Below are 576,716 nucleotides of genomic sequence, written 5' to 3'. Positions count from 1 at the left end.
ACAGACTTCTTCATTATCCTAGTCAGGCTCTTTCTACATTTCTCAGTGGTCATCTGAACAATGTGTTACCTAGAATGAAATGCAATATTCAAGTCTGGTAAGTCTGAGTCATAGATTGATTTATTGGACAGAGTTTAGATTATGTGTTCCATAAGACTTCCCCCAGATGATACTGATGCTCTATTTAATTTATGATCAGTGAAGAGAACAGTGGAACCCATGGAGAATGCCAAGATGACTCTCCTAAGACTCAGTCAGCCAAAGCAGAGCCCATTTTTCTCAGCCACCAGTATTGCTGTTCTTTTATGACAGCAATGAGCCTCCACCACTGGAGTCATGTCACCACTTCTGAGCTAAGCATCCCTGCTAGGTGTAGGCACCCATGTCAGCTCCAGCCTCTAAATCCAATCACATCTTCTGCCCAGTGCTACTTTCTTCTTCTCTCCAGATACAGATACCTAGAGCACTCCCCCAATAAAATTCCTGAGCAAAAAATGTCAGTTTGTTTCCTGGGGAATCTGGCCTAAGACAGGAATCCACTGGGGTCCATGTTTAAATTAGCCCAATTCAATCAAGTTCTAAAGCTGAAATGGCTCTTCAGAGTTGTGACTTCCTTGCCATGCCAAAAGGCATGGCAAATGGACCAGATCTGTATTGCCCATATTGCCCAATTGCTGCCTGTGGGTGAATGTGCCTTTGGGCATGGCACCTTTCTTCAGCTGTTAATAAGTCCCAACATATGAAAGGATTGAGTATCTAAGCCCTATGCGGCAGGGGGGGGGGGTGTTCCACAGCGTCCATTATACTCCCTGAGTGACTGTGTAGAACAGAGTTCTGTCTACCTGTACTACACAAATAAAAGAAAAACTCTGTGTGTGTGTGTGTGTGTGTGTGCATGTTTAATCCTGAGATTTCATGGCTAATTTGGCATGGCAGCAATACTTAGACACTACCCTGCCTAATAAACCTACCTCATAAACTTGCTGGAAGAATATATGAAAATAAATGTGAATCACTTTATATGAGAGGGGCCTTATCTACCTCTTTCAATGTTTGCACTTCCTTGTTCCCTACAAGCTCTTGATGACAAGAGCTTTAAGAACTGACTCTATTTAGAGTGTTACCTCCCCCATTCCATCACGGTTCTCAAAGTGCGTTCCCTAGACCAGTATCATAGCATTATCTGAGAACTTACTAGAAATGAAAATTCTGAGGCTCATGAAACTCTGGGCACAGGGTCTGTGTTTTAACAACCTGTCTAGGTGATTCGTATTCATGCTAAACTTGACAAGCACTGCTCTAACTCATTTTTTAAATTTCCTAGACAACATTCCTGCCATCCAGGACAAAGCTGTTGGGTCATGAGTGTACTTCTTGCTTCTAGTTCCCCATACTACTTTTTATATTCCTCTATTCTACTTATTTTCGTATTAATTCTATGATCCATAGAAAAATGTCTTTTCTCATAGACTATGCCCTCCTCCAGGGCAGGTATTAGCTATGTTATTTTTGCATATCCAGAGCTTTGCATGGTTCTTACACATAATGAATACTCAACAAGTTCATTCCATTAATAAATATGTAGCACATACTGTTAAACATGGATTTTTCTAGGTATATCAAAAAACTCATATTTAATAAGACAGATAACCTCAAAAATAAATGCAGTAAAGTGATGCAGATGCTATAACAAAATATTATTAGTAATGATATTCTTTGTGTCTGGCACTCCCCTAAGTGGTTTGCATGTGTTAATTCACTTAGTCCTCACAGCAATCCCATAAAGTATGATTCTAGGAAAAGAACACAATTGATCCTAAGGAAAAATTGTTCTTTTGTTGAGCTATAATTTTTAACGAGGCCTTTGGTTATACAGCGCAAGACCGGAGCCCAACCTGCGGTGAAGAGGATAAAACAAAGGTAGCTAAAGTGAAAGGGGATGTAAAAGGTTGTCTTCTTTGGAGGTTGATGTTTTGATAACTGATTTTTTTTTTTTTTTTGGTCTCCTGTGCATGAACTGGGGAGACAGAATACATAGATATATGGTAAAAATCTTAAAAATCAAAAAAATCTTAGCCCAAAGAGTAACTCTCTAAGGGTGACACTTTAGACACTGGGAGCAGGGATGGAGACACTGGGGTAAGGGGTACAGGATCTCCAAATCATAGTGCCTACGACAATCAGCCTGCTTTACCTTTAAGGTAGTCTTCTTGTCATTTTCCAAAACTATGGAAAATATTTTCTCCATGTGGGACTTCAAGCAGAAAATTAAGAAAGTTTGTTTTATAATATGAAAGAGTTGTTGGAAAGTTGTATTTTAATACTATTAATACATAGAAAAATTTCTTGGATTCCCTATCTTGAACTTATTTCTCGACAGATTCATGACTAGAGTTTGAATTATTCACCACTATTTACATTGAGCAATTAATTCTCCCCAGTGTAATCTGACCATCTCTGAAAGGCTATATTATCAGGCAAGGGAAAAAAATCCATAATATCCGGCAGCTAAAATGATTTTGTAATTAGCATGACATGGTTTTCTATAATGTCACATTAACTCTGAGCATGAAAAAAGCCTGGAATAAATCGAGGTCGAGGTGCTAAGTAGACCCCTTTCTAGCACATGGAAAGGAAACCACGCAATATCCATCACAATGCCTACTGTCATCAGAAATATGAAGCTGGGAATCTTTGAGTAATAGAAATCCCAGGAAATAAAACAGGCAGTGTGGTAGCTGTATAGATTGTAGTAATTGGTCCCGGTTCTTCACCTCTCCCTCTATCCACATGTGATTGGTAGTTAGCCCATAAAGTAAGTAGAATACATTTCCTTGCCCTCTGACTGTGGCTTTGGCTTCATGGCTTGCTTTGGTCAACAGAAGGAAGCAGTGGTGACAGTCATGTTCAACTTCAAGACTAGGCAATCAGAGGCCTTGCTTGGTTATGCTTTCTTTCTCGACCTCTGCTGTCTCCGTGAGAAAAGCATGCTCTACCTGCAGGTCCCAGGAGGAAGATGAAAGACTTGTGGATCAGAGCCACAGCAGGCGGCGGTCCTAACCAGGCTCCTTCTAGGTGCCACCTCTGCAAACACAGCATGAGAAATAAATGCTTATTGTTGAAAGCCAGGGACATCTTGTGCTATTATGCAGCAGTACTGTGGCCATGGTTAGCTGATACCAGGGGGCATCTGTTTTTTGTTTCAAGATGACTTCAAATGCAAACCTGAAAGTTAGCAGATAATGATAACTAAGTTTCATCTTGAAATGTACCAAAAATAGGATGACCAGAAACAAGGAAACCAGAAACAAAGACTAAGAAAAATAAATGGCTCCTGGAATTGGCTTTCATTTCGAAGATGATGACAGAGAAGAATCCAGTTCTCTCAGTGAAACTCAGGGACTACCGCTTGACACTTTTAATTAAAAAGACATTAAAAAATTAACACAGAACTCTTCCCACTTTGCTCCAGGGCAGCTCATGAAAGATTGCCTCTTCGCTATCAGAATGCATAATATCTATGTCCAGGCCCATCTGCTTCCCCTTCTACAGAAAAGATTGTGAATGTCAGTGCCTCCAGTGAGAAACTGTCCTGTCGAGGCTTAATTTCCTCGGCACTGATAACATAAAAGCAATCTGGCAGAATAAATTAGTGGATGATTCCAAAGCACACATTTTTGATCTCCTGCCATATTCCTGACAGAAATCATAACAGTCAAACTATTTTTCATTACCAAGAATGGAAAGACCTATTTGAAAAAGTGCAATCCTGTTTTATCTTCTTAAAAAAAAAACAAACACCCTGTGAGATGCTGGGGGGGCGGGGGGCGGTGTAACTTCTAGGACAGTGCTTCCAAAAATACTAATCTACATACAAATCACAGACAGTGAATGTTTCAGGTAGATTCAGATGCAGGAGGGACGGAGGAAGTTCCAAGATGCTGAATTCTAAAAGGTCCTGTATGTGGCTGATGCTGCTGGTCCAGTTACCTCAAGGGGATCATTCTTCATCTATGCGCAACTCTATAAGATGAAGTTACCCTGAACTTCAGGACTGATTTTCACTACTAGGAGAGAGTATGGTGTAGTGGAAGGAACCGAGTTCAGGGTCACTATAGTGGGTTAAGTAGCAAGATTTAAATCTTGCCTATCTACACTCACCTTGTTGCATATTTTTAGGTGCTCTGCTACATGTCTCTCAGCCTCCATTTCTTTGCCGATAAAATGGAAATAACCACTGTGGGAAAGGAGTTAACCTAGAGAAAATCTTGCTAAATGGCCATTGGTCAATAATGTGAATTCCCATCTTTTAATACAGTAAACTCTCAACCATAATCTCACTTTCCCTAATTAATTGACCTATGTTTTATGTTTGGAAGGGAGTTGATCCATGTTATGTCTCATATCTGTTTGTTTACCTTGGGACAAAATGCTTCAATCATAAGGAGACATGAAGACATTCTGAGATGTTGAGATGGTTAAATGCTATTTATTTGATAAAACTGCATTAAAGGCACACTCTCCACTAAAACTGATGGGCGCTTTGAAGTACATAAACACAAGATTTCACACCCTAAAGGAAGCTAAATTCTAGAAAGGATAGGATTACATTTTCTTTGGATGGTTTTATCTTTTTCTTGAATCTGTTTAAGACTTCCTTGGATTCGGGACTGAATATATTTCATTAGTATTGTCTCTGTGCTTTGAAGAGGCATTGGGTTTTGTAGAATCAAAAAAATGTTTTTTTCCTAGAAAGGGATTTTAGAAGCTGTCTTGACCAGCTACTTGGTTATATAGAAACAGTTAAGTAATTTTCACACCTTTCAAACTGGATTCTTCTACAGTTAAGCAGTCCTAAATATAAGTCACTGGTAAAATGTCTTCTGAAATTATTTGGACAAAATAAAGGCAAGTGATATCACTGAATAATTCTTACTGTATATTTTTAGATGGGAGGAAATTGTTGAATTGATGGATTCTTGGGAATAACTTCTTAGTTGCTGATTAATCATGTAATATCACTAAACCTCATAATGCTCATCTGTAGAATGGAAATTAAGAATATCTACTTTATACAATTTAGGAGGAACATAATAACTGTTCAATAAATAATGGCAGTTACTTATTATTCCTTGATCACTTTTTCTTATGCTTTTCATATAACATACCAGGTATCTCAAGTCAATACAAGCTAGAAAAGTTGGTTCAAAGGCTTTTACCTTGGAATCTCTCACGTAAAACACAAAGATGAATGTGGATCTTCACTTTACATGGAAGTTTTTATTAAATTTTATTAAATTCAATCACACTTTCTTTGTGGACCCCTACTTACTTCCTCACAGAGCTCTTATACAAAGCATCTTATAATCTTCTCCCCTGGAACTGGAAAGCCCTCCCCCACACATTCTGTCCCCACCCCTAACCACGTACAGTCACCTGAGCCAGCAGCTCCTAGAACTGGTGATAAGCCCAAAAGGGCCCGTAACTAATAACAAAGCCCGAAGCTATGGAAAATCACATAGTTGGAAAGCTTCTCAGGAAATGAATTGCAAAGATATGAAACTGAGACCTGGGGGTGGGATTTTTTTTTCCAACTATGAATGCCAATCCTAGGCTTCTCTAAGTTGGCAGAGTTTGTGATTCAATTATAAACACTCCTATTATATATCTATGGAATTGTAACTGGATTAAACCAGAGGATAGTCAACCCATGCGCCACATTCTAATCTTAGAAGGTCAAAGAGAATGTGGGAATTGGAGAATTTTTATGTCTTTGCAAGAGTTGTTTTCCTTAATGGACATGCTTGAGATTCCTAGTGTAATCAACTGCCTCCATTCATTAAGCACCTACCGTAGTCTAGATACACAATAACTTTATGAAGTATGTACAGTTTTATCATGCCAATTTACAGATGAGAAAACTGAAATTCAGAGGGGTTAAGTATAATTTTGCCTAGGTTAGAAAACTGTGAACTGGTAGAGCTGAGATTTATACAGCCTTTGTGACTTCAGGGTCAGTACTGGCTTCAGCATACAAAATTATTTTTAGAATATCACGCCAATATATTAGGAGTGTCCCCTTTTCCTTTGGAAAGTGAACTTTACTTTACAATTGATGAAATAGGAAAATCAAATAAATGACAACCTCCAGGCCACCTCTAATTGTCATTGTAGTTTCTCCCTCCAAATATTTTATGAAAGTTGCACATGAAACATCTGGTTGATTTGAGTTTCCCATACCATCCATACACCCCTATCTTATCTGTAGGGAAAATGATGAGCTAATGAGCAGTCGAATATCAAGATAGCTGAGGTCAAGGAAGAGGGTTAGAGAATAGAGATCTTGGGGAAGCCTCAGAAAACAGGGGACCATTGAGAAATGGAAGGCTCTAGCAGGTCTATATATTCATGGAAGAAATTTCTATATGAGGAAGAATTTGTTTTGCTTGCAACAAAATAAGAAATCCATCCCTTAAAGAGATCTGCTTCACTGAGAAAAGATTGCCTTAAAATCTCTTCAGGGCAGGATTGGGAAGGGAATGTGCAGAAGTGGCAGCCAAAGGAAGGAGAGATAAGGAGGAAGAATGTGGTAGATGAGAGGAAAAACAGGAATCTGGGGAGGGAGCTTAGGAAAAAAAATGTCATTTGGAGAATGTGCAGGATGAAATGCATTGTGCTTCCTGAGGCGACCACAGCCCATAATCTCTAGGATTTTCAGTAGAGGCTGCCAAAAGTATTGAAACTGATGAAGAGGTGGATTCCTTGTCATGATTGATGGCACTGGATGAGAGAACATCTGACTTTGGGTTACATCCAGAATATGTTAGCTAATCTCCAACACCACTAGAGAAAAGGACTCACAGTATATACCAGGAGGTGGGGAGAATGAGATCTTTTGATTCCTCTGAAATTGAAAGCATTTAAACCTCTCACATGCCTCATGCCTTATATTGTCTTGATAACATGGCACAGTCCTCAGCCTCTAGCTCCTGTTAGATGACAAAATAAATGTGCCAAGGCAAGATTTACTTTAGAAGAATCTTTGTGCACCCTCTGATGTCTAGCAGATGTAATACTTGATACATTTTTATATTAATGAATAATTAATACATTAATGTTCCAATATATTTGGAATCCACATTAAGTTTATACCTATATGTCCTTGGACAATTTATGTAATCCCTCTGAGTCTTAATTTCTTTAAGTGTGAAGTTGAGATAATAATACCCACTTCATACGCCCAGTGTAAAGATTAAAAGGAACATTCTTTGCTTGTAGGTATGTATATATGAAATACATGTAAAACACTTGGAACAGTACCTGGAATCTGGAAAGTACACGAATCATAGGTGTTAGCTGCTGTGTTTATGTTATAAATACTTTTTGAAATCTTGACTTTGATCTGAAGTACGATTCCATAGATTGGAAATCGAGAGCTCTCATTATATTCCTGCCAGTCCCCAAGATTGGTTTTCTCTTTTCTTTCTCTACCTCCTCATTCCTGTACACAAATTTGACACCACTCGGAATTAATATGAGAGCAACACAGGGTCCCTTCATAATTTCTCTAACTACTTCTTCCCATCTTTGTACACACACATACACCAACATTTATGTGTTTTTGAGAAAAGTCAATATTTGAGGGTCATGGGGCAGTGTCACCTTGCAGACCACGTAGCACTCCTATCATCACGCTAGTCCCATCCCCCCCTCTCTCTTTTCCTATTTTCCTCCACCCTGGAAAGTGGCAAGAAAATTTGTTCCCTTAAGCAGTACAGGGCAGTAAGCCCATATTTATGCCCACTGGGTATAGCCTTTCATTCTACGTGCTTTTCCCAACAAACATAGTTGTTTTCCCCAGTGGAATTCTGGTGAAACATTCTCCATTCTGATATGCTATTATTAATATATTAAGGAACTTCCTGGTGGTGTGTTTTGCTAAGCCTATAATAAGTTTACCAGGGCAGCTACTGAGTCTTTTCCTTCTTTGGGATTCTTCACAAGTAGATATAGATTAATGTGTTTGTGCAGCAGGGAGCCTGTTTTCATAAATGATCTCAGATAGAAGGAGCTGGATTCACCAAAGATCAGAAAGCTTTAGAAAACTAATTAGCAGCAGAGCAAAGACCAGAAATCGGGTCTCCAGACCCCTAGTTATATGGTCTTCCCGCTACATACTACATTATACCCAATGCCCTAGTTCAACTAAATAAACTTCTGTAGACCTCTGATTAGAGACCAGGAAGTGCCCTCCTTCCTGATCAAGGCTGACCTCAAAGTTCTAACTCTTTTATTTCTATTTTAGTTCTTCAAAAAAAAAAAAAAAAAGACATGCTTTTCTTTTAAAATGATGCAGTGTTTGGAAACGTTCCCAAGAAGTTTCTTTCCTTTTTTCAAAAATAAATCTCAAGATCTGGTTTTGTTTGTTTGTTTCCTTGTTTTTGGTGAGGTTGCTCTTCAAAAGGACCCGATGCACTTGGGTTGTGCAGCCATCTGCCACTACATGCTCAAGTTTTGTGGTTAAAAAACTCTGGCCACTCTGCCTTTGATATAGAAGAACCACATGGGGTTGAGTCATACGCTGTGGAGAGAACACAGCTAATTATGGGATATGCTGGACCCAGAGAATATGTTAAGTGCTACATAATTACAACTGCAATCCAAGGGGACAGAGTCATGGAAATCCAGTTAATATAAAGAAGTGAACATAAAAATACTCAATTTCTAAGCCACAAACTACTGAAATATAGTTCCATTCTTGAACTTCTATTCACATGAACTTCCAAACTTCAGATCTGGTTTGTCATCAGGGATGTCCATGATCCTACAGAACTTTTTGCAATTAAATAAAACATGGCTTTAACAATTCTGGGCTGTGATGGTTTGAAAGAAGATAAAAGTTCTAGAGACATAAGACCTTGATTCTAGCTTCAGCTCTCCAACTAAAAAGGCAAGAGACCTTGTGCAAGTCACTTAATTTGGGGAGGAGGCAGGTTATGGGGAAGATTACTTGAAAGACCGTCTGAAGTATTCCCTCATGACAAATAGAAATAGTCCATTTCAAGGGAGTTATTGAGCATCAAGTTCATGTCATGCAAGCATTTAGAATTCAAAGATGAATAAAACATAGTCTAATAGCCAATTTCACAAGGTTATTACACTTTCTCTGAACGTTCTATAATTTAGAAAGCTCACAACAGCAATAGAAAGCTTACCCTTTGGGGATTTTCTTTATTTTTTGACAAAATTTCAACGCAAATTCTGATCAAGTAAAGTAACTTCTTATGATCAGTGGATTAAGAAGTTGAATGGTGGGAAAGTAGAAATGAAACTTTCACTGGCAATATTTCACGGTCACATTCGATGATGCTTAGGCTGTGTTCTACAACATTCTATCTGCAGGACATAAGTCTACAGGCTGAAACCAGAAAAGAAAACAGAGGAACCTAAAAGAACCCCAGCACAATAGTTGGTGTATTGTACAGGTGTATGTGTGTGCCTGTGTGTGTACGTGTAAATATATAGCCCTGTCTCTCAAGGGTAGCATGATGTGACACAGTGGTGGCTCTTAACTTGGCATCTGAATTACAATCATCTAAGAGGCCCACGTCATACCATAAAGTTTTCATTCAGTGGATCCGCACTTTACTCATTCTGATACTTTGGCACCCCTACCAAGTTCATCTATAAAAGAAATATGGGAAGGTTGTGACCTTGAATTTTGAAAAGTCTCTCTGGTTTGTGTTTATTAATTTCCCTATGGAAATCGTTTTGTAGGATATTGGGAGAAGCCATGGTTGGAATCAGAGTTTGACTCCCTACTATGCTGATTAATTGGCTGAAGGACTTTGGCAAGTAACTTAATCTCTCTAAAATTCAGTTTTGTTTATCTGTAAAATGGGGATAATATCCAGGCCAGTTCTGAGGATTAACTGAGGCAATTTATATACCTAGTTCTGTAAGAGGCACTTGGTGATAGCTCAAGGAATTATGATACAGATAATACTCCTGAAATGAATCTACAGACGGGGTTGTAATGGAAGAAAACATACGATTTCTGCGGCACAGTCAACTCTCGATAACCTATAATAGTGAGAAAAGGTTATTGTAGTAAGTAAGAGGATTAATAAATAATCTAAAATCTCATTTTCCAGAATTAAAATCTTTATTGTTTTTCACTATAAAACTTATATATGTTCACTATAAAATTTTTAAATGATATAAATATGCATAAGGTAGAATTATAATTTTATCCTTCCCAACTCTAAATTCAGTGATTATTTTTTATATGTTTTTAGGTATGTCTGTGTGTGTTTAATAAAAAAATTAAACAAAAATGGATCATGTTATATAGGCTGTCCTACAGACTGATTCAACTCTGTTCAATAATATATCCCACACCTTTCATGACATTACATATTACAAACAATCTCTCATTGTTTTAACATGCTGCATAATATAATGCTATATGGATATACAAAAAGTATTTACCAAGCTGCTTGAACATTTAGGTTGCTTGCAATTTGTAAGAATCATAATGCTACAATAAGTAAAAACTGTACTTTGGAGAATGGTACCTATTTTCTTCAATCTTTTAAAAATAAATTAAGGCATTGTTGGAAGGAAGGAAAGAAAAAGTGAAAAGTTTATGAATTTATCTAATAATTTGATGTGTGTAATGTTAACAAATTTGTGAGTTTTTTTTGTTGAATTTTACTCATAATTTTGCAGAATGAGAACTAACTGGATTGGGTGGCACTCTTGGGAGTCATGTTTGTATAGCTTAGATAAAAGCTACAGAATCGAATAAAATTGGTCTTCATTGAAAATGTGATGAATCTAATCTAATGAATCTAGTCCTTGGTTTCTCGAATTATTCTCATACTCTGACATCGTGTAGATATCCCATTGTGAACCACCTCTAGAGCCAGACAGCAAAGCTTCTCAAAGGAAATGCCCAGAACTTAACCAGGTAAACATCCCAGGATCTTAGTTTCATTTCATAGATAAAATGAGACAGGCTTTGGACTTAACATTCATTAAGAGAGGGAACAGAAATATTTTTCTTCAGTGTTGACTTTGGGAGTGTGTAGCGCAACTCAAACATTTTAGAGGTACCAGCTCTTGATAACATTCTGGCAGACATTCAGTGTGAGTAGACACCCTTGCTTGGCAAGATTACTCTCTTTTCTCCAGGGGATCTACATACACTATGTGATTTCAATCAAAACTACATTGAGATTCTTCAAATGGACATTTACTAAGCTGTTCCTAAAGTTAACCAAAAGAGTACCTAAGAACAGCCAGGAAATTTTGAAACAAAAACAAAACAAAACAATGGATCAAATCAAAATATAAAGTTATAGTTATTAAAACACTGTGGTGACTGTGTCAGGAATAGACAAATAAATTGGAACAGAATATAAAAGTCTGGAAATGAACATCTATAAGAATTTATTATGTGATAAAGTGACACTTCAATTTGTAGGTAAAATTATGTGTTACTCAAAATGTAGTTGGAAAAATTAGATTCTATGTGAAAAAAATAAGCTATTTCATTATATATACAACAGAAGGACTGAAATGTATAAAAGAAAGCTTTGAAAAGTGTTAGAAGGAAACAGGCTAATAAGACAATAAATTGTGACTTGAATTATGAATATATAACACTAGAAAAAACTATAAGATATATAAATATCTAATATATATATATATTTTCTATAAATACATAGGAAGGTCTTTCTAAGCAACACACAAAACTCAGAGGACATAAATACAAATATTGGTAGACTTTACTACCTAAATCTTTCAACTTAGATACTTTGAAAGACATCATAAAGATCTTTAGAAAACAAGGAACAGTGGGAGAAAATATTATCAAAAAAAATCAATACTCATAATACTAAAAGCTCTTTCAAAGCTCTAAGAATAATGTAACAAGACCACTAGGGAAATGCACAAAACATTTGAACATATAGTTCAAAAAAAGAAGCTGGCAAATCACCAATAAACATTAAAAGATACTTAGTCTGTGGTAATTGAGGAACTAGAAATAATTTTTTTTTTTTTTAGATTTATTTTTTTTTTTTGGAGAGAGAGAGCATAAGCAGGAGGGGTGGAAGGAGAGGGAGAGAGTATATCAAGCAGAGTCCACGCTGAGTGCAAAGCCCAACACGGGGCTCGATCTCATGACTTCAGAGATCATGACGTGAGCTGAAACCAGGAGTGGGACGCTTAACCAACTGCACCACCCAGGAGCCCCTGGAAATAATGAGAACAACACCAAGATGCCATTTTTCACCAATCAGATTTACAAAAATTAAAAAGGTGATATCTGGTGCTGGTAAAAGTGCAAGGGCAAGAAATGGACACCTTCATGCACCCTATGCAGGAGGAGAACAGCCTTTTTGCAGTATAATTTTGTAATGTTCTTCAAATTCAAATGCATTTATACTTTTTCAGTTTCTCCCCCACAGGACTACTCATTGATGCTTAGATATTTGTGCAAGGGTGTTACTGCGGCATTATTTTCGGTTACCTGTGTAGCACATACTGACTCATTAAAAACATAAAATGATTGGCAGGATGATTGGAAGGCTCATGAGGGAGAAACCTGGCTTGAGTAGACTCTCTGCAACTCAATTCAATAAAAAGGCCGGAGAAGACGCAACATGAAAAGGAATGGTATTTTTTCAGATAATCCCTCCTTTTCAAGACAGAACCGAACCCTGGGTGCCCGGGTTACTCAGTTGGTTAAGCATCTGTCTTCGGCTCAGGTCATGATCCCAGGGTCCTGGGATCGAGCCCCGCATCGGGCTCCCTGCTCAGTGGAGAGCCTGCTTCTCCCTCTACCTCTGCCTGCCACTCTGCCTACTTGTGCTTTCTCTCTCTGTCAAATAAATAAATAAAATCTTTAAAAAGAAAAAAAAAAAAGGAAAGACCCAAACCCTGTGTACAAAACATTCAGTCAGGCTTTCGTTTTATACCCCAATTTGTGTTTCTTTTGTGTTTAAAATGAAGGCAATGCTTTATTTTTTTTTTATCTTGACCATCATAATTTTATTTTTTTTATTTTTTCAAGATTTCATTTAAATTCAAGTGTAGTATTAGTTTCAGAGGTAGAATTTAGTGAGTCATCAGTTGCATATAATACCCAGTGCTCAATACTTTAGAAAAATTAAATGAATAAGAGGTTTTATGTCAGTGCCTTCTAGTACTGATGTCAGAAGTCAAATGCATGCTGGCCATCTTCAACTGAAAACACTCTTTCATGGCATTATACAAAGTCACATATTTGCTAAAGCTTAGGGATAAAGCTATCATCAAGGAAACATTGTTCCTTTGGCCATGGTCTTACAGCCTCACCAAAAGATGACTGGAAAATTCTTTTCCCTGCTGTTTGTTAAAGGCTCATGCAGTTCCAACTTCTACAACCATGTTTATCTACCTAATTATATAGTGCAACCGGTGTTTGAAAGGCTAGTTCTGTTTTATTATAGTTTCCCACAGACAAAATAAAAATATTTGTTTAAACTTACCTATTGAACACAAAAATCACTATTGCTTTCCTATTCAATTAATACTAATATTGGATTTGAATATTAAAATGATGACAGTGGTGCCTAGGTCTGGCTGAGCAGAGATTTTAGGCCTAGAGAACATCACATCACCTCTTCAAAAAAAGGAGGATATGACACTCAGTTTCTTGGACCACTGGGAAGACAACCTTCCAGTTGTTCTAACCACACACCTGCTCCCAACCACTACTAATGGTCCTCTCCCCTAAAACCAAAAGGCCACTACTTCCCAGGATGGTACATGCTTCCCTTTCTAATGATTAGCACTCCTACCGACCCTTCTAGATCCCTAGCATGGTATGCTCTTAGAGTTACTTGCAAAGGGGGACTCCACCTACTTGTGCTATGAAGTACTGGAGAGTCAGGAATATGATGGTTCAGGCTTAGCATGTAGAGTTGGACTACTGAAGGCAATCCCAGCTCTGCCATTTACCTTGTGTGTCCTTGAACATATTAGTGAACCTCCCTTAGCATCAGTTTCCTTATCTGTAAAATGGGAATAATAAGAGTACTTGCAGGATTGCCGAGATCATTAAATAGACTAGTACAGTGCCTGGCACATAAAGAGTGCAAAAAAAAAAAAGTGAGCTGTCATTGCTAGCATTCTTATTATCTACCTGCACACTACTGCCTTGGCCAGACTTACTGAGCAATACAGTTCACACCAATTCCCACAGGGCCAAGGCACTGCTTGCAGGTTTCCCAGGCTGAGGGCAAGCACAACACATCGGAGGCCACTCTACCAATAAGAAGGTGAACAGGAGTTCCACCCTGAGTCCCAGCCATGCCTCCCCTCCATCTTCTATTTCACTTTCTCAGGATCCAGAGAAAAAGAAAATTAGCGCCAAGGTTCTATGCCACTGTGTGTATACCTTCCTTCTAAAACCAGGCCCTCTGCAGATTGAATTGTGCACATGTGTCATTTGCTAGATTGTGAACCTGAAGGAGGAAGAACCAAGTTTCCTTTCTCTTTGTATTTTGGTGATTTGCCTTGTACTGTGTCTAGAGAAGAAAGGGTGGGAGGGAGGGAGGAAGGGAGGGAAGGAGGGAGGGAGGGAGGGAGGGAAGGAGGTTTGTAAGCAAGACAACTGGACCAGCCTAAGGTAAAGGGGGATTTGCTTTGTTTCCCAATCCCTTCATTCCCAGCTGTGAAAGATGTTATTCCTCTTGGTTCATCAATGCCTTTCAGCATGCCTTAGCTCGTCTCCACCATGCTTTGGATTCCTTCCCGCATGTCTCTATCAGAACTCTCTCCCTCCCCCTGCCAAATGGCAATCAAGTGTGAATGCATTAGTACTCTAAAACAAGGTACTAATAAATTGATATAATAGGAAACTAAAATCCTTAATTCAGGGAAAGCTCTTCTCTACAAAGAATCTAATATGGGTCACTATAATGGCACAATGTCAAGTTCTGTATCAGGTGAGTGAGAGAAAGATACCTATGTGATTTTCCTTTCTCCTTTCTTTCTCTAATGGCTTCTTGAATTGACTCTAAGAAATGTACCTGGAGAATCTGAATAAGGCTGGCCACCCATCTGCTGCTATACTAATTCCATCTTCTCTCCAGAGCTGGCCTTGAAAGAATCCAAGTTCGTATAGAAGGTATTGTGAGAGTAGCCGCTCATGGTTTGCAGAACTCTATCAGAGAACCGGGAGAGAGCGGAAGAGCCATGTAGTTGGAAGCCAGCAGCAGCATTGTTCCGAATACAATCAAGTATTTGACTTCTTGGCTTGACCACATGCAACCCCTACGGACAGCCATTGAGTAAACACAACCAAAGGGTGGTACTTTCCCTCCCAGTTGAAACCTCCAGCTAAATGAATCATAGTAGTTCTATGAGAAAGTGAGGGGAAAACCCACCAATCACGAGTCAAGAAACTTTAAAGTATAACTGAGGAAGTAGCTGGAGGGAAAAAAAGAAAGCCTTAGCAAATCATTGCTTTTCAGATGGCACCCCCCTCTGTGCTTCAAATCGCCTGAGTTCCTTGGATTGGAGCATGTATTTCTCCGCATCCACAGACGGTTCAGTTAGAGTGTAAACTGCCGGAGGACAGAATCTCACAGGGTGTGGTGGTCACAGTGGATTTGGTGAGCCAGAGTGCCTGGGTTTGCGTACAGTGTCTGCCATTTAGACCTTAATAAATTTGGACTAGTTATTCTATTTCTGTGGGCTTCATTTTCATTTTTGTGAAATGAGGACAACATGACTATCTACCTCAAAAAGTTATTGTTGGTATTGCCTGTATTCAACCACCATGCCCACACCCAGGCAGAATCTTTGATGATCAATAATTATCAGTTCATATTCTTTCACCTCTGCTTACCTTATCAAACAATTCTTTTCCTGATTTATTTAGTAGCAGTTTATGAAATTCTGTAGCAGCTCTATACGTATAATGGGAACTTTATATATCAAGGGAGTTATTTCTTTATTCAACAAACAATTTTGAAACAGATAGTTTTCCAGACACTGTGAAAACACTAAGGAAATGACACAAAGATACAATGCCTAAATCATTGTAACTGATAATAACAGCTGAGATCTATTATCTACCTCATAAGAAGCATTGTATTAGGCTCTTTACATATATTAGCTCATTGTATGCTGACAAAAATTGGCAGGACGATTATTATGTCTATTTTAGAGAGAAGAAAACTTAAGATTCAAACATACACAATAAACTTGCTTAACATTTTACAGCTGAAATGTTCCAGGTTTCACAGCTAAAACCTCCTCTATGATTCCAAAGCCCATTCGTTTTCTACTCTCTCCCTACCCCTCTTTTAACATCTCACTACAATGTCAAGCAGAATGAAATAAGCACTCTGTTGGAGGCAGGAGTATATCACCATGGGACTCTGGAACTCTGGGAGGGAGAACAATGAACTTGGATGGGGGAGGATAAGGGCACTTAAAAGGAACCGTATAAGGTAAGCAGGATAACAGAGGAGAAAGAAGAGGAAGAAGAGGCTCCAGGGATGAAAACATATCAGCCAAAGCCCAGCAGTACCCATTTGCAGGGGGGAGTAGCCTGTGTGCCAGGATATAGAAAATCAGCTGCAAGTCAGGGTGGATTACATGTAGGTGGGGATAGCATTTCCAGAATGTTGGAAAAGACTGCTCTTTAAAGTACAGATACCATCTCCCTGCATAGTCACACACCTAGCTGCATAGCTGAAGTAAAGATAAACTTGAGCCCTACCTTAGGTTTGGAGAACCATTACAATTTCTGTTTGAGCAAGTCTGACTTAATGATGTTTGTACATAATGCACACCCCCACCCCCCCAACACACACAAAGAGCAGCCAATGCCTAAATATTTAATCCTGCCTTGATCATTCATTCTCTCTATTCATTTTCTGCCATAAGGCAAAATACCCAGAGATTCTTCTCGGTTCCACAAATAATCAATGAGCAAATACATATGATGAAATCAATCTGTTGCAAGACCTAAAATAGAGAGAGCGCTTGCTTTCTAAGTGGTTCAAAAGCAGGTGTTTTAAGAGAAATACAAGGTTTGGAGAATGACAGGCCTGGGCATCCATATACAGAATGGGCGGGGGAGGTTTGAACTGCAGACCTTTAAGTTGGTCGATTTCCCCCAACTTTCTGTACAAAAGGTTTAGGGAAACCGGGACCTGCACCAGAACCCAACCCCCCTGTTACCCTGGACTCTCCTACCACTTCATCATTTAGTTGTTCTGAAAGCGGCAGCGGCTTCCTCTAGAATACATCCCATTCGCCTCTACAGGGAAGGCTTTTTTTGGCTACAGTGAAAGGAAAGTGGGAAGATAAAACAAGCTTTAATTCATCTGTTCTTACTCATAGGGCTTCCCATCAAGGATGGGTTTTATCCTTATTTAGAATCAATACTAAGTAAAGAAAGTATAAATATACCAATTGAAAAACTCTTTCTGTGGATGCCTTAGCAGCCACAGTTAAATTGCCTGAGGTTTAGAGACACCATGCATTTTCCCTAGCCCTTATTCTGTAACCGTCAAGCGCTAAACTCAATCATTTCCTGGGATCCTTGATATAACAGCAACTAGGATCTGTTAATAGGACTTTTTAAAATTTTGTTTTTTGGCTTTGTTTTTTTTTTAATAGCTCTGGGACAGAGTTAGATACATCCTAATAGGCCGATGGAGTTTTTGAACCCAAATTACTTGTGTTGAAGAAATTTCCCCAAGAGAGAAAACCAACTATATTTCAGTTGAGTGTTACCATATCTGACAAGAGTAAGAATATCTGGGTGAAAGTGAGGCATTTCCCCTGGGCATTTCCCATGGATCAGCCCTGTGTCAAGGGAATCAAACCTCAAGGTGATCCTAGGGTCCCCGTATGCCCCACAGGAAGCAGCATAGACTGAATCAGATGACCTTAATCCATCCCCCACTGTCCCTCACATTAACCAGCACTATAATCCAAGGAAAAGTCAAACTCCAAAGAAAGTTTAGATTCTTCATCTGTCTACTAGGAGACGGGGACACACGTGTACTCTTCAGGACCTTTGTAGCACTAATCTACATTTTCTTGTGTTGCCCTGGGCAAACACAAAATAAGCCCCAAGTTAAGGGCTCAGAGCTGAGTACTGTGAGAAAATAAAAGGAAAACGCTTGTTGAGAATGCATCTAAAGGGTTTATGGCAGGATCTGTTCCCTGGTTAAGGAAACCTGAAATCTCTGCGTCACTGAGTCTCAAGTAGACTCACTTTGTTGAGGACATTTTCATAGATTTATTTTCATAGAAGGTGAAATCAAAATAGCCCTGAGTGATGAGCCTAGGTCTTGGGCTACTCTCTGGTCAACTTTCCACTACATTATGCTGCCTAGATTTTCTCCTCCAGACCTAAAAGAAAGGAGAACATGAAATGACAGGCAGATGATTTGGAAAAGGTTAAACCACTGTTTCCAGCCTTTCTAAAGACTAGTTCCAGAAGACATTGCATATAAAAATATTCTCAAGGTGCAAAACGTGGGGTACCAGAAAATTTACCTCTCTCTTGGAGCTTTGAAATTAGCATAAAAAAACTTGGGAAGATCCTACTGTAGAGAAACCTGTATATATTTTCTTTAACTAGCATTTCCTAACTTATTGGCCACTTGAGGCACACTTTACACAAAACACCAATTATCACTGTATCTGATTTGTAAATATATAGAAATGATCACTTACACAGATATAAGGCAAGATCATTTTACCCACACTGTCAAGTGACCATCTCTCTCATCTTACCATGTGCCCATTTGCACTCCTGTTGCTAATTACCTTCATTCAGCACAGGCTTGGTTTTTAGTATAGTTATCTGACAACCTGATCTCAGTTGCTTCTTCATTCCAGTCTCTGACATCACACCTCTGAATCCACACGATTACCTGGCTTAATATTTGCAGCTCATGGATACTCAAATACTTGTGATGATTCTGTAACTAATCTCTACAACATTTTTGACTCATTTTAGTCATTCAAATGTGAATTTCCACGTTGATCACATGTACATGGCACAACTGACTTCTATAGTCCATTGGTTTTGTGGGATGCTATTCAATGATGCACACCCAAAACCTTCATGTGTCAGTGAGAAGTGTGTAGCAAATCTAATCTTTGCAAATATAAACTCAGAGTGAAAAGAAGCCACAAGAATCCTCCCTCAAAGCCAGTACACGCAAATCAGGGTCAGTAGTTAAAGGCACATGGTCATCTGCCCAGTGACCTATCTTTCCCTTTGGGAACTGGTTAAGTTCCAGATAAGCCCTGGTGGGAAGGATGGATGGCAAGGAGGAATGAGTCCAGACCAGAGTGACCAGAGGGGCCATGTGGCCTGGAGTGGCTCCAGGCAGTCCCACCCAGCTCCAGCTGGAACCCCAAAGGATAAGGTCACAGCCAGTAACAAGTAGCCAATACAAATGGGCACAGACAGCTGGAATTAGCCATATGGACATGTTGATCAGCATGAACAAAAACAAATTATTTTAAATGAAATATGTTGAGTGAGAACAAATATATAGGTGGACAAACTGGCACTCTTGTGCAGAGTTGTAGGAATGTAAAATGGTGCAGCCACTACGGAAAACAGTATGGTGGTTCCTCAAAAAATTAAAAATAGAGCTACCACGTGATCCATCAATATCACTTCTGGGTATTTATCCCAAAGACCTGAAATCAGAATCTCAAAGGGATATTAGCACAACTATGTTCGCTGCAGCATTATTCACAAAAACCAAGATGGGGAAACAATCTAAATGTCCCTTGACAGATGAATGGATAAGGAAAATGTGGTTTTACACACAATGGAATATCATTCATCCTTTAAAAATGAAATTCTGCAGTATGTGACAACATGGATGAACCTTGAAGACATTATGCTAAGTGAAATAAGCTAGTCACAAAAAGATAAATACTGAATGATTCCACTGATGTGAAATACTAAAATAGTCAAATTCATAGAATGAAAGTATTGTCTTGTGGTTTCCAAGGGCTGGAAGGGGGAGAGAAATAGGGAGTTACTCATCAGAGGGCACAAAGTTTTACTTAAGCAAAATGGGTAAATTCTAGATACGTGCAGTACAACATTATACCTACAGTCAATAATAATATGCTCTATACTTACAATTTTGTTAGGAGGGCATGTCTCCTGTTGAGTGTTCTTGCCATGATAAAGTTAAAAGAAAATAAAAGGTGTAAGAGAGGTACTTGGGATGTCGTAGGCACTCAGCACATTACATTATTATTCTCCTAATCAGTGGACTCCAGCTAAGAGGGTTTAGCTTACTGAATAAGGAGGGGGTTAGACTGGAGTCAGACATACTGTGTTCAGCCTCCCGATTCCTCAATTTTTATCCTCTGTAAGATTAAAATTAAATAGAATGATACAGGCATACAAAGGCAGTTCCTAGCATATAGTAAGTATATTTAAACATTTTTTAAAAAATAGGATGGGGCAAAGACCTCATTATTAGCTGGTCTTTGCTTGAAGTTTACAACCTCCAGATACCGCAACATATTTCTCTTGACCCACTCACCTTTTCCTTCCCTTTCCTGCCTTGTCTTCCTTCTCATTCTTGTCCTATTTCTTCTCTCTGATCTCTCCCAAAGCAGGTAAACCATAGTCGTTCAAATGCCTTCTCCCATGTGTGTGTGACAGAGAGAGAGAATGTTCCTTCTAGAGAAGGAAGTAGGCAGGTTCTCCTCCTAGATATTGCTGGTGAGAAGCGAGCCACGGAATGAAGGAGTGTAACAGGCTCTGGTGACAGTAGCTGCCACACATTTCAGGATCTGAGGAGCAATGGAGTAAATATCATATTTCTTTGTCTACCATGGAATTGCCATAACCTAGCCCGCCCTCCCTCCTCCTGAGCCCATAGACAGTGCATTAAGAGGACTCAGTTCTTGGCTCAACTGCCTTTGATTGCGATGAGGGCCCACGTCGACCCATAATACCTAGGTATCCATCAGGCTACTGTCCAAGACACACTGGCTCCTTTTTTGTAACCAGAAATTATTGACAACAAAAATCTTCCAGAAATCAAATGTCAGTCAGCTACTAATTTGAATAAACAACCAAATACAGTTCTTTAGAAGTTTTTAATAGCTCCATAATGATATATGTGCAAGCAAACATCTCTCTAATAGACATTAGCAATTTTAAATAATCTTTTAAAATTAAATATAAAATATATACAGAATAATACACAAATTATAAGTATCCAGCTTGATATATTTTCACAAAGGAGACACACGTCCATAAAGCCATCACCCTGACCAAGAAACAAAGCATTTCAAACAGCCCAGAGCACCCCGTCACCCCTCCTTTTGGTCTCCACCCCTGCCGAGGGTCACACTTTGCAGAGTTCTAACATCATAAACTAATTTGTCTGTTAACGTTATTGAAATGAAGTGACTCAAGCCCTAGTCTCTTGTGCCTGGCTTCTTCTGCTCAACATATGGTCACAAGGTTCATCCATGCTATTGCATGTGGTAATAATCCATCACATTTTCATTGATATTGATAGACCTCACCAGCAGACTTCAATTAGCTTTCTGTCTCAAACCTAGCACCCTTCTGAGTGTTCAGAAGGAGGAGCTATGTATGGATTAGAGGCAAGATCAACAGCTTGTAAACAGCTCTACTTTTCCTTTCTCATACGACTTCCATTTGGCAATAGCCTGACACCAGCCATAAAAATGGGCTTTCAAATTATGTATTTCTTGCCTCCGTTTACAGGGTTCTGTCCCACTGGTCATCATCGACCTCTCTTGACCAGCTCCCCTACTTTACCCGCTCTTCCCAAAGGTATGAACATCAAAGAGTCTGAAGTGTATTATTTTCCTTCCCTACTTATATGGAAAAAAACTACATGGGCAGAGGAGGTTGGCTAATTTTCAATCGCTGGGTCGCTGGGTCTTCACTCTCAGGATTCACAATTTTATTTGAAGTGCCCCAGCATCCACACAATTATATATAAGAAAAAAAAATTTGTTCCCACACATACAAAAAATTATTTGGGGTTGATCTGAGCCAATACTTTTTTCTACCACCATAGTGGGTGGAGATAAATGAGATTCGACTATAATGAACTAAAATGAGGGCAAATATTACATCAAAACAAGTGGATGCTGAGACACCGTGTATGTGGTTAATTCAGGCATGGAAAAAGCCCTGGAGTATGGAAGACTGACGGACATGCTAAAAATGGAAGAAACGAAGCTTACCAAGCAATACGTTTACTCCACAATGTCATCCCTGCCCATCCCAAAGGGGGATAAATAGAAATATTCTGGAATTTAGCACCGCTGATATTTAAGCCCAATTTCCAGCAAGGTCAAACTAATAGCGAGGTATTTGTTTTACTAACTTAGGTTGCAGCGCCTTGGGCGGATCCTGCACCTTCTTCCATATCTCACTCAGCGCCAAGAACACTGTTAGCCATCAACAAAACCATAATAGACCAAGAGTCTTCTCCAAAGGCCAATGAAAACATACACACTGAGCTAACAGAGACATTTACAGGCTGAGTAGTCCAGCTTCCTTTCTGAAAATGCCACCAAGGCAGCCTAGCTAATTAGGTCTTAGTAAGTGACACCAACTGACCAGAATGGCCCACCTGCCTGGAGCTTTGTGTGTGCACCAAGCTTGTTTTCTATTTGTTTGGTTTTTGTTTTTGTTCTTCTAGCTATAAATGAAAAGGGCTATTTCTGAAATCTCAAAGGCTCTCTTTGAGATCTGGCCTGTGAGTTCACAGTAATTTCAAGAAAACAGGAATGCAATACTTAGCACTGCAAAGAATAAATTTATTCATCCCAGGCTGTTTGTTCATTCCTCTCCCACTTCTTTTATCTTCCCTCAGGAGAAACAGAGGAAAATAATTATGTCCAAGGCTACCCTGAAATGCAGTGACAATTCCAGGAATGAAACTCAGATGTTTCTTGCAACCTTGTCTCTCATCCAGCCCGGGAGTAGGCATAATTTCCCCAGTATTTCTCAATACAAATGTCCTTGGGAAGGTCTCACTCAACCCTTGTTTGTGTTTCTGAAAGTAATGTAAATTGACGGAGATAGGGATTACGGACGGACATGAGACACTGGAGTAACACAGACTAAAAGATTATCAGGTCTCTCTATGAATAAGAATGGTGTTGACTTCAACCAAAGTGCTTTAAACGGAGAAAGACCACATGTGCTGAGTATCAATCCCGGGAAAATTCAATGAGTATTAATGGAGCTTCTGTTATAAGTACTCAGAACGCAAGTGTTTCTGTGTCCCTCATATTTTCTTCCTCCAAAATATTAGTAGAAAATGATATCACTGCAAAGTAAGGTTTTTATCCACCCCCCAAAATAATTAATTAATTAATTTTTGAAGGAGCCGAAACATATCAGGCAAAGCATACTAGAAAACTATCATGCACTACAATAGAGCAGAGGGGATGGACCATGGAGGCAGATACACCTGACTGCCAATTCCAGTTTCATTTGTTATTAGCTCTGCAGTGTCCTAAACCTCTCTCAGCTTAATTTCCTCATCTATAGAGCTGGGACTAATAGAGTTATTCAGAGCTCCTTCAATTGCAAAAATCATTTTAAAAACTCAGCTCAAGCGTTCTTAAGCAAAACTAAATAAATAAATAAAAATATATGTAAAAATAAAATAAATGTATAGACTATGTAATTGAAAAACCTAGGAGTCTTTAGCTTCTGGCACACCTGGATTCAGGTGCCCCATACTATCAGGAAGTGATCTCTCCCATATGCCTTCTTTCTTCTGAAATGGCATAATTCTCGACTATGCTTTCCCATCACTATGGCCCTCAGAACTTAAGATAATATCCTCACAACCCAAGGCCAAGGCAATGAAGACTTCTCAGGTACTGAATATCATTTACTCTCATCAGTTATAGGCCCACACTGTAGGTAACACTGGCAGAATCCCAAGATATATTACAGTGTTATTACCTGGATAAAGGTAACTGGCTTTCTGGAAAGGCCAAAAAAAAAAATGTCCCCTACAATGCATCTCAGAGTTGTTGTAAAAGCAAGCAAACAAACAAAACTTATCCCAGTACCTCTAATTTCTGTTAAGATAATAGTACATTAATTTTTATAAGTGGGCAAATCTTTGACATGCAGGAAATATTGGCTGGTATTGACTCCACTTAGAACACACAATACAGTTAGTAGTGACATCTCCATGATCTACAGAATATTCTGCCAAAATTAGGTTAAGCTATAAGGTGAGATTTCACCTAGACTAAAAGGGACAGAGGATTTAGCTAAGCAGAGAAAAACAGGTCATTCTAAGGGAAGTAATAAAACAAGTTAATGACTATATATTTTCATATAAGAAAGTGTTATGGGTAAGATGCACATTCTAACCAATACAAAATGGCATATCATGAAGTAGATTTGTAAATATTAGTAGGAAGAGTTTGCATACTTCCAGCAAAAATAACATCTATAAAACTAAGTTTTTTAAATGTCATTAGCAAAGAAAGATTTTTTTAAAGTACTCATTCAGTGTACTTTCTGACAAGATACTCCCTAAGCTGGTCTGCTTTCAATGAGGTGGCCAGCGTATAAACATAACACAATTAGCTCACTCCAGTAAAGATGAAGATTTATTGGTTTAAGCGTGTTAATAAAGCCTGGCTGCAACTGAGAAACAAAACGTAGTTTAGAATGAGAAAATTGCATTAATATACATGATGTGGGTTCTAACTGGGGCCAAAATGAAAACTATTTCCTGGATTTCAGATAGAGGTCTGTCCAACAATAATCTTATTTTGAGCATTTTGAAGGTAGACTTCAAATAAATAGTGAAAAGCAAGACAACACTTTTAGCCAAATGTGAAAAGAGGTTTTTTTAAAAACACATTGGGAGTGCCAACCATAAATAATTTTTGCAAGTGATACTAAGCCAGACTACCATCCTTCCGGTAATGCACCTACATCAGGCACCAAGAATATTTATTTCTGGCTATGATGAATTCATATGAGTTATCCCATTCTCCAAAAGATGTCTACAGAAAACTCTTCTGGCTGCCAAAAGCAGTATTCTCTCAAAATAGAAATCCCTCCTCAGGTCGACTTAGCAAATCTATTATGATAATCTCAGGGAATTTACCAGTCTGGGGAGATTTATTTCATGGAATTGAAGTGTTTCCAAGGTTTGAAGATACTCCATATTTCGGGAAATGAGCATGTGATATATTTTCCATGTTGTCTTAATAGAAGAAGCATTACTCTTTCTATAGGGTGCTGTGAGTCAGTGATTAAAGGCTGTTGTATGTTCACAACCAAGAAGTAAAAACAACGCATTAAAATAAGTGAACATAACAAATTAAAATCTTGAGAAAATGAGGGCATTTTGAGGCCACAACAGCAAAACATTAGGTCCCAAAACAAAAACTTCAGTGACTCATCCAATTCTTCATTAGTATAAAATTGTTTCTAAATATGAACACATTGAGGAATGTCTACATCAAGCATTCACTGGATGGTGTGATGACCACCAAGCATCTCTACTGCTTTGTGTTTGTGGTCTAAAGGGACCCTGCCTCAACTCTTCCCCCAACCAAGAACTCTGAAGCTAAAACAGAATTAATGATGTGACTAAACAAACTGAAAATTGTGATTACAAGAAGAGAGTGCACAGCTGTCTGGGTGTCTGATGAGCTGTAGAAGACCAAATCGGCCTCGCGGTGAGGCTTATAGGAGAGACACATAACCTCATCTTCAGAAGACAGGTAAGGCTTCTGTGAATAGGGAAAATGTAAGCCATGGCCCGAAGGAGGAGGAGAAAAAGCTCTACAGGTAAATAAGGCCTGGAGGGGGACTGGCTTATGCAAATGACCAGCGGGCAGTGGAAGCACAGCTCTTTGGGAAATTGGTAAGTGTTCAGTAGAGTGAAGGAACAGTGTATAACGGGGAGGAAGGAGCAAGAGAGGAGCTTAGAAACGTAGGGCAGAAACAAGATTATGCAAAATCTTGTAGGCCTTGACCAGGATCTGTACTTTATTCTGAGAACAATGAGGAGCCAGATAAATCATCAGAAAATCCTATCATCCCTACATATGAAGCATATCTAGAATCTGACCACATTTTTAAAAACATCTTCATCCCCATCATGGTCCAAGCCACCATCAACTCCTGCCCAGAGTATTGCAATAGCCTCTTAACTGGCCTTCCTACTTTGCCTTGCCCTCCTCATACTCTCCTCCAGGTACTCCCTGCACTGTGACCCTGCTACTTTTCTCCAGAACACTTATCATCTGACCTATTCTATACTGACTTAGTAGCTCCTTGTCTATCTTCACCACTGTAATGGCAGTAATAAATTGGTTTTGCTCACTGCTATAATACTGGCTTTTAGAGCAGTGCCTGGCACAAAGTACATGCTCAATAAAGTTTTGATCATGGAGGACTTGCTGGTGCTTCCTATACTCAAAACTCCTTCAGGGGCTTACTCTTTCATTTTGATGAAAAGTTAAATAAAATCTTTTTTTAAAAGGGGTGGGGGAACCTGAGTGGCTCACTTGGTTAAGCGTCTGACTTCGGCTCAGGTCATGATCTCAGGGTCCTGGCATCAAGCCCCATGTCGGGATCCACGCTCAGTGGAGAGTCTGCTTGATCCTCCCCTCCCCCCACATGTACACACACACACACACACACACACACACACACACACTCTCTCTCTCTCATAAATAAATAAAATCTTTAGAAAAGTTATTTTCCTTACAATGGCTCCCAGAGCCCTACAGGATCTCTTCTTGAGCTTCCTCTCTGCTTTCATCTCTTACCACCTTCCCACTTGCTCCCTTTGCTAGAGACATACTAGCCTTTCCATTCCCTGGCCACAGCAAGCCTGCTTTACCCCCAGGGCATTTGCATTTGCTATTCTCTCTGCCTCAAACATTCTCGCTCCACATAGCTACATAATTTGATCAGACACTTCCTCCAAAAATGTTGAAATATCCAGGCCTGCCCAGAGAGCAGTCTCTTCCTGCTACCTTGGGCACTCTCTTCTCCCTTACCTGGCTTTATTTTTTTTTCATAGTAATGGAAAAGTATCATTTGTCATAATTCATATTTATGTGTGTTCCCTGTCCAGCCCTACAAGAAGATCAATTCTATGAAAGCAGTGGATTTATCTGGGTCAGGACCATTCCCTGGCCCTTTGAACTATGCCTAATTTATGTTAAGCACCTGCATTAATGAGGAGCCAACTGGACATCAGAAATTATACCAGTTTGGGGCACCTGGGTGGCTCAGTCATTAAGCGTCTGCCTTCGGCTCAGGTCATGATCTCAGCGTCCTGGGATTGAGCCCCACATCGGGCTCCCTGCTCGGCGGGAAGCCTGCTTCTCCCTCTCCCACTCCCCTTGCTTGTGTTCCCTCTTCTGCTGTGTCTCTCTCTCTGTCAAATAAAAAAAAAATAAAATCTTTTTTAAAAAAAAAGAAATTATACCAGTTTGATGAGAAGGAATTTAATATAAAGAAGTATTAACTACTATAAAGTTAACTAGGTACCTGAAAGAATACAAAGAAAACTCTCAAGTATCTCAGAAGTAGCAACAGCAGGGAGCAGCTACCACCTCTCAGGCTGGGGGAGCAGAGGGAGTGTTGGAATTAATAAATCCTAGAGACCTAGAAAGGGTCCTTACAGAGCTGAAACTCTGGTGTCTGTGGAGGGAGCTCTCCATGGCTGGTGTCTCTGAGAGTTGAGGAGCAACAGGGTGGTGTTGCAGGATTCCTCAGCCTTTAGTGCCCATGGTTCTTGGTCAAGCCACTTTGAAGAATGAAGAGGTAGAGCAGAAGAAGAATGGTGGGCAGCAAAGCAAATTTTATTGAGCAATAGTACAAAGTTCCCAGAGAGGGAGAGGACCCGAGAGGTTTGCCCTTGGAGTTTCTAGGCTTAGGGGTTTTTATGAGCTCTTTTGTGGAACTATCTTAAGCAATCAGGGCATGCTGAGTCGTGCCAGTCAGGGCTTTGGTCACATATCTGTCTACCTATTAGGTTAATATCTATGTGCTGATGGTCTTTTTTGTTGACATCTAGGGGCTTATGTCTTAACTGTCCCTTGCCCCTGATAGTGACAAATGCTCTGTGGTTAATTGTCTTATTTCAGGATGTTTTGCAGAAGTCATTTCTGCAAAGTCTGCAAAATAGAATGCTAGTGTGGTCTTGTCTAAGCTGCAAAACAGGATGTTAGTGCTGTTTATCTTAGCTGTCCTGACTCCAGATTTTCTGTCCCTGACTACCTAACTGTCCAACTAACTCCTAACAGTGGGCTTCACACCCAGATCTTCAAAGAGAGACTGTGACAGGTTGGGGCTGGCAAGATGGTAAGTGAGATGAAATGGGCTTTGCTCACACTGGAAGAACTACCTGCCCATCGGATCCAGCAGTTACTATGGGAAAAAACAACGGCTAAGAGATGAAGAAGTATTGCTTGGGTGATATGCTGGGAACAGAAAGCTGAAAGATGGTCCATGGGAAGCTGGCGGAAGGAGAGTATCCCTTCTTCCTCTTCAAGCCTGGAGGTCTCCCTCTGTTACCCCCTATTGGCAAAGCCCAACACAGAGCCAGCCTAACATGGAGCCACAATGAGGCCTGCACAGCCCCAGCCAACATCACAAAGCTGAGTATAGAGGGTAGGTTTGGAGCTGAGAGACAATAACTTAATGGCATAGTACTCAATAAATATCTGCTGAAAGAAATTATTGAAATATACTGGAATTTCTTTAAAAATCATTTAAATTGCTTAAAAATGAAACATACTTCTGAATACAATAAATAATAAAAATTATCCAAAAAACGCAGAAGCAATTGAGTCTTGTCAAGAGGCTAGGGTCAAGTAAAATGGTCAATTCCTATATTGAGAGTGAATGATACTCTGTTTCCTGGAAGCTGAGGCAAAAATGGAAATATGCAGTGCATTAAAATTTAACTATAATAGTAGAGAGCAGCAGGGAGGTCTAAAGGTAAAGTTAATTTTTTTTTTCAGAGCAGAGGTTTGATGCTTTCAAGCATGTGTATTTGTCTGAAAATCCACAGTTCAGAACCAGGCAATATGAAATAAAAAGATTTAGTTCTGCTTAACTTCTTTTATCTCATAGCAATGTGTGTGTGTGTGTGTGTGTGTGTGTGTGTGTGTGTGTGTGTGTGTGTATGACCAGCTGTTGGCCTCGTCTATAAAAGAACATCAATACATAAATGCATAAACTAGCAAATACCTCATTTTAAGAACTAGATATCCTCAGGAGCCATCAGAATGAATTAGAAGCAAAATGCATGCCTGAATAAGAGAACAGATCCATTTGTGGCCCCAGAGTGACTGAATCCCTACAAAAGATATAATAAATTGACTTGTTGCCAGAGGGCATTTAAAATCGAATACCTATGAAATACAATGATTTTGTTGTTGTTGTTTTGCAGAATTTTATGCTGAGCTGTTCCTTATGGAAGTTAGATGACAATGAACTCATATTGCTTCTTAAATTCACTCTTAGAGAATCCAACAAGATTATCAGCATAAAGGACACTGCACTTCTCTTTGTTGCAGCAGGAGGAGATAGTCAATTCATTTCATACTTGTGCTATGTTGATAAAGATTTAAAAAATAAGTGCTGAACTTAGTCCTGTTTGACATCGCTTAAGGCTGCATTGCATTTCATCTATCTCTGCTTATTCTAATTTTGGCCAATATGTTGAATGAAAGAGGCAGTAATAGTTGAGGTGACTGTCTGGAATGCATGAGTTGGCGCATAGACAACTGCTGTCCATAGAATCAGAGGTGGATGATGGACAAGTGATGAAGTTTATACATGGCCTTGAGACGTTCTTAAACCTGAGGCATATCAGTACAAGCCCATCCAAAGAAATAGTTTTCTTTTCAATTTCAAAAACAGATTACAAAGACAATCTCAAGAAAATAAGAAGACAAGCCACAGACTAGAAGAAAATATTTGTATAGGATATATCTGATAAAGGACTGTTATCCAAAATACACAAAGAACTCTTAAAACCCAACAATAAGAAAACCAACACTGATTAACAGATGGCCAACTCTGGAAAACAGTATGGCGGTTCCTCAAAAAGTTAAAAATAGAGCTACCCTATGACCCAGCAATTGTACTACTAGGTATTTATTCAAAGGATACAAATATAGTTATTCAAAGGGGCACATCACCCCAATGTTTATAGCAGTCATGTCCACAATAGTCAAAATATGGAAAGAGCCCAGATGACCATTGACAGATGAATGGATAAAGAAGATGTGGTGTATATATACAATGGAATATTACCTGGCCGTCAAAAAGAATGAAATCTTGCCATTTGCAATGACATAGATGGAACTAGAAGGTATTATGCTAAGTGATATAAGTCAGTCAGAGAAAGACAAATACCATGTGATACCACACCACATGATTTCACTCATATGTGGAATTTAAGAAACAAAACAGATGAACATAGGGGAAGGGAAGGAAAAATAAAATAAGATGAAAATAGAGAGGGAGGCAAACCATAAGAGACACTGAACTCTAGGAAACAAACTAAGGGTTGCTAGAGGGGAGGTGGGGGGATAGGGTAATTAGGTGATGGGAATTAAGGAGGGCACTTGATGTAATGAGCGCTGGGTGTTATATGCAACTGATGAATCACTAAATTGTACTTCTAAAACTAATAATACATAAATTTTTTTAAATGGGCCAAAGATCTGAACAGAAACTTAACCAAAGAAGATGACAAATAGGCATATGAAAAGATGTTCCACATTATATGTCATCAGAGAAAGGCAAATTAAAACTATGATGAGATACCACTAAAACCCTATTAGAATAGCCAAAATCCAAAACACTGAAAATACCAAATGCTGGTAGGGATGAGGAACAACAGGAACTCTCATTCATTGCCTGGTAGGAGTGGAAAATGGTACAATCACCTTGGGGCATACTTTGGCAACTTCCTACAAAACTAAATATCCTCGAGGGTCGGGGTGGCTCAGTCAGTTGAGTGTCTGACTCTTGGTTTCAGCTTGGATCATGATCTCAAGGTCCTGGGATCAAGTCGTGCATCAGACTCTCCACTCAGTGGGAGTCTGCTTGTCTCCCTCCCCTTCTGCTTGCTCTGTCTCTCTCTCTTTCAAATACATAAATAAATCTTAAAAAAAAAACAAAACTAAACATCCTCTTACCATATAATCCAATAATCATGCTTCTTGGTAGTTACCCAAATGAATCAAAAACTTATGTCTGCACAAACCTACACATTGATGATTACACTAGTTTTATTCATAATTGCCAAAATGTGGGAAACTTTGAACACAAACAAGATTCCCTTCAATAGGAGATAAACTGTGGTATATACAGACAGTGGAATATGATTCACTGCTAAAATGAAATGAGCTATCAAGTCAAGCAAAGAAATTGAGGAAACTGAAAAGCATAATACTAAGTGAAGGAGTACTGTAACAGATATAACATTCTGGATGTTGATAATGGGAGGAGATATGGCAACTCTGTACTTTCTGCTCAATTTTGCTGTGAACTTAAAACCACTGTAAAAAAATAAAGTCTATTAATTTAAAAAAGCATAAAGTAATTGTCTATGTTACACTGAAACTAATTATTTTACCCTAGCTTGCTTTCTTCCTCTCTTATTTAAGGGGGAAAAGGAATGGCTCTATGTTTATATTCTTCATTTCTAGAACGTCTGCTTTATAACTTTTACTCTATTTTCTATCATTTCCTTCATGTTCTGTCTCCTACCACTTCTGCTAATAGCATATGTTAAGTACGGAAAAAGGAGGTAGCAATCAAAAGTTTTATTTGAAATGTGACCAAGATTATTTAAATTGGTACCCTGGAGATTGACTAGTTAGAACTCTTAAAGAGATTCTGATCATGTCAGCCTTGCTAATCTCTCTTCTCATTACCCATCAATTCCAAATTCGTTAATCCCTTAGCCTGACTCTGATGAGAGCTTTCCAGGAGTCTCTGTCAGAAATACTTCCCTGCTTCATGGCACTTCTGGCACACCATTCAGTCTGCTTTTCCTCAGAAGGTCTGTTCACAAGGCACAATGGGACAGAGGGTGAGTGGGTCAAAGAGAGTCTATCATTAACAGGACTACATTGTTAATGCTACCTACTAGGAATCACCAAGCATGTATCAGACGCCATCTAGGTAAAAAGAGTCTACCGAATCTTTTTCTTTCCATATCACTTCTCCCTGGCCTTCTCTGCACATACCTTTGATTTCCTCTCATTGCAAATGAGTTTTCTCCCTTTGGCAGGAAACTCTGATACCAACAGCTCCAAAGATTTATGTCTTAAAATGTCTGGCCCTGCAGAGATACTAACTCTCTTTGCACTTATCAATTCGAAAACTCCTGGCAAAAAATGTTCTGTTGATCCTGCCTCCCCTGCTGGGCTAATGAACTCTCTCCATTCCTGAAGACACCATATGGATGACAAGAAATGGGAGCAGAATTGGGAAGAAGATCCAGAAGAACTGGAGACAACCCCCAAAAGACAAACTCAGAGATATTCACCATAAAAACCATGATGTAGGGCCTGCAAGTATTATTTTCACTATGCAGTTGAGGAAAATAAAAGCTGAGTGATGAGAATAAATTAAAATTTAACTGTCTTGCCCAACGCAACCCAATAAACAAGTTGATGGGGCTATACTCAGTCCTCTCTAAATTCACTGTGTTTTCATCTGTATCTGCTTCCGAACCTAAGAAGAAAAAGTACCTCAGAGAAAGGTATTGTTAAAGGGGTCATACACATACACAAAGGTATTGTTAAAGGGGTCATACACAACAGGACTGGTTGATGCCAGTAGAACTTGAAGTCCACAGATTGGATCAAAGCCCAATTCCTCTGGCATCTACCTTCTTAAGAAAATTAGAGATATAACAAATTAATAAAGAATAATAACAATGATATTGCTTGACCACTACCTTCATGGAATGAAATCTGCTTCTTTATCACAGCAAATAAAACTCGAAAAAAGTAAGTAAAATCATCACCATTTTATATAAAGGAAATTGAGACTAAAAGGACTGGAGATTTTACCTAACACCATGGTTGATATTCAAGCCTATATCCAAAGAGCTTCAAAGTTTTGTGCTTTCCAAACATCTGCTTCCAAAGAGAAGAAGGTAGAACAGGATGTGTAAAGATTCTCCCAAATAAAAATGGTAAAGTACATTAGCACCTGTATTTGCTATGATTTCAACTAGATGAGTGATCCCTGCAGTCAAAGGGTAAAATGGACACTTATGGCGTCAGCAGAGCTAGAACTCTGGCAACTGAGAGTGAGGTCTTTAATCTGATAGAGAGATTCCAAATACAAATTGACACCAGGGATGCAGTTAAACAAGACAGGGTCCTCCACCTGAAGAGCTTACATTGTCATTGGGAAAATAGACCATAATTTTATATAAAACAAATAAACAGATAACTTATGTTATTAATATTCACTATGAAGAAGTTAAAATAGGAATGTGACAGTGAGTAAATATTGATGCTGGGCTATCTAGTGTTGTCAGAGAAGATCTCTCTTAGGAGATGTATGTATTTAGTCTTGAATTATAAGACAAAGGCAGCTGTGAAGAAATCTGGGTGGAGTGTGAGGTAAGGGGTGGGAAAAAGAAATGGGGAAGATTGTTCCAAAGAAAAGGAAAATCAAGTGCAAAGATCCTGAGAAGGGAACAAGCTTAACTTGCTCACAGAGCTGAAAGGAAAAAAAAAGGAGAGGTGAGCAAGACCTGGATCCTGTAGGGCTTCCTACGATAAAGCCAGAAGCCTGACATTTTTAATGGGAAGTCATTGGATAGTGTTAAGAGAGAAGTGACTTAATCTGCCTTGTATTTTAGAATGATGACTCTGAAGATGGAACTGTGTGAGGGAAGAGCACATCACTGTGAAGGAAAGAGATCAGAGAGACTGGAGGCCATTGTAGAGCAGGCAATGATGGAGACTTGAGCTCAAGTTTTAGCAGTAAGATTTGTGAGTAGTAGTTGGACTCAGGATGCATTCTGGGGAAAAAGCCTGTATGGCTGTGTGCAGAGTATAGAGAAAATAAAGTAATAAAAATCCCCAAATCCTAGATTTTAGACCTGTACAACAGGTTATGTGGTAAGGACATTTACTGAGACAGTAAAACCTTACAGGAGAGCTGATGTAGTACGGGGTGGGGTGTGGTGGATATTTCCATTTTGGCCATGTTATAACTAGTATGGCTAGTAGACATGCAAGTGGAGATGTCATGTAGGTAGTTAAGTACATGAGTTTGCCATTCAGAAAGGAGATTGGGGTTGTAGATTTAAAAGTGTGAGTCTTTAGCTTATAGATTCCACTGGAATGGGTGAATTCCCTAAGGAGACACTATAGATGAAGAAACCAAGAGAGATAAGGATGTGCCCTGTGTCATATCAACATTTAGAGTCCCAGTGGAATTGTCGACAGCAGGTTACTCAAGGTGTAGTGTGTCAGGCGGAAGAAAAAGAAAGGGACTGTGAGTCACAGAAACCTAAAGAAGCATGTGTTTCAGGAAGGATAGAGAGGTCAACAATGACAAATGCTACCAAATGCAAGGGATCAAGTAAATGAGGATAGAGAAATCTGGATCAGAATTATTTCTGCTGAAAGCTACAAGGCCCCAACTGAGATTATCTTAAACAATATGGGGCTAGTTATTTCACATATCAATATGCCTGGACCTTGGGCTCTTCTAGGGTTTCTTAATTCAAAGGATCAACAACACTACCAAGAACCAGATATTCTCCATCTTGTTTTTCTACCATGCTCAGAGTGTGGACGATGTTTTCCTATGTGCTAGTAAGATGACTATACATCTTCAAAACTTTACAGACATAACCACATCTAAGAAAGGTTTCTTCTTCTATCCTTCTCTCTTTAGTAAGAACTACCCAGATATGCCTCCACCAGACTTTACTCAAAATCCACTGGCCTAGATTAGTGTTAAGTCAAAGTCTATACCAGTCATTGGCTAGCAAAATAGAATTACTTATTCTTTTTTACTTAGATCAATTATAATTCTCATCCCAAGGACTGGGAAGGGGTCTGTTATCTTTCTTCATTACATGAGAAAAATCCCCAAATGTAATAAAAGACTTAACTAAAATAAGAAGATGAAGACAAAAAAGATAAAAAAGAAAAAAAGAGGGAGTTGAGAATAAGAAGAAGCGGGATGCCTGGGTGGCTCAGTTGGTTAAGTGACTGCCTTTGGCTCAGGTCATAATCTCAGGGTCCTGGGATCGAGTCCCGCATCGGGCTCCTTGCTCAGCAGGAAGCCTGTTTCTCCCTTTGCCTGCCGCTCCCCCTGCTTGTGCTTTCTCTCTCTCTCTGACAAATAAATAAAATCTTAAAGAAAGAAAGAAAGAAAGAAAGAGAATAAGAAGAAGGAAGAAAAAGAAGGGAAGGAAGTAAAGTATAAGAAAAAAGGGGGAATGGAAATATCTTTGGGATATATAATCAACAGTATCCAGTACTATAGTTTTATGAAGACAATTTCAGTGGAGGGTTCTATTAAAGCAATTGCAGAGGGGCACCGGGGTGGCAGGGTTGGTTAACTGTTTGACTCTAGATTTCAGCTCAGGTCATGATCTCAGAGTCATGAGATCAAACCCCACATTGGGCTCCATACTTTTTGTGGAGCCTGCTTAAGATCTCTTTTCCTCTCCCTCTGCCTCTCCACCACTTGTACAAGCTCTCTTGCTTTTTCTCCCTCTTTTCCTAAATATAAAATAAAATAAAAAATAAATAAAGCAATTGCAGAGAGAAAGGGAGGTGAAGAAGTCAAAACAGTAAGCACAGAAAATATTTTAAAAAGGTTTTTATACACAATGGAGAAGACAAATGTGATAGTTTCCAAAGAAGGATATAGGGTCAAAGAAGTTTGGGGTTGGTTTCAGATTTATTTCAGGATGGGTGATTTTGTGGCATTTTGTATGTCAGTATGAATGATCCTACAATGGGAAAAATTTTTATGTAGGAAATGTGCAGGGGCCAACTCCTCGAGAAAATGAGATGGAAAGGAATCTAAGACATTAACAGAAGGTTTAGTCTTAGTAACAAAAATAAGCCTAACCTTTTAATAGGATGGGTAATTCAGTAGTCGAGTACAATTGCTGAAAGGATGATTGAACTGGTAAAAGATAAGGTAGTTCACAACCAATTGTATCTAGTTTTTTGATAGAGGAAGCTTCACTGGTATGAAGACAGTAGGCAGATGCAGAAGGAATATTTGAAATATGGGGAGAGAGGATAAGAATCAAGGGTCTCTAAGAGTGAGGAAGTGTATAATGGAGCAGGTAGGCAGAGTTCAGATTGTTGACACTGTTTTTACTGTTACAGTGTTGGCACAGAGTTAGTGGATAATTTGGTCTAGTTGGGGTTGGGATTTTACCAGATAAATAGGACAGTGGAGGGGAGAATGGAGCAAAGGGATTAAGAGTGTTTTCAAGGGAGCGTCCCAGTACTAGATCTTGAATTTTTTAGGCTGAGAAAGAAGTAGGGTCAATGCATTAAAGTTTGAATGAGGTCAGAGAATGTTTGCTGTGGGAAAACTACAGGAAGTAAAGCAAAAATGTAGGAGGTGAGCAGAAGATGATCAGAAAAGGGGAGGTTTGGAATTGAAATCTGGGAAGTGGTATTACTATCAATGATGACAAGATGGCTGAACTGGAATGGAAAACAGGACAGCTGGAGTTAAAGAGGTCAAGGAGTTGGGAGACGAGGGTGTAGAATGGACCATCCTCATTCTGGCTCCTGCAATTATTGGCGGGTGACCTTGGGCAGTCTACCTTACATTCATATGCCTCTGTTGCTTCATTTAAAAAGAGAAGACAAGAGAATACACCACTTCACAGAGCTGTTGTGAACCCTAAGTGAGTTCACATACACAAAGTACTTTCTGTAGTGCCTAGTTCATAGTAAGCATCCAGTACGTTTTAGCAGTTAGTACTATCTGTATTTATATTACATATTTATTGCTTTATTTTTCAAAGATGGTGAAGGCTCTGAAGATATTAAGTGTTTACTATATGATAGGCACAGTTCTCAGCACTTCTTTAAAAAAACAAAAACTCATTTAATCCTCACAATGCCCTTATAAGGGAGGTACTATTTTTAAGCCAATTTTATAGTTTAAGAGATGGAGAACAGCAAGTAAGTGAGACAGCCAGGCTTTGAACCAAACCAATCTGCTTCCAGATTCCCTGCCCTTCACCACCATTCTATGTGGTGATTTACAAAGGAATAGATGAGGCCAGGAAGTGAGGACACAGTCCGGTGGTGGATATGACAGCCACAGGAAGGGTCATGGATAATGAAGTCAATGACATGCACTCAAAGAATCTGGGGTTTTGAAAGAGGAAAGAGGAGAGACAGGCTACAAGTGACAGTGGGGGGCAAGGCTTACGAGACACAGAAGCATTTCAAGCATTTCCGACCAAAAGTACAACATGAAAAAACAACTTCAAATTTGGGCATCCAGTGGGCTTGGCAGTTCCTTAGGGTTCTGCCCTTGTCATTGTATTTTTATCCCAGGGAGAGAAAATTCTTTTGAATTCTTGTCCTCTATTCCAGCCTTGCTAAGAATCATACTCAGTTTAGGAGTAAGGTTATCTTAACCTGATAAGAGTATACTGAAGTAAATTTTATTGAGGGGAGGGGGCGTGAGCAGAGGGAGTGTGATGACTCTTAGACCAATACCCACGTGAAAGCAGTTTTTAAAAAATAGAGGAAAACTCTTGAATTTAGAGACTTTTCTGCTTTGTGAGATATTGCAAATAATGTAATTAGATACACATTTTCAAATTCAATTTACCATGACAGGTAATAAATAAATAAATTGAACGCTTTTCAAAACCAGTCAGTATAGATCAGGGGTCAGCAAAGTGCAGCTCATGGGCCAAATCCAGTCCACCACCTGTGTTTGTATGGCCTGAGAGCTAAAAACACCTATTACATGTGTGAATGGTAAGAAAAAAAAATCAAAAGACAATATTTAGTAATATGCAAAAATTATATAAAACTCAAACTCTAAATGAAATAATTAAAATCTCATTGCATGTCATCATTAACAGATGAACATTTGCAAAATATTTTGATGATGGGGACATCAAACCCAATTAAATGAAATGTTATCCCCTCCAAAAGAATTCCATTTTTCTCATTCCATTACAAAAAAAGTGTACTCAATGATCATTATATTTTTAACTTCATCAGTGAAATACAGTGGAATTTGTTTTCCCTCATGTTATATAAGCACCTACATAATATTCTCAATTTTATCTTTTAGCCTAAAAAGTTTAAAAGTTTTGTTATAGAAAAACTTTGCTCACTTTTGATAATGGATAAGGGGTAGACAAAGTTTACATCATAATGTAAATATTATAAGATATATGAACATCTGTATATAAATGTAGCCATTTGATTACATATTCCTTCAGCCAACACACATTTATCGAGCACCAGAAGCTATCTTGCTTGCTGAGGATATAAAGTTGAAAATATATGGTCTTTGCTTTCAAGAAAAATCACAATCTTATTATTTTATTGCTGTGGTAATTCTGGTAGAATTTAAGAACAGAGAATTTCTATAAAATTCTCCTTCAAATGAATATGCCCTCCTTTTTCTCCCACTCAATTTCCAGCTTTTATTGGTTACTGAATTTTATATTTCTATATAACTGTTAAGTGATTCACTGTTTTTCAATCTAGGATGGAAAATGGGAGTTAACAAATGTGACCTCTCTCCTGTACCTGTAATGTCTTGCGACCTCTCGCTCCTATGCTCAATCCCTATTATGTCATTTGATTTGTTGGGATCCTAGCATACCACTTGAATAAATTCATCCAAGGTATGTGTCTCTGCCAAGTGGAACTGAGCATTGTCTATAATCATTGCAATTGCATTGCTCATACACAGAATCAAGACCCAAAGCCATTTCCATATTTTTCAGTAGCTAACTCTTATTCTTTTCTTTCTAAATTGCCTCTGACATCAATAGCCCTACAGGATTTCAATGTGGGTTTAAGAGACTGAACAACCAATGAATATGGGGCATTCTTGTAGCATGCAATCATAACTTGTGCTTAGCTTTCATAACAAAATCTTGTCCAAAACCATCTCAAAGAAGCCAAAACCAATCCCAAACCACTTCCTACGTCCACATTGCATAACAAGTGGATATGTTCTTTCCCACCACATGATGAAGGGCACTAGGTAGCTAGATGCCTGATCATGTGAATGGTGAAAGTATTTGTCCATTAGGTTTAGGCTATAAAAACTGTAAGAGTTCTGGTTCCATGCTATTTATTAAACACTTTTTCTATTCCCAACCACTGCTTCTCCTTCTATGACTCCTGAGAAGAGTCTATTGCTCTTTCTCTTCCCTCACATCCTAACAAAACTCTGTGGGATGGGGGAAATGGGGAATTTAAGGCTTTCACTTAATACCCATAGATCAAGAAACAGAGGAAAAAGAGAATGAATATTTAAGAGCTACACTGACAGAAAAAAGGAACCAGAGACATGGAGCTTTTTAACATCAAAATATTTTTCTCATATCCCAAGTATCTGGCTTCTCTAAGCTCTATCAATACGGTTGAACTTATATGTCTGGGAAATAGCAAGGATTGGGGAATGCTTACTTGGTTCAGTAATCACATCTCTTCCAAATGTCTTCTGTGGTAGCAGTAGAGATTCTCTGAATTCTGAGTCCATGGGAAAGAAGCCTCCATTCCTTTCCTTTTAGATTACAAATACACAGAACTGGGAGGTCTCTGTGCTGACACCAGTGCACTTTGTACCAAAAGGGAGGGTTGGGGCAATGCGGAAAGGCGAAGAATAAAAGAATGAATTAAAAGCTAAAGGGGACAGAAATCAATAACTTTTTTAAAAGTGCAAGAAAAACTAAGTGTGCAGTGAGGGCAGGATCACATGTAAACACAATGACCAGTGGTCCAGATCATGAAAAGTGATTCTAAGTAGCTCCATAACCTGTTTCACGCCCCCATCCAACCAGAAGAAAGACATTTCTTCAGTTGATTTATTATGGTCTCTAAAACTGCCAGCATTATAAAAATTCTTTAAGGGCATAATAAAAGAGACATGTATTTTAGCTTAATGAAACCAATCTGATGCCATTTTGGTAAGAAAGTAACAAACTGATTACTAGGTTTCTGAGGTTGGGTTAAGCCTCATCTATACCCACCACCATCAAAACAAGAGTCTTCAAACAATTCTACTTTGTGCAAACCACGTCCCACGTCTCTGGGAAGACACCATCATGCCCTAGACTTCATCAGAATCCTAAAAAATTCTTTATCTCCCCCAAACAATGGCATAAGCAATCACCAAATGTACAATTTCTATTTCCGACATATCTGTCAAATCTGCCCCTTCCTTTGTATCTACACTGCTACTACCTCAGTCAAGGTCACCCCATCTCATTTGAATTTCTGCTGTAAACTAGGATCCTATTCACTGACTCTCTTCGGAGACCTTTCTAATTTGCAGATCTGATCTTGTCACCTTCTTGCATAACTTGCCTGTGGGTCTCCCACAGCCTTCAGGATAAAGCTCACTCTCATCTCCATCTTTACGGTACACTTGCTTCGTGGCCTTTGCAGAACAAATCCCAGCACGGTTTTAGTGACATGCTCTGCCATCGTGACATTTCTTCCAGTGTTTTATGCTGTCTCATGCCTTTACATCTTTGTTGTAAGGCTGGGTATTCTTTCCTATATGTCTCATGTAACTGTGTCCTCCATAAGCATAGGGACCATGTCTTCTTCACTGTGACAGCCATGACACTTGACATTGTGTCTGGTGCATGGTAGAACGAGACAAAAGACTGGTCACTTTCAAATCGAGTTGACAATTCCAAAAGGAACGAGTGTTTCCTGGCTGTGTGCAGATATCACAGTGATGAGGGTGTAGTTATCTCTGACAATCATAAGAAAATGTAAGAGTCCTGAAAATTTGGGCCAAGGAGAGTGGGACAGGGTGATGATAGGCACCAGAGGGGGGGAAAATGCTTAAAAACAAACTGTCTACTGCATAATTGTGCAGAGGGCTGGCTCTGATGTGAAGGGTGGCTCAAAGGGAAATTGCCACCCAAAAAGGCATAAAGAATACCAATTATTTTTCTCTTAAGTGGGGCCAGACCAACTCAACAGAACACCGGAGAGGATGGGCACAGCATTCCTGGAAGGAGCTGATGGTGCCGGTGCCATCAGCTGAGCTGCCTAGGGAGACACAGTCCCGGAGCCACCCAGCTGACAGCTGGTACACCACAGATGGGCATGCTTCTTGGAAAAGACCTGTGGCGATTAGGAATTCAAGCTTAGCCCCAACTTTTCAGATGAAGCCTTCTAATTTTCCTTTTCCCTCCCCTGAGCTTCTTCCAGGAAACCTGCCTTGTCCTCTGCTGCGGTTGGGAAAGATCAAATATGCCTTTTACCCAAAGGCAGGGCTTTCCTCTCCTCCCTACTCCTTCATGTGAACCCACATGCTTACACAGGGACACTCCTGGGGGCTGACACGGAGCCACCTCCACTCTCTGCCTATGATTTATGTAGAATGAGAGGACCCAAGATCAAGGTAGAAGGCCAGACCGGCTAGTCCAAGACAGTTAATGATGATAGACTAATGTGACCATGAAAACCACTTTGAATAGAATTTTTCCGAGATACATTTTGAGCCCAGACAACTTTTGGATACTTTTGTTCCATGCCTTTATAGTTTTACTCATGTTAACTAATTTTAACCAAAAATGCTACCAGGAGAATTAGGCAAAATAAGAAAAAAAAAAAAAAAGCATGGCCTATCTTCTAATTAAAATAAAAATTGGTTGGTGGAATAGTAGAAAGAAATCTGACTCTGTCTTGATATCAAATCTTTTCTCCCCATATTCCAATAAAATTTGCAAACTTGCCCAGGCATTCTCCACCTGCTTCCCATGGACACATAGCAAACCTTCTAGTAGGTTTCTTCTATATATCTCCTTCCTCCATTCTGCCCAATACTTATAACTCTCCCACCATAGAATCATTCCCCTTCCACTTCTGTCCCTCTTGTCAGGTGGTGAACTTCTGGAAGATAGGAATTTATACCAGTTATCTTAACCTGTCACCATTAGGTCACTCTCCTTCTAAACACTCCTTCCTGTGTGTCACTGCAGGACTGTAAGCTCATCATGGGCAGGGTTCATGGCTTATTTCAGCACACAGAAGTCAACGAATGTGTAAGTACTGGTTGCTTGTCTAATTTGGCCAAAACATTGGTTGGTCACATACTGCCATGTCCAGAGTTTGCATGCAAAAACACTTGCTCTTTTCTGAAACCTTCACTTTCTCCCATTAAGTTAAATACTGCAGATAGAGGGACTGAACTGTCTCTTGATATCAGCTCCTGAGAGGGCTATGAAGGTGCAGGTGTTAGCATTTAGGATTTTGAACTTGAGGCATCCTGTGGTGGTGATGATGATCTAGATTATTTCTCACTCAAGATACTCACAGAAAAATGTCCACAGGGCTCAGTCAGTGGCCTCTATGAGGCTAGAAAAGCTGGGTAGTCCTGGAAGTGGAGGAACCATGAGGTCATGACAGAATAGTCATGAAGGGAAATGTGCTGTGTTTTATAAATCACAGGCTTCCTGACCCAAGGAACAACTCAATTTCTTTGCCGATCCCAGAGTATTTTTAGCCATTGAGCTGGTTAGTTCCTTGTCTGAATAATATTCCTCTTCTGTTTACTCAACTCTTGATTCTTCCTTCCCTCCTTCCTGCTGTGAAATGGTATATTTACTGTGTATTGCTAAATCACTACCATATTTACTTGTGTTTTACTGCCAAGACATTCACAACCTTTTTTCCCCCCAATCTGGAAGGAAAAACCATAACTTGAAAGAAGAAAAGAAAAGAAAAGAAAAGAAAAGAAAAGAAAAGAAAAGAAAAGAAAAGAAAAGAAAAGAAAAGAAGAAAAGAAAAGAAAAAAGAAAGAAAGAAACGAAAGAAAGAAAGAAAGAAAGAAAGAAAAAAGGAAATAAAAGAAAAGAAAAAAGAAAAGAAAAGAAAAAAGAAATCTGGCTTTTAAATTAACAGAAATGTTTCATTTTATTTTCTACCACATTCTGAGCACTTTCATCATATCAGGTATCATTAAGCATTTAACACATATTATCTGTTTACATTCACCACACCGATAGCTACATACTTATTATCCTCAGTTTTATTTATGGGGAAAGAAGCATAAAGAAACTTTCCCAACATCATCTGCTAATATATGTAAAGACGGAATTTAAACCCAATTCAGTGGGACTCCAGACTTTAACTCACGCTACTAATCTTCTATGATCTTAAAGTGTGTCTTCATTACATGTAACTCCCACCAATTCTGACCATGTTCATCAGTTTCAAAAACATCCCTTGCCTAAGAGAACTGGTATCACGCAAGACCACAGAAATCAAAGATTTCCTCATCTTACTGATGATATAACGAAGACCTAAAGAATTTAAATGACTCACGTAAGATGTCAAAGCTACTTCATGCCATCTCAAATCAAAATTAGGTTTTCTCGTCTTCCTATTGGTCTCTTATTCTTGCTACAACACCAACTTCTTGTGCCCTTTATATCTTTACCATGATTTTTCTGATGATCAATATTTCTTTTTCCTCACTTAAGAAGCTTTGTTTTTGGCAAAGGAGAATGAAACATCTCAGAGGGCTCTGTCCAAATATATCATTTGAAGCTATTATGCACAGACTGGATCCATTAAACCTTTTGGATGCTTAAGACATCTTGGTTGTGAAAGATGATTATGGAAATGAAGATGTTAATTCACACTTTCTCACTTTATAAATTACCCGTAGGAATTCACTTGGCCAGTGGGTGAGACTAAATACAAGTCAGGCCAATGCTAGGCCAACTTCAAATTAGGCATATTTGTTTTGGATGACTTCCCATAGCCCTTCCCTCACCTCCTAGCATTCATCTTCTTCCCTACTCATCCATCACGTGCCCTTTGGTTGCCCAAGCACATCCTGTGCCAACTTCTTTCTTTCTCACCTCCATCACCCTCTCTCTTCCTCTCTCCAACAGCTCTCCTCCCCTAAGCTGGATGATTTCCTTCAAGGTTTTGAGGGACTCTATCCTTTATTCCCATGCTTTCTCCTGTCCTTTTTCCTACATTCTGAGAGCACTTGTGACCTTCCAATACATCCTTCAACCCGCTCCCTATGGAAGAATTCCACCAGAATGGGGCATTGCTGTATTCCTGTGATCTTTCCACTCCCTCTTTTCCATGACTACTACCTGATCAACACTCAGCTGTCTGAATACCACTCCTCCATATCCTACTCTTTCAGATGGTTAATGAAATTAACTCCTAATGTCACTGTTAATATTAGTTAATAATTAATAACATTAATGTGTTAAGAGCAATGCTCTTGTTAATATTAACATTTCTTATTTTCATTAAATAAGTGTTGGTTAAATAAAATCAATAACCAGTCTCTGCCAATGTGTGAACTTCCTGATATGTTACCTCACATAGTAACCAATTCAAAAGCATAGGTGAGAATCCAGAAGACCTTCTAGGAGTTAACTACATTTAAAGACAGGTAGCAATACTGATTTCTTTTAATTATTTTTTAATTTTTTATTATTTTTTAAATTTTTATTTTAAGTAGGCTCCACACTCAACGTGGCCCTTGAACTCACGACCCTGATATTAAAAACCATGTGCTCTTCTGACTAAACCAGCCAGGTGCCCCTTTTAATTTATTTTCTTTTATTTTTAAGTAAGCTCTACACCCAACATGGGGCTTAAACTCACATCCCCAAGATCAAAAGTCGCATGTTCTATGGACTGAGCCTGCCAGGTGCTCCTATACTTTCTCAAATCACATTATAAAGACAAATCACTGCCAGCATCCTTTAACTCCAAAGTTAAGATTATTCATCCAAGTCTTGCTAATTTTCATTTCATTCCTCATTGTGTCTATGATGCTTGTTTCCAAATACATGGTTTATACTTTCATGAGACAGTAGTAAAAGCTTTATTTTCCTTTCATTTACAGGGCTTATTTTTTAACTGAAAAAGTAATGCAAGTTTTTCAGATAATCAAGTCCAAAAATATGGAGGGATAGAAGGAAACCATTAATAATTTTACTCTACCTCGATTCTACTCAACTCTGAAGTAACCAATGTTAAGAGCTTGGTGTAAATCCTTCCATCCCTTTCTCTGATTTGAAAAATTATATTCAAAATAAATACATATGTTCACACAAAGATATAAACATATATAAATAAAATGTTTTATTTATGTTCCAAATATGGGATCATCTTATGCATATGGATTCCTTGCTTGCTTTTATTCTTAATAATATGTCATGGACATCCCTCTGGTCTTTATATTATGGAGTACTATAATTTAGTCAACTTCCCCCTATTGATAAGATACCCAGGCTGTTTCCAGTTCTATTGTCACTACAAATAATAATACAGGGAATATCATTGACTACAGTTTTACATTTTAGTGGCATTTTTTATCTGTAGGATGTATTTCCCAAAATGGGATTGCCTAGGTCAAAGAATACATACATTATTTTTCTGGAAAGGATTGGTTAGAGCAATTCATACTTCCATGAACAATGCCTGAGAGTGTCTGTTCCTTAGCAGATTTATAACATGATAAAGTTTTTTTGATAAAAATATTATATGAGTTACAAGCAAACACTAGGTCTATGTGGGCTTGTCTAAAATAGTAAGATGTACGGTGCCTGGGTGGCTCAGTTGGTTAAGCGTCTGACTTCAGCTCAGGTCATGATCTTACGGTCCTGGGATGGAGCCCCATGTCCTCACTCAGTGGGGAGTCTGCTTGTCCCTCTCCCTCTGCCCTCCCCCTGCTCATGCTCTCTTTGTCTCTCTCTCAAATAGATAAATAAAATTAAAAATAAAAATAAACAAAATAGTGAGACCTCTAAAAATAGCGGACTGAGGTGGAAGGAAAACGGCCATCTTTCAATATGTATCCTAACATTTTACACAGGTTAAAGCTTATTTAAAAATAACATCAGGAGTTCTTGACTAGCTCAGTAGGTAGAACATGAGACTCTTGATTTCAAGATTCTAAGGTCAAGCCCCACATTGGGTGTGGAGCCCACTTAAAAAAAAAATAGCACCAACAATTCTTTTAGGAGTATAAAGGTAGAGGTGGCCACTTTAGAAAGGATGAATGTAGCTTTCAGGAGGAGGTAGAAAGAGGGAGGATAGTGTTATTGCCAGGCAACCCTCAAACAAATTACTCTGATTTGATGTATGTAGATGAATTCATTTTTCCCATTCGTTGTCAAGCTGTGCAGCTAATTGTTCCCTGCAGGGGCTCAGAGTAGACATATGAGGTAGCAGAGTGTGTGTCTAATGGCAGTGTCATTTCCATTGGTAGGTAACAGTAGCTAACACTGATTGAGTGCTTGCAATGCACCAGGTGCTCTTCCAAGTGCTAAGTTCAATTGCTTTGATATCACTACCCACTGTATCACAAGCACTTACAAAATTCCTAGAATGTCCAGTCCATCCAAGTCACATAAATGCCTTAATGGTATGGACTGTCGGGAATCATGTTTGAGCCTGGCGCATACTGCCTACATCCCGACTTCCTTGCCCCATTCTCTTCTCAATCCCCTGCAATCTGCCTCCTGTCCACATTGCTCTACAGAAGTTGCTAAGGTGACAATTCCTGGGTGCCTTCCATGTGGCCAAATCCAGCAAGCACCATTTTCTGTTTTCTCCTTTTTGACATGTGGTTTCTGTACACTTTCGTGAACACAATTCTCACCTCTTGCTATGCATGATAACCCTCTTTCCTGGCCTCCTCCTAACATCATTGTTTTAGCTCATGGACTCATGAGCTCATGGACTCAATCATGGACTTCTTTTTCTCCATCATTCCCCTCAAATGTTCTAAACTTGCATCTTTTTCCCCTCCCTAGAAAATCCAATCCATATCCATTATCCATGGAATCAGATACAATTTATTTGCTGCCAATACACAAAGCTAAATAAATACCCAGGCCTGGATTGCTTCTGGGAACCATATCCTTATATCCAACTACCTCACGAAGGCACCATATATATTCATTGTGATTAAAATAAAACTCACATTTTTTTCTTTAAACAAGCCGTTCTTCCTCCATATTCTCTGCATATCATGACTATCCAGCTAGTTCTCACTTTAAATTTAAGGATGTCATTCTAACATCTCCTTCTCTCTCAGCCCCCCAAGAATGGTAGCAAGCATTTATTGAGTTTTGATGTGGGGCCATGTTCTTTTCATGCTTTGACCCATTTCACTGAAAAGGGCCCCACAAAATAGCTAGTATAATCCCAGCTCCACAGGGGATGGAACTGAGGCTCAGAGATATCAAGCAACTTGACCAACATCTTGCAAATAATACAGGGCAGTGATGGGATTTAAATAAAAGGATTTAGGGCGCCTGGGTGGCTCAGTTGGTTAAGCGACTGCCTTCGGCTCAGGTCATGATCCTGGAGTCCCTGGATTGAGTCCCACATCGGGCTCCCTGCTCAGCAGGGAGTCTGCTTCTCCCTCTGACCCTCCCCCCTCTCACGTGCTCTCTCTCTCTCATTCTCTCTCTCAAATAAATAAATAAAATCTTTAAAAAATAAATAAATAAATAAAAGGATTTAAAAAAGTTCAACTACGTTATGTGACTTCTCACCCAAGTTCTAGCCCTGATTATAATTATAAAGCTGTGATGGTTAATTTTATATACCAACTTGACTGGGTCATGGGATACCCAGATATTTGGTTTAACATTATGCTAGATTTGTCTGTGGACATGTTTCTGGATGAGACTGACATTTGAATAGGTAGAATGAATAAAGCAAATTGTCCTCCCCAATGTGGTTGGAGCACCTCCAATCTATTGGAGAAGAGAATAGAACAAAAGATGGGGTAAGGGAGAATTTGCTCTCTCTGACTAGGATATAGGTCTTCTCCTGCACTCAAATTAGAATTTACACAATGAGTTCTCCTGGTTCTCTGGTCTCCAGACCCAGACTGGAATGATACCAGCAGCTCTCCTGGGTCTCCAGCTTACAGACATTAGACCATGGGACTTCTTAGCCTCTATAATTGTGTGAGCCAATTCTTTGTAATAAATAGGATAATACATACCTATATACCACTGCTTCTGCTTCTCTGAAGAACTCTTACAAGTACTACAGCCAATATCTAGAGAATTACTGTATTTGAAGCACTGGATACTAAGAACTTTTTAGAAATTATCTCATTTAATCCACATAACAACCATTCGAGGTAGGTACTATTATCCCATTTTACCAATTAAGAAATAAAGATTTGGCCCCACTAGTATGCTACAAAAAAGTGCTCCCAGGATACCAGGACTCAAAACCAAACACTTAACTTCTATGATTTTCCTCTCCATCACTGCTACTCCCTGATCCAGACCCTCTTCACTTCACCTTGAGCTATGTATCTCCTTCCTTTCTATTCCCTTGAACCCACTACATTCCATACATGGCTCCATTATTAGCACATAGGACATTATTTCCTGACTGTTACTTGTCAGGGGCTTTATAAAGGCAGATAGTTCATCTTATTCATTTCTATCTCCATCTGAACATCAGTACATTTTAGATGAATGAACAAACAGTTGCATATCCTTCCCCATCACCAGGATAGCTTATTCATGAACAAATCTCTAAGGTTTCATCCCAGCTACCCATGGACAGAGAGATGGATCAATGAAAAATGAAAAAGCAAATATATATAGCGAAACCATCATAGGCAGCTCAGTAATTCTACCATTCCTCATTTGATTTCCTCTGCAAGTCCTCAGCTAGATACTTCACAATTAACACAAAAGAGTAGTCAAATGGAACATAAGTTTGTTTGTGTTGATTTTAAACACAATAAGGAATTGCAACTAATTATGGACAAGGAAAGTATCTATTTCTTTATCCTATAATCACACCCAAACCCACATCTTAGCATTAAATCTAAAAGAGGTATTACCTGTCATTAGAACTTGAACCATGATGTCATAGTGTGTGTGTACATAGGATAGTGTTATGTGGTTTTATAAGCAATTTTTTCCCCACAGCTTTTTAAAGATGTCAACTTCCTATGAATTAACATGATGGTGGGAACTTGAAGAAGTTTTCAACTTTCAGAAAGAATTGGCCAATGTCTACCCAAACACCCAAATGTGTAACCACAAAAACTGATTCCTTTGAAAAGGACATTTTTTTTTCCCTCTTCCCACAGACATGTCAGCTGAGCAGCTCTGCACATGGTGAGTCTAGAGAACCAGTGGGAAAAGGAAACATGTTGGGCTTCTTCCCAACATGCCAGGAAAGAGACAGTGGCAAAAGTTTTAGAACATTGGAATCTGGTAAAACAATGGCCCATTTATAAATCTCAACTCATTCTTGGAGAATTACTAGGTTCTACTCCTCTTGATATTGATGAAGGTTGGTTGGAAGAAAGGTAGGCAGGTACAAGGAGCCCTGAGTTCTCCCTCCACACCTGCCCCCAGCCCTAAGAGGAAACCACCCTTAAAAGGATTTTACAAGGAGCCCTCCACCCTTTCCCACATGATCGAAAGATGACAAAAACCTGATTGGATGACAGGTGCATGGAGGGTTAATCAGATTAAATCAGCCCACCAACAAGCCCATAAAACCTGTAGACTTAGAAATGCCAGTGGTAACCCTCTTGGGTCCCCTCCTTCTTTAGGAGCTTAGTATTCTCAATAAACTTTGCTTTGCTGCCCATCACTGTCTGGTCTACCCCTTCGTTCTTTGAAGCGGCGTGACCAAGAACCGCAGGCACTAAAGGAGAAGAAATCCATTATCTCCAACTTTGCTGGTTTCTAAAGATGGCCATTCAAAAAAGATACATTTAGTCATTATTCACTTCGTGTGAAAATTTTTTTTTTGGTCTATCCCAAATAAAGATGGAATGACTTATCCATGAACAAACCACTAAAGTTTGTTATTAAATGTGTTGTTTTGGAAGTTTGCTATATGTCCTAAATATATAGAGAAAGAGAGTTAAAAGAAAACCACAGGCCCAAGATGGAGTCAGTTTCCCCCGGGACAGTAACCAAGACTTAACTGCAATTTTAATCTCTTCAAGAGTGGGATTTTAAAACAATCAGTCTTGAATTTTCAGCACCAATAAGGTACTCTGTCAAGGGGGCCCTCTGCATCCCCAAAGGAAGATGAAGTAATCTGCATAAGACCTCCTGCCCTACCCCCTCAGGGGAAGTGACCTTTCCTGAACAATCCTTTCTTTTCTTTTGCTAATAATTCCCCACCCTCCTTCCTACAAAAACTCCTCAGCAACTCCCCTCTACTTGCTAGATGGGATACTATCTGATTCATGAATTGCCTGGTAAAGCCAATTAGATCTTCCAGATTTACTCAGTTAAATTTTGTTTCTTAACTATATATACTTAATATGTATTTTAAACTATACATATTTTAACTCTCTATATTTTAATATAATATTACATATTCCAATATGCAAAATCTAGTGGATAATCTTAAGCAGAAACACAACTCTAAAATATACAATTTAAAGAAGTTTTTTTTTACCTAGTCTCTGTGGCCTCAACTTTATGATCCCAGTATGAACCAGAGGATTTTTCTTCTCTGACTCTCCCTTCTCTCCAATAATGGTGACTATCCTTTGCCCCTTTCCTTAAGGCTGCCCTTCAATATTCAGCCTTGTGCTCTGCCACTTCTAGTCTTTTGCTTTTCTAAACTGCCTCTTTCACAACATAGCAAATGGCATGCATCAAAAGAGCAAATATAAAGTGGTTGTTCCTGTGCATAAAACTAATGGGCTCCTGATCACCTACAAAGTAAAATCCAAGCCCCTGAGAATGACTCTGAACTGGTTAAAATCATGTACAGAGGGTAATTTATATTCCTAGAATGAAAAGGGGGAAAAAAACCCCAAAGTCAAAGATTAAATTATTCATCCCAAGAAGTTAGAGGTGCAAATAAAGACTAAACAAGAAAAGGGGAGGGGAAGGCAGTAAAAATTAATGGGAATGAAAACATACAGTCAAGACAGTAAATAACCCAAAGGTTAGTTCTTTGAAAAGACTAATTAAATCGATAAACCTCTAGTGAAACTAATTAAGGAAAAAAAAGAAAGAAAAGGCACAAATAACTACTCACAGGGATGAAAGGGGACAATCATTAGCCGTTCAGACATTCAAAATATAATGATGACATTAGAGGGTTGCCAGAAAAATACAGGATGTGGTTAAATCTGAATTTCAGATAAACAACAGGTAATTTTTCAGTATAAGTATGTTTCAAATATTGTTTATCTGAAATAGATCAGAATAATTTTATATCTTTAAAGAAATTGAAACCATAATTAAAAATCTTTCCACACCAACTCAGAAAGACTCCAGGTCTAGCTGGAATCATTGAGAATTACATCAAACATTTAAGCAAGAAATTACACCAATCTTACATAAAAATCTAACAAAGAACAGAAAAGCAAGCAAACAACACTTCCCAATTCATTTTATGCAACCAGCATAAACTTGATAACAAACCAGAGAGAACATTACAGTAAAAATAAATAAATCTGGTCATTTTACTTATTAAAGTAGCACAAAAGAAATATGAACCATAAGGATTATATAACACAACAAAGTTGGGTTTATTCTAGGAACAAAAGGTTAGTTTAACATTTTGAAAATCAGATGATGTTACTTACACATTAATAGAATACGATTTTATCACATGTAGAAAAAAAGCATGTGGTAAAATCCCTGTTTGCACAAGGATGTTTTGCCTGTACCTTATACAGACAACAGTATGAATGGTTGCTTTCTAGTGTGTATATAGTGATCAGAAGTATATATAGTAAATAAATTAGCAATTTCAGACTTGTTCCAGGAGAAAATAATTTCAAGCAAATAAAAATGCAAAATTGGAAATAGTTTCACTGTGATGTGTGTAAATTCTTTGGGGAGCTAGGCTTACATTCCTGGAATCCTAAGAATAAGATAGGACAGGAATGTTTTGGTTCAGGCCACATGAGGCAAAGGTCTCTAAAAAGGTGACACTAAGTAGGCTCTGCAATTAGCAGGGTGGATATAAACCTCTGCCCACTGTCAATGACAATAGGGAAAGAAAAGCCCCATGCAAATAAAGTGAATAGTAAATTAGGTGGAACAGACCAGGCTTCAGCTGGTTCTACCTAATGGTGGCTGTGGAGAGGTTTGGGAGAAATGTTGAGGAACTCACAAATGTAAGATCATAGAGGTTTAATTTTGTGTTCTTAGTTTAAGACTGCACAGTATAGAGGTCTGCCTTAATCAGCACAAAGAAACAAAATATTCTAACATCCATGTTGTCATGGCTGCTATCCTTTCTTGCATGGGAACGGGGAGAAAGCTCCCTCTCCGGGTATGGTGGCTTTTGCAGATTGGCTTGGGTTCCTGGAAAGGAAGGCAGCTTTTTGGCTTACATGCTCTTGGTGGACCTTGATCCCACTGAGGGGGTCAGATAAATAAACAAGAAACTCAACATACATCTTTATGTATAAAGAAAGGGATTCTTCTACATTATTAATACCACATTGTATATTCAACCTTGTATTGAAATTTTTTCATTTGATTTTATATTATGAGAATTCTTTCCTTTGAGGCCAGAGTCTCTATTATGGTTTTCCTGATGCCTGGCACTTGAATAAAAGCAAGTTCAACATTAAAAACAATGTTAAGAGGTTGAATACATGGACACAAAGGTTGAAATGAGTGGAAAACTTTTAAGGAACACTAAGTCCAGTTGAATAAGATAAAGTTGAAAAGCATTGGGTAGGGCGTGGCAGCTTACATGCCAGAGTTTAAACTTTAATCTCTCTAAACAACACTCCCAGTTCAAAAGCTTCAGTGGTCCCATGTTGCCTCTTGCAATCCTTTCCAATTTCTGTTAATCAGAACCCAGGAATTACACAAGGTGACTGAGGGTTTCAGTAATGGTTGGGGTGGGTAGAGAGGGGACGTGTGTGTAAGTTAATGAAAAGACCGTTGAAACAGTATTTCTGACTGTTCATTTCTACTCCAGCCAGAACAGCTATATATTTATCTCTCTTTTTTAAAGATTTTATTTATGTATTTGTCAGACAGACAGAGAGAGAGAGCACAAGCAGGGGGAGCGGCAGGTGGAGGAAGAAGCAGGCTCCCTGCTGAGCAGGGAGCCCAATGCGGGACTCTGATCCCAGGACCCTGGGATCATGACCTGAGTCGAAGGCAGATGCTTAACTGACTGAGCCACCCAGGCGCCCCTATATTTATCTCTTTTTAATATATTGGTTTGCATAGCATGTTCCATTGGACAAAAAGCAATTCACTTACTTGGTTTGAAACCATTGACCATTCAGTGGTACTCCATTGCATGTTAGGAACAGGGAGAGAGAGATGCACAGACACCATTTAGGAAACTACTGCAATGGTAGAAAGGTGCAGGAATAGCAGCTTGATCACAGATGGAGTGACTGACCTGCTTTGATGCTCACCAATCCTGTTCCCTCTTCCTTGTCACATAGGAAGAGTCTATTACCCAGCCTTTTCTGCTGTTAGAGGGACTTGACCAATTGGATGCAGATGGAAGTGATATGTGCTATTTCCAGGCCTGTTCATAAAACACCTTGTCTAATTTTCAGCATTCTCTCATCTTCTGTATCTCCTTCTCCATCTGTTAGCTGGATGGTAACCAGAGTAACTCTGAACCTGGTAGAGGTAGCAACTGGGTAGCAACCTGGTAGAGGCTCAAGATAGTGGTTCCCAGAGTCTCCACCACCAAGGGTTGCCATCAGTCAGTAACTTCCATATTTGACTTTGTGCTAGCAAGCCTCAAATGTTAACTGGGTTAAGCCACTGAGATTTCAGAGTTTCTGTGTTACTATAACATACCCCACTGTGACCTATAAATATTGTGAAAGACCAGCCTGTTCAGCCTAGCATATTTGGCATCCAAAGAATCATTTTTAACACATTTTTAACATTTTGATGGGGCACCAGGGTGGTTAAATCAGTTAAGTGCCAGATTCTTGATTTCAGCTCAGGTCATGATGTCACGGTCATGAAATCGAGGCCAAAGTCGGGGCTCAGTGCTGGGCATGGAGCCTGCTTAAGATTCTCTTTCTGCCTCTCCCCCTCACCATTCCCCCTCCTCACTCACGCTCTCTCTTTCTCTAAAAAAAAAAAAAATTTTTGTAAATTTTTGAGTAATAGTTATAAAATGAAAAAAAGTCAGAAGATAGAAGCAGAATGAATTTTTTATTTTATAAAAATTTTGCATCTTAAGTTTTTTTTTATTTATTTTATTTTATTTTATTTATTTGACAGAGAGAGACATAGCGAGAGAGGGAACACAAGCAGGGGGAGCGGGAGAGGGAGAAGCAGGCTTCCCGCCGAGCAGGGAGCCTGATGTGGGGCTCGATCCCAGGACCCTGGCATCATGACCTGAGCCGAAGGCAGACGCTTAACGACTGAGCCACCCAGGCGCCCCTTAAGTTTTTTTTTAAAAAAAGATTTATTTATTTATTCTAGGGAGAGAGAGAGCACAAGCAGGAGGGGCAGAGGGAGAGGGAGAGAGAATCTCAAGCAGACTCCATGCTGAGTTTGGAGCCTGATATAGGGCTCAATCTCAGGACCCCAAGATCACAACCTGAACTGAAACCAAGAGTCAGACGCTTAACTGACTATACCACTCAGATGCCCCTTAAGTTTTTCAATACAAAATAAATATGACAACATAAGGAAAAAAGGTAGTAGATTATTTAATTGCATTGCTGTATTTTTTAAAGGGGAAAAATTTATACCTATATATTGAGCTATTATAGTAATGAACAATAAAATTACAGTTTTTCTAACTTTAACATTCTACAAACTTGTCAATGATTTTGCAAAATTAATTTTCTTTACATATTTCTGTTCAGTAGACAATTTGGACTTTTTTTTAATCAATCTGTGTTTGATAGTTGATGAAGAACACCTTTTAAATTAATTTTAAAGTCATAAAGTTTCTTTCGTTACAGGATTTCTTTTCCTTCTGTGCCCACACTTCTTGGTCATGGCACTTGGAAAAATGAAGAGGTACATGAGAGGAAGAGTGGTTGGCAGCCAAGCAAAGTTTATTGAACGACAGTAAAGTTTATTGAGTGATAGTACAAAGCTCCCGAAGAGGGAGGGGACCCTTGAGGGTTGGCGATTTGGCATTTAGATCTAGAGGTTTATATGGGCTTGTTGGCAAGCTGTTTTAATCTGATTAACCCTCCATGCACCTGTCATCCAATCCGATTTTTGTCATCTACTTATCATGTGGGAAAGGATGGAAGGCTCCTTCCAGGGTGGTGTAAATCCTTTTAAGGGTGGTCTCCTCTTAGGGTGGGGGCCCTTTGTCCCTTCCTGCCTTTCTTCCAACTATCCTTCATTACTTTCACATGAAAGAACAGATATAAAAACACCTAAGAAAACTCTCAAACCTATGTGTAAGCCTGGCAAAGTTCCATAAAAGTCTCGTTTCATAATAAATTCCAGAAACTGCACACTGTCCATGTCTTTGTTTCTTTCATATCAATTCTGGTTTCTTCCACAGGTTTTCATAGTCAAAAAAGTTCCACAAAACACTTTCATGAGAAATTCATCTTTCTATTACATTTAGTAAAAACTAAGTTTTTCTTCTTATTTAGGACTAGTACAAAGATCTTGATGAAAATGATCGGGATATTCAAACATTGCCTTGTTATTTCTCCAACAATATAAGACCAGTATCTTATGTTATTTCTCTGGGTATTTTTCTTCTAATTTGAGTCCTTTTTCTATGTAAATGTTCAATTCCTTACATTTTGCATATTTAATAGCCTTTCCCCTATTTTTGTGCACCAGTCTTCAAGGAACAAGTTTGAAGCTTGCTGTTTTCACTACATCATTAAACTAATACTGGCTGTTTGCAAATATTTTGAGGTCTTTGCCACATCAGAAAAAAATATAATTCAGAAAAGAAAAATAACATACAGATATCTTTATTTCCAATGTACTGGTCAAAAGTAAGAATATATAGTACCACAGGAGTTGGAAATATAAACTACACCAGAGGTAAGCTTGAAAGATTCTGAACAATTACGAACTTCCTCTTGAAATGAACTTGGTAGCCAAGTCCACAGTGTGTTTGAGGCCAACAACATAGCTGGGAGTTCTCTGAATTCACTACCATATAGAATGTTTATTTTTTCTTTAAGATTTTATTTATTTATTTATTTGAGAGAGAGAGAGAGATGGCGAGAGAGCATGAGTAGGGAAGAGGAGAAGGGTAAGCAGGCCCCCAGCTGAGCAGGCAGCCACAAGCCGAGATCGATGCCACGACCCTGAAATCATGACCAAGTGGAAGGCAGACACTTAACTGACTGAGCCACCCAGGAGCCCCTAGAATGTTTATTTAAGAGATGAATTAAATGTGTTAATTTAAAGCATACATATACGTTATTGAAACTCAGCTGCCATCATGGCAAATATTTGTAAATGAGACCAGAAAAAGATTCCCCCCCTCCCCAGCACTGAAAGTGCTTAAGAATTGCTGGGCATGGTGATAATTTAAAAGCAGACCAACTGTTTGTCAGTTTTATTATGTTTTTAAGTTCTCTACAGGTAATGCACCCCCTGATTGTCTGTACCCCAACCCCTGCTCGAATACAGATGGATGATCATGTAACTATCCACTTACTGGAATGGAAAATAAGCAAACCCTCGTCAGACATAGCAAGGGCGACAGAACCAGGGAGCTGCAAATGCCTCTCTTGATGCCTTTATGCTTAAATCTGTCAAGTTTTTCATCATGGTGATGTGGATAGCGTTTTATCACCCTGTATTCCAGGATCTCCTTATAAGTTGAGTCAGACACAGTAGTCCTAGTTTCAATAGTTTCTGGGGGAAAAGAAACATTTGCAGAAATTCCTGACCTGTGTAGTCCATTTCCATGGGATTCAAGGCTTCTCCCTAACAATGGATTGCGGCACTTTCCTTAAACAGAGCCCTGTTCCCACACACCTCTGGTGAGACTGGCTCAAAAAACCAAACCAAACATCACCAGATACAATGTGCCTTTTGCTCAGACACAGAAACCATGTTGTGGGTGGAGAAATAGGAATGTCCTTTTAATGCCTTATAACCCCTGCATCTGTCCGAAAGCCAGCACACCTTCACCAAAAAGCAAGGCCACCACTTAACTGGTGGGAAAGAAGAGAGGCCAAACCCAGCTGAGTTGCAGTGGCAGAAATTCAGGAAAACAAAACGAAGCAGAAGTTGGAATGATAGCAATATATGCAATGTCTTCCTTTTAGTTGGAGAAAAATCTTTATTCTTCCTATAAAGAATTCCTTTGGAAATATCATCTCTATGGAAGAAAGCAAAGTTCTAAGATTTCTAATTTCACTTCTGAGTTTCTTCTATGTTCCCCTGCCCTGTCTAGCCACCCAGAGCTCAGTTAATCCTCCTGAAAATAAAATACTTTTGTAGTTATTCCCAGCCTTATTCTCTTGGCCATTATGTTTTCATGCCAGCTCCTCAACCATGATTAAATTGATCCATGTATCAGTGAAACAAAGCCCAGAATAAGCCCAAGACCTTGGGATGTTCACCTCATAGCTCATTTTGACAGATTTATTTAAGGACTTTTGTTGTTGTTGTTGCTGTTGCTGGGTTTATTGCTTTTTTGCTTTTTGTTTTGTTTTGTTTTTTACTGTTTTGTTTCCTTTTCCAGTTAAAAATACCTCTAGATTCAAGGCTAAATTCATATATTTATGTAGTGGATTCCCAGGAATTAGTCTCCATACAAGTTACCCCTCCCGCCAAGCCACATAGTGCATCAGATCCTCCCTCGGTGAACAGGACAATTTCCTGGTTTCAACAACTTTGCTTAATGCCAACGTGCAGTGTAGTGTGACTGCCATCTGCTGGTGTGAAGTTGACATTACAATAGGGACCACGGTGCACTCCAAGGCAAAATAATCCGGTAACGCTCGAAAAACAAAAGCTTTCTCTGAAGAAATGAAAAACAAGTTTCTTCATAAACCTTGCCCATCTTCAACACCAAAAAAATAAATCTTTACACTGTAAAAGCTGAAAAACAGTAGAAAATTCGTTTATGGCAGGTTTCCAAGTGCTAAATACAGTGAGGAAATGGGGTTATCGGCTTCTAACCTCTTCTTCATGGTAGAATCCATTCCCCAAAAACCTGCAGGGCAAACCTCAACGACTCTGGCAATGAGGTCCTCCCTTGTGAAGCCTGTTATGGGCTAACACAAAACCAGGAACAGGGTACGTATCTTCCTCAAGATACTGACAATTTCTATAACCTCTTTCCCTTTAAAGGAAAAGATTTTGTTTCTTAGAACCCAAATGACTGAAACATAAACACTGACATCTGGGGGAGGGAGAGAATTTTTTTTTCTCATTCTAAAAGCCCTTCTCCAAAGTTTAAGAATAAGAATCATGCTTCAGAAATGTTTACACAAGCTCACCCTTGAAATCAGAGTCAGCCACTTTTGCTCAGTCCTGACTCTTTCTTTCCAATCCTTTGGGATTTGTGAAAGTGCACAATTCATGGCAATGAAAGCCAAATTCCTATCGCTGACTCCAGTGGGCGTTGCCACTTATTTCCATGTCAAAGAATGGGAACTTGTACAATTGTGAATAGACAACCACAGGGAAGACTTTCCCAGAGAGAACACCCTTGGTGGTGGAATAAAACTTAACTTCTTGAAAGGACCTTATTCTTCACAGAAACAACACATTCAACACTGAAGGCACTGTCTGCTGTCAATCAGCATATATTTCTTTCGGAAAGGCCATGGGAACAGAAACAAATTTCAAATTTTATAAAACTAGAATCATGTAATAAATGGTATATTTTTATACTTATATAAATATGATTTACCCCATCCCCAAAGCCTGTTTCTCTGCCCAGCCTTCTCCATCTTGGAAAATGCCAAACATTGGCTTAGTGGCTTGACCCTCAAATGCAGGGAGCCATCTTTGCAAGCTCTGAGCCCTCATTCCACACATCCTATCCATCTCCAGGTCTCGGCAGCCCTGCCTCAAAACCCAAGCCTGTTTACATTTCTCCACATCCACAGTGCCCATCTGAGTCCACCCTGCTACACCAAGCACACACTAACTGGACCCTATCCCCACTCTTCAATTCTCAGCAGTGTGGCTAGAATGTTCTTTTAAAATCTAAACCCCCAGGGGTGACCCAGGAATAAACCCATACGGCATGCCATGGTTTACAAGCCCGTCCATGGTCTCATTTCTACCTCCTCTTTATTCTCTCGGTGGCCTTCTCTTTCCTTCACTCACTATACTCCAGCCATTTTGGTTTTCCTTCTGTTCTTGGAACTTTCCATGCTTGCTCTCACTTAGGAGTTTGGATTTGCTTCTCTTCTGCAGGGTGCCAGATTTCCACATGGTCAGCTCCGTCTTTTCGCTCAGGACTCCCATTTCAGTGCTCCTTCCCTGACCATGCTGTCGAAATCAGACCCTCCCTTTGTTGTATCTGCTTCATATCACTAATCATTATCAACGATTATCTTGTTCTCTTTTTTCCCTTTTGAAAAATGTATCGCTTCGATTCTGTTATTAGAAAGTAAATCCAGGCAAACAGGGACCTTCTTATCTTGTTTGACATTGTATCCCCAGGACCTAGATCAGACCCGGCATATGCTGAATACTTGATAGAGGAATGAATGAATGTGTGTACATACAATACATCTCATTACACTTGCTTGTAACAGAGTTTTCTCTTAGAAGGGAGAATAACTGGCTAATGTTAAAACTGACATTAAAACCGAAAATAGGTTTCGATACGTGTTTAGAAATGGTGCTGAGCTCTGCATGAGGAAGCGGGGTAGTGGATACACCAAGAATAATGTCCTCATTCTCTGCTGCCTCGAAGCATTTAGTCCTACCCTTCTGACTGCATCCCCATTCAGAAGAAACACAAAAGCCTGGAACAGAACCAGACACCCCCTTTCTTAAAGGCAACTTAGTAAATACAGATTGTTACCCTGGTTCTCCCACTAAACAGCCCCCCAAATGGCTTAAGAAAAAATCCTTCCAATCACATACATTATTTCCCTGACAAGAATTCTGCGAGGTTCTATTTTTTCCATGTAATTATCTTCCCTGAGCTGTTTTAGCAGCTGTATTAGTCACTGTTAGATCAGAGAAGTGCAGCCACTAGGAGATTTATATAATAAGGGATTTATTAGAGGGATTTGATCTTAGATGCTTGTAGGCTAAAGCATCTACTGAGCTGTGACTTCTCGGCAAGGGAAGTCATCTGGTCTGATGTCTGAAATGGGAGAGGGATATGAAGAGGGGAAAGCAAGCTCACAAGAAACCCTGTAGGAATGGGCTGGAACCAAGGAGGATGGACAAGCATCCATATAAGACTCTCACCGCCTCAGGGCCTCCAACTTTGAGGATGGGAATAATGTGAAGGAGGAGCTGGTGCCCTTTGTCATGGGACTAAATCTATAACTGACCCAGCGGTGAGAACAACTGAAAAAGGGAGTCTGGCTGGAGCTGCTCCATGCCAGCAAGGTGTGCCAACAGGTAAATGACTGATATTGACGAGCTGGTATCATGCACTTCATGCCATGCACTGACCTCCTGAGCGTGAAAGGAATATTGCTGTTGCTTCATGTCCACTTCCCAAATCTGGTGCAGAAGTCTTCTGTGCCTCACCTCAACCTGGCGCTATGTGCAGAAGGGAAGGCCGGGAATTCTAGCTCCAGATTAGCTAAACTGACACAATTTCAATCTACCACATGCCTCTTACAACTTGGTACCCCAGGAAAATTCTTGGCTGGCCTATTTATGAATCCAGTTCTTGGTTAAAAGAAGTTTTGTGGTGTCAGGATATCAAGGAGAGACACAAGAGAATATTAGTACTGGAATGAGCAGACAGTCATCCCCACAGACCCTCCCATTTTACAGATGAGTAAAATGAAAGATCCAGGAAGGGATAGAAACTTGTCCCATCTCATAACTGGCCAGAAGCAGTGCGAGAAAAGTGGTTTACCTGTCTGCTAATCCATCATATGTGAACCGAGAAAGGCATACGAAGCAGGAGAAATTCCCAGGCAGGCCTGCCCCTAATCTAACACACACAGGCCCCTTGAAGGCTGCATATGTGAACATGTAATAAGCTGTGACATTGGCATTCTTTCTCATTTAAAAAAACAATCATTGCATAACCTCTGTTCATAATTTTTATTTTGGCATTCACTATTTCCTTAAGCATTATACCTTTTATAGTAATGGGCCATCAGTGAACTCATCTGACAATCAAGTACAGACATTTAAATTTTTCTTTAAAATTACCTTTTCCAATTAATACCTCTTCAATTCTTCCTTTCAATTATTTTTTAATTTGTGATGCCCGTGTGTAAAGGATTTGGCTAAATACAATCAAAGTACAAGTCATATTAAAGTTGATATTCTAAACATCAGCCCTAAAAAAAGTGGAAGAGTACCTAACATTAAGAACACAGTCTTTGGAATCATTTAGTCTCAATTTCAAGTAGAAGCTACCACTTGCCAGCTATTGGGCCTACACCAAGTTTCCCAAACTCTCACAGAGATGGTTTCCTTTTCCTTAAAATATAAATCAGAGTGTTGTTAGGATTAAATGAGATAATTCATATATATATATATATATATATATATATACATATAAAACACTTACCCCCCTCCAACAGAGATGAAAATGAAGACAACCCAGAGTAACAGACTTATCCAAGAGTCCTGCAAAGAACTAGACCTATAGATTTGAACTCCTTGATACTGTGTCTTCATTTGCAAAAACTAGATTTGACCATTACACTTAATTTAGGGATAAGAATTTCGATTATTAGTCTTAGAGCATATATGCTCATGGAAATGATAAGAATCTAAATCTGCACTAACCAGTAGCCAGTAGCCACAAACGTAACTCTACACTTATACTTAAATAAGTTAAAATAAAAATTAAATTACATTAAGTTAAAAATTCAGTTCCTCAGTTATACTAGCCATATTTCGAGTACTCAGTGGGCATGTGTATTTAGTGGCCACTGTATTGGAACAGCACAGATATCAAACATTCCCATTATTGCAAAAAGTTTCATTGGACAGGTCTTTTGTTTCTGGAAATAGCTGAATGTTCCCCATTTCCTAAAGCCATACTTTCAAAAGAGTAAGCCGACCTCTAAGATCTCAAAGAACTAAATAGAAAGTCCTGGCTAGAATGCCCTAACAGTCTATCTCTAGGGTTGGAACACAAATAGCTGGTTTTGCTTTGATTTCTCTCCTTGGTTTGATATGCCTTGCACCTCAGTCACAGAGGGTACCTACAGCAATACGAAAAACAGTTCAAATTCAAGATTATCTAAGCTAGAAAAGGAAAGCAGGATATCAGAAACCCTATCAACTTGTCTCATTTCTACTATCCCTGTACTTCATAGCTCCAGGATAAAATTTAGCCTAAAAAAGAAATTGGTATAAAATTTGCTTTTTTTTTCCTGTGAAAATATTATAGAAAGTCTAGGTCAAGAGTCATAACTAATACATGATAATTTATTTTGATTTTCTGTTAACTCACTCAAATGCCTCCTTCCATGAAATTAAGAACATTTTACACCACTCCATAAAAATAAAGAGGTAGATCAGCTTGGGTTGTGAGGACCAAGAGTTGATGATGAAGAACCCATTCTGCTCTTCCTCACATATGATATTCATATAATCTGTGCATTGCTCCTCAAGATTGGTATATTTGATGAGCAAAATGATGACCATGGCCATCATGAAAACATGATTTGGCTACTGGTCAGGCTTCCTATTGCTTTGTTTTGGGAATGGAATATACAAATACTGCCAAATAAACAAGATGCATTTGCTGTACCCCCAACTCCTCATTGTTGAATCCCTCTATGATGCTCTCAGCTTCTGTTTAATCAGGCTCCTCTTCCCCATTTACACGGAGACTGTTACATCACAAAGGAAAGCTTATTTTTCACTGCCTCATCTAAGTTTGCCAAGATCCAGTAACAGGTCTGAAGATCCAATTATAAATGGCTTAAGTGTCCTATCTGATTTGAACAGACAGAGTATGAGCAACAGTAAAAATTAAAACATTTCTCAGGATGAGTTTTACTGAACCATGATGTATTTTAGGCCAAGTTATATTCATTTTCCGCAACTTACATATACTCAGCAAGACTTCACCTTTTTTTGCAATTGGGAGAAAAAAGAGGAAAATTTTAATTTAGAAATTGACATATGCTCTGCCTTTTTGCAGTCCAACTCCTCAAATTATAATGACAAGAAGAACTTTAGGAAATACTCATGAAGGGGTGCCTGGGCAGCTCAGTCAGTTGAGCGACCGACTCTTGGTTTCAGCTCAGACCATGATCTCATGGGTCGTGATCTCATGGGTCCTGAGATGGAGCCCCGAGTTGGACTCCACACTCAGTGGGGAGTCTGCTTTGAACATTCTCTCCCTCTGTCCCTCCCCTAACTCGTGTGCACATGTGCTCTCTCTCTAAAATAAATAAATAAATCTTAAAAAAAAAAGAAATACTCATGAAACATGAAGCATACATGTCCAGTATGTACTATGAAAAATTTTACCATTGAATATAAAGTTGTAGTTTATCAGCAGTTATTGGTATGAAAATTTGTATTGTACCAGCATCTGCAGTGACCAGCACTGAGTCCATTTCTAAAGGACTGAAACTTTAACATGATGGTCGGAAGTCCAGCCTTAGAGTCAGACGGGGATTAAAATATTAGCAATATTGCTTTGTTACTGTGACTTGGGAAAAATTATCTTATCTCTCCACCTCTTTCTTTCTCACTTATAAGATGTAGAAAGTAATATGTCAGGGTGGTTGTAAGGATTAGAAGTAATGGATGTAAAGTGCCTGACATGGCAGGTGGTCAATGGATGTTAGCTGTTGTCACCATTCATATTGTTGCTGCTCTAGTCCATGAGCAAGACAGTGCCACAGTGCTTTAGGATGTAAATATGCTCATGGAAGATGCAGTGACATCATCAACCCTGGAAAGTGAAAGCACTTCTGGCTGATCATTAGAGATATATTTTAAGCACTGAAGAAATAAATGACTGATGCCCTGTATGGTTGGACTTAGTGATAACCAGACCGCTATCACATGAAATATCACCCCTAACCCTCATATGCATGCACAATGTAGGAACTTCTCCCCTTTGAGAGAGAGAGATCGTCACAATAGAGGCTTTTTGTTGTTTGCTATCATGGTGGTTGTTGTTTTTAACGCCCTAGATTTGAAATCTGGAAACCAAGGTTTGAATTTCAGCTCTAAGCTACTAAGTGCCCTTAGCTACTAAGCCTCTTGGCCTTACTGAATCTCAATTTCTTCAGCTATAAAAATGGAGGTTGTTTTGAGCAATATGACGCTTGGACTTTTGAAAATGCTTTGCAAACTGTAAATGCTAGTTATGATGTGCGTTAAGAACAAGTCACCAGGAGATGCAATGCAACTACAGGACCAAGTGTGCAACTATGCAACCAGTATCCTGGGATTTAATTGTTTAATCACATTAGCCTGCTCTCACTTCATTCATTCATTCATTCACAAATATTTCCTGAATGCCTACTATGTGCCAGATGCAGCTCCAGGGGCTGGGAATGCAGCAGATGAAGTCCCTCTCTTCCTGAAACCCATATTCTAGGTCAGGATACAGATAAGAGCCAGGTCAATAAATATATGCTCTAATCCCAGGAAACAGTAAGTGCAATGAGGATAGATAAAGTAGCATAGTGGGTGAGATGGTCAGATTTCTCTCTCACAAAGCAATGTTATGCAGAGACTTGCATGAAGTGAGAGAATGAGCCATGAGCCATGGGTGTGTCTCAGAAACAATGTTCCTGACAGAGAAAATGTAAGTATGCATTGAGGCAGGAGCATAATTGGAATCTTGGAGGAACATCAAGGACATGGGTGCATCTGAAGCCTAGTAGGAGAATGGTAGGAATCCAGATCATTTACTACTCGTAAGCCATAGTGAGAAGTGTGGATTTTATTTGGGTAAGGTGGAAGATCCAAAGAGCACAGGAGCTGGGAGAATAGACGTTTTGATGACCATGGAGAAGAGAGATGGAAGGAATTCTAAGATGGGGCAGAGTGGGAGAAGGTAAAACCTGACATGGGGCCACAGTGGGCAGTCCTGAACCACCAGAGCCCCGTGAGTTGAGAAAGTGCCAGGGGTAGGTGCAGACCAAGCCACCCATTCCCAAGACTAGCCAATGCCTTCAGTGGGGAGTGATATCAGTGTGGAGAACCGGCATGACTTTTTCAGAACACTTGCCACAAGTAAAGTCCAAGAAGTTAGCATTCCCATTTAAAAGGACATTTGGCAGAACATGTTCAGATGCTGATGCGAGCGCAGAAGAGGCCGCAGGACTCACAATAAGAGAAAAATGAGAAAAGACCTTATACATCCCCCAAATGGTATAATAAACAAAATATTTTTAAATGAGGTTGTGTCTCTTTATTATTGTTGTATCCTCAATTCCTCTAGACCACTGCCTACCACATAGCAGGCACTCAAAGGTTTGCCGTGCAAATGAATAAGATAAGGAAAAAAGGAAGGAAGAAAAGAAGGGAGGAAGAAAGGAAGGAATGGGGATATTGGTTTCCTAGGACTGTAACAAATTACCACAAACTTGGTGACTTAAAACTTATTCTCTGGCAGTTCTGGAGGTCAGATATCCAAAATCAAGGGTTTAACAGGGTCAGTTTTCTCTGGGGGCTCTGGGGGAGAAACCATGCCTTTCTCCTATTTTTCTCTTGGCTGTTGGCAACCCTTGATGTTCCTTGGCTTGTGTCTGGGTTACTTCAAACTCTGTGTCTGTCTTCAAATGGAAGACCCTTCTCTCTGTCTCTCTGTGTCTTCCCTTCTTTTAAGAATGCCCATGCTAAATCTAGTGTGATCTCATCACAAGATCCTTAGATTAATTACACCTGCAAAGATTTTTTTTTTTTTTTTTTTTTAAGTTCTGCTAGTTCACAGCAGGAGGTGTGAGCAGACTCTGTTCAGGCCCTCCTAACACTGCAGTCCAAGACAGGGAGTCTCTCAGAACCTAAGTCAGTCCTCAGCCTCAACAACGCAACATGGCCGACACTCGAGAGAGCACTGGGTCTGCCACACCCCTTAAGATACTTTTTCTTTCTTCTTTTATTTTGTGGGGGCGCCTGGGTGGCTCATTCGGTTAAGCCTCCAACTCTTGGTTTTGGCTCATACCATGATCTCCCCGTTGTGAGATTGAGCCCCACCTCCAGCTTTCTGCTCAGCATGGAGTCTGCTTCAGATTCTCTCTTTCCCTTCGCCTCTGCCCCTCCCCCTGCTCATGCAGGTGTGTGCGCTCTCTCTCTCTCAAAATAAATAAATAGCATTTTTAATTTTTAATATTTTTTTTAAAGAGAGAGAGTGTGCATGCTTGTGAGAAGGGAGGAGGGGCAGAGGGAGAGGGAGATAATCTTAAGCAGACTTCACAGCTGAGTGGGGAGCAGGAGGTGGGCTCAATCTCATGACTGGGAGATCATGACCTCAGCCAAAAATCAAGAGTTGGATGCTTAACCGACTGAGCCACCTAATTAAGATACTTTTTCAAATGACTTCAATTCGCAGATGCCAGGTTTATATAGAGGGGGGCACAATTTAACCCACTACAGATGATATACTTTTTTAATATGAGGAAAACTTCTCATAGGTCAGATTCTGGTATCAGGAGTAGCACCAAGTCTATTCCTATATTTCACTTTTACTGACACAGAGCATGAAAAGTTTATTCTGTGCAGGTGAATTTTAAAGGGAAGAATAGTATGTTCTAAAACATTTTAGTATTCTTAAAGAAGAATGCTCCAAAAATGGCTAACTAGACTCAGAAAGTCCAGTTCCTTTTTTTTTAAAGTAATTAAAGATACTAATTTCATTTCTTTCTTCTCTGAATCTAATATAATGAAATAAATGATTCCTCCAAGTCCAAAAAGAGCAGTGACAAATAAAAGTATTACATTGACGAGGAGAGCTTTTAAGAAAGTTTGCTAATTAAAAGAAGAGGCCGAACAACCAAAGATAATAACACATAATTCACAAAGGAAGAAATAATGGCCAATAAAATATAACATTTTCAACCCAAGAAATGTGATTGTAAACCACCATTAAATTTCTTTGTTTTGCCTATGACTTTGCCAACGTTGAAAAATACTGACAGCTGCTAGTGCGTGAGTGTGGAGACATGCCACTCTGGTGTACTGCTGATGCTGGAAGTTTCTTTGGTACACACTTCCTGAAAAGCAATTTGGCAATAGGTGCCGCATTCCTCTGGGTGCAAACGGAAGAAGAGAAGCCACCTGTACTGAGGCTTACACCACACCTAGGAGTCTGCGGGAGTGTAGATCAGAAAGGCTCTTCTCAGGAAACCGGAAGTATAGGACCATAAGGAGTCACCACTGATATTCCAGTTCCCTGCAACACAGAAATAGGTAGTTCTCAGGAAGATACCTCGAGAATGATGACTTCCCTTGGGGTGTCCGAAGTCATAGGCAAAATTCCACTGCTGGTTTAGAGAATGGCTTCTCCTTCATGTGAATGCCTCTCATTGGTAAATTCTAGACAAAACCCTAAGCCAAGAGAATCTGGGAAATATACTTTCTGGGCTCTAAGCCCCTATGTTATGTGGTTGAACTTAGAAAGGTAGGGATGGGTGGTATCTAGCATCTATTATTAAATATTTTAGATGTTTCTATCATTGACTAAGGGATTCCTTCTCTAGGAATTTAAACTGAATTAATCAATCTGACTACACGATGCATATGCAAATCCATTCATCATGGCATTATTTATAATAGAGAAACAATGATAACTATCTAAATATCCGTCAAAAGAGGATTAGTTAAATTAATGATAGTACATTCTACTCACAGCAGAATCCCCATGGGGGAGACATTACTAGAGCTCACAAATTTCTGATTCTCATCATCTTCCTGAGGCACACAGAGGCTACATGTCCTAGGCTTCCTGAAATCAGGTGGTACCATATGGCTAGATCTGGTCAGAAGACCAAGAACAAAGTGTTTTGTTTTACGTCTAGACTGAAGCCATGAAAAGTATTCTCTTCCCTTGCTGCAGTGACCCAGAGGTCTCACAAGGAGATGAGAGCCACAAGATGGAAAAGACATGGATTGCTGAGTCACGTTTAGAGGCACTGGACCCTCAGTCAACTCTGTGAGTGAGAAGTAATCCCTGTGTCCTTAAACCACAGAGCTGTAGGGGTTAATTTGTTATTGCAGAATAACCTTGCCTATCCTGACTAATATAACTTACTATTTGCAAAAAGATCAATCTTTCTGTTCATCAAAAGAGGAAAATGGAGTCAACATATTATTCTGGGCATATTATTTTATAAATGTCAAGCTTTCAATAAATATCTTGACTGAAGGAATGAAAAGATAAAAGCAGGTTGCAAAGAGTATCTATAGTATTACCCCATTTACCTAAAACTGTATGATTGTACATATGGTACATGCACGAAATGTGTAGAGAAAGATGGCTGTAAAGATTCTCATGAGAGTGTTAACTGTGGCTATTTAGAACTATGGGATTTCTGACAATTTTGCTTTCTTCTATAGCTTCTTCTATATATCGTTTGATTTTCATAACATGTCTGTGTATTATCTCAAGAGATTAGATAATATTTGTATATTAATACTAATGCTAGGAACATAGTAAGTGCTAGCTATAATTAATGTTATCATCATTACTTACAAACGGAAAATATTTTAAATAGGTTTTCTAAAAATTTTTTTAAAGGTTTTATTTATTTATTTGAGAGAGAGAGAGAGGGAGCACAAGCATGGGGAAGGGCAGAGGGAGAGGGAGAAGCAGGCTCCCCGCTGAGCAGGGAGCCTGATGCGGGACTCAATCCCAGGACCCTGGATCATGACCTGAGCCGAAGGCAGATGCTTAACCAACTGAGCCACCCAGGTGCCCTGAAAATTTTGATAAACTCAAACTTTATTATATATTCATTGAATTATTAAAACACAGACTTGGGTGACATATCCAGGCAACCTAGAGACTCTGCCCTTACCAGCAGCATGACCTTGGCAAATTTACATCTTGAAGATTTGATTACTGCTATTCAGATGGGCTCTGGACTGAATACCTGGGTTTGAGTTAATATTTCTCCCTTTAGCGCTAGTATGATTTCAACAAATTACCTAAGTGCAGGGGGCCTCAGTTTCATCATCTGTAAAATGTAGCTATATTATCTCCCTCCTAGGGAGGACTAAAAGGAGCTATTTGTGTCGTGAGATAAAAAAATGCAGAAGAGGAAAAACTTAACTCTGGAGCCAGAATGTCACTGCTCTAACCCCAGCTCAGTCCCTGGCTAGACATGAGACTCTGGGCAATTTTTTTCATCTCTCTGTACCTTAATTTCCCTATCTGGAAAATGGGAGTGAATAATAGTATCTATTTAGAAAGTTCTTTTGAAGACTGAATGAGTTAATGTTCATTGAGTTCTTATACCAACACCTGACACATTTAAGTATATATAAGTAAAAATAAGTAAATACTATATGTGATGTGTTCAAAAAAGTGCCCGGCACATAGTAAGCACTCTATAAATTTCAGTTGTGCATAAACTCAGCTGGATGCATAGTGAGTACACTATAGAAAGTATACGCTTCTGTTAAGAAAAACTAAAATGTTACAGAGGACATCCTTATTCTTCGAGAATGTTATATAGAAAGTGGATGCTGCAGATAAGTCTTTCCATTCTCTAGAATGTCCCAGGGTACTACATTACAAGGGGCTCCCAAGGTGGCTAGCCTGAGGTTGGATCTGCCCCTCTTTAGCCATTCTTACTTTCTGAGGTAAAAATGTCATAATAGGTGTGTGTGGATTTAAAGAGAGGTTATCCTCAAATCTCAGTAATGGTTTTTAAACTGAGATCATGGACCCTCCAGGGCTCCTCAAGGCAGCTCAGGAACACTTGAGACATTGGAGGAATGCTGAGTGGGAAGGGCTTCAAGCCAAATCCCACTTACACCACGGCATCCACAATTATGTCTGTTCTGCACAATGAGAGTCCACATGTCATAATAGTTCAGCATGGTAATTTGCTGAAAATTTAATATAATAGTATTACCTATTTTTAGGGCGTGTTTTTTTTTCAGCTAATCTATTATAAAGGAACCAAAAATTTTGTAGTCACACATCTTAGGAGAGTGGCCTCCTCCAGATTATGGAGGGGCACAAGGGGGTAGGGCCTTTTACTAGCCCTTTCTCCACACCTCCCAACCAAGATCCAAGAACAGGAGATTATCCTAGTGATACCTCCTGCAGAGACATTGGCCGTTCAAAATTCTAGGCAATGTTGAAACTATGTGGAATCACCAAGGAAATGGAGGCTTTATGTCTTGAAGATTGGTAAGGGAAGCTCTCAGGCTCTTGTGAGATATTGAATCCACTGGGCTTGAATAAAATAAAGATGGTAGAAGCCCTTCTCAAAGCATAGTCCCTTTGAGGCAACCCAGTCCTCATCAGGGGCTTGCAATGTGGGTGCTTATCAGGACTTGGTGTTAAGCACATGGCCTCAGAAACTTCAGCCAAGATGTTTTGTGGTTGAGATGGAAAAAAGGAAGTGAAGTGGGTAGAAACCATCCTCCCCTGATGGATCATGGCGCCATGATGGGATCATGGTGGGGATCCAGGACAGCATTAACCACAGTGGAGGGATGACTGGGGCCATATTAGCCCCAGAGCCTTATCAAATACAAGAGAGCCAGAGAAAGCAGGAAACAGGGTAGATTTCTATCAATGTTGGCAAGAAGAGCCTGGGACACAGATTTGATTTGGTTTAAAGAAATATGTAAATAAGGCATTATCTGTATCCCAAGCATCATGTAATTAAGAGTGTTATTTTCATAAGACTTTGGAAAAATGGTTTTAATGCTTAAAAAAAAGTGAAAAACACTATTGTTGGGCCTTACCACTCCTTCTGACCACACTACTCTTTACCTACTTCAGGGAAGGTTTTCACTGAAAGTATCCTTAGTTCTTATGGGTTCACACCCCTGGGCAACATACACATGACTCTGCTAAAGTCTGATAGCAGATACCACAATGCACATGCCAAGCCCCTACAATGGAAGAGAGAGGAAAACCCAGAGCAGAGGAAAGATCAGAGTAGCAGCATCCACAAGGATACTGAATATCATGCCATAAGGATAGCTGAGTTCCAGTAAATTGAAGAATACCTTCTTTCTATCTTTCATCTCACTCCCATTAAGCTTGCCTTGGACCCTTAGTCCTTTCAAAATGCTGAAAATACATTGGATCACAGCTGGAAAATATGGCAAACCTTAGATTTTTACCCTCTGATTATTTCCACCCCAGGGGAAGAACTACCTGAAAGTCCTGTTTCTAGTGGCTGAAATTGAGGCCCTGTTGGAATTCAAATAGTCTAAGGAAAATAAACAGCTGATGGCACAAGTCTGGAGATTAAACTCTCATTATCACTTTTGTCTGAGAGTTCAGAAAGAAATGTGGAACAAAGTCACTGAAGCAGAGCCAGAAGCCACTCTCATTTTGGTACGAGCAACTCCTGCTGCCTTTTTCTTTTTCTTTTTTTCCTGTGCAATTTGTCATGAAAGCATGGCTTCTATTCCAGGGCATAGGGGAAGGCAGAAGTCAATTTTATCCAACTCTTTTGAAAAGAGTATCATGGGTGACTATGGGATTTAAAACAAAAGGGAAAAAAAATCACATCTTACACTAGGAAAATTAATATTCAATAGCGTAAAGGAGGTAAGTACCACTACTTATGGTCTAGAATTAATGAGGACTCAGGGCAACCTGAAAAGCTTTCTTCTTAGAAAACTGAATGGTATATTAAGTGACTCTGAATGACGACAAAACCAAGGTGGGCACCCCTTCTCTTGCAGGGTGGGCACTAGGAAAGGTGGTCTTTTTTGATTATATCTTTCTTTTGAATGACTTATCTACACTTGTGATCCAGCTCCCTGGGCAATGGGGTAGAGGGTTGGAAGTTAGAAGATGGATTATTTGTGAGAAAACATGTCAGGTTAGATACATTAAAATGAAATCCAAGTGGAATCAAAGAGTGAAATGTAAAAAATAAGCAAGACCCAGAGAAAATAGATTATGTAGGGAATATTGGTAGAGAAAGATCTTATAAGCATAAAAGCAGAAAGCACAGAGAAACATTTTAATAGAATTTGTCACATAAAAATCTATGAAACGTCATAAGTAAAATCATGGATAACTAACAGAAAATATTTGCAATGCTTACGATAGACAAAAGATTAGTATTTATGACATATAATTAGTTCTTATACCTCAACAATAGAAACCTCCAGTGAAAAAATAGACAGAGGACTTAAAGAGTCAACTCTGAGAAATACAAATTATTAATAAGCATATGAACAAAACTTCCACTGAGTATATACTTCAAAAAGTACTGAAATAGTAAATACTATTCTCGCCAGGTGGCAAAGTTGTTTTTTTAAATGACAACCTCCGTGCTGATGAAGATTTTGGAAAAAGAGGTAGTGAAAAGTAAATGGTGAGGAAAGTTAACCTGAAGAATTTGTAGTCTAACAGAAGACTAGTTAGGAGATTGCGGAAAATGGGTCCCGCCGGGTCGTGGGCAGACCAAGGGAGAAACTTTCTGTCTTTGTACCTCCAGCGTCATGACCACACTGCTATTAAGGACAGATTTCTGGGGTTCTCGATGTGAACTCAAGGCTCTCATTTACATTTAAAATTTTAATAAAATTTATATGCTTGGGGCGCCTGGGTGGCTCAGTTGGTTAAGCGACTGCCTTCGCCTCAGGTCATGATCCTGGAGTCCCGGGATCGAGTCCCGCATCGGGCTCCCTGCTCAGCGGGGGGTCTGCTTCTCCCTCTGGCCCTCTTCCCTCTCATGCCCTCTGTCTCTCATTCTCTCTCTAATAAATAAATAAAATTAAAAAAAAATTATATGCTTTTCTCCTGTTGATCTGTCTTTGTCAGTTTAATTTTCAGATCCAGCCAGGGACCCTAGGAGATTTGAGGAAAACTTTGTCTTCCCCTATACTACTAGGACACAGTATCTGGGGCCATTAAGCTTGGTATGCCCAGTCACGAAGGTCTACAGCAATACCTATAGAAGGTTCTCATTTTTGTTGGCCTAGTAAGTCCACTTTCAGAAATCTAACCTGATGAAACAGAGATGCAAACAAAAAAGTCTGTCCCAGGGATACTGATGGAGGCACTTTTTATTATTGAGAAAACCTGGGAACAGTCTCAATGTTCTGTACCTGAAGAACAGTTAAATTATGAAAAACTCAAGGAACGAAACACTAAATAATTTAAAATAGTTTTTAAGGAATATTTAATGGAATGTGAAAGAACTCAAGATACTGTAAGTGAAAAAAGCTGAAACAATAATCTTACAATTTTTTTAAAAAGGACCAGAAGAAAAGATAACAAAATGTTAACACAGGTTATCTCTGATACAAGAGATTTACATTGCTTTGCTTAATTATAAAATTACAATTAAAAAAAGTTTGTGGGGTGCCTGGGTGGCTCAGTCAGTTAACCATCCCACTCTTGGTTTTGGCTCAGGTCATGATCTCAGGGCCATGAGATCGAGCCCTGTGTCGGGCTCCATGCTCTGCATGGAGTCTGCTTAAAAGACTCTCCTTCTCCCTCTGCCCCTCTGTCCCAGCATGCTCTCTTTTTTTTTCTCTCTCTCAAATACATAAATAAATATTTAAAAAAAATTATCTCTCCCTCTGCCCTTTCCCTGCCCCCCCAAAAAATTGTAACTATAAAAGTAGAATGTGATAGTTAAAATTAAAACAACCTAGAGCATATAAAGCAACAAGGAAAGTCCTCTGATATACTTCACTCTTCATCACAGACTAACTCAACCCAAGAATGTATTGATGTGTGCCTTTTCAGAAGCTTTCCTAGCCAAATTCATATTTACTGTATTTCAGGAAAATGGAGTCACATTAGAGTCACATTCAGAACATACTTAGTTCTAAAACTTGCTTTTTACCATTCAAAAATATATCATGGATATCTTCCATGAATGTGCCTATAGGAATGCTTGGTTATTTTTTAACAGCAAGCTAAATTTCATAGTTTCTTTTTTTTTTATTTGATTCTTTTATGATTTCAGTTTTCCTTAAGGTTCAATAATTCCACAATGAGCATGCATTGCTTTTAGGATCAGAAAAATGTATAAACATTTTTTTCAGGAGGAGAGTCTACTGCATTGGAAAGAGAGAGAGGGTGACTCCCGGCAAACATCCCCTCATCATGTAAAGAGAAGCATCACTTCACTAAAGCCACAGAACAGATGTTGACTGAGGACCTGCTGTGTGTCAGGCACCTCGGTGGACACTGGGGAGACAGGGTCTGATCTCAGTGCCTGACTCAGAGTCAGCTGAGATAAATGACAAAACTGCACTGTGCCACCACAGCAGGAATGGAACTGGGAGTTCCCCATGCCCAGCAAGGAGGTTAAAGGCGGGAACAGGGAGGGGGGCTTTGGAGCTCTCTGTAGTTCAGTGATTTTTGGTTAATGCCTATGAGGAATGAGATCAATCCTTTTCCCTGCCCCCAGACTCCAGTCATTTAGCTTGGCTTAGCAACCAGTGTGTAATCTCTAAAGTAAAGAATGATAATAGGGAGGGCTTGAGGGAGAATCTGGGTGAGATGCCCAGCAAGAGCATGACACATGGTGTATTCAATAAATGACCCCACCCAGAGTTTCTGCCATTCGCTGACTGCATCACCCTCCATCAGAAAAGACAAGCAGCTTTATGTGGAGCTGGTTGATCCCTCTGATCATTGCTGAAGTGCCGTGTTCAGGAGCTCTGAGGCTGAATGGGGGTTCAGTGTGACTCCATCTACCAGGCATAAGAGAAGGGAGTGGAGTTGTTATTTGCCCTCCCTAAACTCAGACATTTTCAGAAGTGTGAGCTTATTTTAAAATTGCCCCAATGCAAATAGAAGCAGGAAAAACAGTCCTGTTACCATAAAATGATTTTAAAACACAGTGATAGGAAGTAGGATTGTCTGCAATTCTGGCTATGGACAACACCTTTCTCCCTATATCACGCGTCTCTCAAACCCACACGTGATTATGAAAAAAGAGAAGGGCAAAAGAAAATACCGAGTTAAGAGATGAGCCTAAGGGGGACTAGAGAAAGTGACCTCAGCATGGCTTTGAATCAAACCTACTGTGGTTGCATGGCTTTTCCCTAGTTGTCACTGACAGAGCAAAAACAATTGAAATATTCGACAACCGCTAACATTGGTAAAGGACATGACTTCACATTTGATCAAGGAAGGATGCTAGCTAGCTCTCCCACTCAGAGTGAGAGTCTCTTACTGGCTTGAAAAGGATGTGAAACAAACTCTATAAAGCAGTTCATTAAAAGGATGTAGAAGAGTAATGGCCACTCAGCAAATCTAGTGATATTACTATTGTGTGTGCAGATGTGTATGCCAAAGTCAGGGTTAACTGAAGCACTTTACAACTAAATTTCTAACCTACTCAATTAAGAATGGTCTTTCCCAGGTATCATAGTATCATTGGAGTTTGCCCAGGATCAGTTGTTCCTATATTAACCATCACCTGTATGAAGTTCTTAAATCCTTAAATCAGCAGTTCTGAAACCACTAATTTAGAAAAAGATCTCCTACTTATTGAAGCCTTCCTTGATGTTTGCTTGGGTTGAAGTAGTCTTGACCTGCTCTGGGGTCCCATGATCTTTTATCGATACATGTCTTAGCTTACATCACACTACAGCTTGCACACAAGTGAACCGTGCGTGTGTGTTGAAGTTCTACAAGAGCTTAAGTCCTGTGAAAGCAAAGTCTAGGTCTGCTGGCTTTGGGTCTCTCGTTACATTTAGCTCAGTACATAACAGATGCTTGGTAAATGTTTATGATGTATAAAAATGAATACACACATACACACACTAATCACTCTACCCCAGTGACAGAGAGCCTTTGTCATACTCACCCTAAGTCAAGGTTTCCTTCACCAACTCCAATGTCTAAAGAGGCCAAGCAGCTAAGGTAAATGCGTGAATAAAGCAGGTGTGGGGCGCGGCGTTTGATGAATTGGTGAAGTCATACTTTTATCTAGAGGGCGGATGCTACCTGGCTTCACATTCTTGCTGCTCTGCAGAAATGTGTGTACTGATTGGCCAGATCTTCTCATTTTTTATAGGCTAAAAATGTGGACCTATGTGAAATCTTTCGGTTTGAAAATGTTATCAACTAATGAATTTCTAAACACAGAGAAGGGTGAATAGAAGCTATCTTTGGGCCAGACGCAGACCACAGGCTGACAGCTTGCAACCTCTGTTAGGTATCGAATGACCATGTCCTTCACCCACACAATTTTCTTCTTTAGTTTCTCCCTGCAAGGGATGAGTAATGCCCTTTGGCCTGGAAACCTCTAACCTCATCTTCACTGTTTCTGTCCTCTTCTCTCACTGAAGGATTGTCTTTAAGACAGAGTTTGTTGTTATTTGCCTGAAACTTCCCCCGGTTTTCTTGACTACCATTAGGATAAACACAATTTCCAACCCCAAACCTGGGCCCATTACTCTTACCTTTCAAATGCTGATCTTCTTGTATTTTTGCCAAGTGAAGGCTACCTTTTGTCTTTGTAGTACAAGCCACTGCAAACCTTCTTTTTATCCAATTTGCTTTGAAATACATTAGGAAATACATTTTTTTAACAAATACTATTTTATTACTTAAAAATACATAGTGATTAAAAAAAAAAAAACAACACACATAGTGATCCTAAGGGTACATATCACAAATTACAAAAGAAAAATGTACAGGGAAAAGTAGAGACAAATGTGTTAAATGACAATAAGGTTCCCATTCATACGGAGTCCATTAAGAATAAAACACTTCTTTGTTAGTTAGAAAAGGCCAAGAATAGGTACAGTGCTATGCAGAAAATGCCAGTTAACCTAGAAATATACCTTTACTAAAAAGTAGCAATGTGTTGGTAGTGTATCTAAACATGTCCTAAACTGAATTACAGCATACACAGGTCCAGTGTTCCACAATGCAACCATTGGTTTTAGGCAGGAATCTGTGAGAGATTTGGTTGCCTATCCTGCTGAAAGAGCAAAGCCCCGAGACTGATTAACTTCCCTACCTTCCACAAAGCTTTGTTCGGGTGATTTTGGAAAGTGGTGTCAAACACCCCACTCATTGCTGTTCCAAGTTCCCTCAGAACAGACACTGTGGACTCATCTCTGGCTCAGCTAGGCTGTTTTTTCACTCTACCTTAACCTGAGTATCCTTCCTTTGTGTCAATCAATCCCCTTCTATATTTTAAGTTAGGGTTTTTTCTTTGGCTATTTTTTCCTTGGGAACAGGTTTTAGGTTTCATATTTTCCCACAGAACTATGCCCTTGACTACATACCCAGCAAGCCAGACTCTCACTGGCTCCTTCTTCTCGGTGGGCTTGCTCACCCATTGTGGGGTCTTTAACGAGTGGCCAGGCTGACTTACATAAGTTATCGTTGAATATACTATAACCCTGATCACTATTTTATCAACATGTTGGGACTCTTAGGACTTAGAGATGGTGTTGGTCTATCTTATTCTTAAGATGTCCCTGACATTCCAGTCTCTTTTGTGAATGCAGTAGGAGTGGCATACATAATACACACATACTTCTACAGAATAAAAAGTCCTCTGCGTTATCTCATCCAGTTCATCTTTTCAAAGTTTTCTCCTGCACCAGAGCCAAATAACCCATACAATCTGCCATATTTCAAGTAGAAATATGGATGTTCATATTCATATTTCTGCTACTCAGCTGAAAAAGCTTTTCATGCTAAAATCCTTTAACTAGTTCCTGTCCCAGAACTGATGGGCTTACAGATCCAACTTAAAAATCTCACTTTTCCTAATCTGTAAAAGGTGGATCACAAAGCATTCACATGATTGGGCTTGAAAAGGAAGAGTATGTTAAAATAGTTTTTTAAAAAAGGAAAGATTTCAGCACATTTTTTAAGTGTGCAATAATCAAAATACTAATAATCAAAATAATAATATTAATCAAATAATAATAAAATAAGCAAAAGTAGCCTATAGAAAAATTAGCCTACAGAAAGCACAAATAATCCAGAATAATCTTCTGAGGCTACCTAAAGGATGGGCAAGATGAACTCAAATGTACTAAGTACTCATTCCATGATTAGTCTGGACTCGGTTAAATAATGCTCTTCAGAAGTGTCATCAGAAGAAAACAAATAATTCCAAAGTAAAATTAAAAGCAGTGGTAGGGAGTGGAAAGATGGGGGTGGGGTAAAAATTCACCAGGGAGAGAATGCAGACGTCAGAACTCTGACCTTCCGAAAATGATCTACCAATATTAGAGCTTCTACTGAAGCCTGCGTTTAGTTAACAGAATTGTTGTGAGCAAATTTGAAATCAAATGTCTACTCAGCGACTGGCTAAGGTATATTTTTTAAGAGCTCCCATGATCACTTAAAAAGAAAACTGAACTTCACATCTTACTAACCTTGTCTTCAAATACTGAAGTCTCCAGGAGTCTCAAAATTTTAAGCCACTTTACTTGCCCAATTTCATTCCCAGTCATATAGTCTGAACTAAGGTGGAAACTGCCATTGTTTGTTATGGCTTAAATCTGGTTTAGTGGTTCAGAGAATCCCCTCCCTGGAGAAGCAAGACATTCTACCTGAGAACACAACTAGGCCCAAATGAAAATTCTGTCTTATCTTGTGATCAAGAGTGGCAACTCTATTACTGCAGGCACCATAGACATGATCTCAAGTACTGGCCACCAGGGTGCTTGCTTGGAACTTTTCCATCATTCCATCTACTCTTCACTATGACAAAGTGACTAGGTTTTAAAATAACAAACATTTTCCTTCTATGAAAATGAACCAAAATATTCAAACATCAAAGCTATGTTTATTTTCAAGCAACGTGAACTTGCCTCTTATTTAAGATTGACTCTCTTCCCAAAAATCATGTGAGTTTTAGCTTTCAGTTTATGATTTTGTGTTTGGTATTTAAGGTTAACTCTCTAGTTGATTAGACGTAAGCCAATATTAACAGCAGCAACCGCCACTGTGAAAATGAGATGCTACACGTTTGGTCTTAAAAGTCAAGAACCTATGAGTTAACTAGATGATCTACTCTAGCTTCAAATTAACCACATTAAAATAATTAAATGCTCTTTCCTCTTCATGTTGCAAAACATAAAAATGTCATACTCTGAAATCTGAGAATGACTGTTCTCATTTGATTCAGGAGATGGTGTGGTATCTTTAATTCCTTTATCAATATTATCCCAGACCAACAGATGGAAGATCAAGCAATTACAGAGAAATGAGCATGTGCTGTACTTATCATGCTTTTTTTCTCCCTGAAGTTTGCTTACTGAAAGCTTTTTTGCTATATTCACCAGTCAGGGGTGTTTCAGCCAAGAAATGACAAAGAAAAAATTAAAGGGCTCAGGGAAATCCATGATATATTGTAGAGGCAGGGACAGAGGACAAACTCACCTCTCTTTTTTCAGTCTATTCCCCTGTTGCAAGATTTTTATTCTAACAGACAGGTATCCAATAATCCTTGATTTATGTTCCTATATGGGGAAATTGTGACCTAGATTTTGTCAAGATAGTAAATCAGTCGGCAAGTATTTATTGAGTATCTATTATATGCTGAACCCACAGCTGGACTCTGCAGACATACTGGTGACAACTCAGAATGTAGCCCCATCTACTAAGGGAGCCAGAAAATTCGTGGGGAAGACAAATACCAAGGAAATCATTTCATTTAGTAAACGTGAAAGAGTTGAACTTTTTATCATAGCTCTTGGGATCAAGACAAGTTACATGCTATATCAGTTTGGGTCCCAGCAAAAAACAGAGGCACATTTACATAGGTAAATGGGAGGCTTTACTAAAGGCTCTATTTTTAAAGGTGTGAGCAGAATTCGGTCCCCTAAAAGGAATGTATAGTATTCCAGGGTAATAACAAGGAATAGTAGAGTCCTCCAGAGTAATAACAAGGAATGGTATAGTGCCCAAGTCTAGCAATGATAAGGAGTCAGCTATTACCCCCAGCTATTACCTCCTTCTCTTTGCCCTCCACCCCCAACCCTACATACACACTTATGGGAGTAGAGCCATGCTCTGGAGCACCTAGAGGAGGGCCTGATAGGAACCGTTGTCCCAGTGGAGGAATGCAACCAATGCTCAGCAACCTAGCAGCAAGAGCTGGGGAATAAATACCCCAGCCTCACTCTCTTCTCTCGACTCCCATTTGTGAATACAGGGCTGGAACTAGGTCCACTAGGACCTTAGAGCACCATCGCAACGCCCTAAGGACCTTGCTTCTTTTGCCCTAAATCTGGCCTAGGGTGAATCTAATTAAAGCCAGACAGCAAGGCTGTCTGGATTGCAATCATGGGATACTGCTACCGCCAAGGAAGGGGCACTGACTCACACAGGCACCAGACACAAAATTCCCCAACCTTTTTCTCCTTTCACAGACTCACTTCCTTCTTCCTGCTCCCATTGGCTGAAGCCAATGAGAAGCCACCAGAAAGGGAGGTAGGGAAACGTAGTCCCCACGATCAGCCTTGCAGGATGCAGAGCAGAGCAGAAAACAAGATCAGGTGATGGGCAAATGGGGAGGTTATTTTAGTTATTTTTATTACCTCCCCTGTTCCGGCTCTAGAGATCCACTTAGTTCATCTGAACCTGAGTGAGATCAGAAAGAAGTATGGCTAAGAGAGAGTAGCAAATGGTCACTACCACTGGGCAGAGCATACAAAAGCAATGTTTTTTCAATACTTTTCAAGGTAACATACTGACATGGCTATAAGACTATGATATAAAAACATGATAGGAAAAATGTGAAAGTGACCATGAGACACATATAAAAATATTAAAGGCACGTTTTATTATGGTTTTATTCCCTTAACCACCACTGGTGTAGGTATTAGATATTGGGTGAGCAAGGAACACTTCATAATAGGATGGCAAAACAGCATCTCTAGAAAATTATCCCTCCATAAGCCTCCCTTAGAGTATGTAGGACACAGTGATGCACCATCCAGATTCCTCATCAGGAATGAAGGTCTTAGCCCCCCAGGTGCTGGAAATACTGTTCTCAGGTATCAGTCCCCTCCAGGGATTGTCTTAGCTCTAAGACAGTCACTCCCCCAAGGTCATGTTCCTCTTCCCAGTCACAGAACAGCTCACATCCCAGGACCGATTAACATAGGCTTATAAAGGACCAGCCCCCTGACTCCATCTAGGGACAGTTTGGAAGGGTCATGCATTTTTAGGACTCCTAGGGATGGCTGAGGCTTCCACTGACACTCCATCTCAGCCTGACTTCTCCCTCTGTACAATCCTGATTACCTCTCTTCCCTTCCAAAGGTTGATCCCAAGAACACCCCTAATAAAAGCCCCAAAATGCTGGTCTCCATTTCAGAGTCTGCTTTCCTGGGATCCAGAGAACCCCTAACAAATAAACACTTGTATTTCTCTATGTTGTTCAACATGCCTTTATTGTAAAACAATTAAATGAAGAAATTATTTTCCTGCTAATATTTCATTAAACTCTCTGCACATTAGCTTCCCTTTCCAAGTTTCTAGTTTTGCTCTTGAAATGTACTTGAGAAAATTAATAGGCCTAGATATTTCAAAATAAAACCCAAAGCACACTAAGTCTTCTACCAGAAAATCAGAGTAGAGAGCAAAAAGGAGAACCAAGGTCCAAGCTACAAAGGAATGAGGACTTAAGAAAAATAGGTAGAAGACCTATACATATAATAAAATTTGTTTTTAACTTGGGGGGGGGAAGGGAGAGGGGAATGAGGGAGAGTGTAACAAACTCCCAGATTTACACACCCAATGGAAAAACACACTTAAAATGGAAAGTGGATGTCTGGTCTCATGGACTACCTGCACTAGAAATCCACTTCTGTTAGGAATCAGAATACTTTTCCTCTGTGGCAACATCACAGGAACACACCAGATTTGTCATGGGTGCAAGCTCCCTCCACACTATCTGAGATCTACCCTCGGAGGATGTCAAAGCCAGAGTAGTCAAGAGCCCTCTTCAGGGATTGATAGGAAAGACTGATAAGGCACTGTGCTAAATGCTTTAATAATATCTCATTTAAGGGAAAGAAAGAAGAGGTGCTGAGAATTCTAAATCATGTATTGGGTTATCACAGCTATTAAATGATTATGTGTATCAAAAAAAAAGAGGAAGAAATCAAAGAGGAGCTATAGGGGTTTTGCAACATGTTAAGTTGGCTTGGCTGAACATTTCCCAAAATTCCCTTTCCTGTATGTTTTAGGTTAGGTTAGACAACCAAAGAGTTCTTGTGAGAGATTTGGAGGGCAGTCCTTTCATAACTCAGATACACTGTTGCTGGTCATCTTGTTAGCATGAGCCAGTGGCTGAGCCTTCAATGAGTCCACCCTTCCCTGACTCCTCCAGCTTTTTTTGTGGTCGCCCCACAGAGGTGGGATGGATCCTCCCACACGAATTTGGTTCAGACACTGTGACGACCTATGCAGCAGGAGAGAAAGAAGAAGTCTAATTCTCAAATAATGAGGTTTTCTGGGGAGAGCAAGGCAGGCTGTCAAGCAGCTTGGAAAATGGCTTCGGAGGGCAGAGAGAAAAGGTTCACTTGGGGTTTTACGGTGGTCAGAGGGGGTGGGGCTGGGGTGATAGCTCCCACGCATGTGTTGGTGTTCATGTGGTTTGAACTTCCCAGATGTACCCAAGGTGGGAGTATTCAGTCTTTCTTACCAGCCTGCCAGGTATGAGACAGAAGGGGAAGGGAGAGTGGTAAAGCTCAAGCACTGTTAGCTGTTAAACAACAAAAAAATGGAGTCAATCTCTTTAATAGAAGCTTCCTGGATTCCTGGACCACGTGTGTGTGTTTCACCCTCTTAGTAAGGGCCTTGGCTTTTGCAGAGCATTCTCACCACCAAGATCAGAGGCAATAAGAAGGGACAGAGGTTTCAGTATATCCTCGTGGGCTCAACTTCATGCTTGTGGGTTCCAGCTTGTTCTTAGTTTCCCCCACTTTACAACCATTGCCTTCAGAATCGCCTGAACTGTGTGGACTTTGAGCTCTACCAGTAGGTACAATGACAGCCTTAGAGAGAATACTTAACCAGCTCCCATCATTGCATCTGGCCAAATCCCCGAAACAAATACGTGTATGTGTGTGTGTGTGTGTGTGTGTGTGTGTGTGTGTGCGCGCGCGTGCGTGTGTGTGTGTACGTATACATATTAGTGATTCTGCTTCTCTGATTGAACTGTGACTGATACAGGAACCCAAATCCTAATTGTTTGGGATATGGGAACATGGTTCAAGAAAGGTTTGACATCTCTGACCACATAATGCTCCCATTCAGTATATTCAGTAGCTCTCACTGGGCTCCCAATTAAGTATCAAGGTGTTTAAAGCCCCTAGGTCTACACTTATACTCTGTACTGTAGTCAAACTGGACTGCTGGCAAGCTCTCTAACCAGACAGGCATACTCACATACCCAAATGGTGTGGGAAGAAGGCCACACCCAACCACCACCAGATGAGAGGCCCTAGCCAATCATCCCTCTTAGCCATGATTAACTTATTTGTATGGTGGCACGTGTGTTCTCTTTGGATAATCCTCCACCTTATCAGTCTCATTTTGAAAAGCATGACTGCATGTGTGTAACTGGAGAGATTTTTTTTTCAAAGAAAGACTCTATATATTGAGACTGCCTTAATTACTATTTTTGTTAGAAACCAATTCTCAGGGTCCTTTTCATGCAGCACACTTTCTAACTTTTAGATTGTAGGGTCTAACTGTGTCAGTCATGATATCTACATATGTATTTCCTCCCTTTCATTTTTCTCTCACTTCCCTTAACATATTAAATGCCATAGCAATTTCCTACAATGCCCAATTTATGCCAAGTGAAGATTTTTCATACTTGCAGACAGGACTTAAAAGTGCCAGCATTTAAAAGCTTAAGTTCTTATCAAGGCAAATGATTATAGTCATTTGTGTAATTCTTGTTGACAGTTTTCTTTAACTTTGGTCTCCATGTCATAAAAATTAATGTCTATAATTTGCTTTATGTCCCCACAGAGAGGGACAGCAAAAGAAAGAGGGAAAATACCTGCTCTGTTAGAGAGTGTGGCCAGAATTGATCATGTCAGTGAACATCCAGAATAAAATTAATGTTGCTAAGAGGCAAAGAAAAGGATGGAATAAAAAAAGCATTAAACAAATATACCGGGGGAGAAATATAAACTCTACAGAAGACAGACCTGCTAATAAAAAGATAGAGTACTAAATTATTATGACTCTAAACTTAGCTGAATGATTGTAATCATTTTTCAATTCCTGTTTACCAAGTCAAATTAGAAAAATAAACTTGCACAATAAGAATAATGGAGACACCAGAGAATAAGTACTAGCAAAATGCAGGTGGGGAGTATTTAGAGTAACTGTGCACATAAACATTTGGTCTGGATGATATGAATTCTAGGATAATAAGAAAATTAGCAAACTTCTATTGAATTGCTTCTACTTGTCTTTAAACAAAGCACTCAAGACACACCATAAGATTAGGGGAAAACAGATGTGATATCATTCCACAGAGCAGGTAAGAATGGCTGAGCTGGCTATTGTAATTCAGAAACTCTACTTTAGCAATATAATGAACAAATATAATAATATGAAAAATCTTTAACCAGTTAGAACACAATGGAACTGTAAGCAAAAGATAAGATGGGCTTACAAAGAAAATACCATGTTGGACTGAAGTCATAGATTTTTGCCAACAAATTAGAAAATCAATGACCAAAGGAAATGAAGTAGATGTTTCATAATTGGCCTTTGGTGAAGCTTGTGACAAAATCTCATAAAATTCTATTTGTTAAATTGGTTTGAATTGGCTTAAAGATGAATATAGTCATCTGGACTGAAAATTGGTTGCTTCGTTGAAGGAATATGCCTACAAGGCTCTGACGAGGATGAGTATTTATATTTTTCAATGCTCCTACATTTTCCTTCTTCCTTTCAAGGCCTTGATGAAAATGAGGGTAAAGTTACACATTCAGGCACTACCCATATGCAGACATTAACTTTTATATTTTTAGCTTGCTAAATGGTAGTGCATCCACTTGAAGAACACAGATGTAGAAGGAAATGAAGGAATGGAATAAAATGAAATATTTCTGATAAAGGCATAAAGTACAAAATGCTGGCTGTTTCTGATCATGTGTATGTAAACAAACAGAGGTAGGGTTTTGTTTGGGGCTTTTGTTTTTTGTTTTGGGGTTTTTTTGGGGGGGTCTTTTTTTTAGTTTTTGTTTTTTCTTTACTTTGGTTCAGTTATCATCTGCACACATTCTGGATTAAAAATAGCTGGAGTATAACTAAGAACTTAACTGTTGAATGATCCCCTTTCTTGATCCTTGGATGATCCTTAAACCTTGAATGATCTCCCCAGCTACTCTTCCTACCCTCCCATCCAAAAATCCTCCTTGTCAATGGAAAAAGAGCTGTCAGGAAGCTTCTTAAAGACATACTTTGTGTGACAACTAAGGTAAGCCTTGTACACACAAGCCAGGTAACAAGTAGAACCTAGAACTTGCTGATTCTCTCTCACCTGACAGGTGGAAACCCGTAAGGGACAAATTTTATCTGGCAGGATCTCAGGGTATGAATGGGGGCCTTTTAGTCACTGGGACAAAAGTAATGAACAAATGGTAGGATTTTGTAAGATACCTAAAACTAGGTCACCTAATCTGATACAGAAGGTAGGAAAAACCATGGAAATGGATAAGCAAAGTGGCAGAAAGGAAGGCTTGAACTAGGTGTTAAAGGCCAAGAAAGAGATCATCTGGGATTTAGGAAAGAAAAGCAGGGGAATGTTCCAGGCAGAGGGCAACTTACATGCAAAGGTACAGAAGCAGGTGCACCCTGAAATTCAGAGCAGCTGTGAGTAATTTGTTGTTAGAATGACTCTACACCCTGCCACCATGCCACCACCACTTAAAACTTTTAGTAATGCTTTATTGTGAATAGGATAATGGGGTGGGTAGGGAATCCCTATTATGGCCTATAAGACCAACATGATCTGGCCCCTAACTCTGCTGCTTCATCTTGCTGCATCCTGTTGAGAGACAATTCTCCATGGGTCATTTGTGTTTCTGTACTTCTTGCAAGGAGAAATATTAACTGCCCTTTTGTTCCAGACAATTTTTTCAAGAATGATTGTATAGGGAATTGCCCTGGAATTTAGAGACAGTGTCTCCCTGAAGCAGAAGGTGATTTGCTTACTGTCCAATATAATAAAGACAATATCTCCCTCAGACCAAAGCTCAAGCTGACCTACTTCCCATTTTAAAAGATTCAGGTTCCCAAGCTCAGGATTCCTCAATGGTAACACAAATTCACTGTGTTCAGCTCCACCTTTGGTCACTCCATGTTGCCTCTGTGAGACTATGGTGGTGGCGGCAGCAGTGGTGGTGCAGGATGGATGGTGGAGGTGTATGATGCAAATGTGAAGCCCTTGCTACTTGCTGTGCCATGAGTAATGGAGTCTTTTGTCTCTGATCCCGGAGTCTTGTATCTTCTATCAATATCCATAAAATGGTGACATACTAACTTGTTTGTGTACATGTAGAGTAAAATCTCGAACCCATCACAGCTCTTGACACACCCTCACTTTCTGAACTCCAATTGCATTCAACATTATTAGACATCAGAAAAATGCAAATGCAAATTAAGACCACAGAAAGCTATCATTACATACGTATCAGAATGACGAAAATACAAAATACAAAATACACTCACTAAATGCTGGCAAGAATGACAAGAAACTAGATCACTCATACTTTGTTAATGGGAATATATAATGGTACAGCTAATCTAATGTGGCAGTTTCTTAAAAAACTAAATGTGCAATTACCATACAACCCAGCCATTGCACTCTCGGGCATTTATCTCAGAGAAATGAAACTATGTCTATACAAAAACCAGTACATAAATGTTTATTCCAGTTTTATTCATAATAGACAAAAACTGGAAACAGGCTACCCGTCTTCAATAGGTAAACGGTTCAACAAATCCACATCCATACCGTAAAATACTACTTGGTAACAAGAAGGAACATATATATATATGTTCCTTCTTATATATATATATATATTTTTTTTTTTCTTAAGAGAGAGAAAACACAAATGGGGCAGGACACAGAGGGAGAGGGAGAGAGAGAATCCTAAGCAGGCTTCTAGCTCAGCATGCAGCCCATTATGGGGCTCCATCTTATGATCCCAAGATCATGACCCAAGCCAAAATCAAGAGTCAGACACTTAACCAACTAAGCCAACCAGGTGCCCCCAAAGGAACAAACAATTGATACATACAACAATTTGGACGAATCTCAAGAAAATTATGACTAAAAAAAAGCCAGTCCAAAAAAGTTACACATTGTATGACTCCATTTATATAACACTTTGTAATGGTGAAATTTTAGAAATAGAGAACGGATTAATGGTTTCTAGAAATTAGAGACAAAGGGAGAAAGGTGGATGTTGTTGCAAAATGGTGGCATCAGGGATCTCTATAATGATGACACTGTTCAGTATCTTGACTGCAGTAGTACGTACATAAACCTATACATGCGATAAAATTCTAAAAAACTAAAAAAAACCCAAAAAACTAAATATACAAACACATTCAACATACAAGTGAACACAGGTAAAATTGGGGAACTATGAATAAAGTCAGTGGATTGTATTAATGTCAGTATTTTGGTCTTGGTACTGTGCTATAGTTTTGTATAATGTCCTCATTGGGGGAAACTGAGGAAAGAGTATATGGGCTCTCTGTATTATTTTCCCTATCAAAATTTCCAAATAAAAATTTCTGCAACATGCCACGGATACTTTTTTTGGATAAGAAAGGAAATCTACCAAAGAATGTTTAAAGGCAAAAAGAGAAAAGGGATGAATCATTTCTAGGGTTCACCTTCTGCCTCTGCTACTTGTCTGATGGGTAACCAGGCAAGTGACATGGTTCTCTAAGTCTTGAATTCCCCATCTCTGAGGCATCTCTGTTAATGGCAACCATCCTAGGGGGGCTGTTAAGAGAACTGAGATTATATAGGTAAAGCACAGTACTTGGAATACAGATAGTCAATAAATGTTGCTTCTTCCACTAAAATTATTAATTCCACTTTTAAAACTCATGTTACCAAACCAGTTGTTCCAACTGAAGAAGGGAGACACTGGTCAGAAGGTTTCAGACTGATAAAGAGATTTTTTTTTTTTCCTAACAAATGTTTCTATAGTAAAAGTGTTCTATAAGTATAGTATTCTAATGGGAGATAAAAAACAACAAACTAGTTAAATAAAAGCATTAAAAAATTTCATATTCACCAAGATATACCAGATTCTGGGCCATAATATATATTAAAATATTTAAAAAAAATAGAGACTATTTAAACTATGTTCTTAACCCACAATGGAATTAAATGAGAAGTCAATAACAGAAAAATTGCTGGAAAATCCCTCAAATATCTGGAGATTAAACAACATACTTCCAAATAACATGGGTCAAAGAAAAAGGCATAAGACAAATGAAAAAGTTTTTGAACTAAATAAAAATGAAAACACAACTTAATCAAAAATTGTGGGATTCTGCAAAAACACTGCCTAGAAGGAAATGTATAGCATTGAACACATATATTAAAATTGAAGAAAAGTAAAAAATTAGTAACCTAATCTTCCACCTTAGGAAACCAGAGAAAGAAGAATTTAAGCTGAAAGCAAGCAGAAGAGAAGATACAATAAAAAACAAGAATCGATAAAATGGAAAACAATAGAGAAAATCAATGAAACCAAAAGCTGGTTCTTTGAAAAGATCAATAAAGTTGATAAGCCTCTAGCAAGGTTAACTAGGAAAAAAAGAAGAAAGACACAAATTTATCAATAACAGAAATGAAAAAAGGGTCATCAGTACTGCTACCAGGGATATTAAAAGGATAATAAAGGAATATTATGACCAACTTTATGTCCATTAATATGAATACTTAGGTGAAATGGACCGATTCCTTGAAAGACACAAAATACTAAAACTGACAAAGGAGAAATAGATAATCTGAATAGGCCTATATTATTAAATAAAACTTTATAAAAATAGAAAGCACCAAATCCTGATAATTTCACTGGTGAATATCAAAAATTTAATGAAGATATGACACGAGTTCTCTACAATTTCTTTCAGAAAATAAAAGTAGATGGAATACTTTCCAACTTATTCTATGAAATCAGCATTAATTTAATACCAAAACCAGATAAAGGCATTACAAAAAAGAAAAGCTACAAAACATTATCTCTCATGAATATAGATGTAAAATCCTTCACAACATATTAGCAAATATATATATGATGTATAAAAATAATTACACCATGATTTATTCCAAATATGCAAAGCTGGTTTGATTATTAAAAAATCAATATAATCCACACAACAGGCAAAAGTAAAAAAAATAGTATGATCATATTGGTACATGTAGACACAGAATTTGGTGAAGTCCAACACTCATTCACAAATAAAACCCTCAGCAAACTAGGAATAGAGAAGAACTTTCCCATCTTAATGAAGAAAATATACAAAAAAATCTATAGGTAATGTAGGAGCCAATGGCAGGCCGCTCCAAGATGGGCCATTTTGGCATGAAGATTATTTTGAATTAAAAAGCAATCAAAATCCAGCAGATTCAGGAAAAGCTCTTTACTTCCCCCTAAACTGCCTAAAAAGAATTTAGGTAGAGGACCTGCTCCAGGAAGAGTGCTAATGACCATAAGAGAACTACACTGTGATATGAATTAGGTATGGAGGATAGGGAGGAACCCAGCAGGGCCTGTTTAATCAGTCTTCTCTTTGCCCCAGTTGTTTCTGAGTGGCTCAGCCAACATCCGTTTACCAAACATTTACTTTTTCTCTCCTTCTAAGGATTGCATTCCTTCCCTTGAAAGTCCCAGACCCGTATCCCTTTCTCCTTAGTTCAGGATGACAAATGTATCCCATTTTGCTTGACTGTCTTTGGAATTTCCATGTTTGTATGGGTTCCCATATGTACACCATTAAATTTTATCTTCTCCTGTTAATCTGTCTCATTAATTTGATTCTTAGTCTGGCTAGAAGGATCTAGAAGGGAACAGGTCATTCTTTCTCCTTGATAGTATTATCATACTCAATGCTGATCTACTGAACTCTTTCTCCCTAAGATGGGGAAGAAGGTAATGATATTCTTTATTTACCAATCCTATTTAACATCATCCTGGAAGTCCTAGCTAGTGCAGTAAGACAAGAAAAGGAGACAAACAGTAGATTAGAAATTGTTTGAAAGGAAGAAATAAAACTGTTATTCTCAAGTGACATGATTGTCTAGTAGAAAATCCCAAAGTATCGGTAAAAAGACTCTTGGAATTAATAAGCAAGTTATCAAGGTCATGGGATACAAGGTCAATATATAAAAGTCAATTGCTTTCCTATGTATCAGTAGTGAACAACTGGAATTTGAATTTTAAAAAACAATGGCATTTAACATAGCATAAAAAATGAAATACTTAGGTATAAATTTAATATAACAGGTACAGGGTCTCTATGAAAATAATTATAAAATTCTGATGAAACAAATCAAAGGAAGATCTTGGAAAATGGAAACAAATTCCAGGTTCACGGATTGGAAAACTCAGTGTTATTAAGATGGCAATATTTCAGGGCACCTGGGTGGCTTAGTCAGTTAAGTGTCTGCCTTCAGCTTAGGTCATGATTCCCGGGTCCTGGAATCCAGACGAATCAGGCTCCCTGCTTGCGGGGAAGCCTGCTTCTCCCTCTCTCTCTCTCTCTGTGTATGTGTGTGTGTGTCAAATAAATAAATAAAATCTTTAAAAAAAGATGGCAATATTTCACAAATTGACTTATAGATTCAATGTAATTCCAGTCAAAATCCCAGCAAGCTTTTTGTAGATATTAACAAGATCCTAAAGTTTGTATGGAAATGCAGAAGACCTAGAGTAGCCAACACACTACTGAAAAAGAACAAAGTTGAAGGACTCACACTACTGATTTCAAATAAAGCTACAGTAATCAAGACAGTTGTGATTTGAACAAAGAACAGATTCATAGATCAATGGGATAAAATAGCTCAGAAGTAGACTCACACATTCATAAAGAAGAGGTGGTGTATATATACAATGGAATATTATGCAGCCATCAAAAGGAATGAAATCTTGCCATTTGCAACGACGTGGATGGCACTGGAGGGTATTATGCTGAGTGAAATAAGTCAATCAGAGAAAGACATGTATCATATGATCTCACTGATATGAGGAATCCTTAATCTCAGGAAACAAACTGAGGGTTGCTGGAGTGGTGGGGGTGGGAGGGATGGGGTGGCTGGGTGATAGACACTGGGGAGGGTATGTGCAATGGTGAGTGCTGTGAATTGTATAAGACTGTTCAATCACAGACCTGTACCTCTGAAACAAATAATACATTATATGTTAAAAAAAAAAAAAAGAAGATCGTAGGAAGGGAAAAATGAAGGCAAGGAAATCGGAGGGAGAGACAAACTATGAGACACTATGGACTCTGAGAAACAAACTGAGGGCTCTAGAGGGGAAGGGGGTGGGGGGATGAGTTAGCCTGGTGATGGGTATTAAAGAGGACACGTACTGCATGGAGCACTGGGTGCTATACACAAACAATGAATCATGGAACACTACATCAAAAACTAATGATGTTATGTATGGTGATTAACATAACATAATAAAATAAAATAAATGTATATAAAAACTAATGATGTACTATACAGTTGCTAACTGAACATAATAAAAAAATTAGTAGACTCACAAATATAGTCAATTGATCTTTGAAAAAGAAGCAAAGTTAATGTAATGGAGAAAAGACAGTCTTTTCAAAAAAGGTGCTAGAACAATTAGATGTCCATATGCAAAAAAAAAAACCTCTACACCCTTACACCTTTCACAATAACTCAAAATGGATTATAGACTTAAATATAAAACTATAAAACTCCTAGAAAAGAGCAAAGCAGAAAATCTATGTGAACTAGTTTGGTGGTGAGTTTTTTAGATACAGCACTGAAAGCATGATCTGTGAAAGAAAAAATTGGTAAGTTGGACTTTATTGAAATTAAAAACTTCTGCTGGGTATAAGACATTTTTAAGAGACTAAAAAGGCAAGTTAAATACTGAGAGAAAACATTTGGATAACACATATCTGATAAAGGACTTGTATTCAAAATATACAAAGAATTCTTAAAACTCATCAATAAGAAAACAAACAAACCCAATGTTAAAAAAAATCTGAATAGGGGTGCCTGGGTGGCTCGGTTGGTTAAGCGTCTGCCTTCTGCTCAGGTCATGATTCTGGATCCTGGCATGGATCCCCTTGTCAGACTCCCTGCTCAGTAGGGAATCTGCTTCTCCCTCTTCCTCTGTCCTTTCCCTCACTCATGCTCGCTCTCTCTCAAATAAATAAATAAAATCTTAAAAAAAAAAAGATCTGAAGAAATTTCACCAAAAAAGATAATCAGAAAATAAATAAGCATGTGAAAAGATTCTCTGGGTGCTTGGGTGGCTCAGTTGGTAAAGCGGCTGACTCTTGACTTCACCTCAAGTCATGATCTCAGGGACGTGAGATTGAGCCAGGCTTGGGGCTCCGTGCTCAGAGCCAAGTCTTCTTGCCCCTCTCCCTGCCCCTCTCCCTGCTTGCATGCTCCAGCTCTCTCTCTCTCAAAAAAAGAAAAAAAAAATCTTTAAGAAAAGATTCTCAACATCATTTGTCATTGGAGGTTGCAAATTAAAACATTTGTAACTTTACAGTGGAAAATCCTAGCAAACACTACCTTAGCCAGGTGAGCTATGTTAACGTTAGCAAGAATGTCATTGATAGTATGTATCCTCACCTGAGTCTAGTCATTAGCAAAACATCAGCCAAATCCCAAATAAAGTACATTCTACCAAATACTTCAGGAGTATTCAAAACTATCAAGGTCATCCAAAACAAGAAAGTCTGAGAAACTGCCATAGCCAAGAAGAAGCTAAGGAGACATGACAACTGAATATTGAAACTTGGAGGGGTCTGGGGACAGAAAAAGGAACATTAGGTTAAAACTAAAAAAAAAAAAATCTGCATAAAGTATGGACTTCAGTTAATAATAATGTTTCAATATCATTAATTGAATTAATTGAAATGTACCATATTGTTTAATGTTAATAGGAATTGAAATTGGATACAGGGTATATGGGAGTGCCCTGTCCCATCTTTGCAATTTTTCTGTAAATCTACAATTGTTCTTAAAACAAGGAGTTTCACTTTTGCAAAATGAAAAATTTCTGGAATTCCCTTGTACAACAATGTGATTATCCTTAACACTAATGAACTTTACACTTAAAAATGTTTAGGATGGGGCTGCCTGGGTGGCTCAGTCAGTTAAGCATCTGCCTTTGGGCTCAGGTCATGAAGCCAGGGTCCTGGGATGGAGCCCAATGTAGGGCTCCTGGCTGCTCAGTGGAGAGTCTGCTTCTTTCTCTCCCTCTGCCCTCCCCAACCTTGTGCTTGCTCTCTCTTTCTTGCCTCTTCCTCTCACCCTCTCTCTCTCTCAAATAAATCTTTTAAAAAATGTTTAGGATGGTTAATTCTATATTATGCATTTCTCACAACAATTAAAAATTAAAAAAAATTCTTAAAGCCTCATTTTCACTTTTAGCCACACAGTTAGGAGTTTCTCATTCTCTTTAATTGCTTTTAACATTACATATTAATTATTACAACATTATAATTATTAGTGTAGCTTCTAGCATGAATACAATGTTTAGTGTATGTAGGCACTGTGCTAAGCATTTCACAAAAATCCTTCAACTGAATCCTTATAGCAACTCCATCAGGTGGGCATTAGTATGTTTCCCATGTTACCGGTGGTAAATATGAAGCCCAGAGGATTTAAGCAAATTGCCATGATCGCATTGCTAGTAAGGGGTTCTAATTTCCAGAGCAATTGGACTCCAAAAATCCACATTCACACCTACTTTGCTATATTTGCAAATTTCACTTACAGCAGTTCACAACCTCCAGACATTAAAATAAAATAAAACTAACAAAAAAAGCACAAGAGTAAACAAATGAGTAAATACCAAGACAGCAGAGCAGCCAGCCAATTAAGTAAAGTGGCTTTGAATTCCTTATGCATTTGCCACAACAGCTTTTTACCATTTTATAGATTGTGAGTCCCCGATTGAGATACCATTACAAACAATATTGGCTTCTATCACTTACTTATATTCATATAAGCTCATGAAAACTGGGAGGGGGAAAATGGTATACCTTAGGGACCAGAAAAAATCCTAAAGGTAGTACTTTTTCACAATGCTGTATTCCTAGGAAAACCAAGGCCACAAAAGGTCCATTCTAAATATTTTTTCCCTTGGGGGGTGGTGGGGAAGGAGAGTCTTAGGACAAAGAAGAGAAGTAGTACCCTGAAGAAACAGGTTAATCCTTCATTTTGTTTAAACAGATCTGCATTTACCTGTCTGTTTAACCGAGAAGCCCGGCACTTGTCAGGCAGGGGCTGTGACTATTGGAAGAGCCATCTCACACTGAGATTTTTTTTTTTTTTAAGATTTTATTTATTTATATGACAGAAAGAGACAGCGAGAGAGGGAATACAAGCAGGGGGAATGGGAGAGGGAGAAGCAGGCTTCCCGCTGAGCAGGGAGCCCAAAGCAGGGCTTGATCCCAGGACCCTGGGATCATGACCTGAGCCAAAGGCAGAGGCTTAACGACTGAGCACCCCAGGCGCCCCTCACACTGAGTTTTGTAAAATTTCACACCGCCCTTCTGGCATTTTTGAAAAGGCAGAAAGCTCACAGGAGGCTAAATTGGATAGTTCCTTGCAGGTTGAAGTTGGAAACCTTTGAGGAAAATATTTCAAGCTCTGTCTGATGTAAAAATCAGCACCAGCGCTTACTTTTAATACGGAAAATCATAAATCGCTGGAATAAATCCCTGTTTCGGAGAAGCAGGCCATGTGAATGGAACATGGAAAACGCATAAATAATTTTGAATAGAAAAGTGAACACGTTTTCTAACTTTGAAAGTGCTACAGAATGTTAAGCCAGGGTTCAAACTCTATGACTCCCCGCCCTCCATCAGCTTTCATTAATTCTATTTTCAAAGACTCACATGAAAGGCAGGCATAACCTCTATTATCAGGGTTCAGATTTCAATACAGATTTAATTAGCTCCACCTTATTGATTATGTTAGCTGAGGTTTCTCTATCCTTACTGGTGTTTTGCCCTCTGATTTTCCCAGACAGAAATTAAAGTATGTTAAAAATCTCCTTTTATTAGGGTGTCTATTTCTCATCTCCATAGTTTCTGCTTTCTGAAAACTGTTACTGTGGTATTGGAGGCACAGATAATAATAATGACTCCTGCATCTTCTTGTGACTTTCAGCCTTCCATGTTACAAAATATCCTTATTTACCTATTTTAGTATTGGGGATTTAATTCTATCTTGCCTATTTCAAGAACTTTTTTTATTGCAATTGCCTATTCTTTTATTTTTAACCTTCAAAATCATTCAATTTTAGGCACAACCCTTTTTAAACTGTGGTGAGCATGATTTCGCTTTTGCAGGCAGTCCAAAAATCATTTTTTTTCCCCTTTGTAATAAGCGAGGGAAGCCCGTTATGTTTGTTGCTACATCTGCATGTCTGGTCTCTGTTCTGTCATATTGTTTTATGATATTTTTTGTTGAATATAGGAAGTTGTTCACTGTGTGATCCTTTCTCTTGCCCCCCTCCCCTTTTTAAGATGCACACTAAGTACTGGATAGTAAAATTATATAATGTCTGAGATTTTCTTTAAAACGCTTCAACCATAAAAAGTGGTGGCAGCAGGGGGATGAATAAGTACCGATAACACTGACGGCTATTGAAGCTGGATATTGGGGTTCATTTGTAGTTTCTCCTTTCATGTGTGTTGGGGAATTTTTGTTTTCAAACATGGTTTGCTTTTTAAACAGTTGTAAAAAAATAATTTCATCTTTCTCATGTTCTACAAAGTTTGCATTATTTACTTTTATAATAAGCCAAGTTCTATCTTCATGAACATAGACCTGAAATAATGAAAACTTAAGAGCTTCATAAAAAGGAGTTAGTCTCTAAATCAAATAAAGACCTTCTCTATTGCCTCAAGCGCTGCAATAAATTATACATACTGTAAATGAGCACAGCTTCTTTTAAAGTTACAAGAAACAATTTTGTCTTTGTGAGAGTTTTATAACTACATCCAATAGCCTATAAAATGCCTCTCTTGATGCAGTTCCCATGGTGACAGGACTTAATATAGTGTCCCATTAAATTTGGGAAATGTAATGAAGTGTATAAAAAAATCTACTTCAGAAAAATACACTTCTCAGCATATTTTTATTAATTAAAATATTGCATTGAGCATTTTTCATGTCTGCATGCCTGACAGCAAATAAAAGCTTTGCCACATATTAACTGTGACTCTGAGTTCCATCCAATATTAATTGGTACAAAATAGGAAAGCATTTTTTGCAGAGAAAATATTTTGACTGGTGGCCCAGAGTGATTAATGGGTAAATAGTTATGCTTCTTGAATTGTGCATATACCATTTCAAATGCTACTAGCAATACGATTCTGACATTTGTGTCCACAGGGGCAGGAACAGACTAGAAAGTAAGTATCATTAAATCTTGAGGAGGAAGAGTAGTTCCTTATTGCTGACTGCCTACCAGAGCCTTGCTGAGAGTATGTAGCCATTTTGTTTGGGTTGGGGGAGGCAGAGTATCATAAAAACAGTTTAAGAAAACCCTGCATAAATTCAACTAACAACAACAAAAGCAAAGACCACAAAAACCATCTCACTACACAACTAGAGGGTCAGAAGTTACCAAAAAAAAAAAAAAAGTGTGGGGGGAGACAAAGAGTAATAAGCAAATCACTCTCATACTCAACTCTGAATAGCTAGAATTTTAAGCAGAATAATTGGAAAGGAAAGAGTCTTATTCTCAGGATGATTACTCAGTCATCTTCAAATAAGGAGCAGAAAATTCTCAACTACTTCCCATTTGCCACCCTCTGTGTATGTCCTCCCAAATTAACAATATCTGAATGACTTTGACACACTTGAAAGCACAAAGCACATGGAAAACATAACTGGGGAAAGTGTACATAAGCTTCTGCCCACCCCCCAAATCAAAAGAGCATGAACTGCCTCTCATAGATGACGTGAATCTGAGAGGCATTTGCCTTTTGCGTTCTTCTGTCATAATGCAAATGTAATACCTACAAGAATCTTCACTGGCCTGGTTGCTATTCCTTGAAGAACCCTATTGATCAAACCACACTGAGCAAATACACAGCTGAGGAACCAATAGTAAGTGGGACTTTACTATGTCATAAACTGTCCCCCCAAAATATTTTTTAAAAACACTCTTACAGGATTCCCGTTATGTACCCACACCTCAAGACCCTAGACACATTTTCTGGAATTTATGGAAAACACCTGAAAACACCACTGCTCCCACCTAAATAGTACCACACTCAAGAATGAGAGGAAACATGTGCGCACAATATTTATACTGGACCTATCATTGGGGGCAGAGTACCAGTAGTATATCACTATTAGGTGGTACAGATTTGCCTAGCTGTTGCAGGGAAAAGGCAATCCACAAATGTTTGGAAGTTCCCCAAAGCAAATTTCTTTTCTTTCTGGTTCAGAAGTTTTTTGGAGGTTGGAAACTCTGGGAGTTGCACATATATCAAGGCAAAATGGAAAGCAAAAGAGGTGAAGAAACCAAAAGCCTTCCAAATCTGGAGGCTCCTGGGGCCACAGAGCATAGCCAATTCCCAACAGCTACTCCTGACTTCACGAGGCACCCTCCTTTCACTAACCATGGGGAGGGATTCTTGACCAAAATACATCAGAGTACTCTTTGAGAATTAGAATTCTGGTCGGGCTTCCCTGATTTCCAACACATACATTCCAGCTCCTGTCTACTCCAGAGTTTCTCTGAAGTGTTCCCCTAGCCCCTGATGCTTCATTTCACATTGAAGCACTCATCAGATTATCTCGAATGGTCTCCTTCTCTGTGCCTGCCCACCCATCAGACTGAGCCCCTTGAGGGTTTTCAGCATTCCACACTTGAATACTTAACATATCAATGTTGCTTTACATAGATGGAAAAGTCTTCAGGAAGAATTTGTATTGTTTACATATGCACACTGATTCCATCAAATTCATAATGGCACGCTTCCTGCTTTGCATCTCAAGATCACATTGTCTGGATAGTAGATACATGAGGATGCTTACATTATTCTTTGTACTAATTTGATATTGGAAATATTACTAAATTGTCAAATCTGAATATAGAAAAAAGAGAAAGTATATATACTGAGTCACTACCCCTGACTTTTTGTACCCATTTATTTAATTTTTTCACAGGATTTTTTTGAGCACCTATAAAGTATTAGGCTTGTCCTAAGCATTGGGAAAGGAGTAGTGAACAAATAGAAATGCCTTTGCACCCACAGAGTTTATCTTCTGTGCTTGGGAAGAAATAATAAGATAGTAAAACAGAGATACCAAGCAAACTCAGGTTGTAATAAGCACTTATAGAGAAAATAAACCAGATGATGTAACAGTATAACAGGAAGGAGGGAGGGGCTATGTTCATAGATGGGCAGAAAAGGCCTCTTTGAGGTGGTTACTTTGACCAGGATAACCGCAGAGACTGAGGGAAGGAAGTGGGGTAACCTATGAGGTCAGAGAGTGGGCTGGGGCAGGGTTATGGAAGGTCTTTAAAAATGCTGCAAGGAGTTGAGATTTTATTGCCGTGCCAAAAGAAGCCATTAGAATGTTATAAGTTGGAAGGAGACAAGATTTTATTTTAGGAAAGACCACTATGGTTGTTGTATAGGAAATGGAATGTGCTCTGCCAAGAGGTGAAGCAGAAGATCCCTTAGGAAAATTGGACTACATTTACTCTACTCCACCCTAATGGTTCCCAACCAGGGGCAATTTTGCCTCCCAAAGGACATCTGGCAATATCTGGAAATGTTCTTGTTTGTCACAACTAGGAAAGAGGGGTGCTCGTGGGCAGAAGCCCTGAATCTTGCTAAATCTCTTACAATGCACAGGACAGCCATTCTCAACAGACAACTACCCATCCAATGGTACCAAGGTTGAGAAACCCCAATTTACTCTATGCATATCTATCTGCTCTTTGACTTCTGGATTGCATGACAGAAGCAACAACAACAACAAAAAACAACTTATATAAATTATAAGGCATGCGTGTTGGGATGCCTGGGTGGCTCAGTCGGTTAAGTATCTGCCTTCTGCTCAGGTCATGATCCCAGGGTTCTGGGATTGAGATCGAGTCCCGCATTGGGCTCCTTGCTCAGTGGGGAGCCTGCTTCTCCCTCTGCCTGCCACTACCCCCTACTTGTGCTCTCTCTCTCTCTCTCTGGCAAATAAGTAAATAAAATCTTTAAAAAAAATAAGGCATGTGTGTTCATGGGAAGCAAAGAAGCAAACTATGGGGTAAAAAAGAGCCAATAACAAGAAACTGTACAGCTAGACTCAGAGTCACTCCAAACATGGAGTCATCCACTAGCCCAACCTTTTGTACCAAAAGTAACGATGCTTTGCTTTTGAGACCAGCTGACCTCCCTTTAATTTCTTATTATGTTGTCTACATGGTGACCTTCCTAGATGACGAATAAACAAATTTTTTTTTTTTTAGTTTCCTTTAATTAAACTAAATACCATTCCATTTAGACCACATTAACACTTAGAAATTCTTGATGAATGACATTTCTTGTCCTTGGATGTGTCTTCCTTTCAATAAGTTGGTAATTTGCCTTCAAAATATGAGCATTTTATTAGTGATTGGGATTAAAATTGTTTTTTACGACAACAACTGGACCTTTTCCATGCATATGTCTAAAAACAGAGATAGTATTCCACCATGGACAGTACTGTCATATGCTGATCTACGTTAAGCCGGATTTTTTTTTTTTTTTCCATGAAGATTCTCCCAACAAATTATTATGCTGAGTCTCAGAGAAGGTTTCACACTCAAAGGGAGCCCCTGGGATGCTGTTATTACTCTTTGAAGGACACTTGACTTTCACCGAACATCTACCTTGTTTAATGTACCTCCACTAAATGTGAGCACCTGAACTGAATATGTTAACCAAGGAAAGCAACTAGCAAGAAACCATTTTGAAAGCCCCAGGACTTTGCCAGTAGGCTACAATATAACTTTCTCCTCAAAAGAAAATCCTTAAAAATAGGTTTCAGGGGTTTCCTTTAAAATCTGTATTTTCTGAATGGTCACAATGAGTGAAAATCAACAAAAATTAATGGAAAAACAAAGATTACATATTTATATACAAGTGTGACATTAGACCTACTAGAATAAACAGATTCTAATATGAGGCAATATACAAAGATATTTAACAATGAAATACAAGTTAACACCACTGAGGTGGCAGGATGGGTACTCTCATGCACTACTGGGGACCTGGGTTCGTGAATTATTATGAATATTATTGTATATTATTCTTATAAAATATTTGTATATTACTATTTGTATAATCTGCTTTTGTAGAAGCATCTCTAAACAACTTTGTGAACAGTTTATGCTTTATAATCTGATATAACTTCCCTTCTATCCTAAGTGAATGATCAGAGAAGAACACAAAGATTCATGAATGAGGGTACTCACTGCAGAAATTACTAATAATAGTGTGAAATGATAACTACAACAGCCAGGAATTTGTCAAATGAATTATAGTTAACCTAAAATATGAAATATTAATAAGTCATTAAATATCAAGTTTTCAGGAAAACATTCAAGATACTAATGTATCCCTAGAACTTAAAACAGTGCCTGGTACATGATATTAAGCCCTCTAAACATGTGGTGAATGAAAGAATATATCCTTAAATGGAGGAGGGTACAAAATCACTTTTTCACTATAATCCACATTCCCTCGTAAGCATAATTTGGATGCATAGACAGACAGACAGACTGGTGCCTATGTATAGAAAAAGATCTGAAATGCTCAGAATTGTTTAAAATGGTTATTTTGGGGTGGTGGGTTTATACATTGTTTTTATATTCTTTATTTCTTCCTTTATTTTAAAAATCTTCTACGATAAATATTCACCAGTTCTATAATCAGAGTGATCTTTTTAAGTGTACATTAGAAATATAAATCACCATTCCTTTCGGTGCTGTTTCTTGCTGGCCTTGACTCCGTCTCTCTATTGGATCTCTTGAGTGTTTATGGGATCAGTCAATCAGTTGAGTTTAAAAAAACATTTGCTGATGTTCTGTTAGGTGTCTTCCATGATCTGGGGAGACATGAATCAACAGTACAATTCCTACTCTTAAAAATATTACGGTAAATATAAAGTTATGCTTTTAATATAAAGATAATACAGTTAGGGTAAAACTAAAGAAATCTTCCTCATGGGAGTAAGTGGGCACAGGCCACCACGGGAGCAAAGAGCTCCCTCCTGGGGGAGGACAGGTGGAGGAGGTGAAGTCCTAAGGAAAAAGCAGCGAGGGGACAGTTAGAGAAGCCAAGGAAAGAAAATGAACATAGGAGGAGGCCCGTTGGCGTGAGGAACCAGGTAAGACAACACCTGAGAGGTGAAGTGAACAGACAGCATGGGCAGCTTTGCTTCCTGGTCTGTGTTCTAGTCACACCTTCATTTCTACCCAAGGAGAAATGATAAATAGCATGTCTACTGCCTTCTCCAGCCTTGAGGCCAATTTATCACCCCCTCCACCTGACTTTGTCAGTAAACATCCCCCACCCCTTGGTTATAGTTCCACAACCCTGATCATTCCATTCTCCACTCTTTCCACATCCCCAAATCTTCCGGCTTTCTTCCCTGCCCAAGAAACACATTCCCTAACGTTTTTGACATTTTAAGACAAGGGAAGGCGTTTTAGGACAGGGGATTCGTGATTGAAGCTACACAGAGGGTTAATTCAAACCATTAAGTAACTGGTAAGATGGTAACTTTCAAACAGGACCCCTGGAGCCCTTCTCTGCTTGCTGTCACACAGAGCATGAAAGATGGATTACCTTAATAAGGCCCTTTGCATTAATAAATACTGGGTCCAACGGGAATAGCCCCAGGTAAGAGGTATCTCCAGTGAGGTTCACATCAACGTGCACTTCATTCAACAGCCACACAGAAATAATAGTTACCGATAGAAGACCATGTGACTAATAGGAGCTTACTGCATTTTGTAGTAAAATGTATAAATAAGCAACTAATGTGGGAATTTCCATTTTTGAACACAGAGTTCAGAAATGACTCAAAACATAAAGCAGCATAACCCATGTGTGGACCACAGAGCGCTAGTTTCGTGGGATCATAATAGCTATTATAAAAAAAATGAAGACCCTAGTTAATAATTCTGGGAAACACTAGATAAGACAAGTTTGTTTATCATTGTCTTTAACATGTCAAGGTGAATTGAGCTTCTCTTAGAAGAGGATAAGATAAGTAACATTCCCCAAGTTTATGTGACCACAAGATCTCTTTGTGCAGATTATTTTGCAGGTCTAGGGTTTTCTTAGGGAGCATACTTTAAAATTTAATCACAGTACCAGATTATATTTTAAAATGATAGAATCAGATTAGATCTCTAATCTCAGTTATGGAGTGATTTTATAACAGCTGTTCTCAATTGTGTCTGCACATTAAAATCACCTGAGAAACTTTTAAAATTCCCAATGCCCAACCCTTATCTGAATCAGTCAAATCAGAATTCTTGGGGCTAGGACCAAGACATCAGTATTCTGTAAAGCTCTGAGGGGGTTACAACGGGCAGCCAAGTTGAAAGCCATCACCTTAGAGTCTCCTACCAAGGAAAGATGCTCTTCTTCAGCATCCTTGATATCTTGGTGTGCTAACTCTTCGATATGGGGGACCCCTGTGGCCACATGACACAGCGAAACATTCCTCTGCTATGTCAAACACAAGATGAAACCCACTGTGTCTAAGATAACATTTATCTCAGTAATACCTTATATTGCTAAAACTGTAGGGCACATGCTACATTCCTGTCTTCCATCAATAAATGAATGGCTTTTATTTTCCCCTTAGTAGTTTGAACATAGTGTTCCACATAAAATTCCCACAAAGGGAAAAACAAGCCTCAAATTTATTAATAAAGTTCTAAGAGCAAAATTACTGATACCCAGACAGAGAGCACAGAATATTAACTGTGACATGTAATATTTAAGGGCAGAAATTTTTTATTAATGTTTATATACCTAATATGTACAATCGAGAAATCTAAATAGCAGAGATGCTTTCTGCATTATGCAGACATAGGCCCAGGGAATCTCTCCAGCCTCCAGGGCACAGAGTTAGACTGTCCTGGAGGTAGGAACCACACAGGCTTTGCCAAACTTGGCCTTGGTAGGAACCTTAATTAATTTTATTTATAGTTCTACCAAGTACTGCTCTGCTGCTTCTCATTGAATTATTTGGAACGCATGTTTAGTTGTAAGACGCTACTCTCAGTTGAATAGTTAAAATAAAAATACTTGACCTCCAGGGACTCCAGCCACACAAACAACCATTCAAAACTTCGAACCTAAAATGATATGCCTTTGAGACAAATGAGCAAAAGCCATTTTCATAAATCACGCCCCAAAAAAGCATTGTCCCCAATTTGGGATGAATTGTTAGGTGATAGGTTATTCTGTTAAAATGTATAATATTTTATTCCCTTCCTTCCCACAGATTTCATGCAAAATTTGCATCAAAGAAAAAAAATACCTAGTACTTTATCCTTAAAACCAAAAAGGTTTATGACAAGGTAGTTCTATTATTTATTTGAATAATAAAATAAAGCCCAATATCAACCTGACTTGCTAAAACCAGCTATCAGATCTTAGAGTCACTAATCTTTATTTCCTTCATAATCCAATTTCCTTTCCTATTTGCATTGCTAATGACTGTTTTGATTAAAGAATTAGGGATAAAAATGATAATGCTGTATAATTAAGTATGCAGATTCAGAGCTTTTTGCCTTTAAATGCAGCGTATTTGAAGAGCCAGATCTTGGTACTAGATAATTTGTGAAATTATATATTGCATTAGTAACGTGCTGGAATAGTAAAGGAGCTAAAAATTTCGGGATTATCCCATGTCCAATAGCTGGTGGCATAAATATACCAAATGAATCTAAGCAGGCCTTTAGAAAATCCAATTTATTGAATTAAGTATGAGTTTTAATAGCCCAATAAAGCATCACTGAAAGATAAATATTGAAAATTACATTGCCCAATTTCAATATAGCAATTCATTGAATTTTATATCTCTACAAAAAAGTAAATATTATATTTTTCATGACAAATTTGTACCAAATGTAAATGATACTCCTTTGTGAACCCGAGAGTTTCTGTAATAGTGGGGTAAAGTTGTCTGCTGTTTTCAGCACAGCTTATTAGGTGTTTTAAAGATTTTATTTATTTATTTATTTATTTGAGAAAGGGAGGTAGAGGCAGAAAGAGGGAAAAGCAGACTCCTTGCTGAGGGCTCCATCTCACGACCCTGAGATCGTGACCTGAGCCAAAATCAAGAATCGGCTGCTTAACCAACTGAGCCACCCAGGCGCCCCTGCTTATTAGGTGTTTTAAAACTGAAATATAGGGCACCTGGGTGGCTCAGTTGGTTAAGCAACTGCCTTCGGCTCAGGTCATGATCCTGGAGTCCCGGGATCGAGTCCCACATCGGGCTCCCTGCTCAGCAGGGAGTCTGCTTCTCCCTCTGACTCTCCTCCCTCTCATGCTGTCTCTCATTCTCTCTCTCTCAAATAAATAAATAAAATCTTTAAAAAAAAAAAACTGAAATATAAAGAGGGCCTCAGGGAGTGTATAGCACTTATGCTAAAGAAGAGGGAACTCTGGGAAAGCAGCTGAGAGGAGGTGGGAATTTATGACCATGTTTCATTTTGCGGTCAGCTGCTGTCACACAGAAATGGGACTGGACTTTTCTCTGAAGCATCTGAGGGCTGAGAACAAATGGAGATAAGCTGTAAAACAACATAAGGAAATCTTTTCAAGCAGTCGAAATTAGTTCAAGAGTGGAAAATCCCCCAGAGGAAGTGAGTCTCTCATTAATAAAAGCAATCTAGTCCAGGCTTGAAAAACCCAGGTAGAAATAATGAAGAAGAGGTCTGGCAGCTGAATCATGAGTCAACCGGATTCCCTTCAAAGTTTGTTTCTACCCTGAGGTCCTAGAATTTTCTGAGATTAATTACAGTTAATTGGGAAATATTAAAAATCAAGGAATTTAGGGGCACCTGGGTGGCTCAGTCAGTTAAGCGTCAGCCTTTGGCTCAGGTCATGATGCCAGGGTCCTGGGATAGAGCTCAGCATCGGGCTCCCTGCTCAGCGAGGAGTCTGCTTCTCCCTCTCCCTCTGCTTGCCGCTCCCCCTGCTTGTGCTCTCTCTCTCTCTCAGATAAATAAAAAAATAAAAACAATCCTAAAAAAAAAAAAATCAAGGAATTTAAATGAATCATTTGAAATACCAGAAATCAAAATCAATTGAAAATGAAACTTTTAACCCAAGGTGCAACCAGTGAGAGACACACAAATTTTTGTAATTAAATAATTCTCTATTAAAAATCTGTACAAGTATTATCACATTTTTCTACATATAGTCATTTGGGGGGGGAATCTGTATAAGAATGGTCTTTTTTGACATTTCAAACTAAAAACTATCAACTATTAGATACCTACATGCTTATAGTTGCTATCCCTAGATTTTAATGACCTTTCTCTTCTTCTTGCTTACATTAATATATTTGTTTTCTTAAAAAGGGCATGTTTAATTGAGAAATAATAAATTTCAGTAAGATATTAGAAGGATGTTTTGACTACATGTGTACATTCACAGAATAAAGTTAAAAACTGAGACACTTAGATAATTCTTCTTCAAAGCCTCCCTTTGACCTTAATTGTCTGGAAACTGTATAAAAAAAGTTTAAGAACTTAAATTATAATTATCTAAATTTGTCCTTTAATTTCTCAGTGCAGAAAAAGCCTATGTATTCCATCATCTGAAAGCTCATACAAATTAATAAAATCAGCATTCTGGACATACTTTACTGAAAGTGAGAGAGCACTGTCTTAGTATCTTTCACAATTGTGTGCTAAGGGATAGTTTAAATTTTATGGTATTTTAGTTTAAAATTAAATCGTTGTTGATAATTATTTAGGGTTATAATTGCAACAGCTACACTAATTATGGGGGTGAAAAAGTAGCAAGATTTAATTCTGGTAAAATTAAGCATTTTACAAAGCTATAATTTTGATTATTGTAGTCAAAATTAAGGCAATAACTACATGGTACAAATTCAGAAGAAAAAAATATGATTTATTCTGGTGCTCCCTGCTAATATCATGCAAGAGGACTTATGAAAAAATCCATAATATTTGCTGTGTACCTACCATCTAAGAACTCTATTTTAAAATCACAGCTGTCATCATTTAAATGTTGTGATGGACAGTTAAAGATATCACAGAAGGCCTTACAATGGGATTCAAGCACCATTGAATGTCAAGATTTTTTTTATTATCTTTCAAGATTATTTGAACCTTCTGAAAATCACTGTATTGGATAATTCAGCTTTCAAATAAAATTTCTAGTTTCCACCAGCCTTCCTCAGTGTGCAATTCAATTTGTTGTTTTAGGAGATTGCAATTTTGGGGTCAGGCCAAGTAAACAAGTATGCCATCAAGAAAAATATGATTTTCTTCCTATAGGGATAGCACCATATACATAGGTGAGCAAATAGCTAAAAAATGCTACCCTTGGGAAAAAAAGGGTAGTGACACCAATTGCTTCTGCAAGCACCTGCTTCATCCTTCAGTTCTTACCCTTTCTTGTATCTGTACTCAGAGCCAATTGGTCCCCTCCCGCAGATTCAGCTCTATTCTCCAAGCCGATGACCAATTTGATCCTCCATCAGAGAGAGCATTACAAGGGTCCCATTTCAGGACTCAATAATTAACTTTGGGTCAACTTAACTATGGCCTGACTTTGGTTCTTTGCCCAGTTCTGACATACGACCATTTGACTAAGACCCTCATCTTTCATTTCTGTCCTGACCAATGATTCCTGCCTTGTTCTTCTGCACCTGATCATCTGCTTGAAAACCAAGTCAGGAAGCCAGTCTTTCTGGGGCTGGGATCCAACGCTATCCTTGTGCTTAAGAAACAGAGAAGCTCCCACATATTGAAAAAGTAATACAGACATGCACAGGTACATGCACGCACGTGCAAACACACAAAACTCTTTTTTGGGGTTTTCTGTGTATCTCCCAATCCCACTGAATCAAACATTCTGAGTCTCATCCATGCCATAAGATATTCCATTTATGGGGCTTGGCATAAAAAGAGTTCATGTATTCCCTTTCACAATCACTGCAACATCTTTTCTTCAGGTAAAAGAGGTACAGTGAAATGGGCATGTAGCCACCATTCACTTTCAAAAGTGTGGTTTATTCTGCATTCCCTTACTGGTCTTTCCCAGTATGGGATACTAGTGGATACCCTAGCTGGAGTATCCATAGTTCTCCTTTCAAGCCTCTGCTTTATTAAATATATTTAGGATGAAGCCATATACTAAAAGGCAAAATGGCTCTGGGACCTTGACCAGTAGCTACCATTACCACTGAGAAGAATCCAGAAACACACTTGTGACACTGGTAGATATTTGGGAGAAATTGTTATTCCGCATGCACTACCATGTGGTTGGGCCACACTGATTTATTTCATTAACAGGTAGAGCAGGAAAACTGCTCAGAGTTGCTCTGTTGATGTACAAAGGACACCACCTCCTTTGCTGCTGTCTGCTAAGTCTCTAAGAACTTTAGAAACAAAATTTGGAGAGAGCTTGAACTAACTCATTTTGAACCAAGTCGTTTTAGAAAAAGCAGGGAAGCATCCCTCTGAAGGGCTGAAAGCAACACATGTGGGGAATTTTTATATCAAGTTGATAACATAACTGAACCCCTTGAAGAGACCAACTGAGAATTTACTGTCCTGCCAACTCTTGCCCAGATGATTTTATCTTGTCTCATGGATTAATTACAAGCTCATGACTCCTACATTTAAACCTTGAGCAAACCTGTTCCCTGACCTCCAAACTCACCACCTAACTGCCTCCTCTGTAACTCCACATGGACGTTGACCAAGCATCTCACAATGAACACGTCCAAAATGGGGATGATGTTACCCCTTCCTCAGTCTGTTGGTCCTGAAGTCTTTCCTTTCTCACTAAATAACACCTCCATTCTTCCAGATATGCAGGTACAAATCTGATTTCTCTCTTTCTCCCACATGATTTCTCTTTCTCCCACATCCAATTTATTAGCAAAACCTCTCAGCTCTTCCTTTTAAATATCCAGAATGTGATCCCCACTTACCATCTCTACCATGTCTTGTCTGGACTAACACGGGCTCCTACCTATGGCTTTCCTCCTCTCACTTTTGCTCCTACATGTATCCTACACAGAACAGGCAGAGGAAGCCTTTAAAAGGGTAAGTCAGATCATGCCTCTCCTCTGCTCAAACGCTTGCAGTGGTTTCTCAATCCACATAGCATAAAATCTAAACTCTTCACCAAGGCTTATATAAGGCTAGCTGGTCTACGTCTCAACCTTCCTCTGTCCCTCACCTACATCTTCCTGCTGATGCCTCCTATCACTCTCCCCCTTACCCACTCCTTTCCAGCCACAAGGGCATCCATGCTACTACACCCCAAACACACTACTATTCCCGGGACTTTGCCATGATTGACTGGAACACTCTTCCCTGACATCTGCGAGTCTTGAGCCATCACTTCCAGTAGGTCTCTGTGAAGTGTAACCTTAAGGAAGCCTTTTCTATATAAAATAGCAGGTCACAACCATATCATTCCTTATTGCCTTATCCTACTTTATTTTTCCTGATAGCATGTAATTTATTTATTTATTGCCTGTCCTCTCTCAGAGGATGTAAATGCTCTCAGGGTAAGGACTAAGTATTCTCAGATCGAACAGTGCCTGATGCAGAGCAGGCACTCACTATGTATTTGTTGGGTGATTAAATGAATGAATAATGTACCTTTTGTTCCTAGTCTCCCTTGTAATGGAAGCCTGCATGTTTGTACATCCTTGCACATCATCTGGAACACATCAGACCTTGATCCAGGCATTCACAATGTCCCAAGGATGGGAAATCTGGAGTTAATCATCCTTTTCAAATTGGCACTGTCCTATGGGCATTTTATCATCCTTACCCCAAAAACTGCTGGAAAATCCAGATTGAGCGATGACAATGTTCTCCTAAGGAGCCATTTGCTGTTCATAAAACTCTAAAAAATAGCATCTATGGAACAAAGAGGCTGACGCAGTCTTAGAGATACATTATCCTCAACAGCTTAAGATGGCTTCCAGGAAGAGGATGTACTACATAATGGTATAATCACCTATCCATTTCTCATTAAAAGGAGACTGAGAGTGCACGGGTACCACACATTTATTTCTAAAGCTCTTGTGTGAAGTTGTTCTTAAAGACTCGCTGTGGATGTGAGGGAGAAATACAAGATTCTAAATGAGAATTTCTAATAACTTAGAAAATCCTTAAAATATCCCATCCCTTCTTAATGTGGAATTAGAAAAGAAGGGAGTGGAAAACAGAGAGGGAAGAGATTACTGCAGAGAATACAGCAAGTGAATTTTAGACAAATCTTACTCTTTCAGAATGAATGGGCTAAATGATTAGACAGAGCAAATATCTTATCCTCTTTTTTATGCATTATCTACATAAAGTGCTTGGCTCAGAGGAGGCACTGAGTACTTAGTAGCTTTATTTTATTCTCTGTGTTATTGATTAGGATCACAGACTTTGATGTCAGATCCACAAGGGTTAATTCTTAGCTGCTACTTTCTCCCTGTGTAATTGGACCAGCCACTTAGCATCTCTGATCTTTCATGCTCTTATCTCGAAAGTGGACATAACAACACCCTACATAATGGAAGGACTAAATAAAATACGCAAATAAAGGGATGCATATAGTGCAGCATCTAACATATAAATAATAATGACATTTATAATATGAACAATAGATAAAATAGCAAGCATTGCAGGAAGAGATCAAGAAGAAAAAGGACTATCTAAAGGATGTTGTGGTTACTCTTCCATTCGTTCAAGTCTCTACTCAACTCCCCGCCTGGCAGGGGATTTGAAGAGCTGCTAACAAAAGAGAAGGCTTGGACTCCCTAGTATGGAGAGGGAATCATTTCCCTCCATTTGCCAACTGATTTCCCACCTGACTTCACACTTACTTAACATCACTCCCAGGATTTGATAAGGCCACTCTTTCCCTAGGAAGCTCAACCTCTTGGAAGTAAGGTGGGTACATCCTTTGTCACGGCTCCAATCCTTCCAGTTCCTCCCCTGTACTAGGCTGGCTCTATTCATTATACTCCAAGCCAAGTACCCTTGACTGCTTCTGCCCTGCATTGTGTGCTCTGGTTACCGAACACTTCTTACTCCTCCCTGAAGGAAGAGACTGGGCTCTCACCTGCTGATCCTTCTGTCTGTTCTTGCCCAAACCAACTCAGACTTGCCCATCAAGATTCAGCCTATGTTTCACTTCCCTGTGAAAAGCCAGCTATCCTCCCCACCAACCATAAGTAGAGATGATTTCCAACTCCTTTGCCTCATCTGCGTGCCTTATTAGAACTACATCATGCCTTCTAGAACCTGCATTGCCACTGCTGGTTCATCTGCAGGACAGGTTAGGATCAGACAGACCTGATTTCTACTTCCAACTCCCCATTTACTAACTATGTGAACTTAAGGATGCTGTGTTCTTGAGCCTCAGTACCCTTATCTGTAAAATGAAAATAATAATGTCTGAGAGGCTTATTATAAGAATGCAATGAGATCATGGAAACAAATGTTCACTCAGTGCTGTCACATAAGTGTTTTATGGGCACAGTATTTGGCACACAGAACTCAGTAAGTCATCAAAAAATATTTATAAAACATTTATTATGTGTCAGACATTGTATTGGGAGCTTGCAGTTCAATGGAGGAAGTAAGACCCAGTTTCAGCATTCAAGAAGCTCCAAGACTATTACTGGGGTGGGTCAGGGAGTGTTGGTTGGGGAGAAGTGCGGGGGAGCAGGCATGGCATGGATGGATAGACAAGAAAAGCTGTAATCATGCCACAGTGCAGTAGTTCTATAATGGGGTGGGATTACAAGTGACTAGACCCACTCAAGTCTTGGAGGCGCAGAAAGGCTTCCCAGAGGTTTTGGGATTCAAGCAGAGACAGAAGGGTGAATAGTAATTAATTAGTCACACAATGGTGGTAGGGGAGATAGTAGAGGTGATAAGATTTGGTGGTTGGGTTGGTGCTAGGGGAGGCAGGGCATGAAAGATATTCTTGGCAGAAAATGTGCAGAAATCTAGACACAAAAGAGAGCATACTGAGTTCAGAGAGCCTAAATCATTTTAGTATGGCTCGAGACAATGAAGATAACCAATACTACTGAATAAATTAATTAGCTAAGTAATTGGTTAACTGGACTCTCCACCCTTCCTACCCTCACTAAGCTCTTATAGCACTTTTCTGCTATATGCCACATACATTTGAAAATGTGTTCACATCCAGTAGAAAACAATGGCTAAGAGCTGGGGCTCTGGATTCAGACTCCCAACGCTCAAATCTCAGCTCTGCTACTCACTGGCTGTGTGACTTCAGTTACTTACCTCTGGCTTCCTCTCTCATAAAACTGAGATAAAAATAGTCCCTTCTGTGGTTACACAGATTTAGTCATTAGCATGGCAGCTGACACAGAGTAATCATCCAATAAATGTTATTATCATGACATGTACTCCACCATAATTGGCCCTGTGTGTACTTCTTCTCTCCTCGCCCTATTGCAAGCTTCTTGGGGTCAAGGACATAGTCCTAAACATTTTCTCTTCCCTGATAGGATAGAGTAGTGCTGGTTTAAAAAGTTCAATGAATGTGTGCTGACGGAGCTACATTAGTTCAGGCTGCATAGCAGAATGCTTCAGATTGTGAATTTCAGAGCCAGATGCACCTGGGCTCATACTTATAGCTCTTCCATTTACTGACTTTTTAATCTTGAGCAAGTTGCTTAACCTCTCATTGCCTCAGTTTTCTCATCTGTAAAGTGGGGATAATTATAGTAATGACCTCACTGGTTAGTTATGGGCATTCAGTGGGGAAGTCCTTAAACCAGAGCTGATATTTAACTAAGAGCTGGTAGAGTTACTATTATGCTGTGTTTTTGGAGCATCAGAATGGGAAATCAGAACTGGGGTGGGAATGCAAGATGTCTAAATATGTAGCCAACCTAAAGACACAGTGGCAATTAAAGACATATAGTTTCTACATATTGTGTAAAATCACCTGTACCTATGCACAAATATTCACAACCTCATTATATTAAAAGTAACAGCATCTAATGTAATAGGTCATACACAGATTTCTCTCTGCTTCATACCTGATTTTGTCCTATTAATCCTGAGTCATAGATTCTTGGCTTTAGTACAACCCAAGTAAGACACTGGAGGACTGCCCAGAAATAAGAAACCGAACAACAACAGACCACATCTTAATATCCTGATACCAACAAATACCAAAAATTACAGCTTTAAAAAGTTAGATATTAATGATTGATCCAATCCTAGAGACTCAGTGCAATTTGAGCCATCAATCAGTTCTAAAGCTGGATCAAAACCATTTACCCATCCCTGATTTAGAGCTTATGGATTTTATTCTTCTAAGGATCTGTAATCCAAGTATCTCATTTAAGGCTCACGGGGAAGATGCAATAAAGTGTACAGAATGCTAGGAATTCAAATGGGGAAATTCCTAACTCCTTAATTAAAGTTGCAGGGATAATGCTTTCTGCATGAATCAGATTCATAAAAGTATAATAACAACCACAGATTTATAGCTGGACAACAGATATATGTCATGCTCTGAGTTACAGCCGAGAACAGAGTTTGTTAAAGCTGAATTATGGCAAATGCCTTTGACTGAAAAAATGTATACATAAAATATTAGCCATGATACACACTTAGAATACTCTGCAGCATAATAAAGACAGTTTCTTTTAGAGGTTATAAATTAAAAATGCTTCCTTAAGAATGAATTACAATTATCAGTTTCTTTTTAAGAGTGGCTGAGCATGTATCTTGTGTCTAACTGCTATTTAAAGGATATATCCTTAACCTTAACATTTGCCTATGTAACTTTCTCTCGGGGTCCTGGATTGCAAACACATGGCTACTGTAAAAATGAAAGAAATATACCTCAGTGATCACAATTGGTAATTACTGTGCTTGCTACCAAGCTGCTTTTACATGTTCTTTGATTCAGTGAGCAGGTTTACGGATGTTCAGAGCATTTTTTTCCCCTTTTCTTATTATTTTAAGAAAATCCAGGTAGGAATTGCCTATTTGCTGGACAACCACCATGAAGGTATACTTCTTCTTCCAATCCAGGAAACAAGAAGAGAAAAATTTTTTAAACATTTGAAGATACATTTTCATTAAGAAACTTGGGGATTTGAGCTCATAACTCACCCCTTCAGGAAAGGGAATTTGTTGGATGGAATAAGTGACCTCCCCACCCCTTTCAGGTCTGAAAGGGGCCTCTCTCACTTAGCTGGTAGATGGGATGGAGTGAGTTCTGGTACCTCCAGTTGTCAGATATGCAATAATATTTAGCCTTTGCAAATTACTTTACCAACTCCCAAGATCATTAGTCTGTAGGTTTTTTTCCACTTGAAGCTTGGCTTTGGTTTCTACTAGTCTACTGACTTGACTTATTGTTGAGTTTATCCAAAACTCATCAGCTTTTGCTTCATTACCTCTTGGCCAGGGCATGATTCACCACTTTAAGCTTCTTTTTTTAAAGAGAGGATACATGTGCATATATATATACATATATAAAATGCTGTTTATTAAAAGGATACTCTCTAGTTAATTATATCTCAAAACTATATCTTGCTTTAAAAATTGCTATTCTTTGAAGATATTCAAGATTCATTATGTATGTTTGTTCAGCAGCATGGAAAAAAAAAAGCTAGTGAATATATCACCATTTCTCCTTTCCCTGTGTTACCTACCCTTTTTTTTTAACTTTTTTCCATGTTTGTAGAAAATTTTGAAATTATAGAAAAGATAAAGAAGAAAATATTTTTAAAATCCTAATTTCAATACCCTGAGATAATTACCATTAATATCTTGATATTTCTTTCTAGGACTTTTCCTACGTGCCTTATAACAGCATTAGGATCATAATATGTATAGGGAACTTTACATACTGCTTTCAAAATGTAACATGATGTCTGAGAATGTCTCCATCTCCATATTCTTTGAAAACCTAATTTTTTAATGGTTGTATAACACACTCTAATGTGGATATGCCTTAATGAACTGAACCATTTCCATCAAGTACGACATTGAAGATGTATTTAAATTTTCATACTTATACTCATATCCCTACTATCATCTCTAATTAATTCCTCAGTTTCTCCAAGTGGCAAATGTTGTGTCCAAAGATATTTTAGAAGGCTTTTTGGCACATACTGTCTGCTAGACACTAGTCCTTAATTTTAGTAATATTGGCTTATTTTATACTTAAAATGGGCAGGTACTATTGCTATCCTTATTTACAGATGAGGAAGCTGAGGAAGTGAAATTAGAGTAATTTCCCAAAGTCACACCACAGAGGAACTGAGCTTTGAATGCAGGTAAATGCTCCTAAACACTGTTTCCAGATGCCTTTTGGGAAAAGTTGCAAGACTTTTGATAAATATTGTCAATTTTTATAAAGATGCTATAATCCACAGTTATCTGTAAGAGCACACACCTCATCTTACATCACCTTAAATCCACCAACACAGAATATCATTGTTTTTGGTGTCTGTCCCCAAATTTTAGATTTTAATTCCCATTGATTCAGCTCAGTCCCTTTTTTCTGAATTATATATGTATTTTTGCTCTTCGATAAAATAGTACTTTGAACGTAATTGGAGCTCAAGCCACATTCATTGATTGATAGATTGAGTAAAAAGGATAATCACTTCAATGTATTGTTATCAGTACGTACTGATTTGGACTACTTGAATACATGCTAGCAGGCTTGAAAAACCAGTGTGGCCATCTGAGCTAGTAAAGATAAGGCAAATATCTGTTAGTGTGTACAGAAAAACTCACAGAATCTATGTTTCCATTCAGCGGAGTCCCTTTCCTAACTCAGGCACAAGCTGATAGGTGACCCTTCAAAAAGCTTAGCGCTCCTGAGGGGTCAGACAGAAAGCAGTTGGAAAATAGTACAAGATGGTATCCAGTCATGAGCTAAATGAAACAGAAATGTTAGAGCAGATCTGAGAGGGGAGAAAACTTGCAAAGGAGATAGATAGCTCCTGAGCAGAACCCCAACAAATGTTATGACATCTCTCTTATGTAATTGTGCTGAATTGGTTGAACACGTCTTTCTGAGCCCACTCTTTCAGACGAAACCTAATTCAGGAAAAGTAGAAATGTTTGTAAATGGTAACATTTTCTTTTTAATTTTTTTAAAATTCAAATTCAATTAATTAACATATAATGTATTATTTGTTTCAGCGGTACAGGTCTGTGATTCATCCATCTTATATAATACCCAGTGCTCATTACAACACAAGCAAATGGCAATATTTTTAATTGCCTTTTATTTTATTTATGATTTTATTTATGTATTTATGTATTTATTTGAGAGAGGAGAGAGAGAATGCGGAGAAGAGCAGAGGGAAAGGGAGAGAGAGAATCCTAAGCAGATTCCATGCTGAGTGTGGGAATCTGACAGGAGCCTCGATCTCATGATCCTGAGATCATGACCTAAGCCGGAACCAAGCGTCAGACACTTAACCAACTGAGCCACCCAGGCGCCCCTAACTGCCTTTTATTCTTAAGCAGGAAATGTAATATTTATAACTATACCTAGTCATTTTCTTTTTATTTCATTTTCCTGGAAGTGGTTCACTTTGCTTCATTTTATGTCAAAAATGTGGAAACCACATAACTAGGCTGATTGTATGCTGTGCTTCTAAACACATTTTGAGTTTGAATCAGATAAACTGATGCACATGTAAGTCACCTTATTATGAAAGGTGGCTTGTCTCGTTTACTTTTTAATAGTGTTCTTTAAAATGAGGACTTATTTTTTGTTGCAGAGGCTATTAATAGTAGCTTCTTAAATACAGAACTATTTCTCATGCTTCTGGAAACCTGGGCTTACTTCCAGAACACTTCTTGAAAGCAAATACAGCAGCAGTTTAAATACTATAGTCTATTATGTTTTTTAGTTGTTAACAAAAATATAATTATAAATTGATTAAAAATTTTTATTTTTATTATTTTTTTTTTTTAAAGATTTTATTTATTTATTTGAGAGAGAGAGAATGAGAGATAGAGAGCACGAGAGGGAAGAGGGTCAGAGGGAGAAGCAGACTCCCCGCCGAGCGGGGAGCCCAATGTGGGACTCGATCCTGGGACTCCAGGATCATGACCTGAGCTGAAGGCAGTCGCTTAACCAACTGAGCCACCCAGGCACCCTGATTAAAAATTTTTAAAACAGGGGTGCCTGAGTGGCTCAGTTGGTTAAGCCTCTGCCTTCAGCTCAAGTCATGATCCCAGAGTCCTGGGATCGAGTCCTGCATCGGGCTAACTGCTCACTGGGGAGTCTGCTTCTCCCTCTCCCTCTGTCCCTCTCCCCCTCTTGTGCATGTGCTTCTTCTCATTCAAATAAGTTAAATCTTTAAAAAAATTTTTTTAAACCATTAATATGCAAACACATCCAACTTCTTCCACTGGGCACCAAAAGCACAATGCATAAGGCCTATAAAATTTTCAAAAACCCCACACAAAATGCAACAACATGAATTGGCTCTAAAATAAGAAAACTGCAAAATAGGAATTAATACATGCTATTGTTGTACTTACAGAATGCAATGTATTGTTAACTATCCAAGGGCAATTAAATCTTAAGATAGTTATATATAAGTTAAAATGTACCATTTTCCTTATTAATATATATTCGATATGATTTGGACCTCTAAACACAAGAGAATCTAAGACCTACAAAGATTTTAAATCAATCCTGCGTTTGAAGAGGTGCTTCTGTCTGACCAAGCTGTTTTCAAGCACTCCTCTATTAAGCATGGTTTTCCTTTCCCCATTAAGTAACAAAGTAACATACCAAAGGTATATTTAAGATATCAACAGGTATTTTAAAATTTTTACATCTGTCTACAGCCTCTGTAATAAAGGTCAGTTGCTTCAGGTATTCGCTTCTGCTGACTCTATTATTTGGGATGTTTGCAGTATGGTTTCCTTTATGTTAGTCATTGTTTAGTTTTCATTGAATATACAGTTTCCACTTGCTTTTTACTCAGATGGTAGAACAAACTATTCATTGCTCCTCCCCACTGGCCACCCAGTTGGTGGTACTTTGTTTAAAAACAGCCCTAGCAAACTATACATTGTCTCTAGGCTGAAATTCCAAATTCCAGCAAGAAGAAAACTGATCCATCTTGGGCCAGGTGCCCTTCTCTGCTCTAATCGACTCTGCGCATGGGGGCAGGACCGTAACTTCTGTAGACCAAGTTTGCATAAGAGACAAAGAGGGGAAAGTCTTAGCCTGCATCCCTAGGTAAGAGAGCAGGAGTCAGGAATTAAGTGCCAGTGCTTTATGTGGAAAGTGCAAAACCGGGGCAGCAAGAGTGAGGAAAAGGTAGGCTAGCATACATCCCAGTGGGCTTTAGTTCCGGTTTGCACCCATCGTCCTGGTGGGTTGTGAGAGAGGGATTAGCGGTGCAGAAGTGGAGAAGGAGGGCCTTATGGTCTCCCATGAAGAGAGGCCAAGTGATAATCTCAGCTTCACAAATGAAACACCATATTTTTCTTCAAGGAAGACTACATGGTGCCAAGTGACCAAAAGGTTCTCAGAAATAGAAATCAGGGCCCCAGAGTTGTAGTTTTGTTTTTGTTTTTGTCTTTCATTTGGCTTAAGAATTACCATGGACTATCAGGTTTGGAAGGCATCTAGTTTCGGGTTTACTAACAGATGTATGTTTTTTATAGTTACCTTTGCATTTTAATGTACATTACAAAAAAAAATAACCGAAACAGAAAATGTGCAAAATATAGTTTTAAAATAAGTTTATCTAAAAAAAATGAATGAATTATTTAAAGATTCAATAAATAATAGCACAGAGAATGCAGCAAAAATTGCAAGGGTGGTTCACAAAAGAAGCTCATTCATAAATCTGGTGTTTAATTCCTTGTGCAATATGCAAGAAGCTGTGGTTCAGCCTGAACTTGAACAGCTCTAAAGACCAGTTTCTCTCACTCTTCCTTTCCCTCTGCCTCAGCCAGGTCTTTTTCCCGTTAGTCTTGATTTTATCTTGTGAAGTCAAACAGAATTGTTCTCTTGTTTTTTCTTCAGGCTGTCCTTTGCATACTTGAAGTCAGTAATCAAACCATTCTCATAATCTTCTTTTACTCAGGGCTAACTATTTCTATGGCCCTTTCTCATTGACAATCTCTATATTCTCTTGTCTGTCATTTTATGAACAAAGAGAGAGAATGCCCACATCTCAAGAGCATGCATTTCTCATGTAATCCACTTGTGATTGTTCCAGGAGAATAATAAGGTTCAACAATTCTCTATAGCTCAAATTTCTGAAATTCTTAGATAAAAATGACCTCATTGGATCCCTTCTGTAACTTCATGAGGTGGACAGAGAATACTAGCCCCATTTATCAGATTAGAAAACTAAGGGACAAAAATATTAAGTGATTTCTTTTAATTAGAAGACAAATAATAAAATTCCTGAGCATAAAAATGGAGTCTCCATACACTAATATTTTGTTGTTTTCTGCTAAATCTGCTATTTATAGAGTCTTTGGTATCATGAAATTCATAGCCCAAGTTGTAAGATAAGACAGATGGAACCACTGGAAATGACCAGGAAGGAAATAATAAAGTAAAAAATTAAAAAAGAATAAAAACATGGGGTGTGTGTAGATGAGCAAACCAGAAGGAAAAAATAGGTACAAAAAAGTATAACATTATATTTCAGTATTTTAGAGTGGACTGTCTTTCTTTATATTGATTGTTTTTATTTGTTTTTCAAAAATATTTTATTTATTTATTTATTTATTTGGTGGGGAGGGGCAGAGGAAGAAGAAGAGAGAGAATCTCAAGCAGACTTTACGCTGAGTGCAGAGCCTGATGCAGGGCTCAATCCCAGGACCCCGAGATCATGACCTGAGCTAAAATTAAGAGTCAGAAGCTCAGCCGACTGAGCCACCCAGGCACCCCTTCATATTGGCTCTTGAACTTGAGCTCCCTGAAGTTAAAGCCTGTTGCTTTTGTGGTTCAAGGGAAGCTTCTCAGAAAATACAATCAAATAAAATAAATATATTCTCCCTAAGGAAGCAAAGAAGTCTGAAGACCAGTCCCAGGCTTGATGACTTGCTACAAGGAATTACATGACTTAGTATATAGTACATAGAGTATATAGACTCACAGCTCAGATTTATTGCAGTGAAAAGGATATAAAGCAAAATCAACAAAGGTAAAGGCGCATTGAAAAAAATCCAAAGGAAACCAAATGCAAGCTTCGAAGGGGCCTGTCAGACAGGACACACTCAATTCCTTCAGCAAAGGGTTGTTGAAACACATGGGAAATATCTCCTCCAGAAGCTCACTGGAGCCTGTGACCTAAGTTTTTACTGGGAACTGGGCACATAAGCACCCACTGCCTGGTATGTACCAATATTCCAGAATCCTAGAAGGACAGCAGGTATTCAGCATGAATGATACTGTTTGTACAGTTTAGGCACAGTGAGCCACTCTTATCAGTGAGGGGCCATTTCAGATCACCGTAAGGAACTCTTCACCATTCAAGTTCCCAGATGCCAGCCAAGGCCAATGTTGCAAGCAAGACTTCCTAAGGATAGTGCTCTCAGGCCTACATGTTAATATTCCTGCACTCAGTAAATGCTCCATCAGTCTTTACTATGATCCCAGGTTGATGAGGCTCTAGAACAGAATTTCTTTCTTCTTCTTAGAAAAAGAGAGCCCGGTCTGTTCCAGTAAATAAATACCAGGCATAAGAAATATACTAGGATAGCAGACAGAGGATAAAGGGTAAGGCCAAGTAGCTAATGACTAAATCCATCCGATGGATATATAAATCTCTAGTCTCACTGATGATCCCTAAAGAACATTATTTCTCAGAACCCCTTGAGAGTTAATACTGGCAACTGAGCTATTTCTCTCCTTAAATCCAACCTAAATCTTTCCTTCTTATTGAATGGGGTCTTTCTATCTGGCTTAAGAAAGCCTTCTACTCCCTGTGGGGGTGCAGTTGGTGGCAGCCTTACAGATCATTGGCATCCACGATGAAGAAGAAGTGAGCATGTGGTCCTTAGATCACCACAGCAGGCTTTCAACTTTGATACATACAAAAGTATTTGATTCAGATTACTTGAGGAAAGCGTGTTAGGAGATCTGGTTTTCTTCAGAGAAAATTGAGTCACTAATTAGCTACGTCTCTGTGGGCTCAGTTTTCTTATCTGTAAAATAGGCCTGCAAAGACCATTCTAACTCAAATACCCTCTGATGTAATGGCTCACACACAACACTGTCGTACACAACACCACTGGCATAATTAAAAAGTCATAATGCTCTTGACTGGAATGCCTTTTATCCCACTCAGATTTAGAGGCTAAGATGACAGAAGGCAAGGAGCTGGGGTAGAGGGGGAGTGACGTCAAAAGAAAAACTTATAGGCATTAAAAGGGCATCTAAATAAAAAAGTGGTCTTCCAAATATTCTCCCTACTCAGACACTTTTATTTGGATCATCTAGAACTATTTCTCTGTGTACCAGCTGAACTTCCCCCCTCCTTGGATTTTTTTTTTTTTTTTAAGATTTTATTTGTTTATTTGAGAGAGAGAGAGAGCACGAGAGGGAAGAGGGTCAGAGGGAGAAGCAGACTCCCCGCTGAGCAGGGAGCCCGACGCGGGACTGGATCCTGGGACTCCAGGATCATGACCTGAGCCGAAGGCAGTCGCTTAACCAACTGAGCCACCCAGGCGCCCAAAGAAAAAGTTATAGGCATTAAAAGGGCATCTAAATAAAAAAGCAGTCTTCCAAATATTCTCCCTACTCAGACACTTTTATTTGGATCATCTAGAACTATTTCTCTGTGTACCAGCTGAACTTTCCCCCTCCTTGGTTTTTAATAATAAACCAGCATATTAATTTTTTAAAACAGGAAATGATAGGGCAAAGACTCCATAAACAGCTGAAATGTTAATCACACAAAGGATCCCAAAGCAATTTCATTCTGGACTCCTCGTGGTTATGCATTACAATAGGAATTTTCATTAGAACATTAGCCCTAGGATGCGCTGCTAGGCAAATGACACCTACCGCAGCCTGAATCCCTGGACGGGCTCTTTGAAGAGGCAACCCAGGGCAGAATGTTCCAAAAAAAGGCATATGCATAGATGGTAGTGCCCATGGCAGGGAGGCAACAGAGCGGGTACTTAATCCATGTTGAGGATACTAGGTACTCTGCATATATTCTCTGAATTGGTTTCAACAACTGACTCCTCATGAGGGGATAAGATTATCATGCCACTTCACAGATGATGAAAATGAGGTTCAGAGAAGGAAGGTAACTTTCCCAAAGTCATACAGTCACCTAGTGTATTAGCCTTTCGTTGATGTGTCCTTGCTGCATAAAAAATTACCACAATCTTGGCAGTTTAAAACAACACAATTGCATTATCCCGTGGTTCTCATGGGTCAGGAGTCCAGATATCAGGTTAGCTGGGTCCCCTGCTCAGGTTTCTCCAAGCTGAAATCAAGGTGTGGGCTAGGGCTGTGACGCTTACTTGAAATTTGCAGCCCTCATCCAAGCTCACTGGTTACTGGCAGAATTCATGTCAGGCAGCAGAAGTCACATGCTCCCCTGCCCACGTGACCCATTGGCAGTTTACAACTTGGTTATTTGCTCCCAGGCCAGTCAGCCTCCCCCGTACCCGCTCCAGGATAATCTCTCGTTTGGTTCACTCAAAGTCAACTGGTTAGTAACCTAACCACAGGAATGCTATCCAATCATATTCACAGATTCCACCCATACTCAAGTGGAGGGGCAGGGAGATTGTACAGGGTGTGAGACACTAACGGGGTCACCTCAGAATTCCACCTGCCATGCAAAGCCAGTCAATGGCAGAGCTAAGTAAGGCATGACTTCAGGTCTGTTTACCTCCAAAGCCGTGGAGCTACCTACACGCCTGAGCCAGTCTGGGTTGAAGCAGGAGGCCTAGACAGATATTCCCAATGGTGGAAACTGGCTCAGAAAATTAGAAAAGACAGGGGAAGCCCCAGCTGGCCTGAGTTACTCAGAGGGAAGAGGGATGGCAAGATCTAGTGCCTAAGTTTCCTGGCTAAGTGTCATATTTGAACAAGATCGTTCTGACATTCCTCAAAAACAAACGTCCTCTGTGGTAAAGGCCTGAGGGCATCGGGAGGCATCTGATTGCCCTGCCTCAGTGGCCATATTTCCTTACAGACTGGACCCTCCCAAGGTTCTCCTCTTTCTGCTTATTCTTTTGGCCACATTTACAGAGTGCCTGCTACGAGCCAAGAACTGAGAGTCACTGAGGATAGACAGATGAAAAGACAAGGCCCTGCCCCCAGGAGTTTCAGATCTTAAGTTATGGGAAAGGGATGAAAGTGAATAAATGTAAATGTGTTCAGGGAAATATATATATAAATGATAAGTTAGAGAGGAAGGAGCTTTATCTCCCCGGGAAGGTTCCAGAGAGTTTGATCTGACTCTAAAGAGGGAGAGGTTGTTGAGTGGGTTAGATGAGGAGTGTCGGGCAGTGGGAAGGGGAGCTGGGTGGGGAGGGCATTAGAGGCAGAGGAAACATGTTCCTTAAAACCCTTCAAGGGCTCCCCACTGACTATTAAGATAAAATCCAGGGCCTGAATATGACTTAGAAGCTCCTGTATGATCAGGTTTCTCCTTCCTTTCCAGACAATGCCCCTCCCCCCTTAATATCTGTGGTCTGGATTCATCACTGGTCTTTCACTGGTATGGTTCCCTCTCCTGGAACATTCTTCACCAGTATACTGTTACCACACTTAATTCCCCAACCTATCTTTACACACGCACACGCATGTGTGTGCGTACACACACACACGCTTCTCCTGTCTGATCACTACTTATTCTTCAGTTCTTGGATTAGACATCACTTCCTCTAGAAAGCCTCCCATGGTGCCAAAGCTCTGATTTAAAATGCTTACTGTAGGTGCTCCTATAACACCGTATGCATTACCGGCATAGCATTTATCACTGTGTCTGGCACCTGTCTCCTTGAGGCTACTGGAAGATATAATAGAACTGACTTAAGGGACCAGGTTTATCTTTTCACTCTTGCATCTCCAGGGATTACCAGTTACTTAGAAGGTGATCAAAACTATTTGTTGGATAAATAGATAAAAGGCACAGAGGCAACCTTGTTCATTGAAGAAAATTAAAGGCATCATAGACCAAATGGAAACAAAATTACTCAAATCTTCCATAGCCTAGTGCCTGCACTGGGGTACCTGACATAGACATTAGCAGAAAATTTTTATGTATCTAAATTATACATACAATATGTGTATATACATGTATCTATGTATCATATGTACATATGTATGTATCTGTATACATACACATATATATGCATATATATGATAGTACTTAAATGAAGATTAAAGAGAGACAGTTCTTAAAAAAATGTTTAGAATTCTCATGTTCTGTTGGAGTCACAGTCAAGAAATCAGACCTGCTTTTCATAGTTGCCCATTCCTAGAATGTTGTCTTGCTGCGATAACAAATGATCCCCAAAACTGCAGTGGCTTAAAACAAAGGTTTACTTCTTGCTCACAATGCATGATCATTAACTACTCCAAATATTGGTCACTCACAGACTCGAGCTGAGAGAACAATCTTTATCTCTGGTATATCTCTGGCCATCACACCAGAAAGAAGAAAGAATCCAAGAAAGAAGAGACATCACAAACCTAATAAGCTCATCTTGGAAGTGACATATGTGACTTCCACCTGTATTCCATTAAATAAAGCATGTTCACATGGCTACTCCTGACTTCAACAGGGCAGAAACATATAAACCTCACACAAGAAGGGGTTCTTCAAGGGAGAAGTGGGAAAGTGAAATATTTGACAAACAATACTATAATCCTTCACACCAGGGATCAGCAAGCTGCAAGTCTCTTTTCTGACATTTGGATTTTCCCTTTTCACTTGTTGGCAATTAAGCTTTACCATATTGCCCTGCCACTGGAATAAAGAAAACAAGCTAAGGTTCTAAAGAGAAAGAATCAGAATGCTCAAGTTGGAAGAGTCCATACAGTTCACATAGTCAGAGCACTATATTTTATGAATGGGAAGACTGGCTCAGAGAAGCAGCTGCCTTTCCCAAGGCAACCCTGCAGGATATGAGGGTTAAGACCCAAGTCCCAAACCCCTGGTCTCAGGACTTCGGCTCATTCTTCCATTGTCTACCTAAGATAACCCAACTTAATGTCTACGAATCAGAGCCATGGCTTTGCATAGCACAGATAAAGTTCCTGCCCTTGAACCTGATTTATGGTCCTGCTGAGAGGACCCACCACCCACCCACCCCCAGTGCAATGAGCTTCAGTGGGGCTTTTCTCAAACCAGTTCTCCTCACTTCATTGAGAGAGGCTGTAATTATGCTCAGTTCTTTGCCTGTTTTATAGCTTGGTACTGATATAGTAAGAACATCTACAATAAAAACATCAATGGGGCTTTGTTTCCTTCTGTATAAATTCATTGTCTGGAATCTGACAGCCCCATGTCTTGGTGATTTATCAGAATTAGTCCATTTAGGAAGGAGTGCCTTGCTCAACTGAAACCTGCTCTCTTTATTTTATCCAAACCCTCATATTGTCAGATAGCTTCAACTAAGCTTCCGTATCTCTTTTAAAGTAAAAACAAAACAAAACAAAACAAAATAATTCTTCTCCTAAAGCCTCTCTGTTCTAATCTTTTTCACACTTCTTGATTGTATAATGAACACTGTTTCTTCCTCATCATTTTCTTCCCCACTGACATTCCACGTAACTTGACTATATAATCTGAAGCCTACCTTCACTTATGAATTGGTCAAATCTTAGAGGTGGCAGTAAATGTAATGAAACAGAGAGCTATTTTTAAAGAATAAAGTGTGGTATATTTAGACTTCTGTCCTCAGTTCTTAGCATAAGCTTTTCAATACATCATGGATTTTATGTCCTTCAAACTGTCTATGTAAAAACAAGGAGCACATACTCCACTGTTCTCAAATCCTTAAGAAAAAAGATATGTGCATACTAATGCAAAACATTAGCATTTTGTTCCTTCTCTGATTTTTCAGTCCATTATTTTACTATCTCTTGTTTTCTATTTTTGAAACATTTAAGGCTGCACTTTTGTTCTTCTAATATATTCATGGTATTGATGTGCAAGGCTTAGTGCTAAGAACTGAGCAAACAGTAGACATGCTGAGGAGTCCGAGGATACGGAGACTGGGTGATTCTAAGAAATGAAATAAATGTTCTGTGCCTGTGGAGAGGTTAAAGAATGTTTTCTGACAATTTCCGGATTTGGAGCCTAAAAGGTTGTTTTGGGGTCCCCTATCCCTAAATTGGATTTTAACCCCCTCTTCTCATTTGCTGGCTCTGCAAAGGATACACAGAAGTAAGTAGTTTATGTGGCTTACTTTTGTGCTCCGAGGAATTTGATAAGTGAATTCACCTTCTAATGATTTGTTGTTCTGTAATTTATAACCACACATTCACATATATAACACAGGTGTAGTATTTCCCTGAGCATTCTCCAATATAAATAAACTAAATGATGTCATGTCAGACAAAGGAAATTCTTCAGAGAAAGCCAACGTGGCATACAGAATCCAGAGATGGGGGGCACATCTGATTAGGCAGACTGTGCGCTGAAAAGCTGTTCTGTATCTACAATGCTAGAGTGTGGAAAAGCTGAAAAGTTTGGTTGTTTGAATAGGACTGTTTCCAGAAGACATCATCAACGAGTGGACAGATGACAGGGCTAGTATGAAGAAGCCATCGCTATGCCTTAAAGATCTAGGAACTACACCTGGTCCGAGATTTCATTTCCACAGCTCAGCTTCCTATCTGGCCGTGGTAACTACACCACGACCCTTTCTCTCTGTGACTAAAAATAGCCGACATGATATAAAATACGTTAATAAACACCACAATTCTAAACTACAGTATCTTTTAAATATTTTAATTATTCTTCTGTACACAAAAATAGCACATGTCCACTGTAGAAATACTGGAAAATAAGAAAAGTATAAAGAAGAAAAATTCCATGAAATGTTATTGCTCAGACATAAAACTTCTAAAATATTTGGTATATTTCCTTCTACCTTTTTTATGGGGTGTCCCCATCTGTATCTCCCTATCTATATACCCACACCCTAGAGAAGCCCCTCATCCAACACACACCCACACCCACATAGAGAAGCCCCTCATCCAACACACACACACACACACACACACACACACACACACACACACACACACATAGAGAAGCCCCTCATCCAACACACACCCACACCCACATAGAGAAGCCCCTCATCCAACACACACCCACACCCACATAGAGAAGCCCCTCATCCAACACACACCCACACCCACATAGAGAAGCCCCTCATCCAACACACACCCACACCCACATAGAGAAGCCCCTCATCCAACACACACACACACCCACATAGAGAAGCCCCTCATCCAACACACACCCACACCCACATAGAGAAGCCCCTCATCCAACACACACCCACACCCACATAGAGAAGCCCCTCATCCAACACACACACACACCCACATAGAGAAGCCCCTCATCCAACACACACCCACACCCACATAGAGAAGCCCCTCATCCAACACACACACACACACACACACACACACACACACACACACACACACACACATGGAGTAAGGCCTCCTTCATCACTTTCTAGAAAATTATTTGATCCTTTTGCTTCTTAGTTTTCTTATCTGTAAAATGTATATAAGAATAATGCCGGCTTCACACACCTAGTATAATGATAAAATGAGTGAGTTAGTATATGTAAATGCTTAAATCCTTGTCTAGCCATAAAGGATACTCAAAAATGTTGGCTACTATTATCTCACTGTATATAGAGTAAGTATATCTTACCATTTCCCTTTTTTTAACTTAATACAATACAAACTGTCTCCCCACCTTCCCTGCTATAACCCTAGTCTAAGCTAGCATCCTCCCTCTCTTAAATTACCGCAATGATCATTTACTTGATGTCCCCTGTAGGACCTACTATCTAGTTCCAAATAGTAGATACGATCATTTGTTACAAATATATAAATCAGACCAGATTGCTCTCCTGCTTAAAACCTTCCAATGGTAATTTCCAGTTACACATAGAACAAAATATAAGTTTCTTACTCTATTTACCATTGAGGGATTGGATTCCAACTCATGTCCTAGAATCCTGGTTGGTGTAGCCCACCAAACAGGAATCTGGAGGCAGGTATTCTGGAAGGTGAGTAATAGTCACGTGGCCCCGTCAAGTTCCCAGGCACCTTTTATGGTCCAAAATTGCTAGCCCAAAGCTCTCAGGCTCATGGTTGCAAGGCTCTGCTCCATTTCTAGGACGCTGTCCATGTTCCAGAGAGAAGGGAGTTAAAGGGCAAAAGTGAAAGTCCTCCTTCCACACACTGATTCCATTGGACATCTTTGTGGATGTGCCAAAAACCCCCTAATCCCTACTTCAGGAGCAAGAGACATCAGGAGAGCCAGTATCTTAATTATACACATCGATGCTTGACACGAAACTGGTTGCCTCTGTGGGAAAGATGAGAGATGGGAAGTTAGGGTAAGCAATCAGCAGTATCTGCCAGTTGGTGGCCTGCAACATCCTTCTTCATGCCTACTTGCCCTACCTCTCTCCCCTGACACCACACCTAGCTACACCTGCCTTAGTCCTTGGTATGCACCAAACACCTGCCTGCCTCAAGAAAGGTCATTAGCCTGCTTTCCCTTCTGCCTAGAAGGTTCTGCCCAGTGGCCAGTACGTAGCTGGTTCTTTCAGATCTTAGTGGAAACATAACCTCTTGAGGGAGTCTTACTTGATTCCCTGTGCAAAGTCACCCCCCCACCACCCCCGCAATTGGCTTCATAGCACTTATTGCTAGTTGAAATTACTCTGTTTATTAATTTATTTGTTTATTGTCTGTCTCCTTGACCAGAACATAAGATGCAAGAGAGCTGGGCCTTCACTCCTGACTGTATCCTCAGTGCTCAGAACAGAGCCTGGAACATAGGAAGTGTTAGATTCAGTGAACAAATGCCGAATACATTACAATACTTTCTGTTTTCATTAAATGCTATTCAAGAGATTTAACAGGTGTAAAATATTCCACTGAATAAATGTAACACTATTAACTACTTCCTATGGTTTGCTCCTAGAGTAAACTGAATAATGGTCCCCCAAACGTCCACATCATAATCCCTGGAACTGGAAAATGTATCTAATATGGTGAAATGACTTTGCAGATGTGAATAAATTAAGGATCTTAATTTTAAAGAGATTAAGTTTAAAAAACAGGGATATTGCCTTGGATTATCTTCACGGACCTGATGTAATCACCACAGTCCTCCTAAAAGGGATGCAGGAGGAGTCAAAGTTGGAGGAGAAGGCAACGTGATGACAGAATCAGAGATTGAAATGATGAGCTTTGAACATGGAGGGAGGGAGCCACAAGCCAAGGAATATAGGGGGGCAAGAGAGCTGAAAAAGACAAGGAAACAAGATGCCCTTGGAGACCCCACAAAGAACCAGCCCTCACATTGCAGAAGCCCCTTTTAAGCAACCGACTTGAACAATGAAAACCCGAGTAAGGCAGAAGGGCCCAGTGACCCCCCCCCATCCCTTGGCTGAATACAAGCAGGCCCATAGGCGACCCGCCTGAAAATATCCATAAGCCCTAGCTGACCAATGGGCTACTTACACCTGGACAAAGGTGCCAAAAAAGGACAACTGCATACATCCCCACACCTCCTCACCTTCCCCCTTTCACTACGGCCCCCGTACCACCACCTTGCACAGACAGTCTCTCCTTTGCTGTCTTGCCCACTGCTTCCTTGTGGTGTATTCAATAAACTTCTATCTCCTTTGTTCCGCCTTGGGTGAATTCTTTCACTGCCCATGCTGCTGGCCTCCACCCAATCGGGTCACCCCACACACACCTTGACTTTAGCCCAGCAAAAGTGATTACAGACTTGTGACCTCCAGAAGTTTCAGAGTGGACATGTATTTTAAAGTCATTAAATCTAAAGCTGTTTGTCATAGCAGCAATAGGAAACAAATACAAACATTTAGGGTTTTTCCCCCACTAAGTATTTATTACTGTCATGATGTTATAAAGAACTTCATTTTACAGATATTTTTGCCTGCCTTCCCAGTGATTTCATTAGAATAGTTTCCTAGAGGCAGAATTCCAGGAAGCTTGCACTACCACACAAGCTCCCCAGCTGTGGCTGGGTAAATGTCTCAGCAACCTGGCTATTTAGAAGTCTGCTATTTTGAACCATAGCCACAGGGCCAGTGAAGAATCAACCCACTTTGTGGAACAATCACACAAACACAAAGAGATTGCTTTCCAGGGGAAACAGGACATATACAAAATAAGCAAAAACAAGGGTGCTTTTTTCCTATTTTTCCTTCTTATCATTAACATTATAACATAGAGGTGGGGAGCAGGAATGAGTTAAAATATAAGACCAGAAAAAGCTCGAGTTCAGTTCCAAAGATCTACAGACCTTTGATACCTGCCAGATGGGCCTTTGAAGTGTAAAACAGGATCAGTTCCCTAAGAGAAGGCTGATGCACAAGTCCTGACCTGTGAATTAATCAGAGAAGCCTCTGGATGTGAACAGACAAGGCCGGATAGGGTGCGGGATAGGGTGTGGTCTGTGTATAGGCTGCTTCGCCAGGGTGGTGTCAATGACAAAAGAGAGAAATAATTTACTTGGGGGCCAAGTGACAGGGGTGGAGTGCCTCAGGGCAGAACATGTCAATGACACTCCCTCGGCACACAGTAGGAGCCTGTTGCAAATAATTCAGTATGGAAGCTCGTGAAGGATTAACTTTTGTGCTCTCCAAAATTTCCCTGCGTCCCACCCCAGAACCTTGCAGTTCGGAGTGTGTTTTGTATACCAGCAGCATTACCACTGCACGGGAGTTTGTTAAAAATGCAGATCTCGAACAGCATCCGGACGTAGGGAATCAGGAACTGCATCTTAACAGTATTGCCGCGCGATTCTTAGGCACATTCAAGTTTGAAAACATCAGCCCTAGAGTCTAAGCTGCATAGAAGCAGAGCCTTTGTTGGCTCTGTTCAGAACTGCACTTGCAGTGCCGCAAACACAGCTTGGCATGACTTGGAGGGGCTCAATAAATACTTGTTTTTTCAATGATTAAGTAAGTTAATGCACCGAGCCTTACACGCTGAAGATGAATTTGAAAAGAGGAGGGACTGGTGCATTATATTCTTCGTATTTTACACACATACACACATGTGTGTGCATGCACACACATATTAAAGTCAAAGAATATTTTTTTTGAACCCATACTTAAGGCGCATGAGCACAACCTAAATAGAGACGAACTTTTCTTCTGGCCATTGTGAAAGCCAAAATCCAGGAAAGAGGTTAAAATAATGAGGAAGGGACAGGCAGGACTGGGTAGAGACAGAGAGAGAGGGGGCTCCATGATCAGACTCACAGAAATCCCAAAAAGGTGGAGGTGTAAGGAAACCAGAGATAAGGGAACACTCCAGACCACCCTGCCCTAGATGTCCAAGGAGGGAAGTCTTATTTATGACAGTCTCCTGTGGTCAACAGAAAATAAACAGACCCTAAAAAGAAGTAAGCCATTAAAGATGTTATCACTAGTCCTGCTTACACAAAGGTGCTGTCAGTAGAGAAGTCAAAAAGATTTAAGTTCCCTGGTTAACTTTCTACAAAAGACCAAGCCTAAAAGCCCTCAGTGTCAACTCTGTCAGGACTCCTGAGAGCTTTTTCTGTATCCTTGCTTAATAAAACTCTATCATTTTACTCACTCTCCTTTGTCCACAAGATTCATTCTTCGACTCCGTGAGACAAGAGCCTAGCTCTCCCACATCAATAAGAGGACTGAAACGAGCCTGGGGAAGTTACTCTCACAGCTGAAAAGAGGATGTAGGTCTCTGGTTCACCCCACTATCAAAAAGTCACGCCCCAGCTTGGGCAAAAATGGATCAAGACTCAGAAGGGAATGACAGCCCAGGATCCTGAAACAGAAGGGATCTGGGGAGGCTGGCTCTAAACATGAGTACCACAGACTGCAGATTCCTCCTCCATCCTTGGCATAAATGCAATGTCATTGACTTCTAAGAATCGTTCATATAAGGTAGCAGTCATATCACCATGACCCTGATAGCCTGAAGATTTGGGGCATCATATGAGCCTCCCAGATTGTTGAGTGATTCTAGCAAGGGACTTCTGTGATGACTGAGAGTTAATTTTCTTTCAGCCTTGTGATATAAAGACTGAGCCAGACTTCATTTCACATAAAGAAATAAAGGAGTGTGACATTTCCCTTGTTTATCATTTCCTTTTAAATTTTTATTATGAAAATTTTAAATGGACACAGTGCAAAAAGGAAAAATATATAATGGACCTTCATTACCTATCGTCTAGTCTCAAGAAATATCAATTCATTGCTAAACTTGTTTTATGTGTATCTCCTACCCTCCATCCTGGTTATTTTTATTTAATTTTTATTAACAGCTATAAAGAGATATAAATTCATAGTATTCACCCATTATAAAGGTACAAGTCAATAATTTTTAGTAAAAGTATACAGATGTGCAAATACCACCACAATCTAGTTTTAAAACATTTTCATCACCCTAAAGACCCCCAGGCTCCCTTCTCCCCCCCCTCCCCCCCCCGCCCGAGACCCCCAGGCCTGTTTACAGTCAATTCCCAGACCAGCCCCAGCAACCGCTGATCTGCTTTAGTCTCTAGAGATTGCCTCTTCCGGATACTTCATACATATATGGAGAATTGCATGATACGTAATCTTTTGTTTCTGGATTCCTTCAGTTCTTGAAATTCCTCCATGTTGTAGAGCATATAAGTAGTTCCATTCTTTTTATTACTGGAGAGTATTCCAATGTATGATGATATCACATTTGGTTTATGCATTTACATGTTGATGGGCATTTGGATCTAGTCCGAGGTTTTTGTGTTATAGTAATACTATGGACGTTCATTTAAAAGTCTTGTGTATTATATTTTCATTTTTCTTGGGTAGATACATACGTGTGGAATTGCTGAGTCATATGGTAGCTTTCTGAGAACCTGAGAACCTGTCATCCAAAGTGGTTGCACCATTTTCTCTCCACCAGCAAGCAACATGTGAAAGTTCCAGTTTCTCCACATCCTCCCCAACACTTACTTTTGTCTCTTCTTTATTATAGCCATTCCAGTACATTGGAAGTGGTATCTCATTGGGCTTCTAATTTTCATATCCCTAATGTCTAATGATGTTGAGCATCTTTTCATGTACTTGTGAGCCCTACACATATCTTCTTTAGTGAAAAGTCTACTCAAATACCATGCCCATGTATTAAGTGGGTTGTCTGCCTTATTATTGAGGTGCAATATATATTTTGGACATAAGTCCTTTATGAAATACATGATTTGCAAAATTTTTCTCAAGTTAGTCTGTGGCTTGTCCTGTCATTTAATTAATGATGTTTTTTGAGCCCCTCTGACCATGGATGGTAACAGGGGCCTCACTTACCTTTGGCTACCACATATGACTGGGAAACCAATTTCATCTGACAACTTCTCAGTCTTTACAAAGCACCAAGATCAGCAACTGGAGAAACCAACTCTGGCCCAGCTTCTGGCTAACAGGATGGCCCAGGACAGGGGCAGCACAGGTGCAGCAAAATTCCTCAGGATCCTGATAGCAATTAAGGAGAATTAACATCTTCCAACTCATGAACATGGAATGTTTCTCCATTAATTTAGATACTCTTTAATTTTTGCCACCAGTTTTATAATTTTCAGTGTACAAGTCTCACTCTCCTTTTGTTAAATTTATTCCTAAGTATTTTATTCTTCTGGTGCTATTGTGAATGGAATTATTTTCTAAATCTCATTTTCAGATTACTCATTGCCAGTATATAAAATTACAATTGATTTTTAAAAATCGATCTTGTATCCTGTGACCTTGATGAACTCACTTATTTCCAGTAGTTTTTTCCTGGAGGTCTCCATAGGAGTTTATACATACAAGTGTGACATTTTTTTTTTTTTTTTTGCATCATGTGTTTATGCAATAAAATTCAAAGCAACCTGATTTTAAAGTGAACAAATTAGAATGCACTCAAAATTATTCCAGTTATATTATCGTGCACTGCATATGCCTAAAGGGCAGAGTGAGGGATTGGTCAGTGGGCCATGCTAGGAATCATAGGTCATCTGCAGCCTCTCTTACTTCTTCCACAGCCTTATGAGACAATCTTTCAGTTGGGGGTTTTGTCAAAATGTGCCTATACCTATAAGATTGTGTCAGAGGGGAGAAATCATTGAGAACCGCTGCCTTTGGAAGATTGCTTGGCCTGAAACATGTCTTTAAGGGAGATTCTAGGGAGTCAGATGTGGTCCTCAAGAGCAGGGGCAGCATGGGAAAAAAAAGAAAGAAGGCAATGTATTTTGATGTGCCCATGTGAAAAGTATAAAAAGGTGAGAAGCATCTTCCCTACTTCACAGAGGGTCTAGATAAAATTGGCAAAATTGGCATTTGAGTCCTGCACAAAGTATACAATTCAAAGAACTGGATAAAGTTAGTGGAAAAAAAGAGGTGTGGCAATGACTAACATTGCCATAAAAGTCCCAAAACCCTAATATTGTACTATAACTGAGTTAGGATCATATCATATCACTGAGTTAGTATGTGTTAAAGCACTTAGCTCAGAGTTTGGTTAATAGTGAATGTTCCATAGATGGTAGTTGTTTATATTATTACTATTACTTTTGCAACTAAGACGAGAGGCATTCTGTGACTGTCTATAACCAGTATTTGTAATGCTAAGAGCAGTCTCTGCTCAATCTTATGGCCATTTCAAAAACAATCCTTATGAGGCTCTGGAAGTAGAAAAGGCAGTTCAGGATAGAGGTGGACTTCAGAGGTAAAGGCTAAGAAAGATGAAAAACACCAAAACCTTGTACTAACCACCATGGCAATCAAAACTACACACTGTTTTTCACATGTCCACTGCAGCATTATTCACTACAGCCAAGATAGGGAAACAACTCAGTGTCCATCATACATATGGAGATATGTACACACACACACACACACACACACACACACACACACACACACACACACACACTGGAACATTATTCAGCCATGAGAAAGAAGGAAATCCTTCCATTTGTGACAATAGTGATGGATGTTGAGGGCATTATGCTAAGTGAAAAAAGTCAGAGGAAGACAAACACTGAATGATATCACTTATATATGGAATCTTAAAAAGCTAAACTCATAGAAACAGAGTGTAGTGGTAGCTACCAGGGGCTGGGAGATAGGGGGAAATTGAGGGGATGTTCGTCAAAGGGTATAAACTTTCAGTTATAAGACAAGTAAGTTCAGAGGATGTAATGTGTAGCATGGTGGCTATAGTTAATAATGCTGTATTATATTCGTGAAAGTTACCAAGATAGTAGATCTTAAATGTTCTTACCGCACACACACAAAAATTCTGTAATGTGATGGAAGTGTTAGCTAACACTCTGGTAGCAATCATTTTGCAATTTATAAGTGTATCAAATCAACACACTGTATATCAGATTTATCAATGTTACACATCAATTATAGCTCAATAAAGTTGGAAAAAAAGACTACAGAGTGCTTGTGGAGAGACTAGTGAATAAATGGCATGCATCTGTACATGTGAGTGTTTATATTCAGAAAATCTATTTCAAGCTTATCTGTAATCATATTTAATTGCATCTTTAATTTCTAAATTGCCAGATTAAGACACAAGCTCCTTTCTCATTGATACTGCAATCGCCTGACAAAAAGGAGGCTGTTGTGTGGCCAGCAACTACAGCCTGAAGGGACAGTTTCAGAACAGAGTCCTCTCTGCCCCAACTCTCTCTTCCCTCTCCTTTGCCTCTTCTCCTCACCCCTGCTCTAGCTAAGGGCAGAGACAGGGAGGTTACAGACTCACTGATTTGGGAAGAGAGGCTCTTTTGGCTACATCTAGTTCATTTGGCTACAACATACAACCCAAAGACCAAGTTCAACTTGGTTGGAAGGTTTTCAGACCCTACAAAGCAAGGGATCCACATCTGGAGAAACCACCTCTGTCTTGTCCCGCCCCTTCGACTGAAAGTCGAAGCCTGCCTGACAGGATGGCCCAGGACAGGGGCCCCCAGAAGTGGCCTAAATTCAGTAAGGCAGCAAGAATGTTCAGGTGGTCAGCCTCCCCCCCCCCCCCACCCAGGAGAAACAGGCATTGTTTGGGCTTCCTGGTAATAGGGCAGTCCCTGCCATCTCAGCTTCTCTGTCCCTAAGCAGACAGACAATCCTACAGCCAGCAGAATGAGAGGCCCAGGTTGCTGAAGGAAGCAGGGAGCCAGCACATCGATTTCATCTGTGTGATGCCTGGCACATAGTGGCTGCAACCTCAGGAGACAATGGAATAAACATTCTAGACTCAACTTTGCCACATGGCAAGTGAAGCCATTTCACTTCCTTCTCTGTTTCCGCTTCTGCATATTGGAAACCTAATAATTCCTACCTGCAAGGTTGCATCAAGGATAAAAAAGGAGCATATTCTAGAATGCTCTCTGTGAAGTTCAAAGTGCCACACGAATAGGAACCAAAAAGTGACAAGCTGCCTCCATGGTGCTATGTCTAAACTTGGCCCAGATATTAATATTTAAGTGGCTAGAAGCAGGGCCAGTTTTCATACTGACATTCTTCTAAGAAAAGTAATTTTAATTATAAGATTGTATATATTATTTTAATAGAATTCTATGTTATTTTCATTTGATTGAAATGAGTACGGTCATAAACAGTTTTGTTTTTTTTTTTTTTGGTCCTTGAATTGGTCCCTGTACAAAACAACAGTGTTTATCATGGCTCTAACTGGTTCCCTTGTTTCAGGCTGACAGTCTCTGAGATTCATCCTTCACACCACTGCCAGCCTGCTGTGGCTCAAAGACAAATCTGAGGTTGACTCCTCTTTTTCCCTAAAGACCCATATCCAATCAGTCAAGTCTTATGGATTCTGCTTCCTTAATATCTCTCAAATCCATCCATTTCTCTCCATCCCACCTGACATGCCTCCATTTTAAGTCACTATCATTTCTCATTGGAAACTAATGAAATCGCAGCCCACACGGTCACTCCTAGGAGCCCCTCATGTTGCTCTTTTATCTCTATTCCTTTCTCCATACTGCAGCCAGAATGATCTTCCTGAAGTGTGAATTCTCTCATGGACCTGCCGGCTGGAACCTGTGAATGTCAGCATGATCAGGATAAAAGTCCTAGCTGCCGGACCAGGTGTCCCGGCTCTTTCAGGTCCAGTGTTTAGGTTCAAGTCCTCGCTCCGCCTCTGTGCCTGACCAGCTTGCCCCACTCCTGCACTTTCCACTCTGGCCACCCTAGTGGTATAAGGCCCCCCAAGCAACGTTCTCACCCCAGGAGAACGCTCTAACAGCTCCCACACCCACTGCCTTCACATGCCTAATTCCTTACCTCATCATCACCATCACCTCCTTTGGGAATCCTTCTGCGGCCCCCTAAGACCAGGCTAGGTACTCTTGCTCTGCATCTTCATAGTGCTTACCATCTCCTTGTACTTACCTATTTGCACTGTTACTTATCTAATTGCTCTTATGGTTCATCAGCTAGACCATCAACTCCCCAAGAGCACAAACGGATCCTTGGTCCTGCTACATCCCAATAGTGGATGTTGTATTCTCACGCAGATTTCTTCCCATCTACTAGCTCCTGGGGATACTGATAACTGATGGTTCAAAGCCATATCCTTTGCTGGGCATTGCCCCAGGCTCCAAAATACTGCCTTCTCTGCGGTTACAGCCTGTTCTCAGGGACACTGGGCCACCAATGACCAGATGACATTGACATACAAAGGTCTGGCCTCCTTTCCTCTTTGGGACAACTCTATAGGGTTGGCTCCAGCACTGCCAGTAAGACTGGGCAGGGCCTTAGCTGCAACCACATGGAGCACCTTCTTCTCTCCCTACCCCATCCTGTCATCCTCACTTTTGTTCAGGTGTATCTCCCCAGATATTCCCCAGGAAGCCATCTGCACACAGTTCACAATATTCAGTATATTCCCAGGGAACCCAGTCAAAAATAGTCCTCATACCCAATGTAGTACCTGGCCCAAAATGTATTTGACATATGGACTAATAAATGGATAGATGCCTTTTTAAAGCCAAGTCACAGAGAAGAAAATTTGTATGATTTATGTTTCCATTTCTAATGCCCAGCACAGGGCCTGACTACTTACTTGCTTGAATGGTCCTTCAAATGTTCTCTCTTATGATCAAGGGAACAGTCTTCTGGAGGCATATGGCTCCTTTCTTTATCCATCAGGTCCAAAGTGATACAAGCTAAAAGCATCAAAAGAATGTAAGATTACATTACTCTGCATAATAAGGAAATTTATTGCCTTCAAAGGAAGAAAATTTATATGGCAAATTACAAAGCAGTTAGAAAACACTGTTTTTCATTAGGGTTTAGAGGGACTGTGTTCTCCCCAAGAATTAAAATAATTTTAGGGTGAGCTATGTGCTGTTCTAACAGATCTAAAAGGACTTTTTAAAAAGTGGTATCTTTAGGAAAATCCCCTGCCTTGGAGAGCACATGCCCAAACTGAACGATGCTATGAGTCTTGAAGCACCAAGACCCACTCGTGCTGAACCACTCTGCAGCTCCTTGGGTTATCAGAAGAAATCACTGACTGTCCAAATAAAAACTCCAGGGTTCTACCCTGAACTCACAGACTTGTACTTGGGGAAATGACTTAATGAGGGAAATCACAATGAGACTCAGAAGGACCCAATGGATAAGGGTTGGATTTTTCCAGAATAGAGTTGCAATGAGGAAATCCAGAAGATAAGGCTCTCAAGGATGGGCAAAACCAGGGATAAGGAAGTCAGAATAGAAACTGTGGATGTATTTAAAGAGGACCCATCCAGGAAAGGGTTGCCTTCTTAGTCAATACACATATGTTTGGACCCTGGGAAAGTTATATTTAGTACTTGGCTCTATTTTTTCTTTTTTCTTTTTCAATAGATTTTATTTTTTTAGAGCAGTGTTAGGTTCATGGCAAAATTGAGCAGAGGATATACAGATATACAGAATCCCCATATACCCCCCGTCTCCACACATGCACAGCCTCCCCATTATCAACAGAGTGTACATTTGTTATAATTGATGAACCTACCTTGAAACCTTATTATCACCCAAAGTCCACAGTTTGCAATGGGTTCATTTTTGGTGTTGTATAATGAGTTTGAACAAATGTACAATAACATTTATCTACCAGTAGAGTATCATACAGAGTAGTTTCTAGACCCTAAAAACTTTGGTGGGTCAATTCCTTTTTAAAATTACCCATCCCTCAGTAAAAAAAATTACATATATGTACACATGTATACACATAGCTTGGTATTCTGAAGTAGTGATTCTGGAGAGGCTGGGGGTTGAGAGACGGAGCAGCTGCCTATTGAGGAGTGGTTTTCTGGACTTCCATGGGCTAAGGTGCAACGTAATGAGGAGGGGCTCATCACCAAGTGAGAAGTGTCAGAGAAGAGTCAGCTATCAAATGGATGATTCAAGACAGTTTCATGAAGAGAAACCTGTGCTTCCTCACAACAAACCCAAGAGAGCAAGTTTCTTGGGTTACATTATCTCTCCCTCAAAAAGATTCACATTGCACATCAGCATATCAAAGTCTTAGGAAATTCCATTAGTAAAGAAAACTACCTAACTTCTTTTAAGACTGCATTCTCCAAAAACTATCTATTGATATCTGCTAAATCCATGGCACCCCACATGAGGACTGCTACACAGCCAATTGATGGATTTTATTTTAACAATGGTGTGGTATAAGCAAAGAGGATATTATTGGAGAGTTATGTTGTCAGGGGACATAAGAATGACTGGAGATGTCAGTCCTGTTAAGACTGTGCTACAGTGTTTGCATCCTATTCTTACCTGGTGTAGAATGAGGACAATGGCTAAGGGACAGGAAAAGGAGAGTCAAGAGCGTCATTGTTGACAACGAATTGACCAGACCTGCTCACTAATTTCTATGAGAATGGGGAGGCAGGAAGAAGGAGGACTTCTGTAATCACAAAACATTAGCTCAAGAAATGACCTTTATGATCATCTACTTTGGTTTTCACACTTGGATTCAGCCTTGGGACCTCCAAACATTCAAGTTTCAAGGAGAAACCTAAAGTGCAGAACGAAAGAGGAAAGTAGAGGCTGTGGGTGTGTTTTATCAAATAGTGGAGGAAGGAAGAGTGTGGAGGAAAATTCCCATGCTTCCTGTTGTGAAAGTTTGGCTGGAAATTTTTAGAACATTCTTGATCTGAGAGAAGTGCCTTAAGATACAGACCTCATAATTCAAGTATTATTTTTCTCCCACTCTCAAAATATTTCAGGATAATAGGTTTCAGAGGCAGGAATATTTCACATAAATAATTTTAGAGGTCTTGATTTATAACAAGACCCACACTTTGGTGGTTAAAAGCTACACCCTGGAGTTGACTGAGACCAGTTCCAGACTCTATCACACTCCTCTATATGTTAACATCCAACAAGTTACTTAACTTCTTTATGCATACCTCAGTTTTTCCATCTATAAATTGAGATAATAATAGAATAGTGTCCATTTCCAGGGATATTGTGAAGATGGAATGAGCTTTTCCATCAAAAATGCTTAGTACAACACCTGACACAAAGCAAATAACAAATTTAGCTCATTTTTAATTAACATTAGCTCATTATTTAAGATGGTTGCTGCACGCTAAGCACTAAGCTAGGTACTAGAGAGATGGAGTAGAACAAGGTTCTTTTAAAGCCTTCAAATACTGTGTTCATTTATTCAATACTTATTTCTTTCTAAGAAATTTACTCACATTATCTCTTGCAGTGATTTAAAGTATGACCACAAGGGAACAAAAGCCACATAGAGCAATCCGGAGCAGATTACTTAGACTGGCCTCTTGGCAAGGGTGGTGCAATTCCACTCAGGGCAAAGACAGTTGACAATCAATGCAATGGGCCCCTCCCCCAGAAGATCAGCAAGAATATCCAGCCAAGACCAAGTTTGCCAATCACACAGAATTGCAAAACTACAGTGCTAGGGGAATATAGTATAGAATTCATGTTTTTTCTCCCCATAATTCTTTAGTCTTTCAATTTTTTTTCTGTCCTTTTTCAAACAATTTCTTATTTTATCAACTCTTTTTTAAAATTTTTTAATTTTCACTTTTACAATTATATTCTATCTTTTCATTGTATTTTACTTTTCTGTGTGTGTGTGTATACATATATATTCTTTCTTTACAATTTTGGGATGCAGATTCTTCTAACAGATCAAAATACACCAGAATCTAGTGTAGGGCTCTGTTCCCTTCACCTGTTTGTGTAGTCTCATTTTTTTTTCTTTTCTTTTTTCTTCTTCTTTTTGTTTTTGTTTTGTTTTGTTAAAGTCTTTTTAAATTTTCATCTTTACACTTACATTATATCCTTTCAATGTAGTTAATTATATATATATATAAAACTTGTTCTTTCTTTACAATTTTAAGATATAGTTTCTTCTAACAAACTGACCAAAATACACTCAGGATATAGTGTATTGCTCTGCTCTGTTCACCTGTCTGTTTATATTCCTTCTTTTTTTTCCCCCTCTCTCTTTTTTTGTCTTTTAATTTTAATTTTTACAGTTATATTCTATCCTTTCATTGTATTTAATTTTATCTTTATACATATATAAGTTTTTCTTTCTTTAGAATTTTGGGATCTAGTTTTCTAACAAACAGACCAAAGTACACACAGGGTTCAATGTAATGCTCTATTCTGTTCACCTGTCTGATTATATTCTTTTTTTTATTATTTTATTTTTTTTTGGTTTTGGGTCTCTTCTGACTTGTTTCGCATATATTTCTCTGGGGTCGTTGTCGCCATTTTAGTATTTTGTTCTCTCGTTTATCTGTTCTTCTCTGGACAGAGTGATAAGATGGAAAAACTCATCTCAAAAAAGAGAACAAGAGTCAGTACTGACTACCAGGCACCTAATCAGTATGGACATAAGTAAATATTGGAACTAGAGTTCAGAATAACAATTTATAAAGATACTAGCTAGATCTGAAAAAAAAAAAGCATGGAAGGCACTAGAGAATCACTTTCTGGATAAATAAAAGAACAAAAATCTAATCAAATCGAAATCAAAAAGGCTATTAATGAGATGCAATAAAAAATGGAGGCTCTAACTGCTAGGATAAATGAGGCAGAAGATAGAATTAGTGATATAGAAGACAAAATGATGGAGAATAAAGAAGCTGAGGGAGAAAAAGATATAAACAACTACTGGATCATGAGGGGAGAATTCGAGCATAAATGATACCATAAAGTGAAACAATATTAGAATAATTGGAATCCCAGAAGAAGAGGAAGGTGGGGGACAGAAGGTATAATGGAGTAAATAATACTGGAGAACTTCCCTATCTGGGGAAGGAAACAGGCATCAAATCCAGGAGACACAGAGAATACCTCTCAAATCAATAAAAATAGGTCAACACCCCAACATATAATATAGTATAATATAATATAATATAATATAATATAATATAATATAATATAATATTAGTGAAACTTGCAAATCTCAGAAAAAAAGAGAAAATCCTGAAAGCAGTTCTGGACGAGAGGTCCATAACGTACAAGGGTAGAAACATTAGACTGGCAGCGGACCTATCCATAGAGACCTGGCAAGCCAGAAAGGACTGGCATGATATATTCAGGGTGTTAAATGAGAAAAATATGCAGCCAAGAATACTTTATCTAGCTATGATGTCATTCAAAATAGAAGGAGAGAAAAAGCTTCCAGGACAAACAAAACCAAAAGAATTTGTGATCACCAAACCAATCCTACAAGAAATATTAAAAGGGATCCTTTATGTGAAGAGAGAGCCCAAAAGTAACATAGAACAGAAAGGAACAAAGACAATATACAGAAACAGTGACTTTACAGGTAACGCAATGGCACTAAATTTATATCTTTCAATAATTACTCTGAATGTAAATGGGCTAAATGACCCAATCAAAAGACACAGGCTATCAGATTGGATTAAAAAACAAGACCCATCAATATGCTGTCTGCAAGAGACTGATTTTAGACCAAAAGGCACCTCCAGATTGAAAGTGGGGGGGCGGAAAGCCATTTATCATGTTAATGGACATCAAAAAAAGTTGGGGTGGCAATCATTATATCAGACAAATTCGATTTTAAACCAAACACTGTAATATGAGATGAGGAAGGATGCTGTAGTGTGATTAAAGGGTCTATCCAACAAGATCTAACAACTGTAAATATTTATGCATCTAACATGGGAGCAGCCAATTATATAAGCCAATTAATAACAAAATCAAAGAAACACATCAATAATAATATAATAGTAGGGAACTTTTAACACCCCCCTCACTGCAATGGACAGATCATTTAAGCACGAGATCAACAAGGAAATAAGGGCTTTGAATGACACACAGACCAGATGGACTTCACAGATATATTCAGAACATGCCATCCTAAAGCAACAGAATACACATTCTTCTCGAGTGTACATGGAATATTCTCCAGAATAGATCACATACTGGGTCACAATCAGGCCTCAACCAGTACCAAAAGACAGGGATCATTCCCTGCATATTTTCAGACCACAATGCTTTCAAACTAGAACTTAATCACAACAGGAAATTTGGAAAGAACTCAAATACATGGAGGGCTAAAGGGCACCTTATTAAAGAATGAATGGGTCAAACCATGCATCAAAAGAAAGCTGGGGTGGCAACCATTATTTGGACAAATTCGATTTTAAACATTGGAAAGAACTCAAATACAGGGAGGCTAAAGAAAATCCTACTAAAGAATGGTCAACCAGGAAATTAAAGAAGAATTGAAAAAATTCATGGAAACAAATGAAAATAAAAACACAACTGTTCAAAATCTTTGGGATGCAGAAAAGGTGGTCCTAAGAGGAAAATATATAGCAATACAAGCCTTTCTCAAGAAACAAGAAAGGTCTCAAATACACAGTTTAACCTTACACCAAAAGGAGCTAAAGAAAGAACAGCAAATAAAGCCTAAACCCAGCAGGAAAAGAGAAATAATAAAGATTAGTGCAGAAATCAATGAAATAGAAACCAAAAGAATACTAGAACAGATCAACGAAACTAGGAGCTGGTTCTTTGAAAGAATTAATAAGATTGATAAACCCCTAGCCAGATATATCAAAAAGAAAAGAGAAAGGACCCAAATAAATAAAATCATGAATGAAAGAGGAGAGATCACAAATAACAATGAAGAAATACAAACAATCTTAAGAACATATTATAAGCAACTATGTGCCAACAAATTAGGCAATATGGAAGTAATGGATGCATTCCTAGAGATGTATAAACTACCAAAACTGAAACAGGAAGAAATAGAAAACCTGAACATACCCATAATCAGCAAGGAAATTGAAACAGTAATCAAACATCCCCCCAAAAACAAGAGTCCAGGGTCAGATGGTTTCTCAGGGGAATTCTACCAAACATTTAAAGAAGAATTAATACCTATTCTTCTGAAGCTGTTTCAAAAAATAGAAATGGAACGAAAACTTCCAAACTCTTTCTATGAGGCCAGCGTTACCTTGATCCTAAAACCAGAAAAAGACCCCACCAAAAAGGAGAATTACAGAACAATACCCTTGAAGAACATGGATGTAAAAATTCTCACCAAAATACCAGCCAATAGGATCCAACAGTACAATGAAAGGATTATTCACCATGACCAAGTGGGATTTATTCCTGGGCTGCAAGGGTGATTCAACATCCACAAATCAATCAATGTGATACACTACATAAATAAAAGAAAGGACAAAAACCATATGATCCTCTCAATAGATGCAGAAAAACATGTGAAAAAGTACAGCATCCTTTATTAAAACTCTTCACAGTGTAGGGATAGAGGGAACATACCTCAATATCATAAAAGTCATATATGATAAGCCCACAGCAAATATCATTCTCAATGGGGAAACACTGAGAGCTTTTCCCCTAAGGTCAGGAACATGGCAGGGATGTCCACTGTCACCACTGCTGTTCAACATAGTATTGGAAGTCCTAGTCTCAGTAATCAGACAACAAAAAGAAATAAAAGGCATCCAAATTGGCAAAGAAGTCAAACTCTCACTCTTAGTAGATGACATGATACTCTATGTGGAAAGCCCTAAAGACTCCACACCAAAATTGCTAGAACTCATAGAGGAATTCAGCACAATGGCAGGATACAAAATCAATGCACAGAAATCAGTTGCATTTCTACACACTAACAATGAAACAGAAGAAAGAGAAATTAAGGAGTCAATCCCATTTACAATTGCACCCAAAATCATAAGATACCTAAGAATAAATATAATCAAAGAGGCAAAGGATCTGTACTCAGAAAACTATAGAACACTCATGAAAGAAATTGAGGAAGACACAAAGAAATGGAAAAATGTTCCATGCTCACAGATTGGAAGAACAAATATTGTTAAAAGGTCTGTGCTACCTAGAGCAATCTATATATTCAATGCAATCCCTATCAAAATACCATCAACATTTTTCACAGAGCTGGAAAAAATGATCCTAAAATTTGTATGGAACCAGAAAAGACCCCAAATAGCCAAAGGAACGTTAAAGAAGAAAACCAAAACTGGTAGCATCACAATCCCTGACTTCAAGCTCTATTACAAAGCTGTAATCATCTAGACAGTATGGTACTGGCACAAAAATAGACACACAGATCAATGGAACAGAATAGAGAGCCCAGAAATGGACCCACAACTCTATGGTCAACTAACCTTCGACAAAGCAGGAAAGAATATCCAATGGAAACAAGACAGTCTCTTCAATAAATGGTGCTGGGAAGATTGGATAGCCACCTGCAGAAGAATGAAACTGGACCATTTCCTTACACCATACACAAAAATAGACTCAAAATGGATGGAAGACCTAAATGTGAGACAGGAATCCATCAAAATCCTAGAGGAGAACACAGGCAGCAACTTCTGTGACCTCAGCTACAGTAATTTCTTGCTAGACACATCTCCAAGGGCAAGGGAAGAAAGGGCAAAAATGAACTATTGGGACTTCATCAAGATAAAAAGCTTTTTCACAGTAAAAGAAACAGTCAACAAAAACCAAAAGACAACCAACAGAATGGGAGAAGATATTTCCAAATGATATATCAGATGAAGGGCTAGTATCCAAAGTCTATAAAGAACTTATTAAACTCAACACCCAAAGAACAAATGATCCAATCAAGAAATGAGCGGGAGACAAAAACAGACATTTCTGCAAAGAAGACATCCAAATGGCCAAGAGACACATGAAAAAATGTTCAACATCCCTCAGCATCAGGGAAATACAAATCAAAACCACAATGAGATACCACCTTATGTCAGTCAGAATGGCTAAAATTAACAAGTCAGGAAATGAGAGATTTTGGTGAGGAGGAGGAGAAAGGGGAACCCTCCTACACTGTTGGTGGGAATGCAAGCTGGTTCAGCCACTCTGGAAAACAGTATGGAAGTTCCTCAAAACGTTGAAAATAGAGCTACCCTATGATCCAGCAATTGCACTACTGGGTATTTACCCCAAAGATACAAATGTAGTGATCCAGAGGGGCACCTGCACCCCAACGTTCATAGCAGCAATGTCTGCAATAGCCAAACTATGGAAAGAGCCCAGATGTCCATCGACAGAGGAATGGATAAAGAAGATGTGGTGTATATATACAATGGCATACTACTCAGCCATCAAAAAGAAAGAAAAGAAAAGAAAAGAAAAGAAAAGAAAAGAAAGAAAGAAAGAAAGAAAGAAAGAGAAAGAAAGAAAGAAAGAAAGAGAAAGAAAGAAAGAAAGAAAGAAAGAAAGAAAGAAAGAAAGAAAGAAAAAGAAAGAAAGAAAGAAAGAAAGAAAGAACGAAAGAAAGAAAGAAAGAAAGAAAGAAAGAAAGAAAGAAAGAAAGAAAGAAAGAAATCTTGCCATTTGCAATGACGTGAATGGAACTACCGGGTATCATGCTAAGCAAATTAAGTCAACCAGAGAAAAACAATTATTATATGATCTCACTCACATGTAGAATTTAAGAAACAAAACAGAAGGTCATAGGGGAAGAGAGGAAAAAAATAAAACAAGACAAAACCAAAGGGGGAGACAAACCATAAGAGACTCTTAATCATAGGAAACAAACTGAGGGTTGCTGGAGGAGAGGGGTAGGGAGATGGGGTAACTAAGTGATGGACATTAAGGAGGGCACTTGATATTATAAAAGATTGATGAATCACTGACCTCTACCTCTGAAACCAATACATTATATGTTAATTAATTGAATTTAAATAAAATAAAAAATCATGGTTAAAAAAATAAAGTATGATCACAAATTCTTAGACATTCTCTTCAAAAAAAAAAAAAAAAAGCCTGATTCTCCTTCTCTTAAGTGAAGGGTGGACCAAGGAGCTCACTTCCAACAAGCAGAATACGCAGAAGTGATGATCTGTGATTTTCGAGACCAGGACACAAAAGGCATGTGGACTCTCCTGACTTTCCTGGATCACTCACTCCCTGGGGAAGCCAGCTGTCATTTTGTGAGGAACAACCCAGCAGTCTCATGGAGACGTCCATGTTGCAAGGCACTGAGGCCTCCCGCCCATAGCCAGCTCTAACTTGCCAGTTGTGTGAGGAAGCCACAGTGGAAGCAAGTCCTCTACCCTCAGTCAAGCTTTTGGATGATGGCAGCCCTGGCCAACATCTTGATGGCAACCTCATGAGAGTCTCTGAGCTGGAACCACCCAGATTAAGTTGCTCTCAGATTCCCTGAACCACAGAAATTCTGTGAGATGATAAATTATTTTAAGCCACTAGTTTTTGGGGGTTAATTTGCTAGATAGACAACTGATCCTCAAAAAGCCCCTGAGACAGATATACTGTTACCCATTTTATAAATGAGCAAATCAAGAGCAGAGAGGTTACTTCATTTCAATTCACCCAACTGGTTTGTGGTGAGAGGCAGATTTTAAACTCACATCTATAGTTTTCAGGGTCCAGGTTATTCCTGCTCCATCACTGTGCCTCCAAAGGCAAAGTCAACAATACATACAGCACATGGAAGGCAGCACCATAACGACCCAGTGCCTCTGGGAGGCTTTGTGGTCGGGTCTGTTTGCTTCCTGAGATCAGCCCAGGGAATGAGAAAGAAGGATCCCCCCCCCCACACACACACACACACATCAACCCAAGAATCCATACAACCCAAGAAGGGTTGTATGAGGAAGGCAGAGATCACTCAAACATACACTGCATCACTTAAGACACCCAACAATACTACACCATTAGCATTTAAAACTATGGGGCAAAAATGAGCTGATAATATCCCTTGCTCTCATAAGATCCATTTACAGCTTTTAGGATTCCTGAACAAAATCAGACCTCCCAGAACTAACTTGTAAATGCCAAATTTTTCTCTAACAGTTCCCACAGGCTGGAGAAAGCAAGTAGCAGGCAAATCTGGGGCTGTACTCTGCGGATGCTTGCCTGATCTCACAAGGCACATCTTGGGTGTGCTACATTCCTTCTCTCCCAGGTGCAATCTAAATCTTCTCCTCTGTCCCATTTTTCTTTAACTTCTTTGAGTTTGGCAGACATTAGGATTGAGCCCTAGATCATGCCTTCGGGTTTATGAGGACAGTAATCTGTCATCAGCCCCTGCCGTGCCTTTTATCGGGCTCTGGCTGCACAAATTCCCCTGACTCTTACTTTCTGACAAGACTTTTCTCATCTCTAACCACGAAGGCTCAACTCCATTCTTTTCTTTTGCAACAACACAATATGCTATTTTTTTCTGCCCCTGGGAAAAGAAAAAAAGCATAGAGCTGGCTTCCTAAAAAGAAAAGGTTGTAGAAGTTTTATCATATTACTTGCCACCCTTCAAGGAGAGAGGCACAGGGAGTGGGCAGGATGGGGGGGGGCGGTATGCTTCTTTGGGTCCACACCTGATACCAAGGTATCCAGCTCCATGTTTTGATTTTGGTCTGCCGCCCTCCAAACTGCATAGAGCAGAAACACAATTGTGCAAAATTAGAATGGCAGCATAGTACAGTAGGGAAACACATGGCCTCCAGAGCCAGAATGCACAGTTTTAAAGTACTTAGAAGAATTTCTGGCAAATCGTAACCACTCCATAATGTTATATTCATATAGATAGGTTACATCTATTGAACAGACTCCCATTTCTTTTGAGACCTACCTCTACGCTCAGATGGGAGTTTTAATTTCCTCATTTAATCCTCAAAAAAAAAAAAAAAAACCCAGCATATTAAGGTATTAGAGTCCAAAAGAAAATGTTTGGAACAGTCTCACCATCTCCCACATTCAGAATTAGGAATTTATTTTAAAGGCAGAATGTTTTGAATATGCAGACACCTGCATAAAGTCTTTCCTCGTAGTCTTTCCTTTATGTTCTCTAAGTTTGACATGTTAGGGATTACTGGACAGGACTGTATACATACAATTACATGCCCTGTTTTTCAAGGGACAACGTAAAGTATTTTCAAGCAAAAAGCTGCCCATTCCTGATTTTTATTCTATAGTGTTACCTGAGAATCTAACCCTAAGTGCTGACTCCCTTTGTTAAATTTGTTGTGCATTAGATGTGACTTCACTAGTAAACTAACTTCCTACATCCCATGCCTGAAGTTCTGTAACAAACTGTGACACATTTTCTTTCTTAGCTCTGCATATACAGACATGGGGGGTGGGGAGGGTGTTGCAAATGTCATTTTTTTCCAGAACTGGTTGAAAACAGAAGTGTAGAGTCAGCAATAGGTCTTTGGTAATAATCATTTCCACTAAAGCACTCAACACTGTGCAAAGCACCTTGGCTACATGTTTTTAAAAGGTTTATTTTTGAGAGGGAAAGGGAGAGAGAATCCCAGACAGACTCCCTGCCAAGCATAGAGCCTAACCCCATGACCCTGAAATCATGACCTGAGCCAAAATCCAGACTCTAATGCTTACCCGACTGAGTCATCCAGATGCCCCAGACCTTGGCTACCTTTTTTCATTGATTCTACCCAGTGTAGCTCACGCTGTAGACTCAGGAACCAGTTCTGATGACTCCTCCCATCTTTTTCACACCCACAGAAAATGAAAATTCAGTGATGACTTTTGAGTATAAGAACAGTGCTTTGTCAAGTCCACTGATCCATGAGGCAAGTGGGACCTGAATTCCTTAGAATTATATTTTTATTACTCAAGTGGATTAAATCCACTCTACTTCTAACACCTGCCTTCTTATGACACACACACACACAGACACCTGAATGGGTGTCTCACTCCTTCTTAACAACAATGGCCAAATTTACCTTTCTGCAACGCCTAGATTCTACTGTTTTCTAGTCTAGCATGAATTAAAATCACCTGGAGAACTTGTTGCACCACAGATTGCTGGGTCCTACCTCTCTGGCTTCTGATTCAGTAAGTCTGGTTAGGACCCATGAACATTAACTTTTAACCAGCTCCCAGGTGATACTCATACTGTGGGTCCAGGACCCAGACTTTAGGAACAACTGCTCTAGTTTACAAAAGATGGTACAGGATTCTCGTCTTTGTGGGTTGAGTTGTGTCTCCAAAATAAATGTGTAGAATTCCTAACCCTATGTATTTATGAATGTGACCTTATCTGGAAATTTCAAATTAAGGTGAAGTAACACTAGGTTAGGGTGATCCCTGAATCTAGTGACTGGTGTCCTTATAGGGAAGAGAGATTTAAAATCAGAGACATCTCATGAGGAACAAGACCATGTGGATGATGAAGGCAAAGATCGGAGTAATTTAGCAACACACTCTGAAGATAGCCAGCGACCACTAGAAACCAGGAAGAAGCAAGAGGGGATTCTTCCCTAGAGACTTCAGAGGATGTATGGCCTTGCCAACATTTCAATTTCAGACTTCTAGCCTCCAGGATGTGAAAGGATAAATTTCTGTTGTTTTAAACCACCCAGCTGGTGGCACCTTGCTATGGCAACCACAGGAGACTAATACACAGCCATTGTGGAGATTGAGTAACTAATCCAATTTTTCATCCTTCCCTGCACACATCCTTGCCATGGTATAGTATATTTTCTCATTCTTTGACTATTAGATTGGCCATGTGACTTACATTGACAAATGACAAAGGGGAAGAAGTGAACACGCCCCAGCTCTGAGCCAGCCCTTAGAAGTCTTGCATACTGGGGTGCCTGGGTGACTCAGTGGGTTAAACAGCTGATTCTTGATTTTGGCTCAGGTCATGGTCTCAGGGTGGTGAGAATGAGTCCCGCATCAGGCTCCCTGCTCAGCGGGGAGTCTGTGATTCTCTCTCCCTCTCTCTCTGACTTTCCCCCACCCCTCCTGTGCAAGTGTGTTCTCTAAAATAAAAATAAATCTTAAAAAAAAGTCTCACATGCTTCCTTTTGCCCTCTTATTCCTCTGCCATCACTATGAGAATGGCTGTCCCTCCCATAGCCCCTTCAGCCTAAGGTAGATCTACCCCAACCTATCCACGAACCTGAAGCAAGGACACCTGCCCCAGCCTCTTCCATTTAATGTTAAGCCCCTACACCAAGCCAAGCCTGAAGCAACAGAAACCTTCCCATTCTACCACCCCAGGGCCCCTAAAAAAAGCCTTGGTCTAGACATTGTTCTGCCATGCTGTGACCTGGGCATGCTTTTTCTCTGCCCTAACTGTGAAATGAGAGGGCTCAGATGAACTTGTCTCTAAGTCATTTTTGAATTGATTCCAGGTGTAGAAATATCTACCTCTACCAGCATGGAACATTAAAACAAACAAAAACAAAATAATAACTTGAAGTTTCATTGGGGAGAATGTAGACCTAATCACGACTGGGTAGTTTATTCATGTGCTCCTTCAATCAGCCATCATTTATAAACATGTGATATATGTATTATGTACTTATTACGTGGCAAACAGTACTAGTGACCTGAACATCAAAGGCGAGAAAAACCGGGGTCCACCCCTGTCCTCATGGAGCCAGTGGTAACACTCACATTATTTATTTATTTTTTTTTAAAAAATATTTTATTTATTTATTCATGAGAGACAGAAGGAGAGAGAGAGAGAGAAGCAGAGGGAGAAGCAGGCTCCCAAGGAGCTGGGAGCCCGATGCGGGACTCGATCCCAGGACCCCGGGATCATGACCCGAGCCGAAGGCAGACGCTTAACCATCTGAGCCACCCAGGCACCCAACACTCACATTATTTAAATGAAACCCAGGTCTGAGTCCTGCAGCAGGGTAGCAGAGGGAGTGGAGAGGAAGCCCACATTCAAGGGGTATGTTGCAAGAAGCCATGACAAAACTCAGTGATAGGTTAATGGAACATGTAACAGAGGGGAATGCCAAATATCTCTTCTCACCCAGGCATTTTGGTCTCTATCCCCTTAATAAGATTGCTCAATAGAAGCTTCAGATTAGAATCTCTTGAAGTACTTGAAAAACTTGAAAAAAGAAAAAAAAATGCTAGGGGTGGGAGTCCTACCTCCAGAGATTGATTTACTTTGTCAGCATTAAAATCATTATTTTTTAAGTGTCCCCACCCACAAAAATAGGTCTAGAATAGCTGTCTGCTGTGAACAGGATACATCCTGTATGAATTTCTATTGCTGCATAAAAACTAAATAGAAAATAAGCAAATTTAGCAGCTTAAAACAATATTGATTTACTGGCTTACAGTTCTGTAACTCAGAGGAATGTGTGGGCTCACTTGTGTTCTCTGTTCAGGTTTTACAAGACCTAAATCAAGGTGTCAGGTGGGTTGAACGCTTATCTGAAGTCTCCGGGGAAGAATCCATTTCCAGGCTCAAATTGTTAGCAGAATCCAGTTCCTTATAGCCACAGGACCTGAGGTCCCCTTTCCCTTGCTGGCTGGCTGCCAGGGGCCGCCTGTATCCCTACTCACATGCCTTTCTCTTCAAAGCAGTAACCTGTGTGTTGTCTTCTTCATGCCTAGAATCTCTTCGAATTCCTCTTCTGCCCTCCCCTTTTGCTACCAACAGAAAATTCTTTCTTGATTGATTATATTGGGCCCACCTGGATAGTCTTCCATTTTTACGGTCAACTGTGCCTTTTAACATAATACAATCACAGGAAGAATGACTCATTACATTCACAGGTTTAGGGGATTCTGGTATTCCTGAGGGCGATTTCTAGAAATTCAGCCTACTATGTATTACAATCATCTAGGTAAGTGCCTGGCACTTAGTAGGTCCTCAAAACATACTTGTTAAATGGAATGGAATCAACTGTGACTTTACTGTGGCAAAGAAAGAGAAGGCATAGATAATCAAAGAGTAGCTGATAAATGGGTCATTTATCATGCTTACTTGAATCTAAGCATATATTACTTTTTAAAAATTTTTATTGAAGTATGTTTTTCACACACACACACACCCTTCCACAAATCAGATACATATGGCTCAATACCTTTTCACAAACAATATACATATGTGTAAACAGCATGCAGCTCAAGAATCACAACATCCCAGCATCCCAGATGCCCTCATGGGGTTTCCTTCCACTTACTAACCATTCCCTGCACTTATATTCCCCCCTTCACACACTTAAGGGAACCCCTATCCTGACTTATCACGCCATAGATTCATCTCGTCTGGTTTTTGAATTTTATATAAATGGAATCACACATTATGTAGTTCTTTTTGTCTGGCTTTTTTTGTTCAACATTCTGCCTGTGTGTTGTGGTAGGCAGGCTCTAAGATAACCCCCAGTGATCCAGCCTTCCAATATTCATGGCCTCCCTTTGAGTAACTTGCATCTAACTAATAGAATAGGACAACACTGAGGGGATGGCACTTCTATGATTAGGTAACAAAAGGTTGACTTCCATCTTGCTAGTAAACTCCATTTAGCCTTAGCTTGTGTGCTTTGATGAAGCAGGCTGCCATGTTGAAGAGGCTCTTGTGGCAAAGTACTAAGGATGATCTCTGGCCAATAGCCAACAAAGAACTGAGGCCCTCCGTCCAACAGCCTGTGAGGCAGTGAATTCTGCCAACTACCACTCAAACTTGGAAGCTTATCTTTCCCAAGTTGAAACTTCAGATGACTTTGGCCCACCAACACCTTATTTGCAGCCTGTAAAGGACCATGAAGGAGAAATCCCAGCTAAGCTGTGCCCAAATCTCTGTCCCACAAAAGTTGAGATAATAAATGAGTGTTAATTTAAGCCTCAATTTTGGGGTGATTTGTCGCCATTAAACTTGTTGTATGCAGTTGTAATTCATTTTCATTACTTTATAGAAGGATTTGGTAAAACTTTTTTCTGTAAGGGACAGACAGGAAATATTTTAGGTGTTCCAGACCAAAAAGCAAAATGGAAGCTATTATGTAGGTGCTTCTATATAATTTTCACATGTCACCAGATATTCTTTCCCTCCCCAACCATTTAAACATGTAAAAACCATATTTAGCTCATGAACAAGACAGAGAGAGGTAGTAGGCCATATTTGGCCCGTAGGCCATAGTTTGCTAACCCCTGCGAATATGGGATGGTTTGTTTAAACCACAGTTCATTAACTGTTTCCAGTTTGTAGGTATTACAAATAATGTAGCCATGAACATTCCTGTATATGTCTTTTGGAGATGTGTATGCATATCTGCCTGCTATACACTTACAAGTGGAACAGCTGGGTCACAGGATAAGCATATATTTAGCTTAATAAGCCAAATGGTTTTCCAAAGTGTTTGTATCAATTTGCACAACACCAGCAGTATTTATGAGTCTTTACTGCTCCACAGTCTTGCCAAGAGTTGCTATTTTCTGTCTTTTCCTTTTGGCCATTCTAGTGAGAACTCTTTCGTCCTATCCCCCAGTTGATCAGCCAGAATTGAAAGCCCCAGCTTCTGCTTATCCTTTATTAGGTTAAGCCATGTGATACTGCTCTATTTCTAGGTTTAAAAAAAAATCAATATTGACTATTTCTTATGGTTAAACTAGTACTTCCTTCACATATTATTTACATTTATACTAAAAGTGAAACTCAAACTAGAATGCACATCAATTGGGAAAAATCTTAAAGATTTGAGCTGAAATAATGTTTTTAAATTAAAAACATTATTTCAGTGACTTTTACATTTTAGTATCATCCGGATCCTTAAAAGCTTGAAAACAGACTAATGGTTTTCACTTTCCTTGAACATGAGAATCACCTGTGGGTTTTTAAAACTTAAATGTCCCTATCCAAAAACTCAGAAATCCAGATTCTGTGAGATTAAGGTGAGGCTTAAGAATGTGTGTTTGTCAAGGGCTAGTGCACAGACAAGGTCGAGAATCATCGATATTTCCAGTCGCATGGCTTTCTTTTACAAATGTTCTATCTAAGGAAAGACTTACATGAGAGGGGAGAGAAAGCACCCGGATTTCAGTTCCTTCCAGAAATACTTCGTTATGAATTAGGTTGGAAAAATTATTTTATCCATGGCAAATACTGTTTCACTGAACAGGTCTCTGGCTACTATACCAAGGATGGAAGCCTTGGGTTTGATTTGCACACAGCTCTATGGACACACAGTTAAAGTATCACCAATAGCATTTAAGTTACAAACAGTTATTTTTAAAAGTACCCAGACACAGCCATATTACTCAATAGGATTAGACACATACTTAGTGACCAGAAAAACAGTGGTTCATGTACACACTCGAATTATTTTTTTTTTAATTATGACCGAGACAAAGAAAATCTAGTCATCTTTATGGGAAGAATCGAATCTTTGTGCCTCCTAATTTTCCAGAGTAGTTTTCAGAAATATATTTTTTGGGGGGAGCTATATATATAGGCAAGGGGATAGAAGAGCTGGGTGCTGACTGGAAGTGACACCATTCGAATTTCCAAGCTCAAGGCCTTTAAAAGACTTACTAGAGTCCTGAGTCAGATTTTTTCCCCAAGACCATCCCCTTACCTCTACCAGCCATAACTGCATCTGCATTTCCACGTGCAAGAAAAAAAGAGGTCTGGGAACTTCATTTTTATCGGCATTTACCAGCTCTGGAATTCTATTGCCCTCCACGTGATTCTTTCTCCTGTCTGCTTACAGCACCTCCAACGCCTGGAGTTAGGACACAGGGTCAGAAGTTGAAAGAACCCGAATTCTTAGGCGCTGTTAATTATTAGGCCCCATCACAGACCGCCAGTGGGCTTCCAGGCCAAACAAGCCGAAAGCCCCCTAGAAGGGAAGCAAGACAGCCTTCCATCATCAGACATCCTCAGGTGGGATCCCGATTCCTAAATTTGGTTCCTAATAACCCCTTGAGGACGATGCCTGTTGGGGATTTTTAAGCCATCCCCCACCCCAGGTTAAGTGTTTATCCACCTGCATCACCTGGAGGATCAGACGACCAGCTATATCACTTGGCGGGATTCTGCAGAACCCCGAGTATCCCAGGGCGCAAAGGAACAACTTTCAACCGCACCTTGTGCAGCGGCTCTCTAGCCCAGGCGGGGAACCACAGCCAGCTGGTGGCTTGCTCTCCTCACTAAATGGTTAGCCAAGCAGGCCGGCGAACAAGCCCAGAAGATCCCACCACAGACACCGCCGCCTCCAGCCCTCCGCACGACCCCTGCCAGGTGCTTACCCACTTCCAATTGCCAGCGAAGAGCTCAATCTCGGGTCTCTATTCAGCGCCGAACGAAGCCCAGCGTATAGCATCTTGGGAAATGTAGTCCCGGCCACGTCTGGGGGCCGCCGGCTCCGCCCACGAGACCCCCACCCCACCCCACCCAGGAGGGATTATTCTGCCTCGGCCGGCTGCAGCCAGAGCTGCGGTCCAAGTGTGGAGACGGGGCAGTCCCCTGGGGAGGATTCGGGGTACCCTCCCGGGTCGGAGGGAAGTGAGGGAACTACACTTCCCAGGCTGCCCTGCGCGGAGCCGGAGCCGGCAGCCTCGCTTTGCGTGACCGCGGCAGGTTGGTCCTAGAGCAGATGAGCACAGAATATTTAGGCGAAAGCGCGAGGAGGGGGGAGCGCGGGGCAGGAGGAGTATCTCGGCCGAGAAAATTATGCATGCGTTAGGGAAGCTCTGAGAGAATGGCTGTGGAAGGTAAGGGACGCTTGGGCATTTTAAGCTCCCTCTTAACCCGCGCACCCCAATACACACATCCCTGATGAATCTTGGGGAACGTGGGAAGGAGAGGAAAGAGGGTGGTGGCGAGCGGGCCCTTTCTTCCTACACCTTTTGGCACACACCTGAGCCACGGAAGGCCAGTAGGCGCTTTCTTCAGTTGCTTTGGAAAGACATGTAGGTGCGCAGGACTTTGTGGTTGGAGGCGAAGAGTACCCCTAATGCGACACGGTTTACTGGAAATGGGGGGAAAGCCGGAGAGACCGGCATGAGGTCTCAGCCCCGAGGTGCTCCTTTCGCTATTCCCTTTCACCGGGGCCGGCTGGGTGGCCAGGGGGCTGGGGATGCTCGTTTTGCCCCCCACACGTGGGAGAGGACCCTGGCCAGGTGCGTCATCGGGAAGCATGGTCTTCGATTGGGTCCAGGGCCCCTATCGTGTGCACCCGGCAGCGGTGGCAGCAGATGTACTCAGAGGGTGGAGGTGTCCCTACACCTGTCTCTGTTTATACGACCATCCCGGGGTTAGCAAAGTTTACAGAAAAGAAATGGAATCCGCCAGGAATAAAAAAGAACAACCAGTCTCTTCCATGTGGGTGAATCCTTTTCTTCGAAGACCACCTTCCTCTTTTCTAGTATAATTATGGCCTCTGGCTTTGCAGTTTTGGCTCTACAATACTGTCTCCTCTGAACCTCTGGGATGAAAGCAGGGGCAGGAGATTTGTGAGGGATCCCGAGTTTTCCTTTCAGATTCTCTTCCCTTGGAACAGACTTTTTGTGGAGGGTAGTTTATGGGGAGAAATATGTGGACCAGATGTGTTTGTGGTGTCAAATTAGAGGTCAAACTGTGCCTGAACGATAAAACGCGGTAATCATGGGACTGAAGGAGAGCCTACAGTTCCCTGCAGAGTTATCCTGAGTGTGGCTCAGGTAAGAGGGGAACTGGGGTAGGAAAAAGAAGGCATGCCTGCCAGTGCATCTGGCTCCTTGCCAAGGGGAAACGAGTCTGTTCCTTGTAGGCTAGAGGCAAGAGGGAACCACAAGACTTGCTTCCCTCTCCCCTCCCTGCCCCAGGAGAGAGCAAGTGAACTACTCTGACTCCTGCTCTCATTATAATTACTTAATCATCTGAAGTAGCAACAACCCAGTTCTGCTCAGTACCTTAACTCAAAAAACTATTGCCTTTGGGCTGAGGTTCAGAGCGCCCCAGCCTGCTACTTTTAGTTATCTATATTCTATTCACATCTATGGTTTTTAAATTACATCTCTAACATACATGGCTTTGAAAAAAATAGCCAAAGATGTTTCTAAGTTTTCTGTACTGAGCAAACGTAATAATAAGGTGAGAATCTGGCTTTCTGCATCATTACAGTTGATTGTAAGTGAAACAAGACTTCAGATGAGCAAAAAAAGATAAAAAAGATGAAAGTTCCTCCTGAGCTTCAGGCCAAGGTTAGGTTGACCTGCTGGCACTCCTTCTTGCCTCACCCTTCAGATGACCTTGATTATTCTCTTTTTCTCTGCACTTTTCTGTGTTCCCAAGTGAGGGACACTCCCACTGGTTGCCAGTCCGCAGTGTATTTGAAAACAATTTCCTGTTCACTGTAAGAAGTATAAAATTAGTAATTTCTCATCTGATGAGTTATTATACCAGCAAAGTCAGACCTTGCGAGAAAAAAGAGCTTTGGAATAAAGTACACGTAGACCGCAGAGGCTTATTTTCTAGAGATTTTTTGGTTCAAGTGCTTGTCTAGTAAACAGGAGATCCCGAGTCTGAATCACAATGAGGTCTCAACTTGAGGACTGAAGGAAGTCATTTAAACTTCAGCTGCAAAGAGGATTCCGTAGCTCTGTTTTTGCAAAGGCAGTTTGCTTAGCCTAGTGGGCACTTCTTGGCTACTCTCACTTGATCTTTCAAAAGGCTCAGGGAAAACTTCACTTCCTCTGGGAGCCTGTCTCAACCCTTTGTTCTCTCTGCCTTCCCAGCTCTCTGCCCTGGTCTGTGGGAGGTGCCTTCTGCACTAAGCTTCCCTAGTACCTGTGCTTACACATATTTTAACATGTCCATACTTAATCTCTCACTAGACTATAAGACAGTGACCCCTTCGGGGTTGGGACCTTGTACTTTTTGACTTTATATTCTCAGCCCATAGCACAGTACCTGACCCATAGTAGGTTCTCAGTAAATGTTTATGGAATGTATGGGAAATAAATTCATGGCCACTTTTGTAACTGACTCCATAAGTGTGCATGGGGCTTTCTTAGCAGCCCAAGCGCCATAAAATAAGGGACTTCTGAGAGATTTGAAGGTAAGGGAAATTTTTAAAGGAAGTGCCCCTCTCTTCAGTCTTTTGTCCCGATGCTCAAAGAATCTTCTAGAGCAGTGGTTCTCATCCAAGGGGTAACAGTCCTCCAAGTGTGTGATTGGGATATGTTGGGGCTGCTGTTGGTATTTTTTTTTTTTTTTGTCCATGGGCCAGGGATGCCATATATCCCTCAGTGCATGGCCATCCCATACAAAGTTCACAACCCAAAACCAAGTAACAGCCAGTGTCCCTAGGTTCATTGAGAAACACTCGATTCAGAGAAGGAATTTGGCCAGAGGAACTGGAATAGGAAATCGTGTACGTGTTACTTAACATTTGAACTTTAGTTTCTGCATCTGGGGAAAAGGGCACACTACTGTTTACTTCCTAGGGAAGTTGGGAGGATTTAATAAAGGAGAGGGCTTATGGAGGGTGCTTCGAACATAGATCCTCAGTAAATGTTTTTTGTACTCCCATCCTTCTTAACAAAACAAAACAAAGCTTTACTATTTGGCATGTTTTGTATCCTGAATTTTCACTTACTCGTACAAACCTAATTAGTAGCAAATTAGAAGGTTTTTTTAATCACGTGTAACCTGTTTAAGCTTGACCTTGTGTTAAGTGTAAAGTGCTAAAAGTAGTAAAAGTGTTAAGAATGGGGAGCTCATTCATTTTGTTGAACCCTTAGCCTTGAGTTTAAGATGACAAAGAGGTGCCCTTTGTTTTATGGCTACCCTGGGTTATGTTTTCTTCTCACTTTAATTACAGTATCTTGTTTCTATTCCTTAGTGTGGTGGCAACCCATGCCTCACATTTATAGGCAGCTGGGCAGCTTAGGGTTATGCTTTCCAGCCATAGAGTACATAGTCTGCATTCAGGTTGGGATTATGTTTACATCCATTGTCTTTTTAAAAAAAAAAAAACATTGTATTTTAGTAAATTACCCAAAATAGCTGGAAAAATTAGGGCCACTAGAGAGAGGTAGCATGCAGAAGCCATAAAGTAATCCATTCTCCATGGACAGACTGTGTAGATGATTGTGTCCATGAGGTGATGTTTAACAGAAATGGATTGCATTATTAGAGAGGAAAAAAGTGGACTCATCAGGGACAGTGTTGTATTCATCTCTGTATTCCAGGATTGGTGCTTGGCACTTAAAGGACTGCAGTAATTGTTTCATGAATGGAGTATAAAAGCGCTGAAGCAAGAGAAGGGTATTCCTGCTCCTTTCACATTTCCTTCCCTTCTTGCTTCATCCTCAGAGCTGCATAAGCAAAGTGGGGTGGACAAACTTTTGTGCGTAGTGCTTCTATTTCAGATCTAATACACTCTTATGTGGCATAAAAATGATTTCCAATATTCAGCACTCCCCATCCCCAAAGATTTCAAATGGAAGGCAGTGTGCTCTGGATGACATCTGTGTTAAGGAATCTGAACTTTCCATCCTAAATGAACACATTGGCTATCAAATGGCCTCAAAGTCATTCAAGGCTCAGGTTTTAGAATTTTTCTCCTGTAAAAGAAAAAAAACTGCCCATCACCAAGTTATTGTAAGGACACATAAGAGCAGCTGGGAGAAAGGGCAAATGAGCTAGTCAGACAAGCATACCAAAGAGAAGGAGTCGTCAATGAAGGCTTTCTACCCCCATTTGAATTCAGAACTGAGTCACAGAGACTCATGATGGGAGATGCAAGTGTCCTCTTTATTACAAACCTCCATACCTCCATGGGTTCTTGTTTTTGTTTGGTGGGTTTTTTTGTTTTGGTTGGTTGTTTGGCTTTGGGTTAGATGATAAAGTAGACTTGCAGAGCACTTGCCCCTCGTAGGAGTTGCTGCCCCTGTAACAGCCTGGGGAGCCCAGAGAACATAGGCTTCTGCAGCAGGCAGGTGGGACTCCAAGGGAAGGAGAGAGGCCGGAGACACGTGTGCTTTGTTCCGTCTCCTAGACTTGCATGTCTGTAGTTGTCTCCTCTTCTGAATCTAATTACCCATGAGAGAGTGGAGAGAGACCGAAGTGTCCTCACCGATTTCCCCTCCTATGAAGCCTGAAGCAAGGAGGGCTGTCAGAGCTAGCCCACCGACATTTTTCTAACCGCGATTCCTTCTTGAAAACATCGAGTGCAATCACCTCTTGTACTTGGTGGTGCTGGTGCTCGGTGTGGGTAGGCACTGTGTCTTAGGCTAGGCCCGTGGTAGACCCTTTATGAAGCTTGTTGAATGAATGAGGAGAAGACAATTAATGGGTAGGGATGGTTGCTTCTGATTCCTCAGGTAGCCCCTTAGACCCCTGAGAGAACTCCCACCTGTGTTCACCTACAGACTAGGAGCCGTAGAAGCAGTGGGCGCATAGACCAGTTTCCCTAACAGGATTTTACCTGTGCATTAGGATGTTCTTGTTCAACTAGCTGCTGCCCCATTTTCTTCCACTTCAACTTATCACCAAGGGGTCTTTTTTCCTTCTTTCCCCCACCCTAAACTTAATTTTGTTCTCTAGCGCATAAGATTTGACTTTTCTGTACCAGCAGCTTCTATGAATCACTTTAAGACCTGAGAGTAGTGATTAGAAGCCCAACACGGAAAATTCCTATCCGGTGTGAGAAGCGGGGCCTCAAACCCGGCCTCCATGCTTGCTGGGGGTGGTTCCTGTCACTCCCATCACTTCTTGGGGACCTCTCAGCCAGGTCAGACAGGGAGGGCTTCAGTTTAATCCTACGCTTGCATTGCCTGGCCCAGCTCGCTCGCTCCTCTGTCTTGCTGTATGCACTTTTAAGCCAGAAGAAACAAGTGCTGGCGCTCATAAGGGGAGATTGCCCAGGACTTTGCTGCAGTCACTGTGTTCTGTTAGGCTGAGTCACGGTAGATGCTGTGGTGACCTGCGCAGGAGGGGCAGCCCGGGATCTGAAGCCGGTGCTTGAACTCCAGGGAGGGTCCCATATCCTGCATTTAGTTAGGAGAAGGGCAGGGAATCGCAAACCCTTTCACTGGCACTCGTATAGGTTTTGTATTTTCTGTTCATAGGCAATAGAACGCAGCCTGTGTGCAGGGAACTCTACTAGATTTTCCGGGGGGGGGGGGGAGGAGGCTAATAAAGAAGAGAGTTTAGCCCGTTCTGTACCTCCCCGTCATCACTTCGCTGAAGGAGACCATGGAGCAGATTAGGTGGAATGATCTAAGTGCTAAGTAAAAGTACAAGCAACATTACGTGGGAGGTCTGAGAACAAATGGAGCATTTAGTTCTGAGCTGGATGGGATAGCCTAACAAGGGAGGAGCATTCGCGTGAGCTTTGGACCAGGATATTGATGGGTGGAGCATGGCGGAAAGGGCATGAAACAGTGGTGTATGTAGAGTATGTTCTACCTAATGGATTTTTTCCCCAAAGTCTTGGTGTTGTGGTTGTTTAGCCCTTTATGGGCAGGAAAGTGAATGGGGATGCTACCCTAAGTCACGTCTGGTACCTTCCTTTTCCTGCGGCTCTATTATCTGCTTGGCCAAACCTTCAGCACTCCCTGCGGTCCAGTTGGATCTTGCATACGGTCCTTTTGAAACCACAGGAACAAGCAAGAAAAGCGGCTCTCTTGTAAACCAAGCTGATTTCTCCCCAATTTTCTGAAGTGGAATGTAGCAGCACTACCAGCTCTGAGCTGGCTCATGAGAGCAAACTTGGCTATATTTAGTCTGGTTTTTCTAAAGTGTGGGTGCAAGAAGCTGCAGGCACAGCTTGCCTCCCCGAGTGAAGAGCACGAAGGGGTGGCAGCTGTTGGGTGACAGGGGCGGCTGCCTTCCTGCCTTCAGACTTTTTCCAAGGGCACTGAGGCTGGGAGGAGCCAGATGCCAAGTTCAGCTCTTTGCTCCTCAACTGCCCTTGCTGCTGTTTGGTGGTATTTCATCCAGGAAACTCCCAAGTCTTCAGGGATTTGACAGATGTTTGTGGACTGATCATGGGGTGTGAAGCCTCAGCTATAGTTCACCTGGAGAGCTGGGGCCAGAACGGGCTCAGGCCTGCTTGTGTCTCACGGTGAGGGCTGTAGTTGTCTTTAAATGTACAAGCTCTGCAGCTAGACTGGGTGTGAACCCCAGCTCTGCCGACGACCTGCTGTGTGGGCCTGGGTAATTCACCGAACAGCTCTGAGACTTCTTATTTAGCAAACGAGAATATCAATAGTAATGACCTCATAGGCATGTAGAGGGCTGATTCTGGTAGTTGCTCAATAAACACTCAGTAAATGTTAGACAACATGATGGCAGTGATGTCTCCTTCCTGCCATACTTAAGAAAGCATCTAAGCAGACGAAACCAGAGAGGGAGACGAACCATAAGAGACTCTTAATCTCAGGAAACAAACCAAGGGTTGCTGGAGTGGAGGGGGTGGAAGAGATGGGGTGGCTGGGTGATGGACACTGGGGAGGGAGGTATTTGCTATGGTGAGCGCTGTGAATTGTCTAAGGCTGATGAATCACAGACATGTATCCCTGAAACAAATAATACATTGTTATTTTTTTTTTTTTTTAAAAAGCATCTAAGCCATTTTTATGGCCACATAATGTAGTGTCTGTTATAGTAGTAGGTGCTCCGTGAAGGAATGTAGGTTCTCAGAGTTGGGTAAGACCAACAAAATGTAATTGGTAAATATGAAGCATCTTCACTTTTAATGTATTATCTGATTCCCTGCAGTTATGAGTCAGAAGAGGAAAGTAAAAATTATAACAGTATATTCACTAAAGGTTCATCACTTAAATGATTCCCCCTCCCCACCCAAAATTTACTTGCCACTTAACACCTGCTCTTTTATCGGTGGGGCTGTCTAGTGGTCTGATAATCCCCCAGCCGTACAGTATGTAAATTGATTGCAAAGCAAAATTTCAGATCTTGCAAAAGAAAAATTTTAAGCGCTCTAAAATTGACATTGGGTCAGAGCTGTATGATTCCATTAGTTTTCCAGAGAAGATATGGCTGAGTTAGGCCAGAGAACCATTAAAGAAGACCATAATCAACCTAAGATGGTGACTTGATAGGCACCAAAGAACAATATTAGGATCATCTAAGGATTAAGAAGTCTTTGGTGAAAATTGATGCCCTAATATATTTTTTTGGGAAAAAAGGTGTCTATATAAATAGGCTATAAAGAGTCAAATGTAAAATGAAAAATGTTTTGTCCAGCTGATATAAATCTTGTAGAAGCTACATAACAAAAAATGGATTCTTTTTGTCTAAGAATTAACACACATTTACAATCATCTAAATTTGGTTAAATAAAAAACCTCAGGTTCTCCTGAGATAAAATATTTAAACTATTTCATGGTTTTGAAACTTGAGTCCCTATTTCAAATGTTCTCTTTGTTCTATATTAGTGGGTTAAGAAACTTAAAATTTAAGTTATTTAGGTCATTTACATACCATAAAATGCACCTTTTGTAGTTCTTTGCGTTTTGACAAATATAATGTATTCAGTCTTATAATCATCACTACCATCAAATTTACTTCCTACACCCCAAAATGTTTCCTTGTGCCTCTTTGTAGTTACCCTTCACCCACATCGGAGTTCCATCCTTTTTTTTTTTTTTTAAGATTTTATTTATTTATTTGACAGATAGTGAGAGCAGGAACAAAAGCAGGGGGAGTGGGAGAGGGAGAAGCAGGCCCCCCGCTGAGCAGGGAGCCCGACGCGGGACTCGATCCCAGGACTCTGGGATCTTGCACTCCTGTGTTTTTCAGAATGTCATGTAAATAATATACTATGTTGCCATTCGAGTCTGGCTGCTTTCATTTAGTGTAATGTACTTGAAGTTCACCCATATTGCATGTATCCACTCAGTCCTTTTCATTACTGAGTGATATTCCACTGAATGGACATACCACCGTTTATCCATTCACCAGTTGAAGTACATTTGGGTTGTTTCCGGTTTTTGGTAAATGTGAATAACCACTGTAAATAGTTTTTGTGTGAATGTAAGTTTCTCTTGTATAAAGAGGTAGGAGGGAGGTTTTTGAGTCCTATAGTAAGTGTGTTTTAACTTTATAAGGAACTGCCAAGCTGTATTTTAGAGTTCCTATGCCTCATACATAATATTGCGCAAAATTTTCCTCAATTTGGATTTTCTCTGTATTGACATATCATTGATAATGAGGCTCTCACAAAAATAAGGGAATTGCATTAAGGGGTAGAGTTTAGGCATTTGGATAGGATTAGGAGGAAGCAGCTTTCCTGAGGTGGGCTCTGTGTGCTGCATTATACAAGAGTGTAGTATGGCTATGGCAAATATACACCCCTGGTTTTGATGGTACTCCAGATCTCAAGCATGGATATAGCCTAGAAATGCCACTGGTTTTGCATCCAAGAGAAAGCTGTTAACAAATTCTTATGTTACTTACTATAAAAGGGACTTTTATCAAGCTCTGGATATTGAGTCATTGTTGTCAAATAAGGAAAGAAACCTGGATGAGGAAAGGCTTACCTTGGAGAAAGACAAGAGTATGAGGACAGGAAAGGGAAGACCGTGTTTGAGTCCACCGAAGAGGAGCTTAACTGGAGTGGGGAACAAACTTACTTGTCCCTGAAAGGAGGTGGTCTTATTTGCCAAGGGAAGTCATGAACTCCGATTTGTGAAACCTTAGTTGGTTGACTGTTTCTAGTGTGATTTAAATTTTGAGAATGGCAGGGGCCAGGGGCTGGTTTTGCAGCTGTGTGCCATTCTGACTGAGAATTGGGTCTTTCATCAGCCGTTCCTTTATGTAGTGGGAGCAGTGCTTGTTTCACGTGCAAAGACCACATTTTACCTGGCCTCAAACCGAGTATAAGTCCTGATGGCAGAATTGTTTCCAAGCACAAACCGTAGCCTTGGAGGTATAATTTGGATCCTAACACACTAGGATTTCCACTAGGATTTTTCCACTGGTCCATGTAACTTTGGCATAGAATTCTTGAATCTGGGATTGCTACAGAATTCCTATATGCATGTGCATTACATGGAGGTGAATATATTATTAACCAGACTTCAGTAGATGTACTTTGCACTTGATTTTTGTCTCCAGTTTGTATTGCCCCCTTGATGACCAGCTATTTATAGGTGTAGGAGAGAGCAACCAGTCACCAAGAAGTGGAGGTGGGGCATCCCAGCTCTTGGTCTTGGCTGAGTCAGTAGATGTGTGTCAGAGCCTTGTGATGCCTGAGCTCTTGCTTTCTCTTTTTTCTGTTTTCTGAGAAAAATTAGCTTTTTTTATGTTGGGGTCCTTAATTAATACTTCTGTGTGGATAAACTGGGATTGACAGTTTGTGTTGGAGTCATCAAGGAAGTTTGTGGGGGTGGAACATTTACTTCAGTAGCTTAGAATATTTTTTACATTCACAAATATTTTTCAAGCACTTCCTAATGGTTGAGTTTAACAGCCCAAATATATGGCTGGGTAAGCCTATAAAAAGCAGGTGTGCTGGACCTTGACCTCTTTTTAGGTCTTTCTTTAATGATGAAATATTCCTGAGACACTTCATGACACCCACATTCCTAATCCCCTCCCTTGGGTGTGTTGTTTTGGTAAATCAGAAGTGGGGCCCTGAATCTAACATGTACCCTGAGTCATTCTTACTAAACACATTTGGAGACCTTGATATAGGGGCAGGGTTCCTGATTTCTTCTTAGGATCTTATATTATTAATCCCTTTACAACTGTATGTACAATTTGTGTATGGACATCATGTGTATTTTTCACCGGGGCTTTCATTGTGTTCTCATAAGCCCTCTGAGAACATGCATTTGACTTTTTTCTGATACATCTTCAGTGCCTACAGCTCTGACACAACAAAGGCACACAATTGCTGAGAAAACAAGATAACTGAGGTTATTTTGTGCCTACTCTGAGCCAGGTTCTTGGTGTCCATTCTAAACATTAGTTTTCGTAATGCAGTGGGTTGGGTGGTTTTCCCATCCAATAGTTGAGGGACTTCAGGTCTAGAGAAGATACATAATTTCTACCAGGCCACACAGCTAATTTGTGGTAGAACCAGGCTTTGTTGCCAAATTTGCCATATTCCAGAGTTCTTTTTCACTGTACTATGTTGCTTTCTGGTTTTGTTCTAGTTCCGTAGGTTGGTTCCAGTTTACTAGCTCTCTCATGGAAAGGTTGGTAATTTAAGAAAAACAACATTATGGTAAAATAAATATTGCTTATTTGGGCTTTACAATAGGAAAAACTCAGGTTTTGGGATCAAATCAGTAATAAGGTGTTTTATCTTGATATTGCTTTGCACACTTTTGCTTCTTTCCTTGTAAGGAGCCCCAGGTCTTCAGGTTTTTATTGTTGCTGTTTCCCTAGGCTGCCTTCCAAGTTCACTTGCATGCCTAGCACAAATTAGTGTAAATTTCTACTTGATTTGGACAATAACTATTCACTGTGCACCTGTGATAGGCTCAGCAGTATGAATGGCACTGGGCAATGTAAAAGAATCTAAGGCTGTGAACCTTCCCATCGTGAGACTTGAGTCAGAGATTGTGAAGGTATCCCAGTAGAAAAGGTGCAGGCGTGGCCAGGACCTATGGGCAGCGTAGGCTGAGTGGGGGCTCTGCGCTTTTAATCAGGGAGCTGCCACACCCACAGCAATGGTCCACCCACTGCCCTGGACTCCCCAGGAGAAGTCCTCATAGTTTTAAAGAGAAAAGTGAACGAACTGGTATAGACAGCTTGGTCATAACCTGGAGAAATTGAAAAAAACAAGCTGAAGTAATAAGAGCAAAGGAAGAGATGTGAGAAGTATTCACAGGGGGAAAGGAAACTAGGATTTGGGATTGTTTCCTCCTTTGGGACACACTTCCCTGATATATTCCAGAAACATCAATTTTGACCTTTCTTGTGTATGGTAAATGGGGTAGGATACTCAACGGTTTACTGAGTACGATGATGTGGTTATAAATTTAAAAAGATGAGCTCTATTCATTTTATTTGGTAGCTTTCCCCAAAGTCTGAAACAATAACTTAAATTACCTTAGAAAACAGGAAAATGCATGGGAAGATTGCCTTGTAGGGTGTGGTAGACATGTAATTGCTCCCGACTCTTCACCACTGCAATAAAATAAAGTCCAAACTCCTTAGCAGCCAGAGCCCTTCCTGGACTGCTAGGGCCTGCCTGCTCCAGGCCAATTTCCCTTCCTTTTATCTGAGGAATCTGCCCTGATAGTCCCTGGAGCTCAGCAATCAGCTGTTTGCTGGCTTGTGGTGCATCTTGAATCCTTCCCTGCCCCTTTATATTCTTCTCCCACCTCAAATGCCTTTCTCCCACAGATTCATGTGGTGTCCTTCTCCCATCCTTCTGTGCCCATGTCTACAGCAAGAGGATAGGTGGGTGAGAGATGGAGATCTTCCTGTATGAGAGGAGAGTGTCTGCCAGGCAATTACAGTGTGGAAGAGGTAGGACGAGGAAGCTGAAAGAGACAGGGAGAAGCAGCCAGCGGTAGTGGGACTCCATGTCAGAATGGAGCGTGCCGGCATCATGCCAGCAAGGTGCGCGCTGGGAGTGTCCATGGGTTTGGCAAGTAGTAAGAGCTATTCTAATGAAATGGGGAAGCAAATCCACATTATAATAATTCAAGGATTAAATGGGTAATGAGGACACGACTCTTGATGCAAATGTATGAAGTGGAATGAAGGGAGAAATAGTTATATCAAGAGAGCGATCTAGATTAAAGGAGTTATCAACATGGTGAGAAGACATAAGGAGGAAGATGGAGGCCCTGACCTAGATGGGAAACAAATTCAAAGGAAGATTTTTCTTTTCTTTTTTTTTTTTTTTTAAAGCTAGAAATATTTGAGAGTTTGTAGGTATGTGTGTGAACTGACCCAGTGGAAAGAGAGAATTTGAAGATACCAAGAAGGGAAAACTGGTAGAGCAAGGACCATCAAGAGTTTAGATGTATTACCTCTTGGGGAAGGTATTTTTTTTTCCTAGAAGGGATGGGTGGTGCCGGGTGCAAATGAGTGATATAACTAAAAAACTATTGAGAAATACTAATACTTATACCATGTGCCAGGCACTGTCCTATCTGCTTATCCTATATTAACTCATGCACCTTCACATCAGTCCTATATAGTAGGTATCAGTATCATCTCCATTTATAAATAATGAAAGGGACACAGAGAGGTTAAGTAACTTGCCCATGGTCACTCAGCTAGTAAGTAGTAGAGCTGGAATTTGATAAAAACGGAAGATATCTGTCCATTTTCCTAGTTAGGAAACTTTGGGTAATACTGGATTGAGACATTATCATCCTTAGAATTCTCTTTAAAAATGAGTCTATTAAAGGATGACTTTTAAGAACCTATGGGTCATTGCCATTTTCTTGTGAATTCATTTTGTAATAACTCCAGGTCGGACAGGTATGGAATAGGACTTGGAATTCACAAATGTTGGAGGAGGGTATAATTTTCAGAACAGGAGTCATTTTCTGGAGAGGTTAGGCCTTGGTGGGTGTTTGCCTGTGGAGCAGGGGTTGGGTGCACAGGCCAACCGGCAGGTACCCCCGAGGGCTCTCTGATCCTACAACCTAGGTTTGGGGTTTCAGGAAAACAGTAGGGGTAATGTCAGGAAAAGTGAAAAAGGTACTGAAAATAAACTTAGCCAGTTACACAGTTTTGCCAAGATAAGAACATGCTCCCTATTTCCTTCTATCTCCAGCCCCCTTCCTGCTTTTAAAGCTTTAAGATTTAGGTTTCCAGGGTGCTGATGCCATTGTCCCCGATTCTAATGGTAATGGAGAGTGATTTTCTGGCTGATGCTTAGTTCTATTGCTTGCTAAGTGCCTCTGTACAACCCCATGAAACTCCTGCCTCCCTCTGACCTGCTTTGCCTGGCCACAGTTTCTTAATTGAAACTCAATAGCTGGTAGCTTTTGGCATCCACATGTTTGCTGGGGCTCACCCCAAGGCCATCATCATTGAAATCATACCGCCTTGGCTTTACACAGCACTCTGTGCTTTCCAAAGTACAGTTTCTCATCTGAACCACAGCTGATCCATTGGCAGCTGGAACAGACGCTCTTATTCCCATTTCATAAATAAGGATGTGAAAGTTCCCTCACCCAAGCTCACATAATGTATTCGCGGCAAAGCTTAGATTTAGAACTTGGTGTCTTGAGTCTTTTATGGCTTCTATTACTGTTGCCATGATTGAAGGGATGGCACAGTGCCTACTTTGAAGGGGTTTGCAAGTGGGATGTTCTACAAGGGATCATGAGTTTTCCCGAAATTACAGATGACATCAGCCAGAGTGGGGCCAGAGGTCCTATAGTTCTCTGGAGTCACCCAATCCTTAGCTCAAATAGTGAGAAGTTAAATTTTTTTTCCCTCTCCCATTATTTTGTTGATTTGCCATAGCTATATCTTCTAAATAGCTATATTAAAGTAATATTTAAGCATATTTTTTTCTGGGTATGAAAATCCTTCATAGTCACCATAGGCAAAAGAAGAAACTAGGGATAACAATAGCTAACATTTATTAGGCACTCAATGATATTAGCAGCTGGGGTTGGTCTTCAATGAGAATACCCTGGTACAGCTACACTGGTTGTTGATAACCAATGACTTCTGATGGGTTGTGGTCCAGACCATCCCAGTTGTTTGTTCTGAATATCCTACCTGTTCACAATCCCATGAGATGGTTCTTAATATTATCTCCATTTCCTCCATGAAATAATTGAGGCCCAGAGAACTTAAATAATTTCCTCAAGGTCACCAGCTGGTAAATGATAAAGAATACAAACCCAAGTTCAGGTGACTTCAGTGCCCCACTCTGCCACTAAAAATGTCAGCCCGTACACCACCCCAGGGAAAGTTCATATTTCCTTCTGGGCTTTATATTAAGTAACTCATTATACCTGGTGTAACTTGTCATTCCAGCAAATCTCAATGGGTATTTAGTTGATAAAATATTAATGTGTTTGTATTTTGGTTTTGGTCACTGTGTAAGCATAATGAACAATCTCATTCACCATAGATACAGCATTTAATGAGGCCCATGATGGGAGCTCTTGTGAGGGCAACAAATAACTGTCTGAGTTTCAGAAGGGTATCGTCTCTTTCTGTCCGTTCTGTCCCTATGACTTTTCAAGATCAGAACCATAGAAAATGCCTACCTTTTTTTTTATTATGTTAATCACCATACATTACATCATTAGTTTTTGATGTAGTGTTCATGATTCATTGTTTGCGTATAACACCCAGTGCTCCATGCGGAACGTGCCCTCTTTAATACCCATCACCAGGCTAACCCATCCCCCCACGCCCCTCCCCTCTAGAACCCGCAGTTTGTTTCTCAGAGTCCATCGTCTCTCATGGTTCGTCTCCCCCTCCTATTTCCCCCCGCTTCATTCTTCCCCTCCTGCTATCTTCTTCTTCTTTTTAACATGTATTATTTGTTTCAGAGGTACAGGTCTGTGATTCAACAGTCTTACATAATTCACAGCACTCACCATAGCACATACCCTCCCCAATGTCTATCACCCAGCCACCCCATCCCTCCCACCCCCCACCACTCCAGCAACCCTGTTTGTTTCCTGAAACGCCTACCTTTTGTAAGAAAAGGTGTGTCTGTTGGATGGAATGAGAGGTCTGTGCTGGATGAGGATAGGATCCAAATTAGTTGTAGAACTCACACCTGTCACACTTAAGCTATGTTTCTCTAACTTTATTACAGATTATTGATTATTCACATGAACTACTTTGATTATTGCCATGACCTTCTCTTCTGATTTTTCAATATATTCTAACAAGGTTTTCTACCTACATTTTTTTTTTTTAGTTTCATTTTGACTTCCTGTCTTGTCTATCTAGTCTTTCTGTACTGTGTCCTTGATCTTTTTCTTGTTAGTATGTGGAGTCTTCAGCCACCTTTATTCGTGTTTAAAAATCTTTAAGTTAACATTCAGAAACATTGCAATTCTTATATTCAGCCAATATTTATTTTTGACCTTAGTGTTAATCTTTTTAAATCAGGGTTTCATTTTTCAGGTGACAAAACATACTTTATATAAGAGTATTTTATAAATATTTTATATAAGAGCATAGACAGATAAATATCCTTTACCATTTAGTAAATGTTTGCTGTATACCAAGGATTGTTACTTCTAAACATTCTGTGTGATGCTTGCTATACTGTATTTATTCCCATTTTGCATATGAGGTAATAGGCTGTGGGTAATAAATTTCCTGAGGCTACTTAGAGAAGTTGAGAGTGGAGCTTGTGTATCTATGTAGAGTTGAAATTATCATAATAGTGGCTAAATTTATTGAGTTCGTACTATATGCCAGGGAATATGACAAGTACTTTATAAACTTAAAATTTAGATTTTATTATGTGAGCATAATATAAAAATCATTCTTTAAAAAATTGCTTTATAATAATATTACTGTTGGCTTAGTGTTCTCTAAACTTACCAGTAATTTGAACCAGAAGTTTCTCTGTTAAAACTCCTTCCAGTACATTCATGCACTAGGTATTCTGTCAGTTTCCACTCACTGAAGAAAATTTTCCCCCCAAATGCTGACTTGTTTCAAACAGGTGTCTAGACTTAATTCAGAGCTGTTGTGTTTGGACTGCCTTTCACCTCAGTTCTTCAGATGCATTTTTTTGATGTCTGTTAGATTCCGTCTTGTAGGACTCTGGGTCTTCATCCTCCATTGTTCTCACCTGGTTTTGATGGACACATCCTCCAGTTACCTCTTGAGAAAAGGTACATAGGAAGCATACTTTTGAGAATTTGCATATGTGAAAATATTCTATCCTTGTACTTAATTGATAACTTGATTAAATTTTTAAAAGTTAAACTATTTTCCTTTACAGTTTTGAGGCTTCTCATATCTTCTGGTTTCCAGTCTTGATTTTTGAGAAATCTGAAGCCATTTTGATTCTTGATCATTTGTATGAAATAATTTTTCTTCTTGAAATTATTTATTCTTTTTCCCTAATGTTGAGAAATTCTACGAGACTATGCCTTGTGAGCCTATTGTTATCTGTTATATTGTGTATTTAGTGGTCTTTCAAAGTGGAAACTCATGTCATTCACTTCAGGGAATTTCTTTTAAATTATTTCCTTTTATCCAGCTCTGTTCTTTATTTTTCTAGCTGCTATCTTTAAGATGATAAACTTACTGGACTAGTTTTTAGTTTGTCAGTTTCCTATTTCTCATCTGTTCTTTTTGTACTTTTTGATTTTTATCTTCCAAGCATCTATCATTTTTAATATTTCCAAGAGATTTTTTTCTTGAAATTTTTATAGCCTTCTAATCTTTGTGGATGTAATGTCTTTCCATACTTCATTGAGGATATTAATGCTAACCTTTTTGTTCAGTTGTTTACTTTGCTCTCCATGTTTCTTCCACGTTGCTTTTTTTTTTCCCCCCTCCCCATTCATTCTGGTCTCTGTTCTTGTTAGATATTCAAGTGTTTGTAGATATTAGGCTCTCTCTGCTCATACTTGAGTGACCCACTTAGTTTTCTTTGAAAGTTCTCAATGGATGGGACCTGTCAATCCTGGTCTTCCTTATAAGCAATGTATTGCTGAATTTTTAGGATCAGGGAGGGGATTGTCTTAGAATGTGTAGGTCCTTTTTATTGGACTTCTTAATCACCCAGAAGACCCAATATTCAAACTCCAAAATCTGATTCCAAAGACTATGCCCAAATTCATTTTCGTAATTTCCAAATAAGGTTCAATGTCTAGGTATAGTTAATTGTATTATTTCTAAGAAAGTTAGCAATCTAAATGTAGATTTTATAGGCATTATTTCTTTTTTTTAAGATTTTACTTATTTGAGAGAGTGAGCGAACATGCACACAAGCTGGGGGGAGGGGCAGAGGGAGAAGCAGACTCCCTGCTGAGCAGGGAGCCTGACATGGGGCTCCATCCCAGGACCCTGCAATCATAACCTTAGCCAGAGGCACTTAACCAAATGAGCCACGCAGGCACCCCTAGGCATTATCATTTCTGAAGATGATTGAACCAGAAGTTTCCCTTTACTACAAAAAACGTGTGTGGTATGTGCTCAGAAAATTTTTGTGAAATGAACTGATATTTTGCTCAGCACATCAAGCCTTCAGAACAACATGTAATAGGATGTAGAAAAGCCCAGGTTCCACAACTCCCACCCTAGTGCTGTAGTGCATGTGCATACACTCAGATGTGACAAAGGTGCTCATGCAAACCCAAATAGATTCAACCTCAAGAGAGGCGTCCTGTTCATGGGACTTCTTGGGGCAAGAGTGTTTCTTTACATTTAGGACCAGGAGTTAGTATTGAGGTGGCACCAGCCTTGTGTTGGCCTGAAAAGGGCAAGAGGGGAAGACAGGGCTGACTGGGCCTTAGTAACTGTTGCGTTCAGGTTACAGCATTTCGGATGTTGAATTAAGCAGCATTCTGCTGACGGCTTCTAGAGGCTTTCCCATCTGCTTTCTGCTGAGTGGGTCTTTTTGAACTTAGAATGGAGAGCTGTCTCCAAGGGCCACCCACGGCTGCCTCTTTCCATCCCAACTAGCTTTTTCTCCTCTCTGTCCTCTGTGTCTACCCACTGGTCCTTCATCATTGGAGTGGGAATGGGGTTGAGGGCTTGATAATGCTGAGCCAGGCTTTTTAGAAGAGCCAACTGTCAAACCAAAGGGATGACTACCGGCATGGCTACTTGTCCTCCATTTTGGCCTCTGGGCTCCCATTCTCAGGGAGGGACAGTGGAGTCCAGATTCCATGAAGGAAGCGAGCAGAGTGAGATCACAGCACTAAGAATTCTCTTCTGATGAGAATGTGAGGCAGCCTGTTTAAAGATAATTGTCCAGAAAAAACTTGAACTTATGATACTCGGTTGGCCAACCATGTTGGGATTATTAGAAGATGAGGGAAAAAAAGGAGCTATACTGGAAAATCGGATAATACTTGAGGAAGAGTCATGCACTGGGCATGAAAAAAAAACTTCTGCAGTTATAAAACTACATCAGCTATTTAGACCTGAAAGGATAGTTTGTTGTAAACTTAAAGGTTTTTTAATTTTTACATAATTTAATATATTCTATTCATGTCCTAGAGCAAGACACTATTAGAAATTCAAAAATTAAAAATGCAACATAGCAACATTTCCCTAACTTTTAAATTAACCTTTTAAAATAATTGTGATTACATGCTTATTATATATACTCTTTAGAAAGTAAATAGAAAAAAAATGATCCATAGACCTACCTTCAAAAAGGCAGGTATTGCTAGTAATTTGGCATATTTTTTTTCTAGCCCCCTTTCTCTTTGTATGGTTTTTAGTTTTGCATAGCAGTCATAAGGCATTTTGCTTGCCCTTTTAGTAGGATTTTTTTGTCTTCAATTGGAGTTGACTGTGGTTATGTATGGGATTTATTCTTGGTCAGGAGGCTGAATAAGCAATTCTTCAGTTCTTGGCTTGAATAAATTCTCTGCTTTTAACATAAAACATTGTTCAGATTAGAAAGTGAATAATCCTTAGAGCAAAGAAGTATGAGGTAGGTTTTACAACCACTTAAAAAAATGTCAAATCTAAAAAAATCAAAAGCACAAAAATGGCTTGGGGGAAATATGTGTAACAGAGATAAGACTAAGGCTCCTGAGGGACAGACTGTCCTAGGACCACAGAGAGGTCATCATAGATGTCTAGTAATGTTTATTAAATATACAGTAATTACATGCGACACTGTGGTATCGAGAAAAAGAGAAATCTTTATCTAGAGGCCTAGAAGAGAGGAATGTTGTGTATGATTGAAACCAGAGTTAGAAATTCTGGTCCTGCTTGCACTGCTGACTGGTTGCTACCTCAAAGGCACCTGCCCTCAATATTATCACCAGTAAAATGAGGCTATTGGCTATATAATTTTAATGAATTTCTGTCCTCCTCCTGACATTCAGTGACTCAATGAATTTCTGATTCTGAGACCAACCACAGAGAACATAAAGATCCAAAAAAACTAGCAGCTACCTTAACTCACTTCCCTCCTCCCTCACATCCAGTGAATTACCAAGTTTGACCCATTTTACTAAGTCCGGGATGGCAAATAATCACCTGTTTACTTAGTTTTATTGGAACACAGTTATCATTAGTTGACTTTTTACTTTTTGCTGCTTTTGTACTATAGTGGCAGAATGGGGTCATTGGCACTGTATGGTTCACAAAGTAAATATTTACTATCTGGCCCTTTATAGAAAATGTTGGTCAACCCCTGATCGAAATCATTGGCAGACCTCTCATCTTCACTACCTTTGCCCTAACTTAGGTCTTTATCTCTTCTCACCTGGTGAATCCAAGAGCCTCTATAGTGAGTTTTTCTGACTCCAGTTTTGAGCCTCTCAAAGGTACTGTGTATGGCAGCGGCGTAAAACCTTAACACAAACTTGCTGGAAACCCTTCATGGGCAACCTGCTGAACTCAGGATAAAATTCAAATTCTTATGTAACACACAAGGTTAGAAAGCCACAGGACCTTACTGACATCTGAAGGCCTGTCTAGTCACAAGAGACTAGGTGTAGTTTGACATGACCCACGCTGTAGGAACTGGGAAACCTAACCAGCATTAAATAGAAGAGGCTGTGTCAGCTCACCTCATTGAGAGCCTGGCTGTAGATCTGGCCTGGGGTAAATGTTTAATCCAGATTTCTAGTTGTTTCACCTGGACTGCATTTCCTTCTCAACAAAGGAATAGGGCCTCTTTTGTGTGGCCCTATTAACCCAGAGGGTTTCCTCTAGAGAGGTCAGGACTGCTATGACAGTTTCTGTCTCTGATCCTTCTGTGTGCACATCTGGCAGGACAAAATAAGTCTCTTCCAACGGCACTGCAGAAGTCTCTCTGATTGGACAGCATAGGTCATGTGGTAAGGGATATGGCATGTGCTGATTGGCTTAGCACCAGTTCACACCAGTTCACGTATTTAAACCCTGGGGGTTGGAGTAAGATCCCACCTGAACCATAAAAATTGGGAAGGGGGGGCGTTATCCCCAAGCAAACATCGGGCTGTGGTGGAAACAGGGTGAATGAAGGTGGACTGGGACAAAATAACCAAGATTCACTGAGCATGCCATGAGCAGGATTACATTGACGGTCAGAAGCAGTAGCAGTACATGGGAAGGCCAGTAATCAGTATTCGAAGGTTTGGGGATTATGGTTGCCTCACTCAGTGGGTCTTAATTCCAGCCAGTCGTTAGAAGTACTTGATGCCTGGGCTCCTTGAGGACAAATTAACTTGGGTTCTCTCTTGGTTTTCTGGGTATGAGTGACTTTCCAAGTTCTCCAGGTGATTCTAATGTGCAGACAAACTGAACTATTACTGGGTTTCGGTCTGTGGAATGGGAACAATCTTATTCCAGCAGGATTGTTGTATATTGATGTGTATAAGGAATACAGCCTACGTAGGTGCTCAAATAAATGGTAGTTTCTTAGCCGTGGTTCTTAACCTTTACAGGGATACTGTATTAGTTCCCTAAGACTGCTATCCAAAAATATCACATACTGGGTGACTTAACAGAGTTTCCCCCATTTCTGGAGGCTAGAAGCCCAAGATCAAGGTGTCGACAGGTTTGGTTTCTCTTGAGACCTTTCACCTAGGCTTGCAAATTGCCTGCCCCCCCCCTTTTTTTTCCTTTCCTTGTGTGCACACACATCCCTGCTATCTTTTCCCCTTTTTATAAGGATACAACTCCTATTGGATTAGGGTCCACTGTTATGGCCTATTTAACCTTAATTACCTCCTTAAATGTCCTGTCTCCAAATGTAGTAGTCACATTGGGGTTAAGACTTCATATGAATTGGGGGGGGGGACATAATTCAGTCTATAAGAGGTATGAATCCTTTGATTTTCTGATACCTGGGGTTCCTTTACCCAGAAAAATGCAGACACACATGTACATCACACTTTGCATGTGTTTATAGGATTTCAAAGATCCCAGTTAAACAGGAACATCTGAAGCAGCCTCTCAGAGGAAAACACATACCAGAGAGAAGGATGTGTATAAAAGAAGGCATGTCATTCTCCTTAGTCCATTAATTTAACAACCATTCACTGAGTGCTGTGCATGTGTCTGGCACCATGCTAGGGTTATAACAATAAATGATACAGGCAGGACTTCTTCTATTACCACTTAAAACTTTTGTTGGACACAGACAGTAGACACAGAACACCATTCAGTATCAGTACCAAGTCTATGTAGAGAATCAAAACAGAAAATGATGGGATGGTGTTTGCCTGGGAAGCTACTTAGATTACGTGGTTAGGACTGTCTTCACTGAGATGATCAAGTGGAGACTTGCACAACAAGGAGTCAGCCATGCATATGGGTGTAAAGGGCTTATGGCTGATGGGATGCCTGTTGTTCTCTGGTTTATTTTAGCATCAGCTGGCAGAACCACCTCCTCTCTCAGCAGCTGCTCCCCTGATTCGGTTCTGCTGCCTGCAGAGCAAGAATTTGGGATCTGCTCTGAGATAGGCATAGCTATTGTGGGTTGCTCCTCTGCCTTTGGATGTCTTTCTCTTTTCCTATCTCTGAGGTGTTTAGGCCCTGTACTTGAAGGGATAAGACCCATCAATTCCAACATCTGGTCCGCCGAATTCTCACTGACATGACCAGAGTTCAGTCACTGTTGTGACTTTAGCATGAAGTAGAGTAACCATTGTGGGAGTCAGCACTAGTGATGTGGTCAATGCATGAACAGTAATTGTGTTGTAGTACATGTTTCTATAATAGTATGCTGCAGCTCTGAAGGATCTGGAGGAACCCCAAATAGCATCTGGATGGATGGAGAAGACTTGTAGAAGCTGTGTCCTAAAGGTCCCCCACTGGCCTTAGGATAAAGAGCAAAATCCTATTGTGAATTATAGGCTCCTGTGGGTCTGGTACCGGCCATCGTCTCCAGTTCTCTCCACCTCTCTCCCAAGAGAGGCAGGACCTGGTTTCTTACTTTAGGCTGGGGTCCATTCTCTGTGTCTCTCATTATGGGGTCCAGGTTGAAGGGGCAATAGCTCCTTGGGCATGCTCTTTTTCTGGTTATCACAAGTGCTTAAGAGGCCAAAACTTGGTAAGCATGATTTTTTTAAGATTTATTCTAGAGAGCACACGAGCGAGCACGTGTGGTTGCGGGGGGTGGGGAGAGAGAGAGTCTTAAGCAGACTCCATGCTCAGGACCCTGACTAGGGGCTCGATCTCACAACCATGAGATCAGGACCTGAGCTGAAACCAAGAGTTGGACTCTTAACCAACTGTGCCATCCAGGTGCCCCTGTAAGCATGTTTAACTCTACTGCTCACATCTTGTCCACTTCTAGCCATTGGCCAAGTTAACTCCTATGGCCAAGGTCAAAGTCATTAGATAGGGATACACACTCTGCTCTGAAGGAAGGGGGGTAAATATTTATCAAACAGTAAGTTGATCTACCCTAGCATGTAATGTGCTTAGAATAGTGCCCATCTAGGTATGCCTAGAGTAAAAACAATAATGTACTTTTAATAGTCTTATTTGGGGAAGGGACAAAGAAGGGAGTAGTTTGTTAATAAGTAAACAACAGTTGGGGATGATTACTATGTAGGGCAAGACTTGAGCATATTAATGGCCTTATGGGAGGAGTGAGTGGGTTGAAGATGGAAATTAGGGCAGAGCTTGAAGATTCAGCTGAAATCTGAAAACCTGAAGTGGAGTGCCATCTTCCTCATAGCTTTTGTTAGCAGCAGGCCAAGGAGGCAAGTGGTTGGTTTGGGTTTTCTCTGCTCTGAGCTCTGTATACTTGATTTTCCCCTTCTCTTTAATCTTAAAGGAGAGGTTTAGATTGTAACAGTTGGTGTTTACAATATTTTAATGTCTATCATATTGAGAACTGACTAGAAGCATCTTTAGAAATAATTTACACCACCGTAAAATGAATTGCTAATCTTTCAGAGTGTATTCTTTAGAATTGTTTTTGTTGTTTTGTAAACCAGCCAAGAAGATCTAGACCAATGAGGAACCTGGTAAAATATTTTAGAAGCATCATCTGATTTGCAAAGCTAAGTAGGAATATAAATCCTTTCTCAAATACACAGTCATGCGTTCTGCCATTTACTTGTGTTGTTGTTTCTTCAGTTGTCTCTTAGGGCAGTGTTTATATATGTGATTAAAATGTCCACAGGATGCATGCTCGCCCACCAGTGTTCAACTGTAGGACTCATGGGTGGGAACATAAGGGCTGTGGGATGTTGGCTTGTACCAGCAGTCATCACTTAGCCCCTATTATGGGCCTGGTATTTTAAAGGACACAGGTAATGAAGTTGATCGTTAACAACCACATGATTTATTGGATGCCTAATTTTAGTCATGACTTGAAGTGGCCATGTACTGCCTTGTGTAGTGTGGATAAATGCTTTGGGAGTTAGGATTAAGGGATATTAAGTATGTGTTGGAATGGGGAGAAGGTTTTAATGAGACTTGTGAGCATCCTTTAAGATGCAGTTCATCTCACAGATGAATATTGTCACATGTTTATTCATCCTTATTAACTGAAATACAACATTGGCTATTTCCCTCTGCTCAAAGCATTTCTTCACTTTCCAGTTGTTCGGTGAAAAATCCCAGACTTCTGATCCTAATACCAAAAACCCATACACTTATAATCTACTCCCTGATTATCTTCCTGTCTTATCTCCATAATTTCTTTTCAAACGATTCACTCTTCCTTATAAATGCTCCAAACTTGCCTAATCTGTACCTTCATTTTAATTGGTCCCTCTGCTTGGCTACCTTCCCTGATCTATGGATGCAAACCTGGCCTCTTCAAAACTTATCTGAACTATTAATTCTATGAAGTCTTGCCTATTCTGTTTTTTTGGGTCCCCCCCCACCTTGGAAGTATTCTTTTCTCAATTTTTGAAACCTCTCATTACTTTCTCTGCAGCTCTTATTCCTAACCTCCCTTGCTCTCATGCCATCTGCAAGTGACTATTGGCCTGCTTTTTTTGGGTCATTAGCCTTTAGCTTTTATAGACAAGTAAATCAAGTAAATTTTTTTTTTAAATGGGGACACTTAGTTTACATAACTTTTGTTAACTTTAAAACTCATGTGCACAGAAACACACCTCTTACCTAATTTCATAAAAGATAAGCATTTAACACAAAAAAATGCAGAGAAGACTATCAAAGGACAAGGCTTTATACTGAAAACTTTGGCCAGTGGAGAACTCCTGAGGCTATCTGGTTTTTTGTTTTGTTTTCCATTTCACTGAGGACCAATAAAGTGTTCATCCTCTATCTGTCCTCTCTGGGTAGACATTTGGGAGCCACTCTTTCAGACTCTTTGAGACTGAGCTTTGCCAGAACTGATTTCTCTGATTCCCAGTTTCTCTCTATGTCCCTCCATGATTATCTTGGGTCTCTAAAATCTTATAACAACAAAAATAGCACTGATCTGCAACATACAAGCAACCAGTTTGGGTAATAAAGATCTGATTATTATCTAAAATAACTAAACAAGAAGTTACTTCTATACACCCTTCAGATCTACTTCTGTAAAAGAGCAATAGGTTGAAAGTGCTGTTCATTCTAAAAGAGCAAAAATTTTATAAAACCCCTAATATGGCATTTTATCTTTTTTTCTCTTATCTCTAAAATGTACATGTGGTTATTTAAATGACTAAGAACATTTTTAAAAAATTGAGAAAAGTCAAATGATTTTCATCAATCTCAGTTTGTTTTTTATTTTTTTTTTCTTCCAAGTAACATTTACAGAACAGAACAAATTGATTTTAACATTGGGAAGAAAGACACTGCACTACCCAGTAGAACTTGGTGATGGAAATGTTCAGTAATCTGCACTGTCCAATATGGTGGTCACAGCCATGAGTGGCTTTTGAAATGTGGCTGATGTAACTGAGGAACTAAATTAAAAATTCTAAGTATAATTAAACTAAAATAGCCACAGACCACTATTGGGGTCCCTTATTGGACAGTGTGGCTTCACAGATTGACTAAGGAGTATTGAGCTGCAATTTGTGATGCCAACTTGGATGGCATTTCATCAGTTTTCTTAGTAAACTTGAGAAATTTCAAAGGAGCATCTTTTATTAATCTTAGGCAAGTTATGTATGTAGGAATGGCTCTAGTGACCTTTGAGCTACTTTTCATCCTCAGGATGCTGTTTCGTAATCCACAAATTAAGATCTGTCCATTGACTCTGTTATGGCCCTCCTTTTAGCTACCATGATCTTTGACTTATGCGTATCTGTGCATACACACGCATACGCACACACATACATTTATGAAGATTAAGTGAAACAGTAACGGGCCTGGTTAAATTTGAGCATTTGGCAAGTTACTCTGAACAGAAAGTGTGAGCAAACAAGATGGCCTGTGCTCTCATTCCAGCCCCTTGGGGGAGGGAAGTACACCCATTCATCAAGGCAAACTGGAACCTATCAAGCCTTTTGCATGTTTCTGTGATTTGATACAGACTTATTTTTGCCTGAAATATTCATTTTTCTTTAGTTACCAGGATTACTCTTTCAAGAGACTTTTACGCTTTTTCTTCTCTGAAATCTTTTTCTGACCTTTTGTCCTCCTACACTGACCTGATCAGTCACCTTTTTTTTTTTTTTAGTGGAGCTATTGTGTCCACACACATGCAGATGTGTATACAAAGGGTAAAAATACTTGTTTCTGATGAAATCAAGATGATTAAGATATTAATAAGAGCAAAGGAAGTAATAAAGCAATAGTTAACATTTGAGCATGCACTCAATGTGCCAAGCATTGAGCACTTTGAATACATTTCATTTAATTCTAAAATATTATAAAGAAGTTAGGAGTATTTCAATTTTATAGGTAAGATAACCTTAACCTAAAGGTTAAGTAATTTGCTCAAGGCCATACAGCTAGACAGAGGTAGAGCCAGATTTATTCAACTCCAAAGCCCATGGTTTTACCAACTAAGCAATAATTAAGATGTAGAGGGAGTTGAAAATAGCTCTTACTCCCCAGAGTATCATGGTGTGGTGGGGACAATGTTGTGTGGGCCATAAGAGGCCTTGTTTTCATTTCCCCTTTTTCCATTTTCATGGTGGCCTTAACCCCTCCTCCCCCACCCTCCCTTCAGGGTCTGTCTTTGGTTCCTGAGCATGCTAGGCCAGAGCCTGACAGGGGAGGCACAAGGGAGGAGAGACACAGGGGATGCCTCTGTGCATACTTGGGCCCACAGTTCTCCTGGCTGGGTCTGGGGAGGGTCTGCTGAGGATGGTGGGCAGAAGTGGTAGGCCAGTGGGCCCAGAGTACAGCACATATGGAGGCAATAAATACTGACAAGCCAGGCGTGTGACTCCAGCCCCACATGTGACTAAGGCTTGGCCTCTGGCATTGTCAGGCAAGGGCTCTCTGCTGGGGCTGTGGGCTCCAGCACTGCCCACTGGGACAAAGAAGGCAGAGGTGTGAGGACACCTGGCCTCCCAGATGGGAATGGAGGCGACTTCAGTTTTGGCAGTTTGGCTTTCCCCAGCCCCTGGAGCCATCCGCACAGCCCGGCTGGGAGAGGGGGCTGGCTAGGCCCTGGCAGGCAGCAGTGCATCAACAGCACATCCCACACGATCCCTGGGCCACAGGGACTGCAGATGGGGGCAGGTATGTGCACATGCTCATGCAGACATGGGGGGCTAGAGGTCATGACAGCCTCCACAGCACATGATCCACATGTTAAGGTATCATGCTTAGACAGTTACTGACAGTGATGGATGTACTAACCAGAGACCAGTGAAAGCCTCCCTTCTGACTTCTAATACCTTAGTGATGGAGGATGAAAAGTCCTCCGGTGATGTTAACTTTGTACCATCCCTTCTTCCTCCTTTCCTGAAATACCACATTGTAATATGTAGACTTCCTAAACAATTAGTCACTTCTTTCCATTAGTATTGTTTGACAGGATTGCTGTCAGCTCAGCAGCAGAAAGTGTGTTACAAGCTGCAGGTATTGGCTTTTATCTTTATTCATAACCTCATTTCTCAACTCTCTCACCAAGGTTGTTTGTATATTTGAAAAGTTGTTGTTCTTTGCCTTCTGATCCACCCTCCCCGCCCTCCTTCCCCCTCCCCCCCCCACCCCACCAAATTTCACTTCAGTTTGCCCTTTTCATTCAGGATTGTCACTTTTAAAGTCTGTACTATGTTTGTCCTTTAAAGTTACATTACTACCATTTTGTTGACTCACAATTGTTAAAAATGTTAATGCCAAATAGTCCTGCATTGTGATGGAGGAGGGCAGTAAGATAAAAATGGAGATGGATGTTCATTGAAAACTTGGTCGATGTCAGGTATTCTATAGGTTATCTCATTTTATCAACATACGGCAAGAAAATAGAACTTGGACTTGACTCGGGGTAGATGTGTTGGGTGGGAGAGTGATATGAATGAAAACAGGATTCAAAAATCATTTCTCAGCTCTATCTAAAAGTATATCTACACAATACATAGCGCTGTGAATTGGGTAAAACTGATGAATCACAGACCTGTACCCCTGAAACAAATAATACATTATATGTTAATTTAAAAATATGTAAAAAAAATACAAAAAACTAATTCAAAGGGGTAAATGCACCCCAATGTTTATAGCAGCATTATCTGTAACTAAATTATGGAAACAGCCCAAGTGTCCGTAGACTAATGAATGGATAAAGATGTGGTGTGTGTGTGTGTGTATATATATATATACACACACACACACACACACAATGGGATATTATTAGCCATCAAAAAGAATGAAATCTTGCCATTTGCAATGATGTGAATGGAGCTAGAGAGTATAAGGCTAAGCAAAATATATCAGAGAAAGACAAATACCATATGATTTCACTCATATGTGGAATTTAAGAAATAAAACGAGCAAAGGGAAGAAAAGAGAGGCAAACCAAGTAACAGACTCTTAACTATAGAGAATAAGCTGATGGTTACCAGAGGGGAGGGGGATGGGAATTTAGGAATGCACTTGTTGTGATGAGCATCTGGTGATGTATGGAAATATTGAATCAGTAAATTGTACACCTGAAACTAATATTACCCTGTATGTTAACTGGAATTTAAATAAAAAACTTAAAAAAATAAAAGTAAACTATATCTAATGTCTGTATTCTGTTTTGTTTCATTCTTAAGATATATGCTTGCTATTGTGTATTAAATCTTAAATGTTGAGTTCTGAGTTTTGATACTTGTATTATGTGACCAAAGCAAGATATAGAACATTTCCACTTACGAGAAAGTTCCTTCTACTTTTTGCAATGAAATCTTTTCCAGTTGGCTATTGAACCCATCCATTGACCTTTTAATTTTGGTTATCACATTTTTAGTTATAACATTTCCATTTGGTGGTTCTTTATGTCTTCTATTTCCTTGCAACTTTGTTTCTTGGCTGAAGCCTTCTATTGAGTTTCATTTGTGGCAGGTGTAATTGCTCACCGAAGATTTTTATCATAACTGCTTTCAAATTTTTGTTGATAGTTCTGAGATGTCTGTCATCTTGGTGTTGGCATCTGCTGATTGTCTTTCTCATTAAGTAGATCTTCCTTGTTCTTGGTTCTGAGTTGCTTTTTTTTTTAATCAAAATTTGAACATTTTATGAGACTTAATCATGTTTAAACTTTGTTTTAGCTGGCTTTGAGACCACTTTGGCCAGATGTTACCTGGGAGTTAGGGCCGCCTCATTATCACTGGGTGGTGGTGAAAAGTCCTAACTTTTTCCACCAGGCTTCTTCTGACACCATCCTAGAAAGCGGGGGGAGGGGGGGGGCACCTTATTGCTTGGTGGAGATGGAATCCAGCCTCCTCACATCAGCTTGACTGACATTGCACGGGTGAGGAGGTGGCCTTGATAATCATTTAGAGATATGAAAGTCTGGGCTCCCTATGTGACTTTCTATGACACCACCCACTTGGGGGTTTTGGAGTACCTTATTATAGGCTGGTGAGGGTGGAAGTCTAGGTTCTCACTCAACCTTTGCTGGTATGGGTGGTTGGGTTACATTTTTTTTTCTGTGATGTTTGAGTAGAGCAGTTACTGTCTAAAAGTTTGTCTTACTAGGCTGTCCCTATTGTGGTCTTTTGGCAAGAGAAAGCAGGATTTTGTCTTATTTTTTTGTTTGTGCCTTTTGAGGTTTCTAGGTCGTAGACTTCTTCAGTTCCAAGTCTGGAATGTAGATGAAAAGAAAACCCAAGGAACACACATCATGTCTTTCCTTGAATTCTAGACTGTCCTATGTTTGTGTCATATAATGTCCGGGGTTTTTATTTTTCCTTAGACAAATCAAGAGAAGTATGTTTATTCCATCTTTTAGACACATCTAAGAGGCACTACTTTATTTAAAAATATAAAGACCTAAGGAAAAATTAGAGTAGATCACATATAGTAAAGAAAAATAAAGTTTTATGAAACTTGGCCCAGTTTATTTACATAGATGTTTTTGGTCATGGAGTCACAGTGTGAAATCCGTTTCTTATAGTATCCTTGTTAAAAATGTTTGAGTCACCAGTGTGGATGACCTACTTCTCTCGGATACCTGAATCCTCTGTCTAAAGCTTCATAGAACCTCCGCCTCTATCTGTGGTTGTATTCTCCTCATGAAAGAGAGGAGTTAACATTTGTGCCTTAGAGCTTGTGCAGAGCCTTTCCCCATTATGATGGTGGCCTAGGTTAAGCATTATTTTAATTTCTGCTGTATTTAGATTGTCTAGTCCATATATCATGAGTAGGAAGGGTGAATGTTTGCTGTGGTTATCATTCTTAAGTGTGTTTGGGGAGCGAGGATCCATTGTAGCAAACTCTTTTTACAAAGGTGAAATCATCTCTGGATGAGTGAGCCAGGGTGAGGGTGCTTCATGGGGCTCAGAGGAGGCAGAGTCCTGACACAGCTGCACGTGGTCTGAATATCTGGCTGGGACAGGCAGTCATCCAGCCCCAGCTCTGGTGGCCATACAGTAGCTACCAGGGCTACCACTGGGCAGACTCCTGAGGACAATAAGAGTATTTGGGGGGTTCTACCCATCATGTCTCATGATACCTGCTGCCTTCTCCCCTCATCAGCAGAATGCCTTGCTCTCCAGCCCCCTTAGTAACACATGGGGAACCATCTATTACTGGTCAGTTAGACTTGTTGAGAATGGACCTGTCCTCTTTTAATGCCTCTGAGTTACTGGAAATTTGTATTTTACTCCTATTTTAATTTAATTTAATTTTATTTTATTATGTTAGTACCCTGATTCTTTTTGATAGTAGGAAAGGACTCCAACCTGTCTTTGGAAGTGTTAAGCTTCAGTGTGTGGGGGTGTGTGTGTGTGTGTGTCTTTTTATATATATAAAATGGGATATATATTATATATATAATGGAACACCACATTTAGCTGGTGTGGTGTGTGTGTATACGTACATATATATGGAATACCACATTTAGCTGGTGTATAATTTATATATAGAATATGTAATTATATTGTATATATTTTTATTATATATGGAATACCACATCTAGCTGACCAAGGAGAGGTCTGGAAATCCTATTCGGTCTCCTCATAGCCTGACCCAAATGATAAAATCAAATATAATTGAGCTTAAATTGCCTGAGAGTGGGAGAGTGTAGAATAAATAGAAGGTGAGTCCCTCAAAGACGCATGAATTCTGCCTTGTTGTTATGGTGGAGGGGGCTACAGTTCTTAGATTCCAGTATCCTCTGGGATATGGATATACCCTACCCTAGAACAGGGTTCAGCAAACTTTTTTGGTAAAGGGACAACTAGTAAATATTTAGTTTTTGCAGTCCATATGGTATGTCACAACTACGCACTTCTGCCATTGTAGCACAATGGTGGCCATAGAAAACATATACATAATCATGACTGTGTTCCAATAAAACTTAGGAACGCTGATGTGTGAATTTCATAAAATTTTCATAGATCACAAAATATCCTTTTTAGTTCCCCCCCCCCAACCACTTAGAAATGTAAAACTGTTTATGACCTACATAAACGGGCAATGGGCTGGGTTTGGCCCCTGGGCCATCGTTTGCTGACCCTGCCTTAGCAGATGTCTGCTGGACAGGTTTCTTTGCCCAAAGAGACAATGTGCCCTGCCCATTAGTTTAATCCAAGCTTGTGTTTCTGAGACCTACATTTCCTGTACCCTTGGTATACTTTCATGTTAAGACACCCGTGGACACATTCTCATTCATGCATAAATTTTAATGAGTGATCTAGGCACTTTGTGCACCAGCATCTCCTCAATGAGTACATTTTGCCATCAGGTCTTTACCGTATCTGGAATAATTCTACCTGTGATAACATTTTTCTTGATAACATGTATTTGTAACGTACAGCTTCCTTGCTAAGGTATTACCATACTTACACAGCTTTCCAAGTCATAATGGGAATGATGAAACCCAGAGCAGAATATTTTGCTAGGATTTCAGTTTTCTTTTTTATCCTTAAGGAAGAGCTAAGTAATTATGTTGTTAAAGTGGAATCATGTGTCAGTTAGGAATGGGTCATCTTAAGTCACAGAAGACCTGACTCGGTGGCGTCATAGGTAAAAGATAACTTTTCTCCTGTAGCATCAGGTCCAGAGGTAGGTAGTTAGGCACCCAGTTTGAGTAGCTCAGTGATGCTAGAGCCAATGTGGCTATTAGCCTCTTGGCTTTCATGTTTATAGCCTTATGATCGATAGCCACTTTGAATATCACCTCTGCATTCGAGGCAGCGAGGTGGTGAGAAAACTCATATCAAAATCCGTTCTCTTGTCAGTTCCAGAACTGCATCTTTACACATGATCCTTCTGCTTAGGTCCAATAGGCAGGAATCTGTTCACAGCCACATGTAGCTGCAAGGGAGGCTGGGAAAGTGAGTGACCTTGTGGGCAAGGAGGACAACATTGGGAAGTGTCTGCTATAGAGAGAGGTCTCTTGTGATGCCCAGATTACTTCTAGAGGGTAATGCTCTGCTGAATTTGAATCCAGAGTATAATAAGGCACTTCCGTGAATTAAGCAGATATTTAGAGAGTGTCTGCTATGTGTATGTTCTATAAGAGGTATGAAACAAGGGCTGTGTTTTCCAGGAACTTTAGCTAGAAGCAAGACATATACATAAATTATAAACTATCTCAACTTCAATGGATAATGACGGGAATCGAAGTACATTTGTTTCTAAGGTCGTGTGTTTGTTTAGCAGCATTTATTGGGTGCCAGATATGTACAGCTGTTTAGTCTCTGCAGGCACCCAGATGAGTAAGATGGTTTCTGCCGAAGGCAGTCCAGTAAATCCCTTTGAGAACAACTGTGTTTCTGTGACTTAACATATCTTTGAGTTCTACAATTAGATGAGAAGCCACTTTGATCTGCTTTTTTGTACAGTAAAAGCTGTAAGTTCCCTTAAGAAGGGAATGGCAGGGAGTGGGAGTGCATTGGTATCTTTCCACCATACCTCTGCTTATTCTATAAACAATGATTGAGCACTTAGTTTAGTCACTCAGCTAGGCGCTAGGTTTGTAAAACTTTAATGAGAAGTCACTTGCTTCAAGGGGTTCCTAGTCATAGACTAGGCAGACATGTTAATTTTTGCAACACATGGTATATACGTACATGGGGTGGGTGGAGGAAGAGAAAAAGGGGGGAGAATGAGAGAACAAATAGAAAAATGGGTGAATTGTCCACATTGCTTAGAGAGGATATAGTGGATGCAAAATCAGTTAAAACTTCCTAGTGGAAAGAATAGATAATTTAATATTTCATAAAGGGTCATGCCTGAAAATAAGTAAAGAGTATATTATATAAAAAGACTAATTCTGTCAAATTAGGGAAGCACAAAAAACCTCTCCGCTGCAAGCAGCTTCTGTGTGATGGTAGAAACTCTTGGTGCAGGATCTGGAGCAACCTGATGGCCCTGGGAAGTGTTTGCAGAGCATCTCTGTTACCAGCAAAGCCCCAAATAAAGGAACTTCCAGGCTGAATGAGGCTCAGTCCCTTGTTTCACTGCAAGGAGAGTGTGGTGTGGGTGGGGATTGGAAGAACTGGAAGCTGGATGGCTTCTTGGCAAGTGGGATACACTCGCTCTTGCAAGTGGAATGCACGACCAGCACACCCCCTGGTTCTCCTCTCGCCTTCAGACAGAACGCCTGGCACTTCCTCATAGTCTGTTACTGTGAGCTCTGTCACGTGGGAATGGGATCCCTCTAGGGGCAGGTCCAGGAGGATCCAGGCTCACTTACAACAATGAAGCACCTTTTTCGACAGACTGGGGCCCCTTTTTGGAAAATATGCCCTTTCCAGGAAAATTCTAAAATAATATATAGTTGAGCTTTTTTTTTTTTTTTTTAAAGAAAATATGTTCTAGTTTGAAAATCACAATGAGCTTGTTAAAAAAAAAAACCTCAAATTTTTGAATAAAGTATCTTTGGAACTTCTCTTTCTGCCTATGGAGGCAGTATGGGGGGATGAAATGAGAGGGAGTGGGTTGTTTTTGTTTTTAAATTCTGTTTACTATAGATTACACATAACATAAAATTTATCAATTTAACCCTCTTTAAACATATGATTTAGTAGCATTAGGTGTATTCACACTGTTGTACAACTATCTCCACTATCCATCTTCAGGACTTTTTCATCCCAAACAAACTGTACTAAGCAGTAATTCCCCATCCCCCACTCCTCCAGTCCTTGGTAACTGCTGTTGTACTTGGTCTCTGTGAATTTGACTACTCTAAGTACCTCGTATAAGTGGAATCATACAATATTTGTCCTTTTGTGGCCAGCTTATTTCACTTAGCATAATGTCTTCAAGGTTCATCCCTGCTATAGCATCTGTCAGAATTTCATTTCTTCTCAGGACTGAATATTCTGTCAGGACCCTGGGATCATGACCTGAGCCAAAGGCAGACACTTAACCAACTGAGCCACCCCGGGGTCCCTCTGGTTGTGCGTGGTTTTTTGTTTTGTTTTGTTTTGTTTTGTTTTTTAAGGAATCACCGTATAGTGTTACAGCAGCTGCGCTATCTTACATTCGCAGTAGCAGAACGCAAGGGGATGGGTTTGTACACATGAAAAAGAGATGGTAGCTTTGCTGTGGCATCATGAAAACAATGCAAAAGCCTATGCATTTGCAGTAAAAAAAAAAAATTAAAAGTCCCTATTAACTTTTTTAAAGAAATATTTATGAAATCTTTGGTTTTTTAATTCTTGATTTTAAAGAGCTTAGTATGAGCAACTCTAATATGAAAATGACGAGGGCAGCCCTTGAGGGAAAGACCACTCACTGGCAGCTTGCGTTGTCCGTTCAGTAACTAGGAATCAGGAAGGTACAGAGGGGTCAGGAAGACCAGGGAAGCACAAAGAAGATCTCAAAGCTGACCTGTGAGCTGCTGAGCCCATTAAATTGAGTAAGTATCCTCAGTGAAAACAAGAAAGGGCAGTGATGAGGACAGAAAGAACTCAGACGGGGCTCCTTTTACATGACGAACAAAGAAATGAAGGTCACAGCTTGTAAAGAGGCCATTTGAAAGTTGCTTGATTTGTAAATATTAGGGACATGAAGTTTCAGGGAAAACAAAGCAAAGCCTGTCAGAAATGGTTTTAAATAAATAAACCCAAGCACAAAACCTAAAGCAACTACTGGGCTTGCAGGCGAGGGGGGAATAGCTATGGAGGATTAAAATATCTGTGTGAGGAAGGCGGCTACGTGTGTAGAAAGTCAAAACATCATATTCTGCTTCATGTTTATGGTTACCTTACATTTTAAACGCTAGGTATTTACCAGCAGAGAGAAGTTTCCTTTTGGTTTAAGGCACAGTTGTATAAAGAGAAGAGATTGCTGGTTCATTCAGCAGCTGAACCAGTGTTTCTTAAAGGCCTATTACGTGCCGGGTTCTAGACTGGAGAGTGGAGGCCATGGAGGTGACCAAGGGGTAGGGCCTGCCTTGAGGAGCATGTAGTTGTGGTAGGAGAGGCGTACAGATCAGTGAGGTAGATCTCCTCGATAGACTGAGGGAGATGAAGAACCAGGGTACCATGTACATGGAAGAAGCATATCCCAGTGGCTCTTGCTGTAGTAGCCAAAAACTCCCTAGAAGGCTTTCAGAGGGTCTGAGCTGACACACTGGGTGTGTGGACTTAGCCTCCCAAAGGAGCAAGTAAGACTGGGGTGGAGTAGAACCTCTTTCTAAGAGGAGGGACCAGCCTGAGCAAAGATGAAGGAAGTATGAGAGCCTGATTTGGTGAGGAAGGAGAACAGGAGGTTACCAGAAGCTACCAGCAAGTCAGTGGTATTTGGAGGCTGTGAATTTCAAGGCAGGAAGTAGCCAGGTATCATGCTGGAGAGAAAGATCAAAGCTCTATGTTACTCTTCCTCCAATGTCCAAATCTATCCCATGCTAATCTTTCATCTCCCTTTACAAGCAAACTTCTTTTTTTTATTATACAATCATGATTTTAACATTTTGAATATCCATTACAAATAGGTCATTCTTTGGAGATGGAGAAGCTGATTTGATATTAATAGTAATCAGTGTCCTGCTCTTACAGACAGACTTTGGCTACTGAATTCTCTACCACTGCCTCAAATGGGCATTGTGATTGGTTCTCCAAAATCCATTCTGCCCCTGCCTTCTGGAAAAACAGCGATGTGGTCTGAGGATTGGAACTTCAGCTGAAGGGCCAGCGGGTTTAAGGGTAACCCTATCTCCACTGCCAGGGTTTTAGTTCATTAATGGGTGTGTGATTCGTTTTGGGCTGTGAGATAAAATGAAAGTTTGGAGGAGGATTAGGGGAAAGAGAACAATGTCAACCATTGACTGTCACTATTGCTAGATGAGAACCAGAAGTTTGTAACTCTAGGTGCCATGAGGGGACCCAGACTTAGGACATACATAGGTGATGTTCTGGATAGCAGAATGGAAAGATGAAGAAAAAAAATCAAAATCCTCGATGACCCTATTGGGCTGGCAAATCCACAAACTCTGGACTTTCACCATTACTGAACTTCCTGTTCTGAAAGCTAATAATTTTCCTTACTATTTAATCTATTTTGGTTTTGCTCATCCAAAGCTTGAAATCATCCATAATCCTAAATGATGCTTGACCTTTGTAATCCCCAGTAGATACCTGCATCACTTTGTGACTATGTGCCTTGAGTCTCATTCCCCCGTCTGTGAAATGAATGTAATTCATCTCACCGAGCTTTTATGAAGATCATTTGAGATCCAGCACAAAGCGTAAGGGAGGAGGCGTGAACTAATACATATTGAATGTCTACTGTGCACCATGAAATAGGCTGGTTCTTGACTCTAAGAATCTTAGAAGCTAGAAGAGAAATTCGCAGATAATTTTCATATTGAGGGATATAAATAGGACCACATGCAGATAGACCTTTGTACAAGTAGTTTAAGATCATTCAATATTTGAGTACTCACTGTTCCAGGCACAATGATCCAACATGGGGTGGGGGCAGGGGATGAGGAAGGGGATTAAGGGAAGACCTATCTGAAGAAGTATTCTTTAAGCCAAAACCTGACAGATGAGTAGGAGTTAGGTGAGGAATGGGGAGAACATTTTAGGCAAAGAAATGACATACAAAATCTGGGAAGTGTGAAAGAACTTGATGTGTTCAAGAAGTAGGAAGTGTGAAAAGGAAGTATGTGGTCAGAGTGGAGTAAATGAGGGATATGTGGGTGATGAAGTTGGAAAAGCGGGAAGGGGACAGGTAATGCAGGGGCCTTGTTAGCCGTGTTACGGTTTTTGAATGATGTAGGTATAAAATGAGCCATTAGAAAGTTCTAAGCCAAAGCGTCTCCCAATCCGACCTATACATTTTTTAAAGATGGGGTTTCAGGGCTCAAGCGAGGAAGAGCAGTTGGGCTAGTCAGTGTGGATGAGAGACGTGGGTGGCTCGGACCAGGGTGATGGCAGTGCCGAGGGAACCGCATGGATGGATTGGAGCAACACTGTGGGCGTAGAGCTTGCTGGGCCTGGCGAGAGATGGAAGGGCTGTGGCAAATCGTGGAGGGAACCCTGCCAAGGATGACTCTTCGGTTTCTGTGTAACTGGAGAGCACTGGAAAAGGCATTTTTGGGGGGGGGTGTGGTAGGAAAACCAAGAATCAGCTTTGAACATGTTAAATTTGAGGTATCAGTGATACCCTGAAATTGGGATCTTGAGTTCCAAGTTTCACTGTCATCTGAAGCTCCTAACGGGTCTTTCTGAGCTGCAGTTAACATTTGGGCGTCACGGCAGGTTGACTGCATTGGAGTGTGGGAATGGATGATTGCTGTTAAGGAGAGCACGGAGAGTGGGGAGGGCACCCCTGCCTCACTTCTGGGAAGCCACTTCTCGTCTCTCGGGTGTCACCTACTCTCTCGGAAGCCAGGTAGGAGGAAACCCTGACCTGAACGGGGTGCAAGTAAGGGAAGAATTGTAGAATTGCAGCAGTTGGCTAAAAGAGAAGAATGCTGAGAAAGGAGAGATACTGAAGATATTGAGTAAAAGGTTATGAGTGAGGTAGAGTCCTGAGGGGGATGGAGGCAGGGGAGGCTCTGGCCCTGAGTCCTCTGAGGCCAAAGGGCTCAAATGCACAAAATTTGAAGGGGTGGGATCCCAGGGAAGTGAGATAATTTACTACACACACACACACACACACACACACACACACACACACACACACACACACACCACACACCCACACACCCACACACCCACACACACACACTCTCCCCCTCTCTCCCTCTCTCTCTCTCTCTCTCCCCCTCCCCCGCCCCGGTGAGAGAGAGAGAGACACCCATCCACACCCCTAGTGGTTCATGGAGGTCATCTGGGAGAAATGTACAGTTCCCATAACATTCATTGCTATTTCTTTTAGGATACTGGGTAGAGTGGAGGGACTCAGTAAGTATTTGTTGAACGAATAAACACGCTCAGGAAATGGGCTGTAGATTTTGCTGGGGTATCCATGTTAGAGGATGTGGAGAGGGTAAAACAGGAAAAGTCAGAAGCCAGTAGGCTTGACTCCTTGGAACCCTCCACTTTGGTCTTTCCTTCTTTCATGTAGCAATAATAACTCATTCAAAATCACTTGTCCTTTTGTCTTTTTTTTTTTCTGCCTCTCCTATTGAACCATAGCATCTTTGAAGGGAACATCTGTCGTATAAAAACCTGTGTTTTCAGGATCTAACCCAGGGATGGCACATAGTAAGTGCTCAGCAAATAGTTGTGCACTGAATTTAAGAGGGTGCACTCCAGCGGGTGCTTGAATAGGTTCAGAGGGGGAGGGAAGGAGTGCTCTCCAGATGGAGGCAGAGACTAGAAGCTAAACCGTAGGAATTGAACTAGTTGTGTGTGTGTGGGAGGCAGTAACGAAGTTGCCTGATTTGGTATTCTCATCTGTGATGGGGGAATTAGTAACTTGCTCAAGGTCAGACAAATTGGAAGTGATGGTTTCTGGGTTTGTACTGAAGTTTTTGACTTGAGAGCTCAGGGTGCCCTCCACGTCATGCTCCCTTCTCCCCAGAGGATTTCCCATAGTTATCACACCACCTCTAAACTTACTGCTGCCTTGTTTCTTCCTGCTTAGGTCAGATGAAATACCATCTGTCGTGGACACCTTCTTTGTCGGACTTGTTTGGAGTTAAATTTTTCCCCTCTCTCCTAGCTCTCCACTGTGGCTTGAATCCACGGGGTATTGATCACTCTGCCCGGGCCGAAGGCATTAAACTGCAGATTGAAGGGGAAGGTGTTGAATCTCAATCCATTAAAAACAAAAATTTTCAGAAGGTGCTTGACCAAAAAGGAACCCCCAAGCGACTGCCAGCAGAAGCTGAGACGGCTAAGGTAGGTCATAATCCGCCAAATTATGGAGATTCGAAAGTTACAACTTCGATATTTTGTGGTCCAGCCACAGAGAACTTGAGGGTGCTTTTTCACTACTCACTGTTGTATGTTCAGTTAAACGAACAACTGACTGCTGCTTGGTTCTAGGCAATAATAAACCAAAATGTTGACTGCATCCCCTTTGGGGTGCAACTAAAACACATTTGGGGGCCTTGTCATGTCATGAGGCTGAGCGTGGTATAGAATGGGCTATCAAGAAGAATGCGTTGGACTTAAAGGTGAAAGATTTGTTTGCCAGTCTCTCAGATTTATCATTTTATGACATCAGGCATATCATGTGACTATCCAGGCCTCAGATTCTTCTTATGTAGAGATCATAAAAACTCCCTCCACCGTCGAGTTGAGCAGATGAAATAATACCATACATTGGAAGGATTTTGTAAAAAGGCCCAGTGCCACATGTGTATGAGGGATTTTGCTGACATACACTGTTAATCACTGGTGTTTTTATTAAATAAATGCATATATTCCAGGTCCTGTTTCCAAGACTCTTGATGTATGGCCTAGTGTGTGTCTGTAACAATTCTGTGAGGTAGACAATCATAAACAGGACTCTAATCAATGAAAGAGATAACCATTTCTCTTTTGTTTTTGGATACTTAGTTCTTCTTAGTCTTAGATGTAGGCACATAACACACCAGTAAGATGGGACAGGACAGGTAGATGATCCTTTAGTAAGGACCACCTGTTGTAAAGGTTTCCCACAATGGAACTGGCAGTAGATGGATTTTTATCTGAAATCAGTGAAGATGCTCATGTTTGGGGCACAGTTGAAGATGTTCATATTAGTTTGCCCCTTAGAAATTAAAGAAACTTGTCTTCATGTGGTATTTGGTTTCTCCCTTGTGCATTCTCTACAGAGGAATTTCCTTTCAGATGTTTGTGTGAATGAATCTGTGCATGCCTTGGAAAGCAAAGGTTACAATCACCCAAGAAAAACTTGAAGTAGAAGGGTCATTTTGCTGTCCTACAATAACCATCTCCCTCCCCACTCCAAAGGTCTTCCAAAATCAATCCCCACTCCAGACGTCTTCCAAAATCAAATGTGAATTTCTCTGCTTTATCCACAGTTTTGAATAATTACTATTGTTGCTTCCCTTCTTGAGTGTGAATAATTTAAAATTGATGACCTGAAGTGCTTGCTTGTGTGTGTTGTAGAGCATGGGAAATGATTTAGCCAAGATATTGCACCATATTTTGCACTAAGCGTTTTAGTGGAGAGAAATTGCATCTCATAGGAAATTGGTTGATGTTGAAGTTTGGTTTGTGAGCAGAGTTGGAAATAGGTGAGCCCTGTTATATCCTGTTACATTGGAAACCTCCTCAATCTCTGATGCTACACAGGCATCTTGAAAGAGCAAGGGGGAGAAAAAAGTATTAAGGATCTTTAGGAAGATAAATAGCTTGAGTAGGATCTTTTCAAAAGGTGCTTAAAATATTAAAAATTAGAGCGAAGAAAAGCTGTTAGTTGTCTGATTTAATTCAACTTAAAACATTTCCAGATTATCTCATTTGAGAGCAGTTCAGGAATTATAAAGTTTTCTTTAAATCTGACATGGATGTGATTACTTGTGAATTATTCGGAATATGTGATACTGTAGTAATTCCTGAATTTCACATTGGTAGCATTTGCCTTTGCCTCTAGATCACTTTATGGCTGCTTTGCTGAAAACATACTTCTCAGAGAATGTAGTAGTCTATAATGAGCCTTTCCTCGGGAGTAGACCAGACCACATATTGGAACCACATTCGTTTGAATTATCCTGCTCATCTACAGTGAAAGGGGGTTAAGGAGATTGTTTTCACATTGACATCATATTTAGGAGTGAACAGACCAGAAGTTTTAGTAAAGCCTAGACAAAGTATTTGCTTTTCTTCATGGAGGACCTGATGACAGCAGTGGTGGGGGGGGGTGGGGGGTGCACAATTCAAAATAAGGACCAGAGTATGATTATTGCAGACCTGCAGTGTTACCTACACCAAACCTGTGCCACGGTGTGAACTTGTTTTGTGCATGTACAAACATAGTTAAATGTTCTTGTTGCCTTGAGAGGGTTATTGGAGTGGTGAGTTTTCTTTTTTCTTAGATAAGTAAGTGCATCTTGGGTAACTTGACCTACTCTAAACTTAAAAAAAAAATATCTCTGGCTAGAAATGTTTGCATTTAAAGCCACTCAGTAGTATAAATTGGTACAGTTTTTCTGGAGGACAGTCTGATAGTAGTTATTAAAATTTTAAGTGTGTGTAATTTTCGAGTCAATAATTCCCTTTCTAGGAACTTGTCCTAAGAAATAATGATCCAGATGTGCAAAAATGACTGCAGGACAATTGTCACTCTGGCATGGTTTGTAATATGAAAATGTTGGAAACAGCCCAAATGTCCATTTCTAGGGTGCTGGCTAAAGGAACTATGTCGTTTCATGCAATGGGACAGAATCCTCCCTTTAAAAGGATAAAGGAAACCTATGTATTTATCTTTGTTCGGGTTCCTGTAACAAAATACCACAGACTAGGTGGCTTATAAACAATAAAAATTATTTCTTTAAGATTTTATTTGAGAGAAAGAGCGAGAGAGCACAAGCAGAGGGGGAGGGAGAAGCAGGCTCCTCGCTGAGCAGGGAGTCAAGACTCATGCTTTGGATCCCAGGACCCTGGGATCATGACCTGAGCTGAAGGCAGATGCTTAACCAACTGAGCCACCCAGGTCCCCTAAACAATAGAAATTTATTTCTCACGGTTCTGGAGGCTAAGTTCATGATCAAAGTGCCACCAGATTTGGTGTCTGATGAGGGCCCACCTCCTATTCATAGATGGCCATCATGTCACTGTGGTTACATGGTGGAAGGAACAAGGGTGCTCTTTGGAGCCTCCTTCAGAGCACTAATTCCATTCATGAGAGCTCCACCCTCATGACCTAAGCCACCCACGAAAGGCTCCACTCCTTATACCATCGCATTGAGGGCAACTATGAATTTTACAGAACATAGACATTCAATCTCTATCAGTATTTATGTGGGAACATTAGTGTGATATTTTGAAGCGAGGGATGAGGGGAGACGGCACAGCGTATATAGTGTGTTCCCATTTATGTGAAAAGGTCTTTTTCTGTAAAACATCACTGAGTCTGGAAAAGTTTATTCCACAATTTGAACAGCGGTTTATATCCGGAGTTGAGATTATGGGGAAAATATTCTCTTCTTTCTGTTTGAGGTTTTTTTTTTGTTTGTTTTTAAAGATATGCATGTTTTTAAGCATATTGACTTCAAATCCTTTTTCAGAGTGCTCTATTAAGCTGAGTAGCTCAACTGTGACTTTTTCTGTTTGAGTCGATATTCTGCCTTTTAAGGTGCTGTATTTCCTTCCAGGCCTCCCCATTGTTGCTAGTAAGTTCTTTGCTAAGGCAGTGAGTTCTCTTGGAGACTTCTTGCCTTCACGTGCCTTCAGTTGTGGAGACCATTTTGTGAGGTGCTTTTGTGTTTGCCTCTTCTTGAACTTTCTGGGATGTCACAGCTCTAGCCAAGTGTTATGTTAGAGTTCAGTTTGACTTTCTATCCCTTTGCTACTGATGATGCACACCAAGTGCTCCCCACCCCCATCCCATATGCACTTTCCTGCTTGCAGGCTTCACACAAGGAACCTGGTTCCAGTTCCCCATCCTGCCTGTGGCCGTGCCACTTGGAGTCCAGCCATGTTGGGTTTTGAACCAATCCCTCCCCACATCACCTGTCCCAGATCCCCAGCAGGTGTAGTGAGCTTCATGCCCCTCACTGCTATGTTTTCTGACACCTAAAGATTTGTCCTCCGTGATTTCAAGCTTTGCTTTAAATCAACTTAAAAATGTACTTTCTAGGGCACCTGGGTGGCTCAGTCATTAAGCGTCTGCCTTCGGCTCAGGTCATGATCCCAGGGTCCTGGGATCGAGTCCCACATCGGGCTCCCTCCTCGGCGGGAAGCCTGCTCTCCCTCTCACACTCCCGCTGCTTGTGTTTCCTGCTCTCGCTGGCTCTCTCTCTGTCAAATAAATAAATAAAATCTTTAAAAAAAAATGTACTTTCTAGTACTTTCAAGTTTCTAGAGCCTGAGGAAGGGGGGATTGTAGCATGAGCTTTTAATATACCATGTTGGCTCTGAAATTTTGTATTGCTTTCATAATCTAAAAATATATATCTCTTTCCTCTCTTTCTCTCATATTTATTCTTGGAAAAAATTATCTTTTTTACTTCTCTTAGAATGTGATTTTAGAGCCTTTGGCTCTAATCCTCAAAAGACTAGAACTGGTAGTTCCAGAAAGAGGGGGGTCTGTGCCAGGAGATGCCCGTAGCTCTTACAGACCAAAGGGAAACCAGTGGAGAACCAAGCTCACTTTTAATTAAGCCTCATGACTGGGCAGCATTGAGTCTAGTTGGAAAAAAAAAAAAAAAACGGAGCCAACTGAAATGTGGATCTGCAAGAGATATTTACCAATGCAAATTCTAAATGCTTCTGAGCACTTGGGACTCAGGAGAGACTATATATGCAGAACACACAAGTCGAAGATGCAAAAAAAAACCAACCAAACAAACAAACAAAAAACCCCTGTGTTAACTTAGTTTTATAGTTGGATATGGGGCAAGAGCTAAGAAGTATAGCGTTTTCATCTCCTAGGGAGGTGCAGAAATTATAAAGGTACACAGCTTCTTTTGTCCCCTCCCCCCATAGAGGGGCGTGTATAGCTGGCAGAGATGAGAGCCAAGGTGGTCTTCTTAACACAGAGAAGGCACAGCCTCTGTTTCCATTGATTTATTTTTGTTCTTTTTACCATTCTAGTCCTGTAGGCCCAAGGCCAACTCCTAGTCCTCAGACTCTGTATAGTTCCACATAGCAGTTTACAAGGAAATAGTCCTACGAGAGGCTGAGGTCGTCCTTCCTGGACAGGCCCAGGTCCAAGGTTTATTAAGCCTTTTCTCACAAGCCATAGAGACAGGGCAGCCAGAGAGTATGCACCAGCAGAGTAGAACTGGACCTCTGTTGGGAAATACAGGTAAAACACAAATATGCAGCCGTAAGAATGGAAGCAATGAAGTGGAACCTGGAGCCAAGGTTTGGCAGCAGACGTCCTTAGGTGTGCTCAGCATCAGTCTCCTTGGAGTCAAGACTCATGCTTTGGAAACAGAAACAGTATGTTAGAGCCAAGTTTATGGATTTGAATGCTGCAATGAAGAGCAAGGATCTGTTTTCTCCCTGCACTGTCCAATATTGGTAACCACTAGGCATTATGTAGCTATTTAAATTTATTAAAATTAAATACAGTAGATTCATTTCCTGGTCCTACCAGCCAAATTCAAGTGGTCGGTTGCCACATGTGTCTAGGGGCTACTGTTTTGGATAGCACAGACCTAGAACATCACAAAGTTCTGTCAGCAGTGCTCTGATCTATAGAAAGCTACTGAAGTTCTCTGGGTTATAGGAGGAAGATGAAAAAAGTAGTACTACATTCTCTCTGACTCTTGTCCTTGTTGGGCCTTGCCTCCAAGGTGCATCAGTCATAAAAATGTTGGAATAGGGGTCTGTTTTGAGAATGATCCCAAATGCTCTGATGGTTGGGATTTCAGTTTCCATGGCAACTCTGGCCGTGGACTGCATCAGCCTATCAGCGGGTAGTATCCTGGCCATTTCCCATTGGAATTCTAGTATGTATGCTCGCCGGTGGCCTAAACACAGTGTTGGAAAATGAAAAACTTTTGCCTTCTAGACTTGATTTTCTAGGTGCTCATGAGGAAACGCTCCCTTTGTGTTCTTATGCCTGTAAAATAAGGGTTTCCTACAGTAAATTCTTAGTTATTTTTGGCCAACAATGGTAATTCACTAGAGCCTGTAAAGTGGTAAGTCAGAGTGATGATCAGGAGTCTTGGTGGCTTTTTGGAGATGGCTTTTTGAGTGTCCCTCATATATGTGTGACTGCTCAGTTGTGTGTGTGTGTGTATAGCTTGGTATATGGGGCTGGATCTCAAAACCGTTTGATTATGACCTGAGCTGAAATCAAGAATTGAGCACTTAACTGAGGGAGCCACCCAGGCGCCCCTGTTTTTTTTTTTTTTTTAATGTGTATCCCCATTTTGTAGCTAAGAAAACAAAGTGTTCAAATGACTTGCCAAAACTTAGTTTCTGGCTAACAACTAGAGGAAGTTAGCATTCAAATATAAGTCGAATGCCTCCAAACCCAGGGTTTTTTTATTCCCTTGACGCTAAATGTACAAATGATTTATTTATTTGAAAAGAAAATAGAATCTGTTATACTGAGAATCTGGCCAACCAGGCAGAAGAAGAGGTAAAAAAAACACTGCATGTCATCTGTATTCCTCAGAGAAGTACTGAAAATCTTGATCTCTGTTTATATAAGGGAGAAACAATGCCAGCATCTAAAACTGAATAATTGCCTGCCTTTGGCTTTGGGATGCATTATGTGAATCTTTGGCAGCAGATAGCCTTTTCTCATTAGGCTAATATTAGATTTAGTTTGTATTTCTTTGGCACAGAGTTAAAGGAGCTGGCCTGGAACTTGATGCTGGAGGCAGGAGGAGGAGAAAGCCTGGTGCTTTGGATAAGCCACAGGCGGATAAATGAGAGTTGACTGGAGGTGGCTGGTGGACGTTTGTAACTATGAGCAGGAAGCATTCATCTGGGATTACAACAGAAAACTAAAAGAATTTTGACTTGGGTTAAAAGGCGAAGGGTGGATTGTACTTAAACCTTGATCAGATTACATTGCTCAGCTGCCTCTGAGAAGGTCTGTGGCAATTTGGGGATAGAATGATCTAATTCTTGGCTATCTGTATTTCTTGGCTCGGGGAGCCAGCGTGTCTCCAAAAGAAGCTGCCAATCCAATATAATGTCACCAGTGATATGAAGGGACATAATGCATGGGAAACATAATGAGCACACACTTCAAGAATTGTCAGAAGGGTCAGAATGAGAGAGACAAGCCAGAATGACTTCATGTTGTGTGAGTTCCAGGGCCCCAACACATACATACTGGGCACTTGGAAAGATCTCAGGAAAAGCTACAGCAAACCCATATTTGAAGAAGTAAGCATTCATTACCGAAGTGTTGAGCTCTGAAAAGTGGAATACGTAGGATGTATTTGAGCCACAGATTCGTGGTATGCTCAACAAAGAAGGAACCTTAGGGAGCATCTGCCCACCTAATTTATAGGTAAGGGAACTGAGACGATGGGTTCTCCAATATTTTGATGCCCAGTCTAGCCTGAAACATAGTTCTAATCCATGGCCAGTGCTTTTCACTCTGTTATGCTGACAGATTTATATGACACAAGTTCTTAGAGCCATTTGGCTCATGGTACTTTTCTGGGGTATTAAGACTATAGTGTGTACCATTCGAAGCTGCAGAATGAAAGTTGATGTTCGGGGGAGATGGAGCTCCTAAGAGCAGGTGGATCAGAACCGAGTTACAGTTTCATTGACAGTTTTGACACAGCAAAGACAGGCCTCTGAAGGAGAGGGCTTTTGAGTTCTAGGGAGGGCTTGTCTGGAAGCACTCTGCCCAAATGCTTTTCCTTTCCATCTGAAACTCTGAAGATCAATATCCAACCATGGAAGCAGTTAGAGTCCTTAACATTCAGAATTGAGACAGTTCAGAATACTATGCATCTACATAAAGGCAAATATACATCTTGTACCTGAGGAAGAGATAAACATACGTGGGATTTAAGACCGCAGTGAGCCTATTCTGTAGTTGTGATGAAGATGCCTAGTCCTTGATGAGTGAGTTTGGAAAAGCCTAGAAGTATCTGAGAACCCTAGTTACCCAGCTGAGTAAAGAACTCAAACAGGTAAAGCAGAGCCACACATGAAAATGTGAGAAAGAGTAAGATGAACATCAGAAGGTAGTAGAAGAAAGCAGGGTTTGGCCTTTGCCTACACCCATAGCTAGAGAGCTGATTGCTAGTTCCTAGGGAAGGGCATTTTAGATTAACAAACACACATCTTCTCTGAGCACATACAGTTTTTACCCTCTCTCTCCGTGCACATACACATGCTAAAATACCTTCTTTATAAAATGCGTGTTTAGCGGGGCACCTGGGTGGCTCAGTCGCTTAAGCATCTGCTTTTGGCTCAGGTGGGATCGAGCCTTTGTGTTGGGCTCCCTTCTCCGTGGTGATACTCCCTCTCCTCCCCACTTGTGCGCATGTTGTGCGCATGCTCTCTTTCTCTCTCTCCCTCATAAAATCTTAAAAAAAAAAAATGCATGTTTAGGAAGATTTTCAAATATCTGCTTTCCTTGATAGGTCAACAGCAACTACAGTATAGGCTATGAACACTTGAACTTAGGTGACCATATAGAACAGGGGTTTGCAAACTTTATAATAAAGAGCCAGATGGTAAATGGCTCTGCATGGGGCTCTCCATGTGACTTTGAGGAAGTGGGTGCATTTCACTGAGATATGTGATGGACCTATGGCTTAGATGCACATCTGCTTGTCCTCACTGCTGCATATCACCTTGCCTATGCTTCAGCAGATGGGAGGCGCTAGACAGCTCAGCTTCTGATGCTGCACACCCAATATTTTAGAGAACTGTGGGGGGAGGGGTGGGAGGTAAGAGGGAACTTCAAATCATTTTAAAGAAACTTTCTCTTTGCTAAACATATGAATGAGCACAGCTTATGATCTGTTTGGATATAAGCTATCAAAAGTTTATAGTTGAAAGAAAAAAAATTGTAATAAGTAATCATTTAAACTGCCATGATATTACTCATACATTGAGAAGATTTTGTAATAATTGGAAAAATGGAGTATTCCATTATGTAAAAGAAAACAAATTGCAAATGGCATAGGCACTTCCCTTGTATAGAGACGAATGAACATGATATGCCAATGAGTATTCCACCTGCCCCAACTACCTACTCTTAAATCCATGTGTGTCACGTCTCCACTGCCATCACATGGATCCATCTCGCCATCTCTTCTCCCGTGGACTACATCAGTAGCCTCTTAACTGGCTTCCGTTTCACTCTTGTCCTCCAGTGATCATTCTCCACACAGCAGTATTGAATCAGAGGAAGCCATTCACCTGCTCAGCATGCTTAATAGTTTTCATAACACTTAACAAATGTAGATTTTTTACTTTGTCATGAGTGATAAGACTCTAAGACATTTGGGCCATGCTTGCCTTCTCAACTTCACTACATAGCAGGGTCCCTTCTGGTTGTCTGAGCTCCAGACATACTTGTCTTTGTTTCTTGAATATACCAAGGTCATTCTGTCTGGAGAGCATTGGTACTTTCCATCCCTTCTGCCTGTTTTCCCCCTTGATCATTGCACAGCTGATGCCTTTCATTTAGGTCCTAGCTCAAAATGGTCTCTCTAGAGAAGCCTGACCACCCTAATTGAATTAGTCCCCCAGGCACATTCTGACATCATGGTTTGTCCTTCATAGAACTTCTTCCTGTTTGAAATCTATATTCTGTGTCTCCAGTAAAATTAAAACTCCTTGAAAGCAGTGATCTTGTCTCTCTTGTTCACTGCTATAACATCATCACCTGCTACAGTGTCCAGCACATAATAAAGAATATCTTTGATGAATGAATCAGTTGATGTGCGACAGCTTAGTCTTCCTATAGTTTTTTGCCCTGTAGTTTTGTTATCTTTAGCTTCTCTGCAAGTGAGCGGAAAGATAAATCTTTCTTCCTGTGATGGTGGACCATGTCAGGAGAATACTTTTCTGAATGGTGAGTGCAAGTGAGATATCCTACACAGGGCGAGCAAAGAATACTTCCATAGCCCATCTGCTATCCTTCATCCTCACAAAGTCTAGATTGTTCCTGTGCCAGGGCAAATAGCTGTTTTGCAGTCTAAGGCAAGCATTCCAAACTTAAAGACTCTCCGACCTCTGTGTCGGGACCCAGTGATCTCTGCTACCTCCAGCGTTGGCCAAGATTTCAGATGACAAATTTCCTTCATCCCCACCCATAGCTCTCTGCAGGGTCCTCAGTGTAAGCATCGTCTGACTCCCCTGATTGCTACCCTATTTTCTTGAGGTAAAACTTGAAGGAAATGGAAAACAACAGCTTCTCCTTAAATGATTAAGAACTAATGACTTAAACTGAAAATCAGACCACCAGGTACCAATCCATACCTAAAACATTACTTCCAGTTCTTTATGAATTAGAAATAGCTTTCAGATGTTGCTTTCATGGGTAACCTTAGATATACACTATCCTAGTCGGCTTGGGTTGCTGTAGTGAAATACTATCGACTAGGTAGCTTAAACAATACACTTACGCCTCTCACAGTTCTGGAGCCTGAGAAGTCCCAAAATCAAGGTGCCAGCTAATTGATTCCTGGTGAGAGCCTTCTACCTGGCTTGCAGATGGATAACCTTCTGGCTGTGGTTTCACATGGTAGGGAGAGTGAGCTCTTGTCATTCTTCCTCTTCCTGAAAGGATGTTAATCCTATGGAGCCCCACCCTCATGATCTCATCTAAAACTATCTCCCAAAGGCCTCCATTACCAAATGCCATCACACTAGAGGTTAGGGCTTCAAGTTAGGAAATTGGGAGGGGACCCAAACATTTGGTCCATAAAATACCAAATATGCGTTTTGGCCAGAAGCCAAATAGCTGAGTGTTAAATAATGTTTTGGCTAAAGTTGAATATCACCATCGTAGAATGAATGTCTGGCATACAAGAATAACCTGGAATATTAATAAGAATGTCTATTTATTACAACTTAATTAAAATTATCCCAAGCAGATTTTGTTTAAAGTTGGCATTGTAATGCAGTGGTAATAATTTCTCCGAGCTGTCAGCTCTTGTGGTTTTACATTGCACATCTGTGATACTGAAAATATGCTCTCTTTCAGCTGAGGTCAGTAAAGGAGCAACCTACATTTTTGTCCATCTCTGTCACTACAGGGTCGTGCTCATGGTCATATACCCACCCCCACCTCCCTCCTGCCCCCAAGTCATTAAGTTTTTCTCCTCCAACAATAACTACTAAAGACTTCTACTCTTGGGCTTGCCATCTTGGTTGAAAGTCATGAGGCAACTTCACTGAAACAGTCCCATAAACTAAAGCTTTTAGTTTTTTAGTACTTGAAAAAGATGCTTTCAAAAAAATTGTCAAAATGAAGCTTAATTTTGTTATCGTGGTTTTGTTTTTTAAAGCAGTGTTTTCACACTATTCGTTGTAAAACATTCTCAACTCAGCAGTCAGATCCTGTTGTTCATCTAATGGCCCCCTGTTTTCCTCAAAAGCCAACGTCCTTTAGATGCCCTCCGGGGCCCTACGTGATCTGTCTTGTGGCAAGTCACTCAGGTCATCTGCTACTACACTCTTCCTTGCTTAGGCTACCTCAGGATGAAGCCAGGCATCTTCCCACCTCAGAGCCTTGTACTGGCTGTCCGCTCTGCCTGCAATTTCTTTTCCTCAGGATGCACAGGCAATGCTTCATCCCCTTTCAGTCTTGGCTGCTTAACCTTCTCAGTGAAGTTGACATGGGCTCTTCTATTTAAATAATGACCTTTTTTCCAATGCTCCTGATCTCCTCCCCAGCTCCAGTGTACTCATCACTTGCTAAAACGGTATATCGCTTCCGTATTATGAGCATGATTATCTTATACCTTCATCCACCAGAGTGTAAACTCTGTGAGAGCAGGGACTGGTTTTGTTCAGTGTTAGATCCCTATTACTCATAACCATGCCTGGTAGCCATGCCTGGTATATGCCCGAGGGGTACAGCTACTTTTTTGTTTGCATGGATTTTTGTAATCAGTATACATTTATCACTAGGCTGATAAACTTTTTATCTTGTATGAAGCATACCAGGAGAATCTACCTCTAAGTTACATGCCTTGTTTTACTGGAGAGGGAATTTTCATATAGCAACAGTAAACCTGAAGGACACCCATCTGTCATTTTAAGATTTTAAAACAGCACACAAGCAGGGGCAACGGCAGGCAGAGGGAGAAGCAGGCTCCCTGCTCGATCCCAGGACCCTGGGATCATGACCTGAGCCAAAGGCGGATGCTTAACAGACTGAGCCACCCAGGGGTCCCCACCCCTATTTGTTATCGATGATGCTATGGTGATCAGATATGTAAATAACTTGTATGATCAAATGATCATTAATTGCATACAAGTTTGGGGCTGCCAGAAACATGGTTGAAATGGCATTTGGCTACTTGGTCTGCTAAAAACCAAGGTCAAAACCAAATCCTAATAGCAGATTTTTGGCCAAATGCCACAACCAAAGCCAGACTCTGGCACCTCCTCATTCTTAATATAATTAAGCAGTTTAGCCCCTAATTGTTCATGTGTCTATGTTACATACTGTGTAACCTCTTTTTTTGGTGGGGGGGAGAATCTGATACTAGCTTTCTCTCATGTTGTATTAAATAGACAAGGGTTAACCCTACAAAGGCCCAGATAATAGTAACCACTGAGAGGTGGCCAGTACAGGCCAGAACTATAACAAACAGAAGAGAGGAAGACATCAAAACTTGGATTTGTTACCACACAGGCATTTTTTTTTAAAGATTTTATTCATTTATTTGATAGAGAGAGACACAGCGAGAGAGGGAACACCAGCAGAAAGAGTGGGAGAGGGAGAAGCAGGCCCCCCGCGGAGCAGGGAGCCCGACGTGGGACTCGATCCCAGGACACCGGGATCACGACCCGAGCCGAAGGCAGACGCCCAACAACTGAGCCACCCAGGCGCCCAACAGGCATTTTTATAGAGAATATGACTTCACTATTTTGATTTATCTTCAAATTACATAGTAAAACTCACAGGCTCTAGGGCCTAGGTCCGATCCCTGCCCTGCTACTTAATAGCTGTACCACCTGGGGCTAACTTCTTGACCTCTTTCTGGCTTCAATGTCTTCATCTGTCCAGCCAGGATAATCCTCGTATTTACCTCAGTATGTGGTAGCTAGAATCACTGCAGTTTATATATGCAGTGCTTAAAACAGCTCCTGGCATATTGTAAGATGATGTAAGTTTGCTACTATTGTTATTAATATCATTATCCTCAAAATATCTTGGACAGATGGATTAGAGAATATAATTATTTTTCTTTCCTTTTTTTTTTCTTTTAGCAGTGGATTTCAAATTGGGTGCCTATAGCCATATTGGGTTTATCAACAAGTTTTGTTTGCCCACACAGACTTAAAGTTCACTGATTCAACAGTGGAAAAACCCAGAAATTCTTTATTTAAAAGCTCCAGATTTCCCACTTCTCAAACTTAAACCTGGAAATGATAAGCCTAAATTTATACCAGTTGCAGCTGTCAACGGTTACCCCTTTTAGTTTGGTTCTGTCCGTGCCTGGCCCTCTTTACTCTTTGTGTTTCCAGCTGGGCTTCTATAGGCCATTTAGTTTGTAAACCCTTGGTAAACAGGACGCTGACATAGTATAAAAGGTATAGTTAACCTCTTATTCTGTGAGAATGGCTCCCGTATCCTTAAAAAATGTGCATGTCATTCTATATTCAAAGTATCTATTAGACCCCTTTTTTGGTGATACTATATTGAGCAAGACAGAAGTGGAAACTGGATTTCAAACATGTACTGTGATGCAAATTCTAATATATATTTGGAAGGAAACCAACTGAGGTCTGAGAAACTGTTAAAAATGTTAAAAATACCACCACGCCAAAAGAAGCAGGAACACTTTTTGGGAGCAAGAACACTTCATGGAACTGGGTCAGCTTGTGCAAAGACCCTCAAGTACAGACTATATCCTGCTTAGAAAAGAAGACCAATGTGTCATGTTTACAAATGGCTCAAGAGGATACTGGAGGAGAGATTGTGTGGTTTTGTCTGAATTTTATACTTAGTGCAATGGAAATCATTGAAGGGTTTTAGGTAGGGGAGGGACTTACAAAGAGAAGACTCAAGCTGCTCTTCAGAGAGTTGATTAGAAGCAAGCAAGAAGAGAAATGGGGAGGCTGGGAAGTGACTATTGGAGTTCATGGTGTTGCGAGATGGTGGTGTGTTGGTCCAGGGTGGAGTCAGGAGAAACACGGAGAAGTGGGCAAATTTAAGTTCATTTTGAAGATAGAATTGGTAAGATGTGATTAGGTATAACCCATGAGGCAAAGGGAGGAATCAAGGATGACTCAGATGTTTCTGGTTGGAGCAGCTAACTGGGAATTGGTGTTATTTAATTAAGATAGGTAAATTGGCAAGGGAGGAGGGTGTTAAAAGGCGAAGCTTTGTGGGGGAAAATCAGAAGTTTCATTTTGACCATGTTAATTTTAAAATTTGAGTTACATCCAAGAGAAGATATCAAGTAGGTTATTAAGCTTGTGAATCTAGGTTTACAAGGGAGGTCTTAGCTAGAGATAGACCAAAGGCCATATGTGTTGCATTGTGTATGAGTAAGTATGTGTGTTGGAACCAAGGGGTTTTCCATTGGTCCTTACCTCTAGGAGGTGGTATCCCTTTGGTTTCTCTGCTTGTCTTGTTGCTGCTTTGATTCTTGTTATTCTTGGCTTGTCATCATTGGACTTTGAGCCTAAGAGCTAGACTGTTTAGTTTGGAGGATAATGGTAACAGCATGAAAGCACTTGGGTGGAAATAGCTAATCCTGCCTTGTTTTGTCCAGCCTGATTTTGACTTCTCTCACCCACAGCCATACTTGCCTACTGTTAATGGGTTTACACTTGTAGTGAAGAGGCTAGTGCCTATTATCAGCATTCAGAAAAGGGGAGGAATAGGGTTGTTGGGAATTAGCAGCTGAAACAGGTTTGGGGGAAGAATAGAGTTGTTGGGGATGAGCAGCTCATACAGTTTTTAGGCTTTAAGTCTTATTAACCTTGCATAGGGATGTGAGGGTGTATCTGCTTTTACCAGTGCTTTTCATGGAATGACGCTTGTGTTCGTTCACCAGTATCTGCTTCTCTCCTCCTGTGCTCATGGAAGTCTGCACTTCCCAGGCTCTTAAACTGACTAGTTCTAGACGGCCTCTTGAGAAAAAGCAACAAGTACTAACAGCAAAACCCTGGCAAAACTTCCAACTCCCTCTTTCTTTTTGGAGATTATGGTGGCTACATGTTTAGATTGCAGAACACCAAGTTAAAAGAACTTTGATCACCAAGTCATCCCATGGAGGACAGCTACCTGGGAGCTGACTTAGAGCTGACTTTTCACAGAAGCAAGAAATAAACTTGTGTCCTGAGATTCTGAGGGATGTTTGTTATTGCCACATAAGCCTAGCCTAACCAGATCAATCCATGTGACATCTGGAAACAATACAGTGATGCTTGCTCAAAATGTAAGCTACTCACAGGCAGGCATCTTGCTGAACCTCAGGCCAAATACAACCCCCAACAAAGATGGGTGTGCTTAACAATTACTTAGAAGTCATTATCGATCATAACTTTCTTTTTAACAGATGGAAGACGATCAGTCCTCTTTTTTACTCTCAATTACTGAACTAAAATCACTATTTGAAGATTTTTAAAGTTCTTCTCCTGGGTCCCAGTGGTAGTTACCAGTGTTGAGACCTTCTGTTGCATGTATACCAGTATCCCTACTGCCCCATTTTGTGTTTGTGTGTAATTAACAGCAGTTAGTGGCCATGTCCTTCTAATTTTGATTTCCTTTCATATGGTGTGCTTTCTTCTAGCATGTGCCACTAAGTGCTCAGCATTTGTAACTGGTCTAAATTGTTGGGCTTAAAATTTAGAGGTCGTTTTTTTTCCGTTTGTCATGAGGGGAGGGGTGGCGTGGGAGGGGGAGTTAATCTGCTTAAGCAATCACTGTCTTGGAAAAATTGACCTATTTTTCCCTCCTGAATGCAAATCTGCTCTGCACCTTGTACTGTTTACACAGGAACTTTCTGAGACACAAGTGCTTCTCCTTGAATGACCCCTTTCTCTCTTGGGCTTCCATGGCTAATATTTATTGGCAACATCTGGGGTTTAGCGCAATGAAGTTATTTACAGCCGTGCTTATTAGTGCACTTCTGTGAGTCATGGGAGTTTCTAGCCAGCTCTGCCATTTTGTCGAGGCTGGCCCCCCCATGGAGCCCCGAGATTAGCAGCTATTTTTCAAGAAGCAGAAGGCTTGTGGCCTTGATGAAAAGTCAGAGGATCCAGGGGAAAGGAATGGTTTTAATTAGAATGGACATTAGGAATCTTGTAATACCACCCTCTCACTTTACTGATAAGAAACTTGATGGGCAAAGAAGTGAAATGACTTGCAGACACATGCAAGAAATAAGCTAGAGACACGAGAAGGAGTCACTTTTTTTTTCTCATCCTGGCTTTTCTTACTTGGGACTTTATTCAATATTCAGGATGTTTGCAGAGAAGCTTTCTTGGATCATAGGTCATGGCTTTATCATAGATCATCACTCAGAAGATAAATAAGGAAATTCAGGTTGTATTTGGGTGTCCGTCCCCCCACCCTCCCAGCATTTTAAGGATTTCTCCCCCTTCCTCCTAGATATATTCCCAGAGCCATCACCCAGTTAGGCAGAGCAGGCAGTTGCCTTGAGCTTTGTGCTCTGGGCATGGGTGGCGAGGACCCGCATCTTCAGCTGCTGTTGTGTGACAACGAAGTTCATGCATCTTTCCCACTGTCTTAAAAAAAAAAAATAATAATAATTGATACATACAATAGCATGTGAAGTATGTACATCTGACTCATGGTAAAAATAACACTGGTGAGCCTACCACCACACTTAGGAAAGTCTGCTTACCTTTTTTTCTTTTAAAAGATTTATTTGAGAGTGAGTGTGCATTGGGGGAGGGGGAAAGAGAAAAGGAACGGAAGAGGGAAGGTGCATCCCTCCTTTAGGAACATGTAGTCCTTTGACACAAAAATCCAGGAGGAAAAACCTAATGTATATTATATTTGATGGCAGTCAAGCCCATTACTTATCAGTTTTGTAATTTTCAACGAAGGTATTTCTTTTTAGAAATGCTGTACACTGATATTTGATTAACATTAAACATTACTTCTCTAAGCTGTTTTTTTTCATACTGAATGATGGGTATCAATTTCTATATTTGTAGACTGAGGAGGAATAAGTATTTTATAGCTTTCTGAACAATTTATCAGATAATCTCATGAGCCACAACCTTTAGTACACTAACTTCTTTGACTTCAAGTCAGGTTGCGACATGCTGTTCAACATTTGGCTGCCTACATTGAAGAAGACAGTTTGAAAACCATGATTATAACCCCTGAGTTAAAGTTTGGGATACTTAAAAATGGTTTTAATTCCCATTTTAAAGTAACCCTATGGAAGAACAATGCAAATACAACTTAAAATACAGAAATGTGCTTTTTTTTTTTTGAAAATTTTTTCTTACCAAATGGGTAAATAAAAGGATTTATTTGTTAGGCATTATCCAAAGTTTAAATTTTTTAAAATATTGGGCTCAAAAACTCATTATTTCATTAAATGTGCTCTTGTAGTTTTACTTTTACTCTAGTTACTGCTTTTGTTTTTGTTTTTGTTCCTGGAGTAGGTACAGGTTTTGTGGGTCTGAAGCTTAGATAGTTTTGGTAATTTTGCTACAGAATTTCAAATACAAAACTTAGTATGAGTATTAGGGGGGAAAACACAAAAAATTAAAAATCTGAAAGAGATGGCAAATACCACAAACATCCCAAAGTCCTCCAGACTCCATTTTTATTTACTGATCTACTTCTGTAATATGTTCTTACCTTTATATTTTGACTGCTTGTTAAAGGATTGCCTTTCCCTGAGTCATTGATTTTATAGTATTTTCTGTAGCAAGACTAAAAAGATAACTCCATCTTTCCTGGAGTGTGTTTGACCAAGATTTCTTGGTGGTGGTGATATTGGAGTTCATTCCATGTGACCTCTCATACAAACGTACTTTCTGGTTGTAGTATGCTATAGGCTTGAGCCCTAAAACAAGAATTATGATAAATTCTATTTCCTGTGTTTCCTATAAACACAGCTTATTTTCTTTTCAGAATTGTATTTGTCATATTGTCTATTCCTTAGTACCTTTTGACTTGGTGTCCATGAGAACTAGATTCTGAGCTTGCAAGTTTCCATATCTCAGTATTAGAAGACATTTCCAAAGAGTAACTCCCTGCTTCGTTATATCTCAAAGCTTGCTTCCTTCACTGCATGGGCACTTCCAATGCCAAATGCTGCGGTTTCCATGACTGAGTCCACGCAGGTGGGGTGGGCTGGAAATATTCTTGGAAGCCAGTATGTGAGACAGCTGATAACTATACATGGAAGTAAATTGACCATACAATACTAGAGAGACTATATAAATACATCACGCTAAACCCAAACAAAATGTGATTCTACTTAAACTTCTCCATAGCTGGAGCCCCCAAATGTATGTGGATACCCCACCACTACCCAACATGAAGAAGGTGTGGCAGAGAGAGTAGAAAGAGACAGTTACCTTAACTAACTGTGGATGAGATACCTTATCTTAGCAAATCTCACAGTCTTTAACAAAATATATGATTATGTGATTCAGTCAGTAAGCCCTTTCCTGGCCCTGAGAAAATGAGAGTCTAGAAGTTTCCCCAGCTTGAGTCCTATTATATTTACCCCTATTTATCCTTAAATGTAGATGATGATCCCTAAAAAGCGTTAGCTTTCTGAATCCTAGCTGCTTTAACTCTGTGTATGATATGGCACTTAGATTTTATTTTTAAATTTGTGTTTTAAAATAAAAATGTATGGTGAGTAGAGAGAGCCATTTCCCTCAATTTAAAATTGAATTAAAAAAAACAGATTTACCTTATAGAAATTTACTTAAAGGGCATAGCTTTGTGTAATCATTCAGCAAGTATAACACACTGGACTTGCTATGTGCATTACTTCTATGCAAAGAAGGTTGGACAGAATGTTCTTAATTACAGCAAATACTTGTATAGCAGTTGTCACATGGCACGTGCTGCTCCAAGTGCATTTTGTATGTCACCATTTCTAGTTCTGGCAGAATTGCACAGTAGAGAAACTAAAAGCCCTCCCATTCTAAATCTCAAGAAATGCTAAATAAGATAGAACAGAAATCTTAATAAATGCATGGCAGAACTTGTAAGGCAGTAAAGGAAGTCTTGCTAAAAACGAGGGGACTGAAACCCAGGAGGTGAGAATATGGGAGGGCACTATAATACCTTTGTAGACAGATGACATTGGGGTTTTAATATTCATGTGGGGTTAGAAGTGAGAGAATTGGAATGGCCACCCCTGCCTAAATTAAGAACTTTAAAAGGGAGTATTCTGTATTCTTTGGGAATGAGCGGTCTAAGGAGTCTTCCCATTAGTATAGGAAGGCAAATGGAAAATTTTATCTGTCCTAGTTTGGGTTCTAGGTAGGGGAAAAAAGGTCTTCCTAGAAAAACTTGAGTTCTTGTGCCTGATTTTCTATGAGTTTAGGACTTAAAATTCCCATGTTCCATGAGCCAAAGGATGAGAGATTAATTCCCAAATTAGTTTTTGTGCTAGTAATAGCCCTGGGACAAGTCCCAGCACAAAAATCTACTCTGAAGGGAGTCTTTTTGAGATATTAGGAAATCAGTAAATAGCTCTTTCTTCCCCTCCTAAACTGGGACCTAACTAAATTATTGAGTCAGGCAGCTCTTAGAATTTCGCCTCTAGTCCTGATGAGTCTGGTTGGACAAGGTGCGGTACATACTTTACCATCTGACCTGGTCAGCATCTTCATTGAGCTCAACTTCACAGTTGCAGGTCACCCATGTGGGACCCACTTATCAATCCCCCCAAAATTGTGTATGGCCTGGTAGTTATTCGTGTCACTCTGTAATGGTAGAAGGAACAATTCACTAGTAAGTGAACAATTCTAAAGTTTCATCCATTTGATAAAATGTCTCAAAACGTATTTAAAAATTACATGGGAAATTGACAAATTAACAATCATACAAGAAAGCTTTAACTTCCACTTCTTAGTGATACCCTAAGTTGGACCAGTGTTACAAAGGACATAGAAGATACAAACAACACAATAATCTTGCTCTAGTAGACAAAGTTAGAATCTTATACCAATATTTAAAAAATACAGGTTCTATTGGTACATACAAGCCAGTAAGCTACAGGTGGCAAATTAAAGGTACATGTGCTATAACCTGAAGATTGCATCTTACATCCTTGCATAGAGGTCTCAGACTTGCAAAAGACATTTACAGAAACGTTAGTTACAGGATTGTTTATAATACAAAAATAAGAACCTAAATATCCACGAGAAGAAGACTTACGTAAGTTAATTGTATTGTGTTCATACAAGGAATACTAAACGTTATTTAAAATGACTGGACTTGAGTTACCTGACTCAAAATGGGGAGGTCTCATAAAGGTGAGTGACAACCAAATTGTAGAATAATCTATATGGCAAAGTGAGATTTTTGTGAAGTTTAAAAACGTGAAGGAAAAAAATCCTGTTTGTGGATGTATAATAAAAATAGAGCATTCTAAATTTTATAAAGTATTAGGATATTTTTTCCTGTTCATTTTTATTAAGTTTTTATTTAATTTCCAGCTAACACAGTGTAATATTAGTTTCAGGTGTACAATATAGTGATTTAACATTTCACAACAGTATTAGGATGTTAGGATATTATTTTTAGTGATGCAGTGACCTTGGAGCAAGGGAGAGGAACAGGTTTTACCACAGTGCTTTAACTGTGTTTGAAGTTTTGTTTGTTTCTAAAAGCTCTGGAGTACAATTAGACATAATTTCAAGATTTTACAAATCTAAGTGAAACCACAAAGACACACACATACAAATCAGCTCTGTGAAAAAGTCTGTACCATTGGAACTGCGCTTATGTGTTGAGATACTCTGTAGGTTTGATCATCATGTGTCCTTGGACTATGGTGCCCTTTCCTACCAACTGTAGTGTGCTCCTACATAAAGACTAATTTCAGATACTATCATTCTCCATAAGGGCTGCTTTACTGATCTACCCCAATATTAACCTTCCTAAGTGTTCCCTCAGCATTTTGCTATTCCTCTATTATGTCCCTTATGTCATAGTTAACATGGTTGCCTGGTCTGTTTCTGTCACTAGACTGAGTTTCTTGAGGACAAACTTTGAGTCTATATCATCCCTTGCTGTTAGCATTTTTATACTTACTAGGTTCTGAAAATAATCAGTTTCATTGACCATTTCAATTCAAAGATTTTTGTAATCCAAAAATTTTTTCTTGGGTGATAGCCAGAGAGACTCACACATACATGTCACTCACCAGTTGGCAAAGGTGGGTTCTTGGGATGCCCAAATACTGTGACACATGGGTGGTATTGATTAGGGAGTCTCAGTCATTTCTGCCACATGAGTCCTGAAGAATGTCTTGTAACATCTGAAACTCCCTTACCCTCATCATGACCTTATTAGCAATTCTAGAAGACCATGCTTGGCATGGGAGTGACATTTTTGGCTATGAATGTAAAGGGACAAATGTTGGATCTTTGAGAATATACAAAAAATACTCTAATTGGAGTTCTTTTCTATTTCAAATCTTTAATCCTTTCTTATAAGGTGATTGGTTGGTAGATTTTGCCCTGCTCCCCATTTTAAAAGATGAGAATACAGATGAGTACACCAGCAAGGACTCCAAATCTAAATTCCATACCTTTTGCTCAATGCTCTGTCCATAATTATTTTACCCTGACGTTTTCTAGTTCCCCATTCTCAGGGTGTGATTTCTTCCTTTTCTTTTTTCTAAGCCAGTGCAGTAGAAATAACTAATGACTAGGGTACTCACTGGAAATCACCAAATACCAGGGATTGGTAATTGTGCCCCAAAATAATTTAAAAATCTCTTTGCTACATAGTGAGTTGACACAGTGCTCAAGGATCTAGTCATACCTGTTACTCAATTTCATGTTGCAGTGAGAAAGTGGTTTCATTGGTTGTGATTAGGTTGCTTACAGTGGAATTGACATTTTTCTTAGGTTTGTTTCTGTTCCAGAGAAGTAATGATAAACACATGGCAGATCCAGGAGCTAGTCTGCACTTCTTTGGCACTCTGTTATTTAGTGGAAATGGGGAGATATACAATGTGCTGATTTACAGAGTAGAAGAGACCTCTTATTTAAACTTTATGGTATTAATATTTTTGAAAATTGATTTGGTTGTCAACGCAGGCTGAAGAATTCATTCAGCTGTTTGATTCATTAACAAAAGGCTTTATATCCAGTATCTCTGATCATGTGGAGGAAGACAAGTTTGTCGTATGTGTATCAATAATACAAAGTGAGGCACTAGAAGAAATCTGGGTGGCTTCATTGTGGGTGAGGGAATGAAGAGGAGGAGTACTGTTTTGGGGAAATGAATTTAGTGTGTTCCTTCTGGCACCCACTCAAACTGTGAAACTTGAGTAAGAATATCTTAGTAGTTTTATCAGTGATTTAAACAAAACAAAGAATGGAAACCAAGTGTAAAGATAAACAACATTAGGAATGGAATTCTTTAGTATGTACCCGGAGAAAGTTGTAATGGAAAGTAATTTATAATTATTTGATTTGTGGAGATACTTTATTGCTTATTTTGCTTTATTTTCACATTTGCTGTGTTAACAAACAACAGATGAATATTAGCTCTTTTGTAGTTGAACTACTGATTATTTTTCTCCCAAATTCCTGATTGGTCATCTTAAGGTAGGCACCCCCCTCCTGCACATGCACAGACATGGAAAAACAGGATGTGTTAGTAAGAGCTCCTGGGGCAATAGAGCCAAAAGGCTATATAGACAGAGATCTATCTCTGTCTTGGCTATGTGTCCAGAGACTGACTAGTTAAGGAAGTAGCTCTGTGATTGTAGGGGCTGGCAAGTTTGAAATCCACAGGGCAGGGGGCAGGCTGGAAACTCAGTCAGGGTTTAGAGATTGCAGTTTTGAGGCAAAATTCCTTCTTTGAGAAAGTCTGTCTTTGCTCCTAGGGCCTTTAACTGATTGTACAAGGCCCACCTGCATTGTGGAGGGTATTTTATTAGGGTTCTCCAAAAAAACAGAACCAATAAAGTGCACATGCACGTGTGTGTATGTGTGGTTTATTATAAGGAATTGGCTAATAAGATTATGGAGGCTGAGAAGTCTGAAATATCTGTAGTCAGTAGCATGCTGGAGACCAAAGAGAGCTGATGGTACAGTTCCAGTCCAAAAGCCAGCAGGCTCAGCACCCAAGAAGAGCCAGTATTTTACTTTGAGTCCAAAGACAGGAAAAACAAAACAAAAATTTGATGCCCCAGCTCAAAGCAGTCAAGTGGAAAATACTCTTGCTGATAAGGAGGTCAGCTTTTTTGTTCTATTCAGGTCTTCAACTGATTACCCACATTAGGGAAGGCAGTCTGCTCTACTCAGTCTGTGGATCCAAAAGTTATTCTCATCAGGAAAAAAAAAAAAAAAAACCACCCTCACAGAAACACCTGGAATGATAATTGACCAAATATCTGGGCACCCGTGGCCCAGTCAGGTTGACCCATAAAATTAACCATCATGGAGGACGATCTACTTAAAGTCAACTGACTGAATGTTTAAAAAAAAAAAAAAAAAATACTGACATGAGAACGTGTAGACTAGTATTTGACTGAATGGGCACTGTAGCCTAGTCAACACATAAAATTAATCACATAGGGCATATTTTTAATTTTTTTATTAAAAAATTGTATTAGGAAGCTAGGAAGGAGAAAAAGTAATTTATCCATTACCTCACCAGAACTTGTTTTATTTTCATTGTCTGTTTAATAAAAGGGTGTATTTTAAACCATCTTGAAAATACTTGCAATAATATTTTAGATGTTTGAAAGCTTTTATCTCTTTCTCATTTGTTTCAGTCGTCAGAGCAAAAACACCAGAATGGGAGCTGGGGCTCGGGATGCCGGTCTGATCTCTGCCACTCACTCATTTCATCAGTTGAGAAAGAATGAGAATCCTCCTAAGCCTTGGTTTCCTTATCTGTTTATTAATATTTTGGGCTTGGCAATCTCTAATGACCTTTTCAGCTTGAATATTTTATTAATCCAGGGTTTCTTAGAGTGAGGTGCATCTTACACTCTCCTGCTCTATGCTGGAGGGTTGGAGGTAGTATACAGACAAACAGTGCTTACTGAGCAATGTTTTATTATGCAGTCAAACAAAAACTAGCACACAAAGTCATGGTTTCCTCGTTGCTTAGGGCAGGGTGGGAACTAACAACGGGAGGAATCGTTTTAAAAAAAATATTAAGAAAACGCATGTTTTAAACCAACATGGGAAAACATCAGAAATGAATGAAGTTTGGGCTCTGTACTGTATTAAATTCTGTAAACTTAATTTGCCCTTAATGTGTTTTCATGCTGCTTTTCAAGAAATCCGTGAAGACCACCATTCTCTTAGCAGAAAGCAACATAGTTGTTCATTTAACATTTTGCTCAACCTGCATTGAGTACAACCGTGTGCCAGGTACTGGCAGGTGCAGCGATCCCTTGGGTAAACTGAATGTGGCTGTCTTCGGCCCTTAGTACCTTACAGTTCCTCATGGGGCCTCAGGAGTGTTGATGATGAGTTATAACTCAGGATCATATCCGCAGTAACAGATATACATACTAGGGGCCAGTTTTGGGGTAACAGAGGAAGGACACTAGGGGGCACTTGGGGACACCAGGTAAAGCCTCAGTGTAGGTATCCTTGACATGGCTGAAAAATTGGGGATGAGCACTCTAAATACAAAGACTAGACTGTCCCGAGGCCTTCTGGAGACTGTTCGGTGTTTTCAGATACATATTTTCATATAGGAAGTACCTGCAGAAGATCTTTTCGAACGTTCTCCCTAGTTCCAGGTGGCAAGCTTGAGCGAATCTTTCTGTATTCATGGATTAGATTCTGGAATATTTGCCATCTCTTGGTTACCTGTTACCTGACTTGGGGCTTCTATTTCTTTACTCCCGAACAAGTCTCAAGCAAATGTATGCATATCCTATAAACATGCCTTTTCAATATTGTTCGTCATTAAAAATAAGGGGGATGCAAGAGAAGAAACGCGATAGTGATCTTGGATGAGGGAACACTTTGTATCCCTGATGAAATGCCTGAGTTTGGTTTTGTGTTTGCTGGGAGCCTACTGTAAAGCAAACCGATGTGGCCGTCTGTTCTGTTCCAGGCGCCAAGAGCTTGCTGGGCTGGGTTCCCACTGAGTCTGTAATGCATTCCTTCTGTCCTACCCCATACTGCAGATCTGCCGAGGCTGACAACATCACCTCGGATAATAAAGCCGTTCCCAAATGTGTTAAAAGTCGCACTGCCTCAAGGAGGCATGGAGGTGGGGGGTGCAGAAGGGCTTGCCAATTAGCTCAACATTGTAATTTTATTTGCCTTCTTTAAAAAAAAAAAAAAAAAGTCCTCTGTAGAAATAAGAGCGATTACACATTTAAATTTGAAGTATTTTACAGGGCTAATTTATTGCTCCATTGCTGTCTGCCTGCGAGCAGATCTGTTCATCTGTTCTCCTGGCAGCCTGCCGCCTTGAAGTTTGCTTTCCCTCCTAATGGGCCTCCTCTGGACACCTTGGGAGCTGATGGGAATCGTATGGACGAAGTGGGTGTGGGCTGCTGGGGAGAATTGTGTGAGGCAGGGTTACTGTGGTTGAAAGCAGAGGAGTGCAGGCCTCTTCTTTCCCTGTCGGGGCTGGGGTTTACAGGAACCTTGCCCCATTCCACCCCTTTGCTTTGATAGCTAAATGCTACTGGTTACTGGTAAAGGCCCATCTTAAACATCGCTCAGTCCAGGAATTTTCCCTGTTGCATTCTCCGACAGCACCCTGTTCTTCTCCCTCAACACACTCCGTGGCAGTTCCTTTGCTGTCCCCTGCCCGCACCATAAGCTGTGGGAAAGCAGGAATGATGGCATTTCTCAAGATCATGCACGGATGCCAGGCCCCTTTCTCAACATTTCCTGTGTCTACAGTGTAGATTGAGCTCTAGTCCCGGAACTGCACTGCTTATGGAAGCTCCAGGGGGTGAAGGAAGGCAGAACTTGAGCTGAGTTTGGAGACCAGGTAATCAAGTGCCCTGGCTTTCAGGTTAGGAATGATCTTAACTTAGTCTCTTATGACCTGTGTAACTGGGGTATTTCACTTGCTGGGCATCTAACCATAGATTGACCCCGACCATAGTGGGCACTGGACACATGTTAGCTCTATTTCTCCAGTTCTAATGTACACGTTTTGTAAACCTTTCAACGTTGCTGAAATTGAGAGACCTCTTGAAATTGCTTGCATATCCTGGTTTAATTGGCAGTGTTTTCTTTGTCAGTGACATAAAAATAATGCGTCTTGGGTGCATCAGGTTTTATAAAAGATGGTAGCTTGCCCTCTTCTACAAAGAACAGAGTGTCCAATCCTCTGCCTCAGTGTACAATACCTGTGTGGCATTTAGAATTGCCTGGGCTGCTTATTTTTTAATGTGTGTTTATATATTATGCACCCATGCATGTACACAGTTTGGGGCCTCATCCTAGGTCCAATGCTTTGTATAACTGAGGCCTGGGCATCTGCATTCCCCCAGTTGCCCTGGGGGCTCTGTCACAGCCAACAGGAGACAATTCGAGAACCAGTGCCCTCATTTATCTTCTGTTGGCTTGATTCCACTTCTGAGCACTACTCTCTGCCTTTTCCTATTGGCTTTCTTCCTTCTCTCTTTATATATGGAAGCATCTAACATAACACCTGGCACAAAGCATGTTCTCAATATATCGAACTTTTCTCCTCATCCTTTCTCCTCCATATTTGCAAAATCAGTGAAGGAATAGGACATGCAGGGGACAGAGTTGGCAGGATGTGTGGAGGAAGCAGTGGAGCAGGGGCAGGGGGAGAGCTACTGACTGGCCTCTCTCCATGTTGTTCCCAGGAAATGGGGATTGGAGATGGAGAGAAGGCCAGACACCTTGCTTGTGTGCTTCTGGGCTATCTCCATATCACGCTGTTCTTGTTACTTTGGTGCATCAAGCCCTTTAGTTCCTATTTGGCTTATCATGGCGTGTGGCCTGGGGGAAATCCCTAGAGCAGCTCTCTATTCTCTTTGGCGGACTTACAGTCTTGACCAACCTAAATAACATGTACCTAAGAAAACCCAGACTACAGGAAGGCCTTGTGACTTGCCCATTCTTGCTAATATTTGTGACTCTTACCTAAAAAAACCCTGGACACAGATTCTTGTGTGCTCTCCCCCCACTTCCAAGCTGCGGCTTCTTTTGGCTCTGTAGTGCACCCTTTCATCTTCCAGCCCCCTTCCCTGAAGGTTTTTATGGAACACTGTGCCACTTAACCAAGGCCTCAAAGATAGGAATGGATTCTTCCTAGTCTCTGTGCTCCTTTTAGGTCTTCCCACCCTTAGAACTAATTTGTCTCTGGTAAAAAATACCTGTAAACTTTGTATAGCTAATAACTTCCCCTTGAAGTATTGTATAATTATAAAAGTGGAGTATGACCTACTTTTGTGCCCCCCATATGTCCAGCACATAACTAATAATTGTGCATGTGCAAGTGGGAAAAGGGGGGACTGAGCGTTACCATGTGAGAAGAACTGATGGGCCAGCTGAGGTCATGGAGAGTTTCAGTCTTGGGGAGATGGGAAAGGTAGGTTGGGAACAGATGGTGAAGGACCCAAGAGCTTAGGCTATTCTGTACAGAGAGGCCCCCCCCCGTTTTTCTGAACAGGAGACTAATGGAAAAATATGTTGGTAAGATTCATTTAGCTCCAGTGGTTTGGAACTGGGAGATGTTGGAGGTGAAGTGATGGAACATGAAGACAAAGACTATTCTAGAAATTCCTGAGTGCCAACGATTCTGAATGTTATCAGAAGGGATGTTGGAATAGAAGGAATGGTTCCAAAAATAACTTATAAAGGAAGAGTCTTTATTGTTGAGGGTTGTGGGGTCAGGATCTCTGGAGTTTCCACTGCAGACTGAAATAGGGTGTGGGAAAGGGGAGCTAACTAGCGGAAAAGAAAAAGGTGATTACTTTGATTTCATTAGGGTTTGAAATGAAGGTAGCTCTTCTAAAGGAAGCTTCCAGCTAACAAAGACAGGTGCGGAGGTGAATCAGTGATGGAGAAAAGAGATGACCGCACTAAGGTTAGTTAACATATCCATTACCTCAGACGGTTACCACTTTTTTGTGTGTTTGGTGAGAACATTTAGGATCTGTTCTCTTAGCAACTTTCAAGTATGCGATACAGTATTTTTCTCCAACTTTGAGGTGTAATTGACATACTTCATTGTAGAAGTTTAAGGTGTACAATGTGTTGATTGGATACATTTATATATTGCAAATTGATTATCACCTTAGGGTTAGCTAACACTCCCATCACGTCACATAATTACCATTTCTTTTTCTGTGGTGACAACATTTAGGATCTACTCTCTTGGCAACTTTCAGGTATTATACAGTATTGGTTCACGGTGACCACCATGTTATGCATTAGATCCCCAGAAATTATAGTCACTGGGCTCTCCATTATATTGCCTTCCCTCTTGTCTTTCTTTTCTCTCCTTTTGCCCCTCCCTCACTCCTTCACTTCTTTCATTTTCTTTTTTCTGTCTTTGGTTCCCATTTCCCTAATCTAGTGCAAGGATGCCTGAGTATTTTGGTAGGCTAGGGACAATGTTGGATGCAAGAGGAGTACAAACAGAAAGGAAAAGGTAGACAACCTTGGGAAGTTCACAGTTCTGTTTTACATATTACTCACAGGAGTACTTTGTCCCTCAAGGGCAAATTATTCCTCATTATAGAAATAAAAGGCATTGTGTTATGTGGTTTTTACAGGTAGCCTGTTATTGCCTAAGTGTGTATAGACTCAGAAATTGACTTTCACTTGGATCTAGTTAGAAGCAATCTCATAAAGATGACTGTCATAAAATTGCCCTTTTTTGTTCTCTGGTTTCCTAATTTTGGGAGACCTGGGACAGCTCCCTTGTATTACTGTGTAGTGGCATTGGAAGTTGAAATCAGAATGCTGCCTCCTCCTCCAAATATGCATAGAACCATACTCCCATAGAAATCACTTTAAGATATATATCAAAGATTATATTGTACCTTCATTGGTATAGTACTTTAAGTACTAATTTATAATCATAGCAAATATTATCTCAGGGATATTGTAATTTATATCTAAATTTTATACATATAATAATTTTATATGTAGATGTTGAATTTATAACTAAATATATCTAAATATTTATTCACAAAGTGACTTGATTTTAAAAACAAATGCTGTTCGGAAAGTAATGGAAATAGAGGTACTGAGAATGAGATGATCTAATCATAGTTACCCATCTCAGAGAGAATAGCCTTTTCATATCGCTCTTTGTTATCTTGCTCTTGCCTCCAAGTCCCAAGCACATACTCCATGCGGCCACGGTAGCCCACTTCTCATTAGCTTAATAGTTCCTTTATCTTTGCATGCAGTAAAATGGACTGCCCTCTTCAAAGACCTATGTGCACCCCCTAGCATTGCCTGCTCACCTTGACTTTTCTATGGTTTATCACCAGTAAGATATTTGGCACTCATATTTAAGAATCAAAATACGGGGTGGGGGGGTGCCTGGCTGGCTCAGCTGGTAGAGCACATGACTCTTGATCTCGGGGTTGTGAGTTCAAGCCCCACGTTGGGCATAGAGCTTACTTAAAAAATAGATAAAGAATCAAAATATTTAAAATCATGATATAACATTTATCAATTTGATTAATTGGTGTATTTGTGTACATTGTATGTGTCTGACAGTTTTCAGTTCCTGAAGCGTGTGTATGTGTGTTTAGTCATGAGTAAATTATAAAGCAACATAAAAATATTTGATACATGGAATTTGTCTATAAGGAATTTACAATCTAGTTGCATGGTAAGTAATAGCTTAGAATAGCAAACTATTACCCACTGGCCAAATCCTACCCCCTCTTCCTGCCTATTTTGTGAATAAAGTTTTGTTGGAACATAGCCACACACATTTGTTTACATATTATCTAGGATTACTTTCAAATTACAATGGCAGATTTGAATGGTTTTGACATTATATGGCCCACAAAGCCTAAAATATTTATTATCGGGTTCTTTAGAGATGGTTTTCTTGACTCCAAGCTTGAAAGCACTGAAGTGTAAGTCAACTGATGCCCAAAGACTTGCCCAAGGTCTCATGGATAGGCATTTTCAGATTGGCTACAAATTCATATAAAACATTATATACCTCCTTGGAAGAGGGCAAGCCCAAAAGACATAGACTGAAACCTCTGCTCTTGGCTGATTGTATGACGTTGGACAGGGGCACATAAACCCAGAGTCCTAGTTTCCTTGTCAGGAAAGTGGGCTTAGGGGGTGCCTGGGTGACTCCATTAAGCATTGGATTCGATTTCGCACTCCAGTCATGATCTCAGGGTCTTGGGATCAAGCCCCTGCATCGGGCTCCATACCGAGCCTGGAGCCTGCTTAAGATTCTCTCTCCCTCTCCTCTGCCCTACCCGCAACTCCCTCAAGCGCACATCCTCTCTCTCAACAAAAAAAAAAAAAGGGGGGGGGTGCCTGGGTGGCTCAGTTGTTAAGTGTCTGCCTTCGGCTCAGGTCATGATCCCAGGGTCCTGGGATTGAGCCCTGCATCAGGCTCCCCGCTCCGTGGGAAGCCTGCTTCTCCCTCTCCCACTCCCCCTGCTTGTGTTTCCTCTCTCGCTGTGTCTCTGTCAAATAAATAAATCTTTAAAAAAAAAAAAATGGGCTCAGTAGCTATCTACTTCCCTGGGTCATAAGAATTTAATGAACTAACACATGTATAGTACCTAACACGGTTACATGGTAGTCTCTCTGGGAAAGACTGTCCCTCCTGGCACCTGGCTTATAGGATTCTGCTACTTGACAGTTAAGAGGACTCCCTTGTTCTCTAATTTCAACTTATGAGAAAGGTTCCTGATTGACCCACTCCAGTCACATGCCCACCTCTGGGTCAATCACTGTGCTACCAGGATCCTATGGCCTAAAGGAAAAGCATTTCTCATCAGAAAGGGATACAATCTAAAAGTAATATGTTAACTACTTGCCTTTACCTGTGTTGACCTCCTTATTTAACTTTACCCAACTTTTGCATATATTCCAGCTTAAGAGAATCTTTTTAAGGATGAAGGCCTAGAGTGCACATGGGCATTTATTATGTGGCTAATTGCAATGGTGTAGGCTTGAAGATTCTTTCCTGCAGCATCAGCAGAATTAACAGCAGTTTATGAAGCTCCTAGGACACACCCAGGGTTATGTGCAATTCCCTGCATGCTGGCTATATCAAATTTCTCTTCCACTAAGAAAGCATATGGCAGTGCAAGTGAGGCTGACATTATTACAGATGACCTTGGATCTGCTGGGAGGGTCATAAAGCACTAGCCAGCTCTAGCACTGCGTTATACTTTAAAAATTACTAATGACAAACCTCATCACTGATCACAACACACTGGGGACCTCTGTCATGCTAGTTGAGAACCACTACCCTGGAAGAACTTGGAGTCACTTCAGGGTGATGGCTTATAAAGTGAGTCATGATACAAGGTAGATAGATTGAGTTCCTAACAAATGGAACTGGCATCTGGAATAGTTGAGAGTGTAAAACATCCTACAGATAAAGGATTTTTGCATTTGTGGACCTGTGTTAGTTATAGGTCTCTGGTTGTAAGAAATAGAAACCCCTGTCATTAGCTTAAGCAAAAAAGAATTTATTGTAACAATGAAATATGTCTTCTAGTCTTTGGTCATCTAAAATAATGTCTGACAGGGCGCCTGGGTGGCTCAGTTGATTAAGTGGCCGACTCTTGACTTCGGCTCAGGTCATGATCTCAAGGTCATGAGATTGAGCCCCGTGTGGGGCTCCATGCTCAGTGGGGAGTATGCTTGAGATTCTCTCTGCCTCTCCCTCTGCCCCTCCCCGAACTCATGCATTCTCTTCCTAAAATTTAAAAAAAAAAACTTAAAATGATGTCTCACATACAGTAATTGCTCGTAAATATTTGCTTGAATGATCCCAACCAGTAAGTCATTCTAAGGAACTCAGACAGTATTCAGTCTCCAGGTCTTCTCTCTGCTTCCTGGTGCATAACACCTGATTCTCCTCTTCCCTGCAGCTCGTGTCCCTACTTCCCAGTCCATGTGGCAGCACATGGCCACATATGGCTTCTGGGTTGATGCTATCCAGCTTCAGCCATGTGGTAAAGGTGACATGATTCCCTTATTCCCAATTCTCTATTTTGGTAGCAAGGAATCTGATCGGCCCAGTGTGAGTTAGCAATCTACCCTTGGTAAATCACCTGTGACATAAACATGGTGGCCAGTAGCATTGTCCCCAGGATCCTATGGCTCTGGTTTGGGCGATATGGAAAATATTCCAACGCACAAATTCATGATAGACCGGTAACAGTCCCAGGGGTATCTACTATGTGCCCCATTAAATAAATCAGTTTAAAAGTGTGAAAGCCAACTTTCCATGCAGCTCACAGCAGAACAGGATTTGCAAGGGATTGGTGATTACAGCTGGAGTCAGAATAGTTCAGCTTCCTGGTCGTGGGTAGAATGTCAACCCTGTTTTGTTTTTTTAAGATTTATCCACTTATTAGAGTGTGTGTGCACAAGCAGAGGGAGGGGGAGAGGGAGAGAGAGAATCTCAAGCAGACTCCCCACTGAACATGGAGCCTGAGACACAGCACTCTTATCTTAGGACCCTGACATCACAACCTGAGCTGAAATCAAGAGTCAGATGTCCAAATGACTGAGCCACCCAGGTGCCCCACCCCTATATTTCTTCTATGATTATTTCCTCTTAGGTTCCATGCCAGCCAAGAGAACACAGAATTGTCTTTTGAGAAAGTGTCAATTGGAGGCATCCTCATTTTCATGATAGCAGCTAGTTGGTGTTGAATAATAATGCAATTCTATTCCTGGACTTTGTGATTCCATCTCTGAGCAAATGCAAAGCAGATCTTGGCAGGTATATCTATATATGATCAGGAATGCCAAGGCACCTCTTGCTGCTAACGCAGTGCAGCAGACGTGAGTGACATTTTTAGGTTGTTTGTACTGAGTGTAATAATGTTTTAATGTGGAATGTATCCTGTGTTACTCTTGGGAAACAGCTTGGTTTGGTAGAAAGGGTCAAATAGGTTTATATACCAGGTAGGCCACTTGCTCCCTCAGAATTATCAGGCAAGTTCTTTAACCTTTCTGAGTTTTAGTTTTGTTATTTGCAAAACGGAGATGCTGACATTTCAAGAGAAAGAAATAGACACCTTATACCATGTGCAAAAAAAATAAATTCTAAATAGGTTTAAGAGTTAATATGATAAAGCGTTCCACATTTCAGAGGACAATATAGGAGAAAGGCTTAGCATCATAAGCCTATTTCTAAATACAAAATTACTGTGAACACAGTTAAACACAACATGGGAGAAGATTTGCGACATGTGCACATTGCAGACATTGAATTAATATCCATACATGTTAAGTAAAACAAATATCCACAATGAATCAGTAAAACAAGCTTATTGAATAAATAGGCTAAAGGAATAAACAGGCAATTCAGAGAAATTTTTAAATGACCATAAACGTAAAGACTCAATTCATCATAAGTGAAAAAAATCACTTTTTAAAAAATGAGATTACTTTGCATAGGATTAGCACAAATGAAAATGTATTAAACTGGTACTAGGAAGTAATGGGAAACAATGAGCACTTGCATACACTGTCAGTGGAAATATTCTTAGCAAAGCTTCTAAGTGAGATATGAAATGTGTATACCCTTTGACCCAGCAACTGTATGTCCAGGAATCTATCAAGAATTCTTAAATTGTGCACGATAACATATATACAGGGATTCTTATTTTAGAATGTTTTGTTGGGAAAAATTTAGAAACAACCTTTACTAATAAATTGTGTATCTATTAGAAGAACTATAAACAAATAACCATCTATCAATAAGGGGGTTGCCAAATCAATCTTGGTACATTCATTCTGTGAAATATTATACAGAGATTTAAAAGAATGAGGTAGACCTGCAAATAATATGAAAATAGCTCTCCAAGACCTATTGTTAAATGAAGAAAACAGTCATAGAATAATATGATACAATGCAATTTACATGAAAGGTACTTAGATTTATGTATGTAAATGTTTGGAAAAGATATGGGAAGGGTCACACCTAGTTGGAGACTGGGGCCTTGGAAGAATGTTGGGATGTATGGAGTAAAGGATGATAGTCACACTTTATTATTTAACTATTTTAGGTGAAGCTCTTAATTTGTTTCTTCTGAAACCTAAGATAAAGTATATTTTCAATGGTGATAATATAAGGGTAAAGTATTCAATGAAAAATACTGAAGACAGTGCTTGGCGTCTAATAGGTTTTTTTTAAGATTTTATTTATTTATTTGACACAGAAATAGACAGCAAGAGAGGGACCACAAGCAGGGGGAATGGGAGAGGGAGAAGCAGCCTCCCCGCCGAGCAGGGAGCCCGATGTGGGGCTCGATCCCAGAACCCTGGGATCATGACCTGAGCCGAAGGCAGACGCTTAACGACTGAGCCACCCGGGAGCCCCTAATAGGTTCTTGATGCATATTAGTGTTTTTTTTTTTTCCTTTTACCTAAGCTAGAAAGAATAGGAATTGTATGAATTAAGAAATATTAAATTAGTGCCTACTATATGTCCTGGGGAGGATTTATCTATGAGGACATTCCAATGTACCTGTGAAGAGAAGACCGATTCACAGATACATCCAACAGCAATTGGAATTGCTTTCTCCACTCCAGTGATGTTAACACCTAGACTCCGGACCATTTACTAGAACCTGAGCATCCTTTTCCTGTTCTCATATCAGCACTCAGTGCAGAGTGATACTCTTTATATCCAGCTCACTCCTGTTAGTGTTCTTATACCTTACCCAGAGGGTTTGGTACAGTCAATCCCCTCAATCTCGCCACTCCCTTTTATGAGGGGACTCTTGTCTTTTGCCCCCTAAGTTTTGTTGCACATGTGCCTTTTGTTTCAAGCTGCCTTGACTTTTTTTTTTTTAGAAGACAAGCATGCAATAAATATGTATTACCTCTGTATTCTACCATCACCACTGCATCCCTTGTTACAATTAAGTTGTTAATTTTCTTGAGCTAGCTACATTTTTTTTTTTTTTAAGTTCAGTGCAGGGCTTGAACTCAAGACCTGAGCTGAGATCAAGTGTCCAACACGCTCAGCGGACTGAGACCACCTCCCAGGCACCCCTAGTTAGCTACATTTCTGATCACTTATCCTTCCTCCCCTCCTTTTTTTTTTTAAGATTTTATTTATTTGAGAGAGAGAGAATGAGAGAGAGAAAGCACATGAAGGGGGAGAGGATCAGAGGGAGAAGCAGACTCCCCACCGAGCAGGGAGCCTGATGTGGGACTCGATCCCGGGACTCCAGGATCATGACCTGAGCCGAAGGCAGTCGCTTAACCAACTGAGCCACCCAGGCGCCCCTCCTTCTAAGCAGGACATATCCATCCTTTCATGCACACTAGTTCTTCCTTTCTGCATATCCATCCATCTGCTATAGCATGTCCTATTTACATGGCTCTTCCTGGCTAGCTTTGAGAGTTCCCAAGGAATCAAAGACCACGTGTGTTCATTCATGGGCTAGACGCCATGTGGGTCCAGGACTGTAAGAGCAACGGTTGAGTAGAGCATAGCAGGGACCCTCACGTGTTGAAGGTGTACAGGGTTACAGGAGTGGGACATGGAACTAAAAATAATAAACATTTGGGAATGACAACTGCCAGCCTGGCCATTGCTAGCCTGTGGGCCCATTGGGCTGGTGCCAGGGGACTGGAGGTGAGTAGGTACAAAGAGTACAGTACAGCCTTGCTATCATAAGGAAGACAGATAATGTGTAGCAGACTGTTTATCAAAAGCCTGGTGTGAAATAAATGGAACGCTGAGAGAGAAGATGATAGAGAGAAGCAGCAGCAGCCAGACCAGAGGACTTTGTAAGTTCTACCTTGCAATTTGCGTGGGGAAAATGGTGGCACAGAATCAGGTCCCTGCTGCCCTGCTGCCCTCCTTCCTAATTCCAGCCTAATTGCCTTCCATCTGTCCTGGGTGGAACAGTTAAGGGTTAGGCAGGAGCACCTGGTGATTTGCTGGAATCTGGATCCAGAGGGCCAAGCTGGGAGCCAACTGAAGCCTGGGGTGCATGGTGGGGAGCCTTCCAGGAATATCAGGACACCTTTCCTCCTGGAGAGCTTGATCTTCAGAGTGCTGTGTAAACCCTGGGATTAAGGGCAGTGCCATCCCTGAAAGTGGCTCCTAGAGAATCCCTGACCCCCAAAGAGCCATGACGAGGAATGAAAATACACAGGGTGAATATTTCCTTCCCATGTGAGCAGGAGAATGCCCGCTTTTTCAGCTGAAGGATCCAAGGAGGAAATTTAATAACTTGCTAGGGTATATTACTCCTAGTAGGCTCAGTTTAATCTGTGGAAACCAAAATCCCCTAAACTTTAGTGACAAAAATACAGTAAACATCTTTTTTCTTTGTCCTATTACATGTCAGTAGTCCATGATGTGAGGTCTCTGCCATCAGGCACCTGGGCTGGTTGAAGCTCCGCTATCTGGAAAGTCAGTGGTCACCGTAGCAGGAGGGAAGAAAGATGAGTGATCGTGTACTGACCTTTAAATGTTTTCACCCATAGGGATGCATATCACGTTTTCTCCTGTTCATGGATGGAACAAGTCAAATGCGTACCCATAATTTTGGGGGTTGGGACTGGAATCATTCCCATGCCGGAGACAGTGGAAACTGTATATGAGTGAACAGTGGAAATGCCCGCTGCATTTCGGAATGACAGCTGCCAACCTGACCGTTGCTAGTCTGTGAGGCCATTGTGCCTCCTGCCTCGTTCCAGATTACTGCTGAAAGGGTCTCCACAGTTGGACCTGAGCCTCAGGACTGAACGGAGTTATGTATGGGTAAAGGAAAATAACCTAGAAGGGCCCCAGAAGCCAGAGAAAGGAAAGATATGCAGAATACCCAAAATAGGTAGCAACTCCTGCAGGGCATAGCACACTTTAGCCTAGGGACCAAATCTGGCCCAACAATTTTTATATGATCTGCAAGGTAAGAATGATCTTAAAATTTTAAATGGCCAGGAAAAAATTGAAAGAAAAAAATAACACATTTCAAGTGTTTTCCAGTGTGTCATGCATTCTTTGAAATCTTTGCATTTATCAGCTCAGTGAAGCTTTCTGCCAATCGTGTGAAAGACATTCTAGTAGTCGTTTTGTAGAAGAGGCAACTGAAGTTTCTAGGTAGGTTAAGGAGGTAGGTAGAGCTGATGAGTCATTCAGCTGAATTCAAATCCAGAAGGTTTCATCCCAGAGCCTGTGATGCTCTTAATCTGCTTTCCTAAATGGAAAGTTTTTTAACAGTGTAAGTGCAGTATTTAAGGAAAGAAAGATAAAGGTGTAATACATTCTGGTGAGTTCCCAGGGGAGGTAATCACTCTATTTCAGAGAAGCAAAAAAAAAGGGGGCTCTGTAAGAGAATGAGGCCATGTTTCTACCATGATGATGGGAAACCCTAACGTTGAACCCCAATTAGGCAAAACTTAAGAACCCCATCCAAAAAAATTCCCTTCTTCTCATTGGCAGACCTTAGACTTGTATTACAAAAATTATACTCAACTCTTGCCATTATATTTTGCATTTAGCCAATAAGAAGCTTGTGGAAATTGATTTTCCCTTGTTAGCTATGTACCTAATATCCTCAATTTTGCCTGCTGGCCTTTAAAGGCTGAAACACTTACTGTCTGACTCCATACAGAAACAGCTTGCTCACCCCTGAACTGGTGCTGTGAAAGCAGGAGACTGCCAGTAATATTAATGCAAACGATGATATGAACATTTAGGAGGTTCAGTAACAATAAAAAAGCTTTTGTGTAAATAACTGATTTTCCCTTAACTTTTTTAATATGAAATTTTCAAGCATACACAAAAGAGTTAAGAGTGGTAGAATGGATTCTCAGGAGCCCAACACTCAGTTTCAATAAATGTCTCGCTTCACATACGGCCCCAACTGTTCCCAGATATCGGCGTATTATAAGCAAAGGCATCCTGACTTTTCACTGGAAAATATTCCAGTATGTATCTATAATAGGTGAGGACTTCTGTTTTTTTTTTTAAATGCCTAGCCACAACACCATTATGGTACCTAACAAAATTAATAATACCTTAAAGTTACGACTACGTGATGTTCAGCTTTTCCTAATTGCCTCCAGAAAAGCAGAACTTAGAACTTAACAGAGCATAAGTGATGGGAGGCAGTGAGCAGTAACTTAAGCTGAGAAAAACAAAAGGAAAAAATGGGGGGGGGGGGCAGGAAATAAACTAAATAGGAAACAATGAAAAAAAATAAAAAGTGTTACTTATTATTATGAACGTAGTAAATTCCCTTATTTTCTACAGATAAAATCCAGACACATGAAGCACTTTTGAACCAAAAAGAGGAAAGATGGTATAAATTACAGGAATGTGCAGAGATACTAAGAAAAAAATAGTTTATAATTTTAATTTCAAACTTTCAGGAGTGTAAAGTTAAAAGCACTGAACAGGATGAATAAGGACATTAGAATAGGCACAATATAAAAGATGCATTAGTCATAAACATAAATGTACCAAGTGAGACTAAAATATAAAGCAAAACTTATTAAAATGCAGAGGGAACTTATTAATAAAATTTTAGAATGTGACCTTGCTGTGTATCTTTCAGGATCACCCAGACCCAGGCAAACTTTTATAATAAATAGAATGTATTTGGGATTCTATGAAGGGGAAAGGTATGTGTATTTTTGTATGCCTATAGAATAGTTCCAAGAATTGATTATGTTCTTAGCCTCAGATTTTCATAGGCCATGTTTTCTAATCTAATAAAAAATTTTTTAAAAGAAAGCAATATTACTGGGATGACCAAAAAATATCTTTGTGTTAATAAATTTCTTAATTATCCTCGGATCAAAACAGTTTACAATTCAAAATTTGATTTCTATCCAAAAGACAATTAAAAGGAGAAAATCTCTTACCAAAATCCATGGGACATACCAAAAGCTAAAATCAGGAAATATATGGTCTTAAACATCAATATTTGAAAAGTAAAATAAAGGGACTCAAGATGTATCTTAAGAATTTAGAAAAAGAAAAACTAAAACATAGAAAAAGAGGTATTTAATATAAAGACTGAACTTGTTGAAGTAGACAATAATGTAGAAAAGTTAGGTAAGTCAAAATCTGGGTCTTTGAAAAGATCAGTAAAACTGACAACCTCTTTTCAGTTGTAGTGGAGAATAAGAGCAAAAATGTATATAATTAAAAACAAAGATAAATAAAAAAACCATAGGGAACCAATCAAAGACTTCCAAAGGAATACAGCATAAATCCTTGTGTGGATAAACTTGAAAGCCCAAAGGAAATATTTAGGACACAAATTAGAAGTCCTTTCTGGTGCAGGCCAAGATGGAGAAGCCTCAAGAAGCCTCTGTTCTGGACAGAACACCAAAAGCAACTACCTGAGGCCTCTGGAAAGCAAACAGACCAATTGGGAGGGAAGGCAGAAGAATTGTAGGGTGGTGAGGCTCCTGGTTTTTCCGCCTTTTCACCCCTGGCTGGAGCCTGAGGGTGGCCCTATTAGGGAACTATGCAGAGAGTGTCCACTGCCACAAGTTAAACTCCTCATTCTGGCCAGAAGACCAGGAAAAGGGGGCCTTCTGCAAGCTGGAGATTATGGGAGGAATCTTTTTTCATCTGTTTCTCCCCCACCCCCCTCAGCCTCGCCCCAAGGGTGGCCTCTCTGTAGCACCTTGTGGGCCACAGTAGAGGTGTAGGCATCTAAAACCCTGAGAGAAAATGGTCTCTGGCCAGAAGAATAAAAACAAAAAAACACCTCTATGGTCGAAAGTATGATTGGGGGAAGGTAACCCTATTAATTTTTTCCTGTCCCTGACCACTTTGCCCAAGGACATCCCTAGTTGTGCATAAGTGTGGAGAGTAGGGTGTCAAAAACTCAGCCCCACCTTTCTAGCTAGAGGAAACAGGAAGACAAGCTCTTGTCATTGTTGGTATGACTGTGCAGTGGTCAAATTTATAGATCTGAATGCCGAAAGGAATGAATTTTACCAGGTATAAATTCAAAAGTAAATTTAAACGCGAAAAATTATATTTTCATTCGACAAGATTTGCATGAATTACCATAGAAGATACTAGAAACATGACTAAAGGCGTACCATTTAAAAGTCACAAGAAGATAGCAGGAGGGGAAGAATGAAGGGGAGTAAATCGGAGGGGGAGACGAACCATGAGAGACGATGGACTCTGAAAAACAAACTGAGGGTTCTAGAGGGGAGGAGGTGGGGGGATAGGTTAGCCTGGTGATGGGTATTAAAGAGGGCACGTTCTGCGTGGAGCACTGGGTGTTATGCACAAATAATCGTGGAACACTACATCAAAAACTACTGATGTAATGTATGGTGATTAACATAAAAAATTTAAAGGAAAAAAAAAGTCACAAGAACCAAACCATTATACAACTATGTTCTCTACATATCAGAAATCATTTGATCCTAATAAGACTACACCATTCCAGACTATAAGGGAAGACAACATTAATAGCAAAACATGATTAAAAGATAAGGAACAAAACCTATAGACCAATATTATATGGTTATATCAAATAATCAAACATGGTGTCAATAATGTGTTATGAAGAGGCTTTTTTCAGGAATAGAAAGCTACCCAATATCAGGAAATCTATGTGTATAATTCATTAACAAAGAAAAAAATGTATTAAAAGGCAATTCCTAAACTTTAGCAGGTATTCCTAATTAAACCCAAGGTTAAGTAGGAATAGGTGGGTACTTCATGAATATAATAAAGGCTATTTCCAAAAAACATAAACAGTGGCTAATATCTTTTTTGAAATTTATAACCACTTTATTGGGAATGAGGAGAAATTTCTAGAAAAATTTCAAAAATTCTAGCATAGTATATAGAAATTAATTTATATCCATGATATTAAAGCTTACTTAAAGCTTACTTTAAAAATCAGTAACGGTGGCTAATATCTTAAATGGCAAAACACTCGAATGCTTTCAGTTAAAATCAGGAACTAGACAAGGCTGGCTACTGTCACCACTATTCATCATTTTGGAGACTCATATACTAAGGAAAGAAAATGTAAGAATTGGTATAAAGAGAAATACAATCATATCATCTTTGTTTATAAATTAGTATGCCTAGAAAATTTATGCAGACTGAAAGTACTAAAATTAAAGACTTGGGCCATGGTAAGTGTATAAAATTTTTTTTTCCTCCATTAGCAAAAATGATCTAGAAATGGAAATAGGAAAATCATGCACAGTTGATGTCTGCAGTTTACCTGTATGCTGTGGGGAACTACTGTGGGGTACTAAACCTGGGAGAAATATGAATAGGTTTGCAGTTTGAAAAGAAAGCTTCAGCTTTAAAGACACTGGTTTGAAGCAGGGAGACTGATTATGAGGTTTCTGCAGGGATCCGGGCAGAGATGTCAAGCAGTGACAACAGCAGGAAGAGAGAAGAGTCTGGGAAGGACCTGAGCTATCAAGTACAGAGATTAAAGATTTCCAATCATCTGATTGGGAGGGAGAGGGAAGAGTTACGGATGAATCCCTAGATTCTGGCCAAGAGCCTGGCGGAAGGAATGGGTGCTGTTCAAAGAGAAGGAATGCAGGAAAGATGAGCAGGCTCCGTATGTTGGGGGTGCAGGAACGTGTTTAGTTTGGGCATGTCCTGTCTGAGGGATATAGAAGTTTTCAGCAGGCGGTGGTTGGTTATATGGGTTTGGAGCTTGAGAGTGAAGGAGGCATTCGAGGCAGACTCTGGCTGTCAACAGCAGGTTGGTCTGATATGTTTGGTGTGATGACTGGACCCATGTTTCTTTCCATAGGAAACAGATTCTGAAACACGTGGCATATAGAATGTTTTCCTTTCAGGCCCCACAGACCCATATACCTCTCCATTTCTCCACTTTGCTCCACACCTCAGCAGGCTGTCCGGGATGGACTGCATCAAGCCTTTCTTGTTCTCTGGCTTCTGATTGCCTTTGGTTTGACTGCATGTTGGAGCCCCTGCCAGACTGTCTTCTCCCAAACTATAGCGGCTCTGCAGCCTTCTGGCAACTGTTCCATTACCTTGTCCCTTTCAGCCTAGAGGTATTAACAGCTCTCTGCTGTTCTACTCTACCTTAATCCTGCCCACACATTTATAAATAGTCCCTTCATTAAATTCCTCCTCGTCACCCATTTGATGTGCTTTTTGCTTCTGCCTCGTTACACCTGGCCAGCAAATGGGCTACATCAAAATCACCTGGGGTGCCTGGGTGGCTCAGTTGGTTGGGCGACTGCCTTCGGCTCAGGTCATGATCCTGGAGTCCCAGGATCGAGTCCCGCATCGGGCTCCCTGCTCAGCGGGGAGTCTGCTTCTCCCTCTGACCCTCCCCTCTCTCATGCTCTGTCTCATTCCCTCTCTCAAATAAAATCTTTAAAAAAAAAAAATAAGGATCTCTGGATTCCTTCACAAAATTTCTAGGAGTGAAACCAAAGGCTCTGCAATTTATCAAGCATCTCAAGTGATTCTGATCTGTAGCCAGATTGGGGAACCTTCCCTAGTCGTCTTGGCAACCCTGCCAAGACAGCATAGGATCATGAGCCAGATGGTCGAGGTTAAAGAATTCAGTCCCAGTCTCTGCTGTTGCCCTTGGGTGACCTTGGGCAGGCAACCTTTTCATCTAAGTTTTCGATTCCACAGTTGTAAGGGGAGTTCATAGTTGCTACCTCAGCTTACTGTTCAGAGGCTTAAATGAGGTAATCCATGTAAAACAGCAGGATGCTAATCAGCTTCCTGTGTTACCGTAGATACTGTTTAATCTTCACACACTCCTATTTTGCCAGTTTGGGGGCAGATAAGACTTGGTCCCTGTGTTCAGTCTTGTGAATGACACCGAAGGTAAATAATACCACTAGAAGCTTCAATATTTATGAACTTCTAGGAACTTTCACTGATATCCACAAAGCTGTGGCCCCGAGCAGATATTTGCCTACTCCATCCTCCTCCTGTGGCGTAGGGTTATGGATTGATGAAGGTGACTGTATAGAGATGTTTTGTAATGAACGGTTTGGGGAGTATAGGCGTTAGAAGAAGCAGGGCAGGTTTCAGAGACATTTGTGAAATGTCAGACATGTCAAGCTGTCCATCCATTGGCCAAGGAAGCAGGGCAAGTGTTCCAGGGATTAGCATGTGGAGTCCTTAGAATGTGTGAAAGTGTGGGATCATTGGGAGAGGCACAGTTGGGTATGACAGGAACACAGTGTTAGAAGCAGCTGATGAACTTTGCAGCCATTATTTCATTCAACTGATACTTATTGAACTTCTGCTCCAGGTCAAGCAGTGCTGTGGGTGCCGGGGGCACAGATGAGTATAGAGTAGTCATTGTCCTGATGGAGCTTATCTTCTAGTAGGAGTTTTAGCTGACGAACAAACAAGTGAATATAGAATGTGAAGTGATGACAACTCCCATAGAAAAGCATCAAAGCAGGGTAAAGGGGGAAGGATATGTGGGGCAGGTGGGTTAATGGGGGTTGGTGGCAGGTGATAATACAGGATGGCCAGGTAAGGCCTCACTAATAAGCGAGGCTGAAGGGGATGCAGGAGTTGAGCAAGTGGTATCTGGAGGAAAACATCTGACAGAGAACACAACGCAAAGACATCGGCACAGAGTGTGCTTGATGTGTTTGAGAAACGGCACGGAGCCTGGGTGGCTTGGGTAGGCAGAAAATGAGAAGAGTGATAAACAAGATCAGAGGACCTGGTGGGGGTTGTAGCTGATGTAAAGGCTGGTTGGGGATTGTGAGCAATTTCCCTTTTACTCTGAGTGAGGTTGGGAAGCATCACTGGGTTTTGATAGCATCTGTCTTATTTATAAAGGATAACGCTGGCTTTTGTGTTAAGCATGGAGTGTAGGGGAGCAAGAGGAAAGCAGGAATACCCCTTAAGAAGCTATTATAATAATCCAGGGGAAAGCGTGGTGGGCCAGCATGGGAGCAGTGGCAATGGTGACAAGTGGTCAGATCCTTGATATATTTAAAGGTACAGCCAACTAGTTTCAGTGATGGATCACGTGTGGGTGTCTGCACAAGAGATAGGGAGCAGTTACCAGTGACTCAAGGTTTTTGGCCAAAGCAGTCGGAAGGTGACAGTTGTTAGGAACTGTGAGAACAGAAATCAGGAAGTCTTTTCTAGACATTTTTGGTTGGAGATGTTGAGCAGGCAGTTTAGGTAGAGGAGTCTGAAGTTCAAGGGAGAAGTCCAGGCTGTGGGTGGGAATTTGGGAAGTATTAGCATACAGTGGTCTTTATGTCTTGAGGTTGGGTAAATTCCCTTGGGAAGAGGGAGGAGCATGAGAAGAGCTACAGGGACTGAATGCTGGGGTACCCAATATTTAGACATCAGAGAGACTAGAAGGAATCAGGGAGTCCAAGAAGGAGCAACCTGTGAGGGTGGAAGGAAGCGGGGAGGGAAGTCTTGTCCAGTGCTGAAATAAGAGATTGTTGGCATTTGGCAATGTGGACTCTGTCATTAGTGACCCTGAAGAGCTGTCTCAGTGTAGTGGTGGGGGCAAAAAGCCCAGGATGCATGGGTTCAGAAGAGACCATTCTCCCAAAGGATCTGGAGAACAAGAGCAAGGACAGAACTTCTGAGGCTTTTTACTCTGAAAGACATAAAGAGAAATGGAGGGGGAGCTGGAAAGGGCACAGAGATATGACAGGTAGATAGTAAGATGATGGGGAGGGTTGGGGACCTCTGTTCTGCTGGCTCCTCTTTTCTCAGAAATAAAAATTGGAGTTTCCACTCAACAGTGAGGACAGAGAATGTATGTTGGAGGGAACAGGGAAGCGATTGGATTAGGGATGGTTATATATTATTCTCTAGCCTTATTCAGCTGGGGCACCTGCAGCTATTAAGTAGATAGAGCTGGATTTATCTAAGGGTGAAGTCTTGCCGGGCAGGTATATCGGCCAAATGAGAGAAAGGCAAAATGTGCCATGTAAGAAGTTTTATTTTCTAAGCCCCGGGAGTCCTCTACAATTCCGTACATGTTTAGGAGGGTAAGTCTGAAAGCAGTGAAAAGGGGAGAACCTGCATAGTTATAACAGATGATGAGAGTTGATTCTTAGTTGATTACATTTGGCCATCCCAACAACACAGGTGCTTGCTTTCAGGTTGACATTCTGTTACAATTCTAGCGATGGGTCCAGACTTGGATCTTTCATCCTCGGGCAAATTGTACTTTCCATTTGCTCAGGAGGTTGAGGGAGCAAGCCCCTCTGCCCTCTTCGTCCCCACCCGACTTCAATAAGCCGTGCAGCGAGTCAGCAGTCTCTAAGAGGTTTGTGGCTCCCAGAGCTAACTTTAAAACTTCTGTACATCAAAGTGTAGACGTGTTGTTGCCACCCTTTTGGCTCAACTGGGCCAACTACTTTCAGGTACAAAATATATTTTATGACTTAGATACATATCTAAACGTACATTTTGTAAAACCAGATAAAATTGCATTTTCAGCTAGAGAAATATCAAATATCAGAATGACCTCCAAGGACCAAAACAGCCAGGAACATTGTGTATTTTATTAAGTAGAGAGATCTAAACAAAATCCATCGTATGGGTATGTATAAAATGTATTTATACCAGAATAATCTTAGGATGGGCTCCTCGTGGCTACTTGCTTATGCCCTCAGGGGCAGTGTGATATCTTGATTTTGTTTACTTCGTGTACATAAAAAAAAAAAAAAACTTTAAAATGTGTTTATTAGGCTGGGCCAGTTTTGTTCAGGGTCTGATGCATTCGTTTTTCAGTGTAACAACTCTAGAGCCCTGCTGACAAGGCTTGCAGTTAAACTGGATATTAAATTCTTTAATCTTTTTTTTTAAGATTTTATTTATTTGACAGAGAGAGACACAGCTAGAGAAGGAACACAAGCAGGGGGAGTGGGAGAGGGAGAAGCAGGCTTCCCGCGGAGCAGGGAGCCCGATGTGGAGCTCGATCCCAGGACCCTGGGATCATGACCTGAGCTGAAGGCAGACGCTTAACGACTGAGCCACCCAGGCGCCCTGAATTGTCACTAATAGAGTAAAAGTTCACAGTCACCTTGTGAAAAAGGGTCATTTGAAATGATTGTTTCTCTTTGATGGAAACTTGAATAAAGCTCATGTTTGCTGAGGGAAGATGATTATTCAGTTCTGAACTTTGTATCAGTCTCAGGACGTGGGCAGTGTAATTTGTTACAGGAGTTTTTAAGTTACTGTAAACCTAGCACTGGTATGCTTAGGTCTCCCCCAAATACTGCCAGTAACCTCTATGTCCACCAAGCCACTGGGAGTGGTTTCTACACCGTGAACTGAAATTGTTTGAGGGGCTGGGTTCTCTCTAGTGCTTCCCACCTATCTCTTGCTCTTGCCTGCCTATGTGCACACACACTCGCTCTCGCTCGCTCTCGCTCGCTCTCGCTCGCTCGCTCTCCCCCCCCTTCAGATGAGAATTATTTACTAAGTAACCTTCACAGTATCGGATTCTGTAAACACACTAGAGTTATGGGAAGACACAACTCTTACCCCTGGGAGCTCACGATTGGAGGGAATACTGGGTGGTATGTTTATTACCATGTAGTTAGCTAACCAGTACTCTTTGGGACCATGCTTTTTCTATTGACGAACGTGTGCCATAAGTCACTTCAAGATTCCCTATTGAGAAATCCAAAGTGAATTTGAAAAAGAGGCAAAAATCTCCCCGTTCCCCTCCGCCTTCCACCCACCCTACACACAGTGGAGGAGGAAAGCTGCTCTTCTGCATGTGTTCTGTAGCTTCTGATTCTGGCCAGAGGCCAACAAAATGAGGTGGTCCCAAGGATATGACAGTTAATTACCTGGGAAGAAAGAAGCCTAATAAATTTGTGGCCTTATCATTTAGCCTTATTATTGCCATTAAGGAAAATAAGAACCTGGATGGAGATCATCAGGAGAGCCCAGACAATCTTGGATGGAGCCCGAAGTGTGTATTAAGCAGAGAAAACACTGAAGGTCATGCATCAGTCACTTCAGCCATACGTGGGCCTATCTTGTGGCATAACAGTATCAGCAATAACATTGTCAAATATGCAGGTGGCTGGAGGATAAATATGGAAGCCGTGTGAAAGGTAAAAGCGAGAATGGAAGAATAAATGACAGTGAACACTTATCTCTCAATAAAAGAAATGATTTCAAACGTGCCCTCCTTCAGGCCAGCTCTGATAGGTCTCTAATACAAAACCCTGTTCCTCACATAGCCAGCATCCGAGAGTTACAGACCCTGTGCTCGGCCACCTCTGCTCAGCAGAGGGATGAAGGAGATAGACATGGCAGCCGGTGGTAAAGGAGCTTAGCTCAAAGGGAGGATCAAGGGAAATGTGACAGACAGTGAGTACTGGGTAGAGATAACAGCTGCATGATGGATGTTTAGAAATGTGTGAAAAATTGGACAATGCAATGAATAAAATGGAGAGGGGGCAGACAACCATTTTTAGATCAGCATGCACACTGTTGCTAGTTGAGACTAAACACAGAATCAAGCATTCTTCCTTGAACTAGAAGACGTAAAGGAAGAGAAATTTATACATATGCACTTAATATACATTTTAATCATATACATGAGTCCAACAAGCCTTTCGTGCCTGAGCAAATACAGATTGACGAGACTGATGGTGAATCTGTGCTACATAATAGGTTTACCCTTGTCCTAATTATTTTTTATGGATCACTACTCAGAATGGATATAAAAAAGAATGGCTTTAACCTTTCTCTTAGGCTGATTGGAGTTTTACTATCTTTTTGCTCTTCTTTCTAAATCAATGAAAAAGTTTGTATAAGAAACAATAAATTGAGCCACTTTGACCTTTTGATATTTGGATAAAGCAAAAATGTAAGTGATTGTCTTTAGACATCTTATTGATGAGCCTTCCAGGAAAGAAACATAAGCCACCTGGTTTTCTGATTACTTTTCCTTGGTATCTGGTCCTTTATCTCTCCACATGTTACCATGAAGAGGCCCATATCTTCACAAGTAGGTTATATGTTTTCAGAAACAGTTAATTCATGTAAGTTCCCCAGACTAAATGTCGGCATATAGATTCCACTGAGCATTTCTATTTTAAAATAATCTTTCTATCTCTTTTACCCTCATCCTCGTAGTGTAGAGGAAAATCAGCTGGTGTTGTGTTAGGGTGCTTTTTCTTTTCCTGATGGTATAATGGCCATGTTTTGAAGCATCTCACACCCATGCAGTGTGATGTCTCACCACGCATGCCAGTCCAGATATTTCAGATGTAAAAATGTTCAGGTAGGCTTCCAAATGATTTAAATTGACTTTTCTGAAAAAGTCAGGAATTGGAAGATGGAAAGATATTTTTATATATAGTTTTCTTCTTTGCTGAAAGCTGGTATTATGTTTCAGCATATGCTTGTCGTATGAGGTAATTAAATCATTAGATTCTAGCAATGTACTTATTTTAGAGAATAAACCAAGCAAATTATACTGTGAATACTCACATAACCCCCCCTTCCTCAACTCCTCTCTCAGCTCTGTAAGGCCTTCCCTAGAGTAATGCCTAGTGTGGGACCACAAAAAGCTCTTTCATATTGCTGACAATTACCTGAAATTATCAGTAATCATACAAGAGGCAATTATAACTCATAGAAGCACCAACATAATTATTACATCCTTTCAGTGCTCTAAACTTAAATGTACTCCGATAGCTTGAGCACAAATGACGTTGCTGTGGCTTTATTAGTCAAATTACATAGAATACACAGACTACATGTTAAGTCACTTTAGTTGTGACCAGTGAGAGCAGGTCCTAATTTTAAAAGTGTACAGCTTTAGACAATCTGTGGACCTCGTTCTCCTTTTGTAATTACAATGTGTTCATTAAGGCCATACCTTAATACTGACAATCAGATCATCTTTAGGCAGAACTGTGTTATCTGGAATGCATATCCAATTTGCATTCATATCTCTCAACTCAGAGATACAATCTCCAAACCTTGTACATCACTTGAAAACAAAGGTATAGCCACTGCACCTCTATAAATCATCAAAAGGAATAAAACTGCTCTGTGCACTTTAGAATGGACACAAATATATTGCACTACATTGATTAGAAAAATAGCCCCAGAGGGCTTTAGATTTCTATGAAGGGGGAAGGAAAGAATGTCAGCTCGACTTGCACTGAAATTTGGGTATAACTGAGGCTTGTTCTTAAGCTTAGTCACTTAGACCCTTCTTTATTAATGGTAAACTAAAGATGTCAAGTGCCTGGCAAAATGTCTGGCATTTGGCAGGTGCTCAGTTCTTGGTAGCTCACGTTATGTGTGGAGTAAGCCTGGAGGAGTCCCCTAGAGTTTGGTGGGGGTGGGGAAATTAAGTTAGGGGTGTGCAGAGAAACACAGACCTCCTAACACTCAGACAACAGGATCCAGGAACGTTGAGAGTCTAATTGAGGAGGAGACAGACTGGTGCCATCCTAAGATAGGATTTCTTTAATTCCCATGTGATGGGTTTGTTAGTATAAATCAGGCTGGACCTCAGTCCCAAGAACTGTTGACTTTTGTCCCCTCTGCTGATAGTTTTCTGCATTCCCATATCTCCCACCTCTTAAATCGAGCTCCGTTGGATGAAGCTGGTCATCTTATGCCTATGGTTTCCATGTTCCCCTTCCTTAAGAGCTGATACTTTTCTGTTTACAAACACTAATTGGACACATGCTATGTACTAGGCCCTTGTGTCTGATGTTGGGGGTATGGAGATGAAACAACACAGCTGTGTGTTCCAGGAACATGCATTCCAGCTCAGAAGCCTGAGGAAGACTTGGTGGTACTTGATGCATGGAATACACTCCCTCACGCCTTTCTTCAAGAACTCAGAGGCACTCCATGTGATGGTGGTGTAGTAGGGTATGAAAAAACTTACCTTCCAAGGACTGTTCTAAATATGTTACGTAGTAAGGGCTGAGAAGGGTGACTGAGGCTCCCGTATTACCAAGTGATTTCCCTTTAACCCCAGTTTAGCATGTAACTTGGAAAAATGTCAGGCAAGAACTGTGCTAACTGCTTGAAATAAAATGCCAATAGTCTTGATTATTCTATAACCTTTTGGGCGTGAGGGCATAGGGGATGTATTAGAAGGGATGGGGCAAAAGAGGCTATTTTTTATCTTATCAAGGTACAAGTATTAACCCCATAGCTAATAGGACTAGATTTTCATGGAAAGGGACTTCCCTTGGCTTATCTCCCCTTTACCCTTCTCCCATTCCTGTACTAATACAGGCCCTCAGTTTTATAAAGGAACCCATTGCATGAGGTTTGGTGGAGTCAACTGTCCCACTCATAGTAGTGGGCCTATGATTTATGCCTGGTTGTTCCTCATTTCTTTGGCCACAGTGATTGGTTCAGAGGCAGTCATGCCCAAGCCAGGTCATTTACAAATCATACAGGACATTTTTGCCAAAGCTAATGAGAGACAGCAGTCTGTTTCCTTAGGTTGGTAAGCTGGTAGGGAGTGAGTCTGGGGCTCCTGCTCACCATTTGCTTTGCATGTTGGAGAGAAACAGAACGTGAATGGCACTAAGGCGCCAGACTGAATCATGAGTGAAGATACTCCTCAGCTGTGTGTGTGAGCTAATCACCCCTCTCTCCCAGCCCATTCTGCAGGCAGGTGGGCAGATATAGCTAATTGAGTTGCAACCAAAATTACTCTTACAAACTCACGCATTCAAAAACTAAGACATAACCAATAAATGCTGGTTAATTTTATAATGGTCTACCAATCTTGAGGCCCATATTGCTTTTGGAAACCACCTAATGTGTGTGTGTGTGTGTGACTGATTCTGATCTTTTATATGACCTGCCCCATCCTTGTGATGGGCAGGCACCAGCGGACACCATGGTTACTCGTGGTTTTGTTAATAATCCTATGCTCTGTAAGCACCTGGATGACACATTGTCTGGAATTCCTATAGGTTGCCCTTTTGGGTGTGATATACCTCCCTTACTATTTGTTTTAAACCTTTCTCAATCACTTACCATGTAGCAAGAACTGTTAGACATTAGCGTTACAAGCTTTACTCTATAGCCCTGGAGGGGATGGTAGTATTACTCTTCCCAATTTACAAATGAGGAAATTAAGGTGTAGAGCAGTTAGGGAATAGAACAGTCAAGCAAGTGAGTAAGTGCTAAAACTGTGATTGACCTTTGAGCCTGACTCCAGAGCACTATGCCCCTGACATGGTTTTGGTTTATACTTATTTGAACTCACTCTAGACAGTCTTGCCCTTTCCTTCCTAGCTCCTTTGTTCCCCCGGGTGACTATGTTTAGTACCACCTTTGAGCTTGGAACTGTTCAGAAATTAAAACGGTTTCTCCTCCACTGATTATTTGTGGAAGAGGTATTCGCTCATATAAGGAAAATAAGAGTCAGCCTAAAAAGAAGGTTCTAGATTTTCTTGGAAGTTCTTGGAATATGGAACTTGTTAGAAATATAGCCTCTGCTCAGTCGTGTTAAAATATCAATAGCTTTTCTGAAACAAAAATGTCAACAATAGCAAAGAGCTATAAATTAGATATAAGGAAAAAGGCAACAGGATGGTGGCTGGAACCCCAAACATTTGCAGTCCAACAAAGGAGAAATGGACACTTTTGAGCTCTCGTAGGAACTAAGCTGCCCTTTTGTACCAATGATAGCCTTCTCTATACCCAGAACTCCTAGGGTTCCCTGCACTAAGCAGATAGATGTGTCTAATATGAGCAGCATGTTGTAAAAAATGTAAAACTTTTGTCCACAATTTATACAAAATTGAGATGTCATTGCAGCAACCAAAAGGAACATAAATGAAACAACTCAGAAGCAATTGTAAAGTGGTATTTAAACCAATACATAATACTAGCTTATAAACTGCATAAGTAATACCCATAAGATAGAGGATAAGAACTGCTAACCATGCAATAGAGATGAGAAAAGGTTGGAGAAGTCAGTGGCAAAATATACATATAGTGGAATATTATTCAGTCTTAAGGAACCCCTGCTGTATGAAATAACATGGCTGAACCTGGGGAGGGGGGCATTATGCTAAGTGAAATAAGCCAGAAAAACAAGTATCACACATGATCTTATATGTGGAATCCTAAAAAAAAAAAAAAAAAAAAAAAAAATCAGACCCCTAAGTAATAACAACAGAATGGTGATTACCAGAGGTTCTCATAACCTGCAATTGCCATATTTAATTATCTTGACCAAATCAGTATTTCATGTGCAAAGAGCATAATGACTCGAAGAGGGTCTACAACCTGCACACTGTGTGAGCCACTTTCAGTACGTGCCAGACAAGGGAGAAAGGCTACACCTCTGACAGTTGGCCATCCTCATCCTGGGGCTGTGAAGAGAGATGGAGTGGGAGTGCCTGGTTCATAGGTGTGCTCCATATCTGCTGCGAACAAATGGCAGTGAAGGAACTAATGACTCAGGGGACTCCCTTCTGCCTTCTCCAGAGCCTGCTGTCAAGTTGGTCTGAACATGGGCATAATCTCTTTCTCCACAGGTGCTCCAAGGATGAATAGAATGCGTAAGGAAGCTCTTTGTAAACACATGGCGTTAAACTCTTGTTCAGAATTCCTACTTTGGTCCCATCATTCATTTTAGGGCACTCCATGGTCAAAAATTAGAAAGTGTCATGCGAGTGTAAAATAGCACCCACTTCGCTGGGTGACCAGGGAAGCTTGCTGTCCTCACATACTCATTTTTCTACCGGAGAGGCTACAAACGTGAAGTTCAGCCAACGCGTGCATTTAGCTGGTCTGCCCATGAAAAGTTTCATCAAATTCGTGGCTGGCATTTAATAATGGCAAATTACACTTAAAATATGAATTTGAGGAAGTTCCAGAAAATTGGATTTTCTGGAAACTTTGGACCTGAATTCCCACAGAGAAGTAATGGGTGGAAATGGGGTAGTAGGGGCTCCCTGTAGGAGAGGCATTCCTTTTTGGTCAGCTCTGATCCCCAGTATTGCCCATTTTCCCCCTAAAATTGAAAGTAAATATTTGCTGTTGATAATAGAGCTTTCTTTTCCCTCCCTTTTGATCTTCTCTATTCACTTTCATTACTAGCTAGCCCCTTAGGTCCTCAAGTTTGTAACCTTTGTCAAGAGGCTCTGTCACCCCCTACATGACACCCCCCCATCTTCTCCCTACCCCCTACACTTGAATTATTTGCCTTAGAGGCATTTTCTTCTTTTCTCTCTGCAGCAACCAAATCCTATCCTTCTTACAGTTGACTCTGCTGGCTTGACCTGGTCTTTATTCTAATACGTGCATATAGTGTGGTTTAGTGTGTGTGTGTGTGTGTGTGTGTGTGTGTGTGTGTGTGTGTGTAGGGGGCAGCTGTTTGGACAGCTGTTGGAAGCATCCTCTGTCCCCACAGCCTTTCCTACATCCCCAGGCTTTTAATATTTCCTAATAGGTATATTCAAATTCCTTTTCCTTTAAGATTTTCAACTCTGTTCATATTTACTGAGTTATTTATATATTTTATTTGTAAAACATTATTTAAATTTCCCTCTCCTTGGGCTGATTGCATTTGGAATTGGCAGATTTTAAAATTTTTATGGGCTTTGATTTTGCAAGAGAAAAATCAAATGACTAGTGCATGTCTGGAATACACGAATACTGTAGTATTTATTATGCCCAGACAATTGACTGGACTGTGGAGAAATAAAACTGGTCCCTGCCTTCAAGGTGTTCAGTCCGGTGAAGGTGATACACATATACAACATAAGTACAAGAAAATGAGGCAAGTGCTCAGTAATATTAAAAATAACTGACCTTTGTATAGCTCCCACTAGTGCTCAAAATGTCCTTCACATGTATTGATAGAAGCAAAAGCTTTGCAGAGAACAGAATAATTAGAACTGACTGGAAGACTTGGGAGAAGCTTCATGGCGATGATATTTGAACTTGGCTTTGTAGGATAGTCTATAGTCTGCACAAACAGAGAAGAGGTTGGTGAGGTGCATTCAAGCCCAAAGAATGACATAAGCAATATTAAAAAGGCACAAAAGGGTACGATATGTTTGGATATGATTAGTAGATCAGTATAGATGGATCTTAGAAATCAGGGAACAGTGTCCTAGGTGATTCCTTGCAAAAATAACTAGGACTGGATCTTAAGGAACTGTGAATGCCATGCTAAGAATTTAAGCACTGAAATGAAAAACAGTGTTTCTGACGACATTCTGGTGATCTTATTTCCCTTTGTTGTGGGCTCATAAAAATGTAGTTTGAGTATCTGATATGACCCTGTTTCAACGCACGCTCATGTATGTTTGAATTCTCTAGGATTTGTTCAACTGTAGGTGACAGCAGAGTAGCAAACTATTTTATGCAATCAGTCAGATAATGGGGTAAATATTTATTGTATCACAAAACCAGAAAGGTCAATCGTAGCTCAAGCATGGTGGACTCGGCTCACACGGTGTCATGAATCCCATCTTTTAGGTCTGTTGTATCTGTCTTTGCTTTACTGTCCGGCACAATATCTGCATATAGCAGTCCCCAGCCTCAAGTCCAGTAGACAAGTGTCTCTTTATTGGAAGTTCCTGCCAGAATCTTCAGAATTAAGGAGTCACTCTGATTGTATTCACCTGCCCAACTGAAATGTGGGCTAAGAACGTTAGAGAAGTGGCTCTAAAGAAAGTACAGATCCTATTTCCAGATGAAGGGGAATGGATCAGATTGGAAGGCAGAAAATGTCCACTACAATGCTCTGTTCTTCTCACAGGTCCAACTACTAATTTATTCATCTACTAATTCACTTATTATTAGGATTGGAGGCTCAGGTTTCACAAAACAGGTTTCCTGTTTTGATAAACAGGAAAAGCAAGTTTGATTTGTCCTAATAAAAGTAGCAACAAGTGCTTGCAAAAGACCAATGCTTTGTTCACTGCAGCTGTGGATGTGTCCCTGTTACGTGCTTTTACAAAATAAGTGGATACCTTTTAAAGTCTTCACAATGGGAAATGATTTAACTACAACCAAATTGTGTCTGTTTAATTTTCTACTAACTGATCTATAGGACATTGTAGAGCCCAATGCAAACCTTCATCCTGTTGATTACATGTTGCGTTGTGTTGAGAGATACTTTAAATTGTCTTTTTTTTCCCCCCTTTAGTTTAGAGCTTGTTATAGAAGCTTGAATGTAGGGCTTTAAGAAAGTGCCTTTTCAACTGGAACTATAGAGTTGCTAGGGCCCCCGCCATGATCATTGACACAGCAGAGGTTCCGCAAACATTGCTCTCAAGTTTGCATTATCAAATCTATCCTGAATCTCCAATCCACAAAACCTCTATTCAAGCACTTTTTTTTTAAAGCATTGAGGGATTTCTAAATTTGTCAATTGACTTGCTAGACATTACATATTATGTTCCTAAAATAATGCCATAGACTGTAAAAAAAAATGTAAAATTGGGAAATCACCTATGGTCTTAATGGTTTTCTCTTTCATATGAACATTTCAATTTCAATTGCTGTCAGTTCCTCTAAATAAGAATCGATCTTTTCCCCCTCCTTCCTATTCCTGTCATTCTGAGTGCTTTCCAGGGAAGTAACCAAATTAAATTAATCTCTGCAGCTTCAAGTTTTTGTATTTATTTATTTATTCTTTTGTAATTTGGTGAATCTGTTGCCCTAAGATGTCCCATTTGTTAACAGTTTCCTTCTACCCTTGTAGATGAGTTGTCAATGATAACCAAAGTAATATTTGAATTCTAGTAGGTTCTTTGTGAAGAAAAACATACAAGACTGTCACAGTCAGTTTATTTTTTAAATGACAGAGGTATTGTTAATACCTTTTAACTTGAACTTCCTGAGGAACTTCAAGGTTTAATAGTTTTAAAATCAGTAGAAAAGTAACCTCATTCACACTTTCTTTGGAGGAAATGTATTCTATCTACTGAATATGTGAGTTATTAGCATTTTTAACTGTTAGCTAAAGTTCTTGATAGAGGAACCCTGAAGAATTGTTAAATGAATAAATAGTACTTTGGGGGGATGGAGGGGTTGCTGGAGAGGGTTTGGGTATTGGGTACCTACTAGAGCTAGGCTGTGACATCTAAGCTTGACCAGTGGGTGCCGTTCTCCAACATAGGATGTCCCCTGTCCACTGACTCTGGCTAGCCAAAGTGTACGCTGCAGAATGGGGAGGAAGGGGTGCTTTCATTTGATTTACCATATGAATGACTCTTCCTGGAATTGACTTGCCAAACCTTTTCCTCAAATTTTAAGATTGAGTTATATAACTGAAATTATCACTATTTCATAGGCAATAATAGAATATTATAAAAGAAATATCCATAAATATGCGTAGTTTTGTTTCCTTATTTAAAAAAAAGAAAGTGATTGTAGTACTGAGCAATTCTGTGAAGGATCTCCTTGTTATAGTGTGATCTGCGTCAGAATCCTATGACATGTTTGTCGGCGAAGGCTCTCAGCCCCACACTAGGTCTGCTCAGGCAGAATGTTTTTTGGTGGGGAGAGTGGTGATTACCAAGCTTCCCAGGGAATTCTTCTAGAAAACAAAAAATGAGAACCACTGGTTATAAAAGACTGTAAAGTACTAGGAGAGTGGCTTGCCCACTAAAATGAGGGGAGTGTGAGAAGGAGAGAATTATATGTATTTATATGTGTAACTAGCTTGCACAGTAACTCTCACCCTCAATATCACCACCTTTAAATATTAATATTATTCACTACTGAAGTAATTGTAGCACTATTAACTACATAAAGGTTACACTTTCGGGTACAATAGTGCATTATTATACAGACATCACCTTTCCAGCAAGATTTATAACCTAAGATAACAGAAGTCACTGTTGGATACTTAGGACACATATTAAGGACAGAAATTTTAAAAAGTCTGTTTAAATTGGGTATAAATTAAAGCTGTTCATGTTACATTTTAATTTAAAGATAAACTGAATATAATCTGGACTTCATGATGTGAAAGGTTTCAGAAGGGATGGGTGTGTGTGTGTAATGCTCAATTTTGAGTTTGGGGAAGCTATGTCTAGGACTGTCCCCAAATCACACACTTGTATGTTTCAGGAAGAAAACCATTTCAGAAAGAGGACCTACAAATATGTGCATTCCTGCCCTCAGAGTCAAAGCCAGTTTCATGAAGACACAATAACATTTCTGCTCTTTGGGGAAGTGATTTCTGAAACTCTTAGGCTATCTTGCTGCTGTCCAGGTGCCAGTCAGACTCACTCTCATCCTTTACTCAAGCACAACTTGGTCTAGCTTATGGGTTCAATCAGGATAGACGAGGTGTTTTTGGCTGTTAGTCGATGCCTGGAGGTTAAATATTATTAAACTTCAGATAGTTGGCCAAACCCATTCACATGAGAACTTCTAAAGTTTTAGTATAATTATTTGGCACTTATGGGATACAAACACACACGGATGAACATTGTACTGGATTTGTGATCTTTTTGCACCTTCACTGAAGACCAATTCAGAATCACCCAAGAAAGTAATGCTTTTCTTCTACCAGAAAAAAAATTGAACCTTAAGGGAAGAAGGCTAATATTCTTCGTATATTTCTTATCATCCACTTGCCTCCCAAGTGGCAACTCACTGTCAATATTTAGACCAGAATGTTATTAAGAATATGAAATGTTATCACAGAGCAGATTTCATAAGAAATTTGATCCATCACTTCAGTATGATACCAGACTTTCAATCATGTTGTAACATTAAAGTTCCATTTTTAAGGTTGCCTGGGCCTGGAATTATGTTCGAAGTTGAATAAAATGAGTTTGGAGAAAACGCATTCATCCTTTTCATTCATACCTCCACCTCTGTCATGCTCTGCCTACCTTTTTGACTGCTCATGGGAATTCAGTTGAAAATAAGACAATGTGTATTGATTGGGCACTTGCTGTGTGCCCAGAACTGCCCCATATTTAACAGTAATGAAAATAACTCCCTACCCAAAATAAGAAAAACAAGTACAAGTAATTGGTGATTGTACCAGTGATGTTGAAGCAAGAATATAAGATGACTTGGAGATATGAGTCTTCATCTTACTTGACATGCAATCATAGATGAATTGAAGTGTTATTAACGAGTTTAAGTTTATTGTGAAAATGGTAACTTTATAGATGGGAAAAACCTTTGAGAAGGCAGTTTTAAGCTTTAGTCTTTGATTCACTAATTTTTGAAAATTGTATTGTCTGGGAGTTTGTTCATCTAAACAGGCTTCATCTTGCTTTTCAGAGAAAATAAGATCTGGCCTTGGAGAATACTTCTCTCATAAATTGGAAGTTTCCCACTTGTTTTGGGGTCTAGTTCTATATTCTCTACAACAGATGGTGTGTAATTGACTCTTACTATTGGTATTGAGTTCAGAATTCAAATTCCAATTAACTCTGGGCCTTGAGCAAATCACCAAGCCTCCTAAGCCTCAGTTTTTCCATCTACAAAATAGGAGTAGTAGGGAGAAAATGGGATGATGATTGCACCACACTTGGCATCAGACTTGGTACATAATAGCCCTCAATATGTGCTTTGGGGTAGACGTTGTCTGTGTTTTACATACCTTCAAGGAGTTTACAATCTACTTGTTAAGATGGGACATATATTCCTGTGGTTATAATTTAATACAAGATGGAGTTCAACATTAAGTGTTCAAAGCCATAGGAAAATGACTAAGTTATTAAGTTTCATGAATAATCAAGTTACCAAAAAACTGAAGATAACAAAGCAAAGCCATTGATTAGTGGGTAGATAGAATCAGGTGTAGATAAAGAATTAGGAGTTCAGAAAATCTCTAGGCAAGACAGGGTGTCACCTTCAAAGCTGGAGCTTGGTCTTCCTTGGGTTGGTGCCTCCTCTGATCCATCATGCTACTTTATAGGGACCAGTGTCCTGGCCTGCAGTGTCCTGTACCTAGACCATAGGGGTGACCATGAGTTTGGGCACTGGGTTTTATTAGTGACTGGATCATAAGCAAGAAAACATCTACTGAAAGGTTCTTTTTAAGGATAACAATGAGATTGAGGTGTTAATGGGTGATATTATGGTCAAAGCACCAAAGAATACTAATGTCCTGTTGGAGGGCCCAAGGGAATGATTCCAGTGACTGCAAAATGGGAGCCAAGTAATGCATCATTTTGGGTTCTGACCTCACCTTAAATCTTGATGTCGACAGCTCTAGTAATTGAGTGAGTTCACAAGGAACATTGTTGTTTTAAGCTGGTGGACATAGTAGGATCTGGCTGTTACAGAAAACCCAGTTAAACCATAGTTCAAATATATGGCTGAATTTCTCACATGATATGAAGTCCGGAGTATGTGATGCATAACTGGCTTTCAGATGTACAGTATCTTCAATGTCACAGGCTTGTTCTCTCTTGCCTTGTTCTCTTTTCATAAGCCTTTTCCGTTTTCATAGTTATATTTGCCTGCCAGGAAGGAAGGCGGTTAAGACCCAAGGGCCAAATGTGGGTGCCAGAAGAGTCTACCCCCTTTAAAAAATGGTTTTCCATTTTTCCATGGAGTGGAGGGGGGTGGGAGGGATGGGGTGGCTGAATGATGGACATTGGGGAGGGTATGTGCTATGGTGAGCGCTGTGAATTGTGTAAGACTGATGAATCACAGACCTGTACCCGTGAAACAAATAATACATTATATGTTAATTTAAAAAAAAAGGTTTTCCTGGAGGCCAACCTAATCACTTACATTTCTTTCTCAGACTCGAAATCACATGGCTAGCTACAAAGGATCCTGGGAAGCGTAGTTTATGCATTGCCGCCCTGAAAGAAATTAGAGTTGCGTTCATAAGAAAGGAGAAATTGGATATTGCAGAAGCCAGTAGCACTAATTGCCAAGGTCAGTTTAGTCTGAAAAGCTTCAGAATGAAGTGGGTTCTGAGACTTGCTCAGCCCATGTTATTGCTCACCAAAACCCAATCTCAGATTTCATTGCTATGCCACCCTATTCTAATAGTACCAGGTAGGGTAGGAGTTGGAAGCAGAAATAGACAGAAAGAGGAAGCTCATGTGTATCTTCTGCGTTTGTTTTCTGTTCCTACTATAACAAATTACCACAATTTGGGTACCTTATAACAATAGAAACTTACTTTCTCACATTTCTGGAGGCCAGAAGTCTTAAATCTTAAAGGAACTGCTCTCCCTCAGAAGGCTCTAGGGAAGAATCTCCTTCTCCTCATTCTAATTTATGGCACTTGTAAGTTCTTGTGAACATCTCTCTCTCTCTCTCTCTCTCTGTTCCATCTTCATGTTGCCTTCCATGAATCTGTATCTTCTATATCTCCCTATGCTTTTCTCCTCTGAGGGAACTTGCCATTGGATTTATAGCCCACCTGAATGATTAGGATGTTTTCATCATCTCAAGAATCTTAATTAGATCTGCAAAGATCCTTTTTCCAAGTAAGGTCCCATTTACAGGTTCCAGGAATTAGGACATGGGGGACATTATTCAACCCACTACACCCTCTGCTAAGCACTGAGTTTTCCCAGGTCAGCCTAAACCTTTTAGAAGTAACAGCTCAAAGACCCATCCACCATATGGTCTCACCAGCTGTGTATATATGTAGAGAGTAGAGAGAATGATTAACAACCAGGTCACCTTCTACTTATGGGTAGACCTTATAGGGTTGTCTTGAGTACTAGAAGGACATGGCTAAGAATGCATTCAGTAAAAAGAATCAGTCCATTATTATCGGGTTGCTTTTATCTGGGCTTTGCTGTAATATCTAGGCAAGGAGAAGCAAATCACAGGAGTATGTTGTTTTGCTCTGGGTTAAAGAGCTTGGTGCAGAACTGTGTTGTACATACTGACCTTTCTTTCCCACTCAACTATGGCCTCAGGAAATAGCTGAAGGCACGGTGAGGATGAATTGCATAATACGCTGACCAGAATGATAGGGAATCACAGCTGATTTAAATGGTAACCGAGGATGGAAGTAAACCAAAGAAACCATGTGACATGGGTTATTTCTAGGCTATGGTTAATCTAAGAAACTGTTTTTTGAGGGCTTAGGCTTTGAGGCACCACAAAAGACAGTTAAATAGGAAGTTGGGTATGCCCTCCACCCAGTATGGCCAACTTGCCAAATTAGTGTTCCTGCTCCTCTCAGACTCTACAGAATCATCTCAAGCACCATTTTATGGTAAGATTAATTTTTCTTTTAGTTCTGCTTTAGGTGTTTATTTTAATTGAATTTTACAGGGAACAGAAGGAGGTGGTGGTTGTAGAGGATTGATAGAACGAGAGGTAGAAGGATGTGGTGGTGGTGTGATTCCCTTCCTACCGCCAGGTGGCGCTTGGTTTCTGAATGTTTAGCCTTAGAACATTGTCTTTTCTCCTCAGTTTTCTTAGAAATGTGAGGCAACATCATTTTGAAGCAAATAGGTGACTCTTCATGGATTCTTTTTACCTTGAGGATAAATTTCAGCCTCATTGGAGGTTCTCTATAGGGTCATAAGGAGGGCTTGGCGGGATGAGCCTTTGAAATGCTTTTGGCTAGTGGGAAGGGAGCCAGGAGCAGTTACCCTCTTCATAAACATTTGTTAAATGAATAGATGACTCTAATACTTTTCCATGAAAGAACCTTCCCCATTAAAGGCCTGGTCCCAGTCACAGAAATAATCACTTAAGTTCCTTAATTTCCTTTCGTAAGCACTACTGTAGGAGAGCTTGTTTTCTAGTATTAAACCAAACCACAGTGCATGATACATTTCCTTTGACTTGCAAAAATTCCCCACAGACAGCATTAATGGATTTATTTTAAATTGTTGTTTGTAAAATGAAAGCAAACTCCAAATAATTATATAAAATTGTTTTTTAATGTTTGCATAATTTTTTCATCATTAAAAGCCACTGAGCTCTTTAATATTGAGGCAGAACCATCCATGGAACATAAAAAATTGTTATCTTGATGCTTTTAATATCTCTGCCTAACACACACAGGCATTCTGTGCTCTGTGTAGTTATATATAGTGCTTGTCACATAGTGGTTTATTCTGACAAATGTATTGTTTTGGTGTGAACTTCAGTAGGAGGTGGGGGTGGGGTAGGGGTCCTTTATCCTGAAGCTTTCTGGAACCGAGGCTTTGCACTTGGCTGGCCTTAGAGAATTGGACAGAGGTGCTACTCGCACTTTATCATTTGAGAGACCCTTAAGTGATACTATTCTTAGGACTCCCTCTGTTTTCAAAATCATCCTCGGCATAGGCCATAACTCAGTGCTGGAAAAGCCCACAAAATCTACTTATTAGGATCAAGGTGTGGTTTTTAAAACGTCTTCCTCAAAATTGCAGAGGTGGCTCTGGAATTGAACAGACGTTTGCTTTGTATTTAATTCTACATACACTTTTACTCACTCAAAATTGTAATGAAAACCCTTAAAAGTATTCTGGATTTGAATATACTAGAGGCCATGAGTATTTTAACTTGTGCTGACTTCTACACAGATATTAGAGAGCAACTTTTCCTGTCATTTCTGTTTCTTAACACCGAGCCTGAGATTGTAAGGCATGCTGCTAAATAGTTGTAAATCACTACTATTTTTGTCTCTGTGCATCAGGACTTTTATGCAGAATTAAACTACTAATGATAATATGTATTTGTCTTACATTAAAACCCATGATTTCAAATTTTGCATTCATCAAAACAGCCTGACTTGTCTTTTGAATTGACTGACTTTAAAAGAAGAGTTGTTACATATTTGTTTCTGTGTTGAAGCTAATAGAATATAACTTTTCTCTGTTATAAGACTCCTTGGAAGATGTTTTTTAAAATAGCTTCCTAATCAAACCAACAAAACAAAGTGTGGTCTTGCTGCTCGAAGTGTGGTCTATACACCAAAAGCTTGGAGGTTTGTTAGAAATGCATAAGCTTGGATCCCACCCCAGGCCTGCTGAATGAGAATCTTCACTTTAATGAGACCCCCAGGTGATTCATATGCATGTCAGAGAGCACTGCACTGGACAAGACAGCAGATGTGTCGGCTAAGAAACTCGTCCACGGGAGTAACACATTATCAGCCATGAATACTTTCTGTAAAGGTGCTTTCCAGATGTCACTCAGAGAGACAGTGTCCAAGCTGGATAGATTCCCAAGCCATATCCACAAAATGATGCTTTAATAGGTTTCATGGGGACAAGAAATCTATGACAAACAGCTAGTTTTGTAGAAAGCAAGGCACTGAAGGATAGGCTTTAAAATTTGAGTTTTTTAAAGTTTGGATGAATAGGGAAGGTTCATATCAAGAAAGAGATCATACTGCACTGGCTCTAAAGTGCCAAATCCTAATCAGACGCCATTTGAGAAGGATGAGAAGATGGAGAGGACAGAAAAAGTGGCTAGAGAGGCATTTCATCCATCCCATGCCTGTTGGTGTCTGTTTTATACAGACCACCATGCTAGACAGTGATGGACAATGAGGTAAGTAATTAGACACTCTCTCTGCCCTCTAGCACTCTCTAATAGAGTGGGGGAGACAAGAATATCAATAACTCTAATCCAAGTGAAAATAAATATGAAAACAAGGTGAAATAATTGCCTTCTCACCATAGAGGAAGGAACGATCGGTTTTAGCTAAAAGAATCAGGAATGGCTTTTTTCAGGGAGACTTCCAAGCATTGTTCTAATCACATGTAAGAAAGATTGATGTGGAGGGAAATGCTGGAGGAAGGGATTCCAGGACAGAGCAAAACGCAGTCATAAAAGATCTCCCGGGGTCCAGATCAGCATCTATTCTGATGTGGGTAGAGAAGAGGAGGCATATGGTGAGAGACACCCTAAAAGGGCACTTGGTTGAACTAGCATGGAGGACCATGGAGCCATATTAAGGACAGTCTTCTCTGGATGCTGGCTACAACCTTATTGAGTCTTTTAAGGAGACTCAGAGATCAAGGAGTTCAGAACCCCCCCCTTCCTCCCCCCTTGTTACCCAAGGGAATAAATGCTTGAAGTTCTTGGCCTACAACTGAGTCATCTTGGAGCCTGTGGTCAAGATTCATAAATTATTTGTGTTTTTATCCACACTGATCTTTTGGCAGCCTCCAGTGTTCATCACTTTTTCTCTAGCACTGGCCAACCGTGCCCTTGAACACATGCAACTCATATTCAACAATATTTTACATTTCTAGAGCATGTTTAGGCTTCCAGAGAATCTTCATATACTTTTGTGTCATTGAAGCTTTAGATCCACCATCCAAGGTGGTCAGGAGAGAGATTATTGCCATCTAACTTTGGCTTGGGAAAGTTAAGTGACTTTGTAGGCAGGTGGCTGATAAATCTTGGAGCTGGGAATGGATTGTCCATTCCATATTTCCACACTTTCCCTTATTCCTTATTGTAAACCACCATGGTCATTGCTGGTTTTAGTTAATAGTATTTGTTCCTTCTCTCCATCTGGGCATGTGGAAGAGTGAACTTTCCAGTTTCCACTCCTGTATTGGACATGTAGTGTAGGCAGGAAATAAACTTTCACTGTCGAGTCATTCAGATTTGGGAGTTATTGTAGCATAATTTAGACTATCCTGATGGGTCCAGCCCCCACATCAAACCATGTATGTAAGCCAGCATGCATCCATGGGAGAGTGAGGGTGTATAAAACGAACTTAACAAGGCGATAAAGCATATACCCAAAACCCTTCAGAGTACAAGACTATACTCTCAGAGGGAAGATGCTGTGCCTACCTCTCCCCAGTTTTATTGATCATTGCTACTATGTAACTCATACCTCTCATGACCTGTCTATATTCGTTGGATGACTAAACATATACTTCTATTTTAAAGAAAACCCTGTGGATATGTCCTTTCTATCCAGACATGCCTTAGCAGTATCATTTCTGTTCTCCTATTTCCCATGTTACACACCAGAAGCCATGGGAATTCTAGTAGCTGACACCAGCCTTTACCCAGGAATTTAGTTTGGATAGGATATCTATATTACCACTAAACTGCTAGCCTCTGAGGTTTAAGAAGAAGAAAGGGATGAAGTTAAGATGTCATTAGAAATTCAGAGCAGGAATTCTCCAGCTTGATTTGGTTATATGCCTGGAGTGAGCCATGTACCTCTTGGCGCCTTGTGAGATACTACGTAACATCCTGATCTAGCAGATCTTAGATCAGTGTGTTACTTGTTTATGTTTCATTGAAAACACAGTCATCTTCATCTTTTCTGTACTAATGAATCTATTCAAAGGAACAGCGTATAGCTGTGTAAACAGGGTCCCTAGACTGTTTCTGGGACTGGTGGTCATTGAAACATTCAAGGGATTGCAAAACACCTTTCATTAAAAGCTGAAGTGCTTTTGTGGCACCTGGAATCTGAAGTGGGTTCGGCCTGAGAACTGAGTCTGTGATCACCGTGTTACACTCCACCTTATTTTCAGTTCATTAATTATTGGCTTCCAGTTTTTGTTTAATGAGCCCTATGTTGCTTCAGTCTTCCTTTTTTTCATTTCTTTCCTATTCTCCATCTGTTTCTGTCTTTGAAAATTTCATTTTGGTCTTTAAGTTTAATTAATGTCTCCTCTAACATTTCGTTGTTCATTAACATTTCTTATCAGATTTCTTATATTTGATTTAGCCATTTTGCCATATCTAAAAACTTTTTTAAGATTTTTTATTTATTTGACAGAGACAGGCACAGAGAGAGCACAAGCAGAGGAAGCAGCAGAGGGAGTGGGAGAAGCAGGCTCTCCGTTGAGCAGGGAGCCCGATGTGGGGCTCAATCCCAGGACCCTGGGATCATGAACTGAAGGCAGATGCTTAACGACTGAGCCACCCAGGCACCCCATATCTAAAAACTTTTAAACCCTTGATTAAATATATTGATCCTCAAAACATTATCTCTTTTTTGAGTAAGTATTCCCAAATGCGTATTATTCTTGTAAACATTGTGCTGTCAAGTCCAAAGTAGATGATGCCTACCCTTGATATTACAGATTGTATTTCAAAACATAATAGTAATAGCTAACATTTCATGAGCACCTGCATGTGTCAGGCACTTTCCTTAAATGTTTTTTTATTATCTCACAAAATCCTTACTAAAACCCTAAGAGGTCAGAGCTGTTGCTGTCCCCATGTTACAGAGGAGGAAACTGAGTATCAACAACTATGGAATTCAACCAGGCAGCTGGATCCAGGTCCCATTCTCTTAGCCATTTGTAGAGAGATGGAGAGATTAGATAAATGACTGGTCAGAAATACCCGAAAGTCTTTGAAGATTATTATCTTAATTATCTTCCTATCAGCATCAAAGTTGATGAGCCAGTTTTCAGCTGGTCATTATGCACACATTAATCAGCTAAAGTGATCATTTAAAAATCACACCCAACTGAATTTGAAAGAAAAGTGCCTCACAGAGTCCATATATTTAGAACCATTTTTTAGACTGGGAGAGAACATGAATGTCGTGATGTTACACCTCCCCAGAGCTTTGGAATTCAGGGTTCCGAGACTCACATGCTGTGGCTTGCTTGGTGCCCACCAGCCAACTGGGTCCTATGTCCACAGGGACACATACACCCTGTGACAATCGGATAACCCGAGTTGACACATCTGGTTCTCTTCCCATCGGATGCATTATTGCCTGAGCTCATCCTGCATTCTTTATTTTCTTCTAGTGACAAGAATGGCGACAACTAACATTTACTTTTAAACTTTGTGTTAGGTACTTTAATGCTGTTTGCTTTCCGGGGAATTTTATCATGTGATTCTTACATTACCTCCATAAGGTCCATACGTCATATTCTCCAACCTGTACTTAAGGAACCTGAGCCTAGGGAAATTTATAGAACTTGCTTATGGTGACCCAGATGGGTGATTGCAGAACTGGGTAACCCCCCTTCTAACCGTATGTGATTTGGGGTGTATGAAAGGCAGTTGCTCATCAGAATTTTATTACACCCATACTTTGTGTAGCATGTGCTAAGCACTCAGAGGAAGGAAAAGGTTTTTGCCTTCACAAACTTATAGTCAGACATGGAGACAAATAACTGAAATAAAAAGATGAATGGTGCTAGAGAAGCACAATAGAAAGATCAACCGATTCCAGGGAAACTGGGAACACAGTCAGTATATTTGATAACTGAGCAGGAATTTACCCAGAATAATAAAGAGAAAGGCATTCAAGACCAAAGAAGCTCCACATGTAGAGGCCTCCTCTCCTTCAGTGATTCATTCAACAAATATTTTTGAGTATATAACTTCAGTGCAGATACCAGGAATTGCCCTCCTGGACTTCATACTCCAAACATGTAATAGCCTTGAATGGAATTCATGAAAGTGCATAGGACATTTAGCACACAGCTACATCCCGGGTTTACAGAGTGAAAGCATGGGAAGCCGTTGTATTTGCTATAGCTGCTATAACAAATTACTACAAATTTGTTCTCTTACAGTTCTGGGAATCACAAGTCCAAAAAAATAATATGGGCTAAAATCAAGGTTTTGCCAGGGCTGTGTTCCTTCTGTAGGCTCTAGGGAGGAATCCATTTCTTGGTCTTTTCAGAATCCAAAGGACACCTAAATTCCTTGACTTATGGCCCCTTCCCCCATCTTCAAAGGATAGCCTCTTCAGATCTTTCCTACTCTAATGCTCCTGCCTTCTTAAAAGGACCCTGTGATTACATTAGTCCCACCTGGATAATCCAGGATAATCTTCCCTTAATCACAGAGTGTTTGCAAAGTCCCTTTTGCCATGGAAGGTTAAAACCTTCGCAGGTTTCAAGGATTAAGACATGGACACCTTTGAGGGCCTATAATTTTGCAGTAGAGATAGATGATAAAGAGCTTCATTTGACATACCAGGACCTGGGTTTTGTTTAATAGGAGCTAAAAGAAGGTAGGGGAAAATATTTAGAGGCTTTTGCTGGTGAGTGCTGATGAGGTCTGAAGTAAGGCAGCATCATTGGGAGAGGAAAAGAGTAATCAATTTGAGAGAAATTTAGTATGTTAATTTGATACGTGGATGAAGGAGAGGGAGAATTCAAAGATGACCCAGAGGTTCTCAGTTGGTCAGCTGGTTAGCAAATGCTCTTAATTTTCTGCTTAAATATATGGGCTATTTCCTGAACTATTCAGCGTCAGCATAAATATTCAGGGCAGTACAACATTAGCTGCATTGACTTTTAACAAATCACTGGTGTTAGGCTTCTACCTGAAGTTATTCAGATCTTCTGTTTTTATATCTTTCTTTCCTATTGTCTCTTCTTTCCTTATCTTTACTAAAGAATAGCCTTATTCTTTAATATGATAGTATACTCTTCATTACCTTGCATTTTAGTATAGTTTCCTAAACTAGCCTATGATTGGAGCTTTTAAGGTATGTTAAGGCTTGACACACATTTTTTTCTTCCATCTCTTGACATGTTTAAGAAAGTAACCTTAGGATGGGTTAGCCTGGTGATCCGTATTAAAGAAGGCACGTTCTGCATGGAGCACTGGGTGTTATACGCGAACAATGGATCATGGTACACTACATCAAAAACTAATGATGTAATGTATGGTGATTAACATAACATAATAAAAAAAAAAAGAAAGTAACCTTTACCAGTCCCACTTCTGAGTATTTATCCAAAGGCAATAAAATCATTGTCTCAATGAGACATCTGTACTCCCATGTTGATTGCAACAGTAGCAAAGATAGGGAAACAACTTAAGTGTCTGTTGATAGATGTGAATGGATACAGAAAGTGTGTTACATATGTGTGCATGTGAATGTGACTCAAATTCTACCTAGGTATTTCCAAGAGAAATGAAAATATATAGCCATACAAATACTTGTGCATGAATGTTAATAACAGTTTTATCCATAATACTCCCAAAGTGTACACAACTCAAATGTCCAACAAAGGGTTAACAAATTGTACTATACTTACATAAGGAGTTCTCTGCAGCATTAAAATAAAGCAAATAACTTGTATACCCAGCAACATGATTGAATTGTACATTGTGTTTAGTAAAAGAAGTCATACCCAAAAAGCATTATACTGTATGATTCCATTCAGATGAAGTACAAAAACAGACAAAACCAATCTATGATGATAGAAAATGTAAGTTGCAAAAGGGGTGGGGATTGATTGGAAGAGAACATGCAGAAATTTGGGGGGAATGGGAATGTTCTAGATTTGATTGCGGTATTGGTTAAATGGGTGAACACACTTGCCAAAACTCCTCAAATTGTATTCTTATGGTATATACATTTTACTATATGTAAATTTTACCTAAAAAATGAAAATACTGTTCTTAGGTACCAGTAATGCAATGATGAACAAAATAGATGGGGTCCCTACCTTCATGGGTTTTGCAGTTGAATGAGTGAGAAAGACATTAAGGAAGAAATTACTTGTGGGATAAGCCTTATAAATGGTGCTACAGGAGCATAAAGCAAGGGAAGACACTCAGGAAAGGCTAGTGTCCCAAGGGAAATGACCTTTAAGCTGACTTTTAAAGGATAAGAAAGAATGACTTGGTTGAAGCGGAAGAGGCAAATATGAAGAGTTTCCTAAGAACTTGTAAAGTGAAAACTGTTTCTCAAGGGACTGGAGCATGGAGAAGGGTGAGGGGAGTGACAGAAGATGAAGCACTGGAGAGGCGACCAGGAACTGGACAATAAAGAATCTTGTAGATGATATTAAGGGCTTTGATATTTACCCAGGGGTAATGGGAAGGTGGTGTTTGGTGTTACTTTGCAGAATGGCATCATTGGTGTAGCAGACCCTGCCCGGTTTTTCCCTGTATTCATTCTCCCTTTCTTTAATATTAACAATATTAGCTGGGCATGGCTGCCCAAAGTAAAGGCTTTGTTTTCTTGCCTAACTTATAGCTCTCTGTGGTTATGTGGCTGAGTTCTGGCCAAGGGGATACAAATGGAAGCATTCTTTTTCAGTTCTGGGAGGCTTCTCTGGAAGAGAGCTGGAATATTCTCTACTTCCAGAAAGTTGGATGTAGCCTTGGACCTTGAGGATGCTGGCCCTATCCTAGGGTCAGATCCTGAGGACTTCATAGAGAAGAACTTACCCAGCACTCCTCGGCTGCAAACTTCTAGACTTTTTTTTGTGGGGTGGTGGGTGGTGGAGACAGAAGAGAATGTGTCTTTGGAATTTTGCTACTGTGAGGTGAACCTAATCCTAACAGTCTGATTGACATTTTTTAAAGATCATCCTGGCTTCATTGTGATTCTTAAACACAAAGTTTCATTCATATTCCTGTGGTATTTTGCTTTCTCTTTTGTTTCCTTGTCCCTTAGGGATGAAGATGATGAAAAGAAAGCAACCCTTCCTCAACATGAATAATATTTGTGGTTTTTGCTTTCAATTTCTTAATTTCTTCGAGTGGTTGGTTTAAGGTATGGGAAAGTGATAGACGTGATACACAATTATAAATTAATTGCCAAGACCGTGGGAACTAAATCTTAAGTAGGTTCCCCCACTCCAGTTTGTATTGAGCAAAGTTGATTAGCATCTTAAATAGGAAAGTTACATGACTCTCATATCTGAGTAGCTGCAAAATGTTAACATATGATAATTTCCTACATCAACAGTATCAGACCCCTTATTTAAAAAATGCCTAGCTCATAAGGACTTACTGCATTTTACTCAATAAAGACTTTCTCTGCAGAGGCAAACATAGGGCCTTGCAGTGGTAGAAGCCATCACTCCTGACTTAATCTGAGTTCTCTAGGATGTTTCTGGAGAACAGAGCTTCCTTTTTCCCCCTCCTGTCCCCCATCCCAGTGTCCACCAGGACCCCAATATCCTAACAACCAGCAAATCTGCATAGTTGTTTTGAACAATTAAATCACATTACTTTCAGTGCATCAAACAAAAGGCAAAGCTAACATAAAGACACTACAAAACAAAAGCCATTACAACAACTGTACTTAGAATATCCTTAGAACAGAAGGATATTACGGGCTAAAAATGTTTTAAATTAGTTTTTAATGTGAAAATTAAAGGCATCATAAATCCATCACATGAACAGGATTGTAATTTCCAGTCAATATAGAGAAAAAAACATCCTGATAGGAAGGGTTTTAAAGCACCGGAACAGATTACTGAAGGAGATTTGTCAAGGTGGTTTCTCTAGAGATCTTTAAAGGGGAAGAAGCTCATCTGTCTTAGTTGGTTTAGAGGAAACTTGGTAGGAGGCGAGAGGCTGAAATTGCTGGCATCTGAAGGGCTCTTCTATGAAAGTATTTTAAAAATTCTACGCAGAGGGAGCGTCTTCATGACTTTGGGGCAGGCAAAGATTTCAGAAACAAGACACAAAAAGCACTAACCATAAGAAAAAACGAGAAACTGGATGTCATTTAAGAACTCTGGAGCATCAAAAGATACAGTAGAATGAAAAGGTAAGCCACAGATTAGGGGAACATATTTGCAATACATAATTCCAGCAAAGGGCTTGTATCCAGAGTCTATAGAAGTGCTATAAAGTAGTGAGAAAAGAGACAAAGACCCCAATTACAGATGGTCAAAAGATTTGAGCCGGCACTTCACGGAAAGGGATATTGAAATGGCAATAAATACATGAAATGGTTCAGCATCACCACTAATCTAAGAAATGCAAATTAAAACCAAAATGAGATACCATGGCATCCTCACCAGAATGTCTGCCAATTGAAACTGCCAAGGCCAGGGTTTGGCCAGGATGTTGAGCAACTGGAAGGCTCACACACTGTCGCTAAGGTATAAATGGATACCACCTCTTCAGAAAACTAGTAGGCAGTTTTTTGTTTTGTTTTTATTTTTTTTGGTAAAGTTCAACAAATACCCTGTGATTCTGCAGATCCAGTCCTAGGTATTTTCTCAAGAAAAATGAAAATGTGTCGAAAGACTTGTACAAAAATGCCTTAGCAGCTTTACTCAAAATAGCTACAAACTGTAAAGTACCCACCAGTAGGAGAATGGAGGGGAAAGACTAAAACCAAGGATGGTATACTCTCTACGTGGTGCTGAAGAGGAACGAATGATAGGTACATGGAGCAATATAGATAAATCTTAGCACTAAACACAAGAAGCCAGGCACAGAAAGATGTGTGTAGGATCATCTCATTCATGTGCAGCTTAAGAGAAGGCAAAATTAAGAGTTGGAGAGAGGCACCAAAACAGCAGCTACCTTGGGGCTGGTGGTTGAGGCGAAGGGATTGTGTGGCAGGTTAGCAAGGAATGTGAGTGGAAACCTTCTGTAGTAGTGGAAATTTCCAATGTCTTGATCTAGGTTGTGATTGCATAGTATATACTAGGTAAAAAAAAAAAAAAAACCAAAAAAAAAAAAACAAAAAAACATTGCATTTTACACTCAAGATCAGTGTCGTTTACTATTTGTGTACTTCAATAAAAAACAGTAAAAATAATAAATATATTCTGTATTGTGATTTTTGAATCCCCTTGGAGTGTTGTCTACTATTTCTATTGGATATATTTTGTAAAGCACCTGTCTTCAAGCACTTTAGCCCACATACACTGTCATTTAAAAAAAGTAATTGTGGGGGGTGCCTGGGTGGCACAATCAGTTAAGTATCTGACTCTTAGTTTTGGCTCAGGTCGTGATCTCAGGCTCCTGAGATCGAGCCCCACATCACGCTCAGTGCGGAAGTCTACTTGGATTCTCTCTCTCTCTTCCTCTCCCCCTGCCCCTCCCCACCCCACACTCGTAGGCTCATGCGTGCACACACTCACTCTCAAATAAATCTTTAAAAAAGTGATTGTAGAGAAAAGTAATTGTGGAATGAATTGAGCATGTACACAATGCATGTGTTATTAACTGTGTCCCATGGAACAAAATGTGTTTGATATAAGGTTCATCATTACAGAGAATGATTGTGAACCTACATTTGATAGTCATCTTGATATTTTTTATTTCTGTGCTGACTTAATGGCTTTGATGCCAGAGACCGACTCTCACCATGATTCTTTATGGAAGTAAGCATTCTTACTTCACAGTGAATATCTTGATGTTGCAGGGTAAAATGGATTACATTAAATATAGCCCATTGGTGAAATTAGCAGGAATAGAAAACCATGCTGCATTTGAGAGGCCTGTGTCTCAAATCATGAAGCCAAGATTTGGGGCCATCATGCTAGACCATGTCACATTGGACAGGAAGGTGGACTTGGGATGGGAAGGACTGGGGTCAAATCTCAGTTCTGTTACTCAAAAACTCTGACCAGTTATTTTTCATCTCTACGTTTCATTTTTCTCTCTCATAAAGGGACCAGTAATATCTGCCTCAGCTGTATAAAATAGCTGGGAAACAACAATAACAAAAACCTAGAGCCACTAACATCCTAAGATGGTGGAATGGGTTGTCCAGATAGGAAAGCCTACCATGTACCAGGTCCTCTATACACACTTGTGTTGGGTATTCCGTTTGCCCCTGTAGATCCACTTTTGCCCATCTTTGTCCTACTTAGACCCTGGTAGGACCACATCACCCAGGACCCTTTGCCCTCTGATTTCCAGTTAGGAAATATTGACAGGAGGAAAGCAAAGTGAGTGTTTATTTCTCCCCTCTCCCCATACTGGGTTGTGGTTTGACAGTGGCTCATTCTGCTGCCTGCAGCCAAGGCTCACTGCCTGGAAGCATCTCTGTCATGACCAAAGCTCTCTCCTCCCACCCCCTTCAGGCTTTGAGGGGGTGTCCGCCTCCTTCCATTGCTGGCACAGAGCTGCTTCACCTTCCCTTGTTGGTTCTGTTAACCCTTCCTATACATTTGTCAGGACAACTTACCATGTCCATTTTCTATTGCTTCTATAACAAATCACCACAAATTCTGGGACTTAATACAAATTTATTATATTACAGTTCTGTGTGTTGGAAGTCTGACATATGTATCATTGGGCTTAGAGCAGGGTGTTGGCAGGGCTGCATTTCTTTCTGGAAGCTCTAGGAAAGAATATGTTTACCTGTCTTTTCTAGCTTCCAGAGGTCACCTGCATTCCTTGGGTTATGGCCCCTTCCTCCCTCTTCAAAGCCAATAGTAGGGGTTGAATCCTCAAGTCACCTCTTTCTGACTCCCTCTCCTGCCACCCTCTTCCACTTTTAAGACTGGGCCCACTCAGATAATTTAGGATAATTTCTTTATCTCAAAGTCTTTAACCTTAAGCCAGCAAAGTTCCTGTTGGTATGTAAAGTGACAGATTCATTGGTTCCAGGGTTTAAAATGTGGGTGTCCTTGTGGTTCATCAGTCTGCCTACCATAGCTACTTTTGTCAAATTCTTTTCGATTACCCTTTTGTGCCATCTACTTCCTGCCAGGACACTGACTGATAAAGCATTGTTTAATTCCATTCCATAGAGACTCTGTGATGTAGGTATTGTTTCCACAGATGAGAAAATTGAAGATGAAAAACAGGCAACTGCATTCATATTTACCATTACCAGTATTAGGTAATTTTAATGATACTGGTTAGTTTTAAAATCAGAATATCCAAAGTTATTTATGCCTGTTTGCACGAGAACTGCCCATAAAATTCCATAATTCCAATTGGCTAGGTCAAAGCATCCAGTCAGCTTAGTTTTTTTCTTCCTCCTTTCTCCACCTCCAACCCACCTCTGCCATTTGCAGGAGAAGAGTGTGTTTAGTAAGTTATTGCAGCTTTGGTGTGAATTGGTTTAGTGTGTTACCTCTTAAGAGAATTGATGTGAAAGAGGAGATTCCAGGGCAAGGAGGTGTTTGCAAACCCAGCCCCCTTGTCTCTTTACTTAATGTTAGTAGGTATCTTGGGCCCATGAGTCTTTCAGTCCTATCTGGTAGGGCGCTACTCCATTTTCTTACTGCTAATCCTATGTGCTGGGTGAACCAATGTAATATAGAAATCGTGCTCGTGAAAGGCAGCATAGCAGAGGAGTAGTACGTGTGAACAGTCACAGCTTGGGTCTGTAGATCATGATGGTACATTTGTAGACAAACCAAGAGCAGATTCCAAGCAGGGAGGCCAGGGTCACCAAAAAACGTCACTGAGTAGATCCATTAGCCTGAAATTCCTTTAGGACTAGGGGGCATTGTCTGGATTTCTTGCTCTCCATTTTCTCAATAGCCAGAGCAAATATTCTATAGATCTTTGTTAAATGAAACACTCAAAGAGGTGAAGCGAAAGAAGTGGTAATTCAGGGTTGTTAACCACCCTTTCCAAGGCAGAGGCTGACTGTTTTTCTCTGGCCACCTTTTGCCCCTCTGAGAGTAGAACACTTAGGGTTGACAAGTATGTTGACAGCCAGAGGGAGGCAAGGCTCCTCCAGAGATACTAGCTGTTGATTTTGCCAGGGAATTTTAACTAAGGTGTTATACCATGCTATAAGGGCACAGTGGTATTTGAACCATAAAGCTATATCAATAATACATACATAATTTACTTAGAATATCCTAGATCAGTTAGGAAGTCCACTTGGCTAACACATCTAAACCCATTCTTTGGATATTCACATGACCACTTCATCGATGTGACTTACTTCATTGAAGTCTCTGTTCACATGTTCCCTTCTCAGATACGGTCCTCCCAACCCCACTCCCACCTTACCCTAATCAATTTTGTCTCCTGGCACTCATCATAGTATGACATCATATGATAACTTTTTATTGTCTGTTTATCTCCACCAGAATGAACTTCCATGCAGCTAGAATCTCTGTTTATTTTCCTTTTCCAGTGCTGAGAACAATACTTGATACAGAGTTGGCATTCAGTGTATACTTGCCAAATGCATGAATCTAATTTTGACTCTATTTGGTGACCTTCCACCAATCCATCTCCCTGAGCATCAGTTTTCTCACTTATGAAATGGGGGGTAAAAATTACAAGATAGAGTTATTTTAAAAATAGTGTGTGAGAGATCCTGGCACCGCATCTGGCCCTTAGAAGGCACTCAAAAATGTGAGTTTCTTAAATGTTGTCTGTTTTAATTGTGTATGTTCTTCAGAGGTATAAGTGATTTTTGTCATATATAGATATTTAAGAAACTTGTTAATATTAATGAACTAGATATGAGTGGTAGTCATCAAATTTTACCGTTGAGACAAAATCAGAGTTGGCCACTGACCATTAAATAAAACAGTATAATGAAATTCAGTAGTTGGCAATCTTCGGCTGGTATGGCAAGAGTTGAGTGATTGACACAAGTTCTTATTTGTTAAAGCAAATTGTAAATGACCACATTAGATGACACAAGCAGAGCAATAAATGTAGAAAGTGATTTAAGACTAGTTCTTATAATGTCAGTCTTTTTCGATTTACAAATCTAAGTGGTATGTTTCTCCATAAAAAGTACAAGTTAATGCAAAATAGTGTCTCCTTAAAATGTCAAGTGCAGTGAATTACTAAGATGTGGCTGATGGTTTGTGTTTTAACCTCGAACACTCCCAGTTATTGTCCTGATTGTTACAAATAGCAGGTATGCTTTCTGACATGATTATTACTTTATTAAATAATTTTGTTTAATGACCTTATACCTCTTTCCATGTCTCTGTGATAATTTATTCATGAGGCTCATCATATTCCGCATAAAACTAGCATGATTATATTTGCACCTGAAATTTTTTTAGATTGAGATGGATGGCAAAGATCAGATACTTTAAAAAATACTTTGCTGTACTGCCCTCTGATAGCCAGTTTTACTGAATGCGAAATGTATTTACTTTCTCTTCATTGTGGCTTTCCTGGAAATAATACTCAAAAAGCCAGTGAAAACCCTGTTCACTACAGAGCAGGCTTTCAGGTAGGTCCTTCTTGGACCCCTTCCAAAAGAGTTTTGTTGCAAAAGTATCCGAATGTCTTTATTATAAGGTGATCTCTGTGGGTGTCCTAAATTATTGATCCTTGGACAGCTTTCAAGCAAGTAATAAAACATATAGCTGTTTTACCTATTTTTCATTTGGTAGCCATTCAGTAAAAGTTGGAACTGCAATGTTACAAAGTGGGGTGAGCTGTGACAAGCTAAAATGATCTTTGCTTCAAAAAGTCTCCATTAGTCTAGGGAGAAGATTGAAATGATTGACAGTGCTTGTTTTTGGGAGGGTGGGTATCCTCATGTATCAAGGGCCTGACTGGCTGCATTAAATGTTCATTTCATTGTCTTTGAAGCTGTGAAATCCTGCACCTATTGAATTAAGATATTCTACTCATCGATTTTTGGGAATAAAAATAATAGTCATTTAACAAATGTCATTGGACATCCTTTGAGGGGTAAGACTGCCTGGACTCGCCCCTCTTTCAGTAATTAGTTATGTGATCTTGCCTCTTTGGTAAAATGGATGTAATAACTGTAATCTACCCCATGAGGTTGTTGGGGGAATTAAATGAGTTAATATATGTAAGGCTCTTGGAACGTTGCCTGGTTCCAAGTAAGCACATCTATTAAGTGTCTTCCAAGGCACACTGCAGATCCTGCTTTCTGTATGGAGCCTTCTAGTGTCTCTGCTCTTTCTGGCTGCCTATGTGACTTCATGTCTGAGCCATATATATTTTGGAGCTTTGTTATATTTAACGTAACTCTTTCTTGATCTTTATTTTTTTGCCTATTTGTCAGTCTTGCCCACACATTTATAAGATTATTAAAGGCAGGGATAGTGATCAAACATTTTTAAATCCCTCCTGTGCCCCTTAGCCAGCACAAGGCTGGCTAAGTCTTTAACTTCAGATCTTTGTTTAAAAAAAAAAAAATCAACTGGGTGTTGGATATTAAGGAGGGCATGTGTTGTGATGAGCACTGGGTGTTATATGCAACTAATGAATCGTTGAACACTACATCAAAAACTAATGATACACTGTATGTTGGCTAACTGAACATAATAAAAAATAAATTAAAAATTAAAAAAAAAATAACCCTCCTCTGCAAAGTCTGTTGGGGTCTTATTTTCCCATCCCTATGGAGAATTAGTGGAGTTTGGTTTGGGGTTTGTTTTGTTTTTATTTTTTTAGCGTTTCTTTATCTCCTAAAACCTATTTATTTCTTTCCTCTTTTCCTTCTTTCCTCCCAGCCAAGCCAACCACCTACCCAGCTATTCAACAATTTTGTTTTTAACCTCTTGCCATGGGCCAAAAACAGTGCTAGATGTTAAGTATACAAATGGCCAACCTAGAGATAGCCCATGTTTTCATGAAGCTTATAGTGTATTGTAAACAAATAGTTGAATACTTAATTACAAATTACTTAAAAGGCTAGAAAGCCTAGAGGGAACAGAATGCTATGAGTGAATAATAATAGGGACCTGCTTTAAATTGTGTGAATGAGGCTGCTGCGAGGAAGTGATGTTTAAACTGAGACGTGAAAGTTGATAGGAAACCATCATGCTAAGATTAACAGGGAGAAAGGAGGTGAGGAAAGCCATGACAGAGAGAACTATATGTAGAGAGGCAAAGAGGCCTCCGTGGAACTGAAGAGGGCCAGTGCCACTGAAGCCCTGTGAGCCTGGAGGCTGACACCTCAGTGGTAGATGGTGGCAGTCCCGTGGCCCACTCCCGGGGTGTAGATCTGACATGTCATGGAATTCAGCGGCATGGCTGAAGGGTTACACTTTCCGATTTCCATTTAAAAATGTTTCTGGTTGCTACTATGGATATTATTTTGGAGGGAGCTCATGGCAATACAAGGGGCCCTAGAGGCTATTGCAAAAGTCCATACCTCTATTACCATGTTTAACACCACTGGGTTATTTTAAAGACTGATTTACTTGGTTCTTCATGTTTGCATCACTGAGTCTTAACCTATTGCCTGACATATAGTAAGATATGTCAGAAAGCATTGTGTGTGTGGGTGGGGGGATATATGCCTAGCTTGAAAGCCCCTGCTCATGTAGTCCAGGGGGATTTCTTCTCTTGTGTGATTGTCTAAAGTGCTCCCGATACTGTGGTCATCCACTGCTGTCTCCTACTTACCACACATGGCGTGCATGCTGCCTAACTCTACAGCAGTAACCAAGTATAACATCCCCTCCTACTGAAGTGGGCCTGGGAGAGAAAATCTACTTGCTTCTCCTTGCCTAGAGGGTTGGTGTGATTCCTGTTCTTTCAGGACCTTGCCTATTAAACACAAATATGACTCTGGTCATATTGGGTTTATACTTCTCTCCACTCTACTTTCTCATTTATACTGTTTTCAGAGGATAATTTGCACAAGTTCAGAATAAGAGGTTCTGTGATAGTGCATTGGGATGAAGCAGTGATCACAAATGACAAAAATACCTGCCCTTACAGCACTTATTTTCTAAGAGCAATTGTATAAGAAGATGATGAGTATTAAGATGGGGTGGGGTAGTAAGGGAAGGAATCCTGTGGCCGGGTCATGGTCATAGAAGGTTTCATTGAGAAGGCACCATTTGAGCAAATACTTGAAGAGTGAGCTATGAGGATATTAGAGAAGGGCATTCTAGATGAGGAGAGCAGCTAGTGCAAAGGTCCTGAAGTATAGTGTGCCTAGCAAGTTAGCAGGGCAAGGAGAGGAATGAGCTAAGGTGATTGGTAGATACGATGCAGTGGAGAGACCGATGGGGAAAGGCCCCACTCTAGTAGTCCACTAGAAGGACTTAGTTTTTACTTGGAGGGTAACAGGGAACCAGGGCACACAATCGACTAAAGGAACTACAAGTGTATTGACTGCTAAGTGCTCATTAAGTGACAGAGAGAAAACAGTCTACCACATCCATTTGTCTTAAAATTGCTGTCCCAGGTGTGGCATAGGGATTTACTGACACTGGCCTTGAATAACTATGACATATTGTCATTGCGCGGGTAGCTTAATATCAGATAATGGAGTGTTGGCTCTTCTCTAATGAGGTCCCGGAGCTCCTAGTGCCTTTTAGAGAGAGGCAGGATCATGAGGAGTAGATCTGGGCAGCAGAGACTGATGATGACAAACCACCCCGAGCAGCTGGCCATTAGGAAGAGACTCTCACATCCCTGAAGCGGAGAGGCAGCCAGGGTGGTGGGTTAACAGTGGGGTCCTTGGGCCAGGCTGCCTGGCTTGGAGTCCAGTTCTACCCCTTGCAAAACGTGTGACATTAGGTAACTTAACTTCTTGGTGCCTCAGTTGCCACAACCAGGAAACGGCAATAATTGTGGTACCTCTTAGAGTGACCACGAGGATTAGTTACTACATGCTTTCTAGACGTTTTAAATAAAATCCACATGTACTCCTGTCCTCTTGGGGGTTTTATGCATCGTACCTCCTGGCTCAAGGAAATGCGATTGCTCTCTGCAAAGCCCGATTGGCTCTTCCCTGGCCTCCTGTGTTTTCCTCTGTCTTTGGAAGGTTGATAGCTCTGCAGTTAAGCCTGATCATTCGGGGCTCTCCTCCAGTCCTGACTGAAAGTGGAACAGCAGGTTTCCTTTACGGCGAACACCCTGTTAGAAGAAAATATGTTGGCCAAGTCATCATGCTAATTATCTAAGGCTCAAAGGAATTAATTTTCTGGTAGTCGTTGAGCTTACTGCCTTTATAAAAAATAGTTTATTAAAATAATGTGATATAAGAGAATTTATATATAAGTAATTGGATAGTGCCTAGAATAAGAATGAAGGCGTATTGAGAACTAGAGGTACAGAGTCAGTGGTCAATAGTATTGAACATATACTAATTCTTCATAGGTTCTCAGGTTTTTGAGGGATTGGTGCTATATGATGGATGCCATGCTGAGAAGACTGTCTGGTTCTTTTCTACTCTAGAATCAAATAATTATTGAGAGATTAATGTGACCAAGTACTGAGTACTATCCTATTCCAGGTGCTTTTTATAAACTATCTCCTTGGGTGCCTGGGTGGCTCAGTTAAGCATCTGCCTTCAGCTCAGGTCATGATCCTGGAGTCCCAGGATTGAGCCCCACATTGGGCTCCCTGCTCAGGGAGGAGTCTGCTTCTCCCTCTGCCCCTCACCCCACTCGTGCTCTCTCTCTCTCTCTCTCTCTCTTTCACTCAAATAAATAAAATCTTTAAAAAAAAAAAAAAACTATCTCCTTTACTCCTCATTTGGTGAGGTCAACAGTATCATCTCTAGCTCACAATTTGAAGAAATCAAAGCTAAGAGATTCATACCTACAAATGGCAGAGTCAGTTTTCAGAACTTTCTTTTTTTTTTTTTAAAGATTTTTATTTATTTATTTGAGAGAGAGAGAATGAGAGATAGAGAGCACGAGAGGGAAGAGGGTCAGAGGGAGAAGCAGACTCCCTGCTGAGCAGGGAGCCCAATGTGGGACTCGATCCCAGGACTCCAGGATCATGACCTGAGCCGAAGGCAGTCGCTTAACCAACTGAGCCACCCAGGCGCCCAGTTTTCAGAACTTTCTATGTTTATTTCCCAAGACCCCGTTCTTTCTTCTGTCCTCTCCTTCCTTGGTAGGTCACTACTGGGCATTAGGAGTCAAAGGACTTGATCTCTTCTATCTTGGTAACATTAATGTCTCCGCGTCAGAATGTTAGATCCTACAGCCAGTATTGTAGAATTGGCCTGCGAATAAGTCTCTGGGTATATCCTATTACTGGTGCTCATTGGGATTTACAGACTTTCAACTGGTATTCAAACCAAAGGATCATCTTAGCGATTCCTATGAAGGTCTTAGCCATTCATATAAAGGTGAAAGATGAGAAAAATGACAAAGACCCTAGCTCAAAATAGAGAAATGGAAAAAATAAATAATTCGAGTTAAATATCTCCAGTTTATGTTCCTACAAAGGATCTTTTATCAGCTACTAACTTTGCATGGCTCCTTCTCAGAGGAGTGGAAGTTGCTGTTTGAGGCTGAAGAAGCGGCCATCATGAATTGGGCATCAGACAAATCACAGAATCAGACTGTGCTCTGCCTTGGGTCTCAAACTCATCCAGGTGAGGAGAGAGGCCTGCTGAAGTGTGCAGGTACAGATAGTGATGTGTCTAGGTGGGAGCCGGTTGATGACAGGTTCTCCAGGAGACTTGCATTTGTATCATTGCCTGCAGTTGGGCAGAAGCACAGAGCGTTGCTCCAGGGCTGGCAGAGAACCACTTGAGCTAGAACAAATGCCATTTCTGAGCACTAAGGTTTCCTGGCAGAAATCTTTGATATTTGATGCTTCCAGAATGGGGATGAGGGCACAGAATAATTTTGGTATTTATTTTTAGTAATTTTAAGAACATGCCTAGTATTGTCTTGTTCCTAGAGGCACCTGTTCAGATTTGGTGAATGGGGAGAGAAATAATGTCAAGCCTCTTCGGTTTCCTTCCCTCTCACTTGGAAGCCCCTCCACATGATTTCCATCCATTCCTTGTGTATTTGTGTGATCGTAATATAAGCCATGGAGTGGGCTGAACTGCAATCTGGGAGCTTTGGAATTGTTGGAGGGTCTGGCAAAATTAAAGGTGTCTTGCCTTTCTGGGCTAGACTCTACTTAGATCCTTTATCCCCATAAAATGAAAATTTCAGGCACCAAGGGACAGAAGACATCCAAAACACATTCATTCTTCCTTTTTTCCCCAAAAAAGTAGAGTGCCCAGCAAAACCCAGAAGTTACTCCCACGGTTGCTGGCCTCTCTGCATCAAGGTGAGAGTCTTCCTCTATCTGCATGGTCCAGAACAGGAGAATGGGGTTGGTTCACCCAGGCTTTGGGGAGGGTGGCAGAGGGCACACCTCCGACATGCAGCTAAGACCGTGCCATCCCCAGTGGATGGTCATTCCAGTGTGGGGACATGTTTTGAGTCTACTTTTCACTCTCCCCAGGTCAGGAAATGTGGACCACTGGTGTCAAGTCACAGTTGTCTTGATGCTTTGGGAGCAGGTGTAATAGTGACACCCAGACAGAGCCTTTGCACACCAAATGGCAAATGTTTTATACCTGAATTATTTCTACAAAGGGGAAGGACTTTTCACAGGAGGCTTTTAAATATTATATTGTCTCTGCCCACCTTGTTGCAGATTCAGTTCATCTTCTGGGAAGGGCTGTTAGGAAGGGAAGCTCCAAGCAGTGCCTTGCCGGAGAACGTTGAATAACTTGTTAATTCGTCAACCCCATCAGCTTCTTATGAGAAGTGGAAACCACATGTTGATGTTAGTGGACTTCAGAAATTGGGATTTTCCCAGAAGTCTTCTGTAATCAGACTTAACTGTGTCTTCCTCTTTTTGCTTCCCTGATAGCCAGTTTGACATCTAATAAGACCATTAGCATTAATTAATTAATCCAACAAATGTTAGTGAAGTGCCCCTGAGAGGTAGTAGATCATGGAGGCTAAGAGTACAGAACAGAGCTAGGCTGCCTGGGTCTAAGACCTGGCTCTGCAATGAGCTACTTACATGGTCTGGTCAAGTAATCATTCTCTGCCTCAGTTTCCACCTCCGTAAGTTAAGATCTATATCATTGGGTTGATGGGAGCGGTAAATATATCAAAAGCACTAAGAACAGTGTTTGGCACGTAATAAACACTGCCCGGGAGTTTGTTGGATGATGGTGATGATGATGGTATCATTGCCGTGAGGCTGAGAGTAAAAACACATTTCTGTTATCAAGTGGCTAGTGATCTTGGGTGAGGGTACAAGTCAGTCAACAGTTTCATCACAGACGGTGCTGTGTTTGGACAGAAACACAGAGGAGACTTGGTATGAGGTGATGGAATTAATGTCAGAGGGCTCAATGTGCCGACCACATCTTGGGCAATAAACAGAGGTTAGCAGGGAGGAGAGCAGTGCCTTCCAGTAGGAGAACCACACATGTGCAAACAAGTTGGAGAATCCCAGCTAATTTGGTATGGTTGGTGAGCACATAGGGCGTAGGTGTGGGAGGGATGAGAGCTTGAATTGGAGAGAGAAGTAGTAGCCAGACCACAAAGGGTCTCCTCATCGTTGGGTTTCATCTGGAAGGTCTAAAGCAGGAGAATGACAGAGCCAGCAAACGAAGGAACTGAAAAACAGGTGAAAACGTCAGTAACTCTTAAAGCATTTTGAGTTTCCTCATCTATAAAATCGGGGACTGTGGGACTGCTGGGTGTTGTGGACAGAATGTTCTCTTTTTGGATTCTCTATCAATAAGGCAGGGAACATAGCATTCTCACGTAGGAAAATACATATGAAAATAAATGTAAAGGAAGAGGCTACTCAGAGGTATGGGTGGAGTTTAGGAAACCAACAGGACATGGTGAGGGGTAGCCATAGAAGGGAGCCTGAGGGACATGAGGCAACAGTGTGACAGAACCTGGTTCTGAGCTGAAGCCCTGGACGAGGGGCTGCTAAGAGAGGGCAGAGAGGAGCAAAGAGTCCGCTGGGACTTCGGGAACGGGTGGGGAGCAAGATACTCTTTCCCACATACTGGTGGCCCCCCATCACTCACCCCCACCAGAAGCAAGAGAGTGGTGTGTAGAGGTCAGGAAAATGGGACGGACAGACCATTTGACACTATAGGAAGTCTTTTTTTTTTTTTCTGTCAAAATCCACTGTAAGGAAATAGCTGTGGATACCTAAGATTGGAATTCATGAAATCTTTCAAACCACCTTTCTATTCCGAGTCAGAAAGTTGTACAAGACTATTACCAGCTACTTTCTTCTACATTCTGATGGGAAAAACAAAATAAGTACAGTAATTCTATCTCCTCTCTCTTTATTGAAACTCATCTGTGCGACAGACTCTTGAGACTTATCACCCATTCTTACAACAATCTGGAAGATGCTTTGTATCAGTCATACTTTACAGATAAGGAAATTGAGGCAGTGATTTTCCAATGACACTGCAGCTGTAAGTAATGAATTTGGGATTCAAACTCAATTTGGGTTTTTTGTTTATACCCACGGTCTTTAGGCAATAGGGGTCCTTTAGATAGGTCTAGCGCCCTCCTTTGCAGAAGATACTGGGTACCTGGGTCTCTATCTCTAACAACACTAACAACAAAACAGAAGCAACAGATACATAGAACCAGGGGTAAGTTTGATGGACACTAAACCTGAGCATCTTAAGGAAGAGTTATTTTTTGTCTGTTGCAGTGTTGGCTTTGTAACAGGATTTTTCTGAGACTCTTTCTTGGCAAATGCTTTCCGAAGTGACATACTGGTTATAATTTGGTGCCTTGAAACATTTCAGTGGAATTATTGGTTTAGCCATGGCTTTAATACTATTTTGATGCAGCTAAAATTTGTGCAGCACAGTATAAGAATAAATTGCTCCATGTTTGGGACTGTCCTTCTGCTCTCATCCAAAATGGTGGTGGCTAAAAGTCCTTACAACTGCAGACTAGGTAATTGAATAATTTGTATACCAAATTAAGGTCCAAATGATGCTTTTAATAGCATAATTACTCATAATATGAAAAAGGTCAGCATTCACTAGTAATTATCTATTCTCTATAATTTTTAAAACATGAAAAAAATGCTGTGGCCAGCACATCCAAAGGGGAGAAGGCATTGTAAAACATCCTTGGTATGAGAGAACCATGCTTTATTAAATTAGTAATTTCATTTGAGAGACACAATGTATAATTGATCAGCTAATTTGCCCAAAGCCTTTCATTTAAATGCTGTATTTCACAAATTCTTAAATGCACATTTTCACATTTCCAGAATCTGGCATCATTGTGTGACATAGTTTCTTCAGCATCTTTTTCTGTCATAGTGGTACATAAAATAAATGCACATCTTAAAATCAGTGGCATCTTAGATCCAATGAAATAAGCATTCAGACCTTTTTCTTTTAATGTTTTCTCAATGAGATATTCCTGAAACACCAAACACCCTTTGGAAGGAGCTATTGCCAAAGACTAAATTCACATATTCTAATAGAGTCATTTTTCTGATTTATATCATGTGCCTTATCTGGGTGAGACATTGCATTAGTACTTTATAGTAGTAATAATCGCAATGATAAATAGTATCTTCTGCATTTGGATAGTGCTTTATTATTTTAAAGGGGCTGTTGCATGCATCATCTTATTTATTCTCAGAGTTACCTTACAAGATAGCCATCATTTCTACTTTCAGGCTAAAGAATCAGTGACAGACCTTCTAAAGTTTAGGTGATTTCACTAAGATTATCTAGGTCACTGTTGACAGAGCCAGAACCTGGGGCTTTCCACTCCAAGTCCATCCTTGAGAGCAGGGGCTTCTGAAGCAGCAGGCCTATGTCTAACTGCTGCCCTGCACTCCAACTTGTTGGTGACCTGTTTTTTGTTTTTTGTTTTTTCTTCTTCTTATGTTTCAGCATCTAGGCAACCTCATTTCTCATGTTAACTTCTCAATTGCATAAGTAATACATGGACCTAAACTCACTGTTTAAAAAAATAATAAGTAAAACATGGAGTAAAAAGTGATATATCCCCAAACCACAGTCCCTTTTCTAGCATATACTGTGTGTATGTAAATAGCTTTTTAGAATAATTAGAGTTCTATATGTAGTGTTTTGTGATTTGCTTTTCTCACAGTACATCTTAGAGATTTATTCATTCAATAAATATTTACTGTTCTCAGCACTGAGAAATCCTCATGTCAGTATATGTACTTGTACCTCTTTTTTTAAATTGAGAGGGAACATCCCATTCTATGTATTTACCTTAATTTCTTAAAGCATTTCCTTGTCACTGGATAATTTGACTTGTTTCCAATGTAATTTCAATTACAATGCTAGAATAAAACTAGAATAACTCTAGCACATACCAGTTTGTGAAGTCTGAACACTTGTGGCTAATTCCCTACATGGAGGGCTAGAGGATACTTTTAGTTGATTTTACCTAACTGTTCACAGAGGAAGCTGAAAAAGTGGTATGTCAGAGTGAGCAGACTGAATCTCCATGAACTTCTCTATTTTTTTTTTTTTTTATTTGTAAAAGAGGGGAAACAAAAACCTCATAGGGTTCTACTGGAAATCCTATGGAGTAAGAGTTGAAGCAAAGTAATGATAGCCACCCTGCAGGATTTCACCCTCTTTTGTGGACAAGATAGATCCACAAAAAAGTACACAAGACAACAGTAAATTCCGAGGGCATCTGGATGACACAGGCAGTTTTAAAGGTCAGAGGAAGAAAAGAGGACTTCTGGCTGCCATGGGTTGGAAGGACAGAAGAATGAGTTGTGGCCTGCTTGCTGGATGGATAGAAATGCACCAGGCTGCAGCATTCTGGGCAGAAAGAATAGTGTGGACAGAGGCAGAGAGAGGAGAGGAGTGTTGGCAGGTGATTGTCAAAGTCCAGCAGAATCCTATATGGCATCATGGAGCCACAGCCTCTCACCAGATTGAAACTGGAGCTTTCTGTCTCATTGGTCATGCAGCAAGATATGACACTTTGCTTTGTGTGCCCGGGTTGGCCATTGTATTTTGTACCCCACTTCTCTGCAAAGTTACAAGAATTATACACGTATGGGTAGGCTGCCAAAAGTCCTGCATATTCCTCTAGTAAGGAGTAGTGTTCATAAAAATTCTAGTGATAGAGCCGGAACTAGAGAAAAAAATTTTGTTTATTGCCTTTATGAAGCTACATTTCGGTTCAACTCACCTGAACTGCCCCGTGCCTAGCATTCTGCCAGGTACTTCTGAGGAAACGAGACGACAGAGAAGAGTAGAGGGGAGGAGAAGGTTATGAAACTCTGAGCCCATGAAACTAAAGCTTTCATATTAGAAAGAGAATATTGTTTTCGATCAACAAAGCCCTATGAAGTACCAAGTACCTCACCCGATCTCCCTTGGCAGTGGGTTGTTTTCTAAAGGCATCTCTGAGCCAATGGAAATAATACCAGGGTAGTTGAAGGACATGTTGGCATTTTTTAAAAAGATTTTATTTTTTATTTTAGAGAGAACACAAGCGGGAGGAGTAGCAGAGCGTGAGGGAGAGGGAGCGGGGGAAGAAAGAATCTCAAACGGACTCTGCACAGAGCCTGTCTGGGGCTCAGTCTCACCACCCTGAGATCATGACCTGAGCCTAAATCAAGAATCAGACACTCAACCAACTGAGCCACCCAGGCACCCCACATGTTAGCATTTTTAAAGAGGATGCTCCTGCCACTAGGAGTGGATTTTTTGTGAGCGTGTGAGGACGGGAAGGTTTACAGAGGCAGTCGGCAAAAACCCGTCTGTCCCTGTAGTCCATGTTTACCACCTGGTAAACCTGCCAAAGATCATGATGATGTACTTCCTGGTCTGCTTGTTGTAGCTGTTGGCCCACCATTCACTACCATTCCATACTGTTAGGATTTGGGGCTGGGTGTGCGTGTGTGTGCACTTCCTGTGCTAGGGTCCACTGCTATATGTTATCATTCACTGATGGCCACATTTGTACTATGGACATACTGTCATGTAAGAGCTGTGGCTTACAGGGAATGGGATTACCAGAAGAGAAAAAGGTGGAGCCTTGTAGCAGAACTCGGTCTCCCACTGAACCAGCGTGGTGTCACCCTGGCCTCTGTCCTTAAACTCTGGTGGGGCTCAGAAAGCCCAAAGTCTTGTGATCTCCTCAAAGCCTTTTGGGTTTTGAATTGGAAGAGATGTCTTGGTGATTTGAATGTGTAGTCTAAACAGCAACACTGAATCATAAATACATTGACCCTGTCATTAATAGATAGAATCCTGCCCCATGAATTATGGTCTGAGATAAAAATGCAGATCAAACAGATCCTTACCACCTAGCATAGTTGGCCTATGCCAAACTGGTTAGGAGCTGCTTGAGCCCAAGGCTGTCCTAGATGAGATGTCCAAGAAGCCTCTAAGGTGAGTGGCTGCCACCTAGATGTCTTGATACTGTCTACTTTTTCCTGAGTCTTCATTGCAGCAAAAATCCAGCCATATGTTCTTCTGCTGGGGAGCACACAGGTGGTTCTCCCACTTTTCTAACTGAACCTGAATCAGAGATCCTAACTTTAAAGTCGAGGTAGCACAGCTTTTGAAATATAAAACAACAAAAACAATAATGGAAATCGAAATAAACCTTTATACAAATTTTTCTATGGAGTAGGTGTTACTCCAAGCACTCTACGTCAATTATACCACTTAATCCTTCAACAATCCTGTGAGGTGTATGTACAGTTACTTGCACTTTACCAACAGGGAGCCAGAGACATGCTAAGATGATGCTCTGGGTCATCCAGCTGTTGAGTGATGATTTGAGCCCAGGCAGTCTGACTTTAGTATCCCCAGGTTATAATTGTTGATAAGGGCTCAAAGTGGCCTAGAAGTAGCCATGTGGACAAAGTATAGACAGGGCACAGCATCATGTGATGACTGGCCCATTGTCTCTGAATAGATCACTCAAGAAAATGCAGTCCTGTCATTTCTGTCCCCAGCAGCCTGGTGTCGTCTTTTGTGATTCCTACTAGGAATCATTGATTACCGAAAATGGTTTGTGAAGCAATCCAATTAAGTGAGCCAAGAATTACATGTCAAGTGTTACCATCTTTATTTGCTTATGTCAAGTGGAGTCAGAGCCCTTCTGTGATCAGCAAAACAAGTGTAAAGTGGTTGATTAATTTCCTTTAAGTTTCGTCAAAATTTGTGGGCAGGGAATCTAATTTTCAGTTTAATTTTCCTTCCTGACACACACATTCCGTTCTTTTTTTTTTTTTCTTTCTCCCAATTACTGCTAACCAGAACACATCATTTGTAGTTTTGCTTTACTTGAGTGTTGGGTTAATAATATTATTCTGGATCCTTCTCCCTTCTTATGTCTAAGTAATTTGTGAAGGATGACCAGTTACAGGCCTCCTTAAATGGATGTCAGCCATTTTGCAGAATGTCTGAAAAACAAAAGATTTTTTTTAAATTTGTTTTTGATGTAGTGTTCCATGATTCATAGAAAACAAAAGATTTTTATTAAATTTACTTTTAAAATATTTATGCTTCCCACACTGTAATTGTGGGGGGGGCTAATTTTTTTTTAAGATTTATTTATTTGACAGCAGGAGAGCAGAGGTAGGGAGAGCAGCAGTGGGAGGAGGAGAAGCAGGCCCCCCACTGAGCAGGGAGCCCGATGTGGGCCTTGATCCCAGGACCCTGGGACCATGACCTGAGCTGAAGGCAGTCACTTAACCAACTGAGCCACCCAGGTGCCCCCATGGCTAATATTTGTATGTGATCTGCTATATGCATATTATGGGCTGGAAATACAAAGGTGATAAAATTCATACAGCTTCAGTTTTGTCATATATAAAAAGGAACTCAATAGATTTATTTCCTAGAAGTCTGATTAAATTACATGATATTTGTAATGTCTTAGTCTAAGTACTCAACAAATGTTAGTTAAGACCACAAGACTTCAGGGTTGTCTTGGCTTTTGATTCTGAGACTTGGGACCATCTGCCCTGGTGCAAGACCTCCCCTTGATCTCCCAGCTCTCACACCTGTGTTGAGACTCCTGCATCCTCTTTTCATGTTGCCAGTACCTGAACTGTGCCTATTTTCAATCCTATACCTAGATTTTGTCCATAGAAACACTGTGCCAGGTCTTAACTCTGAGCTCTGCATTGGAGTGTTTGCTGCTTTCTCATTCTTAGTGTTGAAGAACAGTGATGTGAGATGGAGAACCTCTTTAATTCCTCTTCCAATCTGCTTCTTCCCCTTTAGTTATCATTAGGTGACCAGTGAAACCTCTTTTGTAAAGTAGATCCATCCTGGAAAACTAGGGGTGTGCATGGGGGTGACCAACTCATCATCCTGTATTTAACTTTCAAAGTCTTGAGTGCCAGGAAATACCTACCCACCCCACCCCACCCAAGGGATTTTTTTTCCCCCAGGATGGCCTCAGTTTTAAAACTGAAAAGGCCAGCTTCCAGGAACCTCCTTGGTTCCAGGCAAACAGATTGTTATTTACCTTAGGTGTGGAAGACCTAGGCAGTCACGAATGCATACCTCACATCTTATTTGTATATAATTATTTTGCCATAATTAAAAATGGAAATGAATTATTCCCTTTGAAATACAATAACTGCCTTCAAAGTTCTTTCAAAGGTGAAGCTGTTTATTACCTAGCTCTCCTAAGGGCAGCACCTGAGAGAGTCATGAAGGATGCAGATCTTATCCTCCATTTTGTATGTATTTGAAGCCATGTATATTTCTTCCTCTCTGGTTAAAGATTCTGGAGATTCTGTAGGACTTTTCAGAATAACAAGATAATAAATTAGAAGTCTCTTTTATTGATTTAAAGTAAGAATGATAACTGGCAAGCAGGCAGACTCTTTGGGTCAGCTGATCACCCTTTGTAAGCCCTTATTAAAAAAAAAAAAAAAAAAGCCTAGAAAATCAAATAACTGTAAGAAGGTTGCTTATTAATCATGGTACCAGAGCAAAGGAAGTTGAATAATCATATTAGAAAGCCATCAAGTTTTATGAGTTCCACTCCCCGATCTGAAAGCATATGTCAATTCTCAACCCTGTCTATGAAGTATAATAATTACTTCCTAGGTCTGTCCCCCACCCCCCATGATTCCAGTTTAACTTGATTGGGGTAGATCTCTGATATTGCTCTTTTTATAAAAAAAACTCTCCAGGTTATCCTAAATTTATCCAGGGTTTTAGCCAAGGATGTAGGGAACCTTGTCCTCTGCCGATATGTGGGACCCTCTCGATAGTGGGTAGTACCAAAGACATGGAAAATCATGTACTTGGCCTCTGCTTTAACTCCATGAAGATCAAACCATTCTGTTGAGCAAACGATAACATCCATGACTTTCTGTTTGTAATTTCCTGGGGGAAGCTCCACATTATCTCAACAGGACGGGAGGATGTTTCCAAACTATTTCTCATGGTGGGATAAAGTTTTGAGTGTCCATTTAAAATTGATTAATATTAGCTCCAGTTTTAGATAATGCCATTTGCAAATCTTGCCCCCAAAGCTTAGAAGGGCAGACCACTGGGAGTCTTTAAGAGGCACAATATTGCTCAAAATAAAGAAACCAAAATAATACCAAATAGAATTGTTCATGTGTATCCTTTACTGCACTTTCAAAAGACTTTCTTTGTTCCTTCTTGACTTTGGATGCTTCTGGGAGAAGCCTTTTATTCTTAACTAAATCGTCAACATTCCCCTGGTTAGACTCCAAATTAGTACCATTTTCCCAAATATAAATAGCCCTCTATTTAATCTGATTCTTTCCCTGGTTCTTATTACGGTCAACTGCTAATACCCTTTCTCTGGAGCCGCTTTTTCTCGGAAGTGTTCTCTGTAGTGGTTCTGATCCAACTTTCATGGGCCAGTGGAAATACAAAGTTGTCGTGTCCTTGCTATTTCTCATCTGCAGGTTTCTTCAAGGTAAATGGTTCAGTCGTATTATACTGTTTTGCAGCACGACCAAGGTAGGTTCAGCAAAGTTAACTCCATGACCTATCATAAATACAAAGCAAGTGCATTTCTTTGCAGTGGTTATTTGAGGCCACTTCTTCCAACTTTCCTTTATTTATTTTTATTTTTTTGGAAGGCCAGAGGGTGAAGGGCAGTGTGTAATTGAAGGATCGGCTGAAATCCTAATCCTTTTAGCAGTACTGTTGCTCTTTAGGGCTTCTCCTGTAAACTGCCTCTGAAATATATTTTTTTTAGATGTGGAAACTCAGACATAGTCTCCTAGAGAGATTAAACAACCTCCCCAAGGACATTCATTGCTAGTCAGAGGTTGATCCAGTAATCTAATTAAGGCCTTATACTTCCAGCAGTGTTGCCAAAACCACACTTTTTCCTCCTCCCCCTGCCAAACCCAGTAATTGAGTATGATGACTTGCCTGGCCCCTTGCCCTGGAATCCCTCTGATACCCACAGCTGAAGCCATCTGACCACATTTAAGGGTTCTACCCCAGGCCAAGGGTGTAGGATTATTAGTGGTTGTTAATCAGAGGGAATTTGAGGAATCCTCTTCAGGAGTTAGGCCTTGCTACTAGGGTTTCTTTGGGCTTGACCTTTGTGGCAGTGACACAGCCCCATGTTGGAACCTGGTCCTGGTAATAAATAGGATGACCATTCTTTTCCTCTTGGTTGGATTCTCCTGTTTGTCCTTCAATCCCTGTAAGAGTAGGGTGCCCTGTCTTGGTTCCTGGCCTACTTTCCCATAGTCCATCTTCTTCTGTGAGCCTCTGCCAGGAGGTGGGAGCCCTGCCTTCTCCTGCCCACTCACCACCTGCTCACCTTCCCACGTGACACTGGCATACGCATGTGCCATTCCTCCCTGTGACTCCTGGATAAATCCTCACCTTTATTCCAGACCTCCTGGTCTGTTAATGCTGCCTACCTGAGCCAGTGTGTCTCGCCGTACGCCCAGCACCTGTGCTGGGCCTGCCTTAATCCGTGCATCTACGTTCAGGGTTCCAGTCTTACCCCAGCACCTGTGAGGTTCCAGTTTCTTGGCCTGGAAGGGAGCCATACATTCTCTATACCAATTGAAGATTCTGTCTGCACTCAGCACTTTCCTCTACTTTCCATTTATTTCTTGTAGGATTAACCTTTTATTCTGGCCTTTGTGGGTAGCCAGAAATTGCTTATTGCATTTCCAAGGGACGTTAGGCCTCTCTGCTTTTGATTTTTGTAAATTGTCCTCATTTCTCATTTCCTTATTTTCAACTGTGGTGTAAAATTTGGTTTCTTTTTGTTCTTCTTTCTTCTTTGATTTCCTGGAGGGTTCTGTTTGCTTTATCTTTTCACTGCATTGTTCTAGCCAGCAGTTAGATGGGTAGATGGACAAACAAACATACCAACTTTCCACTCACTTCCTTTCTAATACCATATGGCTGCCACACTCAGCATCTGGTACATGTGAAACAGAATGATATGTCTTTGTGTTTTGTCACTTTCCCTCCACAGTCCCTTAAAATGTGGTTAACATTCAACATATGCCTATTGTTAGTAATAAAGCAAAAACTATTGTCAAATTCAGGTTTGGTGTCAGAATGAAGGAGGGCCTTGTACAGGTCCACCAGAATAACCATATCCTTCACTGTGTAGGAAGAGAAGCAAGACAAGGCTATTAAAATCTCTGAAAATAATGTCTCTAAAGGAATCCCATTATCAGATGTACACATAGTCCTGAATTGCAGTATTTGAAAATATTAAAAATGAGAGAAATTTGAAATAAAGCAGCCTTAGGAAGGGACAGACATGGGACTAGAGTAAAGTTGGGTTCATTTAATCCAATATACCCCAAACTGACAGAATAAATACAGGTATTCCACAATTTTTTAAATCCTTATAGATGTTGAAGATATTTCCAAGTTTCCACTATTGCAAATCCCATAGCAGTGCACACCTGTTTATGCTCTCTTATACATATGGATGTGTGTTTTTTCAGGATAGAGACCTTGAAGTGGAATTACACATTATAAACTTATAGAAAAACGTTAATTTGCACTTGGATAAAGGCAAAACTAGCCTAAAGGCAAATTTCCCACTGAATATTATCAATCTTCTCCATGCTTGTATATTTCTTGAGTGAAAACTCATTCATGGTTTTCCTTTGCACATCTTTTTCTGAGGGAACACTGTGCAATCGTTGAAAATGGGGTGATTCTATATGTTTTAGGGTGGCAAATATCTCTAAACCTATTAAGTAAGAACAAGTTGGGAAAAACAAAGCATATGGTACTGTCCCATATTTAGGAGTGGGTAGGGCTCATAGAAAACTATATATTCCTATTTTACATATATACATGTGTAAACTACATTGAAAAGGAAATGTGCACAAAGTGTATTCTGTCTCTCAAAGTGATGATAGTTTCTACCCCTGCTGAGAAGAATGAAATTGGGAAAACTAGTATGAAAAGAGTATATGTGGCTCTTTATTATACATCTGTATTGTTTGAATTGTTACAGTGAGAATGCATTCATGAATTACTGTGTATAATTTTAAAAATTAAAACATGCATAGTATAATATTTTCTGTCTTTAAGTATCTGAGCCTTTGTTAAGTGACTGCTGGAATAATAAATTATATAAAAGGAAACATTTATATAATCAACACTCACTATATGGCAGACCTTGTATTGAAGCTGTGAAGGATAGAAATGATGGCTAGAACTGTCAGTACCCTTGAAATGCTCATGGTTCTGTGTGGGAGCAGATATTTAGACATATAATTAAGCCTCACTGGGAAAGGGACTCTCATTGGAGAATGTTGCCAGGAACTGTGGGAATAAGGTAGGGGAAAATTGGGGAAATCCTCCAGTGAGGTTTTGTTTGTTTTGTTTTGTTTTGCTTGGGGCTTGAAAGGTGTGCAGAAATTCTCCAGGTAAAAATGGTGGAAGTGACCTCCTAGCAAGATGAAACATGATGTGCGAGGGCACAGAAGCGTAAAAGGGGCAAATGTTGATATGGCTGGAGAGAGAGTTCTGGGGAAATGATGGGTGACGAAGCTATGCTGGATACCAGTCATGTCAGGTTTGCCAGATGGGGCTGTAGAAATGGGTCTCTTTCCCCTTTGCTTCACCAGCAGCCTGCCTAGCGCAGTTGGAGCGACCGTGTGAGTGTGTGCAGGCAGGCGTCCCTACAATGTCTGGGAACAGCACTGTATCAGTGTTCATGGTGTCATAATCCCTAGTCTATCCCAGCTGTTCTTCCGTCCTGTACATTTCCTTATCAATAGGATTTCTCAGTTGGCTGGTTTCTTTTTTTCATCACATTAATATCCTCATGTGGCTCTGTCCTAAAAACGCCCCCTGTTGGTTCGCCCTCCCCTCTGCCTCCATGTTACCTTCACTCCTGCAAGCAGCAGACTGGGTGCCTTCCAGTGGGAGCCCAAGTCACCCTCTGCATATTTCTGTCTTGGACCTCTACCACAAACTACCCTCACCGAATTCTCTTTCTCTCTGTTCTTCTCTTTTAAAACCCTTGGCCTCAGCCCTGATTTTTCATCTTTCTGTCCCCAACAGCACAGTGCCTGGCATATAGTAAATGCCTAATACATGTTGAATAAATGAATTGAATAAATGAATCTTCACTCCATTTAATGGTGGGTTGTTGATGGTTAGTGTGTATTTTTACACCTGGCCCATAAAACAGTGTGTCATGTGTGCTTATTGGACAGTGTAATTATGTGGTTATAGGATGATGTAAATCATAATTCATGGAAGAAAAAGAGTAATGATTAGATGGAGCATTTGGGAGGCACAGTATCCTTTGAGAATTCCAAGCAGATTGGAGGCCATGATATTACTGGAAAATACATTTCTTTTGTAAAGTGGAAGCTTTTCAATAAAATCAATGTTGTAAAACAATTTTAATTTTCATATTCTCATGCTGAGGTTCATATATGTTAATTTTGTAAAAAAAAACAAAAAACCTCTAACTTAAAAAAATACCTCCACCTTGTATCAGTTTTCATTTTACAGACTAGTTGTCATATGAAATAAACCTGCCCACCACATCTGGAAGAGCGCTATCCATGGTTCCCATCGCCTCTGTCCTGGTCCCAAGCTCTCCCTACCCAGCTTTATTCATGGCACTTGCCACCATTTGTTGACTTACTTAGTGTCTGTCTCTTATGCTAGAACATATACCATGTGTGAGCAGATGTCTTCGTTCTTCCTTACCAGTGCATCTCAAAGTGCCTTGCATGTAGTGGATTCTTGATCAAATATTTCTCTAATGGATGATTCTTCTAATTAGTCTAAGATAAAAGCTATCTGACCACTTGCCTTCTGCCTGATATTAAAAATTCATCATATTTTCCTACTTTAGTTTTCTTCTTTCAGATTTCTGGGAGTTAGCAGGTTCCACTTACTCTGTAGATTTAAAAACCTTTGCATGCACCTGACAAAATAGTCATCCATAGTTATTAATAGTTGTTTGCTTGTTTAAAGCAGCTCTTAAATAATTTGAATTACAATATGCAGAGGCATTCACCTGCTCTCGATGCTGCCCTTCTGTCCAGTCCTTCATCATCTGGGTGTACAGTTGTCTTGTTCAAGGTAGAAAATGAAAATGTAGAAGTGCGACTGAATACATTAGCCATAAAAATCAGAACACTTTGCAAATAGGAACTGCAAAGCTAATGGGATAAATTATAAATTATTTGACACCTTTCCTGTGTAGCAGATTTTTTTTAAAGAGCAATATATTAATACTGTAAAAACTAGAGCCATGAACTGAACACACACACACACACACACACACACACACACACACACACAGCTGGGGACTTAACTATTTGCTTTGAACAATGGGGCAAACAGAGCATGAAATTAAGTGTTGGGCACATTAAATCTACAGATTTTAAACTTTTTATATGGTCACTTTTCAATGAGTAATAGTAACTTGAAAACTAGTTTGACTCTAAAAGGAATTATGGAATAAAATACATTTGATGAGAAGAAATAATATGATTGAAAGGGTAGCTGAGAGAGAGAGGCTGGAATCGCCCTGCTTGCAGTATGAAGGATTTCTGCTGCTTCATAATCAATAATCCCAAATGACTCTGAAGGGCTCCACTGATGTATAAAAGGTACAGAAAATTAATGTAATGGAGGAACAGAGAATCAGTGGAAAATTAGTTTGGAATCCTCTTCTGGGCTTTTCTTTAAAGGATCATAAAAATGTCCTGCACTCAATTCTCTCTGGTCTGTATATCAAATGTGTAACCCAGATATTTTTATTATTAAGGTAATGTGCTTTCGAATCAAAGAGGTCAAGAAATGCAGAAGATACCTTTGAACCTCCAGCCTCTTTCTGCACCTGCTGAGAATGCCAAATGGCTAAACATTCAGAATTAGGCCCCGGAATAGAAATGGGAAAATATTGTACATGGAAAGGCAGAGAATGAAGGTTTTTTAATTTAAAAACCTGTGTAAATTCAAGGAAAAATGGAAATGGAATGAAAAAATGAAAAGGGGAGCTTATTAAAAAGGAATAAACAGGAGATAGAAAAAAATGGAAACCTGAAAGAGGATTTTCAATGATGATTTGTGGGGAAATGCAGTTTTAGTTCAGTGGGGAATGTGTACTTGTGCTGTATCGTTCAGTGTCATTATTCATTCCCACAGACTCTGGATGATGCTTGTTGAACGGGAGAGTTTTTCTGGTTTTGGATTTGTTCAGCACTTCCATAGGAAACCAGATTTCATTTCCACAAATAACATTCATGAGCCGAGTAGGCATTGCTCAGTGAGAATTCAAATGTCTGTTTATGGCCCCCAGTGATCCTCCCTGGAGAAGGTCGGAAACCACACAGACCCAAAAGACAAGACATATTGGAAGAAAGAATGAGCAAATGAAAATGCTTCTCTTGGCCAAGGTGTGTGTGTACTGATTGGGAGCTGTGATTCATGTTCACTTGGGTATTTGTGGCCAGAGAGAATGTGGAGATTTTGTTCACAAAAATAAAAAGTGCCAGCTTCATGCCTGGATCTTAGAAATGACCAGAATATGATGGCATGTTTCCTTTCATGCTGTTTTCTGGAAAAGAACCATAAAATGGAAGCTATCAAATCCTTTGCATTTTTTCTGTCCTCTGGGTAAATTCTGCCACTGGAAAATAACTAATGTGGTTTATTATGTACCTGCCAATGAATATGTCTAAAAATATGTTTTAACCCTAATTTCCACCTGACCCACACTTCTTCAATGACAAGTAGTAGTAGGAATAATGGGAGTAGCAACTGTAGCAGCAGCTGAAGTAATAACAACAATAGGAGAGACTACTGTTTATTATTGTGGACTAAATGACATGTTTTGTATTTTCTAATCAAATCATCATAGAAAACCTATGAAATAATATATTATCTCCCTTTCGTTCATGATGAAGCAGAGACTTGGAGAAATCAAGTCACCTGCTTAGAATTAAATGGCTAGTCAGTAGAAAAATCAAGATGCAAACCTAGATCCCTGGAATTCCATTTTAGCAAAATTAGGCTGAGTGCCCATTCACAATGTCATGCAGTCTCCCCTACTTAATCTCTTGGTTTGTCAGGCTTATATTTGTGGGTACAAAATTATTCAATACCCCACACATAATATAGTATCCAGGAAATATATTTGAATGAATGAAAAGGGAAGAACCCTCAATCTTCAAATTCAAATGCACAGTACTGCTCCTGGGCTTTGCAGGTTGCTTCATTGCTTCCAGTTGTCTTAGCTCAAAGCCTTGCTCTACTGGGACAGGAAAAGACACAAGGAGGATTTCTAGTTTCTGGTCGAGTATGAGAGAAGCTTGGAAGTTGCTCCTCTGTCCTAACAAGTAAAAAATTGAACAAACTGAAAAATCAGTAATTCTTTTATTTTATTTTATTTTATTACGTTAGTCACCATACAATACATCATTAGTTTTTGATGTGGTGATCCACGATCCATTGTTTGCGTATAACACCCAGTGCTCCGTGCAGTACGTGCCCTCCTTAATACCCATCACCGGGCTAACCCATCCCCCCACCTACCCCTCCCCTCTAGAACCCTCAGTTTGTTTCTCAGACTCCATAGTCTCTCATGGTTCATCTCTCCCTCCGATTCCCCCCTTCATTTTTCCCTTCCTTCTCCTAGTGTCCTCCCTGCTATTCCTTATGTTCCACAAATAAGTGAAACCATATGATAATTGACTTTCTCTGCTTGACTTATTTCTATAAAGAACTTCTCAAACTCAACACCCAAAAAACAAATAACCAAGTCAAAAAATGGGCAGAAGACCTGAAAAGACACTTCTCTGAAGAAGACATACAAATGGCTAACAGACACATGAAAAAATGTTCATCATCATTAGCCATCAGGGAAATTCAAATCAAAACCACATTGAGATAGCACCTTACACCAGTTAGAATGGCAAAAATGGACAGGGAAAGAAACAACAAATGTTGGAGAGGTTGTGGAGAAAGGGGAACCCTCTTATACTGTTGGTGGGAATGCAAGTTGGTACAGCCACTTTGGAAAACTCTGGAGGTTCCTCAAAAAATTAAAAATAGAGCTACCCTATGACCCAGCAATTGCACTCCTGGGTATTTACCCCAAAGACACAGATATAATGAAAAGAAGGGCCATCTGCACCCCAATGTTCATAGCAGCAATGTCCACAATAGCCAAACTGTGGAAAGAGCCGAGATGTCCTTCAACAGATGAATGGATAAAGAAGATGTGGTCCATATATACAATGGAATATTACTCAGCCATCAGAAAGGATGAATACCCAACTTGTACATCAACATGGATGGGACTGGAGGAGATTATGCTAAGTGAAATAAGTAATTCTTCTTAGATTTATAAGAGAAGTGCGGTGTCAGAGAAAATTGCTGTCCCCCAAATTGGAGAGACCAACAGGTGAATATAGAGAATCACAACTTACTAGAGCAGAAACCTCCATGGGATCAGTGCCAGGGTGGGAAAACATGAACTGTAATTGATGAATTGCTGGAGGCTCAGTGTGCATAACTCTGAGAAAGAAACTCCAGGAGGACCCAGTCATTGGGGGATATTATACTTTTGTGAATTTTACCTTCTGGAGCTCTATTAGGCTCTCACAGTGAATATCAGAGATGAATCCCCTTGTGCATCTGGCAGAGTAGAGGGAAGAGGATCCATTTTGAAATACAAGAGAGTATTCTGTTTTTAATAAGTCCTGCCCTCATGAAATACTTTTAACCAGAGCCTGACTGACCTGGGAGAAGAAAGAGACCCAACCCCAGCCCATTCTAGCTATCCTGTTCCACCTAAAGGAGGCGGGGAGGGGGGAAGTTGGGGAACCTGAGAAGCATATATGAAGTTAATAGTGCAGAGGCATAGGCTTACTAAAATACTGAGCTCTAATCAGGGAGGTCGAGAAATCTTTATCTCCCCTCTGCACCTTACCACCACATTACTAGAGTTACTTTTGCCTGGCACATCACGTCTGGCTATCAAGAAAAAACTACAAGACCTACTAAAGGTTGAAAAACCATCAGAATTAGACTCAGGTAGGGAAGGAATGTTGGAATTATCACAAATTTAAAACTTGATATAATATGCTAAGAGCTTTAATGGATAGACAACGTGCAATAACAGGTGGGCAATGTAAGTAGATGAGAATTCTATGAATCAAAAAAATTCTAGAGATAAAAAACATTCCAATAAAGATGAAGAATGCCTTTGATGAACTTATTAGACTAGACAGAGCTGAGGAAAGAATCTCTGTGTTTGAGGCTATCAGTAGAAATCTCCAAAAGTAAAAAGCAAACAGGAAAAAAAAAAAAAGTCTGGGGCGAAAGAAACAGAAAATATCCAGGAACTATGGGACAACTACAAAAGATGGAATATACACATCTGGTATATGTGTAATACCAGAAGATGAAAGAAGAAAAAAATAGGAAGAAATATTTGAAACAATGATGACTGAGCATTTCCCCAAATTAATGTCAGGTACTAAACCACAGATCCAGGAAATTCAGGGAACACTAAGCAAGATAAATGTCAAAAATATATATACCTGCATATATCATATTCAAACTACAGAAAATCAAAGATAAAATCCTGAGAAAAACCACAGGGGGAAAACACCTTACCTGTAGAGGAACAAAAATAAGAATTACATTGACTTCTCAGAAACCATCCAGGCAAGAGAGTGGAATGAAATATTTAGAAAATTGAGTGGGGAAGAAATTACCAATCTACAATTCTGTACCCAGCAGAATTATCCTTCAAAAGTGAACGAGAAATAAAGACAGTCTTAGACCAACAAAAACTGAGCAGATTTGTTGCCAGTAGTCCTGTCTTGTAGGAAATGTTAAAAGAAGTTCCTTTGGGAGAAAAATGACATAGATCAGAAACTCAAATCTACACAAAGGACAAATTTCAGAAAAGGAATAAGTGAAGGTAAAAGAAAAACATTTTTCTTACTCTTAATTGATCTAGCAAATATGTTCAAAATAGTAATAGCCACAGTGTGTTAAAAAAATTATGCTTATATGTATGCTTATGTGTAAGTGAAATGAATGACAGCAGTGATGGAGGGGAGGGAGGAATTATTTTGTTAGGATAAGGTACTTATATTCCCTATGAGCCAGGATAGTGTTACTTGAAAGTGGACTTGGAATAGTTATAAATATATATTGCAAACTCAGAACCAGTAAAAAATATTTTTTAAAAAAGAAATGTAGCTGATATGCTAATAAAAGTGAGAAAAAATCATATAAAATGCTCAGTTAAAACCAAAAATGATAGAAGAAATGAAAAATAAATAGGAACAAAGAACAAGGGCAACAAATAGAGAGCAGTAACAAATATGGTAAAATCCAGCTATGTCAATAATCACTTTAGATATCGGTGGTCTAATGCATCAATTAAAACACAGATTCTCAGAGCAATCAATAAACAAGACCCTAATATTTGTTGTTTACAAGAAAACCCACATTATATATAAAGACACATAGATTAAAAGTAAATGAATAGAGAAAGATAAACCATGCTGACACTAATCAAAAGAAAGCAGGAGTAGCTATGTTAATTTCAGAGCAGTTTTCAAAGCAAACCAGGGTAAGGAAGGACATTACATAACAGAAAAGAGGTCAGTTTTCTAAGAAAACATAATAATTCTTAATGTGTGTACATCTAAGAACAGAGTATCAAAACATAGGAAAAACTGATAGAACCACAAGAAAAAATGGATCAATCCACTATTAGAGTTGGAGACTTCAATACCTGTCTGCAGAAATGGGCAGATCCAGCAAGCAGAAAATCAGTAGGGATAGAGTTGAACTCAACAATGCCATCAATCAACTGGATATAATGAGCATCTATAGATACTTCGTTCAAGAACAGCAGAACACACACTGTTCTCAAGCTCACATGGAACGTTCACCAAGATACACAACATTCCAGTCCATAATGCACATCTTAAGAAAATTAGAACAGACATCATACAGTGTCTTCTCTTAGACCACCACATATTTAAACTATTGGAATTAAATTTAAATTTAATTAGAATTAATAACATCTGGAAAATCACAAAATATTTGGACATTAAATGACATACTTCTAAAGAACACATGGGTCAAAGAAGAAATCTTAAGATAAACTAAATGTTTAGGACTAAATGAAAGTGAAAATAAGAATTTATCAGAATTTGTAGTATGAAATGAAAATAATTCTTAGAGGAAAAATGATAACATTGAATGTGCATTTATTAGAAAATAAGATCTAAAATCAGTCATCTAAACCACCACCTTAGGAAACTAGGAAAAGAAGAGCAAATTAAATCCAAAGTAAGCAGAAGAAATAATAAAAATTAGCAATCAATGAAACTGAAAACAGGAAGTCAGTAGAGAAAATCAAGGACACCAAGTACTGGTTCATTTAAAAGATAATGAAATCAATAATCCTCTAACCAGGCTAAGAAAAAAAAGACACAAACTACTAAAATCAGAAATGAAAACAGAGACATGGCTACCAAACCCCTGGACATTAATAGGATAATAAAGGATTACCATGAATAACTCTATGCCCATAGATTTGATAATCTAGATGAAATGGACTAATTCCTTGGAAGACAATCTACCAAAACTCAAAACTCATACAATAAGAAATAGGCAATCTGAGTAGGCTTCCATCTACTTAAAAATTGAATAATTAATGACTTTTCAAAACAAATCACCAGACCCAGAGGGTTTCACTGTGAATTCTATCAAATATTCAAGAAAGAAATTATTCTAGTTCTCTACAATCTCTTTCAAAGGATAAAAGGTGAAGGAATACTTCCTAACTCATTCTATGAGGCAAGCATTACCATTATAACAAAACACATAGACATTACAAAGAAACAAAACTGCAGACTGATGTCACTCACAAACATAGGTACAGAAAGCCTCAACAAAATATTAAATCTAACAAGGTATAGAAAGAATTATACACCATGACCAAATGGGATTTATCTCATGTATACAAGACGGGTTCAACATTTGAAAATCAATGACTGTAATCCATATCACAGGCTAAGGAAGAAAAATCACATGATCATATCAATAGATGTAGAAAAAGCATTTTACAAAATCCAACACCCACTTATGATAAAACCTCTCAGTAAACTTTCAAAAGAGGGCAACTTCCTCAACTTGATCAAGAATATCTACAAAAAAAAAAAAATCTACATCTAATATACTCTAATAGAAACTCAAAGCTTTCCCACTAAGATGAGGAACAAGACATGGATGTCCTTCTCACCACTATTTTTCAACATTATACTGAAAGTCCTAGCTAATGAAATAAGACAAGAGACAGAAATAAAAGGGATGCAGATTGGAAAGGAAGAAATACAACTGTCTTTATTTGCAGATACCATGATTATGTGTGTAGAAAATCAATATAACTGACCAAAAAAAATTTCTGGAACTAAAAAGGCATTATAACAAGGTTGCAGGATATAAGGTAAATACACAAAAGTCAATCAGTTTCCTTTATACCAACAATAAGTGGAGTTTGAAATTAAAAAGATTATACCATTTATATTAACACCCCCCAAAATGAAAAATGGGAAATGCTTAGGTGTAAATCTTACAAAATATGTACAAGATCTCTATGAGGAAAACTACAAAACTCTGATCATTGAAATCAAAGAAGACTAAGCAGAGAGATAGTCCATATTCAATGCATAAGACGACTCAATATTGTCAAGATATTAGTTCTTTCCAACTTTGATGTATATATTCAATGTAATGACAGTCAAAATCCCAGCAGGTTTTTTAGTGGATTGACAAACAGATTTTAAAGTGTATATAGAGAGGCAAAAGACCCAGAATAGCCAATGCAATATTTAAGAACAACAGAGGTGGAGAATGGACCCTACCCAAACTCAAGACTTGTTATAAAGCTTCAGTAATGAAGGCAGAGTGGTATTGGTGAAAGAATAGGCAAACACATCAGTGAAATATAATTGATCGTTGACAAAGAGGCAAAGGCAATACAATGGAGAAAAGGTAGTCTTTTCAACAAATGGTGCTGGAACAACTGAGCATCCACATGCAAAAACAAAAAACCTAGACTTCAATTTTTTACATCCTTCACAAAAACTAACTCAAAATGGATCACAGACCTATGATTTTAAAATTCAAAATCATAAAATGCCTAGAAGATAATAGAAAAGCTAAATGATCTTAGGTTTGCACATGGCTTTTTAGATAGAGCACACTAAAGGCATGATCCATGTGAACAGTAATTGATAAGCTAGATTTCATTAAAATTAAAAACTGTGCAATACACTGTCAATAGAATGAAAACAAGCCACCATCTGGGAAAAAATATTTACAAAAGACATTTCTAATAAATTTCAGTTATTCAAAATATACAAAGAACTGTTAAAACTCATCAATAGGAAAACAACCCAATCAAAAAATGGACCAAAGACATGGACACCTCAGTAAAGGAGATCTACAGGTGGCAAATAAGCATATGAAAGGATGTTCCACATTTTGCCATCAGAAAAATAAAAATTAAAACAAGATACCACTATATAGCCATTAGAATGGCCAAAATTTTGAAAACTTTTAATGCCAAATGCTGGTGAGAGTGTGAGAATCAGGAACTGTGATTCATTGCTCATGGAAATGCAAAGTGGTACAGCTACTGTGCAAGAGAGTTGGGCAATTCCTTACAAAACTAAAAATATTCTTACCATTTAATTCAGAAATCAACATTGTTGGTATTTTCCCAAAAGAGTTGGAAACTTCTGGCCACACAGAAACCTGCACATGGAGGTTTCTAGCAACTTTATTGATAATTGCCAAAACTTGGAATCAAGCAATATGTCCTTTAGAAGGTAAATGGATTTTAAAAAACTGTGGTACAGGCAGTAATTTCTCCAGTATCAACCATAGCAGCATTTTCTAGATATGTCTTCTAAGGCAAAAGAAACAAAAGCAAAATTAAGCTGTTGGGATTATATCAAAATAAAAAGATTTTGCACCGCAAAGGAAACCATCAGCAAAACAATAATGCAGTCTAATGAATGGGAGAAGATATTTGCAAATGATATATCTGATTAGGGGGTAATATCCAAAATATATAAAGAATTTTCACAACTCAACACACACACACACACACACACACACACACACACACACACACACACACACACACTTTAAAAAATAGAGGACCTGAGTAGACATTTTTTTCAGTGATCTACAGATGGCCCACAGACAGATGAAAAGATGCTCTACATCACTCGTCATTAGGCAATGCAAATCAAAACCACAAAGGGCTATCACCGTACACCTGTCAGAATGGCTAAAATCAAGACAAGAAATAACAAGTGTTGGGGAGGGTGTGAGAAAAAGGAACCATCATGCACCATTGATGGGAATGTGAATCTGTACAGCCACTGTGGAAAACATTATGGAGGTTCCTCAAAAAAATTGCAAATAGAAATACCATATCCTGTAATTCCACAATTGGATTTTTATCCAAAGAAAACTAAATGTTTATTGCAGTATTATTTGTAATAGCCAAGATATGGAAACAACCTAAGTGTTCCATAAGTAAATGGATAAGTAAGATGTGTGTGTGTATGTGTACACACACACAGTGGAATATTATGCACCACATCATTCATATATATATATATATATATATATATATATATATATATATGGCAGAATATTATGCAACTATAAAAAAGGATGAGATCATTCCACTTGAGAGAACATGGATAGACCTAGAGGGTATTATGCCAAGGGAAATAAGTCAGACTGAGAAAGACAAATAACATATGATTTCACTCATAAGTGGAATCTTTAAAAAAAATGAATAAACCAAAAAGCAGAATTATACCTATAAATACTGAGACCAAACTGATGGTTGCCAGAGGGAGAGGGTGGGAAAAATGGGTGAAGGGGAGAGAGAGATACAGGCTTCCAATTATGGAATGAATAAGTCACAGGAATAAAAAGCACAGCATAAGGAATATAGTCAATGGTACTATAATAACAATGTATCGGGACAGATGGTGGTGAGCATAGCATAATGTATAAACTTGTCCAATCACCAAGTTGTACACCTGAAACTAATGTAACGTATCAACTATACTGAAAAAAATTTAAAAATAATAAACTGTGGTACACGCAGGCAGTGGAATATGATTGAACACTAAAAGGAAATGAGCTATCAAGCCATGAAAAGACATGGAGGAAACTTAAATGCATATCACTTAAGTGAAAGAAACTAATCTGGAAAGGCTACATACTGTGTAATTCTAACTATATGACATTCTGGAAAAGGCAAAATTATGCAGACAGTAAAAATATCAATGGTTGTCAGGGGTTAGGGAGGAAGAAGGGATGAATTACCTGAGCACAGAGGATTTTTACAGCAGTGAAATTACTCTTTATGATACTATAATAGTGGATACCTGTCATATGCATTTGTCCAAATCATTAGAATGTGCAACACTAAGTGTGAACCTTAATGTAAACTATGAAGTTCGGGTAATAATGACGTGTCAGTGTAGTTTCATCACTTGTAAGAAATGTACCTCTCTGGTTGGGTGATATTGATAATGAGGGAGACTATGCATGTGTGGGACAGAAGTACATAAATCTCTGTACCTCCCACTGAATGTTGCTATGACCCTAGAACTGCACTAAAAATATTTTTTTTAAAGCTGTGGAAAAGCATAAGGCGAGAAATGATTCTGTCATCTTCTAGAATTTATATATCCTATCATCAAGAAATCAGTCCAGACGATGGAGATTTACTGTATTCACTTCATAGTTCATTCATTAAAGAGTAGTTATTTTGTGTCTAGGTGCTAGTTACAGGGAATATTGTAGTAAATAAGTAAATGTAAAACTATCGGATAATATAAATAAGAGCTATAAGGTGTCGAAAATATCATGGGGAACAGTTACAGTCTGGTGCTCAAGAAAGCCCTGAGGAAATGACATTTAAACTAAGATGTGAATGACAAGCCAAAGCTAGTCAGGACATCTGAGGGAAGGGCTAGCTTTCATTCATCACCTGCCCTAAAGTAGGAGAGGCTCCATGTGTTAGAGGAACAGACCAGAATGTCTTAGTCTCGGGGGTGCCTGGGAGGCCCAGTTGTTACGTGTCTGCCTTTGACTCAGGTCATGATCCCAGCCCCGTGTCGGGCTCCCTGCTGAGCAGGGAGCCTGCTTCTCCCTCTCCACCTACCCCCTGCCTGTGTTCCTTCTCTTCCTGTCCCTCTTTGTCAAATAAATAAAATCTTACCAAAAAAAAAGAAGGTCTTGGAACATTAACACCGAGGCAAAGAGCAGTAGGAAACGCATGAAGAAAGGGCCTTACAGACTGGAGGGTGGAATTTGGATTTTATTATAAGTGGAAGGAGAAGACAATAAAGGACCCAGTGAGACCTACATATTCAAAAGTTACTCTGAAGTTATGGAATAGATTATAGGTGGCAAGTGTGGAAAAGAGGGATTTGAGTAGGAGATTATTGCTGGAGTCTAGGTAAGAAATAGTTGCCTTTTTAACTGGGTTGGAAGCAGTACAGGTGGAGGTAAGCATTCGGGTCCTGGACACATTTTCTATGCAGACAAAGGTCCTGTGTGGACTGTATGGATCATATGTGTTTGTGTGTTAGGAATAGAGAGAGGGAAAGCTAAAGGATGAAAGGGTTATTGGGCTTTTGGTCAGTATCTACCAAGATGTAGAAACACTTGTGGAGGAGCAGAGTTGAGGGAAATCATGAATTCTGTTTTGGAACATGTTATGTTTGAAGGTCCTATTTGACATCTGCGTGAGCTATCAAGTGGACAGCTTGTATAAGTAAGTCGAATTACAGAAATATATTAAGGGAACAGTATAAACTTGAGCATCATTGACTTATCGACGGTATCTAAAGCCAAGAGGACTTGAAATTACCGCAGGAGGGAATACAGAGAGTAGTAGGGGTACCAGGGCTAAACCCCAAAGCATACTATTTAGAGTTTAGTCAGAGGGGGAGAACTGGCAACAAAGAGGAGTAGCTAATGAGGAAGAAAGAAAACCACTAGAGTAAGATATATGGAAGCCAGGAGAAGCAGCACTTCAAGAACAAGGTGTGTCTCCTTGTGTCAGATGCCATTAAGAGGCCACGTGACGGGAGGTGTGCTACTGGAAGAAGAAATACCAGAATTAACTGCCATGATGCTTCAGCGTGGCTGTGGAAGGAGTATGTTGGGTGAAGAGTATGGAGGGACGCCCACCTAGAGTGACAGATTGGAGGAAGTGAAAGAGGGTGCTGAAACAGATTACCTCAGACAATTCTTTCAAGATATGTTTCTGTGAAGAGAACAGAGAAATGAGACAGGACCTGGAGGCGGAAGTGGGGACCAAGAGGTTAGGGTTTTCAAAATAAATAGTGACAAAAAAACTAGAAGCAATATAAACATCTACTAATATGGAACAAGTAAAATATTAGCTTTTCAGTGGAATACAAGTATGCATGTGCATGTATATGGACAGATACTCTTTTGTATGGATGAGATACATCATAATTTTAAAGATGTGGAGACATACAAGATGACAAACTGAACGTAGGTATCCATTTCCTCATCCAACTGAACATCATTTGAAAATAGTAAAGAAATATAAACATAAGATGGTAGCAACAATGAGAATGGAAGGGGAGACACCAGTAGCTTTGCAGGTAAAATATCAGAGAGGCTCTAGACTTGGGGACAGGAGTGAGAAACAGTATATAAAATGGGGAGCAAGCAAAGAAATGTTAATCAGTCTTTGGCTTGCCCTCTTCTATAGGAACAAAGCCCAATGGCCAGATGATTATACTTCAGGCAAAGAAAAGTCCGTTTCCTAAATGTTTTTTTTTTAAGGGTCTAGATTGAATTGGAGCATATTCATGTATCAGCTCCCCGGAGTAATGTCACCTTCATTGTGGCATTTGGGGATCATTCTGAGTAATAGGCCACTCAGGCAACAAGCCCAGGGCAAATACACAGAAATCCAAGTCTGGTCTCCATTGCCTAATTGTTCTTAATTGACAAATCTCTAAACCCAGATATTTAACTTACAGATAAAATTAAATATGTACATCGAAAACATTTGAGAAATACCAGCCCTCCTTTTAAAAACTTTAATTAGTATCCTCAAAGCAATTCTAAACAATATTGCACCCACTGAAAATAAAAATTCCCACGTGCTTTGAGAAAGGAACACATCAGAGAACAAGACGGCCCTTGGAAATTAAAATGCAATTTTGGAATAAATTTTAAAACTTAGTAGATGATTTGGCAGATGAAATTGAGAAAAATCTCCTACCGTGAAGAGGGGTTAGCAGACTTTCTATACAGAGCCAGATAGTAAATATTTTTAGTTTTGCAAGCTGTTTGGTCTCAGTCACAATCCTTCACTCTGGTTTTATAGCATAAAAGCAAGGTAGGCAGGTCTGTGCTCCAGTAAAGCTTTATGAACACTGACATTTGAGTTGCACATGATTTTTACACGTTATAAAATACTGTTCTTTTGATTTTTTTAGCCTTTTTTTTTAAATGTAAACACCATCATTAATTAGCTTGCATATATATAAAAATGTAAAAACGCAGTGGGCTGGATTTTGTCCTTGGAGCCGTGGTTTACTGACCTCTAATGTAGAAGAAAGGTATGGCTGACATGGGGGAAAAGCAAACTAAATTGTGACATGAGTTTATGCAATTGATGGACTAGAAGAAAAATTCAATTTGATTTTTGTCTTGGGAAAACTTCTTTGAGATTCTGAGCAGATGTGACATTGGACAGCTGAGAATGTGATACAAGAAAAATAATGGAAATCAGAGTAATTGGTCCAGCATTTGAACAGTATTTTTACACAGTCACAGTATAGTAAATGCTACTTACTGATTTTTTTTTTTTTGAGAGCGCGCACGTGGGGTGGGGACGGACAGATGGAGAGAGAGAGAGAGAACCTTAAGTAGGCTCCACACCTAGCTTGTAGCCCAACACAGGGCTCGATCCCATGACCCTGAGATCAGGACCTGAGCTGAAACCAAGAGTCAGATGCTTAACCAACTGAGCCACTCAGGGGCCCCAACTACTTACTGATTTTTTTTTAACTTCAAAGCAGTGCACATAACATAAATCCGGTAGAGGGATGTAGGATAGAAAATATATGCTGTTATCCTTGACGATATAAAAATAATGCTGCAGATGACAGAGGTGGGACGTGGAAGAAGATGGACAATTACAAAAGAAATCTTTATTTGGAAAGTCATACAGATTTGAATATATTACTTAAGATTGGAAAAACAACCAATTAAGAACTGAAACTAATAATCCTAACAGCAAACCAAGGGGAAGAGAAGAGGAAGCTAGCATGTGTGTGCTAATTCCTGATCATTCTCTTAAGAATATCCAAAGATAATTAATTGTCTAAGTCTGATCAGTTGAAGAGACTGAGAAAAGAAACCGTTACAAGATTGCCCCTGGAGATTACAGCTCAGGTTGGAGAAGGGAGATCTTTGAGTTCGATCATATGTGCGTGCTTTGAAGAAATAATAGCTTCCAGTGAGAACAAATGGGACAAGGGACTAGTGTTTTTCACTATACAACCTTTTGTTTAAAATATTTTTTGTACATGCTTTCTTTGACAACAAAAAGATTAAGGATGGACGGATGATTATAGAAGCATAAAAATTACTTAAATAAGGATATGGCATTTTTGTTTGTTTGTTTCAAGGGGCAGGTGGCCATAAAGACATATGCAGGGACATGGATTCTAGGAAAACAGTTTATAAAAATGTAATTGCGTTAATGAGATAAATCCTAGGTGAAGATTTTCTTTAATTGTATAAAAGTATTTCAAAAGTAAATGTAGGGGCACCTGGGTAGCTCAGTCGGTTAAGTGTATGCCTTTGGCTCAGGTCAAGATCTTCAGGTCTCAGGCTTCCTGCTTAGTGGGGAGTCTTCTCCTCCCTCTCCCTCTGCCCCTCCCCCTGCTTCTGTGTTCCCCTGCACACGAGGTCGTGTGCTCTCTCTCTCTCTATCTTAAATAAACAAATCTTTTAAAAAATGTAAATGTGTAAGAAAAATTTGCTTTTTCTGTTGTCTTAAACTTCATCTCCCCTCCATTTTATCTTCTTCCTTATTAAACATATGTAGTAAGATTTTCCGAGCTTTATCAATTGTAGAGTATCAGACTATTTTGCAAATTGACGAGTTTATCTGAATCAGAGTTTGGCCCTGTATTAGCTTCGTTTGCCATGATAAAATGCCATAAACTGGAGGTCTTAACAGAAATTTATTTTCTCAAAGTTCTGGAGGCTGGAATTTCAAGATCAGGGTGCCAGCAAGGTCAAGTTCTGGCGAGCGCTCTTTTCCTGGCTTACAGATAGCTGCCTTCTTGCCATGTTCTCATGTGGTGGAGAGACCCCACTTTATGACCTCATTTAACCTTAATTACTTTCATAGAGGCCCTGTCCCCAAATACAGTCACATTGGGGGGTTAGGGCTTCAACATACATATTTTGGGGGTTACGAAATTTCAGTGCATAACAACTCCCATTGAATTGTCATTTGGCTGAATTGAATATAGGCAAATTGTTTTGACACCAAGAAGTCACTGAAATGGGAGAGTAGCTGTCCTTCATGTGGGCTTAACTTCTAAAATCCAAACACACTAATATTGGAAGCCTCGCACAGACTGACTCCCACCCTCAGAGAGTCTAGAGTTTTTAGGTTCTCCAAACCCCAGGGTCTCCACTCTGCCCTGTTAAATACAACTAGAACATTTTCTTAGTGCCTTTGTTTTCTCTGAGTGCCAACAGTATGGTAGCCCCAACGTCCCAAGATCCGTCAGCCCTCTCTTTTCTGGAAAATCATCCAAAGCAATTGTTCAGCCTTTTGATTTTCATTTTACCTTTACACCAACTTTGTAAGGTGGACTGAGAAGCTGTTTCTGCTCACATTTTGTTAGTTGATGTAATTGAAAGACTGTGATGAGTACTGCCTTACTGTATAGAACAGAAAATGCTGCCTCCCATAATGAAGAGAGTGGGAAGAGCACTGGTCTAAGGGACAGATGACTGGTGTTGATCCCAGCTCTACCCTGAGCATGCCCAGGCTAGGACAAAGGTAGGGTTGTTTTTAACAGATTTATCTCAGTTGATTCAATCAAGGAAGGGAACCAGCACAAGGAATTTCAGTAAGATAGCTCAAGTCTTTTTTTTCCCCCTATCAGCATCAAGCCAGAGTGATACCATGAGCCTCATTTTTTCTTGCACCTTCATCAAGCTAGAGTGATGTCATGGTGTAGGCATGGACATTGGAATTATTGCAGACCTGGACTGAATGCAACTCTGAAATTCATTAGCAGAGTGACCTTGCATGAGTTACTTCAACTGTCTAAGCCTGTTCTTCTGTCAACTGAAAATAATAACTACTTTGTAGGTTGTGGGGATGATTAAAGATGATTTATCTAAAGTGCTTAGAACAATTCTTTCTCTATGCTGTGTTACAGAATTGGATCTAATGCTCTGTCTGGAATGGCATTAATAAGTTCTTCTGCCATGTTTCCAAACCCAAAGTTGTCAGACTTGACCAAGCATGTTCTCATAATGATTTTAGAGGAGCAAGCAAAAGTACACAATCCCAAAAGGCCTCTTGAGAACTCCCCTCGGACCTGGCTCATCATCACCTCTGCCTTGTTCTTTTGGTCAAAGCAGGTCGCATGGCTCCCCTTCACTCTCTCCCTATCCCCTAGAGTCAAGACAGGGAGAAATAGATGCCACCTTGTGCCTGAGGGACCCTCCAGCTGTATTCAGAGAATCATTTTGTACTTAGGACATTTTTGTTATCAGTCCACCGCAGTATTATTGCAAAGGAATTGTCATAGAAATATGAAATGATCAGAACCATTTTCTGGTTCATATTTGTTTTCATTTTTGCTGTAGCATGCTTTCAGTCATCCAGCATTCACCCGGGGGTTTGCTCAGAGCGTATGTGTGTCTTTGTACCTTGCAGCACAGCACCTCCCATAAGATGTGCTCATTTGGGCAGATGAGTAATGAGTTTTCCTGCTGTACCAAGATGGAGCAGACACACAGTATAGCATGATCTTCTCCCTCCATATTTCTCTTGACCAGCATGACAATCCAGGCTTACAGGAGGAGCAGGCCTTCATAAACAGAACCATCCAGAATGCCACAGACATCGTGTTTCCTGTTGACTGCCGATGCGTGTCTGTTTACTCCCTCCTTGAGGTTTTAATGTTAGGAACTTTTATGCCCAGGAGCATGCATCTGGAAGCCAGCAGATCTTCACTAGCATGACACAGAGGCGCCCACTTCACAGCTTGTGAATAGTAGTGTCTAAGCATCTGGATGGTGCGCCCTTATAAATAGTTCCATCAGGTGCCTGGGGAGTCCAGGCTGTATCTTTGGCATGGGATTGGGACATTTTGTGCATGACTGTCCCTGGAGGCAGGGAAGAGCTGATTCTGAGTCTCAGAGAAATCAATGGCACGACCTATCATGCAAAAACACAAGGTGATGTTTGTGTAGTTGCAGCAAAGTGGGTTTGAGTAAGGGGACCACCCCTTTGACTCCTAATTTGCTATCCTTATCTTCCCATACTTCTTCTTTTTTCCTATATTTTCTCATTTCTTGTTCCTATGCTTGCCTTTTTTACTGGTGTCTTTGAATATTCCCCATTTCCTTCACCTGTCTTTGAGTTCACTAATCTTAACACCACCTCCCAATGCCTGCAACTCAGCTCAAGGCAGCTGGACTCCGAAGATGGTCTGTGTCGGCTGTACTGCAATACTGCTTCCCTAGATCGGGCTTGGAAATCCAGCAGGAGATCCTATCACTGACATTCAAGAGCTATGAAGATACACTGTCCTGAACACATACTGTGTGGCAGGTACTCTTAAAGTGCTTTGGATAAACCATTTCTAATCTCCACAAGTGACAAGATACGTTTTATTTTCAGTGTATCGAGGGACATGTTTAGAAAGGTTCAGTGACCTGCCCAAGGTCACAGTGCTAGTGAATGCCAGAGCCAGCTTTCAGTCTAGGTCTGCATGATTCCAAATGCCAAGCTTGTTTCATTACATCACTCTCTGTGTCAATTGGAAAAGAAAAATCGAGGATCAGAAATGTGAGCTGTCTCACTAAGAATTATAGTGCTAGAATGTCTCTGCATATTTGGCTCAGTATAAGAGAAATCTAACTGGAGAAAGGGCTGTTGTAGCTCTAACCTGGGAATGTCAAGAGCACAGCTGGGACTTGAATCATCTTTCTGACACTCAAGGATATAGGAGCTGTGATATATGATGACGGACCAGACAGTTCTTCATTTGTTCAACAAATAATTATTGAGTGCCTGCTATGTGCCAGGTACTGTTCTAAAGTTTGGGACTCTTCATGAAATAAGAAAGATCCCTGCCTTTGTGGAGATGGCAGGCTGGTGGGAAGTGACAGATGAGGATGACAATAGACAAAATGAGTGAACTGTGTAGTATGGTAGAGGGTACTTGCTCTCGAGAAGGAAACACTGAAGCAAGGTAATGAGCATCAGAAGTGTCGGAGCGCGGAGGGTTGCATTTTTAAATAGGGAGATCGGGGTACTACTTGGGAGGTAAAACTCAAGCAAAGGTTTGAAAGAAGTGAGGGATTTAGCATTGCCAGTGTCTGGGAGAGGAGCCTCTCAGGCAAGATACGAAGTGGGTATAGTTGGCATTTGTGAGCCACAGCAAGATGACTGAGGGAATAGGAGCAGTAAGGACTAGGGGAAGGTAGTAATGATGGCCTTTGGAGATACTGGGTCACCAGAGTGCTTGAGGCTTTGTAAGCCATTTCAAAGATTAAAATAAGGGAAAAACAGAATGACCCATTAGGTGCATGAGGTACCTAGATGAAGTAGCCTAGGTGTAACATGATAGTGTTTTGTTTTTAAATCATTTTATTTTGCTCATGATTTTGTTGGTCAAAAATTGAGAAGGGCTCTCCTGGGTGGTTCATCTGATTTACATAGCAACAGCCATGGCAGGTGGGGCTGGAGGATCATTTCCCACATGGCTTCTTCACTTACACATCTGGTCCCTTAATGCTCCTTGGCCTCTCCAGTAGATGTTTTATCCTCCAGGACCTCATCAGATGACTTTGGCCTTCTTAGAACATAGTGATTTCAGGGTAATTGCAGCTGTTACATAGTGGCTGGCTTCCAAAAGGCAGGAAGAAATTGTCAGTCCAGATAAGAGCAACACCTGGAACTGGTATATCATCCATTATACCACGTCCTCTTGGTCTAAGCAGTCAAAAACCTATCCAAAATTAAGGAAGTGGAGAGATGCCCCTTTTGATGACAGAGTGACATCTCATTGCAGAAGAGCATGTCAGCTGGGAGATACTGTTGTGGTCATCTTTGGAAAACACAATCTGCTATGTTTTGCAATGACATTTTGATTTTTTCTTTTGTGAACTGTCAAACCATGGCTTACCTTTCTATCTTCTCTTGCTGATTGATAAAACTTTTTTTTATTATGTTATATTAATCACCATAAATTACATCATTAGTTTTTGATGTAGTGTTCCATGATTCATTGTTTGTGCATAACACACAGTGCTCCATGCAGAATGTGCCCTCTTTAATACCCATCACCAGGCTAACCCATCTCCCCACCCCCCTCCCCTCTAGAACCCTCAGTTTGTTTCTCAGAGTCCATAGTCTCTCATGGTTCGTCTCCCCCTCCGATTCCCCCCTCTTCATTTTTCCCTTCCTACTATCTTCTTTTTTTTTTTTTTTAACATATTATTTGTTTCAGAGGTACAGGTCTGTGATTCAATGATCTCACTGATATGAGGAATTCTTAACCTCAGGAAACAAACTGAGGGTTGCTGGAGTGGTGGGGGGTGGGAGGGATGGGGTGGCTGGGTGATAGACACTGGGGAGGGTGTATGCTATGTTGAATGATAGTGTTTTTGTTCAGGATTATAGCAGTGTTGGTGATGAAAAGAGATTGGAGTCTGGATGTATTTAAAGGTAGACCCCCTTAGGTTTTGCCAATAGATTAGATGTGGAGTACAAGAGAAAGAGAGGAGTCTATGGTGAATTTAAGATTTGGGGCTTCAGCAACACAAAGTATAGAGTTTACCTTAGATGAGGTGAGAAAGGCAGTTTTGAGGGGAAGGATAGGGAGTCCGTTTTGGATGTGTTGAATTTGAAATGTTTACTAGATCTTCAAATGGAACTGTGAAATCATCAGTTGTATATGATTCTTTAGTTTAGAGAGAAGACTGGGCTGGAGATATATTTTGGGATTTAGCAACAAATACCATGGTTAAAGAAAAAAATGAAGCATGAGACCCAGTGGAGAGCACCAGTATGATGTGTGAAATGGAAATCAGTGCACTGGGTGGTAAGGAGATTTGTCTTGCTTTGCTCCCAAGGCAGTACTCAGAATCCGTGAGAAAGAGGGTAGAAGCCTGACTTTGGCTTCAATACAAAAAACCATTTTAAGCTCTTAGAGCTTATTAACAATGGAATAGCCCATTTCATGGGATGCATTTTTTGATGCTACAAATTTTCAGGGAGAGTCTTGAACCTAGATCATTGTTTTTCCAAATTTTGTACATCTCTAAAAAAGAGAAGAATAGTAATTATTTTCCATTAGGGGGTTAACGTTGGTCTTTATCCAAGTAGTTTACACACTCACATACCTTGATACATTTGTCATAGTCCCAGTTTATCACCATTTTAGATATCATAAGGTAGATTAGATTCTTGCCTTAGGTTTAAACTTGAACCTACTGACTAGAGTCCTCTAAAATTTGAGTTTCTGTGAGACTGTGGTTCTGAGCATTTAGGAATGAAAAAGGCCATCACTAAAATTCAGTATGGGCAAATTAAGGGAAAAAATGATATCAGGCCAAATTTTTTATTTTAATGTCACTACTCTAGTAATGTCTTAGAACTGTGGTTCTCAAACTTTTAATCCCAGGACCCTATTATACTCTTAAAAATGTTTGAGTACTGGGGCACCTGGGTGGCTCAGTCAGTTAAGTGTCTGCCTTCGGCTCGGGTCATGATCCCAGGGTCCTAGAATCGAGCCCCGTGTTGGGCTGGCTCTCTACTCGGCGGAGAACCTGCTTCTCCCTCTCCCTCTGTCTAGCACTCTGCCTACTTGTGCTCTCTCTCTATCTCTGTCAAATAAATAAATAAAATCTTAAAAAAAAAAAAAGTTTGAGTACCTTAAAGAGCTTGTGTTTACATGGATGGTACAAATACGGGAGAATAACCAATATACTGGTTAATAAGGATTCCAGATGGTGCATTGAAACCTTCAAACTAAAGTTGAAGTTGTTAAAAATTTATTTTCAGGAAAAGAGAACCCCTACTTTGACAGAAGTTCCTTTGAAGAAGACTCAAGATTGTAGATTTCCTCTAAGTTCAGTGTAAGCCAATGATGTGACTTTGCAAAACATCTTGAGTAAGATTACACAATGGTGAAACCATTGGAAGAAAAGACTCTGGCCTAAAGGAAATACATTACAGGATGGTAAAGGAAAGCTTGCAAACACCTGCTTATAATGAGAGGCTGCAAATGTGTTTACCATTTTCTGATATTTGGTCACAAAGCTCACTTTGACCTGCCAGTGGATATAAATGATCTGTGAGTTCTCTGCTTTTCCCCAGTCAGCCCACTGGACCTCATGTAAGCTTACCTAGTTGGTACAGCCACTGGGAGCTCAAAATTGCAGTGTTCTCTTACAAATCAAAACCTAGTAAATTTTATCTTGCAAAACAGATAAGGGATAATTGAATGACAAGATAAAATTTAACTTGAAAAACATTTTGTAATATGTTCCTTCAATATTAAACTTCTTTAAAGCATTTAATTATTTTATAACTTAGAAAAGCCTTCAGGTTTATCTCAAAGAACTCAAAATTTAGGAGTTCTCTCCATTTAAATACAATCAAAAATTACCATAAAACATGGCTGAAACTATTAGGGTAAGAAATCATTTGCAAAAAAAAAAAGTAATTTGCAAATAAACTTTCCCTCAGGGATGTGTCTTCTGCATCAAGTGGGGTCTCCTTGTAAAATAGACCCTAAGAGCTTCTGAAGTACCCTTTGAGTTGTCTAGAGAAAGGCCGAGCCCAGTTCCAAGAGAAAATGCCTGGAATTCTGTTCAGAGTCACAATGCATGGGGTTAAGATAACAAACTGCTCTGGCTTCTTTCAGGGCAACAAAACATTCCTACAAATTCAAATTGTCTCCAGGGTTGTAAATCCAGAATGGTTTGGTAGACCTGAGCTAGGAGAAAGGGAACTGGGGCAAATACTTCTTTAATGTTTGCCTGTGGGCAGGATGGGTTTTTGTTTTTTGTTGTGTTTTTTTTTTTTTTTTACTAGTTTACTATTACTAATACTATTTATTTGTTTTGTGAACTGTTTTAGGTTTGGCTCCCACTGTGGGGGGAAAGAAAACAGTGTCAGAAAATTTTTGGCTGGAGTTGAGTGTAAAGAGAGCTGTGAGAAGAGCCGAGGAAAGGAGGGCAGTGGAAATAACCCTGTGGAGCCATTAAGTCTGACAGCTCCGCCCCTCCCAGTGGGACAATGATGCGTGGATTGACTTAACTTTAGCATATGCTCGTTGTTGTTCCAAATTGCACATGGAGGTGTAAGCCCTTTAAAAAGGATCAGGTTATGGCACTCACTCCCCCAGTTTGGTTGCTATTGGAGACTGGGCAATCATGAGAGAAGTGACTGTGGTTCACCTGGGTGCTACGCAAAGAGCAGTTCAGACAGAGAAAATAAAGTGGGCTCTGAGAATCCGTAAGCAGCCGCAGACTGGCGCAAGTGGAGTCATTATGGCTCTTAACAAGTGAATGTGTAGCGAACTAATAACAATTTCATAATAAAGCCAAGGCTAAGAATCAGCTAATGAATGGGGCCAGTACTTCTATCACTATCTGATTAGGAAGAGACGAGCAGTGCCTAATGATAGGAATCTTTATCCTTCCCCGTTTTATTTATGCCAGTCTATGTGGAGGCAGATCCCTGTAGGTTCCTGCCGTCTTACAATCTATGCCTAAAGCTTTGAGTCAATTGATGTCCAAGCAAGTGATACCAAATTACTGCTTAGTAAGAGTATACTCTGAAGAAAAAGCAAGGCACCTCCTTGAGTATTGGCCTCAGAACACTTGAATTTATGACAAAGGGGAAATCTGTAACAAAAGCATACGTGGTGGGCTGATGAGGATGCCTCTTGAGTTGACTTGGCATGTATGGGTTAATCTGTACCTGAAGCCTGGTGAGGGGGCTTGACTTGGTGCTGAGGGCTCTCTATTTCCTAGGAAATGAGCAGGTTAAAGATGATCTTCCAGGAAGTTGAGTATATTAATATACAAGCAACTTCATCCTCTTGTCTTTCCCTTCCTAATTTACAGCCATCTATGAGTGGTTCATAGGAGTTTTCAAAAGATGTGATTAGCTTTACTTGGCAGGAAACTTGTGAAGGGTTTCAGGGTAATGATGTGTCAGCTATGAACCCATTCAGCTAATCTGAAGAAAAGTTTTTAGAGCAGGAAGGAGCCAGATTCAGAGGTGCTGACTTGTGAAACACAACGGTGAGTCCATTTGTAGCTAAAAGAGCCAAAATTCTAGTTTCCTAATCATGTAAAGGAAAGGAGGTAGTGATGAGCAAAAAGGAAGAAACTGAATAACACAACATTCACTCATTTGCACCATCTACACCAGAGATCCTCCTCGCTCATCAAAATTTGGAAAGTATTTGATATAGTTGCATACAGAGCTTATAGGGAAAGTGGCTGACAGCCTGTGACTCAGGGATATGAGGTAGAAGGAAGAGGCTGACACGTTTGACTAGGAGCCACGTGAGCACAACACAGTGGGTGGAGAGCCGCAAAGGGCTACACTTGAAATTCACTGCTGGGTTCATTTCATTAATATATTGACTTATGTGACTGTGTAGCACCTCTTAAATGCAAGGCATTTTGGGACCACAGTTACAACAGATCTGTCCTCACCAGCATGTAACTTAGTGTTCCAGTTGTTACTAGGGTTGCAGGACAAATTATCCTGAATTTAGTGGTGAAAGACAACAATCTATGATGCTCATGGACTACCTGAGTCAGCAGTTTACTCAGGGCACAGCAGGGCTTGTCTCTGCATCGTGGTGTCTGGGAGCCTCAGTTGGAAGATTCGAAGACTGGTGGCTGGAATCATCTGCAACTTGTTTACTCACTTGTCTGATGATTGGTGGTGGCTGTCAGCTGAAACATCAGTTGGGGAATGGGCCAAATTTTCTACCTTTGTCTCTTCATGTGGTCTGAGCTTCCTCACAGCATGTGATTGGGTTCCAAAGCTGAGTGCCAAAGAGGATGAGCCAGGCAGAAGCTGTCTCTTTGTGACCTTGCCTCAGAAGTCACATAGGTAACATTGATTCCACCGTGGTCCATTGGCCAGGACCATCACAGACCTTGCCGAAATTCGAGGAGAGGGAACATCAACTCCAAATATCAGTTTAGGAATGCCGATCACAATGAATGAAAAGCAGAAATATATGTATGGCTGTGTTATATGTACATGTATAAAATCATCTGTCACAGTAAGAGTGAAAAAAATCACAGTATCAAGTAAAGAATATTGTTTGTGATGATTTTGTAAGTCATGGCCCAAAGAATCCTATAATTGGAAATACACTAAAAAAGCAAAGACATACCTGAGCACTATGTTTCACAAGTGTGAATTGTGCATGCCACTTCTGTTATTATTCTGTTACCATCTGTACTATTCCCTTCATTTTTTTAATTGACCAACTGTTTTTAAACTCACATTTGTTTTAAAAGCATACTAGATATTACTACTGAAAATATTTTTTACCGTAATTTATTTGCCATAAAACAAAAGTAACTTTAAATATAATCAAAATAAAATTGAACAGTTGCTAGGTATGTTGCTTTCCAATGAAGATTGCAAGACTAAAGCAAGTCCTCTTTGTCAAAAATGTTAGCAGGTGTTTGAAAGATATTAAATCATAGTCCTACAAAATTGAGGCTCTTCCCAGGCCTTAATCTGAAAGATTGAAAGAAAAGTAAAAGCAAATGATCCCTAGTGAGAAGGTCAGTGATGTTTAAGGCCAGGTCTGTGTGCTGCCTAACATCCTTTAAAGAATTTTTGATATTATAATCCTATTTTGTTGACAAACACTGATCTGTAATGATTAAAAAAAAAAATCCTAAATAGCTAAGCTTTCATCTTGCGTCAGCCATGTTGCTGGGATCCATGAGGAAGACCAGCATCTGGCACAGAGCTGATACATGTTAATTAATGATTTTGTAACCTGCCATCTGTCAAAGGCTGGGTCCCCTGCACCTCTGTTTTGTTTTGTTTCATAAACCCCTCCCTGAAAGATTTAGTAAGCAATAAAAGGCCTTGATGAGTTGGCTTCTACATCAGGTTTAGCCACCCTGTTATCTTATTACCATTCTCCACATACTGGGTGGAATTGACTTTTTGCTTCCCCTCTGTGGCATAACTAATTCCTAGACTTTATGGGACCACTCCCAGGCCAACTTGCACTCTTTAGTATGAAGGTATCTAAATCCAACAACATGTATTTCCAAAAATAATTATTAGCACCTGCCAGGGCTAGTGTTGCCCTAGACCCTAGAGGTCTCAGAAGTCAACAAGAAATGGACACTTTGTTAGAGTACAGAGAAAGGCCACTAGGGGGCAGCTATCTCACCCCTAAAATTTAATTAATTTCTTACAATAGCATTGTCTTGTTGAAGTATTGGTCAGAAAACACTCCTTCCTGGGTGTTTGTTTTTTTTTTTTTTTCCAGTAGAGATGATCACTTGGGAATAAGTATAATTTTCATGGTCTTCTCCACCTAGACCTTTCCTTCTGGTTTTCAGGGGTATGGAGAAAGGTCTATAGAGGTTAGGAGGAAAACAGTCAGAGAGACTTATCTTCAGGGATTCCAGCCTGCAGCCTTGACCACACAAGCTAAGACTTCTAACAATAGTGCCTTTCTAGACATGGGGCTGGCATTAACAGACCTTTTCCTGCTTGCTTCATAGTCGGCTACGGTGAAGCTGTCAAAACCAGTGGCTCTGTGGACTCAGCAGGATGTCTGCAAGTGGTTGAAGAAACATTGTCCGAATCAGTATCAGATCTACAGTGAGTCATTCAAACAGCATGACATTACTGGTAAAGTATGCGGCATCCAAAATATTTTATTCCCTCTTCCTCTCCCCATCACCGTGGCCTTTCCCATACCCTTACAATGCAATGCATCTCCCTGCTGAAGTTTCTGGCATGGGTTTACTTTAAAAGGGGGGATGGATTCCAGATCCATGCAAGCTAGGCTACTTAATAAGCATAAGCAGTTAGAGAAGCATGGATTCCAAGTGTCCAGGACAAATATGTGGGAATCAGGGTAAGGGGTTGGGGAACTCTGGAGAAAATGTGTACCAATTCTAGAGAAAAGAAAGGAAGGAAGTCTTCCAAATTAGCTGGGTTACAGGATCAGGATTAGATGTTCTAAGTAGGAAAGACTTTAAAATAGGAAAACTCTGAAGTGAATATGATAATAACTTACTGCCCCTGAGATGAATACCTTAAAAACAAAAATGAAGATTCCATTTAGATCCAAGAAGCATTTGGAAGCAGAAACTATGACAGTATAATGAACTGCAAAAGCCCTTAGGATTATGTCTCTCAATTGGAGAACAGGGTGGGCGAGAAGGAGCAGATGGGGCCACCATGGGAGCCCATCAGAGTCAGGAGATCTTCTCCAGACCTCTCCTGCCCTCCCGCCCTGAGGGTCTGGATGGATATAAGGCAGAATTCCTCCCCTGCCCTCCCTCCCCCCTCGCAAGCACTATGATGAAAGATAGGACTGAAGAATATGCTCTGTGCACCAACACTGTGCTTCAGAGGGAAAACATGTTGAGAAGTCCTGATTCAAGTCCAGGTTCTTCCCTTTTTTAAGAGAAAACTATTTCTCTGGTGGGAAAGTGACTTGCTCTTGAGTAGCCCAGCCCTGTAGATGCCATCCCTCTTTCCAAACTGGGTGTTTTTCAAAGTGTATTCCTTGGAGCCTTTGGGTACACTAAAGATTGCCAAAGGTACAAGGGGTGTGCTTTGGGTTGAGGTGGGTGTGTCAGCTAAAGCAGCTTCCCTTATGTCTGTTTGACATACTCGAATTGTACAAAAACTTCATTTGGGGAAAAGGGTTCTGATACAAAAGAACCAGTGAGCTAGGTTATCCTAGATGCCTGCTGACCAAATTGGTAATGTTTTAAAATGTAAGGAACACACTCAAGTATAGCTCAAGGTGAGTTAACAGAGAGTGAAATCCTCCTAAGTGTTAAAATTGTCCTTAATGTACTTTGCTTCCCCCACCACCAACTGGAATAATGGTTTTTTAGATGAAATTCCTAAAATTGTGAAGGCAGTGTCAGGACTTCTTTTAGATTCTGAGTGTCTAATTTTTTTCCTAGTCCCTTCTTTAAGAATATAAGGAAATCCCATACAGGGTCAGTTCTCCCAGCCCTAAAAGCAATCTATCAGTTAGTCACCATTTGGCTGATTATGGTTGCCTTCATCTGATAATGTGTGCTTAATGTTTCTTAATGCCTGTGTGATAGAATAATGGCAAAGGCTTTCTCGTGATCTTATTTGAAAGTAGTGTTATCTTTTATTATGGGCAGGAATTGTGAGATGCCCTTGAGGGAAGGATAGGCATTTATATTGGTTTATAGAGGATGAGCCATCCATCCCTTAGAAATAAAGGTTTCCTGCTTTGTGGCTTGGAGTCCATAGTATACCACTTCCCAAAGCTTTCTGCTAAGTGACATGAAGAAAGAGGGTGTGAGCATGAGATATGGGTTTTGAACAGCTGTCCTGTTGCTTTTGGTGGCCCATTTGGTCTCCAGGCAACACCATTGATACAGTTCAGTCACAACCTTCTTGGAATCTTGGGCAAGCTGCTTAAGCTAGATGAGTTACTCAATCTCACTCCTCATCTCCAAAATAAAGATAATAATAGTACCCATCTCCAGGAGTTGTTGTGAAGATTAAAATGAAATAATATTAAGTGACCCACTAAGGTGGCCATTTATTGGCACCTTCTAGCTGTCAGCATTTTGCTCTTGTCAAGACTCATCTGGAGGTGTCTAAACTATTCATTCTAAGGGCGCCCTGTTTTCAGGCAAGAAAAGTACTGGGGGCTTAGGGAACAGAGAGGAGGATTTCACACTAACATTCGGGCTACATCTTTTTGGCCTTCTGCTATCTGAGGGCTCAAAAAACCACTCTCTTCCCCTGTTTCCTGGCCCCTGCCTCTCCAGGAGTGAAAGTGAAATACCCAGGTGGTCACAAGTGCCAAGTGGCCAGAGAATAGGACTGCAGTCAGCCTGCAGTTACCAGCCCCAGGATGCTGGAAGCTGGGGGTTCGGGGGGGGGGGGCGGTCTCCATGCCCTTGGAAGCTAGCTGTGAAAAACAGAGCAAAGAGGATTGTGAAAAATTAAGACATGCGGTGACAGAACCAACTTCACCAGCCACTGGTAAATAGTGGAATGCTGAGGGTGGTGACAAGCACCAGGTCGAAGCCCAGAGCTGCAGCTTCGCCATGGAATGTCGTGAAGGTTCCTGGTGCCCTTCAGTTTTCTTTGTCTGCGGAAAGGAGATGGTACCTGCCTCCTAGTGTTGCTATGAAAGCAATCCATGGTCCTAGGAAGCATGCATTGAATGTGAGCTGTTGCTGATCTCCTAAGTGCTGTTCTGATCTCTCCCAAAACAAACACCACGTATAAACAGTGTTGAATTCATCTGTCTTTATTATCCTGAGAATTGGGAAGTGAGCACCCGGGTGGAGTGGAGTGGCATGGTGGTGGTGGTCAGGGGGCGGGTAGTCTGGGCTGGTAAGTACCCTGTGCTTATCTGCAAGGTTGCAACAAAGACGTTCAGTGTCTCTTCCTGACCCTTAGATTCTCTTGAGCGTTGCTGTTCATTTATTTTTCTCAAAGCATGGATCTCCAATACCCTGCTCATCAAGCAAGTGTGTTTGTTATACCAGTGTAACCTATAAACAATCCCTTAATTTTGAGGCAGATGGTATATAGCAATGGCAAATAAAAAGGACATATATTAAATGGAAAGAAGGGAAAAAAGGGCTTTCACAGACCCAAGTCAGATCCTCCCTGCTTGTCCTCCACCCCCAACCTTTGACAAATAATAACTGTACAACATCACATGAGTTAGTTTTTCATCAGTGAAATGAGAATAATTATCTTAAAGGGTGTTGTTGGGAGAATTAAATGGAAGGATACATGTGAAGGGCCTAGCTTAATGCCTGATACATACTAGACATTTATCCATGTAGCAAGTATTTGTGGAGCATCTACCCTGTACCGGGTTTTGGGAGTACAGCAATAAATAAGACGGTCAGCGATCTGTGCAGGGAAAAAATTATGCTTCCGTGAGAAACTATGCATCGTCAATAGCACACCATGTGGGGCTAATTCCACAGAGCTGTTTTTACAACTCAGCAAGTTGTAGATAACTGATAGCAATACAAAATAATCCTTGTTGTAGATGTGTAAATTCTGTCCCATAGAGGTTCAGTTGGCTTTCCTAGCCACTGAAAAGGTGGAAAAGGTGAATTTTGCCTGCCATTTATACATTTATTTTGCTCTCCCTGATCTATGGGTGTGTGCTCTTTGGATTCTCCTTTGTAATATCTTTCTCCTGGTTGTAACATCTTAACTGGTTTCTTCACTAATGAGTTAAAAAAAAAATCTTAAATGTGTTTGTTTTTGTATTTGATGAGAGTCCTGATTTTAACCTATTTTGAAAATTACCCTGTTTTAACTTTAGTAGTTAATTTTTTTTTTAATATTTTGGCCAGGAAGTCCACTTTATTAACATTTTTTATGCCTTTGTTTGAAGGACATTAGATTCTACACAAACATTCCCCCCATTTTCTCCAAAGTCTAAGAAACATTAAGATATGTTTCAATATACTAGCATTCAAAACCTTTTGCAAGTTTCCTATTGGAATTTCTGAGAATTTCATTGTGTCCAGGCAGCACCTGCTATTTTGTGGCAGATGCGTTTAATCAGAAGAGAAGCTACTCCTGTTACCTCCCTGCAGAAGAGCTCTTAAAAGGCATGAGATGGTTAGAACACCTGAGAGGCATTAGGATAGATAGATTTAAATCATCAGATTAGGCTTGAAGGAAAGAAATTCGTCTATTTTCCTGTGCTTGCAAGATTCTCTCTCCTGCTTTCTGAGGCCCGCTTGGAATGCTGATGAGGAAGCTCTACTGGGGCCAGGTGTAAGCTCACAGGCAACTTTCAGATTCTTTTTTATGCACAGTTAAGAATATTTTCAGGTTTGAGGCAATTTCAGCCCCTGGCTGTGCCTTGTGTTGTTCCCGTGGCTGCTAAAGTGAGTTTACCTCCTTCAGCATCAAGTCCTCCATCTGGAAAGGGTTCTTTCCCCTGCCAACTTGAAAGACTTATTTTTATGGGTGAAGCACTCAGAGTTCCCCAGCATATAAAATATTTTTAAAAGCCGTTTTGAATGTGGAAAAGGTTTCCACGTAGTCTGCTTTGTGGCACAGCAATGGGAATTCTTTAGATGCCCAGATGTCTGCAGGAATAAATAGTTATACGAATATCCCCCGCAAATGGTCAATATTGATTTGTAGTATTTCCCAGTGGCCTCCTGCAAAATAAATGAATACATTTCTGGTTCTTTTTCTGCTTCAGCCACCCCACCCCCACCTCTTTCCCCTTTTCAAAATATTCTGCTGAGGTGTATCACCCTCAAATTTGGCAGTTCTGCTTATGCTATTGAATAAAAGGGAAACCTCTCTTTTTTAGACCTTTGGATTGTGGATCTGTGTGTTTGCTAACATGAATCCCTTCAGTGCTGGTTTCTCTGAGCTGTTCTACCCCTTTACCCTTCTGCTGTTGTCTTCCTTGTCTTTATTATGTTACCCATAGAGACTAGCAGGATATGTAGTTAACAATTTATCAGAAGAAGTGGAATCGTTAGTTACTTTATGTGATCTATCTGTGAGTATACTCCTTATTAGAATCCAGTGTAGCCAAATAAAGTGTGGGCATATGTAACTATCATAGCACCACATCTGTACATTTTCTTATCATTATTGGTTTCCCTCTGGATATTGTGTTTTACTTTTCTATGTCTTTGTGTTTTGTTACATTTCTCTTCTATATGAACTGCTCTACGTTTTTTATTAAACCTCAAGCAGCCTAGAGCTGCATAGTAAAGTTCCTGACATCATCAGGGCCTGTTTCCCTAAGTTAATTTTCCAACAACAGCATTTATTGTTTTTAACCCCTTTTGTTGATGGAAAGCTTACTAACATCACCTTGATACTCCTCAGTGTTCTTAAAGCAAGGGTGCTGAATTTGATCATCTTGATGATCCAGGATTATAGACTTTTAAATATTGGAAAAGGCTTTAGATGTCATCCCGGGTTTTATGAGGTCAATAAAAAGAATACCACTTTGAATGAAAAGTATAAATGGAGACCAGAATATTAGCTTCATTTCTGATAAAGTTTTTTGGAGAACGTCATTTAGGTCTACAGACAAATCGGTTTGCTACCCAGGGTGAGCCCTGTTGTAGGACCTGTCACATTGATAGGTGAAAGTTTAATTATTAGGAAGTTCTGCTGAGGTTAACTGAAACCCACCCATAGGTCCTATTTAGGTTCCCAGGTTAGAAACCTTTGCTGAGAAAAGCCCTTGATGACTGCTGCCCCCAGGACCGATTGTTACTGCCAGTCCCCAGTGGGGCCATGGCACAGTCCCCCATTCTTTCATGCATCCCAGCAGACTGCTCCCAAGTTCCTTCATCTTTAGTAGATGTCCTCCTTTGGCCACACTGAGAACGTATAGACTATCTGGTGGGATTTCCCTATTTTTCCTCTCCACCCCATCTTATCTGCTGCTTCCTCTTCTTCCAGAAGACATGCCTCTGTTCTCTTTTACAAATAACCTTTTCCTGCCTCTGCTTGCACCAGTCATCCCCTGTTTTGCCTGGGTACTTGCTCCCTGTTGCAGCCATCTTTCCTCTTTGATCTAGCTACACCAGCTCCCTCCTTTTTCTCTGAAGGGTTCCATTCTAGTCTTCTGACCAGTCCCTTTCGAAGTATTTGTTAAATCACATTTAATTCGTATATTGGAAAAATTTATATAGCCACTTCCACATGCCAAACAGAACACTATGCCCCCAAAACTTCAGGACACACACTCCTTTCAAGTGTCTGAGAATTATCCGCCATGATACACTGCACACAAGGGTATAAATAAATCTCAACAAATTTCAAAACACTGAAGTCTTACAGGGCACATTCTCTGACCGCAACAGCTATTAGGAATCATTAACAAGATATCCTAAAGATCCCAAATATTTAGAAACTTAACACACAACCAAGAACTGCATGGGTGAAGAAAAAAAATCACAACCGAAATGAGAAAATATTTTGAACAGAATAATAATAGAAACGTGAATATTCCAAACACTGGTGTTGTGCGGCTACAGCACAACTTAGAGGAAAATTGTTTCACTAAATGCCTATATTAAAAGAAGACTGGAAGTCAGTAAATTAAATGTTTACCTTAAGACATTAGAAAAGAACACGTAATCCAAAAGTAAGAGCTGAAATTAATTAAAAACATACAAGCAATAAAGAAAACTAACAAAGGAGAAGTTGATTCTTTGAAGAGATAACAAAACTGATAAACATCTACTTAGACCGAACTAGGAAGACAGACAATGTCAGGAAAGAAAGTTGGAGAAATCATTGAATTCTCTATACACGTTAAAAAGTAATAAGAAAAGCGTATGAATGAGTTTAGGCCAATATACTTAGATGAAATGACAAATTCCTTAAAAACCATAACTTAGCACCAACTCAAAGCTAGAAAATCTAGCCACATATCTCCTAATAAATTTTAAATTAAAACTACACACATACACATAAATACACAAAACCTAAGTCCTGAAGCCTTTTGTAATAATTCACATAATCAATAACCAAACCTATGCAGATTCTTTCAGAAAAGAGAGGGAAAGGGGAGCACTTCCAAACTCATAAGGTCAGAATGACCGTTAACACTAAAACCTGACAAAGGTACTACGGGAATGGTATGGTATAGATCGATATCCTTCATCAACCTAAACCTAAAAGCCTTGACAAAATACCAACAAATTGAATCTAGCATTTGACAAAAATGATACTCTATCATGATCATGTGTGCATAGGGATTCAAGGTTAAGTTTTTGAAAATTCAGCTTGATTCACTCTATTAATAGAATAAATGGAGAAAGTCATATGATCATTTCACCAGATGCAGAAGTCTTAGCGTTTCAGCTCTGAGAGGTGAAGAGCATGGATGTCATCACTGCGATCTTTACAACAAGAACAAGCTGGACGAAATAATGATTTTGTTGGGACCCATCAAAAAACTGATTTCACAAGGCAGATCATCACCCTAAAATCTAGAAGAGTAGGTGTGTCCAATAATGACAGAAGATTTGGACACTTTACAAGGAAGATAAAAGAATGGACAATAAGTACTATAAAATATGAAAATATACTAAGCAACATTGTCACATGGAAAATGCAAATAAAACTACAGTGAGATACGACTTCGTACTCAGTAAAATGGCTAACATTCAAATGACTGGCAATCCTAAGGGTTGCTGAATGTGTGTAGCAACTAGATCTCTCATACATTGTTATTGGGTATAATGTGGTGCCACCTGATTCAAAAACTAAAGTTTTTATGTGGTTAATCACACAATTATTAAATGATCCTGCAATTCTCCTCTGGGGTATTTACACAGGAGAATTGGAAACATATATTCATAAAAATTCCAGCCCAGTAATATCCAAAGGAGTGTTACTCAGAGTAGACAAAAATTCTAAACAATCCTTAGGTCCCTCCAGAGTAGCGTGGATAAACAGACGGTGCTTTATTCACACCAAGAGCACTGCTTGACAATAGAAAGGAACCGACTACTGAAGCATGCAACATGAAAGGCTCTCATGTTGTGCTGAGGGAAAGAAGTCAGAAACCCAAGAGTACCTACAGTCTGACTCCATCCTATGAAATTCTAAAACACAAAATTGGCAGTGATGGCAATCAGGGGTTCTTTAGGTTGGAATGTGGAGGGCAGATGGCAAAGAGGAGCAAAGGAACTTTCTGTGGTCATAAAAATGCTTTCTATCTTTGTCAGAAGTTCTCTACTTGGCGTCTCACATGTGTGAAATGTGTTGTATGTAAATTATATCTCAGAGTTGGTTTTTGGAGACTTGTGTGCTTTCCAAATTTTCTAAAATGGCAAAGTGTTTTTAAAAGGCAAAAATGAAAATGTCATCCTGTGTCTTTCCATACGGGCTGTAGGATCATTTAAAGATGATGAAAGGGGCGCCTGGGTGGCTCAGTTGGTTAAGCGACTGCCTTCGGCTCAGGTCATGATCCTGGAGTCCCAGGATCGAGTCCCGCATCGGGCTCCCTGCTCAGCGGGGAGTCTGCTTCTCCCTCTGACCCTCCCCCCTCTCATGTACTCTCTCTCTCTCTCTCATTCTCGTTCTCTCAAATAAATAAATCTTTAAAAAAATAAAAAATAAAAAAAATAAAGATGATGAAGAAGGGCACCTGGGTAGTGCGGCCGGTTGAGCGACCAACTCTTGGTTTTGGCTCAGGTCATGATCTCAGGGTCGTGAGATGGAGCCTTGAGTTGGGCTCTGAGCTCAGCGTGGAGTCTGCTTGAGATTCTCCCTCTCCCTCTGCCCCACCCCATGTGTGCACATGCACCCTCTCTCTCGCTCTCAAATCTTTAAAAAGAATGATGAAGATAAGAGATGGGTTTTATATTCATCTATATTATAAATACATAGGTATAAATATTTAACACAATCTAATACAACATGCATAAATATATATAAAGAATGTATATGTTATATATAAAGAAATTGAGTTTGAAAATCCACTTTATGCATTTTTCACTGAAAGAATAATCTGAAGATAGAACATTCTTATAAAGGAAAGGTATGGTTTTACCAACTGGTAGAAGATGACAGCTGACAAAAGAACAGCTCTGTTGTCTGACTGTGATTCTGCTTGTCTGAGCTACTCTTGCGCATCCGAGGCTTTTGGGTTTCACAGATGAATTAAATTTCAGAAGATATTTTCGCAGTAGCATCTAGTTGCCGCCTTAGTATTTTACTCATTCATACTTTTAAAAATTACCTCACCACATTTTATAAACCAAAGGAATTTTAACACACACAATCTCATTTGAAAATACAATAAATTTTATGTTAAGAAAAACATTTCTCCCATTTTCATCCCAGAATGGGGCCACTTTTTATGTTTGTATAAGGAAACTACTCTTAAGGGGACACTGATAGTCTAAATACAGCATTTATTTAATATTCTATTTGAAAAGATAAGAATGGAGTTTGTCACCAAATGAACTATTTGTTTCATCCATCAAAGAACTAGAAGGATTTTCTTTTTTAACCAATTGCATAGACTTAAATAATTAAGACTACTCCTACGGGGGGAGCGGGGGATTTTTACTTGCTACCTGATTCAGTTTTTTTCTTCAATGATCTTCCCCCGCCCCTCACTACTTTTATAGGTTCTGTGGTTTGGGAAATGAGACTTGAAAGGTTTGCCCAGGTTATCACAGCCAGGGAATGCAGGGCTGGGGTCAGGAGCTAGCTTTCTGCACCCTCATCCAGCACTCCTCTCGCCTGCCAGATACCCTGCTCCTCCCAGCCAGCACCCATTAACAGACCCAAACCAAAGGCTTCTGAGACCCCAGAAATGCCGGTGCCAGCCAGGTGTTCTTATCAAAGTTGTAACTTATGAGACCGTCCTGCTTTAGAAAACCCCTGACGTCTTACCTGCTGTGTCTTGGAGGCTTTCTCTGTGTACAAGGCTCCTCTTGCAAGCTGTTACAGATAGGAGGAAGCACGGCTCAGAGTGTAGTGGATGAGTCCAGGTAAGTATAGTTGCTGAGCACTTCACATCAGCAGGACCTACCACAGAGGTTGTTGAGAGGAGTTACCACCTAGAAAATACTTAAAACAGTGCCTGACACGTGGTAGGGGCTCCATAACTGTTACCTCTTGCTGTCACATTACTGGGGAAGAAGAGGAAACTGTTCTTAGGAAAAGTCCAGCAGGTTGCCTCACAGATAGAAGGGGGGGCAGAAATGGGCAAGATACACCCCTTTTTTTTTTTTTAAAGCACACCGTTTTAGCTTATTTTCCCAATCCAAATTCTAGGAGCCCAATGATGTTTTTATAGCCACAAACTCAATCTCATTCTTTCTTTCAGCCAGATCCAGTTTTTCCTCCTTGTCTCCCTCTTAATTCCATCTTTCTAGTCCCCAATGAAACGGTCACATTTTACTAAATATGACCAAATGTCCAGCTTCCTTTGCTGCTTTACTCTGAACACTGATCTTTTTGCTCTGTCATAGAAATGAAGTTGGTGAAACACGACCTGTTTGGATTAAGTCTGTTTGCTTTTTAGCTTCTGTGTCCATTTCTTTTTTTATTGATGACTTTACTCTCTGTTTTGTTTTGCTTTTTGTTTTATGTTGTTTGGGGAAGTACTGAAGTCAGATTGCAAAATTGGAGATCCCCTTCCCTTGATTTTGCTGCCAATCCCTGTTTGAACGTTAATACACTGTGTACTCATCCTGTCAAGTCAAATTTCTCATCCTTAGGAGCCCCAGGGTGCATGGGCAGAACCTCTGTCATGACATTCAATGGAGGTATTGGGAATCATGCCCTTTAGCGGGAGTCTGCTCTGTGGAGCAATGGCTCTCTTCCTTCAGATGGCATCACTTATGGTGATTGTGGCACCATATTTGTTGATGGAGGAAATGGAAGTCCACACGGCTGCCATATCGAAGAGCCCGTGGCACTGTTTTTGATGAAACACAATTGTCCTCAAGAGGTCTTGGCCAGTATCATTCTAGGCCATTGTGTCTGGGCTCTCATGTTCCTCCTTCAGAGTCTCATTAAATATATTTTTCAATTTCCATACTAACTGTGGGGTGATGTGACTGTTAGGTGGTGTTTAATTATTGCTCTTGACAGACTTCCTATCTTGGATAATTACGAAAGATTAGAGAAAGCCTGGACTGTGGAGACCCATGATAGAGTCCTCTCCACTTCTTAGTCACTGGCCCTGGCAGAGTCTGTTTCACTTCCCTGAGCCTCAGTTTCCCTTTCTCAAAAATATTATAAAGTGTACCTTATGAAGTTGCTACTAGTTATTATTACTGGTCTGTGATTGTATGGACTCCATACATAGGTTTACAAGAAGCAAAGGAGAGTATGGAAATCACCTTTCGAATGGGAAAGAATTGTGTAAGTGTGTGTGTGTGTGTGTGTATATGTGTATATATGTATATACACATGTAGTTTTGTTTCATTATTTAATAAATATAAATATACGCCCCTTGGATTGCCTCTAAAGGTCATGATTCCCAATCCCCCCCATTGAGTGTCATAACAAAAGATTCTGCCCCTGCACCCTGAGGCTCTTAAGGATGGGAAAAAAATAAATATAATAAATATATATGTATATACACATGTGTAGTTTTGTTTCATTGTTAAATAAATATAAATAAATGGTTGGAGAAAACTTGTATTTTAAAAAATATTTGAGTGTTTGCATGCAAGGCACTCCAGTAAGTACTTTGCATACATTATTTAATTTATTGTCACAATAACCCATAAGATTATTATTTCCAATTTACAAATGAGGAAAATGACTCTCAGAAAACTTAGGTCTCTTGTCTAGGTCATAAAAACCAAAAAATGGCAGTCAAGGTTTTAACCCAGGGCCATCTGAATCCAAAGCTCACATTCTGACCTCTGTGCTATGAAAGATAGCATCTTATAAGTACAAGCGAGTGATGAAAGAAAATAAACACGGGGGTAAGCACCAAAGAAGACTTAAGAAGGAACTCCTATCTAGAGCCTGGTTGATTGGGAAGTCTGCTTGGAGGAGGCTGGATTTGTCTTGTGTAGGATTTTAAAAGAGAAAGTCCCTGAAATACCAAGTTGTATTTATGTATTTTGTTTGACCCTAGAGAACAAGAAACTGTAACAGCTTTTAAGCCATAGACCTCGCCACCCCTTATTGCATCAGACTCTGCCTCTCCCCACATGGGGGTTACGTGCCTGAGCCTGAAAGCATTTGGGCTTCTGGACCTGAAGAGGAATGAGTGATGGAGGTGGAGATAGATCAGAAGAGTAGTCTGAGGGCTACGTGAGAAGAGGTTTTGAGTGTCAGGCTAAGGAAACTAAATTTTCCTCTCTTGGATGTCATTTACCACCCATCAGTGATAACAGCATCACCATGGTGAGTGGACTGACAAGCTCAGAGCACTCTTGGAGAAAAATGGAATGTGCGGATGATAGAGATCACCAATGTGTGAGGTGTTGGCCCAAGTGGATCCTGGATCAGGATCTATTGGATTATTGCTTTTACAGATCTCTGGCTTTTCCATTTTCCCAGTCCCCAACAGTGGTGCTACGCCTAAGCTCCCTTTCCACAAAGCCCCCATCCCTCTCCCCTTTCATTATTCTGAGGAGGCACCCATGGACATAAATTTTCTTAACATTCCTCCCTGCAGTATTAGCTCTATTTTTACCCCCTTCTTAATGGTTTCCTTTATGTCTCTGAGGAAGAGATATTCACTCTCCCAAGAGCAGTCCCCTAACCTTTGCTCTTCTCCCTGCCTGTGTGACCCCCCCGCACACACCAGAATTCTGTTCGTTTCTCTCTCCCTTCTGAGTCTTCAGACTTTCTGCCTACACTTCTGCATTCCCGTTTGAAGCCCTGCTGTGTCCAGCATACGTCCCCTCCTTGCTACTATTACTGCAGTTCTTCTGATCAAGGTTTCCCTAGTCTTGGCCTGAACAGTCTCCTGTGATCCTACTTCATGGCTCTCTGGGAAAGCATCTGTTCTTTTGTCTCTATATCAGAATTGACCAGATCTCTTCCTGCTTAAAAAGACTAAATGCCTACTGGATAAAGTCCAGATTCTTAAGCTTGGCATGCGAGGCTCTTGATAAACATTCCTCAGGTCCATTTGCAGCCAGACCACTCTCATTCTTGCCCCACTGTCCACCTAGTGAACTTTGAGTAATTCGCGAGGCCCATCTCCAGTTATTTCTCTCTTCCCTACCCTCCCTGGGCCTTTCCAAGCAAAATTAATTTTTCCATTCTGTATTTCCTTTACATTTTTTGCAGTGAATGAATAACCACTATTATTGTTAGAACACTGATCACATTATATTAACATTATTTGGTTACATGTTTATCTTCCTTCCACCAGCCCAGAAACTCCTGTAGGGTAGAAATAGCATCTGGTTTATCTTACTATCTCTAGCTGTGTTAACCCAGTGCCTGGCATAAAATAAGTGCTGATTGGATTAAATTGAGTTTGTTCTTCCTTTGGTAAGCTTAGAGCCCTTCTTCATATATGTTGATAAAAATACTTGATTAGTCCTTCAGTTTCCTGATCTGCCTCCTTTTCATGAAGCTCGTCCTCTACTTTTCCATCTGCAGCTTATCATTACCTTCCATTCATGTTCAAGTTTCTCTTCCTGTCTGATTCTTAGAGAAGCCCCGTTTGATTTTTTTTTCTTTGAAGAATTCCTATGTTGGATCTGTACTAAGCCCCAAAATGCCATCTTTAAGTGCACTTGAATGACAGATTCTTGAACTTTCGTGGGATCCAGAGTCCCCTATTCCCTTCAGGCAGGTCTTCCCACGGACGTTGTGGCAGGATATGTCTGGATTTCTGCTCAGTGCCAAGCTTGCTGGGCCTGCTGAAATTCAAGAGACAGGTGTTATTTTGGAGGATGGGAAGAATATGCTTTATCTGAAAAGCTTCTGTTTAGGGCAGCAGGGCAGGAGCAGGGAATCTGTCACACCATACATACCTTTAGTGCTAATTTGCCAGTGCTTCTCAAGGAACAAAGCATAATACAAATTCAGCATTATTGTTTCAGACATCCATATTGTCTGGATTTGGGTACAACAGTGCTAGATTTTTATTCTCAGCTCTTCATGGCAAATTAGCTAACTCCAAACTGCCTTAATGACGTTGACACTCTCTCAGAGATTAGGACTTACAGAGGAGAAATGAGAAGAGCAAGTGGTGTAGTATGGTTACATTGAACCGTAGAAGATTGCCAGTGTTGAACAATTTCACCAACAAAATGGCAGTTTCATTAGGTTTAACCTAATAGTGCAATAATGTATCTTGTTTAAAAGGAAGTAGGTAATAAGTAGAATAATGTTTTTGAGAGTTTCCTAATGTGCCAGGCGCAGCAATAAATACTTTTTATGCATTAACTCATTTAATCCTCAAGACAACTCTAAGGTGTATTATCCTTCTCTTTATGGGGAAGCTGAGACACAGAGGTCATGACTTCCTGACAGCTAATAATGTGCAATGGATATTCCAGTAGCAGAAAATGGATTCTTCTAGCCCAGCCGTTGTCTACCTTTTTTTGTAAAGAGCCAGGTAGGGCCATTTGGCTTTGCAGGCCATATGGCCCTTGTCCCAACTACTGGACTCTGCCTGTGTATGTAAATGAATGCGGTGTCTGTGTTCCAGTAAAACTTTATTAATAAAAACAGGCAGCAGGCTAGGTTTGGCCCACAGGCTATAGTTTGTAGATCCCTATTCTAACCTCTTCCTCCCTATACCCAAATATGTTTTCTCACTGATGGTTATAAAAGAAATTTAGGAGTCATAGTTTTTAAAAAACATGTATTACTTTTCCTTTTAGTATATTCAATATGGAAAAATTAGAAAGTATACATACACGAAAAAAAAGAAACGTGTAAAAATCCCCCTGGATTCCAACATTCAGAAATATTTGAAAGATTTTTTTTAAGATTTTATTTATTTATCTGATAGAGACAGCAAGAGAGGGAACACAAGCAGGGGGAGTGGGAGAGGGAGAAACAGGCTTCCCGCAGAGCAGGGAGCCCGATGTGGGGTTCGATCTCAGGACCCTGGGATCATGACCTGAGCCGAAGGCAGACGCTTAACCGACTGAGCCACCCAGGTGCCCCTAATTTGAAAGATTTTGATGTGTATCCTTTCAGGTTGTTATCTGTGCATACTTAAAAGAACAGTGTTATACCTTAGAGAGTGGCATAGCCTTCTCTTTCCCACTTAAAAATATATGGCAAGTATGTTTCTATATTAGTTAAATGCAAAATATTTTCTTTGGCTTTTATTCTCTGGATGTTGTATTTTTTTTTTCTTTTCAGAGCAATTGTGTACCTGGTTCCATATGCTTCTCTTTTTAACACTCACCCTCCCCTCCCCAACTATGTCCATCCTATATTCTTTGTTATATTCTGGAGTCACAGTTTTCTTTCTCTAGTGTTTTTGCCTCTGATATTGATCTTATCCCTTCACCTTTGCTCTGGTTGTAGCCAGCAATGGTAGTGAAACCAGCCCTGTAGGTAAATGGGCACTAGAAAAATAATACATCTCCAAATCCCTGTCACTGTCCTCTGTAGATGCCACCCTCGGGGGCAGTGTAATTTCTTTGAATGTTTTCTTTCTGTCTGCTACCCTCTTCCCCAAGGCTCCTCCAAAAGAGAAGCTTGCACAGCTTTTCTTAAATTCATTAAATTTTCAGTGTCTTTCCCCCCGTGGTTGGTAAGCGGCAGGCAACACAAGACAAGAGGACATTAGAATTCCTTCCGGGGAGAGAACATAGTGTGAGCAGTTTCGAAAGGTCGCGTGTTGCCACAGTGTCCTTCTTTGTAAATCTTTCAGAGGACAGTGAGCTGTATCTAGAGGAGGAAAGATTCTGCTGTAGTCCTTCCGGAAGGATCTTAGCCTCATATCTGCCATTTGGCAGTAAATTCACAGTGATGTTCAGTTGAGCACATAGGAAAAGGGGGCAAGATACTGTTACCTCTGTTTTTGCAAAATATGCTCCCAGGAAGTTCGAGGCAAAGACTAGCCTCTCCCAAAAATGGGGACAGCTACAAGGTAAAGAATGCAGTGATGACTGGGTACTGACCATAAGTGCTGCCACAGAACGTACAAGGGAAGCCACTTTCTCTAAGCAGTTTTCTGAATGTGTGTAGTTAACCATTCTGTGGATGTCCCTAGAATCTTAGATTGTTTTACTCATAAGAAATTTCCCACTGACATTTGTATCACACTTGAAATGTATGAAGTGATATTTCAAACACATTATCTAACCTCAGAACCCTGTTGATCTAAGCGTGAGTCTCTGTTCAGGTGAGGAATCTAAAGTGAGGAAAATTGACCCAGACCTTGTGGCCAGTAGATGGCAGTACTCAGCTCCTGACACCTGAGGCTACATTTTTTGCTCCAGTCCAAGGCAAATTTTGCCTTCTTTACTCCCATCATTTTGCCCTGGTTTTGCTCAGTACGGTCATATTTCTCTATTATAGAATGTGCTCTGTTGTTCTATGCTATAGAACACACAAATTCTAAGGGAAGATTTTTGACACCAAGAAGACTGTCTTAGGAGATTTGGAACTCCAGAATGGTGTGTATATTTACCAAGCACGGTTCAAGATCATTGAATACTGAAGCTGTTATTCACCAAGAGATATTGTTACCTTTAACTAGAAATAGAAGGGAAAGGAAAATTATACCAAAACCTATTTTTGAGATAATTAGCAAAATGTCAGGGACAGATGGACTAGAAACTATGGAAAAACATATGTTTTACTGATGTTTTCTCTTTGATCATATGTTGGATGCTATAATGGCAAAAGCCTGTTTCCTGGCTGGAAAACTATCCTTTTCAGTTTTTTTTCTGCTTTTTATTATTTAAGAAACTGGCTGGCTGGCTTTTAGAAGTTTTTGTAGTCTGTATCCCTGTACATTCAAAAAGACTAAGAAATACATTGAATCTGCAAACAGGACTACACTTCCTAGATGTAGCAGCAGTTAGAAACAATTGTTGCATATACCACTAGAGGTAAAACCAGGTCACCAAGGTAATCGATAGTATAGTACCTGTCTTTCAAACTTCATAGTTTAAAATGATAAGCTTGACAAATATACCCTCATTTATTTGCAACCCACTACCTCTCAATTCACAAAAATTGGACTAGTGCAGAGGAGTGACACATGGTAGTCACTGGAGAAATAGGGAAGGAGTTAATGGCAGGTAGGACAGAAGAAAAGAAAAGAACAAACTGGAAAGAAGGCCAACGATGTACTAGCCAGGTAAACTTGGGCAGGTTGTACATCTGAAATGGGGCTCAGATTTCTCATCTGCAAAATTGTGGAGTTTGAATGGAAAACCTCGCAAGTATGTCTTAGCAATGAGATTAGATTCTATTGGGCATTGAGCAGTTGACTATTAAAGACATCTTTGTTAACAACAGGCGATGATGCAAGATGGCGCGGTGACTTGCCCTGCTCACAATGTATCTAATTTTATCTCAGTGCCCATTCACAGCTTACAGTGTCTGAAAAAAATAGCATTTCTTTTTTGTTGCAAATATTCTGTAGTCTGGGCCTCAGATTTTTTAGTAGAACCTTCCTTTTCATTCCAGTAATTTGTTTACTTACTGAATATTTATCATCTCGATTAAAGTTTAATTATTTACAGATTAAATAATTTGTAATTTATTATAAATTGCTAATTTGCAGATCATTCATTACCTACTAATCGTTCAATATCTTTATATTAGTGCTCATTAATTTACTCAATAAACATTTGCTGAGCAATCACTAAATGGCCAACACTACCAGAATGGAGACGCAAAAAAGCTTGAGAAGGAAGCTGGGCTCCTTCTTTTTTTTTTTTTTTTTAAGATTTTATTTATTTATTTGAGAGAGAGAGAAAGAAACAGCATGAGAGGGGAAAGGGTCAGAGGGAGAAGCAGGCTCCCTGCCAAGCCAGGAGCCTGACTTGGGACTCCATCCCAGGACTCTGGAATCATGAACTGAGCCGAAGGCAACTGCTTAAGCAACTGAGCCACCCAGGCGCCCTGGGCTCCTTCTTTAAAGAAGGAATTCACTATGTGTCACTTCTGGGAAACTGGATCTTCTTTAGATCTTCACTAACCTAATTCTGTTTAGCTCCATAAAAAAAAAAAAAAATCCAAAAAGAAAAAGATGAAATTTAGAAACTTTTGATGCATTTTTTCCCCAAGATTGGTCAAATGAGAAAACCTTTTAATAATCTGGGAATACTTTGAAAAATCAAAATGCACAAAGTTAATGGAATCATAAAAATCAAATTTTTGTATTACCACAAATACTAAACACATATTAGTCCTATAATAAATATAAATGTTAAGTATTTGAGAGATGAAAGAGAGATGGATGGAGATACAGGGGGGAAAACAAGCCTAAAAAGAGTTAAATGGGGCTTAAGTGTTATCCTGTGATATCTTTGTGCTTGTTATCATGGGTAGTAGGGGTCAGGCTAATCAAGCCCAAATGAATGAAACTCTATACCACTGGATGGTTTGATTTTTCACATAGGAGAGTTCCTTCAATCTGGAATTTTGGCAGCTGCAACATTCAGTTCAACGAGCTCAATGTTATTTTAGATGAGACCCAGTCTTTGTTATTTGATTTTACACAAGTTTAAAGATTTCCTTGATTTCAGCTGACTCTGGAGGGCACATTGGAGATATACTAAGTAGAAGTGTAGTATCATCAATTATCCTTTGCCAGAATTTGAAGAATATGCCCTGGGGGGGGGGGGACGAACTAATGCCCCTTGTCCTAAATTCTTTCCCTGGTCTGACTAACTTATCATTATGGTTAGTAATAGTTAATGTAGTTAATATAATTACAAAGCTCCTCTCCCTTCGTACAACATTTTCTGTCTTTCCATACATCGAGCATTTAATGCCATCAGTCCTGTGACTTAGATGGACAGTACATATTGCAAACTGACTCCTGGATTCCACTTCAGTGGGAACTATTAAACTATTATTGGAACTGACCTGCCCTGATCTGATAGAGAGAAAACCCTATTCTCCTTTTATAACACTGAGCATTGATGTCTGTTCTTCATTGTGCTGAGGGGAATGTCTCCAAAAATTTTAAAGGACAAGGGGTAAAGCCATGCTAGATAATGGGGATATTTAGACAGCTTTCATGGAAGATCTGTTCAAGTCATCTGAGGTCCCAGGGGAGGTTGGTCTGATAAAGCCCGCACCTCAGTCCTAGCACTAACTGGGCGGATCTGGACTTGTAAGTCACCCCTTCTGCCTGTGGAATGTACCCTGGAGGTTTGTTTCTTTGACTTCTGTGGGCAGATTGGATAGCTCATTCTTAAAACATACTTGGAAAAGGAGCCTGTTTACCCTGGAGGAGAATGGTTGCTGAAGACACTGGACTAGATACATCACCTCATTCTTCCTCTCTCTTTCAAAACCTCCGTAGAGTCAGCTCTGGTCTATGCTCATCTTGAACGTAAAGCAGAATCTTTAAATACTCACCCAGCCAAATTTTTTTCCAATTAATAACAACCTCTGGTCAAGAAGTGTTTGGGTTTGTTTGGTTGGTTGTTTTTTTTTGTTTTTTTTTACCCCTCACATTATTCTCAGAACATGAAGCAACTAATTATTGGTAGCAGTCTATACACAAAAAGGTAGTACCTTAGAACAGGGTTGTCTTTTACCTTTTTTTTTTTTTTTTATGGTTTTTCCTCAAGTTTATTGAAGGAGGTGAATCCTGGCTGGAGACAGAACAAGCATGGCGGTATGGTTCATTATATGTGTCTTGTTCATGTTAGGGGAACCAGTTACAAATATCTTGGGTGGAGGGGGAAAAAAACCTTTAGTAAAATAGTCTTTGGCAGAAATATATGTGAAATTTCTTTTTTCTTTGTCCTAAAGAAGTGCTTAGCCTTTTCTTCCGAAGGACAAGAGCTGGTGATGTAATTTTTCAGTTGAGTTTTGCAATTGTTTTGAGCTCCTCAAGGGGGAGCTCTCCCACAAGCTAACTAGTGTACTCACCTCTCAGGTCTGACTTGGACTTTTAGTGGGTACTTCCTTATCCATCCATTTAGTCTGAATAGGAATCTCCCTTCGATATGCAAGTTTTGCTCCCTTAATTGCCATGAAGGTAGATGACAGCCTGCCAATTACAATCTTTAAAATAATTATGTCAAATTGTACTTGGATATGAATTAATCAGCTTCATTGTTAGGTGTCCTGTATGTAAGGGGAGTGGTCAGTCTGGTCCATGTCCCCACTAGAGCATAAAAGCAGTAACAGCTGGGCCGTAGACATGTACTTTTTGTTAGAACATTCTTTTTTGGATAGGGTTATTCAAACCTACCATTTCATATTGCCACATAAGTTGTGCCAGTTTATGGTTGATACAAAAGAGATTGTTCTCACCCTCTAACAGGCTTCAGGAGATAGTCCTCACCCCACCTCCAAACTCTGTCCCTTCAACATAAATCTATTTCAGTGTAGAATGCCTATTTATCCTCATTTTTAATGTCTGAATGTAAGGACTGGTTAAGCTGACTCTTACATTCAGACATTAAGAGACACCTTTTGAAAGCCTTCTTTTGCAAAAGCAAGGGGAAAAATAATAACTGGGCTTCCTTTCATTGTAGTTGAAATGAAGGTACAAAGAAGACTTTAGTTTTTCCCCACAAATGCTAGAAGATTATATCCTATTGCTTTTTTATTTTCAAGGAAAAAAATTCAGGTATGGTAAATTGTCACTAAAATGTGGTTTTGGGCAGGTGATTCTTTGTCCTAATTGAGCCTCCCCATTATCCTGGGGGATAATTTCCTTGGGGGAAAAGGTGAGTAACACTTCTCTTTACAATTTTTGGAAAAATAATGTTCTTTCATGAGAAATACAATCTTTTAAAGGAAAATGATTCTTCTGTTTTAACTCTAAATACAGTGGGAGGATTTTCATGGAATATAAATATTTGCAAACTCTTTAAGCATGCTTTAACCAAACACCTGGTAAATGTTGCACAGGCTATTAATGACTTGCAAAACCTCCAAGTTAGGAAATACGGCTATGCCATTATGATCAGTCATTTGGCAGATAGTCAAGCCTGACAACAATTGTTTAATACCTTTTTACCCATAAAGACTCTGATTCCCTGAAAACATTCAAGATTTCAGCATATTTCCCTCCCACCCCCTGACCCTGCACCAAATTGCTCAATTATCTCCTGTAAAGAGTACTATTATTCTTTCAGATTTGAAGTACAGGTTTCCCCCTGTTATCTGAAAGTAGAAAGTTCCTAAGAAACCTTTCCTAAGCTGAAATAGATATAAAGTGAAGAGCAGTACCATTAATTCATACAGGAAAATTTTTGAGCGTTCTCAGACCCAAAAAAATCACCTCTTTTAGGCATTCTGATACTTTAGGACACCTCTTCCTAATGGATGCACAGAATAAATCAAGATAAAGCACAGATGCTCACAGACACAAATCGGAGCTCCGGCAGCTTGATGCTGAGTGTAGGTCCCAGGGAAGGAGTTGGGGGGGGCCTCCATAATGGCTATTGCAAAGCCAACACTGAATGCTGTTTTTGCTTTTTGCCTTTTTTTACTATAAAGCGAAAATCCTCTACAGATTTCTTTCAGTCAGGGATACACAGGTACACTAATGTAGGTCTTTCCTAAAAGTGAAGTGGCTTAATGGGAACTTCCGAAAAGCAGGGGATACCTGCAATAGGAAATGGTTATAAGCAATGTTACAAACTGTGTCTTCTGTTGTCTCTGCCTATGCAAGACCCTTTCAAAAGCTATGGTGTGTTCTTTACTTCCTAATTAACACCTCTTATTTGCACGAAACTAGGCTATGCAGTGTAGGGTGTTGAGATGGATGGTAAGAAGCAGTAGAACACAAGATACCACCCCTTCAGAGATCTCAAAATAACAGGTAGGGAGAAATGAGGGAAGTAGCATCTCAAAGCAATATACAGTTAATTGTCAGGAAGATGGTACAGAAAGTGAATTCTACATGAATCCAGAAGCAAAGCTATCGTGGGATAGAGTGATGTAGATCGAGTCTAGGGTTGTAGAATTTTAAGCCAGGCTGTTAAGAATATGCAGGATTAGGGGAGGCAGAAGAGGGCAAAGGGCATTCTGGAAGGAAGGGGAGTAATAAGAGAAACTGAATATGCCAAGTGTTGCAGGGACAGTGCACAAAACTGTATGATTAGAAACAATGTGGTTTTAATAAAGAAGTGCCTTGAAGTGAAAATCTTCTCTGTTATCTATTGCTACTAAAGGTACATAACAATGGGCATACATACTCTCCAAATGAATGACGTAGAACAATCCATTTGCTCACAAGTTTATGGCCTGGTGATTTGGGCTAGATTTGATGAGTGGTCCTTCTGCTCTTGGCTCATTCTCTTGTCTGTGAGCCAGCTGGCTACTCATTTGTGTAGGACAGACTTGACCAGGATGACAGGAACACCTGGGACCTCTGCCGCCATGTCTCTTGCCTGCCAGCAGGCTGGCCCAGGCATCTCTTCTCATAGCAGTGGTGGAGGTGCAAGAGAGGACTCCAGTCTTCTGCTTGGGTCACATTTGTTAACATTCCACCGACCAAAGCAAGCTACATGGTGGGGTCCATGGTGCCACTTCATCGTAGAGTGGATCCCGCATAGTGAACTATTCAGTTATGTATTGCTGCTTAACAAAATACTCCAAATGTTAGCTGCTTAAAGCATTGGCCACTTATAATACCTCTTAGAATCTGTGTGTCAGGAACTCAGGAAGGGCTTGGCTGAGCTCTTTTCATCCTCATGATGTTAGTGGTACTCAGCTGGTAGATGGACTGACATGGACGGTCACTCATGTGACTGATATCTTGGCTAGAAGTCTAGGCTCAGCTGGACCATCAGGAGTGGCTGAACTCCACTCCACTTGGTGAGGTCTTAGGGTAATCAAAGTCCTTACATGGCAGGGGCTTTTCACAGAGCCAGTCTCCCAAAGGAACAAGGCAGAAACAATACGGCCTTTTCTGACCTAATCTTCGAATTTACGCAGTAAGCACTGTTCTGACTCTGTGGGATGGAACAGACACAAGCCCTCCCCAATTCCAGGAGATGGGACACAGACGCCCATCTCTTTATGGGAAATATAAAAGAATTTGCAGATATGTTTCAAAACCACATGGTCTTTCTGCAAGCAACGAATTATATATACTTTTACCATGTTGTGAATCATACTCAACTCCTTATAAGACCCCCATACCCAGAGACACGACCCATTATGATATCAGGCTCAGGTGCATGATCCAGGATCTTGTTATCTAAATCAGGTGCAGATGAAACTCCTACCGCAAGTGCCACTCATTGAGCATTGTTCCTTTTGATCTGAAGATAAGTGAACACAAGCTAATTATCTGCTCTCCAACATAAAATGGTAGAACAGGAATGGTTAACCTCAACAGAAACAATTCCTTATCAATTCTGAAATATAGCCAGGACCATACTACCAGTTCTATGATCAGGGCCCATTATTGCTCCCTGGGAATGATCCTCCATATTTCTTGGCATCACCTCCTAGGTAAAGGTCAGTAAACATTTTCTGTAAAGGGCCACCTAGTAAATAGTCTTCACTTGCCATATATAGTCTTTGTTTAATTGTATTTTTTTAAACAATCCTTTAAAAATATAAAAACATTTGGAGCACCTGGGTGACTCAGTTGGTTAAGTGTCCAGCTCTTGGTTTCAGCTCAGGTCATGATCTCAGGATTGTGGGATCGAGCCCCACATTGGGCTCCATGCTCAGTGGGGAGTCTGCATGAGATTCTGTCTCTCCCTGTACCCCACCACCAACACGTGTGCATGCACTCTCCCCCCACCAAATCTTAAAAAAAAAAAAAAAAAAGTAAAAACAGTCTTAGCTAACTAGAGATACAAAATCAGGCCACCACCCAGATTTGGCTTATAGGCCATAATTTGACAACCCGAGCTGTATACTTGTGATTCTAACCTTGAGTCATTTTCCTTTCCTACAGAAAGGAAATAGCCTGTGTTTATATTTGAGTAAATTCTCTCAAGTGTGTTTCCAGCTCATAGAATTCTGGGGAGTGCAGAGCACTCTCTTTATCTGACCTTTGAGGTGCAAGCTGGCAATGTATTCTCCAATACAATTCCTTTAAAAGCTTTGTGGGTTTTCTAGAATCTTACTAGAATTCATTGTATCAGACAAAAGTCACGTGCATAAAAGCCTTTGAAACATGCCCTTTTCTATTGTGGGTCCCCAGAGACTACTAAGGGACAATGCCCTTAAGATTTCATTGTTTATCAAAGAGAGTCTATAATGCATGCCCTTAAGATCTTTCCAAAGCTTGGGTTTTTGTTGTTATGGTTCTTTTGTTGTACTAAAATGATTTAGGATACAGCACCTCAAATCTTCTGAGGTGCTAAAAAGTGGTCTTATAGCCACACCTGATGTTCATATTTACTGTGAGACCACATCTTCCCCAAAGCATTCTGGTTTTGGTCTTTGCTTTTATAGCTTTCCTTACTTTCTTACTTTGATAATGTTCTGCTGAGAGACACTGGGGCTGAGAAATAGTTTTATTTTTGAACTAAGCAAGTCCTGACTCCTTTATATTTTCTCTAAATTCTGCTTGAAACAACATATTTCCTTTTTTAGTTCATCTCCCTATTTTTGCAACTTCTGAAATACAGTTAAAAGAAGCCAGTTGAAACTTTGGATATTCTGCTAGAAATTGCCTTAGCTGGGTTCTTCAATTCATTAGTACAGTTTGTTTTCAAAAATACTGCAGGCGACAGTGTTTCTAAGATTTCCACCACTGTGGAAGAATGGTTTCCTCTCCTCTACCTGCCAACTATATCCTCCTCACTTACATCACTGAGAACTTCCTTCAGGACTTTCTTTCTTGCCCACCACCTAGTTTCAAAGTGGCGACCACTTGTTTACTTTGTTACTTTAGCACCTCACTTCTGGTAACAGGTTCTTTTAGAGTTATCTATTCCTGTATTACAACCCCTACGTTTTGTGGCTTTAAAAAGCCATTTTATTATATCTCAGAGATTTTATGTTTAAGGAACATGGGCAAGGCTCTGCTAGGCAATTGTTCTGTACCTTGTGATGTCAGTTGAGGTCATTTACTGGTGTTCACCTGGTAGATAGGTTGATTCAGAAGATCCAAGATGGTGTCCCTAACATGTATGGCTCAGAAGATTTGGCTCAACCTGAACCATTCACCTACACGAGGCCCCTCTAACATGGCTATCTTAGGGTAGTTGAACTTGTTATGCGACAGGTAGCTTCCTCTGTAGCATAGGAAGCATTCCAGGTGCCAAGAAAATCATTAATGGCTTTTACTGGTCAGAAGAGACACAGACCCACCCAGATCCAAGAGGAAAGGACATAGTCCTTACCTGTCAATGAGAGGAGAGTTAAAAAAAAAGATTCAAGTCCATATTTTAAAACTACCATAGGGACCATTAACACAGGTAATACTTTGAGAAATTTTTCATATCCCTTGCAGAAAGGTTTGAACTTGAGCTTGGACTATATATTCCTTTGTATTCAGTTAGATGTAACACAACTCTCTCTCTTTCAACCTTCATTTCCCCATATCTTGCTTTCTTGTAGTTCCAGCTTTTTTATCACACGTCCCAATGCAAAGCACTTTGGAACATGTATGCCCAATATGTGTAAATACTCTCACATATACACTTTATAAATAAGATTATGTTCATTATAAAATAGAAAATTAAAATGGACCTGGTAAAGTCAAATATAAAATATTCTTAAATGTCTTGCTAATTATGATGACTTCATATTATATTTCATGGCAGAAAGATATACTTAAAACAACATTCACAGTTAACAATAGGGAATATAAATACATATGTTCAAATTGGTCTTTCTTGATAATTTAGAATTCAATAGCCATTTTCTTGTCTGAATGGTATATTATTATGGCTTTTACAGAGTGCAGCTAATTAAATGTTTTTCATTAGAGTAAAAAGTACCAGTTTTACCATTTTATTGGTTTTCCAGAACCATGTTAACTTTTTTATCTTATATTTTATGTAAGGCAGTTTAGTTAAAATTGTCATAAGCTACAAATCCATGTAACCAAACACATGTCAATACTACACGTCCCACCACTGATCAGGAACCAGTGAGTGGAAGCAGCACTGCTATCCCTCAAGCCTATGGAATCTCCCTTTGCTCTAGGGAACACTTTAGATACAGCATGACCTTCCAACTAATTTTTAATATAAAAAATAAGAACCATCAGTTTGTTCTCCGTAGTTAAGAGTCTGTTTCTCAGTTTGCCCCTCTCTCTCTTATCCTCCTTTGCTCATTTGTTTCTTAAATTCCAAACTGATGGTGACCAGAGGGTGGAGATGGTTGGGGGGATGGGTGAAATAGGTGATGGGGCTTAAGGAGCACACTTGTGCTCCAAACCCCCAGGTGCTGTATGGAAGTGTTGATCACTATATTGTACACCTAAAACTAGTATTACACTTTTTATTAACTGTACTGGAATTTAAATAAAAACTTTAAAAAATTAAAAATAAATTAGAATATGTCACCTGATGTTTTCTTACCACACCCTCAGGAGTCATCTGACATTCCCCCCTCCCAGGGTGCAAACATGCCATGATGAAAGCAATTGACATAGAAGACCTTTAATAAATATGTTGCGCTAATTTTAAAAAATGTCCGACACGAAGTAGGCACTCAGTATTTGTTGAGTGTAGGATGGTAGTCCTATATCTGCAACATAAAGAAAATTGCAAAAATCTCCATTGTTCTCAACAACTCACCTCCTTCTTGAGCTAGTCAAAACATTGTGGAAGATGAGAACTTATTTTCCTATGAAATACATTCCCACTGGAGGCCACTTTGAAAAGTTAAGTTTCTGTATCAGTGAAGATTAACAATTTTTCCTCCCTTTCACACCCTTCCTATTTGTAACTTCATCTTGATGTCTGGGGTTTTACATTTCCTAACAGCCTCGTAAATCATTTAATTTCCTTCAACAATTAGCGGAGTTGAGTTAGTATTAATATCCTTTTCTTTACAGTGGAAGAACTAAAGCATATTGGGTTGAAATTTCTTTCTGAAGGCCTCTCAGAGCATCAGTAACCACACTGGGATTAAATTTTTAAGTTTCTCGCTCAGAGGCTTTACATGGGTTCGTTTGAGCCACTATGGCTTTTTGATCTTTGCTTGAAATAAAAGAATTCTTGACGATTAAATAAGTGGACTTTATTTTAGACCAGCAAATAATGGAGCTTTCAAAACTAAAAGCAGTTAGCAAAACACATTCAATATGAATGATATTTTGTGGAATGGAATTGCTATTAAATTGGAAAAACCAAGATAGCAGACTGTTCTGGTGCTTTCAGAATCCTTTCAAGGAATGTGGAAGATGAAAACGTGTTTACCTCCGTCCCACATTTTTACATATATGTGTACACCTATGTACACCTCAGCTCATGACATAGAATATTGTTTTCATTTCAGTGGAGTTCATTGTGCCTCCTCCCAGTTTTCTGACCTCCACCACTATAGATTTAGCCAATTTTTAATAAATCTGTTGGTAGGTATTAGAGCATAAAAATGAAAGAGTTCTGCCCCCTCTCGGGTTTTTATGCAAAGCAAAACTCTTCCCTCTGATGGTGATGTTGGGTGGTTGTTCAATAAGGAGCCCGGGATCCCAGAGAGAGTGGAATAGCAGTGTTGCAGAGTTGAGAACCGATTCCCAGAAAGAACTGTTAGATGGGTCTGAGGGTCCAGGTGAGGATGGAGAACATGACTCAGTTTGTAGTGGCAAGAGGCCACAAACTGGTGCAACTTCTCTCTGGTAATGTGTCAGTTGGGAAGGCAGATGGTTGGTGTGATCTTTGTTTAGCCAGTCTTTTGCAGCATTGGTACAAAGGACACTGGATTTGAGGATAGTGTTAAGGGAGTCTGGTATGCAATTGAGTGTAGGGTTGGAGTGAAAATAAATAGACATGGGAATTGATAGGCATGGGGCAAAGGAAGGTACAAAGAACCTGAGTATCCATAAAGTTGGAGGACAGGAATAGCTGGAGTGAGGGAACAACTGAGCAGAGAGGAGGTTGGTGATGAAGTTTAAACTCTAAGAGCTCAAATAATTCAGTGATGACAAAGTCTAGAGTGTGGCTTTGAGGGTTGAAGTAGGGTAATAGTTGGATAATCGATTCATTTGTATGGTGGAGAGTAGGGTTTGGAGTCAAAACAGTCTGGGATCCAGGTGCCATAGTCCTCAAGGGATGTGGGTGAACGAGAAGGTGGATAATGATGAGAGAGGTAAAGATGCAATTGGAGGATGGCACAAACATCAAAAGGAAAGGCTCTCTTTTAAAAGAACAGAGTAGTAATTTAGAAGCAGCAAGAGGAGGCTGTTGCCAACAATCACCCTGGACCCACCTCACTGCCCCTCCAGTGACATTTGTCAAGGAGGTAAGAAGGAGGATGTTCCTAGTTGATTATTTTAAAAATAATAAAAATTGTAAAATAAAATGGAGACTTTGATCCATGTGTTGTCCTTCCTAGTTTAATGAAAGCAGAAATAGAGGCGTGACCTCCATCTTCTACCTTCACATTTTCCCTGCTGAGTTTATCACTTTGTGATTTATTTTAAGAATGCATAGTGTTTATTTTAACCTAATTGTCGCATAATAAATGTTGGAGCCAGGAATTTCAGGGAAAGTCTTGTGTATTTTTCCTCTGTAAGACTCTTTTCTGGTCAGAGGGAAATACTTAAATCTGGTTCAATCCAGTTTATGTAACTTAGTTAAATTAACATTCCCCAGCCTCCTGAAGCCATTGAATCTTGTATTTTTCCAGGGGAATTTTTTTTTTTTTTAATGACCATAGAGAGAAAAACCAGAAAGAAGTTAGCAAGATGTTCCTTGTTATCTATGTGCCCATATGATTTCTATTGATTGATAATATTTATTAACAAGAGATATTTTCTTCATCCAGATTTCCTTTATAGTCTGGGAACATGATGGCTAAAAAGGAACATAAGAAAATCTGTGAAGTCGTTAGTGGCAAGGACCAAAGGGCTTTCAAACAACTTAATTTTCCAGATTTTCAAAATCTAGAACATGGTAGTTTATCTTTATATTCTTTCCTCCTCCCTTCCTTCCTTTTTTGTTTTTCTGTGTAACTTACAGTAAAGAATACAGATTGTAAACGTACAGCTCAGTAACCTCATGTAAACTTCACTCAGCTCGTCAACAGAGAATATTTCTATCATTACTGTAGTCCCTTGTGCCCCTTCCCAGCTGACTTCAGAGTGAACCACAATTCTGATTTACCACCATAGATTAGATTTCTTTTTTTCCTTTTTTTTTTTTTATTCTTTGTGTCTGGCTTTTTTCACTTAATATTTTCTCAATGAGATTTATCCGTGTTGTCATATTAACTATAGCTGTAGCGTGTGGTTGGTTTTTCATTGATAAATAATATTTCATTGTGTGAATATTTCCTAATTTCTCTATTCCATTGCTAAGAAATATTAGATGATTTTCAATTTGGAACTCTTTTGAATGAAGCTGCTATGAACATTCTTGTACATGTCTCACTGGAAATGAATACTCATTTCCATACCCAGGAATTGACTTTCTGGGTCTTAGGTATATTCAGCTTAATAGACACTAAGAAGGTTTTAAGAGTGATTATTCCAATTTACACTTTGCCCAGCAGTTCACGATAGTTCATATCTTCCACATCCTTGTCAACACTTGGTATTATTAGTGCTTTTAACTTTAGCCAGTCTAGGAGAGTTTTAAGAACAGTTCATTCTTTAACTAAAGGCAATTTTAAAGTACATAAAAGGAAGTTTAGATTCAAGCAGAGTACCATTAATGTTATAGAGCTTCTTAGAGTACCACAAGCAGAAAATAGTAAAGGATTTGTTGAGCTGATATTTCTGTAAATATAATACCCAAATCTCTTTTCTCAGCCCCATTCGGAGCACTTGACAAGCATACGTACTCCTGGCCTTACCCCCAGTCCACTGAGTCAGAGTTCGTGTCCCAAAATTCTGCATGTATAGCAAACCCCCCTTGTTAACTCTTAGACACATTAAGGTTTGTATGTACAATGCTACATATATACTCAAATGACAGAAACCTCAAATGGCAACTGAGAAACATTGAGTTAAATCTATGTTGACTATATTTCCAGGCTAACAATTGAGGTTACCTAAAATCAGGACAGTCTCAAAAAATTTCAGCCACTCTTGGTATCAGATGCTCTAACATACGAATAGATGGTATTCCAGAAGGAAAAGAGAGAATGAAGCTGAGGAAGTTTTTTAATTTTTTTTCAGGAGGCTGAGAATTATCCAAAATTAGTAGAGGCACCAAACCACGTATCTAAGAAAGTCCTGGAACACCAAGTAGGATAAATACCAAAAATCAAGCAAAGCACATCATGCCAAGACCTATCCAATTACTAAAGACCAAATGAGATACATTGTCTGTATTCCAAAGGCATGGAAGCATTTTTGTCATTGATCACCCCATGGCCTTCTGAATTCCAGTTATAAGTTCTTCTTATAGAGGGGCATAGGTTCTTCTGTCGTTCATCTACCTCACCTAACTTCCCCTCCCTCGGATTTATTTCTCATGGTGCACTTCACTGTATTCATTCGTGGTATGCCTGTCAGATGCCAGTCTTTAAAGTTGATCCATTAAGGTCATTTTCTCCAAATATTCACAACTTATTTTTTAGAAACTATTTTTTGTTTTTAATTTAATAATAGCATCTCTTACCAAGTCCTTCCTGAGGGTCAGGTACTAGCTATATATGTGTATCATCTCCTTTTATTCTCATTCTCATGGTAACCTTATTAAAGAGATACTGTTCTTTTTTTTAAATACGTGTAGAAATTGAGGATAAAGGGACTTAAAATATTGTTCAAATTTAGCAAGCAAATAAGTAAAACAGCTAGTATTGAAACCAAAGCAACTGGACTCCAGAACTGCTACCTCTTTTTCCTTTATCTTTATTGAGGTATAACTGGCAAATAAAAATTATATATATTTGAGGTATATAACTTCATGTTTTGATATATGTATATGAGGGAAGAAAAACCCCTATTTTCAACCATTCTATAACTGTATCTCAATTTAAAACCACCACCACCACCAGAGAGATTATGTTATATGTGATACTTATAAAATTATAGCAGACTTAATTCCCCATTTCCACTGAGAATTATATCCCAATTTGCTCAACAGGTTAGGGCACATTTTATCTCTTTCCCTTTGTTTTCATTAGCCCGTTTGCAACAGTGACCTGCTTGAAATGAACAAACTCTCCTGAATTCTGAGCGTTGCCTTAAAGGAATCGGCAGGCTGGCGTGAAGGAGCAGCACACCCCACACAGGCAGATGCTAGCCTCAGTGTTTGTGTGGAAAGATGTGACACCTCAGCAGAGAAGCTTTGTACCCACTTCCCAGGGCAGGGTGTGTGGGTGGACTCTTGACGCAGATTCTGATAAACTTTAACGATTGCTCACCAGCAAGTTCTTTGTACCTTATTTTCCTACACTTTCTGGTAGGCTTCTCCTTTTAAGTGGCTTATAACGGCTAGTTAGTAGTGCTGTACTTTTTTTTTTTTTAATGAAGAAAAGACAAAAGATCAACAAGATCGTGCCTTACAAAAGATTTGTGTCATCAGAGGTCATAGAGTGAAATCTGAAGATGCTTAAATTTTTGAGGTGATTCTGATCTGATTATCTTGGTAAATGCCTGCATCTGCTGCTCGGTTATGTTTTTTTGCTTTATTGTCCAGAACCCCTACTCCTGTATCACCTCCCTCCCCCAACACACTCAGAAGAATGTGTCCGACTAGCCTTTGCTCTCTGCGAGAAGAAAAACAGAGCAGATTTCTGAGGGTTAAGGTACATTCCTTAGATGAAAGGTTGGGGTTTTGCACACAATAATATCCTTTAGCCTTTGACCCCTCTGGCTTTTCTGGCTGTAAATTCCCTTCTAAGCTCCAGTCCCTGGACACTTTGTCAGCATGGATGTCACAGGACTGGCATATCAAAGTTTCATCTCCGTGACGTTTCAGTGTTACTTCTCCATTTGCCTCTCATCTTCATCTTACATATTTCTCTCTGATATTTTGATCTGTGAGGACTTGCCTTTGATTAAGGACTGATTCTTAAATGTTCTGCTTTAGTTTCTCCACTTTATCAAAAGATTGGAGGAACCTTGGGGTGACCTGACATCTCTGGCATATTAAAGCTGGGTCTCAAAGGCATATACTTCCTTTGATAAATGACCTAATAAGCCTTTTCCCTCTCTAATTTCAGATGATTTTTCTTCTCCAACTTTTTCCTGTGTTGCCCAGGTTTTCATAATTACATGCAGAGGATTGTTTAGAATCTAATCTTGGAGACTTGTGCCTTTTTTCTTATGGAAAGACAAGGAAGTGGAGCTTCATAAATCAGAATATTGAGCTTAAAATATAATTTATAAGGAACAAATAAAGGAAATGTAAATCATGCTCAAGAAAGGCTTACTTTCATCTTAAAAGTTCGAATGAAAAATCATGTGGATATGTTTGTAAGTGATGAAAAGACTTTCCGAAAATAAAATCTCAAGGTTAAATGTAGAAGCACACTTAGTATATATTTCAGCAGTCCTAATATCTTTAAAAATTTTGTTTGTGTGTGCATCTGTGATCCCAGGAATGGATCTCCTGACTTAGCTCATCTAAAAGGTGAATTCTCATGGGTTCTGACTTCTGTGCCTTCAAGAGTTTTTAATGTTTGGGTATTTTATTTAGTTTTTTATTATTTATTTAGAGAAAGAGCATGAGCGGGAGGGGGAGAGGGAGAGAGACTCTCAAACAGACTCTGTGCTGAGTGTGGAGCCCAGCATGGGGCTCAGTCTCATGACCCTGAGATCATGACCTGAGCTGAAACCAAGAGTTGGATGCTTAACCAACTGCACTAGCCAGGTGCCCATTTTGTTATTTTAAATAAAGCCCAAAGCTATAATCAACCCAGAAAATATATGGGACCTAGGGCAAAAAGCAATCTGGAAGACTCTTGCTTCACTATCAAAATCTGAAAGAAATGTTAATAAATTCAAATTTTCAGATGTGTCCAGTTTCCATGGCACTCTATCATTAAGGAAGAACTCTAGGAACATTCAAAAAAACATGTATGTTCTTTTTTTTTTTAAGATTTTATTTATTTATTTGAGAGAGAGAGAAAGCATGAGAGGGAAGAGGGTCAGAGGGAGAAGCCGACTCCCTGCTGAGCAGGGAGCCCGATGTGGCACTCGATCCCAGGACTCCAGGATCATGACCTGAGCCGAAGGCAGTCGCTCAACCAACTGAGCCACCCAGGCGCCCTGTATGTTCTTTTTGTTAGAAGTAAGATACAAAAATGGTCCAGGTGGCTTCAATTATACAACCCAAACCAAGAAAAATTTGATGTTCAAGCACAGATTTATGATTTTAGACTGAACAATTCCATAAAGTCCCATTTCTAAGGATGGTATCATCTAATTCTTCAGTTTAGGCACATTTTGAAGCTATTCTTCACTGTAATAGTAAAGTTGTAACATTTGACATCTTTATGTAGAAGACTTAATTTAACCAATATCGTTTTCATTGAATTCAAGCTGTTGATGTTATGATAGCAATACATTTATGAGTTATAAGGTGTTTTTTCAGTCTCACTTCTGTTTTTAGTGGCTGTTCAGTATTCATTGTAATCAGCCCTTCCTTTGACAGAGGCTGTCTCCTGGCTTGTGAGGGTGTCTGTTCTCACAGCCACAACATGGTGGAGTGTGTGTTGATTTACAGATTTTTTGTAGCTGAAGGCATGTATTCTGCTATGCTCCATTACTCTGCATACAAAGGAAAACATTTCAATTGTAAAAGCAAGCTTACTTCAGTTGTTGAGAAGATGTAGCTTTTGCAAGGGGCAAAGGACAGTGCTGCATTTCCCTATGACTTTGTTGTGACTGTGACTTATTTGTATGTCTGGGTGTGTCCTGGTTTAAGGAAACCCATTATACAAATCCAGATTTACACAATGAGGGATCAGTGAGTCTTACTTTGTTTCTTTTATCACATTCACAGATTTTTATAAGAAATTTGCAGAAATTAATGTTCAGTATGGTACAGTAATTAAAAGTACAGAGTTTGAAAAAATCTGGTGGTCCCAGAAGTGACTCAAGGTGTCAGCTCTTCTAGCTGGAAAGTCTTTGTCAAGATTCTTAATTTCTCTGGGCTTTAGTTTTCTCATCTGGAAAATGAGAGAACTGTGCTTGCCTGTGAAAATACGATGAGTTAATTCATGTCTAGCACTTATCACAATGGTTGGCATATAAGCAAGCCCTCAGTAAGATGGATTGTCCATAGGTTTTCGTGTACATGTGAATATTTTGTGTATGTGTATGCACATGCACCTATGTATTTTATGATTTATATAGTGCTCAAATACAATGTACACTATGATTATATAGTATTACTAGTGTTTTATGGAAAATGAGGCACACTTACAAAATCAATAGATGGTGTGCAAAGAGAATTTTTAGCAACAGATTTGTCTTATTAATTATATATTGCAGAGGCCACTATTAAAAATTCATTTTCATTCCCTGCACACACACCTACTAACAATGGAGGTAGGTGACCTCGAAGCATGCTGGATGGTACAGTGCAGCCACCCAGGCTGTTTGAAAATCCCCACAGGCAACACGTAATGTTTATGTCAGAGAATCGATCAGGTACCCCTTTGCCCAATGAAACCCTGTCAGGGTTGCAGTTCCCCAGACGGCATGCTCAGAGGAAATCTGCATGTTGGGAGTGTATTGGGTGGTGTCCCCAGGTTCAAAAACTATGGAAGAAGTGAAAGAAACAGGACTGGACTGCGGGGGAGGTGTCGGGCTGTGATTCAGTCACGGTAAGACCATGGTCAACCCTAGCCCTGGAGCTGGGATTGACCTTTGGGGTTGTCCCAAGCTAGGGCTGGGTCACCTTGGGGGCCTGGACCTCTATACCTTCTCCCTCCACCCCTGTCCACCGGCATTGGATGCAGGCTGCTATCAGGAAGAGGGGCATGACCTTGGGCAAGTTAGCTTTTTGTAGCCCAGGTGGAAAGAAGGGTCAACAGCTGAGAGGGGACACCAGGCAACACTGTCTTCCAGCAGCTGGGAAGTTCCTTAGTTCTTAAGGGAGATCTGAGTGGCACAGCACAAGGTCTGTACCAGTCAGAACAGCATTGATTTGGTCTAAGTTATCTGGTCTCTGCTCTTCCCTGGTCTCTCTCCTTCACTGTTTTCCTTCTCTCCCACCCTTCCACCAGCCATTTATTGATGGCCTACTATGCAACAGGCCCTCTAATGAGAGCTAGACATATTTTTGTTCAATTCCCTTCTTTTTCAAAAGCTCCGTTCATATGCAGAGAAAGGCCAGGCTACATAATGGGAGGAGAAGATGAGTTTTGGAATTGAAAAATAATTCAAAGTTCTGTCCCTTGCTATCCATGTGATCATAGGTATTTAAATTGTTGAGCACCGTTTTCCTCCTTTTAAAAATGGGGATAATAATGGAACCTGTCCAAAGGGCTGTCCCAAAGAATAAACTGAAGAATGAGAAATTATTCATTTACACCCAGCCCATCATCATTGTCCAATAAACTATTGATAATGATGTTTTTATTATTGATAATGATGATGTCAAAGTTTTATGGATCCATTCCGTGCAATTCCTTTACCTTTGTCTTTTGGGTCAAACAAAAGCTATGTAACCTGGGAGAAAAGTTGTTGAGTATCCTGAAGTGTTAGTCCCTTCACTTTTCACACAGTATGTACACCCAGGGTCGCTATGCATCAAGGACCTTAGATTCCATGGTATGTTCTAGTGAGTACACTTTGCCAGTCTACTCAGCATTCAGCACAAATGGCACCTTCTCTTTCTTGAACTACCCTCCTCCTGACACCTCATGCTCCCACATTTCGTTCCATATCTCCAGCCATTCCTTAGCAGTGTCCCCATTGGCTTATCTCACTGATTTACCTCAGTACTAGAGTTCCTCAAAAGATCAGTCTTAGGGTCAATCTCCTGTTCATGCTTCCTTTCTCTTTGTGGGTTTGCATGTCAACTCTATGATGGCGGCTCCAAGCTCAACTCCAGACCTGACTTTTGTTTGGAGCTCCAGTGTGTACACCTGCATGCTAACTTTACATTTCTACTGAATATCTCATAGATCAGATTTATTGCATGTCCTAACCAGAGGTATTGATCTTTTCCCTTAAATTTGCTCACTCAATATTCCCTATGTCAGCAACTACACTTTCTTTTATTGCCCAAACCAGAAATAGTGGGATCATCCTTAACAGTCCCTTCTCTCCTGCCTCAGATACCTAATCTACCACCAAATCCTTTTGATTCTACATGCAAAATGCACATCTTTCCATCATTACCTTTCTAGTAGAAGCAACCACCATCTGTGGGTTCAACAAAAGCTCCAGTCTCCTGACCAGTTTCTCTACTTCCAGGTGTCACTTAGATCCTCAACTGAGACTATTTTTACAGGCAGCCAGAGAGAGTTTTAAAATATAAATTGTATCATATCACTGCCCTGCTTGAAACTGTGCTGACTTCCTATCACACTTGTAAATAATGAGATCCTCGATTTGCCTCCAAGACCATGAATGATCTTGCTCTTGTCTGCCCCTCTGTCTTCATCTCGAGCTGCTGGCCTCCACCCTTTCTACAAGCCCACCTCATTGGCCTTCTTGCCTTCTCTGAAAGGAATACTCTACACAGAACATTGCATAGTTTTTCCTCTGCCACAGAGCACTTCCGCTCTTCTAGTCCTGTCTTTCTCGTCCTTCATCTCTTAGCCGGAAGATTCCTTCACATTTGCTTTCCCCATATCTCAGTCTCACTTGGGTTTCCATTGTTTCTCTCATGAAGAACATTTTGGGGTTTTTTCCTTTATTGAAAGTGTTTATTTGGGTGTTAATTTTTTTAATGTATACTTCCTCACTAAACTGCAGCTCTGTGAGCACAGCAACCACATGGGCTGGATTCTCAGCTTATACCCGGCATGTAGCCCCATGGCTGACATTAGAAGATCATTAATTTTTTATTAAATAAACACTGAACTCTTCTAAATAGAGGCAGCATGAATTTGAATCAGGTGTCTCGGTTCCGGTGTTTGCTCCGCTGATTACTAGCCGTGTGATCTTGAGCAACTCACTTCACTTCTCTGGGCCTGTTTTCTTTAAAATGGGAATGATACGGGCACCTGGGTGGCTCAGTTGGTTAAGCGACTGCCTTCGGCTCAGGTCATGATCCTGGAGTCCCGGGATCGAGTCCCACATCGGGCTCCCTGCTCAGCAGGGAGTCTGCTTCTCCCTCTGACCCTCTTCCCTCTCGTGCTCTCTATCTCTCATTCTCTCTCAAATAAATAAATAAAATCTTTAAAAAAAATAAAATGGGAATGATACCATTGCTCTCCCTCTCTCACAGGAGAAATCCATTCATTCATTTAGCAACACTTTAGTGAACCTTACCAACTGCTGAGCTCTGGAGTTAATTAAATGAAAGCCACATTCTCTTCATTAAGGAGCCCAGAGTTTAGAAGGGAAGACAGGCATGTGAACAAATTCATGATTGTATTATAATATAGTAAGGGTAATGATAGAAGCCCACCTAAGGCAAATCTTTGCGTAATCTGTATGTTTAATTTGAAAGAAATGTGTTGAGTCAGATACTGTGCTAGGCACTTTCAAATGTACTACCTAATTTAACTTTCACATAGAAAACTCCAAGTGACCAAAATCATTATTCCCATTTTACAGATGAGAAAACTGTGACTCAGTGGCATTAAATAAGCTGTCCCAAGTGCATAGCACCCACGGTATGGAGGCACCAGGCTTCAAACCCAAGCACTCTACTACAAGTTCAGGTCCCTTCCCCCAGAAATTAACATGATTAAAGTATGAGTTATTATTGCTAGAAGAATGCTAGCTGCATTATTACTGCATTATTGCTAGAAGAATGAACTAACAATGAACTAAATATTTTATAACCAAATCTAAGAAGGAAAAAAATCATACCAAAGAGTCTCACTTTTTTCCTTCAACTTCCTCTGTTTCTCTAACTTATTCAGAGTCCATTTTGATTATCATTTATAACTGATTGTAAAGAGTTCGTTATTGATTATAGCATGTCTTTATTTGTACCCACAGTGAACAAACTGTTAGTTACAATGATAATTTGAAACCTTTTGAGGTTGGAGAACCCTCATACGTGGCCGTTTGGTCCCAGAACACTGGCTCTAGCACACTTGGAGAAATCCCAAGTTGACCTTGCTTTGCTTTCTTTCCAAGTAATTCTTGAAATGTCTCATTGCAACTTAGGGTTTTTTAGAAAAAAAAAATTCAATTTGAAATTACTTTAAATATCTGAGACACACATCCTATAAAGTGGAATTATAAAAAGGGAAATTGAGGGCAGCTAAGTGATCTGAGCATTAAGCAGAGGTTGAGAGTAACTGAGTAAAGAGGTGTGCTTTTTTAGCATTGGTGTTTGTAATTAGCATGGAGGTTTCCATACATTACACCTGTGGGAACAAAGCCACACTGCTGATCATAGGCTCACCTGTGGCTACTTCTCAGTTTTAGGACTGATCATCATCATCATCCATTGCTAACTTCTATTGAAAGCTGCTTATGTGTCAGGCACTGTGCTAAGTGCTTTTGTGTATCATCTCATTTATTCTTTATAAATATTTCTGTGACAGAGGTACTTTATCATACTCTGTTAAGATGGAAAAATGAACACTTAAATCAGGTTAAGTAATTTGCTTACGGTAGGGTGTCCTGTAAGTGGTAGAGATGTGATTCGCACCCAAGCATCTGACTCCATGGGTTATGCCCATAATCATCATAAAGCCATTTGTCCATGCTGTCAGGGGCACCCAGTACCCCTTGCCCTTGTGCTGCCACTCTACAGGAGTGATCAAACTCATCATAGCATGAATTCCCTCCCTTTTCTCATTCTGTTCTTCCCATCTTCTTCCTGCTCTAGCGTTATAATCTCTGAGATGAAAGAATAAGAGAAAAAAACTGTTATCCATTTTGTCTCAAGTCCTACAATCCTTAGCACCATCACCAACCTGGACTGTTAGATGGCTCTTGCAAGCCTGCAGATCTTTTTGCAAAGTCAAGGTATTGACATTACAGACATGGTAAAGCCGGTTAGTTCAAATGTATGTGACAAGGCAACATGGGACTGTTATCCTTACGGTCTGCCACATTCTCTAACTTGGGTTTCCTTTGACAGACTTTATTGTGACACTGTCCAAATATTACTTCAGTAGTTTATTGTGCAGTTTCTTGGATGTTGGCACTATGTAAATGAAAAGATATACTTTTGCTTTAAGGACCTTTAAGTAGAGAAGTAGAGACCCTTACTGTAGCACTTAGCACCTTATATTTTACCTGTTGCAAAGGTAAGTTTGCAAGGGGAGCCGGGGGGGCACTTCCTGAGAAAGACCTGAGCCAGTCCTTGAAGCCCATCAGACAAGAAGGGAGAGAAGGCATTAGAAGGAGAAGCATGTATGGAGACATGGATAAACACGACACAGAATCTGTTCATGTTGCTTGTCTTAACATAACACAACCTTTAGTGATGTAACCTGTTGACCTCAAATTTTGGACTTCAAGCTTGGTTAGCTTAGTTTTACTCCCTTTTGGAGTACAAAAGAGACCATTATGTAGATGTGTATTTTTATTGTTTCTTCAGCATTGAAGCACTGCCAAACAGTATCAATTTTATGGTGTCGGTTCCCTCAAATTTTGGTTACTTATCAAACAAGGAAACTTCAGTCAACTTTTATTACTAATGAGGCCCCTTAAGTCATACCTCATTTGAAGGGCTATGGTGTTTTACCTCCATGAAGTTTAGTTTCCTCATCTTTAAAATGAAGTTAAGAATGCTTTCCAGGGTGCTTTGTGGATTAAATGGAAAAATGAATGGAAAAAAATCTGACACACAGTAGGTGCTCTTCCCAAAAGTAAGTTTTGGGTTGGTTTGCCTTCTCAGCCACCTGAGTTCCATGAACCGTCAATGCTGAGAATTAGTCTGTCTCCTGGAGATTAGCATTCTGAGAATCCATTGGAAGCAAACATCCAGATAAATTGTTCTCAACCAAGGGGATTTTGCCCTCCAGCAGACATTTGCCAGAACTCTCAAGACATTTTTGATTGGCACAGCTGGGAGCAGGTGCTACTGGCATCTAGCAAGTAGAAGAAGCCAGAGACTCTGCAAAACATCCTACAATGCACAGGACACCCCATACCCCTAGCAACAAAGAATTATCCAGCCTTGAATGTCAATACTACCAAAATAGACTAAGCAGATGAGTTCCACTCTACTTGCATATCTTGTTGATAGCTTTTGAAACTTTGCATGTCATAAGTAGAATTTCCTTTTGCTTGTTACCCCTCATTCCTGATAAAGGATTCTTGCTCTACCATTAGGGTCCCATCCTTTCAGGGAACCCCATCAGTTTTGGAGTGAGCTCCTTACCTTTCTTTCTAAAAGTGGCAACAGTATTTTCTATTTGCTTACTTTCTTGAGTACTTAATCAGGACAACATAGGAGAGGGTATCACATCATCCCCAGTTTACCAGTTAAGAAACTGAAGCCTAAAATGGTGAATCATCACAGAGCAATAACCAGATAGCTAATAACTGGTTAATCCAACCCTGACTTTCAAGATCTTATGATCCTCATGGTCATTGCTCCAGGTTTTATCACATAATTGCTTTAAGGCTCTTTAATGTTCGCTGATCTTACATCACAGATAATTTTCATCTCCCTGAAGGCAGAAGTACTGTCTCCATGTCTTCTGTTGAATGTATCTGGACCAGGGAGAGTACTCACTTGTTAATTTTTCTACTAAAAAAAAAAAAAAAAAAAAAAAAAAATCCCTGATGCTAATAAAGTTAAGCATTTAAAAGTTTAAGAAAAAACAAATCCCTAAGCATCAGGAAGAAAGAGTCAAAGTAGCTTTAAAACTTTTCTTTAAGCATTACTTTGACTATGAGTCACTAGTTTAAATTAATTCACGTGAAGAAGCCAGCATGCCTAGTGCCTGTTTCCAGCATAGGAACATTCTACATGCTTGGCTGTTATGGCCATGAGCAGAATATCAAGGGCTGGGAGGACACTTGTCAATAGACATCTCACATGCTTCTTGGCAATTAATTTTAAAAAGATGCCTAATGCACAGTGGGTTGCTCACCTAGTGACACTCAATTAACAGAGAATCCCAAAACAATGCATACAAATGCTAATAAATAAAGGCAAACATACCAAGAGGTTCAGTCTACCTATCAAAAACAGAAAAGACCTTGAAGGTTGTTTATGATACCATAAATCTTCAGCTCTCGTCTCTATTATGTTGGTACTAGATTTCTTTGCTTGAAAAATCTGCTCTGAGGTACAAGGGAAGTAATTACTGAATCTTCCAAGGGACTAAAACAATCCCCAAACAAAATGTTTTAGGGGTTTCTTAAATTAATTTTTGGAGGGGATTTGGTAACTCTATGTACTACCAACAACATAAAAGGATTTAACCTTTAATTTACTGTTTGGAAGGTGTGTATTCCTTCTTGGAGGGCTAAAGAATCATGCAAGGCCACATTTTCACCCTGTTTGAAAAGCGTCATAATTTCTTTCTGAATTTATATTTCAGATGGGATATAACATTATTCCAGTTTCTTCCTATTAACATCATCACCTGAATATACTCAACCAAAAAACTAGATTGTCAGGAGGGGGTTAGGAGGATGGGTTAATTGGGTGATGGGCATTAAGGAGGGCACATGATGTAATGAGCGCTGGGTGTTACACCTGAAATCTACCTCTGGAACTATTAATATACAATATGTTAATTAATCGAATTTAAAAAAGTTAAATTAAAAAAAAAAACTAGATTGTCTAAAACAGTCTCTTTACCCCAGACTGGTTAAAAACAACAACAAAACAACGTGTCCAGTTCCCATCAGTATGGTAAATTACTTACCGTAACTACAGTACAAATGTCCATGAATCCTTCTCTTAGCCTTCAATTAGTGGCGAATCATTCTTCATGTAACCAAGTGAGTGACCGGTCTTGGCAGTGGGCTGTGCTCTCAGGTAGAAGTGAGAAGAGATTTATTGGTCTTGGAAGGTTTTGCACACATTCTTGCCAGCAAATGAGAAAATAGGTTTGCTGACCTCAGAGTCCTTGTTAGCTCTGGTATTGGTGGTTCACAGTCACCTTTAGGAAATCAAGCACTGGAGGAGGGGTTACTTAAGAAGATGGATTTTCAAGGCACATCCAAGTTATAAAAAACAGAGGGCCAGTTCACTAGTCTTCAACTCCCCTTGGTCTGGGTTAGCTGTTAATTTGGAATAGTCTCTGGAGAATGGAATACCCAAACTTGGAGTCTGTTCCTAAAGTCTGATGAAACACTGAAGGTGAGGTTCCTGAATCACTTTCCATTGCAAGTGGGAGGGACAAGAGAGAGGGAGGGTTAAAAGTCAGATGTTGCAAGTGGCAACTTGTGAGCCAAATAGGACCCATATACATGAATTGTTTGGCTCTCATAGTACGGAAAAAAACAGGCAAATTTTAAATTGGGAGGCTTCATAAAACTTCTGGATTTTCAGTTGTTCTTAACTTAAAAATAGTAGAAGTAGCAACACGCAGCCTATGTTCTAGCATTGCAAAAATGGGTTGGAATTGCTCATTTTAGAAAATTAAAAGACCAAACTGCCCAGTCTACTGTGGTCCACCTACTCTCTTTGTCCCTTAGAGTGGTTCTCTTTACACATTTGACAACATTTGAGTTTGCGACCTCCAGTCATAAATTGGATAAGGATTTGCCCCAGGTGCATTAAATAGAAATATGCAGTCAGATTTAAGGCGTATTCCAAACAATTTGTAAGGAGTAAAAATTGAAATACCAAAATTTGCCAGTGATTAACTTTTTGAAAGCCAATTATTATAGGATAGGTTCATATCATTCTTATATACACCATGATGGGCTTTCTTGAAAATAGGAATAAAAGAGACAGTGCAGTGCCTCAACCAAGCATCACACATGAGCTTGGACCTGTAAGTCACGATTCCCTTGGAAGCAAATGGTGTAAATGAGCTCAGCTTGCTAACTGTCCCACCCCAATATTGCATTACATAAATGAAAAACCCAGGGGTACCTGACTTCAGGCAGGGCTGTATTCAAGAAATCCCTTATTGTTATCTTCCTTCCTCACTGCCCATTTTTTCTTTTTCCCTCAGCTCTGCTCCCTCTGTTGGCTTAATTCTATAGCAAATTCTCTCCATATGTTGGCAAAGATAGCCACTGACAGCAAGTCTAGGTTCATATTGTCCCTTGGGACATGATCTGAGAAAGAGAACTTCTCTCTTAGAAACCATGGCAATTCTAGCAAATTTTAGCAATTCTAATGAATTCTAATGAACACCCAGCATTAATTTAACCAATATTTATTTTTTAAATTTATTCATTTGAGAGAGCACACGTGCACGTTCATGAATGGTGTGAGGGGACAGAAGGAGAGACTCTTCAGGCAGACTCCCTGCTGAGTGCAGAGCCCCATGAGAGACTTGATTCAAGACTCGATCTCATGACCCATGAGATCATAAGCTGAGACAAAACCAAGAGTCGGATGCTAAACTGACCGAGCCACCCAGGCACCCCTAACCAATACATATTTAGTGCCTACTTTGAGTTAGGCTCCAGCTAGGTGCTGGAAACATCCATGAAACCCTGCTGTTGTGGATCTTTCATTATGGGAGGAGGTGGAAGGGAATCAGAAAATGAAAAATAAACATAAGCAAGAACATTATATGGTACTTCAGAAGTAAAAGGTACCATGGGGATTTTTTTTTTATTATTATTAAAAGGCCCATTGGGTGAGGAGAACCAGCTCCCAAAAGTCAAGAGAGATTCTTTTACCAGAAATGAGCAGGGATACAATGTTGGCAAAAATAAGGTATTCATAATATTAGTCCTGTAAATGGGAGTGTTTTGCAACTGTGCACATCATCCCTTAGTGTTTCCTATGTGGTACTTTGGGGTGGACAGAGAAAGAAAGAGTAAGACTGGCTCCTCTATAGGGTAGAATATCATGAAATGGCATGACCCTGCGTGATGTGCTTGCTGCCTCATGCTTCACACACAAGTTTCTTGGAGTTCCCTAAATGCACCTTTTGGTTCTCAGATCCCTGTCTTAGCCTGTGCTGTTCCCTGTGCCTTGAATGCCCTTCTCCCTCCTCCTCACCACCTTGGCTTTTTTTGTTACTGTTGTTCAAGGACCCCAGCTAAGTTAGGTGCCCCTCCTGTGGGCTCTCAAAGAACCTATGCTTGTCCCTCTGGCAGGGAAATCATCCTATCTTTCTCTTCCTAGCTCCTACTGGTCCATTCTGTTCATGGTACAGACATAGATAATCTGTATGAGGGAGAGGATGAATCTGTTTAATGGCTGCTCTCAAAGACTACTCAGTCCCCTGTGATACTCTACTGAGTAAAGACCAAAGAACGAAGGCCATCACAGCCTTGAGTATTGTGAAGTTATGCCAGTGTTTGCACTGCTTGCCTTTACGTCATCAGATATGATGACCTTTCTCTGATCCTCAACCTCTCACTGGCCCTGTGGGTGCTCCCTACACAAGAATCAGCAGACCTGGGCTTGGGGACACATAAGGTCTATTTGAAGAATTATTGGGCAGCAGTTTAGGGGGTGATTAAGAGCATGGCCTTGATGTATATTGGTATCCCAGCTCTGCAGCTTAGTGGCTATATGACCTTCATTGAGTATAGTCACTCTTAATCAGGTATAGATTATAGTATCTTCAGAGAATTGGTGAAAGTAAGGTTATCCATGTCAAACTCTCCAATGCTTAACCCAGTGACTGTTCAATAAATGTTTGCTATCATGATCATTGCTATGAGGAGGAGAAAGCATTCTCAGCCAACCAAAGAACTATAGGACCCATATTGCATGATCTTAGTGGTTTCAGTTTGCAAAGGGCATGTGTATGTTTTATGTCAATTGATCCTCAGTCACCCTATAAAATAGTGTCATTTTCATCCCCATTGCAGAGATGAGAAAGCTAAGACCTCACGTATGCTTTCCTGGGCATTTATCTAAACCTTTTAGCTTTTGCCATTCTACCTCTCTCCCTATTTGCTCCAGATAATCCAACTTTGGAATGATGAGGAGATGGAGATACAAGGGTCAGGGACACTGGCTGTATGTTTGGCACTCATCAGCCTGTTGCTCTTGACCAGCCAAGAGTGCGGTAGATCCAGGAACATCTACCTGGTGCATGACACAGGCCTTTACCTGAGAGCAGGTTTGGAGCTAGCCCTGGGTACAAATGGCTCTTTCATGGGGGAACTGTAAGTGACCTCTGTTTCTAGCAAAAAAGAGCCCTGTGTTCCAGTCTCTTCTTTGGGAAGAATGGCAGTCCCCAACCATTATAGTGACACTGAGACTTCCCAGTAGGGTAGGGCCTGAAGCCACATCCCTTGCACCCCTGCCAAGCTTACCCAGAAATTTCCCCTTGTGCCTTATGGCATACAGTCACGCATCTTGAGAAGCTGTGACAGGGCTTCTGTTACAATTCTCTGAGCAGAAGCTAGGGAACATCTGAACTGGAGACCAAAGCCCAGATTGGGCCTGAAGGTCAGAAATGCATGTCTAGACCTAAGTCTTCCCCCCCTTTTCCTGTGTGGCTTTAATCAGCTCCCCCTCGCTGGGCCTCACTTCTCTATGTGGAACACGACGACGGATCCTGTGCCAGACTCTGAAATCTCCAAGATTCCTTCCAGCTTGGAGCAGACTGCATGATGGCCACCCAGAGATAGGAACTGGTGGATGCTTACCTTATAAGGAAGAAGGGTCTTCGAAGATGTGGTCCGTGAGGAAGCCATTATCCAGGATTATTTCAGCGGGCCCTACAACACATCACAAGTGTGCTTCCAAGAGAGAGGCAGAGTGAGAGTACACACACAGGAGAGAAGTAGAGGAGGTCAAACAAGGATACGCAGATCGGAGTGGCACGGCCGCCAGCAAGCGAATGCAGGCAGCCAGCAGAAGCAGCAAGGTGCGGGAACAGATTCTCCCCTTCAGCTTCTGGGGGGAGTGTGACCCTGCCCACACCTTGATTTCAGCCCAGGGAAACTGCTGTTGGACTTCAGGCTTCCAGAAGTATGTGGAATACATTTCTGTTGTTTTAAGTCCCCGTGTTTGCCGTTTGTCACCACAACTGTAGGAAACGAATACATGGCCCTCTGTGTCCAGAGCCCCTCGTGCGTTCTTGCTGCCCGTCTGCCCATCGAGCCTTGCAGTCTCACTTGGTGCCTGTTCAAAAGAAGAACGAGACACTTGTCTTTCTTGAAACCTGCAGGAAGGCAAAGTACTCATTTAGCGTCAAGTTCTCTGTTCCTTTCAACTTGGCATCTGCGGTCGCCACCAACACAATACAGCCTCCGCCCTCTGCTATTTTCAGTTTCTCCTCGTCCTGGGAGTCGGTTTCCAGCCAAGTCTCTTACATCAGGAAAAACAGTCAGTTAATGACCTTGAGATCATCAGTATGTGAGTAAAGAAGAGAACATTCATTTAGTAGCACTAAGTGTTTTCATTCAATAAATATTTGAGCATTACATGCAAGCGTAGGGACTGACAGCAGGGAAGCTGACAGGACAGATACTGATTCTTATGCCACATTGTGGTGGATCACACTTGATAAAGCTTTTATGTCTATGCTCAAGCTTATATTGCAGCAAAGTACTAATTTTCCAGGCCCGTTAGCAGAGCATCAGACCCGTGTTTCTGCTGGGCAAACTTTCTCATTGCCTATTCCCTGGCTTGAGCTTCTGCAGAGGGTCCTGAGAAAGCATCTTTAGCACTGAGGACCGTTGTTGGGGACGAAGCAGTACAGAGCTTGGGTCATTACTGGTCCCTCGTATTTCCCTAAATTCTACCAGGATGTCTCCCCCGTGCTCCCCTTACCCCAGTCAGCTCAGAGCTTTGGGATTTGAGAAGAATGTTGAAGAACTAAAAGCACTATGGGGAAGAAGGAAGAATATTTGAATCCTCCTTTGTTTAGTTCTGTTCTTTCCATTACTTCTCTGTATCCCAAGTGACCTCAAGAGAAAAAAATAGCACTCCCACTACCATGATTTCCTGTGCCTCCAACCCACCCTCACTCAGAGTGGGGACTCAGCTTCCTACACTGAAATGGTGCCCCCGACCCTTGGTGGCTCTGGTTGAAAAACCTGATCATCTCTGAGGTATGCCTTTTTTTCACCCCTCACTTCTAGGTATCACAATTCAGAATTCTGCTTCTTACAACTTCTTCCCCTCCACCCACACCCGAGGCACCAGCCCCTCCTGCTTTGACTACCGTGGCCCTGTGCTGGCTCCTCCCACTGCTCCTCACCTCCACACCCTCAGTCGGTTCACACAGGGACAAGAGGGAGTCTTTTAATACATAAGATCACACCCACATCATCCCTTGCCTAAAATTTCCCATGTTCAGAATAAAATCCAAAGTCCTCACTGAGGCCTAGCAGGCCCTGTATGATCAGACCTCCTTTCTTATCATTCTCTTGTCTCCTTGGCCCTCGTGACACTGGCCTTCCTGCCATTCCACTCATTACTTTGACATTTCTGGATGTTCCGGGGTCACCTGTGGAAGGAGGCCTTCCCTCACCACCCAAACTACAAAATGCCATCCTTCCGGTAGGGGTCCCTGTCTGCCACTGCGTACCAGTTCATTTGTAAATTATCCGTCTCTGGCACTAATTGGTAAGCTCTATGAAGACAGAAAAGACGACTCCTCTCCAGAGCCTCAGTACCCAGAATGGTGTCGGGCATACAGTGGTGCTCAATACGTGCTTGATAAAGAGTCAAAGGTCAGCATATGATCAATGTGGAGGACTTGAAGCTCCTTCCAACTCTAAGAATCTGTGAGTCTGTGAAGGCCGATCAGCCTGGATTAGCTAAATACCATTTATAACCAGATTGGAGTATCAGGAATACTTAGTTGGTGCGCCTCTTCTGAGACTGAATTGATTTTTCTCTTCTGGATTCCACCCTATGAGGACCGCTGAGTGCAGAGCAAGGTGCCCAAGGCCCTCTCTGGAGAAAAGGCAGGGAATGCAGAAGCCATCACAGTGTGCCTCTGGTCTCTGTCTGCAGTAGTGGTCTTCCTCTTCATCCACGTGGTTGCTGGACTTTCAAAAAAATCTTTGCTTTATCCAGTGGTCTTGGTCTGACTACCTGTTACTCCTGAAGTCCTAGGTTAAATGTTCTTTACTCAGTGACAGTTTCCTGGTACCCAGACTAGGTTAGGTCACGCAGTTCTGTGATCTGTGTTTGCCCTTTCTTAGCACACATCACATGCCTGTCAACGTTTATCATTAGCTGCCTGCCTTGCCATTCTGAAGGCACCAAGATTGACCCCATCTGTCCTGTTCATCATCATACTCCAGGTGAATAACAAAGTGTCAGGGACACAGTAGGTGCTCAATAAGTGTTTGTTGAATTAACAATTGGATTTTTATGCTAAACAACAAAAAGTGACAACATAAATTGCAAAAAAAAAAAATGTGATTGATGATTGACTACTTATCACTTCCCCAACACCAGCATCAAAAGCATCACCACCCTTATTTGGACACTATTTTGTGGTCAGCAGTAGGTGGTGGGACAGGAGAGTAATGGGACATTTGCTGCTGGGAATGATCTAATTATTGAGCAGATTTTTCTGAGGCACGGACCTGGGTGGCTCTGTAGAAACCATCCAAGGAAGACAGTGAATCAGATTTTGTTCCTACCATCTTCGGTGTGCATGCAGATTATGATCTTTTCTAGAGGTTGTTTTTTCAGGAAGTTCTATACAATTTCCCCATAATCTCTCTCCTTGTAGTCTGAGCCCTTCATTTTCCTCCCAAGGAAGATAAAGCACAACTGAAGATAGAGTAGGAAGAATTAGGCAAGGCTCTCCTGTTTTGAATATTTTTCAACTTCTCAATTTTCCTTTCTACAAAATGGAAATAATACCTATTTTCTCAGGATTTGGATAATAATAGTTTGAATAGCTGAATTTAGCATGTGAAATGTTTGATAAGCACAGTTGTTTGCCCCACATAGTCTAAAATGCACAGATTTTACAACTAATAGAATTTTGTAACTTACATTTTCAGAGCTAAAGCTTAACCCACCCAAGTAGGGAATAACATTCTAATAGGGCTTATTGATCCACACTTTGACCAGTCAGGTACATTAATGGAAAGGCTGAGGCTAGAGGTTCTCAGGGGGCCACCAAACAGGAGCTGAGCCATGCACACTGGAACAAAATCCTCATCTTGACTTATGAGCACTGTACCCTAGAGACAGACCAGCCGACCTACCATGACCCAGCTCCCGTGTGTCTTCCCAGAGCCTCAGCAGCACTGGCTCCCAAATGGCACAGCTTATGAAACCATAGCTCAATTAATGGGGAACAGAAAGGAGGATGGGTGATCTATATTTTGGTGTTGAGAGGGATTTAGATCATCTGAACTTCAGGGAGCTTTTTATGTAGTAGTTGTAAGTTGAGAGCATGTATGAAGAGCTGGATGTCTTATTTGGAAGTGGATTATCCACATAAAGGGTACCAAATCCCATTCTTTATTTCCTGAATGAAACTTCAGGACCAAGGTCTGACGGTGAGGAGAGCATTTGAAGGCAGGGCTGTCCTGGCCTGGAACTCAGGTTCACCACTCCTTAACTCTCTACCTTTGAGATGCCACTGCCCAGAAATTAGGAAAGGGAATCTAAAGCCATCAGATGATTTTTTAAAAGTATGTTAAATTTCAATCAAAAGGTCAATTGCTGCTGTAACAGATGATCACATACTCAGAGGCATAAAACCACACAAATTTACTGCGTTATAGTTGTAGAGATCAGAAGTCCAAAATGGGTCTTATGGAAAATCAAGGTGTTGGCAGAGATGCTTCCAGATGGGAGAGTAGGAGAGAGAATCTGTGTCCTTCTCTTTTCCAGCTTCTAGAAGCCTGAATTCCTTGGCCTGTGGCCACCTCACTCTCACCTCTGCTTCCGTTGTCCCATCTCTCTCTGTGGCTCTCCTGCCTCTTTCCCTTATAGATCCCTGTGTGATTAGATTAGACCCACCTGGATAATGCCAGGTACTCTCCCATCTTAAGGCCCTTCACATAATTACACCTGCGAAGTCCCTTTTGTCATGTAAGGTAACACATTCACAGGTCTCAGAGAAGAGGACATGGGCATCTTTGGAGGGGAGGATGTCATTCTGTCCATCACAGGAGACAACCAGAACTACTTGGAGTCTCTGTATCTTCCTTCCTTCCTTTCTCAAGGCCACCACAATCTGCCCGGTGTTGTCAGCTATGGCCATCTAGGATTCCTTTTCCCTGCCTCCTCTTCCTCTTCCAGATGGAGCTTTTGCTGAAGCTTCAGACCACCACAGCTCACTGCACTCACTTCCTTGCCAGACCCTGGTCCCAAGCCAAGTCTGTATTGGTGTAGTTCTTATCAGTGCTGCCTGTCAAATATTTCTCTCCCCCTCCCCCCACTGGATGCACAATTCATAGGTGAACGCTGTGTGGGCGGGAAGGTTCATGTGATTAGTTCTGGCCAATGATTTTTAAATGACCTCTAGGCTATGATGCCATGAGACCTTTTAACCCCTTCTCTTTTTCCTTCGGTACAATAATCAGCAATGTTCAAGGTGGATGGACTGGCATTTGGTGTGTACAGGACACAGGAAATAAACCTTATTGTAGCCACCCCCATATATGGGGATCATTTGTTACTGTAACATGTTACGTCACTTATCCCAGCTGATGCATTTAGCAAGGGTTAATGGGAGGTAAAAGAGAAGAGCAAACAACACAGATCGCTCCTACCTGATTCTTTCTATTTGCCTGTCTCTATTCACAGGCCTCATACACTTCCCTATATCTCTGATGAAAATGTCCATTAAACCCCATCTCCTGGCTGGTGGGTGGGTGTCTGTTTTGAGAAAGTAGAAGATTTACTTTCTGAAGTATATGTGATAATCTACCCAAAGATATACCATTGATCACACATAGTTGACTCTACATCAGTTGAAATGAGAAAGCTCTACATGGTGATAGGGTCTGGGAGAGAACAGGGTGGTGCTACAGCGTTTAATCACAATCATGCTCTTTATTTCTCGTGCTAAGCCCTCACAATGGAAGTCGGTTTCTTTCAGGGCAAGCACCGAGTGGGAGAGAATTTGGGAATTTGATGGAAACTACAGTAGGAAGGGAATCATGCAGACATCCTGGAGAAAAAGAAGCCATGCCAGGCTGGCCTGGTGCCCAGGGTGTCTGCACACCACAGGTACTCACTCCCCGAGCCACCTTGTTTGGCAATCTTTAAATGCCCTCCCTCAGCCTGCTCCCCTCATCCACAGTGCTGCTGCAGCCCTTGCCTGAGGCGAGAGATTGGGATCAAGGTTTAGCTCCCACCAGCTGGAAATGGATGTCTAGCACACCACTAGGGGGGCAGCAGGCAAATGCCTGCAGGTGACAACAGGAACTTTACATGCATGTTTCACAGAAACGTTATTGTAACCTGGCTTAGGCATTGGTAAGTTTCTCTCTAAGCACAGCTACCACATTCCGGTCTTCCGCTAGGCTGTCCGTGCATGAGTTCCTACGGGCCAGCCTCAGGACCCATCGCCCGCCAAAGTGCATTGTTTCTATGGAAACCTGCAATCTGGGTCCAAAATACCCAGGTTAAAATTCTGCTATTCTATTTGACTCTGTGTGTTTTCAGTGGAGGATGGCCAAAATTAGATAAAAAGAGGGTTTCTTTTCTAAATGTGTGCATTTGCCTTATCCAAATGATCAATTCTTGTCAGTAAGAATAACTGAGGACCCCCTCTCCTAAAGCGTCTGTTTAGAAGGAAACTACTGTTCTGGGAGGATTAGCCAAAAATGAAGATGGAAATCCTCTCCAGCCATTGTTCATTTGCTTTTTCTTTTATTTCTTGAAACCCTGCAGGGCGAGCCCTGCTGAGACTGACGGACAAAAAGCTTGAGCGGATGGGGATTGCACAGGAGAACCTCCGGCAGCATATCTTACAACAGGTGCTCCAGCTGAAGGTTCGCGAAGAAGTCAGAAACCTACAGTTACTCACACAAGGTATCCTGCTGCTGCCTAGTGGGTGGATGGAAGGGGAGGTTGGAATGAAACCCTTACCATCATGACAGAGGGGATCCAGGGAGAAACTATTACTGTGTTTTTGCAGAATTTCTTTTATTTAAAAAAAAGGCATATAGATTTAGAGGCCACTTCCCTCCTAAAACTTCTCTTTTTCAGAGGTCACTGGGGGAAGGATGCACAAATAAGTAATGGATGAGCAGATGGAATTATCTGATGACCTAATTTCACGGACATCGCATAGAGTTGTATAGGACCCCAGAGATATGGATACAGTTGCACCCCTAGGGTTGTACAGTGCGGCCCAAGCTCTCTCAGTCTGACTACCAATTCTGAGGGGGCCTCGGAATTTGCATGACTGCATAGTTCATACGATCATGACACAAGTGGGATTTTTGTCATGTTTCGTTTTACTTTGCCTTTCACTGACTAGTGGGAAAAAAATATTTTAAAGTTGTCTGTATATATATGCATATGAACACATACACTCTTGGGAGATTTTTGAGAATGCTATTTAGCATCCTGAAAATAGAATCATTTTTTAAAAATAGACTGTAAAGAATTTAAGCTCGGAATATTATGCCCATATAACTCTAAACAAAAATCATTAACAAATTCGATATGTTAGACCTATGACAGGAAATGACTGAAAAAAACTGGAATTTGAAGAAAACTTTAAGTTGCCCTATATGTAACTCATCTGTCTACATAAGATTTGGTTGCTATCAACCTCCACTGGCTATAATCCTTTATTTATTTTATTTTAATGTCCATTATACACCGTTTTAAGTGAAAGGATGATAAAATATGTATTTTTGAGAGCCTGTGGTATTTTTCAATCTGTAGAATATTGTAACTGCATGCATACTGATACTGGAGAAATCTGGGTCAGCCAAGTTTCATGTTATTGCATTTAGATTATAACCCAGTAATAGACCATTTGCCTAGAGAAAGTGATGTACTGACTAAAGATGACTGCTCTAGAAGGATGAGTACAGACTTTGAGTGATATGAAAATAGTGTGTTTATTTGATATGCATTATTTGCATTTGTCTCCGGAGGCTTCCAGTGATAAATTTATAGGTACAAGTACACTGAGTGATTTAAATTTGAATCTGACATACTGATATACTTTTTATTTTCTTTGAAGAAGTAAATAGAGATTCAAAGATTTATTATAAGAAAGTTCATCCTAGTGCTATTTATAAAACTGAAAAATTATGAACAACCTAAAGGTTCAGCAATATGGAAAGAAACAAATAATTGTGTTTAAATTCGTAAGATACAATATAATGCAGTCATTAAAATTAAATCTTCAAGGAATATATGACAACATGGGGAAGTACTCAAGAAATAAATAGGAAGTGGAGGTGGGGGGGGAAATACCATGTAAAAATTTTTATTTATAGTATGAATCAAATTTCTTAAAAAGAACATATTTTTATATGTACACAGAAAAAGGGATGCCAATGAATGTGCCAATGTTTTGATAATAGTTCTCTCTAGGTGGCGGGATTGTGGGTGATTTTAATTGTTTTCTTTGTATTTTTTTTATATTTTCCAAATTTTCTCATTTAAATCTGTATTATGGTTATAATCAGAAAATACATGCACATTTTTTAAGCTTCAATCATGTGCATCATTCTGCAGGTTCTGGTTCGTGTCTTGAGGTTTTCTCTGCTCTTTTGTTTTCTGATGATGATATATAGAAAATGAGACCTAAACTCATCTCGTGTGCCTTAGACTCTTTTTTTTCCCTCTGCTACTGTCAGCCTGCAGTGTGTTTGCTTTGCAAAATCATTTTCTACAGCTTTCATTGCCCTAGATGCATAATATATAAGATTTTTCCTGAGATAGTACTCAAGTCTATTAAGCTAAATATATGTTTGTGTTCTGGGAAGGTAATGCTAAGTTCAGCCTTTTCAATTCAGTTGTCACTTTCTTTAGCTTTGAAAAGCTGTGCATTTTGTATTCTTTCATTCCACTCCCTTTAGAAGAGATCACATTCACTAGCTCTTGGATATTCTGTCTGCACTCATATTACCTTTTTTATTGCTTGTCCTTTACATGTTAATGTTCAAATTCATTTCATGCCAGGGAGACTTGAGAAAATCTATAGCCTTATTGAAGTGATGGTTTCCTTTTTAAAAAAAGTGAAACAAAAAAAATTGACAAGTTGTTTTTATGACTGATAATAGAAGTTCTAAAGACAGCTGGGGTAGGCTTAAAATATTTTGGGTCTGGGTTTGCTATAATAAAAATTGGAATGCTATTCTACCCAAGTAACGGACTGGCATAACATATATATCATATAGAAATTCACCATGGGGGTGATATGTGATTCAGTGTTGAATATTTGATTCCTCATCTCTGCAAATATTAATCAGTAGAAATAATATGCTGAATAAGTCCAAACAAAGATTTTAGAATGCTACTTAGCTTCTGGAAATCCCTGAACATGTTTCTAAAGGAAATAACAGCTAAGTCTACTTTTCCAACTTTCTGATGGCTGTTTTAAAACTGGCCTTAAGCTATTGATTCTGTACCAGTCATTTTCCCACCATTGGCCAGGAGCCCCATGACAGTAATAGGACTAAGATGGTCTCAAAAGGACTGGGAAAGCTCCTGCTGACTACTGTGGGTCATCTGAACACAGGGAATATGGAGTTTCTACCCTGCTTTTTCTTATTCTCCTCCTTCTGGATGCTGACCCAGAGACAAAAACTGAGGTATTTTAAAAATGTGCATGGTGGATTCATAGTAAATACATCAGTTTATAGGCACTAACAATGAATCATGACAAAAAATTTTTAAAACAGCTCATCATCTAAAGCCAGAACTGTCCTTCAGCTAAAATGCTGGCCTCTGATTTCCCTTCTTTTGTTCACAATGGTCCTATAACTACCTGACATTTTGCAAGAAACGGAAGCCATGTTTGGCCCTGCCTTGGAGACCATTGAGGTGGTTTCTTCCTCAATACAGTCTTTTGGTCTTCTGTGTCCTGCCCATGAGGTAGCCAGGATGTCAGTCTGGTGGACTTGCTAAACAAACAACTGTTTACTGCTCATTCCTGCGGAAAACTCACCCATGTTACAGCACCTGCGGTTGTCTTGGGGAATGCAGTACAGAACTGGAAACATCATCATTCTCTCCTGCTTGATTCATGAGAGATGGGAGAAAGGTTCCTTACGTAACACACAGCGGTGGTGCAGAATATCAAATTAATTCATAACCAAGCTTATGAGGGTCATCTTTAGCTTTTTTAATAATGGACAGTATTTGTAGGAAGAAAAAGACCCCAGGGATACTGAAAGCTGACTGTTTCTCATATGGCTAATGAGTTTTAAATTTTTACTATATACAAATCACTGCACAGTTATGTCACATCAAGTCCTGACAGTTACCCTACCGTGATCAGTGCTGTAGTTAGCCCCAACTTATATATGGGGAAACAGAGGATGAAGAATTTGAGTAACAGACCCAGTGTCAGACAGCTAGTAAAGAGCGCAGTACAGGTCTGTCTGCCTCAACAGCAAACGTCTATCCATTACATTTCAGTACCTCTGATACGTCAGATGGGGGTAATAATTCCTATTTCATGGTGGTGTTGTGATGGTTAAATGAAATTTTATGTGGAAACCATATAGCATAGTTTGTGGCATATTCTATGAAAAGGGGTTGGCAGACTTTTTTTTTTTTTTCTGGAAAGGACCACATGTATGTATTTTAGTCTTTAAGGGCCATGCAGTATCTGTGGCAACTACTACATCACGTAAAAGCAACAACAGATAATCTTAAATGAATTGAGTATAGCAGTATACCAATGAAACTTTATTTACAAACATAGTTGGTGGGCCGTAGTTGGTGGACGCCTGCGTTACAAGGGCAAAAATGTAAACTTTCAACATCATTATCAAGATTATTTTTTTATTCTTAGTATCTTCCCTTTTGAGTTGTAAATGCTTCCCTCATTTCAGGAACATATATATATCTCTCCTGGGGTGTCCTTTTCAATGTCTTCCTTGTATGGATTGTGTAAAAATGTAATCACAACTGTGAGGGTGGGGTTATTTTGGGCAGTAGAAACCAGTATCCAAACTGGAGGATAAAGCAGATGAAGGTAGCAAATGCCACCATCTCCAAATGCCTTTTTAATGAGTGCCTACAAAGTGGGTGGGGGGGAGACCACAATTGTTTACCAGGGCCACTTAGAGCTCATTAAACATTAGCGTTTCCCGAAGGACTTCTTCCACATTGTCCAAATATATGTGGCAAAATTTAGTTAAGAATTGCATGACCAGAGGACTTTCCTAGAGCTTCATCTTTTGGAATGACACGAATTAGAAATACTACTTTCTAATCCAAGAAGACTTTTCAGAACCATGTGTACAGATTGGGTATTTTAGTCCAGTCACCCCCACAGTGATACTTCAGCAACTGAAGTAGGCCATCTGATCTGAAATAGGCCATCTGGTCCACCACATTGCTTAAAGAAGGAAGTCTTTGTAGAACATAGCAATAGACTCTTTGAGAAAATTTTTCCAATCTCATTTTACAGTTTTGGGCTCCAAGACCCAAAGAGGATTAGAGCATAGTTCATGGTTACACAGCTGGTTAGTAGCATAACTGAAACTGGATCCCTGTTCTCCTAGTTCTCAAACCAGTGTTCTTTTTTCTTATTGTTTTCAATTAAGGTTTAATTTATATACAGTAAAATGCACCATTTTTAGTGTACAGCTCTGCAGCTTTTGACAAATGCATATAGTTGTGTAACCACCACCACAGTCAAGATATTAAATAAAAGTTCTGTAACTCCAAAAACTATTCTCCCTGGTGCCCCTTTGTTGTCAACCCCTCTCATTACCCCCAGCCTCTGGCAACCATTGCTGTGTTTTCTGTCCCTTTAGTTTCGTCTTTTCCAGAATGTCATAAGTGGAATCAGAGAGTCTGACTTCTTTCACTTACTGTGATTCACTGAGACTTAACAGAGCTGTGGTGTCTATCACCAGTTCATTCATTTTAATTGCCTAGTATTCCACTGGATGGATATCTCATAGTTGGATATACCCCATTCTCCAGTTGAGGGACATCTGGGTTGTTTCCAGTCTTGTAAATACTAATAAAACTATTATAAGCATTCATGTACTGGTTTTCATATAAACATGAGTTTTCATTTCATTAGCTACGTATCTAGAAATTGCTGGGTCATATCATAATTGTGTGATTATTTTCTTAAGAAACTGCCAGGCCAGTATTCTTAAGATAATAAAAGAAGAAAAACAGTGTTAGAGGCTGGCTTTCATACATACAAAAATATTACAAGTTTTCTGAAAACCATTCTATCTTTGTAGAAGTCTTACCTAGCGCTTCCTTGAGCTACACCATCTTAAGAGGCCCCTGTTTTCCTGAGTTTCATAAATTGTCTCAAAATAAATCAAGGTTAAATATGTTTATGGTCCACTTGTTCATTTAACTAAAATTTTCTTAGCATCTCAGTTGTCATTAAGAAATACTTCCTTTGCCAGGGTGCCTGGGGGGCTCAGTCGGTTAAGCGTCTGCCTTCGGCTCAGGTCGTGATCTCGGGGTCCTGGGATCGAGCCCCGCATTGGGCTCCCTGCTCAGCAGGAAGCCTGCTTCTCCCTCTCCTTCTGCCTGAAGCTCCCCCTGCTTATGCTTGCTCTCTCTCTCTCTCTTTGTCAAGTAAATAAATAAATAAAATCTTTTTTTTTTAAGATTTTATTTATTTATTTGACAGAGAGAGACACAGCGAGAAAGGGAACACAAGCAGGGGGAGAGGGAGAAGCAGGCTTCCCATGGAGCAGGGAGCCCGATGCGGGGCTCCATCCAAGGACCCCAGGATCACAACCTGAGCCGAAGGCAGACGCTTAACAACTGAGCCCCCCATGCACCCCTAAATAAAATCTTAAAAAAAAAAAAAGAAATGCTTTCTTTGTCTTCCTTCTGAGGAAGATAATTATAGTAATATTTCCAGCTCCTGGAAAAGAAAACTTGAGCCAATCAGATTCCCTTTTATGCATATGTGAGGTATGTCTGATGGCCCCTTATTGTATCTTCCACATTACACTCTTTGAATTTCCCGGCTCCTCTGTGTCTTTTATTTAGTTGTGCCACTGGTGTTACAGATCTGGTGTTCACATGTGTGTTCTCGTCATACTCAGCTCTTCTGCCTTATCATTGGTTAACATTGAGCTTTACCTCCTTGATGCTCATCTATTTGCATGAGCATGATGATGACCCTCCTGGCTCTCCTCCTCTTTTTCCAATGCCACCTTCTCTAGTTGAGAGCAAGGCCCCTTCCTCTATCACTCCCTGAATGTCAGTGCCACCTGGGGAATGGGTCCTCTTAGCTCTTCTCATTGTGCATGCTCTCTGGAGAATCTCATCCACTGCCATTGTTTTAACCATCCCCTCCTTCATAGTGATTCTCAAGTATATCTTAGACTACTATGAAGCTTCAGATCTTTACTTTAATCTCCCTAAAGGGCATGAACTCTGAATATTCTACTCAAATTAAAAATGTTCTAAATCAACTCCATTGTCTTTTTCACCATCTCCCCAGCCTATTCTTCCCCCTGTGTTTCTTCTCAAGGTTAATGCCATTACTCATTCCATCACCTAATGTAGAAGGCTCACCTGACCTATGATTACTCCTTCTCCCTTACCACCCATATGTAATCAGTGACCATATCTTCTGAATTCTGCTTGTAAAATGGGTTTCCAGTCTTTTCCTGCCTCATGACCATGCTAGCTACTGTGTTAAACCATTCCTCTTAAGCTCCTTCCCAGGCCATAAGAATGACATACTAGTTATTTGATCTCTAGTCTCTACCCTGTCCCATTTGTTCACCTTTAATTAACTTCCTACTTCTATTGCCAGACTTAATTTAAATATATTTCTGATGACATTATATCCCTCCTTAAAACATTTGATGGCTCCCAGCTGCCTACAGAATAAAATCCAAACTTTTTACTGTTCCATAGAAAGCCATTCTGGGCATTTCATAGATGTATTAACTTTGGGCAAGTTACTTATCAGAGATTAAGATTCCTCAGTTGTAAAAATGGGAATAAGACCTATTTCACAGAGTTGTTATGAATATGGTATAATAAAACTCATGAAAGGACCTAGTCTTGATGAGGTATCACCTCTTCTGAGAAGCCTTACCTCATCTCTCAGGCAGAACCAATCATTCTCTCCTTCATTAGTAAGCACGTTGTTCGTACTAATAATGTATTCATTACATAATATCTATTTAGTATCCATTTATTCTTCCATCCACTGGGCACCAGGGTCTGTGGTGTTAGGGACAGAAAGGAACACTCAATCTAGCAATGAGGATAGAATGTGTATGCCCTTATAGAAATACATAGATTTATAGTAATGCTAAAGAACTGAAACTTAGCCTCACCTGGGAATAGGTGGGATAAAGGAAAACTTGCCAAAGGTATAATACATGAACTAGATCTTGAATGATATAAATTTTGACAGATGGCTAAGGGCTGGCATGAGGCAGAAGGAAGCACCTGTACAAAGGCATGGTAGCAAGAGGTCTGTCCATCTCCCCTGTGGAACACAGACAACCTCATTGTCTTCTGATTTTCCTTTGCTTTCCTACCTCCTAGCATAGTACTTAGCAGAGAGTGGATCTTCCATTTATTTTTACTGATTTAAAATTAATTGTTCTCCTTTTCTCTTATTGACTATTCTCAATTTAATCTTAAAGCAATAAATTCAATTATGGATTCATAAAAAAAAGAGTAGCTACAGAGCCATTTTGCATCATCCATGGGCAAAATTGTGCAGAATCTTTTTTATTCTGTTGTGATCTTTTTGTATTATTTTGACTAGTAAAGGTGATGGTGATGGCTCTTAAACAAATACACCTTTCACAAGTGCTCTTAAATATATAAGCCACTCCTTCGTTGAGTTGTTTTTCCTACTATTTTCAATTTTAAATTATCTGAGAGATACTGTCAAGCAACTATAAACTGAGCATTTTCTCCTAAGACCCCGTGAATTGCCTACTCGCTCATGGTAGATGAGGATCAGGAATCTTACAGGAGTTTGTGGAGATGATTCTTCTGTAATCGGGGACTTTCATTACCACTTCCTCATCCAGTGTTATTTGATTAGGAGCTGCCAACCACATGTCACCTCTAAGTTGCGTCCAAGATAGCATTTCCTCAATCTGTTACCTTCTTGAGCTTTTCCCCAACACGTTTCGTAATCTCTGTACTCTGTTATACAAATGGTGTGGCCAGGAATAGTTCTAATTTTATCAAGTATTTGAGCCTTCTGAGAAATTCTCTTTGGTTAGTTTTATATTTAAAGGCCTAAACGTAGACTTCTGGGGAGCATTATTGAGCTCACGCATCAATATGTTGGTAGGGGTTAGCATTGTGCCATGTACACCCTAGTTAGACCCACTCCAATTTCATTTTCATTATGGGAGTCTATTATGGCTGGGTCATTCAAGAAGGTATTTGCAGTGAGGCTTCAAATGGACCCTTCTTATCTGCTGCATTCTTCATGGTAGAAAAATATCTATTCCAACTGCCCCGATGGTCCCTCTAACCAGCATAAGGGAGAAGTATCCACACATCATTTTTTTAATTTGGACATGTTCTTTCAGGAGTTAACCTTGTCCTTATTTCTGTACAACTCTGTGTTTTTATGGCATTTTTCCATGCTGAAAAGTAACTGTTAAGGATGCCAAATGTTTCGTGTCTGCCTCTGCAGAAATCACCAACCTCAGAATTCTTTACTGTTCACCTCTTTGCATTTCAGTGTTCTAGGTGGAATTAAAAATGTATTTGATATCTTTTATTTGGACAATTCGAGATGGCTATGTGATTGCGTTCTTATTTTACCTTGTGGTTTGTGAATTTGAAGGACCTTGAATGACTGATATTGTACTGACGTTTGTTTTCCACAACTGACACTGGGTTCCTTTCTTCACGGTAAGGCTAGAACCTGCAATTTTGTTCGAATCTCTTATGGACCTCATTTAGAAAAGCAGTTGTAATAGGGCAATGGCATGTGGACCTGATGAGAGAAAATGAAAGCCATTTTCAGGGATGCACTGAGCTGCTTTGGCTTTTCTAAGAAGAAACAGAGAAATATACTATCTGTATACTTTAGAATTTCAGTCCCTAATATTATATATTGCCTACTTCCTCTGTGGCCTTTTTCTCTGGGGCCACCAATTCTCAATGCCTGGAGTAAAATTTTACAAAGGGTAGATATTCAAGATTCTTGTTGCATCCATGTGTCTACCTGCCAATTCCAGAAGGCATCACATATGTAGTCTACACTGTGATTGCTTCAACCTTGTGCCCCAGCCAGGAGACAAAATCTCTCCTTCTCTGAAGTAACACCTTTGTTATTAGTATCCTTTTTTAATCACTTTATATAGTAGCAATTACACAGCTGCTCACTCAGTAATTCATCCAGAAAACCTTTACTGAGATCCTGTCATGTACCCGGCACTTGATGCTGTGTGTTAGGGATACAGGGATGAATATAATAATCCTTGATGTTGAAGTCAAGTGAAAGATACATAACAGAGGTAATCATAGAATTCAAGGATCATGTAGGAAGTGCATCTAAACCAGAAAGAATATGTCAGGAAAGGTTCCAAGAGGCAGTGACCTCTAAACTGAGCCGGATATTTAGTTAGGGTATGTTAATTTTTGATTTAGTCATCAAGCAAATATAAAATTGCCAAGATGATCAGAGCCTCAGAGAAATATACCATGCTGTAAAACTTTTATTTACTAAAAAAATCTGTATTTACTGAGTGCCTGACCTTTACTGGGTGTTGGTGAAATTCAGTAAGAGAGACATGATTCTCAGATACACTGGATTTCACATTTCCGTGGGGAAGACACTTCCAAACAAATAATCTTTGTAACGCAGTGAATGATTTGAAAGGAGATGTTAATGATGCTTGGGAGTGAGTAAGCAGCAGGACTTCCTTGACTCTGAGTGATCAGGAAAATCTCCCTCAGGAGCTGTAGCAAAGGTGTAGGGCAGGTGGGGCTTAGGTACTATGGAAAGAAAATGTCCCAGTTGGAGAGAACAGCTTGTTCTGTGGCCAACATTGAAGAAGGAGCTTGGTGCGTCCCAGGAACATGTGGAAGGCCAGAAGGAATGCTCATTTGGTTAGAAGGTGGAGAGAGTGAGCAGGAGGGGAGACAGTCGTGGGAAGTAAGATGGGAAAGGGTAAGGGAGCGGTGAAGTGAAACTTTCTGTGTTTGCTCTCCTAAGGAATTTAGAGACAGTGGGGGGGCCACTAAAGGGTTTGAACCAGAGACCCTCCTGATCAGCTTTGTATAACAAAAGAAGAGCAGATACACTGAAGAAGGACAAGACAAGAGGCCAGATTCCAGTGAGGAAGCTCTTGCATTAATCTGTGCAGATGAGGACAGCCTAAAAGAGGGTGGTGGCCAGTGGGAATGGAGAGAAGTCAACTCAAGAGACAAGGCAATGAGGCAACTCATGACGAAAGAGTGAGCAACAGTGAAAAAGGATTGTAAAGGATCATCTTTCACATCTCTGTACCACATTCGCCTCCCCCAAATCCATGCTCTCTGCAGCAGAATTTTCTTCATGCCTCTTCACAACTCCAGATTCCTGGACCTGTGGAATTAGGCTTTCCGGCCCAGGCGTTTGTATTTTCCACAGCTTCACCCTGACGTGATGCTTATGCAGATGGAAGTGTGAGTGGTACTGCCCAACACTCTACAGACCCCACATGCACAGTGTACCAGACACTCTGCCCCTTCACAGCCTGAGGAGGGCTCACTTGGGGTGAATGAGAGTATCTCGTATTAAAGCCCAAACTGGAGTGGAGCCTGTCCTATACTCTCACCTTACCTTGCAGGTGATGCCCTCAAGGTCCAAGAAAGAGGCCCACCCCCACATAGGTCCCAGGAGACTGCCACTGAAATCCTATCTCCCCAGTTTCCCCAGGCAGAATGAAATAGGTTCTCTTGGGCAGTGCCCTAGGACAATAAAGAAGGTACTTCGCATCAAGACTCCACCATTTCCTGTGCAAGGCAGGGGAAAGCCGAGACTCATGGTAGGACCTCCTCTAAAGATAGAAGGGGGAAGAAGAGAAAGGAAAGTGGTTGCTTCAACTCTACAAGGAGCAGTTTGGGATTCATATTTGAAACCATCAAGGTTTTGTAAAGTTCGGAAGCTGTTTCAATATTCATTATTGAATTAATTCATTATTGAATTAATTCATTATTGAATTAATATTCATTAATATCTAACATTGGCATTAGAAGCTGCATTTATTTCCATTCAAAGGCACAAGTTACCAAATCTTCAATTTATTACGAACAGGAAGTCTGGAGCTAAGATTGATTGTGCACCTATTTGCACATTTGGCATTTTGAATTCTATATTTAGCCCCCACAATAATTTTGCAAGAGGGATAACATGAACCCCATTCTATAGATGAAGAACCTTGGCCCAGAGAACTGCACTGCTCATTCAGGGTCATGGCGGAAAAGTGAGACTATTAGTCAGGGTTCTCCAGAGACATAGAACCGTTAGGGGATAGGTACTTAATGTTTAATTATAATATATATGCAGAGAGAGAGAGAGACTTACTGTGAGGAATTGGCTTTCACAATTATGGAGGCTGAGAAGTCCCAGGATCTGTTGTCAGTGAGCTGAAGACACAGGGGAACCAGTGGCGGTCTAGTTTGAAAACCAGCAGGCCAAAAACCCGAGAAGAGCCAGTGTTTCAGTTCAACTCCTAGGCAGGGAAAAACCAATGCCCTCGCTTGAAACAGGCAGAAAGGATCACCTTTAACTTGAAGGAGGGTCAGCCTTTTTGTTCTTTTCAGGCCTTCAACTGATTGTGTAAGACCCACCCATATTGGAGAGAACAATCTGCTTTTACTCTGGCTACCCACTCAAATGTTAATCTCATCCAAAAACACCATCACAGACACACTCAAAATAATGTTTGACCAACTATATGGGTACCCCGTGGACTGATCAAGTTGACACATAAAACTGTCATGGTGGGCAAGTAACTAGTTGTCTTCAAAACCAGTGCTCCTTCCTGGTGATCTACCTGCCTGCTGTTAAGTCTCTCTTCTTTCAAAGATACATTTTCTTCTTTTATATAAAAAACTCTGATGCTGATGTACTTTCTTTAATTCAATTAGCCAACATAGAGTACATCATTAGTTTCAGAGGTAGAGTTCAGTGATTCATCAGTTGCATATCACACCCAGTGCTCATCACATCACGTGCCCTCCTTAATGCCCATCCCCCCAATTACCCCAGCCCCCACCCCATCCCCTCAGTTTGTTTCCTAGAGTTAAGGGTCTCTTATGCTTTGTCTCCCTCTCTAATTTCTTCCCATTCCATTTTCCCTCCCTTCCCCTATGATCCTCCGCACTGTTTCTTATATTCCTCACATGAGTGAAACTATATGATAATTATCTTTCTCTGATTGACTTACTTCACTCATCATTATACCCTCCAGTTCCATCCATGTCGATGTAAATGGTAAGACACCAATGTACTTTTTAAAAAAATTAATACTTACAATATTGTATGGTAATTAATATAATAAAATTAAATTGAAAAAATTAATGCTTGAGGGGGTGCCTGGGTAGCTCAGTCAGTTGAAAGTCCAACTCTTTTTTTTTTTTTTAAGATTTTATTTATTTGACAGAGAGAGACACGGCGAGAGAGGGAACACAAGCAGGGGGAGTAGGAGAGGGAGAAGCAGGCTTCCCGCAGAGCAGGGAGCCCGATGCAGGGCTCGATGCCAGGACCCTGGGATCATGACCTGAGCTGAAGGCAGATGCTTAACTTCTGAGCCACCCAGGTGCCCCAAAAGTCCAACTCTTGATTTCGGCTCAGGTCATGATCTCAGGGTCATGAGGTGGAGCCCTACATCAGGGTCCCCACTGGATGTGGAGCCTACTTAAGATTCTCTCTCTCTTCCTCTTCCTCTACCACACCCCCTTCCACCACTTGCATGTGCCCTTTCTCTCTCAAAAAAAATTAATGCTTGAGACTATTTACATAAAACATTTCTTTTAATATCTTCTCACATGTGGTTTTCACTCTCCATCCTCCATTTTCCATTATTCTGGGCTGCTAGGAGTGGTAGGTGTGTGGTTTTGCTAAGCCCCTCCTGCATACCTGAGATATTGGGACACTAAGAAATTTGTCTCCCAACTTGACATAATGAAACAGAGATGCCCCCAAATACCCTGAGTAGTCTGAATCTCATTCGATCAACGATGTGAAATTTTGCTAGTTGCCATTTTAATTTAATTGAAACTGATTCAACATAAATGAATGCACAGAAAATTATTAACAGTGACCTGAAAGGTTTCAAGTGTCTGCCATGTAAGAGGTAATGTGGCTTTGTTGTATACATCTGAAGGTTCGCTCTTTCCACATTATATTGGAGAAACAACACAGGTGTTTAGCACTGAAAACTATTAAACTTTAAACATTGATGAAGGTAGTATATGGGGATTCTGAAAATATATGAGAAGTATTTGAGTATATGTTTTGGTTCATCCCATTTCTATCACATTGGTTGCGATGGTTCATGTTTACTGTAAACTACATATATGTCGATATTTATCCTCCTAAGTATCAGGAAATTTGAATTTTCTTTTGTCATTTGATCATGCCATGGAAAGGAGGTTGAGATGAAATAGTAACAGAACAAATTTCATTGACCTAGATTTGTATTTACTTAAAAAAAAAAAAAAATCCTCTCCTGAGACTTGAATATTTGTTTTGTTATACAAAGAGTTTTACTATAATAATACTTTTGGTCTAGCAGGATTTGACATGTATTCGACCATAAATAAATGGTCTCTAATATCCTTTCTATTTCTAAAAGTTTAAATGTTTTATCTTCCGGGTTCTCTCTCTCTACTTCCCTCTTTTTTTCTACCCAGTGTACTTCTCCACTAAAAACTGCTCAGCCCGCAGAAGAACTATTAGAAATTTATTAATTAAGGACCAGTTTCTGCTTCTTTGTCAGGGATAATCATTTGTTTTAGAGCTGATTTTCTGCTTTAATTAAATGAAAATGTCACTCAGTCAAATGAATTCATTTATATTTATTTATCCAGTTCTCCAGGCTTGAATTTCTTAGTAGGGACTTGGGCTCATCACATTTGTTCACACAATGAACTGAAAAATGTCTCTTTCAGCAGTTTAAAAGGCTCACGAATGTTTACTCCTCCAAGTAGAAGCACTGTATAAACAAAGCCGTGATTAACAAATGTGCGAATGGTTGTTTTCTTGTGTAGACATTATCTAGGCGCATGTAGGGGTACATGTTTGAGGATATGTGTGTGCTAGAGCAGGGTAGTGAGGACTACCCAGCGCCCCAGTCCCTTCAGACTTTAAGAAAGTATCAAAGGCCATCCTTGAACCATCTGTGTGACTTTGTTTGCCTTTTCAAAATGCTAATTGAGGGTGCAAGGTTTAAATGCTACCTAATCTTTCTCTTCCTATTTTTTAAAGCATTACTTATTGACTGTGGTCTACATATCTAACATTGTAATGGCATGTTAAAATGGAATAATCATACGTATTCACCCATTCAACAACTTTTGAGTACCTACTGTGTGCCAAGCTGGGTATTGGGACTCCATGATAAACAGGGTAATCCTTGAAACTGATAAATGGGCTAGCTGCCAAAGTCTTTGTGGCATGAGCAAATTGTGTTCTACTTCAAGAAGTCTGACACACTGGCGCTCAGGCTTTCTACCCCACTTTTCCAGAACACATACTGAAAGGTGTAAATGTTACCTTGAATTTTTTTCAGGAAAAAACAAGGGCAGTTAAAGCAATTCTCTGCCTTACTGGAAGGGTGGAAATGGGCGCTGATGCCCACCTCGCACGAGGAGGCTTTGATTTAGATTTTCTGGTGATCACACAGCCACAGATACCAACTCCTTATCATCCACCATGTGGCAAAATCCCTGTGGCTATGAAGAGCATCTCTGAGATACTGTGCCAAAACACTGGGTCCTGGGGAGCCTGGGGAGCTCAGTTGGTTAAGTGTTCGACTCTTGGTTTTGGCTCAGGTCGTGATCTCAGGGGTGTGAGATCGAGCCCCACATGGGGCACTGCACTCAGTGGGGAGTCTACTTGAGATTCTCTCTCTCTCCCCCTCTGCCCCTCCCTCTGCTCTCATGTACTCTCTGTCTCTCTGTCTCTCTCAAATAATAAATAAATAAATAGTTAAAAAAACGAAATAAACTATATAAAAAACAGGGCCCCTCATATACACATTGCTCTTGTCTCTCTTGTGATACAAGCAGGTTTTTAACTCCATCTGTTTTGTGGTGACGGTGGGCTGTCTGTATGTTTGTTGCCTTAAATAATATGGAAGCAAAACTGAGTTCAAAGGGCTTGGAAGTTGAGTTTCCAACAGCTTAAAGAATTACTCCATAAAACAGGCACAATTTTAATCTTTAAGTCATCCTTTTGTTTTCTCCTCTGTGTCATAATAAGAGCTAAAATTATGATGGCTTAGGGGTTTCTGTGGGGAGAAGCAGTTGTACTGGGACTCGGTCTCCTGGGTTAACCTGGCACTGGGGTTAGGAAATGCCAGCACTTGAGTTTCTTCATCCTTAAAATAGCTCCAGGTAGCTTCTAAGTGCTGTGACAGTAAAGATAATTGAAATAAATATTACTTAGACTCCAGGGAACCTATCCTATTCAAGCCCTGGGCTTAGAAAGAACAGGTTGAAAAAGAGTTGACTTCTTTGTCCCTTGATAGGGAAGTTGAGCATGTTGACTGTGGCGAAAACCCCACTGCCCAAATGGAGAGAAAAAGGTAATGGGTATCTTCAGAGATAGGATGGCAGTGCCTTCCAGACCCTCGAAGGGCAGCGTATGGACTATTTGGATAAGCATTTATTGGACATTTATTATATGCTAGCTACTAGACTAGACTCCAGACAGCCTCGGCCTTCAAGGAGCCGTCAGTCCAATGATTATTCCAAAAACTTAGACTTTTACCCAAATCTTATCAGAATCGGTTCTGAGACCTAGGGTACTTGATCCCACATGAGGCCAGGGAGCAAGAACAGCAGTAATCACTGTCACTTAGCGTAGGCTGATTACATATCAGCAGTGTCCTAAACCCTCTGTTTGAACCGTCATTTTATCCTTATAACAGCCTGTGAGACTGGAGCTGTTAGTATCCCTGTTAGATCAAAAAACTGATGCACAGAGACTTGAAGTGACTTTTGAACCAGATGACCCAGTCTGAGAAGTGATGGAGTGAGGATTTGAGCCCCGGTGTCCTCCAAAGCACATGGTCCTAGACACCAGCTAGCTTTGTTGCTGTAATTCTGTGAATGCATTTCATGAAATTGGGAAGAGCAGTCACCACTGTCTACTGTCAGGGACGTGACTCTGTAGGAGCTATGCAGTACTACCCTGCCGAATTGTTCAGTTAGCACGTCCTTTTCTAGCGTTCTACCCAGGAAATGAGGGGTGTGCGTGTGTGTGTGTGTCCCACAAAATTATGTTAAGGGCAGTGAAAGAAAAATATAAAATACAAGGAGATGCTCTAATTTAGACTGTGGGATGACAGTGACATTTAATGGTAAGAAGAAGAAATGAGGGTTCCCAGGTGAAAGGAGAGGAGGAGCAAGCAGGCAGGTGGATAAGTATGTGCTAAGCTCTGAGGCACAGAAGAGTTTAGCGTTATCTAAGAACTAAACAAAGACGGCTAGTGGGACCCCAGAGCTCCAGAGAGAGTCCTGCGGCCTGAATACAGCAAGGGACAGATCCATGGGGCCTCAAAGTCACCTGAAGGGTTTGGAATTAGGGTCTCAAGAAGCGCAGTGAGAGGCCATTGGAGGATTTTAAGCAGAGAAGTGAGGAGATCGTCTTTATGTTTTTAAAAGATCATGTTGGCAGCTGTTTGGAGAATGGATTGGACAAGGGCAGAGATGGAACCGGGGAGGCCCTCCAGTGACTTTTGCCGGAATCCAGCTGAGAACAGGTGATGGTCAGAACTAGGGTGGTGTCCACTGAGCTAAACGGGGCCAGATCTGTTTGCCGGTAGGAGCCGCAGGGTGTGCTGACGGATTAGATGTGGCCAGGAGAGGGAGAACCAAGAGAAAGTCAAGGATTCCTGATCTGAGCTGCTACAGGGTGGAACAGTCTGTGCTCAGGAGGAACCTGGAAGGGGGAGAGGGAGGCAGAGGAATGAAGAGGTCAGTCTGTGATAGATTATGTCTGCAGTCCTGTGAATCATTGACGAAAGCAGTTAGATGTCTGGGTATGACGGTCTCATGAGGGATCTGTCCTAAACAGTAAATTGAGGAATTGTCCAAATGCGTGTCAGAGATGCCATGGGGCTGGTGCAGTTACTTGGCCACTAAGCCTTCCTGACTTATATTCACAGTAGGTCTTGTTTAATGTCCAATAGGAGAGCTAGAGGGGCAAGTTCCGAGTGCCCTGTGTTTGCTTCCTTCCCTGAGCTACCCAGCAGCTTTTGTGCACTTCCTGAGTGTCTTCTGATGGTTTGTTCAAATGAACATCAGAAAAGGCCTTGGGAGGGACAAGAAGCTGTCCCAAGGAGAGCAATCACAAAGTGGTGTTGTGATGTGTCACCATGCCCTGCCCTGGGCCAGGCTGCCCATTCGCAGCATCACCTCTGCCCAGGGTAACTATGACAGAGTGACCCAAAGCATGACCTTTGTAGAAAAATCTAAGTTGTTACCCCAGCTCTGTCCCTCACTATCTATTCAACTTTAGGCAAATGACCTGTCCTTTCCAAAAGCAATTTTTCTCCATTGTAAAATCAGAGCAAAAATACCTAGCTCAGAGTTGCTATGTGGATTAGAAGAGATTTTTGTGAAGTGATGATTAGCACAGATCTCAATAAATGATAGATAGGAAATGGATCCATATCTAAGAGGACATTCTTGCCAGAGATTAGCATAAGGCTGAAAAATGGATTTCATAAGGCTATTCCAATAAGCCAAACACTGAATTTTTGTTAAAATTCTGCAGTCATCTCAAGGCAGAGAAATGAGGGGGGGCACTGTGGAGGACATTTAACTTTAGCACTTCCATTAAATTGCTTTTGACAGAGGCCAGTTTGCCAACCAGAATCACAGTCAAAAGTTACCAATATCTAAAGACAGTTTTTCATTGTGAACAAGCCTAGAGGGTGGTATAGAAGCTCCTATATATAGCTGTGCATTTGGGTCCTTTTGATGACTTCATTTGATCAGACTATGTAGCTTGTTGAAGAATCAGCCCTAATATTGTAGATAGGTTCTTTGTGTGTGCATAGAGGACATTGTCTAGGATGCCTGTGTTTTTATGGGACTAGAAGAATCCCTACCACCACTACCTGTAAGTTGTCCAGTGATACCCTTGTTATACCACTACTTCAATTATTAATACTTCCTTGTGTTTCAGTGTTCTACTGAGAAATAGTTATGGTCCATACCCAAGTCAGCAACTTTAGTAAGTATCTCCTATGTACCCAGCACTACTGGGACTCAGACTCTTCCTTGTTAGTCCTTATTATTCTTTTTTTTTTAAGATTTTATTTATTCAAGAGAGAATGAGAGATAGAGAGCACGAGAGGGAAGAGGGTCAGAGGGAGAAGCAGACTCCCTGCTGAGCAAGGAGCCCGACGTGGGACTCGATCCCGGGACTCCAGGATCATGACCTGAGCCGAAGGCAGTCGCTTAACCAACTGAGCCACTCAGGCGCCCAGTCCTTATTATTCTTGACTCTACAACTAGATAATAATACCAGAGATTTATGATTTAATACTCTTTGGAATCCTACATAATTAAGTGCTCTAGAACAATGCTGTCGAATAGAAGTTTCTGAAATGGAAATGATCTCAATCTGCACTGTTCAGTCCAGTAGCCACCAGCCACATGTGGCTGTTGAGTATTTGAAATGTGGGTAGTGTGACCAAGGAACTGAATTTACAATTTAATTTTAATTGACTTAAATTGAAGTAGCCATTTGTGACTCCCAGCTCCAGCAATTCTGAGGAGAGATGGTTGTGGGCTCCAAAAATTCAGGAAGGAAATAGGGCTTCTGTCAGAGCTTAGAAGTAGGGAGGAAAGTGAAGGATGCTCCATCGAGAGTAACAGCATGAGCAAAGGCTGCAAAGAAGGGGAAAGCATGTGGTTTGTGAACATTACACAGGCAAGGGAGTTGAAGGAAATTTGATGAGAAAGACTTTCTGAAAATGTCAGGAAAGAAGTTTCTGGAATCTAGACCATTCCTCTACTTTATAAGTTTTGTATGAGTATTTTTGCCTGTGGTAAGCCTCCCATTATTTGGAATGGGTTACATAGTGTTGATTTTGTTATACTTTTTATAAATGAGTAATCTCCACAGAGTTATACCATGTAATGTACAAGTTGGTCATTGAAACTTTTCATACCTGTGAGACAGCAATCTAAAGAAAATTCAAGAAAGCATTGATATAGCAGAGGTTAAAGGAACCTACAAGCATTGAGTCACCGGGGGACTAGCAACCGCAGAAGCCAGAGGGGCCAGAGAGCTGGAGCTGTGGAAGAGGGTCCGCTGACCAGAGAACCTTGTGGAGAGGTGCAGCCATTGCCATAAGCACCGGGTCCAAGCAGGGAAGGAAGGAGAGAACAAATCTCCTGCCTGCTGCCTCCCACCGGTGCCTCTCACTAGCTAAACACAACCAGAGACTAGAGGGCAGGGGATCGCAGGTAATACAGTCCTCGGGGGTCAGCCTCCCATGGCGGAGATGGACAGAAAAGGTGAGAATGGATTGTGGGAAAAAGGCAGGGAAAGGAAGTGTGAATGAACAGCTTTTTTGATGTTGAAAGAATAGTGTCTTAGTTTGGGCTGCTACAACAAAAACACCACAGACTGGGTGGTTTAAACAACACAGATTTATTTCTCACAGTTCTGGGTACTGGGAAGTCTAAGATCAAAGTGCCTGCTTTGATTCCATTCTGGTGAGGACTCTCTTCCTGGTTTGTAGATGATTATGCTGTGTCCTCACAGGGTGGACAGAGAGAGAGGCAAGCTCTCTTGCATCTCGTCTCATAAGGACTCTAATTTCATTCCTGAGGGCTCCGCCCTCAGAACCTAATTAACCTCCCAAAGGTCCCCTCCCCCAGTACCGTCACACTGGGGATTAGGGCTTCAGCATAAGAATTTTGGGAAGACACAAACATTTATCAACTATCAGTAGCTGATAGTAAAATGGAAACCATATGAATATCTAATATGTTGGTTAAATTATGACAAAATTGTACAATTGAAAGAAGCATGCAACATTGAAATTATATACAACGGCAAGAGAAAATCATCACAAAAAAAAAGATCTTCACTAGATATTAAGTGAAAAGAAGAATATGAAAACAGCATATACAGGAAGATCCAAATTTTTTTTTTTTTTGGATTTCGTTTATTTGTTTTTTTTTTTTTTTTTAAGTAATCTCTACACCCAACATGGGGTTTCAACTCATAACCCTGAGATGAAAAGTCACACGTTCCACTGCGTGAGCTAGCCAGGCACCCCCCAAATGTTATTTTTAAATAGTGTCTATACAGTAAAATATAAGCACATATTATTCACACTCACAGGAGGAAAAAAAAGAAAACTGGAAAGAAATGCACCCAAATTTTAGCAGTGGTATCTCTTCATGGTGGTTTTTTTTTTTTTTTTTTTTCTTTGTATCCTCCTGGGCTTTCCAGACTTTATAAAGCAACATAATTATTGTCTATTTCTGATCTGGAACAATGTTTCTATTGTTCTTGATCAATCTGCAGGGTAGATCTGGAGGGCTATACTCAGTAGAGAGAGATATGTGACTAAGTTCCTTTTTATCAGTCATTCAGTTAGCTTAAGCTTCATCGTGTACCCCTTTCTGCAGGAATGACAGGCACCTGAGCATTTCTTAGTGCATTAGAAACTGGGATGAGTCAATAAAATGCTCTTCTAAAATATTCCACCGAGAAACTCCTAGGTCCTAGAGAATGGCCTGATTTCCTATTGATCTTTCTATTCATTCATTTCTTCAATCAAACATGGTTAGTTAATTCAGATCCCCCACCAACCACCTTTCCTCATTATCTATTACATTTGGTTTTGTTAAATATGAATCTTTGGTGACACTTCCATTATTGAATTGACAGTCGAGTAATACTTTATTGACATCTGTAAGATGGAAGCATTATTTCTTAGGAACCATGGTGATAGTGGCCAGACTTTTTTTCGGAACCACCTAAGCATAGCTAGTTTTTTGTGCTCTTGTAATTTTCATCTTAAAAACAGCAATCCATCTGTTTCATTGTTTCATTCTTTCCTGATAGAAAAACATTTCCCTCCACTGTCTTACTGATCTACAATCATCCAACCCTGATGGACTCTTGTAAGCAGAATTGTCACCAGTGATTTGATGACTTCTCATACTGGTTATCATTTCTATAAATCCGCTCCCTCTCCGTGGCTTGCTTTTTAACCTCCAGCTGCTACCCACTTATTAGTTCTTGGATGGCTGCTTCCGCAGCATTATTCTAGCACTTGCTTGTAGCAGATATTAATAATAATAAGCAGTTAGTAAATGTGCACAGTGTTAAATGCTTGTAAGGATTATTGTTGATAACCGTAATTGTAATCATAGTTTTGTGTTGGCTAAGTTGAGATTCTTGTGGTTGCAAGGAACGGAAATCTGGAGGTGGGACTTGGTGGGGTATTCATAATACCCAGACAGAAGTCTTTGACAGGACTTCAGAGCAAAGAGGCAACAAAGCTCAGGAAGAAGGAGAACTGTGAAAGCCAGCAAGAATCCAGACAACAGACTGCTCTCTTTCTCTGCTTTATCCTTTATAGCACAATATCTCTGTGACTCAAATCACAGAATGGTGGGTGATTTCTTACCCCTCTCGAGTTTACTGACTATAGCTAGAGAGCTCAGAATGCCCTCGAGTGCTCTCTCAATCTCATCTTTCTGCTCCCAATTATTTTCTGCCCCTCCTCATCCCAAGCCCATAATCCCTAACGAGAGGAACCCTGATTGGCCCAGCTTTGAGGCAGTCAGCAACAACCAGCAGCAGGGGGTGATGATGCCCAGAGACATCTGTGTCTCTGTGGCCGCTGTGAAGCAGTCAGGCATCCAGAAAGGTGTGGATCTCAGTTATCATGTACTTGATGCCTTCATTGTACTTAATGACAGAGAGATAAATTTACCGGATTAACAACTATGCATTAATATTTAGAAGGAGCAGCATCTAGCTCGTAAAGATGGGGCTGTGGAAAAAGTGAGTTTTCAAGACTTCTTTCCTACATAGCAAGAAAGAGCAGTTTTGTGTTTTCAACTTAAGGGATTGTTGCAGAGTGATGACAGGGAAATGATGGGATATGATCAAAGGAACTGAAGTACCAGAACTAGTAACGACACCAGGCAAGTAAAACTAGCCCACGGGAGGCAGGCAGGTTTGCTTGAGGGAAGATGGCCGCTTTGGTGCCACATTGAAGAATCTACTATGCTGTGTCTAGACAGCAACCCACACATATTTTATGAAGCTTGCATCCTGGAAGGGAAAAAAAAAATCTGTTTTATGGCAACCAAAATACAATTAGCTGTTCTGTGTGCATCCTACTGCATTGGATCCCCAAATTGAGACAGATAGGTATTCGTTCATCTGATAGACGTTTGTAGAACATCCACTAAGCCTCAGGCAAATCTTAGGCAGTATGGTTATCAAACGAACCTTTCAGCGAGTGTTAGTATTAGATAAACTTTGTATGAGGCACTGGAGTATGCACTTCATGTTCTTTAACTCATTTAATTCTTACAACAAATACCATGAAGTACGTTCTGTAATTTCCATTTTATGGAGGGGAAAGACTAAAATAATATGGTCGAGGTCACAAGGTTAAGGTTTGAAGAGGCTGGAGCTCAAGCCAGATCTGTCTGACTACAAGAGCCTTGGTTTCATTTATTCAGTGTTTGAGTTGTGTTGTCATGGGTTATTCAATCTGTTCTATTGATTATTTGAGGAATGGTGTGAGCAACACCCCTATCCTGTCACAGATAGCTCCCAGGCTAGCACTGATGTGGACCAGTGAATGGTGAGACCATGATAAGGCACAACATGATGTGGTAAATACTGTGATTGAGACATCTAGACAGGAGTCATCTTCCATTTCCTAGCTATGGAACCATGGGTAAGTTCTTTTTCTCACTGGGCTTCACTGTCCTGCACCTGTGAAAATGAAGGGGCTAAGAAAAACTTCTTTGTGGGTATTACGTGGAGTATAAGAGTTGATTCGCGAAAGGTCCTAGAGCAGTAGCGGGAACAAAGTAAGGGCTCCTATGATGGTAGCTCATATTACTATCCACAAAGTACAGTGCCCTGTGAGAATTGGTACTGCCTGCAGGGAGTCAGGTAGGATTCAGAGAGGAAACAGGCTTTGAGGTATCAGATGCTGCCAGGTGGGGAAGCAAATGTTGGACATTTGAAGTGGAAGGATCTGTGAGCAAAGACCTTTGTTTATTCAACCCACATTTATTGAGCCTACACATGTGCCAAGCACCCAGCTCAGTGTTGGTTTGGGATAGAGAGGCATGGTGCTATGAGAGTGTATGGAATATTCTAGATCGTAACTTCAGAAAAGAGATGAAAATGGAAAATGGCCACAAGGAATCATCTATGAGAACCATTATGAACATGACAAGCCTAGGATTGTCTCAAGGAGATCTCAGACTAATTTCTTCACCAAGCCCTTAAGAAATTCTTCATTCAAGCAAATCTTTTCACACAGCCTAGCACACTGAGGGGTCTTTGCCCACCTCCCCCCACTTTTTACACCCTGTACCTGCACACTACAGAATATATCACTGTCCTTCGTTTTCCAGGATGACACTGCTGACTCTTCATGTATCTCGGTGAAGGATTGTTCAGGTACATAGAACATTCCTTAACTAGAGATAGCATAAGACGGGATAAAGAAACATTGTTGAGGCATATTAAAAACTGGCTTTTTCCTCGTGGCAATTTGTCATTTTTCAATTTGGCATCTTTCCCTATTCTTTTCTATCATGTAGATCTGTATGAGCCTTGAATCAGAGGGGATTTTCTTGCAAGGTGCCTTTCTTCAAGCATGTGGATCAAATTGCCAGGTTTAATCGAAGTTTGTTTAGAGTCTTGCTCTATTGACAGTTAGAAGCATATCACTTCTGTTGCTGGCCTCAGTCCTAGACTCCCAGGAAATCCCTAGTGCCTCTTGGCCTGTGACAGTCTGCATTTACTCCCTGGAGTGGCCCTGGTTTTGACTGGCTTGGGTGTTACGCCTTCCTGGGACCTGGAGCAAGCTCCACCTGGGACCCCTCTGGTCCCCCAGGCCACCTTCACCTGACATCCCATGCTGTCATCTCTGAAGCCCCTTGAGTCCATTGCTGTGCCTGCCATGACTCGTGGCATAGAGCAAAGGATCGAAACTTCTCAAGCTGTAAAGAAAAAAAAATCAACAAGCACATTTGGAGCTCCTCCTGGGTATGAAGCACTCTTCTCTCTTCACAGATGAGGAAGCCGACATACCAAGGTTGAGAAAGTGGTCATGCAGCCAATGACTGGCAAAGCCAGGAAGAGGCACAGCTCTCCAAGTCAGGCTTTGCACCTGTAACCCCTCCTGTGCTGTTTCTCTAGGCTCACAGGCTACCTCGTCCAGCCTCTTATTCGGTCAAATGAATTATTACCGAAAAAGCTGGTAACACACAGAGCAATTTCTGTGCTATCTCTTGGTATTTGTGTGTTTAATAAAGGGCAAAAGCTGAGGCCACAGAAATTATGTAAGTCTATACATTTAGGCCAGGATTTCCCAAACTGTATTCCGTAGAATGCTAGTGTCCAGAGGATATAATAAGTTTTCCATTAAAAAAAAAAAGTATAATGATCAAAAAGAGTTGAGAAATGTTGGTTTAAAAGCCTTTTAGGAGCACCTGGGTGGCTCAGTCAGTTAAGCATCTGCCTTTGGCTCAGATCATGATCCCAGGGTCCTGGGATTGGGCACCATGTCGAGCTCCCTGCTCAGCAGGCAGCCTGCTTCTCCCTCTCCCTCTGCCACTCCCCCTGCTTGCTCTCTCTCTCTCTCTCTCTCTCTCTCTCTCTCTCTCTCTGTCAAATAAAGTCTTAAAAAAAAAAAGGTCCTTTATACTGCCGTGCTTCTCAGATCCTTTAGTGTACTAATGTGCATTATTTATTTTCAAAAGGTGGCCATGGCATACAGGGTTCCCTCGACTTACTAGACCATCATGTAGGAAAAAGTTCATGAAGCAGGCCTTAGTCTCTTTTCCTACTTGCAAGGTTGGCTCTTGCTGGTGTCTGGAAACTTGGATTTCAGGACTGTTGCCAGCACTCCCTGATCAGAATGGCCTGTGTGCCTACAGTCTCATTGATCCTAAACACCTGTTGTCCTTCTGGGAGTCTGGAGTTTAGGTACATGCAAGGCAGAGGATGTGCGTGTGAACAGCTTCCAGTGAGAATCCTGGGCAGTGAGTCTCTCGCGAGCTTCCCTGGGAGACAGCATTTCACACAACGCTCTCACAACTCATTGCTGGAGGAATTAAATGCATCCTGTGTGACTCTCCCGGGAGGGACTCTTGGAAGCCCATGCCTGCTCTCCTCCAGGTTTCGCCCTGTGCGTCTTGCTCTTTGTTGCTCTTGCTCTGCATCCTTTCACTGTAATAAAGCCTAGCTGTGAGTACGAGTCTTTGCTGAGTCCTGTGGGTTCTCCCGGCAAATCACCAACCCTGGGGATGTTCTTAGGGACCCCCTGTCACAACCAGAAAATCCTTTTGCTCACAACGTTTTTTAACATCCCGCAGCCACGGGGGTTCTAGAGCACAGAGTGTGGGCAGTGATGAGCTGTTCAGTCCAATGAGTCAGAGGCAGAGATCGCCCCACACCACCACTCCGGGCTTCTTGGTGAAAAATCTCAGGGTTCCTGAGGCCCACGTGGAGGTCATTACCAAGTAACGATTCTTTTCCTGGCTGGGACACATGGATTAAATATATACTGACAGAGCAGAACTGACTGATACAATTTCATCATTCTTTTGGAACAATTGGGTGGGAAGGGTAAAGATGGAACCAATAGCCTCGAGATAGAGCCATCTGTTACATTCTTCCATTTTTAGACTTAGCTCTTCAGCCCAGGATAAAATTACTTGTATAAATTTATATAAAATTATATTAGCATTTAGGTGAAAATGTATTAAATTATATAAAATTATATATGTGTGTAGGAGATTTTTTTATATATCTAGACAACCCTACTAAAAGGATTTTATGGCTTTTTGAACCCCATGGATCATGACTTATAAGTTAGTAAATATGATTTCCCTGAGTTCATGCCACAGAATACACAGATGCACCGAGGGTCTCCTGAGAGCAGGTAGGCTGCTATGGTGCATGAAAATCCAACTGGAGAGAGTGAGCAGCCCCAGCGCATGTTCCTCCAAGACCTTTCCTGGTACTCCTCCTTTGCATTCTTCATGGCTGACTTGTCCTCCTCTTATGCTTTTCACCCCTGCCAAAAGTTATATTTGCATATCCTCTACCATGGGTGGGGAACCTCACTTCCTGTGATCCAGCTCGCTCCAGCTTACTTCCCTACCTTGTGTTTCCTTTGACCTTGTTCTGCCAGCCCTTGTGGACCCATTTCCAGATAATGGCCAGTCTTACACGAAGGCCCCGCCAGGTATGACTTGGCTGGCTCTTTGCCATGCCAACCAGAACACGGATAATTCTCTAAGCACTTCGCCCTCCTGTCTCAACACAGCACCCCATGCTTGTGCTGCTTCATGTCATCGTTTATGTGTTTCTTCTGTCATCCTTGCTCTTTTCAACCTGTCTAAATCCCATCCCAGGTCCCAGTCTGTTTTCCATGAAGCTAGCCTTCTCCCTTGTACCCCCGTGGACCTCCCTGGACCTTGAATCCCCACTGATCTCTGGGTCTGTAGCACACACCTTAGCACTTATTTTACCTGTACATCTAGCACACAGTGACTGAGCTCCTACTAAGGGCCATCCATTGCCCAAGAAAATAGGGGTATAAAAAAAAAAAAACGAAACAGAGCCCCCACCCCCAAAGAGCTCCCAATGTGGTTGAGCTGCCACGTGGCATGCCATAGTGTTCTTTTTCATATGCTGGTCCTGATTCTTCTCTGCATCTCTAAACTCTCTGGGAACAGTGAATTCCTCTTGTGTTTTTTTGCATTTCCAGAGTGACAAATGTTCATTTCTAAATAGTGGGTAAGAACTCAGGAAAAGGTCTGGCTTCTATTCATATCTACAGTTTATGAGCCATCTTAGCCTCTATTTCCTCATCTGTAAACTAGGGATTGTCATATCTACTTCTTTATAATGCCGGAAGGGCTGCCTAGCACTGGGCCAAGCACATACTAAGCGCTTAAGTGAATGGTAGCTATAATTCTTACTAGGCAAGCCTGTGACACAAGATTTGTCACTTTTTTTTTTCCCCTAGAACTTTGGCCTCCAAGCAGCACCGGGAGACTTTTCCTGGTGGGCAAGATCCTAGCATTGTACTGTCAGCCTTCCTGCACTAGGTCGAACCTGAGCTGAATGGGTGGATTTAAAAGAGAAAGCAATTATGAGTCAGCAAGCCAACAATGCCTGTAAAGACCTGCCAGGCTTCCCCTGTACAAGGATGTAGATTTCTACATCCATTTTTGGCATGAAGTTTGCTGTCCCTCGCTTGCTTCATTTCCTGACATTCACTCAAGGCAGAATGGAGGCTGGAAAGCAAGGAAGAATTGCCATGCAGTGACTGAATGCTCTGTGCCAGGCCCCCCATCTGCAGATCCCATCTTCACAGCGTCTCTGCCAAGAAGCTGTTCCTAATTTCCATTTTGCAGATTGGAAAACTGAGACGCAACGAGGTTTAGTAACTTGACAGAGTTGCACAGCTAACCCAGTGTAGATCTGAAGTCTCTGCCCTTAACATCAAATGCCCTTCAGGAAATTCGTGGGATTCCTGGCCTCATCTGGCCTGATGCATCTGCACTGCTTCTTCTACACAACACATTCCCACTCTGCTCAGTGGGTCTGTGGGAGAGAGGACAGCTTCACCGCAAGCCCTCAACTCCATTGTGGTAATACCCCTCCTCAGGGCTGGGAGCAGGTTGAGGCAAGCAGGGTGCCTGGTGCCAAATATAAGGATGCGCTCGTATGCCAGGTTCATGTTATGTGCAGACCCATGATGTTGCTCACCCTAATCCCAGCCCTGCTCCTCCTGCTGGGATTTGCTGGAGGCAACTACACCAAGATCTCCATCACCAAGATAACTGAGATTGGCTGGCAAATTGTCACGCCTACCCTTCTCAGATCCCAAGTTTCCGTTTCTGGATAGCTTCTGCCCTAAAACTTTTTCCCCACCTGCAAAACTACTTTTCATGACTCCTTTTTGCCTAACTTTCCCTCCAAAACTGTAATACGCCAAACAGGGATCCTCCACCACAGCTACTGAGTGGGTTTTAACCCCCGTGTTAACTCCTGGCTATTGGAAGTGGCTGGGAGAGAAGGCCTGTGAGGCCAGGCCAGGGCCTCGTGGAGAACATGGTGCTCTGGGTGTGTGTGTTGCTTTGCAAACCGGCCCTTCTGCACAGAGAGCAAGGGGAGACCAAAGAAAGAGGCAGTCCAGTCCAGATTGGTAGGTAGCAGTGTTAATAAGCAGGAGAACTTACACACAAGGCTTGTGTTGGGCAACTGCAGGACAAGTTGATCTCCACACCCACCCGCCAGATTCTTAAAGTCTATATAAAGGCCCTAATGGGGATCAGTCATAGTCATCCAGATGGTCTCAACACCACCTTACTCTGTTAAGGCTCAGTCTTTGGAACAGCTCCCACTGTGGAGAGAGTGGGCAAAACATATGTTCCAAGGACAGTGGCGGGGAGGGGCACGGAATATGGGTAGTTGTACTTGCCACTGTTGGGGAACCCAAGCCAACCTTCCTCATCTTACAGAAGAGGAAACTGAGGCCATAGAGGAGAAGTGACTTCCCCTAAGCTCAGTTAGCTAGCTCATGCAAATCAGAGCTAGAAACCCTGTCTCCTCCTAACAACGTTTTTGAGACTGTCAGGGAAGTGGGGCCCACTGTATACATTCTTCTCTTGGCTCCATTATGACCAAAGCTAGAACCAACTCATAAAATGAGGCATGATTCATACTGTAGCTGTGCCCAGTTTTGTTCTCCCTCAAAACTTACCTCTGTCATTGAGTACCAGCAATGTGGTTCATGGACCACCTACATCAGAGTTATCTCAAGTATTGACTCAAAATGCTGAGGCTTGGGACATGACCTGGTTCTTCTGAGTCAGAAGGTGCTTTGGTCACTGAAGTTGAGACACTAATGTGGAGTTTGTACTATTTCTATCTGTGAATTCTTATTTAGTTTCTGGGCTCCTCTTTGGTTTTCTTTGGGGCATTATGTCAGTACCTCTATCATCTCATATTTTTAGTTCTCAAATTCAAGAAATGAAAGTCACGATACTTTTCATCAAACTGTGATTTGGCTAAGATAGAAATGGGAGAAGGGAAGTCTCAGAATAGGAGACATTCAGTTTTCCCTTGTGGGTCATGGTGGTTATATAGAAAGATCCCTCACTTACTGACTGGTGTGTTTTCAATAAAAATCTAATGTCAAAGATAGTGAAAAAGCTCTTAAGATCTTCATTTCTCAGTTTGTAGGCAAACTATTTCCAAATACATGTCAGTGCTTTCTTAAATCTCCTTTATAAGAATTTGGTTTATTGCTTGAAGGACATGCTGATGGACATAGGTGGTGTCTGCAAATGTGTGTGTCTGACACGGTTTCTCAGAAAATTCGAATCTGTTGCCAGCATTTAAAAGTCAGGAGATTGCAATTTAAATTAAAAAAAAAAAGAAAAGTCAGGAGATTGCAGGGTTGCCTGGGTGGCTCGGTCAGTTAAGCATCCAGCTCTATCCGCTCGGGTCATGATCCCGGGGTCCCAGGATCGAGCTCCCTGCTCAGCAGGGAGTCAGCTTCTCCCTCTCCCTCTGCCCCTCCTCCCACTTGTGCTCTATCTCTCTCTCTCAAATAAATAAATAAAATCTTTTTTAAAAAATGGGGAGATTGCACATTTTTAAATTTAAATTTCCATCTTCTATGTTAAATATTCCTAATATCTCATGCTGGACTGCAGTCCTGCAGTGCAACAACCTGATATCTTGGTAGCTACTCTCTGAAACAGACTATTGCACATTAAAGATGTTTATAAATTCTTTAACAGTCTTCCTATTGAGAATCTGGGTATCCTCCCCTTGAATCTGGGAAGGCTTGGTGACTGCTCTGACCAGTAAAATATGTCAGAGGTAATACTATGGATCCAGGCTTTAAGAAACTCGCAGCATTTACTTCCTGTCTCTTGAGACACCGGTTCAGGGAAATGAGCCGCCATATATCAAATGCAACTACCCTGAGAAGGGTCGGTCATGCTGTCAGAAGCCCAAGCCACTTGAAGAGGCCCTAGAAGAAGAGACACCATATGGACAAAGACAGAAGTTCAAGGAGCATCAAAGTGCCAGACACATGATTTAGGGAGCCACTTTGGAAGTAGAACTTCCATCCACATGAGGGGACAGCACATGGATAAGAGATGAATCACCCAGCTGAGCCCTTCATGAATTCTTGACCCACAAAAGCATAAGCTAAATAAAATAATTACTTTAAGCCATAAATTTGGAGTAGATAACTGAACAAGAGCTTGAGTTTTAGTTTGCTCTATTCTGACCTCCATTCTTTCTCCTGGCTTCACTTGCTTAAATTATTTTATATCCTGGCTCCTGCAGGAATTTGGGTTCATAATCCTTATTTAAACCATGGTCTGGGGGTGCCTGGGTGGTTCAGTGGGTTAAGCATCTGCCTTTGGCTCAGGTCATGATCCCAGGGTCCTAGGATCGAGCTCCGTGTCAGGCTCCCTGCTCTGCAGGAAGCCTGCTTCTCCCTCTCCCACTCCCCCTGCTTGTGTTCCTGCTCTTGCTGTCTCTGTCTCTGTCTCTGTCAAATAAATAAATAAAATCTTTAAAAAAAAAACAAACCATTGTCTAGAGACCCTTGAATTATGTGAACTTTTGAAAATTGAAATATTAAAAATATATATGAAAAATTATGTTCTGAAGGCAGAAGGGATACAGAGAAAAATGAAAATTTCTAAAATTTTTCTAGAAAATTTTCTAGAAAATTTCTAGAAATTTAACTTCAATGAACCACCTTGCTTAAAGTGAAAACAGCACAGGATCAAGGATTGGTCAGCTCTTTCTTAGAGTTGGCTTCCTTATCTTTAGAAGCAAGTCCCATTCATCTTTGACGTTCAATGATTCTATGAGTAAGATAGCTCAGCTTTCATATTATTTATTTTGAGTGTGTATTTGTGTATCTTGTAATATATTAGAAAGTATATTTATTCCATGGCATTCCAGCCTGTGGGGCAAAAGAAATGTCTAGTTCTTTGTTGAAGGCTGGGCCTTTCCCTTCTTGTAGCACCGGCTCTCAGTAAATATTTGTTGAATAAGTGAATGGACAAATGAATGTGTGTTAGCCACCAAGAATACAAAGACAAATGAGACACAGTCCCTGCCCTTGAGGAGCTCACAGTCTATCGAACACAGGCAGCAAATTAAATACTAGTTATGCCTCCTGGGTAGCACATTCTTTTATTCAAAAACAACATTTTATCTGTGTCTAGCCTGCTAATCGGCTATTCACGCCATAGCCAGATGAAACAATAAGCTACATGAAAAAAAATTTGTAATTTTGTATGGTGACAGATGGTAAGGAGACTTGTGCAGGTGCTCATCTGGCAGTGTATACAAATATCAAATCCTTACTTTGCACACCTGAAGCTAATGTGTTATATGTCAATTATACCTCAGTGGGGAAAAAAAAAAAAAAGACCCACATATGGCAGAGGAGCCCCAAATGAGGCCTGGGGCTGCAAGCCACCTCCCCTGAAGAGACAACCTCCCAGTGCCGAGTTTAAGGAAGGAGGGAGCTAGGTCCCATCAGAGCTGCGGGAAGCAAGCAATCCCTCAGAAGCACCCTCGGGCCCATCAGCAAAGCAAGAACAGAATCACTGGCGCATCATTCCGTCAGGCTCTGCTTGCACAGACTGCAGAAACAGCAACGAGCTGCTTGGCCAACACCACTCCTCAAGGCTGTAGTGAGCGCTGAGAGATTCAGGGCAAACACCAAAGTTTTGTTTTGTTTTGTTTTCTTAAAGGAGATGAAGGAAGGGCTTGGTTTTAATCAGCCTGCCCCATATGGACTTGGAGGAATTCTCTTTTTTCCTTCCCAAGTATGTTGGGCAGAGTGTCAGCTTGTACATTTTCCCCCTTTCTTTCTCTCTTTCTTTCTTTCTAGTTGAGGGCTTTGTGAAGGTGGACAGAGAGGAACCAAAAGCATTTGTTTAATCTTAAAGATTAAGGCTTCTTGTTCTTCGTTCTCCCAGTGAGATTGAGTATCAGTGTCAATATATTGATATGATCAACATTGCACAGAGTGTTGATTAAAATGCTTTTGGGGGCACCTGGGTGGCTCAGTTAGTTAAGCGTCCGGCTCTTGATTTCAGCTCAGGTCTTGATCTCAGGGTCGTGAGATTGAGCCCTGCTATGGGCTCTGTGCTCAGAGGGGAGTCTGCTTGAGAATCTCTCTCTCCCTCTGCCCCTGCTCTCTGTCTAAATGAATAAAATCTTAAAAATAAATTAAAAAAATGCTCTGCCGCTCTGGAGGATTTCTTGTTGTTTATGTTAAATAGCAACCATGAGGATGTGAGGAAGTCATCGGGGGTGATGCTGGGGCTGTTGTGCTGATTTCCAAGCAGCAGAACCATGTTCACGCCCAGGGAGGCCAGACCCCACAGGTGGAAATGACTTTCTGTTTGTGAAGTAGAACTCTGAAATACTTAACCAGTAGTTAATTTGCTGTGTTTGTTCAATGGACTCTGAGCTTCTCCAAGGAGAAATCGTAGAAGGAAAGGTAAAAGCCAGAACCACGGGAACCAGATTTCCCTCCAGTTTCTTCTAGTGTTTAAAATTGTCAACATCCTAACGTTCTAAGGAGAAAATATCATCTTTATCAAGGGTCATTTTCTTCTTTAAAAAATAGCTTTTTCATCATTTCAGTATTGGAATCTGGAGTCAATATAAACTCATTGTCTTGGGAATTAGGTAAAATTATCAAAACAAATCAAGGTATTATTAAAATTTAATAGCAAGTGCAGAAAGGATCAACAGGAAGTGGTGATTAGCTCACACATGCGGTGCTGCTGACCGTCAGCTTTACCCAGTTCTGCCTGAAGGGATCCACTCTCAAAAGGGGAAGGACTTTGTATCTTCCTGAGAATGGACATCTCTTGCTAATTTTTCACTTTGTTCTTTGAAGTGTCACTTGCTTTCTTTGATCTGTAGGTCAGTTTGCATGGCTCTTAGCTGTTTCAAGTGTTTCTTGTGTGAACCGCTAGCCTTGGTGATTCCAGTACATTTAAATCTAGAATCCCACATCCCAAGATTCCTGTCTTTCGATAGGCAGTATGTTATTAAGTGAATGAAAGTTTTATTGCCTAACCTGTAGGAGGTGACTAGAAGGTGAAGTAAGGTTAAAGAAAGAATGTCAGGACAGCATGCTTGGTCTCCCTGCCTCGAAGGGCTCGCAAACACTTAGTACCTGGGGACCCAGGGCGGGTAAGAGATGCTCACTGATGTGGAAAAGCAGAAATGGCAAGTGACATGGATTACTGGCCCAAAGCCAGCAATTACGAGAGACGTGCTTGGTTGCATAGTCTTGTCCCCTTAATCTAGTGAGCCGAGCATGTTAAATGCCGACTGCATGGATAAAATTTCTGAAGCATGAGGCTCTTTCTTCCTCAATTCATGAAGACTATTCTCTAATCATAAAAATCACAGACCCAAACGGAACTTTGAAAGATTACTTATCCATGCTCCTGACTTCAGGTAAACCATGCACAACCTGTCCATAAAGGAAAACAATGCACCTGTTTCTAAGTATTCAGGAAAATGACAGTAGTCGGCTTTCTTTGGTAACCTAGCCTATGCTTAATTACCTTCCCCAGAAGGAAAATCCTGGAATAGTTTCAGAGTCAACTGGATTCAGATGTCTGTATTGTCACTCTGTGGCTGTGTGATTGTCAGTGGACTACTGATCTTGATAAATCTGATTTGTGACATGGAATAATTAACAGTCTACTTTCATCACCAGGTGGTTTTCAGGAGTAAAGAGATACATGCGGTACCTAGCACAAAGAACACATGTTACTTCTCTATTCCTCTTTCCCCTAACCGGGCAACCTCCTGTTTCGTTCCTGGTGTCCTCTTGTTCAGTGTGGAGAGACAATGTCAAATGTCTGATCATGACCCAACCTAGTAGAGAGCATGACGTAACAGGAAGACTCGGCACAAACTTTCAAGGGAAGCTGGCTTGCTACTACCTTCTGGATAACAAGATAGAGAAAGCATTTAGTGTATCGCCATGTACTCATCTTACTAGGGCCACCATAATATAGTGCCGCTAACTGGATAGCTTAGAACAACAGAAATGTGTCATCTTACAGTTTTGAAGGCTGGTAGTGGGAGATCAAGGTGTCATCAGGGCCATGTTCCAGGTGAAGGCATCAGGGAAGGGTCTGTTCCAGGCCTCTCTCCCAGCTTCTGGTAGTTTCTCATATGGCTACATAATTCCATTCTTCATGCTGCATTCCCCTGTGTGTGTGTTTGTGCCCAGAATCCCCATTTTATAAGGACACTGTCATATTCAATTGGGGACCACACTACTCCAGTTTGACTTCATCTTAACTAATTACATCTACAACACCAAATACGATCACATCCTGATTTACAGGGGGTTAGAACTTCCCGTGTGAGTTTTGGGGGTACACAGTTCACTTACCACATTAGGTTGTGAGATAGTAGTTCCTAAAATTCTTTTGTCAGGTGCTATTTGATGTTATATTTGGTACTTAGGACAAAGTAGCTTTGCAGCCAGCTCCCCAAATAGTGCAGGAAGACCATTCCTTGGAAAACCAACCTCAAGCCCCTCACACGAGGAGAGTAGGGAAGCATCCTAGTGGAGAACCGCAGAGTCATCTGTGCAGATGGAGGAGAGAGAAAGCATGGACGCAGAAGGGTGAGACAGCAGTAGAGATCCTGGTTGAGCCACATCAGGAATATTATATGATAAAGAGCTCTAGAGGCAGGGGCTGTGTACTCTTCTCAGATCTGGGAGGTTTCTCTTCCTCTAGCCAGGGCCCTGTCCCCCACCAGGGCTGGGAAGCTTTTGGCCCCACAACTGCAGCATGATGCAAAGGCGTTCAACAGTCCAAGGAGAAAATATTTTAAAAGGAGCTTGGGATGGGGCGCCTGGGTGGCTCAGTCAGTTAAGCCTCTGCCTTTGGCTCGGGTCGTGCTCTCAGGGTCCTGGGATTGAGCTCCGCATCGGGCTCCCTGTTCAGTGGGGAGTCTGCTTCTTCCTCTGCCCTCTGCCCCTCCTCCCTACTCATGCTCATTCTCTCTCTCTCTCAAATAAATAAAATCTTAAAAGAAAAAAAAAAAAAGCCTGGGATGACTGGGTGGCTCAGTCAGTTGAGCGTCCCACTCTTGGTTTCAGCTCAGGTAATGCTCTCAGGGTCTTGAGATCGAGCCCCACTTTGGGCTCCGCGATCAGCCGGGTGTCCGCTTGTCTCCCTCTTCCTCCTTCCTCTGCCCCTCCGCCTGCTTACACACACACTGTCTCTCTCTCAAATAAATAAATCTTTAAAATACATTAAAATAGAGCTCTAGCCTTGAAAACTGGCCACTATGAAAAGAATAAAGATAACAGATTCTCAGCGCCACATTTTTAGGAAGTTGGACTAGCTGAGAAATGTTTAGAATAACTTTCATATATATGAAGAGTGATGAAGAGCAACATTTTGTAATTTCAAAGCAAGGGGGAATCAGGAGGAGGCTTGAATTACAGGAGATGTGATTCAGATCAGAGAACTTCCTGATAGTAATCTGTTTAAAAAAGAAAGAAATTGAGGTGTCTTCTCCACATATCTTAGATATGAAGGCACTCATCTCTCTGTGACAAGCATAGTCATCCCTGAATTTCAAAGAACTGGGCTTTTTTTTTTTTTTTAAGATTTTATTTATTTGTTTGCCAGAGAGAGAGCGAGCGAGCACAAGCAGGGGAAGCGGCAGGCAGACAGGGAGAAGAGGCTCCCCGCTGAGCAAGGCACCTGTTGCGGGGCTCCATCCCAGGACCCCGGGATCATGACCCGAGCTGAAGGCAGACGCTTAACTGACTGAGCCACCCAGGCGTCCTAAAGAACCGGGCCTTATCTTCCCATTTTTCGTGCACCAAAGAGACACTGTGCATAAACCATGCCAGATGCAGTGTTGAGGTCTAGGGCCATAGGGATGATGGACACAAGCCAGGTCTTCATAGAGCTCATTGACTCATGCTTCATGCTCAATATCTAGTGTTGAATAAATACATAAATGGAGATGTATAAATTCTAATGCAATGACATAGTACTAATAGCTGTCCCGGTACTGAGATTTTATTTCTAACTACAGGTAAAGTAATTAGTGCTTTGCAGAAGAGTTGGCCTGTGAGCATCTTGAAAGACGACTGTTAGTTTGTGAGGTGGGCCTGAAGGGATGGGACACACCCATGAGGCATGACGCTGGGCTCTCTGGACACTGGTTACAGTGTGATTGGAGTAGAGGTTATATAGTAGGGACAGGAGGACCAGTCATCAGAGAGGAGGCAGGAGTAGAATCAAGTACACAACCCCAGTTCTTCAGAGTCTCTTGATCACCTAATGACTCTCATGCTTTATTTACTATAAGTCAAGTCCTACCTTATTTACTACTCTCCCGGCCTGGCCTGAAAATAGGACAGGGCTTTTTGAGCTTCATTTGTAAATGTATAAAACAAAAGAATCGGTTCTGGTTCATATTCTAAAAATAGGCATAAGCGAGGTGATCCTTCAGTTTGGGAATATTTGACCTCGGCCTTGGAATTTGTGAACATCCCTTCTCTTTCAGTAGTGACACGTTTCATGATCATGGTACAGAAAGCTGAACAGGCCTGGCATCAGCTTCTTTCCAGAGAGTGGTGGGCTTCATGTAGGAGGTACATGAGAAGGAAGGCATAAGCTAGCTAGGATTCTCCATGAGGTTGGAGCCACAGAGCACAGAGAACTTGCCCTTTAGCTCTTGCCAACTTCTTGGAGACACATCTCTGTGCACAGGGAGAGGGTGGCCCTCCAGACCTCAGAAGCTCAGGGAACAAGCTGCTTGCAAAATGCTGCCTCTTGGACCCTCTAATCTCTCCCACCAAGAAAGGAGATGTGAGTGAGGGAAGAAAGGGGTGGGAGCTGAGGTGACCCAGCTCTGAGAGTAGCCCTCCGTGCATAACTACTGAGCACTTTCTCCTTTTCAGGCACCCTGCTGATGCTGGAAGGCAAATACCATACATTCCTGACCGGCAGGCATCCCAGGTTTTCCTCTTGAGGCAGACACTTCCTTTGCAAAACAGTTGAATAAGCAGTCACCAAAGAACGTGAGATGAGTAAGACAATAAGGAGAGGATTCATGGACCTTAGAGGGGCCCCTAACTCCCCCTAACATGGCAGAGCGTTCCAGGCATGGCAGCAAGATTCAAGAAAAGACGTGCCCAGTATGGCTGGAGTTTGCTATTTGTGGCGGGGGCTGAGAGTACAGTGTAGATAAAAGTGTATGGTGCCAAGGGACTGGAATGTCACCTCTGAGCCCGCACAGGGCAGAGGACCCAGACTCATTTGGCTGTAAGCCAAGGGCCCCCACCTTCTGCACACACACGCTCAGGCAATCATTCAAGGGCTCTTTCCTACCGTCGCGGTGGTTATGTTGAGAAACCCAGAGAAGAGCACAATTGTAAAGAGTAATTACTGTTGTGACTAAATAAATGAACACCACCTGTGCATCCTGTTTGGGGAAATGAGTCAAATTAGTGAAACAAGTTGCATAATCACAGCAAATGCCAATCTTAGCCATTGCCGCTATGACGGTCATTTCTAGTTTTAATGAGTGGCTTCGTGATCAGTGTGCATTCAGATGAACGAAGAGGAATTTTAGGTTTATGTTTTATTTTCAATCACATACGTAATATGTAATCATTGCCAGAAATTTTTTTAAAATTTAGTTATGCAAAAATAAAAAAGTTACCCTAAACCTACCAGGCAGAAATGACCATCAACATTTTGGTGCATATGCTTTCAGACTTTCATAAATATGTATATTTATGAGCTGATTATTTAGTTATTTCTTTTGTTGTCTTAGTTTACATTGGACTTTCTGTTGTTGTTTCTTTTGTTCCCCTCCTTTTTTTTTTTTTAAAGTGGGGGCCAGTGTTGCTATATGATCTGAGCTTTTTTTTTTTTTTTTTGGTTCATTTCCCCTTCCCCATCCCATTCCAGGAATTTGGAAGGTATGGTACTAAGTCCCTCTGATAGTTCCTACTGAGTGTTTAAATAATAGTGATGTTTAAAACCTATGTTCTAAACCTGGGTTTCTCAAATTATTACTGCCAAGAATGAAGCAGTATCTCTTGACACACCACTGTATAGAAATGGAAGATGACCACGGGCTCCTTCCTCCAGGTCCCCAGGCACAATACCCCTCCCACCCAGTTTCTGTTATTCTTTGAGATTGCTATCCCCCATCTGCAGCAGCTAAATCATTGATTCTCATGTAATTGGACCTCTTGTTTCAAGAGTGACAGTGTTTACATTCTTCATAGGAATGATGCTATTTAGCAACGTCTGCAATGCCCGTTTTCCATGCTGCTGGTTAATCTCAGTTACCATAGAGAACATCCATGTTCTAGAACCCTTTCCCAGCCAAAACTGTCTTCTCATTGCTTTTACTTGGTACTGAACAGCAGCTTGGGCAGATAATAGAATTAGGGAATCATAGCCTAAGCATTCTCCCTGAAAACTGCGTAGACAAATTCCACTGACATCTTTTTCTTTTATATGGGATATATTTCTTTTTCCTGGATTTGGGCAAGATTCTTTTTTAGAATTTAATATTCGGTGGATCAAAATGTTTATCAGTTTTCACTAAGTCCACAGTAAAAACCTCTTAAACTGGAGATTTTTTTTTTCATTTCAGGGAAATTTCCTTCAATATACTGTTTTATTTGTTTGTTTGTTTGTTTAAAGAGAGGGAGAGGAGGAAGGAGAATCTTAAGCAGGCTGCACGCCCAGCGTGGAGCTCAACACCAGGGCTCAGTCTCACAACCCTGAGATCATGACCTGAGCCGAAATCAAGAATAGGATGCTTAACTGACTGAGCCACCCAGACACCCCTCAGTATGCATTTTGAGATTGGTTTTGTTGCATTGGTTCTGACTGCTTCCTCATTTGCTCACGTTATGCATCTGCTACAGATACTCTGTCCGTGGTTCTAGTCCATCTATTTCTCTTTCTTCATTCCACTTGGGTTTTTTTCTCCCTCTGAACTCTGGGTGATTGTCTCAAATTTGCATCACTTTAATAGTTTCTAAACCAGATTGAGTTTCAGATCCACTTTAGGGACTTTTTCTAAATATAGATTTCATAGCTTCACCCAAAGCCCACTGACTCAAAATCTGCTATATTTCACCCTAGGAATGTATATTTTAAGTGTCTCTCCCCTTTTACTTAACTGGGTTTGAGAACCACTGTCCTATTTCACTAATCTAATTCCATTTAATTCGGAGTGATTCTGCTCTTTACTGCTTTTCATGCAGTTTTAAATTCTGCAATGGAATTATTTGCTTGTATTCTTTTCATAAAATCCCTTTTTTATCTCTGTTTGTCGCCTCATTACCTCTCTTATAGCAACTTGGAGTGTTGAGTAATTACCTTGAGAATACAAAGTAGTTCCTATTAAGCTTTTGTCTTTGTCTTGTAGCAAATCTTTTCTAAAGTATGCTATTTTTTTTTCTCTTTTATGTGTATGTTTAGTTCCTGGTGTTTATATTATGTTTATAATTTGTGTTGTGGCACACTTTTTTATTATGTGTTGGGGCCTATTTGATAGCTCACTCTTCAATGGAGCCGTAGGTGACTTCTCTGCATCCCCAGGCCCTCTTCCTGTGAGGGCTGCATGAGATGTCTTTATATATAATGTCTTGTTATCCAGCCTCAGGAGCATGGAGAGGAGCCAGTTTTATGAGGAGACCCAGCAGTAGAATTTTGCCTTACTCATCATTTCTTACATATCTGGGAGCTCTTGCATCAAGACCCACTTCTTCATATCTTGGGTACACTTCACCTGCCCAGTATTCTGTGTACCAAGCATGGCTACCTCTATTATGTCACATGAAATGTCTATCCATCTGAGTTGGATAGAGCTTACATGAGTTGAGGCAGTATCCTGCCTAGCTCCAGGATGTTTTTCCTGTTTTTTTTTAGGAATGGCCACATTGGTGACAATTGGGTTAGAGAAAAAGCCCCACCTTCACTGGAGTTGTGGGTTGAACCGTGTGCATTTCTTCCCTACACTGCATGTTCTACATTGTTCCTTATCAGTGAGTCCCTCTACCTCCTGGAGACTGCAATTGGCTTAAGATCCCCACCCTCCAAAGGAAGAACCTCTCCCCTAGATGTCAGAGTAAGTCCACAGAAAAAGGCAAGGAATGGCTAAAAAGTGGAAATAAGCTCAATATCCATCTGCAGTTATGGTTAATAAATTTGCAGCTGTCCAATGGAATGCAAACTCTAGTAGCCACGTGTTATTTTGACATATATGACAAATATTTGACAAACATCAAAAACAAAGTTGAACGAAGAGTGAAATGGAAGACACCAAGAGAACTTGTATGTCTTCCCTCAGTTGGAGGCCATCTACATGGTATCAGATGCAGGTTTCTAGATGCTTGTAAAATGGCTTTGTTAGGTGACCTAGTTCAGACTAAGGAGAGGCTGTTCCCTAGTCCTGCTTCTCTTGGGATTCCTGAAAGGAGGAAGGGAGGGAGCTTGCTTTCATGAGAGACTCTTCCCCAGAAACACAGAAAGAATGGTTAGAGTTATACACAGGGCATTATTCCTAGCAGCATGATGGTGTCATCTGCAAGCAGCACTGTGTGCATACATTTTCTTCAGAGGTAGGGTTAGTGCCGTTACACTTACAGTGATGAGGACATTGAGGCTTGGTGAACTGAAGTGACTTATCCCTCTTGCTGTTAAAAGACAGAGGCTGAATTCAAACAGAGTCCAGTCTGCTCACTGTCCAGTACATCACAATGCCTGATGCTTCAAATCTACAGTCAACTCTAGCTGAAAGATACATCCAGTCATTAAATATTTATTGAGCACCTATTATGTGCTGGACCAGGTGCTAAAGACACAGCAGTGAACAAGACATCTTTTCACTGCTGTCATGACACTTAAAATATAGAATGGAACATGGACATTAAAGAAATGCATGAAAAACTATTAAGTGACAGTTGGAAAGAAGTTACTGTATAATAGTAAAAAGGAGAGAACCCAGACTAGTACCAGGGGGAGGATTTCTTAAGCAACCAGTAATATGAACCCCAACTGATAAACAAGTCAAGCAAAGAAGCAAGGAGAATGACAATACAATAGAGTCAAAGCCAGAAGAGCTGAGGCTGGAAAGAACTTGGCAGACTAAAGAAATTAGCATAAAGGCACAGTGAGGAAGATGGATAGTGGCCAAAGATGGGGAAGCAATACACTTTGCAGAGATGGGTAAGCCATGATGACCAGGATTTGGGTGTTACATTAAAGTTAGGGCAAGTTCTGCAGGGGTTAAAAAGTGGAGAGGAAACATGGTCATATCCATTGTACTATCTACTAAAAAGAGGCTGAAGAGAGCAGACCAGCTTATTCTTGAGCCAAAATATCTTTGGGAATGGTTAAGAACCTGTCACATTATTATAGATTTGCTTATAAATATGTGGTATCCAAAAGACTCTTTAAAGAGATGAAAATATGTCACTCTCAGTCTACATATTAAAAATTGAACATGGGGTGACTGGGTGGCTCAGTCAGTTAAGTGTCTACCTTCAGCTCAGGTCATGATCCTGGGGTCCTGGGATCGAGTCCCACTCAGCAGGGAGCCTGCTTCACCCTCTCCCTCCTACCCTACCCCCTGCTTGTGCACACTCTCTCTCTCTCTCTCTCTCTCAAATAAATAAAATCTTTAAAAAAAATTGAACATAGATCTGGCCAACCTTAAAACACTTCCCTGATGTTCACAACTTTTCAAGTTGAAGATGTGTCTTCTGAATAGGAGAAGTCCAAATCTTGATGAAACCCCATGGATATTGCCCCATTCCACCCCTGCTGGTCAGACTTGCTTGCCCTCCTGCCAAAGAAAGGTTGGAGCCATGAATTAAAGATGGCTTAAGATCTTCAATAGGCCAAGGAAATATATCACATAGCAAAATGGATGGGACTTTATTCTAAATAAGCATTTCATTTTTATAGATTCTCATTCAGTGACTATAAAGGGTCCATTCAGTAGATCTTTTTTAATATCAGAGAATTAATTTCAGTATAACTTCATTTGATTGTCTGCCATCCCTCCTCCCACCCCCCACTTCCTCTGACATTTACCCATTGTTTCCTCAGATACTGGGAAATAACTAATTACTTTCCAGAATAATGTGACTTACAGTGATGAATGGTCCAATTCACACCTACTTATTGAGTACCTATGGCATGGAGGTACTACATCATATACCTGGAAAATGAGTGACAAAGATGAATCAGCCAGGTTTTCTGCCTTCAAGAGGCCTCCAGTTTCAGAGGAGATCAGAGGATCACAGCAGACTGTGATCTAAGAGCTACCAAGATGGCTAACAACCTCAGGATTTTCAGAAGCAAGAGAGAAACAAGGAGGACTTTCAGTTACCTGGATCTCCAGCAGTAAAGAATTTTTTAGGAGATTGTTTTAAAAATATATATTAAAAGCCCATGCTTCTAAAAATTGATTATGTCAGAATTGTGGGCAGTCCATTCATGTGTTCCCTATGTAATTCCTTTCACTGAATCCACCTCTTTAAACAAATCTTCTCTAAACTAGCAGGGCATGTTTGGGGATCACTGATATGCATGTTTACAGGCCAACCGTGTGGTTACTCCCTGGAAAGGATCAAAATAGCTATCATCTCGTTCTCATTTTTTATTTGCCTCACTGTAAATGTGATGTAAAGCGGACAACATTAAGCTAATTATACTTGATTTATTTTCCGCTGCTAAATGGAACCCTGTAGAAGACAAGGCCCCCCACCCCAGAGGCAGAAAATGGAACACTTAATTACGGTAACCGTTTTTACATTAGATGAAGCACCTTGCTGTCCTTTAGGACCTCCTTGCCATAAAGTGTCTGACTAGCCAGGGAAACATGCACAGGTCCCTACAGAGATACATTGTGTTGGATACTCAGTATAAACCCACCAAAGCTATGAAGTAGCAGTTCCTTAGTGAAGGGCCAGAGAGGAAGAAGTGATCTCCCTAAATACCAATTCTGGTGCAAATTTATGAACTTTTAAACTCATTCCTAAATAAGCTGAAATGATTCATTCTCCCTCTTCTTGGTGCCTGTCATCCTCCTGGAAATCTGAAGCAACATGAATCACATACTCAACCATCAGGGCAGAAGAAGAGTATGACCTAGAATATACTTTGGGTATTAAAATACATCATCTTCCCCAAGCCGCCCCCAGTGTGGGACCCTGAGGTTTTGGCCTCTTTTAGGAGGTGACATTTCACTGCTTACCCCTCAGTTACGGTAGTTTTATGCCAGTCCAGGCCCAAGGAAAATTGCTGTCAAATTCTTCTGAGAAAACCTCATTTGTCGTTTGCATATTAGATCCCCTGCAATTGATTGACAGGCATCAGAGTAAATTTATCCTCTAGCTGTAATTCACACATACACATACACACACGCACGCACACGCGCACCAGTTTGACACAGTGGAGCAGGGTGCTGTTATTGAGAAATTGAAGCACCAGGTGTGATTAAATAATATCACACATTTCATTCTCTCTTTAATTTCACATCACTCTTCAGCAGCTGAATCCATGTACAACCCCCATGGAGTCAGCCTGCACTGTGCATTTTTAGCGTGCCCAGCAGAGCGGTGGCAAAATGTTTCCAAAGTAAGCCACCCTGCTGGGCTGTTGTGAGTCAAGTCTGTTTTTGCCTCCAAATCATTCACTTTTGCTAGATCTGGTTTATTAATCCATTAATCTCCCTAGAAAGTAAGACTTCTGGTACTTCTACATCACTGATGCTCAGTTTCAACCAAAAGTAGTTTCAAAACATAAAGAAGACTAGAATCAAGGATGGAGGAATGAGTAGAAGCCTGCACAGCCTTTCCTCTTCACCCCCTTCCCTCCCCAGCTCCCCGTCTCTCCCCACCCACCCTGATTCTCTGCCTCTAGGAAATGGAAGTGGCATTAATACATGGCATTTACAAGCATGTCCCGAGAAGCTACATGTGTGGCATCCTTGATGCCATTAAAAAATGAAATTGAGCTAAGGCGGCATGTCTCAGATTTAGGGTTCAGTGTGTCTGACCCCGCTATTTAGCAGTTCAGGACCACCAGGAATAAAGCAGCATCCCTGAGCTGAGAAGCAAGCTGTGGTCACGTGGCTCACCCAGCATGGCAATAAGCGCCCTCATAGATGCAGTCTCTAGAGAGAAAGGAATAGCTCTCCTTCCCAGCTGTGTGTACTCTTCCTTTGTACCCAGAGGCCAATCATGATGACCAGTAATGGGTCAACTGTGTAGCACGGTGTAGGTTAATCCATTCCACAAATACAGATGGAATGCCTGTTTGCCAGGTGCTGTCCTGGGTGGCCCTGAACAACCACCACCACTGCCCTGAGGAAGCTGATCCACGCCTCACCATCTGACCTCAGCTTACTTCTCCATTCACCGCCAGTGTGTTCTATTAACGTCCCATCAGGTAGAATAACATGCATTCCCGTCAGTATTGTGCTTGTTCTTCCATTCATTCTGGTCCACGTGCTTGGGGAGCCTGGACCACATTCTGCCCCTTTACCTGCCTAAGTCCCAGCCAGTTGGCCTGTCTCATTTCCTCCAGCTACTGCCCCTGGCCTCGCCTGTCCTGCAAGCTCACCACAGTATGTCTTCTTGTCCTTCATCCCTACTTTAACCTTTTCAGGGGTAGAGCCTGTGTTTTATGGTCCACATTCTGCTTAACACTTAGTGGGAACTCAATAAATATTTATTGAATTCATTTATATCCTTGAAGAAGATCCATATGCACTCATTTGCCCTCCATGTAACTTTTGTAAGACCCACAAGATAGCTCTTGAATTGCAAATGGATAGATTGTGACATTTGTAATCTTGATCGCCCTAATTGTAGTGAGAATTAACACCCCCATGTACTTTCTTAGGAAAATCACCTCCTCTCCCTGGTATACTTTTTAATAAGCATGGAACCCCTTGGCAAAATTAAATTGGAACTGTTAGGAGTAGTAGGTGGGTTTTTTGGTGGTTGTTGTTGGAATCACTTCTAGAAAATTACCAAGCCTGTGCTTTCCTTACCAAGGACAAATTCAAGTTTATTTTAAAAATAGTAAGAAACAGGTTTACATCTATGAAAAATAGACATGCATGTAGTTAGAAGGCAGTGTGTTTGGATGGTGAGATTAAGGGTCTCTTCCTTTTTTCAAAATTTCGTTTAATATTTTATAACTTATTTTGGTGGAAAAAGTATTAAAAAGAAAAACAAGAATCTTCTTGAAAGAAGCTCATATCTAGGAGTTTTGCTTTACTTCTATGAGCCCAGGTGAATCAATTAAAGGTTTTCCCTGGCCAAACAAATATTTTGCCAGTGCTGTTGTGTTGGATAGAATTTTTTTTTTAATCTCAGGCTTTTTATCAGCAACATGTTCATTCATTCAACAAATAAATATCTACTATGTGTCAAGCACTCTAATATCACTTTTCTCTGTTAACAGTAATGATGTTTGCAATATATACGTGCATCAAATCCTTACATTATATACTTCAAACATACAGTGTTGTATGTCAGCTATCTCTCACAATTTTATAAAGTAGATAGGACATGTGTATTAGTCACAAATACACTAGCTGCTGTAACAAATATATTCTGAAAAGCCAGTGGCTTAATTCTGTCCGATTTAACAATCCTAGCCGAAGGTTGCAGATCAGGGAATGACTACTTTACACAATCATTTAGGGACCCAGGCTGACAGCAGCTCTGTCACCCTCGATAAGCCATTTTTGAGGTTAGTCTGGTCCTTGCCATTCCAACCTGGAGGTAAAGGGCCTTAACCAAGTAAACACAGGTTACAAGCAACACTGGGGCTTACATTCTGTTGGTGAGAGCTTAATCACATAACCACAGGAGCCTCGAGGGAAATTTGGAGTGGTAGTCTAGTCCTGTATTCAGGGATAAGGGAAGAATAAATTTTGCTTGGTAGCTGCGTTCTCTGCCACAGCAGATATTTTTAAATTGCCACTTATAAGATGAAAAAAATAAGGCTCAAAGAGGCTGACCTCCTTAAGATCACTCAGTTAAACATGAAAAATCAGAATCAGAAGTCAGGTTCCTGAATGCTAAATGAGTATCTCTTCCATCATTTGTGTTGCCTAGAAATGAAATGATAGCCGAATACTGACTTTGTAGCCACATCACCTGTGGATTCCCTCTGCATTGCCAACAGACTACATGAATGTGAACAGTCATCACATGGCCCCAAATTCGACATTCCTGTCTTGCTTTATTCAGTCTAGACCAGAGAGGGGAATCTTCCTAATGTTTGAAAAAAGGCTAAATGCTACCCTGCAGACATTTTAATGTAAGCAGTGCGTTTGGCTTTCCAACAGCTCCAAACAAGTCTGAGAACAGTCTTAATAAAATCCACACCACACCAAAAGTTGAAGCACTGTTCATAGGCATGAATATAGCCCGGGTCTCTTCAGTTGCTCCCTATCCAATGGCTCTTTTAAAGACTATTTATGGAGGGCTTATTATGTAGGAGGCACAGCGCTACTGAAGGGATCAAGACAGACCCAAATCCAGCCGTTATGGAGCTCATCACAGAGAACAATAACAGAAGGCCTCTTTCAGAGAAGGCTTCTGGGAAAGCATTTCTGAGGAGGGAGTATTTAACTGAGTCTCAAAGGATGAGAAGGAGTCAGCTATGTGAAGAACAAGTGGAGGGGAGCTTTCAGACAGAAAAACACAGTATGAGCAGTGGTCTGAGCAAGAATGTGACACCTTCACAGAACTGAAGGTGTCCCTTGTGGCTAGGGATATTAAGTAAGTGAAAGTGGTCAAGATAATCATGGCTGAAGTATGCTTATTTCATCCTCACAACCTATGAAGTGGGTTACTGCTGTCATCCCCATTTTACATATAAGGAAACTGAGGCATAAAGAAGTTAAATGTCTAAATCACTTGCATGATGTCACACAGCGGTTAAACGGGGCCAAGATTTAAACTCAAGGAGTCTGGTTATGAAGTCTACCTCTATACCTTGCCTTATACTGTCATATTGCCAGGGGAAGGTTTTGAGGCTTCACTCTCCAGAAAGTTTTTCTCTCCTTTAATTAAAAACAAGAGGCACCTGGGTGGCTCAGTCAGTGGAGCATTGACTCTTGATTTCAGCTCGAGTCATGATCTCAGGGTCATGAGCTCAAGCCCTGCGTCAGGCTCTACACTCAACCGGGAAACTGCTTGAATATTTCTTCTCCCTCTACCCCTCCCCCTGCCTGTGTGCTCACTCGCTCTTTCTCTCCTTCTCACTCTCTCAAATAAATAAATCTTAAAACAAAAAACAAAAGCAACAAATCACCTCTTTCTCTTAGCTAAATGTTCTGAACCTAAGATTTCTGGATCCCTCCCACCTCCAAGGGAACCATGGACAGAATTTAGTGGGGCTGATGAATTTGGATATATGTATAGATAATATTGTACAGAGTATGTGTTATATATAGGACATACTTTATTTAGTCAACTTTCTACTGAAATTTAACATTTGTTTCTATCACGAATACAACAAAACCTCGGTATGCTTAGCCATTTATGTGACTCTGTCACTAGAATCACAAGTAATTCTTAATCACATAAGACTTGTTGCAGAATTCTTGAAACATAATTTGCACTCATCACTACTGTCAAATTATAAAAGTTATTTCTGCCAATAAATCTTATTCTTATTGCATTGATAAAGAAACACATGTATTGTTCCACACACAACTTTTTAAAAACTATTTTAGTAGGTGTTTTTCAATATAAGTTCTTTATTTTGTAATCTTATATATTTTCCTTTTTGCATTTAAATAGATTCTTGAGAGGGAATACACAGGCTTCCCCAGACTGCCAAATAAATATGAATTTATAACCCCTTGAAAGTTTCTCTCTGATTTTAACTCTCTTTCCCCAGGCCACATCTTCAACCAAGAGCCATCAGGCTGACTTATGACTTAAAATTCAAATTTTCTTGATGTTCCTCTCTTTCTTAGTGTGGAACATGTTGAAAAGAAGTCCATAGCACACAAGAAGTTTCCCTTTAACATCTTCTGTGTTTAAACTTTTGCCCTCCTTTCCCGTGTCACCAGATTTCTAGAATAGTCTGTGGGTTGTCTAGACTTTCTCATGTTCCTTTGGTTCCGTAGTTCTCTGTTTTCTGGCTTGCTCCCCACCTTCTTTTCACAAGATGATCACTCTAAGATTGCTCGAGTCCTCTGGTGTTAAATGAGTACTTCTCAGTATCTCTGCTCCCTGACATCTGTAGAATTCTGCCACTGTTGATCCCGTTTTTCTTCAGGGGACTCTCTCAGTTTCAGGAAAATCACTATTCCTTTCTTACCTACTTCACTGTGTCTTTATAGGCCACTCTACTCTTCACTCATAAAATAAAGTTCCAAATATTCTCCTTGGGAAACCACATCTACCCCGTAGACATGAACTGAATCTAGACACCGATTATTCTAATCGGAGCTAGTTCTTCTAAACTTTCTTCCTCCATTCCCAGCTATCCAAGGAAAATCTTTACCTTAATAGCCCAGAGGCACGACCAACATGGCACATCCAAGTTGAATTCACATATTGCCTCTGCCACCCAGCCTGCTAGTTTCTCCTGCATCCATGTTTTGATTATTGGCATCAGATCTTCTGAAACACTTCAGGGCCGTTGTCAGTCCATCCCCCACCCCTCACTCCTACCTCTGCTGAACACTGGTCTATTCCATTGAGGAAGTGGGGTTGATCTAACTCAAGAATGATGTATAGTACTGGGAGACAGGTGGACATGCTAGGTATAAGTTTTATGAGTATAAGATCAATGTATAACCCCTGAAGATTTCTCTGTGATTTTAACTGTCTTTCCCTGGGCCACAACTTCCCAGGAGCCTGATGGCTGACATGACTTAAAATTCAAATTGTAATGGTTTTTCTCTCAGCATGGAACATGTTGGGAAAACAGGCCACGTTCCTCTGCCTGGTGTCCCATAGAACCCTTTCCCTTGCTGCCTAGAGGTTCCTAGCCTTTTCCTGATTAGAGCAAGGTGAGGGAGGAATGTGGATCAGGAGAGTTCTTATTTGACAAGTACTGGTATGAGCCAACTCTCACTCTTGAGGGCTGGCAGGTGTTTAGTCTTTGATGGGTTCTTCCGACACCACCACCACCCCACCACCCCCATTGCTAGGGACGGCTCACTTGTGGTTCCCTTGACAAGAGAAAATGCATCCGTGTTCTTCCACAAGTTTACTTTTCTTCAACCAACAGCATTTCAGTAATGCATCAGCCTTTCAGCTGGAGTGGTGTTTTCACCTTTTAAGTGCCCTTTTGGAGAAGTCTTAGCTCCTCCACACCAGCTCTCTCCTGCGGGATGGGCCAGATCTGGCCCCTCAGAAATGCTTCTGCAGTCCTTGCCCTGAGAAACAAGGGCAGACTGTCCCTAGCATCAAAATATTTTTGTTTGGTCTGCCACCAGAGCAGTTAGCGAGCCACAGGTTCTGGCTCTTTAGATGTCTCACTTCATCCCCCAGAGACACACGCCAGGTTAAGAGTTCTCTTGAAGCATCCTTGCGAGACTTGGGAGCAGGAGGCAGTCCTTCTCTCTCTTTTCCCTAACCCTAAGCAAATAGAGGCAGGTTAGACTGTCATGGACTCATGCCCAGCTTTCTTAATAGAAAACTTCCTTCTAAAACATTTCCATTGAATTACATATAAATACATCTATTTTAACTGTTAGGTCACTGAATTTTCACAAATGGAACACACCCATGAAATAGCACCCAGACCAAGAAAAAGAAGATGACTAGTACCCCAGAAGCCCTCCTTGCTGCTTCTTTCCAGTTGCTCCCCCCCCCACCGCCGGAGGGTAAACACTATTCTAAATACTGATAGTAAGGAATAGCATCATCTGTTTTTGTTCATTGTATAAATAGAATCACTCATTATGAGCTCTTTGTGTCTGACCTCTTTCATTCAACGTTATCCTTGAAATTTGCCCACATTGTTGTCTGCAGTTTTAGGTTGTTTATTCTCATTGCTCCAAATTGTGCAACATGTGAACATATCACAATTTATTTATGTATTCTGCAGTTCACAGGCATTTGGGTAGTTTCCAGTTTGAGACTGCTCTGTAGAAAGGGATGTTCAGAATATTATCAAACATGTCTTTGAATGACAAAAGAATACATTTCAGTTGGTGCATCCTAGAAGTGGATCTGCTGAGTCACTGGGGAGGTATGATGCATTGGTTTGCTAGGGCTGCCATAACCAAGTACCGCAAACTGGCTGGCATAAACAACAGAAACTTGTATTCTCACAGTCCTGGATGCTGGAAGTCTGAGATACAAGCATCCGTAGGGTTGATTTCTTCTGTAACCTCTCTTCTTGGCTTGTATATGGCTGTTTTCTCCCTGTGTCTTCATATGGTCTTCTTTCTGTATGTGTCTGTGTCCAAATTTCCTCTCCTTATAAGGATACCAGTCATATTGGATTAGGGCTCCTGCATGAGACTTCATTTTGCCTTAGTGACTTCCTTAAGATCATCACAACAAATATGGTCATATTGTGAGGTAATGAGGATTTGACCTTCCAACATATGAATTTGGGATTGGGGGGGCGGTCACAATTCATCTGTACACACTATTCAGCTTTAGTAGCTTCTTCCATTGTCTCAAAGTGGTTGTACCAATAAACACTCCCTCCAGGAGTGTATGAGAGTTCTGGATGTTCCACATCCTCACCAACACTTGATTTTTTTTTAAAAGAAATCTTTAAACAAGCTCCCAACCTTTATATGGTCTTGATCTGACTGAGAGATAAAGGTAATGGAACTGGTTTTCACACCTCTGTCGCAAACCTTGCATTATACGTGCAAAGTCTGGGACATCTGTTGTGTTCATGGAAAATTTCATCCAAACATCATGTTAACTAGTTCTAGAATTTTTGTATACTTGTTTTTTCCATCATTAGGCAGAAAAACAAGTTGGCAATGCCAGTATCTTTATTATGATGATGATGATGATTATGATTTTGAAATTTGGCCCTTCCACACCTGTCCAAGTATTTTGAGGATAAATCACACCAAAAAGAAGAGGGTACCAGAAATCTCTAAACAGTTAGATCTCTTCATTCTGATGTTGGCCCTGCAGCTCTCAGGGTGAGCCTCTCAGTGGATGTTGCCCTCCCCCCCCCCCCACCACCCCGCAAAGGTGTCAGTCAGTCCCAGCAGGGGTGTCTGCTCACGTGTGGTCTGTAGCAAGTCTCCCTTACTCAGCTCCTCCTCCACAGCTGGGCTGTATGTATCAAAGAACAATACGCCACATCTGAAACCTAATAATCCACATGCTGAATTACTACCAGGAGTAAAGATCTGTGTGGTATAATCTATCCTTTATGGTTGCAAATTCTAAATATTTCTTTTCATGGTTGTCTCTCAGTTTGGTTCAGTCATCTTAAGAAAGGACAAGATTCCTTAGTAATAATATGGGAATATTGTTATATAATACCAAACTAAGGTAACTAAGTATCCCTGTGCTCATTCTGTGTGTTATCTGGGAGTCGAGTCTGGGAACAGCAGGAGCTTTGACATTAGCCCAGCCTTGGAACCTAGCACTGATTCTTACCAAGTGTGCCTCCTTAGGCATGTCATTTAACTTTTCTGAACCTCAACTTCCCCAATTATACACTTTAGATAAAATTAGTACCATAAATGTTGTATTTGATATGTTAAAAAAAAAAAAACATAGAGCATGTTACCCACTTTATAAAAGGTTCAGTAGAGGCTATAGTGGGAGATGGTCATGTAAGGGGGTGGGGGGCAGTAGCAGTTGTGGGAGAGAGGTATAGACATATTCACGTGGAGAAGAAAAGACTAACCCACATTAAATAATGTTCAAGGACAATATGTCATGAAATGCTACAAAGGCCCTAAGGGCTTAGAGAACAGAGCAAAGGTGAGGATAATGTGGTCATACAAATATTCGTGAGTTGAGACTTGGTCTAAGCCTTAAGGAATGGGAAGGACTGACTTATTTCACTTAGCATAATACTCTCTAGGTTTATCCATGTTGCAAATGGCAAGATTTCATTCTTTTTTATGGCTAATATTCCATTGTGTATATACCTCATCTTTATCCATTCATCTGTCAATGGACACTTAGGTAGATTTCAAAATAAGGCTTCAATAAACATAGGGGTGCATGTGTTTTTTTGAATTCATGTTTTTGGTTTTGGGGGGTAAATATCCAGCAGTGGAATTACTGGACTGTATGGTATATGATTTTACTTATATATGGAATCTAAAAAACAACAACAACAACAAACAGAAACAGACTTCATAAATACAGAGAACAAACTGGTGGTTGCCTGATAAGGGGGTATGAAATACGTGAACAGGATTGTGAGGTACAAACTTCCAGTTATAAAATAAATAAGTCACGGTGATGAAAAGCACAGCATAAGGAATATAGTCAGTTTAAAGAATGGTGAGGATTGGAGATGTGGACTCCAATAGGAGTCACAGAACTATTGTGAGAACTCTAAATGATTATTAAAATAATCTGGAGGGGCGCCTGGCTGGCTCAGTTGGTGGAGCATGCTACTCTTGATCTCGGGGTTGTGAGTTCGAGCCCCACTTTGGGTGTAGAGATTACTTAGAATAATCCAGGGGAGCCTGGGTGGCTCAGTCGGTTAAGCGTCTAACTCTTGGTTTCAGCTCAGGTTGTGATCTCAGGGTCGTGGGATTGAGCCCCACATTGGCTTCATGATCAGCGCAGAGTCTGCTTGGGATTCTCTCTCTCTCTTTCTCTCTCTCCCCCTCCTCTCTCTCTCTCTCTCTCTCTCATAAATAAATAAGTAAAATCCTTAAAAAATAATAATAATCCAGATGTGAGAGGGTGAATGTTTGTTAAGGAGTAGTGATTTCAAGAATGAAGAAGAAATAGCTTATTGCAAGCCCTTTTTAAGGCAAATAAGATTGAGGAGGCCACTTGATTTCAAGCCCAAATATAAGAAGCATCATAGGATGGTACTAAAGAAAAAACATTGAAGAGAAGACATAATTATTGCCTTGTGGACATACTAAGTTTGAGGTAAGAGTAAGATATAAAAGTAAAGTTGGTTGACACACTGTTGGGCATTTGATGGTAGATGTCAAAGGGAATGAACCAGAGGAAAAAAAAACCTTGGGATTAAAAACACAGAGGAGATTGTTTGAAGTCAGGTGAAAAGGTAGCTCTCCCAGGGAAAGAGAGAAGATAAGAGCTAAGGAAAACACAGTTCCACAGAGGGAGGGTCTTAGAGGCAGGAGGAGAAAGATCAGCCAACTAAGAAAACCAAAAGAGGAATGTCTTCTGAGAGACTTAATCAGGGCTGAGAGGCCCCTACATTGATTCCAAGTACTCCGGAACCTCAGAGTTCATGTCTTATTTTCAGTCACCTAGGCTTGCCTTTATAAATTAGAGCATTTGTTCTTCTCATCCAATCATATAAACTGTGAGTGACTATTTCAGACTGAGGGAAAAAATGCAATAAATGAGGTCACAGGACTTGTTCCTGATGAAGATGTATAAGCTAACCCTCTCTGCTTCATCCCATCCCCAGGTGCCACGTTCTATGTGGACGAAGCATACTGCTCTTTGAAATTGCTTATTATACATCCTGCCTGCTATCCCAAATGGTACCAATATAACATTCTTTCTATAGGAAAAGATTGAATTCATTAATTTCCACATACTTCTTGATAAACATTGGCACTTTCAGGTTGCCAGTAGATCACCAGGTCTCACACTTACTGTCTTGGAGGAATGCTATAAACAGTATCTCAGTCGTTTTATATTTGGCCAAGTGAAGAAAAGCCAGAATACCTCTCTCAACTTGTAAACTAGCAAATTGCCAAGAGCTTATCTAATTTTCCTCCCTGCTGTTCTTACACCTGCATGCCATCAGTGTTTAGAACTAATTAATATGTCAATACGGGGGCATAAAGTGGTTTACGTTCTATATGGGCTTTCTAATTTGGGTGCATAAATATTTATGATAGAAAGTGTCTCCCTTAAATCCCACAAAAGACATGTGACATGAAGGAATCTCTTAAATACTTCCATTAATGGTTTTGTACCAATGGCTCTTGATAAAGGGAAAATTAAAATTTTGAGATCCGTATCTTTAGCGACATCTTAGTTTGCCCACAAACATTCTATTGACTACTTTGTGACTATAACTGCAAAGGCATGCAGGTCAGCTAATATTCCAGGGAACACTATCGATGACTTCCTGCAATATCTTACATACACAGTAGGAAACAGACTATTTTAAGAATGTAATCCTCACCCTCAAGAGTCAAATTTTTCGGCCCTATGATAGTGTTTTCAGTGAATCAGTAAGGCAATCAGTCATATATTTTCTCTTTCTTCATGTGAAATACCTTTATCTTATAAGAAGGCAGCAGCATAGTAGAAGGAGCAAGAATTTTGAAGACTGAAAACCCAGGTTTAAATCTGGCAGTAGATACGGGTCCTGTATCAGATTTTTTGAGCAATTTACTAAATCTCTCTAAGCCTATTTGTAACATGAGGCAAATTAGTCCCACCTCAGAACAGTTGTGAGAATTAAGTGGGTTCATAGTTAGAGAATGTTTAGCACATTGTTGGACTCATAAAGTGCTTATTCACTTCAACGTGCATTAAAGTCTGTCCACTAGACAACAGTCACTGTTCTAGACACGGAAGATACAACTCTCTGCCCGGTAGTATCAGTCAGGGCTCATATGTAGGAAATAAAAACTACTCTGTTTTATGCAGAAAGTATTTAATGTAGGGAAGCAGATACTTCTAAGGTTGTTGGAAGAGCTAGAGAAGGTACAGGTTCACTGAGAATTCTAGAAATGACTTCCAAACAATACCACGCATCTGACCTTGTGAGGTCAGTTACTCTCTCTGCCTCAGTGAGGAAGGTAGGGATTCAGGAGAGTACCAGGGAAATCATTGAAATTAAGAGCAAATTGCCTTAGCCATTATCCAGGGATAAGGGAGACCCATCATGGCAACTGATTCTGGACACCCTTGGAGCAACGGCTGTTCCTAGGAGCTCTGCCATAGAAATATGCAGTGTCCTCACCATTGGGGATATGCAGCCTCCAACTCACTTTCTCTATCAAAATCTTATGAAAGAGTAATTTGTCAAACTTAAAATCTAGCTGCAAGGGAGTCTGGAAAATATAGTACTTTCACTTCACAGCCTCTGCAGTGGGATGAAGCATGCTAGAAACAAAGTAGAATAGATATTGAATACCTCATACTCATCACCGGAGAGACAAGGAGGTAAACCAGCAATCTTTAGGACTAGCCATTAATGGAATTAAAGGAGACTATACAAAGGAAATGGGCCCACAAAGGAGGGAGGGATTCTTTTCAAACTAGAGAGGCAGTTGCTGGGGAGGAAGGATGAAAAGAAACTGATGAGGCATATAGATAGAAGACAAGAATTCTGAGCAGAAGAGACAGCCCAGGCAAAATGTTAGTCCCTTCTCCCATCCCCATTCCTGGAAGTGACAACAAACATCTGGAGTATGAAGATTTGCTTTTCATTAAGGAAGACGGGAGAAGCTTCAAAGATTTCTTTCCTTCAAAAATGATTCTTTAAGCACCTTCAGTGGTCCCTGCCACCAGAAAGTAAATTCTGTGAGTGCAGAGAGTAAGTCTTTTCATTCTGTGGATTATGGGGCTATACTGAGTGTCTGGAGCATAGAAGGGGCTCCACAGATAAGAACAGAATTAGTTTCCTTAAGCATGAGCATAAATTGCAATAAAGAAAGACAATAAATATGGAAGTAATGTCATCAGAGACCCAAGAACTAAACAAAGGTGATAAGAGATGTCTCTTTGGAATTTTTGAGAGGGAGTGGAATTCTGAGCAAAGAGAACTCCATAAGCAAAGGCCTGTATGTTATAAGCTTAAGACATATTCAAAGAGTGTGGCTTAATCATGAATACAGTTTGATTTTATAGGCTTCTGATTATGTAAGGGAGTAGTTGCACTGAAGGCTAGAAAAATAATTTGGGAATCAAGAAAGATCTTATCCTAGAATTCTGGTTTATTTTAACAGTGATCCTTGAATTATGTTGATAATTTCCAGAGATGTGACCATAATCAGAATAAACTGTAGGTGCAGTTATCTAGCACTGTGATAAGCAGGATGCTGAGGAATACAAGGAGTACAATACTGGAGGGTGTTGGAGCAGCCATCACAACCTACCATATGTGCAGCGGAAGGGTCTGAACTGAGTTGTACTCGAGAGAGAAGAAAGAAAACAATCACATGGCACCTATTCCCTTTTGGAGTGAAATGAATTTTTTCAAACTCAAGTCTAAAAAATGAGTGACATGGGCTTTTCATTCAACATCTTTATTTTTATGAATGTTATTCACGCACAGTTAGCTGGGGAAATAATGCAATGGCACTGACACCCAGGAGAAGGAGTAAATATCGCTCATGTACTGAGGCACCACCCTTTACTGGCTTCGCTGGGTTCTACTACTTAATCATACTGATCCTCATTTTCCTCCTCTCTACAAGGGAGGCAAAACAGGGCCTAATACCTAGGGTGCTTGTGAAAATTAAATAAGAATGTCTGTGGGAAGCACTCAGCACAACAACTTGCATGTTTGCAACCAGCCCATGTGGTCATTGTTGCCATTATCGGTGGCTTCATCGTCGTCATCACCATCATCATCCTCATCACCAAGGGAGTGAGGTAGGCAGTGTAGAACAGGGGAAAAAGGAGGACTCTGCAGCCAAGCAAACTGTATCAGTCAGATTCCTAGCAGGAAACAGATGTAACACTCAGATGGGATGATTTGGAAGTGAATTTAATAAAGAAATAATTGTATTTACAAAGTCATGGGCAAGCTGTGGGGAAAGAGATAGGTCAGTATCCTACTTCATCCTAGTTAGAAGAGGAGGGACACTAGTTATCAGCCCTAGACCTGAAGGGGCAAGAAGAGGGAGCAGTTAATAGGAACTTGGAAAGAGACAGTGAGGCAGCCAGAGTCTCTGGTAGGAGCTGTGGTACGACCTGCCGTGAGGGAAGCTGGGGGAGCCATACCCTGACCTCAGTCTCCTCCCCGCACCCCAGTCTTCTCCCATTGGCAGGATCCAACCCAACTGGAGGGCAGAGGACCCTGGGATGCAGTTCCTGCAGGTCAGTGTCTAGGAGTGTGGCCCATGGTGGGGAGAAGTAAATAGGGTATGTCCAGCACACACATGCCCCGCTGTGAAGCCCCTTTGCAGCTTTAGGCAAGTTGCTCAACTTCTCTGAGCCTCAGGTTGCTCACTGTAAAGCAAGGATAATCATACTAGTCATTATTCATAGTCAGGCTTATGCAGGTTATCATAAGCATAAACTAAGGCGATGTCTGGAAAATGCCTAGCAGAGCCTCTGGAACATAGTAGACGTCAGTTGTTCTCCAGCTGATGACAGCTCTCTCCACTTGTGGCTGTTTTATAGCCCTCATGAGTTCCTCGGGAGCAGCACCTTGCATAGTGTGGTCCACGGACCATGTGCTTTAGAGGCACCTGGGGTCCTTTTTGAACAGGCAGGTTTGTGGCCCCCACTTCAGACCATCTAAATCACAAGCAGAAGGGTGGGGATCCTCATTTCGGACAAGTTCCCCCAAGTGATTTTTATGCACAATAAAGTTTGAGAGCCATCATCGTAGACGTCCATATTTCTAATTGACGCCCACTTGGGTAAAATATAGGTGAGATTTATCTGTGCTTGGCAGCCATTAGGTACAGTTACAGCCCATCAGCTCTGTGAAGAGGGGCCATCAGACCAGGACACTAACGGTCTGTCTTGTGGTGTTAGGCCGTGCTGATTCTCCATTTTACTGGCTTTATTAATACTTGAGGAACAATGTTCCCAAGCTTTTAATTAAAAATTCTCTAACATCCAAGGCCCTAATCATTTTCTAGGTTGGATATGGGCTTGGTGAGGGGCTGGATTTTACCCCCCCCCCCTTTCAGAGAAAATTTAATAAGCAAAGCAGAAGCTGTTAAAGAGAATAAAGCTTCTTGAAAGCTTTGTAAATGAGAATAGGTCAATTCCAAGTATAAACAGGAGGTGTCCAAAACTTAGAATAAGACTGGAGGACCAAGGACCTTGCTTTCATCTAGTGAGAAAAGGCATAAGAAAATTCATCTGCAGTGTGGGACAGAAATCAAGCTCATGATATGGGTTCTGAATTTGTAAGGATTCAGATTGGCTGCAATGAACAAATAGAGACTCAAAATAGCAGCAGTTGAGACAAAAGAGAATTTTATTTGCTTCTCATGTAAAACTGCAGAGGTAGACAGAGCAGGGCTGTGGTGTTGGTTTTACCAACAGGGTTCTCAAGGACTCAGGCTCCTTCCAGCTTGGGGTGCTGCTCTCCCCAGAATAGGGCCCCTGCCCTCTTTTTGCAGGGATGGAACTCCAGTTGTCATATCCATGCTCCAGCCGTGGGCCGAGGGGCCAGAGAGTATGGAGCAGCTCACTTACAAAGAAGGTTTAGAATTTGCCACACAACACATCTGATTACATCACTTTGGCCAGAACTTGCTCACGTGGCCACATGGAAATGGAATCGCAGCTAAATCTTCCATTAAGGGGATGGTACCCTGAAGACAGTGTGGATTCACTGTCACAGGTTCTGCATCTTGAGAAATTTCAGATCTTCTTTTCCCAATAGAATGATTATTAGTGAATTTCCAATCAGGAACCCAGACTACTCCACGTATATTTAGAAGAGGGAAGGGAATTGGCAGCCCAAGTGTGAAAGTGAGACAACACAGAGATCAGCAACAGGAGGAAGCTTCTACCTTCCCTGGTGCTGGAGAGACAAAAGGAAGAGGGAGAACTTACAAAGTCAGGGTTGCCTAGCAGGACTGGGAACCCCAGTGGCCTATTCTGGTGGGAGCCGGAGCCAGGAGATGCAGCCCTGCCCAAGATGCTACCAGAAGCTAAGCGATAGAGGAAGAGATATGCTGGCCTTTCCCTTCTTCTGCCCCTCAGTCTCCTTTCAGTGCCTCATTGGTTACAGCTGCCTGGAGGCTGGAGGGCATAGGAGCCTGGGGAGTGTAGTTCCGTGCAAACAGAGCAGGCAAAGAAGAGTCAAGCCTGGATCTGAAATCCCAGCGGGTGACTTGGAGCAACACCCAAACCCTAGCTGTGAACCAGGATAAACGAATAATTGAGACCTTGCTGGATATGGTTCCTGGATGAAGTTGAGAAGTTTGCAAAGCAAAAGGGGGTCCTTCTGTTGAAAGCAGGGACTCACACTGATCCTTGTACATTCATATTCACAGCGTTCACAATAGCAGAAAGGTAGAAACAACCCAAACGTGTATCAACACATGGATGGATAAACAGAATGTGATGTGTATGTGATAGAATATTATTCAACCATTGAACGGAATGTAATTCTGACAAGTGCTAGAACATGGATGAACCTTGAAAACATGATGCCAATAGAAAGAAGCCAGACACAAAAGAACCAATATTATATGATTCCATTTATATGAGGTACTTAGAATAGGCAAATGCATGGAGACAGAAAGTGGACTGGAGGTTACCTGCGCCTGGGGGTTTGGGGGCAATGGAGGCTACCGTTCAATGAGTAGAGTTTCTATTTGCGATGATGAAAAAATTCTGGAAATGGATAGTAGTGATGCTTGCACAATATTATCAATGTACTTAGTGGCACTGAATTTTACATTGAAAAAAGTTAAATAGCTTTTAAAAGCAAAACTTTTTCAAAGGTAAAGCATAAATAAAGAGGGTCCTTCCACTTCCCAAATATATTTACTGATTGCAGACCCCTTTGTGAAAAGGTGAATGTTGGCAATAAAGCCATAGAAGCTGAATAATGGACAAAAGCATGGGATCAAAAGGTTAGTTGAAGAATTTAAAAAACAAAAACAAAACTCTGTGTCCGGGATTCGTTGTGAAGTTTTAGTAACACTTTCTGGGGAGAGAAATATCACTTCCCCCTTTCCCAAACTGAACTTGATGTGGTCGGGAAGCACAGACATAAGTCCAAATGAAAAGACAAAGGCAGTATCAGAGTTATACAGGTAGAATTGGATGTCACCTATATATAGAGTGTGTGCCTCTGAAAACTCAAAAATAGGTAACCTCACAAAGAAGTAGGAGAAGAGGCAAGAACCCAGAAAGCCTGCAAGGGATCCTTTGAAGAATGGAGATACCTGGGGAAAGGTTCTGTTTCTGGGTCACCTGTTAACAAGGAGTGGAAGGGGTCAGGCTATACTCAGCTATGTCAAAGCAGCCCAGAAATGTCATTGAGGACAAGCCCTTGAAGATGATTTTTGGCGCTTGTACCCAGGAAGGTCATTGGCTGCTTGATGAAGGCCATTTCTGTGAATGGAGGGGGAATCGGAACTGGGATGGGATGAGCAGAACAGTCTTTTCTATATTTCTCTATTTGCTTGCTCAACAGAAGCAGTAAACAAACCCTATTCCCAGAACTGTGCTGACAACATTGATGATGGCGGCACACAAATTAGGCGGTAAACAAAAAGCCATGTTAATTTCAAGCTCCATTAGAAACACAGGCTGGGAAAAAATAAATAAATAAATAAAAACATCTGCCAAATAGAAAAGGTCAAAATTGGAAGGGAAAGAAACTTTGAGATCCTAAGAAGATACTGCCAACATTGAAAACATGGGAAGATTGTTTCCTCTTTCAGTTTTGTTAATCATAGAATTTTTAAAAAGGTCTCTTGTTAATGTCTTCTCTGATCAGATATGTGAGGTGATGGAGTCTGAGCCGCATGTTCTTTCTCCTGGAAAGGGAAACCATGCAGTGTTTGGAGTGTAGCCACAGGGTTCCATTCCAGAGCTGTCTGCTATTTTGTCTCTTACAATTGTTTAAGAACCTCCAATATGATTTATGGCCTTAGCATAGTGTGTAAGTATTATTCTTTTGCAGACTCCACAACATAAGTTGTCTCTAATGTGAAACTGGTATAACATAGTCTTGTCTAAGAGACCTCGGACCCTTTAATCCCTTTGTAAAATGTGTTGCATACCCCAGATCAAGTCCAGGAAACGCACACGTCTTTCTCGTCATTGCTTGTGTTGAAGGGATGATACAAAAATGAAAACAGGTATCTCTCTTGAGTTCTTTTATATGTCTCGGCAGTGATCATTCTGGGTCTTTGATGATGGATGAGTCTTCATTTGTAAATGTAAAGCCATATATATTAACTTAGTTTCCTTCCAGGCATTTTGTATTAGTGAGCCTCACATAAGGCTTTATAATGGTCCAATACCAGAGGCCTTGCTGTACTCTGATTCAATATATGCAAGAAGAAAATATATACAAGAATGTCACTGTAACTTTTTGGCTAGGTAATCAGTCAGGAGTTCCATCCCACCTGGAGGCAAGGGATTGACCTTGTTGACTTCTCAGGCTTCTCGCTCTAGATTTTATGATCCTCTGACATCTTTTCCCAGAGGTACTAAATTTGAACAATCAATCACTAAATGCAGTCAAATCCGCTCTGCCTCCCCCTGAAACTAACTAGGTATTTTTAAACATGCACACACATATAAACATATACACATTTCAAGAAAAACAGATTTCCCTTTTGAGAATGGAAATACAGTCATTGCTAAATCACATTACTGGACTGAACGCCAGGTATTAGTTACAGTGGAAAGTACGAAATTGTAGGAGGTTCTTTTCTTAGAACCAGGACATGGATTATGGCCTGAATTTAATTAAGTGCTGCTCATGGCACCATGCAGGCTGGCACTTAATTATATTCAGTTTATCTTTTTGTATACCATCTTTGACTATTCTCCAAATGTGTATGCTCATCTTGTTTTCTCCAGCTCTGTTGTAAACTCTTGGAGATCAGAGCTAATGTCACACAGTAGACACTTAATAAATATACCATAAATAAATTAAGCAAAGGAATAGATGTGGCTACAGATTCAAGATGCCACCATTCACATTTGAGATGTGACCTAAGAAATTGAAGAACAGTGAACAAGTGAGGATGGTCCCTATTCTTCCCTGGAAGGCATCCAAGTTTTCCTCCTCTGGCTTCTGTGAATAATATACAGGCTTAATTTCTCTCCCTTTGATCCCTTGCCCTTTTAATCTACCTCAGCAAAAATGCTCAACTCTGTGTTACTAGAAAGTATCGTGAAGAGCTTTACCCACATTCCAGCATCTGTGTACGTATAGGCTTACTGTATTCTTGGCCTTAGCTTGAGCTCTTTCGTTCTCTCAATTTCCACTGTTATTTTAAGGATGTTGTCTTTGCCTTCTTTGTGACAGCTTTTTAAGATGCCTATTTTAAATGAGATATTCCTAAAATGCAGGTCAGGGACTCTCTACCTGGAGAAGTTTTCCCTAAGAAGAACAGAAGGAACTAGTAGCAGTGGTTATGTGTGGGAAGTGTAGAAATGTGGAAGAGGGACAACGTTTACTTTTTATTCTGTAACCATCTGTATGGATCATTTTTGTCCCTGAGCCTGTGTTACTTTTATAACTTATAAACTGATTAGGAATAAAATACCTACATTCATTGTGACATATGCCATTCTAGCAGATGTTAAAAGTGTGAATGAAATATTGGAGCAGTTTATATGTTTACTGTAAACAAATGAACAGTTTCATTGTTTTAAGATACAACACTTAATGAGTCCAATAGTCCAGCTTTTGAAGCATTTCACAGGTGTCTGTAATTAAATGCTGGTCAGTGATTCAGGCTGGGGTCCACTTATGAGTGGACAACGGCTGAGCTGCTTTTGAATCCGTAGCTTTGAATGACACACCCCCAGTGAGCATTTTAATAATACAGAAGGTGTTTCATTCAGTGGATCAAGAGAACCACTTGCATCAAAGCTTTTCATATTGTTATTTCATATTTTTACTCCTGGCCGTGTTCACAGCTGTAACACGTTTCACATGGTGCGGGTCCTCCGTGATGATTACAACTTGCTCATTACCCCACCCCATTGCACTCTTTGTGGTTCCATTTTTTTTTTCTTTCTCTTTAAAATTATGTCATTTTTGTCCCGGGGTTTTATTCCCATGCCAGTCTGTTTGATCCTGCTTCTAATTTGTCATAAGCATTTCTACTTGGGCTTGTTTTGACTTGCTGCAAATGCCTCAGCTGGCTCAACCATGGTTAGACATCTTTAAACCTTGTAACCTTTAAGTAAATAAATGCTTCCAACTGCATAAAATTACTGGACTCCATCTATGAATGCTCAAAAATACAGTCAGTTCTGGGGCGCCTGGGTGGCCCAGTCATTAGGCGTCTGCGTTCGGCTCGGGTCATGATCCCGGGGCCGTGGGATCGAGCCCCGCGTCGGGCTCCCTGCTCCGCCGGAGGCCTGCTTCTCCCTCTCCCACTCCCCCTGCTTGTGTTCCCTCTCTCGCTGTGTCTCTCTGTCAAATAAATAAATAAAATCTTTAAAAAAAAAATGCAGTCAGTTCGTATGAACATCTTTGTATATTGTATTAAGTTCAAAATTGGTAAGCTAGGCTTCAGTTGGCCTATTGTAGAAACTCTAAATTTGCTTCCTGGTAGAGTAAGGGTGTAAACGCCCAAAAGCATATACAGTTTTAGGAACGTGCACTGTCTAGATGTAAGCTGTAGCATTTACACATTAACAAAAAAACACGTGAAAGAGACTGCCTAAACAGTCGCCTGCCCCCGTGCTTTTTCTAACTTTAATTGCATCAGAATCACCTGAAGGGATTGCGGAAACGCTAGTGAGTCTGTGGTGGAGCCTATGAATTGTCTTTTCTAACAAGATCCCAGTTGATTTTGATTCTGTCGATCTGGGACCGCATGTCGAGAACCATTGCTAGCCCATTTCTCTCCCTGAGCACACAGAAACACTGCCATTCCCCGCCATGTCTGGGCCAGAAGCATGCATATACCACTTCCAAGTCTAGCCACAAAATTCCCTGCATAGTCTTCCACTCTCTCTCACCCCTTTCCTAGGCCATGTGAGGCTACGTATTAAAGATGGTGGCCTGCCAAAATAGAAGGAACCTGGGTCTGTGAGTTTGTGCATGGAGAAAAGCTGGCTTACTCTCATAGAAGTGTCATGTGAAAGAGGAATACACCTTTGTTGAAGCAAGTCACTGAGGTTGGGGGCAGCGTTGCCTAACTTACATGACTTTCATGTAATCGGGAAATGAACCATGCCCAACGCTGAGGACACTTTTATTATGTAAATGTGAGTGGAGATTACGTTAATCTACCATATACTCTCCCAATCCAATATATATATATATTTTATATATATATATATATTTAAATTTATTGATACATACTTAACCTACAGCCACATGTCAGTAGGCCACAAAGAGATTTTTGCCAATCCTTCAGGACATCTCTTAAATCTACCTTAGTACATTTTGGGTGAGCTTTCATCTGAAATTTTCCATTTGCTGCTTCTGGAACCCCTGTATTCTTACATTCTCAAAATGGTTATGCCCCCCAAATCCTTTGCCTCAAGTTGGATGAGACCAATGCACTTTTCCCTTCAAAGTCCATTACAGGACAGCTCTGCCCCACTCTGTCCTCTTTCCTCCCCTCCCTAGTTCTGCCAAGGAGATCATCCCAGAATTTCTAACTCTAACTTAATTGGAGCAGATTTTCCCCTTAGGCATCTTCAGAGTCAGGCCAATGGGCCCCAAATGACCCATATCTTTCATCACAGTCCTAAGCCATGAGACCCTCCAGAAAAATCCCTATTCCTTAATTCTATTGCTGGTACTACTTTTGGTGAATATGACCCACTCCCTTTCTCTGGACCCTGCCTAGATGTGCATGTCATCCTTCCTGTACCTACCAGTCTTGCTGAATTTGACCACTTGCCTACTTGGGTTTCTGCTGGCCCGTTCATCTATCAGTTCTCCTTTGTAGACCTCCACATACACCTGGGTGGCTCAGTCAGTTAAGTGTCTGCCTTCAACTCAGGTCATGATCTCAGGGACCTGAGATCGAGCCCCACATCGGGCTCTCTGTTCAGCGGGGAGTCTGCTTCTCCCTCTCACTCTCCCTCTGTGTGCTCTCTCTCTCTCTCTCAAATAAATAAATAAAATCTTTAAAAAAAGATTGAGAGAGAGAGAGAGAGAGTGGGCCGAGGGGCGGAGGGAGAGAGAGAGAGAGAGAAACAGAGAGGAACAGAGAGAATCTCAAGCAGATTCCCCATTCAGCACAGAGCCTGATGCAGGGCTCAGTCTCATGACTGTGAGATCATGACCTTCGCTGAAACTGAGTCAGATACTCAACTGATTGAGCCACCCAGGTACCACCTCCCAACCAGTATTTTTGAGTAAATGAATACATGATGAAAATATAAATGTCCACTTAACAATTGGACATCAAGATCCAAGCTTTATTGACCTTATTTTGTAAGATAACACATGATGGCAAATTCTTTTCAATAATACTGGTGAGAAATACATGATGAAAAATAACAAGCCTCAGTTCTAACGTGGCTCTGTCAGGAAGTAGCTGGTAAGTCATTCACTCTATCACTATTTATTGAGTACCTACTATGTGCTCTGCACTATTTTTCTTCAGCTTTATTGAGGAATAACTGACAGATATAACTGCCTATACTTACAGTTGTACCTGATGATTTAATAGACATTGCCAATATGAAGACAATTAGCATATCCATCATCTCACTAGGTAACTCTTTGGGGCAGGGGGAGAACTCTTAAGATCTCCTTTTAGCAAATTTCACATGCACAATAATGTATTATTAACTATAATCGCCATGCTATACGTTAGATCCTCAGAAATTACTCTTCTTATAATTGAAAGTTTGTACCCTTTGATCTACATCTTCCCATTTCCACACCCCTCATCACTGCCATCCACTTTTATACTATTTATACTAGTTGGGCTTTTGTTTAGATTCCACATAAGTGTTACCATGCCGTTTTTGTCTTTCTCTGGCTAGCTTATTTCACTTTGCACAGTACCCTACCAATCCACCCATGTTGTCAGAAATAGCAAAATTTCCTCCTTTTTACAGCTGAATAATATTCCACTGTGTATATATACCACACTTTCTTTATCCATTCATCCATCAGCAGACACTTGGTTGTATCCATATCTTAACAATTGTGAATAATGCTGGAATGAGCATGGGGTGCAGGTATCTCTTTAAGATACTGATTTCATTTCCTTCAGATATATTCCCAGGAGCAGGGTTGTTGGATCTTATGGTAATTCTATTTTAGATTTTTTGAGGAACTGCCATACTTTTTCCCACAATCACTGTACCAAATACATTCCTGCCAAGAGTGCACTGTTGTGGTGGGGTCTAGCATCTCTGGTTTCAGTAAAAGCACAGAGGCATAGTGTCCATGGAGCTCCATCAGTTGACGTTAATTTTGGCGAAGACGGGGGGTGTCCTCAGTGGCCAATGCCGCAGGCATCCTGGAGGTGTCTGTGGTCACAGTGGCAGGTAGGGCGCTTGAGGCCACAGGGCAGCAGTGGTGGCTGGAAGCTGTGGGGGGCCAGGGGGCAGAGCAGAGCACCCCGGGATGGCAATCCGAGTCCTGACCTCGGGCCTCAGGGGACAAGGTGCTGAGCAGTAGCCGTTCGGCCCTGGTGATCGTGAGTGGTGTCTGTAACTCAGGATCCGCAGAGCGGTGCACAGCCACAGCATGGCCCGGGGATGGAACGTCTGAGTCGGGACCTGGGCTGCGGGTGCTAGAGCAGCTGCAGCAGCTCAGCCCCGGTGATGGTGGAGCAGTACTCAGACTCGGAACCAGGGAGTGGGGCTCAGAGCATCAGCCACACAGCCAGGTGATGGCAGCTCAAAGCCCTGACTCCAGACTCGACTCAGGAGATGGAGTGCGGTGCAGCAACAGCTCTGATCTCTGTAGATGGCAAAGCTCTACAGCATCCCGGTCCTGGAAAGCAGGGCACAGCAGCGACCCAGGCCCCTGAGGGTGGGGCTCTCCTCAGTGACAGCTCCAGCCTGGGGAGGACTCCAGGCAGCTCCATCAGCTGGGTTTTGCGGTTCCCTATGGGGTGTGATCCCCCTCCCTACCCCAGGGACGCCCTCCTGGTGCGGAGCTGCTCTGGTATGGGGAGTGTGATGATACGGGTGAAGTACCTCCTGCACTGTTGCTCCGTCCTCACCTTCAGTTTGGGAGCTCCCACAGGACTTTTGGTGCTGCTTCATTTTAGTCCTTTGCTTTCCCGGAGCTGTTTTCATCTGTTTAAAGTTGTTTATTGTTTTCGTTGGGGAGATGCACATTGGAGCCTCCTTGTCCACCATCTTGCTAATGTCAGCCTTGCCATGCACTTGGCTGAATGCTGGAGAAGCAGGAGGAGTGTGACCTGCAGACTCTGCCCCCAGAGACTTTACAGTCTACTGAGAGACAGACAGCCATCCAATTGTTCCTAGATAAGTAGGGAATAACGCGCACTGTTAAGTGCCTGGCCTAGAACAGGCTTGCCTAGACCAAGAGCTCAGGGAAGCCTTCCTTCTCTGGGGAAGGGATATTTGAACTAGATATTAAGGCAGAGGGAACATTTTGAACACAATTTCAACGACAAAAAAATAAGAGCCCCATGCATTGGAGAAACGGGGGAAAAATGATTATAGGGAAGCACAGGGAGAGGGTGGAGAGCATTGAGTGATGAAGCTGGAGAGAAGGTCTTTGCTGCTCTTTGCTATGTGATGAGAGAGAGAGATACACTGACCTTTTCCAGCAGCCTGGGCTTAGTAGCACCTACCTGATAGGTCTATCATGAGTATAAAACATATGTGTACCTCTTTGCTTAATGTCTGGTCCATAGGAAATAGGGTCACTTTTTTTTCTTTCTTTCCTTTTATTACCTATATTTTGAGTTCATAAAGAGCAACAACGATTTGGTCTTATATTTCAGTGGATCCCTTTAGTGCCCTTCCTGTCTGAACTCCTTGGTAAAGGCTCAGTACATGACAGCTGGGTTACCATTATTATTACTAAGCAGTCCTTTGTATGCCAGGATTTTACATATATTTTCCTATGTGGGTTTTTACTTAATAAAAATTTTGGATTTATAGTAATAAATTGAGTTTCTAGTATCTGATACTTTCATATGTGGAATTATGCATCTTTGTTATCCACTGATATTTGGGGTTTGTGTAGTTTGGACATGGTTTTATTTCCAATAAGTGGAGTATTGGTTATTTCAGAGCTTCAAAGCATCTCTAAGATTTAGAATGATGAAAAATGTAATCTATATATATTGAATTGCAAAATGTTATTTGCATCATAGCCTTCTCTGATAGCTATTAGAAGAGTGTATAAATACAGAGATTAAATGAATGCATAAAATAAAAATAGCCTTTCACCAATGATTTGCCTCTCAAACAACAAAGCAATAATTTAGATCTCTGACCTTGTAATTCAGCTGATTAGAAGAATCTAATTCTCTTTTTATTTCATGTTATATTGTATCTAATTGATGGAGAAGTCTAAGTGGATCAATATGCCAAAAATTGACCTGGACAAACTCCATTTCTTTTGTGTCTAGATGACTTGTATGCCCTGTTTTCCCAATTTTCAAGTGGAGAGAGAGAGAAAAAAAGGGGGGGTTCTTTTTTATAACTACCAAAACTGCAAAGTAAAGCTGGTTCTTTCTCTTTCTCTGTCACATAAGCACATAATAAAGTTTCTGCACTCCACACTTTGCTGGCAATTCCAGTGACAATACACAAGACAGGATAGAATGCACCCGTATTCCTTAAGGAGATGAGCCTAAACAATTGTAAAAACTACCTTGAATCAGATGCATGCACTCAGACCCAACCTAGTTGCTCAGAGAGCAGATCAGAGGGGAAGATACAAAGTGTCACCTTTTGTTACATGAGCCTACTTGGGTCTTTTCTTTGTTCCCCCAGTTACTGATGGAAGAAACAAGATAATATTTACACTTCCCATATTACCTACAAGGGCTTATGTTGTTATTGGCTTTTTCATCCTTCTGTCTTTATTAAGAAGTTCTTCTTGACCCCACCTCTTGGTCCCTCATACAAGTAGTTTTGCGTACCGGCCTATTCATAAATTATTAATGTCACAGTGTAAAAAACCATTCTGAAACAGGCCCTCCTGACATGTAACTACTGGTAATTTGAGCTGAGCTTCAGGGTGTCGGAAGCACGCCCAGCTCTCAGTGAAGCAAGCCTCTGAAGCTCTTCTTCTGCTAGGGAAACAATTAACTTTATGTTCCGTTTGCCCACAATGGCGCTCACGGAAGTCGGTCATGTTTGTTAAGCCTGTGTCAGTCCGTTCAGCCTGCTCAGCTCGGGGGAAGAGTCACGATGTGTAGCCGGGCTCCAGAGATTGTGGGCAGAAAGGAAAAGATTTGCACTCATCAAACAAGAAAATGGCATTCCTGGCTGTCAGTCTGGAAGGAAGAGCTTTTCCCTCCAACGTTGCACAGCAGGCTCTGCTCATGTCCCTGAATGTCAGCTCACGCCTCATTGCTGAGTGAGCATTTTCCCCACCTAACCTGACAGGCAGACGTGTCTGACATAAAAGCAGGCTACCCTCCGATTGGGAAGCTGGGGTGCCCCAAATCTGGGGCCAGTTCAGTTCAGCGGAGGAGGTTGCACTGAATCTTACTTTGGTGTGGGGTTTATGATGAGCTTTGAGAGGTGCCTTCGATGCGAAAGAAACCAAGGGTGAGAGTGTTTGGAGAGAGCTGGCTTGTGCCTGAAGACCGAGTGAGGGGCCTGCCATTTCACCCCACGAGCCCTCATCTCTCCCTGCTACACCTCACATATGGTTGAGGACCTAAGTGTGTGCCAGTCGAGTGTTGGTAGAAGGAAGGGGCTCTGAGCCCCATGGGTTGGAACTATCATCAGTTGGCACCTATGATCTGACTGCGTATTGGGGGTATTTTGCATTTCACATCTTCAGCTGGTTTCTAGCAGCACACATCTGGCTCTGATTTTCACCAAAGTGTTAAAAAAAAAAAAAAAGGCAAACTGGCTGTGGTAATCCTAAAAAGGATATAATTTCCTAAGATAAATCTGCTGAAGAGAACATGTATTTTGAAACCAAATGTAAATTGACTTACATGTTTTCTGTTTTCTGTTTCATATATTGGCTTCACATTCACAAATATTGAAGAAATGCCTAGAGTGCGCTACACTAAAGGTGAGCAAAACAGACATTTTTCTGGCCTACAAGAAGCTCACGTCAAAGTCACATTCCATTCAGGTATCATGAATCATCAGACTTGACTGTGTATAAACCCATAGCCTTAACACTTCAAGCCCATTATTTTACCTCATCTGAATACCTTCTGGCTCTAAATTTCAGCATCTTGTGTGTCAAGCAAGGGGACTGGGTCTGGGGAACCCTTAAGGTACCTGGAAAACATTCCCCTGGCCCCGGCCATTGGCACCTGTGTGTTCTTGAGGAATCCACCTCACATTTCTGAGTCAAGAGCCCTGCAGAAGCCAAACAAAATATTGCCCAATTTGCAAGGGTTTATGTTTTTGTGAATCTTAACGGAATAAAGATTCAAGTCCAGCCTGGCCTAACAGTATTACAGAACAGAAGTAGCTATTATTGTATTGTTGCTGTTTTTTCTGTGAATCTGTAAATACTGCTTTTGATCCAAGGAATCCAGAATGTGTCTTATTAGATTTACCAAAATCCCCTGATTCTGGCATGCCGCAGTTTATAATAGGCAATAGAATTGGGTTTCTAAAGCATCACTCTGTAGCATTTTTCTTTTTTTATCGGCCCACGTGTGAGAGCGTAGATGAAAAGAGACGCACATACTCACTTTTGCCTGGTAAAGCAGGGGCACGCTTAGGGTCCATTGCTATGTGCCTGAAGAGTTGTCATCAGAGAGTCAGCTGCTCCATGTCAACCTGACCGTGTTGCCTGCTCCCCGTTGACAAATTCTGAAATCACACTGTTGCGGTTTCAAGAACCAAACACATGCCAGTTGACATAACATCTTTTATGTTCCTCCAGCTCTTAACTTCCGCGTTAGAGAAAAGTGACCAACATTTTTTCTGGGAACTAAATGGAAAGAGAAGATAATAAGGAAACTTCAGGAAGTTAGTGAATATTTTCTTTCAGGGCCCAGGACACGTGAAAATCAGGCCTCTGAAACATCGGCCAGACACTGGAAACTCTCATGATTTGGTTTCATTAAAGATACCAAAGAATAATTAGACCATAAGGGGAATTCTGTTTTCCATTCCCCGGAGACTATGATTAGTAGGTGACTTTCCAGGTCATTCTTTTTTCCACTTCCTGTTTTTTTTCCCCTTTAGGAAAATTGCTTGCCCATGATGGTAATGAGTAGAGTGGGAATAATACCCAAACACCTTGAGCTGGACGGCTGACCCAGGGTTGTGCTGCTGGTTTTTCATTTCGATGCAGCAGACCCAGGCTCTCCTGCAAGCCTGGACAGGGATTCCCTGTTCTCTTCATGTAGACAGCCAACGTGATAGAACTTGGGGATCTTTTTTTTGCATTGTTAATCTGAAAAAAAAAAAGATGTGGAAAAAAGGAAATAAAAGATGTATGTTTCAAGATAAAGTGAAGTTACTTTATTTGTGAGTGTCTCTAACAAAGAGACACAGTGAAACACTGTCACAAATTGGGAAAGACTTTCAAGGTTTCCATTATACTAGGAACTGTACACAATTAAATTGAAATATAAATATAAGCCAGCATTTCAGTTAAGCTGCTTATTAAAATAATTAGGCCAGTAAAGCCAAGGAGCGTGTAAGCCAAGGAAATTGTGAGGTTTGGCTAAAATGCTCTCATTGCAGGTATACACAGAATTGAATGAAAAAGTTGTAAAGCCATGGGTTTAATAGATAAAAACTGTCCTACATTAAAAGTCAAAAGACAACCAGAAAAGAACCAAATACTTTTAAATAGATAGATAGATGATACAGATACAGACGTAGATAAAGATTCATAGTAATAGAAATCCTAAGCTGGAAGGGATTTCTGGGAAACCATTTCTAAACTGGCCACCACCAAGTTCCCATTGAAAACTTATTGTTGCCTGTGTGTTTTACTTTTTGAAAGATTCCCTTTACAATTTGCGCTTATTAAGCGCCAATTAACTTGATTTCCCACTAAGTAAAAACATGATCCTCCAATTAGAGTATGGATTAGCACAAAATAACTAGTGTCGCCTCTTTCAGTTAATATAATTTAAGCAAAAAGCAAATAAATGTGACATTTTGATTATCCAGTGTAATCTTATTATGGGTAAATGTGTGATTTCTGTGAGTCCTTTTTCTGAAAAGCAAAAATAGGGCAAGAAGGCCCAGTGCCACCTTTGAGGGCGACTGGTTGGAAGCCACTGTCTCTTCTAGCCCCTTTATTGCGTGGTGGGTTTAATGGCTCAGCCTCAGACCATGCAGTTTTGTAGAAGGTCAAGGCTAAAATACAGGTCTCCCAATGTTTCATCTAGCCCTCTCTTTGTTAAACCAGACCGCCATTTTATAAACTTGTGAGACTGAGGAGTTTTGAGTACTGTTAATTCCAATTTTAGAAGTGCAACTGCATTTGAAAGGCCATAGAAATAGCCCTGTGGTAACCCATTTTCTTCTCGGGATTTCTCATTAGGTTTTCTTAATATCAGATTGGTCTTTTTTTTTCTTAATTTTTGCTCTCGTGTGCCATGCTGTTACATAAGGGTCATAATTTCTACTCAGCTTCTCCACTGTAAGAGTTTGCAAATCATTGCATCTTCCTTATTGAGTCCTTTAGTATGAAAAGTGCCACCCTTAAAACCTTCTGTTTGATCGTATATAATCAGGTAAGACCTGGAAGAGCTCTGAAGACCTCTCTCTTAAATGACCAAGTGTGTTCAGATTGCTTCTTTCTGAGTATAGCTGCATTTGGAATCCAGTTCCATACTCTCTGTATCACAAAGCAACCTGGCCAGTAACTCACGTGTGCTGTTCGGGACTTAATAGAGATGATGTGAAAATTATTTGAGTCATGCTAAAGTATGTTTAGAACTGTGTACTTTCAGAACTTTAAGGAGAGTAGAATTGACATTGGAAAAGTCAACACATTAAAAAAAAAAAAAGTGTGGCCAAGAATTAGAATTGGTGACAGCAACTTAGGGAAGTGTCCATAGCCCCTGAGTCTGGTTAGCACTACTGTAGGCTAGGACACCATAATGAATAGCTGGTCCATCACACCTGGTGACATCCTATTTTTAGACCCCCCGAGCATGCGGTGAATGCATGGAAGGCTGCCATTGCTTATTAAAGCCCTTTGGAAAATGTGGGCCTGCTGAATGTCACATGCCCCCCCCCCCCATATCAGTCAAGTTACATTTGGAAAACAGAACGTTTAACCGCCTGCCATTTTGAGCTGCTGCTGCCAAGGCACCTCTATCCCAAGGCGGCTTCAGGGGGACAATTGTGAGATCTAGTTGGTGTCTCTCTCAACCTATCAATTAGGAAAAGAGCATAGTTAGATGTGATATATTAGGTGGCCCTAAGATAGATCGCTCTGAAAAATCTCATATCAACAAGAGTAATTCAAGTTGCCAGGAATCCAGAGTTTGCCATGTGACATCCCCAGAAGTCTGATGAGGTTTGACTGGTTTACTCTGCTAAATGAAACTGCTGAGATGGCTGTCACGAGGTGATTAATAAAGTGCATAAATCTTAACTATGGGAAAAAAGAAGATGAATCGATGAATGCATATATTGGAAATGTAATGAAGCCAAATTGAAGCTACCAGGATTTGCTAATATATTACAGAAAAACAATATCATGTTTAGTGTTCCTCACTGGTCTTCTTTGATTGGTCTCCTTTTGAAAATGACCAGGAAGACATGTTTGGTTTTATTTTTTTATGTTTTTTTAACACAGGAGACCTGAAGTGGCAACAGAGCAGGAAAGTAATTATGACATAGTGAATACATACTGCTGGTATTTAGCATTTGCCATTTATTCCCACCATGTTAATGGAGCAAAAAAAAAAAAAAAAAAAGCCGGGGGGGGGGGGGGAGAAAAAGATTGGTTCAGTTCCCTCAAAGCTGCTATTGAATGCTGTTAGTAATCATATACAAAGTTTTGGTAGTTTTCAGAGTAATTAGAACCCCAGAGCAAATAAACACTAGATGAGCTCTCATCTTTGAAGTTCTTTTTTTTCTAACTAAATAGCTCTGTCCTGCTATAATTATATACTTATCATTATAAAATTAAAAATAATTTTAAGTGAATGGATTTTTTTAAAGAAGCATTTGTTTCTTGCTAATTATTGTGAACTAATTGTAGTTTAGGATGGTCTGCAAGAAATCTGAAATCGCTGCCCTAGAGCCCCAGTCCCCGATGGCTGCAAGTTGAATTCCAGAAGGAAAAGCAAATGATGGGAAGGAAGGTCCAAGGCCATCAAAATCTGAATTTTCGTAACTTTGAAAAGATCTGACTTTCTGAAGGTCATTATGGACAGCTGTGCAGGGTGATGGCCAAAAATATCTTCACTGTCACATGGACCTGAATTTCATTCCAGCACTACTAGAACCTAACTGTGATCTCTAGCATGTTAGTTCATGTCTCTAACCCTCGACTTTTGCAGTTGTAAATGGGGATGATCTCTACCTTGCAGCCTTGTGTTCAGGATGAAAGATAATATCTATACAATTTTTAGCACAGAGGCTGGCATCAGGGTAACTGTTGCTCTTTGCTTATCATCATTCCCATTGTTATTTTTGCGATAAGAACACGTACTACTGCTCAGAGGCCGGAGCTTGGTCTTTAGGACAGTTGGTTCATGACATCCTGTGACAGTGTTATTTTCGGTGGCAAGCTTGGCTCTACCAAGAGCAAGGGATTTAAATTCAACTATCCAGAAAAGTAGAAGTTTTCCGTGTTATTTTCCTATCTTTGTGATCCAAGGCCACGATAAGTGTGGGTAGAAAGTGTGACTGTACGGCCTGTGTGTCTATGAGGGGTTTTCCCAGGAACAAACAAGTTCTTAAAACCCCACCCATTCATAATTTCATGAAGGTCACACATTGCCAGGATCTCCCTAGGACAACAAGGAAAACAGAAGGTAAACAGCAGTAATTAGTAAATCAGAACATTGAACCACAACAAGAAAAACCCCTACAGATGTGCCTCAATGTGACCCTTTTCCCCTAGTCCTCTTTTTCTTACTATTTATTACAAATGAATATCATGAGTTATGTGTTGAGTAAAAACTGGGCACCAGCTGTTTCTCTTGGGAGGTGGGAATGATGACTATCAAGGTCAGGGTTTCCCTCTGACTCTCCCTGCATTATCCCAACTCTTTTCATCAATAAACTATTTCTTTGTACTGTCCTTAGCTCTTTTCTTTGGCTGCTCATTTTTTATTTTGTTGTTGGTTTAGAGAACATTCTTCCTTCGTTTCTTGGTTCCAGGTACTGAGTTTACTGATTGTTTCTTATATTCCAGACACAAGGTGCTTCACATATGTCATCTTAATTAGTCTTTAAAACAACTCAGTATTACAGCTGAGAAAAAAAAAAATTGTAGGGTCATAGAGATAGTAAATGGTAGAGCAACAGTTTCAGCGATTTATTTCAGGTTCATGAAACCAGACTACCCTCCTGGCCATATTCAGGAATCTGAATGATGGCAGGCGGAGTGGTGATTTCAGATGGATTACCTACCAGAGAAACCAAATTTTGATTCTGAATGTAGTTGCTATGATGGACACTGAGACTGTGGATTCTTAATCTGACTTATCCAAACCTCTCTTACCATTCTCACTGGAATCTACCCAGGTCTTCTGGTACATAGGTTGATCAAGAGTCACAAATCCAGCTGACACCCAGGCTTTCTTCCTTCCTCCCTCGATCCATCCCCTTCCTACTCACAGCCTCCTGGTCTCACTACCCTGGATTCCTAGTTAAATGGAGCAGGAGAACCCTGCCAGCTTATGACACATCGCCTCAGGGGTAACAGAAGAAAATGTTCTCATCTCTGCAGACTAAGGGAGTGGTAGTGTTAGCCTTTATTGCTTTTCTTAAAGATACTAGAAGGAAAAGGTTGGATAAATTTCAGAAGAAGGAAGGAAGAGAGATTGATGAGAAACAGGAAACCACATTCAGACATGAACAGGCCCCAAGAAAGACAAAAAAAATGCCATCCCTCACTGCATCTTGGACAGAAGAGCCCAACACATCTTTCTAACATATGCTCACCCCCACCTACCAAACTCAAGCATCACTGTTCTACAACCAGGCATTGCGTGTCTTTCTCTAAGTATCAGACAAGGGTTCTCACAGGGTGAGACTTTTACAATAGTAATTGCTGGCAATTATCCTATGCCATCCTGTGCCAGGTACTGGACTAGGTCCCACTCAGTCTCTGCAATAACTCTGTGAAATTGGTAAATTATTGTTCCCAGCCTACAGACAAGAAAGCCAAGGCTGAACAAACGTAAGCAAATTGCCTGCTGTCACACAATTAGGAAGGAACAGATCTGGTGTTGAAATGACGCCATGTTGCCTCCAGAGCCTGTGTCCGTTTCCACGATGCCACATTACCTATGGCAGGGCAGTTTTTCAAACATGCCATTCTAGATTAGTAGGTCTTTTGGAGGGATAGAAGTAGAAAGGGGAAAGGGTTTTAGGGAAGTTTGTTGATGCCACAGCAACCTGAGAAAATATCATTGGTTTCTTGTTTTTTAATGGCAGCATTCACAGTTCATTAAATACAACAAACCTTCAAGCTGCTATTTGGATTGTTTGGCTTTTTCTGCTTACCGACTTCTTTTAAAAAAATTCTGTATTTGCCAAAGTGTATATGATCACTATTACATGGGAGCTATCAGATTTCCCATGGAAAGATTCAAGACTTAGGAATGCCCACTGTGCAAAATGGATTACAAACCACTCAGAATCGTGAGATGCCGTCCAGAAGTCCACCCATGTGACTAGTAGTCCAGGCTCTTTCTTGCAACCATTTCTGAACAAACGCGACTAAGAGCAGAGAAATTGAATAGGAAATCAGGAGGATCCTGCCTGAGTAGAAGAGGAGAAGGCAGCACATAACCCAGACTTCTGAACCCACATGGAAATTAGAAGGAACTTCAGCCAGGTTTTTACCTGCCTGGGATCATGTAGTTTCAGCATCAGATGAAGTTTTATCCACTATTTCTCCAAGATTCTGCTAATACCCATTTTCTAGAAAACAGTGATGCTGAGTATACAATACGTCACCTCTGGTAATTGCAAGAGAACTTAATGAATTTTACACCACCATTTCCAGGCAGTCTCGACATTTCTTTTTTGTCTACATAGAAAGGGTAAGGGGAACCGTTACACACTTTTTGTGGATGAAGGTTGGAAGGAACAAGGATACTTTGGGCAGTCACAGTCATTCACTTGTCAGTCTAATTGTGGAGATGTTCCAAACAGGATATGAAGATTCTTGTCCAGTTCAGTGGGAAAATTTATAGAATTCTATCACCTGGAGGGAAGTTATGAGGTCATCCTAGCCAGTTCTGCCTCAAGCAAGGTACACGCCCAAACTGCAAAAGATAGGGGGATTGGCTTATTGTTTCATCTACCTTTAAAAAGTGCAAGAAAGCTAGTGCTTTCTTCATTTTATCATAAAGGGGCAAAAAGTGACCATCGAGGTTGCCTCTAATGCATCTAAAGGAATATATTTGGAAAGGCTTTTAGTAGAAAATAAAAATAAAGAGCTTGGTAAATGGTAGATTTGGCAAACTTTTAAAATCACCTTTATTTTACCTATTTTATTGACATGAAAGCTATGACTCAGAGTCACCTTTTTCTTTGAAAATGAGCTAATACACCTTCCAGAATGTAATACATAATACTTTAGGATGCCACTGGACATCTGCAGATCAGAAACCACTATGTCTCCATGCTTAGAATTTATGAATCGGAACATAACCACAATAGGGGAAGTTTCTGAATGAAACTCCTAGATAATGAGAACAGAATGCAACTCTGCAATCCCAAGGCAACCCCTATTCCATATTCATGTTCTATATTCATCTCCTCTATCCACACATTTGCTCCTTGGAGTCTGTTACTTCTGTTTCCCTTCATCTCTCTAAGTTCTAGCCATATTGACAAGACCCAATGGAAACCCTCTGTCTTTACAGAAGGCTCATCACCAGAGTCTAGGATGTACCTCCCTTCCCTAGGATACAGTGCTTGGTTTTTCTTACTCTTGTCTTTAGCTTTGTTTAACCTACTTGTTCAGGTATGGCCAGTGGGCTTTTCTTCTCATTCTTGTGCCAATCCAGATTGGATATAGCTGATTAGATGAAGGTTGCAAGACCATTTACCAAGTCTGTGCAAAGGATGCTGTGGTGGATTAACAGCATCTTTCTTGGGTATACAAGTGAGGAATAGAACATTTGGGCTGTGTATCTACCCTTCCAAAACTAGCCTATAAATACCTAAGGAATAAGATTCTCTCACTCTGGTTTATATCCTTTGCATGCCTGGTGTGCTTCTGACTTCATGCTAAGGACTTAAATGGTATTTGTTGATCAATGTCCCAAAAGCTGCCATCAACACAATAGGGAATAAGTTCTAAATGAGTCTGGAAAGCAATATCTTGTTTTTACCAAGAGACAACACTTCCCATAAAAGTAAAGTGCCAGAGAAGGAATACTAAGTATTTTTCTCCATGAGTCCTGGCCAAACATAAAGTGAAATTCCATATGCAATCACACTTAGAACTAGATTTATTTGTAATATGTCTAGGCTCATTGGAATTTTTATTGTTTGTATATTTAATCCATGGTAGTCATTGTCCAGCTCCTTCTACCTGATGCTTGATTTGGGCTTAATTGATATGCTTTAAGGGAAAAGAGAGAAAATACAAAATATATCCGACTGAAAAAAAATAAAATGAAAATATGGTGGGGAACCAGAGCTAATGAAAACAGCCTGCCTGATAAAAATAGTCATATTTGCTTTGAAAACTTGCACCTCTTCCAGAGTAGATAGAGGGAACAACTGGGTGGTGTCCACTGAAGCATCTGAATCCTGATCTCTGTCCATTTTTAGCAAATTCCAGTAACCTTTGAGGTTCATTCTCATTTCATTAAAAAAACCAAAAACTCCCCTATAGTTATAGTACTTACTGCCGGGGTTAATTGGAATTTCGACTTCAACGATTTCTGGAAGCTTAGAACAAAATGTATGTTTGAAAAACAAGAGAAACAAATTGCAGAAGATGGACAGGTTGGGTTTACATAGAAATTTCATGTTCTTTAGATCACAGGAGAAGTGGGCAGCTGCCGGAGCCCAGCTTTCAACTGCTCAGTGGATAGCCAGCACCAGCCTTTCTGGGGAGATCAGAGGTGGGGGGAGCCTTTACCTGGCTTGGACCTCATGTCCTTAGATAAATGGAAAGGACAATGGACTTGGAATGAGAAGACCTAAATTCAAGTTTTTCCCAGATGTCTGACTTTGCGCGTGTGACATAGCCACTCCAAACCTTGATTTCCCCTCTGAAAAAAGGAAATAGTCATTTTTCCTTACACTACGGGGTCATGATGGCCAGATAAGAAAATGGAAGCTGGAAGACTTGATAAACTATAACCACAGCAAATTAAATTATTACCACCCAGTGTCACTCAAGCCCAGTTTCTTAGCCGTTTCTCCAAATAACTTGCCTTCAAACAGAGATCACTGAAGTCTTTCTTCAGGGATCTGGACCTCATTTCTACCAAAAGCACCTGAAGGATATAACTCCTGTATGAAACAGTGGCTTTCTATACCTAGATGGTGGAATAGGAGATACAGTTTGACTAGACTCCCTGGTGAGAACCATAGCCTTTAATGTAGAAAAATGGATGCTGAGCAAACTTTAGAGAAGGTAGAGGAGACGTGGGTTTAGAAATTGGGGACTGGTTTCTAACCATCCCCTGGAATCCTACTCAGTAGGGGGTCTCCTTAGTCCTACTAAGGGAGTCTATGACTGAGCCCTCTACCAGCTTGTCTCAGGGCCTGATTCAGAACCCCTCCACCATCCAAGGCAGATTTCTAAGCAACTTCCAGATGTTTCATGTCCTTTACAGAGATGATTGGCATATAGATGACATACCGTCTTTTTCTCTGGTCAAGAGATTGTTACTTTGTGCCAAACGTCAGCAATCTACTCCTAAAAATGCCTCGTATCTACTAGAAGACATCCATTCATTCACCTAACATTGCACAGACCAACAGAATGGTTTCTGTGCTAGGAATTGACAATAAAGTGGTGAGCAAGATAGGAAGAATCTCTGCCTCACAGCATTTGCATTCCTAAACCCACAGCACACAGGAAGGCCCTTGAATGAGAGGAACCTCCTGTCTACACATGTGATGCTACATTTTAAAAGAGCACTGAATTCTGAGTCTTTTTTTCTTTGTTACTAATTCACCATGGTACCTTTCTTTCTCATCCTCTACTTCCTAATCTGTGAAACTGGAGGCCAAAATGAGTTCTCTCAGGACGCTTTTAGTTTCTAGAATAAGCTAATTGCTTGACCTTAGGAAAACCTCTGCTTCGGTTTCCATATTTATTAGAGAGAAATTATGACATTCTCCCTACTATCACTGCTAGCTGTTTCTGAAACTGAATTTAGGTAATATGTGGATGTTTGAACTGTGTGTGGGCAAACATAAGGTGCTGTGAAGACTATTATTAGGATGTGATCACTAACCTAGTAAGAAGGAGGGCAGCCTTGAGGTTTCTTCTTGGGGACCCAGAGTGTACACGTCTGCCACTTACACTAAAAGCATGCAGATCCCTGCCCTGTGCAGGTGGCTGAAATAGGCTGCAATTATTAGAAACTCTTCTTTCTATCTAGAGGACCTAGAGTGCTTGAGGCATAGTACATCTGTAGTAATACAATTGAGAAAAGTCTCCGTTGCCTAATGAGAAAATAACCTCCTGCCGCCATTTACGTATGTTCCTTAAAGCTAGGCTCAAACTGGTTTCTTCTCGTTTTTGAAGAACATTTGAACCTTTTCTTTCCCTTTTGCTGTTGTTTGGAGCTTGCTTTCCGAAGCCGACCTACAACCTTTATTTTTCCTAAGCTTGATAGTCCAGAAGCATAGCACCCTCCCCCCAACACCACCACCCCCCAGCCAGGTCACTAAGTACCATCAGCAGCATGCAGGCCACCTTTGCCATATTTCTACTGAGAGCTGTACTACAGAATCAGCCCAGAGGTATCAATGATGATAATTTTGTCCTTGATTCTATCTCAAACTTGAGTTTACCCTGCCCTTGTAGCATAGAGTAGGTAATGCAGCTGATTGGAGATAAGCAGTATGTGCCCTGAGTGACCGTGCTCCTGTCGGAGTTGCTTGGCTACAAGATGACACTAGGGGAATGCTTTGCATTTCCTCTGACACCATAACAACCGGACTCAAAAGTATATTTTGACTAAGAATGTAGACATCATGCTATCATTTACACAGGGATTCGTTTTTGGAATTCCTTGTTCGGCTAAAGAAAATGTTGTGACTGTTGATTTTGTGGTTTATCTGAGCACTTGCAACAGAATAAAGCCTACAAGCATTTATTGTGCTTCCCTCATCACCACCACTAAAATGGCAAAATGGCCCAGTCCCGAGTGGAGAGAAAGTACAAGGGTCAGCTCTGAATCTCAGTAGTACCCTTTAGAAGGGAATTATTTGCAGACGAGAAATTTGCCAAGGTAAGTCATGCGTCCATGTGTTGGAATGTGTGTTGCTATCTGGGCTCAAGTTGTCTGCTTACCCAGCTATCTCTTTGGTCAAGTGAATCCCACAGGGCCAAGCAGTACATCTCCCCTTAGCTGCCCCCAAAAAGAGACATAAACATCTCAGACACATAGGGAACAGGGTTGTGCAACACAGAAATCAGCAAAATGCATCAAATATGCATGTCTTGATTACAATGTTAAAATAGACTTTTTACATATTCCTTCTTATGTATATAAAACACTGACAATACACCCCACAATGTCAGAATGAGGGTATGGTAGGGGAATTAACTATTTCAGTTCTGCATCTAACAGCTGTAGTCTTTGCTACAGTTGAAAGCATAATTCAAATGTGGCAATGGGTGATTAAAATCAAGTTTAAAAAGATACAGGTTTGATTTTTCTTTAAGATTTTCCCAAGTCACTCTAGCCCATGGAAATGTCTTCTGTCTTTAAATTATCTTCTGTGAGCTTACTGTTTTATAACCTTCAGTTGGAAATTATGTACTGCTTTAAAACACCTGGATTTGAAGATTAAATTTGCTTAAATGTTAAAAAAAAAAGATAGTGTTTGCATCATTTCTCATGTAACCATTCCCAATTAATGTTAATCACAAACAGTGTATGATTATTATCTAATATTAAAATACACAAGGCACACCCAATTTGATCTAGATTTCCTTCCAGTTAAAATCATGGGAAAGTGTTAGGGTGTTTTTCTTTTCGTGTGTATTCAATAATAAAAGACTATCAGTCTGATCGGTAGAAAGTCTTAAAAATAATAAAACTAACAGCAGCTGATTGTAATTTATCTTTCAGAAAAACAGTTGTTATACTTTCCATTCCAGAGAGGGAAAAAGTTGTCAGGGGTGAGCACTTCTGCACATTTTGATCACTTGGAATTCATCTTCATTTTTGCATTAGAGGCTGAAGCAGCCCCAGACCCAGATGTGCAATTGATTTTTGTTCAATTTCAACTCTGGGGAAAATTACACAGAAGTGCGTAATTTTTTCTCTGAATGCCCAGATTATGTAAACACACCCATTTCGTTTTAATAACAGAACTAGGGACATCCACTGGGAGAGCATGCTAATATTTTTTTTCCTCTCAAAATTGTATTTTGGGGCAAACCTTGCACAAAGAAGGATTTAGGGCCTTTTATAGCCCAGGGAATGGACAACATCTTATGAGCCACTTTGCAAATACATATGGCTACATGTAATGGAAACAATGCACCTTCACTTCTCTTCACTTTACACTGCCATGTTGGTCTCTTTGATCATGTATGAAGCCTTGAAATAGAAAACTTGCCTGGCTTGGTTTGCATTTGTGATCACTGACCTCTAAATTATAGTGATCCAAACTAACCCCTTCCCATATGGCTTGAGCGTGAGTTGTCTGAGTATGTTGCTTCCAACCTGGTTTTGAGCAGAAATGGTTATGTTCCCCTGGTGAGGCAGCTCATGACCAGTGAATGGTCTGGTGACATGACCAGTGAAAATGGGCCCATGTGCCATCTTTATGGTTTCTTCTCTAAGCATCCCAGATGCTGGAGCTCTCTTGGATCCACTTTAGACATTTCAAGTTCAGCTGGGGAAAGGACGACATATAGAAAGACAGGGAGAGAGAGCCTTTTCCTCAATGCTTTGCCTGTGTTAAGTTCCACAATGATAAAGCAGAGAGATAAAATAAGATTAGCTTATCTATGGCACTCTTGGGTCATCCATTAGACTTGGCAATGTGGCCTTCAATAACAGTTTAGGCTTAGCCTGCAGGGCTGCATAGGCTCTTGCATAAACAGATATATATATTTTATGAGATTGAGTATATGAACTGACATCAGGAGATTTTATGGAGGGCTTAATTACTCTCAGAGGTTTAAAAAGTGTTAAATGGGAGATATTTGGTCAAAAGTAAAAATGACAATTAAAAATTGCTTGACACTAGGACCCAAACAAAGGCTTGCTTTGAAAGCACTTGTTTGTGTTATCACTGTTTATGTTTTCCCACAATCTGGACTCTTTCTGGAGTCAATAAATACCATGTTTGCTAACAGAATGAGTGCTAGCAATTAGCAGAGTTCTAAGCGATGCCGGGTAAATAGCTGCATTGTTTGCTATGAAAATTACCAGGGAAAGACTAACCAGGGTTGTTTTTACCAGCTCCAAAAAGAATCCCTCAGAGCCTTCTGGAGAAAGGCAGCATAATTCAGGAAAGGGTACAGACTGTGGAATTAGATAGGCAAGAGTTTGAATCCCAATTCAGTAATTTAATAACCTTAAAATGTGGTCTCAAGTACCTCATCCATAAAACGAGGGTAATAATAACTATCGCAATGGAGTTGTTCTAAGGATTAAATAAGTTGAGTATAGGAACATAATATGCATAGTCGAAGGAAATCATTTTATTAGGGTTCATCCCTTTTGTTTCCTTAATTCCCTAAAGAATATCATCTGAGAGTTTATTTCTGCAGATTTGAAGGAGACATACAAATCAAGTACGGTACTTTTCCCCCTTTGTCCGAGGCTTGCATAAACCTGTCAGAACTACGTAAGGAAATGATTGTATCAGAACCAAAGTGTGGTCTTCCATTTCTAGCAAGATGAATGACCAAATGTTTAGAGAGAACCCTCCCAGTTTGCATTTAAATACACTAGATGATAATAGGTAGACAGAGATTGGGAAGAGAACAAGGTCAGGAAACGTCCAGAAAGCTCTACTTCACAGGGGTAAGCAACTCCTACAGCTGGCATCTGTGACCTAGGTGTTAGAGCTATGACCAGTGTGGGAGAGATTTGGACAGGACTTAAAGCAGACCCTGAGCAGGATGGGAGATTGAATCTTTACAAAAAGCCAGGACCCCACAAGGTGACATTCTTAGTAGGTGAATTGGGGGGGGGGGGTGTTGGAAACCCACACCGCAGAAGAGTTGCTGTTCATGACTCCAAATGATAAAGAGGATATGTAGTCTATAATTTCTAAGCTTCTAGAAGAAAAACTGCAAAGAGAAAAACTTCAAATACAGAAAAACCTCAATAAGTCAAGAAAGAAAAGCGGTAATAAAAGAAATATTGAAGAGTAGAACAGATACCACAAAATAAAGTCGTAAAAATGAATCCAGATATTTCAGTAACCGAAAATCAGTGCAACTATGTTTGATAACAAAGATTATCAAACTAAATTAAAACACACACACATACACACGCTCACACAAAATCCAGCTACATGTTTATAAGAAGCACAGAATGGTTAAAAGTGAAGGTTAGAGAAAGGTATTCCAGGCAAACATTAACCTAAAGGAAGTCTTCATTACTATAATAATATCAAACAAAAGTAGTATTAAAGGCAAAAAAATAATACACTAGAGATAAAGAGGTGAATTTTCTCAAAAGCTAACATTTCTCAGGAAATATAATGTTGAGTTTATATGTAATGAGTAGTATAGCTTCAGATATTAAAAATAAATTAACAGAATTACAGGGATAAATATACAACTCTACATCATAGTAGGAAATTTTTACTTAACAGTTTTCAGTAGAACAGAGAAAACTAGAACAGCACAAAGAATAAGCTTGACCTCAAGGACATATGTAAAACACTGTTCCAACACTTAGGGAGTAGAAATTCCTTTGAGGGAGACACAGAAAATTTAATAAAACTAATGTTGTAAGGCATAAAGCATGTCTCAACAAATGGTAAAGAATCCATTTTATCATAAGAATAGAAACAAATTAGTTATAAAAAGATAAATGGATACATAGGGAAATTTTAAAATCCACTTTTTTAAATAACCCGTGGGTCAAATAATAAATCGTAATAGAAACTATGGAAATGATAAGTACTACTTAACAAAATATATGAGATGAAGCTAAAGTAGTACTTAATGAGAAATTTATAGCCTTGAATGCTTATATTTAAAAAAATAGCTATCAACTGAAAAATTTAGAAAAAGAGCAGAATAAACCCAAAAATAATGGAGGAAAAAGTAAGATAACAAAAACTAATGAAGTAGAACACAAAAATAGAGGATCACCAACATCAAAAGTCCATTCTGTGAGAAGCATAATGAATTAATAAGATTGAAAAAAATGAAATTGCACAAATAACATAAAGGATGTAAAGGGGTCTTTAATTACACATGCACATGAAGTTAATTAGATAATAAGGCAAAATTATAAACTAGGCAGATAAATTTGAAAATTTGTGTACAGTGGACATTCTAAAAGTACATACTTATTATCAAAACTAATTTGAGAAGAAAACTGATCCTTTAACCGTGAAAGAAATGAAATTGGTAATTTTTTTTACTACTGGAAAACACTAAAGCAGAAGGTCTTGCATGTAAGTTATGCCAAATATTCAATCCAAAATACATAAAATCTTTTAGACAACAGAAAAAGTGGGAATATTCCCAGACTTACTCTGCAAGGCCAATATTAACCTTGGACCCAAACCTTGACAGAGTATAAGAAAATAAAAGTACACACCACTCAAATATCTAGAATATTAACAAGTAAAAACATTAGCAAGCCAAATTAAGCAATGGATTTTAAAATGATATACCATAAATTTGGGTTTATCCCTGGAAGCAAAGTTAGTTCATTATTAGAAAATTATTTAATGTAATTCATCATATCAACTAATTAGAGGAGGAAGCCATATGTCATCTCAGTATATACTCCCAAAAAAATCATTCTGTAAATGATCATTCAATAAATCTATCCATGATAAAAATTCTTAGCAAACTAGGAATAGAATGGCACTTTCTTAACCTGATAAAGGATACCCACAAAAAATTTATGGCAAACATCGTTTTCAATGGTGAAATATTTTTTAAAGCCCCTTTAAAATCAGGATCAAAATGAGCATGCTAGCTCATGACTTCTATTCCACATAATTTTGGAAGTTCTAAAGACACATGACCTAGAGAATAACTTTGTATGTGAGGAGACAGGCAACCAGCATGTTCATAGCAGCTTTGATTTTAATAGCAGAAAACTGGAAATTACCCTATTATCCTTTGACTTAGAATGGATAAATCAGTTGTGGCATCTTCATACAATGGCCTTCTATACAGCAGGAAAGCAAATGGACCGTAGCTATGTGTGTCCACATGGATGAATAATATTGAGCAAAAAAGCCAATCACAGAATACATATACAGTATCATTCCACTTATATGAAGTTTACATAAAGTTCATAAGCAGGCAGATTTCAATGTATGTCTTAAAATATATATGTAAACTGTAAAGAAAGATAAGGGAATGATTAACACAAAATTCAGAATCTTGATTACATCGGCGGGGAGCAGGGTGGAGAGGATCCAGGAAGGGCTTGTGATAATTTTCCATATCTTGAGCTGGTAATAGATGCGTTGTTGATTTCCAACAATGAATCATGGCTTCCCAGACTAATAAGAGAGATCTGATAACTTACCCCTGTTCCAATTGGCTTCAACTTGAAACACCTGTGACCCCCCACTTACCCAATAATTATAGTCAACTGAGGCAGTTACTCATTGGCCTGCTCATGGTATAAATGTCTTATCTCTTCTTTATCCTTGTTTGTTTTCTGGGATTTTTTCTTTTGTTTTGCTATGTGTCCTTTCTATAATCCAGGACTTGCGTCACTGTTGTTGTCTTTTGGATTATAAGATCAAGTGTATGATCTAGAGAATGGCCAAGGATGTACAGAGGAGATTGCTAGGAAAGACTATCTTATATCTGTATCATTTATCTTCCTTTTAATAGCCAAGCTCCAGAAAGTAATAAAATTCAGCACACAGTGTGTTCTGTGACTCCCTAACCTCTCAAAAAAAAAAAAAAAAAAAGACCAAATAAAAATGAGAAATGTTTCCGTTCGGTGTGCTGTGTGTACAATGCAAAAATTGTAATCCAAATAAAGATTTAGAAAAGAAAGATGAAAACTCAAACAAGACCATTCTACCCTCTGGGAATTCACAGTCTAAATATGACATACATAGAGAGTGAGATAGGAGAAAAGAAAGTGGGTGGTAATGATATTGCTGACAATAATGTCTATTCAGGAAATGGAAATATCTAGAAAGAAGAGTCAGCTAGTTCTTGGGCATTGATCAAAGAAAAAACATACAGAAAAAGAGGAAGGTCACTTTATTTTATAAAATTCTCCTTCTGACTTCAGGTGTTACACAGCTGGTCTACCTCCCCTGCGCCCAGGGTCCTGGGGTATTTTGGCTAACGCTATTTGCAGTGCCCATAAACTCAAAGGAGGTTAGTGCTGAAGGGGATATGACAGAACGGTCGTTGTGCAAAAAACTCAAATACATTTAAGAAGTGGAAAAATCATAGGATTTTGTGAGGTTACCTTACTCTGGTAACATCACCAGAGTATGAAGTAGTGATTACTGCAGAGAATGTTGGAGTACTTTCCCCTCCCCCGCTCTCGCTAAAGGCAATCACATCCAGAAACTTCCTTCATTGTGCCAGCCACACTAAATATGTCTGCTGGCTCCAAATGACCCATGGAATACCAGTTTGTGAGCTTTAACAGCTCCCATTGCACAGATGGGAGATATTGATAGTGGTAGTGATTTACCCAAAATGACACAAAGAGCAGAGATGAGTCTAGGATCCAGAGCTGTTCAACATGATGGACTCAGTCTGAAACCATGAGGGAGGAGACATGTGCATGTGTTTTTATGCGAACAGTTTTTGCTAGCTGGAATAAAACAAGAGGAGTATAGAAGTTTTGTAAACAGAGAAGTTTTATATTGGGGTCAATAAAAGAGACCAAAAACTTGATTGAATAAAACATCTTGCTTCCAGCTCATTGCATCCTTGTCCATATTGATCAGCTGTAATAGAGCATGACAGAGATATTGATTGACTGAAGCAATTCTCAGATATTTGGGACCTGAAAGCAGCCATAGACTATCAGGAAGGCAACGCTCTACAGAAGCCTACAATTAAGAAAGTGAAGCGAAAAGGGGACTTGGGCATAAGGTGTTCTGTATTTATATCAATCTATCAAGTGACATGTCTGAAGCAGATTGTGCCTCATTTTCTTCACCTATAAGTTAACAGATAAGCATATGCTGGTGATTGTCTTATAAAGAGCTGTTGATGAAATGCCTACTTAAAGTATGTGCCTGGGTTTTTGCTAATACTGATTTCTAAAACACTGTCAAAAACAATGACAATAGATTAGATACACACTTTACATTTGTCATCTACTTAAAAAAAAGAAAACACAGAAAAACAACAGCAAAGGAAAACGTTAAGGACATAAATCTATCAAGACATGGGAAGCAGAAGGGAAGATGGCAGTACACACATTTTGGGGGCTGGAAAGCAGACAGGCTCATGGTAAATGTATTGGCAGACCCAAGATATTAATAGCTGAGTTAAAATCAAGGAGATCATTGAAAAGTTTGAGAAACAACCAGATCCCCAGACCTCCTCTCCCGCTCCTTATATTCAATTCAGGAGACTGCCATGCTCCCAGCCCTGCCAATGGGGGACGCTTTATTCCTTTGAAAAGGGTAAAATAGTCTCTGGGGATGGAGTGCACCAGGCACAGATGAGAACAAGACTCCAGAACTTCGGCTTCTCTGGGAAGAGGAAACTGATGGAATACCTAATATGAGGCATCCTAACAGGATATTTACATAAGTGGTAAAGAGTTTGGGGCTAAGGGACCCGTAAGTATTTAGAAAACCAAACAAATTAAGAAACAAGATAATTTTACCTCTTGGGAAAAGAGGGAGGAATTGTGATGGTGGTTTACTCTGGGCTCCTTTTGGGTAGCATCTGAATACTGTAGTAATGTAAACACTGCATCCTGATTTAATGAAAATGACTGTATTGGGGTGAAGAGGGGATGGGAAGAACGTGTGCTGTAGAAGTGGAGGGAGGAAAGAGGTAAGTTCATAATGTGTTCATAGTGTAAAATCAGTTTTTTTAAAGTTGGACACTTTAATTTTTTATTTAAATTTAAGTTAACATATAGTGCATTATTAGTTTCAGGGGTAGAATTTAATGATTCATCATTTTCGTGTAACACCTAGTGCTCATGACATCGCATGCCCTCCTTGATGCCCATCACCCAGTTCCCCATCCCCCCACATCTCCCCCTCCAGCAACCCTCAGTTTGTTTCCTAGAGTTAAGAGTCTCTTATGGTTTGCCTCTCTCTCTCTGTTTTTATCTTATTTTATTTTTCCTTCCCTTCCCCATGTTCATCTGTTTTGTTTCTTAAATTCCACATATGGGTCAATCCTTTTTTTTTTTTTTTTAAGTAGTCTCCACACCTAATGTGGGGCTTGAACTCATGACCCTGAGATCAAGAGTCACATGCTCTACTGACTAAGCCAGCTAGGCACTCCTTGAAGTTGGACACTTTTTTTTTTTTAAGTAGCAGTATAACTATGTGATTTAGAGATAAAGGAAGTAAATACCAAAATAATCAGCTGTGGGAGTGGGGAGCTGGGTAAGGGGAGGAGGGCTATCGTCAGATGTTTTTTATGGCAAATCGTGTAGAACAATTCAATTCTTTAAAATTAGGCCTAGGTATCTTTGATCTAAAATCCATATATTATTTATTTATTTCAAACCGATTAATAAAAATAAGGTGGAAGTATGTGCCGAAAAGCCGACTTAGTGTTTGCTCCAACAGCCAGAGGTGAGGAGGACAGAGATTGATACTCTGTCCATCTGCATGTCTTTCCTAGCAAACCCAGTCTGTTCACATGCAATTCGAACGATGCCTTGGTCTGGGGCAGATGAAATGATGTGCCCTCGCTTCAGGATAATGGGAACCAGATGGCCTCAGCCTTCTCGAAACATGTCATTTGTAACTGCTTTTATTTACCTTGCACTTTGGGTTATACTTCTTTAGGACATTTTTGGATCTTACAGATAGTAAGAATTATATTCTGAGAATCATAACATCGTTAAGACTTGAAACGGTCCTGGGGTTTATGGATTCTACTTACCTACTTCCTTCAGAATAAATCGGACATATGCCTTTTACTTAAAAAGGCCGGGTGGGGAAGGGGGCTGTCACTGCTCACTCACCTTGGTGTGTCTTACAGTCTTGGATGTGGCGCTTTGTGGCTCTTAACCTTTTCTCAGTTGTGAGGCTTTTAATCTCATTAAAGCTGTGGGCTGGCTCTTGAGAAAAATTCCTGTAAACAGATTTTACATACAGTTTCAGAGAATTACAGAGTCCCTGATGCCCATTCACGAATCACTTAAGTGTTCATGAACTTGTTATGAGTCTGATCCATATTACTTGCTATACCAATAGATTCTAAATAAGTGTTGAATTAAATGAATGGACCCAAAGGGAAGGACTCTAGTTCCAGCTGACTTACTAGGCGAAAACAAGGACGCACAATCAGTGCACTGTTTTATTTTATGTCTTTGATTTTCCTCTTGGAATATGGACAATTGGTTTTGAATGTCTTTCTCTCCTTGCTCTTTGGACTCTGTCGGTCCTTGTGTCTTCCTCCATTTATCCTGAAGCAGTACAGAAGGAATGTCTTCCCTGCTACTTAGAGTCCTGAATTTCTAGACTAAACTTGTAAAAAGTACCCTCAACAGTACATGTTGCTGTTCTAAAATAAGTAAGTAAATCAATAAATAAAGCTGCATTATGCCCAGTTTGTTCCACATATTCAAGGCTGCCATATGGCTTCAATGGATGTCTAGTGAAAATGTATTTAGTATCTCATAAAACCTACGTAAAGATGTCAAATGCCCATAATTAAAGATGAATCCTCTTTGAGACATTGCTTTACCGATTAGCCACCTGGAGCTGTCTGGCCAAGTCCTAATCAATTAGGCAGTTGTGGACATTTTGAAGATGTACAAGTCCTGAGGAGAGGGGAGAATACTTAGCAAGTTGTGTAGTGATGATAGTGCTGGGGTAATGGGGCTCTGGATGTTCTCATTAGGAAAATGCCTCATTGCAGTCCATTTCTACTCCCTCAGGTAATCACCATTGGAAGGAACGGCAGCATTACCTGAGCCCTGCCCTGCGCAGGATAATAAAACTTGCCGTGGCCATGTGAGGAGCAGTATACTAGAGGTCATAGGAAGGTACTTGAGGAACTAACCTTACTCTGTTGCTGGTCCTTCCCATTCTCCAAAAGGCAGTTATGTCTCCATTTAAGTCCTCACCTCGCAGTGCTGCCAGCCCCGCAGAATTGCATCATCATTCCCTTCGCGTCAGTTAGTTCTCCAACCAGGTAAGAACAGCTGCGGGGAATGTAAATCATAGTGGGCCTCGGATTTGCCCCGGGAAGACCTGGAACACCAGGCAGACGCCTGCGTCACAATCCCAGAGATTCCGGTTGTCACTCCAGGTACATTCAGCTCATGTTCTTCCCTTGGCCTCTGCCTTCCCCTGTTTCACCCCTGCACATAGGACCACAATCTTATTTTCATGCTAGTGGTTATCCTAAACAATCAGCCATGAGTATCCTGAAGACTTTGGGATGGGTCACCAAGGCTTGCAGAATGTTTTCTTTTTTTAATTGAAATTCAGTTAGCCAACTTATAGTACATCATTAGTTTCAGATGTAATATTCAGCAATTCATCAGTTGCATAGAACACCCAGTGCTCATTACATCACGTACCCTCCTTAATGCCCATCACCCAGTTACGCCAGTCCCCCACCCACCTCCCCTCCAACAGCCCTCAGTTTGTTTCCAAGAGTTAAGTCTCTCATGGTCTGTCTCCCACTCTGACTTCTTCCCATTCTGTTTTTCCTCCCTTCCCCTGTGGTCCTCTGCACTGGAATGTTTTCTATAGTAACAATTTTGTCTTCCGTTTCTGGCTATAAAAACCAAAGACTACTCCAATACATGATTATTGATGTCATTATATTGCAACATGAGGACACATTTTAGGGTGGAAAATTTTGTAAAGATGTCCAGCAATCCCAGGTGTGAGCATGTCCTTTAGTGAATCTCGGGAGGGACAGAAGGTGGAGGAGGTGGTGACCCCTCCAAGGGTGGTGAAGGCGCCACCGGGGTGGTCACCCGGGCACCACTTGCCTTACGGAGAGCAAGTTAACTAGGAGATGGTGTTGATTTTTGCAGGTGTTCTTAAGAAACAAAGTGAGAAAGTTGGACTTACCCCGAAAATAAAACTGAAACTTATGTTAGAAACAACAGAATGTAGCACTATTTCAATTGCAACGGAATCTGGCTTTAGCTCTCACAAAGTAAAGGAAGTCTCAAATTACATGATTAAAACCATCTTCTTGAGGTTTAGGAGAGGAGTGGTTGGCGTATTTCCATTTTATGCAAGCCTCTTGAGGAGTGTTTATGCATTGACTGTCAGCGCCTTGACAGAGCGCACCCTCTCCATCCCCACCGACTCACAGGCTGGGCCAACTGCTCGCCACTTGCCATTGCTGCCTCCGAGCAGGACCCGTTACTCAGCATCGCCTAAGCATTTACACAGAAGATTCCGGGTGTATTTTCAGAGGTTCTCCTCCTTATCTTTGCTGGGGTCTTTGTCTTGAAGTGCTTCAGCTCTGGCTTCAACATGGAAGTCAACTTCCTCAAAGCTAGCAGCCATTAACCACCCCCCCCATCTTTTGGTGGCATTTAGGACAATACTACAAATAAAAGGCCAGCCCTTAACTTGTGGGGGACTGACCCACTAATAGATTTTTTTCTGAGGTACAGTTCTCTGCACCCTGGAACAGAATTCTGTTACATCACTTAAACGTGTGTCCGAAGAGTTTCACACTTCCCAAGAGCCAACACTTAAAACAATGCCAGAACGTAAGAGCACTTAATATTCCTGTCCTGTTTTGTTCTGTCCCCACACTTGACAATGAAAGTCTCATCTTTCCATACCCTCTGCCGTTGTCTTTATGTGTCCACACACAAGAATTAAAATGAACATTTATTGAATACTCCCTTTGGCAGGATTTTCTGCTTAACATCTTACAGCCTTTCTCCCCAACATCAAGTAGAGGAAGTAGGTACATTTTACAAACAGGGAAACTAAAACAAAGCATTTTATCCAGACTGGTTTAAAATTACCAAGAAAAATAAGTAGAGAGGGAATAAAGAAATGAAACAAGAGTGGAAGACGCTGACAGTTGTAGAAACGGGGTGGTGATTGTAATGTGGTTTCAAAGTACTATTCTTGCTACTTTTGTATATGTTTGGAAAGGTCCATAAAGTGAAAGTGTGAGAATTATAAAAATACAACTAATTAAATCTAAACCTTGGGAGAAAAAGCATCTCTTCTTTATCTAACCTATGGTTAAGATTATTTGGGTGCCCCCCCCCACACTATGGAAAATGCTCGTAATAGCTGAGCTCTCTGCTAGAGGTCCACTGAAACCCTGAGTTGTCCGTTTCCAACCATTATTGCCTGCCCGTGGCCTTAAATTGTTCAGATTTCCTTTGGCTTTCCTCCTGAGTGTTCCATGGAAGCCTGTGTTGTCCCCCAGGAAGACATCAGGGGATGTCATTTCAAATGCCATGAAATAATCTTTTTGCACTGTTCAGTTGTGATAATGTGTGCTTTTCCCTGTAGCTTCTCTCCAGTGTAAACTGCTCCTTTTCCATGTTATCTGTGCTGCCACCTCATTTTCTTGTTGTTAACTGAAGAATTGTTCATCTCTATTTAGACTTCAGATCTGCATCTGCTTTATGCTGTTCCATCTGTTCTGCATTGTAGTTTCCTTGTAATATATTAGGTGCTGCGTAACATTTAAAGAGACAGTCAAGTGAGCATGAGCCTTGAGCTTTCTCTCTCTCTCTCTCTCTTTAGCAGAAATAAAAATGGTGTTTTGTCACCAGGTGGAAATCACTTTACCTTTGAAAATTTATGAAACTGCTTTTTAAAAATTCTTTTTTTCTCCCTCATTCTTTTTAGAGTACTTTTCTCTTCACCTTCATCCTTAGCATCATCCCAACCCACTCTCAGAACTAAGTGATTTGGTCTCCCTGGACAGATTGGAAGTCAAACACTTCCACACCAAAAGGACTGGTGTGGAAATAATGGACTGAAAATCCAAAGGTCCCCGTGGGTCTACGTGTCTCTGTTTGATACTCGGGGTGAGCAGCTCTTGATCAGGAAAGGACAGCTTCCAATTTTTGGCTTCTGAGTCAGCATAGTTGGATTGTAATCCCACCTCTGCAAGTAGCCTTCCCCTGGTTTAACCAGGTCCCGTGTAGGGCAGCAGGATGATACTTACCTTGTAGTATTGTCGTGAAGATCATCTTTAAAAAGTTTCCAGTAGAGGACCCGTCATCTATTGCAAAAACTTCAGAAATGGTCAGTAGCTATAATTACTATTAATTCTACAAGTCACTGACAGCATGGGAAAGTGCTAACTATGGACTGTAATAGCTACAAAAAAAAAAATAATGTGTTTTCTCGGTTGCCAAATTAAGTTGAAACCAATTTTCACATTAACAGCAGGCATTCGCTAACTTAGAAAACACAGCTACCAACGAGGCTCCAAAAGAAGGTCTTTGAGGCTGATGCTCATTTAATGTGTCATATTCACTTTGGGTAAAAACTTTTGCTGAAATGTGAGAGGCTCGTTGGATTTATTTTTTTCCTTTCTTGTCTACCCAACTGTCATGTGTATCCTCAGAGGTGGAAGTCTTCTGACCAGGGCTTGGTTAGGACAGGAGTTTCATGCTTTGATTTTGTTTTGTTTGAGGTTCGCAATGAAGAATTCAGAAGGAGAATTGTCAGATGTTCTAGGGAAAGCACGGACGTCACCGTATTTCTGTTTTCTGAAAGTTGAAAATGACAAAGAACAGTAATGCTAATAAGTGGTACTGTGTCTGGTCGAGTTCAAAAGTGTAATTCACTACTTCTGAGGAAATCGAAAACTTTGATGAGAGGAGCTCTTCTGACAAATGAAAAAGTCTAAGACTGACAGTAAAAAAATTTTTTGGTAACATCTGTATTCGTACATTTGCATTTTTAGCAAACATTTATTGAACATCTTCTGTGGGCCAGGTATATTGTTAAATACTGGGATGTTAAAATGAGGAAAACTATTGTAAAAGGAGAGAAGTGGCTTGGTTAAGTTCTGTATTTTTAGGAGAGTTTTGAAAATGAGCTCATTGTAAATGTATGGACTGGGTTTAAATAAAGTCACAAAGGATGGTGCTATAGCCCAGGCATCATGACAGTGAGGAGCTATGACCACCCCTTGGCCTCACTGAACAAGGGGAAGGAGTAAAGCCTGGAGCCTGGAAAGAGGCCGGTAGGAGTCAGCCACCTCTGGGACATGCATAGGCCCCACGCAGTGAGCTCTAGGCAATCCGGGATGGCCTGCCCCCAGAGGCAGCTGAAGAAGATAAACTCCACCATTAGTCCTCTCCTGCCCATGCTGCCTAGTGGCAGATCCCCCCTGGTAGCCAGAGGGAAAGGGGGCACACTGGTACATTTCACAGAGGTCAGCCTCCCAGGGCACAGAGCAGAGTGGAGAAGGATCTGGAAAGGGCAAAGGAAAAAATCAGCAAAACATGACCCTCCCTCAAGAGACTCAGTGGAACGTAGAAGACTGAAGCACAGGCAGATAAAGTTAATACCCATAGTAATTAACATGGTACTGGTATTTGCAGAATAATAAGAGAGCCCGGATGGCAAAGCTACCAGCTCCGGTCCTAGGGAACATTTAGTCTGGATCTCAAAAAATGTAGTACAAATTTGCTGGATGACAGAGGAAGAAGGAGGGATAGCACAAGGGGCAGAGGAAAAGGCAAGTATATAAATCACCCAAGGGGCGCCTGGGTGGCTCAGTTGGTTAAGCGACTGCCTTCGGCTCAGGTCATGATCCTGGAGTAGCGGGATCGAGTCCCACGGCGGGCTCCCTGCTCAGCGAGGAGTCTGCTTCTCCCTCTGACCCTCTTCCCTCTCGTGCTCTCTCTCATTCTCTCTCTCTCAAATAATCATTAAAAATAAATAAATAAATAAATAAATAAATAAATAAATAAATAAATCACCCAAATGTGCAAAGCCTGTTTAGAAATCAAGTGTGACTCCAGCGTAAGGTATATGGAACACAGGGAAAGGATTTGGGATTCTGCAAGGCTTTGTTTGGATTGGTGGAGAATATTATCCAGAATCCCTGCAACATGTCCAGCAAGCAGGGAAGATACTTCTGACCTGCAGGCTTTGAGAGAGGAGGTGTCTTGCATGCAGTGCCTAGGAGAGTGCTTGGCACATGTCCCATGCCCCAGAGCTCTTTGGAAAATGAAGGAACAAGTAAACCTAAGTCCCAAGACTGCATTTTAATTTATTAAAATTAAATTTGATATTGATTAGCAGTGAGTACTCTGTTGATTCTTCCCTTTTTGTTCTGGAAATAAGTGGATGTAAAGAACAGTGGTTTTGTGGAACAGGATGAGGAGTTAGGACCGCTATTCTTCACTAGAAACATCATTTAGCCTTCTGCATCTCAGCAATCCGGTCTGTAAAGTGAAAATTGTGCTCACTGCCTCAGCTATCTCGTAAGATTATTGTGGAGATCAAATAGATCAAAGGTACCTTGACAGGTATAAAGAATTTGACAGACAAGATGCAGTGATGCTTCTTCCTCCTGCGTCGGTAGCTTCTGAGACGAGCCACATAAGCGAATTTTTCAAATAATGCAATGTTGTTCCATTAACAAGGGTTTCTCATTCTCAGGCTATGTGCATTTGGGGTCAGAATACTTCTGGGGCTGGGGGGTTGGGGGGTGTCCTATGCATCGCAGGGTATTTTGCAGCAGCCCTGGCTTCTTCCCATTGGCCATCAGCACCCACCTCTGCCCTCCACCCCCACAACCGGTTGTGACAACCAAAAATGTCTCCAGGCTGCCAGATGTCCCCTGGAGGGCAAAATCATTCCCTGGTTGCAAACCACTGCATTGAACATTCTTTTTCTTTCTTTCTTTCTTTCTTTTTTTTTAAGATTTTATTTATTTGCCAGAGAGAGAGAGAGAGAGAGAGAGGGAGAGTACAAGCAGGGGGAGTGGCAGGCAGAGGGAGAAGCAGGCTCCCCTCTAAGCAAGGAGCCCGATGCGGGACTCGATCCCAGGACCCCGAGATCATGACCCGAGCCGAAGGCAGATGCCTAACCATCTGAGCCACCCAGGTGCCCCTGAACATTCTTTTTCAATCTTAACCATTCTAGATGGAAATCTTTCTAAAATATGTTGGTCACATCCCAGCCTGTTAAACATGGGCTCCTGAGTTGCTGCATGAGGGAATACTGGCTACAACCATCATAACATCTTTACGACGTCTTAGTGTTACTTGCCCGCACCCCAGTCTGCTATGTTATTGTTCCTTGTGCCTCCATTTCATGCATTTTCTTTTCCCTCCCTCTCTCCCTGTGAGGCTGACAGTTGTCATTTTCCCGTAAGCATCGAAGTATACTAATTTGCTATTTCTAATCTGCTCAGGATTTAAAAAGCAGTTAGCCAGCTTTCCTAGAACGCATCTAAAATGAGAATCAACAGTCTCTGAGTTTGGGTGTGCAGGAGCCTGGCAGATGGACTTGGTCCGTGGGAGCCTTGCAGAGGCCTTCCTGTTCTTACTTCCCAGCTCCTCTGCTGTCAGGGACATCTGCCAGGTAAGCGTGGTGTCATCTTGCTTATTAGAATATGACTGGAGGATGTTAGGAACATCAGCTTTCCCATAGCCTGGATTTAGGATGAAATAAGGGGGTGGGTGTCTGATAACAGTTGAAGCCTTCCTGCCAATTGCAAACCAGCGCTGCGGAGAACAACGAGTCTTTGATTTTTCCCACCACATTCTTCACTCCTGCTTCCATCTAGAAATTATGGGAGGGGCCATCCATCATTCGTATTACCTATGAAGCTGCACAGAGCCTGGTATAACGTAAGCCAATAAGACATCTGTGATATCTGAAACAAAATAAGTCTAGTGTGTTAGCACTTGGTCTGATGGGGTGGTGCTGGGCACATAGTAGGCCCTGTTTGTGGGGAACCACGTGAGTAAAGAACAAGAATAGAACCTCACTTTCCACTTGTCGGTGGGGGGAGAAAAACCTCCTGTAGGTGTGACAAGCCAAGGATAAGGACTTCAAAACTCCAGATGAAGCAAGTGGTTTGTCACGAAAGCACAGGCTAATCTTTCATGTCACAGATAAAGAGGGAGCTGTAATAGGCCCAGAGACGGGAAAATAAAATGACTAAACGTCAGCCTGTTTCCTCTTCTGCTGCAGTTCTCTTGAAAGTGCGCTGATTGGGGATGGCCCCGCGGATTCCAGCTTGCAGCACAAATCCGCCTCCCTTTATTTCCTCCGTTGCAAGTGCTGGTTTATTTCACTGGGCAGGAGGAGAGAGGTTCAGACTCCCAGTGTCTGCCTGACATCAGTGGGTAGGATCTCAGGTATCTCTAACACCTCACTTGTCCACGTTGTTAGGCTATTTCTGTCTCCTGTAGCACGGAATGATCCTTCACACCAGAATAAAGCAACCTGTGGGGGAACTTTTACCTGAATCTGTGCAAGGTCAGGGGAAAGCATTCCATTTAAAAATGGCTCTGTAACAGCACGAGAAAGGGGTCGGTGTCCAGTAGGACTCTAAACCCCGGCAGAGGAATGGCTTTCGACTTCCTGCATTTTCCCAAGGTCATGACTGATCTTAACAGTTCCCATGGGTGACAGGTTTCCAGATGGTGATTCTGGACCGGCCAGACCCTTGAGAAAGGAAGCCAAGACTGCCCAGTTTCCACCAGGGAATATGAAACCTGAGATCATGCTGGTGATCACCCTCAGAGCTTGTCCCAGAGTCCATTTACCCCATCCCCTGAATGAATGACCCCAGGGATGCTGTCACTTGCAGATTTTATCCATCACTTCTGTAAGGAGTGCCACTGAAGCCATCAAGAAGACAATCTGACCTGGCCAAAATCAGGCAAATAGCCAGTCCTCAAAATACAAATTCTTAGAGTAACCATCCATTTGTATTTTCAAAAAGGCAACAATGGTCAGAAAACATCTCTCTATGTGCCTTGGGTTCTGCAGTCTCGACATTTCAGATAGGTCACTGATTAACTGGGCTGGGTTAATGGTTCTTTTCATTATGGTGACTTTTGACCATCTTTCTGGCAGAGGGGGCCTGATTAAATCGTGGTCTGCTGTGGGTGAAAGATACCGCTTCTATGGCGTTTAGCCTCCCCAGAGACTACAGAGCGGGGAATCACACGGAGTGACTTTGGAACATGGTGGGAACTTAGCTTTGTTTTGTCTACATTCACAACAAAGAGCAGCAGTCGGTGGTTCTGAGTGCCTTTTCTAAGGAGGTGATTACACAGAATCTGTGGCAGTTTCTTGAGGCCAGTGTGTCTAGAATGGGAGCAAACAGGGGGATGGTGTGAGATGAGTTCAGCTGAGGCAGGGCTCAGGATTAGTAGACTATCAGGAAATGAGGGGTGAGAGGAGATGCTTAGGCAGGGGTGGGGCCAGTGCAGTTGATAAATTCTGGGTTGAAGTCTTACAGTCTGCTGGAATCCAAAGTATCCTAAAAAAAACTTGAATAATGAGTCTGTGGCTCAAAAGAGATGCAGAGATGTTAAAGAGATCCTGCTGCCCAGTTCATAATCATGTATTGAGTCCTTGCTAGGCGCTCGCCATTCTCCCATCTGTGATTTAAGAGAATTTCTGTAAGCCTTTGAGATGTGAATTATTATCTTTGTTTTGAAGATGGATAGCTGAGGGCTTTGTCCCTATTGGTCTCCCACGCTTTGGACTGAAACTTGATGTGTAGTAGGGCTTTATTTGGGAATGGTAGAACTAAAATCAGAAAACTAAAAATTTTCTGATTCTGTTTTGTCCATTTTCTACTAGTTGAAGTTCTTATCCTGCATAGGTTAAATTAGTTTTGGAGTTCTGGTCTAGGAAACTGACCACCAGGAAGAGTCCTGTTTCAATGAGGAAAAAAAAGAAAAGTCTTCTCATATTAAATGTAAAAAGAAATTGTCAACACATAGCCCATTTGTAACTTGTAGGCTAACCCATATGTTTGCACTAGTTATAAAGAATAAGTTCTGTATATAGTAAGTAAATACATGTGTACATGTATATGTATATAATTACCTATTTATTTATGTACCCTGTATCTACTATACCCAGAAAATTTCTGAAAGAATAGATATTACAATATTAATGATGGCTATCTCCAGAAAATAGGATTTAGGATCACTTCATTTTATTTATGTGTTTGTCCTAGTCTAAAATTTTTTCCTATAACAGGAAGGGAGCACAAAGTATATTTCTTAGAGGCAAGTAATAAAGAAGGCACACACCTGGCTCATTTTAGATTCAGGTGTATTTGATCTTCCCTCCTATAGTTTGTTCCTCCATCGGTATGGGTTTTATCACAATGATGCAGCTTAAGTGATCAATTTGAAGGTGATTCTTATTAAAGTTTGAGCAGGTATCAAGATTACAAAAGCATCAACTCCATAAAACTGAGCCCATTGTGATAATTAGGATTGAGAGAATGTTCAGGAAAGTCACTGCAGGGGAAATATGAGAAACCAAAGGGAGGGAATAGAAATACCTGATCTATAAGACCCTCACTGGGAGGCATCATTTTGGGGGAGGGGATGAGCAAGGGGAAACTAACACCAGAATTGTCAGTCACAGCCTCTGAAATCAGTCTGGGAGAGGAACAAGGGCAAATCTCAGAGAAGGGCCCTAGAAAGATAGAAAAACATAGGCCAAGGAGACTAAGTAAAGATGAGTCCCGCACTATGTGGTGGGAAGTTGGAGGAACAGTACCTACGTGCACTGGGCACTGGTATGTTTGAAAGGCTCTTCGTGTGGTGTGATCGTGGAGGAAGCAGAGGGACTCTCATGACTCATTTGTCATGGGAAGAAATGAGGCGGGTGGGGGGGGGGCGTTGTGTAGGAGGAAGGAGGAAGGCCTCCAGGACAGAAGGAATGGAAACAATTTAGATACGTGTTATTAATTATTGTCTCTAAAGAGCCTGGTGTGGCAAGACAGATGATGACATAGGGGGTATTACTTAAATCCCTTCCAACATAGCTCACTGTCTCTTTCCATGTGGCATGAATCATACTCTCCGGAACTTTCTTGTTTCCAGCAAGGAGGCTGCAGCACTGATAAAAACCTATTGGGGAGATTGAGTGTTACATCTCCTCCATTTTTGCAACTGTTCTTCACCTTCCTGTCAACCCCAGCCTGAAAGACCCCAGGGTGGAAGCGTTCGCTGCAACCTAATACTTGATATATAGGGAATTGACTTGAATGAGTTTTCAAAACTTAAGTTGTATTCTGAAATGAGTGGTTTCTGGCCCCTGTTCCCACCATCCTCCTCTACATCTTTTATCTTTTGCCCACAACAGATGTGGCCAATTTTCACATAGATGGAATCTATTTTACTTGCAAGAGACTATGGTTTAAGCTTTATTATTGTTATGGTGGTGGTTGTCATTGTCATTTCAACTTCACCTATTTCTTGAAAGTGAGACAATTTTCTTGGATACAATAGAACCTTTCAACAAGATTGAAATGTAAGAACCTTTTAATAGAAGGGATAGTTATAAACTGTAGGCCCAAGTGTTATATCTTCCATTCTGGATATTTTCTTCTTGGTGCATAGCAGGTACTCAATAAATATTTTAGAATCAAGAATAGTGGGTTTTGATTTCACATAATACAGCTCTCTGTTGCCTCTTAGTGTCCTATCCATTGGTCTGATTATCTTCCTTTTCTGGAGCCTGGCCTTGGTTGGGGAATAGGTTCATTGGTTAATTCATTTGTTAATTCAACGAACTGATGCGAAACATCAGAGATTATGTGAGGCACAGAGAATGCGTCACCACTCTGTGCACACAACTCAGCAGCAACATCATCAGAAACATAAACATTCCCAAATTCCTGCTGTCACCAGCCATGAGTCCCAAGATAAATTGGGGACCTACTGTTTGCAAGACAACTTGCTAGGCCTTGAGATGCAAAGACTATATAGGATATCCTCATAAGTACAAGAAGAATCTAGGGCATTTTATTTTAAAAATAAGAATACATACCATAGAACTTTATAATGTTTTACTATAGATAATTTATTGAACCGTTTGCACTAAAATGGTACAAAATATGTCTTGTCATTATTCACATCTTGGCACTGAGAAAACCGAGTTCTGTAACTCAGAACTTAGAAACATGATGTGTTAGTCTGGGTTATCCAGAGGATTAGAACCTGTAAGAGGAGAGAGAGTAGAGGCGTTGATTTACGATAAGAACCCAACTCACACAATTATGAAAGCTGAGAAGTCCAAAATCTGTGGTGGGCAGGCTGGAAGCCCAGGAGATCCAATGGTGTAAGTTCTAGTCCAAGTTGGGAGTCTGAAGGCAGGAGAAGACTGATGTCCCAACTCAAAGTCAGGAAGAGAGAATCTTTCCTCCTCAGCCTTTTATTCTACTTAGGTTTTCAATGGATTGGACGAGGCCCACCCACACTGGGGAGGGAAGTCTCCTTTACTCAGCCTACTGATTCAAATGTTAATCTCACCCAGGAACACCCTCACTGACATACCCGGAAAGAATGCTGAACCAAACATCTGGCCGTCTGTGGCCCAGTCAAGTTGACTTGTGAAATTAACCATCGTATAGGACTTACCTAAGATTGCACACCCATGAAGAGGGAGCGCTAATAGTACACTGCCCTTCCAGAAGGTTTCTCACTGAGATACCAACCATTCCCAAGCACACACAAAAGATTGGCTATGTTTGGATGTGTGTTATCTATGGTTGGTTCACAAAGTAATATCCCGCCAGTGTCCCATCTCTCACCAAAGCAGCTACATTGGCCAAGGGGGCTCTCCCACCTCCCTGATGGGAGCTTCCATCTCTCCCCAATCAGAGCTGCCCATGAGGTGCCTGTGCTCAGCTCAGCTTCTCATTACATGGAGCCCCTCTTTCTTTCTCTGTGCTACCACAGTTTGCATACCCCATGGCCACATTCTGTAGCAATTCCCACAGGCCCCGGCCTGCTGCAGGGACTGGCAGAGCGGCCAGGGTCCCACAGAGGACCAAAGTGGGACTTGTCTTATCTCTGAAGGCTTGGCACAACCTCCAGCTCGGTGTGGGGATGGACAGCTTGGGCTGCCCATGTGTTCCGAGTGCCTGGTACAGTCGCTGGCCCTTAATAGGCAATCTGTATTTGCTAGATGAAGGGAAGAGAGGGCAGGATGGCCTGGGGAAGGAGAGATTGCACAAGAGGGAGGAAGACAGAAAAAAGGGAGTAGAAAAAGTAAAGGAAAATAGCACAGGTAAGAGAAAGGAGAGGGAAGGAGAAAGAGAAATGAGAAAAGTCAGAGGGGAGAAAAGAGAAGGAGTCCTAAAAGCAAGCAAGGCAGCAGAAGGGGGTGCTGGGGCTGGACAGGGCAGGGGCATGACCCTAATCTAGTTAGAGGAGCACCGCCCGGGCCCAAAGGAAATGACCTTGGACAAGTCACCAGCCTTTGTGGACCATGGAGGAAGGCTTTAATGTGCGACAGGAGGGGATCAGGCCAGACCCCAGAGCCCCTCTCTACATGAGTACCCCTGCCTCCACACTGGTCCTCCAAGGACCCGCAAAAGCCATCTGGCAGCTGGCGCTCTGACCCAGCCCCATTCTCTGTTCATCTCCCCCAGCCTTTATCTCTTACTAGGTGCGGAAGTGCCCTAAATGAACAAGGTAGGGAAGGAAACATGACTACGGTTTTCGTAGGAGCTGAACTGCAGCATGTGGAGAGAATTTGAGGACAAATCTTACTTCATTTAGCCCCTTCTTTAAGGCCAAGATACATGCAAATGCAAACCTCAGGTTCTGCCCTCTGCAGCACCCAGGCAGAGCCCAACTTAGAAGCTTCAGGAAGGAGAATGTAAAATGAAATATAGATATTTATAATTGAAGTATCTCTCCCCCTGGGTATCTCTCTGTCTCTCTCTCTCTCTCTCTTTTTTTTTTAATGAAAATTCAGTCAACTGAATATTTAGCTCCCCAAGGAAGACTCAGCTGTCGATTACACTGTGCGCTTGGGGAGACACTCTAGCAGAAAATGACGCCTGCTCATGACTAATGATCACCTTGCTCAGGATCAGTACAAGACAAGGTCTTTGAGGTCGGCCCCTTTTGAGCTTTGAATTAGGTATTAGGTACAGAATATAGCTAAAAGCATTTCATGTGAGCCTGCAAACCAAATGGACGCTGGATCCAATTTTATACATGTACAGGTGTATCAAATAAATTTAATTTCCCCATTGAAGGTGCTTGCTTTTAATTCTGGGGCCAGCAGTGCAGAACAGGTTTGAAGATTAAATTTCCATTCCACGGAAGAAGTAGTTGGGGATAGAACTTCTGAAGGAGGAGTAACCAAAAAAGCCAAGGTTTTCGGTGCTCGCAGAGAAGGTGGGGGTGTAGAAAGATCTAGTGAGCGCTAGACAGAAGAGACACCTTCAGGTGCAAGATTACCCCTGCCATCTCCCTTCAAACCAGATAATTACCTTATTTATAACCAAAGCAGGGCTGGCGTTGATAACCTGATTGCAGCGGTGGGGGCCCTATTGTCATCTGAGCCACCTGGTGCCCCTCTGTGTTCTATGGGATGGCCCACCATCCTTAAGGTATAATTTTAAGGCCAAACTCAAAGGTTTTGGGGTTTTTTTTTTTTAAGATTTTATTTATTTATTTGAGAGAGAGAGGGAGAGGGGCAGAGAACAAGGAAGAAGCAGACTCCTCGCTGAGCAGGGAGCCCGATGCAGAACTCGATCCCAGGACCCTGAGATCATGACCTGAGCCGAAGGCAGACGCTTAACGAACTGAGCCATCCAGGCGTCCCAAATGCAAAGGTTTTAAAGAATAGTCCTAGATCGCTTTCCCCACAAAGGCTTTCCTAGTTTCTCCCACTCACCGACCACCAGCTGACCGCTCCAGCCTGTGACTCTTTAAATCAGGCCCTATGCTCATCTCCGTGATGGCAGCCGGAATGTGAGGTGGTGTTGCCTCTGCATTAAGCCCTGCACCCTCGGGGCAGTTACTTAACCTCTGTATGTCTTAAGTTTTATGCATTTTAAGCGGAAATAATAATAATAGGGTCAGGAGGATTGAAGGTGAAGTACTTAAACCAGTACTTGGCACGCACAGTAACTCTTCATAGGTAAATAGCACAGGGTTGTGGAGGACAGACCCTATCTTTGACTCTAGAACTTAGCCCAGCTTCAGAGGGAAGACAGTTGATTGACTGACTTCTGTTTTTTGGGGGGTTTTCTGTTGTTGTTGTTTGGAGTTTTTTTTAAAGATTTTATTTATTTATTTGACAGAGAGAGACACAGTGAAAGAGGGAACACAAGCGGGGGAGATGGAGAGGGAGAAGCAGGCTTCCCGCTGAGCAGGGAGCCCAATGCGGGGCGCGATCCCAGGACCCCGGGATCATGACCTGAGCCAAAGACAGACACTTAACGACTGAGCCACCCAGGCGCCCCAATTGACTGACTTTTGATCTCAATGTTTTACCTGCCCAGCATTCCACACTTCAAGCCCTGGGGCATTTGGGGGGCACTTGGCAAACTGAGCAAGTTGAGGTTGTTCCCATTTATCGTGTACCCACTAATAATGCATGCTGTTCCAGATCCTTGATATAAAATAGGCTCCTTCATCCTTATGTAACCCTCTTATTTTTTTCCAATCTAAATATTAGGAAGGTGAGACTCGGAGTTTAAACAGCAGGCTTAAGGTGATTAGCAGGTATTTAATGAGCCAGGAACCTAACAAGGCACACCAGCTCCATGCTATGCCCACCTTCCCCGGCCTCCTGCATGGACCAGGGGTTGGATGCTCAGAAGGCACACTGGCATCCCAGCATGCCCTGCCTACTGATGCAGACCACTCTCCTGTGTGATCGAGGAGATTCCTAATCAGCCTAACTGGCTGTCCCTCCTGCCCTAAAGGCTAGACACGCCACTTAAATTAAGACACAGGGGAGATTTGCTTAGCTTATCCTGCAGCCTCCCATCAGGCCTCCCGCCCCAACACCTGGAACATAGGATGGCCTGTTTGCTTAGAGGCTGGGTCACCCAATTAGTGATGAGGCCAACAGCACACTGGGCCTCAAACGCCTTCCACCCATGACTCCATCAGAAGTTCATAGTGTGGTTGAAAAATAATCCTATTTAAAGTTTGCATTTCATCTGTGATCACTCTCAGGGACTGTAGCTGCTGCTTCAAGCAAGAGCGAACGGAGCCTGCTAGCGTCTAGACAGCACACAGAAATCCTGGAATTACTGCATGTCTTTTATTCATGAGAAGCTAGCTGCCATTAGAATGATCTTTCTTGCTTTCTAAAATACAAAATCTTTTAGGAGTTACTGTTGCATAGGATTTCTAAAACGGTTTATGAGAATAGAAAACTGCTGGTGAAGAAAAATATGTGTGTATGGATATATATGCATATTCCTTTTTAATAAAATGAAATAACTGTCAGTTCAAGTAGTATTTTGACAATAAGAGCAGTTCCATTCAACGGATGGTCCTTGAGCATGAACAGATTCTCATGAATAAAGAGGTGCTCATAGCTGTATTTTATCTTACAATGGATTTGTTTTAGTGAGTTGAGTATTTTAAGGAGAAGCGTATGTTAAGAACTTAAAAGAGCGTTTTAATAAGAAAGAGTTCTGGGGCTTTTTGTTAATACTGATCATATTTTAATTGGCTTCTATTTGTTGTACTTATGTTTCAGAAGAAGGTGTACATCTTCTGATGTTTAAAAAAGCAAAGTCACCTACTCACTAATGGTTTTATCAGAGAGTGGTCAAAACAGACAGTGGGCTAAAACCAGGCAGGCCATTATACAGTCTGATGGCCGTCAGATCCTGCCTGTGCCCATGGCAGACATCAAAGATCAATCTGAGCAATCTAACGGGCACCTGGGTGGCTCAGTCGGTTAAGCTTCTGCCTTCAGCTCAGGTCGTGATCCCAGGCTTTTGGGATCGAGCCCCAGGTTGGGTTCCCTGCTCAGTGGGGAGTCTCCTTCTCCCTCTCTGCCCCTCCCCTCTCTTGTGCTCTCTCATGCTCTCTCTCTCTCTCTCAAATAAATAAACACAATCTTAAAAAAAAAATCTAAGCAATCTTAACATTCTTAACACCATTCCTCATGCAGCCACTAACCCATTGCTCTTGGCCATCAGCCTGAACCTAGGTTAACGGTCCTTTTGTCTTTCCATAGCTGGAGCCAATGTTCATACAAGAGTAGCCAAGAGTAAGAACAGGATTCCGTGTAGAATAATAAAGACTGAAATAGTCGCTGTGGACATCACACCATGTGATCCCTGTATTACCAGCAGAAGTGGAATAGTAGCTTTCAGTGTAGGATAACTGTTGATCGTTTGGAGTCAGGCTCCAGATGGGTAGGGTAAGGAAAGCATAGGTTCTACCCGTATGTAAATTTCATGTCTTCCACTGCTGCAATGTTCTTACTCATCTATCTGCAGAGACACTCTCCCAGTCTGCCACTTACTGTCTCTTACCTTAACTTCTATAATAATCTCAGCCAACAGTAAGCTTGTCAAGGGCTGGGACTGTGTCTGTTTGCCTTGTCATTCATTGTAGTGAGTGCCTAGTACCATTTGGCCTCATGAGTGAGTGTGAATTATTTCATCCCCCCTAACTGAGCTCCCTGCCTCCTCTAATTTTATCCTCTACCTTACAGCTATATATAAATCTAGATACATCACTCTCCTGCCTAAAACCTTATCTCCTTTTCACCCACTGAGTGAAACCCAAACTGCTGTCCATCCACATTGCTAACCAGCCAAGCATTGCACTTTATTATCTAGTAATACTAAACTTTGAAATTCCCCGCAAAGATCATATAGTTCATGCCTTTGTATCTTTATTCCTGAGGCTCCCTCTGCCTGAAACTCCTTTCCCACCTAACTCTAGTTCACCCTTCAAAGCTCAGTTAAATCATCATTTCCTTAGAAATGCTTCCCTCGGGATGCCTGGGTGGCTCAGTTGGTTGAGCATCCAAGTCTTGATTTCGGCTTGGGTCATGATCTCAGGGTTGTGAGATCGAGCCCCATGTAGGGCTGTTGCTTAGCGGGGAGTCTGCTTCTCTCCCTCAGCCCCTTCCCCCGCTAGCACCCTCTCACTCTCCCTCTCTCTCTCCCTCTTTCTCTCTATAAAGTAAATAATTAAGTCTTTAAAAAAAAAGAAAAGAAATGCTTCCCTCTATCCCAGAGTTGGGGTCAGTGCCTCTCCTCTAAAATCCCATGTCACTCTGTTTATATTTTTATTGTAGCATTCACCTTATGATATTGGAATGATCTATTTTTATATTTCCTTAAATGATGGTGTGTTTGCTGCATGATACAGAAAATCCAACTCAAACTCGAATATATTCGTCCACATAAATGAAAAGAGGTATCAGGTATAGTTTAATCCAGAGATTCGTAGAGTCACTGGGCTTCATTTTTATGTATTTCTTTTGGCCCTGTCTTCCTGGCTTTACCCTCAGATTAGTCTCTCATGGTATCAAAGAGATTGCCAAGTTTTCTCACTGATATCCAGACGAGAAGAAAGAATTTCTCTTCTCACCAGCCAATGAAAGCTCTGAGATTTCACAGATTGAGTCCATGAAAAGACTGGTGCCCATCCTTAAACCAGTCATGAGTACAAAAGAGATGGGAGTCTGCTCACTGGCCAGGACTCTCTCCTGAGAAGTTCAGGTCCTTGTAGGAAGGGGTAAGGGGTAAAGGATTCTTCGGAGGCCATCAACAATATTCAGCATACTTTCCAATTAGACTAGGCTCCTAATGGTCTTGGATTCCCTGCCACAGTCATCTTTGGGTTCCCAGTATGTAGCACAGTGCTTGCTACATGCAGAGTAGGTCATCAATCCATATTTGCTTAGCTGGAAGAAATTGAGCCTTCCTGGAAGTGAAAAACACATCTGTATCCATGCCCCCCTTTATCCGTGTTCCTTACTTTAGTCCTGCCAGACTCCACCTCTGTGCTGACTACTTCCTACAGCGACTTCTCACCCTTCCACTATATGAACTCTGCTCAAAATGAGTCCCCACTTCCCTTATCCTGGTTATTTTTTCTCAGTCAGATTCACCTTAGACCACATCCACCCACTCCCCAATTCCAAAAAGAGCCTCCTGTTTAGAGGCTCTCTAAAGTTTCCCTTACAAGTTGAAGATTCTGTGAAATGCACAAACATATCACCCCAAATGATGGAAATATCAAAAGAGAATGGTTTGTCAGCCAGTCCTTTTTTATTTAATATTCCCTGAAGGTAGCTGCGATGTACCTTTTGATTGTTTCTTCAAAAGATAGAGTGTAGCAGAGTACAAAGAGCTAGACTTTGCAAACAGGCTTGGGTCAAATGCTGGTACCATCACTTCTTAACTCTATGAAATGTTGGGCAAGTGATTTAATCTTCCTGAGCTCAGCCCCCTCCTGTGTAAAATGGGGATAATAATACTCACCTCCCAGGATTGTAATAAGGGTTAAATCAGATGAGCTGTGTAATGTGGCTGGAACAGTACTCAGTCAATCAGTGTCTCTTCCATCCTCTCTCTCTGCCACCCAGAGTGCAGTATTGGTACGCCTAATTTCAGGTCCACAGTTCTTTCCAATGTTCATGTGATCCTGGCTGTTGAAGAAACTCATCGTCACTGAAGGTTAGTCTGTCCTCCCAGTCGTCTAAGCATGGGAACTGGAGGCTCCTTCTTAATCTTTGAGAACTTGTCCAGCTCCCCTCCCCCCAAAGGCTGGTATCTGCCTACTCTGGCATGCCCTAGTTTTGTTGTCCTGGCAAAACAGAAAACAGTTTGCCAGCTGTGGTCACTCTGAAGAAATAGATGGGATGGCATGAAAGTCAGGACCACCCGGGAGTCTGTGGAACTTTAAGTGTCCTCAGGGTTCCCCCATCTCTGGGCTCTGGCTCCCACATATGCTGTCTCCCTGATATAAAACTCAGCATCATCTCCTAGGGCCAAAAATAAACTTTACTTAAAATTGTGGCAGGGAAGAGAAGTTCTTTATCAACCTCAGACAACGTCAGATTTATCATTAGAGATCCTGTTTCTAGAACCCCACACAGGGATGTTACCTGGTTATTCCTACAGACCTTCTTACCTCCTCTTGCTTTCTGTCTAGATAATCTCTTCCCAGTGTTTGCTCCACTTTCCTTTTGGGAACAAAACAAAATCTCATTCAGGGTGTTTTGTCATCAACTTCTGTGGTTTTGACTACTAATCTCATACCCTGTAGAGCTCATCAAAAAATTTTATCGAACAAGGATCATTCCCTTACTCAGAAGAATTCTAATATCAGCTCTTAATAGTCGTTATTAATAACATATTCATCTCATATATAAATGTGAGTGGATTTTTTTTTCCTGAAAAATGTACAGAAGGAGCCACCCCATGGAAAGGACTGCAAATGTTCTAAAATTCCAGTGACTACAAAACAGAAGCCAATGGCTTTATTTGACACCCGAATAGGAGAAGGGCAGATACTTTATGTGTTCCCTGCCAAGGGACTTCTAACAGGGAAAAAAGACTTGGCAGCTCTTAGACTAAGACAACATTTTTTAATACTTGGGTTTCTTGAGGAAGCCAATAAAAAAAAATCATTACCAAGTGCGCCATTTTCTCTCTCTTCCTGCAGAATTCTTTCTTTTGGTAAATATAATTGCCAAGCACTCTTTCCATTTTCATGAGGACAACCAGAAATGAGAACATTTTAAGATTTTAAGTAATCTCTACATTCAGCATGGGACACAAATACACAAGCCCAAGATCAAGAGTCACATGCTTCACCAACTGAGCCAGCCAGGCACCCCACCTATTTTCAGGATTCTTAAGTAAAGTCGCTTGCCTTTGTACAAAAAGAATGTTATGTCCACCCTCAAAAGTTAAAAAATAGAACTACCCTACAATCCAGCAATTGCACTACTAGGTAGGTATTTACCCAAAGGATACAAAAATACTAATTCAAAGGGATACATGCACCCCAAAGTTTACAGCAACATTATCTACAATGGCCAAATAAATGTCCATAGACTGATGAATGGATAAAGAAGATGTGTGTGTGTATATATATACACACACACACACACACACACACATATATATACATATATATATATACACACACACACAATGAAATATTACTCAGTCATAAAAAAAAATAAAATCTTACCATTGCAATGACGTGGATGGAACTAGAGAGTATTATGCTAAGTGAAATAAGTCAGTCAGAGAAAGATATACCATATGGTTTCACTTATATGTGGAATTTAAGAAACAAAAGTGCGCATAGGGAAAAAGAGAGAGAGAGGGAGACAAACCAAGAAACAGACTCTTGACTGTAGAGAGTAAACTGATGGTTACCAGAGGGGAGGTGGGTAGAGGGGTGGGTTAAATAGGTAAGGGACATTAAGGAATGCGCTTGTCATGATGAGCACCAGGTGTTGTATGGAAGTGTTGAATCACTGTATTGTACACCTGAAACTAATACTCTGTATGTTAACTAACTGGAATTTAAATAGAAACTTTAAAAAAAAAGAAATGTGTGTCCATTATGGAAAGTGTAGAATATGCACATACACAAAAGAAGAAAATAATAGTTGAATCCCATTCCAGAAGTATACAGAAATAACCAGTTATTTTGTTGCAAATGCTTTTGACCTTGCAGGTGTATATGTTCACCTGGGTATATAATTTTTATATTATTTAACTATACTACTTGGTTCATGGCATACAATTTTTTCAGGTCTTTCAAGGGACTCTTGTAGGGTTTACCTCTCCCTTCTTTTGCCAAATTTCATTCCCATCCTACCCCCCTCCCACTTAAGCAAAAACTCCAGTGTGTTTGATATATTATTAATATATACTGTTGTTTTCTGTGAGTGTTTATAATCCATGCAAATGATATTCTGTTATAGACCTCCTAGTTTCTTTTTGTTCCATTCAATACTATTTTTGATATCTCTCCATGTTGCTCTATGTATATCTAGTCCATAGTCCTAAATGCTGCCTAGCATTCCATCACATTTTACTTAGCTACAACCCTACATATGCTTGGGTTGCCTCATACAAAGACCTGGGAAGAATTTTTCTGCTCTGGACCAAGGGTGGAGATTCCTGGGTCATAAGGTACCTTCGTGTCTAATTTCACCAAGTGGTGTCAGATTACAGCTCATAAGGGTGAACCAGTCTGTATTGCCTCTGGAGTGGTTGTCATTATCCAGACTTCTAATTTTGGCCAGTTTGGTGGGTGTAAAGTGGTATCTGGCTGTTTACAGCCAGATGCTTACATTTTCTGATAATCAAGGAATTTGAGCATAGCCCTACATACTCCTTAATCAGTTAGGTTTCCCCATTCTAAGATTAGACTGTTTGAAGCCTTAGATTATTTAGGATGGGAGGTTTCCTGCTTCTTGTTCTGTGTATTTGCCTCACTTTCTTGCAGATTTAAGATAATACCAACTTTGGGGCACCTGGGTGGCTCAGTCAGTTAAGCGTCTGACTCTTGATTTCGGCTCAGGTCATGATCTCAGGGTCTTGAGATCAAACCCTGCGTGAGGCTCTGCACTCAGTGGGGAGTCTGCTTGAGATTCTTTCCTTTATCCTCTGCCCCTTCCCTGACTCTTGTGCACACACGCTCTCTCCCTCTCTCTCTCAAGTAAATAAATAAATCTTTTAAAAAAAGATAATGCCTACTTTAAGGTTTTTGACATTGCTTATATTTTACATTCTGCCATGTTTGTGTAGCTTTCTTTCTATAGAGTTTTTTGCCAAACATAAAATCTTTTTTTTTTGTCCATACAGCTTGATTTATACATATTGCACATATATTTCAAATGTCATTGTTTTGTGGTGGGTGGGAGGTTGCTGGTTAAATCTGGTTAATTTATTGTAGAGTTTCTTGTTACAACTGGAATGTTTATATAAATTAAAGGTATTTAAATTATTATTTTCAGAGTACTTTTATTAATAGCATCCCATTTGATCTTTCTAAAAACCCTGAAAACTAGGTGAAACAGGTATTATTCTCCCCATTTCGTGAATGAGGAAACTGAGTTCACTCAGAGACATGTAGTTACCTGCCCAAGTTCGCATAGCTAATTGGTGAGCAAGCCAAGATCAACAGTCAAACCTCTTATCCCTGAGCAATGTCCCTATGCAGCTTATTAGTTAGGATTGTTTCCAACAAGGTACAGTCATCTTAAACTTCTCCATGATAAAGTCATTCACTGCCTGATGAGATAGTCACATCAAAACATATGTTGTAATAAATCTGGATTGACCTATCATTTTGGTCTAAGAAATGAGCTAAATGGTGTTCTCAAAAAATATAGAAGCGTCAGTGTGGGAAGGGGTCACTCATCTCTTTGAACACTGTTGTGAGAGATAAGTTGCCTTATTGAGTTCTGTTCTGAAGATGATGACTGCAGATAAATCATGGTTTTCAAGGGAAACTGTCTTCCACAGCTGCCCTCAACTTAGAGGTGGAATGAGTCATAGAGCCATGAAGAGCATAAACATGGGTATGCAGATGGGAAGGTGGAAGAGTTTCTAATCACTGTCACATCAAAAAAATGTCACGCCAGAAAATGAGTATGTAATTCATTTGGACCCTAGTGTGGACCATAAAAAGACAGATTCGAGAAAAATGTTGGACTCTGGCCCCTAAAATCAATGAATACTGTCCCAGGTATGGAACTGATGAGCTGGAGGTCAGGTGATTGTTTGTAGGAGAAGAGGAAGCCCAGCTCTGGGCTCCGGCTGGTGGGGGAAAAGGTGATTGAATGAGGGGGTGATGGAGGACTCATTCTTCAGGGTGATCTTAATCACATTACAAAATGCTGTTCATCAGCATTTTGTGGACAAGGAGAAGAAAACTCAGTTGGCTGCTGGTTAGTTAGAGGTTTTTAATCTTGGCATGTCCTTCAGCGCCATGGGCAATAGCAGGCAAAACCTGTGTTCTCTGAACATGTCTTCCTCATAAAAAGATTCCTTCTGTATAATCCAACTAAGCAAAGCTTGTAGTTGGTACTTTAAGAAGAATGAGTATTTCAAATATTTGCTGAAATGCGCTCAAAAGACTGTAATAGCAATATTAATAATTATAACTTCCAAATACTGCTTACTGTATGCCAAGCACTGTGTTGAACAAGCATCATTTTATTTACTCTGGGGGGAAGAAACTTAGGCATAAGTACTATTACTTTCCCCCTTTTGCAGATGAGCAAATTGAGACTTAGGGAGATGGAATGAGTGGCCCAAGGTTACAAAGCTAATAACTGGCAAAACTGGAATGCAAATCCAGAACTCTCTGACTCTGAAGATGAATTTCTGTGCTCTCAAAATTTGCATTCATTATCTATTTCTGCATAACAATTTGCCCCCAAATTTAACTGTTAAAACAACAAATGTTATTATCTCCTATGAGGGTTACAAATATAAGAGTGGCTTGGTTGGGCATTTCTGGCTCAGACTTGCTCATGAAGTTTCAGTAAATGTGTCAACCAGCTCCTCCCCATGTGGGCCTCTCTGGAGAGCCACCTGAGTCTCCTCCATAAAATAAAGATATCCTCCGGGTTTTTATGAGCATCAACTGAGACAACCTATGAGAAAGTGCTATGGAAGCTGAAATAGCCAATAATATTATATGAATTTATCACCATCTTGCATAGGGTATTCAGGGAAGTAGAGATATCCCTGACTCCTGCAGAAGAATGACCAAGATCATGCCTAGGAAAAAAGCCCAGCCCCTATGAAGGGGCTTATCCAGGACACTTTAGAGTGAAGAAGACAAGGAAACCAAGCTTCTGCACACAGCCCCCATGAGGCAGTTCATAGTCAGTGGTCTGGCTGGGATTCCCAGCTTTCCCTTTTAAGGGACAGAAGGGGGAAAAAAGGTGTTCTCATCGTCAGAGACCTAGTAGCTGCTAGAAAGTAAGCATCCAACCCCTTTTGCTTTCTGGTCCAAGATATTGGGATTTAAACCCAGGATGGAAGTAACAAATGGTCTGGATAGAAAATGAAGGCAGAGCTTAGCCTAAGAGAGGAGAATATGGTAGAAAGTCTTTGGTGTAAGACAGACCCATTTGTTCCCATTTTTGTTATGAGGAAACTGATGCTCATTGCAGTTCTGTAATCTTCAGAATGACATACTTTTGTGTGTAAAGCACCAAGAAGACTGTCTGGAACATAGGAGATGCTCTAAATAGAAGTTTAAGGGTAGTTTTGCTATAACTGTTATCATTCTAATCTCATATGGTTGTTTTGAGGATTAAGATAACATATCCTATTGCTTATTAGATTATAAACTCCATGATAATAGGTATAGTATCTTGGTATCTGTCTTACTAGTGTATTCCCAGCATCTATGAATGGACCTAACACAAACCTGGTATGTAGGAGGCACTTCATGGTTGATAGTTATTAGCATTTTCATCATCACCAACATCATCAACAGCACCATCATTATCACCGCCACCATCAGCACTCCCATCCCCAAGACATAAGATAATTCAATAATGTTCTCTGTCTGTGAACATGAGACTTAATTCCTTTTTGCTTCAGGTACCCTTCATTCACAAAGGAGTCTGTGTCTCTTTCCCATTGTAACAAAAAAGGTACTCTGCCATATTGGTATTACGTTGTTATGGCTCAAGGCAAAACGAAAACAAAAGCAAAACAAATCCCTAGGAGACCTTAATAAATCCCGTCACCAGATTCACCATCATATGTTGGAGTTCTGTTCCCCTGGTATTGGATCCGATCTCCACTATTTACTTTGTGGTCTTGGGTAAGTTACCAACCTTCTCTGGCCCTCCACGGACTCATTTATAAAATAAAAAGATAAAACCAACCAAATACCAATATGGCTATTGTAAGGAATAACTGAGATTCTCTTTGCCAGATTTCTTGCATGCATCCATGACAGGTAGATGCCCAATAAGTATTTATGGAATAAATGTGTTGACTAAATGAATGCCATAATTTTATTCCTGACTTCACTACTCATTCCAAAACTTGAGTCTGCATGAGAGAAAGAAGACATCCTTCCAAACTCTGGGGAATTCTGATGGAGTAGAACATACAGGTTCCAGGACTCAGTGTAACTTTGGGCAAGTCACAAGGTCTGATTCAGAATCTCATGGGACTCACCCACACACTAGGCGGAATTGATGGCCCCACCAAAAGTGTATGTGCTTAATGCCCCTGGCCTACATATTTAAAATTAGGTAAGATGGTAAATTTTATCTTATATATATCTTATAACAAAATGAAAAAAAAGAGGAAAATCCTAGCTGACTAAATTATTAACTTTCTGACACTGGAATGCCAAAGCTTGAGACAAATAATATTGACTAGCATATATGATCCTTTACTATGTGCCAAGTACTGCCCAAATGTCAAAAGTATGATCTCACGTAACCCTCTTAGTGGTTCTGTGAGCAAGGTAGAATTATTACCCCCATCTTATAGGTGGGAAAGCACAAGCTCAAGCTGGTGTTTCCACAGATGGGGTTTGAACCAATCACAGATGCAGGCCCCTCAGATCCTGGTCAAGGAGAACTTTAATAGAGAAGGTAGTACCGAGCCCTGTCAGAGTTTGAGAAAGGCCATGGCTACTTCTCTTCTTTGAAGCTCCAGTATATTGGAAGAGAGGGTGAGGAGGGAATGAGGAAAAGGAAAAATCAGAAGAAAAAACAGAAGGAAGACACAGTTACCAATGTTTTTCTAATATTGACTTTTAATTGTTATATTTGTATGATTCTAATGATAGCAAAAATAGTTCATTGAGCAATGACATCCGAAGTCCCAATCAAGGCCCCACAAATTTGGGAGGGCTGATCAGTTTCCAGCCCCTGCCTCTTTCTTCCCACCCTCCAGTTCTTCCTGTGGAGAGAGGCTCTGAGTGGCCCTGTGATGTAGCCTCTGGGGGCTCATCTTGGCATACCCATAGATTAGAGATGGGGCTTCTAGGCCCCAGAGCTGGAGAGGAACATGCAAATCTAAGGTGTCCATCATATCATTAGTTTGACAATATAGATCAGGACCACATCCCAGGAAAGGTCAGTCCCCACTAGTCCCCTGCCATGGACTTAATTGATTCTTAAAATAGCTGCAGTATTAAAATAATTAATAAGTTGTAGTAGTCATAATAATAATCATAGCAGCTAACACATAAAAGGTTTATCATATGTCTGATGTTAAGCATGTTATACCTAGCTCATTCATTCCTCCCAACAAATTGGTCAGGTAGGTACAATCATTAATCATCATCTTCTTAAATATGAGGAAACAGCTGCGTGTAGAAATTAAATAATTTCCCCAAGGTCACAAAGTTTTTAAGTTGCAGAGGCAGAATGGAATTACAGAGAGTGGCTACCATTTATGGAGCATTTACAGTGGAGTTGAATGGAATAATTCATGTAAACATTTCACCCAGAGCCTTACAGCAACCCTAGGAAGAAAGTCCTATGTCTACCATCCATTTACCAATGGGGAAAGCATGGCTCATGGAAGGCAAGAAACTGGCTGAAAATGCACAGATCAAAAATGGGGGGGTCTGTCTTAAGCCAAAGCACAAATGTGAATTCGGTCCTCTGGCCTTCTTGGGAACTGATTAGAAACCAGGAAGGTAAATTTCTGACTATGTTGTGTGATACCGCTTTGCCTGCTTTCTGTGCTGTGAATCAATGTTTTTTGGTTTTGATTTTTCATCCAAGGGAAGCACAGGGGAGGGTTCCAATCTCCAAAAACATGTCTTTTCATCTTAAGGGTCAGATTTAATGATGAAGTAAACTGTTCTATTCAGTCCCTCTGTCAAATTTCTCATAGAAGATGCATATTGTTTGTGGTGTCTTTTGTAGGCATGAGTTGTGATCACTTTTCAATAATCTTTCTGTATAGTAATGTAGAACCACTCCAGGCAGCCCATGCAGGGCTTTTCCCATAATTGTGCCCATAATAATCCACCATTTTATATTTATTTCATCAGTTTCCACAATTCACAAGAACATCCATAATCTTAGATGCAGTAATCAGCTGTTTCAAAATTGTCCCATCCTAAATTTAGGCCCTGAACTTGGTAATTTAGCTAGAGAGCTTCATTGTTGAGTACCACTCTTTCACGGATGAAGGAAAGTGCTACTGTTTGGGCTGTATTTAATTCTTATTATTTCCCAAGTTGAACTGGAGACCACGGGAGTTTAATAACGCAGGGTATAATTGCTTTAATGTTGTGAAAGCACAAGGCTGCCTGACTTCCCTAGTCTTTGCTAGGACTCTCTTGCAAATGGAATGCTGCTGCTCAGTGGGGCTTTTCTGCTTCGATATTTTAATAAAACAAATATCGTTGCAGTGTGGGATTTGTGGATGGATCAGCGAAGGGTATGAAGTAGTCACCAAATAGCTTTTCGTCACTGCTAACGCACATTGGTTGAGGACTTACTAAGTGTAAGCCCTGTACCATCAGCTTATTCAAGCCACAGCAAGCCCACAAGGTAGATGCTATTCCTATCTACATTTACAGAGGCTTGAAGGGATCCTTTATAGCAGGTCACGTCATCTGTGGCCAGAACAACATCTGCTCCAGAGTCAAAGTTTACAGTTCCTGCTACATCGTCTTTCTAGCGTAGGCTACTTTGTTCTTTTTGCAGAGCGTAAGGAGGGAATGAGGGTCAGGGACAGAAAACTCAACACATACCACCTTAGGAGGAATGGAGAGTCCCTTGCGAGTCGTGAATGCTGGGTGTTCATTTGCTTGTCCTCTAGGTGGGTTATCGCAGCGCTAACTGCCAGTCAGGGTTGTCCTTATTCCTTTGTGTCCCCTCTAATCTACTTTTTTTTAAAAAAAAGATTATTTATTTTAGAGGGAGAGAGAGACACAGAGTGTGCACGGGGGTGGGGGAGGGGCAGAGGGAGAATCTCAAGCAGAGTCCTCACTGAGCATGGAGCCCCACGTATTGCTCCATCCCAGGACCCTGAGATCGTGACCCAAGCTGAAATCAAGAGTCAGATGCTCAACTGACTGAGCCACCCAAGTGCCCCACCTCCAATCTACTTTTTAAATATGACCCCAACATCCAAGAGCAGAACGAATTTTACCGTGAAGTATGAAGTGTTTTATGAAGTATCAATTCCAGCTGCCTAGATCCCTTTCACATTGTAGTGAGACTTTTGATTGCCTGATGAAAATCCATTCTCCCTTTATCAAAACATTTAAACCATGTAGACACCAGTACACATGTGAAAAAGCAGATTTTTGGTAATCATGTTCATTTAAAAAATGTTTATAATATGTACAGTTTTTTGCTAATAGTGACATCATACTGACCCTAAAATATAAGGCTTATGCATTTGAGACAGTGGAGTGGATTTTAAGATAAATAATGGTACAAATGACAGCTTATTTGGATAATACTTTCTGATTACCAAGAACTGGGATGAAATTCTAAAATGTAAGCATATTTATCTAAATGTAACTTGGAATTCATTGGCCAAACATTGAACTTTTTGACGATACTTATGTAAGGAAAAGTGGATAAAAATCAATTCTGCTTCTAAAAGTACTTATAAATCAAGAAAAAAATTGGCTGTATTTTCTGGAGAAGTATCTATTTATATGTCTTATTTTGTAGCAATAGTTTTATTTTTACTTACTTGTCCCCCTAACGGCTAAAACTAAAGCCGGCAATCACTATACACAATATATATTATTTTGTTCATTGCTTCCTCTAATACATATTTCTGTATCAGGCATCACACACTAGGGATACAGTAGGTACGCTGGATGAGTACCTGCCATCACAGGTGCATTCCACTGGGGAAAACAAATTATGAACACAAAACCAAATCAGTATGTGTCATTTCAGATGATGATAAATATTAGGATGAACATAAAGCAAGGTAAGGAAATACCTTCTTTGGGGAGAGGGGTAGTCAGGGAAGGCTTCTTATGGAGATCACATGCCAGCAGAGACTAATGAATGGGAAAGAATGTTCCAACCCCTTTCATGTACAGACTTGTCACCAAAAACAATTGAAGAACCAGCAGTCCTACCTAAAGAAAAATCAATCTCTCCTACATTCTTCCCTGCTATTTTTTTTCCTAACTCTGTTTTCTTTGGAAAATATTCATCTGTCTAAGAGTAAAAGATCTCAGTTTATCTTCCCTTACATTATTCCCCAAAGGGAGGCCAGAGCATTTCACTTGTCCTGCAGCTGAGCCAAATCTGAGCAGCTCAGCTGAGGGAGCCCGTTCTAAGAACTAGCTGGCAACTTGTTTTTTTAAGGCCCTTATGTGCTTGAGTCCGCCTCGTCCTTTGGATTCTCCCTGTGGGAAGCACCTTCACATTTAGCCAACCCACATTATCCCCTGATCTGCCTATTTTGCCAGAACTGATAGTGATCTCTGGAGCTTTCCCATTCACGCAGCTGGAAGTAAAGAGTCCACATGCCAACGTGAAAACAGTATTTGTGCTGCTGTCCTGGGCTTCACGACCCTCCTCTCTGCCTTAAGGAAGAGAAGGGAGAGGAAGGGAAATGCCATTTTATAGGATTCTCCTAAAAGGCAGCCACTATCCCAGACGTTTGATGCACCTTACCTTATCTTTCCAACTTACCTACGAGCGCAAGGATCCCAGAGGGCTTCAGGCCTGTCTTCAAAGTCACCCAGGTCATAAGTGGTAGATCTGGGATTTGATCCCATTTCAGGTTCCAAAACCATCTCATGGTCTTTGTGGATCCAAAAGCTGTCAATTTTCCTTGTCCCAGAGGGAAATGATGTATGGAACTCTCCCACTACTCGGCATATCCAAAAACCTACCTCATTCTCATAGTCACTGCCTGGCAAGTGGGGTATCAAAGCTACAAATTAAGGTTTCAACTATATGAAATTCCAGTTTATAGAATACAATTTCCAATAAGAAGATATTTCAGGCAGTGAACCAACTACCTTAACAGTGGGTACCAAAACCCTATGGGTGATTTATAGAGAAGTTGAAATAAGGAACAAAACAAATACATTTAGACTTTACTGAATTCCTTTCCGTTTGGGAGGAAGAAAAATATTATTCTCTGCAAATGGAAAAAAATAGATTCATTTCTCTCTGCTATTACATGGGTCCAGCTAAGCAATAATGCACGGCAAAGCCAAATACTCTGATCGGTTTCTCTGAGCTGTTATTAGAGTTTGCAAAATATTGCTCAGATTCTTCCTGGCAGGGTTTCAATATTGTCTGTTTAAACTAGAATTGGGCTGGTACTCTTCATTTCTGTTAAGCTTGCCGGGACTGGTGATCCCACCACATAAATCCCCTGGTGCCATGGCCTTCATCCAGCATCGGGTGGTGACCGCCCACCGCCCTCAGAACCAACACCCTCTGTTGCCTCTCTGATATGACTCAGTTCAAAATGACTGAATCAACTTTCTTCCTTCCCTTTTTTTGCCTCCGTTTTTTTACTAGCATATGTGCATGGGCACACACACACATACACACACATATACTTTGGGCTTTCACACTGGGCCTGAATGAAAATGGGGAACTATATAGAACAGTCTGACTTGGAAAGTATTCCTCAGTGAAGCTGGGGCTCTGAGCCCAGTAATCTAAAAGGGACATGAGACTCTTTTTTCCCCCTCTGCTGATCTGGCAGATAATCTGAACCCTACAGCAACATCCCTTACCACTACCCAACTTTGTCCCTGACCTCACTCTGGCCCTACTGAACTTGTTTCATTTCCTCAAACACCCAATGTACTTTCTTGCTACAGGCTGTGCTCTGATGGAAATGTCCTTCCTCTCTCCCCTTCTGATGAATTCCAGTTTACCCTTTGGGTCTCAACTCAGATGGAATTTCTGAGATCCTCTAGGATGATGGTTTAGATGCCCCTGTCATGTGCTACTGTGGGGAGTTCATCTTGTCACAACCTTGATTGTAATTGTTCTCTCCAATGCTGCTATAAGCTCCAAGACACAGACAAGGTCTGTCTTATTCATAGACCTACATGAAAGTAGGCTAATCGCAATAACACACAATGTCATATACAAAAGCTCCAATGTGATACACTTATTTTTGCATGGATAACGGTGTTAGGCATATTTGACAGATGGGCAGGATGACCTTCATCCATGCAATCATTTTGCTACCCAGGCCAGCAGAGGCTCTGCCACCATCAACAAGTGGCTCCCAAAGTCTCCCTAGAGGTTTTCTCTGTTCAGTCCAGCCAAAAAGAAAAAGAGTATGAAGGAGTGCCTCATGGGAGGCTTTTATGGACCCAGTCTAGAAGTGTGTACATCACTGTTCACGTTCTATTAGCAAGAACCCAGTCACATGGCCACACCTAATTGCAAAGGGTGCTAGGACCTACGGTCCCTGCCTAGGCAGTGACACCTGTGAAAGGTATATGGAAGGAAGAGCACAAATGTTAGTGTTTAGGTAGCCATCTAACACACAGTAGCCAATCAATAAATGGTTTATAAATCAGTCAACCAATGGGTGAAAAAACTAGGGCAAAAGACACCCCTCACATATGCTGAGCTGTGGTACAGGACCACCCTCTCATGGCTACTTCAAATGACAAAACTACACACTACCATTGGTCAGGAAGGCAGGTGGAAATTATCGGTGTTCCATGTTCACTGGGAGAATAAAAGTGCCTGGCACACTAGCCAGCATATAGTTTATGCTCAATGAATACCAGTTGAGTGAATTAATGTTTGGGACTCAAAGACTATTGAGATTAGAAGTGACTTAAATATCACCATGTCTATATTGTGCTGGCTTCCAGGCCCCACAGCATAAGAAGCCCACTCGCTGCCGGAGCAGCACCTGCCACCTCAGGTCATCCCTCATGTTAGAAACTCCTCTCCTTCACTGAGCTGAAATCTGTCTCCCTGCACTATCCCCATATTTGTACTGGGTCTGTCCTTCAGATCATACAAAGCCTGTGTCCTCCGAAGGTGCTCGAACCTGGATGAACATCAAAACTACCAGGGAAGCTTTTAGGAAACTAAAAGCTAGGTGGCATCCCTAGAATTTCTGATTCAGTATATCTTCCGTGTTGTTCAGGAATCAATAGTTTGAGTAACTCCCCCAAATGACCCCGATGTGTAGCCTGCCTAGGAGACCATGTGTCTGATATTTCTCTCTGTGATAGAATCCTGCTTCCATCTCTGACGAGCTATAGTTCCTTGGACAAACCATTTAGCCTCTTTATTTGTCATCCCTAAAACTGTGACAAGAATTGTGTCTGTGTCAGAGGGTTGTTGGGAGGACCGGATGAGCATTCCCAGTACAGCCTTGAGTATCGTGCCTGGACCATAGGAGGCCCTCATTAGACACAGGTGACCATTATGATTGTCCCTCTCCTTCTCCTTGTACTTCTGCTCCACTTCCTGAGCAACTTCTTAGGTATGTCAAAGCAACCATTACAGAACACTTCCGTCTCCAGGCCACTAAGCCTTCGTTTTCTTTTCTTCTTTTTTTTTTTTAATCCCTTCCCACATGACAGATTCATATTTCTTCTCTCACAGACAGATTATATCCCAGGAGGAAGTGTGGTATTTCTGCACCCCAGAATTAGCAAAGATTGAAGCATCTGATGCAATAAATGTGATAATTGGGCTTCAGCTCCGAACTTCAAATGGCAGTCGCCACTGGTCCTAATAAAACAGCCGTACATTCTCTCTTCTTCCAGGGAAGTCTTCCCATAGGAGAACCCAAGATGGGCAAGCATCTGTAATGAAGGGGGAAACCAGAGAGACAAAATGGAAGCTCATTTTCTGAATGCTTTCATCCTGATGTGCTTAGTGGAGAGTCAGAGCCTAGCCCAAGTTAACTCATGAAGTTCCCAGAGTTTGTTGTGGATTTTTATCCATTAGTCATCATAGTCAACACCACAGGAACAAAAGTAATGAAAATGGTGCCTGGGGAGTGGGAAGGGCAGGTCTAAAAGTCTAGTGTGAAGTTAAAAACGAGGGGGAGAACAGGTCAAATGTAAAAAGCAAAAATGAACACTAGTTAATGACAAGGTGTGGTGTGGACTTTGGGAAGACGGAAGTCAGAGAGTAAAAAATCTGGACATTGTACAGGAGACACATTTTTCCTAAGTCTTGTTTGATAGCCATGGGTTCCTTTTTTTTCCCCTTGTAGTTAAAACCTGTCCTTATACAGTTGGGGAATGGAGAGGAGAAATTCATTTATAAGCATAATAATTTGCATTAATAAAATGTTCTTCAAAAAGTACAGAAATGTTCACTTATATCCCTGTGAGTGAGAAGTCAACTAAATATCAATATCCTTGTCTAATAAATGAGGAAAGCAAGTCTCAGGCAAGTGACTGACCCAGTGTCATACTTCTATGTTATGCCAGGCCCAGGAGGAAAATACATGTCTTCTAATTCCTACTCCAGTGTCTTTCATTCCAAATGCTGCCAGTGGCTTCTGGAATGTTCCACTCATTCACCCTCTCACTGCTCCTCAATTTTTCTACACACATTCAAAGCTGCCATGTTTTTCTAAGCAGCTTTCATCCTCAGCTTACATGTTAGCCCCTCTGGAAGTTCTTGACTCCTGCAAGCTGACCTACTTGCTTCTTCCTTTGTGCACCCACGAAACTCTGCTTCTTCCTGATATGGAACATGGATATCACTGGGTCCTAACTTTTTTTTGCAAGACCCCCACGACACACGATGATGACTTTCTTGAGGGCTGGTACTGTGTATGTCTTTGTATCCCCTGCATCTTTAGCATATAGTGGCTCCTCCACAAATGTTTGCCTAATGGTTGATGGGTAGATGGACAGATGGATGGATAGAAGGTCTTTCAAGGTTGAAATTTAAAGAAATATATGAGAAGCCAGCTTGCCATCAACAGAGGGCTTTCTTGACCTGCTGATAAAGATAGAATCCTTCTGATGTTCTTGGTTTAGATCTGCTACCATAATTATTTATCCATAGTCTGCCAGAAGTCCCATTGCTAAAATACTTATTTGATATCAATCTTCAACATGCCCAAAAGGGAAAGAGCTTGTCCCAGGCAACAGTATAGTAGGAATAGCAATCTTTAGATAACCAGAATTTGAATCCTGATTCATCAAGTTATTGAGTGTATGGGTTTTTGCTAGTAACTTAGCCTCCTTATACCTCAGTTGCCTCTTGTGTTAAATGGAGACAGTCATGGTCCCCACCCCCCGACCTGTACAAATGGTTTGTGAGGATTAAATGAGATAATAAATATAAAATACTTAATATGCACCAGCACTTTGGACAGCGCCTGACACAGAGTAAGCGCTCAATATGTGCAAACTCTTCTATTTTCCTGCTGCATGCGTTACAAATCCTGTGATCCAGAAAGTTGGCTGAAAGTCTGTATCTGCAGACCCAGAAAACCTGAAGGAATGAATGAAGCTACTCTGGGGACTGAACCAGCTATAATTCATGGCATCCTTAGCCAACTTACTGCCTTTCTCCGAGCCTCAGTCCCTTCATCTGTTCTTGCAGGACTGCTTTGATGTTGTCGTGAGCCCCAGATCAAGCTTTCCCCCTGCCCTTAGCCCATCCTGAGATATGACTTGAACTGTAAGCTCCCTGAAGGCAGGGACTGCTTAATGCTCATCCTTGCACATCCAGGCCCAACTTGCTCCCCTGGAGTCCCTTTGTAAAGTTTTGCTGAGTTGAAATAAACTTGCCTAAATCACTTAACATGCTCTTTTGAGGACTTAGTCAAACTCCTGAACACTAAGCTCCAGAAAGGTTCTGGCCCATTACCCCTATTCCCCTGCAAGCAGTTAGTGAACTTAATGATCCTGCTGCCCCCAGCATGGCACCAAGCCCACTCCCTCCCAGATCACTCCTGGATCCTCTCTGGGAGCCAGCAGCCTCCGAAAGTCCTGGCAACACAGCTTTCCCGGCAGCATTTTGGAAGTGAGGCCAAGTTCTCTGTGAAGTTAATGAAATGACCTTCTTTTAGGTTCTGGGCAATCCAGCCTCGTGTTCATAGACAGAATGCTTTCTCTGGAGTTGTGAGCTCTTTAGTTTTTATGTCTGTGCCTACCTAGCACGGCACCCGGAACATAACAAACATTCAACATATGATGAATAGAATGAATGAGTGAGTGAATGAATGAATGAGGCATAGTTTTTTTTTATAGTATCAGCCTCAAAATGTATAGCATTTACCTAATACAGGAAGAAGACCAGCCAGAGCTGCTTTTACTGTTTTCTAATAAAAAATGTCTTGTCCCATGAGTGATTTTATGACCTCTATAAGCAAAGGGCGGGGGGTGGGGGGGGAAGCAACAGAATCTTTTGGTCATTTCAATATATACTCTCTCCAACCTTCTGCTCTTTCAAGAAGTCTCAGTTCAGAAATATCTGTAGTAGGTGAGCGATGATAATGTCATTGCATAAAGATTGATGGAAACAAATATAAACCCAAAATGTTTTTAGTGCCAGAAATACTGTTTGCTCAACAATAAGTTACATCCAAGGACTTAAACATTTCCCACAGAGGTCAGCAGTTCTGTAAGTAAGGCACTGAAATTCATACGTCTGCCAGACGGGCGCTGTGTCTGGCATGAAAAAGAAAAAGTCAAATCTGTTAACATCGATCCCCAGAGGAAACAATCCTGCCTTTTCTGATTATTGCTCAGGTGTGTCATTCTCCCAAGAGCCAGCCTCTGGAAGCTTGTTAGACCTGTTATAAAATTAAAAAGCTTTGTTTTAAAATGTATAAATCTTTTTTTTTTTTAACTCCTGGAACTAAAGATGTAGCCCGCAGATGTCCGTTCTGTGTGAATCTTAGAGGCACTTCTCTTTCTGCAGGCATCGCTGTTGCTGTAATTGGCCATGTTTTGAAGCAAACCACCTGGACCAAACTATATCCTTGGCTTTCTCTGTGATTTTCAAATATTGCCCTTTGTCATGATAGCACCTGTTAGCTGAGAATCGTGATTTTGGAGTCAAAGTATTTGAGATTATCAAGTATAATAATAAAAAATTTTAAAAAGGGGCACCTGGCAGGTGCAGTCAGAAGAGCATGCGACTCTTGATCTCTGGGTTGTGAGTTCGAGCCCCATGTTGGGTGTAGAGATTACTAAAAAAAAAATTTTTTTAAAGAAAATATAATAATGGTAATTATTAGAAATTTTAATTAGAAAATATGATAGTAACATTTGAGTGCTACGTGCTTTTTCTTCTATTTTGTTGAGTCATTACAACCTATAACCTGTGTACATTATTATTTACATGGTGTGGATGAGGGGAGTCATCACCTATTAACTTCTGAAATACAAAATAATGTACTTAGGATGTGTATTTTTTATTGTCTCTCCTCTCACTAGAATATGAGTTTTATGAATGAAAGAAATCATTTTTTTTCTTCTGTTCATTGACATATCCCAAGCTCAAGAACAGAGCCTAGCACATAGTGAGCCTTCTACCCATGTTTCACTGGTGGAAAAACTGAGTTCCAGAGCCACGCAGTGATTTACTGAAGATGGACATGGTGTGCACATTGGCAAGAAAGACCAGGTCTCCTTACCGCCTTCCCAGTCCTTTGTCTAAACCCCAATTCAATCTTGCTGCACTTTTATTATGCTATAAAATAAATAACTGTTTATAAGTTCATTCCCAGGCACATTATTGCTTTTATATCACATCAAAGAACTTGAGACAGGCGAAAGATATAGCCCTATCAATTTTTCTCAGAAACTTAACTTTTCCTTCCTCCTCAGAATCCATGCAAAGGCCCATTTTGAGGACAGGAGCCAGTCGCTAACAGAAGACTGCCTCCAACACCTCTGCCTCCATGTCAGGCCAAGGTTGCTGTAGAGTTTGGCTTTAGGAATCGTGAAATCCATCATCAGAATTGAGGGCCCTTTTCTGTTCCTATCTGCCAGACTCCCATGGAACCTTAGGACCCACCTAAGGTCAAAATGCTGAGATGTTTTCAGCTCTTGGATCCTAAGCAGATTGGTGTCTTCTAGGGAAAATCCAGATGCTGGAAGAAGTAACATGGAGTGACTCACCCCTACCTGAATCAGACATTGAGTCCATGGGCCTAGTGTAGAGGGGGGAGGTCCTGGATGGTGGCTGAAGAAGGAAGTGAAAATTTTAGAAGTAAGGGTGTATTAAAATAAAGGGACTTGTGTTTAGCTTTCCAAAAAGAGGAAAGACTTCTGAACCTGACAAAAGGATATATTCATTTGAGCATGAGTTGTTTTCTCATCACCAGCAATACACCATATACCCTAATCCTCGTATTAATATCTCCTCATTCTGTTAAAATTGGAATATGTCACTCTTGGTAGAAGACATATGTAGAGATATTTTTCTACTTATGATGTGCCTAGACTATTCTGCTGTCATACCCATTCACAAGGCTGCTGGCCAGAAGGGAAGGACTCACCTGAACTCTTACCAAGTCAGGTGGCCCAGGTGCATTAAATCTATGACTTTGAACCATTTAGTGCCATGCTCTATTCAGGGATGCACTGCACTCTTTTAGGGTAATGATAATAACAAGTATGAGTTCTCATAAAATCCTTAGAAATCACTTTCTGCAATGTTTTTAAAGTTTAGATTATTATAAAATCATCCTAAGTTAGTTATAGCAGAGATTCTTATTTCCATTTTATAAGATAGAAATCTGAATTAAAGTTAGTTAAGCTAATGACATGCCCTGGGTCACAGAGCTGGTAAATGACAAAGCCCAAATCCAGGGTCCGCTGGTTTTTCAGTTCTTTCTACCAAGACATCCTGCCTGCTGCCCACATCATACCTCTAGCTGGATGTCCTGTAGGCTTCTCAAATATACATGGAAACCACCAAATTCTTCCCCTCTCAACATCACCCACTTCTCTTCCTCCTGATTCTTTAACAATTGCCCTTCCCCCAGTCACCTACCCTAGAAACCTTGGAGTCCCCCTTTCATATCCATCCTTTCTCCTAACCTGTAGGAGTTAACCCAGGACTTTCATTTTAGACATGTGAATCAAAGTTCTCTCTTCCCTGTTGTCACTGGCCTTGCCTTGATTTAGGCCTTCATCACCTCTTCGTTGGCCTACACTAATATTGAATGGTTTGATTCATTCAATGACTCATCATTGAAACCGTGCTGTGTACCAGGCACTATGCTTGGTGATGGGGAGACTGTTTTGAGCAAACATGGACCTTGTGTACATGGTGTTCTGTTCTCTAATTAGGAGTAATCAAATAATCATGCCAACATACATAAAAGTGCAACTGTGGCAGTTGCTCCAAAGGCAAATCCATGATCATCCTACCGGCAGTGCCAGGACAAAGTGGTATTTCCGAACCACATGCTCATGGCACGCTCTCTGCTCTAAGAGGTTCCTGACTGCCCATTGTCTACATGGTAAAATCCAAACACATTAGCCAGGTTTGCATGTCTCTTCATGATCTGGCTCTGAACTCTAGATTAGGTTGCAAGCCACTGCACCCTCGTTTCTCCCCCACCCCTCACTCAATTAACTCATCCTATGACTAAGCCTAATATGATCTTCACATCTTGCCATTCCAGAAACTACTCTGTTCCTTCATTCTTCCACATCGTGTCTTAAGCAAAACTCTCTTCCAGAAATACTGTTCCTCTAGCTATACATAGAGATACCCTACTCACCCTCCAGACTCAGCTTAAATGCCCCTTCCTACTTCCTCAGTGTAATTAATTCTTCCTTATGTTTCTAGCACATTTTCCACACCACTCATGTAGCACTTATCCCATTGGAATATAGTTACTTTTAACTCTTTCTACCTCCCACCTCACCAGATGGTGAACCACTTGTGGGCAGAGATTGTTTTAATTCATGTACGTTTGAATTTATGTTTATGTGACTGCATGAACCAGAACACAAACACATAACAGGGGAGACAAAAATATTTTGTTCATTTGTTATCTCTCTTCACTATGGGTCTTCAGTTTCTCATGAGTACTCCTTTGTCCCCAATTTAGTTTTGAAAAGTTTTCTCTCCTGTTTATTACCGTGTGTGTGTGTTGTTTTCTTTTTAGAAATGATGTGCAAATAATTCCAGAGGGTTTTTTTAAATAGATTTTATTCATTTATTTGAGAGAGAGAGAGACAGAGAGAGAGAGAACACATGCAAGTGTGGGGAGGGGCAGAGGGAAAGGGAAAGAGAATCCCAAGCAGACTCCTCGCTAAGCGCGGAGCCAGTCACGGGGCTCCATCTCCCAACCCTGAGATCACTATCCGAGCCAAAATCAAGAGTCGGCCACTCAACCAACTGAGCCACACAGGTGCCCCAATTCCAGAGGTTTTTACATCATCATATTCTACTGTTATCTCTTCTCTATGCACAGTCTCCTACCCCTCCTGCTTTTTAAACCTCTGGCCCAAGGACAGCTTTTGCATTCAAAGGACAGGATTTGCATAATCATTGGTTAAATGATTACAAAGTGGCCATAACAAAATATTGAAAAATGTTCTTTGGAACCCTTTGATCTGTGTGTTTCATGGCAAATTATCAGGAAGGGATGAAGTAGCTGTCAGCTCCGTTTCCATTACCTTTCCAACTTTAGCCAGTCTAGATCTTGTCTCTCTGTGCTTGAATCACCATTGTTGCCAACTGGTTCCCAGGGTTTGCAACAGGAAATTGAGAAATACATGAGAATAGTTGAGAACAGTTCTTTGAGAAACTGATTTTCACAACATGGTAAGAATGGTGGAAGAAAAATGTAGTGATTAACTAAAAACATTGTTGGGAAGGAGATAAGCTTTCATTTAAAAATGTACACTTCTTGTGGCACCTGGGTGGCTCAGATGGTTAAGCGTCTGGCTTCTGCTCAGGTCATGATCCCAGGGTCCTGGGATCGAGCCCCACATCAGGCTCCTGGCTCAGCGGGGAGCCTGTTTCTCCCTCTGCCTCTGCCTCTCCCCCTGCTCATGCTCTCTCTCTCTCTATCTCTGTGTCTCAAATGAATAAATAAAATCTTTAAAATAAATAAATAAATAAATAAATAAATAAATAAAAATGTACACTTCTTTTAAAGACCTACAGATTTCTAGGATCTAACAACTGAAATGAACCATTTCTTAAAGACTATAAAAGTTCATATTCCACAACCTACCAGTCACAGAAACAAAGTCATAAAATACAGAATTATGGCCGGATTACTTATATAGACCAAAATCATTTGAGAGGGGAGAGGGAGGAGGAGATGGGTTAGCCCGGTGATGGGTATTAAGGAGGGCACGTACTGCATGGAGCACTGGGTGTTATATGAAAACAATGAATTGTGGATCACTACATCAAAAACTAATGATATATTTTATGGTGACTAACATAACAATAAAATAAAACACAAAATCGTGGATAGATATCTTTGTAACATATAAAATGAAAAAAAATAGCCCAGCAGAATTGCTGTAGAGACCAAGATATGACTTATCTTTCCATTACTAAAGGATGTGACAGTGGAATTATGCATCAGCAAGTGCTCACTTGCACCCATGTGCATGCCAAGAGACACTGATTATCTCAGTGGCAAAACTCTCAGGTCAGCCTCTCCCTGCTTGAGCAGCCTCAACCGCTTACCTCGAACATCAGACAAGCATTATCATTTTCATTGGATGTCATAACTTTCAAAAGATAAGTAAGGACTTGAATGTTGGTAATAAACTGCTATTCTGGTAAACAGTGATAACTCGGGCTAAATTCTTTTTCGTGTATCCATCGTTGTGTAGTAACAAACTGCATCCACAATTTAGGAGCCTAAGGCAACAACCATTTTATTATATCTCATAGTTTTGAGCGTTGGGGACCAGCTCAGGGCTCAGCTGGGCAGGTCTTCAGCTTCACATGACCTTGAATGTGGTTCCTATGTGGTAACCTGCTGGTGGCCGGGCTAGTCCATGACAACTTTATTCGCTTTTCCTGGTGCTTTGGCAGGAATGGCTGGACAACTTGGCTCTGCTGGGCCCTCCCTCTCTCCACAGATTGTCAGGGTTTCTCGACATGGTCTCTTCCAAAGAGTAGTCAGAATTCGCAAGAGACCACATAGAAGCTGCCCATCCTCTTTCAGTCTAGTCCTAGAACTGGCAGTCAGAGGCCAACATAGATTCAAGGGGAGAGGAAATAGACCCCCATCTGTCACTGGAAGGAGGTGTCAGGGAATTTGTAGCTGCCTCTAATCCACCGGAGAGTATTAACAAAATTACTGTGTTTATTTGACATAGGATTTGTACTTTAGATTTATAACCTAAACAAAATCGATCATTTGTTCATTCGGTTATTTAAAAAGTATTAAGCACTGGGGTGCCTGGGTGGCTCAGTCAGTTAAGCATCTGACTTTGGCTCAGGTCATGATCTCAGGGTCCTGGGATCAAGCCCAGTGAGGCTCACTGCTCTGCTTCTCTCCGGCTCCCTCTCCCCTTCCCCCCACACCTGCTGGCTATCTTACTCTCTTGCTCTCTCACTCTCTCTCTCTCTCTCTCAAATAAAAAGTATAATCTTTAAAAACTGTATTAAGCACTTGTTAGTGTGCATAGCACTGTGCCATCTACTGAGAGAGATTGAGAAGTACAGAGCACAGTCTCTCCCCTCTAGGACTGTGCACCTAGATGGGAACACAAAACAAGCACACAGCAAGTAATTAGAGTATGTGATAATATAATTAAAGTGGCAGAAATCACATCACAGAATGCACAATGTGGCCACCACAAATGCCTACAGGGCTCAAGTAAGCACAAAAAAGAGAGAGGTGAGCTGTCCAGAGACTACTAGGAAGTGTGATGGGAACAAGGGAGAACTGGAGAGTTCATGCCATTTCTAAAGAGTCAGGTCTGCTCAGCTCCAGCCAGTGACTGTCATATGAGAATATGGGACGATGAGGCCACAACTGCCAATTTTTCAAGGACGTATAAATCTCCCAATTGTTACATGTTGGCAATTAATTCAAATTCGGCCTATGTACCACCAGTTTTTAGCCTCTAAAATGGACAATAGATGCTTTGATGACTTGAAAGATGAAGAGATGAGGTTAGACTAGAGCAGTGCTATGTACTGTGGGTTGCAGACCCGTGGCAGGCTGTGGACTTTATTACTGATCCGCAGTGAAATAAGTAAAAGTCTTGAGAAAAAGCATTTAGGGTCTCAGAGCAATTTAACATCCAAGCCTGTCATTGGTGCACTTGTCTTGGGCACAGGCCAGCTCTGGTGTTGGAGAACGTGGGCAGCGAGCCGGGTTAGGTGTGAGCCGCGCGTTAGGCATGCGCAGTAGGACCGCAGGGGACCACGCGCTGGAATGAATGCCCGTGTGGAAGCTTCAAGAAGAATTTGTCCCTCAAATAATAGATCGAGTTGGGATAAGCTCGGAATAACGTACAAATATTAGAGTCCAGAAAGCACCAAGATCTTAAGGGGAGAGGTTATTTGTGAGGGATGTTGGGGAAGGTGGGATGGATGGGTAGTGACTACGGAGAGTTTCAGATGAGGAATACAAGTGGCTTTGAACGGAGTCAGGCATCACTAACTTCCTACAACACCCTTTCCTCTCAGATTCCACCCTCACCAGGACCAGTCCACAAAGCAGCCAACACTTCCTTATATAAAATCCAATAAACCTTTTTTTTTTGCATCATTTAATACCTTATACTGTAAATTATCCTTCTGTAAGTCGATTGTGTTTCCTTCCTTATATTTTAAGCACTTTAGGAACAAAAACTCCCTTACCCCAGCTCTGAGTCTCCTTCAGAATCTAGCACAATCTCTTGCCCATAGTGGATATATTAGTTTGGTATGTGCTGATGAACAGGATGGGTAGTTTTCCTGGGGAGACTCAAGGGATAAGAGTGTTTTGAATAGATTAGCACAGAAGAATAAAGAGTTAGAAACCAGATAAGAAACTGTTGCAGGGGCCTAAGAGGAATGCTGAGGCCAGGAACTAGAAAGGACAAACTAATGTGGGGATGTGGGTAGTGAAGAAATATTTACATGCAGTGCCTACGAAGCCATAGCATTGGTGTCCTGAAGTCTCACACCACATTCATGTATGGCTGATACTTTATCGAGAAACAGAATACACTCCATTACTTAAAAGTTTTCCAGATTATCAAAATTTATTCTTTCAAGCATCTGCATATTTTTTTTAAATCTCTCATTGTGTACATCAGTTTATTTAGTTAGTTAGTTATGTGAAGAACTACATAGTGAATATTTTAGGCTTTGTGAGTCTTAGGATGTCAGGAGCAACTGCTCAACTCTTCCACTGCAATTGGAAAGCACTCATCCACAGTACATACATGAATGGGTGTGGCGAGGTTTCCATAAAACTTTATTTACAAAAACAGGGAGTGGGCTGGATTTGCCTTGTAGGTGCCATAGTTTTCCAGCTCCTATTCTAGATTACTAAAATTGCCCGAGCTTAACTTTTTGAAATAGAGGAGTTTGGCTATAACTTTGTAAAAAATAAAAAATAAAATGACAGAAATAGAATTTTTCCTGTGTAGAGAAGTTCGATTCTCCTTGCATCGCCCAACTGCAGTAACAGCCAGACCCCCTTGTTTAACCTCTCATCTGAAGAGTGGTCTATACAGCCTCTGCCCCCACCTCCACCCCTTGCTCCACTGTACTTTCCACTCCTCTCTATTATGTCCATGTGCCATAGGGCACTGTCTCTTATGCCACTGATTTGTTAAGAAATGGGAGCTTTGCCATCAGCCAGCAAGCCATGGGAAAGAATTATAGTTTCATAAGTGCTCTAGCTTTAAAACAAAGATAAGCAACAGCTATTTGTATTGAATTCAACACTAAGTTTATGTTCCCTTCCCTTCTTGATTTCCAAAATAAATTAAACACCGAGTTTCTAACATTCATACCCATGGTAGATAGCATCCTACATATACACCTATTAAAAAAGGGCTTCCCGCTTCAGTGATATTCAGAGTTTCTCTGACACAAAGAAGATCTGTCTTCTTAAGCCTCTTTAGCTGAACGTTGCACTGCAAGATGAAATACTTGACAGCATGGCCTGTTTAGACGTAGATATCTCCCCCAGGGGCACACACTCTTACCGGGAGCTCTGATGTGCCGCACAAGCCATAGCCTCAGCACACGGGCTGCTGGATGTGGAAGCAAAAGAGCTTGACTTCCTGGCATAGAAAGGGAACAAGAGTATGAAATATACTTGGTTCCTGTCTAAAGTGACATTGTGGTCGACCAGACTTCTATCCCTATGTGGAGCCTTTCTGTCGTAAGGACGTGACTAATTCCACTCCCTGTGTTTTCAGTCTGTCAACAGGTAATCTAGGTCTACTTGGGATTCCATTCTGAATAATCTGTGACTGATATGAATGAATCCCCTGAGACTCTAGCTTGTTTCCACTAGGATATTATTCCTTGAGGTCACCACCAGATGTGTCAGAAAACTTGGGAGTATCACAAGCACATTTGCATCTAATTCATAAAGTCCACTCGCAAATTCCAACTGATATTTAAAATTGTGTGTGTGTGTGTGTGTGTGTGTGTGTGTGTGTATGAGAGAGAGAAAGAGAGATTGAAAGATTGAAATTTTTCCACTCTTGAGTGTTCTTTATTTTTATTTCTTTCCTGACCCCACCATAATTGGCCTAGACCAATTGGCTCTCATCATATAGTCAGATGAGAGCTAAGGAATAAGACAGTAAGAGCCCTACAAGCCCTGTGTAGCTGCTAATAACTCCACTGTGCAGAATAATTATGCAAGGGCCCCAGACCAAGGATCAGAAGATCTAGTTTCACTTCCTTGTCCTACTCCTTGAGGTTCTAGAACAGGTCTTGCTCAGAGCATCTGTGAAAATTAACAAGGTAGTGAATTTCAATTATCTATTGCTGTATAACAAACTGCCCCATATTTTAGAGGCTCCAAACTCAGTAGTCATCATTTGGCTATGATTTTGCAGTTTGGGCAAGGCTCAGCAGGGACCTCCTGTTATCCCCCACATGCTATCAGCTGGGGCTGGAAGATCCACATCCAAGATGGTGCACTCAGATGGCTGGCAAGTTAGTCCAAGCAGTTGGCTGGTTGCCCTGCTGGAGTGTCAGCTGAGAGCCTGAATTCTCCTCCTTGTGGACCTTTCCATGTAGCTCCTTGACTTACATAGAGCATGGTGACAGGTCCTAAGGAGGAGGAAAAAGTTTCCAGTCCTCCAAAATATTAGATCTAACTGGCCCAATGCCATTTCTATCCTATTCTGTTAGACAAAGCAGTCATAGGCCTGGCCAAGATCCAAGAGAGTAGGAAAAAAGACCCCATCTCTCAATAGGAGGTAGGGAGAAGGGGCTGCAACAAAGAATTTGCAGTCATCACTCACATAGTGTTTGGAAAAATACTTTGATTTCTCTGGAGATCATTCATGATTTTATGTTTCTGAAATGTAAATTGTATCTAACAGGAGTCGGATTTAAATACAGTATCTTATTGAAAAAAAAAGTGAGGTCCAGCCTCCCTGCACCTTTGAGATTCACCACATTCTCCTTCTTTATTTTAAAAGGGAAAGGATTTGAAATTTTTTGGGCATCTACTGGGTGCAAGACCCACAATATACGCCCTTTTATTTACCATGTTTCACTGCATCTGAAATTCACTTTTTTTCATATTTTAACATTTCTGAATTGTACATTTTACAATCTAGGCAGTTGTATAATCATTATAGGTCAAATGGCAGTCTTAACATGCATGAATTTGGCTCTGATTGTTCACATTTTCATCACTTCACTCAAGTTATATATATTGTTAGTACTTCACCTGTTGAGTTTAATTGCTATTTAAAAAATGTCTTTAGAAATATTACACTACAATTTGGCACTGAAGCGAAAATTTATCTTGTATGCTGAAAGTCACTGAAATAGGGTACCATTAGTGAGGCAAATGTTTGACATCAGAAAAATGGCCTCAATTTCATATATTTCTGCAAAGCAGCAATTGTGAGCTTTACACCACCACCTTAGATCAGAGGGTATCACCAAGTAGATGAAGGCATGTTATGTTTTATTACTGGAATACATGTAGAAGGATTGCCTACAATACACAAAGCTTATAACAGAAGGCAGAGAAATTACCAGGTTCTTCAGAATAAATGAAAGAATTTCAAAGCAGCAAAAGGCTAATATTGTCCCTTGTCCAGGACTATCAAAAATCATTATGTCATAATTTAATTAGCAGGGGGTGGTTTTTGTTTTGTTTTGGTTTTGGTTTTGTTTTGGTTTTTGTCCTTTCTTAGTGGTACATTAAAAATTGCATCTTGGGACACCTGGGTGGCTCAGTCGCTTAAGTGTCTGCCTTCGGCTCAGGTCCTGATCCCAGGGTCCTGGGATCAAGTCCCGCATCAGGCTGCTTGCTCAGTGGGGAGCCTGCTTCTCCTTCTCTCTGCCACTCCCCCTGCTTATTCTCTCTCTCCCTCTCTCTCTCTCTCTGACAAATACATAAAATCTTAAAAAGAAAATTGCATCTTGGGGGTTGGCTGGCTGGCTCAGTCAATAGAGCATGTGACTCTTGATCTTGGGAGTCATGAGTTTGAGCCCCACATTGGGTGTAGAGATTACTAAAAAAATAAGCTTTAAAAATAATTGCATCTTGGGGCACCTGGATGGCTCAGTTCGTTGGGCGTCCAGCTCTTGGGCTCAGGTCATGATATCATGGGTCATGAGAACCCCACATCAGGCTCAGCGGGGAGTCTGCTTGGGGATTCTCTCCTTCTGCCCCTCCCTGCACGCACACTCCCTCCCTTGCGTATGTGCTCTCTCTCTCTCTCTCTCAAATAAATAAATCTTTTAAAAAATTCTTCTTGGATTCCATGAAAAGTAGTAGTTCTCACAAAAACGTCTGCAGATCACTCCTTTTACATGTGAGGAACACATGAATTTGGCAAGGTTCAGTAACATGAACTGTCTCAAAACTAGCAAGTGGAAGAAACTGTTATTTTTATCATCCTACCCTGACTCCTTCAAATTGTTGGGCAACACAGGTTGGTGATTCTGAAAAGATAGCCATGTAGGGCCATGACAGCCATCCCACCTCCTGCCTCCAATAAACTTCCAAACTATGAATGAAATGCTGTTTGCAGTCCCTCAAAACCAAACTGGAACTCTCTAGAGAGAGGGCTTTCATGGGGCTGGGCCACTGCCCAGGATTCCCTCAGACTCCTGTTGAGAAGAGTGAGTAATAGAAATAGCTTATTTGTACAGAGAATTTTATAAAGGGCCAAAGAATGCTAAATAATGAGAGGAACTGCTCTAAAATGGGAACAACTTAAAACAAGAACTATTTCCCAACCTCTGGAGACAGGAGGAGGCTTCGGGAAGACGTGCCCGAACTTTGGTGTCCGGGCAGTACATTAAACATCCCTTGGCCCCTCACTAAAGAGCGCCACGGTTTGGGCCACTGCTGCTCACTGACCCTTTCCCCCTCCCTCTGGGCCAACACCATTGTGAGGCCCCTGTGGGCAGCCGCAGCGCCCTGCGTCCCTCTTCCGCACTTCCACTGGAAAGACGGGAGGTGGGATAGCCTATGCCCCCACCGTAGTGACAGAGACCCCATCACTTCTACTACAGTCCTTCATTGTTTGTCATATATTTGCTCAGGTTCAAGACTAGGTGGAAGGCTCGGCACTGTACGTAGATGCATAAAATACCAGCCCTGGGAACGTGAAGTTTCCCGAACTACGAGGGGAGATGAGGCTTGGGCAGATTTTCCAGCCCCATCTGCAAAGAGCAATCAGCACCCCCCTTCTTTCTGCTCCCCTGGAATCTTGCCCTTCTCTGGTAGCATACGGGAATTATATGGGAGTGGTTTGCCTGGGTGCGTATATCCCCAGTGTTGCATATAGTACCAGGTACAGCGGTCAGGAAGTGATTTATTTTTCCCATTTGTTCATCCATTCGTTCAACAAAATCACACAGAGTTTCAGAACAGAGAGAGAGAGTCTTTGTGAGAATACATGAAGCCTTCCTGAAGTGTCCTATGAGCCGGGAGAGTTTGAGCAGGAGGATGGGGAGGGAAGGAGGGACCACAGAAGCGAAGGACCGGCGGCACAGGACAAACCCCAGCAATTGCTGTGTCTGGAATGCAGAGTGGATAAGGCTGGAAGGATAGGCTGAAGTGTCATCTACAGGACCTAGAATATTAGGCCAAGTATTGTTTTCAAACGGGATGCCTTTAAACAGACTCTACTACCTTCCTCAGAGCCTTCAGGAGGCCGCCTTGCTCTGGAGGAGAGAGGGACTAGGAGTATAGAGGGCTTCTCCTTAGCAAAGTGTGCCTGGGATTCATCTTCTGTCTTGCAAATGATGTAATAAGAGCTGCAAATGACAGACTCTAGTCTCCTCTGTGATGCCACCAAAACTTCCTTTTTTTTTTTAGGATTGACTGATTGATTGATTTGACAGAGAGAGTGAGAGAGCACAAGCAGGGGAGAACAATAGAGGGAGAGGGAGAAGCAGGTTCCCCGCCGAGCAGGGAGCCCGATGCGGGGCTCAATCCCAGGACCCTGGGATCATGACCTGAGCCGGAGGCAGACGCTTAACCATCTGAGCCACCCAGGCGCCCCCCACTGAACCGAAACTTCCTTAAGGAGGTGGCAGTGGGAGCCAGAGTACCCGCTTGCAGCCCGGCTCCATCAAGTATTAGCAGGGTGACCCACACTCTGGGGGCCTTCGTTTGCTGGGTTTCAAAGTGTAGCTGATAATCCTATCTATCTCAAAGCTGTTAGAAGGCTTAAAGGAAATGAGGCACAGAAACCCCATGGGAACGGTAGTTCTTGGCACATAAGGGTTCCACAACTGTTAGCTATTACTATTCCTTCTTGTCTGTGTACCTTGGTTTCCTCATCCAAACTGAGATCATAATACCCGTCCCAGCCCATTTCTTCTAGACCCTGACAGAATAAACTGCAACTAAATGTGTGAAAGCAACTTGGAAGTTGAGTGCTGTGTAGTGGCGAGGTGGTGGAAGGGCTGATAATTACCATAGCCTTGGCTGAAAGGTAATCCCAGGGGCAGGAAGGTAAGGAGCTTGTGTCTCTCCAGGCTGTCGGCTCCAGGTGCGTTTTGTAAGTGGCCCCTCTCGATGCAGTATGCCAAAATGAAGGCCTGAGCATTCGACTGGTCCAAGATGACATAAAGATGGGAACAGGAAAAATTTACTAAGCAAGAAATAAATAAGGTTTAAGCCCTGAAGCCTCACAAGTGGTGTAATTTCAAACATCATAGTCTTGGACATCTGGGCTCTATTACCTGAAATCCCATTAAACCTCCAGTTTCATAATTCTGTGTAGAACCTGGTAAATTGCAAGATCCTGCTGATGGCCACCAGCCAATTCAAGCAATTAATCACAAGGGTACCTGAGCAGGTTTGCAACTTATGCCAAGTGGCTTCTTTAAGTGGAAACTGTGTACACAAAAGAAATAGCCCAATCCATGCAGGTTTGTAGCTCTGTCAACACAGAGAAATTATCTGTTATCATTAAGACATCCAAGCCTCATAACTTTTTCCTTAATGGAAATTAGTACTCACTAGCCCAGGGAAGATCCCCCGACCTTGTTAGCTGTTATATAGGCTGTAACCTGCTGAGAGCTGACAAATCCAGTTTAGACAAAACTAAACCCTACTGTTTCCCCACCCTCAGCATTTTCTAATTTGGAGGAACTCAACTTGACCTGAGCTCTTTTTTCTTTTGAACTTTTCTAGACTATATGGACTATTTGCATGTGCTCCGGTGTTCCAGGCCAAAGGTCCAAAACCCAAAATTAAGAAATAACCTGGGGAACCTATATTCAGAATCATGCTAGGCATACCCACGGTGAAAGGGCCTATATCAAAAGAATTATTTCTTATAAGACTTGTTGCTTGGTGTTGCCAACTCAAAAGGGTTTATGTAAATGAGATAATCGGCGCTTCAGAATGTTTATAAAGTCTTTCCTAATTACACTATTTTGTTTATAGAATGATTCTGGGAAAATGATGGAGAACAGAGGGGAAACTTGAGCCCTTGCTACAGAAAGTAGGAAGGGGAGGTGGGGATCAGAATAAATTTACAATATGGGTGAAGGGATCTGTGGTTTCACCTAGTGTTTTTAGTTTTTTTTCTTTCTGAAATTTTTACTAAATCTCTGTCTGTTTTCCACACTACAAAGCTGCTTTCCAATATGGTAGCCACCAAGCACATGTGATCATGGCACCTACTGCATGGAGCACTGCTAGACGAAAACAATGAATCGTGGATCACTACATCAAAAACTAATGATGTATTTTATGGTGACTAACATAACATAACATAATAAAATAAAATATTTTAAACAGTACTAAAAAATAATTAAAAATTAAAAAAAATAAATTTAAATGAATTAAAATGAAATAAAATTTAAAATTAGTTTCCTCCAGGTGCTAACCACATGTCAAGTGCTCAGTAGCCACATGTGGCTAATGGCCACCATATTGGAAAAGCAGACATAGACCATCCCCATCGTTGCAGAAAGCTCCACTGGGCTGAGCTGCTCTAGATTAAGAACTCGATGGCCTTGCTACTCACAGTGTGGTCCACAGACCAGCAGTACCGGTATTGCCTGAGAGCTTGTTAGACCTGCATGATCGGCATTTTAACAAGATACCCAGGTGACTCATATGCACATTAAAATTTGAGAAGTACTGTTGTAAAATACCCTTCCACTCTAAGATTCTGTATGGTGAAATCCATCATCGTTATCAGCATTACATGTTAATATTTATTTAGCTTGTATGGCATTAATTCAAAAAGACACTTTTGCCCCTTGAGACTTGGCATGCGAAAGGAGGAATACTAAGTATACCTTGTATACTCCTTTAAAAGCGTGCTTTTCTTTTTCTCTTGGAAAAGCTGCAGGATCTGGAGAATTTTTTTTAAACATTTTTTTTAAAGATTTTATTTATTTATTTGACAGAGAGAGACAGAGCGAGAGAGGGAAACACAAGCAGGGGGAGTGGGAGAGGGAGAAGCAGGCTTCCTGCCGAGCAGGGAGCCCAATGTGGGGCTCGATCCCAGGCCCCCGGGATCATGACCCGAGCCAAAGGCAGACGCCTAACGACTGAGCCACCCAGGTGCCCCTGGAGAATTTTTTTGAATATGTTTTTTCTGAAGAAGTGAATCTTCAGCATTAATCCAATAGCTTCTTCATTGGCTTCTTCTCAACAGAGAAGCCTTTGAGATTAAAATAAGATTAAATAGACAAAGAGGGAAATAGATGAACTTCAAAAAAAAAAAAAAGAAGAAGGAAAAGGAACTTGACTTACTCAGTTGACAAACACAAAGGACACCCTTCTTTGGGAGTGAGTGAGGTGCGAAGCAGAAGCAATGGGAGAAATTAGGAAGCAGCCCTCAGAATATAATCTGCCAGCTGGTCCTGCCATTGTGGAGATGGAGGGGAATTTCAATGGCAACTTGGATCGAACTTCAAGGCATATTTTCGTGCTCTTGCATGAGATTCATTGCCGTTTGTGCAAGTGAACAGAGTTTTCTTCTGGAAGGTTCTGTGGGCTTTTAGAGTGGCTGTTGGAATTTAATGACTTGAAATGCTTACCTCTGTCCAGTGCAAAGAATGGAATCACTGGGTTACCTCCTACTGAGTGGCTATAGAAATGCATCCCTGTGAGAGCATCTGGCCTGATGATACTTTCTCCCAGAAAGGCATCAAATCATAACCCTGTGGTGAAGATGGCAGCCACTGTTGTCAGCAGTTCTAGTTCCAAACAGCCATAAAGCTGAGGGAGGTTTTGCCATGTTCCTGGGGAAACCAGGCCCTGAGAGGTGTCCTGGATCATCACAGAGAATTTATGGAGTTCAGATGCTTATATATACTGAAATTTCTTTTTCTTAAGATTTTACTTATTTATTTGACAGAGAGAAAGAAAGAGAGAGAGAGCACAAGCAAGGGGAGCAGCAGAGGGAGAGGGAGAAGCAGGTTGCCCACGGAGCAGGGAGCCCGATGCAGGGCTCATCCCATCCCAGAACCCTGGGATCATGACCTGAGCCAAAGGCAGACCCTTAACTGACTGAGCCATCCAGGCGCCCCTATACTGAAATTTCTAAACCAGCCCTCATTGGAGAACAATACTATGGCTCCCAAACAAATTCTGCCCCTACTTTAAGTAACTACTCACCCTACTCATGTGGCTTAGATATTCCATGCATTCAACAAACATTTCGAGAGCCCCTTTGATATTCTAGGCATTCTTCCATATACTGCAGAAGGAGAAGACATATTCTTTGCCTGAAGAAGCTTGGGGTCAGGAACAAGGGTGCTTAGAGAGTGGTCCTAGCAACATCAGTGTCCCTGGAAGCTTGTTAGAAATGCACATTCACAGACACACTCCAGACCTATCGAATCAGCTTCTTTCCATGTGGGGCTCAAAATCTATGCCTTACCAAGCTCTCCAGGGGATTTCTAAGCAGAGTAAAATGTGACAAGCATTTGTTTATAGACAGACACATCATCAGGTGATTCTAATACAGTATGATAAGTACAATGATACAGATATGAAACTCTACCACCCCCGAAGCCCCCAAGGCAATGTTGGGCATTTTAGTAAATACTCAATGGAATAAATGTTGCTTGCTTGCTTGCTTGATTGATTGATGCATGAATCAACCCGTACAAACAAAACAATACTGGGATGGTAGAGCGTGCCTACGTTTCCAGGACTTTGAGTGGGCTGAATGGCTTGTTCAGGCCTCATGGCTCTTGTCTTGTCCCATTCTAAAATCCGATATTTGGATCACTGCACTGGATTCTATCCAGGATGCTTGGTATTTTGTTACGTGAACCAAACAAGACTGTAAGCCAAATTTCCCCACAGTCTACATACTTTTCTCTGTCTGAAGGACAAGTAACTACTCTTCAGATACTGGGGAAAAGACAGCAGTGCTGCCATGGACTTGTGAGAATCACATAGAGGTTTGTAGACCTCCCCCTGGACATTCTGAATCCATGGAAATGGGGGGAGAGGCTGGACAAAATTAAAATTTTAAGAAGCTCCTTAAGATGAATCCAATGCAGTCAGGTTTGAGAACCTGTGGCCAAAATGCCAGAGTTCCTAAACCCTGAAATCCAGAGACTCAATCTAACCCACAGGAACCAGAGTTGAATTCTGTAACATTTTGAGCCTCATAATGTAGACCAGCAGCTTTACTTGTAACAGAACAGTAAGGGAACAAATACAGTGTCTTTGTTTTCTTTCCTTGGCTGAGGAAAAGGAGAGGGACAGCTTGCAGACAAGTGCATTCTTTCTGTCACTCACTCTGTGTGTGTGTATGTGTGTGTGTGGTGATCCACCTTCATCTCTTGGGCCTCCTAAAACCCCAGAGAGAGGTGACAGTCCAAGCCAATGAGGACTGCAAAGCCAACTGCAGAAAGACTCCTCTTTTGGTATTGGAGCCAATCATATTCTAATTGAAACAATAAAATCGAGGGCTGAGGAGGTGGGGGATGGAGGCCAAGGCCTTCTTACCCCATCTAGGTAAAAATGCTTGCCTGAAAATCTTCCCCTGGGGCTTTGGGACTACACATTTCCTGCTTAGCACTTCCAGAATCAACACGCCCCTGACATGTCATAACCAGATCAAGGGTCATAGTCTAACACACAGCCTGTGTTCGCTCATTTCTCTCCAAGCCTAACTTCCTTCATCTGTGGAGTGAAGTCACAGTATCTACCTGCTGGAGTTGCTACACAATGGACGCAGGTTCTTAGCACAATGCTAGGCATGTGTAAGTAGCTGGTTAACAACAGTGCTTACTATTATGATCGTTGTGTCTACACACTCTGTGTTAGTGTTCTCCAGAGAAGGAGAACCAATAAGAGATCTTGGTTCTTCAATAGGAGATATATCAATCTATCTATATCTACCAATCTCTCTAGTTATTGAGAGACAGACAAATCTATTTAGAGAGAGAAAGTGCACATGGGGCAGAGAGGTGTTGGGTGGATGGATGGATAGATAGATAGATAAATAGATAGATAGATAGATAGATAGATAGATAGATAGATAGATAATAGATAAAGGAGTTGTTATAAGGAATTGGCTCACGCAATTATGGAGGCTGAGAAGTCCCAAGATCTGCAAGCTGGACACCCAGGAAAGCTGATGGTGTAAGTTATAGTCCAAGTCTGACTCTGAGTCTGAAGTCAAAACATCAGTGTCCCAACTCAAAGATGGAAAGACGGGCACAGAGAGTGAATACTCCATTACTTGGCTTTTTTTTTTTTTTTTTAAGAATTTCTTTTTTTTTTTTTTTTTAATTCCAGTATAGTTAACAGTGTTATATTAGTTTCAGGTGTACAATATAGTGATTCAGCAGTTCTATACATGACTCGGTGCTCATCAGGATAAGTGTACTCTTAATCCCCTTCATCTATTTCACACACACCCCCCCCATAATCATCTGTAGAGTCTGTTCTTTGGTTTGTCTCTTTTTTCTTAATTTGTTTTGTTTCTTAAATTCTACATATGAGTGAAATCATATGGTATTTGTCTTCCTCTGACTGACTTATTCACTTAGCATTATCCTCCTTAGATCCATCCATGTTGTTGCAAATGGCAAGATCTCATTCTTTTTCACGACTGAGCTTTACTCAGCCTTTTGTTCTCCTCAGGCCTTGAATTGATTGGATGGGGACCACCCACATATTAGGAAGAGCAATCTACTGTACTCAGTCCGCTGATTCATATGTTAATCTCATCCTGAAACACCCTCAACAGAACACACCCAAAATAATGTTTAACCAGATATCAGGGCACCCTGTGGCCCCATGGGGTTGACACCTACAGCATCCCTATAGGTTCCAGGTTACTAGGGTTTATGAGAAGTTACAAGCTAGTTTGTATGCATCATCTGTTTTCTCACCCATAACCCAAGTCCTCTGCCAGCCTGATACTCATTTTGCCCAAGATTCGGACCTCGATTTTCATGCAGCTGGGGGGGGGGTAGAGTTAATTTCTTAATCATCCTCTCAGGGGGCAAAGACTCCCCAAACTATCAGGGGTGGGGGAGTAGGCAGTAGCAGAAAGAAAACCAGTGCAACTGAGAAGGTATATGAGCTTTCCCACCAAAGGACTGGTGGCAGAGCTGAGCTTTCTTACCACCTAAATCCCCTTTTGTCCTTTTCCCCCCTAACTTCTCCCCTACATGCTTACTAATTAATTGAGCATACCTGTTTAAATCATCCAATCTTGATTCTTCTAATGGTATGCCTGCAAGGGTTCTAAAAGTTAGAAATGATTTAGTATTAGAGGTTTTGATTACATTGAATATAAAATTAAATAAAATGAGCAAATGATGAACAGAAGGAGTGAGGTTTGAACTCAGCCTTACATCCTGTGCACACCGGAGGCACACTTAAGTTGGTTTTTATCTTGGCCTATTTTGGGAGTGATATATTTGGCTCACAACCAGGAAGAGAAGATAAACAAGGACCTGTATCCTCTAAACCAACCTCAGCACTATTGACATTTTGGGCTGGATAATTCTTTAATGGGGATGGGCAGGTGGGGGGAGGTCTGTCCTAAGGCAATTCTAGGATGTTTAGGAGGGTCTCTGGCCTCTACCCACCAGATGCAGTAGTTACCCCCTAGTTGTGACAACCACAAGTGTCTCTTGACAGTGCAGATGTCCCTTTGGAGGGTAGGATGGGTTGTACCCAGTTGAGAATTACTGCTCTAAACCTAGGAAAGATTTCAGACTGTTAAATAGGAATGCACTAGCTTTCTCTAGGTCAAACCTCTATGGCACTTCATGTATAGGATTCATGTTTGATGAGCATTCTTTTACACAAACACAGCTACTTTCTTTCTCTCCTGCATTCCTGTTGGGAGTTAAGGAATTTGCTTTCTTACTGAGTCAGGAAAGCATTGTGGTGAGAACAGATCTGGGTTCTAGTCTCAGCCCTATGCCTTCCTAGCATTATGACTGTGAGGAGTTAATGAACCTGCCCTCATTTTTTCCAGGTGTGTTAAGAAGATCTTATAATTCAGGCCTCAAAGGTGGTGGTAAAGATCCAATGAGTGACTGCCTGTAGAACTTTAGTTGGCCCATTGTAGCTGTGCTCAACAAATGTTAGTTCTGCTAATTATTGGCCATTATCTAGGGGCGAATGTGGATCTCCCTCCTTTGGAATGTGCCTCTCACACCTAACACACATCAAAATGCAATTCAGGTCCACCCCAAAGTCCTCTCACTTGAGTCACATAAAAGATACTTTCAGGTAGAGGATATGACCCTTTTATTTATTTATTTGTTTGCCTATTTTATGGCTCCTCCTCTTGAATGGAAGACACTAAACAACCCTTTTAAGAAATGGTCTTACTTCTTTCCTTCAGCCCTTGAGAGGTAAGGCTTGCCTGTACGCAGTATCTTTTCTTCCTCCCTAAAGAAACCAATCCCATCAGCCTCCTGCTGCTGGAGTAGGGAAAGGTGGGGCTGGATACACTCAGTCCCAGATCTGTTCTTGAATCCTCTGCCAAGCTGGCCATTGCCTCTCAGCCCCCTTCCTGCCTTTGAAGTGAAATCTCCTTATCATAGAACTGTCTGTCAATGTCTGCACTAATTTAGGGGAGAGTGGAAGGCAGGGTGTGTTGACTGTGGTATTGGCAGGCGAGAAGAGTGTTATCCTTCTGGAGGGGACAAGGGTTTGACCCCTGGGCATGGTGTTTCTTTTTCCTGGCCCCCAGCTGTGACATTGGAACATTGCCCTATTTGTATTTCTTGTTTCTCTAAGGAATTTTGGGAATGTGTGGTAATAATAATAATAAATAGTAGCCATCACTCAGCAGATATTTACTATTTGCCAAAACACCACACAAAATGTTTTTTCTATGAGCCCATTTTATCATTTCCAGCAACCCAGTAAGGTGAGGATTCTGATCATTTTAAAGGTGAAGAGATTGAGGGTTGGACAAATCCATGTTTTCAACGTCAATATGGCTGGTAAATGGTGAGCCTGGGATATCAACCCAGATCTGCCTGATTCCAGAGCCCATACTCTTAATCACTGGACTCAAATGTTTCTCTACTCATCCCAGGCTCTGGAGCCACTGGACTTAGGAGGTGATTAGTTCCCAAAATGCCTGAATAGTAATGTTGACCCATCAAACAGAGATCTGAGAAAGAGCCCTTTACTATGTGTTAGCTGCAAATCCATACATAGCCACCACTGGCATGCACACATGTCTTTAGTCCTCAGATGGCAAGAAAGGAATTGAAGCAATCCCCCTTTCCATTATGCAGACCTGAGCTACGGGATTAAATCTTCTATAAAATTAGACATTGAAATAAGCCAAAAAGAACAAAAAGAAAAGAAAAAAATAACTCTTCTTCTCCAACATCATTCCTTTCTTCATTAATTTCACTATTCATTTAGCACCTTCTATACATCTGCCACTTTGCACTAGGAAGACACACGCTCAAAAGACATGGCATCAAAAAATTTAGGAGAAAGGGATACATTAAAATAGTGTTCCTGGTAGGTTTGGTGGTAAAGGTTTCAGATGCCATGCTGGCTGATGGGGTGGGGGGGGGGGGTTGTTGTCAGCTACACCTAGAGGAAAGAAGGCTTCATGAAGAATGCAACACGTAAGGTGGTCCAGAAAATGGAGGGGTAGGTGTTCACTAGCGTTAGAGGGTGTGCAAAGAAGGTGGCCTAGGCAGGAAGAAATGTTGAGCAAAGGCTGTGAACAAGTCAGTGTATATAAGGAGCTGGAAGGAATCCGGGATGGAACCCAAAAAGTGCACCCATTTCTCCCTTTAAAGAGCCAGAGCCATCAAATTCGACCTGCCACTTTGTGTGTTGACCTCAGGTAGCTTTTCTATACCTGAAGACATAATTCCAATTGCAGGTAACAGAACTCTTGAGCAAAGAGATGACAGCAGAGCTCATCTTTGTACCTCTGTGATAGGAAGACAGTGGTTCAAGCCTTACCCTAGGCAAACACCTTGCACATACAACATGGGTAAGCAGAGGGCTCTTGCTCCCACCTAAAGCCCAGCTCAGTGTGGTGACACATTCAAATGAAAGACAACTAACCATAACAGTATCAAAGAGCAATGAATTCTTTACTGATTCCATGGAAAGATGGTCAAGGGGGCATTATGCCATAGCACGCTCTTCTCGTTGGCCAGCCCTTTTCCAAAGGCCAGACTCATGCTGCACTCGTCACTCTGAGTCCCCTGTGTCACTCCTGAAACCCCCCACTTTTTCTCTCTGTGGCCTCTACTACTGTGTGTATTGATGTAGGAGTAGCCCTCTGTTCTTCCTATCATCTCTGTCTTTGTCATATAAATAATTAAGTCTTCAATTTTCTTCCATGCCCAGCAGGGCCCTTTATTGTGCTGTACGGGCTTATGGATAAACACAGAATCCTACTTAGGAGAGAGGAGAATGGGAAAAGCTCTGAATATTTCTACCTTACATATGTGTCCCTGTCACCCCTTCATGTCACTAGAATGGGAAATACCTAAGTCTGAGTCAGATTTGATCCTTACAAGCTGTGTAACCTTGGGTGAGTAATACCTCTGGGCCTTAATTTCCTATTCCATAAAATGGGACTATGCCTACCTATCCTAAGAAGTGTACAGGGGAACCACAGGTGAAAGAACTCTGAAATACAATGGGCTCATCTTATGTTCATGTACGGTTATTATAGCCTGAAACTAGACACATCTACTTTCCGTCAACTATTAGAGGTTCATGTGGAAAACATGGTTATTTGGAAAAGTAACAACTATGATAAGCCTAGTTATCAACTCCTGATTCAGGATCCAATGTATAGAGATCCAATATAATTAATTAGAGCTCACTATTATCATTATTCACTTTTATTTTATGGTTATTCTTAAAAATACTTTTCTAAGGTCACATATTTTACCAGAGCTGATTTTTTTTTATTAGTTTCAGAGGTAGTTTAGTGATTCATCAGTTGCATATAATACCCAGTGCTCATTATATCATATGCCCTCCTTAATGTCCATCACCAAGTTACCCCATCCCTCAACCTGCCCCCCTCCAGCCACCCTCAGTTTGTTTCCTAGAGTTAAGAGTCTCTTATGGTTTGTCTCCCTCTCTGATTTTGTCTTATTTTATTTTTCCATCCCTTCCCCTATGTTCATCTGTTTTGTGTCTTAAATTTCACATAGGAGTGAAATCATATATTTGTCTTTCTCTGACTTATTTTGCTCAACATAATACCCTCTATTTCCATCCACATCTTTGCAAATGGCAAGATTTCATTCTTTTGATGGCTGAGTAATATTCCATTGTATATATATACCACATCTTCTTTAACCATTCATTTGTCAATGGACATCTTGGACTCTTTCCATAGTTTAGCTGTTGTGGACATTGCTGCTATAAACATTGGGGTGCGGGTACCCCTTTGAATCACTATATTTGTATCCTTTGGATAAATACCTAGTAGTGAAATTGCTGGGTCATAGGGTAGCTCTATTTTTAAGGAACCTCCATACTGTTTTCCAAGGTGGCTGTACCAGTTTGCATTCCCACCAACAGTGTAAGAGGGTTCACCTTTCTCCACATCCTCACCAACATCTGTTGTTTCCTGAGTTGTTAATTTTAGCCATTCTGCCAGTATGAGGTGGTATCTCATTGTGGTTTTTGATTTGTATTTCCCTGATGCCAAGTGACGTTGAGAATTTTTTCATGTGTCTATTGGCCATTTGTATGTCTTCTTTGGAGAAATGTCTGTTCATGTCTTCTGCCCATTTCTTGACTGGATTATTTGTTTTTTGGGTGTTGAGTTTGATAAGTTGTTTATGGATTTTGGATACTAGCCCTTTATCTGATAAGACATTTGCAAATATCTTCTCCCATTCTGTCAGTTGTCTTTTAGTTTTATCGACTGTTTCCTTTGCTGTGCAAAAGCTTTTTATCTTGATGACGTCCCAATAGTTCATTTTTGCTTTTGTTTCCCTTGCTTTTGAAGACATGTCTAGGAAGAAGTTGCTGCAGCCGAGGTCAAAGAGGTTGCTACCTGTGTTCTCCTCTACTATTTTGATGGTTTCTTGTCTCAAATTTAGGTCTTTCATTCATTTTGAGCTTATTTTTGTGTATGGTATAAGAAATTGGTCCAGTTTCATTCTTCTGCATGTCACTATCCAATTTTCCCAACACCATTTGTTGAAAAGACTTTTTCCATTGGATATTCTTTTTTTTTTTTGCTATTTCTATTTTTTTATTTTTTTGAATTATATTTTTTATTTTTTTATTATTGTTATGTTAATCACCATACATTACATCATTAGTTTTTGATGTAGTGTTCCATGATTCATTGTTTGCATATAACACCCAGTGCTCCGTGCAGAACGTGCCCTCTTTAATACCCATCACCAGGCTAACCCATCCTCCACCCCCCCTCCCCTCTAGAGCCCTCAGTTTGTTTTTCAGAGTCCATCGTCTCTCATGGTTCATCAGAGGGGGAGATGAACCATTGGATATTCTTTCCTGCTTTGTCGAAGATTAGTTGACCATAGAGTTGAGGGTCCATTTCTGGGTTCTCTACTCCAGGGCTGATTTTAGCAAAAGTCCCAAAAGGATGCTATACTGTGTCTGGTTCCCAGAAATCCATGTGGATCTTCTGGGCTGCACTGTTCCCTTTCAGGTTGACCTGGATAGAACATTTATATTCATATGAGTTTCTATTCCCCCTTCAATATTACTGGAGTGTTATCTCTTAATGGGACTGCAAAATAGTTATTTTTGAAGTAGTATTAGTATGGATGCTTTGGTTAGTCAGTGCTCATTGGTCACATCTGCATTCTTGTGAACCTAATTTTTGTGGCTTTGCAAAATATTTAAGACAACAATAATAAAAATCCTGCCATATCATTTCACTTAGAGTTCTTTTCTATGCATATGTGTAAGTTTTACATTGTGGTATATCATAACTGTTTACCACATAGCTACATAATCTTCATAATTATTACTTCAATAGCCACATTGGCATCCATCTTGTTAATGCGCCATCATTTACTTAACCTACATTTTCAACAGTGGGAGACTCTTCTTCCAGTTTTCCCACTATTACAAATAACCTCTGGGTTATATATTTGTGCATATAGTTTCTCTCGGTTTTTTTTAAGATTATTTCCTTAGGATACACTCCTTGAATGGAAACAGTGAGTCAAAGAATGTGAATTTTTTTTTAAGATTTTATTTATTTATTTGAGAGAGAGAATGAGAGATAGAGAGCATGAGAGGGAAGAGGGTCAGAGGGAGAAGCAGACTCCCTGCTGAGCAGGGAGCCCGATGTGGGACTCGATCCTGAGACTCCAGGATCATGACCTGAGCCGAAAGCAGTCGCTTAACCAACTGAGCCACCCAGGCACCCAAAGAATGTAAATTTTTAATAGTTTTTAAATAAATTGACATTATTTTTCCAGTTTACAATGCCATCAGCAATATATTAGTATTCTACTTTCATTACAACCTTATCAGTAGTAGTAGTATTTTATATTTAGTATGCTTAAATAGTACCTTACTTTTGTTTTTGCATTTTCTCCAAAATAGTAAGTTTTAATCAACCATTCGCTTATAAATTTTGCATTCTCTCATATTTTGAAAAGCCTAGGTAGTTTTTTTTTCTTTTTTTAACATCAAGAACTCTTAGCTATCTTAGTCTCCCATTGCCAGATAGTTTTGTGTATTAAATAAAGCTAATGTTGATATTTTTCTAAAACATTCAGTGGCACTCCCATATTAAGTAATAAATGAGGACCTGTATATAAGGGACTGTAGGGAGGATTCAGATAAAATAATAGGAAAATTATAAAATAAAGAGTTACAAAACCCAGGAAGACATATCTGTACCAGCATTCCCAAAGTCAAAAGCGAGGTTGCAATGCAGGTAGTTCAATCTCTGGTCAGACTTTGAAGACTTTCTCTGTCCCTGACCTGCTCCTCACTCAGCCAGTCTCACTTTTCAACTAGAAAACTCAGGAGCTCCAGCCATACTGCTTCCAACATTTCCTTCTAAGTTTTATCCCAGGAAAGCTGCCTGATAAATAAAACCACCACTGTCTCTCTCTCTCTCTCTCTCACACACACACACACACACACACACACACGCCTTCATACCAGATCAGGTAAATACATGAAACTCCATAATGTAGGAAATGGTTTCCTGAATCACAGACCAGTGAGGGATGAATGCCAGTTCCAGAGATCTGATTTTGCCCTGCCTTCCAGGCAACTTCGCCAGTCCCTGCGATGGATGTCTTCCATGCTCTGCCAAATGGTGGAAGGACATTCCAAGAATACAAACCACCATAAACCTGTCCTGGGGTTGAGTAACTTTATCCCTGTTGGGGATTTCTCTTTGACCTGAGGATGTCAGAGTTCGTTTGAGTAGGATAATTGCTACATACCAGTATCTGGGAACATAAAGAAATGACTCACTGCATTTTTCCGTTTTCCTCTTACAGCCTCAATCGAGGGTTCTCCATAAACATGGTTAGCCTTCCAAGCTGCTGTCCTGCCAGTTGATATGAACGTGGCCTGTTGCTCACAGAAAGACTAACTCATGGCACTGCCAGAAGATCTCCGTGGAGCATTGACAGAGTAACCAGATTAACTGAAAAAACACCCATTCAATCAAGATCATGGGATTTGGAAAATCTTAGTTTGCTGTGGATTTTTAAAATGAGGTGCATAATATACAGTGCCAACTTGTTCCAAGTGGTCATTGGCAGACCATTAGCTGGAAAATTGCTTCCAGTTTTCATCACTGTGCGTAACTGACGCTCCCTTAGGGGAGCTGTCTGTGCCCTTCACTAGAAGTCCTATTTTAGCATGGCAACTACTGGATTATTTTATTATGTGTGCAGATGGCATGATGTATTAGAAAAAAAATCACAGCAGTTCTGCAATCTCAGTGGAAGCGTTCATGATATTCTGCTCTGGTAGGAATGTAAACATGTCTTGATTATGTTAGTTATGATGTCTAAAGGTATTCTGTCCAACTCTTAAGCACTTTACATGAGAACACGACACCAAAACCAATCAGTACATTCAGTACACGTGGGAAAACAAGTATTCTCTCTTTTTTTTTTTTTTTTAATAAATCTTGTCCTCTTTCTGGCTCAGACTGTCCAAGACAAACTCCACTCTTGGTATATCCCCAGTCATCTGTGGTAGATTGGTGTAAACCTGGCCACAATACTGTTAGACTTAACCTGTTGATACTTCATGCAACCAGCTGGATTTCTTGCAGTGCCAAAGGGGAGTAGAAGTGGGCTGGTGGTTGAAATATCTTAGCTCTTGGTTTCTGGTACTGGGGCACAGTTTAGCACATCCACATGCAGACAAACACAGGCAGCTTCTAGGTGGCCAGTGTACATAGTCACTCCTTCTATAGAAGAGTGTTTTCAAGGAACAAAAGGGGGTGGGTTTTTAATCAAAGACCATGGTGGGTTGAGGGTAAGGGCAGCAGAGTGCAGGTTTCCCATGTGGTCTGACTTTACAACTTTAGAAAACTTTCTAGGTCAAGTTTAAATCACAGATCTCTGAAGAGGGGAAACAGCAAGCGTCCCCCCACGAGCCTGAAGAAGGAAAAGGGCCCAATCCACACTAGGTTCCTACCTCAGTAGAGAACCTACTAGTCCCCTTTAATCCTTTCTGGGATTATATCCACAATAAATTATTTGTTTTTTACTATGTCTTACAGCAAAGCACAGTCCTGAGAAACTAGTCAACCCAGTTATTGCTTGTCTTTGGGCATTAGAGGGATATCCATATTGACTGACCCTACGTAATGCTTTAGCTTCCCTCTCCCCCCACTGGAAATATAAACTTGGCTGAATCAAAAATTCAGCAAATATGGCCTGGGTACCCACAATCCCAATCTGGGCCCGACAGGTATCAGGCTTTTCTTTAAATATGCATACCAACCCTGTGACCCTGCCAGCACAAGGAAGTTTGGCATTTTAGGGGGGTCTCCATACATGCAGTCATAGTCTGCTCTCCCCTGGGGGGGGGATCTCAAGAAATGCACAGCACATTGGAAGATGCCCCCACCTGAGATTTGGAAAGCTGATAGGGGAAGGGAAAGAAATGTGATGCAGGTGAGTCACCTCGTAGGATGACTCACCACAAACCTGTCAGGCTGTGTTGCCAAAGAAGGGGGGCTTCCAAGAGGGAACTGGGAGGAGTTTCAGTCACCACCAAGATCTGGCCTTTCGACAGGTCAGCACCAGGACCATCAGGCTCTCACAGACCATAATTTTTTACAAATCCAGAATTAGGCGGCCAAACCCTGGCTGCCAGTGCCCCTAAAGATAACATTCCCATCTCTCCTGCCCACCTCCTGAGTTTCAGTTCCGACAGCAAGGCTTCCTTCTTCTTTGATCCTTTCTTTTATTTAGCAAGGCTTTGTTGAGCACCTACTATCTGCCAAGCATTGTGTTGGGGTAACAACAGTATGAGGCCGATTCACCATGCCCTTCTGAAACCATATCTCCTCCCCCACAAACGCTGCCCCCATCCCAGCTTTTCCACAATGAAAACAGAATTCAGACACCTGAATTCACCCTCGGCCAGAGTAACTTCACAAAATGCACACGGCGGCAGGCAGTTCCCTTAGCCGAGGAAGGAGACAGTGGAGGAAGAGGTAGTAGCATCAGGCCACATGTTTGCATCCTTGTGTATGGCCAACCCTTCCCGGGCCCAGACTTAGCTGGTAAGAGCTTCCCAAAACAGCTTTCAGTTGCGTTCCTGGATATTCACTCTGGTCATCTGTATTCCCTTCCTGGGGAATGACTGCTGGTCATTCTGCTGGATTCTCTGAAGCTCCAGTTCTCAACGGAGTCCTGGGGACCCAGAATAGGGCCTCCGGAGTCCGTAAGAACTCCTGTCAGGAGCTGAGATACTGGGAATTAACTGGCTTATGAATTCAGGGTCATTCTAAGACTATGGCTAACCACCTTGGGAGACTGGACCCACCTTATGGTATGGATGGTCATTAAATGATGGAGGTTCATCCTTCCTTCCTTTGGCTTTCACAAAATATGTTCTGAACAATTAAATAAGTAGAGTTTCCTAGTCTTTTTTTTTTTTTTTTTTTTTTTAGTCAGAAGTATACTGACAGATTATTAAAAGGTGATGGGCAGGAGTGGAGATGGGAAAAGGCAAATTTGAAGACCCATGAAAGAACCCAGTTGAAGATGGCATCTCTATAAATGCCTTAATTCCTGGCACACCAGGTATTTGTGTATGAGCTTCAACGTGTTTTCCAAACTGTCGACCTCATTTTGAAATCATTTGGGGGGATGGTTTTGGAAACATGGCAGCATAAAAATCTGAGCAGTCACTTGGTAAACCAGCAAAATGGAGAAATGACTTCCTTCACAGCCTTTGGGTTCTTTGTTCCGTGTTGATCCACAATTTCCCCATCATTACTTCCTGCTGTGCTGCACCTTCTTCCCAAGATGTGTGGAGGAAATTTTACCTCCCAGAAGTTCAGGAATGGCTGTGGGGAGTTTTGTTTAAGGAGGCAGCGGGAAACCAGGAGGTAAGGGATAAATATTTTGATGTCTAAGGGCTATAAACAGTTGATGCTTAACTTTTCCTTTTATTTAAACCTCTGCTACACCTTTTATTGAAAGGCTGACACCCACACTTGTGCAGGAAAGACACTCTTGGGAATGAACAGAAATCAATAATTATCAGACTCTGGGGTGCCAAGGGGATTAGCTTGTTCCAGCTTCAGAACTGAATTTAAAATGCAGAGCATCGGTGGTTCTGCTAGGGTGAAAAGCAAATCACTTCAGTAGTTTAAGACATACCTAGGGGATAGAAATCCTATAAACTTTCTCATGGGTAATGGCATCCGTTCAGACCCCTGCTCAGGCTCTATGAGCTGTGTAACTGCACATTTGACTTCTACCTCCACAATAGGGGAAGTAACCCCGAGTTCTCTCCAAAGTCACTTCTAGTTGCTCAGACAGAGGTTAACAGTCCTTAATCTGAGGGAGTTCTGCCATTTTTTAACACTCAAGGGGAAAAGGAATATCAACCGTACTGAAGAATATAAACTAAGGATAGAATCCTCTAATGGATTTACCCTGGTGTTACTTGCGAAGGTTTTCTTTGTCTGCAAATGTCACCTGATTGATTTTGGAGAAGAACAATAAAAGTCTCTCGGAAGAGAAGTTTTCAAGACCCCCTTAGCACTTCAGCTTTACCCAAACCTCCTCTTCCCTGTGCCATTAGCTGCTTCATTCTTTGTGATGTTTTCCCCTACATTCTTTAGAGTAATTTTGTTACTTGACAACTAGACTTAAAGATTGCCGTAGAATCTTTTTAAAATCTGATCTTTGAAAGTGACATAAATTCTTTTATGCCTTAAAAGCTGTTTTTATTCACCTCTCCCACAACCCCCTCCACCCCACTCTTTTGCTTTTTTTTTTTTTTCTTTTAATCTCTTAACACAATTCCTTGGGTAGATTTTGAGTATTCTATAAAGAACTCAAACAGAAAAACTTAGCCATCCCCTTTTCCCCCAGCACTGACTCATAATTCCTTCTTCTGCTTGATCTTGGTTAAGGCTTGCTGCCCCAACAGCAGTGGGCTGTGGATTCCCATCTCTAGCGAGTGACCGGTCAAAACTGCTCATCCAAAAAGAACCCCTGAGATTACGAGGGAGGACAGCCCGCGGCGAGATGCTTCTGCTCAGGGCACAGCTGGAGACTTGATTTCAAAGACAAAGGAGGTGATTTCTGCTCCTTTGTTTCTTTAGATCTGCATCTCATCCTGTAGCCAGAGAACTATCTTATGAATTCTGCTTTATCAAATTGCATGATTCCTGGTGCCATTGCACAGCTTCAGGTCAGACAGAACCCCGTTCTCATTATTTTGCTCTGGTACTCTTGTGGGGAGACCCTGACATTCTTCTGATGGTGAATCAGCGGTGGGAAGCGTGAGGAAAAGTTGGCCCTGTGCACACGGAGGTTATGCCACGCCTTAATAAAAAGAACAAAATAGATCCTTCCCTGGACATTCTCATGTGGGAAGGTGGCCAGAGGGATGGTATCAATGCTGGTTTTCTCCTGGCCATCATCTTGGTCCTGCCGGGAAAATTCGGGGTTGGGGTGTGGAGCACCATTTCTAAGATCTAAAAATTTTAAGATGAAATTCACCTATAAGATAAATGTAAAGGGGAAAGTGCCAGTGAAGATGGGACCAGTTTTAGACCTCCAGCCCAAGAGCACAAAGACTGACAAATGACTTCCCCAGCCCAGCAGAAAATGGGTGTAAAAAGCTTCGTAAGACTGGAGTTTTGAGTACCACGTGGGGCAATTTTACAATCTTGAAGAGCCCCAAGCATACTTACTTCAGAGCCTCCCTTCTCCAATTACATCAAGCACAAAAAGGCACCAACAACATACACCTAATAAAATTTCAAAGTAACCCTATGACTTACACCGAATTGCAGTTGACTGGTTGACATAATGTTAAGTGTTGTAGATACATTCTTTGTGATTATACAATATTCTTTGCATATTTCGGAGCCAGTGGTTCAGGGGTTTCATTTCTTTAATGGCTTGTTTTGTTGCCGTTGTTGTTCCAAACCTCCAACATTTCCAGGAGCCTTAGAAAGGCTCTTAAACCCAGGCCTTTTTGCCTCCAGTGCAGAGTGATAGAAACAGCCCTACTGATGTGAATGACGTGGAGACTGTTACATTAATCCAGTTGGAGATGCTAACACCCAAAACAATGAAGACACTGAAGACTCTGTTGGTTGCTTTCTGCATTGCTTAGAACCTTTTAAATGTCAGTTGTTTGGATCAAAGGATATAAACCGGCTGTGCTCCATGTGGCTTTGCCCTGTTAGCACACACAGTGATCAAGTGTGGAATTCTAAGCTGGGTTGATACGCAAGAGCTCACAGATCTGTTTTGTGTGGTTGTATTTAAATCCCACCCTCCCCAAATTCTATAAAAACGTATTCAGGAGCTTTACTCTGTAAAAAAAAAAAAAAAAAAAAAAAAAAAAAAATTCTAAAACAAGAGATTCTTATTAGGTCATTATTTCTCCTGTGGTCCGGGAACGGATTTTGTGACATAACTCTGAAGAAATACTTGCTCGCCATTAAATGCAAGTGTCTGGTGGTTGCTGTGTTCTACAGATTGATGGTGGCCCTCTCCCATTCCACAGAGGAAGCTGACCTGGCCTCCCCGTAAAATAGCACAATGACCATGAAGACACCTTTTGAAGCTCTGGGTAGTCTCCCTATTCATGCATAATTTCAAGAATATGATTTGGACTGAGCCCTGCCATGGTCTTTGATTATGCAACCCCTGAATCAATTTGAATTCTTTATATATATATATGTGTGTGTGTGTGTGTGTGTGTGTGTGTATACACACACACACACACACACATATATTTCCAGTATTTTTTATTGACCACCATCAGCTGCATTTAGTGCATTTGCATTGGCAGCTGCCCGCTGACTCAGTGGCAGCTGTGAACAGTTCCCATACCTATTTCCCATACAGGAGAGGACCGAGAATGTTTTCCCACACACCAGCTGCAGAAGTTTGGAAGTGTGTGACCAAGTTCTTTTTCACATCAACAGGCCTCTGTTTATAGGAGGTAAACTTAAAGAGAATTGGGTCAGGTTGAGAGGTGGGGAGGGGCTGGGGGAGGGCGCATAGTGGGGTTTGAACACTGGAACCTTTGTCTTTTCCATTGTAATGCAACTCTCAACTCCAATTACCAGAAAGAGAAGCATTACCCTCTTCAGTGAGTGTTGGCCACCCCCCACCCCGCTACCCGGGAGTCGTTGGGCTTCCACATGCTTAAACTCACATGTAGGCAATTCGAAGGCTCTCTGGGCCTCAGAATGGTTTATGCACCACTACCTTTCCTCAGCCAATAGAAAAATGCTATCCCTACAAGGCCATGCTTGAGGAGACCATGGCTTGGCTAGTGAAGTTCACATTGCATTGAGCTGAATAATGTTAGGCTCTGGACTTTGCACTGAAAGCCTCAGTCATGACTGGCGCGGAAGCAACTAGTCTGCTGAAAAGCCAAGCCAGCACAAATATTTTGAAACTAATTTCTAAAACTTTTGTGCCATTAAACCATGCTACTGTAGTTCCAATTAATCCAACTCTTTAATATCATTAGCCACTAAATTAAATAGCTGTACCCAAAACTTTAGAAAAGATCAATATGGTAACATAATTACATATTAGCAGTAAAACGTACCTGAGAAAAGAAAATATTGATCTACTGTGGTTTATACTTGAGTTATTCTTAGGCCTTTGTGGATCTGGCACTGCTCTGAGAAAGGGGAAGAAGAGGTTTTGAATTCAAGAATACTTGGATTCAATAGAAACTGCCCATCTCTCCGGGCTTCTGCTCATCTGTCCCACCTCAGCAGATGGGGTGGTTTGCAGGCTAAAATGAGCTAAGGGAAGGTGTCCTGTACCATTAATATAAAGCAGTGACCTGGGCTTTAATTGTGAGTCCTTTCTCTTTATGATTTCCCCTCATAGCTGGTATTCCTGAGGGTCCATCCTGAGATTAGAACAGAAAGAATGATAAAGTAAGAATCAACATCTTGCATACACACACAAGCTTTTTCTAATACAGGGTAACTGGTCTGCAGAGCCCGTGGCCTAGGCACCCGTGTATCTCCACTTCTCTGCCTCTAAAAGGCTTACCATTGAGCTAGCCAAGGGAGAGAGCCTCAGGTTTGGCTTAGTGCAGGGGAAAATCACCAATCCCCGGGTTGGGGAAGACGAGTGAAAGTGTGAAGCTGACAAACTGAGGGTCACGGGAAGCAGAGAGCCACATGGAACTTTGTTGACTAGCTACAGTATATTAGTATTTGTCCTAGGCAAGAAAGAAGAAGAAAAAAATCACCCCATGTGAACTGAATGGAAGACCGGTGTTCTCAGTAGGGTATGAGGGGGGGAAAAAGCTCATGAAAAAACTGGTTCACAGTCTTACAAACACTAACAAACGTGGCTATAAAAGCACATTTCATAATACAAAAGCCTACATAGAGGGTAGAAATTTTTATAGCTTCCTTAAGTGAGTAGTTAAACCAGCAGTCTAAATTCTCTTAGTCCCCAAAGAGTGGTTAATTAAATAAGTATTTTCCTTATCCATTGCCCACATCTGTGGGGTTTTTTTTCCCCCCTCTATGCACCCTAGAGAAACTCCCAGGACTAGGCTTAGGAGGACTCAAGCAAGTTACGTGGTAAAATCAGAGTGCCTTTTCTGTTGGATGCTCACTTTGGTTCCCTGGGTTCCCAGGGCATACAATGTTTAGAAACTTTTCTCTAAACATAAGAATTACTGTGCACCACAATCTTGAACCAACAATTTCCACATCTTAAGCAGCTATCAACTTGCCAATTCCCTCTGGGTCTCCTTTATATTTTCTTATAATGTTTCTTTCTGTTTGGGGTTGTCGTCAAAAAGAGTTGGGGGGCATGATTCTTTTTAAATTGATAGAAATGAAACTGTACAGATTTTTGCCCCCTTGTATCCGTGAGCATGATCTCTACTGGGCTTGAAAATCTGCTTTATCATTTTGTATATTGGACTATTTTGTATTCAGCATTACTTGATTCCTTATGTGCATGGCAATGTATTAAAATGTGGGATTTCTATTACCGTGTAAAAGCATTTTGATTCTGATTTTCAACATATATCCTTAGAAAAAAATTACATTAAACTTTTTATTTCTGTTTTCTTCAGCTCATCAGCTTTGCAGAAGGAAAAGAAAAGTTAAGAGCGTTTCACTTTCTCTGTGTTAGCTAATGATGCAATTCATGGTGGAAAATTGTCCTCAATTATGCTGTGTTTCCTGGAGAAATAATATATGTGAAATGAATTGGTGGCCTCCCTCCAGCTCCCAGCACACAGAATTCCCCCAGCAACAAATCGCCCCAGCATGATTGCTGTTACTGTTGAAGGCTTTAGTGTTGAGCACAGCCAGGCAGAAGACCCAATTCTCTTCGTCTCCAGATATGGTAACACCCTGGAAAAAGATGGAACAACAGATCTTGGCCCACCAATTTGCTCTCATCCCAGAGAGTCGTAAGTGCTTGTAATAGCATGATTGATGGCATTCCCCAGCGCCTCTGGTGCCCTCTGTCTCAGGGAATGACCAACTAGAAGGTATCTGTATTTTATCAGTAGAGATACTGACCTTCACAAACAGCTGCCCAAGAGGTCTGGGGTCCGAAACTAGTTCTCCAAAACAGATGTGGCACAGCTAGCTCTGCATTTCAGCACACATCTGGATATACTCCAGTCTTGACCACGTATTGAAAGGATGCCGAACATTTTTTTCTCGAATGAAAAAAAAATTCACTGAACAATACAATGTACCAAATAAAAACAATAGACCATTTTACCTGCTCTAAACTACCATTTTCACCCTTCCTTTTCTCAAGGAGACATCCTAATGAGTACTTATAGCCACTGTGACTTTACCGAGTATGATGAATTGCTTCAACTTGCACCACAGAAACACTTCTTTCCCAGAAAGGAAAAGGCAGTCATAAGTTGCATGATAAAGAAAGGAAACACCCATTGCCTTTTTTATTACATGTTTACTGTGAATATAGTTTTGGGGGTTTTCATCTTCCCCCACCCCCACCAAAACAGTTTTCCAAAAGTAAAACCTGTAATAATCTTTTAGGTTGGCTTACTGACTCAATGTGTCAACCTTCTAAATCTGCCTACACACCTTCTAACTCTAAAAGCACCATCTTCTGCCACTCTTAATTCACACAGATTAAGAACATGGAAAATGGGGCAACATTTCACCATTTAACCTCTTGAGAAGATGGAGAACTAGAGCCCCCAAACCCAAAGTTCTCTTTTTCTTGACCTCTCTTGGATCATTTCTGACCATTCTCTCTTCTATTTGTCTCTCTTCCCACTGTCAACCTTTTTCTCTGCCTTTAACTTCCTGCCCTCTTTTCATGTGCTTGTCTTGATTCTTTCTTCTGCCTTACTTTCCTCTCCATCTTATCTCCTTCTCTTTCCCTTTCTCGAACCCATCTCCATCTCTCTCCTCCCACCCATTTTACCCTTCTTCTTTCTTTTTCTCCCTGTAAGTAGGGCATTCATCTTCTTCGTATTTGTATCCCCATCTCTTGGTACATAATAGTTGCTCCGCAAAGGTTAGGTTTCGGTGAATTAAACTTGGTGTCATGTTCTTCCCAGCTTATTTCCCTCCTTCCCACTGAGCCCAGCAAGCCATGCTAACACTTCAATAAGCAAATTAACTCAGAGTAATAAAGACTAAAGCCAGGTGTAGGCAGACTCCCCTCGATACCATTTTGCCAGTACCAAGAAAAGTTTCCCTGCCATCTCAGTGTTTGGGGAACTCATACTTGCCTGGGCAAACATGGTGGCCATATTTGGATCAAGTATAGTGATGTCATGAGAAGTTCAGTCGAAGCCAACAAAATTATTTACTGCCCTAAGATTCTTCAGAATCTTCTACAATCCCTCCATGAGACCTAGTCCATGTATACTGCAGTACAGGATATTTTGTTTCAGAGAAAGTTGTTCCTGGCTGAGGAGGCTTCTTATGGTAATTATGAAATCACAAGCATTATTAGCACTTTCCCTTCACATATATCTATTTTTATGGCATATAGGTATATATATGCTGAAAAATAGCTTTCCATTACCTTGCCTGATTTTGTACATATATTGAAAAAATGAACTAAAAATTAGCTTTAGGAAAGACAACCACATTCTCCTGTTTTTGTATGGCACTGGGGAGGTGTAAGGTGGGAGGGGATAATGAAAACTGCATACACTTGTTTCACAAATGAACATGCCCCCATTCTCATGAGAAATGGAAAACATGCTGGGCTCCTATTTTTCTCTTGCATCTCTATCCTTTGGGAATGGAATCTGAATATTCTTAGCCCCCCCCCCCCCCCCCCCACTGCTCAGTTTCTGCTGGGAATTACAAGAGGGGAATACAAATATATCTGAAAGCATTTCCAGATTTTACTTGATCCTTCATGAAACTTCCAAGGTGGAATGTGTGGGTGTTGGTATGGGTATGTGTTACACAGAACATATCTTAAAAGTCCTTCTCCCCATCTGCGAAGCCCTCATCATCCATCCAAAGGCAGCTGCCTCCCTTCCTTACCCCAAACCTTTCTCTCTCTGCCACTCTCAACCCCCAACCAAGAACTCTCCCAGCCACTGGACGTTTCTGGTTCTTACCCTCTTTCCTTCTATCTCCATACTTCTCTTCTAAGTCTCAGCCCTTTTCCATGTGATTTCCCCATTATTGCCTCTCCAGCTCTGCTTTTCTCTACCTGTTACCCTGATTCCACCTCACAAAAACTAGTAAGCATTGGATTTTTTTTTTAAGTGAGCAGGGGAGGGGAAAATAGGATAATACAATATTTTTTATTTATAATTTTCTTTATCAGTTTTTTAAAATAAGTCTTGCCCCAGAACTGTAGACTAGATCAAAAAACAAAGGATAACAGAAGGGTAATGCAGTTGCCATTGATGGCTCAAATTCTACCTCCAGAAAGTAAGTCTGACGGGGCTTGAAGTCTTTTTTTTTGTTTTGTTTATTCCTTTAATAAATGTAGCTGGATCTTGTGCTATTTGTCCTATGTGCCAGGAACTGTGCATGGTGCTGTGCTAAGTGTTGGTGACTCAGAGATAAATGATATTTTTTCCTGCCCTTAAAGACTGTACATCCTAAGAGAAATAAGGAGCTCAACATATAATTTCTTCTTTAAGAATCCCTTATTAAAATGCAAGTATCTCTGGAAGGATAACTTAAACCCCACTCATTTTCAGATGCTGGGATTGGGGAGAGATGGAAAGTTCCACAGTTAAGTAAGCTCTGAAAATATGATTTATGTACTTTACCCCACTCCTAAAGACATATGATACACATTAGCATATTAAAGGCTCTGAGAAGTCTTGCAGGAAACAATCATATACATTTGTTCAGTGCAATATCTTCCAAATTCCTTCAAGCAACAACATTTTCCCTCAGAGAATACTAACAACACATAGAACAAGCACTTTTGGAAATGCTGATCTGTGCCAATCATTGCTTAACAGCAATATGTTATTTCAACCAGGTGAGTGCAAAGGCCCTCAAAAAATAAATGGTGCAAGAGATGGGGTCCCAAGAGAGTGATGAAGGGGACAGAAAGTGGGCTAAAAACGAACTTGCTAATGTGTATTAATAAAAATAATTATAGGGTGCGTAGGTGGCTCAGGTTAATCATCCAACTGTTGATCTCAGCTCAGGTCTTGATCTCAGGGTTGTGAGTTCAAGCTCTGCATTGTGCTCTATGCTGAAGGTAGAGCCTACTTAAAAAAAAGTAATAATAATAATTATAGAACAACACCGTGTGCCTATCATAGTCTAGGATCATCATCCATGAATGGGAGAGGGGGAAAAACAGCAGTGTGACTTGGACCAAGGCTCACATACATCTGGATTTTAATATTCTTTCTTGGAACAATAGGATTTTGGAACAGGTGGACTCCAACATCACTTCTAAGCTACAAAATTTTAAGCCCAACCATAACTTTGCCCTACCTTATTTCTAATTTTGCTTTTAAAGAGAAGTAAGCATACATTTAAAAATCTAGACACTCCAGTCCACTATACTTACTTCCCTTCTCAAGACTGAAAAATACTTTTTTGTGGGGGGGGGTGCTCCTGGCTGCTTCAGTTAGTGGAGCTTGTGACTCTTGATCTCAGGGTTGTGAGTTTGAGCCCCACGCTGGGTGTAGGGATTACTTAAAAATAAAATTAAAAAAAAAACTTTTTTAAAAAAAGACTTTTTATTGGGTGCCTGGGTGGCTCAGTCATTAAGCGTCTGCCCTGGGCTCAGGTCATGACCCCAGGGTTCTGGGATCGAGCCCTGCATCAGGCTCCCTGCTCAGCGGGAAGCCTGCTTCTCCCTCTCCCACTCTCCCTCCTTGTGTTCCCTCTCTCGCTGTCTCTCTCTGTTAGAAAATAAATAAAATCTTAAAAAAAAAACACTTTAGTTTGTATAGTTTTGTCTCACAAGCATTATGCAAGATTTTGAAAGGAAACAAGCTTGGAACACAATTTGAGCAACTGGGCAAGGACACAGGCCCACAGTTGGCCACTTCACCGGAATGAAAAGGTATTGATTTTGATTGGTTAAGCAAAAAATCTTTAAAAATTATTCCTAGACACAATGGACGGGGGGGGGGGGGGGGGGGGGGGGGGGGGGGGGGGGGGGGGGGGGGGGGGGGGGGGGGGGGGGGGGGGGGGGGGGGGGGGGGGCGGAATTCATTCAAAGAACTTGAAAAAAGAGTAAATGGTATCAAATTTGACACCTTTGTTATTCTTCCTTTATGACACCCTATTCAGAAATTAAATTAGGAAGTTAGAGATTGAATTCAGAACCGTATTTTAAAGATGGATTCAGAGGGGCGCCTAGATGGCTCAGTCCTTGGGCCTCTGCCTTCAGCTCAGGCCCTGATCCCAGAGTCCTGGGACTGAGCCCAGCATCAGGCTCCCTGCTGCGGGTCGCGGGGGGGGGGGGGGGGGGGGGGGGGGGGGGGGGGGGGGGTGGGGGCTGCTTCTCTCTCCTCCCCCCTCCCCCGCTTGTGTTTCCTCTCTGGCTGTCTCTCTCTCTGTCAAACAAATAAATAAAACCTTTAAAAAAAAAAAAAAGATGGATTCGGAAAGACTCCCACTAACTCTTAAGAGAGATTTCTGAAAGTTTCTGTGTACGAACGGGCGCGGGCACGTGCATACGGGCGCGGGCACGTGCGTATGTGTACGCGTGCGTATGTGTACGCGTGCGCACGTGCACGTGTGCGTATCCACGTAGTCCATGATGGAGCTAGGAAGCGGGAAGGAGGAAGAGATCAGGAGAGTTTCAAACGAAGGCCTGATTCTGCTTAGGTCAGATTGACTTCCTCTCTAATCCTGGTCAAGGCAGGTAAATTCCTGCCCTTTACATTTGCATTTTTCCTTTACATTTGTCTCTATTACATTCCAAAATCATTCACATAATCTTTTAAATTTTTAAATATATTTTATTTTGGAAAAACAAAAATTGTTATACTGAGCATCGGTCCTGATGAGTATGTGATAATTGCGTCTGAATTACAGTTTCATTGACAATAACAAAAACAATAGCTGTATTGACTGAGTGCTCACTATAGCTCAGGCATTCTTTGTTTTACCTCATTTAATCCTTACTACGTTCTGTTAGGTGTTTTTATTCCCTTTTAACAGGGAAGAAATTAAAGTTTAAAGGGATTAAATTCTCAGACCTGACCCTGAAGCTAACGTAGCTATTTCTGACTGGGAAGCACAGAATCTCAACTGTTAGACATACCCACATTCACTGAGCATGTACTGTACACAAGGCACCATGCTAGACAATCCCTTGTGCCAGTGGTCCTTGACCTCTTCAAGATCACAAGTGTTTTCAAAAATCTGAGAGCTATGGAGGCTAAAAATGTACCCAACACACAAATCTGTACATTCATTTTCAGTAGGTTCAAGGATCTTCTGGACCCCATCCCATTGTAAGAACTGCCTTACTTGAAGAATGTTGTTCAGAAGGGGAGACACGTAAGTAAACAGGCATTAGATGCGTGGCCCTCATTTTGCATTTTAAAGCTTCTCGGTGCTTCCGAGGGTGTCCCAAAGACCAGCTAACTCCATCCTGGGTGTATGTAGTAAAGGTACTGCTATTGCCCAGTTTCTGTCCCAGTGTGTGAAGTTGAAAATGTAATGAACCCATCTGTTAACAAAAAGATTTTTCATTATTGCCCTTGGTAAAAAAAAGGAAGCAAATAGACCCACTCTTTCCAATGCTGATCCCAACATCTGTCCTCCAAAATCAGTATTAGTGTATTCTCTTCCAATTAGGACTTTTGATTTTCTGTGGATAACAAGAATATTAGCTATGCCTTTTTTGTGCTGTTTCTGTTAAACTTTTAAACACCTTTTCATTCCATGTGTTGTTCAATTCAGCTGAGGTTGGGGGGTAAGATGTCTATTAGTAGAAAACCAAGTACACATCCTGTGTCCTCATATGGTATCATTTCAAGCTTGTCAATTCTTTTTTTTATGTTTATATGAATGATTTTACTTATTCGTAACCCATTTACCTCTACAAAGTAGTTGAAGCAATTCACAAGAAAATATACCATAAAATAGAAAGCTATAAATAAACTACAATCAGGATCAGAGAAACTGTAGAGCAATTAGAATATCAAGACAAGGATATGGGTTGGCGTCTCTGTACTTTGGCCATCATTATTAAAGAGGGGTCATAAATTTCATGTCAACCTTGGAGGCAATCAAAGAGATCTGTTGCAGGATTTACAACATCCATAAAAATAAACATGGAGGTCGAGTGGAGAAGAATACAGAAGTTACATGAATTTTTAACATAAAACAGAAGAAACTGTACTCACTGCTTAGGGCTATGCCTCCAGCCCCTGCGAGTATGAATGCAGTCTTTTCTGATGATGAGGGTGAAAAAGTTGGTCAAGAACCACCTTGGGGGAAGTCAAATTTTCCTTCCCACATAAGCTTGAGAAAAATTTCTTAATGTTTTTTTTTCTAGATGGGACCCTGAGTGAAGCAGTTGACAATGTCCCTATGGCATGTGCAATAAAGGTTTTCAAATAGTTGCTTCTTAGGATGTCCCTCAAAAGCAATAAAGGATGCAGCAACTGTGTGCAACCCAGTGGAAAAAATTCTGTGGCCCAAATCATGTGGTTTCAGTTTATGAGCTCATCAAATCTTAACACTACCTAAAGGATTGAGAATAAGGAATAAGCTAGAGCCCCTAGCAAGCAACCTCTGTCATAACAGCATCATGTTTGGAAGGCTTGTCACGTGGCAGGCACTTTAATGAATTGTTTTTTTTTTTAATTTTTATAATAACTCTTCAAGATATGGGCATTGGTCACGACTCTTTTGGTTGCAAGTGACTAAAACCCAACTCAAACTACCTTAAGGAAAAAGAGAGGACAGAAGGAGGAGAGAGAGAGAGAGATTTATTAGAGGGTGTATCTAAAAGCCCCAGGCTAGATGGAGCTTGTTGGTCTCTCAGCATCCACAGAGGCTGCTTTCTTGTCTGAGTGGGGAAAATGGCATCTCACGACTCCAGGTTTCTCTTACACAACATCAACACCAGTCTAGAAAGGAGACTCTGATTAGCCATTTGGGGCTCTCTTGCCCATCCATTGGCTCAGTCAGCATGTCCACGAGGATGTGGCCCTCTGATTGGCTGGCCCGTGGGAGGGAAGGTGAGTCCCTACACTGACAACACCACAAGAATCTCCTGGAGTTAGAAGAGGAGAATTTCCCAGAGAGGATGGATGCAGGGCAGACCAAAATACCAGACAGACTCTGCAGTAGGTGTTGTTATCCCCACTTTACAGGTGAGGAAATGGGGGCCAAACAACATCAAATGGCAGAGCCCACATGAGATTGTAAATTCTGCCTTAGGCATAATTCGTCAGGTTATGATGTGGTAACAAGAAATAAAACCCCAAATTTAATGTCTCAGTGCATCCAAATGTGAGTTCTTACTCCCCTTACAGGCCTGACTCAGACTTAAGTTTGGGGGGAGGCTCTGCTCCCCAGAGTACCCAAGGACCCAGGCCAACAGTGAAGGTTGTAGCATCCAGAAGACCTGGATTCCAGGCTCATACAGCAAAGGAAAAGAGAAGCATGGAACATTCACAGCCATTGCTCACTTGACGGGATGAGTCACATGCTCCTGCCTAACAGCAAGATGGTTAGGGAATGACTTGGGGGATGGGAAGGCTGGTGGTATATCCGTGGGTGTTTGTGGGTATTAATAGCTCTGCCACTTAGGTCTGTCTGACTCCAAACCTTTGTATTTTACCTGTTGTACCTCAGTCATATATTTCTCAAATGCCACAGAAGCAAGTGGGAGCAGTAAGAATTTCCGGACAGCCTCTTGCCCTAGCAGCCATGAATGAGAAAGGGATGGACATACTAGACCCTCATATGATCCCAGGAGAAAGGACTGAGAACACAGCAGGCTTATAAAGGTGCCTTCCCTTCAGGAGAAGGGGCGGATGTGGCAACTGATTGCTCGGTCGGACTGCCCAGAGCCAGTCCAGCCAAGAGAGAGCTTCCTTCAAGGTGCCAGGTACTGGCCTAAACCTCCAAAGCCATTGTGCTTTGAAGCTGCAGTTGTGTTTCTGAATTTAGCTCTTTACATGATTTGAATTCTTGTCTTTAGTGACAACAACAGGCTGTGATGGTGGATGCAGGAATCCAAGGGCATCTGGATTAATCTGGAATAATCTAGATAAATCCTTGCCTTATTGGTACCCACTGTTTTAATCCCAAACACCTACCTAACCCCATATCTGCAAGAGCCAGACTGTGAACCATGAACACCCACTTTGCCTCTTCTGGCCCCAACCAGAATCTGACTGAAGAGGTGGGTGGTATGAGGCCTGTTTCACCTGGACCCCACCTAAGAAGGACTTGGTCTTCAGAAGGTTCAGGAGGAAGGAAAGACAAAAGCTTTCTAGAAGACAGTGCTAAGAGAAAACAATGCTTTTAACTTCTTTGCCTCTCCTACTGCAAACACTACCCCTAGTCCTGTGGCCACCACCTGAGATGTCCCCGGAGGCTTCGTTATTGAGTGCCTCCCACTTCCACAGAAAATATCTGTGGAGAGACTACTGACTCTCACCGATTTTTCCGAACACTCCTGTACATTGTGCGGTGGTGAGACCGGCTGTCACCTATGAAATGTCCACAGAAGTGATAATACTCCCTAGGCCCCTGGGGGGAAAGCAAGGAACAGCCAGTGTCTTCTTCCGTCCGTCTCTTCCCAGCATCCGAGGCCACTCTGGAGCCCACATATGCCAGATGTGGAGAGATGCCCCATGTTATCAGACTTTCCATGTGCAAGAAATAAAATTTCATTGTACAAGCTGAGATTTCAGGATGTGTCTGCTGAGGCCGTTAGTGATCCTAATGCAGTAGGAGAAATGCGTAAAAAATCTTCATGTTTAAAAAAAAAAAAACCCATACAGCAGGCTCTTTTGGAAGGTACTTTGTTCTGAAAGAGCTAATGCTGCATATGTAATTCTTGCCTGCCCCTCACTTTCTCAGGAGTCTTCTGTTACCTATTTCCAGCACTGTGAGCACTGTTTTGTGAGCTTCAGTTTTCTTCTTTTTTCTTCCCCATTGAATACAGCATCCTTTGGCTTAAAATAAGATGTACCACTTTTGATGTTGATGATAACGTCAATTCTGGTATTAACTACATTAAACTTACCATGCTTACGCATCTTCACTCTCATCTCAGCACACTTGCTGTTTCATTTTCCACTTACTTGTATAAAATAATAAGATAAAAAATAAGAACATATACATAGGATTTCCTGAACACACCTGGACATCCCAAACTCAGCTGCTGGTCAATGAGAAGGGACCCCATGCGATGGCTTCATGTTTTCAGATTTGTATGAAAGTTTCAATTTAGCATAGGTCTAGGGCTTGGGGGCTTTGGAGAAGAGTGTCTGGCAGTGTGGTTACACCAGATGGGAGCTCATAGACCTGTAAGGATCTGCCTTCTGGGCTTCTGTGGGGGCCCTCCCTGCCTTGCTGTTCCCCATGCCTAGCAGGCTCACGTACCACATCATCACCTAACTGTCTCTTTCTCAACATTTGTTTTTTTCCTGAAATGTCACATATGTGGAGAAGTCTTTTTTTCATCACCCAGGTAACTGCTCTCCCACACAAACAACAATGAGAACAAAACAGCTTTGTAGGATTTCGGGGGGACAGTTGAGGCAGATTTCAATTTCACACCATATTAAATAATGTTAATGTATATTATGACATTTTTTGAGTCATTGTGGCATTGCGGTTATACGGGGTGAATACCTGTTCTTGGGAAGTATTTGCTGGACTAAGTTACATGGTATCTATAACTTATTTTAAAGGTTTCAACAAGAACAGACACATATGCAAACATAAACACATGCACACACCTAGCGGAGGGAGAGAAGGCCGACATGGCATAACAGGGTGAACTTAGGCAATGAAAACAAATGGCTGTTCATTGCATATTGTTATTTCAACTTCTCCGTAGATCTGAAATTGTTCAAAAGAAAAAGAAAAAACAAAGAGTCTCCACTCCCACTTTCTGTCCTTTGTCACTATGTTTTCTGTAGAGCTCCTCCAACTCTCTGAAATTATGTACTTATTTATTTCATTAATTATTGGATCTTTTTCTTCCACTAGAATGTAAGCCTCTGGGAGCAGATTTTTTTTGTCCATCTGATAAACCAGTTTACTCAAGCACCTAGACCAGAGTAGTGCTCAAATAATAGCTGTTAGATGAGTGCATGAATGACCCATGCAGATACCCTTGACCTATGCCATATCCCAGCTTCCTTAAGGACGAATCAGGAGAAATCGTATCTTAAATACCTCCGGCCCCCCTAACAACCCAGGGACCCCCAAAACAACCAACCTATCAGCAAATCTGCTCTGAGTGTCCGCACTCAGGCCTGAGGAGCTACAAGAACAGGGAGATTTCAGTCTTAGTCGGAACATCACACAGGCCCACATGCAACAAAGATGACTGGGAGGGCCCTTTTCACTTTACCAAGGCACTTTAGCGACATTGCCCCACTGAGCCCTCAGGTAAATCCTACAAGACAGGTGAAATTCGTAGGGAACCAGAACACAGAAAGGTTTTCATGACTTGCGGGAGGTCCGACACTTTTCATTGGCAGAGCTAAGATTTGAACCCTGATCTCTTGACTCAGAATAGTTAGCCCTTTTCGTCACATATCAGGCCATCCGAAAATATTACAGTTACTAATAGGTAGCAATTTCTAATTGCCAAATGAGTTACATATTCATATATATATATATATGTGTGTGTGCGTGTGCGTGTGTGTGTGTATGTATACACACACACATCAAAGGCACATCCCAAAATAATTCATTACATAAAAGAAAACAGAGATTGCTTGTCTCAAAGGCAGACCCTTGCAATGTACAATGACAGCTGCTTATTTGGTCATTGAGATGGAGGTTCTGGGGCACCGGGGCCCTGGTTGTGAGCTAAGTCTGGGTCCTTTAAGGCAAGTGCTTCAGTTCCTTAATCCACCACCTGGCCCTTCTGCACTTCCACCTCTGTAAAGACAGTCACCCCATTATAGTGGTGGCCTCAGAGTTCTAACATCACACCCGGACAACACCTAACACCTTGGAAGCTGCACAGAGCACCGTCTCAATCAATACTTGAATGGAAAGTGGAAACTGAAAAGAAAACTCAAGCATTGCAAGGAATAGTGCTGCTCACTTGGAAGGTTGCACCCTTAACCGCGAATCAATCTGTCCCACTTGCCTGATAGGAAAAGGGGGGTGGGGGGGCAGTGGTTAAAAGCATCGTTCTTTCTTATTCAAGGAATGGAGAGCCTGACTCCTAGGAGCCGGCATATACTAAAAACCCAGTAGTACCTTCTAGTTAGACTAGAATGCCTTTTGATCATGGTTCAACTCAGGTAATTACATTCCCATCCAAATTTCCATGGGTCTCCAATTAGCTCAAACAGACTTGCAGAATTTTTTTTAAAGATTTTATTTATTTTTTGACAGAGAGGGAGACTATGAGAGAGGGAACACAAGCAGGGGGAGTGGGAGAGGGAGAAGCAGGCTTCCCGCTGAGCAGGGAGCCCGATGCAGGGCTCGATCCCAGGACCCTGGGATCATGACCTGAGCCGAAGGCAGACGCTTAAACACTGAGCCTCCCAGGCGCCCCAGACTTGCAGAATTTGCTATAAAATAGTATTAAGCTTAATCAATGCAGATATTGCCTCTCGTTCTCTCGCTCGCCTTCGCACTTTCTTGATGGTGCCGTTAGCTGCACAAAAGTTTTCAATTTCGATGTAGCCTAATTCAGCTTTTTTTTTTTCTTCTGTCGCTCATACTTTTGTTGTTCAGCTGGAAAAACTCACTTTTTCTCCTGTATTTTTCTCCTTTACTTTCGTACGACTACCCCACTCACAACACTTCTGACACCGGATGCGTGTGTGTGTGGGGGGGGGGTTTCCACAGCAAACAATTCTCTGACGCCAGCCGGGTGTCCTACCATTCAATCCAATTCTGACACCATTGACCCGGAGATAGCATCAGATCCCACAGGCTAAGGGCTCAGTCCCACAAGACTGCCCCCTCTTCAAATACCAGTCAGAAGTTCAAGTTGTTACCTGTGCTTCTGAGTGACTGACCATAAATTGGAGATTCCCATGATCCTCTCCTTAGGTTCAGTTAATTCGCTAGAGATGCTCACAGAACTCAGAGAAACATCTACTTGCATTTGCTGGTTTTTTATAAAATATTATGATAAATGGGGTGCCTGAGTGACTCAGTTGGTTGAGATCTGACTTCGGCTCAGGTCATGATCTCAAGATCCTAGAATTGAGCCCTGTGTCAGGCTCCCCGCTCAGTGGGGAGTCTGCTTCTCCCTCTCCCTCTGCCCCTCCCACTGCTTGTGCTCTGTCTCTCTCTTAAATAAATAAATAAATAAAATCTTTTTAAAAAAAGATTATGATAAAGGATACAGGTCAACAGCCAGATGAAGAGATGCATAAAGTGAGGTCTGTGAGAACCCCAAGGGTAAGAGCTTCTGTCCTGTGGAGTTGGGGTGCATCACCCTCCTGGTACATGGATGTGTCCTCCAACCTGTGTGTCCACCAACCAGCCTGGAAGCTCTCCAAACCCTGTGCTTTGGGAATGTTTATGGAGGCTTCATTATGTTGGCATGATTGATCGTTAATTCAATTCCCAGCGCCCTCTCCTCTTTCCAGAGGATCAGGGATGGGGTTGAAAGTTCCAAGCTTCTAATCATGGTTTGGTTTCTCTGGTGACCAGCTCTTATCCAGGAGCCCACCAAGCATTGCCTCATTAGAACAATAGATGCTCCTATCACCCAGGAGATTCCAAGGGATTTAAGAGGTCTGTGTGAGGAACCAGGGTCAAAGACCAAACATTAGAACCAAAGATGATCCTAGTGCTCTTATCACTTAGGAAATTACAAGAAGTTTTAGAAGCTCTGTGCCAGGAATAGGAAGCAGAGACCAATATATATTTTTCCTATTATTTCATAGCTGTCCTGTCCAAGAAAATGTTGCCTAAACCAAGGTCATGCAGATTTACTCCTATGTTATTTTTAAAGACTTTTATAGTTTTAGTGTTTACATTCAGGTCTACAATCTGTTTTTATTTCATCTTTGTGTATGGTATGAGGTAGGAGTCCAACTTCATTGTCTTGCATGTGGATATTTGGTTATCTCAATACCAGTTGCTGAAAAGATTACTTTCTCCCATTGAATTGTCTTGACATCTGTGTTGAAATCAACTAACCAAAAATGTAAAGGTTGGGTTTATTTTTACACCAGTGCACCTTACACACTCTCCTAAAAGTTCCAGTCAACTAAATTGGTTTGTTTTATTGTTTGGGAAATATCTGATGTGTTCCTAGAAAAGAGAATTTGCAAAGTATACATTGACCCAGAGAGTATAACTTCTTAAAGATGACTATAAACCCCTTCCATATTTTATAGGGGATATTAATTTTCAAATCCCAATATTAAACTGCTCTGTCTGCAGTAATTATCAGGATATTAAACTACTATGTCTGCAGTAATTATCAGGATATTAAACTACTATGTCTGCAGTAATTATCAAGATAATAAGAGTCGGTCTGTTTGGACCTGGGACTGTGTTGAGCTCTTTGAGTATCTCTGGTGTTTAATCTTCCTAAGAAGATTACGAGTTCAGTGCACACTTGTTTCCTAAGACAAGGGAACTGAGGCTTCAAGAGGGTTTTATGGGGCTTTTGCCTCACACAGCTAGGAAGTCACTTCTGCATTTCCAAATCTCACATGAGCGGACCACTCTCTGTATAATGGGTATAATTGTAGATATTGCTTAATGACAGAAATAAAAGTCTCAGTGTTCCCTCAGGGTCTGGGGCAAAGGGTCAAAGCGGCTAACTAGAGCCCCGAAATGTCCTTGAAGTGGCTCTGTTTAATCTTTAAAGTCATGCAAAATTTTCCATCTCTGTGATATGCATGTTTATTTAAACTACATAACATATGTGTTTATTTAAAATAAATCTGGCTCCTGAAGGTAATATGTAGAAGTAAGGAATTCCTGTGTCAATGCCCCATCCTTTTTGTTTTTTTAATTACAATCAAAATGTTCCAGGAACAGTACATATTCCATCTTTGGAAACCCTCTAGAACTATCCTTAGGTCTCCCTGAAAGAGCCCTTAGGGTCACAGGCTTCTGCTGTGACTGATGGACTCCACATGCTCCCGAAGCATGTCTATAAAACAATTTCCTTTAAGCAAATCTTATTTTCATACTGACTTACATTATACCAGTGAAGATGTATTCCCACAGGAACAAAGAAATGTAGCCCCAACATGTAATTTTGAAACAATTGCATCTGCAGGAAAAGCTTTCCAAAATCACATATTTTTTTAAAAAGTGTATAATTTTTGAAAAATAATAATAAAGCCAAACTAAGTCACAAGGAGAACAAATGGTATGCTAAAACTTAAAATACTGTGCCAACATCTGCATTTCCTTGTGGAATAGCTTCCACAAAAGGAAATTTGTCTACTGTTTGCTGGGCTTTTAATCAATCGGTTACTAGTTTTAAAAGGTAAAAAAAAAAAAAAAGTTTTATAATGCTTAACATTTTTGAATGTATTAATTAAGGGTGCTCTCTTAGGTAATCCATGGTTAGAGCCATTGATGTGTTTAACATTCCCTGTATTTTCTTTATAGTAAAATGGATTTATTCTGCATACGTATATCTGCATAATCCAAATTCTATTTTGGGACTTAATTGCCACAACTGGGTATGCAGTTTTCTGACATAGAAGAGGAAAGGAAAGCCTTGCCAGTCAGCTGATCTTGAAATTTAATAATTTTCGAAGGTCTTTCCTAAACCTATGAATTAAGCTTGATAGGGCAACAAAAAGGGATAACTTGTTGAAGCAAGACTCCACCCGACCTCGGATGTGCCTGGCAAGCTGGTGAAGCAAACAAGCCAGCAGTCTATTTGGAAGAGGACTGAAATGTGTCTTAGGAACAACACATCCTAAGAGGAAAGAGTCAGAGTATAATAAGGAGAATCCAGTAAGAAAGTCTGGGCCCAGCAATAAATTGACAGCACTGGCAAATTAGAGAGCAGAAGAGCTTTTAATAAAGTGACTATTAACAAAGGTGCCATCAGAATGTAGGGTGACCAACAAGGCCAGGTGCAATGTCTCAGGGGTAACAGCCCAGGGGAGCCTATGTGGTCACTTGAATGTGCAGAGAAAGGGCATGGCTTGTGGGAGGGAGAATGATGCGGGCGAGAGGGGCGGGGAATAAACACTCTGACTCATTCTCCTCTCAGCCTCCATCTTCTCCTGGTTCTTCCCATTGGCCAAACCCAACAAAATACCAGAGGGCAAGGGAGCCCATCGTTGTGTCCACTTGGATGTCGATGCCCTCCAGCCAGAGACTCCAGGAACACATCTGCAGTTGAACAATTAATTGGGCTTATTGCTTATTATAGCAGACAAGAATGTACACCATGGAGGACACTGCTGAGTCTTAGTAAGGGGATATTAGGACTTATTTCTAGGATGGGGGCAGCTGATAGGTAATTTGGGAAAAGGCTGAAGAAGGAAGAGGTGTTGCTCTGGGCTGGATGCTAAGTAAGGCAAAAGAAACTTATTTACCAATTATAGTTTTAGCCTCCCCTCATTGCTTCCTAATTCTAGATAAGATTTATTCAGATACCCAATCATAGAATTATCCCCACTTCCTGACATCATCCCCCTCTTCTAACTAAAATGGTGGGCCATTTTTGTGGCTTACACAATATTCAGTTTTTGTCTGTTTTCCCATGTGATCACTGAGTGAACTTGCTGTCTTGATCGATCCTGGTCACAGAGTGGCCTTGTCTGATGTTGGGTCCTATGCTAGATTTCATGCTCAGCCTCTCCACATCCACCCTGGTGTGTACTCTGGGAGGCCAATTTGTGAGCAAGTCAGGCAGCCCCTATTTATTCTCCAGGACTTAGCCTGATACAGTCGGCTTGGTCTTTGGGTTCTCTTGTTGAACACAAAATTTGCACAGAACCTCAACATCAGTTAAGACCACTGAAGGTGCAAAGTTCTGAGTCCACCATGATGCTTGTCATCAGCAAACATCTCTGAACCCACATCTCCACGGGGAAAAGTGAAAAGCGATAGAACTTTTGAAAAGAAAAGCCACTTACAAAACACTAGAGCTTAAGATGTTTGCCTGGGACTGTCTTCTATCAGAACATGACACAAAGGGAAGGGGGCCTTCCCCCACCCCCACCCCTGCAGGTCATTGGGCACGGTGCAGTGGACACTTAGAGGGTACAGTTACCTTTGTGAAGGTGTCTCACAGAGCAATAGGGGAAACTGCATTCCAGCACATGATTGGAAATGGAAGGTCAGTGAAGCAGAGGAGGCCCAGCAGGGATGGATGGTCCATGAACATGGAAGGAATGCCCCCTGGGGACACCCAGATACAAACAGGGGGCTTTGCAGGAAGCCAAGGTCTTGAATTATGTAGAACAGAAGAACCAGAGGAATTTGGACTCACTGTTATCATAACTTTGTTAGAAACCATGGGCTGGTGAGGCCTAGAGGGGCCTCGTATACATATTTTTAAACAGCAAGCAAACTAATTTTATATGCATTTAATTAAAATGAGCTTCTTCTTGAGTTTGGCAATGATGCACAATACACTTTTAACAGCTTTGTGCATCATTCCCAACCTGTAAATGTGAATAATCATGCTTACTTATTTATAAAGTTCTTTGAGGTTTTTGGATGAAAGGCTCTTTTAAAGTACAAAGCATTAATTTTTTTGTGACAGAGCACTCTACAAGAAATGAACATGAAGCAATATAAAAATTTTTGTGTTCTTTCTTGCTTTAAGTTTTTAGTTTCTTTCTTCATAGGGACACAAAGCCAGTCTCCAACAGGAGATCTGGTGTTTGAGATAACAGAGCTAATAAAGTACTGAAGTATAAAATCCTGGGTAGGCTTGAATTGGCTACTCCTTTTAAGAATGTGAGAAATAAATTGATAGACAAGGTGTTTTGTACAAATGAACTCATCTCAGTTAAGTTGCACTGATAATCTTAAGAGTATGTAAATGGCCATCTATTTATAGACTCGTTATATCCATTTTTGACCAGGACGAACAAGTGAAGCAGTAGCAATAGTCAATCATTATAAGTAACTAGACCACAAGAGAAAAATGTGCCAGTTGCTAGGTGATGACTTTCAATCTATCATTTTAGGCAATAAATATAAGATGAAGTTAGGAGAGAAGCTATTCATAGCTAAAACTCTAGCTAAAATGGCTATTATTTATTGCACGGAACTGAAATCGGATGAAGTTGAGAAACCCAACATACAAACCCAGAAGCCAAGATACTACACAAGCGGACATATTTCAAGGACAAATCCAAAGGTAAATAGAAAGCCAGGATTTAGGGGAGGGTAGAGAGGATAAAAGGTTTAAAATAAAAATGGACTCGACTCTGTCACTTATTATCATGTTTCAAACCATAAAAATAAAGTGGAAAAACATTTTTCAGAACTTTCCCATTTCTGAAAAAGAAGAAAAGTCTTTCAGCCCCTCTGAGTGACTTGGCGGGTAGCAGTAATGTATTTGGCACAATGGCGTATGCAAATGTTCTGTGAGACCCTGTGTTCCTGCCCTCTGAGAGCATAGAAATTGGTTTGGAAATATAGGTAACGCAAATGAAATGGTCAGAGAATAACACAGGCATTTAAAACATTTGGCTAAAACCTATCCCTGGCCTAAAACAAGCACTCAATCAGTAAAGAATTATGAGCTCTATTGCTGGTTCTAGAAACCTTAGCTGTCTCAAACACAGCTGAGAATTACAAAGCATACAAAAAAGCCCCCCTCATTACCCATTTACTTTAGCAAGCCCAATAATCTAGAACAGCGATTCTCATACTTCAGTGTGCTTCAGAATTACCTGGAGAATTTGGTAAAACACAGATCACTGCGTCCCACCCACAGAGTTTCTGACCCAGTAGGTCTGAGCAGGATAATTTGCATTTGCCGCATATTCCCAGGTGATACCCATGGTTCTGATCTGGGGAGCACATTCTGAGAATTACTGGTCTGAATGATTGTAAGTAAATTTAAAGTCATGAAAGAGGGTACTAATAACAGCTAGCATTTACTGTGTACCCACAATACCACCATGCTTCAGATCCTCCTGGGTGATAGATAGATAGATAGATAGATAGATAGATGAGACAGAGACCAAGGGAAATTCTCTAATTTTTATGTATACACAAACATAAATAATAGGCATTATTATTTCTATTTTATAACTAAAGAACTAGAAGTAGGCTCTAAGAAGTTAAAACACTTGCCCACAGCATGTAAGATGTAGAATACAGACTTGAACTCTGGTCTGTCTCAGTCAAAGCCCATGTCGTTTCTGCCATCCCGTTCTGCATCTCTCTGCAGACACTTGCCAACAGCAAAAAAGTATCAGCTTACAGTGTTCGAGGAGCTTGAAAAGGAACCAAAACCAGATGGAAGATCACAAAATGCACAGCAGCCTGGGGTCTTTAAGACAAGACAATCCAGCCTGCCCCTGCCAGCTGGAGACAAGGGACCGGTGGTGAGTGGCACCATTTTATTGCTTAGGGTAACCCTTGACCATGGTGCAGGTAGCTGGGCCTCCCTCACGGCTCTCACTGCCTTCCCAGCTGAAGCAGAAACTGGCTGGCATGACCTTCCAAGTCCAGAAAAGGGACAAAACGACATTCTTCAAAATTACATTTTCTCTTTGAAGGGCTCCCATTTCCCCCATTGACCTTTACCCCAAATAATAATGGTAAGTGGAGTAGAAGGGGTAAGAGCCCTAGAAATTGTCTCCTGACCATAACAAACACCAAAGAATGGGGGCAGGGGTTCCTCCTTCTCTCCCCCCTCACCCCTCCTCACACGAAGAGGGACACTTGTCTCCTCCTCTCTCTTCTCTTTTGTAGAACCAGAATATTCATCAGTCACCCAAAGTTGGAAGTCACTTTGATTTCTTTCGTTCCTGCCAATAAGAGCACATTCCCTATAACTAAGCTAACAGCTTTATTGAGGTACAGTTGACAAACAGTAAAGGCACCTAACGTCTATACTTTGATAAATTTTAACACACACACACACACACACACACACACACACACACACACGTTTGTATCTCCATGGAAGACCCTAGACGGTGAAAATCACCACAACCCTTAAAAGTCCTAGAAGTTGCCTTGGGCTTGCTTTTCCAGCCGTCCCTGTCCTTCCCGTCCCAGGGAACCACTATCTGCTTTCCATCCACTAAAGGTTATTTTGCAGTTTTTAGAGTGACACGGACCTTTTCCTGTGATTATCGCTATTTATGTTCTTTTTGTGAAGCATCTGTTTAAATCTTTTGCTAAAGTACAATTTATTAAATGAATTAATGACAATAATAATTATTAATAATTTATTATTATTATTGAATTTTTAGGCCTCTTTATATATATCCTGGACACAAGCTCTTGGCCAGATATATGATCTGCAAATATTTCCCCTCAGTCTGTGCCTTGTCTTTTCATTCTCTCCACAGTGTCTTTTGAGAAGCTCAAAATTTGGTGAAGTCCAATTTACTTTTTTAATAGATTGTGCTTTTGGTGTATCTGAAAATTTTTTTGCCTAATCAAAGATGACAAAATTTTCTCCGATATTTCCTTCCAGAAATTATCCAGTTACAGGCTTCACATTTAGGTCTGTGATTCCTTTTCAGTCAATTTTTGTATATGGCTCAAGATATAGATTAAAATTCCTTTTTTTTTCCTTTTGCATATGGATAGCAAATTGTTCCACACCGTTTAATAGAAACTAATGAAAATCTTTCTCCAGTTTGTCGCTATCAATTGGCCGTATGTGTGTGTCATTGGTTTCTGGACTCTCAGTTTTGTACCATTGACTAATTCGTCTACATTGATGTCATTATGACACTATCTGGGTCACTGTGACTTCATGATAAGTCTTGAGATCAAGATGTGTAATGTTCTTCATTTTGAAAGTTGTACTGGCTATTCTAGGTCCATCCTATTTCCAAACAAATTGTGTGGTTTTTGACTGGGATTGCATTGAATACATAGATCGACTTGGAGAAAATTGGTATATTAAAATACCAAGGCTTCAGATCCATGGGCGTAGTATATCTCTCCAATTTTCAAAAAGTCTGCCTAACGTTGACTTCAGCAACATTTTGTGGTTTTCAGTGTACAAGTATTATTCCTCTTCTGTTAAATTAATCCTTGAATATTGTAAGCTCTATCTCATTGGGTTCTACATATTTTTATATTCCTATAAATATTTGGGACCCTTGTTCTGGAATATAGTTAAGTTACTTGGAAATTGGAAATGGTTTGTTTCTTTTGGAGTTTGCCATAAAGTTTGTTAAGCAGAACTAGAACAGCACTTGGTCCAAGATTATTTTTTCCCTACCAGTGAAGTAAAACCCTTCTGAGTACTCTACTTTATGCCTTATGAATTATGACATTTTCTATTCCACCTGGTGTGAGCACACAATCTTCCTGGCCCTAAGTGAGATCTTAAGGGCTGTTTCTTCTAATCCTTCCAGATGGTTTTTTCCTGACCGCAGGGAGCTTCCTACATGTAGGTACTGGCCATTACTCAGCTCGATACACAGCGGTATCCTCTCTTTCCAGCCCACTCTTCTTATCTGTTCTCGCATGCAACTCTAGGGGCTTGGGAGGCTGGCGCTCTTACTGCCATCTTTGTCTCCTCAAGTCACAAAGACCACTGGGATCCACCGGAGTTCCCTTCCCTACCCCAAGGCCTGGAAGCTCTTTCTGAGCAATAAGTTGGGGCCATCATAGAGCTCACCTCATTTGTTTTCCAGCTTTCTGAGAATACTCCCCTTCATTGTCTGATGTCAACTGTCTTAAAAAACTGTGTTTCATATATTTGTCCATTTTTTCAGTTTTTAAGTGGGAAGACCAAACCTGTTATTCCATCTTGGCTTTAAGTGGAAGTCCTCTATGCCCTATAATTTTATTGTGTTTCTCTTTTATCTCATATTTCCTATTCCACTGCCCCCATTGTTACATTGTAAAAACAACAATGAAATAGCTTTCCTTTTTGAAAACCTGCTATGGGCCTTGGCCTGTATCACACTTGATAAACATTATACCCAGCAACTATGACAGCAAATTGGGCTTATTTTTTTATTTACAAAATATTCCAAACATTTAGAAAAGTTGGAAGTTATATGAATACTCTCACCACCTAGAAGTGACAATGCTAACCTTTTGCGGTATTTACTTCGGCGAAAGTGAAGTGTCCTTTGTGACCTGTTCCCCGGACCCACTCCTACCCTTCTCTCCCTTGAAGTAGCCACTGTTCTGGAGTTGGTGTTCCTCATGTCCATGAATTTGTACATGCAAGGTGGACTTACTATGTCCATTCACTGATGAGGAATCTGAGGCACAGAGAGGTTAAGGGACAAGCACAGGGTCATTCAGTGTGTAACTGAAGGAGCTAATATTGGAGCTCAAGTCCCTCTGGCCCAAAGCCACGTACTTCCCCATAGGCGTGCATTCGTCTTCCTGAAGCCCTGTTGAATCATAACGGTTCCCAATTTTGATCGCTATCCCTGCATTAAATAGAAGTTTCTCAGCTTGACTTTACAGTCCTGACAAGGCATGTCTCGCCTGTCCCCGAGACACTCCGATTCCATGTAAACCTCTTCAAGTCATACAAAACCATTTGTTTTTCTCCGGGAGTACAGTGAATTTTCTTGTGTCATTGCCTGTAATTTTTCCTCCATCTGGAATGTTCTTCTCTCCCCATTTCCATAGGTCAAAAACCATGCAGATTCCTCACAGTTTATCTGACAAAAAACACTGATCCAGTCATTTATTCATGTCAAATATAAATGATTGCAAAGAGCAGATGACCAGTGGCTGCTTGAGTCTTGGCTCCTTCCCCTCACCTGGGTATTTTGTGATTCAGAACTCTATAGCAAAGCAGTTTTCATTTCTTCCCCCAGCGTTTTGCCATATTTGTTAGCATTTTGTGTATGTGCCTTCCCTCTTGTATGTTGTAACTTTATCTCTGTATTACCATGAATGTCTAGCATAGAGCCTCTGTACATAATGGGGGCCCAAGAAATGCTTATTAAATTGAATTATACACTCAAAATCTGCATATCCCGGGAAATGTAGGAATTGTTAAATACAGTAGTAGTATTTGTTTTTAATTTACTTTCACCTTAAAAAAAATACCGAGTACAAGAGTTTTCTTGCACGGGTACATACACAGAGCCCTATGTAGACATCCAGTGCTTAGGCCCACGTGGAGCCTTGATAGCCAGTGTTTCTGCAACAAACCTCTGACACACAAAAGGAAATCTCAGCTCTGTCCTTCCACCCACAGAAAATGGCATGAACATCTTAAAGCAAGTTGACTGAAAGACATTTGGATCCAAGCAAGTGGTATTCAGCCAAATTTTCACCTTGATACAATGTGATGTTATCTTAGACCACAGATGTTTTGTTCTGAGGTGGTCTGAGTGACTGTGTGTTGTTAACATCGTTGCCACAGAAAGAGCCCCTGAAACGAAAGGGGTCACCATCAATGGGTCTTTTTATGGTTATTGCGCTGTGGAGCAAACCTTTTTGAGCTGGAATAATGGATACAGTGGAATCCCCAGCTAATTCTGTGCACGTTTACTCCCATTGCATAGTTCCCCTGCCTTCAACTAAAACGGGGTAGTGGCTTTGACATTATTCATTATATAAAGCAGAAAATAAGCCTTGATTAATGCTACATATTATGGGGGGGAAGTATGCTTTTTGATACAAAAAGAATTTGGTGCTGTAAAGAAATGCATGGATTTACTTCTATGTTTGTGACACATAATTTTACTCAACTTGGTGGATTAATGAAAGAATGAGAAGAAGACAAATACCTAAAACCAGAATAAAAATTCCAGATCACTTCACCTTATTCAACTGTGTGTGCATGGACACTGCTGATTCGGACATGTACCATTTCCTTTTCATTATTCATCCTCCTAGAAGCTGGACAGACTAGAAATGTGCTAAGGTGTGTTGTGAAAAAGTAATGAACTCTCCATCATAGGCTCTCTCCCCATCCCGTGCCCTCCTGAGTGGGGGTAGCAGCCCAGGAACCCCTTGCGACCCTTGTCCGAGGAGCAGCCTAGCTTCACGCTCTTGGAAGCGTATCTATTTTCAGTCCAGACTGGGGAGCATCTGCCGCATCCTTCGGGGGCCAGGGCATGTAGATGAGCGGGCACTGGCCGAGGACCTACGGTGTGCCAGAACCGACCACGCTGGGCTCTACAGTGAATACAACATGATGTTTGCTTTTGCAGCCTTCACAACTGAATAGAACCATAAAGAACTTTAAGATAATCTGTGAGGAACTGTCATTACACGTGACTCGCCCAAAAAAGGAAACACGTTGTTTCAGCCACCCTGTTCCGAAATGACGTGTCTGGACTATGTGCTCTGACCATTAAATTGTTATTTTAATATAGAGTTGGGTCCATTCTTTTTTTTTAAATTCATCTGAGAGAAAGAGAAAGTGAGATCATGAACAGGGCAGAGGTTGAGAGGGAGAAGCAGACTCCCCGCTACAGAAGATGCCCAACATGGGGCTCGTTCTCAGGACCCCAGGATCATGACCTGAGCCGAAGGCAGACACTTAACCGACTGAGCCACCCAGGTGCCCCAAGATGGGACCATTCTAACTTCAGTAAAATGCTATAGTGTTTTCTATCCAGAACTTGATAAAAACAATGAAAAGAATTAAATAGCCTGATTGAACCCATACCTTAAAATAGATTAGATGTAGGGGGTACCTGGGTGGCTCAGTCAGTTAAGCATGTGGTCCTGAGATCAAGCCCTGCATCAGGCTCCCCTTTCAGCGGGGAGTTGACTTCCCCTCTCCCTCTGCCCCTCCCCCTGCTCATGCACACTTTCCCTCTGTCAAATAAATAAATAAATCTATAAAAAAAAGATTATAATATGCAAATAGATACTAATAAGTAAATATGTGCATGTTGATTATATATATGTATATATAGTATTAAAGTTTAATAACTAAGCTGTAACTAATACACAGCTAACTAAAACTTAATTTTAGTGTGAGCAGTCTTGCTAATGGTGTCACTCAGTGGGATGTCACCAACATGGTGGGGTCTAGCTCTTCTCAGCTTATCTCCAGGTTCTAGGTCTGCTTCTCAGTCCCTTTGGTGACCGGAACTGGTCCCATGCTAGATCACATTTGCTTACTTTTTTATTCCAAGGCTGACATATTATTACACAGAGTTGTCATTCTCTTTTTCTGTCATTGCTCTCAAGGTTCAGGTTTTAAGTAGTCACTAGATATTTCACTATACCTCAAGCTATTACTGTTCCTAATTTGCTATTGTACATATGTGTGCAGTACTGGACCATAGGATGTTCACTAAGGTCTGAGGCCAGCTCGCACTACTGTCTGTTACAGCCACATAGACTCCTTGCCTCTCCTGAAATGTGGTGGTGTAAGGGATTCTAGAGAACACCCTGGACCTCAAGAAGGGAAAGAACAGCTTCCATGCTAAGTGCTTTCTGTAGAGTTTTCTGCATTGTACAGGAGTTATTGATGCTCTTCTTTCTTCCTGGGGTTTCTGTGAGTAATCAGTACATGCACATTTATGTGAGGCCTGCACTATGATAACATGATGAACAAAGCACCATGGAAACATGGAGGGGAGAATGATTAATTCTGAAAGGACAGTGATGTTTGAGGCTAATAGTTAGAAATTTTGGTCTGGCAGAGGACATATGAAAGGGCATTCCAAGCATATGGAATAGCAGCGACAAGTATATTCAGTTATTGAAGGGAGTGGAAATGTATAAAGAATGTGTAGCCCAGTGTGATTGGTGTACAGGGAGTTTGAGATGAGATGAAGCTGGAAAGGGAACAAGATTTCAGAGGTCCTTGAATGCCATGATAAAGACTTCGAGATTTGTCTTCAAAACAAAACAAAACAAACACCTATCCTTTGATTTTTGCTTAAGCAGGTTTGGACATAATCTAATTTGCTTTTTCCAAAGGAAATTGATCGCAGTGTAGTGGATAGACTCGGGAGGTGAGGGACAGTGGCAGGCAGACCAGGTAGGGTCACTGCAGTAATCCATGTGAGAAACAAGAAGGCTCTCAAATAAGAAGGCAGCAAAGAGAGTGAAAGAGTACGTCATTTCAGGTGTAGATCACAGAGGCTTCAAACAAATGGGATAAGGGGATAAAGAAGAAAGAAGAATCAACGGTGGAATTCAGGTTTCCAAATCAGATAACTGTGTAGGTTGTTGTATCATTAATTCATATTAAAAACATAGGGGGTAGATACGTTTGCTTTGGGGGAATATGGAGGAAGGGGAAAGGTAGAGATGCCACTCTTGCCTAGAATAATCCTTGGCTCAGTGGCTGGCCTTTGGTCACCACCCCCTAAAGCAGTATCAAGAGGCAAGGTCATTTCTACGGCCAACATGGGGAATTAAGCATAGTTCAGCCAAAAGAAGCCTGCACGAACCATTCTGGTAACAACCAACACCTTAGTATGGGTTCTTTCAGGTCTAAGCTACCTGAGTAGATTGACATTTCCTCTCTTGTTAGGAGGGAGATAGTGGCCCCAATTCTTCACTCATTTCTGTATCCATACCCTTTGCCATGTATCTTTGCAGTGCCTCCAACAGAAGACAGAGTGTACTTTCCTGTCCCATGACTTTGAGTTTGATGAATGAGATGTTAGTAGACAGGATGCAAGCAAAGACCTGTGCTTGTGCAATGGGACTTCCTTGCTCCTTTGTATTTTACTTTTCACCATTGGGAATACTTTCCCTGGGTAGATATTTCCCTTTACCCACATTCTACGAGAAACATTCAAGAAACAGAGCCAATCCAGCAGCCATAGCCTGAAGCCAAACCACCTAGGCCCACATGAGGAAATAATTATATTATGCCACCACGGGGTTTTGGCGTGTTTTGTTACACAGTGAAAACTAACTGCTACAGCCGTTGGGTGAACTATATGGTTATGGGCAGTGATCCTCTCAGCTCCCATACCAGTTCTTCAGCCAGCTGGGTTGAGAGTCCGGCAGAGCCCCCAGCACGTCAAACGCTGGTCTGAACAGCAGCTGCAGTGGTGACCACTGAAGTTAGATCTATTCACATTTATTTTGTGACCGTCATGGATTTTCAGCCATTTAAAGAGCATTCACTTCTACTAATGAATGGCATTGTGCTTGTATTTTACAGATCACTAGGAACAGAACTTCCGCCACCAGGAGTAGACTTTTCCATACCTTACTTATTCCTGAATCAAGAAATTGTTCCTCATTTGAATCTCAGTTTCTTATTCTATCCTGAGCCTTAAATTCTTTAATTTTGTGTGTGTGTGTGGTGGGGGGAGTGGGTAGGGAAGTGGAGCATGGGCTTGGTTAATTTTGTTTTCCAGAAATGTAGACTATCTGGTCAGATGCCAACTTTAAATTCTTGAAGAGAAGCATTAAGTAAACTTTTGGCCTTTCTTTCTCTGGGTAAACAAGCCAAACTCATTTAAGCTTTCCTCAGGGGTTGAATTTGCTGATTATTTGACTGTTTCTCTGCTCTTTTCTGAACCTTTTCTACTTCGTTATATCTCTTCTAAGTTATAAAGACCAAAATTGGACATGGTCTTTAGATCTGAACTTGTGCTGAGTACAATCCTTTTACTCCGGGGTCTTTGAAACAGTGCCAGGTCAGAAACGTCAGGAACTGGCTCTCACTGCGGGTATAACAGAGGGTTTGTGCTCTCCTTGGGTTTTCCAGCCACCCCTGGTGGTCCCCAACTTGTACCTTTGGCAGTGATTTTTGATACCTCAAAATCTTAATCTGTATATGGTCCTTGCCATGATCACTCCAAGTTGTTGATGATTGCTATTTTTTTATTTTTTATTCCTTCTGCTGAGACTCGGATCTATAATTGAGACTTGGGATTTCAAAAGTTAAAGAAAGAGAGCCACATTAAATAATTAGAATGAACACATACCATTCTTATAATACTAATCAAAGATAGGTAAGCACTAAGTATAACTAATTTACTAAGATACATAAGAATAAATATTAAGTTAGGTACTAAGTAGAAATATTATACTAAGATAGTTAAATACTACCATAACTTCATAGCCTGCCCAAAGGAAAACTGCAAACTGACATAATTGGTCACTTTTGTAAAGGGAGCCCCTCAAAAAAATGAGATGAGGAAAATTAACAGCAACAATAGTATATAAGAATAACAGCTAACATGTATTGATTACTAATAATGTTCCAGGCACTGTACTGTTTTCATATCTTAGGTTTGGTTCCCCACAACAAGATTCATAGATAAGGAATTCGTGTGAATGGTTAATTCAGTTGTGTTCCCAGGACAAAGCAGGACAGAGAAGAAAAAGAAGTCAAGTAAGTATGCAATTTCAGGCAAATCCCACTGTAGAGCAAAATCACTTGTAGACAATTACTGGTATAAAGGAATCAGGGTGGTGTGGTATTGGTGGCAAAATGAACAAATAGATCAGTGGGAAAGAAAATCCAGAAATATATACACATATGGCCAATTGATGTTCAACAAAGGGGCAAAGGTGATTCAGTTAAGAATGATAGTCTTCTTAACAAATGATGCTGAAACAAGTGGTTGTCAATATGCAATAAATTAAAATAAATGAAAAATAAGGAACTTCAACACATGCTTTACGTTGTACACAAAAATAACAAAATGAATCATGGGCTTAAATGAAAAACTGAAAACTATGAAATTTCTTAAAGAAAACAGGAGAAAAGTCTTTGGAACCTTGGATTGGACAGAGCTTCCTTAGACAAGCACCAAGAGCACAATCCATAGAAGAAAAAATTGTTGGGTATTAAGGAGGACACATACTGCATGGAGCACTGGGTGTTATACGCAAACAATGAATCATGGAACACTACATCAAAAACTAATGATGTACTGTATGGTGACTAACATAACATAATAAAAAAAAGAAAAGATTGTTATACTGTACTTCATCAAAATTAAGAACTTCTGCTCCTTGGAAGACTCTGCTAAAAGGAAAAAATCAAGCCACAAACTGAAGAGAAAATATTTGTATATCATTTCTGATAAAGGACTTGTACTCACAAGATAAAAAGAACTCTCAACATTCAGTTATAAGAAAACAACCCAGTAAAAATTGACAAAAGATTTGAAGATATATAGATGGCAGATAAATGTTCAAGATTATTAGTCTTCAGGAAAATGCAAATTAAAACCACAAGGAGCTATTGCTTCACGTCTACTAGAATGGCTATAATAAAATACACACAATCACAGGTGTTGGTGAGAATATGGAGAAAGTATAATTCTCGTGAATTACTGGTGGGAATGTAAAATGGGACACCCACTTTGAAAACTATTGTGTGATTTCTTGAAAAATTAAGCATACATTTACCATGTTACCCAGCCATTCCACACGGGGACGTCTAAGAAACAGAGAGAGGGAGAGAGAGGAAGGAATGAAGGAAGGAAGAAGAAACAATCCAAATATCCACCAACTGGTGAATAGGTAAATAAGATGTGTTATAACCATATAATGGAATACTCTCCAGAACATAAAAGCAACTAACTATGATATATGCTACAGCATGGGTAAATTTCAAAAACATTATGGTAATTGAAGGAAGCCATATGCAAATGGTCATATGATTCCTTCTATATAAAATGTACAGAAAAGGCAAATCTGTAGAGAAAAAATCTGTTTGAATCGACTATGACTGGGGGTAGGAATAGGGATTAACCACAAGCAGGCATGAGAGATTTTTTGGCAGGATGGGGATGATGGAAATATTCTAAAACTGGATTGTGGTAATGGTTGCATAGCTGTAGATTTTCTAAAAATCATTGAATTGTACACTTAAAATTGGTACATTTTTATGGTATGTAAATTATACATCAGTGAAGCTGTTTTTTTAAAAGATCATATTGTATATATAATTTTGCATTCCATTCTTTTCACTAAAAACCATACCATAAATATTTGTTAATGTCGTTAAAGACAATTTCTTGAAACATCTTTCTAATAATTACTATTTTTAATACACATATCCAAAATTTATGTAATAAATTAGATTTAGATTATTAGACTTTAGATTATTAATAATTTTTTAAAATAATGTTTTGTTTATTTTCTTTGTGCATATTAATTGTGTGACCTCATATATGTTAACTTCTCTCAACTTTAATTTTCTGATAGGAAAATGGGCATAATTAATGCTATTCCTTCTTCTTAGGTAAAATATGGTTGTTCTAAGCATTGTATGAAGCACTTAGCATGATAATGGCAAACACCAACTAGAAGTTAGCCATCATTACTGTCATCAGCAATCATTATAAAACCTGAAATTTATGATTATTTTTCAGAATAGAATCATAGAAGTGAAATCTCAGGATTCATTTTTAAAAGCACTGTCCTTGGGTGCCTGGGTGGCCCAGTCGGTTAAGCGTCCACCTCTTGATTTTGGCTCAGGTCGTGATCTCAGGGTCATGAGATCGAGCCCCACCTCAAGCCCCACATCTGGCTCTGTGCTCAGTGGGGAGTCTGCTCAAGATTCTTTCTCTCCCTCGTACCCCTCCCTCCCATGTGTTGTTCCTCTCTCTCTCAAATAAATAAATCTTAAAAAAAATAAAAGCACTGATCTCCAAATTAGAAGTAGGCAAACACATTCTTGTCTCTGCCCCTTTTTTCTGGGATACTGAAAACCAAGAATAGTTCCTTAGATTCTTGCTCAGATGCTTCGGAGAGTTCCATGATTCTAAGTGTCTCAGTTTCTCCAACCAAAACCTGTCAGTCCTGTGATTTCCCTCCCATTGGGGGTAAACTGGTGGCCTTGGATAAAAATATTGGACAAAATGACCATAATAAATTATATTCTTCCTCATAGGTAGCATAGTTGCCTTTTCATAAGGATCACTAGTGTCTCAGTAGATACAGAGACTTGGAACATGGGGTCTTCAGGATTCCCTACTGACTGGGAGAAAGTGTTCCATTCATTGTGGGTTCCAATCACAGACCATTTTGCATGTGGTTATGCTGCCCGAATTCCGTAGCACCGTGTACAAGACCCTCCATCCTTTACCCCTTATTTACTTCTCCAGCTCTCTCTCTCTTGCTACCACCTCCCTCCAGCATAACACTAAAATCAAACCGTAGGCCCTGCCATTCCCTGAAATGTGCTGTTTCCTCTCCCATAAGCCTTTGTACATGATGTTTCCTTGCCCTGAGCCCTAGCTAGGCATCCCTGCCTCCTTCGTTTGACTGACTCCTATTTGTAATTCTGACTCCATCTTAAATACTACGTCTTCTTGGAAGTCTTCTTGTCCCCAAATCTGCGTTTGGTGCTCCACCTTGAAGCTCCGGTGGCACCCTATCATTACCCTTACTGGATTTAAATTGCGTGTTTATTTGCCTTCTTCCTGATCACATCATGTGGCAGCTGTGGGGTTGCATCACTCTGATCTCCCTTCAAGAAAGAACTTGCTATTTAACTGCAAGGAGAGCAGTTAGCTGACAGCATCCAGCTGTTAGTGCCTTCCAGATCTACTTCGACTTTCAAGTTAAGGCCTTGGTCTTTTGGGGCAGCCCCAACCAAGGACTGAGCATAAGGGGGTACTGGGGCTAATGCAGGGCTTCTGGTGGGAAATCTCTGGGCTGCCTGAGACTTCGTCAGCTCTGCATTGTGGTCTGAGGCTCTCTCTCCCTCAGCCAGTGCTCAGAGACATTGATTGTATGAGACTCTGAACTTTCTTCACCCCATTCACGGGGTAGAAAAACCCTGAATTTGGGTCTCATCTTCTGTCCTCTCTCTCTCTCTTTTTAAGATTTTATTTATTCATTTGACAGAGAGAGCACAAGCAGGGGAGTGGTGGCAGGCAGAGGGAGAAGAAACAGGCTCCCTGCTCCAGGGAGCCCCATGAGGGACTTGATCCCAGGACCCTGGGATCATGACCTGAGCCGAAGGCAGATGCCTAACCGGCTGAGCCACCCAGGCGCCCCTCTGTTCTCTTTATTCATAATACAACAAGCAGATCTTCCACAGGCCAAAGAGGATTTGCCTCAGTATACTTACTCTCTCCTCTTTCCTTCCATGATGTCATATCTGCTTTTAGGGAGAAAGGGTTTCCTCACCCTTTCAGTTCCAGGATGTTACTTTCCAATACCTCTTGCTCTCCTAACTTTGTCACTGCATCCACTCTCTGGTTAACCCAATTAACACAGACTATAAGCTCTCTGAAAGTGAGGGTTATATGCTTATGCAAATTGTATCTTCAGCTCCCAGAACAACACACAATAGGGTCTCAATAAATAACTATGACCGAATGAATGACTGAATGAATGCTCAAGATAGTGTTCAACATGATGTAATGTCTTGATCCTGTACAGTTCACAGATGCTGGTCAATAGTCAAGAATATTCTCATTTGGGGGCACCTGGGTGGCTCAGTTCGTTAAGCGTCTGACTCTTGATTTCAGCTCAGGTCAAGATCTCAGGGTCATGAGATCAAGCCCTGCATTGGGCTCTGTGCTGAGTGTGGAGCCTGCTTAAGATTCTGTCTCTTCCTCTCCCCCTTCTGGCCCTCCCCCACACACATTCTTTCTCTCTCTCTTGCTCTCTCTCTAAAAACAAAACAAAACAAAAAAAAGAATATTCTGATTTGAAGACTCAGATTCATACATAAAATGCATTTCAGGAATGATATAATTGTGCATTTTCAAGTGGGTATTTTCCAATGGTTGGATTTATGCCAAATATGTAATTTACCCTTTAGGATAATCCCATGGGCTAATGTAGCTGAGTATGAGTCATAATAGATATTTGTACTTAAAATTACACAATAGCTATAAAATTGTTATTTACTATCAAAATAGCAAAATTTAAATATTACTGCTTATGCCTGGAAATCTCATCTAAATGTTTTATAGAATAAAAATCCAAAGGCATTAAAATCTTTCAAACTCCAGGCTCTATTCATTTGGTACTTGTCACACTACCATCTCTATGCAGTGTGTAGCTAGCTAGCTCCCCCAGTAGATGGTGAACTCCTTGAGGGCAAGCATGCTATGCACTTCTCTGTACCCCATCCCTCCCCCCCTCACCTAGCCCCCAGCATCTACAAGGTCTGCTTGTACTGAATAACAATGGACTTCACATACCAGCTCCATCACTTGCTGATTGTGACCTTCAACTTCTAAAACTCATCTTTGTTTCTCCCACCTTTACCCCTCTCATAAGAACTAGTAGTGAGATGTGGAGATGTTTGCTCTCATCTCATCCCGCCTTCTCTCCCCACACCTTCCTTCCCCCACTCTTCCTTGCTCACCCCTTCCTCTTCTGATTTTCCTTCCTTCCTTCCTTCCTTCCTTCCTTCCTTCCTTCCTTCCTTCCTTCCTTCCTTCCTTCCTTCCTTCCTTCCTTCCTCCCTCCCTTCCTCCCTTCCTCCCTCCCTCCCTCCCTCCCTCCCTCCCTCCTGGCTCCATCTTTAATACTTCCTTCCTCCCTTTCTCCCTCCCTCCCCTCCTTCCTTCCTTCCTTCCCTCCTTCCCTCCTTTTAATCCCCAAGCATTTATTAAATGTCTACTATGTCCCAGGCACTATGCTAGGTGCTTTGGAAGCAACAGTGAATAAAGCAGACAAGGTTTATGTCCTCTTGGACACTCACAGTAAGGGGGGAGGCTATCAAAAATAATAACCCAAATAACGAATATGTACAATAAAGTTAGAAGTGAAGGGGGGTAATGGGCCAAAAAAAATGCCTCCTTCTCAAATGATATCTGTGTAAATCCCTGGAGCCTGTGAATATGACCTTATTTGGAAAAATGGGTCTTTGCAGATGTGATTAAGTTAAGGATCTTAAGATAAAAGAAACAACACTGGGTTATCTGGGTGAGCCCTAAATGGGGCCCTGCCAACAGTTTGATTTTGGATTTCTGGCCTCCAGAGCTGTGAGCAAACTCCCTGCTGTGGTTTTAAGCCAGTAAGTTGGTCATAATTTGTTACAGCAGGCCACAGGAAACAAACCCAAGGGGATGTATAACCAGTGTGCTCTACTCTAGGCTGGGGGACCCAGAAAAGACTGCATAGACTTTGTCCTGCTCATGTCTTCCTGCCTTCTGCGTTCCATAATGCTTTAGAATATTGCCTAATTTTTCTGGAATCAATGTTCTTTCCTCTCTGGTTGGCACACTCCCACCTTTCCCTTGCCCAGAAAGTTGGGGGTTAATTCTCATAGGTTTGATTTGAACCCCCTTTGCTATAGATTCTCTGAGGTCTATACTCCATATTTCTAGAAAATTACCACTGGGCGCCTGGGTGGCTCAGTTGATTAAGCGACTGCCTTCGGCTCAGGTCATGATCCCAGAGTCCTGGGATCAAGTCCCACATCAAGTTCCCGGCTCAGCAGGGAACCTGCTTCTCCCTCTGACCCTCTCCCCTCTCATGCTGTTTCTCTCTCTCTCTCTCAAATAAATAAAATCTTTAAAAAAAAAAAAAGAAATTCCACTAAACTCCTTCAGCCTGGGTATTTATAATACAGATAGACGGAAGTTGCTATGGTACGCTTTGCCAGCAAGTGCTATTCCCTAACTTAGCACGCCGTGATGTGGTGCAAGGGGCACAGGTACGGATCATGAGTCCTACATTTTAATTCAGCTTCTGATGCCGGTTGATCATATGGTGTATGGTCAGACAGGTTATTTAGGCTGCAGTGTCCTCATGTGTGAAACGAAGACTTGGGAGGGGTTTAATCATAAAGTTCTCTTCTGGCTTTAAAAATAATCATAATTCCATAGTCAAATCTTTTTACAGTTGTGAAAAAATGATGTAAATTGACTTAAGAGTCCTATAAAACTAATTCTGTAAATAAGAAGTCTACAAAGGGGCCCTTCCGGTGGCTCAGTCTGTTAAGCATCTGACTCTTGATTTCGGCTTAGCTCATGATCTCAAGGGCTTATGAAATCAAGCCCCGCGTTGGGCTCTGCAGCTGAGCGTGGAGCCTGCTTCAGATTCTCTCTCTCTCTGCCCCTGCCCCCCTCCACCAACTGGTGCTCTCTTTCTCTAAAAAACAAGAAAAAATAAAAAAGAAAGTAGTCTGCAAAACATTATCTAAAAGGAAGAGGACTTGAATTCACAGGTGCTGGGTGTCTGTTGGTCTCAGCCACCCAAATGATTACCAATATCAGATGTACAGGTAATCACAGGTCTTGGCTGTGCCCTCAAAACATAAAACTCAAATTCAGCCCTAGGGAATTCACTGGTTTTTGTTCCTAATGTCATAGTTTCTTAGTGTAGTATCCATGGGTAAGCTAAAACAAGTAGTATGAACTAAGTTATTCAACAAGAAGAGGTCCCCTATCACACTTCTTAAATCATATTGGCAATAAATAGGTCCTAATCCAAGCCTGCTATGGATTATTCATCATTCCAACAAATCTCTGTGTCTGTGCTTTAGGCAGAACAAGTCTAAATATGCTTCTTCTTCCCTCACTCTCCTCTCTCTCTCTGCACCCCCCACACAAGGTATATGACACAGGATAGTATTCATCACTGCAGGGATCAGAAATGTACAAGACATGTATGGTCCTTGCCATCAAAGAGCTTACTTATGCAAAGGTAGCCAAGCATTGTATTGTAAGGGCCAATGTAGGAGTGCTTGAATTTGTTATAGAAGCAGAAAACAGGAAACAAATACTCTGGTCTGTTACACTGGAATCTAGCCCATGGATCTAAGCTGTCCAATTTACCATTGTGTTCCTAGTGCCTAGGCCAGTTTGCCCATTAAAGTAAGCACTCAACAGATGTGAATTGAATGGTCTAAAGTGGGTAGGGATGGTCAGGGGAAGGTTCCAGCATAAGAGAGACTTGAGTTAGGGTTTGAAGCATCGAGAGACATTAGATGATATAAGGCAAGAGAGCTGATCTAGAGGAATAGAAGCGAAGTTGCTGAAGTAGACCCTGCATGGAGATAAAAGTAGAATTTGGCTGCAGAGTTAATGCTGAGATAGGTTCTTCAAAGGTTAGTATCATTTCAGTTCATGACTTCTACGCTGTTGAAGAGTCAGAATCTGCGTCTAACATTTGTTAATTTGGGCAGTGGAAACAGAAGTTTCAAGGGCCTAGGAGAGATGCATGGCCTCCCACTGTGGCTGACTTGCAAAAACTGTCCTAATCGGGTGCCAAGGGTTTTATGTGTCTCTACAATCTCTGAATGTATAGTGAAAATCTTTTGGGTGACAAGTTTGGTATGGCTCTCTGCTGCTGCCCCTAAAAAGGTCTTGTTTCATGGTACAATGAGCTGAAGTTGTCATCCTAGAACATATACCATGGAGAACTGTCCCAAGGAGAGTCTTTTTTCCAAAGTTTTCCAGCAACAGTTGTAAGGTATGACCAGTACCATGTTCAGGACCATGACTCTTCCTAGCCCTCCTTTCTTCTTCTCCTTGGATATGGTTCTCTAGATCTGAACGCCCAAATATGGTCTTTCTTCTTTGCTCACATCCTAATAATTTTCATGGAGTCAAGTGGAATCACAAAGATAAATTAAGTAGGATGATGCTCCATTTAAAATCCCTATGGCTTCTGCTAGTCACTGAATTGGGACTAACACTCTTACTCTTCATGCCAAAACTATGAGTTCCTTCCTTTCTCATTCCTGTCCTCTTAACCTCCATCTCAGCTTCTGTGCTTGTATTTTTGCCTCATGGAAAGTTAAACATCAGGTTATCTGGTGGAAGGCAGCTTGGTGTATAGGACATTGGCTCAAAACTGAAGACCTTGGTTTGAGACTAATGCTGTTACTGATGAGTTTTCTGGCCCTCGCCTGCCTAGGCTTCATTTTCCACTTGGTAATACAGGAATAATAAAACCTAACCTGTCATCCTCACAGAGTTATGAAGAAGAATCTAATGAGATCATACACCTGACAGCCTTTGCAAAATGTAAGACACATGAGATGTAAGGATGTTTTCATTTTTGAGTCTTCTCTAAGCATATAGCACTCTGAATTTACTAAGTATTTCTGTTCCATTATACAAATAGCTACTGAAATCCCAAGACCTTCATAAAACCTGAATCAGGAAAATATTGACAGTATCTCTTGAGTTTCACAATCTCTTAGAATTTCTATAACTTATCTTTTATGCCAGTCCCTAAATTTATTCTTGCCTCTGCGACTAACACCCTGGAGAGCTCAATAAATGTCTGTTGAATTAATGTATGAATGATTCCATGTCTGTTAGTCAGGAGAGTCTAGGCTGTGCTGAAATAACAGGTAAGCCCTGAAATCTCACTGAAGTAGCCCAGCAAAACTCATGTAAAATCTGATGCAGATCAGTGGGGCAAGATGAGGCCTTCAATGACTCAGAGGTCCAGAGTTCTTCTGTATGTGAATCAAGACATGGTTTCCAAGGTTTCCTGCAGGGAAGGAAGAGAAAGATGGAGAAAGCTCAGAGCTCTTAACCGCCCTATCCTAGAAGTGACACATGTCATTTCCACTCATAGCCTGTTGGCCAGAACTAATCACACAGACTGATCCAAACTGCAAATCCAAACAGAGAATGTAGGGGAGCAAATGCTGAGTGATGACTTCTCTGTGACACAGTACCCTCCCTCACAATGAGTCATTGCCTGCTACATCCCAGACCCTGTTCTCGGCACAGGGAAACCGCAAGACACAAGACAGAGACTCCCAGATTCTGTGGAGGGGATGCTGAGGTGGGAGTGTGAAAACACGTTGGCTGGGCGCTAGTATTCCAGCGCCGTGTACTCTCTAGTCTTCCACTCCAGTTGTTCAGTCTTCTACTTCAGTTGTGCTGTTTTCGAGAGTGTTCAAGTTTTTTAAAGAACAGGACTGGGACCATTCTAATAGATCTGTGCTGCTCCCTGGGAAGTGGGAATTGCTTCTCTTGCTTTCGCTCCTCTGTCATAAGTTCAGAAGCCTCTGTGGTTTCAGTTGGGAGGAGAAGAGAGGGAAGGAAGGCTGAGAGGCAGCGCCTTCCAGCTGGACTTGTTTAGATTGGCACGTTCTCTGTAAGCAGCCGTGACTCCAGAGCTGCCGGAAAATGTGCTTATCACCCTAGGGGGTTGAGCAGGAAGGGGAAAGTTTCAGCTGATAGAGTTTGCATGAGAGCTAATGGAAAAGGGGTCTCAGTCTTTTGGTGGATAAGCAGGAGGAAGACGTGGGGGTCTGGCTTTAGGGGTGTGAGCGAGCTGTGATAGCATCATCTCTACCCTAGCTGGCAGAATGAAAGCCATTGTTAGTTTCCATTGGATGAATGGGAGAAGCATGCCGTTACATTTCCTTCTCCTCCGGTTTCTTGTGACAGTCCTTTCCTTCTAGCTCTGGAGTTCCCTTCAGCTTAAAGGAAATATTTTTTTTTTTTTATTACCTGCCAAAACCCTGACACCAGTTGCTGAGCTGACTTCACCCAACATGACTTGCTCCTCTCATGCAGATGAGTGTTTCTTGATTCCCTGCCCTGCACTTAGTTCTTATACTAGATACCAAGAGCATCCATCACCACACCTCTCTCTCCAGTTTTCCTTACACCTCACAGACCAGAAAGCTGAAAACTTCATCCCCCAGCCTGTCCTCGCTGTTAAGTCTAGATGCAATTTAGGGCTTGCCAATGAGACGTACTCTCCTGAGACTGGTCAGTAGAAAGTCCAGTCCTCTTCAGTGTGGGTGTTGGCTGAGGCACATTCCCATCAAGTGGGAGTGTTTGCAATGACCAGGACAGCTGGTCTGGGAGCCAGAATTGATGCTGCAGAGCAGTGGTGGTGGTGAGAGTGGTTTTCCTGCAACTTCCTCAACGAGGGGGTTGGGGGGTGTTGGGGGGTGGGGACAGCTGCTGAAGAAGCCGGGAAGCCTTGCGGTGGCCCCAGTTTTCAGTTCTTGTCTTCCTTTTTGTAACCAATTTTGTAACTTTATTTCCCTATTTTAAATCCTATTCTACCTGAAATACCTGGAGTGGTTTCTATTGCCTGCACTAATTTTCCTAACCTATGCAGTGCTTTTACACACTCTCTCACTTAGAAATGCACCGACGACAGCCTTCCCAGAGTCACTCACTCACAGGCGATCACAATCCATATTCCAAGACCCATGCTTTTATCACTACTCCATGCCACCGCCTTCCTTATTGTTTATATTCCAAATCATGTTTCCTTCTGTTCACTCTGTCCCTCATTCCTGCATCTCACGCAGATGTCCATCCCGTACCTCTTCCTGTTGGCTCATTCTAATATTGATATTTACATTTCCCCTCTAATCTTATCTCCACAAGAAGAGAAGAAAGAAGTTAGCTTTTATGGTCAAGAGAAATGCTTTCTATACTTTTGCAACCACTCTTCATGTGTATTCTTAATGTTTGTTGGGTGGCACTATGTTAACCTATGGAGTATAAGATCACAGTAAAGAAGGGAAACCTTTGTTTCTAAATTTAAGCTGATGCAGGCGCCTGAGTGGCTCAGTCGTTAAGTGTCTGCCTTCGGCTCAGGTCATGATCCCAGGGTCCTGGGATCGAGCCCCACATCGGGCTCCCTGTTCGGCAGGAGACCTGCTTCTCCCTCTCCCACTCCCCCTGCTTGTGTTCCTGCTCTCGCGATCTCTCTGTCAAATAAATAAATAAAATCTTAAAAAAAAACAAATTTAAGCTGATGCTTCTTCTCACACCCTGATAATTGAATAAGGCTATAGGGTAATTATTATAAGCACTTGTGGGAGACAGGAAGAAGAACCACCAAAGAAATGAGGGAGGAAAAGGAGGCAAGAGGAAACCATGTAAGAATTTATCCATACGGCAAGCCCTGGGTTTTCTTCCTTGTTGACCTTTGCAAAGATCAGCCCTTTGCTTTATTTTTTTTTTTTTAATTAGAGAAAGAGAGAGAGAGAGCATGAGTAGGAGGGAGAGAGAATCACAGGGGCTCCATCCTGAGATCCTGAGTTCAGGACCTGAGCGGAAACCAAGAGTCAGACATTCAAGTGACTGGCCACCCAGTTGCCCCACCCATTTGCTTTATTTTTCACGTCTCTAAAGTCTCCTGCCGTTGTTCCCCAGCAGACATCAAAGTGACCCCCCCCAACACACACACACAATTTACACACCTACAGCTAGCCTAGGGGAGAAACAACCAGGAGCAAAGATATCAGCTGTGCATATCACCAGTTTTCCTCAAAGGGAAACCTCAAAGTAATTTTCAAAGTTTAAAGGAAACTTGCCAATCTGGAAGCTGCTGGAAGAATCCAACATTATACCTAATTTCTTTCCAGTCTAAGCGGAGAGACTTGAAGGAGAAGCTGTATTTCCCTGGATGGAGAATACCAGGGAAATCAGAACTCAGTCTGAGCAACTGGATTTGCAACTGGAAAAGCTTCTCTGGGTGGCAAAGTTCGGTATCCTTAACTTCCACCCTAAGGTTTTCCCACTAGATCTGGTCCCAGGTGTTGGTACTGGTTCCAGCTTTCAGTTCATGAGGACTGGTGTGAGGATCAACAAAGAAGCCAGCTTCAGACTGAAAACAGGCAGGTGAGCAAAGTGTGGGTGGGGCAGTGGAAGGGAAGGGAGGGAGAGGGTGTTGTGTGGGAGGAGGGAGGGCCCCAGGAAGCACAGGAAGGAAGAAAGCAGACATAAAGAACATTTCTGCAATGGAAAGATCCCATCCAAGCCCCTTTAAGTACTGACCTGATAAACACTTATCCTATTTATTACTTGGATCTCTCATTTTTGCACTGATCAACAGCCAAGTCCTTTAGAACTGTCATTTTTCCTGTGCCTACTTGGTTTCACAATTCAATGCCAGTCCCTCCAGTCTCTGTGTGGTCTCTGGACCATCAGTGGCCCCTAGGAGCTAGGTAGAAAGGCAGACTCTCAGGCCCCACTCTGGCCACACTAAATCAGAACCCGCATGTTAACCAGATTGCCGTATTATTCTCGGGGGCATGAAAGATTGAGGCGGTGTAAATCCAGAAATGAAATGAGGAAAAGAGAGTGACAGTGAGTGAGAGAGTGAGTCTGTGAGCCGGAGTATGCACTTGCCATATGCTCTACTTTTTGAGAGCCTAACAGAGGTTAGGCAGTAGCTGGGCTGGCGGTGGGCCATCACAAACCAGGAAAACCTGGTGAGATCCTCAGCCCAGGGGTCTGAAAGTTCAGCGTGCCTCAGAATCACGTGGAGAGCTTGTGAAAACATAGATCGCTAGTTCCTCCCTCCCTCTTCCCGAATTTCTGATTCAGTAGTTCTAGGGTAGGCCTGAGAATCTGAATGTTTAGCCCATTCCTAGGTGATGCTGATGGTGCAGATCCAGGGACAACACTTTGAGGACAAGTGCCCTAAGCCATGAAGATATTCAGATAAAAGAATCTCCCTTCTACAAATTATTTGGGATAATTATGGTCTCAAATCCCCTATTGGATTTGCCATTGGAGACCAGACCACTTTACAATGACTTCCAGAAAGAGGCCCTCGTGGGAAAGCCCTGATGCATTTCGACCAGCTGTGTTGGGTTGAGAGCTAATTAGGAGGGAAGCAAGCTAGAATTGTCCTGCTTTCCCAGCCGTGTTATCCAGCAAACCCAGAGACAGTGGGTTGGTAAAGAAAATTACACAGATGCGACCCGGAAGCTGCCATTTCATTGGGGAAGGTTTTGCCTTTTCATTACAAGAGAAAGCTAACATTTCCCATCTTTCCTTCCACCAAAAGTAGGCACGCATATAAAACCGCAGTCAATTTCTTACAATTTAGTAACCTCAGTACCAAACAATTATATTCTGGGACATGAGAAACAGCTGTTGTAACATTAGAGCTCGAACAGTTCCATCTCAGCTATTTAAAGGGATAAAAGAGCCAATATTTTCATTCCCTTGTGATATTATCAAGACATGATAAACAACCAAGACTATAGTATTAATTACATTAATTTGGAGAGGAGAGAGACCACTTTAATTGCTCTAAGCTGGAGAATAATTTTTTATGGGCAGACAATCATTCCATAAATTCACATTAGAAAGGGTACTTTGTCTTTTTCTATCAGCAGCAAAACTTCTGGAGGCAAAAAACAGCCACCACCCCCATTTAAGATGGATTTCAATAGGAAAAAAATTCCC

The 576,716-nt window shown here is 40.7% G+C and overlaps 1 protein-coding gene and 2 long non-coding RNA genes across 10 annotated transcripts; 2 read left to right on the top strand and 1 right to left on the bottom strand.

Moving 5' to 3' along the window:
* Positions 1-99,937: 99,937 nt before the first annotated feature.
* Positions 99,938-156,928, bottom strand: LOC113929572. 4 transcript variants are annotated; one of them, XR_003522251.2, is made up of 5 exons: positions 156,810-156,928; positions 138,358-138,460; positions 133,599-133,763; positions 128,201-128,590; positions 99,938-101,857 (listed from the first exon to the last, which is right to left on the bottom strand). It is a non-coding gene; the product is annotated as an uncharacterized LOC113929572 (long non-coding RNA). The 4 variants fall into 4 exon arrangements; XR_003522267.2 differs by lacking the exon at positions 156,810-156,928 and adding an exon at positions 156,137-156,378; XR_003522276.2 differs by lacking the exon at positions 156,810-156,928 and adding an exon at positions 156,218-156,378.
* A 218-nt stretch (positions 156,929-157,146) lies between these two features.
* Positions 157,147-534,991, top strand: SAMD12 (sterile alpha motif domain containing 12). Of its 5 annotated transcripts, XR_003515902.2 has the most exons (6): positions 157,147-157,274; positions 196,246-196,424; positions 319,532-319,631; positions 371,682-371,822; positions 464,227-464,483; positions 526,760-534,991. XR_003515902.2 is itself a non-coding variant. In XM_027571885.2 (5 exons), exons 1-5 carry the CDS (start codon positions 157,262-157,264, stop codon positions 526,780-526,782), a joined length of 486 nt encoding a protein of 161 aa, XP_027427686.1. In that variant the 5' UTR covers positions 157,147-157,261; the 3' UTR covers positions 526,783-534,991. The 5 variants fall into 5 exon arrangements, 4 of the variants coding, with proteins under 4 accessions (XP_027427686.1, XP_027427664.1, XP_027427695.1 ...); XM_027571885.2 differs by lacking the exon at positions 464,227-464,483 and having other exon boundaries at positions 319,532-319,661; XM_027571863.1 differs by lacking the exon at positions 526,760-534,991 and having other exon boundaries at positions 319,532-319,661; positions 464,227-464,369.
* Positions 534,992-540,883: 5,892 nt separating this feature from the next.
* LOC113924212 lies at positions 540,884-554,058 on the top strand. The gene is made up of 3 exons (XR_003520584.1): positions 540,884-540,927; positions 552,729-552,901; positions 553,943-554,058. It is a non-coding gene; the product is annotated as an uncharacterized LOC113924212 (long non-coding RNA).
* Positions 554,059-576,716: the final 22,658 nt, after the last annotated feature.

The sequence above is a fragment of the Zalophus californianus genome, chromosome 4, assembly GCF_009762305.2.
Source record: "Zalophus californianus isolate mZalCal1 chromosome 4, mZalCal1.pri.v2, whole genome shotgun sequence".
In the NCBI taxonomy this organism is placed as follows: Eukaryota; Metazoa; Chordata; class Mammalia; order Carnivora; family Otariidae; genus Zalophus; species Zalophus californianus.
This window is presented reverse-complemented; position numbering and strand designations above follow the sequence as displayed.

Coding starts and splice junctions, on each gene's coding strand:
- SAMD12 (XM_027571863.1), top strand. Junction 319,662..371,681: donor CAAACAGCATGACATTACTG/GTAAAGTATGCG, acceptor GAAACCCTGCAG/GGCGAGCCCTGCTGAGACTG. Junction 371,823..464,226: donor CCTACAGTTACTCACACAAG/GTATCCTGCTGC, acceptor CTACTCCCTCAG/GTAATCACCATTGGAAGGAA.